Raw genomic sequence first — 576,716 nt, 5'->3', positions numbered from 1 at the left:
AATAGTCTCCAGTTTATAAGATTAGCCTGTAGACTGATTTAGGAAGGAATGCCCACATCTCATGAATTTTTATTTCAAATAATTTTTGTTTTCAACTAAGAAAAAATGGATTGCCTGGATTTGAACCTAGCCCCACCAAATACTAGCTACTCCACCTTGGGCAAGTTACTTAATTTCCCTGTGCCTCAGCTTCCTCAGCTATAAATAGAGTAACAAGGTTATTATGCGGACTAAATGAGTTAACAGATGGGGACAGGGTACTTAAAATAGTGTCAGGCACTCTCGAAGTGCTATGGAAGTGTTACTATCATTAATTTTTATTATATTTTCTGATGTTGATACGGAATTCATTTACAATTATAAAATGTAATCACCAAACTTGCAGACAGACTGAAAACCAGAGGAAGATGTGGGCTAAGATTATGTCAAGTGAGCAGGCCCATTAGGTTTTGGGTATTCTCCTGCAGACACACAAATGTCCCCTACCCCTACTCTACCGGCCCCACATCGCTCACATAAGTGACTTAAGCACCCGTCCACACTAGAATATAATATACCAATGACTTCAGATTCTTTGGCTCCCAAAATGATCTCAACCAAGATGTGAAATATTATTCTTGTTCCAAAAATTTGTTAAGAAGCCGTTTAAAAGCAACAACAACACTGAGAAGTTTTATTTGCTTTTTGTATTTCAAAAACATGATGGAAACCTTCCATGGCATATCTGAGCAGCAAAGTGGATGATATTCAAATAGGGACTCTTTCAACCTGCAACAGAGGAGGCCTACTAAAATTTTACATTTTCCTCCAATTGTGAGGACAGAAAGCTTTTCATTTTGTTCCAAAGGAAATGATCTTACCATAGCTCAGTGATATCATCATTGTCTGAATAAAGTGGACATCCGGTGGCCATTACAGATGAACTAAATGCTAAAACCCAAGGGTATAAAAGTTAAAAGCAACTCAGTGGAAATGTCACTTACAACATTGTTTCTTTGATTTATAGGAATCAAACTCAGAGAGAACCCTCAAGCCAGAGACCTATGAAGACAACACAATAGCAGCACCCTACTTCCCCTCACCAATAAAAAGACTTTTCAAGCAATGTCCTTGCTTTTCTATGTGGATGAGAATTAGGTTGGAAGATACTATCCATAAAATTATTTCATTTTACCATATTTCACACTTATTTTTTAAAGATTTATTTTATTTATTTAAGCATATAAGAGCTGGGCTACAGGCCAGAGGTGCAGGAGGTGAGAGGATTCACCAGGGACAGAGTGGAGAGCAGAGAGGCAGATCTACTGAAATACACTGCTGAAGGGAGTAGCAGGCGAGACAGGAGAGGTCTGCTGCACCATGTGGGTAGTTCCCTGGGCAGAGATCGAACTTGTGCTGCAGTGGCTGTAGCTATGTTGATAGTGCTGAGACTTAACCCTATGCACCACCAGGGACAACCCTGGTTGATTTTCTATCAACACTAGCCCATCGGATCAAAAGTCCCTATTTTGCCACTATTATCTGTGGTTTTTTTTCCTATTATCTGAGAGACCTAATTAAAATAGCAATTTTCTGACTTATTAGACCAGGATGTCAAAGAACCCTATTTTGCTTTTTAAGAAAAATAACTGCTCATCCTATACCTAAGAGACTTTAGCTTACCTGTCCCTTGAAGCCGTGTTTCATAAACACAGCTAACACACAATGCTGGTTCCTGCCTCTGCCCTGCCCTTCATGCAAAATCCTTATTCAGCTTTATTATCCAGAACTTGGCACCACAGGCTTCCATATGAGATGGATAATGAATAGAAAGCTGCATACTCAGATTGATTTTCAGCAAGGAATTATATTCTGGAAGCTCAACGAAGATGTAGAAAATGACAGCCATATTTTATTTGTAATCTAAATTTCCAGCAGAATCTACTTTCTTGCTGACTTGAGCTGTCTGGTTTCATAAAATTGCTCTGGGTCTTGATCTAAGCATTCATTCATTCTTCAAATGTGTATCTGACTCCACTATGTGTAAGACAATGTGCCCAGTACCAAGGGAGATAAAAAGTGATCTTATTTCAGTCTTGGACTTTTTTTCTTTCCATAACCTCCCTTCACACTGATCACCTGGCCAAATGGCATTCCCACCCCCTCACAACCACATTTCTGACGATGCCCCAGTAGGGCCCCAGTTCTTGCTCCTTAAGCCCCTGCACACCTAAGAAAATACCTATTATTTTCTTTTTTATTGTAAGAAAGTCAACAGTCAAGATAACTACCTGGTGGTGTCACTAATATGTGGAAAATGGAATAACTAAGGAAGTGTCAGGTAAAGACAAGCTTAAAACACCAACCCTTCAAAGCTGACTGTAAAACTGAAGCATCCAGAGCAGAGGTGGGCAAGGCAGCACCATGGACTATGCTGGTAGACTAGGAGTGTTCTGGTGGTGGGTATACTACTGTGGCAATACCTGATGGGGCAAATATTACCTTAATTAAAAAGTAATTTTTTAAATATAAAAAAATAAAGCAACCAAAAAAATAAATATAAGATAAAAGCCTACATTCAAGAAGGACATGAGGGTCTCCCTGGTGGCACAAACGGTTGAGACAGAGCACTATGAAACTATTAGCAGCCACTGCAGCATGAGTTCAATCCCTGGCCAGGGAGCTACCCACATGTTGCAGCAGACCTCTCCTGTCTTGTCCGCTGCTCCCCTCAACAGTGTATTTCGGTACATCGGCCTGTTCTGCTCCCCACAGTCTCTGGTGAATCATCGCATCCCCCATACCTCTGGCCTGCACCCAGCTCTTGTATGCATAAACCTTTTTAAAAAAAGGACCTGAAATAAAAATGACAATGTCCCCCCAACCATACCACCAATCTCATAGCCCAGAAATAACTATGTTTCTTGGAACTTCTTTCAGAAACTTATATTTGCCATTAAGAATAAGATTTTTTTAAAACAAAAACGGTATCTTGGAATATATGATGACTTGCACTTTGCTTTACAGAAAAAAAAATAAAACAATGGCACATTTTGATAATTTTCCTTTATCAGTACTTACATATTTGCCGGATTCCATCATGTGCCTATCTATACCTTAATTTATTTAACCACTTTGAAGTTAAAAGGATTTTTGAAACTGTTGCAAACGTGTTGAAAGGCATTTAGATTTCTTCTAGTATCTTACTATTATACATAGTCACAACTGCATTGTATTTGCAGGCACACTTGTGCAGGTATACTCATAAGATAATTTTCTAACTGTGGAAGGGCTGAGTTAGTATTCTTCAGAGAGTCTGACAGTTCTTCACTAAAATAAAGATTCACTGAAAAAAGGTAACACACACAGAGACTGCTTACTCTTAGCCAACATTTCTCTCTGTTCCTCCTGGGGCAGCACAAGGAGACACAAGGTTCACCTGGCACCTTCAGGAAAGCAGACACTGTCATCACAGGGCTGGGATATACACTAAGCCTGAAAGCCAGTCACAACTCTCCCCCTGGGCGAACACAGTCACCAGGGTGTGGAAGGACAAGCCCTAGACTGGGAACTGGATGACCTGGTTTGGAGCTGGTCCTTACAAGCCAAATGGCTGAAGAGAAATCACCTAGTCTCCTCAGGCCTGTTTCTTCAGATGTGACAGGAGGACTCTAATCTAAAGCCCAGAGACCTTATAAAGATGGGGACAGGAAACATGACAGTCCTGGTGACAAACTGCCAGACTATTAAAGGTGGAATTTAGACTTATTCCCAGGACCTATGCTCAGAGGGGCCCATTTGAAAGGCCAGGGAAAGCCCAGGGAGGCCAAGGTAGTTTGGCCCTATTCACTCTTTACCTGTCACTCTACACAGTCACCGGGCACCTGGCAAGTCATACTAGTGAGCACTGCTTTTGCCCCTCCCAGAGATGAGTGGAACCCCCAGGAGTCCCATCACACTGAAAAAAATATGAAGGACTCTCAGCCAGCCAATTCAGAGCATGCCAAAACAATTTATAGTAATTAACAAGGCCTACACTGGTACCTGAGCTGATGCCTTTGATTCTTCACCCATCTGGCCTTGGTTAGAAGCTCCCAAAGGGCTGATTTGACCCATATTCTCTCTTCCCTCTCATTGAGGCTTTGCCATTGAGGAGGATTGAATTACCACTCCCAGCACATCCCTCCCCTATAATGAGGCTCTGCACGCACCTAAAGTGCCATATGGCTTTGCAAGCCTTTCACTAGTATTGGCCTAAGCGTAGTTCCCCACCTCACCGAGAGTGGGCTTGGCCCTGTGATTTGCTTTGGCCAATGGAACATTGGCAGAAGTGACAGTGGGATAGTTATGAGCCAAAGTCTTAAGAGCAGTTCCACTTGCTTGCATACACCACTATGATCTGCCACAATATGAGCATGCCCCAGCAACCCCTTCAGCCTGGGCCCAGAATAAGCACATGGGAATGGACCTGAAGCCAAATGGAAACCCGGAGTGGAACGTAGTACAAGTCAAGGCCAGCCTAGGCCAGCTGGCCCATACCCAACCAATGGAAGAGCAAGTGGGAAAAGAAATGTGGTTATAGTTGTAAGGCTCTGAGATCTGGATGGTTTGCTACCTTGCAATATTATGTAGCAAAAATAAATACAACCCTCATAAGCACAAATACAAGAGTAAGTTTGCCTGGCACATAACAGACATTTGATAATAAAATATTTGCACTTATTTTAAGGAAATCTTCATCTGTTCATGATTAAAACATTATAGAGAACACACCTACACAAGGCCCTCACAGGAAGCCGAGGAAAACAGAAATACAAAGGCAAAAAACTTCAAACTTCCCAAATCATATTGGGGAGAAGGCTCTGTGTTGACAAAATTTCTATTCATTTCATTCTTTCATTCATGTGAGCCAGTCACAAAAGGAATGAAGTCCAAAATCTGTGCATTTAATCTTGATTCTAATAATTAGTGATGGTGAAGTCTACCTTCTACAAGTGTCCTTCTTTTATTAATTTTTAAAATACTAAGTACTTGAATTATTATTGAACTACTTGATTCTATTCATCTCCATTATTTTACTCAATACACATCCCTGACATCGCAGGCATCTATAGGATCTGTAGCTGTACTAAGAAGCGGTGCCACAACTCTCAGCCCCACGCCACTCCACCCCCAACCCCCGGTTCCCCGGGTGCAGTCACCACAAATGAATTATTTAAAATACAGTTGATATCCCCATGCAGTTGCCAAAATTGTGATTTAAAAAAAAATAAGCTTTCTATGGTTTAACTTGATCTTCCTGTCTTATTTGCATTTTACATTTAAAAGAATTTCATTGGTGGTGAACTTAAAGTAGTATATACAGATGTTGATTTATAATGATGTAAACCTGAAACCTAATGTTCTCAAGCAATGTTAGTTCAATAAAAAGAGATTTAATTATTTTACCGTATCTGAAAATGTGAAGAGCTGACCATTCCCTTTATCCTTTAATTGAGGACAATACAGAAAACAGGTTTCCATTATATTCCTTTGTTTATTCATCTCTGAGCAGAGACTTGAGGGAAATTCATCCATTTAATAACCTTTGCATTAAGTCTAACTAAATTATACCCACTGCTTTGCTCTTCTTCCCACATTTATTTTCTCCCTCTGAAATCTTTAAGAAATTCAGCAAGTATGGTTGCTCCCCCTACATGTCATGTTTTCCAAAGGGCCCAATATATCAAAATTATACAAATCTGCTGGGTATGAGGGTTAGTCCTGAAACAAGAAGCATTTCTACCATTCTAACTGGAATTCACAAAAGTAAAGTGTCAGAATACTAAGAACACACACATACACACTTCCCTATGCAGACACAACCCTAAGAACTTTACACTATGAACTCATATAACTGTAATCCTGTTATAGAGCAACCCCGATATTAAACGGGTTCCTGGCTGTGGGTCCTCACCCGCGCGCTTTAAAGGGACTTATGAATACTCTACTACAGACACACGCAAAAGGGTTAATAAAAGGTTTATTTACAAGAGAAAAAGAAATAAGGAAAATATACAACTCAGGGAGAAAATAGGGAAATAAAGTCTTTAATGCGTCCTACCCGATCCGACGACCTGGAAACCCAAAGTCACTCTCAGAGCTGGCCGGATGCTGCGAGCTGGCCGAGAGCCAAAAATGGAGAGCCCCCAAAGCCCACGTGTCTGCCTTTTGTATCCACCTGGCTGCTTAACCCCACCCTCAGGTCCCAGCCACCTTCCCTTTGGTGGTGATGGGATTTGGAGTTCCCAGTGTCTTTGGCTTTGACCTGGGGTGGGGGTGGAGTCCACAAAGCCTATATGGAATTTGCTTTGGGACATCCTTTTCCCCCTAACAATCCCAGGGCCTCCCCTGGTGGCACAGCGGTTGAGCACTAGGCTGCAAGGCTGCCCGCAGCCTGTTCAATTCCCCGGCCACTGGCAAGGGTCCCACATGGCGCACAGACCTCTGCTGCCGCCCGCTGCTCCCCTCAGCAGTGTACTTCGGTCCTTCTGCGTGTTCTGCTCCCCGCTCTGGCTCTGGTGAATTCTCTCACCCTCTCGCGCTTCTGACTGTACCCAGTGTTTGTATAAATAAATAAATAAATCTTTAAAAAACAAACAAAAAACGTGTAATCCCAAAGCCAGACTTTGGGCATAAGCTACTCAGGGCCAGCGTCCAGGCTCATAACTGCCAGGGCCAGCAGCCTCTCCAAAAACTCTCAACCTGTGCCAGTGACTCTGGATTTGTCCACTGCCCTGTCCTTGTCCCTCCAAATGAGGAGCCCAGGGAAGCAGTCCAAAGGGAAAGCAATCCTCGAGTGTCCTCTCTTTTAGGACACAGCTTTCCCCTGGATACTAGTCTTTGAGAATTCATAAAGATTCCTCAAAAGGACATTTATAAGCTCCCTAATGCAGCCAACTTTCTGCTTCCTGTGGATGTTCTCTACTCCTCCAGAATCAGAGGTGAAAGAGAAGCTTTTCCTCAGCCCTAAGGGACCATGTTCTCCCTAGGCCAGGAAAATTGCAATCCTGAAAGCAAACTCAGGCCCCACCCACAGGAACCAGAATCTCAGAAGCTCTAAACTCCACTCCTAAATGCCTAATCTCTTCTGGCTGAAGCCTCCACCCCTACCCTGTTACTAAGGTCTGAATTGGAGGAAGGGAGCAGAGAAGGAGGAACCATTATCTCCTTTCAATCCAGTTTCTCTCCAATGAGCTAGTTTCACATCTCTGTATCGCTTTAGGTCTCTCTCCATCTTCTACTAGTGATTTCCAAAGGGGGTTGCAAGGAGATTAGGGGGGGGTGAAGGGGGTGTTAGAGTCAAGACTGTCTGGGTCAATGACAAGCTATAAATCTGGCCTAGGCCTCTACCTGGAAATCTAAAGCAAAGGATATTATTAAAGTCACAGGTTAAGGATCACTCACTCCACAACTCCTCATTTAGAAGCCTGCAGTGGCGTTAAATGTAAACACTTCCCAAGAATGCTTTAAAACAGAGGGAGGTTTTTATTAAACGACTTAATTGAGGGCCACTTCTAGTTGTGGAAAGCTTTTAAAGGCCGGAATAAAAAGGGCCTGGTGGGTGTTTTCCAGACACTTGTTTTTAAAACCTGCCACGCTGTCCTGGAGAAAGGAAGCACCACTCAAAGCCCCTGCGTGTGCTCCTGCTGCTAATTCTTCAGCAGAAATAAAACACCTAATGAGACCTACTCTCCAGCAGCACCAGGAACCTGGCGTGGGCACTCCATTCCAATATTCATTTTAAAGGGTCATTAAATTGCTGGTTCGGAAAAGTGGAAAAAGCAAGGCTGGCCAAAAAAGAACAAAATAAATGAAGACAGACATTTTAAAGCTTGAAAATAGGACATAACTAGGAAGAACAGGCCTGATGAGCACCCCAAGCTGAGGCTCGGGTGTACTACAAAGGACAATAGGAGACTAAGTGCTGACATGGGCCTGTGATCCACGGAGGGCCCTGGAAAGCACTGTGCTAAGGTACAACAGTCAGACACAAAGGGCCTCATGTTGTAGGAGTCCATTCATATAAATATCCCCAACAGGTAACTCCACAGAGAGACAAGCCATTGCCCAAAGCGTGGAGGTGGGGTGGCGTGTAGATATGTGAAATGACAGGGTACAGCGCTTCCCTTTGGAATGAGTAGAATGTTGTGGAGTTAGTGAGTGAATGTGCTTAGTGTCACAGAACTGGATACTTGACATGGGTTTAAACAGTCAACTTTATATCATTTTACCACAATAAAATTATAAAAGAGAGCAGAAACTCCTGAAAAATCCTTCCCCAGAAGCAATCCCTCTGTCACCTGAGTAAAAATGGGCATGCTGCTGGCTAATGGCTCATTTATTGAGCTAAGTGTCCCATGTGTACTCCTCAAGGGCAAACCACCTCGGGACACCTGTCCTCAGGTGGATGGTGTTGCCGTTCGCCTCACTTTACCTGTGAGGAAATCAGGGTGCAAAGAGGACAAGAAGTTCGCACAGGGTTTTTCCAAAAGCCAAAGGGTGAAGCCAGACTTTGAGTGACCAGGGAGGCAGCTTACAACACACTATGCACCACTAGCTCCAAATCACACCCTCTGCCACACAACATTTCCTGGGCCTATCTGATCACCTTGTCTGCAATACAGACATTCTGCAGCTTTTAGCTGCTTTGTATGTGGCATTTTCTGAGGGACTACTTACAACAGGGTTTGTGGAAAATGTGTGCAAAAAAAATGTGCCTTAGGGATCCCAACACAACTTCTCTGTGTAGAGCTGTTTTCTGGGTTCAGTTATTTTATTGAGTGCCAGGAAGGACTTGATCCGATAGAAGGGATAGCGGTTGTTCGTCCTTTTACAAAAGAGAGAAGTCAGGCTCCTGGGTCTGTAGCAACCTCAGACGGCACAGCTGGTGCTGGAGCTCCTTTCTCTGGCCCCCACTGTGCTCACACCCCTAAGGATGGGGTTTAACCAAGTAGAGGTGATCACAGCTTTTGGTCGATAAGTAATTGATATGTAAATTTATATTGTGCATATGTAAATAGGTGTAAGGAATTACAAATGAAGTAGAGGAGTACTTAATGGAGAGGAAAGCAGCTCTCTCCACATTGCATGGGTACTTATGGGGTTACCAAGGAGCACCAATAAAAGGTTAAATTCCATTCCTCCCACCCCACTTAAGATGGGGGGCTCTCTGTCACTGGCCAATAAAATTCTTTGATAAGCAATGTTAAAAAAAGAAATCACTGTTAAAGGCTCCACCTTGGGGCCTCCCCGTTGGTGCAGCGGTTGAGCGCTGGGTTGTGAAGCTGCCCGCGGCCTCTGCAGCGCCGGTTCCATCCCCGCCCCCAGCGAAGGTCCCACATGGCGCGCAGACCTCTCCTGCCGCCCGCTGCTCCCCTCAGCAGTGTACTTCGGTCCTTCTCCCTGCTCTGCCCCCCACCCACCCCCCACCCCCCCCCCCCCCCCCCCCCGCTCTGGCGCTGGTGAATTCTCTCACCCTCCCGTGCTTCTGACTGTACCCATTGCTGGTATAAATAAATAAATCTTTTAAAAAATAAAAATAAAAAATAAAGGCTCCACCTTACCAGGGCCACAGCCTGGTCACTGACATTTGGAGCTGGATAACCCCTTGCTATTGGGTGCTGTCTGTGCGGTGCAGGGTATTTAGCAGCATCCCTGGCCTCCACCAAGTAGATGCCAGCAGCCGCCACCACCCCTAACTGTGATAAGCAAGAATGTCTCCAGATATTGCCTAATGTTCTCCAGTGGCACCTCCTCATTTGGAATCCACTATACAAAGAAATGTGGCCCTTACAACTCTGAGGTAGGCACTACATCCCCATTTTACAGATAAAGGCACAAACATGAAATGGAAGAGGACCCTGCCCAGAACACTATGCTCCCAATGAAAGCCAAATGCAGCTTCCAGTCCAAGCAGGTGAGACACCAAGGCCCTCACACCTAGATCTGCCAGAGATATGAGAATACTGGCTCATACATTTAAATGCTAAACTGTGCCCTCCTTAGGAAAAACGGATGGTGGCCTTGATCTCAGTGGTTAGTCCTCAACTCCAAAGAAAGGATGCTAGGCTGGTTCTGCTGGCAAAAATGGCCCCAGCAAAGCTGGCAGTCTGAAGGGCCTCCTTGACTCACAAAATAAATTGCGTGCTGGGGGGAGGCATGCCCTTTCAATAATAAATGCTTTAAGCACTAACAAAAGATAACTGAGCATTAGAATTAAAAAAAAATTTTTTTTTAATAATACTTTTATCAAAAATTCCCCTTGACTGTTTTTTTGGGAAGCATTCCCCCCCCACACACACACACACCCATCCCTCTTAACAACTGTTTTTCTGTTTAGAAATCACTGTGGCTGCAAAAGACAGGTGAAACACGGTGATGTCAGGTTTCAAAAGACTTCGGCCCTTCCTTCCACCAAACTTTACTGAACACCTATTTTCTGCTAAGACACCAGCAGATCCCAGGTTAGTTAAGAGATAGCGCCTCTTTATAGGTTTGTTTACATGTTTATGGACGTTTAGGTGGGTAAACAAAGTTCTAATTGCAGAGAGACGCATATTCAGGCAATGAGTAATTTGCTGAAGAAAGGAATGGGGGAGTTGAGGGAATGAAGAATGGCACAGCAACCAGAGCTCCAGGCCAGAAAGGGGTCTGAGCTGCTAAGAGCACAGCTCTGGGTCAGACAAGCTGCTACCCCTGGTAGCCACACAACTTTGGCAAGTTACCCAATTTCCCATCGCCTGCCCCTCACCAGCGAAAATGGGCTCATGATCACATCTTCTCAAGGAATTGCTACATTAAAGCTCTTAGTAAGGATTATGTACTTTACGGGCATTTGCTATTATTATTAGAATCACTAATTCCCAGGTCTCCTGGAATTTCCTGTCCCCTCTTTTGTATATCACCCAGCTGCCTCACACCCAGGCAGATGGACTTAGTGTGGGTACCCAGACCTGTAGTGAGAGGTGAGGTTACAGGTAGCCAAGTTGTGGCTGAGCTGGGTAGCTACATCTGGAACAAAGGTGCTACAAAGCCCCACAACTGAAAGCCCCAAGTAAAAGAAATCCTGAGCTTGGTAAACTCCACCCTGCAATCCTCTTGCAAACTATTCAGTCTCTTATCTCTTCCTCCATTCTGTCTCTATCAGTTCTCTATCTCCTAAAGTTTTTGCTGTAATTGAACTCGTTCAATATCGGGGCTGCTCTATAACAATCACCACTTTCAGTAATTTTTCAGGTGTTTCATATTTGATTAGGGCCAGGAGAGAAGCTAATCAATTTTTAACTGCTATGGTGTAATTCTAAATCACTACCTTTAATAAAGAATAAAAATCTCACAGGCAAAAATGGTAGAGAATCAAATCATTTTTTAAAAAAGCTGTCAATATAGCCACAAAGAAGCTCAAGTGTAATAGAACCTCTTTACAACTTTGAAAACTGAACATTTCTTTTCCTTTTGTAATGAAATCCGAGATCAGCTACTTAGTCTCAGCTGGAGTCCCCAAAAATCTCACATTGTACTAGTGAAACTCACCTGGCTCCTCACCTGAGAAATGGGACTAACACTGATGTCACAGGGTGCCCAGGGTCCCTTGGAAGAAGTCATGTCACAGCAAGTTGGGGTACAAACATGCAAGGGAAAAGAGGGTCTAATTCAAATACAATAAAATGCAAAGATAGAAAACCAGAGTGAATAAGAGGTAAAAACCAAGAAAATGATTAAAAGCAAAATTAGAAAATCTTGGACATCTTGCCTCAATCCTCTATCAAGAAATAAGCAATAGGGAATGGTTATTTAATAACTCAGGGACTTTATAGTCCAAAAAAGAAAAATACAAAGTAAAAACCTGAACCCTCATGTACTCTACCTAGGGCAAACTCAAGTCCCTGTGATTGGACAGTAGGGAATAAACTCCACAATAAAAAAAGAGGCTGCCGGCCAAAATGGCAGAAATAGTCCATGCTCATGACAAATCCCAAATGCTAACTCCATGATGACTCCGCTGAGTGCCCTGAAAATGTTCCCCAGAGCTAATCCGGCCCAAGGTGAAATTCTGAGCTGGAGCCCACTGAGCAGGGAATCCACATTCACTGGCCCTGCTTTAAACCCATCTTTACTAATTAGAGCTCCTTACTGCCTCTGCACCCTTACTACCTGTAATTTCAAGAGCTGGAGGTAATTACTATGCAGCAAAGTCTTGTTTTTGTCACAAGAACCACATAAACAGGAATTGAACGTGCACGGCTTCATTTTGCTCCAGACCGCTCAACACTGACTTTTGTTTTTAATCTCTAACTCAACAAGCAATTATACAGAAACTCAGAGCCTGAAGAAGTGTGGAGATGATAGTTCCCAAAGGCAGGAGTGGGGATCCATTCAGACTCTTTCTGAACAGCCTAAGCTAGCCTGTCCATTAAAATAACCAGAAAAGGAGCAATTTATAAATTTCCCTTAGGATGACAAGTCCACAGTGATCTTCAGTCTAAAATCACATTATCTACTAAAGGAAATCAGAAAATTAATACAGATCTAAGGAATGTAACAAAGACAAGTCGCTGAAAATACAGTATGTTAACCAGTTCTGCTTACTTCCAGGTGAAATTAAGAGCATGGAAGGAACTTAGCTTTAAACTCAGAGAGACTGGAGCACTGTCAAACTGTTGTAGAGCAACCCCGATACAAAACGGGGTGCCTGACTGTGGGTCCTCACCCGCGCGCTTAAAAGGACTTATCAATGCTCTACTGCAGGCACACGCGAAAGGTTCATAAAAGGTTTATTTACAAGGGAAGGGGAAATGAGGAAATGTACAGCTCTGGGAGAAAAGTGGGAGACAAAGTTTTAAATGAGTCCTACCCGATCCGCAGATCAGGAATCCCAAAATGGCGCTCTCAGAGTTGGCCGCCAGCCAGGAGCGGTGAAGCCAGGAGGCGAGCGATCGCGAGCCAGAGAGCGAGCAAGGCCCACGTGTTTGGTTTTTATATCCAACCTGGCTGCCCAACTCCACCCTCAGGTCCCAGCCACCCTCCCTTGGTGGTGATGGGATTTGTCTTTTCCAGAGTCTTGATGGCTTTAGTCTGGAGTGGGGGTGGAGTCCACAAAGCCTGTATGGGATTAACTCAGGACATCACTTCCCCCTAACAAAACCTCAACTTTGCTGTTGTTTCCATGCACTAGGGGCCTCATTAGGATCCAGCGCCTCTTCTGTGTTGTGGTATCATTGCTAAATTTAAAAACTCAAGCCCCGATTCTGAGCCCAGCAGGCAAGTTTGGGAGGCTGAATGGATAAAGGGAGTAGATGGAAATGCAATGGGAACCTGGACACTGAGCTGATCCCAAGAGCTGCTGATCCTCTATACTAATTCAGTTACCACACTAGTCACCCTAACCAGTCAATGATGTCTGCTTAGAGCCTCGGGACCTCACTCTCTGCACAGCAGACCCCCTCCAGTCTTGCCTGCCACTTCTCAGAGCAGTGTATTTCAATACATCTGCCTGTTCTGTTCTCTACTGTCTCTGGTGAATTCCTTCACACACACCCCCACCCCAGCCTCCATCTGATTCTCCCCGATGACATTTCGGTCTCAGTTTCTTCATCTATAAAATGAGTCCACTGCCACCTACCTCTTGGGAACGTCTAGGTTTCAGAGAAATGGACAAGGGCTAGCCTGCTACCTGGCGCTTGGTCAATAAACAAGTGGTAACCACTCTTACAACCCTGGGGTTATTAGCCCTGTGGGTCAGCTATTTGGAAACCACCTGTCCAAGGGGAAAACAGTGTGAAGTCCAGTTTTCAGTCTGTCCAAGGAACCCTGAGCTAAAGTACCAACAGTGCGATATAGACTGAACATCTACCCACCGGCTGGAGTCCCAGACAGGGACCGAAGCACTTGCTCTTAAAGTATGGCAGCTGCTGCTGCTTTCACACAATGATTTGTACTCTCCTCCCAGCTGCTGCAGCTGTAACCATTAGTAAGTGTAGTCACATTCTCCACCAGTTTGCTAACTTCAGGTAATCTCCCTGTGCTGCTGGGTTAAAGCATTTGCCAGAACTGGGTCTCCTTTCTTCACTCCTCCCTTCCCCTCTGCAGGGTCTCAGCACAAGCTCTTCCCTCTCCTCCATCAGAAAAGTATCTGAATTCAGGGCCTCCCCAGTGGCGCAGCGGTTCAGCGCTGGGTTGCGAGGCTGCCCGCAGTCTCTACAGCACTGGTTCGATCCCCGGCTGCTCCCCGGCCACCAGAGGAGGGTCCCACATGGTGCGCAGACCTCTCCTGCCGCCCACTGCTCCCCTCAGCAGTGTACTTCGGTCCTTCTGCCTGCTCTGCTCCCCGCTCTGGCTCTGGTGAATTCTCTCACCCTCCCGCGCTTCTGACTGTACCCAGTGCTTGTTTAAATAAATTTAAAAAAAAAATTTTTAAAAAAAGCAAAGCATCTGAAATCAGTCATTTAAAACCTGACATAGGCACCTAATAAAATGAAATCTTATTTAAACCACACTAAAACTTTCTTGTGCTCAGTATCAAGGGATTGAGGAGGTAACTATCCAGGTGAGGCTTGCCAGGTGATACCTGGCTCCTCCCAACCCCAGTTCTTCTGTCCATCGTGATTATGGTAGATTCTCTATCCACGGTTTTGCTTTCAGCTGTTTCAGTTACCCCCAGTCAACTGTAGTCCCAAAGCATTACCAACAGTTAATCTATTTTGAGAGATTATATTCACATAAATTTTATTACAGTACATGGTTATAGTTGTTCTATTTTATTATTTGTTATTTCTTTAATCTTTTTGTGCCTAATTTATAAATTAAACTTTATCATCGTATGTACATACGGAAAAAATATATCTATAGGGTTTGGTACTATCCACGTTTCCAGTATCAATGGGGGTCTTGGTACTTATTCTACGCAGATAAGAGAGGACATCTATATAAAAGTTCCCAAAAGTCATTGTAGGGCCTCCCTGGTGGCATAGGGGTTAAAGACACAGAGCTATCAAGCTATCGCGAGCCACTGCCGCATGAGTTCAATCCCCAGCCAAGGAGCTGACCACATGGCTCAGCAGACCTCTCCTGTCTCACCCTCTGCTCCTCTCAGCAGTGTATTTCAGTCAGTCTGCCTGTTCTGTTCCCACTGTCTCTGGTGAATCCTCTCACTCCCTGCACCTGTGGTCTATACCCCAATTCTTGTATGCATACACAAATGAATCATTAACAAGTCATTGTAAGCCAGTTTACATTCTCACTGAACATCAAGCTCCCTAAGTCAGGGGCTGTAACCTGTTTGCGAAGAACTCTCTGAGGAATACAGAGGCCTGCCAGTAGTGGGGGTTTTAAGTCTTTGTTAAATGAGTAAATTAAAAAATGAAAAACAAAACCCTGCTGTGAATTTAAGAGGAAGCATTCTCTTTCCCAGGGATACTGGTTTGGGAGCTGGGGAACCGCTTGTGAAGAGGTAGGCAGAGCAGGCTGGCACGGGGTGTTTAAATGAAAACTCCAGTAACAGTCCCCCTAGGTGAAGACCAGTCAACCCTAATACTACTCCCAGCAAATCTTTTTTCTTTTCCACTTCCAGGGTTTTTCTCGTCATAATTTGTTTCCTGATAACAACAATGTCACATGAAAGAATAAAATAATAAGCACTTGTTCAGGGGAAATTACCCAATCTTCATTTCCCCTTGAACTTTGTATTTGTCCTCTGATGCCAACCCCTCAGCCATTTCACTGCCCTTTAGTGTCAGGATCAGAGGAGGAAAAGAAAGGAAAATCACGGAATCAACTGTGTTTTTTAAAAAGGTCAATGGCATCTCTGAGATAAATGAGTTTCAGGGGGAAAGAGTTAAGGAGGCCATTAAATATCTTTTTTTTTTTTTTGCTCCACCATTAGATTTCTTTAACCACCCCTCACCCCAAGCTACCTACTTAAAGAAAGGGGGTGGGGTAAGGAAGCCAATACAACACACAACACAAATCAAAGCTCACTCCTCCAATATACTTCTCCCAAATGAAGATGTCACTCACTCCTTTTTTTCCCTGTTGACTTAGTTTCTTCTAATCACTTTCAAATATTATAGCTGCTTTCCCAAGTGACAAATGTTTCAATAGATCTGTGAAGGTCCACCCTTACTCACTGTTTCTTTTTCTCTTTGCCAGAATTTCCTATTACATTCACAGTGTAACTATTGCTGTTCAGGTACGACTTTTCAGATACCAACAGTACAGTAACATTCCCAATAAACATTCCCCAAAATGGAGACAAGATTCACAAGTTAGCAAACCATTCAATATAACAAGGCTTCATTTTGTTGGCCTGGTTTTAAAAAAAAAAAAAATCAGTAATAGGAAAACACTTTCCATATGGTCTTGTTCCCCAAAGTTGAGGATTCAGGTCAGGGGCCACCGGGTGAGACCATGGACTCCACGTAACCTCCTTTCTGGGCCAAGACTATTAAGATTCCCACAGCGGCCACGTCCAGCAATTGAATGCAGGGATGGGGCAGAGTCTGGTAGTGAAGGGTGGGAAGAGAAAAACCCATTGGGCAGAAATACAGTTTTTTATATTTCCAAGTGAATGTTCCTTTGAACCACCTTAGGAGCTAGATATGAACACAAACATTCCTCCACCTCTGGAGAGCATTCTCTTGAAAGTATGTCACCACACTGCTAGTAAAAATGCAATGTATGGGACCAATGGCCCCCCCAAAAAATAGAAATCCATTGGTTTGTGACCAGGTAGCAATATCCTGGTAGGATTCCAATAAAAACATCAATCTTGGGGAGAACAGTGAATTAACTAAGATCTCAGGAGACTGTGTCATGTTTAATAAGATACTAAAGACACACTTTAATAAAACACACAAGATCAAATTCAGTTAATATGTGCACAGGTTCAGTTATTCCTTAGTTCCATTTCCCTATCATTTTTAAAATCATTTGACAATTGGTTAAGGTTACTGTGAGGCACTAATTCCTTAAACTGATATTATTCTATCAAGAATCAACACTGTTACATCTGCAGGGCTTCAACACTGTAGGGTAAGGTAAAAGTGTCAGGCTTTTCTGCCCTCCCACCATTAGGATGGATGACGGAACCCTGCAGTCCCGAATGCATGCCTGATGGCGGGCACCTGGAATAGGGTGTGGGCATAGGTAGATGGGATTCACCTGGGCTGAGACTGGGCTTTTAAGGGTGGCGTCACCGGGACGCCAGTAGGAGCGGAGAATCAGAACCGAGAGAGAACAGAAGCAGAGAGAACACGAGAGAAGGCGGGAGAGCTCAGAAAGGGTGAAGACTTGCTGGTATGTACCTGGTTAATCCCAATAAAAGCCTGCAAAAGCCACTGAGGACTCCAGGACTCTGACTCCTGCCTTATCCCGTCTGCTGGGATCACAGAAAACCTGCACTGTGGCCCTTCCTGCCACTACAATCACACATCAGGAATGAGTTTAACCCACACATGCAGACACATTTACATAGTACCAATCACAAAAACTTAATGATCTTGTTAGCTTGCTTTCTTAAAGGGAAATACCCCACACATCAATGTAAAAATCATTATCTGTGGCAGGTGGTCTAAAGATTGATGGATGAAAAACGTGCTTTGCTTCCTTTTAAACTGAAATCCTTTTCAAATAGGACAAATCAAATTATCACTTGGTTTTCCCAGAATAGGTCAACCTTGGATTATAACCTTGACCCTTAGAAGGACTGGATGGCTTTAATTCCTACACTACCACCTCCTAGGCAGAAAGTGTCCTGGCAATGTTTATGGTAAACAGAAGTAGTAACAAAAGAAACTCCAGAAAAAGGCCCTTTCTGCAGTCTAAGCTGGAAAGCACCAACCCACAGGCTCTTCAGGTGCAGCTGAGGCTTTGAGAAGGCAGAGCCAAGGGTGCCTGACATGACTTTCCATGAGGCCTGAGCTTCTCCAGTTCAAAAAGCAGCTGTGGGTGCTTTTGCAAAGTTTTTTTTTGTTTTTTGTTTTTTTTGCAAAGGTTCTTCCACGTGGCTACACATTACAATCACCTGGGCTTTTACAAAACCGTTGTCCCGGCTGCCCCCAGACCAAACTAATTAGGGTCTCTGCAGGTGATCAGTGTTTTGCAGAACTCTCTAGTTGTGTGGCCAAGTCTGAGAACCAAAGTCTCCCCAATGTGTTTTGAGCAGCCTTGGAAGGGCGCCGCTTCCTTGAGATGAAGGGGTACTCACATAATAAATTATGCAGGTTTTTTTTTTTTTTCAAATCCTGTGTAACTAACTCCAACCTGACAGTCAAGTACCTGTCCAGAGGCCAAACAGTGATGCAACTTGGAAAAGTCCCTTGGAAAGCCAGGTCGTGTGCTAAACGTGGGGCGGGGGCTTCCAGCAGAGACCCAACTGGGTGCGGAGGGCCAGGAGAGAGGGGAGACCAAATCCCTTTCTTTGCAAGGGATGGTCTGAGCAAACACGTGAGAAATGCAGTAAAAGAAAGGACAGGACGCGGACTGAGATGCGCGCTTTGGGTCCGAGTGGCGCCGGCTCACTCCCAGCTGTCACTCGACTCTGCGGGTCGCGGTAGGAAGATGGTCAATTTCTTCACCAAAAGGGGATTCCGGAGACCCACCCCGACGCGGGTTCCCCAGGAATCCCCGCCAGATGCTCCTCACGCCTTCCCGGCGGGGCGCCCTGGGCAGACCCGCGCCCGCCGCGCCCCTTCCAGCCCAGGAGCCGCGCGCCCCGCGGCGGGCGCTGCAACCCGCGGAGCTCTGGGCGCGCGCGTCGGCACCTGCGAAGCCCAAGCCCCCGCGTCCCGCCGCCCTCGGCGCCGCCCCGGCTCCCCCGAGGCCGGGGTCCCGCGCACACGCGCCCCGCGCCCACCCCCGGGCCACTTACCGCCGCCTCCCGCTCCCGCTCCCGCCGCAGCCAGAGAGCCCGGCCCGAGTGCAGGGGCCGCGGCGCCGCCAAAAGGCCGGGCGAGCACCGGCCCCGCCCCGCCCGCCGCGCGCCCGCCCCGGAGGAGGGGCTGGGCCGGACCTGGGGCCGGGAGGGGGCGGTCAGCCGCCCCGACCCCCGCCTCCCCGGCGAGCCCGCCCCCGGCTCTTACAGCTCGTCTGGAGCCGCCCTTCGCTCCTTGATGCCCTCGCGCCGCCCACGGCCCCTCGGGACACGTTTTCCCTGGCACCCCGGCACCCTGGCACCCTCCACCCGCACTCCCGCCCGGGACGCGCCCTTCCTCCGCCCCACCCCACCTCAGGCCTCAGGCTCCGCTGCAACGAGGCTTGGTCCTCACGCTTCCCCGGATCGGAATGTCCTCCCACCCCCCCTTAGCCATCCCGGGGTGTTTTTCTCTTCCGAGCCCTGGATCTTTCAAATACCCGGTCCCCAGGAGCCCTTCCGGGCTCCCGCCCTGGCACACAGCACCTGAAGCCGGTTTTCTGCTTCACCTTCCTCGCAGTCTTTTTCTCCCCCAAATACTCAAGGCCTGACTTTCCCTCTACCACAATCTACCTGCAAATATTTATTGAGCACCTTCTGTGTCGAGACACTGGTGCAGAGGAGTAAGATTATGGCGCCATTTACAGCGAAGAATAATAAATGCCCTGGTTGGAGAGGCAGGACAATGATGTGCCCAAGGTCACGCAGCTGAAGGGAATAGGACTGGGATTAGGAGCCATTTTGCTGATACTTGGTTGAGGCCCATTCCAGGGGAACTGTTGGATGCTGCTGGGCAGCTGAGAGTTTAGGCAAAAACTTTTGTTTCCTAGTCGGTAAAATGGGGAGGAACAAAGCCACCCCACCGGTTGTGGAGCTTGCCGAGGGGATCAAGTAAGGAAATGTCACACAGCTGTACTTAATAAGTCAGTATTTGCTGCCACGTCAAATCAAATAGACACTTGGAAGTTCTGTAACTCAAATAACAATATATAAAAAGACTTTAAAAAGCAGTAGTGAGGGGGATGCTACTTGCAAATCCAAAGGAGACAGTAATGGCCAAAGGAGTCTTTGTAGGGAGTTTGGCTGAGGTTAAGCTATTCTAGAAATAATGGACTTAATTGCAGGAGCACATTCAAGGGGAATAGGGAGCGTGGAATGCTTAGAGAGGCGCTCCAGTGTTCCTGACAGGCAGCCTGTAGGAGGTCAACAGGATGCACACAAGGAAGTGGGGTGGGAACAGACGGTGGAAATGGCATCAAAGCCCAGAGTCAGGGCCTCAAGGTAATCAAGCAGTACTTGGACACCTCAAAATGGATGGAATGACACCTGCATCCAACAGCGAGCACTCCAGTGGCCCTGAAGAACTGAGACAGAAACCTGCAGCCTGGGAACCAGCCAAGAGTGGGGGTGGGGGTGGTTTTGCAGCAGAAGACAGGGAAGAAATTTCCAGAGAAAAACTCCTAGACTTGGGGATGAAGAGTGTTGATAGGTCAAAGATTTCAGGCCTATTCCTTGGAGCACCAATAAAGGCAATGGGGAAAGAGTTGTGGGGGTTGGTTGGTTGGTTTGTTTTGTGTGGAGAAGAACTGGGGTGTAGGCCAGAGGTGGGGGGTGGTGGGGTGAGAAGATTCACCAGAGACAGAGTGGGGAGCAGAACAGGCAGACTTTATGTGGATTAGCTCCCTGGCCAGGGATCAAACTCAGACTGTAGCGGTGATATAGTGATAGCACTGAGACTTAAGCCCTAGGCCTCCAGGGAGGCCCCTACGAGTCGTTTTTGATGAGAACTGCTGATGGTCCACTGGAAGATAAGGTAACGATGGCACTTTTCAGTGGAAATGCCCCAACAAGCAGTGGGAAGTAGGGGTTGGGAGCAGAGGCCTGGAAGTGGGCTGTATACAGGTAAAGGAGAGTAAGAGCTAGACCAGGTCAAAGAAAACAGAATGAAGTACTCTCACTTAGGGCTGGAGATGCGGAAGGCGTCAGTCAAGGGAGAAGGGCAGGAGAGAGTTGTCACAAAGACCCAGGAAGTATTTGAGGGTCACCAAAGGGTAAGCAGTTCAGGAAGGAAAGGGCGGTGCTGACCTTAACTAATCCACTTCTGTAGACCTTTACCCAAGGAGCTTTAGAAAGTATGTGCTCAGTAAATACTTCTTAACTATCTAAAAAGCATTAATCAACAATTTCTCCCCATTTTTCAGGCAGTGAGTACCTTCTCCTGGCACCATCCCTCATTCCATCTCAGGCCCCCAGCTGTTTCACAGAAGAATGACTTCAGCAAACCACCTCCCTTGATCAGCTTCCCCCAGAACCCCAAAAGTCAGATTTACTGCAAGTTCTGGTGACCTGGCACCAGTGAGATACAACTATGTCCTCTCCAACAAGGCGTGGCTCTGAGCCAGGGTAAAGGAGAAGCTATTCCTTGGGCGTTCAATATCATTTCTAGACCATCATGAAGTTTAGATTCTCTGTCTTAAGCTGTTCACCTGGCAATTAATTCACTCACACAGTCGACATATGCATCTTCATTGCATTAGATAGTTGATTTAGTATCCAGTTTTCTGGATCTGTCTAAGTGGGAAGAGACTTAACACATCAGCTAATTATGTTAAGTTTCTATTTGACGCTCTAGAGTCCTGTGGGTAGGCAAACCTACTAGGTCTTCCTTCTCCCTACAGAAAACAATCTAACACTTTGGCAAGGTATGGAAAGCCCCAGGTGCTCTGGCCCCACTCTCAAGGGACTTCACATAAAATAACCTTCCCCCTTGCTCTAAACATTAAAGGCTTAACTCTAGTCCAGCCTCATCTAAGAAATCCTCCTGTGTCTTCTCAAGCCCTGGGGAGTGTGTTATCCTGCATCTTTATAATTCAGCCCTCCCACTCCTGGTCAGCTACTTAACTTCAGGGAAAGGGCCAGATCCTTCCTTGAGCCTCCAGGCAGTAGCACATAGTAGGTATTCAGTAAATGTTTGGTGAATGAATAAATGAATGAATGACTGAATAAACCAACACGTGCTCATTAGCATGGCCACCAGGATATGCCACTGAGAACAACTCCTGACCACACGGTCTCATGGGCAGATTAGGAATGGCCCAACCCATTTGAATTCTTATAAAGCCTTGCCTGTGGCACTCCACTAGTAACCAAGTCTCTGAGCCTGGACCTCAGGATCTATAAAGGAGGTGAAATTCATGCACCCCGCAGGAAAGAGGTGGAGTCTAATTACTATTTGTAGGTTCAAAGTAGCTTTTTGAAAACAAATGTGTGTGGAGACAGGTAGTGAAGCCATCTTATTCTGTGAGAGACTAGAAGCGAAAGACACTATCAGCCTGTTTTTTATTCCCTCTAAAGGTAGGACATCTTTATCATATAGGTGGAAATGTTGAAAAGAGAAGTAAAGTTTCTCAGTGAGAAAAAGAGAAATCAAGCAAATCTTGTGTGACTCAATTCTGTTCTCCCAAGATTTGTTCTAAAAGTGTTTCAATGTCCATGGTAAATTTAAAAATCAATGGAGAATAAAAGGCATTACAGGGATCCAACAAAGGCAAAAGTGTTTTATGTACACCTTTGTGGATCAGTTGCACTCAAGCAGCATTAGACTTTCTAGAAGTTTGGTCTGCCTGCCTGGAGGCTTAAGAATAGTTGAAATATCAAAACACAACTGATCAGCCCAGGAATTCTCAAGAAACAAGGACAAATTGACAATCCCTTTCTCCTCAGCCATCTACAAAGCACCAGCTGATACCAATTCAATGAAGATGTATTTGTTAAATATTATCCCCAAAGTGTCCCGGGTTATGCTGAAGGAACTCCAGGACAAAAAAAAATCTTACCTTTTCCATGGTGCTTTGACCAAAGTCAGGATAAATCAAACTCCAGATTACAAACGAAGTTTTTAAAATTTTGATTCTGTGAGCCACATTTTCTCTGTAGTAGATTCATGAACCACTTTGAAGGGTTGAATTACTTAGTCATAAATGATCTAAGCCACCTTGAGGACCATGTTCTCAGACTATATTGACCAGTTGGGCAACAGATGAGACCTGAAACGCCAGATCCACTGTTTTTAAATGCTGAATTTTTGCTCATTTTGAAGTGTCTAAGTTCTCTAACAAGGGATTTCTTCTTCGAGAACACATTTCTGCCCTCCCCCACCCCCACCACCGGCTCTGTCTTAAGCAAAAGTAGCAAGTAGGAACCTCTGTCTACTGTCACCTCCCCAACTGACCTCCCCATTTCTCCTTCCTAAAGTCCTTCTGTCTTTTCTAAGCTATTGAAGATGGAAGACGGTGTCTGAAGCCACATGGGGAGTTATTCAGTCCTGCTGGGTCTCTGCCACGTATGTAGGATATACATATACAGGAGATATATGTTACCTCTATACTTCTTTTTGACTTTTGCAATCTGTCTGATGCTTGATTTTTTGCCAGCCTAGAAGAACCCAGAGGAGTGTGGGTGATTTCCTTTGTACCGGACAGAATACTTGGAGGTTTCTGCCCTATATTGAGTACCTGGGGAACTTAATCAAATAACTCCACTCCAGGTCAACAAATCAAGCTTTCTAGAGGTGGTCAAAGGCATCCTATTTTTGGCATTTTTAAAAAAGATTTATTTATTTATGCATACAAGAACTGGGATACTGCTGTGTTATGTGGGTTGCTCCAGGGATTGAACTTGAACTGCCGGGGATTGAACTTGAACTCATGCTGCAGAGGTTGCAGATAGCCTCATAGTGCTGTGCTTAACCCCTTGTGCCACCAGGGAGGCCCTATTTTTGGCATTTTTTAATAGACCTCTCATGTGATCCAAATATGCAACCAGGTTTGATCCTGATTCTAACAATATTTTCCTCATACGAACTTAATAGCCAATTCAATTACTGAGTTCTTTGTTTTATTTATTTATTTTTAGAGATTTATTTTATTTATGCATACAAAAGCTGGGATATAGGCTAGAGGTGTGGGGGGTGAGAGGATTCACCAGAGACAGGGTGGGGAACAGAACAGGCAGATCTCCTGAAATACACTGCTGAGGGCAGCAGTGGGCGAGACAGGAGAGGTCTGCGGCCCCATGTGGATCACCTCCCAGGCCAGGGATTGAACTTGGATTGCAGTGGCTGCCAGTAGCTTCACTGTGCTGAGACTTAACCCCTTGTGCCACAGGGAGGCCCCTGGGTTCTTTGTTGTAAAGGAGACAATCCTTTGAGGCTGGAGAGGAACAACTGTTCTACAAGTCAATTTTCTAAGTGGAGAAACTGACTATATTTTATTTCAGTCATGGAAAACCAACTTCTTTACATCACAGTGAGACAATGTTTTCGCAGTCTTAACCAAAAATACCCCCTTTTTGTTCTTGGTAGTTCTTTTCAAGCCCCTGTGGTTTGCTGTTGCCTTGAGTGTGAGATGTGACCAGGCCAGGTAGAAGGCAGAGGAGAGAGAAATCTCACAGTGGCAATTTTCAAAGACTTTCAGACTAGATATTGTTAAGCATAGACCAAAGGTTTGCAAAAGGCAGGACTTAAGTGTAGGATTCGCTCTGGAGGATTAGAAGTTATTGTTTTAGACTAGGCTGGAGAAGAGATGAAGAGGTGGAGTGATGAAGAAACCATTCAATCAGGAATGAGAAAAATGGATGTAAGGACTACTTTGTGGGAATTGAGGGGTGGCCCTCACCTGAGGAACCCAGAGCCTGCATGGCAACTGCCCTCTGACTGTGCCAGCCATCCCTCCCTGGACAGGGCAATCCCTTCCATTGCATTCAGCCCTTTGCCTGGTGACCAAAGAGGAGGAGGGAAGGGATGGTGTCCACCGTTGTACAGAGACTTTGGACACCCCCCTTTTCTTCATCCTGCGTGCTCCATTCCCACCTTACAATATCCAAGAACAGTGCTAAGTTCTGAGCCAGGTGGAGCTTTGGATACCAGGATCTACCAAGATCGTCAGGCATGTCTTCCCAGGATAACAAAATTCTTAGAAAATACATAAGTGAAAGGTAATTGCCACACAATTCAACTTCTATTTCAGTGTCTTAATGCTAACACTTAGTACCAGAAAAAAATGGTCAATTCAGTGAGCAGTAAAATTCAGACATCTCAGAGTTATAACTTCCTTAATGGATAATTGTAGATAACATTTTAGGAAGGAAAGTGACTTCCATTTGATATTATGTACACAGCTAAGAAGTATGATGCTAAGAGACATATAAAAGTACAGTATAATGGAATGAACTGAATTTGGACAGAACATTTCCCTATAAGGGACTCTTAGGATCACACACCATCTATCTTAATTACATACCTGTCCAAAAGATAGAGCAGCAGGAAGAATTTAGTTTTAATGAGCTTGGAGGGCTATAAAAAATTTCCCTTGCTATAAAATTGGGTTGTTAGATACCAGCGGGGACCAAAGGATTTGTTTTCTGTCTTATGCTTTCCTAAAGTAATATCACTACAGATTTGCAAGGAATGATAAAATAGGAAGAGATTTTTCAAAAAGGGACATTTTATTAGATTCTTGAATACAACAGCTGAGAAGTTAGATGTTACTCTGTCTACATTACTTCAGCTATTACTATCTTAATGAGGTACTTAATATAACAGCCTCTAATATATTGTGTTTTGATGGAAAATTTCTGAAGAAGGGTGGTGAACGGCTGCACAGCCATTTCAGTATTCCCAATGCTACTCAACTGTACACTCCAAAACAGATTTTAGCGGCCTCCCTGGTGGTGCAAGGGGTTAAGTGTCAGTACTATGAAGCAATCGCAGCCACTGTAGCATGAGCTCAATCCCTGGCCAGGGAGGTGACCCACATGGTGAAGCAAACCTCTCCTGTCTTGCCCATTGCTCTCCTCAGCAGTATATTTCAGTGGATCCACCTGTTCTGCTCCCCACTCTGTCTCTGGTAGCTCCTGTCACCCCCCATACCTCTGGTCTATACCCCAGTTCTTGTATGCATAAATAAATCTTTTTTTTAAAAATCAGATTTTAGCATAATTTAGAAAGAAAAGAATAAAGACCCCTGGCATCTAGGCCATAGGGTAAAAAACACCCAAAATCAAAAACATGGTGTTTGTGGTTTTGATTATGTGTGTTATATACATGATAAAGGAAGAGAGGGAATAATTTATATTTATGTAAAAATAGCTTTCTGTTCAATTGTTCTCAGGCTGATGGAAAGATAAACTCTAGCATGCTGAAGACCTTGTGGGGCAGTAAAGGTATTTGGTAAATAGAGAAAATTTGAGTCTAGGTCTTACTTTATATAAAATATAATAAGCTAGTTAGCATATGATAAGAAAGGAAATTCTCAAACTCATTTATACCATTTAACATCTTTTTTGAAAGATTTATTTTATTTATTTATGCATATAAGAACTGGAGCGTGGGCCAGAAGTGTGGGGGGGGGGGCGGGGGGTGGTGACAGTATTCACCAGAGACAGGGTGGGGAGCAGAACATGCAGATCTACTGAAATACACTGCTGAGGGGAGCAGCGGGCGAGACAGGAGAGGTCTGCTGCATCATGTGGGTTAGCTCCCTGGCTGGGATCCAACTCATGTCTCAGTGGCTAGCTAGCTTGATAGCACTGAGAACTAATCCGTAGGCCACCAGAGAGGCCCTTTTTTTCATTATAAAAGTGATTCAGACCTTTCAGGTCATGATGGCTGAATGAGCTTGTTTTTACTTCAAACACAAAAATAAATGTGAGGTACTTTGGAAACTTGAGGGAGAAAAAAGATTCTTTGGAAGATAGGTTGGCAATTTCTTACAAAAGTAAGCATAGTCTTACCATATGATCCAACATTTGTGCTGCTAGGTATTTAACCAATTGAACTGAAAACTTACATCTAAATAAAAATTCACATGCAAATTTTATAGTAACTTTATTCACATTTGCCAAAATCTGGAGGCAGCCAAGATGGCTTTTAATATGTGAATGGATAAACAAACTGTGGTCTATCCATACAATGAACTATTCAGCATTAAAAATAAATGAGCTAGCACACCATCAAAAGACATACAAGAAACTTAGGTGCATATTGCTTAAAGAAGCCAGACTTAAAATGGCTACATACTGTATGATTGCAGTATGTGACATTCTGGAAAAGACAAATTAGAGACAGTTAAAACATCAGTGAATTTCCAGGAGCTTTGGGATTGGAGGGATGAATCAGGGTAGCATGGGGGATATTTAGGATGTGCCACTGTTCTGCAGGGTACCTGTTTACTGTGATGGCTACATGACATTATACAACTTGTCAAGATCCAGAGCATTTATAGCACAAGGAATGGACCTTAACATATACAAATTTTGAAGAATTTGTGTGTGTGTTTGTGTGTGTGTGTATGTGTGTGTATGTGTGTGTGTGTGTGTGTGTGTGGTGGGAAGCTCGCCTTCTTCTAGAACTAAACTCCCTTTCACTTTCTGGCTCTAGTAGCATGTGTTTCTTTTCCTGAAGATTTTCTGAAATCTACTTTGCTTGTGGGTAGGTCACACAGATTCTGGTCCCATTAACTGATGATTTTGAATAAATTATTTGCACATATGTGCCTCCATTTTCTCATATGTATAAAGGAAATGATACAATAACAGTAGGTACTTTATACTGTAATGATGAGAAACCATGAGATAAAATATCTTAGCAGTATGAACTACAAGGTGATCTATTTCATTTTGTAATTTTTTGTTTGTTTTTTGATAGGGAATACAAACTGTATTTTATATGCTTCAAAAGGCAAAACTATTTAAAAATTATATACAGAGAAGTCTCCACGCCACTCTGCCCTTCCCACACATTCTCCACTCACTCTCCTCTAAGTAACCACTTTTATTCATTTCTCATTTATTCTTCTCAGTGCTTCTATATGTAAATACAATAAAATTTCTTCCACTTTCTTACATAAAAGCATATTGTGCACTCTCTCTGTCTTTATTTTTCCAACATTTAATTTTTAAATAATTTTAAATTTGAAAACAAATTTAAAAATAGTGCAAAGAATTCCCACAAAGGACTGATATCAGTAAGTTGGCCAAATAAGACATCCCTCACTGGTATCCCCCCTCAACAATTTGGCATCTATGCATGGATGAAAGTGCCTTTGTGGGACCTGTGAGATCAGTACCATACACCAAGGGGACCCAAAAGGAGTCTTACCTTTGTATGTCAGGTGACCCCGTCAGGTCAGCTGTGGACCTTGAACTGACCCATGAACTGGCTCCAGTTCCTCTGAACAGGGTCAGAGAATGCCTGGAGGACACTCCTAGACACTCACCCATGATGAGAGAGGCTCTGAGGAAGACCAGCATAAATTCCACCATGCTACTGGAGCAAAACTAAATCCAAGTTTGAACACGCTGGAGAGGGTGAAAGGAAGTTTGACTATAGCCACACAACTCTCTCCAAGGGGGCAGAGCTCAGGACCCTGGGCCCTGTCTTTACTTATGAGTTCTCCCCCGGGGGAAAATGAAAACATGTGAGTGAGCACCTGGCTACCCCAGCTGGGCAGGACATGGCCAAAGAGACCCATTTCTCTCTCACCCCTTACAGAGTATTGAGTCATGACAGGGGCGGGTGGGTGGCTGGGAGAACAGCAGCTAGAACTCTGAACATACCAAAGGGACATGGATCAGACTAAATGGGCCATGGAGTCCACTGAGAGCCTAGCCCATGAGGGTGAGGACACCTCACCCTTGGATCTTCCCAACTGGCCGAGTGTTCTATGTACCACACCCACACGCATCCCCACCCCATGGCCAGCTTCCTGTGTGCACTTCTAATGACAATAAGAGTGAGCGTTGACAGATGACTAGTGAGCATGGCACAAAGCCCAGAAGTGGGTCAGTGAGAGAGCAAGAACTTGAGGACTTAGTATCACCCTGGGGAAACAGAAGCAGCTTCAGCACCTATCTTGGCAAAGTGCAATGTCACGAGGAGATTTGAAAGCTTAAGAGAGGAGACATTGCAAGTGATACCACAGAAATACAGAGGATCATAAAAAAAACTACTAAAACAATTATACACCAAAGAATTGGGTAGTCTAGAAGACACAGATTCCTAGAAACATATAAATTACCAACATTGAAATAGACAATCTGAACGGATCAACAACAAGTAACGAGATTGAATCAGTAACCAAAAACCTCGAGCAAAGAAAATCCAAAGATCACATAGTTTTAGCAGTAAATTCTACAAAATGTTCAAAGAATTAACACCGATTCTTTTAAACTCTTCCAAAAAATTGAAGAGGAGCAAATACTCCCAAACTTATTTTATAAGACCAAAATTGTCCTGACACCAATGCCCTATTAGCAAACTGATTCATCACAGGACCATGCACCATAATCAGGTGGGATTTATCCCTGGGATGCAACGACATTTCAAAAATAAATCAATAAATTAATGTAATACACCATGTTAATAGAATGAAAGTAAAAATGATATGAGTATTTCAATAAATGGAGAAAAAGCGTTGATAAATGTAACATTCTTTTATAATAAACACAACAAAATTGATATAGAAAGAAATGTACCTCAACATAATAAAGGTCATGTCAGACAAGCCCACAGCTAGCAACACACTTGAGAACATATTAAAAGCTTTTCCTCTAAGATCAGGGATAGAAAGAAAAAAAGATCAGGGATAGATAACAATACCCACTCTCACCAATGCTATTCAACGTAGTACTGGAAGTCCTAGAGAGCAATTAGTCAAGAAAAAGGAATAAAAGGCATGCATATCAGAAAGTAAAACTGTCTATGTTTGCAAATGACATGGTCTTATATAGAGAAAAACCCAAGCACAAAATGTTAGAACTCATCACTGAATTCAGTAAACTTGTATACAAAATTGATACACAGAAATCAGTTGCATTTCTATACACTCACAATGAAAGATATAAAAAGTAATAAACAATCTTGGACCTCCCAGGTAATGGAGGGATTAAGTCTCAGCACTATCACCCTATTGTGCTGAGGTCTGAGTTTGATCTGGCGAGGGAGCTAACCCACATGGCAATTCAGACCTCTCCTGTCGCACCCACTGCTCCCCTCAGCAGTGTATTTCATTAGATCTGCCTGTTCGATTCCCCAGTCTCTCTGGTGAATCCTCTCACCCCCCACACCTCTGGCCTACACGCCAGTTCTTCTATGCATAAATAAACAAATAAATCTTTTTAAAAAGAAAGCAATCCCATTTACAGTATCATCAAAAACAATAAAATATTAGAAATGAATTTAACCAAGAAGGTGATAGACCTGTTCACTGAAGACTAAAAGACTTTGATTAAAGAAAACACAAATAAATGGAAAAATAACTTGTGTTTCTGAATCAGGATTAATATTGTTAAAAATCTCCATTCTACCAAAAGTCAACTAGAGAGTCAATGTAATCTCTATCAAAAGTCCAATGATATATTCCAAGAAAAAGAAAAAAAAAATCCTACACTTTAGATGGTACAAGGAAAGACCCTGAACAGTCAAAGCAACCCTGAGAAAGAACAAAAATAGAGGTATCATACTTCTCAATTTCAAATTATACTACAAAGCTCACCAAATCAAAACAATATGATACTGGCATAAAAATAGACATATACACCAATGGAACAGAATTGAGACCCTAGAAATAAACCCATGCGTATGCAGTCAACTAATGTTTGACAAGGAACCAAGAATATTCAGTGGGGAAAGGGTAATCTCCAGTAAGTGGGAAACAGGAGAACCAACCACAAGCAGAAAGCTGAACTTGGATTCATATTATATCACTCACAAAAATTAACTTGAATGAATTAAAGACTTAAATGTAACTAACTCTGAAACCATAAAACCCCTAGAACAAAAACATAGGGGAGGAAGCTCCCTGATGTTGCTCTTAGCAGTAATTTTTTGGGTATGACAACAAAATAAGAAATCAATCACGATGACTACATCAACCTAAAAACTTCTGCACAAGGCCGCCCTGGTGGCACAGGTAGTTGAGCACAGCGCTGTGAAACTGTCAGCAGCCTCTGCAGCGCCGGTTCAAGCCCCGCCTGACACAGAGCAGCCGACATGGTGCTGCAGACCTCTCCTGGCTCGCCTGCTGCTCCCCTCAGCAATGTATTTCAGTCAGTCTGCCTGTTCTGTTCCCTGCTCTATCTCTGGTGAATCCTCTCACCCTCCCGCACATCTGGCCTATACCCCAGCTCTTGTATAAATAAATCTTTAAAAAAAAACAAAAACTTCTGCACAGCAAAAGAAGTCATCAACAAAATGAAAAGACAACCAATGGAATAGGAGGAAATGTCTGCAAATCATCTGTCTGACAAGGGATTAATATTTTAAATGTAGGAAAGAACTCATACAACATAACACAAAAATCCAATTAAAAAATGGACAGCAACAATGAACAATGGTAGAGGACTAAGGGTGCCCTGGTGTTGGGTGCCACGTGGTAACATACATCTCAAGAGGTAGGGTCCTATACTTAATCATATGCAGTGTTGCGAACCAACGTTACCTCCTTGAAAAAATAACATAAAAAAGAGAAACTGAATAGGCAGCTTTCCAAGGAACACATGCAAATGGCCAACAGGTACATAAAAAGGTGCTCAGTAACACTACCCATCAGAGAAATGCAAATCAAAACTACAATAAGATATTACCTCACACCTGTGAGAGTGGCCAGATCAAGAAGGTAAGAGATAACCAGTGTTGGCACGGATGTGGAGAAAAGGGTACATTATGTATTGTTGGTGAGCATGTAAATTGGTGCAGCCACTATAGAAAACAGTATTGAGGGCCTCCCCTGGTGGCGCAGCGGTTCAGTGCTGGGTTGCGAGGCTGCCCGCAGCCTCTGCAGCGCCAGTTCGATCCCCGGCCACCGGCGAGAGTCCCACAAAAAAAAAAAAAAAAAACACAGTATTGAGCTTCCTCAAAATAAATGAATAAATAAATGATTCAGCAATGACATGTCAGGTAAATAAAGAAAATGAAATCAGGATCTTGAAAAGCGATATCTGTTCCCCCCATTCATTGCAGCAGTACTCATAGTAGACAAGACATGGAAATAACCTAAGTGTCTTTCAACAGATAAAAGGATAAAAAAAGAAGTGAGATGTCTGTGTGCATGTTACACATACATATATGTACATAAACATATACTTAGCGATATATACATATATGTAAGGTAAATAGGTCTGTAAGTCTATACTTAGCAATACATTTAAACAGTCACCACCCGCTGTTATCATTAGTTATTTTGGTGTTCTGATTACCCAGATTAACCTGTTGAAACCCTTTCAAGTGCCTCCTGTAATTTTTTTTTAAAGATGTATTTATTTATGCATGAGAGCTGGGGTACAGGCCAGAGGTGTGGGGGGTGAGAGGATTCACCAGAGACAGAGTGGGGAGCAGAACAGGCAGATCAACCGAAGTACACTGCTGAGGGGAGCAGCAGGCGAGTCAGGAGAGGTCTGCTGTGCCATGTGGGTAGCTCCCTGGCCGGGGAATGAACTCGTGCTGCAGAGGTGGACAAATTCATAGGCTGCCTCTTAACCCCTTGCACCACCAGGGAGGCCCTTCATGTGATTTTTTTTTTGACTTCTACTCCCCATCATTTTCTGAGCACTTCCTTACTTTCTTCCATACTTTCCACTTACAGTTGAGTATGATTATGGATATCACGCATACAGATGATATATAGGTATATACAAGTATGCTCATAAATACTTAGGAATATATTTAATAGGATGTAGATCTGTTCACTGAAGACTACAAGATTTGTGTACATACTAGTTATATGTAACTAACCCTTTTTGTGGCATTCATTTCACAACATATGTGTATCTAATCATCATGTTGTGCACATTAAGCAACTTTATACGTCAATTATATCTCAATAAAGCTTGGGGGAGGAGAAGAACTCCCATAATCATTCACCCAAATCTCCCAAATGTTAATAATATCTTATGCCACCCATGGTTCAATTAACATGAATACAATTCCACTTATTAATCTACAAACCTCATTACATTTTCACTAATTATCTATCAAATAATTTAATGCCATTTTTCTCCTCCAGGATCCTTCAGGATCCCTCATTGCATTTTGTTGTAGCATCTCCTTGGCCTTCTCCTACCTACGAGGTTTCTCAGTCTTGTTTTTTATGATCTTGACACTTTCGAAGAGTTCTGGTTAGTTACTGTGCAAATGACCCCCATTTGGAGGTTTTGCTAATATTTTCTCATTAGATTGAGGTTATGTACTTTTGTCAAAGAATAACCCAAAGGAAATGAGCCCTCAGTACATCATTTAAGGAGACTGTGACGTCTTCTTATTGGTGATGTTAATCCTGACCACATGGTTACAGAGGATCTGCTGGATTTCTTCACTGCAGAGTTATTATTTTTCCACTTGTTGTTAATAAATATCACGGGGGAGCAACTGTGAGCCTACAAAAATATTCACCTCAAATCTCGCCCACTTATTTTAACATCATTAATAGATTCTGCCTGCAATGACCTTTATGTGATGTTGTCTAATGTCTTTTATTCTTCTCATTATTATTCCCTCATTTATTAAATAATATAAATTAAATTTCTCTGTAAAGAAGTTATCCTTTCTCATCTACTTGTTTAAATATGAACTCATGAGTATTTTATGGGTTACAGTCCCATGATTTAATTTGTTGCTCAAATTGTTCCAGTTTTGGTTATTAGGAGCTCTTTCAGGGTAGCTCCCATGTCCTTTGACACATTCCTGTTCTCTCCCTCTTTTTAAAAAAAAAGATTTATTTATTTATGCATACAAGAACTGGGGTGTAAGCCAGAGATGCAGGGGGGAGGGGGTAGAGGATACACCAGAGAGTGGGGAGCAGAACAGGCAGATCTTCTGAAGTACACTGCTGAGGGGAGCAGCTGGCGAGTCAGGAGAGGTCTGCTGCACCATGTGGGTTGCTCTCTGGCCTGCCTGGATCAAACTCTGCTGTTTTTAACCCCTGTGCCACCAGGGAGGCCCCCCATTCTCTTTTGAGCACTTACTTTTTGGTACCACAAGATACTCTAGTCTCTTTTACAGTTTCCCTGCCCAAGACCAGGAATCAACCACTTCTCCAAGGAGCCCTGGCTCCTTTTATTTAGAAATGAAGATCTGGGCACCATGTGTGCTTATTGTCACTGTGCATCATTGCATCTAATCTCTATGAGAGAATGGAACATATATATGGAACATATATATGTTTATATATATAAACATGTATAATCTAGAACACACACGTGTAGCATATATATGTACACTAACATGAGTTAGTATAAACACATCTATATTTCCTTACCTACATGTCTTTATACCTTTATATATATATATATATATGCCTATAGATATAAATTCAGACTGATATATCAGATTCCAATCCAAAATGACAGGATTCATCCTAATCTCCCCCTTTCTTATTTGTATCTTCTTTATCTGATAGCGAGAACCTGGGATCTAAACACCTACAATATTTACTTATTTGTTTAGCCCTAGTTTACATAAAAAAGCAGTTTCAGAATTGCTCTAATACTTCCAAAGAGAAACAGATACTAGGAGCACAGTATTTGTGTACATTCTTTTTGTCTTTAGCCTGTGGTATCAGGTCAAAATCCTTTCCAAAGGTGCTTAGGTTAGTTCTTGCTTCCCCTTCAGTGTAGTTATATTATTTATCTGTATTGGAGTTGGATCCATTTAAAACAATTTGTATTCTATTTTGGGAGTATTTTTTTAATCTACATAAGGTAAATTTTTAAATCTACATAATGTAAAGTTGACATCTCAAGTTTTGCAGTTCTATGGATGTTAACAAAAATATAGTCATGTATCTGCTACCACAGTCATGAAACAAACAGCCGCCTCACCTCCCCAAATTCCCTTTCTGCCTCTTTATAATGAACTCCCTACACCCCTTAATTCTGGCAACCACACATCTGTTTTCTCTCCCTGTAGTTTTGCCTTTTCCAGAAGTCATGTAAGTGTATTCACGCAATCTGTAGCTCAAGGGGTCTGCCTCTTTCACTTAGCAAAATACACATTCGTTGTATTTTACAGGGCATAAGCCACTCTTCTTGCAGGTGATTTTGTTGCTCAAATTCCCCAGTCTTGGCAATTGAAGCCCTTTGACCTTGGCTCCTATGATCATTTGACATGTCCCCCTCATTTTCTGAGCATGTCCTTACTTTCTGGCACCATAAACTGGCCCTGGTTTATTTCCTTTTTCCTGTCCTGAAATGCCCGCTCATTTTTCAAGGAACTCCATGTATCTGGAGCATCCACTCCAGAGGCCAGATAGCCTGCCCTTGGAGAAGAGAGCTTCCTGAGACTCTTTTTTTTTTTTTTAATAGTTTTTTTTTTTTTTATAGAGGCATGTTTTTATTTATTTATTTATTATATTTGTTTGTTTGTTTTGTTTATACATGCACTGGGTATAGTCAGAAGCGCGGGAGGGTGAGAGAATTCACCAGAGCCAGAGCGGGGAGCAGAGCAGGCAGAAGGACCGAAGTACACTGCTGAGGGGAGCAGCGGGTGGCAGGAGAGGTCTGCGCACCATGTGGGATCCTCCTCCGCTGGCCGGGGAGCAGCCGGGGATCGAACCGGCGCCGCAGAGGCCGCAGGCAGCTTCGCAACCCAGCGCTCAACCGCTGCGCCACCGGGGAGGCCCTTCCTGAGACTCTTAATCTTGCCTGTGGTACCAAGAGAGTGAGGAGAGGCACTGAGGCAGCAGAAAGGAGGTCCAAAGCAGGCCTGTGTTGACTCTGTGACTCAGGCCCACAGAGGGCACATACCAATGCTGACGTCATCGTGCATCTATGGCTTCTGTGGCCCCTGGAAAAATTTCCAAACTGCATTGTGTTCAAGGGTAAGGCTAAGAGGCCCCCACCCCACCCCGACTGTGGGAAGTGATCTCCCTGCCATTGACAGTTACGTCAGAGCAGACTTTGGTATTCACTGACCTAAGGGAACAGGACTTCATCAAATTACCTGACTGAGGAACCCCTTGATATTACCAAAAAGCTATGTTTAAAACATGTGTTTCAAAATATTTAATTCTGGGCCTCCCTGGTGGCGCAGGGAGTTAAGCACTGCACTGTGAAGCAATCCGCAGCCCCTGCAGCACGAGTTCGATCCCCGGCCAGCCAGGGAGCAACCCACATGGCGCAGCAGACCTCTCCTGGCTCGCCCGCTGCTCCCCTCAGCCATGTGCTTCAGTCAACCTGCCTGTTCTGTTCCCCACTCTGTCTCTAGTAAATCCTCTCAACCCCGCATCTCTGGCCTGTACCCCAGCTCTTGTATACATAAATAAATAAATCGTGAAAAAATATTGAATTCTTTTGAACCCCTTTTGAAGCAGTTTGTATAAGGGGCAGGCTCTGATAGTTGGGAGGAGGAGAGGAGGGGGGTTGCTATGGGAACTGGTGTCTGTGAATTTCAAGTGACACCTAGTTAGCAACTGGCTGTTAGCAGCTCTTCTGAATGAGGGATGTTTCTGCTTTGATAGTGGAACACTTTTTTTCCTTCAGGTTGTGAACAATTAGCTATGGGGCATTTTACTCAGGGAAGAGATGCTGCTTGTGATCAGACAGTGTGATTGGACTCCCCGCACCTCTGGAAGGAGTGAGGGGGAGCCTCTGGGGACTGGCTCAGGAAGATCAACCAGCTGAGGCTATCTCTGGTTGAGGAAGGGAATTCATGTGAAGCCTGCAAGTAGATGACTGGGTGGGGCTGGGGGGTGGGGACGGGGGAACCACATTGGGTGCCACAGAGCTCTCCCTGTCCAGGCGCCAGTACCAAAGACCAGATTCCTGACCCTCTCCCACCCTTCAATCCTGGGCTGCAGTCCCAGGTGCCCTCACCATCGTTGAGTCACAAATGAGTCTTATTTTGGGGCTGAATTAACCCCAGCATGCTCCTATGACCCAGAAGTCCTTATTCCCAAGAGCCTGCCCCATGTGGTTGATGCAGGTCAAGCCCAGGTCCTGGTCAGCTGCTCCCAGCTGAATTAGTTGCATTGAAACTCACAGTCATTCCTGCAGTTACCAGGGGCACCTAGGGAGTTTAAGAGCAGCTGAGGGGCTGGGCAGAGAGTGTGCACCAGAGATTTGCTCCATAGAGCCAAGTGAGGGCACAGGGAGAAGGCAGGTAAGAATTATACCTTGCAGAGGTATACTCCTTGGTTGGAAAGCTGTGAGAGAGGCGTGAGGGAGCCAGGCATAGGTTGGAGAGGTGACTGCATGGAGAGCAGCTTTCCTGAACTTGGGCCAGAGAGGTAAGTGCAGGCTCTGGGCTTGTCCTTGACTCTTAGAAGAGAGACAGCTGAAGTAGTCCATGCGTCAGCCACAAACTTCTGGAGGAGTGTGAATGCTGAACTGGGCAGAGGCCCAGAACTGAGGCCCCAGCACTACCTGAAAGTGTCATTTGGCACTAAGAGGGGATTCAGGCTCGATAGGACAAAGCATCTTCTAAAGGAGCCATCTACAGCTGTTGCTCCTTTTGGAGTCACTATGAAGTAACATGTACTTTGTTTTGTACATGTGCATAAATGGCGCTTTGTATAAAGTGCAAAGGGAAGAACAGGAGCAACCATTGTCATCTAAGGCAGTGGTTCTCAACCCTGATGACATATTGGAATCACCTGGAAAAGTGGAGTTACCCTTTAAACCAAATGATTTTAAGCCAGTGATTTGATGATTGTGGGGTACACGCTGGCGATGCTAGCGGGTGGTCAGTGTAGAGAACTCTTGCTCCAAGAAACAACATCTCATCGCTAAACTAATGCAAATATTACCATCGCCCCGAGATAGCAAGCTGTAACTTGGCTCAGTTCTTTGTTAAAAAAAAAACATTTCCTCTAAGTTGAATTTGCATTTGCATATAGCGGGAGTCTCTGAAACAGAGGTAAGAGGGGCGGGACACGGGATGCCACCAGGAGCATTCCTAGAGGTGTGACTCGGGCCCACAGGAGATGTGAACGTGGCCTTCATGCTTTCTTCCCAAACGCTCAGTGCTTGTCCCCTGCGTTGAATAGCAAAGAAGGGCTTAGAGGCCACATGTGCTATGAGGAAATGCAGGATTCAAACACAAAGCTCTACTGTAACCAACATCATGGGCCAGAGGGACCTACTTACAGGCTCTGACCCTAACAAAACTGTGTAGTAGGAGCCCTTGCCACGCACCCCACGGACAGGGTGGTTTCCCAGGGTTTGGAGAATGACGGGCTCTGGGCAGCAATGCCTCCAGATCACCGTGACCATCACCAAGTTACCAAACGTCATGACCTCAAAATAAAAAACCTGTTGTCAGAGGCATCCCTGGTGGCGCAAGGAGTTAAGACGCAATGTATGAAGCTGTCTGCAGCCACTGCAGCACGAGTTTGAGCCCTGCCAGGGAGCTACCCACATGGCACAGCAGACCTCTCCTTACTCGCCTGCTGCTCCCCTCAGCAATGTATTTCAGTAGATCCACCTGTTCTGTTCCCCACTCCATCACTTGTGAATCCTCTCACCCCTGCACCTCTGGCCTGTACCCCAGTTCTCATATGCATAAATAAATAAATCTTTAAAAAAAAAAACCTGTGGGCAGGAGACCCAAGAGAGACAAGGTACAAGTACTGAGGACCCCAGAGAGCATGGTGAGAACAGAGATGAAGGCCTTGGGTGCTCACGTATCAATGATCTTGGCATTTGAGATGATGGAGTTAGAGTATATGGGTGAGACCAGCTGGAGGGGAAGAGTCACTCAGAGGTGGCTATTGGGAGAATAACGAACGTTAAGGAACTTACCTGAGTTAACTGAAAAGCCATTAAAACCTTGGAGGTCATCAGGTCTGATTCCCCTACTTAAGAGACATGGACACTGTGTCACTGGAAGGTGAGGGGACTCACCCACAGCCACATAGCCAGATGGGCCTGCGGAGATAGCTGTCCACTCTGCCTCAATCAGGCCTGTCTATTCTGAAAACACTTTCTGAGCATGGGGCGCGTGACCACATGTGCTGAGTAATGGAGACAGAGCAGAGACCCCGTCCTCAAGGAGGTCACTTCAACTCACTCATGCTGTATTGGCTTCCTAGGGCAGCTGTGACAAATCACCACTAACTTGGTGTCTTAAAACAACATAAATGGGGCTTCCCTGGTGGTGAAGGGGTTAAATCTCAGCTCTATGAAGCTATCAGCAGCCACAGCATGAGATCCAGCCAGCCAGGGAGCTACCCACAGCGCAGCAGACCTCTCCTGTCTCCCCTCTGCTCCCCTCAGCAGTGTATTTCAGTAGATCTGCTGTTCTGCTCCCCACTCTGTCTCTGGTGAATCCTTTCACACACACACCCCGCACCTCTGGCCTACACCCCATTTCTTGTATTCATAAATAAATTTTAAAAAATATAATCTGGGGCCTTCCTGGTGGCGCAAGAGGTTAAGATGCAACCTATGAAGCTCACTGCAGCCACTGCAGCACAAGTTCGATCCCCCGGCCAGGGAGGTGACCCACATGGCGCAGCAGACCTCTCCTGGCTCATCTGCTGCTCCCCTCAGCAGTGTATTTTGTCAGTCTGCCTGTTCTGTTCCCCACTCTGTCTCTGGTGAATCCTCTCACCCCCCAAAACTCTGGCCTGTACCCCAGTTTTTGTATGTATAAATAAATAAATCTTAAAAAACAAAATATTTAAAATATATATATGTATTATCGTACAGTTCTGTGTTTCAGAAGTCCAACATGGGTCTCACTGAGCTAATGCCAAAGTATTAGAGGACTGTGTTCCTTGCTGGAAGCTCCAAAGGAGAACACATTTCCTTGCCTTTTCCAACTTCTAGATACCACCCACGTTCCTCCATCTTGAAAGCCGGTAATGTCAGCCAGAGTTCTCCCCAAACTGCCTCACCCTGACCTCCTCTTCTACCTCTCTTCCACTTTTAAGAACCCTAATGATTAAGCTGAGTCCACCTGGATAATCCAGGCTGATGTCCCTGCCCGAAGATCTGCTGGTTAGCAACATTGATTCCCCTTTGCCATGTAACAACACATTTGCTGTCTCCAGGGATCAGGGCACAGACATCTTTTCAGGGCCATCATTAAGCCTGCCACACTTCCCATGCACTTTGTGACAGCCTGACAACCTGTCTGGGAGGGTCTGGGAATCTGAAAACTCAGGGGATCTGGACTAGGAGTCAAAGAAAACTGCACCTGATGATTATCCCAAGGTGGAACCTTGCTGCAATAAACACAGCAGCCAGAGAAGGGAGGTTTGAGACATGAAGATTTGTGTACACCTCCCTCACCTAATCACGCACAGGGTGTGTTTCCAGAAAGTAGAAATGTTATGCATAGTCAGGGAGGCCAAGTTCTCTCCCAGGGCCAGAGGCGTAGTGTCTGGAATGAGCCAGAAGTTTAAAAGCTAACCTGTTAAGAAATTGGCCAAGAGCGAAAAAGGGCACAGCTTCCCAGCCCTGTCCCTACAGCACACAGACTTGCATAATTGTGAGCACATGGCCCAGAGGTCTTAGGTGCCCAAGTCAATCTGTCCATTCAGCTAGGAGGTAGGTCATAGAAACTTCAACCTAGTTTAGAAATTTTACCCTGTCCTCAGCAGTCCTTTACCTCCTTACTGCCCCAGAGATCTTTACAAAAGCACATTAGTCCAGATAAAGCCCCGCAGTGGCTCTGCATATGCTTCACAAGAAAGTCCTGCTCCAGCAAAGGGATAATAGGGCCCGGTGCTACTTGGGACCTGCCATTCCCTACAAACAGCTCTTTCCTGAAAACAACCATCTTTACACCCTCAAGGTCACTTGACTAAATTCCCCTTCCTTCTCTTTCTGGAAAACTTTAACTCCCCTTTTTAAGACCAAATATCACTTGCCTAGAGATCCCACAGGAGCTGGGTGGCTGCCACCTCTTGCTTCCCCTCTATTCACAGCCCTATCCATCTGCCATGCTGTTCATCTGGAGGGCAGGAGGATGGTCTCTTTTCTTAGATTGCCGGGGACATACTGAATAAGTGGCCTGGCACAGTGGGCGCTCTAGAAATATTTGTTTCATGAAGAAGGATTAGAGAAGGTTGGCATGTTCTGCCTTCCCAGTTCCCTAAGAATTAGGAATTAACTTCATTAATGTATATAATTGGACTAAATCTACAGTTAAAAGAAAAATCATATTGCAGTTCTAATAGGTTGATGGCACTTGTGGCCACATTAGTAGCCTCCCTGTAGCCACACCCTTGGCTATGTGACTTTTCCCATTCGGAGGAAGAGTGTGTTTCTTGCCCCTTGAGTTGAACCTAACCTGTGACTTGCTTTGACCAATAGAATGTAGCAGAAGTGATGATGAGCCATCCCAAGTCCAGACCTCAGGAAGCCTTGAATGTCTGCTCTTCTCTTCGGCCCCCTGCCTTGGCTATCAGTACAAGCCTGGACCAGTTTGCTGGAGGAAAAGAGCATGAGCTGGTCTGTGGAGTAAAGTGAATTCCTCCTACCTCGGTGCATGTTAGGTCAGCCAAGTGACCATGAAGTAACCAGGCAAGGGTCAAGGTCACTCAAGCCTGACTCAAATCGACAGAAGCACCCATCCAATCTGCAGTCACCAGAGCAGTAATAAATGGTTGTTGTTTGAAACTGCAGGAATTGGGCCTCCCCTGGTGCGCAGCAGTTGAGCGGTGGGCTGCGAAGCTGCCTGCAGCCTCTGCAGCTCCAGTTCCATCCCCGGCCGCCGGCAAGTGTCCCACATGGCTGCAGACCTCTCCTGCTGCGCCCGCTGCTCCCCTCAGCAGTGTACTTCGTCAGTCTGCCTGTTCTGTTCCCCGCTCTGGCTCTGGTGAATTCTCTCACCCTCCCGTGCTTCTGACTGTACCCAGTGCTTGTATAAATTAATTAATAAAAAATTTTTAAAAATAAGCTGCAGAAATTGGGGGAGTTTTGTTACTCAGCATTACTGTGGCAGTGGAGAGCTGCTCCAGGCCACTTGCTGGCTGAGAGGCAAATGAGAAATGAGTGGCCAGCTGTTGTGAGAATGGGAATGTGGGGGTCAAGGGACTCATCTTCTTTATTATTTAAATTATCAAAGTTTTATTTTAGGGTCGGTGAGGTCCTTTCTTCTTTTCATCTATATGCACTAAGACTGCTTTTCGTTTACTTCTTCCTGGAGTTCACTTGGGGACTAGAAGCAGGAATGGATTCCAACATATTTTCCTGAGTGGAAATAATTAATTCAATACTTCCTGAAATAAGGAAGCCATCAGAGACCTTTTTTTTTTTATACTGCCTAATGGATCTGCTATTTGCATTCTGGATGATGGTTTCAGGAAGAAGTTACAGGTCTGGTACAAAAGATGGCTTGAGAAGGGCTGTCTTCGGAACACCAAAAATAAAAACACGGAAGCCAATTTGGCTCTGCAGTTTTGACAAAAGCGGAAGTGAGCAATAGGCCAGAGAGCAGAGGGGCTGGAATCTGAAGGGGTGGGGCAGCCATACTGGGGACTTCCTGTACACCTGGAGGCTTGCATCTATTTCACATATCCTGAGCACCTCTGTGTCTACCCCTGGTGGATTTGGCTTTGCGCCTAACATTCCGCATAAGTCAATGGGCTCATTCAAGGCTAATTTGGGAATGAGCCCCAAAGTGCATCTCAGAATTTTTCTTAATAAAGATAAGGAAGAACAGAGGGGCTGCTCCTACTAGTAAAATGTATCCACCACCAAGTCCAGCTCCAATCCCACTGCTTCCCTGGCCTTCCAACTGCAAGGGCTTCCCCCCTCCTCTGAGTCCTGCTGCAGTCCCTGAGGGTGGTCAGCCACACAGTTTGACTGGCCTACAGTGGGATTCAAGTGTTCTCTAACTTGTCAAACCTTCAAAAACATCTTAGCTGCTCAGGCACAGACATTTAAACTAGCTAAATAAACTTTTTTTTTTTAAGATTTATTTATTGGTTTGTTTGTTAATTTATTTATTTATACAAGCACTGGGTACAGTCAGAAGCACGGGAGGGTGAGAGAATTCACCAGAGTCAGAGCGGGGAGCAGAGCAGGCAGAAGGATCGAAGTACACTGCTGAGGGGAGCAGCGGGCGGCAGGAGAGGTCTGCGCGCCATGTGGGACCCTCCTCTGGTGGCCGGGGAGCAGCCGGGGATTGAACCGGTGCTGCAGAGGCTGCGGGCAGCTTCGCAACCCAGCACTCATCTGCTGCGCCACCGGGGAGGCCCATAAACTGGCTAAATAAACTTTTAAGGAAGAACTTTGGGAGCCCAACCTGGCATCCGGCCAGGCTACTAGCAGCCTTCCCTAGGGGCTACCAGCCATTTCCAAGGTGGATCATCTCTGAGCAAGAGAAAGGAACCTCTCCCTGCAAGGCCTTTTAAGTTTTATTAAGAAATGCAAAGATGTTTTGCAGGAATATCTGTCACTCTGGTTCACTTCACTCTTTGATCAGAATTTTCCCCAACCTGTGATCTCAAAATAACTTTCCCGTCCCCTGCAGCAAGCGCTCAGTCAAGGTTCCTTTACCTCCCTCCTTCTCACACCTCAGCTCTTTGCTTTCTAAAGTGCTCTGAGGGCCTCCCTGGTGGCGCAGGGGGTTAAGTCATAGCATTATGAAGCTTTTGGCAGCCACTGCAGCATGAGTTCCATCCCGGCCAGCCAGGGAGCTACCCACATGGCATAGCAGACCTCTCCTGTTTCACCTGCTGCTCCCCTCAGCAGTGTATTTCAGTCAATCTGCCTGTTCTGTTCCCTACTCTGTCTCTGGTGAAACCTCTCAAACCCCCCCACATCTCTGGCCTGTACCCCAGCTCTTGTATGCATAAATAATCTTTAAAAAAAAAATAGTCAACTAGTAAGTGAAAAGGTGTTGAAATTACTAATTATCAAAACCCAAACCTGGTAAAATGGCTATCATCAAAAAGTTAAGAGATAGCAAGTAATGGTGAGGATTTGTGTGCTCTTGCTGGTAGAATCACCATATACTGGTAGAATCACCATGGAAAAGCAGTTTCCGGGCCTCCCTGGTGGCACAGTGGTTGAGCGCTGGGTTGCAAAGCTGCCCACAGCCTCTGCTGCGCCGGTTCGATCCCCGGCTGCTCCCCGGCCACCGGAGGAGGGTCCCACATGGCGCGCAGACCTCTCCTGCCTCCCGCTGCTCCCCTCAGCAGTGTACTTCGGTCCTTCTGCCTGCTCTGCTCCCCGCTCTGGCTCTGCTGAATTCTCTCACCCTCCCACACTTCTGACTGTACCCAGTGCATGTATAAACAAACAAACAAAAACAAACAAATAAATAAATAAAACATGCCTCTAAAAAAAAAAAGAAAAGCAGTTTCCTCAAAAAATTAAAAAATGAACTACCATATGCTCCCGCAACCTCACTTCAGGATATGTATCCAAAGAACATGAAATCAAGATCTTCAAAAGAAATATCTGTACCCCCATGTTCATTGCAGCATTAGTCACAATAGCCAGGTTATGGAAACAACCTATGTGTCTGTCAGTGGATGAGTGGATGAAAATCTAAGATCTAAAATCTAAAATCTAAGATCTAAGATACACACCCCTTACACACTGGAATATTATTCAGCCTTGAGAAAAAAGGAAATCCTGCCTTTACGACAACCTGACTGGATCTTTAGGGCATTATGCTAAGTGAAATAAAGAAAGTCCGAGAAAAAGGCGAATGCTGTATGATCTTCCTTATAAGAGGAATCTCAAAAAGTAGAACTCAGAAACAGAGAAGATTGGTGGTTGCCAGGGGTTGGGGAAGTGGGTAAGGAAAATGGGGAGATAGCAACCAAAGGGTATAAACTTTGAATAATAAGATGAATAATAAGGTCTGGGGATCTAATGCAGGGCATTGTGGTTATAGAAATACATACTGTATTAAATATCTGAAATTGTAAGAGAGTTGATCTTCTACACACACAAAAATGCTATAATGTGATGGAAGCATTAGCTAATTGTGTTCTGCAGTGGTAATCATATTACACGATACAAGCTTCCCCACCATCTGAAAGTAGAGCAATTCTATGCAACATTTCATAAACTTAAATGTTATGACTCGAAGAAGCAATTACCAATAATTTATATGGAAAACATTTTTCAGCATTCCCAGACTCAAAAACTAACCTACCAAATCATAGTAAATAACACAGCAAAACTAAAATAACACAACATGTAGTAAGAGCAGAAAGGACACAGGCATACATCGCCTGCATAAAGTAGTTTCCAGGGGAGGGGCTTGGTGGTGCCTCTTTCACCAACTCACTGGGAATTCGTGTCACCTCCTGAACCCGACTGCCACCAAACACTGAACGTGATTTTCACTTTTTGCCTCTTACTGGAAAAATGAAAATCCTCTGGGTTTCTTTCAGTTACTGAAAACAGAAACCAATAAATGTCTACCGTAAAAGTGAAGTGGGGTAATGAGTTTACATAAAGTGGGAGATACCTTTAATATTTATCAAATCAACACACTTGTATGCACATTTAAACTTAACACAGTTTTGTCAATTGTTCTCAATAAAGTAGGAAAAAGTTGTACTTGATTAGTAATAAAGTATCAATATTATGAAATAGCCAGTGTTCAAATTTCCAAATGCATTAAATGTCATACTTATTTTTCGAAAAGCTGTGTGACTCTCGGATATAGTACACATACAGTGATTAGTTGATTTCTCTTTTAATCTAATCTATAGTTTCTCCCAGAGTCCTCTTCCTTTTCCTTTGGAATATGTCAAAGTGAGTTTATACAATTCAGGTTCCCACAGTCTGGATTCCATCACTGTGGTGTCATTTAACACATTTCTCTGCCTCTGTATTTCCTGTAAGTTTGTACAGGAGTTTGTGTTGATCAAAATCAGGTTCACGTTTTCATTTTTCCAGTAAAAGGCAAGGCTCCTTTCTTGGTAGTGGAGTGTTGGTCCAACAGGAGACTCCGAATGTCTTGCCTCTTTTTACCATTAAGTCGTTGCTGCTGTGTGGTGACTTGATATTTAATTCATTAGGGCTAGTAGCGATTTGGTTTTCTGGATTTTAAAATAGGGATATAATTCAAATACTATAAAATTCACCATTTTAACTTGAATTTTATTGATTTTCCAATCAGTTACATGACTATATAATTTTGGAAATACAACCTCACATCTCCATATGTTCCTGTACTCCATTCACCTACCACCATGGTGCATGGGTGCACGGGTGAAGGAAATTATATGGGGACTACAACTGAGGGGGGGAAGCAAATATTGTTTAAAAATGAATAATGTTGTAAAAAAATTAATTTTTTTTAAGTTACATATGATCAAAAAGAAAAAAAAAAGGATCCAGTGCCAATACCTTATTCCTTATTCCCCTCTCATTCCTTTCTACCTCTTTCCCTCACTCACCCCAGCCCCTCTGGCAACCACTGTTTCACAGACGAAGAATTATTTTGTTGTGTTTATCAATATCTGTTCATTTTGTCCCAAAAGGCACTATTTCATCCCTTTTGATAACTGAGTAGTATCCCATCAGTTATATATTCCACAATTTCTTTATCCAGTCATCTGTTGCTGGGCATTTATGTTGGCTCCATGATTGGCTACTGTGAGTAATGAACATGGGAGTACATAATCTTTTCATATGGTGTTTTCATATTCTTTTGGTAAATACCTAGCAGTGGTGTTGATGACTCACCTGGCATTTTTGCTTACAGTTTTTTAAGGACTCTCCATACTGTTTTCATAGAGACGGCACCACTTATATCCCCACCAACAGTGGATGAGGACTCCCTGTTCTCTCCTTCCCAACATTGGTTTTTTCCAGTCTCTTTAAGATAGGCCATTCTCAAGGGGTGAGGTGACATCCCGTTGTGGTTTTAATTAGCACCCCTATGTTTATAGCAGCACTATTTACAATAGCTAAGCTTTGGAAACAACCCAAATGCCCAAAAATAGATGACTGGATCTAGAAGATGTGGTGCATATACACAAAGGACTATTACTCAGCAATCAAAAAAGATAAACACACGCAGTTTGCAGCAACATGGATGGAGCTGGAAGGGATCCTGCTCAGCAAAATAAGCCAGAAAGAAAAAGAAAAATACTCACTCATAGCAGGAATTTAAAAAAAATAAATAAGGGGCCAGGAAAAAGACTAATTAATACAAAGTAAAAATCAAAATCAATAAGCAACTATAAACCAGAGACACACAACGGGGAGGGGGGGTAGGGAGAGGAAGGACTAGGGTCAAAATAAGGGGGAGGTGCAATTGTATGGGGACTATAACCAAAATGAAAATGCATACATTGTGCAAAGATGAAAAATGATGTAAGAATCATATAAAATAAAATACTAATTAAAAAATAATAAGAAGAATTTCCCTTGTAAGTGATATTGAGCATTTTTCCATGTGCCTGTGGGTCATTTGTGTATCTTCTTTGGAGAAATGACTTAGGTCTTTTTCCATTTTTTGATGAGGATGTTTTTTCTTTTTATTGTTGAGTTGTATGAATTCTTTATATATTTTGGAAATTAGCTTGTGGTCAAATGTGAGTTGTCCAAATATTATTCCCATTCCATAGGGAATGGGAATGTAGTCACATTTGTTTGATGTAGTCCCACTTGTTTATTTTTTATTTTGTTTTCCTTGTCATGGGAGTTGCTTCTCCAAGGACATCACTGAGGTCCAGGAGTGTCTTCTCTCAGTTTTATGTATTTTATGGTTTCAGGTCTATATCTAACTCTTTAATCCACTTTGAATTAATTTTTGTATATGAAATATGGGTCTAGCTTCACTTTTTTTGCATGTAGCTGTCCTTCCCAACACCACTGTTGAAGAGGCCTTCCTTTCTCCAAAATTCACCACCTCATAGTTGACAATTCAATGGAATTTTTTTTTATATAGTCACAAGATTGTGAATTGTATCTTCAATATTCACTATTGAATTCCAGAACATTTTCAGCACCCCAAAAGGAAACCCACTACTCATCAGCAGCCAGCCCCCATTTTTCCTTCCCCAGATCCTGACCACTACTAATCTACTTTCTGTTTCTGTGGATTCTCCTATTCTGGACATTTCATATAAATGGAATTACTTATGGTTTTTGTTACTGTCTTATTCACTTAACAGTGTTTTCAAAGTTCATCCACATTAGAGAGCAAGTATTAGCACCTTATTCCTTTTTATTCTCAAACAATCATTGTGTGGACAGATCACATTTTGTTTATCCATTCATCAGTTGATGGACATTGGATTGTTTTCCCTTTTTGGGAATTACAAATAACAGTGCTCAGCCCATATGTGAACAAGTTTTGTGGGCACATATGTTTCCTTGGGTATATTCCTAGAAGCAGAACTGCTGTTTAACCTACTAAGATAGAGCCGGACTGCTTTCCATAGTGGCTGCACCATTTTATTCCCACAAGCAGTACACGAAGTTCCAGTTTCTCCACATTCTTACCAACACTTGTTATTGTCCTCTTTGCATTATAGTCCTCCTGGTGAGTAGAAAGTACCTGTGGATTTTGAATAGCCCTCCCTCAGGCTGTGAGAATTCACAGCATGAGAGCTCAGCAGTACATATTTTCAAGGCAGGTGGATGGGTGGGTAGCTTGGCTCCCACCTCCTACTGGGGGGCAGGGTGGGGAGATCACACACGCCCACACACTCCCTCTCATGTGCCTGGGGTACTAGCTCTTCCCTCGGCAGGAACAGGGCTTCCTGTGCAGTGGGCTCCAGTAGGTGCTGCTTTAATTGCCGTAAGGCCTCCCTCACAGGTGAGCACTGGAACCAGGACATTCTCAGAAGCAGGTTCTCTCTCTTCCTCTCTTCCCCCAGCCCAGTCACCCTCCTCATTCTCCTGCTTCTGCTGACTAGCTTCTTTATTCCTTATTTTACCCACAGCCTCTGGATCCCCAAGCTCCCAATTTCAAGTGCCAAGTGGCTTCAGACTTCATGTGGCCTTTACACCCCGTGGCTCATGCTCCATTCTCAGCTGCACATTCTCCGGGGGACATGTGTTTCTGTCACAGGCCACAGAAGCCTGGGAGGGGTCCCTAGTTCAGCCAGCTGTGGCCAGGGAAGTAGAGTAAGTACTCTCCCAGCCCCAGAGTCAGGGTGGACACAGCTACATGGGAGGTGGGGATTGGGGGTGTCTGTGCCAGGTCTCCCACCATGGGGAATTAGAGAGCTGGAGAAGACAGACCTTCCATGCCAGATGCAAAGGTGAGAGTTGACAAGATGTTCTCAGGGCCCCATGGGTGAGCAGGTCTAGAGAGAAGTGGAGGAAAGGGGTGGCCTTCATGGCATTACTCAGCTGGAAAACGTGGATCCTATGGTACACGTAGTGGTGTTCTAATTTATTTTTAGCAACAGAAACCTTTTGTTTCTACATCAAATGTTACACAGAAGCTTCATGCATGAACCAGAGGAAAGCAACGCCACTCTGGTCAAGACAGGTGAGGAGAATATGGTGTTTGCCCGGGGCTCCTCTGTCCCCAGGCCTCTCTTCCTGCTCCAAGGTCCCTATGCCCATTCCCAGACCTCCAAGGAATCAGGACAGTCTCTGGCGGGCACTGGGAGCTACTGCAGAGTTTTCTCAGAAGGTGAGGGTCATTTGAAAAAGGAAATGGATTGAGTAGGATGGGGACAGGGCAGGGGACAACCTCAGAGGTGTAGAAGCTCTGTGAAGATAGATGGTACAGGGCCTCCCTGGTGGCGCAAGGGGTTAAGTCTCAGCACAACGAAGCTATCAGCAGCCACTGCAGCATGAGTTCAATCCCTGGCCAGGGAGCTACCCACATGGCGAGACCTCTCCAGTCTCGCCCGCTGCTCCCCTCAGCAGTATATTTCAGTCAGTCTGCCTGTTCTGTTCCCCGTTCTGTCTCTGGTGAATCATCTCACCCTGTCCCCACACCTCTGTTGAATCCTCTCACACCCCCACCCCCCACACCTCTGGCCTACACCCCAGTTCTTACATACATAAATAAATAAATCTTTTTTAAAGACAGGTTACCCCATAAGCTGGTGAGCCAAAGTGGGGTCTCCACTGCTGCCCTAAGAAGCAAAAGAAGGCAAGTTTTCTGAGAGGCCTCACTGTCTTGGGAGATGCCTAATTAAAGCAGCTTTCTGAGGGCTTTCTTGATTGGGGCAGGGAGGTTAAATACAGACACAAAGTTAGAGCTAATTAAATCATACCAAATTACAGTAAAACCTCATTATTCCAGTGTTGGTTAATTAAAAATAGCGACTATTTAAAAGCCATTGCTAGTCTCCAACCAACAAGATGCCTTTTATTACTGTTTAATAAAAGTGCTGAGATAAGCCAAACGTGGTAAATGCAAAGTCCAGCAGGGGCTAGAGATCTTTTCTTTTTGTTCTTTGGATTTCAAATTAATAAGGTTTTATTGTAGGAAAGGTCCAGTACCTGCACGCAGCAATGTCACGGAACACTCACTGCCAAGTAATATCACTTGAAAGTAATTAATTTTTCCCCTTGGCCTGGTGACCTAATACACCCTAGAGCGATCGATTCTAGAGTTATTTTTCCCCAGAAAATTTCCTTTGTGTGTTAGGAAAATCTAGCTCATCCACAAAAGCACTATTCACTGCTCTATTATTTGTTTCAAAAACAGCACCTAGCTGTCTTCAAAAGAGAGCTGAAGAGCAGGACCTGAGCTGGGTTCTGAGTGGGAGCCTGGCGGACTTCAGGCCTTCCCCCAGGGCCTGATGCCCCGGGTCCTCCTGCCCCGGCGTCTCTCTCCAGGCCCTATGCAGGGTCCTGGCCAAGCCTGCTATGGCCAGCCTCAGGGTCCCCTCACCACCCAGTTGGCCTTGCCCGACTCCCAGGGCGACCTGCACTCATTCCTGATGCCTGTGTCAGAACGCAGCCTTGGCTCAGGGGCCAGGTTCGTCTGCTCAATTATCTTGCAGAGCGGGTGCCGGGACACAGGTCTGTTAGCACAGACCATTCCTCTTTGGAAGACAGAGAGCCCTCTCAGAAGAGGACTGTCACTTTCAGGCCACCTACAGTTGCATAGAAACAGGAGCATGTTCAAAATTTGAAAATTCATTATTCTATCTTTTGGTAAAAATAGCTACTGTAAGAAGACAGGTATGCATTATTCTGGGAAGGCTTTCTTGCTGAAAGAAGAGATCCTGGCTGCTCCCTCTTGCCTCTTCCCTGGTAGTCTGTGTAGCTCAGTGTATTCGTTTGCTCGGGCTGTGGCAACGAAGGACTGGGTGATTTAAACAACAGCAATTTACTTCCTCACGTTCTGGAAGCTGGAAGTCTGGGATCAAGGGGTTGGCAGGGTTGGTTTCCTCCCAGGCCTCTCCTTGCCTTGCAGATGGCCGCCCTCTCCCTGTGCGTCTCTGCCCAAAGGACACCAGTCATAGAGAGTTAGGGTCTGTTCTCATGACCTCATTTTAACTTAATTACCTCTTTAAAGACTGTCTTCAAATACAGTCATATTCTGAGGTGGGGGGGGGAGTTGGGACTTCCACATATTATTGGGGGGAGGCACAATTCAGTCCATAGCACTTTGGAACTGGCATCACCTCTCCACAGACTAGAATTTAGATTTTTTTAAAAAATTTATTTATTCATGCATACAAGAACTGGGGTACAGGCCAGAGATGCAGGGGGTGAGAGGATTCACCAGAGACAAAGTGGGGAACAGAACAGGCAGACTGACTGAACTACACTGCTGAGGGGCACAGTGGGCGAGACAGGAGAGGTCTGCTGTGCCATGTGGGTAGCTCCCTGGCCAGGGATCAAACTCGTAATGCAGAGGTTGCAGATAGCTTCATAGTGCTGTGCTTAACTCCTTGTACCACCAGGGAGGCCCTAGAATTTAGATTTAATAGCCTAAAGGAACTTCCAGTTGTTGGTGACATGAAAAACATGCAAAAAATATTCAATACCCTTTAAATCCCAATTACTAAATAAAAAATAAAAGTATTTCTACAGTGTCTAGAGGCTAAACTGTATTTACTTGTCTTATTTCTTGCTTTTATGTTTCCTGGCAGAATGACTACTGATGACATTTTATGTTTCTACATAAGAGGTTGTGCAGAAGGGAAATTTTTCTGCATTACATAGCAATACCTGAATACAAATTCTATTAAAGAATTTCCTTTGTGGGGCCTCCCTGGTGGCACAAGGGGTTAAGCATCAGCACTCTGAAGAAATCCACAGCCACTGCAGTTCGGTCCCTTGCCAGGGAAGTGACCCACATGGTGCAGCAGGCCTCTTCTGACTCGCCTGCTGTATTTCAGTAGATCTGCCTGTTCTGCTCCCCACTCTGTCTCTGGGGAATCCTCTCATCCTTGCATCCTCCCTTGCACTTCTGGCCTGTACCCTAGTTCTTGTATGCATAAATAAATCTTTAAAAAAAAAAGAATTTCCTTTGTAACTATATTAATATGTCACAGCAATTATTTTGCATGACATTTTAAAATACTGATTGTTAATTCTGTACAGATTTTGTGTGGTAATTATAAAAATAATTGGATACCTGTTATATCAGTAAAAATAAAAGGCATCTCTTAACTGTAATTCATTAAGTTTATCATGCCACTTTATATTTTCTTCCAACACAGCCTGGAATATCTGTCCACCACCAAACTTTCCTTCCAGTAAATTCTCCATCATTGGTTGTTGTTTGTTATGAAGACTGGGCTGAGATTTCAAGAAAACAAAGCTTTAAAAAATACTCATGGAGAATTTTGGGCTTTCCAGCACTGAGGTGTTCCTTCCCCAAAAAGTCAGCACTTACAAACTGGTCCAACCACTATGGAGAGCTGTGTGGAGATTTCTGGACCTACTAAACATAGAGCTTCCATATGATCCAGCAATTCCACTCCTAGGTATTTACCCAAAGGACACAGAAACATCAATTCCAAAGAGCACCTGCACCCCTATATTTATAGCAGCACTGTTTACAATAGCTAAGCTTTGGAAACAGCCCAAATGCCCAAAAATAGATGACTGGATCAAGAAGATGTGGTACATATATACCATGGAATATTACTCAGCATTCAAAAAAGATAAACACATGCAATTTGCAGCAACATGGATGGCGCTGGAAGGGATCATGCTCAGCGAAATAAGCCAGAAAGAAAAAGAAAAATACCGGATGGTCTCACTCATAGCAGGAATCTAGAAAACTTAAATAAGGGACCAGGAAAATGAATAACTATAAGAAAGTGAAAATCAAAATCAACAAAAAACTATAAACCAGAGACACTTTTTGGGGAGTGGGGGGTGGGAGGGGAGGGATTGGGGTCAGAATGGGGGGGGTTGCTATGTATGGGGAATATAAAAATAAAATTTATTAAAAAAAATAAAATTCTGTCACTTGAAAAAAAAAAAGTCAGCACTCAGCACTCAGTACTGAACAATAAGCGCTCAGTCTTCACAAATCAGTGCTCAGCAATTGGTGTTCAGGACTAAGCATTCAGTGCTCAGTGCCCCCCAAGATGCGGCCTGAGATTGAGCCTGGTCCTGCTCTAGGAAACTATTCTCCACCTTGCCTCTAGATCTCTGTCCCTTGAATGGCAAGTTGCCTGCATAGTTTGTGCCCGGTTGCCCAAGAGTCCCTCCCCAAGCTCCTGTCCTGACACCTCGCCCTATTTCTGACTTTCTCAAGTTACAGGAATCAGGTGTTTGGGAGGCTATAAAGACCAGTAACTCCTGAGCTTCTATTCTACCTGCTCTTTGAAGGCACCCTGGGTGTGCCACACTCAAAGCTGTGTGTTCCCAGTTGTGTCATCCCACCGCCACTCAGGGCTCTGCCTGCCCCACTATTTCCATCAGGAAAGGCACATCTCTTCATGTTTCAATGCGTGAGGCCTTGGTTGGCCTTCTTGCTTCTCCCAAGTGTCAGATCCCTGACACTCCCCGTGTTTGCGAAATGTGTGATTGCCAGGGTGGAGCCAGTCTGGTAACTAACTTCCTTGGGCTCTGGGCTCCTGCCCCACCATTCCCTTCCTTGGAACTTCCACACAAGAACCGAGTTAGCAAAGGAGATGACTTTTGTCCATCCATGGTGTGGACAGCGCTGCTTACTACTCTCTTCTCTCCCCCCAACTCCACAGCTTCCCAAGATTCCCACCCCATACAGAGCTAAGGGTGGACCATGCAAGCTGCCTTCCAGGCCCTCAATGCCTCTGCCCCTACCTATGCATGAACTCTGACTCCTCCAATTTCAATCCAGACACATTTGTCCCTACCACCTCCTTCGGCCAAGGGGGACTTTCATTAAAGAATTTCCCCTGCTCCTTATACCTCCCAACAAGGAAGCAAAACTTCATCCTTATGAAAAAAACTGAACAAGAGCAAGATATTGATGTCTTAAAGTAGTTATTAAGTACCAAGGATATCCTTGCTAAATAGATGGATTCTTCAATAGGTGTGAAATGAGTGAATTTCTTATTCAGACAGTAGCTCTGCTTCAGGGAGGCGGGGAGGGAGCCTGAGCAGGGACCAGGAGTGGCCATATTCTCATTAGATCAGCCAGATCTTTAGAGACTGGGAAACAGGGTGCTCCCCTGGGCTGCTATTTCTCACACTGCCACGTTCGAGCCCGCCTGGTACGCAGCAGTTGTGCAATGGTGCCACCTGCTGGTACTTTGTGAAATAACCTCTGGAGCTGCCTCTAGTCCACCTCCTAATTCCAAAGACTGAAATTTCTAATTGTTTTCCGGGTTATCTATTGTCTACCGCTGTGTCACCTTAAAAGAAAGGAGAGAAGAGTGGCATTCTCCTCTTGCTTTTATCGCTCCAAAAAAATGAGGTCACCCTGCTATTTTTTCTGATACATTATGGAAAGAATGCAGGACCTAATAAAGTGAGACTATTTTAACAAGGTGAGCTATTTAGTAAAATAAACTGATCTTTGGGTTTTTTTTTTTTTTTTTTTCTTTTGGTTTGTCAGTGTGGTAGGGTAGGAGGTGAAAGTGTCATTTGACTGATACTTTTATTTTGGTTTCCCAAAGAAGAATAGCATCTGCTCCCCCCACCAGCCCCATCCTGGGAATAAGAGGCCATTTTATGTTTCTGAAAGGCTGAGCTTTTCTGAAAAGCTGCCCACCCCAACCTGGCAACCAAGGAGCAAGAATGATTTAGGCCCGTGGGGGGTGCATGGGAAGGTAGCAGTAATCTGGTGGTACCAGTGGGGAAGTGGGGTACAGTATCTTGAAGAGTGGGAGAGATGTTGACATAGATGGGTTGGCTGGGTGGTGGTCTCAGCAAATAGTGAGGAGTTGGGGTGGGGGTACCCAAGATTGTTCAGAGTCAGGCATGAATGCAGGGGCTGAGGCTGGACACAATGGTGCCAGACCCTCCCACAGTACCCCCAGGAGCAGAAAAGGCCCCCAATCACAAAAGATGGAATTTCCTTCAGAGCCTGGTGGGTGGGAGTTAGAAAACCAAAGGAAACTAATGACTTCTGGGCATGAATGTCACAGAGCAAATCCATACCCATTACCTGGATGTACTGACCTTGGTGCTACAGGAAGGACTCGATGGCCACAACACAGCCAGTGACCACTGCTTCTCTTTCCTGGCCACCACTGGCTCATTTTTACAAACTCTGAAGAGCGAGTTTCCCCACACAAGAAGCAAAGGACTGAAAAAAGAACTTTTATGATCCATTTCCTGAGGCACTGCCAACAGGAAGTGCTTTTTAGACACCAAGAAATTCTGGCTCCAGGGTCCTCAGTTTTAGTGGGAATGTGGCCAGTCAACACACATCCTCTGGGCCTGCCCTGAACCAGATGCTGAGGAGAGAAACATCCACTGAGTCACAGAGAGAAAACTGCCACATCGGCGACTCAGTCCTAGACAGCAGGGCCTGCTGCTCCTCCGAGAGCTGCTTCCATTAGTCATAAAAGTGCAGAGGCACGCACTGCCCCTACAAGGCTGGAGGGAGTTATGGAGCTGGGCCCTGCACCCCAAGCCCCTCCACTCCCAGCCTGGAGCCCTCTGAGCGCCCACACAGTAATGTGTGTGGCAAGGGGAGGAGGGATGATTTGCCACAGCTCCTAACATGCACATTAATTTCCCAGTGAGCACCACCAAAATGTCCCAGAAGAAAAATGAACTCTACCTCATGAACACTAAAAAATCACCAGAGAACATGAAATCACCTTCATAATTGGGGAAACATAAAGATAGTTCTGTCTGTTCTGCAACACATTTTTCACAATCGGCAATCCAAGAGTAAAGAAAATCGCAGAGTCGTATTATGGATAGGAACATCGCTCCCACCTTACCCCCACCCACAGTCATCTTGGTCGGCTGGGCCTTCCCCCCAATACTCACCACGGGTTGGTTAGGCCCCTGCTAGCCCGCAGGTGCTGGTGACACACAAGGAATATGTGGATCCGGGCATGGGCACCTGCCCCTGCCCGGAAATGCCCTCCCCTTGCCCTCCAGCTCAGAAGTGCACTGGAAGAGCACTCGCGGGACTGGGTGTGGGGCAGAGATTGGTGAGGTAGTTTCAAGTGCAGGGCCTTGTTCTCGCCTCCTCTGGGAGGTGTGGGCAGGGCCAGAATCCCACGTTCTTTCCACACGTGTCTCCTCAGGGCTCCCCAAGCATCTTCCTGTGACCCTGTGACTCACAGATCCCTTTTGGAAAATGAAGACAGTGAAGAACAGCGAGACTATGGGACTTGCCCAAATCACACAGCAAGCTTGTGGCAGAGCCAGGACGTTCCTCTGGCCAGTGTACTTGTACTCCAGTGTGCTCGTACTCAGCGCCTGAGACTGATTAGAGTCACCTGGGGAACATTAACGCCTCACCCACTCAGGCCCTGCCAATTAAATCAGACCCTCCAGGGGGGAGAAACTAGAAGACTGGTAGTTGCCCAAATCCCCCCTGTGAATTCCTCTGTAGCCAGTGTAGAGGCAGGAATGACACAGTGCAGGTTTTCTGATCCCATGCAGACTGGGTGAAGGAGGAGTCAGAGTCCTTAGTGGCTTTTTGCAGGTCTTTTTATTGGGATTTACCCGGTACACAGCAGGCAGGGATGCTGAGGGGCCAGGAGGCTGGCAGGCCTCCCAGCCCCCAGCAAGCCTTCATTCTATCTGGGCTCTCCGGCCTTCTCTCAGCTTCTGCTACTTCTTTATTCTCTCTCGGCTTCTCTTTTGGCTTCTCCTGCTTCTTTCTCAGCTTCTGCTGGTGTCCCCGTGACGCCGCCCTTAAAAGCACAGTCTTAGCCCAGTGAATCCCATCTACCTATGCCCACACCCTACTCCAGGTGCCCGCCATCAGACATGCATTCAGGACCACAAGGATCCATCATCTATCCTGATGGCGGGAGGGCAGAGTGAAGAGCCAGTCTAGATTCTGGATCCTGACTCCAGATCATGTGACTGTGTGGTCTTAAGAAAGTCACCTAGGGGCCTCCCCTGGTGGTGCAGCAGTTGTGCACTGGGCTGCGAAGCTGCCCGCAGCCTCTGCAGCGCTGGTTCTATCCCCGGCCGCAGGCGAGGGTCCCACATGGCATGACAGACCTCTCCTGCTGCGCCCGCTGCTCCCCTCAGCAGTGTACTTCATCAGTCTACCTGTTCTGCTCCCCGCTCTGGCTCTGGTGAATTCTTTCACCCTCCCGCGCTTCTGACTGTACCCAGTGCTTGTGTAAATAAATAAATAAATCTTTTTTAAAAAAAAAAGTCACTTAGCCTTTTTGAATCCTATTTGCACATTGATATATAATGATACCCATCTCCTAATAAAGAGAAAATAGAAGAATCTGGAAATCTAAGGAGAGATTTGTGAGATGTGACCTAATATGGAAAAATTTTAAACTTGGTGGACTATGGTCATAAGTGCCAAAGGAATGGCTTTCTGTTTCTACAAGTAACCATTTAAAAAGTTGTGATAGCCCTTCTATAACAAGTATATTTGAAATAAGGCCCCTCCCACAGATAGCACTTTCCAGCATTCAGGCCGCAGCACCATGACAGACACATAGTCAGCGCTTAGCAAATGTCAGCTTAGTGAGCGCAGGTGGGGTGGAAGGCCAGCGTGACTTGAATGAAATTCTGTTTTGCCAAACAGCCTCAAACACCTTGACATCATCTTCCTAATAGGCCATCGAGTCTAGGCCAGGTCGGTGAGCACAAGTGTCCCCAGTAACATCTGTTGGCTCCGAGACACAAGAGACTATGAGGCATGCTTGAGATGTCAGGGTAGCCCTTGCTTTGTGATTCAGAGATATGAAGAAGGATCATTTCCTTGGAGGAAAAAAAAAAATCATTAAAGTGGATCTTTCCCTCTCAGCAAAAAATAAGTAATTTCCTCCGGTAGCCTGAGCCAAGAATTTTTGGCATGTAAGCCCTGGACGGGAGACCCGAAGGCCATGAGGGATTGCTGTATCAAAGCATCAGATGAAGAACAAAGCAGCAGGCAAGAGGGAGCCCCTGAAGGTTCTTGAGGAGGGGAGGGCAGGGTACCCCCGGAGCTGGAGGGCACATGGGAGAGGATGGCAGACAAAACGCAAGCAAGGGGTGGGATCCTTGGCCCCTGATACTAGGAAACGCCTAAGTCCTGTGAGCGCGCGGGCCTCCCGCTTCTCGGGTAACCCCAAACTTCCATCTCCAGAGACTGCTCAGCCCAAATGCCACTCAGTCCGGTGTTTCTCGCCGCCTCGGGGAGTCCCGTTGCTCTCCTCCACAGCCTTAACACTAGGGAGCCTCCACCTGATGGCCGATCTAGTGAACAGCGGCAGTTGGCCCCTTTCTAGGAAATCTGTGGTCTCCTGTGACACTGGTGAATAACGACAGCCATCGCCGCGCTTCTACCCGCGTGACTGACTCCAGCGGGGTCCGCGTCCCCATCTGGCCCTTGGCCACTGTCCCTGCACACTCTGCTCACCACGCTAGCCCGATGCTGGCCCCAACTCGAGGCGCGCTCCTTCCTTTGCTCATGCTGGCCCCGCTGCCTGGCATGCTCTGCCCACCTGCGTTTCCAGGGCCTCCTCCACACCTTCATTCAGGTCCCGAGGACACCGTCTCACTGCCGCAGGGGCCGTCCGCCCGTACCTCCTCTTGATTTTTCTCTTCACCACCACACGGAACGTACCTATGTGTCTCTTTGTGCATCGTCTGTCTCCATCTCCCCCCCTCACTTATGAGCATCGGGCGGGAGAGCCTTTTGTCGTGGTCACTCTCTCCCCAGAGCTCAGAGCTGGCAGGAGGGCCCCTGCCACGGCCTTCTGCGGAGGGCGGCCCGGGAGAGGCGTCCTGTCTATATCAGGACCTGTCTGAAACCGGAGGTGGCAGTGGGGGCCTTCCTTCCCTCCTGCCATGTTCCTCTCCCTCCTTTCTTCTTTCTCTCCCTCCTCCTGCTCCTCCCTCCCTTCCCAGCTCCCAGGGCTGGAGTGAGAATCAGACAAGATAAGGCTGTGGCAGAGCACACAGCACCGCAGCCCTGTGTTGCCCTGACATGACTCCATCATCCCGTTGTCTCCTTGTGGACAAAGGGTCATTGTGTGGCAGGCGCTGTGGCACGTGTTCACTGCGGTCACTCCGATTCCTAGCACAGTGCCTGACATGCAACAGGTGCTTGGTATAAATAGTCATTGAGTGAACAGATGAGTCGGTCCTGGGGAGGTTGTAGCCTCTGCAGCTGTCAGAGCTTCCAGGAGCCACAGGAAGGCGCCCACCTGTGAGGGGAAGGGCCCATCCTGTGTAGCTGGCCTGCCCTTCGGCCCACGCCTTTTAGCTCCATCCCACCTGTGTCTGGGCAGCAATTGGTTGGTCCTGGAGAACGGTGTTAGGAGTTGCTTACCTTCCCTGCTCAAAAGGAGGCGGCTTCTTCTGAGGGGCAGATCCTGTCCCTGCATTCCCCAAACGGCAGAGAGGCCCCGGGTGTCAGTTGTTTGTCTTTGAAAATGCATCACCCAGATTTGTTTCTAAAATGAGCCTGGAAAATGTTCAGGGAAAGATTTATACTTACAAGCAGGCTTCTGCCAGACAGAGATTGTATCTTCTGGGAAAATGCTAGGTCCTGGCTAATGAGGAAAGGGAGCCAAAAAAACAAGATTGGGGATTGCATCCAAGGCCACAGCTAAGCAGGGTTGAATCTGTGAACACACCTTGATGGCTGGGAAGGGCAAAGGCTCAGCCCTGGGGGGTGATTCAGGCTGCGAAAGACATGGACTGAGTACTTTTTTCCCTCAGAGGAGCCTCCTCTGTCACTGCAGGCAACACAGCCACCCCACTGCACCCACAGCTGCAAAGAACTCTTCTGCAAAGTCAGGAGGAGACCGGCCAGAAGGACACCAAATCCCATTTCAAATACACCAGAAAAGTCTGTATTTACGGAGTCCGCGGTCAGCAGAGCTGCATGGTCATGGCCCTCATCGCTTTTCCATAGGAAAAGGAACGGGAGCTGCTCATCCAGGAGAAGCCCCTTGGGGAGAAGGGGGAGAGGGTCGTCATCAGAGTTAGGAGTGAGCCACCTGCAGAATAGAAGGCAGGGACTTTCTTCAAGCTCCACAGACACTCTGGACGGCAGTGAACTGAGGTCACTCACCTCCTACTAGTTCATAATGACAACCACATCAGGGAGGTTTGGCAGAGAAGCCCCGCACCCTGCAGAGCCTTGCTTCCTTTGGCCCCCGGCCCTCCTCCTGTGGGTACAGGGGGTGCCCAGTTTCTTGCCCTTATTTGGAGGGCCCCACAGTGTGCCTTTGGCCAGCAGTGGCTTCTCATGGGCTCACCCAGATATAGACGCCTTAATCCAGGGACCATAGCAGCTTGGACCTCACTGGCCACGCTGCCCACGTGCCGCCCCAGGGACAACTGTGTCCTTGGCCTCCTCCCAACCTGTGTCCTCTCTGGGTTCCTGCACCCGCCCTGGCTTCCACCCACCCTGCAGCCCGTGAAGGCACTGAGGGGGGCCTGCCAACTATTTTCAAGAATTAAAAAAAACCAAAGGAAATAATACATTTACCTCAATGAGTTTCCCAGACTAAATAAATCATTAAGTTTATTTGCTTTGAGCTGGAGTCATATCAACTCAGTGCGGTAACAGTGGTTATCTTGCCTGATCACAGGCACTAATTGGCAGTTATATGTCTTTGATGAATAAAACTCAAAGAAACAAATTATTATTCAATAAATGTAGTTTGTTGCGTAGATAAAAGCCTTCAAAACATAGCATCCCTTGAGGAAAGAACTAAAAAGGATCTTTTGTGGTGACGTGGGTAGGAACATCTGATCTACACAAATGTCATATTTTCGTTAAAGCAAAGCACACATTTCTCATAGGCCTTTGATGCCAGATTTCTCATTAGTGAATTGGACTTCCCAGCATTCCTACAAATACTGTGTATACCAGCTTTCCCCAAGGTGTGATCCCCAAACACTGTTAGTAGGGGGTTCATAGCAAAGGATCTACAATCCAAACAGTTTGGGATAAAACTAGCTAAACAAACCCACACCACTTATCATAGGCTGTTTCAACACTTGGACTAGATTAATAGGACTCACGAATCCCCAAAAGAATCCCCATAGAACATGTGTAGATTCCCCACAGGTAGCTGTGGGATTTTTTTCTTTTTGCGACATGTTCTCAAGTACGAGTGTTCCAAAGGGCATATATTGAAACACATGAGTTTATGATGACAAAAGTGACCAAGACCCCAGTGATGGCCATAGAGACAGACAAAAGCAAAGCAGAGAAAGCTGATGAAGTAGTAGGGGGCAAAGGCTGGGGCGCCCCCAGGTGGGATGGGGATGCAGAATGATGACACTAGCAAAACAGGGCTATCAGGAGGCGTCCAAAGGACAGTGCCCAACAGAGGACAGATCACTGTAGGTTCTTCACCCGTGGCAGAACTAGAATTCCAGTGTTCTGGAACCAGAAGGTGCCAGTCTCCCTCCCCTGCCATCCCGTCTCGAGAGTAACATAAGTCCCCTCCAGCAGCTTTCAAAGGCTTTCCACCCCAGATGGCATTCTGTCTCTGCGAACGCTTCCTGGTGCACTGAGAGACCGTCACCAAAAGTCGCCCTCACCAGGACCTGGTGACTGTGTGCACAAACTATCTGGCAATATCTGGAATTTACCCAGCGGTCTTCTGGAACCACAAGCAGATGACTTTCAGTAAATCGACCCTGGCATTAACGGTAAATTTAACGCCAGCCCTTCTTCCCAGTGATCTCATTTGTTGAGTCAGACTTAATCCTATCACAGTCCTGTGAGCTCGGGGATCCAAGTGCTGTGGCGCGCGTCTCCCAGGCGTTGTCAGATTGGAGACTGAAAATGTCTCAGACAGGGCATTCCTGCCTTGAGGGATGGGAAACTTTTCTGTTCATCCATAGTTGCTGGGTTTCAAGGCCACATCCGTTTGGGGGCCCCCCTCCTATTTAAAAATGCAGTGAATAAATTCAGTCAGGTACTTTGGAATGCAGACATGTATTCATCATTAATTTTCAGCTGAGGTTGCCAACAAGTGTTGGTAGGGGTGAGTGGAACTGAATTTTTGTTCTGAGGATCAAACCATTCTAAAAATCTCTGATAGGGACAAGTAACCAGAATAGGATGGCTGAATTTAGAGCCTCTGTGCTTTCTACTTGTTATTTCTATTTCGTGGGAATAGAAATGGGCTGATTAAAGTTCATTATTATGTTTCCTGGGTGACAGACAATGGGCATCTTAAGATACGAGCAGAGAGGGCTATAGAGTTACCAAGCCACTGGTTAAGGTAAGGAAAAAAGAAGTAAGTTAAATAAAGCAAATAAGCAATTTGGAGCCCACATCAGCTAAACAATCCTTTTTAATTAAGGAAGAAATTTAAAGCATGAAAGAAGAGAAAAGGGGCTTAAAGACAATTTCTGTCAGCGTGAGGCATGTTCAGAAAAGAATTAGGGCAACCGAGGATTATTATTTTCTTAAGCTTTTGATTGAAATCGCAGGCTTTCATCCATTCTGCAGTTAGAAAATCAAGAGATGAGCAGCACAGCCCCCAATGTTGGGAAACTAAAGGCCAACATAACCTGGGGCTGATGAAAATCCCGGGAGTCAGTGGGAAACAGGAGGGGCTTCAGCCAATCCCGTGAATAAAGCATTTTTCCTACTGATTCCATGTCTTGGTCGCGCAGCACATCGGATCAATTCCAAGTGCGGCACTTTCTCTCTAGAGCTTTCTCCATCAGGGTTACCTTCTCCCAGAAGTCAAAGCTTCACTTCTACAGGCAGTGATTCCATGCTCCTTCACACAGCTTTGGGGACTGCTGTCCAGTGGCACCCTTGTCTCATCACCCAAGCAGGACAGCATACTCCTTGGGGCAGAGACCATTTCTTTGCCTTTAGCAACAAGCCCACCTACAGGGCTGTCTGTCTTGGCTCCTGAACCATACAAGGTAGTTTCTTTATCTCCACATTGAATGAAAAGAATTTACTATATCCCAAGCATTTGAAAAAATCTATTTCTATTTTCCTGTTGGGAAATAAATCCACTGAATGTAGGAGTGCTCTGTTAAGTATATGCCATGGAATATTATACAACCATCAAAAAGGAGGAGCAGTAAAGTCTGTGTCTACTCATGCAGAGGGATTTTTCACAATGTATTTATTGGCAAGTTAACAAAAGATGTGGCATATAGCACAATCCATATTTTTTCATAAACAAAGAGTGACACCCTTTATGTGTGAATGTTTGAATACTCAAGGAGAAAAGGACAACTGCAATAGTTGTCGCCTCAGGATATTGGCATAGATCAAAGGACGGAAAGAAAGAAAATATGTTTTAAAGAAAATGCTTATAAACAAGCATTAAAATGCATATATTAATATAGTCACTACAGATTCCCATATAAGAGTAAAATTAAATTATAAAAAGCTTAACTTCAACTTCACAGTTTCAGTTTAAATAATTGTGGTGCAAATACACAGCGAAATCCCTCCTACTATAGATGGACACAGAGGGATGTGGGGGTAGAAGCTCTACTATGCTGGGGCTGGGGGGGAGCTGAAACCAGGGATAGGTTTTTCTCTTCATTCTGTTAGGGGGAAAAGGATGTCCCAAAGCAAATTCCATATAGGCTTTGTGGACTCCACCCCCACCCCAGGTCAAAGCCAAAGACACTGGGAACTCCAAATCCCATCACCACCCAAGGGAAGGTGGCTGGGACCTGAGGGTGGGGTTAAGCAGCCAGGTGGATACAAAAGGCAGACACGTGGGCTTTGGGGGGCTCTCCATTTTTGGCTCTCCGCCAGCTCGCAGCATCCGGCCAGCTCTGAGAGTGACTTTGGGTTTCCAGGTCGTCGGATTGGGTAGGACGCATTAAAGACTTTATTTCCCTATTTTCTCCCTGAGTTGTACATTTTCCTTATTTCTTTTTCTCTTGTAAATAAACCTTTTATTAACCCTTTTGCGTGTGTCTGTAGTAGAGTATTCATAAGTCCCTTTAAAGCGCGCGGGTGAGGACCCACAGCCAGGAACCCGTTTAATATCGGGGTTGCTCTATAACAATTCTTTCACCTGTTCCCACCATATTTTCCTCCTCCCCCCTTCCACGCCATATTCCTTTCCCACCACCCTTCTCCCCCTGCTTTTTCTCTCTTACCCATTCTCTTTCTCCCGTCCCCTACCTCTTCTCCACTTTTCCTCTGGACTGTGGTCTGATTTGCTCTTCACTCAGGGCCTGTCACAGTACCAGAGAGCAGTGAGCCAAGTCTGATGATTAGATGAATGACTTATCCAAGGTCACAAAATTTATTATCCCCCCAAAAACAAGTCCCTGATTTCCCAACTCCAAGTGGAGGCTTTCTCTGCTGCATCAAGTGGCTGGAAGAAATTAATGTGGACAGATTTTCTAATTGCTCTGAAATCTCTGCCGAGGGAATGCAAGTGAGTTGATTGCCATGTTTATCTGTCTCTTACAAGGAAGGAAAGGCACCACAAGCTCCTCTGTCCCATGGGGAGCTCCTGATGGCGCAGTTCACTGCCTGAATGAGTCTTCATTTTCTATCAGAGGTGCCCACTGATCCAGAGGCAAGTAAGGGCCCCCCTGACACTCACTCACCAATGGCCTGGGGAGCACTTAATGCTGTAACTCTGTCCTTCAGAAATGGTTGTTTCCAAATTAGCTGAATTATACCTTTACCATCTGGTGGGCTGCCTGGGGAGGAGGCTGGTCTCAGCTGGTCTATGTGTTCCTTGCCTCTGGGCCTCTCTTGCATGTTAATTGGAGGCAAAGGAGCAAGGCCATGGGGCCACCTGCCAGGCACTACTCCTTGACACCTTGGCCTGTTTGTGTGAGTGACAGTTCCAAGGTGCCATGAAAGCAGGGCTACCCTGGGTCCATGCAGTTGCCAAGAACTCAGAAATACAGATCAGAGCTCAGGGGTCCTGTTGCTGTGATCCCCTCCCTGCCTTCCAACACCTGCACAGCCCCTCTCCCCTCAAACACACACATATGCTCTCAATCTCTGTGAATGCCACCCCTCGATCTACTTGCAGAAGCCTGAAACTTGGGCCTCAGTGAGGACACTTCCTCCTCCCTTATTCCCATGAGAACTGACAAGTCAAACCCTAAGTGTTTCTCCGAAGCCCTCTGGATGACCCGGCATCAGTCCTGTCCAAGGTACTCTCATCTCCTGGTTGAACCACTGCAGGGTCTCCTACTGACCTACTAAGCTTTTTATTTTTGCCCCACTCCAGGCCAAATGAATGGGAATGTCTGAAGGTGAGACTCAGTTTGGGGACCTTCTTGAACTTTTTGAGGCTTCCATTACATCTGAGGTTGCAAACCATTGCTCCAGGCCAGTCTGCACAGCAGCCAAGATAATTGCTCTGAAACATAAATTTCATCTGTCACTCCATCCTTAAAACCCATCAAAGGCTCTCCAGATGGCTCCTCTAATCAAAATGCACACACCTCCCAGTGGGCCTCACCCACCCACCCAGCCTCATCTCCCCTCAGCCCCTCCTCTGGAAATCCTCTCCTTAGACTTGCCTTCTTCCATCCAGCCTTGTGCCCTTGGCCCTCCACTCCCTTCCACCAGAGTCAGCATTGCCCATGTTAGTCAATCAGGAATATTTGGGGGTTTTTTGTGTTTTTTTTAAAAAAAGGTTTTATTTATGCATACAAGAACTGGGGTATAAGTCAGAGGTGCAGGGGGTGAGAGGATTCACCAGAGACAGAGTGGGGAGCAGAACAGGCAGATGCATTGAAACACACTGCTGAGGGGAGCAGTGGGAGAGTCAGGAGAGGTCTGCTGCACCATGTGGGTCACCTCCCTGGCCGGGGATCAAACTCATGCTGCAGTGGCAGTGGACAGTTTTAACCCCTTGCACCACCAGGGAGGCCCCTTGGGAATATTTGTTGAACTGAATGACTAGATGGTTAGAGCACATGTTCAGGTAAATGGTGGTGGATACAGAATTGGGATGATCACAACCCAAACTCAGGATTCTAAGAAGGGTTCCAGAAGGAGGAGGCATCTTAACTGACAGCCAGTGGGTTTACTTTTGCAGGCCAGGGCATTGGGGTGGGAGGAGGTGCACTTGGCTGCTGGAGGGCATGAAGAAGGTTGTGGAGGCTGGGTGAGTGAACAATCAGAAATCCATAGAAGCAACAAGTAGGAGATAAAGACTAAAAAGACAAGCTATGACTGGGTCACAGCAGCTTGTGCTCCAGGCTAAGGAGTTTGGACTTAAAACTTTGAGCCTCAGGGAAGACTTGAACATTAATTTTAGCATAGAGGGAGCTTCACTTGTAGTCCCAGCACCGAGGCAGTATTACAAACATGTCCTCACTGGAAGGGATCTGAGCTCTTCAAGTTCAGCACCTTCATTTGGCAGGTCAGAAAAGGGAGACCCACAGAGGATGACTTCATCAAAGTCATGTAGCTGCCTCCTGGGGCAGTCCTCTTTCCAAGAGGAAAGGTGGGTCATTTAATTAGATGTCAATCTAATTTTAGCCCCTCATTATTCATTCTCTCTCATGCTCTCACCAATTAACCCCTTTTCTTTGCCCACAGTTGAGAAATCTTTGTTCATGAAAGGATTCTTCTGGCTCCTGCTCTACTAGCCACAACTGCTTAGAAAGCCTGGATTCTGGGCTTAACTCTGCCATTTGCCACAGGACTTTGGGGTATTCCCTGTGTACTACTACCTGCCCCCCTCCCCCATTCCCACCCATGGACCTCATTTTGCAGTCCAACCTGCTAACCCCAGGCTTTCTGGTGAGAATCTGTGTGGGGAAAGCACACTATCTGCTAATCATAATACAAGTGAATGTGCAAAGCCACCATGGTACCCTTGAGCTAATAAATTTGTCTGGTCAACTGGCCCCAGAGATGGCCTTGAAGACCTCTGTGAACAGAATTACCCTGGCAGTAATTCCCCAGGGAGCCGAGCTGGGCACTTACAACATATTTTTAACACCTTCCCTTATATGCCACAAAGAGCCAAACGGAAGTGTTGGCCCTCAGGTCACTCCATGAGCAGAATGAGGTTCTGAGGCAGCCGCCGGTGGGCCTGAAACATGCTTGAGGATTGGCGCTCCTGGCACTGGTGTGTACTTTTTTTTTTTTTTTTTTAAGGTTTAAATATTGAATTTTTACTCTGCACCAGAGAAGTTTTCTGCCTCAGAGATCTTTTTTTTTTCTTATAATAAATTTTATTTTTATATTCCCCATACAATTGCAACCCCCCCATTCTGACCCCAATCCCTCCCCTCCCGCCCCCCACCCCCAAAAAAGTGTCTCTGGTTCATAGTTTTTTGTTGATTTTGATTTTCACTTTCTTATAGTTATTCATTTTCCTGGTCCCTTTTAAGTTTTCTAGATTCCTGCTATGAGTGAGACCATCCGGTATTTTTCTTTTTCTTTTTGGCTTATTTCGCTGAGCATGATCCCTTCCAGCGCCATCCATGTTGCTGCAAATTGCATGTGTTTATCTTTTTTGAATGCTGAGTAATATTGGTGTGTACTTTTTAAACCCTATTACAGGGCCTCCCCGGTGGCGCAGCGGTTGAGCGCTGGGTTGCGAAGCTGCGCGCGGCCTCTGCGGCGCCGGTTCGATCCCCGGCTGCTCCCCGGCCACCGGAGGAGGGTCCCACATGGCGTGCAGACCTCTCCTGCCGCCCGCTGCTCCCCTCAGCAGTGTACTTCGGTCCTTCTGCCTGCTCTGCTCCCCGCTCTGGCTCTGGTGAATTCTCTCACCCTCCCGCGCTTCTGACTGTACCCAGTGCATGTATAAACAAAACAAACAAACAAACCAGCAAACAAATAAATAAAGCATGCCTCTATAAAAAAAAAAATAAATAAATAAACCCTATTACATCATATTGTCCTGAGTCTGTTCCTCCTTAAAGAATTTGTGAATCAGGGCCTCCCTGGTGGCGCAGGAGGTTAAGATGCAACCTATAAGGCTGTCCGCAGTCACTTCAGCACGAGTTCGATCCCTGCAGCATGAGTTTGATCCCCAACTAGGGAGATGCCCACATGGCACAGCAGACCTCTCCTGTCTCGCCCACTGCTGCCCTCAGCAGTGTATTTCAGTCAATCTGCCTGTTCTGCTCCCCACTCTGTCTCTGATGAGTGCTCTCATCTCCCACACCTCTGGCCTGTACCCCAGATCTTGTATGCATAAATCTTTTTTAAAAAAAGATGTTTGACATCTTCATTTAAAAAAAAAAAAGAATTTGTGAATCATTCTTTTTTTCTGAAAAGTGTTACTATACAAAAGAAGGGGCCCTACAGCACTGCTTTACGTCCTTGCAGTCTTCAGAAGGAAGCACAGTGAGAACGCTACATCTTCCTAGAATAGGAGGCGCCTCATTCATGTCAATCTGAGATAACAAAATTAGCCTAGTCATATTTAAGCTGAGCTAGAAGTTAAAGGAGCAGCAAAAAAGCAACAATATTCAGAGATCGCAGCATTAGAGCCAAATTCACGGAAAACCCAGGGGAAGCATAGAAGAGGTTTGGGCCGGTTTGCAGGCAGGAGAACCCGCACCATCTGGTCTCCTCAGGTGGTGGCTGGGCCTTGGCTGCAGCCCAGGCCTTTCCCCAGGCTGCTCGGGGGAAAGTTCCTTTCCTTTTCATTCCTCTTTTTTGCCTCCTTTCCCTGACTGAGTTAGAAAGCATCTTTTTTCCTCCTTGACAGACTGTAGAAAAAGTTAGAAAAACTACCTCAAGTCAGTCAGGGTTGCTACCACTCATTTCTCAGGGGAAAAAAAATAGGCTCAGGCCTCCCTGGTGGTGCAAGGGGTTAAGCACAGCACTGTGAAGCTATCTCCAGCCTCTGCAGCACAAGTTCAATCCCCAGCTAGGGAGCTACCCACATGGCACAGAAGACCTCTCTTGGTGAGCCCACACATCCCCTCAGCAGTGTATTTCAGTCAGTCTGCCTGTTCTGTTCCCCACTCTGTCTCGGATGAATTCTCTCACCCCCCACATCTCTGGTCTGTACCCCAGTTCTTGTATGCATAAATAAATCTTGAGAAAAAAACAAGGCTGGTTGTCCGCCTTCATGCAATCAGTAGTATATGGGGGTACTGGTCCCAGCAGTGGGGTGGCACATGTAAGCCTGTGCTCATACAGTGGTGGTGATGGCCTGGAAGCTTCCAGTTCTCAGGTCAGCAGTCCCTCTCTTACCCATACCCCCTGTTTTTCACCCTCCTGTTCATAGGGGTTTCTGCTGGGATCATCTTAGACAAACATCTGTTTACAGCTGCAGAAAATTCTATAGGACCCCTGCCCAGAAAGTTACAGAAAGTGTTACATATTATATGAGACCATTTCAATGAAATGTCTAGAAATGGGAGGCTGTAGAGGCAGAAAGCAGATTTAAAAAAAAGAAAAAGATTGGTGTTTGCAGGGTCTTGAGGGAGGGAGGACTCGGAGAGACTGCTTAAAGAGTAAGGGTTTCATTTTAGGTGATGAAAACATTTTTATGTAAGTGGTAGTTGCACAACATCGTGAATGTACAAATACCACTGAAATGTACACTTTAAAATATCTAATATGAGTTCATGTTATGTGAATTTCACCTCCATTAAAAGACGTTTGCTCATAGGCAAAACACTCCATGGTGTACAACTCAGGAACATCTTTAAAGACTCATCCCCTGAAGCAAAGAAAGGGAAGGAAAAGATGAACAGCTGGGATGACATCAAACTAAAAAGCTCTGTACAGGAAAAGAGACAATAACCAAAATAAAGAGACACCCAACTGATTGGGAGAAAATATTTTCACTCCGTACAACTGATAAGGGTCTGATTTCAAAGATCTACAAAGAGCTCACATGAATCAACAAAAACAAAGCAAATAATCCAGTCAAAAAATGGGCAGAAGAACTAAAAAGACACTTCTCCAAAGAGGAAATGCAGATGGCCAACAGGCATATGAAAAAATGTTCAACATCCCTTATATTCAGGGAAATGCAAATCTAAAGCACACTGAGATACCACCTTACACCAGTGAGAATAGCCCATTTAAAAAAACTGGCAACAACAAATGCTGGAGAGGCTGTGGAGAAAAAGGAACTCTCCTACCTTGCTGGTTGGAGTGCATAATTGTCCAACTGCTATGGAAAGGTGCATGGGGGATCCTCAAATTACTAAAAATGGAGCTACCATATGATCCAGCAATTCTACTCCTAGGAATATACCCAAAGGTCACAAAAACATTAATTCAAAAGGAAACCTACAGTCCTATGTTTATTGCAGCACTATAGCTAAGAATTGGAAACAACCTAAATGCCCTAAAACAAGATGACTGGAAAAGGAAAATGTGCTGTATACACACAATGGAATACTATTCATCAATCAAAAAATATAAACTTATGCCATTCGCAGCAACATGGATGGAGCTGGAAGGGATTATGCTCAATCAAATAAGTCAGCAGGAAAAAGAAAAACACTGGATGATCTCACTTATATATAGGAGGACTACAGGGGAACCAAACAAGGGATGAGGGGAAAAAAAGACAAAACTAGCAGGCAAACTATAAATCGGAGACATGCAGCTGGGGAGGAGGGAGAAGGATCAAAACAGAGGAGGGAAGAGCACAAGAGATGACGGTGACAGTTCACGGGTGACTTGGTGGTGAGAATTTTATGGGGATTACACCTGAGAGGAGAAATCAAAAATGAACATCAGTGTAAAAATATATAAATTAATTTCCTAAAATAAATAAATAAAAATAGGGCCTCCCTGGCGGTGCAAGGGGTTGAGTCTCAGCACAATCAATCAATCTATTGGCAGCACGATTTGATCCCTGGCCAGGAAGCTACCCACAAGGCGCAGCAGACCTCTCCTGTCTCGCCCACTGCTCCCCTCAGCAGTGTATTGCAGTCAATCTGCCTGTTCTGCTCCCCACTCTGTCTCTGGTGAATCTTCTCACCACCCCCTCTCTGCACCTCTGGCCTATACCCCAGCTCTTATATGCATAAACAAATAAAATAAATCTTAAAAATAAATAAAAGATGTTTGCTATGACATAGTCAAGTCCCATTTCACGAAGGAAGGACTTACTCTCCCAGCCTCTGCAATACTGTCCACAGTATCCCCAGTAGCCACCTGCAACATCTGAGTGTCACAGGGGCATGAAATACAGATTCTTTTTGTCACTCGGCAACTCTAAGGAGTCACCCAATATCAGAGAACCTGAGGGTCCCTTGGGGCTACACTTCAGCTGGACCACTCCCTCCACCCATGCCTACATCTTCCATCCTCTTCCCAAGTGTATGAATCCCAACCCCTAATGATTGCTAAGCTTCCTCTGGAGTCAGCTGCCTGGTACCCACTGAGATAGAATACCATGTATGAAAGCTTTGGGTTCTCATGCAAAACTGTGGGATAGATTTTGACTTCTGGGGGGGCAGAAGGCCAGAATGCACTCTCTGTCATCATGCAGGACAGACTGTGAGGGTCTGGGTGCCTCCCGTGTTTCTGTTTTTATCACCTGAGGAGCAGGTTTGCAGAGCAGGCCCTGTCATGGCATTTGGTTTCACTGTTGCTTTGGTTGCCCTGCCAAGACAGGGCCTCTGACTGGGGGAAATTTGGAAAGACATTCACCCAACCGTCCTGATACCCCAGGTTACTCCTTTCCAAGGCTTTTAAAAATAGAAATGTGAAAACCATTTGATGGCCAAGAAGCCATGGGGCTCTGTGCTTCTGAGTCCAGGGTCAAGTTGGAACACAGCCCCGAACTGCATGAGGAAAACAAGTCCCTGTTTTTTGCCCTCTCCTATGACTCCCCTGGGATATGCTCAGGGAATGTCCTGTGCCAGGCCAGAGTCACATGGGCCAGTGCCACCTGCCTGCGCTACCGTCACAAGGGTGGTGGATGTCTCCAGGGCAGCCCCTGCCTCTAGCAAGGCCTTTCTGTAAAGCCCTGGACTGTGCTCAGTGGGGCTATGGCCCATTCAACCATGGCAAGGACTGGAGTTGGGCCCCCGGGTCCTGGGAACTCAGGTAATGAAGTCACAACCCTAACATTTATGCAACTTATCTTCAAGAAGAGAATATTAGACCTGTTTCCACATGTCCAAGCAGCTTTCTTTTAAAAAGCATTTTAAAAGCCTGGGATAATGAGAATGGCTTATCAAAAATTTACTTAAATGCAGCAATTTGAAAAGTGTGATCTTTTGCAGAATCGGGATTGACATTTACTTTGGTGGAAATTATGTGTTGAGCAAATGGAGTAAACAACATGTCACCTCACAGGAGAATGAGCAGACATTTCCAGAACCATAAAAATCTTCCATTTCCTCACAGTAACTGATAAGCCCATGATAAACTGTTTTCTTGTCTTCATTAAAGATCCCAAAGGAGTTTTTCTGCCTGAAATTCATCTTGTCTAAACTTCTACATGCACTTGAAGCAATAGAACTGTTTAGTTTAAAAGACATTATTCAGGGCCTACCCGGTGGCGCAGCGGTTGAGCGCTGGGTTGCGAAGCTGCCCGCGGCCTCTGCGGCGCCGGTTCGATCCCCGACTGCTCCCCGGCCACCGGAGGAGGGTCCCACATGGTGCGCAGACCTCTCCTGCCGCCCGCTGCTCCCCTCAGCAGTGTACTTCGGTCCTTCTGCCTGCTCTGCTCCCTGCTCTGGCTCTGGTGAATTCTCTCACCCTCCCGCGCTTCTGACTGTACCCAGTGCATGTATAAACAAAAACAAACCAGCAAACAAATAAATAAAGCATGCCTCTATTAAAAAAAAAAAAAGATATTATTCAGATTTCATTTTACTTATTTGGTGAGGCTTCCCCCACTTAAGAGAGATGGTAATTGATAAAAACAATACCCCATTTTTTTTCCAAGTTTTATTTTTTTATTTAAGGTGTTATTTTTTTGTTTGTTTTTTGCATAGAAGAACTGGGATGTAGGCCAGAGGTGCAGGGGTGAGAGGATTCACTAGAGACAGAGTGGTGAGCAGAACAGGCAGATTGGCTGAAATACACTGCTGAGAGGGCAGCAGCGGACAAGACAGGAGAGGTTTGCTGTGCCATGTGGGTAGCTCCCTCGCCAGGGATAGAACTCAGGCCATAGCAGTGATAGTGCTGAGACTTAACCCCTAGGCCACCAGGGAAGCCCCCTACACCAATTATTAAAAATATTAATATAAAAAAATATTAATATAGGGGGCCCTCCCTGGTGGTGCAAGGGGTTAAGATGCAATCTATGAAGCTAGCCACAGCAACTGTAGCATGAGTTTGATCCCTGGCCAGAGAGGTTACCCCATGGTGCAGCAGACCTCTCCTCACTCACCCGCTGCTCCCCTCAGCAGTGTATTTCAGTCAATCTGCCTATACCCCAGTTCTTGTATGCATAAATAAATCCTTTAAAAAATATTAATATAGGGCCTCCCCGGTGGCGCAGCGGTTGAGCGCTGGTTTGCGAAGCTGCCCGCGGCCTCTGCGGCGCCAGTTCGATCCCCGGCTGCTCCCCGGCCACCGGAGGAGGGTCCCGCGTGGCAGACCTCTCCTGCCGCCCACTGCTCCCCTCAGCAGTGTACTTCGGTCCTTCTGCCTGCTCTGCTCCCCGCTCTGGCTCTGGTGAATTCTCTCACCCTCCCGTGCTTCTGACTGTACCCAGTGCATGTATAAACAAAACAAACAATTAATAATTAAAAAAAACATGCCTCTATAAAAAAATATATTAATATAGGGCCTCCCTGGTGGAGCAGGTGGTTGAGCGCAGCACTGTGAGGCTGTCTGCAGCCTCTGCAGGGCCAATTCCATCCCCGCTGGCCACGGAGCAGCCCACATGGCGCAGCAGACCTCTCCTGTCTCACCCGCTGCTCTCCTCAGTATTTCAGTCAGTCTGCCTGTTCTGTTCCCCACTCTGTTTCTGGTGAGTCCTCTCACCTCCAGCACGTCTGGCCTGTACCCCAGTTCTTGAATGGATAAATAAATCTTTTTAAAAATTTTTTAAAATTAAAAATATTAAAAATATTAATATATTGATGATTTTGAAAGTAGTCTAAATGATGTTGATGGAGGACAAGAATAGGAAAAAAACTGAAAAGGAGGCGCACCACAAACCAGAAACCTGGCTCACAAGGAGGTGGGGGTAGAAGAGATTAACATAGCCATTGACAGTGCTATGGAAACCAAGATCCTTAGGGCAGACCACAGAGTTGACACAGTTGCTGAAACTAGTATCCTTAGGCATAGACGCCTAGATTACAAGCATAACATCCATGCAGGTATCCCAGGCCACATCCAAAGGTAAAGATATGGAGATTGAGCCCATTGTAGAATCTCTGATTCCTTTCAAATTCAGTCCCTTTCAAATTTGACCTAATTAACCAAAATTAGCAACCAACTGAGGACTCACAAGGAGTGGCCCCTCCCAAACAGAAGAAGACTGTATCAGTGCAGTCTCTGCACAGGCTCGGGGCAGCACTCCTACTGCCCACCTGTGACTCTGCAGGTGCCTCTTTTCACCAACTCTGTCCTCTGCAGGGCAGCAGCCTCCTGCCTGCCCGTGACCTGTCAAGGCTGCCCGCCTGCAACCATGCAGGCCTCTCTCAGCAAACCTGTCCCTTCTGGGGCAGCTCTTTCTGCCCGTTTGTGTCTATGCAAGTGTCTTTAACTGTTTTATCCCTTCCCTAATAAACTTGCCCTTTAAATATAGCTACCGTCTCTGTCTCGTGGAGAAACTCGCTGGGAAACTCACCGCGTGTCGCTGAGACGGGAGCTCTGGTGACACCTTTCGGGGTCCCAAGGACCCCGCACTCCAAACCCACAAACTCCAAAACCGAAACGTTATTTTAGATAAGGGGTTGGGTCAATTCTGTGGGTGAAATAAAATTCCAACACTGGGCCATGTATTTGGAGGCCAAGGTCACCTGTGCTGGTATGTGCATGGTGGATATTGTGAACAGCTACTTGCCAGGGATAAATTACAGTCTACCCGGCATGGGGGTGGGGGGTAGGGAGTGGGGATATTAAACTAGTCATCAGCCCTCCTGTCACCATCCTTCTGGGAGTCTCTACCTGACTCTTGGGATGGGGACTGAAAAGTACTGGCTGTTTTTGAAGGCCACTAAGGATACATTCTCTGGACTTGTGGTTTTGTTACAGGGCAGGGAGAGGGGCACCCCAGACCCCACAATCCTGCCTGCTCTAAATAGGTTCTGCCATCCGCCGCATCAACACAAAACATATGAGACTTTAATGGGAAGAGACTTTAATACAATTAGGAAACAATACAGGAAAGGCAAAGAATCTAGTTTCTAAATCAAGCACCCAAAGTGTCCCCTCGTGGGTAAAACTCCATCCAAATGGGATTGGCCCAGAGCAAGGCCCCAAAGCCTGCCACAAGTCTAAAGCACCTTCCAGTGGGGACACACAGAAAAGGATCAGAAACAACCAGACAAGTCTGGAGGGAAAAGAGCAAAATCAACATCAAGACAAAAACAGTCACTGTCACCTCCCCACAGGTCTCTCACCCACATCTGCGTCACCCAGTCCACGACCAAAAGGCAAGCGCAGTTTCTTTATGTGTCTCTCAGCTCCATGTGCCTCCTCCAGGTCTCCTGGCTCCATCCTGCTTCCTTCCCCAGTCTCCTCTGCAGCTTTTCTCTCTCTGCTCAGCTCTACCCTCCCTTGGGTGGGGCAGGAAACCTGGAACCTCCTTATTTCCTGGGAACCACCCTGTTACAGTTTGGACAAAGCTTTCTCTCCGTATCTTTGGGTTTCTTATTGGACGCCTCTAGGATAGGCTGATGTTCTCACACCTTGAAAATACCTTCCTCGGTCCCGGCGTAAGGGATTAAGACGCAAACTATGAAGCTGTCCACAGCCTCTGCAGCACGAGTTCAATCACCCCCCCCACCCCCGCCCAGCCAGGGAGCAACCCACATGGCGCAGCAGACCTCTCCTGACGCCCGCTGCTCCCCTCAGCAGTGTATTTCAGTACATCTGCCTGTTCTGTTCCCCACTCTGTCTCTGGTGGGTCCTCTCATCCCCCGCACCTCTGGCCTGTACCCCTCAACTCTTGTATGCATAAATAAATAAATCTTTAAAAAAAGAAAAAGAAAATACCTTCCTCATTACTATATGGTTCTAACCGGGGAACTATACTTGGGTTTCTCATCCTGTAACAGGGTGGTCCCCAGGAAAGGGGGAGGTTCCCTGCCCCTCCCAAGGGAGGGTGGAGCTGAGCAAGAAGAGGAGAAGCTGCAGAAGAGACTGAGGAAGGAAGGAAGCAGGATGGAGCCAGGAGACCTGGAGGAGGCGCATGGAGCCTAGAGACACGTGAAGAAACTGTGCTTGTCTTTTGGTCGTGGACGGGGTGACACAGATGTGGGTGAGACCCGTGAGGAGGTGACAATGGCAGCTTTTATCTGGATGTTGATTTTACTCTTTTCCTTCCGGGCTTGTCCGGTTGTTTGTGACCTTTTTCTGTGGGTCCCCACTGGAAGATGCTTTAGTCTTGTGGCAGGCTTTGGGGCCTTGCTCTGGGCCGATCCCATTTGGATGGACTTTTACCCACGAGGGGACGGGTAACTTTGGGTGCTTCATTTAGAAACTGGACTCTTTGCCTTTCCTGTATTGTTTCCTAGTTTTATTAAAGTTCCTTCCCATTAAAGTCTCATATGTTTTGTGTTGATGCGGCGGATGGCAGAACCCATGTAGAATAGGCAGGTTTGCGGGGTTTGGGCTGCCCCTCTCCCTGTCCTATAACAATCCTTGGCTTTGATTAAAAAAAAAAAAATCAGAAGGCCACAGAAATGAGTAAACACTGAGCAGTTTTCTTGGTGACTTTTTGAAAACTAGCCTTTTCTGCTGCTAGAAAAAAGTGTCAGGGTGGAACTACATTGGAGGACTCTGTGGGCCAGCAGCCTCTGGGGTTTAATAACTTTTGCTGTTTTATGCGAGGAAAAGAAGCAATAAGAAGTGTGTTTTGGGGTGAAGGTGCCTAGAGGCAGCGATGAGAGAAGTGGAGAGTGAAGGGGGGGCCCTCGTGCCCCCAGGAACTAGGTTTGTCTCCTTGAGCTTTTCAGAAGTATTTCAGTGGAGCACAGGGCACACGCAGAAGCTGCAGGGTCCGGACAAAAATGTGGGGCAGAGACAGGGAGGGGGCTCTCCCCAACTGCAGATAAGACAAGTGAAACATTTTGAAGTCATTTCCCTCTGGGAAATTAAAACAGAACGGGGAGGCTGTTAAGGGTCAGCCCTGGGCATGCCCAGCCCTGCCCAGACTTGCCCAGGCAGGACCACTTCCCCAAGGAGCTAAAACAAGCCCCCTTCCACAGACCACTCAGGCCAATTTTTGCTTGACAAACTTGCCACCTAATCTGCACGTGATTGGACCAATCAGAACTCAACTAACCTCTAGTCTTATTTGCATCTGGGGCCACCAATCAGAACTTACTGGTCTTCTAACCTGATTTTTTTTTTAAAGATTATTTATGCAAACAAGACATGGGGTGTAGGCCAGAGGTGCAGGGGGTGAGAGGATTCACCAGAGACAGAGTGGGGAGCAGAACAGGCAGATCTGCTGAAATACACTGCTGAGGGGAGCAGCGGGCGAGTCAGGAGAGGTCTGCTGCTCCATGAGGGCTAATTCCCTGGTCGGGGATCGAACTCGTGCTGCAGTGGCTGCCAATAGCTTCATAGTGCTGAGACTTAACCCCTCGTGCTACCAGGGAGGCCCCTAACTTGATGTTCAAAGTTGATCGGGGTAAGGCATGTCTTGCCTGTGAATGTAAGCCCCATCAGGTAGCTCCAAACAGATTTAAAGGCTTCTTGAAACTTGTCTCCAGGGCTGCAGTCGTAACAAAACTCCAGATAAGCATTTTGCTTCAATCACTTCTTATTTTTTTTCTGTTATTTTTTTTTAATTAAATTTTATTTTTATATTCCCCATACAATTACAACCCCCTTATTTTGACCCCAATCCCGCCTTTCCCCGCCCCCCACCCCTCATAGAGTGTCTCTAGTTCATAGTTATTTGTTGATTTTGATATTTTCTTTCTTATAGTTATTCTTTTTCCTGGTCCCTTATTTAAGTTTTCTAGATTCCTGCTATGAGTGAGAACATCCGGTAGTTTTCTTAACCACTTCTTAATTATTCTGGGACAACATCTTGGAGCACAGTGAGGCCCTCGCTTAGGGACACTAATGAAAGTCCAACACTGTTAGGGGGAAAATGATGGCCTAAAGCTAATTCCACGTGCACGGGTGAGGACCCACAGACAGGCAACCATTCAATATCGGGGCTGTCCTATAACAACAGCATTTTGGCTTCTTAAAGGTTTGGCTCTGTGGAGGTCACAGGCTCAGGGAGACATCCTCAGTGCTTCGACATCAGCACACAGCACCGGGGATTCTAGTGATTAAGCAAGAAGTTGCTAAGTCCGCTGCTTGGGTTCTGCTGCTTGCTGAAGCGGAGAGCTGCTGCGGGCTGCTGCACGCCCACAGTAGTAGCCTCGGCTGCTCTGACCCCCTTCCCAAACAATAAGGAAAGTCCATGATGAATGGGGGAACAAGCTTCTGCCTATAAACTGTATAAAACCCTGCCATTTCTGCTTTTCAGGCCTCAGACTGGTACAGGGCAGCCCTAAGGTGAAATGGGTTGACCTGACTGTGGGAACTTAGGAGACTCAACTGTAGGTACACATAAAAAGGGTATTAAAGGGTTTATTTACAGAAAGAGGAAATGAATGAATAGGTCAGGGAGAAAGAGATAAATTGATGAATGTGTCCGATCAGTTCCACTGAACTGGAACCCCAACAACAGGCTCAGAGCCGGCGAAAAATAAACAAGGCCCCCCCAAGGCCCACATGTCTGGTTATGTAACAAACCTGGTGGCTTAACTCCACCCTGTTTCCAGCAAGGCTCCCTTCGGTGGTGATGACAGTAAGGGATTTGTAGTCCTTGGTGTGTTGGATCTCTTTGGTCTAGGGCGGGTATGGGGCCCATAAAACCTATTTGTGGAGTTTGTTCAGGACATCCTTTTCCTCCAAGAATTCTTTTGGGAGCTATCCCACTGAGCCCGCCGGTGTGACAAATAAATCTTTCTCTCTCTACCTCTCTGAGTGCCGCCTGGGTTCTCTGGGAAATTGCCAGAATAGTGAAAGAGCGTTTAGTGGCCCTGTGTCAGTGCAGCGGCAGCCAGGCCCAGGGCAGCTTCTCTGTGGATCTGGGAAGATGAGTGAAGGAGGAGTCCTGGAGCCCTCAGTGGCTTTTTCAGGTTTTTAATGATCTTTCTACACCACTTGCAGTGAGGCAACCAGGTGCAGGGCAGGCAGAGAGGCTGGGGGGCCAGGAGGATGGCAGGTCTCCTGGCCCCCAGCAAATCCTTACTCTTGGGCTTTCTCTGCTGTACTCTCATGGCCCCTCCACCGCACACCGTCCTCCGTGACGCCACCTGATAGGCTCGGCCTCCAGGCTCAGGTGAGCCCACTTACGCATGCCCACCCCACACACCAGGTGTCCACCATCAGGCACGTGTACTCTGAGCCCAGGGTCTCAAGCATGGCCGCGGGTGACAGCCAAGACGCCAACGGTGCAAAAGCCCAAACAATCTTCATTTACCCTACACTCAGATAACTTGAGGTTCCCAGAAAGACCTGGGAGAAACTTATGGGGAGCTTCTGTGGTCCTGAGTTATGTGAGTGGGAAGAGCCCATGAAATTTGAGCGTGGATGGGGGCCTCCCCGGTGGCACAGGGGTTAAAGACAGCGCTGTCAGGCTGTTGCCAGCCACTGCAGCACAAGATGGATCCCCAGCCAGCCAGCCGGGGAGCAACCCACACAGCGCAGCAGACCTCTCCTGTCTCGCCCACTGCTCCCCTCAGCAGCGTATTTCAGTCTATCTGCTGTTCTGCTCCCCACTCTCTGCTGAATCCTCTCACCCCACCCCCACCCCCGCACTTCTGGCTTTCACCCTGGTACTTGTATGCATGGATAAATAAACCTTTAAGAAAAAAACTTGAGCATGTATGCTACTCTAACTTGATGGGTACCAATCTGAATAGTATTGAATTTGGTGAGAAAAAGAGCCAAGTGTGGGCCTCCCCTGGTGGCGCAGCAGTTGAGCGCTGGGCTGCAAGGCTGCCTGCAGCCTCTGCTGCGCCAGTTCGATCCCCGGCTGCCGGCGAGGGTCCCACAAAAAAAAAAAAGGAGCCAAGTGTGCTTGGTGAGGGTGAGACCACAGGGAAGGAGACACAATGCAGACCTGAGAATCTCTTACACATGTCCTCAGAAAGGCTTCCCATTTGTTCCAGGTACTTCCAGGGAAGTGGGCAGGGCAGGAGAGGAGGCTGTGATTTCAGGAAAGGCTCGATAACAAAGAACATGACTTGCCTGGGATTTAACCTCTGCAACCAGTGTAGTTTGGGGGATTGTTATTCTGCACAAGTAACTCCAGGCTGAGTGGCAATCAGGATGGGATTTGGTGTTCCTCTGAAGCCTGCTCAGCCTCTAGAGTCTTAAGTAGAGAGGTTTGCTTTGAAGAAGATGACCTAGCTGCAGTAACGTCTCTCTCATCTTCCATCCCCGGGAAAATGTGGGCAAGGTTAAAGGGGGGGTCAGAAAAGATCACTGCCCAAGCAGATGCAATTAAGAAATGATCCCCAACTCTTCCTTATTGCACTAGCAGAACTGAATGGTTCATAACAGAGACCTGAGACTTCATTAATGCAGAAGAGCACCAACTTGGGAAACACAAAGCCGCATTTAAAAAAAGTTTTCTAAAATTTGCATTTGGGGAGCCTCCCTGGTGGCACAGGGGTTCAAGTCTCAGCGCTATCAAGCTATCACCAGTCACTGGGGCATGAGTTCGATCCCCAGTCAGGGAGATTGTCCCGACCCGCGGGATTCATAGGCACGAAAAGAGAAGGGCTGAGGATGAAATGAGGGGCTTGAGACAACTTGACGCTAGCGCATGCTTCTTTGTTTTTCCTTTTCCTTCTCTTACTTTTCCATGTCTTTCTTTTCCCTGTCTTTCTTACTTCCCTGGCCTTCTCTCTGCTCCTCTCGCAGCACTCTCCTCTCTCATGGTTCTCCTCTTAAATCTCTTTTCTTCTCCCCTCTCTTCCCCGGGTTCTCCTCCCGGGGTAGCTCAAGGTAGCTACCCCCTGTACTTCCCAGTCTCATGTGATTTACAGGAAAAACCTGTGGTTCTCTGAAAGCCAAACAGTAAAGCAAAACTTAACTCATGGCACGCACACGCAACACGGCGCACACTCTGGACGGCTCCGAACAGGAGCTAACTCACATGGCGCGGCAGACCTCTCCTGGCTCACCCGCTGCTCCCCTCAGCAGTGTATTTCAGTCAATCTGCCTGTTCTGCTCCCCACTCTGTCTCTGGTGAATCCTCACCACCCGCCCCCACCTCTGACCTATACCCGAGTTCTTGTGTGCATAAATATTTAAAAAATAAATTTTTGTTTGGCTTTGGAGTACAGGAAATTTTTAAAAGATTGATTTTTTTTTTTTTTTTTTTTTTGCAACCATTCCAGGCTAGGTTGGTTCGCAATCGGTTCTAACAGTTTAAAAGAGAACTTTGGGGTCCTTAGCATCATCTTCACAGGTTTTTATAGTAAGCAAGGGAATCAAGCCAGCAGGGAGAAAAGCAACTTGAGCCCCCTCCCCAGGGTGATGCTGCCTTTTAAGCCCCTCCCTCCTAGGCACAGGTGTGTATACTTGCACATGTACACACACCCACGCTCCAGGTGTCCAGAGTCAGACATGCGTGCCTCACAACCACGCACTTTCTGCATTAACATGATCAAGGACACAGGTGATAACCACAGAGGCTAATGGTATAAAAAGCCCGATTAACTTACCTTACATTGATCTTCTCCAGTTTGCTCTTCTTTAGCTTTTTGAATGAACCTCTCTCCTTTGAGTATGCGCCAGCCAGATGTTTGGGGCAAGAAAGTTGGAGGGCCGCTGTGGATGTGGCGGTATCTTTGGGGAAGACCCACTGGAAGGTACTATCTTTTTTACAATGTTCTTTTCAAGGACTGGATTAGTTTGTGCAAAATTCCCCTGTGGGAAAGAATCCTCCAGAAGTTTCTTCATAAACTCAATTCGTGAAGTTGGAGTTATAACCATTGTGTAACCATTGGAAACAAGAATCAGACTTTTGGTCAAAGAGGCAAATCACAGCACTGGGAACAAGGTAGGCCTAGGGGATACGGTGCTGATGGCTTCTCTGTAAGCCTTGTTCTGCAGCCATCCCAGGCCAGGTATGTTCTTCATCAGTTCAGGCAGCTTGAAAGAGCACCTTGGGGCCCTCGGCATCATCCCCACAGGTTAGGGGTAACAAGCCAGCTGGGAGACAGTAACTTGGGCCCCTTCGCGAATCTCTTAGAAGCCCTTTTCTCTCTTAACTGTTCTCTGACTCTCTCCACCGCACTCCGCCGCACGGTCCTCCGTGATGCCGCCCTTGTGTGCTCAGTCTCTCGGCCCAGGTGCGCCCTCCCAGCGGCCACCCCGTGCTCCAGGTGCTGCCAGCGGGCATGCGCAGACCACAGGTGTCGCTCATACCTGCTAGATCATACATGCTAATGGCGGGAGGGCGTAAAAACCTGACAACTTCCATTTACCCTATAGCCTGGAGTAAAAAGAGTATTTATAAATTTTTTATAAGGGGCTGTCGCGGCAGGATGAGCACAGTGCAGGATCTCTACGACCCGAGCAGACGGGTACAGGAGGAGAGTCCTGGAGCCCTCGGTGGCTTTTTCAGGGTTTTACTGTGTTTACCAGGTACACGGCAGGCAGAGGGGCCGGGGCCCGGGAGGCTGGCAGGCCTCCCAGCCCCCAGCAAGTCTTCACTCTGTCTGGGCTCTTCAGCGTTCTCTCGTGGCCTCTGCTGCTCTGCTGGTTCTCTCTCACTCTCTCGCAGGTTCTCCTTCTGGTGGTCTGTTTCGCTCTGCTGGCGTCCCCGTGTCGCCGTCCTTATAAGCCCCGTCTCAGCTCAGGTGATTCCCACCTACGTATGCCCACACCCTACTCCAGGTGCCCACCGTCAGGCATGCATTCTGGACGGCAGCTCTGCCATCAATCCTAATGGCGGGAGAGCAGAAAAGCCTAATTATTTTTTACCTTACCCTACAGGCATTGAATCCTTCTGATTGACAATCATCATTTCATAATCAAGTACAAGCCTTCTCAAGGACTGACCAAGTGTTCCCATCTATGGAGAGACCCCAGTCCCCTGTCACCCTCCAACATGAGCAGGCCTCAGTAGCGCTTTGTTAGACACCTCGCCCCATTGGCCTCAGAGCTCTGAGTCCTGCCTGTTCCTGAGCAAGCTGTGGCCCTTCACAAGCTCATATTCTGTAGATCTGCCACACATTTCTAAGTGTGGAAGTGGAGGAAGTAAAGGACATGGCCCTGGGGGGCAGGGGGCTGGGAGTTATCAGGCCACACATTCTGATGCCTGGGGGCAGATCTGGGACCTGGAGGAAGACCTGTAGGAAAGCCAAGCCGGGGTTCCAGAGAGATACGTGGAGAGGAGGGCCGTAAGAGGGACAGGTCCCGGCCTCTCCACCCCGCACATCCTGACACACTGTCCCTCCCTTCCAAAGGGGGTCAGATCTCTAACTACTGGGAACATGAAGGAACAGCCAAAAGTACACGAGACCCATTTCTTAAGACATAAAACACAGGCCAAGTTTCTGTTTGTTCTCTGACAATGTAAACATCACACATTTTTATTAAGAGAGAAAGTAAAAAGCAGAGAATCTGCATGAGCCTCTCCAGAGAGAATCCTATCACTGCCACATCCATGGAATCTGCTCTTGGCCGGCATTTTAGGTCCGCTGACCCACCGATGGGGGTCCAGGCAGCAGGCCATGTCCAGGGGTTCATTAGGACTTTGGTGGGCCCCAGACATTTTGCCTTTATGAGCCCTTTTCTCCATTACAACAATATTTATGTTTATATTTTACAACTATGCTGGTATAAAGTTTAATATGTTAATATTGTATTTTAAAATATTTTCTTCAGGGCCTCCCCGGTGGCGCAGCGGTTGAGCGCTGGATTGCGAAGCTGCCCGCGGCCTCTGCGGCGCCGGTTCGATTCCCGGCTGCTCCCCGGCCACCAGAGGAGGGTCCCACATGGCGCGCAGACCTCTCCTGCCGCCCGCTGCTCCCCTCAGCAGTGTACTTGGGTCCTTCTGCCTGCTCTGCTCCCCGCTCTGGCTCTGGTGAATTCTCTCACCCTCCCGTGCTTCTGACTGTACCCAGTGCTTGTATAAATAAATAAATAAAATAAATCTTTAAAAAAATATATTTTCTTCAATCTAAAGTTGATTTCTTCTTCGTCTGATTTTAAAAGAAGTGGCACCATCCCATGGGCTCCTGCAGTGTGATCGCCTGAGCACGGAGCCTATCAGGCTTCGTGGGTGAGTTGGCCCTGGCACTCAGAGGCCACACAGTCTGGGCAGGAAGGCTGGGGACAATGGGCTCTGGCCCTCGTAACATGGAAAACCAGGCTTCATTCTTCTTTGAAGTGGGGCAGAGAGTAAGGTACGACTGGGGAAGAGGCCAGGCCCCAGTCACTGGCCCTTGCTTGGTCCCCAGAGAAATGAGAACTGGAAAGAACTGGAAATACAGCAGAGAGGGACCTGCAGGGAAGTTACCCTGACACTGCTTCGCTTGTCCTTCCCACCCCAGGTCTTTGGATTTCCCTTCACAAGGGCCAGGCTGGGCCCAAAGCCTGAGGTCTGGCTGAAAGTGGGTGGGTTGCCTGGACATGGGTGTGAAACTTGCAGGGAGGGGTGCAGAGGATGGGAAGAGGTGCCACTTCGTCCCAGGTTGTAATGCTGCAGAGGCACCGTCCAAGTCCTGCCTTGTTTCCTGCGCAAAACCCAGCACAGTACTGGCCTGTGGAAAACTGAAAACCTCTTTTTAATAGACTATTTGCCACTAAATTTGTTGCCCAAGTGATTGGAAACCAACAGGGCCCCCAGCTTGAACCCTCAGTCCTAAGATTACAACAATTTTAGGCAGCAGGGGGCGCCCCAGTGCAGGAAGTTAAGGGTGGGCTGGACCAGGGGTGTGAACCCAGCCCTGGGTAACCAGCCCAGGGCAGGGGCTGCAGGAAGCCCAGTGGGGGAGGAAAAAGGCCAGAGATCTCAGGAGGTGTGCCCTCTTGCTCAGGCAGCACCCACAGAGCTAGCTTAGATCTAGAAAGAGTCCTTCTGGGAAGGAGAGGTTTGAGAAAAGAGCCAAATGTTAAAAAAATAATTCATCCTGGGGAAGAGGGAAATCATCCTCCCGTTCACACCCACCCCATCTCTGAAAAGTCCTTTCCTGTCTCCTGATCTCCCTGCCTGGAATGGCTTCCTCTTCCCTGGACAGCAAAGAGAACAACTCTACGTGGGCCTGCAATACCCTCCTTCAGGTCTGGAAGGACTTGGGTGAATGCCAACACTCACCCTCCCCTGGAAGGCTGTGACTCCGGAGAGCCCCAATGACCACTTGTCTTTGTCTAAAAATAAACACGGAAGAGAGAGAAGGATATATCCACCCTTCCAGAGGCCCCAGGCCACCTCTGGGGATTGCACAAAGCTGTCCCCCCCCCGCCCCCCTCCCAAGGAACCCACTCAGTGGTCTTATTTGTAATGAAAACAAACATGACCCTTTTAACAGCAGAGAACAAACAACAGATGAGAACCATCGGCCAGATGAAGGGAAACAAAGGGAGAGTGAAGGAAACACACAGCAAAGACAAGCAGAACAAGTTTTACAACAGCCTTTACTCTACTTGCTGACAAGCTTCTTACAATGCCCCCTTTCTTTGATAAGCCTGAAACTGGCTTTTGCTTTGTAGCTTGGTAAGCAGTCCTACAGTTGGTTGGGTCATGAAAAGTGGGGTGACAGGAGAAAAGGGGGTCCATACCTTGCCTCTAGGGTGTAGACCTAGTCCCCTGTATCTCCAACTTCCTCATAATTTAAACATATGGAAGATGAAGCCCAGACAAGTTAAGTAACTTGCTCAGGGTCACACAGCAAGTTGGTAAAAATATTTGGAATGCAAGACCTAGTTAACTGGACTTGCAGTCCAGTGCTCTTTGTTTAGTTTCATTAAACCATTCAATCAATAAAGCCTATAGGTTAGGCTTTACTCCTCTGCCATTGGTCTCCATAGTGGTTTCTCAGTCAGGCATTTGATTCTCATCACTTTTTTTTATTGTCCTCATTCAAAATCCACACACCACGTCTTAGCTGAACTCCTTTGCTTCTCTTCACCTGACATGCACTCCTTATACTTTCACTATACCTTCGGTGTGCATTTGGCATTCTATCTCCAGACCTCCCTCTCACCTGCAGGGCTCTCAGAATGGGCAGAGTGCAGGCCAACACCAGGCTGGTGCCTAAAGGCTCTCTCTCAGGGGCCTGAAGTTAAATGACTTCTGCAGATATTATGTTGTGTCACTGGATCGTTCCTTACACAACATTTGGGCTTTGCTAGTGCTATGAGATTTTCACACATTATACTATTGAAAACTTCCAACAACTCTCTTAGCTGGGTATAGCTGTAATCCCCATTTCACAGATGAGAAACTGAGGTGCCAAAGGATTAGGCAGAATGAGGAAGAAAAGACAAATCTTCCATACTGAAGAATTCCTGTAAATACGGGCCTTCCTGGTGGCGCAAGGGATTAAGCGTCAGCACTATGAAGCTATTCACAGTTACGAATCATGAGTTCGATCCCTGGCCAGGGAAGTGACCCACATGGTGCAGCAGACCTCTCCTGTCTCACCCGCTGCTCCCCTCAGCAGTGTATTTCAGTCAGTCTGCCTGTTCTGTTCCCCACTGTCTCTGGTGAATCCTCTCCCTGTTCCCCACCCACCACCTCTTGCCTGCACTCCAGCTATTGTATGCATAAATAAATAAATCTTCAAAAAAATGTAAATACTCCCTCCAAGAGATGTTGCCTAATTCACCTGTGAGCTGGACATAGTGACAGGTTTCTAAATAATGGGATGTAGAAATGGAAAGTAGCAGCTTTCCGGAGAGAAACGTGACAGACACCACTTCATCAGGGTTGACACGACCAATGATAAGTCATATTGGTGGCAGGTACCCCTCACATGAGGGGATAGGTGCACTTTCACCTCTGTGGCATTCTTGCCCCAAATCCACAATCTTGTCTCATCATGAGAAAATGTCACCAACATCTAACTTAAGCTACATTCTACAAAATACCTGCTTAATATTCTTCGAATCATGAGAAAACAAGGAAAAGCTGAGAAATGGTCACAGATCAGACACGTAGTAAAATGCAATGTGGTATCATGGATGAGATCCTAAAACAGGAAAAGAACATATGTGGGGAAACTGAAATCTGAATAAAGTCTGCTGTTTAGTTTCTGGTAATGTACACTGGTAATGTCTTACTTTCAGTAAATGTAGCATGGTTTGTAAGACAGTAACGTGAGAGGAAATGGAGTAAAGGATGTAAGGGAAATTTCTGTACTATATTTTTAACTCTTCTGAAGACCTAAAATCGAAAAGAAAAAGTTAAACAAAAAAAGATGCAGTGCAAAATCACAAACCAAGCCAAGCTTCAAATCCGGACCTCTGACTCTAAAGCCTTCCATCGTTTTTTTGTTTGTTTGTTTGTTTGTTTTTAAAGATTTATTTATTTATTTATACAAGCACTGGGTACAGTCAGAAGCGCGGGAGGGTGAGAGAATTCACCAGAGCCAGAGTGGGGAGCAGAACAGGCAGACTGACGAAGCACACTGCTGAGGGGAGCAGTGGGCAAGACTGGAGAGGTCTCCTGCACCATGTGGGTAGCTCCTTGGCCGGCTGGGGATCGAATTCCTGCTACAGAGGCTGTAGTGCTGTGCTTAACCCTTTGCGCCACCAGGGAGGCCCTAAAACCTTCCTTCTTACCCCTCTGAGGTTGTGTCTTCCAGTTACGGTAACTGTTGATTATAGAGGGTTGTGTTCTAGGCATTTTTACATAAGTTATTCCTGATATAAATCACTCTTTGTTTTACAGGCATTTTCTATGTTTCTTTTTTTCCAGTAAGAGTAGTGATCTCAAATCCAGTTTCAAACATTAGCACGTTCACAGACACACATGCATTCTCACACTCATTCACACACATTCACACACACAGCCAAGTGTTTAACCAGACGTGTGCTTAGGATGGTACATCTTTTCTCTCTTGTTTTCTAGTGAATGGGAGACAGTCCTGCTTACCAGTCAGTCCCAAGCCCCAGCAGCCCCTTCTCCTCATATACAAATAGCCATCCCTTTCCTGGATCCATGCACACCCCGAAGCTGGAGCAATAAAAGGAGTGTTAGTTAAGCAATGCAAAATCTTTGCGCATCGCACCACCCAGGAGATGTGCTTATGGAGGCTCATTCAGCTGTGGGCAGGTCTGGTTGTCTTCCACATGCTCCATCTGCAGGATCTGATGGTCCCTTTCCTTCTGTCCATCCTGCATGATGCTGGTCTGGCTGGAAGAAGAGGTCAAATCCAGGGGAGGAAGAGGAGTTAAAGAGTCATGAAGGACAAGGGGGCAGAGGACTGTAAGTAGGCAGTAGGTTATCTGGTAGATAAGTCATTTGAGTCAGCCCTGTGAGCAGTATTCATGGGGCCTCAGGTATTGCAGAGCTGGGTGTGGAGGGTTGAATGGAATAGGGTACAGGATTACTTGACCCTATAATACACATCTCACCCTGTCCTGTGCCACCTGCCAATGTTGGGAGACATGACTTAGGAGAACAGTACAAGACTCTGCACTGTCTAGACTGCACTTGGCTGGCTAACACAGAAACATTATTTATTTATTTGTTTGTTTAAAAAAATTTATTTATTTATACAAGAGCTGGGATACAGGCCAGAGGAGCAGGAGGGTGAGAGGACTCACCAGAGACAGAGCGGTGGGGCAGAACAGGCAGATGGACTAAAAACACTGCTGAGGGGAGCAGTGGGGGAGACAGGAGAGGTCTGCCGCACCATGTGGGTATCTCCCTGGCCGGCTGGGAATCAAACCTATGCTACAGAGGCTGCAGACAGCTTCACTCTTGTGATTTATGGGTTATGGTTTCCATTTGAGAAACAGGGCAGTTTTTTTTTTTTTTTTTAAAGATTTATTTACTTATGCATACAAGAGCTGGGGTACAGGTCAGAGATGCAAGGGAGTGAGAGTATTCGCCAGAGACAAAGTTGGGGAACAGAACAGGCAGACTGACTGAAATACACTGCTGAGGGGAGCAGAGGACAAGACAGGAGAGGTCTGCTTTGCCATGTGGATTCCTCTCTGGCCGACCAGGGATTGAACTCGTGCTGCAGAGGCCGTGGATTGCTTCACAGTGCGGTGCTTAATCCCTTGCGCCACCAGGGAGGCCCAACAACGCAGTTTTTATGCTCAGAGAGGTTTAGTGACTTTCCCAGGGTTACACAGTGGAGGCAGAGCCAGATTCCCACCCAGTCCTCTGGAACTCCAAAGACCCAGCTTACTGGACCTGCCAGTGTCCTCTTCTCTGCTGGTTCTCAAGAGGGGAGCAAGCCCTCAACTTACCCTTCTTAGAGGCAAACAGTGGCAGGCAGGCTCCAGTTTCTCCTAGTTGGTGGTAAATATTGTATTTGAAAAGGTGGCTTTTGAGAAGGTTAAGCCTTAATCTGAGAGCTAGGTTTTAAGAATTATGTGAAATGAGCAGGAGAGAGTATTACTGGGGGGACCTTCAAAGGGAGCCTCAAAAAGCACATTTATCAGGCACTCCCCTCCCCCCACAGAGAGTGCTAGCGGCTCTCCTGTCCCCTCCCCACACTGCCCATGGGCCTCCTTCCCCATTGTATCCCCTGGCCTTTGATGTCGGATAAACCCAATTCATCTCTTTCATATCACTACAAAGGAGCCTCCTAATTACTTTGTTTAGACAGCCTCTTTTCCAAATATTAAACATTTGGTCTTCCCAGGCCCCCAAACACTTAGCATCATCCAGGTTGTTGCAAAATCCACTTTTCCCCAAACTGGTTGGCAGATTCTTTTCTGCCCATTACCAGTCTCCCTGGGCAGATCTGGACATGTCACCCCCACATTCTCTACCTCACACCCCAGTGCAGATTCCCCTGGCAGAAGGCGGTACAGCAGGCTGGGTTCTAGCTCCTTCTGGGAATGTCTGGAGGCCTCAAGAAAATGGGACAGCACGTGCCCTGGTCAGCAAGGACTCCAGGGTGGCCTGTGATCCCTCAGGCAGGCCTGTGGGCGACGCTTTACCTTCGGTGGTGGCAGGCCCAGCACCTAGACCAGGCCCTCTGCTGGCCAGTGGGGGTCAGACACTTCGTTTCCAGAAGACACTGTCTTGATTGGTCTGTGTCTCTCCAGAGGTCAACTGCTTGATACCTAGGGGTTCTGTAGGCTCCCTTGGTGCATCCTTCCCCCACCAACCTCAAGAGCATTAGCTCCCTCCTCTTTTTTTTTTTAAGATTTATTTATTTGTGTATACAAGAACTGGGGTACAGGCCAGAGGTGTGGAGGATGAGAGGATTCACCAGAGACAGAGTGGGGAACAGAACAGGCAGACAAACTGAAACACACTGTTGAGGGGAGCAGTGGGTGAGTCAGGAGAGGTCTGCTGCGCCATGTGGGTAGCTCCCTGGCCGGGGATTAAACTTGTGCTGCAGTGGCTGCAGCGAGCTACATAGGCTGCGTCTTAACCCCTTGGGACACCAGGGAGGCCCACCTCACTCGTCTCAAACAGGGAAGTGGATTCACACAGCTGCCTCCTCTGCAACTAGGTATGTCCTCCCTCATAATGCCTCTCTCAGGTTCTGTGATCCTTCGCCATGGTTCCATGTACCACCTGTGCTATGCTCCTCCACTGTCACCCTGTAAGGGCAGGAACTGGGCAGAGGTGCAGGTTTCCTGATCCTATGCAGACCGGGTAAAGGAGGAGTCAGAGTCCTCAGTAGTTTTGCAGGTTTTTTATTTGGGGTTCACCAGGCATATGGCAGGCAGGGGTGCTGGCTGGGGGGCTGGGAGGCTGGCAGGCCTCCCAGCCCCCAGCAAGTCTTCACTCTATCTGGGCTCTCTGGTGTTCTCTGCTTCTGCTTTGGCTTCTCCTTCAGGTTCTGCTGCTGCTGGCTGGGGCTGCTGGCGTCCCCCCGTGATGCCGCCCTTAAAAAGCACAGTCTTAGCTCAGCTGAATCCCATCTACCTATGCCCACACCCTACTCCAGGTGCCCGCCATCAGGCATGCATTCAGGACAAGGATCCATCATCTATCCTGATGGCGGAAGGGCAGAAAAGCCTGATATTTTCTTTACCCTACACACCCTGTCCTGGCTCCACGGTGTAGGCTGATCTCCAGAGGGACTTTGCAGCTCTGGGGCCTCCTCCCTGGATGTCCCTCTGGTTTCCTCATGCGCCTCATTGCTCTGGCTGAGCAGAAAACACCCCTCTCTCCCTGCCAATGTGGCAGTCAGGGAAGGTTTCAGAAGAGACAATCTTTCTTCCATCACTCCTGCCTTTTTGCCTTTCTCCTTCCCTTTCAACTTTTATTACGAAAAATTTCAAACATCTGCAAAAGTTAAGAGCACATACCTATCACCAGCTTAACAATCATCAACTCTCCCCACCAATCTTGTTTCATCTCTCCCCACCCCACCTCCTGCCAAAGGATTATATTGAAGCTAATTCCAGGTAATTTATCGCTCTTTACTAACACTTCAGTACCTATCTCTAAAAAACAAGAACTTTTAGAAAGGCAAGCACACTATCACATCCCCAAATAGCAATAGTTGTTTTCTTAGTAGCATCTAGTCAGTGCTTTCATTTCTCCAAGCATCTCATAGCCATACTTCTGGTCAGTGGCTTGGAGGGGGTTAAATATTCCTAGCTGCCTACCTCACATCTTATATGGAAGTGAATTGTTCAAGAGTAATAAACTCAAGATGAATATGTAAAAGAAAAATGTGTTTTTTTTCCCCCCGAACCACAGAATAGAAAAACAGCCTTTATAAATGGCTATTCTAAGTCCACAAAAAAACATTTATCAGGCAAATTTTGATAGATTTGACTACTTAAATACTTAGTGTGAGTGTCAAAGTTACAGTAAGTTAAGAGATAAACTGAAGAAGTGGTGATTAGCTGACACACTGGAATATGCAGGACAAACAGTAATAAATATATTTTTTTTTCGCCAGGGGTTATGTATTGGCTGTTTCTATAAATTTGACTAATCTGACTGCAAATTCTAAAATATTTCCCCACATCTCTTCAGTTTTAACTCCCTCTGTCCACAACCTTATCATATAAGAAGAAAATCATGTTTCCTGAAGAGAATCCCAGCCCATACTAAAGACTCCTTTTACATGTTTTATGTAGAGTATCAATTTATTTTCTGCTAAAGAAAAAAACAAATGAGATGACAATTAGACCAGGTGTCCTACACGCCTGATCTTTTCATGAAGAGAATTATGTGCTGGCACTAATTTCTGCTTCTTCCATGTCTAAGTGTCCTCCGTCTGTTTTCACACGTCATTCCTTTCCTCAAATTAGACTGTTTTCCCCCATTTTCATCGCTAGATTTCTTCTAGCAATGAAATCCATTTTTAATCCTTTTTGCCTCAAGTCAAAAAAAAATGTTTAATGAAAGTTGGTTGGTTTGGATCAGTATCCAAACAAAGGTGGCATGTTGAGTGCAGACTTGAAGGGGTTGATAGAGGCCACATTTTAGTGTAGACGTGGGGTGGTTGGTGGGGATGTTTGGGTAGGGCAGACACTCCATTTTCTGACCCTCAGTTCCTGCTCTGCCTACTAGATCATAGGGATTCTCACCTGTCACAAACCTTCCTAAGCTTATCATCAGTTGCCCACTGAACTGTCTCCTTGTTTCCTGCTCAGACTCAGGGCGCATCACTCCTTCGCCACAGCCTTCATTGCATCCCCACTCCAGCTGTCAGCCCTGGCCAGGGTGCTTGTTTTTCTTTCCTGGTCACATTCTTGGCAACTCATTAATTCTTGTTTGTCTTCCTTCAGTGGGAAGTCATCTCTGTGAGGGCAGGATCAGCATGCACCAGACACGTTGTCAGGACTATTCAATATGTGCTAGTTGGGCCTTTCTGGTGGCCTAGAGGTTAAGTCTCAGCACTATCACTGCTATGGCATGAATGCAATCCCTGGCCAGGGAAGTGACCCACACATGGCACAGCAGATTTTTCCTGTCTCACCCGCTGCTCCCTGCAGCAGTGTATTTTAGCAGCTCCACCGGTTCTGTTCCCCTCTTTGTCTCTGGTGAGTCCTCTCAACCCCCACACATCTGGCCTACACCCCAGTTCTTCTACAAGCAAAATAATAATAATAAATCTTGTACATGCATTTTTTAAAAAAGATTTATTTATTTATGCATACAAGAGCTGGGGTACAGGTCAGAGATGTGGGAGGATGAGAGAATTCACCAGAGACAGAGTGGGAGCAGAACAGGCAGACGGACCAAAACACACTGCTGAGGGGAACAGCAGGCGAGACAGGAGAGTTCTGCTGTGCCATGTGGGTTGCTCCCTGGCCGGCCAGGGTTAAAACTCATGCTGCAGCTGAGTTCGATAGCTTGATAGCACTGTCTTTAACCCCTGCACCAGCGGGGAGGCCCCGCAGTTATCATTTTTGCTTTGCTGCCCCTTTGACTAGGTTTGGTTCCATGAATTAGGAAGTGCCTACTATGTCCCAATGCACGATTGAATTCCTCATTTAATTCTTATAACCATCACTGAGTGAGCTAGTATTGTAACAGGGTGGTCCCCAGGAAAGGGGGAGGTTCCCTGCCCCACCCAAGGGAGGGTGGAGCTGAGCAGGAAGAGGAGAAGCTGCAGAAGAGACTGAGGAAGGAAACAGGATGGAGCCAGGAGACCTGGAGGAGGCGCATGGAGCCTAGAGACACGTGAAGAAACTGTGCTTGTCTTTTGGTCGTGGACTGGGTGACACAGATGTGGGTGAGACCCATGGGGAGGTGACAATGGCAGTTTTTATCTTGATGTTGATTTTGCTCTTTTCCTTCCGGGCTTGTCCGGTTGTTTGTGACCCTTTTCTGTGGGTCCCCACTGGAAGATGCTTTAGACTTGTGGCAGGCTTTGGGGCCTTGTTCTTGGCCGATCCCATATGGATGGAGTTTTACCCACGAGGGGATGGGTAACTTTGGGTGCTTCATTTAGAAACTAGACTCTTTGCCTTACCTGTATTGTTTCCTAGTTTTATTAAAGTTCCTTCCCATTAAAGTGTCATGTGTTTTGTGTTGATGCGGTGGATGGCAGAACCCATTTAGAATAGGCAGGTTTGCGGGGTTTGGGCTGCCCCTCTCCCTGTCCTATAACAGTATGATTATTAATTATCCCCCATTTATCCTTAGTATTAATCATCTCCTTTCCCCCAGAAGAAACAGGTTCCAAGTGATTAAATTGTTGTGTTGAATCTCATGACTGCAAGTCATAGGTGCCCCCTGCCCACCACCAGTGAAGAACTATTTGGCCCTCGGTCCTGGCTGGAAAGTTCTAGAAAATTCTAGTAATGGAACAAGATGACTCCTGCTTCCCAGCTGCTGGAAATTGTTCCTTTCACTATTTGCAGTCAGGTCTCAGGGTGATTACCACATTTCCATCTAACACATTCCCCCCAGCTCAATGTTGCTGAATTCTTTTCTGTTGGCATAGTTAGTTCCCAAGGCTGAGAAAGACTAAAGCAGGTACTTTCAAGGTCTCCTGCTTAATTGTGACTTCCCTGTGCATCATTACACAGGGAGCAAAGCAAATGAAGTAAATGCACATTTCCATGTGAGACCCTTGCTAGGTGGTGGATCCTCCCTCCCTAGGGCACTGCTTGTGCCCACGGGCTGATGATGAGTTTGAGACTAGGCAGGATGCACTCGGGTGCTAGATGGGACATGTTTACCTCTTCCTTCCTCCAGTTTTCTGCTCCTCCCGCTGCACCCCTGGACAGAAGTCTGGTGGTTGTTGGGGAAGAATAGTTCCTTTGTGTTTTCTTTCCTTTCTTCCTGTGCCTAATTAGGAATTATGCTTGGGAATCAAGCTAATTAATCTCTCCCCATCCAAGGTGAGAGCAAGGTCCTCCTATTATCAGTGTTGATCAATAACTCACAGCTGAAAGCCTTTGAAAAACAACCCACTTCTTTCAGCACCGGCTTTAATGAGAATGGGGCAGGATAGCCTGGGGGCGGCTGGGAATGAGTGGGTGTGGTGGCCCAGTCTGACAGGATAGGGGGATCAGGAAGAGGGAAGAGGATCCTCCAGCGTAGCTTCTTCAGTGCGAGGTGCCCCCACCAGCAGGACTTCCCAATGCTTAAGGCCCTCTGAGACAGGGTTGGAGCTTCATTTCTGTGCTGCTTTGGAGCACCATCCAACCTCTCTGAGCTTCAAGGGTGGCCATTGGGAATACGCAAGAGAATGGAGAGACACCGTCATGCAAATGACAGACCAGTGCCCCTGCCATGGGCCTCCTTTCAGCATTGAGCTGCCACCTTATACCAATGAGGACCAATTGTGCAGGAGAAAAGACAGGCTTGCCGGAAAGGGGGCTGCAGAAGAGCAGGGGAATGGGAGAAAGCAACGACTTTCACAGGGGAGCAAGACACAGGGGAAGGGAACACCTCCCCCTGGGAGCAGAGGGGAAGGGGCGTCTTTTGAACTTCTAAAGGATTCATGCTCTTTGGGGGTGATTCTCACGGTTGAGGCAGAGTAGAGCTTCCGAGGAACTAAGATGATCCTGTCCTCCTCAAGAGGGGGAGGACATGGTTGCTTTTCTAAGGACACTTGAAACTTTCTTTCAAGAAACTAGAGGGGAAAATAAGCGATAACTGAGAATGTGGAATTGAAGGAGTCCAGGATAGCTTTAAGACTTTTGGAAGTCCTAGCATCCATCAAATCAAATATATTAAAGACAATCTCAAATTCCATGTTAAATAGTAATTTTACTTTGCTAAAAAAAATCTGAGATGATTTTTAATAGTTTTTGAAATTAGTTTCATCGTTGCATTTTTTTTTTTTTTTGGGAACTCCCTGTTTTTTTAAAGTTATTTATTTAAGCATACAAGAACTGGGGTACAGGCCAGAGGTGTGGGGGGTGAGAGGATTCATCAGAGACAGAGTGGGGAACAGAACAGGCAGACTGACTGAAATACACTGCTGAGGGGAGCAGCGGGTGAGACAGGGGAGGTCTGCTGCACCATGTGGGTAGCTTCCTGGTGGGCTGGGGATCGAACTCGTGCTGCAGAGGCTATAGATAGCTTCATAGTGCTGTGCTGAACCCCTTGCACCACCAGGGAGGCCCCATTGTTGCAGTTTCTAAATCTTTTGGCACCATTAATAATTTTTCATGTGCATTTTCATTAGCTTTGAAGGCTTGGAGGCCTTGGGCTTTGTGCTTTCAGTGCATAAGGATAAAATATCAGAGGCTTCCGGAGAGCCTGAGGGACTTTAGCCAGGGACTCTGTCCTGTGGATCATCGATCCTGAAGCATGAGAAAGGATAGCGTAGTAGCACACCGCACTACCTCCTATCACTTTTGGGAAGAGACTGGAGGTCTTAGCCAGAGAAAGAAAAACCCTCTCTGGTTGTCTTCCGGGATAATTGATTAAAGAGGGAAAGACAAAGATTATAGGGGAGAGAGTTCTACTCCCGTGTACCTGCTCTCATAAAAGAGTGAAATGCTCTTGGGGCTGTGGGTACTCATAGAAGCAAACCAAATTTCCAAATCCATGACTATGGTCTCCAGACCACCTACTGCCCCAGTAGTAGGCAGGGACTGCACAATGTCCTGTGAAGAATACCAGAACACCAAACACAGCAATCTTAGGGACTGGACCCCAGATCAAAGTCCATAAATAGTGGAAAAACGGGATTCACCCTTCCTGATTACTTTAGTTGACTGGAGTGTCAGGGGAGAACTGCAAGTTTTGGAATAATATTCCATCATTTCAGGTCCGGTATGGTACCAGCTACTGTACATAATCCTTGTTTTGTTTGGTCAGTTTTGTAGGAAATTACAATGAGTTGTGGAGGCCATGGAGGTGTTCCTCTGGGATGTCATTTCAAGAGGTAAGCTGAGGGGGGATGGGGGTGGGGTGGGGTGGGGAAGTTGGCTGTTGGTCTCCAGGTGTAGCACCTTTGTTGCAGTGCTCCAGCTGAGGCGTGTCTCCCCAGCTAACCCCTTGTCAATGACTGATCAACATATTAGTACCTTGCCATTCCTGTCCAGCACACATCCTGAATGGGTAATTCGTCTTGTACCCCACTGGACTGCCCAGGACTTTTTCAGAGGTGCAATACAGCAGTCTAAGACTCTCCCTAACGAATCCTTCTTCCTTCTCCCTTTTTTCAGATGTTAGACCTACATTGTGGCCTGTAGGTTATCCTGACCATTCCTGTTTCCCTCCGAGACTATCCTCCAATAAATCCTTTCTATTTCAAACTCCATTTTGGCATTTGTTTCCTGATGCACACTGACACAGCTGCCCAGTGATGTAACTGAGCAAAGCCTTATTTGAAGTGTGAAGGCTTAAAAAAAATTTCTCATAAAACATAGGGGGAATTGAAAATAAATGGGTCACTGGATTCCCTAAAGGCAGATTCCTGCAAAGATGCACTGACATCCTTTCGTTTTTTACCACTATTTACCTCTCATGGGATCACTCAAGGGCTGTCCTGGAAGCTAGTCATAAGTAAAGTTACTATACATTTAAAAAATATTTATTGAGTACTTATGTGACAGGAACCATGGTAAGAGATTTCTGTACACTGTTCCACTCAGTACACAATTCTAATACATATCTCTACTTTTCAGATAAAGAAATGGAGCTAATTAGATGTCCAGTTGGATTTGAACAGAGGACTGATGTCAAAAAGCCCATACCCTTCAACCTTTCACACAAATAATGTATATTTAAAGTGAATTTCCAGGGAAGAAAAAAATATCAACTATAGGAGAGAAAAATGGGAAAGAAACATAGTAGATAACAATGAAGCCACTAGATAGAACTGGCCTAAAAACCTGTAGATTTTGTAGGTAAAGTTTTAAAAAGTGTGTTTATCTGTCACAAGTTACGTATTCTGGAGACATACAACTTCTCTAGGTCTCAGTTTTATAAATTAATATATGACTAGATGGTCTCTAGATTTCACTTAGTTCTAATGTTCTGTATTTTCTACTTAATGAATTTTTAAATTGAGCTTATCATTTTGTATAGCGAAATGAAGCCTTTTTTAAAGCCAAATCCCTCATGAAGTAAAATGATCTGTTGGGCTCCCAGTGTGAACAATGGATTTCACAATTTACCAAGAGAAGCAATTTGTCAGGATCCCAAAAATAACCATGCATATCACAGACAGGCCTTGCAGATGAGTCTCAGGCTCTTGCTCAGCATGAATTCTCCAGGGATAATCACTGTGCATATTTTTGGTGTTGATGGGGAGATGGCTGTGTGTGTGTATGAAAACTGGGATGAAAGCAGAACTTTTTAATATGAAAACAGTAAAGACCATTCTCTAATTATGACTCGGGCTTTGTGTGCATGTGTGCGTGCGTGTGCGTGTGTGCGTGTGTGTGTGAGAGAGAGTGAGAGAGAGGAAAGAAGAGAGACATAAAACACATGGAAGCGGTTTGAAGAAATTAATTTTAAAAGCCCATTTGAGTCTTTTTCAAGATCCGCCAATGAGTATACTTGAACTACTAAATCGCTGTTTGGCCAAGCTTCCGGGAAAGGCTAAAAGGTCACTGTCAGTAGAGAGGAGAAAAACACAAGCCAGAAAAGGTATAGGCTGGATTATCCTTTTGGTTTTACAAGCCTGATTCTGTCCTGACCGGTTCTCAGCTAACATCATAGATAATGCAGATATGAAAAGCAGCGTGGGCCTTCAAACTTTTCAACTATGTGAAGATGATAAATGTGTTAACTAACCTTATTGTGGTAACTGTTTCACAATATACATACATAGATCAAATTGTTACCTGGTACACCTTAAACTTACCCAATGCTTTATGTAAATTATGTATCAATAAAGCTGGGGAGGGGTGGCAGGGAGAGAAGAAAAGCAAGGGGTGGGCATTTCTGAGATGGGGAAAAGGAAAAGTGCGTTACTCTTTGAGAGAGGAATGTAAAAAACTCACTAGTTTACTATGTTAAAAAAAAGATGGCACATTTATTGCTACATAAATGTTATATACATATTGTGTTTTCTGTTACAGTAACAGAAAAAACTTTTGAACTTCTTGCTGCTGGTTGAAAGGTTTATCAATAATACCTTGAATTTGACACAGGATACAAATCCGCAAGAAACCAACAATGGGAACTGGAGAACAAGATGAGAAGCAATTCATCTCGGACAATTAGCTCTTACAATACTCCATAGGTACTACACGGTATGCTAGAATCCTACTATGGTCTTAAAATGCTATTGTAAATTTCTGATATTAATGAACAGGTTATGGTAAATAACCCTACATTTTTACTACCTAATATAATAAAATAAAGTAAGAAACTTTTTACTGAAAACTTTTCGATTTCAAAAATCTAGAAAGAGTAATATTTAGAATTCAAGAAATTTTCTTACAAGATTATTGTATAAAAGACTAACTACAGTGAAAAATAAGCCAAATGTTTTTTCTTTCTATTTTATGAAGGAAAGCTTCTGGGCATACTGCAAAGTCTAATATAGCGAAAAAGACAACAAGCTCCGAAGAAAAAAGGCCAGGCCGTGGCGTATGCTCACTCACACATCATAAGCAACAATGTCTGCTTAGGTGATTAACACTGAAATGAAGAACAAGGCCACAGATAGGATCTGATGTAATTGGAGAATGTATGCAAATTAAACTAACCAAAAGTCCACCAAGTTTACAAAAGACTGATTTGTTAGGAAACATCCTAATTGGAGGATGTAAAGTTCTGTCTTATTTATTTTTGTTCTTTCAAATAAACAGAAATCTTTACGTTACATAGCTATTTGGGTCCTTTCTTCTGTGTGCTGATTGCCATTGTTGATAGTAGCTATAAGGAATTATTAAGCCAAGACCACCTTTGTTTAGTATGTTTTTCTCTCCCAGGGTTATTGTGCTGGAAGACAGATTTTATGGAAGTTCAAAGAGATTATTATGTCTTAGAAAATAACTCCTAAGGTTTACAGAGGGATGCCATAATGCACAGTATTCAGATGGACTGACCAACTACTGGTTTAATGCTAATCTGGCTCATCTTCTCCGGACATGGGCAGATGGTTTGCAGTTGACTAAATCACCCACTGAATTCCTCCCCACTGACCAATCATCCAAAGGGCAGAGAAATAAAGGCGAGGATAAGGAAACAAGGGTGACCATTGCTCTTGTATTCCATTAGGTAATTAGCCTCAGGGTGGTATGGTGATTTATCACTTTACCTACCTTGGTGACTACTTGGGTTTTGTTATGTTCATTATAATCATAACCTGAACTCCTCTTTGTATTTTAAATCCAGTTTGTGCTTACTTACAGCTAACACTTTACAAGTACTATATGTAGTACTTGTTGCATGGAAAACAAAGCAATTTCTAAAAAGTAGATTCCTTCTTTGCAATTTACACTTCTTGCTATTATAAGTTTTACTATAAGACCTAGAAGCTTGAAAGTCTTGGTTGTTATTAGAAATAAAGCAATGTTTATTTTGGGGAAAATCTAGGAACAAATTTCCCCTTAAAAAATCTCAGCTAGGCTATAGTCACAGATGGCCTCTGCCTATCTTTGTAAGGTAAACACACAAAGTACATTGGGCTGTGTGAAGGATTCTGGACTGTGACCATAAACTATTCGGATTCAGAGACCAAATATAACACCAACAAAGAGAAAATAAAAATGAATGAAAAAAAAAATGAGAGAAATGCTATACCAAGTAATATTTTCCTATTTTATGGAAAATACTATTCATATGGCAAAAGGACAGGAGAGGGCAACAAAAGACTTTTCCCTTCCTTTTTAAGACACTAATAGGTATGCCGGGAATGCTAAGGGCCTGCTTTGTCACTGATTTGTTCTCTGCATGTGAACATCTTTATGAATGCTGGCATCAGCAAGTGTAGATCAGCTTTCCACATTAACTTTTTCCTTTTATATGTAGACCTTACAGTTCCATAACAATAAATAAAATTTGTAGTTACAATGCATTTGTCAATTCTGTTTAGGCACAAGGCAACTTCCACTGTGAGTGGAGAGATCGAGACAGTCTCTGATTGTGCAGAAGCGACACACTGATTGCAACAAAATGTTATGCTGCAAACATCTTGTGGGCTGACGTTCTATCTGATGAGCGTCCTATCTTCACTTCTGATGGAAGTGTTGACCAGTTGCTTTGATCGTAGGATTTCATTTGCGTTTCTTACTTCAAGTTTTCCCCTTTTCTTCTCCCTCCTATCAGGTTTGTGTCTTCAGATAATCTGAGTTGTCCAAGTCCTTATGAGGAGAGGTCACCTTCTATCTAGCCTATTGATAACTCTGGAACTGTGACAGGAAGAACCAAGGGAGAGAACAGAACCAATTAGCACATCATTGTAAAAATACACTTTCCCCAAAAAGAAACAAAACAGAAGTTGATATTCCTCATTTATACCCAGGTACATATTAAATTAGTAGTCTGCTAAAAAACTTTTAACGTATACATTTACTGCTGCATCAAGTGAACCAAAGTTGAAGGAGAAAAAGCTAGATAGAAACTGGAAAAGGAATTAGCAGCACAACAAACTGGAGAGGGATACCTTTATGTATTACTGCTTTTAATTGGATGATGAAATTGGAAAAAGGACTACACAATGAAGGCCGATTGTAAAAATGAAGTTACGAGTTCCATTTTTTAATCCATGCTGTTAGCTAAATGCTAGTGCCCAAAATATTTAATAACAGTCTATATTAAATAACTTTCACCTACATATTCACTTCATGACTTACAGATAATATGAATGGATATAGTTAAGAAAAATGATTTAAATTATCTACTACTGCTTGGACAACAATCTCCCATTACTTGTATCACTTTGTTAAAAAAAAATCTTGAGGATATGAATTGTGTTTAGTCTATGATGAGGAAGGTAAAACTAACAGTCTGTTAGCATGAAAAATTCTTGAGAAAAGGGAATTCTGGTTATAACAGCTTTACATTCATTCACTGATTTAGAAGGTATAACTGATGTGCTTACAAAGGGAAGTTATCTGCACATTACAAACTGACATTATTGATCCGAATGGAAGGAAGCAAAACCTCTTTTGTGTATAAAGGTTTCATGACAAAGACGACCAACCAGTTTTCTGGTTGGTGATGTCAAATATTTCTGAGTACAGGAATGAGGAATAAGAGTGGTAAAGTATTTTTTGATGGCTGAGTTAATGGACTGTTTTCTTCTTGGATCAGTATGACACTCATGTGAGAGAGTATACATGATAATCCAAAGCAGGAGAGTCCAAAATTCTTTATAAATCACAAGATCCTATCGTCCTTGAAGAGAACAGCAATTTGGTGTAAAGTGACATTGTTTCTCAAAGCATGACAACATAATAGAAAGGAAAGCTGTTGGATTCCAAATTACAGGTTGGATTCCAAATTACAGTGTCACAGTAAATTCTGTTCTCAGAATTTACAGTGCCAGAGAATTCTGTTCTCAGGTTCAAACTCAATTTAAGAGTCATCAGGTGCTTTCCTTATACTTTCTTTTCACACTCATACTCACCTGGCTGATGTTTACATATGACCCATAGGGTTGGTAGTTTCACTAAGCCCAGGAAGGGTTCCTGGCAGCGTGGTTGGTGGCTCTGCCGATACGGCAGAAACTTTTTCTTCTTCCCTTCTCTTAAGACAGGCTGCTTTGGGGTTAAGGTTCCTCTCTGAAATAGGGGAAAATAATTTTTTCATTATGGTTATAGTGATGAATCAGGGACTTTTAAGTCTTAAAGAGAAAAATAACTGCTGCCTTTTTTTTAAATACTACTTTTAATTTTTCTTACTGTGGGAATTACTAACTAATCTCTGCGCAATTTCTTTCCCATACTGAATAACATCACATAATGGCAATAGTGATGTGATCACAGAAAACCTCAGCATTAAATGAGCCTCAGATTTATACTTGTGACCTCTTGTATTTTCTTCATTTTCTGCTTATGATTTAGTCTTCCAGGGCTTGATCTGATCTACATCCACATCTAAAAGCAGTTCTTTAGTTGTTTATTCAAAACATTTGGAAAGTGCTGTTACTAACCTACTATGCCTTCTCAGTGTCCTCCTACGTTATGGTACATTGAAATGATATGAATGTTGACATTCTTTATGTACTTAGAGAGAGACACCTGTGCTTTATTCAGGATTTTACCAGTTTGGAAAATGATAAAATAAGAGATATCATCAATCATCTTTCTATAGGGAATGTGCCATCTCCTCAAGAGAAACAGGTACCTGTTATATATATGACTTTTTCTACTTTGATGCATACATAGAATGAGATGATTGAGCTATTTTGTTGTTGGAGATATGATTAAGAGAGTGATAAGAGTGATAAGAATATTCTCTACTTCTTTGTATATAAGACACTGCAGAAAAGACTGAAAGGAATTTTCAATGTGGACATTTTCAAAAGAGGCTAAATTGTGGGGTATTACCATGTGAAAAAGGCTACAAAAAATCCATTGGATCGAAGACATAATGGAACATACTTAGGACCTACTACTGTTCCTGTTATATTTTTGTCAAATGAGTTTTAAGCAGAAGATATGAACTATCGATAGCTTCTGGTGTAACCTTTTGTTTTTGATTATAACACATCACATAAACTGAAAGTTGTTACATAGTTTTGAGAACTGAAGATTTTATTTTAGTAAACTTAGCTGACTACTGACTACTACTCAGGTGTAATGTTAAAGTTTCATTTTAAAGTTATTTTCAAAGCCTCTGCATTTAGAAAAAGAAATGAAGTATATACAGCTATGAGGAGGGTGAATGAAAGATTAAAGGTACACTCAATTTATAAAGATAACAAGTAGGAGAAAAGAGCATATTCTATACTATGTAAAAATTTTAGGGCTGTCTTTTAAACACTCAGTTATGCACCTTTCACTAATGAGTATGACATTAGATACCACATCATACTGTGGAGATAAAGGTCTCACTCAATGATTACAGAGACTGAAAAGAAGGCAGAAATTAACATGTAATATATATATAGAAGACAACATGAGACTTGAAAGTTTCCAACTGAAACAGGCTCACATTTCTCTTATAATCAAACACTATTCTTAGTTAATTATAACTCTGTGTCACATTAGGATCTAGGAAGCATGATCAGAACAGATGGAAGGGACCAGAACCAAAAGCTCAAGTTAGGCAAGATCTTACAGATTCCTAGAGTAAGTCAGAGAACATTCAGGGTTGGAAGAACCATAAGAATACTCAGTAAGCATTAGAAAATGTTAACTAGTGAGCTCTGAACCAAAGAAGGCAAAAGCTAGTGCTATCGTTTCATAATTCCTATGGTAAATGCATTAAGTAGCTGGAAAGGCCTTATGCAGATGGTAAGGAGAAGTCAGACATAACTTGCAGGGCTTGAGAAATGATTTGTCTTCCCATACTTCCACTAGGGAAATTCTATCTTTTGCATTTTGTATATAGTTGATAGTTCTCTTATAATACCACCTTAACATGTTTATAGCACAATTTTTGGCTAACTCAATTGTCACCTCTTACAATAGGTAAATATTTGTTATTGTAATGATGTGGACATACTTATGAGTCAAGAATTTGAGTGATTGTGTCCTTACTCATATCACTATTTGTTTTTCCTATACTTTGTTTTTTTTTCCATTGCAAATACTGCTAATCTCCACCCTCTGAGCTCCAGTAGATTTAATAAAAAGCCTATCAACATTTTTTCCTAAAATAAACATATCATCACATCTATTAATTCCATTTTCTTTCTCTGCAAACCTTTCTTCAAAGGCTAATAAAGAGCCATCTGTTTCAATGTGGACTAGTTGTTCTCTAGGCCTAGTAGTTCTTGTCAAAGGATTCCCTTTGCTGCTCTCTTGCATTAGATCCTTTGTTTCTTGGATGCTACAAATTTATCTTTGTTGATTATGCCATTATTTTGGGTATAGCATATATTTCAAATGCTTTCTGAGAAAGTATAGATGGGAGGTAAAATTTTAAAGTCTTTGTATATCTGAAATATCTTTATCCTATCTTCACCTTGTGACTAATGCTTTGGTTAGATATTCTAGGTTGCAAATCATTTGTCCTTAGAATTTTGGAGGCACTGTTCTACCATCTCCTAGACCCAGCACTACATATCCAGAACTCTGATGATATAGTGAGTCTTGTCCCTTTGTTTATGCTTAAATTTTTTCTCTAGAAGCTTTAGGAAATTCTTTTTTATTTAACCTGATGCTCTGAAATTTCATGATGATGTACTTTTAGCTTGGTATCATTGTTTTTAATCATTATTTTTAGCATAAAAGTGTATCCTACCAATTTGAGACATATATTCTTCAGTACTGGTAAATTATCCATATTATTGTTACGATAATCGCCTTCCCTCCCATCAGCTCTTAATCAGTAAATCCTATTGGTCAGATGTTAACTTCCTAAATTGATTCTAGTTTTACTTGTATGTCTCTATTTTTCATCTCTTTATGTTCTACTTTCTAGGAAATTTTTCTCAGCTTTATTTATTAGCTAACTTTTTTATTGAATTTCTGCTGTCACATTAGCTGACCGTTTCTTCTTTGGGACTTCATTTCTCTTTTATGCACATATTTTCTCTTATTAGACATTATTAATTTTATTTTTTAAATTTTTTTATAGATTTATTTATTTATACAAGAACTGGGGTACAGGCCAGAAGCTTGTGAGGGTGAGAAGATTCACCAGAGACAGAGCTGGGAGCAGAACAGGGAGACAGGAGAGGTCTGCTGCGCCATGTGCGTATCTCCCTGGCTGGCTGGGACTTGAACCCACGCTGCAGAGAGGCTGTGGACAGCTTCAAGGAGTTATTAATTTTAAAAAATGTCTCTTTTGCTTTTTGCAGGTCCTTTTTTATTTAGTTTGATCTTAGTTTCCCTCTTTCATGGAGGCTTTTCTCACATATTTGGTTGTGCCTGCATACTTAAAGACATTGGGTGGATGTTTCTCAAGGTAATTAAAAAATGAGACACTTAATAAAAAAATTCCTATTCTCTAGAGATGAACCTTCCAATTCCCTTGAGAATGAGGTTAATATATTTTGCTGCCAGTATTAGGGAATCAAAGCAAGTTCCCAGAGCTGAGGGCTCTACTATTCAGCTCTATCCCTCACCCACTCTCTTTTAGGTGTTCCAAATCTGTAGTCTTTCTAATTTCATTTTTCACCTAGAAAATGATCCTGTCTTCTGTGGTAGAAGAGAGGGCAGAGACATTACGAAGTAGAGCAGAGACACAGGAATCCAAGCTTCAATCAGTTTTCCTGTTTTTAGGTCACATACTTGACTTCCACTTTTGACAATAACCAGTAACTCCAAAGCGCAGAACTTTTTTAGGGTCTAGGGGTTCTGCGGGGCAAAATGCTTTGCTTCTTGTTTGCATTCCTCCCTACTATGCTTAATTTCTGTCTAAATAAGTCAATTATCACTACTCCATATACTTTCCATCTTTCACACATTATTTTGTTCTCTCATCTTTCTTAGGGACTGTACCCCTTTTATTCATTTTAGTGGAGATCTAGTAAGAAGTGGAATATTAGCAATGAATATGTTAAGATTATCATGTTTGACCATCAAGTTGTAACTAAATTAGTATCTTCTCAGGGCAGAGTCTGGAAACTTGTTTGGGAAAAGGAACAGCCAGCCAGATTTAGGAACACTGTTCTAGCTTGTTCATCTTCAAACTCACTATGAGACCAGGATACTAAAAACCTAAACATTCTAAAGTTCCCATATTATCACTGGAAATTAGCTGATTGAGTTGACCTCTGAGTTTTAGGAGGAACTGACTGTTAATTTAATCTCTAGTAAAACTGGGAGATTAAATTTGAAGGTAACGTGAAATTTGTGTAGGAAGAGTAAAACTGTAGTCATGAATTAATGAAAAGGCTTAAATTGGCAATGGCAGAGAAGAGATGGGATCTGAAATGAGAGGCAGAAAGACACAAAAAAATGCTCTGGCAAAGTCTAAAGCCTGGCAGGGAAGCCGCTCTTTTTGTTCTACAGGATGCACTGCTAAATCTGGGTCTGTTTGCCCTCTGGTACAACCACTTACACAGGACGACAGGTTGTGGATACCTATTTAGTCTCGGAGTACCATTCCAAATCAGAAACAGAGGAGCCCAGAGAGAGCTCAGAGGATGCTCAAAGTAGGTTAGGTAAACAAAATGTATGCCTTTCATAGAAAGCATTGGGAGAGGGACTGCTAAACAGGGACATTGAGGGTTGAATAAACTCTCAAAAGTATGCAGGTTATCAAAATAACTCAAAACTATTATAGAGATAGTCCAGAGAAGGACATCAGCTATACCAAATTCTGAAGATGCTGCCAAAGACCAGGCAAAGGAATTTGGGCTCCATAAAAGATTCCAAATCCTGTTTGGCAGAAAGTCATTCCAATGCTTTTAAGAGAGTTTTACACAGATCCCAAGGTGTTTACAAAAAGCTGTAAGATAAAGGGCTTCAAATTCCAGAGTCTGAAGTGAAAGGAGAGCAGGCTTTTATGAATATTAAAGCAGCTCCTATTCAAGTTACAGTTCATGTATTTTTACTTTTTTTTTTCAAACTCTATAATCAGTCAATGGTTCTTATATAGAGCTTTCTAAAAATTGCTTGAAAAATTCACTATCCATAACAGTGACTAGAAAGTTAACAAGCAGCTGCATGAGCCTAGATGTTAGATCCTCTCTTAGATCCAGCTTTTCCATTCTAGGTGTCTGCAAGAAACCCCAGTCACAAAGTCAAATGCTATAAATAAGACTTACAGAGGCATGGTGGAGCATATACTTTTTTTCAAACATAGAGGTATTTTTCATTTTTATGGCTTGGATCTGAGAGCAGGTAGCTCTGTCTAAAAAACAAGTTTTTGAAAACACAAATGGATCTATTCTATCTCTAATAAACTGTGGAGGAAAAAAAAAAAGGTCCTATACAGAAACAAGTTCTAGACTATTGTCTACAAAAAAAAAAAAAAAAAGACTTTTTCACAGTTAGATAGAGGCAATATTCCTGATAATAACTGGCTGAGTGGACTCAAGGTAGAAAATATCCTGGGCTACAGAGGAGGAACATGATTGCACTTGGGTCACCGAATACAGGTGCCTTCCCGGCTTCCAAGTGAGATAAAGGTTGTCAGACACAACTAAAGAAGAAAAAAAAATTCTTTGATTAGGTGACAGGAAATTTGGAAGGCTCAGGGAACCACTGCTCCTGCCACAGAGGAGTGGACATAATCAGATTGTCTTTATGAATATCTCAAGGGAGTCAATAATACCTTGAAGACCAGTTTTATAACTGTTTTTTTTAGAGATTTCTAGTTACAGTTGTGGATACAACTCTTATGACAATATCTCGGGCCTCCCCGGTGGTGCAGTGGTTGAGCGCTGGGCTGTGAAGCTGTCCGCAGCCTCTGCAGCGCCGGTTCGATCCCCGGCTGCTGGGCAAGGGTCCCACATGGCGCGCAGACCTCTCGTGCCGCCCGCTGCTCCCCTCAGCAGTGTATTTTGTCCGTCTGCCTGTTCTGATCCTCACTCTGGTTCTGGTGAATTCTCTCACCCTCCCCCACTTCTGACTGTACCCAGTGCTTGTCTAAATAAATAAATAAATAAAAATATATTGTACTATATATATTAAAAAAAATAGAAAATTATAAAAAAAAAAAGAGAAACAATATCTGGTTTTAGTGATAGGTTGTTGATGTATAATCTGTTCATCATTCTTGTTCATTAAATATATCAGAGAGAAAGGGATAGGTCATTTAGTAATTATTGTATGTTTTTCTGAAAGTATGTTCAAGTTCTCTAATTCTGGTTGTCTTAGAGAATGCTTTCTGTAACCAATGCTGAGGATCAATGGCTATAGTATTTAGGTATCTGAGCATTGCTTTTTCCTTTTTCAAACTTACTTTATTTTTTTTTAAAATTTATTTATTTATTTATACAAGCACTGGGTATAGTCAGAAGTGTGGGAGGGTGAGAGAATTCACCAGAGCCAGAGTGGAGAGCAGAACAGTCAGACTGATGAAACATACTGCTGAGGGGAGCAGCAGACGTGGTAGGAGAGGTCTGCATGCTATTTGGGACCCTCGCCGGCAGCCGGGGATTGAACTGGTCTTGCAGAGGCTGCGGGCAGCTTCGGAGCCCAGCGCTCTACAGCTGCGCCACTGGGGAGGCCATTGAAACTTTCTTTAAACAGAATTTTAGATATAAAATCTGATAAACAAGATAGTTAATCTTAATGAAGACAGGGTAGAGGTAATGTCTGGAACCCAGGCCATATCTATAAATTTCTTGCAAAAAAGGATGAAATATTCATAATTTAGGATAAGAAGATATATAATTACGTGCAAAAAGGTAAGCTAAATGGTAGAATCTCTGAGCAGGAGGAAACTTGTATTAATTGACAACTCAGATTCTAGCAAAAAACTGGTTGTGAAAGAGGAATTATGTAATAAACATTTGTTACAAAAATGAGGTGCAAAGCTTCTTCAAGATTCTGCCAAACTTCTTGAGAAATAAAATTGAGGGAGTTGTTTGAGTCAGTAGTGAATAAACCTTTTTATAAAACTATACTTTTGCCGGGCTTCCCCGGTGGCACAGCGGTTCAGTGCTGGGTTGCGAAGCTGCCCGCAGCCTCTGCAGCGATGGTTCAATCCCTGGCTGCTCCCCGGCCACCGGAGGAGGGTCCCATATGGAGTGCAGACCTCTCCTGCCTCCCACTGCTCCCCTCAGCAGTGTACTTTGGTCCTTCTGCCTGCTCTGCTCCCCGCTCTGGCTCTGGTGAATTCTCTCACCCTCCCGCACTTCTGACTGTACCCAGTGCTTGTATAAATAAACAAATCTTTAAAAAAAACAAACAAACAAAAAACAAACAAACAAAAAACTATACTTTTGCCCTTAGGTATACACAAGCTTGCCAGTGCATTTAACCCAAGAAGTTCATGTCATTCCTGACCAGGGATCAAGAAAGAAGACCTGAGACCTTACTGACATGGAAATACAGGGAGAAATGCCAGGAGAGGTCCTGACTATGCATCCTATGAGCCAGTGAGGCTTGACAGATGACCCAAGGTCATGTGGGCAGGCAAGAAATTGAGTCCTGAGAAGTAGGGAAGAGTGAAGGAGCAGGGAGGAAGGCAGATCTAAGCAGGTAAAGCAACAATGTGTGAGGTCAGAGATAACAAGAACAAAAAGCACAAAAACATGAAGGCTGAGTGGCAGGCAGAAGATGGCGGTTTTCTGCCTTGTTTCTTAGGGTTCTTTTTTACCGGTTTGTGAGACGCACTGGGTCTACAGATATTGACCAATATAGTGATACAGAAATGAGAGAACTACAGAGAAAACACAGTCCTCATGATGCAAGTTGTAAACAACTTGCCCAAGCAGAAGACTGAACAGAAACAAAAATGTCTGCCCACTTGAGGCAGAAAAATTGTGTATCTCTATTAAGCATACTTACCTCGGACTTGCTGTTCTAGACTAAGGATGACTGCCACGGCCTGATGAAGAATAAGGAGTTTTGTTTGGGGTTTTTCACTCTTTAAGTGAAGCTGACACATTCGACCAAGCTCTTTGAATGCCTCATTAATATCCCGCACACGCAAGCGCTCTCTGGCATTGTTAGCCATCCGCCTTTCTTTCTCCCTTTCTATCTTCTGTTCTGGGTTCAAATCCTCATCTTCATTAGTACTGCTAAAAACAAAGTAACAACAACTCTCTCAGTCTATTAGGTTCCCTATAAAGTAAGATATGCTTATTATGCAGAATTTTAAAATATATAGAAAAAAAACCTATAAATTTTACCAAGCAGTCATAATAGCTACACTTACATGATTGCATATTCCTTTCCAGTCTTTCTTCAATGCGTAAAAATAGTTAGAGTTGAAATATCACATACATTTTATTTATTTTAAGGATTTATTTATTTATTCATACAAGAGCTGGGGTGTAGGCCAGCAGTGTGGAGGGGTGAGAAGGTTCACCAGAGACAGAGTGGGGAGCAGAACAGGTGGACCTACTAAAATGCACTGCTGAGGAGAGCAGTGGGCGAGATAGGAGAGGTCTGCCGTGCCATGTGGGTTAGCTCCCTTGGCCAGGGATCTAACTCGGATAGCTTCACAGTGCTGAGACTTAACCCCTTGTGCCACCAGGGTAGCCTCTCCCCACCATTTTAAAATCTACTTTCATTGCACATTACTGCATAAACACCTTGTCAAACTTATGAAACACTTCAGAAACATAATTTGAATAACCATAATATTCTAACACCTTGCTAATCATAATGTAATCATCACCTTCAGTATTTTTTGGAGCTTGTGAAAAACATGAAATCTCAGGTTCTACTGCAAACCTACGTAAAAGCTGCATTTTAACTAGAGCCCCAGTTGATGCACATGTACATTTAGGTTTGAGAAGCGCTGTCCTATTATACTAATGTATTATAAATTGCTTAATCTGTGCTCTTAAATGTATTTTGGTATTTACCTAATGAGAAGGTGTAAGAAAAACTTAAGATACAGAATAAGAAAAATATCCCAGAAAATAAATACTTTCTGTTCTGGGGAGAAATATCATCAGTGGGATGATTTTAAAAAATGGTGAACTGGAACAATTTTTTTGAAGGATAAATTGGCAAAATGTACCCACGTCTTAAAATACTTATTACTTCTTGGTAAGTAATTCTAATTTCAGAAATTCACCCCAAGGATATAACTAAAGATGTACAGAGAAATTTATATAAAGGAAGTTGATCACAGAATTATTTATATTAGCAACAATAGGAGACAGCTGAAACAAATCACAATACATCCAAGCAGTGGTTGACTGTATAGCCTCTAAATATCAACCTGCAGATTATGCTCAGTAAAAGACACCAGATATGGAAGGCACATAATATATGATTCCATTTACATAAATTTCTGGAACATTTACATCAACTTCTAGAAAAAACAAAACTGTTCTAATAGAGTGCAGATCAATGGTGGCCAGAGTATGGGGGAAAGGTATTGATTACAAAGGGGCATGAGGAAATTTTGGAGGGTGGCAGGAATATTCCACATTATTAATGTGGTGGTAGGTATGTGACTATGCACATTTGTTAAAAGACAAAAACTGTACACTTAAAGTTGGTATATTTATTATATATGAATTAAATCTAAATAGAGCTGGCCAACAACAAAACAATAGAGGAAACAACCATACAGCAAAAGACACTCAGAAATAGACAGAAAGCCAAAATTTATGTCCAGTTTAAACTGTATTTATGGAAAAGGATTCCCTGATAAGTAAATAGTTAATTCTAAGCAATGGAGTTTCTTGGACTTTTGACTGTGCTTTTCTGTATTTCCAAATTTCTATAGTCAAAATGGACTAAATAATCAGAAAAAAAACAGTTGAGGGAAATGCTTTGAAATAACCTTTAGGAAATTATATTTCAAAAATACACTACTGAGTGGAGTAGCTCAGAACCTTGAACTACTGTGCATAAAAAGATGTTTTCACTTCTTCTCTGCTACCCTGAGAACTTTTTAAAAATTTGTTATTATTATTTTTAAAATTTTATATATTTTTACATCATTTTTCATTTTTGCACAATGTATGCATTGTCATCTTGGTTATAGTCCCCATACAATTCCCACCCCCCTTGCTTTGATCCCACTCCTTACTCCCCTCCCTGCAGTGTGTCTCTCGTTTATAGTTGCTTGTTGATTGGATGGAGCTGGAAGGGATCATGCTCAGTGAAATAAGCCAGAAAGAGAAAAATACCAGATGGTCTCACTCATAGCAGGAATTTAGAAAACCTAAATAAGGGACCAGGAAAAAGACTAATTATAATAAAGTAAAAATCAAAATCAACAAGCAATTACCCTGAGAACTTTAATTGGATCTCCCTGGTGGCCTACAGGTTAAGTCTCAGTGCTATCACCACTAATGCCTGAGTGTGATCCCTGGCCAGGGAGTTAACCCACATAGGCACAGCAGACCTCTCCTGTCTCACCTGCTATTCCCCTTAGCAGTGATTTTGGTAAATCTGCCTGTTCTGCTCCCTACTCTGTCTCTAGTGAATCCTCTCACTCCTCACACCTCTGGTGTACACCTCAATTCTATGCAAAAATAAATAAAATAAAATAAAATAAAATAAAATAACAAGTTCACAATAGAGTCTTACTAGAATTACATAAAAGTATTCTTTTGAGGGCCTCCCTAGTGGCACAAGGGGTTAAGCACAACACTATGAAGCAATCCGAAGCCTCTACTGCATGAGTTCGATCCCTGGCCGGCCAGGGAGTAGCCCACATGGAGCAGCAGACCTCTCCTGACTTGCCCGCTGCTCCCCTCAGCAGTGTATTTCAGTCAGTCTGCCTGTTCTGCTCCTCACTCTGTCTCTGGTGAATCCTCTCACTCCCCTGTACCTCTGGCCTGTACCCCCAGCTCTTGATTGCATAAATAAATCTTAAAAAAAATATTATTTTGATCATTGAGAATCAGTAGTTCTTTAACTTCAAAAGAACCTTTGTAGATTATCTAGGCCAAAGGATTCCGAATGTGGCTACTTATCAGAATCTTTGAGAACATTTGAGAAATATAGTCTTTAAAAGTTTAGTGACTTAGTAAGGATAGGCTAGGGCCTAGATACCTGTATTTGTAAAATGTCAGGTATCTGTGCAGCAAAGGTGAGAACCACTTCAAGGTTCAGAAAAATGAATGACTTCACCAAGGTTACATAACTGATTAGTGACAACGTAATAAGAACCAAAGTTAGTGTTCCACGGAGGGAAATCTATACCACGTACACAAAATTACCATCATAAAAGAAACCATAGTATCTTTATTGAAGGACCATAGTATCTGGTCCTTTTTCTGTAAAGGACCAGACAGTAAATATTTTCAGCTTTGTGGGTCATCTGGTCTCTGCTGAAACTACACAACTCACTGCATTGTGAAAGAAGGGATAGACAATATGTAAACAGATGGGGCATGGTAGTATTTCAGGTTTTAAAACTTTATTTGTAAAAAAAGTACAGTGGCCTGGATTTGGCTGATGGGCCCTAGTTTGGTGATCCCTGATTTAAATCATATGATAGAGACTTACCACATACTTAGCCTTAAGTTATTATGTTCAAGTATTTATTTATGGAATGTATCTAAATGTCTACATAGCACAATTTAACTTGTTTTAGCTATTTGGCCCTCAAAAGATTTTATAGATTATAAGCAGTGAAAGGGGAGATGCAATTCTTTTCTTATTAATCCCTAAAACAGTTTGGTATAATAGAAAACATAATTTTGGAGTCATCTTTATATGCTTCTCTTTTATGGAAGCTGTGATAGTTAATGTGAGGGTTAAACACATAACAGTTCCATGACAATATCTAGAACATAGTTACCAAAAAATGCTCTACAATTTTCCAAGTGTTTTCACCCTTGACAAATGAATGCAATATAATATACCTGGTTGCTAACAAATACCTTGTTCTGCCTCTAGATGAAACCTTGATATCCTTCTGGGAGGATTCATCATCTGACTTCATGTCATCTGATGAAGGGGGTTCATGAAGGTTTTCATCTTTTTCTTTGTTTTCAGTCTTGATTTCTGTTGGAACAACAGTTCCAGACTGACTTTGCAAACCACCTAACAGAGGGAAAGAAATGTAAAATATAGTGTCTAGAACTTAAGACTGCAGAAAGCTTTCTAGATGGTGAATTACCTTAGTTGTTACAAGCTATGATAAAATCTGAAGATGGAGGGAAGTATACTGTTTAGAACATGGACAGAACATGTCCACAAAACTTAAGTAACATTTAAAGCATCTGTATTTAAAAGAATAAGCTTGACCCTCATGATCAGTCTAATGTTCAGACAATGTTCAGATAAGTTATGAGAAACTTAATATATTTTAGAAACTGACTTCTAAGATCAGCCAAGTTAAAGGAAATAAGCTTTAACAGTTTTCTGAATACACAATAAAACAGGTTGCATGGTTAAATATATATGGGAGAACTTTTACTTTGGTGGTCTTAAGATCAGCTATATACGTGTATTTATTTAGAAATTCTATTATGTAACATTGATCACAGTATGCTTTTTATCAGAATTATCTATTCTAATTTAAATTATCTTGTAAGCAATAGCTACTATCATTAAAAATGACACTATACAGTTAAGTCTTCACTTTACATGGACGGTTTCTTGGAAATTGCAGCTTTACACAAAATGCCATATCAAAACTTATTTTACATAAGCTAATTGATATTAAAGAGTTAAGTGCCTAGTGCATATTTCTGGTCACAAAAATATTACTCAACTTCTAAATAAACTTCCTAAACTCTTCTAAACTTAAAAAAATATTTTGTATTCATTCATTCCTTCATTTTCTGATCCATTTATTCCATTTCTGGGTCTTAGGTGGCCAGAGCTCAAAGTTCAAGGTAGGACCCAACCCTGGACAGGATACCTTCCAATTATGGGGTGCACTTACACACACATACTCTCTCACTCAAACTGGGATGGTTAACCCAACATGCCAGTTAACCTAACATGCACATCTTTGGGATGTGGGAGGAAACTCTAGACCCCAGAGAAAGCCCATGCAGACATGGGGAGAACATGCAAATGCCATAACAAACAAGTGGCCCCAAGAAGGAATCAGCCCCCCCCCCCGATTAATGTTACAACAAATTGACATTACTGGAGGACCTGCATGCCCAGAAATATTTCTCACTGCCTCTAGGGACCACAAAGACAAAGCCATCAGGGAAACGTGTTAAGGAAGACATACATGACAGTAGGTAAGATGACTGGTAAATACTAAACAACAGCTTACATATGGTTCCATCTATCAATAAGTATCTAACTGACCCACCTAAAGGGCCATCGAAACTCTTAATTCTGGAATCCCCTCACTTAAAATGACTTTTGACTAACAGATGTCAGTCTGCCTAAGAGAAAGGTGACAGTCTGAAAACCAATGTTACCTCTGTAATTTTCTTGTGTTTTATGATTCAAGTCTGTGGTTGAAGCAGTGACTGTACTAGAGAGCACAGAATGATTGCCATTGAGACTGACAGAATCTTCTCGATGAGTTCCAACCTAAATTTAAAAAACAAAAGCAGTCAAGATAGTTCAGAGGCAATAATTGTCCAAATTCTTTTATTGGGCCTAACAGAGAAAACATCATCACTCAACTGAATTTAGCAACAAATTTTTGGATGCTACGTTTCTGGTTTATATAGAATTTCAAAAGACATGATGGCTTTGAATCAAAATGATAAAATTCCAACTTTCAAATTTCATATTCCTCAAAGGACTGTTATGACAAGCAAATGAGCTAAGATAAAACACTCAAAAAGCTATAAAGCAGTATACACTATAGACTCTCTTAACAATCCTTAGGTTCTCTATATACTATCTAAATATATTAAAGTATATTAACAAAATAATGCTATCTTGTTTATACTTTGGTATACCAAAATGCCTTTGATTTTTCTTTCTCTGTTTTCTCTAAAAAATTTTAAAAGGCTAGCAAAATCAACACGAAATTAAAATAACTTAATAACAAAAGTTCTGCATTGCCAGATGACAATAAATGCAATTTAGAATTTATCAGTATTTACAATGTGTATTTATTATTTTTTATTCTCAGTTTTAATCAAACTTATACCAGATACAATTAACCTGAAATCGGAAAATAAGGCATGACACACTATAAGTGTTTTAACTATTGTGTTATTTTTAGAAAAACTGGAAACAAATGAAGTTTTTAATTAGAGGAGCAGCAGACATGTCAAGTGGAAGAGTAAGCCTTTAAATAAATAGGTTTATTGACTGGTGTTAAATGTGAGAATCACTGTTTTTCAATAAAAAAAAATATTTTTTTAAAGATGAACTAGGGTATATGCCAGAGATGTGGCGAGGTGGGGGACAGGATTCACCATAGACAGAGTGGGGAAAAGAACAGGAAGACTGACTGAAATATACTGCTGAGCAGAGCAGCAGGCGAGATGAGACAGGAGAGGTCTGCAGCGTCATGTGGGTTAGCTCCCTGGCGGGGACTGAACTTGTGTTGCAGTGGCTGCCGATAGCTTCAATGGCTGGGACTTAACCCCTTGTGCCACCAGGGTGGCCTCCCATTTTTCAATAAATCTTTCGATCCCAATATACTATCATGCTTTGAATCCCTCTTGAGTCATTAATATGGCTTTTCTCTTTCATGATTTTGAATGGATTTTACTCCATAGGTATAAATAACCCTATGCAAGTTTATTCCTTTGGCTTATTGTGAACTAAACAAAAGGAACCAAGTAAAGTCTTAGGAGTGCACCTGATAAGACCGTATCAGGTCTTCAAACATGTATTTTAAGAATTATCTGTCTTCCACCCTTACTTTTTTTTCACTCTCCACCAAACTACCCATGCCCATAACCCATCTGCTTCTCTCCCTTATTCTTATTTTTAATGTAGTTAAAAAACAAAGACGATTAAAGGTATTCCATAGCTACTTTTAAAATTATTTGAAGATCAGTCATTGCTGAGGATTAGTTGTGTCACTATTCACTTTGCATTAACTATACCCCATTCTCAACTGCATAATTTCATCATGCTTCAGAATCATTATGTCTTTTATTTTTATTTTATTTTTATTTTTTTAAAGATTTATTTATTTATACAAGCACTGGGTACAGTCAGAATCGCGGGAGGGTGAGAGAATTCACCAGAGCCAGAGCGGGGAGCAGAGCAGGCAGAAGGACCGAAGCACACTGCTGAGGGGAGCAGCGGGCAGCAGGAAAGGTCTGCGCGCCATGTGGGACCCTCCTCTGGTGGCCGGGGATGGAACTGGTGTTGCAGAGGCTGCGGGCAGCTTCGCAACCCAGCGCTCAACCGCTGCGCCACCAGGGAGGCCCTGTCTTTTATTTTTAAAGATTTATTTATTTATGCATACAAGAGCTGGGGTACAGGCTAGAGGTGTGGGGGTGGGGGTGAGAGGATTCACCAGAGACAGAGCAGGGACCAGAACAGGCAGACTGACTGAAATACACTGCTGAGGGGAGCAGAGGGAGAGACAGGAGAGGTCTGCTGCACCATGTGGGTTGCTCCCTGGCTGGCCGGGGATCGAACTTGTGCTGTAGAGGCTGCGGACAGCTTCACAGGCTGTGTCTTAACCCCTTGGCGCCACGAGGGAGGCCCAGAATCATTATGTCTTAAAGTTGGGAATGGACCACAGCAGTTTTCTATCCTCTCATCACCTCTGAAATCATCCTTAAGTCTTTGTGTCCACCTCCTTCCAAAAGAAAAAAAAAAAAAAAAAAGAACCCACACAAGAACTTGAGAAAAATCTGAAGAACTAAAACCTAACAACCAGGAAGAAATGGATTGTGAAACTTTTATTCAAGAGAGAAAATTATTTTTACAGTTTCATGTTATCTGTTTCCAGCGCATCTTGATTATGTTTATTCTAACATAGAAGGTGCTTTCTTGCTCATTGTGAACTCAGTGATCTAAGGAGATTAGTTAAAAAAATTCCATTTTATAAAAATGGATATGATAAAAAACACAACAGAACTTCAAATTCTTTGGGATCTTAGGAGGCTGGGTTTATTCTAAAGAAAAACTATCACTAGAACAAATTTGACTGGCAGCCAAAGAAATTGCAGGATAAAGGAAAAGCTAAGATTTCTTGGTTTGTAGCTGTAATACTATGGACTTAAAACATTTTATAATCATTGGTAGTATGTGCTAATTTTGCATTTAGTATTTTGAGCTATCAGATCATGTAATTTAAAAGGAAGCAATAGTCTTAAGAAATTTTAAATGTGTATTATTTTATATTGTACATATGAAATTCATTTTACAGCTCCATAAGACAAAATACCATCGAAAAATAACTGCATTTTGGTTTCCTTTTATTTTATTACTATAAATAACTCTTTGAATTTCTGAATCTCAACTAATAAAAATGTTCTATAGCCTACTTTCTGATGAAAGATTTGGCAGACAAAGGATCTATTAAGCAGTATGTCTTACGAAGTTTGCCTTTCCCTGAAGGAAAATTAGAAAGACTGCTCAATTTGTTTTGGGATATAAATGCCTGTAAAAATTTTTGTCTTTATATAATACTACAAGCTAAGTATTTTCTCACACCAACCTACATGATTGCTTTTTTTTTTTTAATTAAACCTTTAAAACATGGTCTCAACCAAGCAAAAACCTTGGAGTTTTTCATGTTAATGAAGTTAGCAGAAATTTTTCTTTGTAACTTGACTACCTTTTGCAAACCATCCTCATATATTTTCTGGAGAATTTGACTTTCACAGTTCTCATAGTTCTCTCTTTAACCCCTGCTCACCCTAGCTCCCTCGTTCTCCTTTTAATCTGCAGTTGCCCATTCAAATGGCTCTGTTCACACACACACACAACAGGTGTATAAACAGTTCTTTGTCTGAGCTTAGAGCCTGTGGGGCCAACCAGATAGGACCCTGTTTAATTGTTCATATCATTAGCATACAGCTGATGGGCTGCTTCTATTGGGGGAGTGAAAAGGAAGGCAACCCCTGCCCCACCCCTCCAAGCCTGTTGTGCTCTAAATTCAATTATTACGAAGAGCTTCATTTCAGAATAAAAGACCCATCCCATTAAATGACATCATCCTGCATTTGGAATTTTCACAATCTGTGTATGGCCTTACAGTTGTGGCAGCACCCAATGAGGAAGCTGTTTTCCTTTAATTTGTTCAATGGCTTTAGCACCCACAATAGAAAAATGTTAAATCTAATTAGTTGATGAATAAGAGGTCTTGTGAATTAAGGAACAGACTGAAATGTACTTAGTATGAATTCCTCTCTGATTCTGAATTCTATGCCAACAATATGTTCAATTTGTACTATTCACTGAACACTAGTGATTTAAATCAATCATTATTAATCTATGGACTATCAAAGAATATTTATGTATGTGAGGGATTTTATCCCCCAAAACTTAGAGAATTTCATTTGTTATGGTTCCTTTTAAATTATATTTCCACAAATATACAATCTGTATGGTTTCTACTTTTTTAAAAAATGTCATTCTGAACAATTCTGAATTAAAAAAAAGGCACCAAAACCCTTCAAAAGTGCTTGTAAGGTATTATTTTTAATGAAAATAAAAATTGTTTAACTTGCCCATTCAGGAAAAAATTGGTTAGAAAAAGTAAAATGTGAACTAAAATTCAGTTCAGGGCCTCCCTGGTGGCACAAGGGGTTAAGACGCAACCTATGTAGCTGTCCGCAGCCTCTAGAGCACGGGTTCAATCCCCAGGCCGGCCAGGGAGGAATCCACATGGCACAGCAGACCTCTCCTGATTGCCCGCTGCTCCCCTCAGCAGTGTACTTCGGTCAATCTGCCTGTTCTGTTCCCCACGCTGTCTGTGATGAATCCTCTCACCTCCCGCACCTCTGGCCTGTAACCCAGGTCTTGTATGCATAAATAAATAAATCTTAAAAAAAATAAATAAAATACAATTTATTTGAAACAGGCATACAATTTCTACGTTATATACACCTATACTAATAAAATTAAGAACTGTCTAAATGTAAGGTTAAAACTGTCCCAAATTTACTTTGATAAGTGACAAAAGTAATAATTTTGAATAAAATATCACCAATTTGCCTGTTCTTCTATAACTTCATCTTAAGTCGATTAGAACTGAAAAAGTATTTCAAAAACTGATATATATATATTTTAAAATCATAATATAAGTAGCTTTAAATTCTATGATTTAACATTATTTACTTTGCTCTCATACAAGGATACCACATATCTTCAACCACAGCTTAAATAATAAGAAACCCATGAAATACCTTACCCCCAAAAAGATCGAGAAATGTCTGAATTAAATTTCCTCAGGACTTGTAAAAAAGAAATCAAAAGACCTCATGGATGGAATTTTATATTATATCATAAGTAAGGAACTTTTAAAGATTTGCATTGTTTCCATTAATATAAAAAGCTTCTAATCTAACTCTGAAGTAGAAATCTGAGGAATAACTCACTATTTTGTGTTAAAATGTGCTATTATGGAAATATATCATTGGGCCTTGGTATTTTAAGTATTGCACTCAAACTCATGTGATTTACTATTTTATTTTATATTGCTGAGACCTCTTTGTAAATGCCCAAATGAAATTAACGATTCCATGGAAGATTTCCACTGAGTAACAGCATTTTTTTTTTCCTGCGAACAGTTCAAGAGTTTATTCTTACTTACACAAAATAAATGGGAGCAAAATTAAAGGTCAATGATGACATTTCAATAGTTCTAAAAATTTTGCCTTTGTGTTCTGAAATTTAAAAGATACATAAATCATATCAATTAGAATGTTTGCATAGTCTAAGCCTCATATTTGCATTAAACACATATGGAGAAATAATAAAAAAATATTGAAAGGGAACAGGAAATTAGTAAATAAAAAATGTTCAACTCATTTAAAAATAAGAGCAATTATTAAAACTGTGCCAGGCTGGTGACACTAATTATATAAAATAGGGTAAAAATTATTCATTTCCTAGTTTTTTTCTCTGGTATAATAATCCCCTTGGAAATTAAACTCTTGTGTATATTTCTTAGCTAAAATGTTAAGAAAAACTTTCTGTGGTTGAACCTCCTTTGAATTCTGAACTTTGATGTCAATCAAGTCTTTGATGTTAGTGTAGTTTTAAAAAACAACAGTTAAAATTAAATCTTTTGATATTGACTCATTAACATATATTTTGGCAGGTCTTATCTCCTTGGTGTGAAATGTAAAAATCTTTTTCTGGAACAACTGAATAACACTTGGCAATTATTTCATCTATAAGACAAAGAGACATATCCTACAAATCAGTATGTCACTTGTGGATGACTTTACTGGCAGCAAAGCAGTTTCTCTGACCAAGGACAATGTTTTGGTTATCCTGTCCATATAGACTTGACACCACAAGTAATCTTTTTTTTTTCCTTAAAGATTTGTTTATTTATTTATACAAGCACTGGGTACAGTCAGAAGCATGGGAGGGTGAGAGAATTCACCAGAGCCAGAGTGGAGAGCAGAACAGGCAGACTGACGAAATACACTGCTGACTGGAGCAGCGGGTGAGACAGGAGAGGTCTGTTGGCCATGTGGGACCCTTGCCACGGCCGGGGATTGAACCGGCGCTGCAGAGGCTGCGGGCAGCTTCACAACCCAGTGCTCAAATGTTGTGCCACCAGGGAGGCCCCACAAGCAATCCTGATAGCTTTACAGGCTAGGGGTTGTGCTCTCTGTTACCACTTTTATCCTGCAATTAACTCTGTTCTGCTCGCAGTGCATTCTGGCTCATCTCAAATATTCCAACTACTTCAAAAAACTCCCAAACTGGGCCTCCCTGGTGGCACAGGGGTTGAAGACACAGTGCTATCAAGCTATAGCCAGTCTGTGCAGCGAGTTCAATCCCCAGCCTACATGGCGCAGCAGACCTCTCCAGTCTTGCCCACTGCTCCCCTCAGCAGTGTATTTCAGTCAGTCTGCCTGTTCTGCTCCCCACTGTCTCTGGTGACTCCTCTCACTGCCCCCTCCCCCCACCACTGACCTACACCCCAGTTCTTGTGTGCATAAATAAATGAATCTTAAAAAAAAAAACTCCCACACTATTCATTAAAATAAGCAAAAAGTTATAGGCCCCCCCGCCAAAAGAGAAATACTTGCTAACTCATTTCCTGCACCAGTAAACTAACTTGCTTTTTTTTTTTTTAAAAAAGATTTATTTATTTATACAAGCACTGGGTACAGTCAGAAGCGCGGGAGAGTGAGAGAATTCAGCAGAGCCAGAGTGGGGAACAGAACAGGCAGACCGACAAAATACACTGCTGAGGGGAGCAATTCACCAGAGCCAGAGTGGGGAACAGAACAGGCAGACAGACAAAATACACTGCTGAGGGGAGCAGTGGGCATGGCAGGAGAGTTCTGCGTGCCACGTGGGACCCTCTCTCTGGGGGCTGGGGATCAAACTGGCGCTGCAGAGGCTGCAGGGCAGGTTTGCAGCCAAGCACTAAACAGCTGCGCCACCAGGGGAGGCCCAAACAAAAGACAAAGTGAGGCCAAGTTCAGTCCTTTTGTTTTAAACAAATGAAGAAGCCCATTTTTGTAAATAAAGTTTTATTGGAACACAGCCACATCCATTTGTTTCCATAATATGTATGGCTGTTTCCCTGTTAGAATAGTAGAGTTGAGGAGTTTTGACAGAGACCATATAGGTTGCAAAGTTGAAAATATTATTGGCCTTTTTTATAGAAAAAGCTACTGATTCCTCATCTAAATTGCTGAGAGAAAACAGTATCATATTTAATACCTGAAATTAGAACAGTAACCTATAATAATGCCTATCAGAACAAAGCTCTATTAAAATATTATTTGAATGTTCTGTGGAGGCCCTGAAGTGGAATTTATGTTTTGTCAGAATAATCCTACTCTGTAGAAAATTAATGTTATGTTGACAATTAAATATTTTTGAAAGAAGCTGACCTCAACATTCTAAAAGGTAAATACAGAATTGATGACAAACTGATGTTTCTGTGGTTACTTTGCAAGTTTGACTACATCCATTTTTAGGAGACTAAAACAAATACTAACTTATATTAATGCAGAGTAAAAGTATAAAACTAACAGAAAGTTAAACATGACAGAAAAAAAGGTAAGTGATTTTACATATTCAGAATGTAAAACTGTTAATTCTTTGTCATGGCCATTTAGAACACAGACCCTTCATGCTATCTGAAAGCCAAATGTTCCTTTATTTGTCTATTATTCTTTGGAACTGGGTATGATCAAAAACTGTTCTATATAGGGCCTCCCTGGTGGCGCAGCGGTTGAGCGCTGGGTTGCGAAGCTGCCCGCAGCCTCTGCAGCACCAGTTCGATCCCCGGCTGCTCCCCGGCCACCGGAGGAGGGTCCCGCATGGTGCGCAGACCTCTCCTGCTGCCCGCTGCTCCCCTCAGCAGTGTACTTCGGTCCTTCTGCCTGCTCTGCTCCCTGCTCTGGCTCTGGTGAATTCTCTCACCCTCCCACGCTTTTGACTGTACCCAGTGCTTGTATAAATAAATAAATAATAAAATCTTTAAAAAAAGAAAAAAAAAAAACTGCTCTATATAAATGAATGGAAATAGTGTTCTTAGATCCACAAATAACCAACCAAAAAGGAAAGTTTGATTTTTGAAGGGAGTGGAGAGAAACCAGTAAATAAAGGAGACACGGAATAATAAAAGCAGAACAATATGTCCCCAAAATCGTAACCCTGCAAAAATCTGAAAATAAGAAAGGAGTTGATTCCATATATGGGGGTACTGAGCATGGGAGCACAGGGCTCCTGGATGTATAGCTGGGAGTCGCCAGACACAGATGAGGGCCACCAGGATGAAAGTTGTCTTCAGTAGTATGCCTAAGGTTTACTGAGAGCCACTGTGGCCCTCATTACACTCCATCCTTTGGTATTTCTACTGAAACAGAATTGAGGAATCAAAGCTAAAAGGTGAGATGGGAGATAACTAGTGACTCACCTAAGTGTCAGATTTTGTCAGTTAATAACTCTATAATTTGAGGGTAAGCTTGGTAGAAACATTTGCATCCCTCCCTCTACTAATGATTCTTTCTTGATGGGCTGAACAGAGCAGATGATGCACAAGGGATTTTTGTCATCTCTCTGTCCTCTAAGATTCTAAGGGATGACCTTTGTCAGATACATAAGCAACAGCTTGGGCTTAAGTGCTGTAACACTGATGTTACAGGTTGGACTAAGTCAAATTCACCTCCCATTTCAGGAGACTCTTATTCTAGAGGATAGAACAGGGGATACTTTCCTAATTAAAAGTGTCAGGGTACCTGAAGGAAACACTTTTTCCTTCTACAGGTTCTTTTAAAATGCACTAAGTTTTGGGCCTTCCTGGTGGCGCAAAGGGTTAAGTCTCAGCACTCTGAAGCAATCCGCAGCTACTGCAGCATGAGTTCAATCCCCAGCCAGTGAGCTAACCCACATGGGGCAGCAGACCTCTCCTGTCTCACCCACTTCTCCCCTCAGCAGTGTATTTCAGTAGATCCACCTGTTCTGCTCCCCACTCTGCCTCTGGTGAATTCTCTCAGTGGTACCTCTGGCCTACACCCCAGCTCTTGCATAAATAAATAAACAAATCCTTAAAAAAATGCACTAAGTTTCCTCATGGATTTGGAAGATTGGACTTACAGAAGTTCATTTATATATAGTCTACATTTTTAATTGGCACATAAACTGAAATAGCAGTAGTGACCTATTAACAGTGAAGAATTAAAAATTACTGAGAGGTGAGGAATAAGAACTGAAAATGTTACAACTGAGACAAATTTGGGATTTAAACATATTCATTTTCAAGATAGTTTTCTAAATAAGGGTAAACAGTATTTAAAAAAATAGTATTTAAAATAGTATTTTAAAAAGTAAACAGTATTTAAAAACTTAGGGGCCTCACTGGTGGCGCAAGGGGTTAAACACTGCACTAAGAAGCTATCCGCAGCCACTGCAGCAAGAGTTCGATCCCTGGCCTGCCAGGGAGCTACCCACATGGCGCAGCAGGCCTCTCCTGAGCCCACTGCTCCCCTCAGCAATGTATTTCAGTCAATCCACCTGTTCTGCTCCCCACTCTGTCTCTGGTAAATCCTCTCACACACCCCCATCCTGTACCTCTGGCCTGTACCCAAGGTCTTGCATAAAAATAAATCTTTAAAAAAAAAGAGTAAAATTAACTTGATAGTCTACATTATTTGTAACAAATGCTATTTAATTAAAATTATTTTATTACTACTAATAGTGAGAAAAATACTCCCTTATATTTATATGAATTTAACAATTTATAAATGTTTTCACATTTTTTTAGTTTATCACTAGCAAAAAAAACTAACTTAAAGGGAATCTGAATTTTAAGATTTTATGACATTAAAAAAACAAAAAACCCAAGAAACCTGACTGTTGAGATATGCAGGCATTTGATGTCACCCAGGTTGCTTAAAACACTGTTCTCAGGAAACCAGGCCAGGTTTGTTTGATGTTTACCTCAGCAGCTCCAAAATTAATATAAATGGCTGTCTGACATGTGAACGTGAAAATCTGGAATCAATCCTATTTTACTGAACACAGCCTTCAGCATTTGGGACACCTAATTATTTTGATGAAAGGTAAGTTTTACCCTTGATCACATGGCTTTTAACTAGAAATCTGTTTCATAGGAGAATATTTAACAGCATGCAATGAATCTTGAAAACCATACCATAAACATGCAAACACATGGTATCAGTTAAATAGCAGGTTCAAAAAGAGCTTCTTTTCTTTAAAAGACAATGTGGATTAAAAAAAATGCAAGACACATACATACAGAATTTTTGATGTACATGGCTGCAGAATTTCATTTTTTCCCTTCTAAAGAATTATGTTTTTTTAAAAGATGGCTTGAATTATTTCATTCTCTTTGGGGATTAATCTAAAATTGTTTCCTTTCATTGTCACCTAAATTACAGTCATTCTTAATACTACTCTAAATTCTTTTCACTTGGGAATAAAGCTTAAATTTGGACCTGTACAAATAGTTTCACATTACGCCTGCTATTGAAAGCTAGTTACAAATTACAATAAACAGTTCTGCAGACCAGAACTCTTGAGATTCAGTTATGCTTTACTGCTTTTGTTATTTATACTTTCTATACTCTATTTCAAGACAAAAACTGTTATACACGGAGAAAAAAAATCAAGTTTAAATTAAAATGATCTCCATAGTAAGGTTTTGCTTTTTTGCATATGATCATAGTAGGATTTAAAGACCAGAACTCAGCCAATGATGCCGCGCAAGACATTAAAGGCAGTTCTTAAGAGCCATTCTACCTTCCTTTCAAAAAGATGGACATCCTTCTCCACAGATTTCATGAAAAACATTCACGACAACAGGCTTAAGGGTTATTAAAAACAACAACAACAACACAATTTTACCATTGAAGCAGATCGACTGCTTGTCACAAGGCTTGATCCACCATAGTTTGAATTGAGGCTTGCAATTGGTGCATTATGCGATGGTCCCAATAAACTGTGTATATCACTGTGACCAGCAGGCAAACTGGTGGAAGGTCCCACAGCATGGTTTCTCAACACATGGATAGCATCATCTAGTCTGTCTAAACGATCCTCCATTCGAGATTGCTGTAGGGATTGGAAAATAAAAAAGACATGGAGGCTACTGCTATTGTCTCTCAAAGTCATTAAACTGCTATGTTTCCTACTGTGGGATATACAGAAAATAGCAAGTGAAATAAACTATCAAGTAGCTTCAAAGCAACTACCTGCACTACAAATCAACAAAGAAAAGGTATGTAAAGGTTGTGATAAATTAATGAAGCTTCAGAAACAAATCACTACTTCATAAAATCAATTTACCAATCTACCATGAGGTTATTTCTTTTAGTTTCTATGAAAGATGAAGGTTTCTCTACTGTGTCTGATACTCAATTTAAAAAGCTGATTAAAAAGATAACCTGTACTTTAACACTGATCTTTGAAAAGGCAATTTGGGGGGAAGCATTCTCAAATCCATCAAGTTTAAGTTATAGTTTTGTTTAAGTGAATAGCATACCTATCTGAAATGGTAAACACACTCAAATATGTTCTTTCACAAAACTGAGGAACTGATATTATCTGTTTGTGGATATACACATGCCTCATACACAAACATATTAGAATTTTTAAAACCAAAAGCACATGCCAGTAGAGCTCTCTTACAAAGAAATTATTCTCATAACATAAGAGAACAAAAGTCTATTCTTACATACTGTTACAGAAACCAAAACGGTCATTGTTTGATTTTAAAAGACTGTGGAGTCTGTATAGGCTTCAAGATTTTAAATGGATAATAGGAAGTAAATTGATTGAAACACAACAAAGGCACCATCTAAAAGAAATAGTACCTCACAGACATCCTTTAAGAAGGACATTGCATCTTGCAAATGCTCGTGAAGTTGCTGCTCAACTCGATTTTTCTGGCAAAGTCAAGACAGAACAGGAGGCAAAGCACAGGTTAAGATTAACTCCAAAAGAGATGAGGAAATAGCTGATGTGCATGTCAGCATAACATGTTAGTAAAGTTAACACGGAGACCTGTGAGATCTACTTTTATTAAGGTATGAGAAGGCTGGGATTTAACAGCAAAGTTATTAGGTTAGCATCTAAATAGCACATAATGTTTGTATTTTGCTTGTAAAATATGTGAGAAGAAAATTTTCTTTTAATTTAAAAAATTCTGTTAGTCACAGAAAAAGAACTTTTTACAACCTAGAATTACTGAATGATGGCATGACTTAGCATTCCATCAACTCCTCCTTTTGTTTTTTATGATACTTTGTAATTCTGTGGTAAGCATGGAAAAGCAACAGTAGTCAACATTCTACCACAAATTCTTCATGCTCAATACCTAGACAGGCTCTTTTACTCCCTTATTTGTTAAAAACCATTCATTTATACAATTTGCACATTTTTTTTTAATTTGAAAAACATGGGAAATAACACTCCATGATGAAAATATTTGATGTTACACTTTAAATTTTCAACGAAAATATAATAAACTACACACAGTATCAATCATATGAGAAAGAGTAAAATATAACCATTTTGCTTTGCTGGACTAAAATTTTCTTGCTTTTACTTTGTGTGTATTTACCGCTTTAAAGTTTTCTCTTATACTTAAAAGCATAGAAAAACTAAGCTCTCGATTTGTCAAAGAAACAAAAATCTCCCAACACAATTTTAATACCAGCTGTCCCAAGATCAGAAACCCGATGTCTCAAAGAACAGATGGCAAAAGGCACACCCAATGTGTCTTATATTGTTCATCTAAATCAGGCCATTTGTTAGCAAAGAATTTGGTGTAATACTACCCTACTAGTTTTTTTTTTTTTTCATTGTTACACAAGATTTACTGGGGAAAAGAGCCTCCATACAATCAGATAAAAGTGACCTGTATGTTCCTAAAAGGCTCTTACCAGGGAGTGGAGTGAGTTTTCATAGCTAGGAGATGAAGGAGCTTGCCCTCCAGGTCTGGGCCACTGACTGGTACCTGTTAAAACAAAACCCAAAAGCACCCACACACCTCGTTAACACAAAGACCGTGATAAGGTTCTGAAAGAAAGGATAAAGATGTTCAACAACTACATAAATTTATGTGAACATTTTGTTCAGCCTTCTGCATAGAATTGGCTATATCTAAAAAAACCTTTTTTATTATTAATACAACAGTGTAGGGAATTGAGAAAATAGAGAAAAACTGCACTTTAAAATGTGATTACCTTTATGTTTGCTTATTCTATAAACCATGTCCATATGTACACATATCTTGAGAAAATGTACTCAAAATACATAACTTAAAATTCTGTTCCTCTTCCATGTCTTACAGTCTTTATGATAATACTATTAATGACTAAATTAATATTCACTAGGTTCTCTACATCATAATTTGCTTGGCTACCATTACCTTACTGATGGCCATTCTGGTTGCTTTCATTGGCTATTATGAATAATTGAATATTACTATATTATAAACAGTAAATATCACCTTCTTTTTGTTTGGGGGCATGTCTTGAGGATAAGTAGTATTTCCAAATCAAAAGACATGAACACATTAGAGTCATATTAATGTGTATCTTTATTAATGGACAGATGCACTAATTTTAAATGATTGCATATGCATTTAGGACTGTCTGTTAAAAAATCACCAATATAATCTACACCAAACCACACGATTTGATTTGTAATATATCATTACAAAATTTTAATTAAATGTTCTTTTATTCCTCAACTTTAGAAGAGTAGCATAAAGTAGAGTCCCAAGAAAAAACATGTAAGTTCAGATTAGAAAGAATATAAAAGGAAACAAAAAACATAAATAGGAGAATGAATTCATCCATGTGTTGGGGAGAATATTTTAATGGTCTTGCCAAAATACCTTTAAAAGGAAAAAGACAAAACTATTATTCAAAAATCTTTACTATTTCATGGTTGTGCATTTAAAATAAGTTATACCAGAAAATAATAAAACCAGTCAATTAAATATATATATCTGTTTTTGATAAAAACTTCAGAGAACATTAATTATACTAGATCTAAAAAGCTGGAAAATTTGAAGGTTTACTTAATTTGTCTCATTTATTCCTAAGTGAGTTTTTCAGGCTCCTCTGGAGGCTACTGTTGCAGGATAATATGCTATATTTACAAAACTAAAAGCTTATAGTAAATTGGACTATTACAGTTCACTTTGGCTGAATAACCACATTAACTATTTCTATCAATAATATACTTATAAGTTGAAAAGCTGGATACATAGATTCTTAATCATCTGATTACATTTCATAATTATATGCCTACTGTTGAGATCATATAAAAATTTAAACTAAATTTTAAGAAAATTACACGCAAAATTATTTTGGGAACCATAAAAGGATTCCTAAAAGACATACAAATGTAATCACAATTCAGCTATACAAATTATGTATAATTTAAGAATTGTTCACTGAAATAGAAACTTGTGGATAGTATTATTAACAAATAGAATTTAAATTTTAAATAAAAATATTTTATTGGAATGCTAAGTCTAATAAAATTTGAGGCAAATGATTTTAAAGACCGACAAAATTCTGTTACCTTAACAGAATTATTTTCATTTATGTATTACTTTCCTCTAGCATGTATTGTAGAATTGCAATAATAGTGTACATCATTGCAACAAAAAGGGTATACCATTTTGTTCTCCACTATTTTCACTTAATGTGTCACTTATAAACATTTTCCTTATTTCTCAGTCTTCTTATTGACTGAAACAATAGCGTGGTATTTCATGGTGTGTTACACCTTAAGTAAAGGTCCTCTAATTTTTTCATGCAAAATCAGGCAGGAAATGAAGTGATCTGCTTTTTGTCACCTCTTCCTGTCTCAAAGCAACTTTTGGTAAATGACAACATCCCAAATAAAACAACAAAAGACAAGAAAGAAAAACAATAGTCTTGGACAATCAACCAACTGAATAATCAAGACACTGAAAGGCAGAAACACGTTTGTCTTCAGAAGTACATGTTGAATAAAAACTCAGTACTATTTTCCAAGCTCAGGAAGAATGGCAGGAAGATACTTTCTGTACTTATTTCATATACCAACACCAGTCAATTTCAAGAAAATTTACTATACTATAGACCCATGTCTCTTCTTTCCCCCACTGCCAAGAATTGAGATTAGATCCCTTTAAGTATGAACTATTACCAAATCAAAATTACTTAAGTCCAAAAGAATCCTTATTATGCTAATATTGCTTTAATGTTCATTACATTAGAAAGTAGATTCATTTAGGATCGTTCCTAGCAAGGGAAGAATAAAACTGGAGGTCTATAGATCATGTGTCTTAAGTATTTGAAAGTTTTAAAATATGTTCTATCTACCTTGATAAAGATACCTTCATAAAGATTTTGTCATCCACATTTGAATTTAAAATTCTTGGACTCCTGTACCAGAATTTGTTAGCATAAAAACAGCAGTCCAGAACCCTGGCCCACCCCAAAATTAGTGGTGTCAAGCATCTTCCAAGGGTGTTAAGTATACTTAGCATATCACCCCAATCCCGGGTTCAAGTTCTATTTACTTCTCTGCATCAGGGACTTATCAGGTTTCTAATTTTTACCCCAGCAGAATAGTTCTCTGTCAAGTGTGATGAAGTTTTCATAGGTTCTGATAGGATTCTGGAATTTTGGGTACCCAGAGGCAGTTCAGATGGAGGAGGAAGTGGCATAGGCTCTTGGTGAATCAGACCAGGACATTCTAAAGCACATGACCAGGATAAGGGTAGTATTGAATAGCAAGTACAATTTAGCAACCAAAAAAACCCAGCAACTGACTGCATGACAAATTCATATAAAAGCAACCAGCCAACACTTTACCACTGATTTCACTGCATTAATGTAAGCACTGATATACATTATGAATTTTCATGTGGATAAGAGGTTAATCATAATCTACTTTGAAAAAGATTATTGTCAAAATAGTTTCCTTTTATGTTTGCAATATTTTATTTTTAATCATTTTACTCTATCACTTCCAACCTCCTTTGAGGGATCAGCCTGTGATAGGAGCCTGATCACCAAATTATGTATTGGTGTGGAATATTAACACAAGTTTTATGTTTAAATAAATTAGAATTGTCAGAGCACTTCTGTTTTGCAAAGCAGACAATTTCTGTGGTTCTTCATTAGCTTAGTGTAGAGGAATACAATGGATGTACTGAGTTACTCAGGTAAGAAATCACCTATACTCTTCATTTTTTAATAGTGACATAGAGAAACTATCTTTAAAATTAGTTCATTAGACTGCAAAAATACACATATGCTTAATCCTAGTTTGCTTTTATTATAGATTGGGCATCCCATTGTGATGGTCATGGTTAAAATAGAATACTAACATGGTTAAGTCACTGGTACCTGCTTGAACATGGAAATGCTGTTTTATTTCATGAACAAATCTCCTTGAATCTGATGCAGTCATTTAAAAAAATTCATGCTATTGGTCATGAAGGGGATGGCTAGATAGTTAGAAGAACGACCAAGTAATTGGTAATAGTTGGTAATAATGGTAATAGTAATTGGTAATAGTTAGAGTCACCAAGTAATTTTGTGACCCCGACTATAATTTTTTAGTTTTGTTTCTAATTTGCCTTAAAAGATGATTTAATGAGGTAAAAGAGATATGAAAGCATTCAGTTCATGAGCCTAGAGGTCTCCTTGTCTAGGGACATTAATATCTCTTCCTGATGGTAGACATATTATGTAATTAATGAAGAAAAAGGATACAAGAAATTTTACAATTTCAGCTGATGGCTTACGGATTACAAATGAGAACTTTGGGTTTAGGAACAGAATTCAAATTTTATACAGACTACAATGCTAGCATACCTCTGATAACAGACAAACCTGCATCTTCATCTATTTGTAAAGCTAGAGCATGAATAAAATTTATAGATTAAATTTGCAATCATACTGGTATTTCAATATCTTGTAATCATTACACCATAGAATTATTACACAAACATGGAAAAACAAAAATGCAAAGGCTGCAAACCTCAGTGATTTTATAAAGAGTAGGATATTTTCCTCCTTTCTTCCCTACCACCTGATATCTGGTAGTAGACATATATAAAGGTTTTGGATTTAGGGGCTTCTTGGTGGCACAAGGGGTTAAGTCACAACACTATGAAGCTGTCCACAGCCACTGCAGCATGAGTTGACTCCCTGGCCAGGCTCGTGGCCCACATGGTGCGGCAGACCTCTCCTGACTTGCCCACTAGTCCCCTCAGCAATGTATTTCAGTCAATCCGCCTGTTCTGTTTCCTACTCTGTCTCTGGTGAATCCTCTCACCCCTCACACCTCTGGCCTGCACCCCAGTTCTTGTATGCATACATAAATCTTTACAAAAAAAGGTTTTGGATTTAAAGTTCCTTCTGTTAAATAAATATAAGCTTTCAGTTATTTGTGTAAGGAAACAATTTCTATAATTGCCCTGGTTTTTTTACCAACCACCCCAAAATGCTAGCTCTTTCTCAGGAAGGAGTATAAATTTTATTTAATATTGCCAGAAAGCAAGTTTGCTTGAATGATAGGGTAAAAACAAATATTTGGCTAGAAAATCTGGAAAAGGGCTTTCTTTAATCATTACACTTAACATTCATCTATACTTCTGATCTACTCTCACTTTGAGTGAACTTCATAATTATGTTACTTAACAAATATGGTTAATAGGGGCCTCCCCGGTGGCGCAGCGGTTGAGCGCTGGGTTGCGAAGCCGCCCGCAGCCTCTGCTGCGCCGGTTCGATCCCCGGCTGCTCCCCGGCCACCAGAGGAGGGTCCCACATGGCGCGCAGACCTCTCCTGCCGCCCGCTGCTCCCCTCAGCAGTGTACTTCGGTCCTTCTGCCTGCTCTGCTCCTCACTCTGGCTCTGGTGAATTCTCTCACCCTCCCGCGCTTCTGACTGTACCCAGTGCTTGTAGAAATAAATAAATAAATAAATAAATAAATAAATAAATAAATAAATAAATGGGCCTTCTTTAAAAAAAAAAAAAAACAAATATGGTTAATAAATGTATAAACTTAAGAGAATAGACACCGACATTTTGAGTGGCTGAGAGAAATTCTTAGAATCATTCACCATCCATTTTCTTATTTTGGTAGTTGCTCATTGTTTCCTTTTGTAGTCTCACACCAAACTCAAAATTTCATGAGATCCCCATGCTTGGGAAAGGCCAGATAATTCTTCTTTTTTAAATAAAGATTTATTTTTATTTACTTATGCACACAAGAACTGGGGTGTAGGCCAGAGGTGCCAGGGATGATAAGATTCACTAGAGACAGAGTGGGGAGCAGTGGGTGAGACAGGAGAGGTCTGCTGCGCCATGTAGGTTAACTCCTTGCTAGGGATTGAACTCAAGCTGCAATGGCTGGTGATAGCTTGATAGCAATGTGTCTTCAAACCCTGCACATCACCAGGGAGGCCCAAGGCTGGGTAATTCCCCCCCCTCCTTTTTTAAGATTTATTTATTTATACCAGGGTAGAGGCCAGATGCACAGGAGGGTGAGAGGATTCACCAGAGACAGAGTGGTGAACAGAACAGGCAGACTGCCCTAAATACACTGCTGAGGGGAGCAGCGGGCGAGACAGGAGAGGTCTGCTGCACCATATAGGACCCTCGCCAGCCGGCCGGGATCAAACAGGTGCTGCAGAGGCTGTGGACAGCTTCACAGCGCTGCGCTCAACCGCCTGAGCCACCAGGGGAGGCCCAAGGCTGGATAATTCTTAACGAAGCATTGCGTGCTCTGTTTTTCAGAATCTGGACCCAGTCGATCTCTCCTTAATGTTTCACACTTTCAGACAAAGAGTTCATAATCACGTATCTCAATGATTCTGGATAAGCAGCTCATGTACTTTCTTACATTAAGATCTTTTTTATATTCTTACCTTTATCCTCCTAAAGTGCTTTCTCTTCTTTTTAAAAATCTCTTCAGGAAGTCTACACTTTTCATGAAGACTATTCTCTAATTTAAAAGTGAATTCTGATGGTTCTATTTTTACCTGTTTATCTCTTACTTTCTCAACCAGACCAAAACCTTGCTAAAGTCATGTAATTGCTTTAATATCAGTTACAATGACAAATAAAAATAAATATTTCAGTGATTAAACTACTCAAAACTGAGAAATCTTTTCTTTCCTCATTTCCTCCCTCATCCCCTTCCTCCTCACTACCCTTACTTATTTTTACCATGGGTGTTCCAAAGGTTGCTAATGAGCAACCTTTATTTTATTCATTTATATTCTAGAAGAAACTCAAAAGATGGATTTCTTGTCTGTTTTCCAAGTTCCCTTAGTAATCATATTCTCTTAACTGAAATACTTGTGTCTTTTCCCAAACGCAATAGTTATGATCATACTTCTACCTTGTTGCCAGTCCTAATTTTTTTCAGAAGAGGGCCTATCCTTTCCTAATGTGAACCAGGAAAGAGTAATTCTATGGTCCTAATTCTGTTGTGAGAAACTGCATTATTTAGACAGTGTTGGCAAATGAGACATGAGGAGAAACTGGTTTGACAGACTTTTGGAAAAAGATTGTTAAAAGACAAGGAAAAGATAATTCTTTTTCTATTAGACATTGTTATGTCCATGTATGGCATTTTGAACTGCTGCCTGGACACCAGTCTGAGGAAGAACTGCAAAAAAGTAGAGAAGGAACCCTGACATACTGATCCAGGAACCTGCTCTGCTATGAGCTTCCTGTCATACCAAAATAACCAATCCCCTTATTATTTAAGCCAGTTGACAAAGGGTTTCTTCCTTTCACCTGAAGCATTCTAACTGGTACAATATCATTATCTCACAAGCTTTCTCATAAGCACTTTCTAAATAAAAAATGTATATTCTAGACCTGAAAGTTTCTCAAGAAAAATGAATTCGCTTTTAACAAGAATGATGATTACCTTGGACACTGCCTATGTGTCTTTAGAACCTGTGTATTTACCCTTACAAAGCCTGTGTTGAGTCTTACGCTCAGGCATAAAGAATACTGCAAGTGAGGGTAGGATTTTTTACTGTAGATAATAGGTCATTATCACAAAGGTATGAAATAATTTCATATCTTTGCTACATTTTTTCATTTTTTCCTGGAACTGCAGACACTTTATTATAGAGTGCTTTCTCCCCCTGACCCCACCCCCCTTTACATCTCTGCCCTGCCAAATTGGGGTGTGTGTGTGCGCGTGTGCAAAAAGGAAACACTACTATGGGATAATGGGAGCTACGTATGCATAAAATCAATCTTTGATTTGTCTTTTCAGCAGGAGTATGTGAAAGTATTTTTCTTAGATTATGATTGCTGAATGGAAAAAACCTATTAAAACCTTTATCAAACAATTCAATAGTCTATAGATTTTCACTAATCATCTGAATGAAAGGGAAAAGGAGGGCATTACTCATTCAACATCAAATACAGACAAGGAGGAAATGTGAGATTTTACTTTGGACTTTTGTTTTGGAGGGGGAAATGTCTAAATCTCTGATTTTGCATTTTATATACATCCCTTCATATATGCTGAGTTCCTCTTAAACTTGCTTTCCCACTCACAGTTAATGAAAACCATAGGATACTTTTGAAGTTATCTTACTGAACAGAGAAGAAGAGGCAGTGGGAACATACATTAAGGCCAATAGAGATAACTCATATGTGAAAGACACTGATAATTTCAGTAAAACTGTATAAAGCAGAGTTAAAGTTACATCATTCTTCCTGCAGTTTCAGCTCCCTGTTAAGCAGCAACTTTAAGTCAATGGGTCTTTCATAGTCCTCTCTATGTGGGGAACAGCTGTGTAACTTTTACTAGACAGCTGAAGTCATGGTGTCTGAGAAAGGGGCAGAACCCACTAATAGCTGAAAGCAGCTGCCAACAGTTCATCATCTCCACACTGGAATGCTTCTTAGTAGGAACATGAAGCTAATACAAAAAGCACAGGTGACAGCCAGGGTCCTGATGTACCAGAGCTCTGATTTTCGGAAACTCTAAACAAGGCAAAAGGGCTTAATGGCAATAATAACAATAAGGCCAACTGCACTTAACTAATTGATTTATCAGGAAAACAGAATAATTTCTAGGGTGAACTATCGGAGGAATAAGGCAACTTTTACCCAGTTGTTTAGTGTCTTTTCCTCAGAACTAATAAATTTCTTCTTCAGCATGGTTTTCTCCAAATACTACTTAGAAATATATATTTCAAGTTTTATAGCTTAACATATTAAACATTACAATTTTATTGTACTTTCACTTATTGTTAATAAATCTGAAAATTCTTATTTACTAAAACAACATATTTATCTCAATACACTGTATCTCAACATATTTATACTGTAGGATAGAATCTAGAACATGTTAAAGGTCATGTGACAAAGCAAGGAAAAAGTAAAGCAAATCCAAGCCACTTATTTAACTCTATTAACAATATTAACCCATATTTGCAGATTTTTTCTTGACAAAAAAATCATCTCCATGAATTTATATACATGTATATGAAATTATATCCTAATGGGCCCAAAAATGAGCTATCAGCAGAAACAATCATTCATCTCTGTCTTACATATAATACATGAAAAATGCAGAGAATAAAGAATGTTGCTATACATAATTCTAAGTAAGTTATTTTCTGTGCCAGCTAATAAAATTTTTGATTTACTTCTTTCTTCATATTATACCTTATTCCTAACCGTCTAGCCTTATTTTTACCCTGTTCTAACAATCGTTCTTTGAAATTATCACAAATTACTTTAAGAACTGGAGAAGAGGGCCTCCGTGGGTGGCTCAGGGGTTAAAGTCTCAGTGCCATGAAGCTATCGCCAGCCATTGCAGTATGAGACTGATCCCTGGCCAGGAAGCTAAGCCACATGGTGCAGCAGACCTCTCCTGTGTTGCCTGCTACTCCCTTCAGGCTGCCCTCAGCAGTGTGTTTCAGCAGATCCGCCTGTTCTGCTCCCTAATCTAGTGAATCCTCTCAGTCCCTGCACCTCTGGCCTATACTCCAGTTCTTGTATGCAAAAATAAATAAGAAAAAAATCAAAGAAGATATAAGATATAATTTAAAACTAGCAAGTATTTCAATATTCACATAAATGAACTCAACAAGAAAGCTCTGTTTACATGCTTCCTCAAAATATAAATGATTCTCTTCACTTTTACTAGATTTTTCTGAAAAAGAAATAAACTTTCATTATTTCCAAGTAGCTCCTTATATGTTCCTGAATAGCTTCATAAAACAAAAACCTACCTGTGAGAGGTGAGGGTGATCCAACTGGTGTTGATGGATTTGATGGAAAACTACTGCTGGTATGATCAGGAGAATAAATCTAATCAGAAAACAAAAGACATGTATGTATCAATACGTGACAACAGCAAAAATATAAATATATTCCCAAGTAATTATTTTTACAATATAAGTTCCCATTTCTAAAAATCAGTATGAAAAATTCCTGGAAAAAGTCCTAAAAATAGTCAATTTTAGAACTATTCTATTATACACAGGCAACTGAGCTTCAGCTTTAAAACTAGGATAAAAAGTATCATGTATATTCTAAAATGAGAAAAATAAAATATATCTACTATTTTATTATCATAGTTGAAAGTAATTTGTTTCTGTTAGAAAAGACTCTGAAATTAACAAGTTTGATAAATAATCTTTCTACTCCATCCAACTAAGTGAAATCCACTAAAAGTAATTATCTCGGGCCTCCCTGGTGGCACAAGGGGTTAAGTCTCAGCATTATGAAGCAATCTACAGCCACTGCAGCATGATTTCCATCCTTGGCCAGGGAGCTAACTCACATAGGGCAGCAGACCTCTCCCGTCTCACCCACTGCTCCCTTCAGCAGTGTGTATCAGTCAATCTTTCTTTTCTGTTCCCCACTCTGCCACTGGTGAAATCCTCTCACCGCTCCCCCACCCCCACCTCTGGCCTACACCCCAGCTCTTATATGTATAAATAAAAATAAATCTTTTTAAAAAGTAATTATCTCAGGGAACTAGCAACTTGTTTTTTGGAACAGTATTAAAAAAATTTTAAAGTCAGAAGAGAAGAAAAATATTTTTAGTAATAGTTACCCCTTCAGATTTGAAAAGTTGTTCAGTTTGATGAATTACATTTTTACTAAATTAAGCCCCAAATGATTTGTTATGAAAAAATTAAACTTGCTCTTTAGGTAAGAGACATAAAAGGGATCCAAACTGGGAAAGAAGTAAAACACTATCAAGATTTGTGGACAACATAATATATATAGAAGATTCTAAAACACCACCAAAGAAAAAATACAATTAGAAACAATTAGTAAAGTGGCAGGCACTTATATGCAAACAATGAACTAGAAGAGAAAGAAATCAAGAAAAGAATTTCACTTATTATCACATAAAAAACAATTAAATGCCTAGCAATAAACTTAACAGAGGTGGTGAAAGACTTATACAATGAAAACTACACATTATTGAATGAAACAGAAAACACAAAGCAATGGAAAAAGATTCCCTGATCATGGATTGGAAGAATCAAGATTGCAAACATGGCCATATTAACCAAAGTAAAAGGCATACAATCCCTATCAAAGTTTCAATGGCATTTTTCAAAGAAACAGAGATCATTATTGAAATATATATGTAACCACAACAGACCTAGACTAGCCAAAGCCATGCAGAAAAAATTGAACAGAGGTATCACACTCCCAGACTTCAAATATACTAGGAAGCTATAGTAATCAAAAAGTTAGGTACTGGAATAAAACCAGACGCACAAATCAATGGAGTAGAATTGAGAGCCAGAAATAAACTTGTAAGGATCGTAAATATATGATAAAGGGGACAAAGTACACAGAGAAAGTGTCTTCAACAAATTGTGTTGGGAAAACTGACAGTCATCTGCAATGAAAGTAGACCACTATCTCATACCATAAGTAAAAATTAACTTAAAATGGATGCAACTTGGATGGCAGACACGAAACCACAAAATACGTAGAAGAAAACATAGAGAAAATACTGCAAGACACTGGCTTCAGAGATATATTTGGGGATTAACTCCAACAATGAGGAAAAACAAAGAAAAAATAAAATGGGACTAAATCAAACTAAATGGCTTCTGCATTAGGATACCCTGTTGAATGGAGAAAATATTTGCATATTATATATCTAACAAGGGGCTAATATCTAAGATCTACAAAGGTCATACAACTCAACAAAAAGAAAACAAATAACCCAATCAAAAATGGGCAGAATATGGGCCTCCCTGGTGGTGCAGGGGGTTAAGACACAACCTATGGAGCTATCCGCAGCCACTGCAGCACAAGTTTGATTCCCAGCCAGCCAGGGAGCAACCCACATGGCGCAGCAGACCTCTCCTGACTCGCCCGCTGCTCCCCTCAGCAGTGTATTTCAGTCAATCTGCCTGTTCTGTTCCCCACTCTGTCTCTGGTGAATCCTCTCATCGCCCCCACGCCTCTGGCCTGTACCCTAGTTCTTGTATGCATAAATAAATCTTTCAAAAAAAACTAAAAAAAAAAAAAGGGGGGGCAGAATAGCGAAATAGACACTTCTGCATAGACAATGATAAACAAGCACATGAAAATAGCTTCATCACTACTCATCTTCAGGGAAATGAAAATTAAAACCACAATCAAATTAATACCTTATACTTGTGAAAAACCTGTGAGAATGGCCCACATCAAAAAGACCAGAAACAAGAGCTGGAGAGGATGTGGAGAGAAAAAACTTTCGTACTCTGTTGGTGTGAATGTAGACTAGTCCATGCCCCATGGAAAACAGTATGGAGGTATTTCAAAATATTAAAAATATATTTACCATATGATCCATTAATTCTAATTTAGGTATCTACCTGAAGACTACATAAACACTAAGATGTTCACTGCAGCAGTATTTACAATAGTTAAGCCACAGAAATAAGTTAAGTGCCCAATAACAGATGAATGGGTTAAGTAGATTTGGTATATATACACAATGGAATACTCCACTATAAAATAAAAGATGAAATCTTGCCGTTTGCAGCAACATAGATGGAACTGGAAGAGACTACGCGAAGCAACAAATTCAGAAAGAGAAAGACAAATACTGCATGATTTACTCATAAGTAGAATATACAGAAACAAAACAAAAGGAATAGCAAAAATGCAAGATTCATTCAAGTTCACTTAGCAATTCTTTTTTTAGGTTTTATTTATGTATGCATACAAGAGTTGGGGTACAGGCCAGAGATGTGGGGGGTGAGAGGATTCACCAGACAGAGTGGGAGCAGAACAGGCAGATTGACTGAAATACACTGCTGAGGGGAGCAGCGTATAAGACAGCAGAGGTTTGCTTTGCCATGTGGGTCAGCTCCCTGGCCAGGGATTGAATTCATGCTTCAGTGGCTGGTGGTAGCTTGACAGTGCTGAGATTTAACCCCTTGCGCCACCAGGGAGGTACAACTGAGCAATTTGAACATTTAAAATATTAGATATTTTAAAGATCCTTAATCTAGGTGCCAAGGACTCCTAGAAGGTGTGCTTTAGAACGATCATATCTATAAGAGGCATGATATATTTTCTTCACATTTCAGTATTTAATTTAGGGCAGACATTCCAATTATGTGGCTAAATTGTCGTCAAATAATTTGAAATGAAAATCTACTGATTGGGGCAAAAAAAGTCATCCAACAGAAATAACTCTGCTCTGAATAAGCTTAGAACTCCAATGAATTAAAAGAGGTATAAATTATTGTATATAAATCATCTCAGCATTGGTTTTAAAGAAAGCATAATACACTGAACAATACTGGGACAGGCTCACAAAATTTTCTAAGTCATAATCAACAAATTTAACAGCTTTCATTTTTTAAAAAAGGAGATAGTATTAACTAAATTGGAAATAACCAGTCTATTTCCTTTGACTATGAATTGATATATGTACCTCAACATAAAAGAGACCAATGTGTCACTAAATTGCAAATGCCTGTAAGTACTAACTCTCTACAAATATCCAGATCTAGAAGTGCTAGATTCAAATTAGAAAGCCATTTTAATCAAATACTGTACAAAAATTAACAACAATGAAAAAAATAAACTCATTAAAAAGATAAAAAAGGACCTCCCTGGTGGCTCAAGGGGTTGAGTCTCAGCACAATGAAGCTACTGGCAGCCATTGCAGCAGGAATTTGACCCCTGGCCATATGACACAGCAGACCTCTTCTGTCTCCCCTGCTGCTCCCCGTGTATTTCAGTCAATCTGCCTGTTCTGCTCCCCACTTGGTCTTTGGTGGATCCTCTCACCTCCTGCACCCCTGGCTTATACCCCAGTTCTTGGATGCATAAGATAAAATAAATCTTTAAAAAAGATGAAGTCATTTTGGTAAAGGAGAGGTATCAAGTATACTTCATGGGAGGAATCAGTAATAGAGAGAACATACATAATAAGATCAATATTGCTGGTCTTAAAATTGTTACGTAAAGTTGCTACCTTTTTAAAAATTCAAGGGATATGTGAAAATTAGCTACAGGTGACATTTTGGTTCCTAGAGGTCGGCACATACACATTGATTTATTGCAACCATATAAGTAAATTAAGTTACTGAAATTCAACAGAGTATGTCTCAATTTAATTTTGTAAATCACTGTTTTCCCTGTTCAAGATCCATCATTTTATCTCTTATCAATAACTGATGCTAACACATATGAAATATGATAAGTATAATACTAGTAAGACAAGAAAGGGTTGATATCATTGATGGTGGGCATGAAGAATGAGAAAAATTTCAGTTACATGGAAAAACTTTGATTATCACAAACTAGAACAATTCACTGATTTTCTATGCTCTTGTTTGTAAGGATTAATAGCATGAAAATATTGGAGAAACAGCATTCCTTTTCTTTCACACCCTCCTGCTTCTGTTTTCTTTATAGTGCTTATATTAATCCCTGTGTAAGTTTGTTTGCTTATTTCTGTCTTTTACCTTTTCTCCTAGTAAAATGCATTTGCAAAAGATTAATCACTGTCCAAAGTTGGCACGTTTCTTTTCAATCCTTGTATGTATATACCTAAGTTTCACCTTTCCTTTACTCTTCTAGCTCTCTTGATTAAGTTTCCCTAGAGATCTAGTCTGCTTTCTTTTCTATTTACCTATATTTTATGTCTTGATAATCCCATTCTTTATAAAAAGTCAACTATGACATCATTCTTATGAGTGACTTTGAAACTTACATCTCTATCGACATAATGATTGCTGGATTTCCTCATTTTGATATATTCTTCTTCTCAAGTTCACTATGTCCAAACCCAAAGCTTGCATTACAGCCCCAAGCTTTCTACTTTTGCAGTCTTTACTTTCCTGTCTTCTTTCCCTTGGTTAGCATCACCACACTCATCAACACCAAAACCTCTCTCTCTCTGTCTCTCTCTTTACCCCATCTCAACCTTTCCCACCATAGACATCAATATCCACAATTCTTTAATAATGTTTCTGGAACAGGTTCCTATCATTCTCATTGCCATGGTACTACTTTAAATGTTTACTAAAACCTCTGGGTGGACTATTTAAGTCTTTATATTTCCATTTACTCCCTGCTCCTTTCATCTCATACATAAATGCCTGCACTATCGTTCTTAATCAGTTTTTAACAGTCAAACCCAATGCAGTGCTTGCTGTTACATACTAAATAAAAGAGAATGACATTTGCTGTCCTTCATAATCTGGTTTTGAAAACATATTTCTACCTTATAAGCTACTTATGCACCTTATTATCCAAACAAACTATTATTGTTTTCTGAATATAGCTTATGCTTTCAAAATGCCTGTTTCTTAACTTCTTCCTAAGGGAATTCTACATCACTATCCAAGTCTAGTTCAAAAGTTTTCTTCCCATTTACGTGTCATTTTTACCTCCCTTATACTTTCAAAATAATCTGCACTTCTCTTTGATCTTTTTATTCTACACTAGCGAATACATCCTTTTTTATATAATTGCCTTATTTTCTCTCCATGATTATAAGCCCTCCGAAGGTAGGAGCCTAATATATGTTCAACATTGAATCCATCATTGTCACTGTCTGATAAAAGTAGGTGTCTATACATGTTTTTAAAAATGTAAGCAGTTATACTTCAAATATGCTATAATATTTTTTGATAAAAAGCAGGACTCAGCAAATGGTAGCAATTATCGTATCATTTTAGCAACGGGGTTCGGTAACAAATATCACACGGGGAAAAAAGATCTTGTTTTAAAAATTAATTTACTTACAAATAAGTTTATGGTATAAATTTTGAGAATTATTGTCCGTAGTACATTATTAGGTACATACAGGATCTTGAGGGTTTAAGTGGACTATCAACAATTATTTTCCCTGATATCTTTGCCCTTATAATTAAGCAATCTCTAAGCATGTCAGGAACAGGTGATGACCTTTTTGTCTTAAAGAAGGAAATGGAATTATTTTAGAGTCCTATATTAATCACCATGTAATGATTTAGCAAGATGTTTTGATACTATATATAAAATAGGTATGAGTTTTCAAAAATTGCCAAGAAAACAGTTGTACTAAAAGTATATTAAGGACCAAAAGATATATCAAGCATTACCAAAAATATATCAAATGTAAACATATAACTCCTGGTGTCTTTTCAAAAGTAGCTTCACTATTTACACAATAAAAGTTATTTTCTCCACTCACCCATCACATTCCTTGGTTCTATTCGGCTTTAAATTTAAGTGATGACAAACAGAATTGTTACTAACACTTTTCCTGAACTGGTAGACAGCCAGATAAATTAAAGAACTTTTTCTTGATCTTTTATTTTCATAAAAAGAATTGTATGAAGTGAAAGAAACAATACAACATTTAAAAAGGAGGATAATACACTTTTTCAGATGACAGATCATTTCATTAAATTCTATCTCTGCATGTTTATTCTATTACCAAATAATATGCAAATTACACTTATTTCATAGAAATTGTGTTACTTTAAGAAATTCTAAACTCGAGGCTTTATTCAACAATGGACATTCTAAATCAGCAATACATCACTTTTTGTACTTTCTAACCTTAAAGAACTTCTACATTGATGTTTGAAAGGGGGGGGAAGCCAGATACTTAAAAAAAGGGGGGGCATGGGAGTGATTTAGAATCTAGAGCATAAACACAAAGTAAGAATTCATTTTGCATGCAGTCCGTGGTCTCCATACTGTTAAATGACCAATGATGAATAACTCCCAATACCTTCTGCCAGGCTTAAAGGGTAATATGCCTCGTTTTACTGCAACAAATGAGGCTCCTCCTCCTATCAGTCATGGTCCATTCCAGTCAGCAGGGTGCCAATAAGCCAGAGGCTAAAGAAAAGGGCCTCAGACAAAAAAGAAACAATAGAGAGTCCCGAAGTCCAACCTTGGAACTGTGGGTCTAATTTTTTAAACACTACAGTGCACATTTCAGTTAATCTTTATCATGCTAATGTTATTGAGTCTAAGGAACAAAGAAACGTATTTCATGAATTATTTAAAAAAAAATGTCAACTTCCCTAAATTTTCTTTTCTGTTGTCAGAGACTACCGACCATTTAACTATCCAGAGTAAAACACACGCGCTCGCACGCACGCGTGTAGCTCTCTCTCTCACTCACTCTTTTTTACTCTCTTTCCTCTCCCCCTTTCCCTCCTCTCCTTCGCTCTGAGGTAGAAATCAAAACATAAATTATCACAAAGAAGTCTGATATAATCAACAAAGTTAAACAGTCCTCTTGTTTGATCTCTTCTAAATTAAAGACCAAGTGTTTTGATATGGTATTAGGCACTGAAATAAACCAGATGTTTCTTCCTCTATATAACTCTCCATGGGCACAATCTTAAAGGGTTATTGTCTGGCAAATGTTCAGGGAAACACATTAGAAATGGCACCAATACCCAGATTTTCCTTTCCTTCTATCTACACTAGTTTATTATCTAAACTAATGCATAATCCACAGGGCTTTGGGAACTTTGTGTAAATACTTTCATGTACAATTCTCTTTCTGGCTATCCTGAGATTAAGACCACAATTATCCTGGCTTAAACCTAAAATAAAGGAACCTTTGCAAATGTATTATCTGGCCTTACATGTTTAATCACACAGTATTCTTTGTGCTTTTTAATACCTAAACTGAAGAACAAAGGTTGTACTCTCTGATGTTTCCCACATGAAAGGCCTTCTAAGACATATCAGACAACTGGGAAGCTAGAAATAACTTCTAATGACAATAGCATGTTGTTTCTCCATACTTAACTAGATTCTGTGTGGAAAATGTCACATTGTAAAGAACTTAAGGTTTCAAAATAATTACAATCACTTACCATTTCCAAAGATCTGTAATAACTAACATAAAATTCTAATATGCACATCAGACTCTCAAATGTAATTTTTATAAAAATTCCTTCTTCCTCACCTCTTCTAATCCTTCCTATCCCCAATGTAATGCTTTTATTTTCCAGTACATTAAAAGAGAACTAAAATGAGTATAAGTCTGCAATGGAAGCTAGAGGAAGAATGTGTTTGGGGGAGGTGTCCGGTGGGGAGGGGATTGAAGGAAGGGATTTGAAGTGTGCAGACTATGGCATGCAGTGATGGAGCAGATGGAATGCATCACCATCAGCTATGACAGAAATGATTTATGGAATGACCTGGTTGCTCCTGCCTAGTAACAACATAGGAGGACAGAGCTAAGTTTCTATGACAACCAAAGCCCACCCACTAACTAGATTAAACATTCTTTCCTGGTTTCCACTCACACTGAATTTGGACTTTCTTTTCCAAATGCCCACTGGTTTGGCTATCATGATGGTCATAATATGTTAAAATATTCAAGTACTTGAAGGGTAACTGAATATGAGTTTGAAGAACCGCTAAGATTTTCACAAATTCTTGACTGCCTATATGCCAAGTTTCTTTAACAGAAGTTTTTCTTGGATAAAATAAACACAAAAACCTTTGAGAAAAAGCCCCTGAAATACATATGTAATATTTTAAAAACCTGCCTAATATTGAAAGTTCAAATGTTATTTGTCTTCCTATTTGTGAAATATCTGCTACGTGGTTCTTACAGAAGCAGCAGAAAGAATACCGCAAATCAATCAATACCTAGGAACTAGATTCAATATTATTGAATAGTTTTCTTCCTAAGTAGGTCATTTTCATGAGCTAGGGATGTTAAGTCCAGAAAAAGTGGAACAATCTCCTTTACTCCACACCTGTAAGACAACAGACACTGCAGCACTTCTCTTTCTGGAAGTACAGAGAAGTGAACCTGGTCAGATCAGGGCTCTAATATAAATGGGCTTTACCCTTCCTAACTTGGTGATCCCTAGGGCAAACTATTAATCTCTCCGAGCTGAAGTTACTTAACCTTTTAAACTTTAGTTCCTCATCTGTAATGTGGGGCTAATAATGCCAGGGTTTTCGTGAGGATTAAATTAAAGCATGTAAATGCTCAGGATGGTGACTAGCACCTAGTAAGCATTTAAATCACAGCCAATGTATGTGTGGGTTTTGTGTTACCATCACTATTTTTATCATATGATGTAAAATTGAATTCAACAAACATTTATGGAGCTTTATTTTGTGAGGCTCTGTTATGTGGTAGACAAATGTGACTTGTACTTAGCTGCAGAGAAAGATTTATTTACAGACACCATATACAAAGAGGTTTGTTTCCTTAAATGTTCAACAATTGCTTCCTACCACTCACACATTTAGTGGTCTGCCTTCCCCATGAACAGCAGCAAACAGAGTTAACTGCACTTCACAGAAAATGTATGACAACTCTGTGGGAATTCTGAGAGGCATGTCACTCAGGAGGAAAGAAGAAAAGGCTGAAGAAGAAATTTGAAAATACAAAGCAGTAGTGCCTCTTAAATAATTAGATTTGGAACTTTTCTGGATTATTGGTAAATGCTCTCCCAAAAGAATTCCAAAAGAAGTGATTTCAGTCTTAATGTTTTAAGAATCAGCTAGTAAAATACAATCATTGGCTTTCTCTTTCCGACATTTCCATTAGCATTATCCATGTTGTCCCAAATGGCAAGACATCATATTATTTTATGGCTGAGTAGTATTCATTGCATATAACTGCCACATGTGACTTTACCCGCTTGAAGAATACAAAGAAACAAAATGAATGAACAAACAAAACATAAACAAAAACCAGAGAACGGTAGTTACCAGAAGGAAGGAGTGAGTAGAACAGGTAGAGGAGGTTGACTGGTTGGTCATAAATGGTGACATGGTATTTGGTGGTGGGCAAGGTATATACAGTTGCAGAGGTGAGAAACTTTGTACCTGAAAACCTACACAGTGCTATAAACCAGTATTACCTCAATTCAAAAAAATTATTACTTTGTCATGAATGTCCTGATACACTGAAAAAGTAACTGCTTAAGAAAACACTATGGGGGAGGGGGACTTCTTAATGGCTTAGGGGTTTAAGTCTCAGAGCTATCACTACTACGGCCTGAATTCAATCTCCGGTAGGAGAGCTAACCCACATATGGCGCAGCAGACCTCTCTGTCTCACCTGCTGCTCCCTTAGCAGTATATTTCACTGCGTCTGCCTGTTCTGCTCCCCACTCTGTCTCTGATAGGTCTTCTCACCCTCGGCACCTCTGGCCTACATCCCAGTTCTTCTATGCAAAAATAAATAAATCTTCAAAAAAATAGAATAAAAATTAAAAAAAAATGCAAAATACTTTTTGTTTTGGAAAGCTTCCTTATAGAGATAATTCTTTCTTGGTTCCACTTGGTTTATTTTAATGGGCAACTAAAGTATGTATACAAATTTATTAAAATAGTTTTAACTATTAATCCAGTAGTTTGTGTTTCTGATTTTAAAATGCCCAAATATTTCTTTCTTCTATCTACATCTGTTTCATTAAGACAAAAACAGAAGTTACAAGCATAGTTCTTATAGGAACTGGGAGGGAAGGCATTTTCATGTGCTATTGTAAGGGCGGCACAAGTCAATATGAATTGATAACGGCTCTAAATGAGTAAAGAAGTTATAGCTATACTCTTTATTTTTTAACTTTTTTAAAATTTTTTTTAAATAGAGGCATGTTTTTATTTATTTATTTGTTTGTTTGTTTGTTTTGTTTATACATGCACTGGGTACAGTCAGAAGCGCGGGAGGGTGAGAGAATTCACCAGAGCCAGAGCGGGGAGCAGAGCAGGCAGAAGGACTGAAGTGCACTGCTGAGGGGAGCAGCGGGCGGCAGGAGAGGTCTGCGCGCCATGTGGGACCCTCCTCTGGTGGCCGGGGAGCAGCCGGGGATTGAACCGGCACGGCAGAGGCCGCAGGCAGCTTCGCAACCCAGCGCTCAACCGCTGCGCCACCGGGGAGGCCCTAGCTATACTCTTTAATTATGACACATACTACCCACAAAATCTAATCATTTTATTTAGTAGTGTAAAATTTGTTCAGCAGAATATGTGAAAGCAATACTCACAGATGCTAAAGCCTTTCCAAGTGCATCACCTGTCTGGGAGCTTCCAGCAGCATTCCCCCTGGTTCCTGGATATTTCAAGTAAGGAAAACATATGAAGAATTTTAGCAGGCAGGCATGCTTTTGAAGTACTATGCCATTATTTCAAAGATGTTCTCTATTGTTATCTCACATCTGTCAAAATAAACCAGCAAATACTCTGCATGGGTAGTACTTAGTGAGCAGAGGTACAGATGGATTCCTTACCAGTTTCTACATTAACAAAGGTTAAAGTTTCTTTTTTCCCCTTTCTTTCACCTTTCAAAGTCAGTATTAAAAGTATACCGAAAGCTATGGGATTTACTGAAAATTCCCAAATTAAGTTATAGGGAGTGTTGAGAACCTAAAAAAGCTTACCTAGTATGCTATCTGATCCATTGATGGGAGGAGTGTGTGAGGCAGCAACATAAGGTGAACTGCTTGTACTGCCACGATGGAAGCTGGACATTGGTGGAAGACTTGTGTTTATGTCTGTTGGTGAAACTGAGTGTGGGGGATAACTCTAGAGAAAGGTGGAAAGAGACATGATGTATTAAAAACATTTTATGAATAATATGCACATATAACTGGACAACTACTATAACAAGCCAAAAAGAACATTACAAGTTAGCAGCTGAAGAATGCTACTATTGTCATTTACTTTTTAAACAGACATCTTCATGCAGTAAACTTAAAAATATTTCAAACTTCAGAACTTTTGAGAGAATCAAATCTTCGGTCTTGTAATCAAAAAAGAAACACAAGTGAGGACAAACTGTTGCTGCACCCTAGTCATGTATAACAGCCTACCAAGCGGTCATGTGAGTGAAGGCTGCCATAACTACTGGATTGAGACATGTGGGAAGTGGAGGTCCCCAGAATTCCACCAAAACCAGGCTGGCTCATCCCATTTGATGAACTCCAAAGGTCAGAAGAATTGTGGGTCCCATCTAAAACAAAAAAAGAAATATAAAATTTTCCTTAGCTGATTTTTTTTCTTTTATTTTGATGATACTATACAAATTCAAACGGTACCCTTATATATTTCTCCACAAATTTTTAACCTAGCCTTCCACCCACTTTTTTTACCTCCATATTATATAACTGCTATTTTAAAAGAAGCAGTAAAGCTTTATAGTTAGAGGGGGAAAAAAATCCAAATCCTATCTATAGTAGGTTATTATATAAATCCTTAGACAATCTAAATCAGGTAAGTTAAAAAAGCACCAAAATTTGGGACTGGTGGGATATAGTTTTTGGCTAAATGGGCTACCCACAAAAAACACATAAGTTGGGATCTCCCTGGTAGTGTAAGGGTTAAAGTCACAGCATTATCAAGCTATTGCCAGCCACTGCAGCATGAGTTCGATCCCTGGCCAGCCAGGGAGCAACGCACATGGTGCAGCAGACCTCTCCAGTCTCTCCCGCTGATCCCCTCAGCAGTGTGTTTCAGTAGATCTGCCTGTTCGGCTCCCCATTCTCTCTGGTGAATCCTCTTACCCTCTGACCTCTGGCTTATACCTCAGTTCTTGTATGCACAAATAAATCTTTAAAAAAAAAAAAACAAACCCAAACTGCCCCCCGCCATAAGTTAACTTACAAAAAGCAATATACATTATATATCAAACATTCTGAATATGAGCAATACAAAGTTTCTCTAATAATAAACTGATGTAAATGATCGAGTGCTATAGTCAGTCTTCAAATGAAACGTGCTGGCAGTGATTTCATTCAGCAACATAAAATCAAGGAACAATTTAAGTAGTAAATATTTGCTAGATATGAAAGGAAATACAACACTTTTTCTCTCTTAATAGAGCTTATTCTGTGCTATGATATTGGCAATTCTAAGGGTGATATGATTCTGCAATTTAAACAAGAAACTAGAGTTGTTAATAGCCTTCATATATTTGAATTCTAAAATGAGAAAGAGGGCCTTCCCTGGTGGTGCAACGTAAGTCTCAGCACTATCAAGTTACCAGCAGCCACTGCAGCACAAGTTTGATGCCCAGCCAGGGAGCTGACCCACATGGTACAGCAGAACTCTCCTGTCTCACCCACTGCTCCCCTCAGCAGTGTATTTCAGTATATCTACCTGTTCTGCTCCCCACTCTCTCTGGTGAATCCTCTCACCACCCCACACCTCTGGCCTACACCCCAGCTCTTGTATGAAAAAATAAATCTTGAAAAAATAAAATGAGAAAGACCAACTCTATTCATTTTTCTCAACTGAAGTCTTTATAAGTTCAATCATTCCAGGTGAGCGCTCTAATGGTTCACTAGATAATCCAACTACATTGTAGCCAGCATTAAATAAATAGTATTAGAAATCTTTATAACTAATTTTTAACTTATTTCACTCAAAAATACTTCGGGAAAAGAAGTCTAAATTCCTATAAAGGTATTTTCTTTCTTTTTTTTTTCCAGTAGCAAGAAAGTAGTTTATTTTAATTTTTTTATGTTTCCAAATTTGATTTCTAAATTTAAATTTTATTTTTATATTCCCCATACAATTACAACCCCCTTATTTTGACCCCAATAACTCCTTTCCCCGCCCCCCACTCCCCATGCATGTCTCTGGTTCATAGTTGTTGTTGATTTTGATATTTTCTTTCTTATAGTTATTCTTTTTCCTGGTCCCTTATTTAAGTTTTCTAGATTCCTGCTATGAGTGAGACCATCCGGTATTTTTCTTTTTCTTTCTGGCTTATTTTGCTGAGCATGATCCCTTCCAGCTTCATCCATGTTGCTGCAAATTGCATGTGTTTATCTTTTTTGAATGCTGAGTAATATTCCATGGTGTATATGTACCACATCTTCTTGATCCAGTCATCTATTTTTGGGCATTTGGGTTGTTTCCAAAGCTTAGCTATTGTAAATAGTGCTGCTATAAACATAGGGATACAGGTGCTCTTTGGAATTGATGTTTCTGTGTCCTTTGGGTAAATACCTAGGAGTGGAATTGCTGCATCATATGGAAGCTCTATGTTTAGTAGGTCAAGAAATCTCCACACAGCTCTCCACAGTGGTTGGACCAGTTTGCACTCCCACCAGCAGTGCAGGAGAGTTCCTTTCTCTCCACAACCTCGCCAACATTGCTAGTTTTTTAATATATGCCATTCTCACTGGTATAAGATGGTATCTCATTGTAGTTTTGATTTGCATTTCCCCGATTACAAGTGATGTTGAACATTTTTTCATTACAGGTATTTTCTTTCCTCACACCTTTACATTAGTTAATATAAACTAACTAGACACATATGTGACAACTAATTGGTAGTACTTACCTTGCATAAAGAAAGTGCTAGCAAACATACTGGTTGGTGGCTTGGGAGATGGATAACTAGGAGATTCACGGTTGAAATCATCTGAATTTGGGGATGGAGCGTATACCTTAAAATTAAATAGGAAATTTAATTAAAATCTAAATGACTATTATATTGTGTAAAATGAGTACTACATTTCATAAATGTCCTAAAAAGACATTTATTTCTTTCTAATACTTATAAAGGCCTACTACAAAGCCAAAGAAACTGCCGAACTCCATATAAATAACATCTAACTTAGTTACTATCTAACACGCACATTTAGATTATCAGAGGAAAAATACTACTCCAAAAATCCTTATAACACATGTTTGTGTGATAGTTACCCCAAGTAACTAAATAAAGTCACAGCTGTTGATAACTTTGCTTATAAAACATAAATATATAGACTTCTGATTCAAATTGAGATGGCAGAAGTCAATATGCTTTGGCTATCTCATGAAATAAAATTTTGGTTCACAAAATTCATTCTTTTCACTGTTATAAGACTTACTAGAATCAAAATGAGTTAGATTAAATGTGCTATCCTTTGTTACTATTAAAAAATAACCATGAAAGGCACAACAAAATTGTTCAGAAAATTTCTTAACTTTGTAAGTTTATCAAAATAAAAAACAAATTCTGCTGAGGGATTTTAATTCATTAATTTCAAGTAAACTTTCAAATCTGGCAGAGCTTTAAGAAAAATCTTATTTAGGGGCCTCCCCTGGTGGCGCAGGCAGTTGAGCACAGCACTGTGAAGCTGTCTGCAACATCTGCAGCGCTGGTTCGATCCCAGCCAGCTGATGAGGGTCCCACATGGTGTGGCAGACCTCTCCTGTTGCACCCGCTGCTCCCCTCAGCAGTGTATTTCATCAGTCTGCCTGTTCTGTTCCCCACTCCGTGTCTGGTGAATTCTCTCACCCTCCCGAGTATCTGGCTTGTACCCCAGTTCTTGTAAAAAATAAACAAACAAACAAATAAATTAATAAATCTTTAAAAAAAATCTAGATTTAAAAGAAAAATCTTATTTAATTTGTCAGAGCAGCGTCAATTTCTTTGGTAAATCTTTGCTTCAGATAAGCAAAGTATGAGCATTTTGAATTGGCAAATGACCAACATTTTCATTCCTCTGGAAAACTAAATGGGCTGCCAAATAAACTTAATAATCAAAATGAGATCAAACTATTCTCATGATAACTACTGAAACCAAGAAGAAAACAAATGTTTTAGGTGAAACAAGGTCTATAAAAGTAAAAGTAAACCATGAGTCAGGAAGAATGGACAGGTATTCTATTGTAAGTATATATAAAATATATTTATTTTGCTTAGTTTGATAAGGGTAAACCATTAAGCTTATCTCCCAAATAAAAATTTCAAGTTTTCACTTAGTGGAAGAAAGTAACAATCATTAAAATTTTCAGAGTATGTGTAAAAAAAAAATCAGTTTTTTTCACAGACATAAAACGTTTCTAAAATTACACGCAAGAAACTTAATGGTTACATTTTTAGAATTAGGAAGGAAGGTATTTATGTTATGCTCTTCTACATATTTTGATGCTTTTACCCTGACTCTGTATTTTTGCACACTAACAAAAAAGTTGAGGAAGCACACACACATCAAAGCTACTTAATGTATTCTTCCTCTGAGGTATTAAGTAACTATAAAGACTTAAATTCCTAATCTTTTGAGACTCAGTTTCTCATTTATAAGATGATGCTAACAATACCTACAAGGGGAGATGGGTGATGGAAAAATCCGACAATATAAAAAAAAATTAGAATAGTAAGCACTCAATAAGTAGCAGTAAGTAATAACTCAATAAGCACTCAATAAGTAACAGTATTATCCTTTTATCACTCTTATATAAGTTATACTGCTAACTTATATAATCCCAGCTGTAAAAACACACATTTTGGTACCCGAGAAGTTTGGAACAAGATACATTACTAAGAATTATCAAGAACTCTAAATAGGGGAATGTGACAAATAAATTTTTTTTAATTATACATATTAAATATATTTTTCTAGCTTGATACCATTACATAAATCTTATTATGAAATAATTGGGTATATGCAAGTGTGTTTGGAATGCATTATTATAGGTTGGTAAGTAGAGAAAGTTTTCAGGAAAAGAATTCTACACTTTCTTTTAATTACAGTTTAGTGTTTATACACAGCCACAGCTAGACAGATGCTGTCTCCTTTACATAAAGTCAAACTAGGTTGAAACTACAAAAAATGAAAACAGAGTATAGAAATAGTAAGAAAGTACAAATGGGAATAAACCTTAGTAGACAGCATTAAAACACATGTTTTTTGGTCACAAATTCTTGCTTAATGCATGTATCATTACAGATCTGAAAGTATGAAATACAAGTTCTTTAATTCTATCTAGAGTAAAAACAAAAACAGTATGTAAACTTCCCCCTGATAATTATATAAAAACTCCAGCTACTATATCATTCACACTAAAAATCTACCTAATTTGCAGTTTAAATTTATACATGATTCGTCAATTCTCCATCCCATTCAATTCACTGTATCGTGTACATGATATACTAACACTTTTAAACTTTTTAAATGTTTGCAATTACTAAAGTAAATAACGGGTTTAAACCTGACTTAATGGATTCATAGGAATTGTTGCCTAATAAAGGAGAATATAACGATCAGATAATAGTTAATTAATGGCTGTCATGGAGAGCAAGAAAACCAAGATAAACCACACAAAGCAGAGGAAGAGAGTGGCCTACCCTTCTGTAAATATTTTGAAGCTGTATGGAGAAAACTAGCTTTGTTTTGGAGGTAAAGTTTGTTTTCAATACTAGTCTTTATAAATAAACTTTGTAAAAAATAAATGGACTTCTAAAGGATAGAGCTTATAAATGGAAATGGTAAAAACCTTGAACTATTCTACATTTATCATTTATTTACTAATATAAGTTCAAAGTTTTTATCATAATAAAAACATTTTTAAAAACAGTCTAAAAGAGGCTGATCTAACAGCATTTCCAACACAGGCCAGATTAACTTTACTTTTGGTATCTTAACCATAGCTTGAAAAAACATAGATGCAATGTTACGAAGCAGCAGTTGTGCCATTCTTGATTTTTCACATCAAAGAGTTCTTGCGGCAAAGCACAACTGATGTGGTCTCAAAGATTTTATTAACTCCAGATGTAGGGAAACAGTCAGCCAATTCCACAAAAAGAGCAAGTCTCTTTTAGTTACAATCAGTACTGGCCACAAATTAAAAGCAGACTGCTTATGTCATCTGATCACCTGCATATAGATGCCAGTTTTTTTCTAGTTAATGATCTAATCATACGGTGAAATCTTTAGTATGATTTTGTATTACACAAACTATCTTAAAATTAAGAGAAAAGAATATGTATACTTTAAGATGATTAAAACCTACCAGGAGTCAAATTATTTCAAAGAGAAATAGAAAAAAGTACAATGGAGTAAATTCAAATGTGCTATTAAAATAAGGTTAAGTACTAGAAATTTTCTTTAGAATTCTAGCCTCCATCAGAATGTCTGGCTTACAATCTTTCCTCTTTCCCAAGCACTTTTATTTTCCCCTTTCAGGAATGGCGATGAAAGAAATTCTGAGTGAACAGAACAGTAACATTTATTCCAACTTGAAAGAATATAACTGAAAATCTAACAGATATCTCCCTTTCACTGTGAATTATAGTTGAAAAGAATAAAACCATTAATATCTTTAATGTCCTCATTCCATCCACCCAAACTTACTTTTTAAGAATGATAGAGTACTTCACTGATGAATATTTACAGTTAGACTTTATAGTGATTACATAATTATCCTTGGAATGTTTTAGCTCATACAACTAATAGTAGTCAAGTTAGTAAAAACAGCTTTCTTTTTTCCTGCTTGGATCATTTAGTTGGTCTTAAGGGTAACTCCAAATTTAGGAAAGACCATTCTGTTCAGCTATAGAGGCTGGAGTGTGCACTATGCTCTTAATTCAATTTATCTTTTTCATAATTAGTATTGAAAACATCCTTGAAGGGGAGGGAGTTGCAATGATTTTCTGACAGTTACTGAGAAAAGAAATAGAGAAATAGCTTTTGCTAAAAAGATTTTCCTTTTATCTTGTCACACTCAGTGATGAGTTAAAAGACAATGTCATTCCCCATACTTTTAAAAATAGACCCAAGCTTGCGTGGTGGCCAATATTTTTAAATGTCCAAATGATGAAGAGATGAGCTGGGGATTTTCTTTCGTATGTGAGAATAGTTATATATCTTAATTAAGATATCCTTCCACAGAAAATGAGAGGAATTCTTCAGAGCATTGTCCAATAGGTTTCTATGATGATGTTAATGTTCTATATTCAGATAAATGTGACTATTAAACACTGATATGTGAATAGTATAATCGAGGAACTGAATTTTTAATTTAATTTTAATTAATTTAAGCAGTCATGATTTGTTTACTATACTGAACTTAGGTTTAGAGAACATTCCTTACCCAGCACATAAAATTATATAAATTATTTTGAAAGAAATCTCATAAACTCCAAGGTCTGGTGAAAACCAAAATCAGCCCACACTGGCAAATATTTTTAGAACAACTTCATCTAAGTTGGAAAGACGATGGAGAAATTTACCCATTTTATTAAACATGCTAGAACAAGAAATTATTTCCAAGACTTCATTATACTTATGAGTTTCTACTTGTACTTTTGTCAAGATGGTTTGAATAGCAATTCTCTTTAAGTTCCACTATGTTAAATAACAAACATGTTAATACACGCCAACATGGTCTCCTATAATATGTGAAAAGTTAATACTAATACTAGAAATCATCTTTAGCACAATTTTTTATCAACTTACCAAAATAACAAAACAATTTATTAATCTATTATAATTTTAAAATAAAAATGTGGTATATTCAGAAACTTTCACTATATTTTATATTAAACAATAAAAATTTTACAAAGTCTGAGTACTAAAAACCTGAATAAGAATGTTTAGGTCACTGGAAATTAAAAAAACCCTGTCCCAAGTCAAATCCTATGTTAAAAAACTACAATTGAACCCTCTGTGCCAAAAATTTTTAGAATATCCACATTTAAAGGTCAACACTCAAGAGCTAAGAAAGAAAAATGAAGTAATACTTTTAAGAAGTTATGTTTAAATTATTTTTGATTAACCTACACATTTCAAAAATAGTAATACATACAAGTTTGTGTTTATGTCTGAATTTTGTGGGATCTGAATTGAGTAAAAACAGGTTGTTTAAAAAAAAGAGTACATAAAATTTTGCTTTAATATATTCATTCAGTTAAGAGTCTTAGTTAAGCATTAGAGAAAGCACAGAAAATTTCCTAAACACTATTTCCTATAATTTTTTTTATTGTTTTGGATCCATTATTTTCTCTGAATACTGATTATATATATAAAATCAGATAAAAAGCCTACCTTTAGTCTACATGGCAAAAACTTAAATTTCTGGAATTTACATCTTCTGACTATTCTTGTTTCTTTTCTAATCAAAATTAAACATACCCCCAAAGAAGGCACTAACACATTTAAATAATATGAAATAGCAGTCTAAGTTAAGAATTACAATTTCTATCCCAATAGCTACTATTAATGCTTGAATAAATGACAGACTTGATAAATATGCCAAAGCTTTCAGTAAGTTAATAGTAAATAAAATTGGCAAATTTTGCCATAAAGTTCAGTCTACCTGGTAGAGTTTTTAATGGTAATTCCAAGCCTAAAGGGGAAATACTTAGAATGTTTTAGTACTAAATACCACAGAACTAAAACCATAACACATAATAAAGCAAAATGTCTGAAGCACAGGGCTAACTCAGGAACATACAAGCCATCTCTATGGAAAACTATTTTCACCTAATTAGTCTGCTAAAAAGACAACTGGAATTTCTATGAAAGGATTACATATTTATATTTTCAACAGTTTCATAAACAAAAGGACAGATATTTTTTCCTCAAAAACTTCCAGAGACATGTTCAGGGATGAAATAAAATTTCCTTTAAAAAAAAAATAAGAAAAAAAGAATCCCTGTTTCAAGTACAAAGTAGCTCAAAATGAGATATTACTTTTGCTAACAAGGAAAGCTGAATATTGGTTTTCCATTGTTAGACAAATTTCTTATATATAAATCAAGTACATTTTCAATAATCTTAAATTAACAACACTGGGCATATTTCACTATCTTTTTATTATAATTATTTTTATAATAATCACAAAATTTTTTTCCTCGAGGGATAAACTACAGAATTTTTAAGGGACTGTTTGAAACTTGTATGGTTGAGAAATATAGTGGACAAGTCAATGACTGTGACTTTTAGCTATTTATATTTGAAAGAAATTTAAATCTAACAATATAGCACCTGATCCCCTTTATTCAACACAATCATGAACAAATGGAAAGAGACATAAATATCTTTCTAAAACATTAATAAAATTGAACAGTGAAAACATACTCTCTTGCAGGGACTATAGTTTTAACGCACTGGTATTTGTATTCACTTGGATCAAGAAAAAAAAGACCTTAGTTTCATAGCCACAGAAAATTTTAGTAAAGGGAAAATAAAATCAAAATAGACTTAACTCCTTATCATTCACTATCTTTAGCATTCATTCTATCATCATCGAATTCTTAAATGACTTCATGTTTTTCTTATTGTACAAATGTTAGATTTAACTCTACTGGGCCCACAGACAGCCTGAAAATTTGAATTAACTTAATTGTACTTTCCTCTCTCATGTTAATTAGCAATAAATCCTCAATGGAACAGAAATGTAGTTCCATATACTCTCGTATTGGTTTCTGTGCTTTTGTTAACTAAAATATTTATCTGGTTTTTAAAAAAGGCTCAGAAGTAGTTATAGTGCAATTTTGGCTACTTGCTCCTCTAATTCTTATGAAAATACAAACTGTATGAGCAGGCAGGTGTCAGGCCATTACATACTACATGGCTAAACCAGTTTTTAGTACTGAGTTCTATTAGATGAAGAGACCTGCTAGCCAAATTTCCTAAGTTTTTTTAAACATATACTGGATAGTTGTAAGTTTCTTATTTAAAATATAAAATAACAAAAATTTGCTTGACTGACCACATCAGTTAGCATTCATAAAATTATTAGTCTAATCATATCTCTATATATGCAAAGAATAATTATAAGAAAGATCTAGTGTTTTTTTTTCCCAGTTACATTTTCTTTCCAACGTAGTATATTTTTATACAAATAGCAGTAAGGATGAATGAAGTTAGACCTTTTCCAAGGCTAGTTTACTTGCCTTTGGTTGATGTAAGAGGAAACCCTGCTGTTTGGATGAGACCTTGGTTCAATTCTGTCCTCAGCACTTACTAATTGGATAAGGCATGAACAAGATATTTAATGTCCCTGAACCTTTCTTTCCATACTTACAAATGAGGGTAGTAATAGCTAAATGACAGAGTAGTACTGAGAATTAAATGAGATAAACATAAAGTCCTCAGCATAGCTTCTGACACAAAAGAAGCCCTAATAATCATGTTAATTCCTGTCTTTTCTTTCCCATATTGGGTCCAAAGAAGCTCAATATTCAAAATGTGTTTCAAAGCTTGAGTTTTATACTTAGATTTCTGTGTTGTCTTGAGTGAGATTAAAAGTATTCTTTTGATACAATTAAAAGAGCATCATGTCTGTACTTGCTGCAATTTTTATACCTGGAACACTTTGTAGCATCTTCAGTTCAAGGCCTAGAAAATGGAGGTTGATCAGATCAGGGGAAGGTCCAAACTCCAGAATCCTCAAGGTGAAGAAAACGGAATGCTCTCCTCCCAAAACTTTCCTTTCTTTACCTCTAAGACTTTCTACCTTTCTGCATAAAGGACACAATTTAGTCATATCAATGAGAAAACTGGATGCAGGCCAAATTCTTTATATATAAGGTACCATAGAAACTTATTATCTTTGCTATTTTTTAAAATCTCAAAAAATTACAATATTCAAAAGTTTTAAATACCCTATTACAAACACATTAATTTCTTACAGTATGGTATAGAATACAGCTACACAAAAGCTATACATGGTATAGAACATGAAGACCTTCTCTTTTCAAATAGTGGGGGAAATAGGTTTAAAACAGACATGATTTTTCTTTTCTGCACACATACATCCTAGCTTGTTAATATTTCCAACAACCCAACATATCCACATAACCTTAATGAATAAAATAGGAAAAGACTCTTCTCTGATATATCTATGTATTTCTTAGAGTTCAGTCTTATTATTAAAACACTCTAAACATCCTTAAATAAATGTAATCAACTTGAAAATTTAAAAATAAAAACTGAAAGGGGAAAGCATTCTGTTTAAGACTAGCACTGCTTAGGATGTCTTACTCTTTTATAATATTAATAATGGGATCTTAAAAATGAAATCATCATGAATTTATTAGCATTTCAAAATACTAATCTTCGCTATCATAAATGAATAAAATAGGATTAAAAGTGAGCTTAAATTTAACCTGTTCACCAAGAGAATTAAATAAAATTTGCATTAACTCAAGCAAGGAAGTATAATTCACTCAGAGTTCAAAATACTAATTTAAATGCTAGTTTTTACTATAAACCATTAATGGATAGACATTTCCCAGTATATATTGATATGAGGCTTTACATAGTCTGGTAATGTACTTACATACCACATGACTTCCCTATTTAAGAATTATAAGAAAATAATAATAAAGAACTACCGGTGGTAAAAACGTAACAGAAAATACATGTAAGGCTAAGGTCTTATGCATTTTTCAAGAACATAAATGTCACCTTTGACCTATATCAGGCATAGGCTATCAATTTTCAGGCTACACTCCTCTAGCATGTCATTTATCGTAAGCCTGGAAATACTTAATACGATCAAAGCTGTTCCCTACCTCCCCCAACCAATGTAGAACAAAGAGAAATGTTGTAATAGAATGATCTGTGCTCTCGAAAAATAAAATCTAAACTCAATCTGAGTTATAGTTTCTTTGCTTCAGGGGTCTTGTATAATTAATTTTACTGAACTAGCTCATTTTCTCTTTCTCTGTCTATGTCACACACACACACACACACACACACACACACACACACACACACACACCTTCCAATATACGATTTCCCTCAGAATTGGACGTAGAAGGAAAATATTTTCAAATCTGACAGTGGGCAAGAAATTATAGCAATTAGGTAATTTCACTTATATATTAACCTCTCACATTCTGCAAAGCTCTGCTAGTATGGACAGCTTAAATACCTTTTAAATTAGTTTGAGGATATTTTGGCTTGATTATCACAAAGCTTACGCAAAAGTTTACAACCAAAATGCTAACAAATTGCAAAGAGGCCTTAGGAAAGCAGAGAATGAAAAAGTATTTTCATTAGTTCTCACACACCCTGGTGAGAGTCATATGCTGTCACCACATATTAAAGTGGTAAAAAGAAAAGGGACAAACATCTGATTTCATACCTATTTTGGGGAAATGTGATTAAATTTTCATTATAACTTCAAACATTAAAATGCCTCCACTTTCAATCCCCACTATCCCAAATCACTGGTTATATCTGTATTAATAAGCTATTTAAGGGGAGAAATGTTTTTTTGAAAAGACTGAGGAGGAAAATAATAAATTACTAACATAAACCCAAGATTGTTATTCATTAGTATAATATTTTTATAACATTTATCAAATACCTTACTACAATGATAACACCTATCGAATATTTCAGAAGTTCACTTTTCTTTTAAGAATGTATAAAATCTTCTGACTTAAAGACATTTTTGCAGAAACATACTAAATAACTAATTTAAAAAATAGAAAGATCTTACTTAGCATTACAGAAAGGTATTTTAAAACATCCACAGGCTATAAATTGACCACAAATACATTCTTTGGAAAATGCATAAATGCATTCTTTGAAAAATAGTGATTTATTTTATGAATCTGTACAGGGTCAAAATTCTAGTTTGATTGGAAACAGATGGTATCCCAGCAAAGTCAGGCTCTGGACCTGAAACTCCAAACAGGAAATACGGCCCTCACTAGCTGACTGCTTCCCTAATCATTCCCAGAGCTTCATACTTGTTATTTTTATGCATATCCAAGATGACTTTCATCTTTCCTTCTATCTACAAAGCATCGAGTAATCCTCAAAATATATATGTGTGTGTATATATATCTTAAATACACATTATATGCTTTCAATATAGGAAAACAATAAAAGTACTTTCAAGCTCATTGCTGGTAAAGACATCAGCCATTAAAACTAATAACTCACAAATTCAAGTTTACTTTTTACACTTTATTTAAAAAGTAAAAGCCAACAACTATTGAATAGCTGTGCCAAAGGTATAGCTTTATCGATGCTATACTTACAAAGAAATATACAATCTAAATGTATTGCATAAAACGATAGAAAAAAATCTAACAGGTTTTAGCAAAAAAGCAATTAATCTACACTGTTTTCCACTAAAGAAGTCAGTTAGAAGCTTTAAGAAAAAAGATAAAAACTTACCGTTTTCCCATTGTAGTAATACATCAAAGAATTGCTGCCCATTCCAGGGACAGGATAAGCACAATACATGTTGATTTTGAAAATGTTACTGTTTGCAGCTAACACACACAGCTTTTCTCCAAAACATACATCCACACAGCCAGAGAGTTAAGTCTTCAGCACTATGCATCCACACATGGATCTACTCAAAAGGAACTTATGCAAAATAGGACTGAACCAACTCACAGAGCAGAGAGGGAGGGTTTATGCTGTAAGTAACCTCTTTCAATTTCTATCAAGTCCTTGCATTGCTGGAAGATACCAACAAGATAATCTTGGGGTATTAAGAAAAATTAAAGTTACTTAGAAATGCTAAATAATGAAGAGAGATACGTGTCCTAGGGATAAGTATCCCAGGGAATTATTAATTTCCTTCTATATACTGTATTTGTTATATCTCAAAGAAAAAGGAACTGACAGATCTTCTGCTAATCTATTTTAGTTTAATTAAATTAGAGCACTTGTGGCAGAGAAACCTAGCTTGCTACACCTCTAGCAATATTACCATCTGGTGTGGTCTAAAGTTGCTTCCAACTTTGATAAACATATGATCAAGCAATCAGGAATTGGAAACACTGAATCATGCGTAACAAGAAGAATCTAGACAGTTAAGCCTTGTACAAAATCACTTCCTGGAGAAAGCAAACCCGTCATGTAAGTACCTCTTAACTAACTAGAACAATGCATTATGTTTTTTAAATTATAAAAATCATATTGAAATAATACTGAAAGGAACATATTTAGCTGAAAAATTTCAGTTCAACCTGCCAAAATTATCTTAAAAATAAATGATGTTCTTAAAACATAAATATTTAATACAGGATTTTCAGACATAAAGTTCCTTAAATCCTCACTTAAAACACCAGTTATAATGGATTGCAGTCTTCCAGAACATTTAATATGTATTAAGCAATACAGTAACTAAACAGAAGAAACAAAAAAGGTTTTGTTTTCTCTTACATTTAAGTATGAAAGGCTGATGTATATACAGACAAATAAATGTACATGCTGGCTGATAAACTAAAAATGTTTTCTTAGAAGTCTTTCCCCCCTTTAAGCTAATTATTGTTCTGAAGGAATGCTTTATAATTCATATTTCATGTTAATGCTTAAATTTCTAAAAAAGGAAAAATAATCAGTGTGGGATTAAATATATTATAGATTTTTAAAATTCATTATACTTCTAAGTCCAAAAGTTTTGAATACTACAAATACACATTCCTCACACACAAACCATTTTGTTATCTTTACATTTTCAAGTAGTTTTTGGTGTGGATTCTAATCCAGAAAAACAGAGTAGCAACTTCTTTTCTCCCCAACAAAACCTCTTTGTACTATTTCCCCCATACCTTATAGGTTCTACAGAATGTGTTAATCAGAGAAGAGCTTACAAGCTGTAAAAAGAGTCACATCACTTTTTTAAAGGCAGCTTTCATGAAGCAAAATTCCTCTAAGAAATACTCTAGGAATATTATATGAGGGACCCATCCTGCCCCATTCTTATGAAACATAGTGGTTTAATATAAATTATAGTGATAAATCCAAATTAAACAATAAAGCCAGCTAACTTCACAATGTTTTAAAAGCTGATGGTATCAGAAAAAAACAAAACAAAACAATAAAACCTCCCTACAACTCTCCAGATATAGAAAAGGCTAAGCAGCAGCTGCAAAAGAACATCACTGTACAGCAGACTATTAAAATGCCAGTCTGCAGAGTGGTTGGTAACTTCCTCCCTCCTGAGAAACCACAAAGACCCATTTCAATCCTTAGAGAACTGTGTAAAAAGCTTTGATTTACAATTAACAATGCCATGCCTTAAAACCATTCAAGTAAATTTTAGTCTTTCATAGACATAGTCTTTCTCTATGGCTACTCTTTAAAAAAAAAAAAAAAAAAAAAAGAAGAAAATCCCTGATATAAAAGAAATTTCCTTTTCCTGTTAATACTTAAAAATTAAATACTTACTTTTAATAGAAATTGAGGGGGAATGGGGAATAGAGGGAAGCCACAAAGTACTGTCAATATTTCAAGATCTTCTTCTTGACTCATTGCTCCAACTGAGAAAACTTTTATATATTGTCAAAAAAAAAAAAATCTGTCATGACTGCAGAAGTTAGGCTCATTTCTTTGGGACCTGCCTGAAGAAAGTGAGTACTATGATGACTGATAAAACAAACATCATAGGGTAAATCCATCTATATAATCTTGGCTGTTAAAGCACAGTGAAAATTTTAGCATATCATCATTTCTTTATTTTGGAGGCAACTTATGATACTCTACAATAATTATTCAAATTAGAAAGTTCCAAATAAAGCCAGACATTATAATCTTTTACTAAATCAGTTTATTAAGCAACTGGTTAAGAGTTGCTGTTAAAGCTGAAACATGCATATGAAATAACAGAAACTAAATTTCCTCTCAAAAACAGATATAAAATCCATACAGGTGTATTTAAGGCCCTCTTCCCCAATATGCAACATTCACTGAGTGCACACTACTGTGTGCATAAACTGAGAAAGGATGTAAAACTTCAGCGAGAGGGGTGTGTGGGAGGAGATGATGAGACCAATTTACATATGTAACATCAAATTCATTCCTCAGAAACAGTTAAGCGATCAAGAAAATGGCAGTAATCTAAATGAAATGTTCTCATGTTCTACTTGTGTGCTATTGCAAGGTTTAAGTTTGTTACTCCAAAATATCATTTTTTTAAAGAGTCTGCCTCACCCGAAAGAAACCAAAATTGGTTGATGTAGTCATTTGTTTCATCAAAATCATATATTATCTCTATAATAAAGTCCTTTTTCCTCTTCCTCAAAAATGCTATTTGAAAAAAAAAATCTAATTTAATCTATGTAACAGCTGCAGCAATTTTTTTCTTAAGGAGAATCATATTACAGGAAAAATGCACATAGCTGGATCAAGTGCTGCTTTAGTCAATGCAGTTGTTTAATCTTTGCTTTTTTTTTTTTTTAAGGACATGTCAAGGGTTAATCCTATGTCTCAGCCTCACAAAACAAGTCAGCTGGAGACAGAGCCACTTTTTCAACATGATTTCAGACAGACAAGCAGTCTGCCCAGAAGCTCTGAACCACCATGCACTTTTTATCCTGAATTGTTTCCACCCACAATTCTATGTAATCACTTATGTGTTATGCTACAATTATATGATCTGACTTAATACTCATGGCTAAGTAGCCCAACAATGTAAAAAAAAAAAAAAGGTTACTAAGTTTTGTAGCAAAATGGACATAACTACACACACTGGCAACATTATTAATTAAAATGTTGAGAATGCTGAGAAAAAAATATGACTTGAGGCCATACATCTTTTATTCACAAACTGATGATTCCTTGGCTAAAGAATTATTTTAAAAATTTTTTTATTTATTTATGCATACAAGAGCTGGATATAGGCCAGAAGTGTGGGGGGTAAGAGAATTCACCAGAGACAAGAGTGGGGAGCAGAACAGGCAGATCTACCGAAACACACTGCTGAGGGGAGCAGTGGACAAGACAGAGCGATCTGCTGCACCATGTGGGTCAGCTTCTTGGTGGGGGATAGAACTTAGGGCAGGGATAGACCTCATGTTGCCACAGTGGTTGATGATAGCTTGATAGCCTTGATAGCACTGAGACTTTAACCCCTGTGCCACCAGGGAGGCCCTTTAAGAATTCTTTCATTTCAGGGCCTCCCCTGGTGGCACAGCAGTTGAGCACTGGGCTGTGAAGCTGCCCGTTTGATCCCTGACTGCTGGTGAGGGCATGCAGACCTCTCCTGCCACTCCTGCTGCTCCCCTCAGCATTGTGTTTCGTCAGTCTGTCTGTTCTGTTCCCTGCTCTGGCTCTGGTGAATTCTCTCACCCTCTCGCGCTTCTGACTGTACTAGGTGCTTGTATCAATAAATAAATAAATCTTAAAAAAAAATTCTTTCATTTCCCTGATATTCAAATATGCTTGCCCCTTCAGGGATTCAGGATATGATGTTTATAGCCATTCCAGCATCATCAAGCACAGACTTAAACTAGATACAAAAGGCCTCAATGGGGCCTCCCTGGTGGCACAAGGGATTCAGTTTCAGCACTAGGAAGCTATCTGCATACACTGTAGCACAAGTTCGATTCCCAGCCAGGGAGCAAGCCTACATTGCACAGCGAATCGCTCCTGACTCGCCCGCTGCTCCCTTCGGCAGTGTATTTCAGTAGATCTGTCTGTTCTGCTCCCCACTCTGTCGCTGGTGAATCCTCTCAACCCCCACACTGCTGGTCTGCACCCCAGCTCTTGTATGCATAAATAATTAAAACCTTTTTTTTTTTTTTAAAAAAAAAAAGGTCTCAATGTGCTTTGCCTAAGTAATTTACTTTTTTTAAAAAAAAGATTTATTTATTTATTTATTTATACATACATACATACATACATACATACATACATACATACATACAAGCACTGGGTACAGTCAGGTGAGAGAATTCACCAGAGCCAGAGCGGGGAGCAGAGCAGGCAGAAGGACCAAGTACACTGCTGAGGGGAGCAGCGGGCGGCAGGAGAGGTCTACGCGCCATGTGGGACCCTCCTCTGGTGGCCGGGGAGCAGCTGGGGATCGAACCGGCGCTGCAGAGGCTGCGGGCAGCTTCGCAACCCAGCGCTCAACAGCTGCGCCACAGGGGAGGCCCGTAATTTACTTTTTTTATTGTAGATTTAGGTAAAGATGTTTTCAAAAGTCTATTATATCGGGACTTTCTGGCCACTTCAGTTTAAGTTCTAGGTCCCCATACAAAAACGTCCTTCTTATTTTTCTGTTGACTGAGAAACAGATGGATCTTCTTTGGAGAGCTATGCAAATTTCTTGGGATAACTCATGTAATATTTTAATCTATTTTACTGACTCTCTTGTACCCCCTGATACTTGGATCACTGTAAATCTCAGATCTATTTTTAAAACTATCCTTAAGCAAGAATGTTTCAAGAGTAACCTAAAATTCCAAGAAGTTTTCAGAGGAAAATTTTAATTGAATTATATATTTTGAATTAATTAAGGTCAGCAAATGGTTAATCTTATTGTACATTTTTCTGAAACAAGCAGGCAACATTCTGGTGTCCCTAAAGGCTAGAAGAGGTGGCTGAAGAAGTAAATAAAAAACCTGTACACAGTCCTCATTAAAAGTTTAAAACTAACTTCTAAGTGAACCAGTTCTTAGAAAACAAGACTTTCAGAACAATAAATGAAGCCAAAGCTCACATTTCCTCAAATGAAATCTGTGTTTTCCTAAGGAAGGTGGGGGTGATGATAGGTTGAAGAGAATAAATGAGAGATTCTACAAGTGGGCAGATTTAAAGCACAGGACTCATTCCTGTGCTGTCTCTTCCTTACTAGCTTAAAGAGCATGAGAACGCTATTTCCTAAATGTGCACCTTTTTAGTTAGCCTGTTAATTAAGTAAATCAAATACCAAAATTCCAGATTTTATATCTGAACATTATATAGTAGGTTTTTCTAGTGTGCACTGCATTAGTGTTAAGGAAATTGGTATTCCAGTCTTTTTCTAATAAACTCATAATAAAGAAAAATTCCTTTTACCAAAAGAAAAACCCCAACAATATAAAACTCTAGTTAAGTAATACACCTCTCTCAAGCCAATCAACTAACACTCAACACTTATATTATTTAAAGTTAATAATACCATTGATCTGCACTGATATATAGGGCATATTCAAGATTTAACAATATCACTCTCATCTTGCTGATGCTAATCAATTGGTAAAAATGTTTCCAAATACTGTCTTCCCACTATATGAAAATCTTTAAAAAAAAAAAACCAAGGCCTGATTTTGTGATCTTTACTCAGGTGATATTCTATTAAAGCACTGTCTAAATATGTCTTAATTATGAGTACCTTAAATTTAGTCAAACCAATAATCAGTTATAGTGGATGATTGATCTGAGTGCTCACACAATTTACTTGGATATTGGTTGGAAATGGAAGCATCAATACTTACAGAAGCATACACGTTTCAGAAGAGTAGAAACACATGCTAAAGTTCACAAATCACATTATCTGTCTCAGACACAGAACATCAGATGGTAAAACTGTGTAAAAACCAGCCATACCTCCTTGAGGAGAAAGCAAATAAATCTTTTTCTAAGGTAAATAAATAGTCCCCCCCCCATAGAAGGGACAGATCTGACAGATTATTCAAAGCTCCTAAAAGACAGTCATTAGAAACCCTTCAAATGAAAAAGAACTATAATTACTGAGAATATGTAAAACCTGAAGCAAATTGCAGGTTTCTTTTGATTATAAAGCATGACAAAGCAGTTTTCTTTGAAAAATTAAAGGGGGGGGGCAGCAGTCTCCCTCCCAAGTGATTCCTGTCTCTCTTGGCTGTCCATTTCTTTCCCAACATGAATTGCAGTTTGTCACTTTTTATTTGCCACTTGAAATAGCATGGTAAGAGAATCATTAACTATGCTGCAACTTGATAATTTTCCTGCAGATGGCTCTATAATCATAGGACTGCCTAATGGTGTGTGTACACGTTTAAAAAAAAAAAAAAAAAAGAGAACACCCAGTTTTTTAAATTCCTCAATAAACCAGCACTTCTGAAAAGCTTTCAAGAGTAGGACAAGGCTTTGCACTATTGACTTATTAGACAACCTAACAAAACAAAACTGTAAGCAAAGCTATTATTTAAATCATCTGTAAAAAGTAAGTAACTTGGTCTTGGGTCAAGTTAACTTTCTATTAAGGAAAGTGCCACCTGTTTTTGTTTCTTCTTTGACCTATGAAATTTTTTTCTTCTGTGTTGGAGAACACCAGATCCTTTCAATTTATGAGAAATGTATCAGCAACAGATACTCTATTTTAAATTTATTTTTAAAGAGCTCAGAAGTAACATCTGCATCTTAGCCCAGAGCCATTTCAAGAATGTGCAATCTGAAACTCTAAATAACATGTATTAAGTTACTTGTGGCCTGCAATCTGTTTGTTTCAGTAAAAATTCTTGTTAGTGGTAGTAATTTTTAATATTTTATACCTTTCTGTGATTAAATATTCAGAGTCTCCCAAATCATCCTGCCTCACATTTGTGATGATCGAGTAACAAAGCAAATTTTAGTTATATTCCTTGGAAGAAATCATGTAGATCCTGAGTTTATGAAAAGATTTATCTTAAAAAGGACAGCTTCTTACTACTAAATTCTGGTGACAACACTCAACAAAACCCAAATAATATTTCATGTTGAAAATATATCTGATGAGGTGTATAATGAATGGGGGAAGACAGGAGATGTTTTTGGTTCAACATGGAGCAAAGCTTTACTAATGCTTTGTATCCTTCATGGAAAAGGCAATATGCCAGCTCAACAACTGTCCCTTACAGACAGATGGAAGAAAAGATAAGAAAACTATGAAAAACAGTACGTGTATAAGTGTATCCACATCACAAGTACATAAAGTGGGGCAGAAGTATTGTCTTTCTCCTTATTACTCTCTCTGTAGTGGGCAATAGGTGGCTCAGGTTCCAGAATCTGTGGAGTAACATCACATAATGAAAAGAGCACTGAACTAGGAGTGAGACAGGGATCCAGGTTTATTTTAGCTCTACCTCTCAGAAGGCCTGGGAGCTGAGGGTAGGTCATTGAATTTCTCTGAGGCATTAAATTGGGCCAAAGATTCCTAGTTATTTCACACCAATAAAATCTTTTATTATCTACTCCACCCCAAAACAGTGAATTCAAATTTCAAAAAATTTCTGTCTCCCAAATTTTTGTTGAATTATGGTAATTTTCCTTGTTTAAGAAAAATAAAATCCATGTAATTTCCATTCAGAATCTGATTAAAAGGAAAATGAAACATTGCTATATTGAGCTGAAATAATTCTAGAGAAATAAATTTGATGTTTTAGACACAATGGGTAATTTTATATCAGTAAATCACATAATTTTTAGGTTTGCTAAAATATTTTATATCTTGTCATATTATTGCTTTAAAGATCAAGGGTTGTAACTCACAAGCCTAGAAGATAGCTAGTGTCCACAGCAATCTTAAATTGTATCCATATAATCAGGTCTTCAAGTGTATAATTAAAAGCCTGAAGCCTTACATGAAATAAAGGGTTGATCCAAAAGGGAATTGAAAACATAATTACAACTTCTCAGTTTTAGGCTAAAGAGTGGAAATGTTTTGTATTCTAGTAATACATTTCATTTAAAGCATTTTTTTTTAAAAAAAAAAAAAGTTAAAAATTTAAAGTGGGAAGGGTTGACATTTACCAATAGGTAACAACTCTCATGTAACTTTGTGAGTATTCAATTTGTTTGATGCCAGTTTTGGTTCCTCAATAATGTGAAATCTGATCTACAGGTCAGACATTTTATGTTTCAGTGATCTCAAACAAATAGCAGCCAATTATTTCACCAACAAAATTTGCTCAGAAACAACCACCAAAAGACAATTTTGGGCCTCCCTGGTGATGCAAGGGATCAAGACACAGCTCTGTGAAGCTATCCAAGCCACAGCAACACGAGCTCAATACTTGGCCAAGGAGGTGAACCACATGGTACAGCAGACCTCTCCTGACTTGCCCACTGCTCCCCTCGGCTATGTATTTTAGATGATCTGCCTGTGTGGTTCCCCACTCTGTCTCCGGTGAATCCTCTTGTTAGGGGGGAAAAGGATGTCCTAAAGCTAATTCCATACAGGCTTTGTGGACTCCACCCCCACCCCAGGCCAAAGCCAAAGATACTGGGAACTCCAAATCCCATCACCACCAAAGGGAAGGTGGCTGGGACCTGAGGGTGGGGTTAAGCAGCCAGGTTGGTATAAAGCCAGACACGTGGGCTTTGGAGAGGTTCCCCCATTTTGGCTCTCTGCCAGCTCACAGGTCCAGCCAGCTCTGAGAGTGCCTTTGGGTTTCCAGGTCGGCTGATGGGGTAGGACGCATTAAAGACTTCATTTCCCTATTTTCTCCCTGAGTTGTATATTTTCCTTATTTCCTTTCCCCTTGTAAATAAACCTTTTATTAACCTTTTGTGTATGCCTGTAGTGGAATATTAATAAGTCCCTTTTAAGCGCGCGGGTGAGGACCCACAGCCAGGCAACCCTTTCAATATCGGGGCTGCCCTATAACACTCTCACCCCCATACCTCTGGCTTGTACCCCAGTTCTTGTATGCATAAATAAATCTTTAAAAAAAAAAAGACCATGTGGACAGTGCAGTCTTTTGAGATACCAGCACACTTTCCCCAGGACAAAGCCAGACCCAACCCAAATAGATTTATAAAACAGATTTAGATTTAGATTTAGTTTCAACTCTGTTGAAACCAGGGTTCATTGGAGGGAACTGAGAGTTTGATGTGTGGTGCTTTTCATTTGTTGATTTATGCCTTTTCTCACTGGCTGGTCTGTTGCTGGTCAAAGAGGAAAGTATTCCTTCCTTCCACTGGGGGAGGGTAAGCAGTATCACTTCCCATCAGAGATGAAAGGCATGTAAGGTCCTGTAGTTTGCTGATACACATATGTGAGAACATTTGCTCATCTTCCAACTTCATTTAAAATAGGGTTTCTGTGTATTTTTCAGTTTCAAATCAACATGTAGCTTCTACAGAGACAGTTTTGTTATAATTTCAGCAAGCATCAAAGAGTTACAGAGTTAGTAGAGAGCCCATTTTAACTAAGTAGGCTATAACTCCTTCATTGACTATTCCTTCACTGATAAATAAGTAGGGCCTGTGACTTGCTTCCTTGTGCCTTTTGGTTAGAGAATTCAGATTAATATAAAAGATTGTTAATGTGATTATAAACAAAGGTGGGTAGGTAAATGTGTAGGCTGGAAAGTTGACAGGGTTCAATTTAAGACTGAAGGGTGAAAAGCAGCATGTGGTGTGACACAGTACCTTTACACTTGTGTGATCTTAAGGGCACTTGTTTGCCCCAACATGGTTACTTTAGACTGAAATTATCGACACATAAAATTGTTCAAACTGTGTTACTACTCTTAAAATTGGAATAAAGGCAGCAGCTCTTGTCTCAAGACTGCCAAACTGTGATTGTGCCAGCTTCTTTTTTAACAAACCTTTCCCTTGGAGAAGTAGCTCTTTCTCCCACTTTTGTCTGCGCAAGTATCTTCTCCGTTTTTTTCCCCCCTAGTGAGCCATACCCCTTTCAGATATTAAAAAAATTGGATAAAGATATTTAACTGTAAGAACACAATTATCAAATACTAAGACCTCATGGAAAAGAAAATGCACATCTTCCTATTTCTAATGTATCTAACCGAGGTAAAGACTATGTCCACACAAGTAGGAAGAATTTCAGTGTCTTTGCCACTGAAAATACTTTCATTTTTCTGATGAAAAACTGGAGTTTTTCCCTCCCTGGAAAGTTTTTTTTTTTTTTTAATACAAAGTTTGCTATACGTTTTATGACATAAATGGTTAAAATATACTGGCAGCGCCCCTTGAAGGATGTATTAGTTCAGAGTATCTTTTATGTTGTTTATACTTACTCTGAGTTAACTGAGCATGGAGAGAAAGTAAAACTATAGCTATATTGCCGATTATTTATTATTCAACAAATATTCACTAAGCATATATTACATAACTTAGTGCTACTGATACAGCAATTAACATAAAAAATATTCCTACCTACCTCTGTTTCACTCTCCTGGGTGAAACAGATAAAGAATAAAAAAATTTACTGCATATCATACAGCAGGGAAGCAGTGACAAGGTGCTGGGAGCATGTTGCCATTTTACATAGTAAGTTCACAAAAGATTCCCACTGATAAAGTGGTATGTGATTAAAAAGAAAAAGACTAAAGCCTAAAGTGAAAAAACTAGCTATATGGATAATGAGGGAAGTGTGCCCTGGCAGAGAGAAAATACACACATACCTTGTTTTATCGCATCGTGTAGACTATTGTGTTTTTTACAAATCAAAGGTTTGGCAACCTGGTGCTGAAGTAAGTCTACTGGCACCATTTTTTCAACAGAAAATGTGCTCATCTCATGGTTCTATGTCACATTTAATTTAAAGTATGTTCACTATTTTCATAGACATAATGCAGACTTACTAGACTACTATATAGTGTGCACATAACTTTTATATGCACTGGAAAACCATAAAGTACGTGTGACTCACTTTATTGTGATATTTGCTTTATTGTGATGGTCTGGAAGCAAACCTACAATATCTTTGAGATCAGGCTGCAAATGCAAAGACCTTGAGGCAGGAGTGCCTCATAGTTAGGAGCAATAAAGAAGGCAAAGTGGCTGGAGGGGAGGATGAAATCTGGGTGGTAGCTGGGACACAGCAGATTGATTCTGAAAGTTGACTTAAGGATTTTGGTCTTAGAAATAAAAGAAGTTACTAGAAGATTTTGAGCAGAAAAATGATATCATGTGACTACATTTTAAAGGATCTTCCTATGTTAAAAAAGAAAATGAAAACTGGGAGACCAGCTGGGAATTGTTGTCATAATTATGGAAGGAAATAAAGGTGGTTTAGACAATGATAGTACCAGAGGTAGTGACAAATGGTCAAATTTTTGAATTTCAGTATGAAAAATTTAGTATGGAAAGATTATCATTGTTTTACTTGAATGCTAGTGAAATCATAACTTTTTTTTTCCTTTAGGGAAATGTTTTCTGTATCCTAGTTTTTCATGTACTCTGTCATGTGAGGATCATGTTCCTATTTTGTTAATTAGGTCAATCCTAGTACACTGCAGTTATAGCTAATGGCTGACTTACCTCTGACTTCTCATTTTCTGCAAACCTAGCCCTATTTTTGTGTATAACTGTATATTTAAGGAGGGCAAAGGACAAATAATTAAATTTCTTATACAAAGAAAGCAAGTTAACATTTTTAATGGTTTGAACAGCCAAACTAAGTTGAAAAGTACTGTTTGGGACAGGTGATGTTCCCTCTTATAGAAGACATAAAATAATAGCTTCAGGGTATTTAGCTTTATCCTATTCACAAAGCATTTCCTGGATACTCAACTATATATCCAAAGGGGAATAGTTACTAAAAAAGAAAACAACAACAATAACAACAACTATGAGTTACTTTATTCCAAAGATCAAAGTTATCTTTTCACTATACACATCTTAAAGACAGGATATACTGTCAATGCTTGACTCATACTTAAATCTCTAAATTCTAAAAGAGTTATTCATTCACAGCAAACACTATATATATATATATACTTACTGATTTTAACAGAATGGATTAATATTTCTCTCACTGGAGATCTATTAAATGGAAACCACTCTGATAACAAAATTTTTTGACATTTTTTTAAAAAGATTTATTTATTTACACAAGCACTGGGTACATAATTTGAATAAGAATTAAAAATTTTGGGGGCCTCCCCGGTGGTACACCCAGTGCTTGTGTAAATACACAAGTAAATACACAAGTATACCCTCCCAGAAGCGTGGGAGGGTGAGAGAACTCACCAGAGCCAGAGCAGGGAGCAGAGCAGGCAGAAGGACCGAAGTACACTGCTGAGGGGAGCAGCGGGCGGCAGGAGAGGTCTGCGCGCCATGTGGGACCCTCCTCCAGTGGCCGGGGAGCAGCTGGGGATGGAACCAGCACTGCAGAGGCTGTGGGCAGCTTCGGAACCCAGCGCTCAACAGCTGTGCCACCGGGGAGGCCCCCCAAATTTTTAATTCTTATTCAAATTATGTTTTTTAAAAAAATTTGTAAGTTTTGGTGATGTTGGAAAAGATAGTGATAACCTGATTTTTTAAACAATGACAAGTTTGATCAATAAAAAATGATCAAGGATAGTCAAAAGACTGAAGAATTTTATTACTGATGTTTTAAGAATTATTTACTGTTAATACTAACCATTTTATTTAGTTCCCACAGAAAGAACCACAGATATTCACTTAAATTTATAGAGATTAATTTTGAAAACTGAATTTTCTACTCATGGCATGGAAGTCTCAAGTTTTGCATGAAATTTATGTTTACAAAGAGACATGTTACATGATTCAACAAAATCTATTTCACAATTGTACTATTAGGGGGAAAGGATGTCCTGAGCAAACTCCATACAGATTTTGTGGACTCCACCCCCACTCCAGACCAAAGCCTTCAAGACACGGGGAACAACAAATTCCATCATCACCAAAGGGAGGGTTGTTGGGATCTGAGGGTGGCATTAAGAAGCTAGGTTTGGTATAAAACCAGCCATGTGGGCCTTGGGGCTCACTTTTGGGCTCACAGCTCTTGGCTTTTTGCCAGTTCTCAGTGCGCCATTTGGATTCCAGGTCAGCGGAACTGGTAGGATGCATTCATGAATTTATCTCCCTTTTTATCTCCCTGAGTTATTCATTTCTTCATTTCCCCTTCTTTTTTTTAACCTTAAATTTTTTTTAATTTTTATTTATTTTTATTTTTTTTAAATTTTTTATTTTTATATTCCCCATACAATTGCAACCCCCTGATTTTGACCCCAATCCCTCCTCCCCCACCCCCCAAAGCGTGTCTCTGGTTCATAATTGTTTGTTGATTTTGATTTTTTTCTTTCTTATAGTTATTTCTTTTCCTGGTTCTTTATTTAAGTTTTCTAGATTCCTGCTATGAGTGAGACCATCCAGTATTTTTCTTTTTCTTTCTGGCTTATTTCGCTGAGCATGATCCCTTCCAGCTCCATCCATGTTGCTGCAAATTGCATGTGTTTATCTTTTTTGAATGCTGAGTAATATTCCATGGTGTATATGTACCACATCTTCTTGATCCAGTCATCTATTTTTGGGCATTTGGATTGTTTCCAAAGCTTAGCTATTATAAATTGTGCTGCTATAAACATAGGGGTGCAGGTCCCCTTCTTCTGTAAATAAACCTTTTATTAACCTTTTTTTGTGTGTGTGCCTGCAGTTGAGTATTAATAAGTGCCTTTTAGGATCATGCTCAGCGAAATTAGCCAGAAAGAAAAAGAAAAACACCGGATGGTCTCACTCATAGCAGGAATTTAGAAAACCTAAATAAGGGACCAGGAAAAAGACTAAATATAATAAAGAAAAATCAAAAAGCAACAAGCAAGTATAAACCAGAAACATGCTTGGGGGGGGGGGGAGAAGGGAGTAGTATCAAAACAAGGAGGGCAGGAAGTGTATGGGGATTATAACCAAGATGAAAATGCATACATTGTACAAAAATGATGTAAAAAATATAAAAAAAATAAGTCTCTTTTAAGCGTACAGGTGAGGATACACAGTTACGAAACCTGTTTCATATCAGGGTTGCCCTGTAACAACACTTGGGTTGGAATTAATTCTCAAGCTATTATGAATTACTTTTTAGCTTTGGGTTCTGTAAGAAAGTTGCACCAGGATAAAAGATGGTGATTTTGTGTATGAATGAGTGTATGAGTGTGTGTGAGAGAGAGATATTTAGTAAGAAAGTAGAGTGGGGTGGGCCTCCCGGGTGGCGCAAGGGGTTAAGCACAGCACTATGAAGCTATCTGCAGCCTCTGCAGCAAGAGGTTAATCCCCACCCAGCCAGGGAGCTACCCACATGATGTAACACATCTCTCCTGTCCATCTGCTGCTCCCCTCAGCAGTGTATTTCAATCAGTCTGTCTGTTCTGTTTCTTACTTTGTCTCTGGTGAATCCTCTCACCCCCTGCACCTCTGGCCTGTACCCCAGTTCTTGTATGCATACATAAATATTTAAAAAAAGAAAGTATAGTGGGGCAATTTATATCAAATTATTTAAATACTAAATCCAACTATTTCAAATAAATACCAAGGTAGATCTATTCAAGGTTAGTCTTGAGTCATAAACTATCTTGCATATTATTTCCTAATGTGACATTTCTCTTGCAATACAATAAACTCTGGCTCACTGTCTGGGGCCTTAAAGAAATGATGAAGGGACGACAGGATATTAGGTAATATATCTAAATCCCCCCCTGGTTAGTCTAAAAATATTTAATTTTCTCTTTGAGTCCATTTTTCATAGGAACTATATTTATGAAAAAGGCAATAACGTATCTACTGTAGTGTGTTTTTTTTTTCAAAGATTTATTTTTATTTATTTATACAAGCACTGGGTACAGTCAGAAGCATGGAAGGGTGAATTCTTTTATAAATAAAGCTTTATTGGAACACAGCAATACCCCTTCAGTCATGTGTTATCTATAGCTGCTTTTCTGTTCCAATGGCAGAGAAGAATAATTGTGAGAGACTGTCCCTCAAAGCTAAACATAATCTACTACATAGACCTTTACCAAAAAAGCTTGTTGATTCCTGGCCTAGCACATTGAACAAATACAGAAAAACAGGCTATAACAAAGATAAGCAGGTACTAGCAAACTTCCCAGAAACTTAATTTCTAGAATCAAATTATTCTTTAAAACAAATGAAATGCTATAATTACTAGTGAAAATATTACAGAATTATTGGATTAGATATTAAAATAATTACAGATAATAAAAGACAGAAACTTTGAAAGGTTGATACTTTAAAATATGTTAACAATCTATTAAAGGAATATAAACACTGGGAAAGGGGATTATCAACCATCCTGGAAAAAACATCCAATGTTTTTAAAATGCTTAAAAGCCCAACTGTTACCTTCTCTAATACATTATAATAATCCTTGAAATTAAATGTTACACAAGTACAATTTATCTTTTTTCAAAGTAAAATCATTACTGGTTAAACAAAGACAGTATCCATGATGGCAAATTTAATGTCGGGAAATTACTTAGGATGCAAATGCCTTCTCTAATTTAGAATGAAATCCAGTACTGTAAATATCACCAGTCAACATGGCATGGCCCTGTCTCGCCCTCTGCACCCCTCAGCAGTATATTTCAGTTCGTCTGCCTGTTCTGCTCCCTGCTGTCTGTGGTGAATCCTCTCACCCTCCCATGCCTCTGGTCTGAACCCCAGTTCTTGTATAAAAATAAATAAATCTTTAAAAAAAATTAAAAAAATAAGTATCACCAGTCAAAAAGTTTGGAATTTCTTAATTTATTCCTTCTTTCCATACTGGACAAAAATAATCCTCAAGTGTATTCATGAAATTCTAATATTTTTAAATTAATTAATTTATTTATACAAGCACTAGGTAGAGTGAGAAGCACAAGAGGGTGAGAGAATTCACCAGAGCCAGAGCATGGAGCAGAACAGGCAGACTGATGAAATACACTGCTGAGGGGAGGAGCAGGCGCGACAGGAGAGGTCTGCGCACCATGTAGGCCCCTCGTTGGCGGCCGGGGATTGAACTGTCGCTGCAGAGGCTGCAGGCAGCTTCGCAGCCCAGCGCTCAACTGCTGTACCACCAAGGAGGCCCCATGAAATTCTAATTTTAACTACTGATGTTAAACACCTTGACAGTGGGCTTACCCTCTGAAAGTATTTCAGGATTCAACCATGTAACACATAATCTTTAAAAACCATTCTAGTCTCTCTCTCAGTCCTATAGCTGCTCTGTGAAGTTTCACAGATGTGAATTACCATCAACTAAAGACTTCCAAAAGAAGTCTTTATGGAGTCTCATTAAGAGCCAACTTGAAATTCAACCATATTCTTTCTTCTTTAAAAAAAAAATATAATTAAATTCACCACGACCAAGTAGGATTCATTCCAGGGACACAAGGATGGTTTAACATCCGAAAATCAATCAACATTATCCAACACATCAACAAAAAGAAATATAAAAACCATATGATAATATCAATAGATGCTGAGAAAGCTTTCGACAAAGTGCAACACCCATTCATGATAAAAGCCCTTGAAATTCTTGGGATACAAGGAACATACCTCAACATCATAAAGGCCATCTATGACAAGCCAACAGCCAGTAACATTCTCAATGGTGAAAAGCTGAAAGCAATTCCATTAAGATCTGGAACAAGACAAGGATGTCCACTCTCACCACTGCTTTTCAATATAATACTGGAAGTCCTAGCCAGGGCAATAAGACAAGAGAAAGACATCCAAGGAATCCAAATAGGAAAAGAAGAAGTCAAACTATCACTATTTGCAGACGATATGATAATATACATAGAGAACCCCAAAAACTCCACAGAAAAGCTAATTCAACTCATCAATCAGTTCAGTAAAGTGGCAGGATACAAAATCAACACGCAAAAGTCAGTAGCCTTCCTATACACAAACAATAAATCTGAAGAAGAAGAAATAAAAAAACCCATCCCTTTTGTTATTGAAACAAAAAAAATCAAATATTTGGGAATAAATCTAACAAAAGAGGTAAAGGACCTATACAAAGAAAACTATAAAATACTGTTAAAAGAAATAGAAGAAGACACAAAGAAATGGAGAGACATCCCCTGCTCATGGATTGGAAGAATAAACATTATTAAAATGGCCATCCTTCCAAAAGCAATATACAGATTCAATGCTATTCCAATCAAAATTTCAATGTCATTCTTCAAAGAAATAGAACAATTATTGATGAAATTCATATGGAATCACAAAAAACCCCGAATAGCCAAAGCTCTCCTGAAAAAAAAAGAAGGGAACGGAGGCATCACACTCCCAGACTTCAAACTATACTACAAAGCCATAATCATCAAAACTGCATGGTATTGGAACAAGAACAGACATACAGACCAATGGAATCGAATAGAAAACCCAGAAATAAACCCACAGATTTATGGTCAACTAATCTTTGACAAAGGAGCAAAGACTATGCATTGGAGCAAAGAAAGTTTGTTCAATAAATGGTGCTGGGAAAACTGGGTCGCTACATGCAAAAGAATGAAGCTTGACCACTACCTCACACCATACACAAAAATCAACTCAAAATGGATTAAAGAACTAGACATAAGACCTGAAACCATAAAATATATAGAAAGAAATATAGGCGAAACACTACGTGATTTGCACATCAAAGACATCTTTACAGACACATCACCCAAAGCAGTGATAGTGAAGGCTGGATCAAGAAGATGTGGTACATATATACCATGGAATATTACTCAGCATTCAAAAAAGATAAACACATGCAATTTGCAGCAACATGGATGGCGCTGGAAGGAATCATGCTCAGCGAAATAAGCCAGAAAGAAAAAGAAAAATACCGGATGGTCTCACTCATAGCAGGAATCTAGAAAACTTAAATAAGGGACCAGGAAAATGAATAACTATAAGAAAGTGAAAATCAAAATCAACAAAAAACTATGAACCAGAGACACTTTTAGGGGGGCGGGGGCGGGAGGGGAGGGATTGGGGTCAGAATGGGGGGGCTGCAATTGTATGGGGAATATAACAATAAAATTTATAAAAAAAAAGCTTATTATCAACAATGATACAATTATGACACACTCTAAACAGTGGTGATAATTAGCATAAACACTGGTTTTTTTTTTACTAATATTTGAGGGAAATTTTACATTCAATGACCAAATTGAATGTATGTTTGAAATGCATTATAAAACTATTTCCCTTATATACCAAGATTTTGCTGTTAGTCTGACCTATTTGATCAGTAAAAGACTTGACTACTTAGGAAATTTTATATCACAGCTGCCCTCAAATAGAGACAGCTTATCTAACAGCTAACCATTGTTGTGTACACTTTTACGCTTGTTTGCCAAAGGAGTTAAATAAATACCTATTTCAACTCTTGTTCAAGAACTGGAGGGTTCAATCATGAAGTTCAGCTGAAGCTGTGTGTGGATAATGTTTACTCCATTATGACAAGGATTCTTAAAGGTCTTACATAATTGTCTATAATCCCCATATTATCTTAGCTTCCTAGTGACATCGCAGGACACTCCCTTTGAGAGTTTGCTACTTGCTGCCATCTTGCTGTTTTCTTGAAAAAACTGGAGGTAACAGTTTCCCTTTAAGTTTGAACCCCTGACCTTTTCAGGGTGCAGGTAGTCAGTAATGGTATTTTTCCAAGCTATTCATTTCTACCACCCCCCAAAAAATTGTTTGTCATCTTTTCCCATTTGATACTAAAAATGACTCTAAAGCCAGATTAATTTAAAAAACTATTCCCAGCAAAATAAAATCCCATAAAATTTTTGAGAGAAAGGGAAGCATTATTTATTAAGCTAAAGTTAATGATCAATTCAAAGGCTACACAACTCTGCAGCAAAGCAAGGTCGGCACTTCAAGCCGTTTTGATTCAGATCAGAAACAATAAGGTTACTAAGGGGGGGGGGAGTAACTTAGAAAACAATTTTTTTCTTGACAGGTGGAATGGTAAAACATACTTTGATAATTTAAAAGGCACATAAATAATCTTATAAACTATAATAGCATTTGTGGGAAAATAGATACCTACTTAAAAACAGGAAAAAGAAGGATAAGATATGTGGGTAACTAACAGACACTACACACACACACACACACACACACACACACACACAGGAAGGCAAATTACATACAAAATGATCAAGACATGCCACTTTACAGCACAGTAAACATCTGATGTTAAAAGATGCTTTTCAAGAAGACACAGAAAGAAATGGGAAGACATTTCATGTGCACTGATTTGAAGAATCAATATTGCCAAAATGGCCATTTAATCTAAAACAATATAGAGTCAATGGTATTTTTCATAGAAACAGAACTAAAAATATCCTAAAATTTCTGCAGAATCACAAAACACCTCGGTCAAAAAAAAAAAAAAAAAAAGAAACCAAACCCTAAAAGGAGTATCATGCTCCAATTTTATACTATACTACAAAGCTACAGTAATCAAAACAGTATGTTATCAGACTAAAAACAGGAACACAGATCAGTGGACTAGAATTGTGAGCACAGACACAAATATTGGCAACTAATTTATGACAAAAAAGCCAAGAACAAACAATGAAGAAAGAAAAGTCCTTTAATAAATGGTTCTGGGAAAACTAAACAGTCACATGTGAAAGAAACACTAGGATCAATTCAAAACGGAATAAAGACTTGACTATTAAGACCTGAAACCATAAAATATATAGAAGAAAACATAGGTAATAAACTGCCTTAGTGATGTCTTTATGGATACATATTCCATACAAAGAGAAACAAAAGGGAATATAAACAAATGAGACTACATCAAACTAAAATCTTTTGCACAGCAGGAAAAAAAAACACACATTAAAATAAAAGAAGCAATCTACTGAATGAGAAAAGGTATTTATTTACAAACTAGGTATCAGGCAAGGGGTTAATATCACATGCACACGCGCGCGTGCGCGCGCGCGCACACACACACACACACACACACTTATAAAGCTCAACAACAAAAAAACATACAACCCAGCCACAATGCAGAGTATCTAAACAGGTGTTTTACCAAGGAAGATACACAGAAGGTCAACAGACATATGAAAAGATATTTTACATCATTTACCATGAGAGAAACGTAAATGAAAACTACAATGACATTTTACTTCACCCTGTTAAAATGGTTGTTCTCAGAATAAAAGGAATAATGTGTTGGCTAGGATGTGAAGGAAAAGGAACTGTCGGTAGGAATATAAAGTGGTACAGTCACTATGGAAAATAGCTCCTCAAAATATTAAAAATGCAACCACCATATCATCCAGTAAGTCCACTTCTGGATATTTATTTACCCAAAGAATACGAGAACACTAATTTGAAAAGACATATACATACTTATGTTAACTGCCAAGGACTAGTTACAATATTCAAGATGTGGAAAAAACCCAAGTGCCTGAAGAGGGTTACATGAATAAAGAAGATATGATATATTATATATACACAATGGAATACTACTTAGTCAAATAAAGATGAAATCTTGTTTTTTTGTGACAACATGCATGTACCTTGAGGGGATTATGCTAAGTCAGGAAGAGAAAGACAAAGAATGATCTCACTCATTTATGAAATGTAAAGTGATCTCACTCATTTATGAAATATAAAGTAAGAAAAGTAAATGAACAAAGAAAACAAAAACAAACCCTTAGATTCTGAAAATAGAATGGTGGTTACCAGAGGGGGTGGGGAGAGAATGTTAGTTGGTGGTGGATGATGACTTAACATTTGGTGTTGGGAGTGGTGAGATATGAGAAAATGTACTGATAGAATCTATACAGCGTTGTAAACTAAAGTTATTCAATAATTTAAAAAAGATATTTTTCAAATGTTATTAAAAAAGAACACAACTTTAGAAATTTGGGTCTAAAGGCATTCCACAATTTGTCCAGGTTTTTAGTTTGGGGTGGTAAAAGTCTTAAAAGTGTCTTGCTTTTTACTTTAGAATTCTGTATCTTCTATAGCATTTGAAAAAAAGGATCAAAGTTTGGAAATATTAATATTACTATCAAGTTTAGAAGTAAAGAAACTTCTCTCATCTGAGAAACATTTCAGAGGGCTATAAAGATGTTCAACTAATGATAAAGATATTGTTTTATGATAGTCCAGAAAATAGTTTGAATTCTAGGGGGCAAATTTTGATTCAACAAATTTTCCCTGCTGTTCTACATTCCTTTTCTGAAAATGACTGCTTTCTAAAAGGTAAGAGCTGCTATAATTTACCATTTACTATGTGTCAGACACATGTTACAAACACAGGGCTAGGTAACTTAATACTTTTTTCTTTTGCTATAATATTTATTCTTATATAAATTCTTATATAATATTTATTCTCATTTTTCAAACTTTTCAACAAAATTTAGTAAAAACAAAATGCTAAATTCCTTTAAATTTCATGTTGTCATGGTAGGAAACAGAAAAAAAGAAAGAACATTCACTGAGTGTTTAACATATGCCAGGCATATAACAACCTTCCATTAACATCTGAGATAACCTTATCTTTATTTATTTATTTTTTACAAATAGAAACTTACTGTTTAGATAACTTAAAAGCAATTTCTTGGGCGTCCCCGGTGGCGCAGCGGTTGAGCACTGGGTTGCGAAGCTGCCCGTAGCCTTTGCAGTGCCGGTTCGATCCCCGGCTGCTCCCCGGCCACCGGAGGAGGGTCCCACATGGTGTGCAAACCTCTCCTGCCGCCGGCTGCTCCCCTCATCTGTCTGCCTGTTCTGCTTCCCTGCTCTGGCTCTGGTGAATTCTCTCACCCTCCCTGCGCTTCTGACTGTACCCAGTGCTTGTATAAATAAATAAATAAATACAAAAAAAAAGCAATTTCTTTGAGGTTTTAACTTAAAAATGCAGCTGAGGCCAGATAAAACCTATGTGCATGACTGCAAAGTCTTGCTTTTCTACATCATCTTTTCACATGGTTTTAGGTCCTTAATCAACAGTCAATTAAAAATACAAATGAGGGTCTCCCTCATGACACAAGGGGTTAAGTCTCAGCACTATGAAGCTGTTGGCAGCCATTGAAGCTTGGTTAGCTCCCAGGCCACGTGGCACAGCAGACCTCTTCTATCTCACCCTCTGCTCCCCTCAGCAGTGTATTTCAGTAGATCCACCTTTTCTGCTCCCCACTCTGTCTCTGGTGAATCCTCTCACACCCTCTGTACCTCTGGCCTATACCCCAGCTCTCGTATGCATAAATAAATAAATCTTAAAAAAAAAAATCCACATGAGCAACCAAAGTAAAATCGACAGCATAAACTATGTCTTAAATTTAATATGCTAAATAACATATTTTATGAGTAAACCAAGACACAATATGTTTTCATATCCAAACTAAAAAGAAAATAGTATTTGACATTCAACTAGGTTATAATCTTGGTTTCTATGTGTTATCTTGGGCAAGTGACTTAATATTTCTGAGTCTCAATTTCCTCATTTGTAAGAAGAAGGGTATTAGTTATCTAATATTATTGTGTGGTAAACACTAAATTAAGATGACAGAGATAATGGTTAACATAGTTTCTCACACATGTAAGTTCTGCACCTTTAAAGAGAGTGTAACGAAGGCCATAAAGGATGCTAACAAATATACTGCAAAAGTTTCACTCTCTCCTCCTCACCAAATTACGAGGGCAAAATCCCAAGTGCCCCAATCCCTACTAGTGCTTAAAAATTTCCTTAAAAGTTTAATTTCAGTGAAAATCTTGATGTAGATGAAAAATAGCTGGTGTAAATACAAAGAACAAAGACTAATGGGTGGTGGTTAGAAAAGGATAGGGCAGGTTTAGGAACCCTAAAAAGGAAGGAAAACATCTCACAAAGTCAAAGTACCAAAGACTCCCAGATAACCTTAATAATTATAAAGCCTCTTATACACAGGCCAGGGCACGTTAGGCTTTTTTCTACGAAAAACAGCTATAACAGTTTTTTCCTTTTCCTATCTGACCTGGTCATGTATATTCCCCAATGCTACCCTGGAGTGGGCGAGTGGGTCTGCTATAGGAAAATTATAAAGACTGTATCTGGTATAGAATTCAGTTATGCTGTACTTCCAGATGTGGCCTGAGCCTGTATTTATTATTTTCACATGTCTATGCCTTTTACCTGTGTGATCCATTTTCCTTCTTCTCTAACAGATGAAACGCCCGCCCTTCTACTTTTCAGACACAGCTCAAATATCAACTCTTCCTGAGGCCTTTAGCTCTACCTATCCTGTGTTACCACAGCACTTGGTATATACCTTTACTTACCTCATTGTCATATACTTAATTAAATGTTTGTTTCATTGAATACGGTAAGGACCTGAAGGCAATGATGGTGTGTATGTATGTGCAAATTCAATGTCCAAGCATCATACTGTTGTTGCTACAAGAGTTCACTTTTTCCAATATTTCAACCTGTCTAGAGAAGTGAGACGTGCTTAAAAACATCATTCCTTAACTTTTGAAGAAATTATGATATCTGATTTTTGATTATGTATTTTTACCATATCAGATTTTAAGCCATAAGTACTTAGCATTTTAGACCTGGACGGAAGTTCAGATTTCCCACTCCGAACTTTCTAAGGGCTAACTGACAAGTCCAGGGTCAAAAAACCAATCAATAACTGATCCAGTAGATTTTAGCAGATCATTCTTTAACCCAGCATACTGCTCTAATGATGTTCAACATACTTAATGAACCTTCACCCACTAAGAGAAGTTAGCATTCAGTTGTACTGCAGAGGGCTTAAGTTTGTATTTCTTTTACCTAAATATATACCATGGCTTACAAAAAGAAAAGGCTTTAATGATCTATGGCCAAATTATATAACTAATAACCCCATATACTATTTTTTGTAGCACTATTAAAAGTACAATACTAACCTAGCCTTATCATTGCTTCTCTAGTAAATGTAGTATGTATTTTACAGATGATTAATCAAAGATTAGATAGACAACAAACTGATATCTGAGATGTTATTGTCAAAAAGTTATATTCTGTTTTGGGAAGTATTATTTATACTCAAATGATCTTTAAATAAAATATCCATTTTCTTTTTTATTAAATTTTTCCCTTCTGTTATTTTTTTTATTGCTTATACCAAGCCACCTGTGCTCAGATCCCACCCACTCCATATTTTCCCATATTCCCTCTGGTAACCATTATCTTCTTTTTTACCAAGTTCAGATTTTTATTTCTTCTATCATTTGCATTTAATAATTGTTTTTTGGGTGTTTATATTCCCTAGATGAGTGAAACCACCCAAAATCTGTCTTTCACTTTTTGGCTGATGAGCTCCCTAGTTGGGGATCAGGGATCGAACTCATGCCACAGTGGCTGTAGATAGCTTGATAGTGCTGAGACTTAATCCCTTGCGCCAACAGGGAGGCCCTGACTTTCTTCTTTAGAGAGATGTCTATTGCAGTCCTTTGCACATTTTGCCTTTTTGTTTTTGTGATGATTCTTTTTAAGGTACAAAAACTTTCAAGGTTGACATAGCCCCACTTAGTCCCACTTGTTTATTTTTTACTTTTGTTTCCCTTGTTGCTTAGGTTGTATCCCCAAATGCGTTTTTGTGGTAGGTGTCTTGTAATGTGTAGTGTACATTTTCTTTCAAGCATTTCACAGTTTCAGATCTTATGTCCAAATCTTTAATCCATTTTGAGTGGACTTTCATGTATAATGTTAGATATGGGTACTGATTTATTTTTTTTACGTGTGGCTATTCATGTTTCCCAACACTATTTATTAAAAAGTCTATCTTTTCTCTACTGTGTGATCTTCCTTTGTGGAAAAGTAGCTCTTTATATTTCTATGGATTTATTTTGGGGATTTTAATTCTGTTCCATTGGTTTGAGTTTCTCTTTGTTTTAGTATCATATTGTTTTGATTACTGCCGCTGCATAATATTGTTTGAAATCAGGAAGTATACTTCCATTTTTCTTCTTTACTTTTTTTTTTCCAAAGATTTATTTATTTATGCATACAAGAACTGGGGTATAAGTCAGAGGTGCAGGGGGTGGGGGACACGAGGATTCACCAGAGAGAGTGGGGAGAACAGGCAGATCTACTGAAATACACTGCTGAGGGGAGCTGTGGGCGAGACAGGAGAGGTCTGCTGCGCCATGTGGGTTGCTCCCTGGCAGGCCAGGATGAAATTCCTGCTGCAGTGACTGGCGATAGCTTGATAGTGCTGTCTTTAACCCCTGTGCCACCAGGGAGGCCCCTCTTCTTCACTCTTAAGATTGTTTTAGTTAATTCTGGGCCTTTTGTGATTCCACATAAATTTGATAATTGTTTTATGTCCTTAAAAAAAGTCTTTGGTATTCAATAGGTATTGCACTAAATCTGTAAATTGCTGTTAGTAACTTGGCTGTTTTAATACTGTTAATTCTTCCTATCCAGGAGCATAGGATATTGTTCCATTTCTTTGCATCTTCTTTTATTTCCTTTAATGTAGACTTATAGTTTCCATTATACAAGTCCTTCACCTCCTTCACTAGATTTATTCCCATATACTTCATTCTTTTTGGCATGATTGTAAATGGAACTGTATTCCTTACTTCCCTTTCTTTTAATACATCATTCACATATATAAATGTCACTGATTTTTGTGTACTGATTTTGTATCCTGCCATCTTAATGTATTCATTCATTAATTCATTCATTATTTCTCAATTTTTTTTTGTAGAACCTTTTAGTTTCTCTAAATATTTTAGCATGTCATCTGTAAATAGTGAGTTTCACTTCTTTCCCACATTGGATTCCCTTTATGGTTTTTTCTTGCTTTATTGCTTTAGCTAGCACTTCCAGGACTATGTTGAGTAATAGGGGTGACAGTGGACATCTCTGTGTAATTTCTGATCTTAGTGGAAATGCTTTCAGCTTTTTACCATTAAGTATGATACTGGCTATAGGTTTGTCATATAAGGCTTTTACAATATTTAGATAGGTTCCACTTATTTCCATCATTGGATTGTGTAAAATGCTTTTTTTGGGCATCTATTAAGATGATCAATTGATGTTCTTTAAAAAAAGATTTATTTATTTATTTATTTATTTATTTATTTATTTATTTATGCATACATGAACTGAGATACAGGGCAGAGATGGGGGGTTAAAGAGGATTCACCAGAGACAAGTGGGAAGCAGAACAGGAAGATCTACTAAAATACACTGCAGGGCCTCCCCGGTGGCACAGTGGTTGAGCACTGGGTTGCGAAGCAGTCCACAGCCTCTGCAGCGCCAGTTTGATCCCCGCTGCTCCCCGGCCACTGGAGGAGGGTCCCGCATGGCGTGCAGATCTCTCCTGCCGCCCGCTGCTCCTCTCAGCAGTGTACTTCGGTCCTTCTGCCTGCTCTGCTCCCTGCTCTGGCCCTGGTGAATTCTCTCACCCTCCCGCGCTTCTGACTGTACCCAGTGCTTGTATAAATAAATAAATCTTTAAAAAAAAAAAATACACTGCTAAGGGACACAGGAGAGGGAGACAGGAGAGGTCTGCTGTGCCATGTGGGTTAGCTCCCAGACGGGGATCGAACTCATGCTGCAGTGGCTGTGGATAGCATCATTGTGATGACACTTACTCGCTTGCACCACCAGGGAGGCCTGATTAACTGATCTTTCACTTTCTTTTTGTTGATCTGATGGAAGGCATTGCTTGATTTATCTATGTTGAAGAAGCCTTGCATTCCTGAAATTAAGCCTACTTGGTCACAGTAGATGATTCTTTTGATATGTTGCTATATTTGGTTTGCTGGAATTTTGTTGAGAATTTTTCCATCCATGTTCATCAGAGATATTAGTCTATAATTTTCTTTTTTTGTACTGTTTTTGTTTGGTTAGGGATCAGGGTAATGCTGGCCTCACAATGTATTGGGGATATTTACTCCCACTTCAATTTTTTTTTGAAGAGTCTGTATAAGAATCCGTATAAGGTAGATCTTCTTTAAGGATTTGGTAGAATTCACTGGTGAAGCCATTTGGTTTTGGGCTTTTGTTTGTGGGGAGGCTTTTTATTACTCTTTCAATTTCAGCACCTGTGATTGGGCTATTTAAGCTATTTCATCCTGGTTCAAACTTGGGAGGTTATATGAGTCTAAAAATTTGTCCATTTCTTCTAATTGTCCAATTTGCATAGAGACTTTTGTAATAGGTTCTTATAATCCTGTGTTATTTCTACAGCATCATTTCTGATTCTATTAATTTGGGTTTTCTCTGTGAGCATAACTAATGGCTCATCAATTTTGTTTATTTTTTCAAAGAACCAACACTTGCTCTCCCTGATCTTTTGGAGTATTGTTTTTTGTTGTTGTTTTTTGTTTTCCATTTTCATTTTCACACCCCCATTTTTAAAAAAACAACTCACATTGTTAAAGGTCTACAATTACATATGTTTCAGTAAAAGCATTCAAATAGAAAAACATAACTTTAAAACCCCATTTGTTTTAGGCAATGAAAAGATAGTGTAAATGTAAGTGTTCTCAGAAATTCTTTTTTTTAAAGATTTATTTATTTATTTATTTATTTATTTATTTATTTATTTATTTATTTATTTATACATACATACATACATACATATAGGCACTGGGTACAGTCAGAAGCACAGGAGGGTGAGAGAATTCACCAGAGCCAGAGCAGGGAACAGAACAGGGAGACTGATGAAATACACTGCTGAGGGGAGCAGCGGGTGTGGCAAGAGAGGTCTGCATACCACGTGGGACCCTCGTCTGGTGGCAGGGGATTGAACCAGCGCTGCAGAGGCTGCAGGCAGCTTGGCAATCCAGCGCTCAACTACTGCGCCACCAGGGGAGGCCCCAGAAATTCATTATTTTGGTATTATTTATCAAACTGTTTTTAAAGCTTAAAAATTATCTTTAAACACTTGAGATTTCAACATAGTATCTAATTTAAAAAATATTTTCAACAAATGCATAAAAGTATGTATCCTCAACATTCAGTATGTTTAAATACTATTTTTGACATGGTTTTCAAGTAGTATGAGCATATTTGATGCTGATGTCACATACAGAATTAAAAATACTGAATTCTCTTCTGTGCAAATATCTGGTAAATCCCAAATAAGGTAGCAAGTATTAAAATATATAGTAAAAATGCTTGTTAATTTCCTAATGGTTCTCAAAGAAATAAAAGTTTTGTCAGAGTTCAGAGGCTTTTCACTTTTCTGTAATTCTATTTTGGACACATGAAAAAATAGAATAGTTTATTACAGTAGTGAATGCTATTATAATTAGGATTGTGAAGAACACTGGTGATGTCCAGTGTCTATTCTCTTTCAAGGTTGTTCTATCCATTTTGCCCATCTGTTTTAAAAACGGAAGACCTATGAAACACCAAAAATATACTGTTTCTTAAAATTAATGTCACGCTAAGAAGAAATTAGATGAATTTTTCATTTACCATTCTGGTATTTATTTTTGCCTGTGTAGTTCTACTAAATATTAATACATAATTTAACTTATATTACTCTGAGAATTACAGCAATAAATTACAAGAAAATTGCATGGTTACATGCTTTAACAGTTCCGTCATTTTTAAATATGATTTCTGTTAATCTAGCAGAAATCATCTGTTATACTGTTGAACCACCTACCCCTGCACAGCACACAACTGTTAAAATGTAAATTGCCCAACTATTTTTAGCTGCTGCTGAAAAAAAATTCCTGTCTTCAGGAATAATGATTTGAGGCATTGTGTTCATTTTGTTTATCAAGCAGCTATTCAGCCTCTAGTGGGCCCAAGTGCTTATGCAAGCAAAAGCTTTTAAGAATGCCTGCAGCTGCAATCCAACCTTCCAGGTAGGCTGCAGGTTCAGAGCACAGCTGCCCTAGGCAACATAAAACTCAGACCCATCTGGAACTGAGTTTCAAAGAGGATTTCAAATTCCAGTTTTCATGTATCACACGTAAAAGAGGCGGGGTAAAACATAGGGAAGAAGGAAGGCAAGCAACCAAAAAGATGATATATCTACTTGAGCCTTAATAAAAAACAAAAAGCTCAGCCATGCTGCTCCTTCTAGATTACTACTTGCCAAGCCGGATATTCCATTCAGTGTATATTTCAGATGAGCTATGACTCATCCAGCAGCACCTGCGCCCATGTGTTAAGTACTGCCAAATAAAAGCCCAACATCCATTTACACAACAAAGAGATGTACCCTATAAGGCTTGGAGACTCAATCCAAAAGTCCCACTCCCCATTTGTTTCAAGCAAAGAGGGGGGAAAAAAAATCTTCCTCAAACCTCAATCTTTACATTGTAGGTGGATTTATGATGTGGTTTATTTACAAATACTATTACTTCTTTTAAGAGTAAAGTATATTTAACAGCACAAACACCCTATAGCATTAGATTATCACAGCCATTAATGACAGTTCACTAAACCTTTCGAACCTCCTTCATGAAAGCTCTTATTCTCAAAGGATACATTTTTGAACATAGAGGGATCAACAAACTAGTTGCTTGAAAGCTTTCCTGATGCTAGGCTGAAGTTAGGAAAGGCTTAATGAAGGCTTTAAAATCCACAAGGGCTTCACAATGAACATCTGACTTGGTGATTTATGCATATTAATAACCTCAGTCCTACTGAGGCAAGCTGAGCCGAACATGTCCTCCGAATCTTAATGTCTTTAGCTCCACTGGGATTATTACAAATGTAAATTTCTAAGATTCTCAGCTATTAATCTCTGTCTGTCCTCCTGTTCAGCAACATAATGACTAATTAAACATCAAAAGACCTGTACAGGAGATCTTCTTTGACAGCTACTGGCCTAGTCCTCTCCCCAAGAGGGGAATTCAAATGACAGGGATGTAGAGTAAGAAGATAGGAGTAAGCTACAAATCATTGCAGGGAAATCTAAAAACCTAACATTAAATGTGGATCTATCTCAATCAATGATTCTGTTAAGCAGCAGAAGTCGCCTGCCAGCACCAATCAATTATATCCTTATAGCCATCAAATACGTGAAATCAGTTTGTTTACCATAAATTAAAAAAAAAAAATGTGTACTTACAGAGGAAGGCAAACCAGGAGGTACCTTTCTAACTTTCTTTGCTTGCAAAGGATCTGCAAGTGAAAAACAACAGATTTCATCAGTATTTCTAACAGAAACTATCAGACTTCAAAATGAACAGGAATGATTTTTTCCCCTCATCTCTTAATGTTTTTCAATATTTCAATTAAGCAAGGGGATATAAGGACAGGGGCCTCATTTCTTTTCTAACTATTCCGATGGAAGACAGGTTCTCCTGAAAAAAGAGGTGCATTTTGAAATACATATGTGTTAAGTTTGGGAAGATGGCAGCATATAAATAATATAAGAAAGAAAATAACAAGGCAATAAGCGTGTGTGAAGAATTTCTTCAGAACCTGTTATGTGCTAGGCTCTATATTAAGCTCTTACATAATTTATCTCAGTTTTAGTTGCAGAGGGGCATTTGGTGTAACAGGTTATTTTTATAATGACTCCTTTACAGAGACACAAATTCATTGTCCCCGTAACACTGATAAGTACAAAGCATGTTTGAGTAAAATCTAATGCTATGCTACAACTTATGCTAAAAATCTATTATAAATAAAATTTAAGGATATAATAATGCCAAAGACATACTACACAAACTATTACAGGCTGGCACTGTTCTATCCAGTATCACAGTATTTTGTATAACATTTATTTTAATAATGTGTGGGTGAAATTGCACATTCAGCAATAATTATTGTATAATTTATCCTTGGATGTTTATTATCTATTTCTAGAAATAACGAGACAGACTATTGCTTTTGACAAAAATAATGTATAAATATAAATGAGAACATCAGTATATTTATATGATTAGCCATTCTCACTTGGTGTTTTAATTTTACTCATTTTTAAAATTTAAAACTTGCCCATTTTATTTATTGTAAAAAAATTTGATAACCAAAGTTTTTCAATCTTGTACATATAATGGATTAATATTAGAATGTTTTGGAGGAGTTCACTGTTATGAAGAGAGAACACATGGTAAGACTAAGAAAAAGATACAATAGTCTTTAACTGTGAAAGAAAGAATTTAGCAAGCATGGTATTTTCCTCAGTCATAAATGATATGACACAACAAGAGATGCAACTGTTTAAGAAAGAATGAAAACATTTACATTAGGGCTGGGAATCTTTACACTGAACATCCCAGGAGGCTGCAAAGCTAAAAAAGTAACTTTATAAGTAGCATGTGGAAAAATTTTATAAATAAAATGGGGAGAATGCATTCCTTAGCATCTATATCCCTACCCCAAGAGTCAACATATATTTCCTTAAAACAAAAGTACCAAAGAAAAACAACATCTGGTACATTCTATATAAAACTTACATGCAAAATTTTTGTTCTCTGTGAATCTTTTGAGAACTCAATTCTTCACTATTAAAACAGCATCCCTTGACAAAAGCCATACTCTATATCAAGTCAACTGAATTGCTCGTATCACTTTGGAGCCTATAAATACTTGGGGTAATCAGTAGTAGATGATGTCATCTCTATTTAGTTTTGGACATTTTTTCCTGCCATATGAACAGAAATTTTATTTTTTTTTATGTTATCATTAGGTGACACTACACAAGTACATACTGTTTTAAAATCATGAATTGGCACTCAATTCACTTTTGAGAAGCTGCAAGTTTAACAGCTAAGTGAGTAATCTGGTTGGATTTGAATTTCAGTTCCATCAAACAGCAGCTCTGTGAGTTTGGGCAAGTTTTATAACTTTTTTTAGCTTCTGTTAGTTTGTAGGTAAAAAAGGACTTAACCAGCTTCTGAAGTTAATGTAATAAAGATAATATAGGAAAGATGTTTAGGGCAGTGTTTAACAGAGAGTGACCTTAGTTTTAGCATGATTATTAGATTATATTAAAATCTATAGCAAAATGATGGCAAGTTGGATACTGTGTTGCAGAATTGATTTCCTAAAGCATCTAAATAGCTTGAGAAGATGCTGAAGTTGGTCTAAATGATCTCTGACGTCTCAGATGTTGTGAGTAACTGCAATACTAAGAAGGAAAGACTAAGGCTGAGAAAGAACAATGGAGAATGGAATAATATTCCACTAAATAGTATTTACACAAGATATGAGGGGGTCTCTCTGGAGACCAAGCCTTGACTAAGTTACTTGGCTTCCTGAGTCTAGAATTTTCCTTTATAATGAGAGATTAATAGTACTTCACCGAAGTTTTGTAAAGATGTAGTATTATGCACAACAGAGTGCCTGGCTTGGAGAAGACTATAGTGTCTATCATCTTCATCATCAAGATGAAAATGAGGAAGATACAAGCTTTAACTTTTGGAAAATGAGTTAGAAAGTCGCTCCCACCCCACTTTCCTAGTTATTTCAGTAGTTCTTTTTCTCTCCGAATTTGTGGTAACAGTTCACTGGTTTATATTAGTGCTTTCTGTATGTGTTCTCACAGCAAGATTTTTATAGTGACAATGATGCATCTAGACTCGAATGTTTCTACTCTGACTAATACAGTTAGGATAAAAGGGCAGGAGATGGGAAAAAGACATTTTATAAATTATTTTTTTTTAAAGATTTATATATTTATTTATACAAGCACTAGGTACAGTCAGAAGCGCGGGAGGGTGAGGGAATTCACCAGAGCCAGAGCGGGGAGCAGAACAGGCAGACTGACGAAACACACTGCTGGGAGGAGCAGCGGGCGCAGCAGGAGAGGTCTGTGCGCCATGTAGGATCCTCACCAGAGGCCGGGAATCGAAATGGCGCTGCAGAGGCTGCACCACCAGGGGAGGCCTCATTTTATAAATTATTAACTCTTTAATAACAAAGAACCATTACAGTGCAAAACCAGTACACTGTTTTAATCATCTAGGCTCACACTAACAGTACATATACTAAATCACCCACGATACCGAGAAATGAGTATGTCTAATTAGAGTCCTCCATGCTGAACCAGATAATTGATCACTGTGCCCTTTCATATCCTTAGAGTCTAGGGACACTTACCAAAATACAGGCTTGACAGAAGAGATATACTTAAGTTGGAGAGTCAACAAAGGTTTATGAAAAAAATAACATTTTCTTTGGAGGACTGTATTTATTTTACAAGCTGGTTGATCCTTAATATAAACATGATTTTTTACAGGGCCTCCCTGGTGGCACAGGGGTTGGAGACACAGCACTATCAAGCCATTGCCAGCCACTGCAGTATGAGTTCAATCCCTGGCCAGCCAGGGAGCTACGCACGTGGCATAGCAAACCTCTCCAGTCTCGCCTGCTGCTCCCCTCAGCAGTGTATTTCAGTCAGTCTGCCTGTCCTGCTCTCCACTCTCTCTGGTGAATCCTCTCATCCCCTGCACCTCTGGCCTGTATCTCAGTTCTAGTAAGCTTAAATAAATAAATATTTAAGAAAAAAACATAAACATGCTTCACAACTTTAATTTTCTTGCATAAAGGATTCTTTGGTAGGAATCATCAAAAATTACCACATTTAAACACAGATTTGAGGATACATGAGGCTTGTTGTAAGCAGTCACAGAAAACAAACTAGGTTAGGTAGGCTATGTATAAGACATAAAAGAGGTAAGTTAAAAAAAATGAGGGTTGAATGCTTAGTAAGTACTGAGTTTCATTTTGAGGTGATGTTTTGGAACTACACAGAGATGACGATTGCACAGAATTGTGAATGTACTACATCTTACTGAATTATACAGTTCAACATGGTTAATTTTACCTTGATTTTTTTTTAAAGTGGTAAGTAGGAGCAAATAATATATAAAGAACATTGGACTTGGAGTCAGAAAAATCTTAGATATAAACTACCTACTAATAATATGAATGTGTTCTCTCTTCTACCTTAGTTTTATATTAAATCTAGGATTACAGCAACTAACTAGGAAGTCTATTCTAGTGATTAAATGAGAATATACATAAAACCACTTTGTAAATTGTTCAGCAGTATATTAATTTTAGTCAAAAATTAAGGTGTTAATATTAGCACCTAAGAGGAAAAACTAGTCCCATTTCAAAAGTCCTGTTTTTTATTAAGTTCATCTGAACGGATGACCAAACAAGAGAAAGAAATTATGTGAAACTTGTTATATGACTTTGGAGATTTAAGTCATCAATACAGCCAACCTAAATTATCTAACCTTTAACACTTATATTTGTAAAAGTAAGAAATTTAACAATTTTACTGAAGTATGTAAACTAAGAAAATAGATTTCTTCTAATTAAAATATTGTCAGAAATATAAATGGGGGGAAGGGAAAACTTTGTAGGGTGGGATTTGTTGTGCAACAGATACACTCACCAAGTGCTGCGGAGTCATGGAGGGGTCTTCTCCTGGAACTTGTGGCAGAGAATGAGTAGTATGGTGTTCCAGGTTTTCCTGAAGAAGACAACTGTGCTGGGCTTCCAAGGCCTAGATCTTGTCTCAGGAGACTAGACTATAAAATAAGACCAAGGTAACGAGTTATCTTCCCCTTGAAACTAACCTAAACACTTAATTATTAACAGTAACTTTTTTTTTTTAAGTTAACACCTTAAACTATGGTATGATCTGAGGAAGCATCCAATAAGTACTTATTTGAGTTCTATTAGGCCATTGTTTTAAACTTATATTTCACTTTCCCCATCTTTATGTTGCCTCCTTTCTAGTAGTTATGTAGATCTATACAGTCTTAGGATTGAAAGACACTTAAAGTTATTTGAGGCTTTACTCTTCAATCATCAATATTTTTAAAAAGTGACCACCCAGTTTTTGGTTAAGTATTTTTATAACCAGGGCTTCCCCAGGGGCACAGTGGTTGAACGCTGGCTTGCGAAGCTGCCCGCAGACTCTGCAGGGCCAGTTCGATCCCCGGCCGCCGGGCGAGGGTCCCACATGGCACGCAGACCTCTCCTGCCGCCCACTGCTCCCCTCAGCAGTGTACTTCGGTCCTTCTGCCTGTTCTGCTCCCTGCTCTGGCTCTGGTGAATTCTCTCATCCTCCCGTGCTTCTGACTGTACCCAGTGCTTGTATAAATAAATTAAAAAAAAATTATAAAAAAAGTATTTTTATAACCATACAAAGTAGTCAATTCTGTTCTTTTTTGATAGCTTTCATCATTTCAAGTATGTCAATATTATTAAGACTTGCCACTAGATTTCAATTTTCTTCAACTGTGTCTTACAGCATGGGTTTGAACGTCTTCCTTACCATCCTTGACACAGTTGTCTGGATTTATTTTCAGTTTGTCAAAGTCTCTTGCAAAACGGAATGGAAGATTATGCCTCAGATGTGGCCTGATTAGTGTGAAATAGTTTTCAACATTACATTTATTTAACCTATTAGTATTAGCTCATATTGAGAGGTTAACAGTGATCACACCCTATTACTCTTTACTGCCTATGTTGCTATTAAATCATGTGCTTTAGCTGTCCTTGTTCAGTTTTTTTATGTCCCAAGGACATGACTTAACATTTACTTTTAGTCAAATCATCTTGTTGTAGTTAAACCATAATAATCATTTATTCCTTTCATTTTTAGATTCTGTCAACCAATGCAATTACTAGCTATTTTTTAATCTGAACATCAAGTATATGATTTCAAAAAAACCCACAAAATATCATAATGACAATGCTGAAGAGGGAGCTACAATACTATGATGAGACTTTGTCAGGTGCTTCACTGAAATTCAGAGACTCCATGATCCTGTCATACTAACCCAGGAACACTTTTATAAAGCAAATGAGGTTAATTTGGCAGAATCTGACTTTAAGTTTTGTGGTAGTTAAGATGAAGTAGCTCATACAGACTTGAAAGATGAGGGAAAGAGAAGACCTCAAACAAGAAGGGAACTACTTACACATGAGAGGATGAGCTCAATGAACAAAGCTGAATTAACTCTGGGACACTGACTATCCTCTTACCCTGAATTTATAACCCTCTGTGCCACCATCATACTCTTAATAGCTGTCCTTTTAGTCACTAAGTATCATAAAAGTACTGAGAAATAAATCTCTGATACAGTCAGAAAGAGTCTGTAGAACTTTGTAACATAAATCTTATTAGCCCTGCCCTTGCCTTCAATCTAATAGTAAAGGAAAAACTCTGATTTCAGTTTATCACACTGTTCAATGATATAAGTTAATTTCTGCTAGAGGTAGAATTTGCATAAGATAAAAGGAACCCATGTTAAAGTTTCCAGTAACATTTAGTATATTCATAGTGTTATACAACCATCATTATCTAGTTACAGAACATTTTCATCACCCAAAAGGAAACTCCATACACATAAAACAAATACTCCCATCCCTCCTCTCCTCCAGTCCCTGGCAATCACTAATCAATCTCCTTCCGTATTTATGGATTTACCTATTCTGAATATTAAATGTAAATATAATCAAATAATATGTGACCTTCCTACAGCATGTTTTCAGATTGCATCCATGTTGCAGCACGTGTTAGTTCTTCATTCCTTTTCAGGGCTCAAAAATATTCCATTTTGTGAATATACTGCAATTTGTCTTATCAATTTGATAAGACATTCTGGTTGTTTCCAGGTTTGGACTACTGTGAATAGCATTACTATGAACATTAGTGCAGAAGTACTTGAGTATCAGTTTTCAATTCTTTGGGGTAGAATAGATCTGGAGTGGAATTACAGAATTACATGGTAATTTTATATTTAACTTTTGGAGGCACTACCAAAGTGTTTTCCACAGTGGCTGAACCATTTCATATTGCAGCAATATATGAGGGTCATCATTTCTCCACATCTTTGTTAAGACTTGTTAATTTTATTTTTTTGATTATAGCCATCCTCATGAGTAAGAAGAGGTATTTTTAGTGTAGTTTTAATTTGTATTTTCTTAATGGTTAATGATGTTCAGCATCTTTTCATGAACCTGATGGTCCACTGTATATCTTTTTTTTTTTAAATACTGGTTTGTTTGTTTTTTTTAAATACTATTTTTTTTTTCAATACTGTTTTGGCTATTTTGGTTTTCCTTGAAATTCCACAGGGACCACACTAAATCTGTACATTGTGTTGGGGAGTACAGCAGGTTTTTAAATAATGCCACTTTTGCTCAAGGTCATTTTGTTATAAAGCTGATGAGAAAAATATCAATTCTCAATTGGGACCACTGTGTATGGAGTTTACATGTTTTCCCCATGTCAGTGTGGGTTTTCTTTGTGTACTCTGGTTTCTTCAAATATGTGTACATTAGGTTCATTGTCATGTGTCTTGATGGTCCAAGTCTGAGTGAGTATTGATGTGTATTCGAGTGTACCCTACAATGGAAGGACTCTTATTCAGGGTTGGTTCTTGCTTTGAGTCCACTGAACTAAATAGCAGGTTGGAAAATGATGAATAATTACAGATTACTGTTTAAAACTAGAACTGTTACAAGCGTTTATTTAGAAAGTCTGGTTATGTTTTTGTGATTAGAAATGTGGGTCAGAAAGTTGCACTAGTTTATGACAATTAGCCTGTGGTACAATTGATTTCACTGTATGTCATATCACTTAAAGTTGCAGTTTCTTAGAATCTATCAATGACATTAAATGAGGACTTACTACTGTTCTACCTTTTTAACAATATTAAGTCTTTCATTCAGCAAACTTTGAATGTGTTTCCATTTTTTAAGTTTTCTTAATTTTTTTCTCAGTGAAGCTTAGTATTTCTCAGTGTACAAATCTTAAACCTTGTAATTAAATATATTACTATGCATTTTACTCTTTGGGATGCTCTTGTTTTTCTTGTTTTTCCTTTTTTTTTAAAGATTTATATATTTATTTATACAAGCACTGGGTACAGTCAGAAGTGTGGGAGGGTTAAAGAATTCACCAGAGACAGAGCAGGGAACAGAACAGGCAGACTGACGAAATACACTGCTGCGGGGAGCAGTGGGCACAGCAGGAGAGGTCTGTCACGCCATGCGGGACCCTCACCAGCGGCCGGGGATTGAACCAGCGCTGCAGAGGCTGCGGGCAGCTTCGCAGCCCAGTGCTCAACTGCTGCGCCACCAGGGGAGGCTCTTTGGGATGCTCTTGTAACAGCAGTTGTTTTCAAATTTTATTTTTGGCCCTTCATTATTAGTATATAATTAACTGCACTTGATTTTTATAATTAATTGCAATTTTTATGTGTCAACTTTGAATGTTGCAACTCACTAAATTCATTCATTAGCTCTCCTAATTTTATTGTGTATTCCCTATATAAGATACTATCATTTGCAAATAGAGATAGTTTTACTTTCTACTTTATAAATTGGATGCCTCTTATTCCTTTTCTTGACTTACTGCTCTGGTAACAACTTCCAGTAAGATGCTGAATTTAAATGGTATAAGTGGACATCCTTGTTTATTTCTGACTTTGGGGAAAAGGCTTTCATGCTTTAACCATTGAGCATGACCTTCACAATGGGTTTTTCCATAAATGACTATTATCAAGAAGATGAAGATCCAACCTACTCTTTATTTACTAAGCATTTTTATTATGAAAGCATCATTTCTCAGATGCATTTTTTGCATCATTGACATAATCATGTAATTTCCCCCTTTCATAAATTACAACAATTCTTATATAGAGAGCTGAGCTACCCTTGCATACCTGAGATAAAACACATTTTAATATGTTGCTGAATTTACCTTGCTAGTATTTTGTAGAGGATTTTCACACATTAACAGACAAAAAGGATACCGATGTGGTTTCCTTTTTCCTGTGGTATCTCTGTCTTGCTTTGTGTAAGGGTAATACTGGCATCATAAAATGATTTAAGAAATGTTTACAAAGAATCAGTGCTAATGCTCTTTAAATGACTGGTATAATTCAATAGTAAAGCCATTTTGGTCCTGGGCTTTTTATTTTGGTAAGACTTTTAATTACTGATTCAACCTCTTTACTTGTTTTAGCTCTGCCCACATTTTTCTATTTCTTCCTGAACCAATTTTGTTGGTGTGTGTGTGTTTCTAGAAATTTTTCCATTTCATCTAGATTATCTCATTTATTAGCATACAACTATTAATAGCATCCTTTTATAATCCATTTTAATTTTCTAAGGTCAGTAGTAATGCTTCCTATTTTCATTTCTAATTTTAGTAATTAAACTTTTAAAGTTAATCCAGCTACAAGTTTATCAATTTTGATCAGTCCAAAGAAATAACTTTTGCTTTTGTTCATCATATTGTTTTCTAGTCTTTATTTAAAAATTTTTTTCTGGGTCCTCCCTGGTGGCGCAAGGGGTTAAGCACAGCCTCTGCAGCATGAGTTTGATCCCAGCTGGCCAGGGAGCTACCCACATAGCGCAGCAGACCTCTCCTATCTTGCCCCCTGCTCCCCTCAGCAGTGTATTTCAGTCAGTCTAACTGTTCTGCTCCCCCACTGTGTCTCTAGTCAATCCTCTCATCCCCGCCCCCCCACACCTTTGACTTGTACCCCAGTTCTTGTATGCATAAATAAATAATTGTTCAATAATTTTTTCCTGTTCTCTATTTACTTCCTCACTTCATGTGCTTTATGTTTGGTTTGTTCTTTTTCTAGGTTTTTAAGCTGTAAAGTTAGGTTACTGGTGTGAGATCTTCTTTTTAAACACTGGTATTCATAACTATAAATTTCCTTCTGATCACTGCTTTCACTGCATTTCAAATGTTTTGCTATATTGTCTTTTCACTTTCATTGGCTAATTCATTTTTTAAGTCTACTGAACAATGCTGGGACACATATGAAATAATCAATGTACTAATAAACCAGTCAAAGGTTAATGTATCTTTCAGAAATGCTTATAATTAAATTAATTTTCTTCCAGACTTCTCAAAAGTTAAATTCTTTGAGCAGAGATAATGTATTTCCTTTATAAATAAGAACAGAATGAGTCACCACTGTGATGTGTACATGAAAAGACTCTAATTCCAATGTAATTATTCAGCATTAATTGCACAAATTGTAATAAGTATAGGGTTCAACAGGTTGGGAAAGATACATGGGGGAAAGGTGTGATAATCAGACATAAAAGGAGAAATATTTTCCCTTAAGTAACTAATTTCTGGAGAAATGACAAAATTGAGGAAACAATCACACCACACATAGTGTATTACACCATTAGCAATAGATCTCCTGAGTATATTTGTAAGAGTAGTGTGACCAAGGAATTATCAAGTCTCACAATGATATTATAGTGAAATTTCCATGGTAACAACTGCTTTGTGTTTCTCTCTTTCTCTCCTTCCTTCCTTATTCTGGGCACATTCAACATTCCTCAAATATGGCTTATAAAATGCTAGATGGAGCATATTATTACCACATGTTTTTGGACAGGGCATATGCAACCCAAAAAATTTCCTTTAAATATTACTAGAGTTTTAATAGGCTATTCCCTGCTCATTTCAAAACTGGTGTTTCATGATAATGTGTAATAAGATACCTGCTGCATTTATTATTTCATGTTTTCTCTCATGTAGAAGGTACATATGAAACTGCTTATTGTATACACATAAACACACGAGAGGAGATGGGCATTCATGTCTTTTAATAGTGCTCCTTACACCAATTTCCTGGCATCTGAACTTTAACTCTCATATAAGATGATGATTTGCATTAGGGAGTCAACAAACCAAGGTCTGCTGATCAAATTGGGTCTGTTTTTAAAAACACTTTTATTGGAACAGAGTCTCACTTACTCATTTATGCACTGGCTAAAACTGTTTTCATACTACAATGGAAAAGATGAATAACTGCAACTGAGGATGTATGGTCTTCAATGCCTAAAATATATACCACATGACTCTTCAGAAAAAGTTTATTGACTCTACATGCAATATTTTGTTGGAGGGACAAAAAACTGAGTTTGGAGGATCATGAAATCTCTCTGCTTCAGTTATAAGATACAGGAAAAAGTTCAGTTGAGTAAAATATAGCAAATGAGTTATTTTTTTTCAAACAAGCCAAATAATAGTCATAATAGGGCCTCCCTGGTAGCGATGTGACCACCACTGTGACCTGAGTTCAATCACGGCCTGGGAGCTAACCCACATATGGCACAGCAGATCTCCCCTGTCTCGGCTGCTGTCCCCCTCAGCAGTGTGTTTCTGTTTTCCTTTTTTCTTTTTTAAAAATACAAGAAATGGGGTACAGGACAGAGATGTCAGGGGAGGGCGAGAAGATTCACCAGACACAGAGTGGGAAGCAGAACAGGCCAACTAACTGAAATACACTGCTGAGGGGAGCAGCTGGCGAGTCAGGAGAGGTCTGTTGTGCCATGTGGGTTACCTTTCTGGACTGGGATCGAACTCATGCTGCAGTGGCTGTGGACTGCTTCATAGTGCTGTGTCTTAACCACTTGTGCCACCATGGAGGCGCCCTCAGCAGTGTATTTCAGTAGAGCCACCTGTTCTGCTCCCCACTCTATATCTGATGAATCCTCTCACTCCCCGCACCTCTGGCCTACACCCCATTTCTTCCATGCATAAATAAATAAATCTTTTTTAAAGTCTAACAAAGGTATAAAATAATCTAAGTGTGAATAGAAAAGTACATTTTTTTTTTTACATTCCTAAAAGTAGATGAAAACTTTGATATCCTGAAAACAAAACAGGTTTTGGAATTAGGTACCTTAAGTTCAAATTCTGACTGTATGAGGGCAGATTATTTAATATTAATGAATGTTTCTTTTTCTAAAAAAGGGTATAGGACTAAAAGCTCATATGGTTGCTGAGAGAAGTCAAAAGGCTTCAGTACAAGTGAGTAGAATAATTATAGGCCTTAGTGAAAACAAAAAATTGAATCTTATTTTTTTCCCTTGTTTATTATCACACTCCAAATATCATCAAAGAATGAAGACTTTCTTCATGTCAAAGACGAATGACATGTTTTATTCTGCTCCTTCTCTGTCTTAAATAAAGAGACCTTGTCTTCCCTGAATCCAAGCTGGTTGAGTTACAACTCCCAATGGTTATGGTAAGATAGACTATTGGAAATAGGAAAGAGAATAGACAGGTCCCTAGAGAGAGAATTCACAATTAGAGGGCAAATCTAAAGAGTAGAATGTGACAGATTCAAGCTGTATCAATCTAAATCATGAATAAAAATATAGCAACTTACTCTCAGATGATTCAGCAGAATTGTATGTATCTGTGTGTATAACTATCCAGTACACACATACATACAAACACTGAATGAAAGAAAAGGAATGGATGCACAAATGTGAAATGTTAATTGATGAAACTTAAGAGCATATGGATGCTAATTATAAGTTTTCTATATGTGTGAATTTTTCAAAATAAAAAGTTAAAGAAGATCAGAATAAATATCATGGGTATACTAGCACTCTTTCAGATGTACCATTTCAGTTAATACTACTGCAATCTTATTAAGTATTATATAGATTTTTATATGTTATAGTAAGTAGAAAAACACCAATTTTCATCTAGGTCTAAGAGGCTCTTTCCTCCATACAAGAAAACTTCCTGGAATCTACCATGTATAAGATTGTTAACTTGAAAAAACATAAGTAACCTCTAAATGAATTTGTGGGTTACAGTACTTACGCTGAGTTACCCTCTAAAGCACATACAGGTAGATTTTGTATATATGCATGGAATAAAGGAAGAAAAAGTTTTTGTTTTTGAAGAAAAAGTTACCTATTTAGTGTTGATAAATTATTCTCTTCATTGTACACAAATGTAGAGACGTGACCAGGGATTTATAGTCTTCATGTTCTACATGGAGTACTAGAGCCAAAAAAGCTTTCTTCATTCAGTGATCCTAATCACAGCAATAATCATTTTCCCACAAGAACACATTTTATCATGTCAACCAAAATGAATTGTTCAGTACTATTATACAAAATAAGTTTAAGACAGGGTTTCTTTCCATAAGAACTTGATAATTTAGATAATAACTGCCATGAAATTAATGGAAATTATGATTAAAAATATCAAGGACTAAACTGTATAGACCTAACATTTTGATATTTTACTACTACAAAATAGTGTTTTTTCCTTTACATGATTTTTCAAACATCTTGGTAACACAAAACATACCTAATAAACTGTTTATTCTTTTCTTAAAATAAAGTTACATATCAGTTCACATTATTGATTTTCCTGTCTGCCTAAAACAAATGAGAAGCACTATTGATTGCCACTGATCTTGTCCTGGAGGTACCTCAGGCAAAAAGAATACACAAGTATCCCAAAGGATATGGAGCTAGCAGTGCAGTTTTATTCTGCCAAATTGTCTTATTTAAAGAAGAATTAGTATTCTGAAGTGACAATGCATAAAGTTTCTTAAGACATGCTTTAAAAAGCATCTTTTTAAAAAGTGATATAGACCCTCATCTGTGAAAGACGCATCTAATCACGAATACTCAATAAAGGGTAATCCCTGAAATGCTAATATAGGCTAGCATATTATAATAATATCTACAGTAAGTTTCATTTTGAATTGTGTATGACAAACATCTACTATAAATAAAAATATTTATTTCCTTACATGATACTTTAGTGTAAGTATGGTAATTTTTGTAAAAGTTCTCTCTCCCTCTTCAGGTACCCAAGAAATCAGATATAAATGTGAACTTGAAAAGGCTGTTCAGTGTAAGCCTTTGTGATGATACTGACTAAAAAGTAAAGAAGAGGAATAAAGCAACAGTCTTGGCCAACATCATTTATTAATGCTCCTCTTCTTGATTATATTGAAAGGTACTAAATGTGATTTAATAAGAAGGCAGAAAAACATCTTTGTAAATGAAAACGGTGCTACTCAATAGCCAGAAGGATTCAGAATCACACAATAATTTAGATATTCTTTACCCTTAAAAGAGAGTGTTTGAAATCTTGATAAACATAACTTGCTTCCTCAGAAATGCTTTTTTTACCATTAAATGGCTTGGCCCAATACTGTACTAAGTATGCTTTGATATTCATTCATAACTTCAGATTAAATAAGGAACTAGTGGACTGTATGTCAAAAATAATTAGTCTCATTATGATTAACATTTTGAACCACTGACATCACTAATTTTTTTCCTTGAAAAATAAGATGGAGAGTTCATTATGTTATCACATATTTCAAAAAATTTAAAATATTTAACATGGACTCATGAAACCCTGCTCTGTGCACATTCTATAGAATTCCTTAATTTCATGCCTATCTTATATTCCTGAAATGTTATGCAGTTTGAATACATAAAGGCAGGCAGCTGTTTCTAGATTTGTATTTTTGAGGAGGGAGTATGATAATCAAAGGGTTAGAAAGGTATAAATCATGATAAAATACACAAACTGTTAAGATTTCTCAGCTGAATTTTTTCTACTATATATCATATATTTCTTTTGTCACTGAGGGACGAAGAAACAAAATGATCCTAAGAGCAAAATTAGTATAGTATATTTATATTTGCAACTGTTCTTTTAAATTAGAAATATCACAATTTAGTTTAGCTGTAAATCTACTTGAAGTGTCAGAGATTATGAGAAGGGAACTGAAAAGTGACAAAGAAGCCTTTCAGTTACAAATCAAAATCTCAGAGGGTGAGGGGAACTCAGAACAAAATATAAATGTTGGACTTTGGGCTTCAATAATATATCAGTCTTCTGTTAATTTTCCCCAAATGATTAAAAACAGATTGTAATAAATTTCAAATTTGGAAAGCACTGGCATTTGTGAAATAATTGTATTATGATGCAAATTAATTTACATTGAAATTCCAGGGATATGTTAGCAATTATCAGCATGTTGTTAAAGAATTCTATCCTGAGAATCTCATTAGATAGTGATGCAAACTATAGTTGTTATCATTCTGAGAACAAAGGGATCTTGAATGAGTAATCAATAGCAACTGGCAGAAAATGAGACATTAATTATGATCCTCTCTAGTGTTTTGTCTAAGACAAGATTTCATTAAATGCTTTGTGCAACCTGAATAGTTCCAAGTCATTACCAACAGTTTGGACAATATATTAATTGGGGTGGGGGGTTGGGGGGCTGTACAAAGAAACAAAGTAAAAGAAAACCTGAAACACTTCTATTCCTTCCCTGGGTCAATAAAAAACACCAGTCACTACTAGCCAACTGCTGTTTGTTCTTTTACAAGTCCCAAATCTTATAATCTCAACATGTTCTCTTGAAAATTTAATTATCATTTTCTATACTTAAGAGTGTCATGCAGGTTTGAGAAGATAATGACAGTCATCTATCAAATGTATCCTGGCAACAAAATCAGATCAATCTCTCTGACATGAAAAAGAAAAGGAACAGAACTACTTAGGTACTATTAAATTACTAAAACATAGTTATCTTAGCAGGTTAAGTTTCCCAAATTTTTAACATTACCAGTTACAGAGGGAAATTTTACCATCTTAATATTTTATTTTCAATATTTATTTTTATTGTTATTTTTTTATTTTTAAGATTTTATTTTATTTTTTATTTATTTATACCAGCACTGGGTATAGTCAGAAGAGCGGCAGGGTGAGAGAACTCACTAGAGCCAGAGCAGGGAGCAGAGCAGGCAGAAGGACCGAAGTACACTGCTGAGGGGAGCAGCGGGCATCAGGAAAGGTCTGCCCGCCATATGGGACCCTCCTCCTGTGGCCAGGGAGCAGCCGGGGATCAAACCGGCGCTGCAGAGGCTGCAGCCAGCTTCACAACCCAGCACTCAACCTCTACGCCACCGGGGAGGCCCTATTTTCAATATTTTTTTCTTGGAACTTTTCTCCAAATCCTGTTATTAGCCAATGAAAAGATACAAAGACAGGAGATGTGCATTGTAAATAAATATTCTAAAAAATAAAAAGAACTATGAAGAGAATCCCTTAAAAGCCATTTTAGTACAACCAGTATTTAAGTAACTACAAATATTCAATAAGAATTAATTTCTTTTAGAATGTTATAGGGTTCCAAAAGAGTGTCCACTTCCAAAAATGCTTTAAGGGATTTCTTGAAGACAGACTTTCATGAGGTCAGTATTGAGCATACTCGAAGCACATCTCCTACATGAACATTTTTTCTGAATGTCTGAAATTAGAAACTTCCTTGTAAAAAGGCCTTCTAAAAGTCTTCCTGCAAAACTACCAGTATATGCTTTTGAGCCTTTTCTTCTGTGACTACAAAGGAGTCAGTTATAGGAAGCACAAACAAATGTTAGAAGAATAGGAGATAAAGAAAAGCCATTTTTCTTTTACTTTCCTGGAAATTGTGTTATGTAGTCCTAAAATTTTCAGTAGAGTTCTAATATTTTGAAGTCACTCCCTTTCCCTTCAATGCTAGCTTTCACCTCCAGTAAAAAGGAACCCCTTTTCCCAATCCCTTGCATTTTCATGAGTACAATTAAGAGTAAAACAAAATTCAACATAGCACTAGGTATATAGTTATGTGTGCTTTACTTCTGAACTTAAACACTCAATACTAGACATCTGAAATTTTCAAATATAAACAAAAGCAGAAGACAAAAGTATAATGAACCTTCATGTACCTTTCTTAAAACTTTAACAACTGTCAGCATTCTGTTGCTCCTACTTTAATTCTTCCATCTCTCAGCTCTTCTTTTTTTTTTAAAAGATTTATTTATTTATACAAGCACTGGGTATAGTCAGAAGCGCGGGAGGGTGAGAGAATTCACCAGAGCCAGAGTGGGGAGCAGAGCAGGCAGACTGACAAAGCACACTGCTGAGGGGAGCAGCAGGCACGGCAGGAGAGGTCTGCACACCATGTGGGACCCTCTCCAGTGGCCAGGAATCAAACCAGCACTGCAGAGGCTGCCAGCCGCTTTGCAGCCCAAGCTCAACCACTGTGCCACCGGGAGGCCCTTTTAAAAAAAAAAAAAAAAAAAAAAAAAAAGATTTATTTCTCAGCTCTTCTTACACCTCCAAAATGTGACAGCAATCCCTTATTATTAAGTAATACCCAGTCTGTGGTCACCCCCTTTTTCATTTTTTTAAAGATGGCATCTAATCTCCAGTCATTATTTAATAATTATTTCCCTCCTCAAATAAGTTTGCAAAAGAATAATTTTGGAAACAGTGTTCCCAAATAGCAATACGTGCCACCAAAAGTAAAATTAGAAAGTTTTATGGAGCACTTTGCATCCAATAAAGCTAGATGGGCCACCAGCAGCTCCACCGGAGCTAATCTGGTCAAGGTTCTGCGCTGTTGCCAAATCTGCTCAAACTTATATATATATATATTTTTTTTTAAAGATTTATTTATTTATACAAGCACTGGATACAGCCAGAAGAGCAAGAAGGTGAGAGAATTCACTAGAGCCAGAGTGGGGAGCAGAATGGCCAGAAGGACCAAAGTACACCTCTGAGGGGAGCAGCGGATGCAGCAGCGGATGCAGCCTGCGCACCATGTGGGACCTCTCCAGCAGCCGGGGATCAAACCGGAGCTGGAGAGGCTGTTGGCAGCTTCGCAGCCCAGTGCTCAACCGCTGCGCCACCAGGGGAGGCCCTCAAACTTACATATTTTTGATGTGGAAATATGGCCTCAGTATTTGCTACCAATGGTTCTGTCAGTTTGCAGAACTGTCCTAAGTTGGACAACTAAGTAAATTACCTTGAATTGGTCATTTAAGACACCTACCTTATAGCTCTTTGAACATAAAATTTAAAAAACAAATACTTCAAAAAGGTTTATAGGGAAAACAGGAAAAAAAGTTTTCTTCCCTGCCAAATAACCCTTGCATAATATTACTCTTTGGCCTTATAACTCAAATAGAAAATTGTCTACTGATTTTAAGATGAAACTTTCCTTTCACAAAAGAATCTAGTTTACTTACATTTCAAATAAGTCACAAAGTGCAGAAGATCACTCTGCAGGAAGCTGACTGCTTATTACCCATGTTAATGTGCTCTTTCCCAAACCACAGTATTCATATTCAAACATTTTCTGAATGCCTACTAAGTGCCAGTTATTGTGCATGGCCTTTTCACATGCTACCTCGTGAATGAATCATCTCTTGGATAGCTTCACCAATGACCCAACAGCCTATATTAAGTCTTCTTAACTTTTGCCACCTCAAAAATCCACCAATCACCACTGAATAATTTTCTCCCAAAAAGAGTTGTTAGTACCGGGAACCACTTAATGTCAGAAATCTTCACATCAATAGTCAACTTTGACATACCTATTCTTACAAAACCATCAATTCCTTATTACTTCGTGCACTTGTTCTTTCCCTTCAAGACACCTAATATCTTGACACTATTTCCTAGTTCTAAAATAATCATGGCTTCCTTTGGAAAACAGTCCACATAAGTTTATTACTTTGAACATTAGTGCCATTACTACCTTAATTATCTATTCTTTCTGCCATGCGTCAGCTATGAAACTTTGTGATATATTATTTCCTGAGGCTTTAGGCTTCTCAGTTTCAAATAGGAGGAATAACAATAGCAAAAGCAGCAAGAACACTTTTTTCACTAAGTAGGACCAAATGAAGTGTTTGTAAGTTGTTTCGTATAATGCTTTGTATTGTTATATACTAGCCATTATCATCATTACCATTAATCTATCCAAATGCCTTGCATACCAGATCACTGTATCAATTCAAATATTTGCTGTCTATACTTTCAATATTTAGTCTAAGTACCATTGCAATAAAATGTTAAACCATATAGCAATATCAATAGTAAGTTCTGACTTCCAATGTTAGACGGATTATCAGTGTCACTTGCAAAGTTTTTTATTCACTAGAGTGCTCACAAAATTGAAAGGACATTTTAAAGTCTTTTTTTCCCAAACAACAGATGCTGTATCCTCCATTTAAAAAATCCCTTGAAAATTTTCAAGCCTTTCCTTGAATACATCCAGTGAGAAAGAACTCATTCTCTATCAACTCATTCTCTATACTATGAGAACTCATAGTATAGAGGAACTCATTCTCTATACTATGAGAATATTCCATTTTAAGTTAAAAAAATCAAGATTGGTTAACTTTTGCTTACTGTTCAAAGTTTGAACCTTAAAAGTTATAGAACATCACACTGATTACTTTTCCACAATTTAAAAATAATCATCTGGGAGTAAAAAGGACAAATAAGAAACCAAATTATAGTTCAAATATGTGAATGTACTTCTCATGTTACTGTAGTTCTCTTTTTTAAAACAAAGTAATTGTAGGTCCTTTGGCCATTCTCCACATTGCAAGTTACTTTACTATTTACAATTTCTTCTTTGAATGAGTTTTAATTTACTTATGACTGTTCTGAAATGCATTTGCTCAGAATGGTATACAATATGAACTTCCTTGTTTTAAATTTTATGTCTTTAATAATCAGCCTAAAAGTCCCTATTAGGTTTGCTGTTATCTAAAGAAATATTTAAACTTCTCTTTAAAAACTAGCTTTGTAGGGCCTCCCTGGTGGCGCAAGGGGTTAAGCACCACACTATGAAGCAATCTGCAGTCTCTGTAGCAGGAGTTTGATCCCCGGCCAGCCAGGGAGCAACCCACATGGCACAGCAGACCTCTCCTGCTGCTCCCCTCAGCAATGTAGTTCAGTCAGTCTGCCTGTTCTGTTCCCTACTCTGTCTCTGGTGAATCCTCTCACCCCCTGCACCTCTGGCCTGTACCCAAGCTCTTGTATGCAGAACACAAATAAATCTTAAAAAAAAAACAAAAACCCTAGCTTTGTAGGATTGACCAGATATAGATATGATATGAAAGCTATGTAATCCATTTAGAATGTAAACTTCTTGAGGATATTAATTCTTTTATTCTGATCTCTGACCAATTTTCTTCTACATGGTAAAATAAGCAAATACTTGATTAAATTATTATCTTTTAAACATGGCCTATGATGTGTGAAGTTAACAAGGGCTCAGTAAGTGGTGGTCATGTTGTTATTATTACCATTGAATTCCTTTCTGAAATATGCTGATAACATGCAGTTATCTAAGCTGTGGAGAACAAAGATTGGGATTTCACATAAATGGTGAAATTTCTAATCTTCTTTTGCAATCTGATTCCCTTCCCCCAATTTTTAATGGCATAAACTTTGTGTACAATAAAATTTACACATTAAAAAACTCTAATCAAAAATGTTTGCGTGGCTTTATTCATTAAAAAGTCTGAAGTGGAAAACAACCCGGGTGTTCATCAACAGGAAAATGGAAATGACCTCTGGTATGTTCATACCAAAGAGCATAGATTGAATGCTATTCATCAATAAAAATTAAGATCTAATGATCTCAATAGTGTCACACTAGGGCCTCCCTGGTGGCACAGGCAGTTGAGCGCCACACTGAGAAGCTGTCCGCAACCTCTGCAGGGTGGGTTTGATCCCGGCCGGCTGGCAAGAATCCCACGTGGTGAAGCAGACCTCTCCTGTCTCGCCCGCTGCTCCCCTCAGTGGTGTATTTCATCAGTCTGCCTGTTCTGTTCCCCACTCTGTCTCTGGTGAATCCTCTCACCCTCCCGCACATCTGGCCTGTACCCCGTTCTTGTATAAATAAATAAATCTTAAAAAAAAAAGTGTCACACTAAGTGAAAGAAGTTAAATTTCAAATGTAAATGCTGTATGACTCCATTTATATGAATGTTTCCAACAGACAAAATTATTTTTTGTTGATAAAAATCATACCAATTTCCTTTGGGAGTAGGGCTGTACTCTGAAGGAACACAATTTCTAGGGTGACATAATGTCTCGTATCTTAATATGCACTCATTAGAATTGATTAATACACTTAAGAGCTGAACAATACATATATATTACATGCAAAAAATTGCTTTGTTTTTAAAAAATGGAAATGAAAAGAAATGCTATTTACTCAAGCATGTAAAAACCTTAAAATACCTAGGAATACATTTTAACAAAAGATATGAAATGCCTCAGCACTAAAAACTACTATATTACTAAACAATGACTCAGAGAAGTTTAAAAAGATCTCAGCAAATTAAAAGACATACCATGTTCATGAATGGTAAGACAATATTAAATCAGTTTTTTCCAAATTGATCTGTAAATTACATATAATCACAATTATAGCAACATCAAGATTTATGTGCATAGGAATTAAACTGATTTTAATAATTTAACAATTGCTTTGGAATACAAAAGACCTAGTGTCCAAAGAAGCCTGAAATGTGAAGAGCGAAGTTGGAGAATTTATGTTACTTGACTATAAGACTAGTAATTAAGCAGCAGTACTGGCATAACTAAAATATTAGAAAAAACAGAGCCCAGAAGAACACCCACAATTATGTACTTCATTTGATTTCCAACAATATTTGTCATCATAGTCCAAAAATGAAAGAAAAAAAATTAGAACAAAAGATTCAGTAACAAATGGATAGTCATATAAACGGAAATGAATAGCAATCCTTTAATCACACTACAAACAAAAATTATTCAAAACGGACCCTAGATCTAAATATAAAAGTTGAAATAACAAAATTTTGAGAAGAAAACACAGGAGACTATCTGTCAATTTGAAACAAAGTTGTTTTTTTTTTTACACAGAATATAGAAAAAATTACATACAAAATATAACCGAAAAAAGTGGTAACTTTTCATCTAAAGACTTCAGTTCACCAAAAGACATAGTGTTTTTTTTTTTTTTAAAGATTTATTTATTTATACACGAGCTGGGGTACAGACCAGAGGAGCTAGAGGGTGAGAGAGTTCACCAGAGTCAGAGCAGGGAGCAGAACAGGCAGATGGAGCAGCGGGCGCAACAGGAGAGGTCTTCCATGCCATATGGGACTTTCCCTGGCTGGCCGGGAATCGAACCTGTGCTGCAGAGGCTGCAGACAGCTTCACAGCGCTGCGCTCAACCCGCTGCACCCCCGGGGAGGCCCAAAAGGCATAGATTTTTTTAAAAAAAATGAATAGACAAGTCATTGTCTAGGAATCAATATTTGCAAAACACAAATCTGACAAAGGACTGATAGCCAGGATATAAAAAGATGTTACTACTGAACCCAGTATTTCTATGATTTTTCTCTTCCTGACAGAAGATTTAATTGCAGTGAATGAACCAATTTCCTGACCCTTTTAGGCTTCCAATGCTCAGTAATTTCAGGAATAGTATCATTTTCAGTTGGTAATATGACTGCAAGCTGCTGCATAAAATACCTGTGGTATAGTTATCATTCCTTTCTCTTTCTCCCTCTCACTCTTCCCCCTAATAAGACTTCGTTTCTGAAAAGGGTTATTTTCTTTAGCCAGTGAGAACTGACAATTTTCAAGTTTGAACTGTGTTACTTGATGGGATAATTTCTGACAATATATTTAGAGAAAACCCTAAGGGATAAGGTCAATGTAATAATTATTTAGCCTAAGGTACCCATATAAGAAAAATCCTACTTCTGTAGAGGATGAGTTTTCTTAGACTCTTAGGAGCCTTTACAAGGAAATGAAGACTCAAACAGACTTATGCACTTTTATGCTACTAGATCTGATGACAAGTGATACTCATGTAAGAACGTGATAATTTAAGGAGTATAAAGGAATTATAGTAAATCGAGGTAAAACTAGCAAGGCCCATTTGTTAGAATTCTTCTGGGAATCACCTTGTCTTTATAGATGATGCTTTTTTCCTCTGAGAATGGGGAGGGTACCTCTTCACCAGAGGGTGCCATGGCCTATCTCAAGGCCATAACACTAGCAATGCATGACTGTTCAGGTTGTTTCACATCTTTGCCAAGATTTAATGTTCTCAGTTTTTTAAATTTTAGCTATTCTGGTAGGTGTGTATCACTGCAAATTTTCATGTGCCCAATAGCTAATAAAATGGAGCATTTTTTAAAGTACTGATTGCCCAATTTTATGTATTCCTTCTGTTAAGTGCTCAAGCATTTTTTCCATTAAAAAAAAGGGTTACTTTTTTTTTTTAAACTATTATCAGAGATTGTATGTCCTATATGCAAGTTTTCTATTAGATAATGTACTGTAAAAACTTTTTCCTGGTCTGTGACTTTTCTTACTTTTCTTTTTTTAAAAGTCACTTTCTGAGGTTCATTTCTTTTTCTTTTTCTTTTTTTTTGAGATTTATTTATTTATACAAGAACAGGGGTACAGGCCAGATGCACAGGAGGGTGAGAGGATTCACCAAAGACAGACTGGGGAACAGAACAGGCAGATTGATGGAAATACACTGCTGAGGGGAGCAGTGGGCGAGTCAGGAGAGGTCTGCTGCGTCATGTGGGATTCTCGCTGGCTGGCCGGGATCGAACCCGCCTTGCAGAGGCTGCGGACAGCTTCACAGTGTGGTGCTCAACTGCCTGTGCCACCAGGGAGGCCCTTCTCTTACTTTTCTTAATGATTTTTTTAAAATGAAAATGTATTTTAATTTTGCTTAAGTTCAGTTCATCAATTTTATTTCATTTTTATGTTCCATTTCTTTCCTAAGGAACATCTGTTTACTCCGAAATGGCAAAGATATTAATCAACTTGTTTTTCCTAATAGCTTTATTATTTTAGTTTTCATATTTAAGTGTATGACCTATCTCAAATTTTTGTTTGTGTATGCTGTAAGGACCTTAAGGGTTAAAGTGCAATTTTTTCTTTTATACTGATATCCAGCAGTTCCAGCACCATATGAATAGCTGTGGTACTCTTATTACTTGCCCTATCGTGTGGGTTCCTTTCTGGGAATGCTATTCAACTCATAAAATGTGTTACAAAGTATTCCCTTCTCCCTTATTTTTGAAAATACTCTGTATAAGATTTGTACTTTTTTTCCCTTAAGCTTTTGAAGAATTCACCAATGAAACCATATTACTTAAGTTTTCTTTGTGGGAAAGATTTTTATATGAATTTACTTTCACTAATAGATATAAAGCTATTCACACTTTGTTTCATTTTATCCCCATTTTAGTATCTTTCAAAAAATTAATTTCACCAAAGACGTCAAATTTACTGAATTAAGTTATTCACAAAATTTCTTCATTATTTGCTTTACAAACACAAAAAAAAAACCACATGTACACACAATGATATACGTAGGAGTTATTAATTTTTGGGGTCTTTTCAAAACGCAAAATTTTGGCTTTGTTAATTTTCTTATTTGTGTAAAATTACATTGATTTCTGCTCTTGTTTGCATTTCAACTACTACTACTGTGCTTCTTTTCTAGCTTCTTAGGGTAGAAACTAGGTCATTCACTGTAGATGTTATTTTTATTTTAATTTGTTTTGTTAAAGATTTATTTATTTATGCATACAAGAGCTGGGGTATAGGCCAGAGGTGCTAGAGGGTGAGAGGATTCGCACAGAGTGGGGAACAGAACAGGTAGACTGACTGAAATACACTGCTAAGGGGAGCAGCGGGTGAGTCAGGAGAGGTCTGCTGCGCCATGTGGGTCAGCTCCCTGGCCAAGGACAGAATTCATGCTGCAGTAGCTGCAGATGGCAACACAGTGCTGATGCTTAACTCCTTGCACCACCAGGGAGGCCCTTCAGATGTTATTTTTAAATATAAGCATTTAAAGCTACACATTTACTTCTAGGCATTGCTTTAGCTGCACCAACAAATTGTGATATTTCATTAAAATTCAATTAGAAATACTTTCTAAATCCCCTTCTGATTTCTTTTTAAAATCACAGATTAGATACCACTTTAATTGCAAACATTTGGTATTTTTCTAGATATTTTACTAATTTCTAATTTAATTCTTCTGTGGTCAGAGAATATCTCTGATTTCAAACATTTTCAATTTACTGACACTAATTTAAGGGATCAGCATATGGTTTAGTACTGAATATAACATGTGCTCTTGAAAGGAATTTATATTCTTTAGTTGTTGGGAATAGAGTTGTAAGCAAATTCATTAGGTGAAGGCAATTGGTAGTTTATTCAGTTCTGTATTAATTTTGTCTAGTTATTCTGTCAACTGCTGAGAGTGGTATTAAAATTTTCAACTATGATTGTGAATTTGCCTATTTTTCTCTAATTGTATCAAGTTTTGCTTTATTTACTTTGAAGCTCTGTTATTAGGTATGCACACATTTTTCTTTGTTGTATCTTCCTGATGTATTCACTCTTTTATCAATCATTATCAAATGTCTATATATAATGAGAGTGGTTATAATGGAAAGAGTATGCTAAAGAAAAAATGGTATGGGTAAGTTTCCAAACCACCATTAACTGAGTCTTTAAAGTTAATCATCATTTTTCTCAAGGGCATAATATCTGAATTGATGAAACTTAAAACCATTTTGGAAAAAAGCAGCATCCTGCCATCTTCTAGGTATCAACACTTTGAGAAAAAGTTAAACTACACAAATACTTTTCTAAGAGATCTCAAAGAGAAACGAAGTATTTTTCACTGCATAGTGGCAATTTTTAAAGTAATATACCTATAGATAACAAAGATCCTAGCTTCCATGCTTTGTGTTAAATCAATAAAAAAATTCAATTGCAAAATGATCTATCAATGTTTCCAGTAATACTGCTACAACAATTTCCTTTTAATGGCTCATCAGTTATTCGATTGCTGTGAAGGTAATATGAGGAGACTCATTTAGCAACATATTATTACATCATTTTAACATGAAGTAAGGCCCATCAGGCATTATTAAATTAGGCTGAATTTTGCAGTATGTCAGCAGCATTTTATGTACATTAATAGCAGAGTTAATGTTCCTTGGGGGATTCTGTTGACAAAAAATGGTTTCAAAGTGGCATTTGGATATAATTTTGTAGTCACTATTGATATTTCCCTCTATTATTGTGTGGTTAAGATTTTTATGTTGCTTGTGAATAGGTAAGACAAAATGGCAGCCAATTAGCTGTTTATTTTTGTCTTCTCTGAGTCATTATAATAAATGTTTACAATACAGATTTTTCTTTGAATTGGTATCACACTTTTTTTTTTTAACTCTTAAATTTCCTGAGTCTACTACTTTGGCCTAAAATCAGCAATGCTATCTCTATTACAATTTCTGCTGGTATCTGCAGCAAAGTCAGAGCTAAGTCACAATAATAAACAGTAATGTCATTGTTCTTTTCACAAAAAAGAATCCCTCCTCTTGTTTTAAGTGCCCTCCTTTCTTCATTGGTAGTATTTGTTTTTACAGCAGTATAATCTTCTCTCCTCTGTATTGAATTTGGAGGTTTCTGCTCTGTGGATTATGCATTCTTTATTAATTCTTCAGAAACAAATGTTCCCCTCACTTGAATATCTTTAAATCTTGCATATAGCAATACTGTTACTTTATATTTCATACATTCCATCAACCATGTTTTCTGGTTCATAGGCTTGCCAAACTGCTCCAACAAGTTATAAACTGTTAAATAGTGATCTAAAGGTAACTTCTTTTATATTTCATATAAAATACTTATATGTGACTTACACAGAGGGCCTGGGCTTCTCAAAGCATAATTCCAAATCCATCTGAATTAGAATCACTTGTGGCACTTGTCAAAAACTTAAATTCCCAGGCCTCTCCTGTGTAAGAGGTAAGAGCATAGACTAGATTTCAGGGGTATTGTTATGCTGCAGTATAGCTGCAACATATTTTTCAAAATCAACATAGCCCTAGGGCCTCCCTGGTGGCCTAAGGGTTAAGTCTAGGCCATGCATTTTGAGTTTGAGCCAGGGTGTTAACCCATAAGACAAAGCAGACCTCTTCTGTCTCACTTGCTGCTCCCTTCAGCAGTGTATATCAGTAGATTTGCCTGCTCTGCTCCTCACTCTGTCTCTGGTGAATCCTCTTATTCCCCCCAAACTCCTACATCTCTGGCCTATATCCCAGTTCTTCTACGCAAAAAACAAAACAAAACAAAAACAGTGGAAGTTCATTTAAAAAAAAGGCAAACAAAAAACACAGCCCAAATCCAAAGATCTAGGCTCTTTAAGCTGTGACTAGATTTCATATGGATTTATCAAAAAAGTTTAACTTAACTGTGACCCCACTGTCTTTTTAGATGTCCACTGAAAACAATTCCCAGTACCAAACTCCTTTCCCCTCTACCAGAATATCTATCCCAACAGTAGGACCATGAAAAGAACTTACAGGGGTTTGATGATAGCATACCCTGTAAGTGGAGGGGAGTAAGGACACTGATGACAGCTTGGAAAGAACTGAGGAAGAGGATGGTAAAAATTATACCAATTCCTCAACTGATTTTCTCTGAATTAAGAAGAAATATGGCTGAAGGAAATGGAAGAGTGGGGGGAAGCAAATATTGTTAAAAATGAACAATGATATAAATAATAAAAAAATAATTAATAAAAAAATTTTACTTGTAAAAAAATAATATTAAGAACTCAAAATAATTTTTGCTCTGTGGGTTATATGACTCAAAAGTTCAAAAAATATGAATTTATTTTTCCAAATGTTTTCACAAGTACATGAAGTTTAATCTTCAGAGTCCTAAAGCAGACAGAGGTAGAAATTGCTAATTCTACTTTTCAAATGAGGAAATCAATGTGGCGATGGGATTTAAAGTTTAAGTTGTCTTAGGACTACCTTGTTACTTGTAAAACTGGAATTTCAACCTAGGTGTTCTGATTGGCATAATTATGGGATATGTATTAAATGGAGTACTACTGTTAGCATGATAGTTAAAATTGACTCATATACCCATATCTGAAATTAAGGTGGGCCTCATGAAAGGCATGCAGACAGCAAAAAACAAGTTTAATATATTTTCTTGCTACACTATTAATTTTGGCTTGATTCTAATGGGAATCTTCAGATTAACTGAGTGTTCAGGATTCTCAGTCTACAACATAGGGGGGTGGGAGTGCAGAGCAGAGAAGATAGCTATTGAGTAGAAATGCATCATGCTAGGGAATATGGAAGAGTTGAAAAAAAGTCTAAAAATTGGTTAGATGCAGGATTGGAATGGAGAGGAGTAAAAAGTGTATACAAAATATGTATACAAAATAAAAGTATGTAATAATAGTATGTGTTAAAATATAATATTAAATATTATACTATCATATAATATTAATATCACAGGATATTAATGTATGGTCAGTAATGTATTAGCAACTTTGATGATTTTATGAAGAAATATGCAAAAATCATTTTCAGAAGTATTTTGTAAGGGGTGAGAAAGTTGCTTTGCTTCCCGTTAAAACGAAAGTGGGTTATGAAAATCTTGGATATTAGAAAAAGTCTGTGAACTGAACTGAAGAAGGGAAATGTTAAAACAGAAGGCAGAAGAAAATGCTTAACTGCTAAAAAAACACCATAGTTAGTCACAAATTAAGGTAAAATAAATTGGATATGTTTCTACCTCCCCTACTAAAGCCTTTCTTTATATGTTAAAAAAATCGCCTCACTACTTCTATATTTATTAAACTTACTTGACATCCTGGTAATCCGGTGTCTCTGCTGTACAGGGAAAATGAGCCCCTTTCTGATGTTTTTCCTATAAAACAAAGAAAATAATATTGGCAATCAATTCAGCTTCATGGTAATGATACTGGGGTTTGGAAGTAGAGAGGACAAATTAGGATCAAGAAGATAACATTTAACAAATACAATTTTAAAACAATCACCATAGTCAGCTTAATAGTCAAATTCTGACTTGCTAAATAAAATAGCACATATTTTACTAAAAAAAAAAAAATCTTCATTGTGTAATATTTAAAAAAAAAATCAAAAGAATGGATAGTTATTTAGCCAAGTATATGACTCCATGAATCTACTGGTAAGAACACTGGCTTCAAATTGAATATTTCTATCTCTCTCTCTCTTAGATATAATTTAAATCTCACTCTAGATCCCAAGAAAACCATCATCATAACACGGTATATATAATTGCCATATATATTTTTTACCTTTTAATATACATTTATGTACACAGTAATAAGCATTACTGTTTGTGTTTAATACATTCAAACAGTATCACATGATATCTTCCTTCTGAAATTTTTGTTTTCATGCAATAGTATATGTTCTTGAGATATGTGTTGATAATAGACACCTAATTCAATTTTGACTGCTATGAAATGTCCCATTATCCAATAAAACCAAGTTCAAATAATATCCCATTATCTAAACAGGGGAATACCTATTTCCCTATTTAAAAATAAACATAGTGGAGAAGGGAGTAGGATCAAAACAAGGGTGGGGGGGGAATTTTACCGGGATGATAACCAAGATGAAAATGCATACATTGTACAAAAATGAAAAATGATGTAAAAAATATATAAAATAAACTTTAAAAAAAAGCAGCTGGTTTCTGTTATCATGAACAGTACTAAAACAAATATCCCCGCAGCAATTGTTCTGTACACACACATAAGAGTTTCTCCAGGATAGACACAAATAAGTAGAACTGCTGGATTAAAGGATATACAATTTCAACTTCACAAAGTATTGCCTTATTATTCTCTGAAGTCATCATGGCAAATTTATACCCTTCCTGGAAACGTGTAAGAATTTCTGCTGAGACTGAATTTACAATTCAAAAGTCAGATGGTGAAGTGTCAAAAATGGTACTGGCCAGTTCAAGAGGGAGAGCAGATGTCCCATAGTGCTGGCAATTGACATCATTTATTTGCTTTTTGACACACTAGAGTTGAAGTATGTTCAGTAAATTTACAAATGTTTTCAACTAAACAGTCACAGATAGATACGTTGCTAAAAAGGTATCTGCAGGGATCACAGTCTGATGTTATATATTTTTTAAAGATTTTTTTAATTTATTTATACATACAAGAACTGGGGTGTAGGCCAGAGGTACGGGGAGTGAGAGGATTCACCACAGAGAGTGGGGAACATAACAGGCGGATCTACTAAAATACACTGCTGAAGGGAGCAGTGGGTGTGACAGGAGAGGTCTGCTACACCATGTGGGTCAGCTCCCTGGCTGGGAATCCAACTCATGTCGCAGTGGCTGGTGATAGAGTGTTAGCACTGAGACTTTTAACTCCTGTGCCACTAGGGAGGCCCCACAGTCTGATGTTATTATCAAATGTGAAGGCACAAATGAAAAATGACAATTCCAGAATTAACTTTTTTTAATTCCAAGGTATCAGCAATGACAATACCATTAAATCTCACAAGAAGTTACAAAGTATCTAAAATTACTAAGGTTCTAAGAACTTCACCATAATTTTATAATACGCACTGAATTATCAGCTTATAGTTGTATAACAAAATATGGTTACTAGTCTACACTTGGGTGATCTAATCTCACAAAACAAGAAACTGTACATTTATAATTATGACTCATCGAAAGTTGAGGTCCCTTTTGGACCAGGACAATGGTAGAGGTTGAAGGGAAGTGCCCACTAAGAATGACTGGCAGAAAAGGTACTGGGAGGAAAAGAACAGTACACACCTACAGTTTGAAGTTATTACTTTATTAATCAAATAAAGTTTATGAAATATTCTTCTCTGGAAGAATATATTTACACATATGTCCAACAAGTATAAATACCTGTTATATATTAAAACTTCATAAAATGACAAACAGCCCAACCGAAAAATGGGCAGAGGGTCAAAACAGACATTTTTTCAAAGAAGACAACAGGCATTTTAAAAGATGTTTATCACCTCTTATTATTAGGGAAATACAAATTAAAACAACAGTGTGGTATCATCACACACCTGCGAGAATGGCTATTATTCAAAGACAAAAGCAAGTGTTGGAGAGGATACGAAGAAGGAACCCTTGTATATTGTTGCTAAGAAAGTAAACTGGTACAGCTATTATGGAAAGCAGTATAGAGAATCCTCAAAAAATTAAAAATAGAAATTTTCATGTGATCCAGTAATCCTACTCTGGGGTATTTATCAGAAAAATACAAAGACAGTAATTTGAAGAGATAGATGTACCTCTTTTATGCAGCATATTTACAATAGCCAGGAGTCAGACACAACCTATATGCCCATTATTAGATGATTGGATGGAAAAAGACACACTTCTTTGTCCAATCATCATCTATTAGAGGGCATGGAGCCATTTTCAATGTTGAATCTTAACAATGAACACCTGAATCGTATGCTACTTATATTACCAAAAATAAACAAAAAATTAAAAGCATTTCAATATATGTCCTTCTCAAAATATTTAAGAAAATACTGCCTTTAAAATCAAATCATATTTCTATACTTGGCAGAAGAACTGGGAGACTACATTAACACATTAAACAAATAACAAAGTTAAATTAAAAAAGACTATCAATAGCGTGTCATTCACCACAGTAGAGACAATCAACTTACAGGCTGAAATATGCACTAATCATTTTTTTTTAAAAAAAGATTTATTGATGCATACAAGAGCTGGGGTACAGGCCAAAGGTGTGGGGCGGGGGCGACAGGATTCACCACAGACAGAGTAGGGAACAGAACAGGCAGATTGACCAAAGTACACTGCTGAGGGGAGCAGAGGGTGAGTCAGGAAAGGTATGCTGTGCCATGTGGGTAGCACCCTGGCTGGCCGGGGAATCAAACTCATACTGCAGAGGCTGCGGACAGCTTCATAGGTTGCATCTTAACCCCTTGCATCAACAGGGAGGCTCTAAAGTCCTTTTTACCCTACAAACTCCTGTTCTTGACAAATTGCTTTAATAAAGACTTAAAACTAAGCAAAAACTTAAGGTCTTTTATGTTTTCACTTAAATATCCTAGTAAAGAACTCTTTTTGGTGAAGGTAGAAAAGGGAAGAAAGTAAAAGATCAATACTGTATTAGCTCTCCTTTAAATAAAGCACAGCTTTCAAATACAATTTTAATTTAATTGTATTTAACTATGTGGAGACTATCCATAAGATACTGTTTTAAATATACAGTTTTAAAACTTACTTTCCTGTGTCTATTAAAATTCCTAAACTTTCCCTTTCACAAAGGATATTCAAATCAGAGAATGAAAATTAATTTAATAAAAGCTAAATACACTACAAAGTAAGTTTCCTCTGAAATAGAAAGTTGAGAACTTGTTTTTAAAATGATACTTAGGGCCTACCTGGTGGCACAGGAGTTAAAAGTCTCAGGGCTATCAAGCTGTCACCAGCCACTGCAGCATGAGATCTTGGCCAGGGGGCTGACCCACATGGCAAAGCAGCCCTCTCCTGTCTCACCCACTGCTCCCCTCAGCAGTATATTTCAGTAGATCTGCCTGTTCTGCTCCCCACTCTGTCTCTGGTGAATCCTCTCACCCCCTGCACCTCTGGCCTACACCCCAGTTCTTGTACAAATAAAATAAATCTTTAAAAGAATAAAAATGATAATCTATTCAATGAGATTTTTTGAAATGTAAGTAACATTTTTGCTTCACCTTTAATTTATCAGAAACTAGTGATTTCTTAGGAGCTTAGAAGTTTGGGTACATGCATAATAATGTACATTACTCCTGAGATTTAAAGAATATTCATCTTTAATTCTTTCAAAATTACTTTTCACAAAAACTATTTTCAGGAATTAAAAAGAATCATATAATCTATTCTATTTCAGGTGGCTGGCAAATAACAAAAACTTCTGGCTACTGTATTATGGATTTCTGCTAACTTTTACATAAATACATATAAACACAGTATGTGGACAGTGTTAACAGTAAATGTCAGCGAAACACAGTTTACTTAACATATATCTAATTTCCCTTGAAACAGCAATGGAAAAACACAAAGAATTTACTGGGATTATTTGTGTGGGGGGTATTAGCACACCATGAGTTCCTTTGGCAGGCTTCTCAGAATGTTTTTAAATGTACAAAACCAATTATATAGTATTATAAAGAAAGTTGACATGTTATCATCAGAATGTTAAAAAAACAAATTTGTTGCATGGTAATGTATGTATTTTTTTTTAATCAACACATTAAATAGTAAGCTCTAGAAGCAGAGCTATTAACAATGGTAATTGCAAAGCATAAATGATATTTAAGCTATCTACAAAAACTATATTATGCAATGAGAATATCTGTTCTAATGGTGATAAAATCATAGGTATTGCTAGGACTCTTGCTATCCTCCTTCAGAATTGAAGGGCTTACTAAATTTCACTTAGAATTTGGTAAAAATCAAAAATGCCATTTTCCCCTGCTCTAAATCATTGATTTTCTTTGGGCTAAGACCCCAATTCTAGTAGAAAAGCAACATATTTCTAGTAGATATTTATGTACATGGTAAATCAAGTCACCAGACATATTTTGTATCTTGTGTGCAAAAGCATTTTAAGTAGCTTGATTACACGGTTTATACTAGTGAGACTCTGTATTTTGATCTCAAATTGACAATTAAGAAATGATAGGTGATTTTGACTGACCTGAAGTGTTCAAACAACTGCTCAAGAAACAGCTAATTACTAAAGTTAACCTAGTTGTTTAAGACACATGAACTAGCACAGGCAATAATTACTCTAACAAATTTTCTCAGTACTGAAAAAAAAAATCTAAGTCATCTTGTTCCTTTACCAGTAACATACTTCAAGATACAACTCTTCACTGCTTGTTCCAGAAAGAAATTAATGCTAACATTAGTCTGTAAAGACTTCTTCAAAAGATAATGGCAAAGGACATAGTCAGTAGCCAAATTGAGGTTGGGGATAGACAGGCACAGTTCTATATTCTCATTCCTCTCCAACCCAATTACAAACACTCAGAAAAGGAAGAAACAAGCTCAGAATTATTAGGTAACTGAAAGAACCAGAAGGCACAGCTGTTTGACACTACATTCTTTTTCTTTTTTAATTTTTTTAAATGATTTATTTATACAGGAACTGAGGTACAGGTCAGAGGCACGAGAGGGTGAGAGAGGGGAGTAGAACAGGCAGACAGACCAAAGACACAGCTGAGGGGAACAGCGGGCAGGACAGGAGAGGTCTGCCGCACCACGTGGGTTTCTCCCTGGCTGGCTGGGAATTGAACCCGTGCTGCAGAGGCTGCGGACAGCTTCACAGCGCAGCACTCAACCTCTGTGCCACTGTGAAGCCCAAAACACTGAATTCTTAACAGCATGTTATACCACCCTTTTTCTGGCAGAGGTTTAGAATTCTCATATTCTGATCACACTCTTAGGTATTAGATAGAACCCAAATAAAGCATATGATACAGCAATTCCACTCCTAGATATTTACCCAAAGGACAAAGAAACATCAATTCCAAAGAGCACCTGCACCCCTATGTTTATAGCAGCACTGTTTACAATAGCTAAGCTTTGGAAACAACCCAAATGCCCAAAAATAGATGACTGGATCAAGAAGATGTGGTACATATACACCATGGAATATTACTTAGCATTCAAAAAAGATAAACACATGCCATTTGCAGCAACATGGATGGCGCTGGAAGGGATCATGCTCAGTGAAATAAGCCAGAAAGAAAAAGAAAAACACCGGATGGTCTCCCCCATAGCAGGAATCTAGAAAATTTAAATAATGGACCAGGAAAAAGAATAACTATAAGAAAGAAAATATCAAAATCAACAAACAACTACGAACCAGAGACACTCTGTGGGGGATGGGGGGCGGGGAAAGGAGGGATTGGGGTCAAAATAAGGGGGTTGTAATTGTAAGGGGGATATAAAAATAAAATTTAAATAATAATAATAATAATAATAATAATAATAATAATAATAAACAATTTTTCTGTTTAGACCTACAGGTAGCTTCTACGAATCAACCAACCCAGTAATAGATGTGATACTTACTTATTCCTGTTGGAAAAAAAGCCTTAGTGACAATCATTCCAAAAATGATTGGCAGCAAAACCCTACTACTCAAAAAAACGACTCTGGATATACCTAGAACATGATCCATTGTGGTGATTTCTCTCACAAGTAATTGCTATTCTTTCAGTTCTTACAAAGGGCACATGATGTTACTCTCTTGCTTCAAGTGACTGTCAGAAAAATACCTATTGAGATATTGTCTTTTTGGGACTCAGTTTGACTATAAAATCGAACAAGTTGGACACGATCAGAGGTTGCATAATGGCATCTTTAGAAACTGCAGATGACCAGTGCAGGAATTTGTTTGGGTGGATATATTTAAAACAATTTAACACTATTAATTGATATGGTGGCCATGCAAATGCACAGTGCAAAACACCTACTTCAGAGACCTAAGAGTTATAGCTATGCTGTGAAATCCATGACTGTGTTTGCACCAAAGGACCACTGGCTTCCAACATATTTCAACAGAATATGGTGGAGAAATTGATGCACACCTGTTCTGAGACACATGGCATTTCTTTGTTGACTCACTTTGGTTTAAGTAGTCCCTGGGTTTTCTGCTTAACTTTCCATAAACTTACATAGCACTCAGGGACTCTTTCGTTTTCTTTCCTTTATTCTCAAGGTCTTGAGATTGCTGTGGACATGGTGATAGGAAGAAGCACTTGTCTACTAGCTGTTTATTCTATATAAGATACTGTGAAAGGTGCTTTACTTACACTGATAGTACAGTTTCTAGTTTCATTTTTCTTCTTACTAGAAATCCAGTTAATACTAAGGAGTGACTGAAGAAAGCTACTAACAATTGTGGGATATGACAATAATACTTGAGAACTCTTCTAGATCTCAATCTACTGGCTTGGAAACATGCTTTTTAAAACTCTCCAGTCTAGGGGCCTCCCTGGTGGCGCAGTGGGTTGAGAGCAGCGCTGTGAAGCTGTCCGCAGCCTCCACAGCGTGGGTTAAATTCCTGGCCGGCCAGGGAGATACCTACATGGTGTGGCAGACCTCTGCTATCTCAACCGCTACTCCCCTCAGCAGTGTATTTCAGTCAATCTGCCTGTTCTGTTCCCCACTCTGTCTCTGGTGAATTCCCTCACCCTCCTGTGCCTCTGGCCTATACCCCAGTTCTTGTATAAAGAAATAAATCTGAAAAAAAAAAAAAAAAAAAAAACCAAAAAACCTGTCCAGTCTATAAATATTCTTTTCCTAAAAATTCAAAACCAAAAATGCTTCATGAGGAAATGACCAGAGATAAAAATATATTATGGAAGCTACTGTAGAATTTATTTCTGCAGCATTCCAGTACTATCTGAAAATTTCCAGCAAACTAAAGCTTACTAACTTCAATGAATATATATGCCACTCAGGACATAATTGTTGACTGCATGATCAGAGTTGTATAATGGCATCTAGATATACCTAGAACATGATCAGTTGTGGTTTTTTCACTCACAAGTAACTCAAATCAGAACAAATAATGTACCTAAATGTTTGAAAGTCAGTATTATTTCAATGTTTATTTTTCTTTTAAGATTTATTTTTATTTATTTATGGATATAAGAACTAGGGTGTAGGCTAGATATGCTGGGGGGTGGATGAGAGGATTCACCAGAGACAGAGTAGGGAGCAGAACAGGCAGACTGACTGAAATACACTGCTGAGGGGAGCAGCGGGTTTTGACAAGAGAGGTCTGCTGTGCCATGTTGGGTCAACTCCCTGGCCAGGTATTGAATTCATGCTGCAGTGGCTGATGAGAGTGATAGTGCTGAGACTGTCACCCCTGTGCCACCAGGGAAGCCCTCAATGTTCACTTTTCTAATGCATATGGATTTGCACCTAAAAATTCAAACTTATCACTTACTAAATAAAAAATTCCACAACCTATCATTTAAATATATGTAGCATTAGACTGTTTTGTTTTGGGGGGGAAGAACAGAATTCCTGGATATTTTTAAAATGTTACCTAAATCAACATAACTATGTTTCAAAGTGAATTATTTCAATATATTAATGAAGATCTTTGTCCATATTTAGTTTTTAGAGAAACAACAAAATCCTTCTGTAGGTAAATCAAAGTATTTGGGCACAAATCTAAATTTGATCACCATTTTGAATACTTTTCTTCATGGATGTCACTGAAGAGTCATTATTTACCTCACTTCTTTGCACATGGAGGTTTTCCTCTTATTTTGTGGGTGAAGAATACCTAAGTTTCATGCAGTTGAAATCACACTAACCACTTGGAAAAACATAAAATATCCTACAAAGTATGTAAACCTGTAATGCTGTTGGTATAACAGCAGAGATCTAGGAACTGTAATTACTGGATTGAGTTTTTGGCTCTTGTTGCTTTCTACTGAGCACACTGGACAAGTTACAAGTCACTTAACATCAATGGACCCACTCACTCTTTTAGGAAAATCAGCTCAGTAACATGTACCTCACACAGAGCTGCAGAGTTTAATTAATGCTTATAAAGTCCTTGGAAGTTCTTGTCTCAAAGAACCTAGGTCAATGCTACTAGAATGACAAGACTTCATTTTAGTAGCAATTTGCTCAAACTTGCAGGAAAAAAATCTAAAAAGGATCTCAAAGTAACTTTTTTTTTTTTTAAAGAAAAGAAAAGAGAAAGAGGGCTTAAACAAAATGCCTGCCTATTTTCTTCACAACAATTTGTTTAAGTATTACTGGCCAACATTTGTGCCAAGCACACTGCTGGCTACATTGAAGATATTTAAATATCTAGTGCCAACAAGCACAGCTGCTGGACTCTCTATGCCCTCCTCTTGTTCACTCCATGCCAAATTACTCACACAGCTATGAATGATGAGGCAGCAGCATAGGAAAATGCCAAGTGTGAGTGAGATTAGTGATAAACTCCACGATCCCTATAGAGGTCAGTCATTAGCAAATTCCCAGTTGTAATCACTTTTCTAAGCTAGCCTTTATCTCATCACTTATTCCATCTTAACTCTGCACTAACTTCCTGTGACAGGCATCAGAAATGTAAGCAGCTTCCCACTCAATAATTCTTAAAGAATTGTAAGGCATCAATCAAGTATCTCAAGGATAATCCCTGAGAAGAGCACACAGTCAGACACTGGCAATTTGAAAAGGGAAATTATTTGAGACTAAAGCCCGAGAAGAAACAGTCGAGGATGCAAACATTCACCAATCTAGCTATCCTCCCTCATGTTCTCCATCTAAACTCAGATTCACACATCAAATATAAACAAATAGAGAAGGATGAGAAGATTCACACAAAATCATTTGCCTTTTAGCCATTATAACCCCTGGATGAGGACATTAAAATGCAAGACTCACATGGAGGTAGGGCAGCTAGGTAGTTAAAAATTAGTAACGAACAGAGTAGAAAAAGATATACATTTTCATCAATTTTAATCATTTATCAAATGTTTCTGGACCATTTTATGGTCTAACTGTAACTATATGTAACACATATAGTATTCATTGTAGAAATGATAGCCCAAAATGTAAATTCTACTCCTTTGAGACATTTTACTTAATTACATTTTCTAAATTGTCCCTGAAAACATGTACATCTTGCATTGTTACTTTTAGGTTCATTATTTAAGAGTGTTCTCTCATTTAATGTCCCCACACTTCCCCAATCACATGTTCTTTAGAATTTAAAATGAAGATGCTACATTTTTATTACAATCCAAGAGATTACAGAACTAGGAATTATTTTTGTCTGCATTTTAGGTGAAAGTATCATTAATGCAATTCTCAAAAAATACTCAAGCAACTTTGTATCTTAATGTTTATCCCATTCTTAAAAAAGGATTGGAAGGGCCTCCCCTGGTGGTGCAGCAGTTGAGCACTGGGCTGCTAAGCTGCCACAGACTCTGCAGCGCCAGTTTGATCCCCGGTCACCAGCGAGGGTCCCACATGGCACACAGACCTCTCCTGCCACATCCCCTGCTCCCCCTCAGCAGTGTATTTCGTCAGTCTGCCTGTTCTGTTCTCTGCTCTGGCTCTGGTGAATTCTCTCACCCTCCCGCGTTTCTGACTGTACCCAGTGCTCGTATAAATAAATAAATTAATTTAAAAAAAAGATTGGAAATAATTCAATTGATGCTTTACAACTTTCTAGGGAAAGTTGTATAAATTGAGTCAATCCTTCAAGATCTTAACCTTGTCTATCTCTATCAACCTAAAATAAAGAAGAAAAGAAAAGAAAGTTAGGCAAGAGACATAGCACCAAATAATCTAGGTGAGGGGAAGCTGGGGAGCAAATTATCAAAATCTTGGTACTCGCACACAAATAATTGACTGCTTCTGACACACTTACCCCATTCCACCAAAACCTGTATCAATGCTTCTCAGAAATTTCTTGCATCATACAAAGATAAACAGAACATTAATCTCATTATTTTTAACTCCTGTGATTTTCTCACGTCTTTCTGTATTTTGGTTGTTAAAGCATGACCTTACCAGGCAAGGTCAGTGTTAAGTCTGTTTTATATCACACCCAGAGATCAAAAGGCAGATGCCACTTGTTCAGAAAACATTGGTATGGGAATTCCAGACTTGTTTTATTTGTGTGCCAGGGACAGATTCTACTCCAAGGCTCCATCTATGGCATAGAGCCACATGGAAGCAGAGAGACAGTTTAAGAGAACTATGCTCTAAAATAGTGGATAATAAATGATTGTTAATTAGCTAGTTTCCCTTGACAGCAAGAACTGGAACAGAAAGAAAGAAACCAATCACCAATCACTGAAACCGCTACCTTTCACCAACTGTCTGGTCAGAAATTGTGTAATGGATTAAAATAAACATGGACATGAAAGGCAGGAGGTATATTCATTTCTCTGCTGTGAACTGTGTGACATGGACAAATCATTAAAGCCTCAATTCTTTACCTGGAGAATGGGGTTTGTTAACACAAATTTGGACTTGTGATCTCTGTTTTAACATCCCATGAAATTGACATTCTCACCTGTTTTGCTTTTAATCAGTCATCCTCATCTGACAGAATGTAAATTTGGGCACAATCAGTAGTAAAAGGAAGACAATAAGCTAATAAAAACAAGTAGATATGTAGAGACTTTTGGAATAATGGTGCTATGTTGTAAAAATGAAGTGTATAAGATTATTATACATTTATACATGTTTCAGGTATTTAACTGTATTGTATACTGAATATAGCAAACCGAAGTCAATATACTCAGAATTACAAAGAATTCAACCTACTTAGTAAGAAAAATTCTAAATGTCAGTAAACATTATTAACATAATAAACATCCCTGGAACTCTATACCCTCCAATTTATAGAAAATATACACAGATAGAGCAAATGATCAGACCATTCTATTTTGTTGAAACAGATGGAGAAAGCCCAAGAGTTTTAAATCCTCTTTGTGGTCTGTAAGATTTAAATATGTTTCTTGCTACATGACAAGGACTCTGAGGTATGAGACATTCAAATGTCATTGAGAGGTCTCTGGTATTGAAATTTACTGGCATCCTACCTATATAGTTTGAAAAGTGGTAAAGACTGGTCTTAAGTTCTCAGTGAGTTAGAATCTAAAGTTCATTTGTGAGTCAGGTATAACTTTTTTTAACAGACTACTTCATTATAATGTTTATATTAATCTATTTAAGTCATAGTAGGTCTGTACAAAATACTGGCTGAAAGGAGAAATGAAGGAAGAAATGAAAGAATAAGGGAACAAAGAAAAGGAAAATAACACTATAACAATAAAATCAGGGAGGAGGCATGGGGAATTGGTTACAAAGACTCTGAACACAGACTAATTGGGTTTAAATTCCCAATTAACTTTTATTTTCAAAGATTTACTTTTATTTATTTATGTATACAAGAACTGGGGGGTAGGCCAGAGGTGTGGGGAATGAGAGGGTTCACCAGCGACAGAGTAGGGAGCAGAACAGGCAAATCTACTGAAATACACCGCTGAGGGGAGCAGCAAGTAAGACAGGAGAGGTTTGATGCACCATGTGGGTCAGCTCAATGGCCAGGGATGGAACTCATACTGTAATGGCTGGTGACAGCCTGACAGCATTTGAGACTTTAACCCCTGTGCCACCAGGAGGGCCCCCCATTCACTTCTTAATAACATCATTCCCTAACCTCTCTGTTCCTTAGTTGTCTCAACCGTGAAACAAGACAATTTCACCTCACTGAATCTTTTTAAGGATAAATTATCATGCATACATACTTTAACAGTGCAAAAAAGATAAAGACTAAATTTTTTTAAATGAAATATATTCAGTAGAAATTTGTATAAGTGTATCTTGATTATCAGCACTTGAGGGAAAATCTTAAAAAGGAGAAAGCAGATCACAGGGAAATAATTTAAAGGGAACTTTTGGATATTTTAAAGGTTCTAACATTCTTTATGCCTTTCAATTTCATTTAAAACTGACAGCTTCACTCCAATTAACACTGATGAATGGGTATATCTCTAGCATTACTGGTATACTTACTACAAATAATATTCTGTTCTCACAACTGCAATAAAGAGAAACAGATTCACCAAAGAAAGCATGCAAGATTTGGAAAAGGTGGCAAGGATTTTAAAAGAAATGAAGAAGGCATAAAAAGAGGAGAATCTAAAGTGAATGTTAAAAGCTGTAGATTCTGTAACATAGAGGAAACAGTAGATAAGCTTGGATGTAATCTTCAACCTTTTATCCCTCATGCTGGGTAAATGGATATAGGAGATAACATTGGATCTGACGGTTGTAAGTCACTGGTTCAAAATAAGTTGGTTGTTGTCTGAAGCTCACAGAGGAAGGAGGGCAGACTGCACTTATTAAGTAAAACAAAGAAACAATGATAGCAGTGTGTAAACATGTCGCAGTGTTCACTATAGTAATATAAGGTAGGGGTATGATGTTTCAAAGATCTTATTTCATTATTATCATTGATGAGGGGGGAAAAATGATTCCTGACTGTTTTCCTCATGTCTGTGTGGGTTTCCTCTGGGTAGTCTGGTTTCCTCCCACAACTCAATAGTGTGCATGTTAGGTTCACTGATATATTTGTCCCAATCTGAGAGTGTGTGAGTGTTTGTGTGCCTGTGTGTGCGAGCACCCTACAATCAAAGTGTCTCCTCTCTAGGACTGGATTCTGCCTTGAACCCTGAGCTGCTTGTATAAGCAATTTGGCCACACAAGACCCTGAACTGGAATGTGTTGGAAAATTAATAAACACAAGTGAGTATTTGATATTAGAAGTGTTTGGAATATTGATTTAATAGCTTGGTGATGTTTTCATGACCAGAAATATGCTATAGGAATTTAACTCTGTACATATCATCTAGCTTAATATAAAATTGTTTTGCAATTTAGTCATTTTGCTTAAACTCACAGTTTCCAAAAATATTAGACATTAAGTGAAGAAGAACCTGTTCTTTAAAATATGTGCAAAAGCCACTGGAAAATACAACAGAGAAAAAGTGAAAAAACTTTTTTCAGTCTCTTGTTTCTCTATGTGCTTCATTTTGACTATTTTACATTTAATGTGATTATGGATACAGTTGGAGTTAAATCTACCATTTGTTCCATGTCTTCTATTGGTCTCATTTGTTCTTTCTTTTTTCAACCTATTTTGGGACTGAATATTCCATTTAGTCTTACTTTATATATATTGTAGCACAAATCCAGTGGAATGGAGGTGCTCACCTTTTCATGTGCCTGAAAGTCTTGTTCTCACTTTTCCCCCCCTTGTTCTCACTTTTAAAAAGTATTTTCAATAGTACATACCTTTGGGTGATAGTTGTTTTTAATACAGTAAAGGTAACATTCCATCATATTCTTGCTTGCAGTTTGTACTGAAAAGCGTTTTTCTGCCTTTGAGATTTTTTCTTTGTTGGTTTTCAGCAGTTTGAACACATGCCGCGCGCGCGTGTGTGTGTGTGTTTAAATCCTGAATCTATGATTTTTTTTCTCTCTCCTCCATCTGAAACGTCCATCACACATTATTAGATATTTGACATTGTTCCATGGTTCTGTCTCTTACCACTTTGTTTTGTTTCAGTTTTGATTTTTTACGGACCTATATTCAAGTTTACTGATTTCACCTGCAACTGTATCATCTACTGAAATTCTTCAAGGAATTCTTCGTCTCTGGTATCATATCTTCTGTTTGTTGCACTTCAATTTGACTCTTTCATCTATCTGTTAAATCCCCCCAATTTATTTTTGCAAGTTGTCCTTTTCCACTAGATCCTTTAATATGTAAACCAGAGTTACTTTAAAATCCTTGTCTTATAATCCTAACAATGTAATTTCTTGATCTACTATTTCTAATTAATTAGCTTTTTCCTGGTTTACTGTGGGTAATTTCCTCCATTTTATGCTGAGTAATTTTTAATTATGAAGTTTACATTTTGGGGTGCCACATTTTATTGTATTCCTTCAAGGAATGCTGGATTTTGTTCTGTTAAGAAGTCATATTATTTGGAATCAGTATGATCCTTTTGCAGGGTTGCCTTTAAGTTCTGTTAGGCAGGTCCAGTATATCTATTAGCTCACGGCTAATTTAGCCTCACCAACACAATACCTTTCTGAAAACTCAACACAATGCCTTATATAATGAGATCTTTCTACTTTGGTTGGCTAGAAGAAAAACTATTCCCAGTTATTTTTTTTAAAAAAGATTTATTTATGTATACAAGAACCGGGGTGTAAGCCAGAGGTGCAGGGATTGAAAGGATTCACCAGAGACAGAGCAGGAAGCAGACAGGTGGATCTACTGAAATACACTGCTGAGGGGAACATTGGGTGAGATGGGAGAGGTGTGCAGTGCCATGAGGTTAGCTCCTTGGCCAGGGATCGAATTCATGCAGCAGTGGCTGGCAATAGCATGATAGCTCTGAGACTTTAACCCCTGTGCCACGAGGGAAGCCGACTATTCCTAGTTTTATATATTTTGGTTGACTGGAAGAACATTCTCAGCTTTGTGTGAGCTTTAGGAATTGTTCAGTCTATTTCTTTCAAGAAATATGATTCGTTCCTTGTCTCAGGTTTTCTCTCATGCATACACAGATCAGTATTCAGTCAAATATTTGAGGGAATCCCTCTGTAGCTAGCAAGCATTTTCGCTGTATTCTTTCCTTTAAGCCCTGCAAACTCTATCCATTTTGGTTTCTCTGAATTCTGCTTTTTTTGCAGTTGTCTGAAATCTTTTTTTCTAGGCAGTCAGTAGGAAATTGTGGGACTCACCTTGCTTATTTCCCTTCTTTCACATACTGTCTATTAACCAATGTTCGAAAACTAGTGGTTTAATCTGGACGACTATGAAACTTTTGGCACTCATGTGGCAGTGGCTGGTGATAGCTTGAGAGCTCTGAGACTTTAACCCCTGTGCCACCAGGGAGGTGCACTGTTCCAGTTTTATTATTTTGGTTGACTAGAAGAACTATTCTCAGCTTTACACCTTTTAGATATCCTTACACCAGACCCTCCCTATCAGTAAATGGGGCGGGGGGGGGGGGGAGAGAAGTATTCTCTTTGTCTTTCTCTAGTAAACTCATTTTTATACATCAGGGAGACAGGACCTACCAGGATGTGACTCCTCTAAAAAATCACATTTTCTAACCAAAAAACTGCTCAGAGAAGTTTGTATAGTAGCAGATAGTATAACACAACGGATTCCAAATTTGCTACTATCTTTACTTTTTTTGGAATATTCAAACTAAATACATCTTGCTCAGACTTATTAATATAAAAATTGGGTTCAATAAACAGCAAATCTAAACTCTAAAAACTTTGTTAAACAATTTTTGTTTTTATGACAATATAAAGAGTTTCTCTTATTTCTAATGTCAGATGTTTTATTTCTAAATTACTTTGAACTCCACTAAATCTGCTGACATATTTGAATCTAGAACAAACTGCTCTAAGTATATGATCTTCTCTACTTAACTATACACACTGTTATTTCTAAAAGGTTAAAAAGTTGGCAATTTTCCAGTTCTTTCTCATCATTTCAGTTATGGGATAAATGTCCAGTTCAGAGTTTATCCTCTAATTTCTTTCTTTCTTTTTTTTTTTTTTTTAAGATTTATTTATTCATGCATACAAGAACTGGGGTACAGGCCAGATGCATGGGAGGGTGAGAGAATTCACCAGAGAGAGTGGGGAACAGAGCAGACAGACTGACTGAAATACACTGCTGAGCGGAGCAGCGGGCGAGACAGGAAAGGTCTGCCACGCCATGTGGGATTCTCACTGGCCGGCCTGGATTGAACCCGCACTGCAGAGGCTGCGGACAGCTTCACAGCGCTGTGCTCAACTGCCTATGCCACCAGGGAGGCCCTCCTCTATTTTCTTTTGGCATGTTGACTAATTCTCTACATGTAATCTCATGTATCCTTAGAGTTTACTGCTTCTTCAGAGTATGTTTCCAACAATGTAAGCTAAAGTATATTTACACTTGTTTTTGACATTTTTCTGAATTGTTTGTTCATCGAATTGTATTCAGTAATAAAAACTACTTATTATTTTGGAAAAAAATTCAATAACAGTAAAACTCACATTTAAAATTTTGAAACAATTTTATTCTTTGAGAGATTCCTACATCCTGACAACTTAAACTTCAGATTTATAATTCTAATGCTAAACCTGTCTCATGTGAGAAAATTGGTCATGTTCTAGTTAACTGTATTGCTTAAAAATCCACCTGAACATTGAACACTTGTTTTTTCCAATTGTCTTCATAAACTTGTATTTTACTATTTTTTTTAAAGATTTATTTATGCATACAAAAATTGGGGTCAAGGCCAGAGGTGTGAGGAAGTGAGATGATTCACCAGAGACAGAATGGGGAGTAGAAAAGGTGGATTCGCTGAAATACACTGCTGAGGGGAGCAGCGGGCAAGACAGGAAAGGTCTGTTGTGCCACATGGGACAGCTTCCTGGCCAGGGATCGAACTCATGCCACAGTGGCTGGTGATAGCTTCATAGCGCTGAGACTTTAACTACTGTGCTACTACCAGGGAGGCCCCAGAACTTTCAGATTTCAGCTCAAATATTAACTTATCAGAGAAGCAAGACTTCCTTGAATTTCCTGCCTAAAATGATCTACTCTAATTTTTTCTTCCTTGTGATTTTTCATGAAGCCATAAAATTTGCTTGTTTCCTTTGCAGAGATAATATAAATTTGGTGGTAACTGTTGGTAAATCCATCATAACTCATAACCCTCCCCCCCTTAAGTATAAAGTTTAGAAACTCTTAATTTGTATTGCTACTTTATATTTTACTATCATTTCAAATATTTGTGTTTTTTAAATTAAAGTTGCTGTAATTGAAACAAAAATTCCTTGCATTTTGTCCTGTGATTTTTTTTATTCAAAACTTCATAAAGGGCCTCCCCGGTGGCACAGTGGTTGAGCGCTGTGCTGCGAAGCTGCCCACAGCCTCTGCAGTGCCAGTTCCATCCCCGGCCAACGGCAAGGGTCCCACATGGCGCGCAGACCTCTCCTGCCAACCGCTGCTCCCCTCAGCAGTGTATTTCGTCGATCTGCCTATTCTGTTCACCGCTCTGGCTCTGGTGAATTCTCTCACCCTCCTGTGCTTCTGACTGTACCCAGTGCTTGTATATATAAATATAAATCTTAAAAAAAAAAAAACTTCATAAAATATGCATAAGTATTTACTTTCATTTTTAAGGTTTTTGAAATGAAACATATATATATTTCCCAACTATAGAATGATCTTCGTGTTTCATTACATTCTTATTTTGAGTAAAGCTTTTCTTCTCTAACTCTATCAAATGCTTAAAAATATCTAATGGAACTTTATAGCACATGAATGAAACCAAAAAGATTATTCAGAGATCATAAGTAACTGTTTAATGGGATGTAAATTTAGAGTTCCTAACAGATACCTTAAGATTAATGAAGAAGTATAAAAGGGTTGGTAACTATCATATACTGATTAAACAAACACCATCCTCCCGAGAATTCAACTTTCTAGCAGCAAATAATAAGTTTAAAAGCTGAATGAAGTTATATTCATAGAATTGCGAAAACAAGAAGTGATCCAGAAATGATTGTATTTCTTCCGCATTTACTTTCCCAACTTTCTGGATTATTTTCAGTCTATATCTATTTTAAGAACTGCTTTGGAAGGTCCTTATGTTTTATGCAAGGAATTGCTATTTTCCCAGATGAATAGAATATCCATTCTCTAGCTCCAAGTTTCCATGACAATAAAAACAAAACATTCATCAGCACCAACTTGGTATTTGATGGCAAATGCAGCTGCAGCTCATAACAGTTCCATCTTTATCCCAACTCTTTTCTGCAGAACACAGGCACTATATTTCTCCAAAGCAACTGAATTGTTTTTACAGTGATTTACCCTACCACAGACCTAAATACTAATGACTAAATGTGTTACACTACTGCCAATCCTCAAATAATCCACTCTTCCCAGAGTCATGCCAAGTACAATGAAAAGTTCCTGAATTTTGCTAAGAGCACATTTGACTTGAACTCTGAAAGCTTAGTTGGCTTAAGGATTATAGCTTTAGAAGAACATATAATGTTTAAGCTTTTATGACAACAACAAAGACAACAGAATTTTTGGAGAGACATTCACAGTAAACAAAAACCTGTTAAATTCAACCAGATAACGGTAAGACAGTGCCCCCTTGTGTCTTGGTATGTCTGCCTTGACTAATCATATTTCCTCAGAGTTCTAAGGTATGGATTTGAATCCTTTTTTATATCATAGAAGTAGGAATTGATAACAAGCAGTGTTCTACACAAATGTCCTAATTTATTACAATATATAATGGTATTCATTATCAGTGATTTTAACATGAATAATCTGCAACATGAAAGAGTAATGAGTTAGGACAGATTCAGTAGTTTTTTTCACTTTCCAGTTCATTTGTAATTCACTACTAATGAGAGATGGACAAATTTTTAAGAATAAAAAGAAAAATCTCACCAAAATCAGTTATATTTTCCTCTGGTAGTGGTTCTCCTCTGTAACCACTTTACACTAGTATTACCTTCATTGTCACCACCTTAGGAAAACTAAAGAGTTTGGAAAAATTAATTTGAAAATTTTAAAGGTATTTGTAATGACAATATGAGCAATTCCCCAAGTTACATATACTTACAGAAATGAAACACAAAAACATCATGTTTTAACCCCACTCAAAGTGTTTAATACTCATGCTAGAGGCATGGGCATGAAGGTTTATAAAAATCAGAATGTCAGATCACCTGAATTAGAATTTGCATTTTAGCAAGCTCCTAATATGATTCTTATGAGAATTAAAGCTTGAGAAATGTTGATCTAAACTACCTGCCTTCCTATCCCCAACTAAAGTGCATCAGGAGCAGAGAAGAGAGAGGAGGGCAGGGAAGACAGGATGAGAGGGAGAAAGGTGGGAGTAGAGATAAGAGAAGTTAAGGAAAAGATTGGAGAGATAGTGAGTTAGACTATTTGGGCATGGGAAATAGCTTTTAATTTTATTTATTTTTTCAAAGATTTATTTATTTATTTATACAAGCACTAGGTACAGTCAGAAGTGCAGGAGGGTGAGAGGATTCACCAAAGCCAGAGCGGGGAACAGAACAGGCAGAGTGACGAAATACACTGCTGAGGGAAGCAGTGGGCGTGGCAGGAGAGGTCTGAGCCCCATGTGGTACCCTCGCAGGTGGCCGGGGATGGAATTGGCACTGCAGAGGCTGCAGGCAGCTTCGCAGCCCAACACTCAACCGCTGCACCACCAGGGGAGGCCTGGGAAATAGCTTTTAGAGACAAGATAAAGAGAATCAGGAATCAAAACCAGCTTTGGAAAGGCAACCCCCAGTATATAACCTAAGCTAGGTCAGCCTGTTTATTTAAGTGACTCCTACTGTAACTGTTTCCCCACTCTCTGAAATCACTTTTTTAAATAAAAATAGTAATTAACTAAAACTCTGCCAATGAAGTGTTTATTTTGGGCGATTAAGAAACTTTCCAAATGCAAATAATAATGTAAGCATTTTAAATTCCACACTCATTATAAATGATACCTAGTACAAATATTTTTTTTACATATTACAACTTACAATTACTAGATGGTATTTGAAACTCATCACAGACCAGTTAGCAGCTGATATTATTACTATTGCTCAGATTGTTATTATCTTGTTATTATCTTCCAAATTCTAGGTTCTCTGCTCTATACCCTTCTACCTCTACACATTAATGTGACTAAATTTAGTTAGAATGCTTTTCTACTAATAGTAGCTGAAGTTAGTATGTTGAGGATCTGGTAAACAACTGAAGAAAAAGGAGATAACTCTGGACAGAACACTCTATGAAAGAGCCTTAGTTGTAGACTAACGCAGCATAATTAGCACTGTGCATATGGAAACTTGGAGAAAAGGAGTCTGGACGGACAGGGGGTTGCAAGCATGAAGGTATAAAGATTCCAAAGACAAAATATAGAGGTAGTGGGCCTCCCTGGTGGTGCAGGTGGTTGAGTGCCACACTGTGAAGCTGTCTCCAGCCTCTGCAGCGCGGGTTTGATCCTGGCCAGTCAGCGAGAATCCCACATGGCGAAGTGTATTTCTTCAGTCTGCCTGTTCTGTTCCCCGCTCTGTCTCCGGTGAATCCTCTCACCCTCCCGCACATCTGGCTTGAATCCCGGTTCTTGTATAAAAATAAATAAATCTTAAAAAAATATATATAGAGAGGCAGTAAGTATATATTTATGTCTGACTCTGTGAAACATGAAAAAGGAACAATTCTTCTAGGTATTGCTCTTTGTCCCATACCACAGCAATCCTCTTTCTTGATGGAAGTTCAGTTATGTTATATATCGCTTCCTTTAGACTACCTTGAATAACTACTATTACTTCCAACATTGTTTCTAAGGGAAAAGATATACATGTTCCAAACAACTGACAAGCTTTCCCAGTAAACAACAAGTTTACATGTTGATAAAGAATCTCATCCTCCTAATCAATCTGGAGGTAGGAGCAGATACCTAATTATACAACTAAGACAACAGATGATCAAAATGGAAAAAGTGGTGGCATCAAACATTTGGGTTCCAATTTTTGCTTCACTATTTGGTGTTGGGATGTTGTATCAAATTAATCAATCTCTGATTTTTAGTTTCCATATTTTTAAATGTTAACAAGGAATAATTTTTATTTGACAGTATTATATAAAAATGGTTTCTTTTCTTTTAGATATATTACACCAGATATAAAATCATGGATGTAAAATATTTAATATAATAGGTTAGTTAGTTAGGTCATTTATCCAATTATAAAAGTCTCCATGAAAGCAAATATGGGAAAGTAAAATATATAAAGTATAAGAGCTCTCACAGATATATGTAATTAGTAGTGCTACTTATTTACAGAATAAGCACTTATAATAAAGATGTAAAATAGTTCATCAAATTGTTTCCAAATTAATTCAGGAATATCAACTCTTCTGGTAAAGAATTTCAGACTATTTGTACTAAATAGCATCTATTTTTCTTTTTGTCCCTTCCATTTTAAGAGTGAACAGATTAAAAAAGATAACCCTTAGAATTTGCTTTACATCCATCACTTTCCCCCATCAACCACCACCATCTCAGTTCAGGTTTCTATAGATGAGTATCTACGCAATTACTCACAACTGCCATCCATGCCTGTCTCTTTACTCCCATTTACCATTTATTGATGAGAAACTCATTCCAATCCAAGAGTACTTTCATCATTATATTGCACTACTCAAAACTGATGAAAATTTCCCAAATACAGGAAATCAAAAAATTATTGTATATTTTAATCCTGAAATTCCATATTCAAGTTCCAATCAATTAGTGGTTTTCTTTAACTCTGAAAAAAGTTAGGGCCTCGCCTGGTGGTGCAGCGGTTGAGCACCGGGCTGCGAAGCTGCCCGCAGCCTCCGCAGTGCTGATTTGATCCCTGGCTACTGGAGAGGGTCCCACATGGCACAACAGACCTCTCCTGCCGCCTGCTGCTCCCCTCAGCAGTGTATTTTGTCAGTCTGCCTGTTCTGTTCCCTGCTCTGGCTCTGGTGAATTCTCTCACCCTCCCACGCTCTGACTGTACCCAGTGCTTGCATAAATACATACATACATACATACATACATAAATAAATAAAATCTTTAAAAGAAAAAAGGTGATAGCTTGCTTTAATATCTGAAGGGCTACCACGTGATCCCAAGAATAAGCAAGAATAAATATTTTTAGGGGCCTCCCTGGTGGCACAGCAGGTTGAACGCAGCACTGTGAAGCTGTCCGCAGCCTCTGCAGCACCAGTTCGAATCCCAGCTGGCCAGGGAGATTCCCACATGGCAAGGCAGACCTCTCCTGTCTTGCCTGCTGCTCCCCTCAGCAGTGTACTTCCGTCCTTCTGCCTGTTCTGTTCCCTGCTCCGTCTCTGGTGAATTCTCTCTCATACTCTTGCGCCTCTGGCCTGTACCCCAGTGCTTGTATAAATAAATAAATCTTTACAAAAAAAGAATAAATATATTTAGGGTCAGAATAGGAAAATTCTAGCAAGGCAGATTTTGTTTTTTTTTTGTTTAAAGATTTATTTATTCATTCATTCATTCATTCCTTCATTCATTCATACAAGCACTGGGTACAGGCAGAAGCGCGAGAGGGTGAGAGAATTCACCAGAGTCAGAGCAGGATGCAGAACAGGCAGAAGGACCGAAGTACACTGCCGAGGGGAGCAGCGGGTGGCAGGAGAGGTCTGCGCGCCATGTGGGACCCTCCTCTGGTGGCCGGGGAGCAGCCGGGGATCAAACTGGCACTGCAGAGGCTGCGGGCAGCCTCGCAACCCCGCGCTCAACCGCTGTGCCACCGGGGAAGCCCCAGATTTTGTTTTATAAGCATATCACAAAGCAGACCTTTCTAACAGATATCTGATGACTAGCTTGCTACCTTGGAGTAGAGTTAAGAATTTCACTACTGAAGATGTTCAAAGTACAGGTAAGACTGCAATCTGATGGAGATGTAAAGGCAGGCAAATGAGTAAAAAGGAGACTTGGAGTCAGAGGTCAGGTTTAAAGCACAGGTTGTGGGTTTGCCATTGCAAAGTTGTTCAATCTTGCGCAAGTTAATACTGTAATTACTGAAGCCTGTTTCCTCATATACAAAATGAAAATAATCTTGTCTATCACACAGTTGTTGTATGAACTTGTATGTTGTGCAAAAACATACACAAATGGCTTGGTTTAGTGTCTGTCACAAATAATATTTAATAAAGTTTTCTACAATAATTATATGGTATTTTGTAATTAACAAATCCTAACAGAAGGTTTTACTGATTCTATTAGGCATTAGCTCTAGGAACACACGGACTTGATCAGTTTTGTTTCCTGTGTTTCCCCAGTCTTTAACACAGTACCTGGCACTTAGCACATGATCTGTCAATATTTGTTGAATAAAAAGAGATTAAAATGCTGATGGGTTGTTGGATTATGAACCTTTAAAATCCCTCCCAATGCTGATAATCTATGACCCAGCCATGTGGTATTAGTAAAAGAATATTCTTATACTAATATCCATAATCTTTGGCAATCTTCTCTTTGGTCCATTTAAAATAATCAAACAATTCAGAGAATACCTTTTATGAGCTTACCACATTTACACACAACCTAGTTGATGTAGCAAGACAAACAGAAAGCACAACACATTTAACATGAGAGTGTAAAAGCTCCATGAAGGTGCAGTCCAACAAGTTTTGCTCACTGGTGTTTTCTCAGCACCCATCAGTGTTGACTTAATTTCAGAAAAGAAATTAGACAGTTGGGTAGATAGTAAGTGTGATACAATGGTTCATAGGACAGGCAAGTAAAAGTTGGGAAGAGCATGAAAGGATAGGGATTGAGAGGAACAAATAGCACAGCATGAAGAAGAGGTCACATAAAGCAATTATAAAAGAGGAAATGGAGCAATGTGTATGAAGACACCTGCTGATTGAAAACAAAGATGAAAAGCTAGGAGAAAAGATCATTGTATAAACACTCCATGACATAAAGTTCAGAAATAAGTTTGTGGATTCATCTCCAACAGCAAGGAAAACAAAGGAGAATATAAATAACTAGGAATAAATCAAGCCAAAAAGCTGAACAGTGAAAGAGACAGTAACCAAAAGAAAGAGATACCCTACTGAATGGGAGAAAACATTTGCAAACCATACATCTGACAAGAGACTGATATCAAAGATCTACAAAGAGCTTATACAGCTCAACAAAAAGAAAACCCAATCAAAAAATGGGCAGAAGAGTTGAACAGGCACTTCTAAGAACACATGCAGATGTCAAATAGGCATATAAAAAATGTTTATCACTTATCACAGAAATACAAATCAAAACCACTAACTCCTACCTGTGAGAATGGACCATATTTAAAGAAAAAAAAGAAGAAACTGAAACAAGCGCTGGTGAGGGCGTGGAAAAAAAAGAACCCTCTTGCACCACTGGTGGAAATGTAGATTGGTCCAGCCCCTGTGGAAAACAGTGTGGAGGTTCTGCAAAGAACTAAAAATAGATCTGTCATTTAAGACCCAGCAAGTCCACTCTTAGATATCTACCCAAAGAACATAAAACACTAATTTGAAAGGAAACCTGCGCTCCAATGTTTAATGCAGCACTATTTACAATAGCCAAGCTATGGACACAACCTAAAAACAGAAAAATGGTTCAGGACACAACCAAAAACAGAAAAATGGATCAGGAAGATGTAGTATATATAGATCAGATAAATTAGCCCCCCAGGTTAATCAATGTCCTTTCATTCTTTCTAGAAAACATATTGATTGGTTCCTACAACATAATGACTACTCATAACTGACAGGTTATTCTCTTAATAGTCTCACATTTCTATTTCCACCAGTTGTGTTACATACTTACCAAGTATTATTCAGCCTCAAATCTGTTTTGTCAATTATACTTTTTGTTATGATTATGTAATTAAGTGAAATCTATAAACTGAGGATATATAATACAAAAAGAAAGGCAGTCATTTCTATGAAAACTAAGATGAATGTCAGGAAGTTGTTCTTTAATTCATCATTCGATTATATGGTAGTTAGAAAAATGGAAAAGATGAGAGAAGAATCATAAAAATCTAATGGAATGCACAGACTGTTCAAAAATATCTTTTACTAGACCTTTATGTTATTTTTCTTGTTAAACTACATTCATACTTTACCATTTGTGATCTTCAGGTGGTGAACTACAGTTTTGGTTTAAGCAAGAAAGGTAATCTAAAACTCAATCAAACTGCTCTATTCAATAGGCAGGTCTTGTTTCTATTTCAAAAGAGTTGTGACTGGATATGTACATTTCGGGTGTATGTGGGCTTGTGTGTGTGTGTGTGTGTGTGTGTGTGTGTGTGTGTGTGTGTAAAATCTCTGCTGCAATAAATTTTGTATTTTTAACTATGGTAAATACACACATATTTATTTTTAATCTTAACGATTTAAGTGTACAATTCAGTAATGTTACGTACATTTACACTGTTTTGCAAACAATTTCCAGGACTCTGTTTTGTAAAACTAAAACTCACTTCTCCATTTCATCCCACCCCCCCCAGCTCTTAGTAATCACCATCCTATTTCTACCTTTATGAATTTTATTCAATGTTTTCACATTTCTCAATATAAAATTCAAACTGAATTTCATAAATGGAATCATACAGTATTTGCATTGTTATTTATTTCATTTAGCATAATGTCTTCAAGATTCACCTATGTTATACCATGTGTCAGAATTTCCTTTCTTCCAAGGTTTAACAATATTCCATTGTATGTTTATGCCACATTTTGTTTCTCCATTCATCCCTCAATGGATACTTGGATTATTTTCACATTTTGGCTATTGTAAATAATGCTCTATCCACATGGATGTAAAAATCCTTCTTCAAAAATCTGTTTTCAATTTAGGGGGGTATGAAAAGAAAAGTAGAATTGCTGGGTCTTATGGTAATTCAGAATTTTGGGGGGAATAAATTGTTTTTAATGAAATGACAAGCTACCTGTCATATTTTTGTGGGAAAGAAGGCTCTGATACAAGTATTAAAACTGATTATGAAATTTTGGGAATGAATGAAGTTTACTGTCTCCCTTTGTTATTATAAATTCCAAATTTTCTACAGTGAGCTTTATTATGGCACCTGATGCAAACATACATAAAGCTCTTTGTTGTTACTATTTTTTCTTGAAAGTTTATCACAAATATTTAAATATTTCTGGCCCCTAAAATTAGGGTAGGTGCTATGGTGCAAATATTTATGTCTCCCAACATTCATATGTTGAAATTTGACCCATAAAGTGAGGGAATTAGGAAGCAGGACCTTTGGGAGGTGATTAGGTCATGAAGGCAAAACCTTCATAAATGATAAAGAGGTCCTGGTCTCTTCTACCATATGAAGATACAATGAGCACCTTGCAACCCACAAGAGGACCCTTACTCAACCAAAGTTGTCTTCCTCGATCTCAGATTTCTAAATTCCCAAACTGTGAGAAATAAAAGTTTGCTATTTATAAGCTATCCAGTATTTGGCTAAGAAGGCAAGCAAACTTCTCTCTGTGATAGCAGGCAAAGCTGTGCTCCACTAACTTTTTTTTTTTTTTAATTTAAAGGAAAAAAGATTTTTTAGTGATTGGAAATAAAAATGACAAGTAGGTTATGGAAGATTGTGCAGTGGTTTGGCTATGATATAAAGTTCTGTGTGATGATTGGTATTACTAATTTTTTTTTAGGGAAAAGTCCTAAGATTCATCAAAGTATGCATAGTCCAGACAAGCTATCTTCTGCTCCTGGTGAGCAAAATCACTGCAAATAACTGTAAACAATGAGAGGGAAAGCTAAGCTAGGTAGCTGAAATCTAGTAATACTTACTAATTTTTTAAAAATATCTATATGACAGGACATTAGGCTTTTGCTTTTAAATTTAAGTGTATATAATTAATTAATAATCATAAAATTTGCTATCTTTGATAGCAAATTTTTGTGGGCCACATGAGTAAGAAATCCGAGAGCAGAATAGAAATAAATAACAAAGCAAAAGAATGAGAGTGCTAATTAGGGAGATAGGGAGGAAAAAGAGGGGACACACACACACACATATATTATGTATATGTTCGCGTACACACACATAATGTACAGATGGAGATAAACAGAGAAACTACTTTTCATATGTTTGGGACAGGTTAAACATGATCTTAGAAGACCTATCAAGCTCCTTTTGGGAACTGGAATTCTGTAAAAAGCTTAAATTGAGCTCAAGTTCTCAACTGAAATAGGGTAAATGATCTCTGCAATTGGATAGTAAAATCATTCATTCACTTACTTAATATTTTCCAATTTCAGAAATATTACGTACTCAAAATCTAAAATTTTAATCATTTAATAATGGTAGAAGTCTTAGTAATCTATTATATCAACTTGAAGTATGGACCTTCATACTATTTTAATGGTTTATAATTTATCATATTAACACATAATCATAATACTTGGTCACTTGTGTCTTATCTATTAACTCCAGTAAATATGGTTAGGCCTCTTCTATTCCCATTATTTAGAATCCATTTGGGTATCCCCACTGATGACTAATGAATTCATTTGAGTATAAGTTATTTATAAAACAAACAGTTGCCTTTTTCCTAGACTGCTAGAAAAGTTGATAAGGTGACACATATGAATAACTCCACAAAACTACCATTTTGGTATGGCTTAGATATGAAATAGATATGATTATTTATTTGTGCTGTACTTTTGGGCTAGAATAATAGCTACAATGACCTGAACTTCCTCTAGAGGCAGCAGACTCTCCAAATAATCCCTACTCAGTCTTTCCAAAGATTTAGGTAAGGCAGAAATGGTTAACAAACAGATAGTTATAGGCCTTAGGGTAAGGCCTTATGGGAAGATTTTCCCAAAATCTGATTTAAATAATGCAAGCCCATTATAACTGCGGGGGAGAAATGTTAAAGGCAAAAGCATAAAAACCAGAAATCCTCAGATAGTACTTAAGTATCATTTTAGATATGAGCACCAAAGCCCAATCTTAACACAAGTGAGTCATCTAGTGATGCTAATAAAAAGACAATGGAAAAATTGGAAATCCTTTTCCTTTTTCTGTCACTTTGATGGGGTACTACGAAGGAAAGAACTGGCTTATGGCTTATGGATATGGACAGCCTAGCTTCTGTCTCAACTCCAGTGCTTTCTGAGAGCAAATATGGTTGAAAAGCTGAGTCTTTGACTACTCTGCATGTCTCGGATACTCAAAGTAAATTTTTAATATGTCAGATGAATTGGTGGTAATATTCTTTTAAATCCAGTCTTTTTTTTAATCATGAACACTTTACTGTCATTAGAGAAAGGCACAGAACCTCAGAACTGTAACTTCCATCATTATAAAAAAAAAAAATTGCAAGAATATTGTAATCTACAACTGAAACAAATCTAGATAGGGTTGCAGTGTCACTTTATTACAAAAGCAAGACAATCAACACTTATTATTAGTAGTTACAATGTATAAACTCTACAACTGTTCCTGTTATTAATTAAAAGTACTTTTTAAAACAGTATTTAAGACATAGTTTGCAAAGCAACTTTTAAAAATCCTTGTGACTACTGTAATAATTTTTCAAATAAAAGTCCTATATATCTAAGTGTCAATCTTTTATTAAAATGGAAAAAAACATTGTTTCATTAATCATTTAATATCCTTTGCAAATTACATTTTTAAATTTTTTTATTCATAAGCCTATGCTATGTCATACACTATTTAAGCAAATGCTTATTTTAAAATGGAAAAGGGGAGCCCTCTAATCTAAAATAAATTTTTTGATGTCTCTGAACTTTTTACTGTCTTTTTAAGGGAAAGTTTATATATTTCTTCTCTATGTATGTATTACTGTGCGAAAATATATTTAGAAACTGATAATCATTTTCTTAAATTTGTAATGAAGAGATAAATACCTATTGATCTGTTTAAAGATGTGACTTAATTATGCCATGAGGATATTATGATGTTTAAATCTTCAATCCAAGGCTCTGAAAGACCACTGTGACTTCAACAAGAGGCACAGAGTAAGTTTCCCAAGAGCAAACAAAAGAAAAACCAAAAAACAATCCAGTGCGGTGTCCCACATAGCCTCAAGTCTATCTTCCTTATCAATTCCAGTGTTTTCTGAGATCAAAGATGGCTAAAGCTCGGTCTTTGACTACTCTACATGTCTCAGATACTCAAAGTAAACTTTTAAAATCTCAGTGATTTGAGGGTGAGAGTTTAGAAGGTGCAACAAAAACATACATTTAATACCTTAAGAAATGTTAGCTCAATGTAGTAACGTCAATAATTTTATTTAAACAGAAAAATGTAGGACTCTGCATAATTTAATTTGATTACACCAGCTTTGCAATTCACCTAAACAGTGGAAATTTTTTAAAAGTCTGAGTGTTTTAAAAATAAATTATTAAGCAAGCCAGCTTCTTAGCACAAGATTGTTTCCTAACATAAATGTCATGATTTTTTTTCTCTTCTTCTGAGTTAAAACAGATATAAGTTCTTAACAACAATGGATTTACACATTCCATAAGTAATTAACCTTTGGTAACACCAATCATTTTGCCACAGAAGCTTTTAGCTTTCTTATTCTTACCAGATAAGTTAAATATCATAGGAACATAAAAACCAAGGAGCATGCATTTAGTAATTGTTTTATTACTTTTTAACAAAACATCAAATCTGATGTACTACTATATGGAATATATTTTGGCAAAAATCTTGATATATCTTTAAAAGGGGTTTTCTATCTTAAATCTTACAAACCCACATTATTCCAGGGAGTGCAGTTGTTTAAGCATTAATGAAATTATTTCTGAAATGACACTGCTTGCTCTTTCAGGTCTATAAACCTCAAACACTGAAAAGTAAAAAGGTTGATAAAATTTTCTAATCTTAAAAAAAAATTTTAGACATTTCTCTGAAAACAACAAACAATATATAACTTATGCATGGTTATGCAAATATGTATAGAAACAGTATCTTTCATAGCAAAAAAACTGCAGAATCCATTTTTTCTCCTTTTGAACAATCTTTCCTTCTTTGTTTACTTCTTTTATTTTGCTTCTTTAAAAAATGTTCTTTTTCCAATTACAGGGAGGAAATAAAAAGAAATGCAACTCTTTTATGTAAAGTAAATCCATCTGGATGTTTGCTGCATCCCATACTATAAACCTGTGATCCCCAACCAGAATGAGTTATAGTAAAGCTGCAGGCAAAATTGTCTTCATATACCACAATCCATTATCCCTGTCAAGTTAATGTTCCATGTTGAGCCATATGGCACGGGTACACATTCAACAAAGGAAATTCCTTAAACTTGTTATAATCAGCACTTGCAGTCATCCAAAAAACTGACATAAACAGCTTTATTGTGTTTAGTGCATTTCAGTTAATATCCATGACAAAAACAGGAAACTGTACAGGAAAAGGAGGAGGAATGTGGGGGAGCAGAGTTATTTAAAAAAAAAAAAACTATACATTTTATAATTAGATATTTTTCCCTAAGCAAGTGATTTTCAATTACAGTAAGCTCCAACCTCTTGACAGTGATACACTGGGCCAAATTTAAGGGGAAAAAATTTAATGACATCAATTTTCCATGGTCTGAACAAACCTAAATTTAAAGTCTTATAGTATCTTATTCATATGAAGCAGTTTTGGCAAAATAGTGATTTGAATTTTCATGTTTGTTTTCTTTCTACAGTTGTCTCATAATTACTAAAAATCTAATTGTGCTTCATTAAAAAATAAGGCAATTTAAATAAAGTAACTTTATATGCATTAAGTGTAGGTCACAGTTGAATCAAGGGCTCCCAGAAGTCTCTGGTACCTGGCACAGCCCAGCACATCAAACTCCAGTCAAGGTACAAGTAGAGCAGAACTTCATTTCAGCCCCCGCAGTGACAACAATAAAACGCTGAGAAAACACACTATCAAATACTGAACTCAGCATCAATTTCTGTTAATTACAGCCTTGTCAGCAACGTGATTATTCAAACAACTCATGCAAATGTTAATGAGGCCTTATTTGCATATTTATTTTTTCCTTTGTTGAAATGTCATTGATTATTACATTCTACTATGATGAATGTGGCTGATGATGTGCTCTGATATGTAATTAGTCATTAGGTGGAATGAATAGATCAATTATGAAAAAGGACTAAGATTAAGAAATATCAAACAAGACCGCCCAATATAACTATAGAATCTCTTTAAAAAAAGAACCTAATAAATAATTTCTTGACATTTAAACTGCAACATCAGTAGTTTTCAATAAATAAACCACTACTTTTGTGAGGTTAAATGGAGGCTTAAAAATACATCAGTAGTTTGATAATCCAATTATGATCACAGAACCCATCTTTTAAAAAAATTGCAAACCACCTCAAGTGGCATTTTAGAACAACAAACAGGAAAAAAGAACAGATTTTGTTTTAAATTCACACAAATTAGAAATATATAGAGTATATTTCAATCTATTCTGAGGAGGAGGAAGTAGGAAAGGTCAAAGAGAAAGAAATATAACATCCTAGAGAGAAGGGGTAGGAAACTGATGGAGAATGACTACCTTCATAAAAACAAGGCAAGCAAAAAGCAAACTCCTTCAAAATGCCAATTTGTTCTTAGAGGAAAAGGGTTATTTAGCCTCTGAAACTGTTTGCTGTAACTATCCAGCCAGCACTTGCTATTCACAGATGAAAAAAGGAAAAAAAAAAAAAAAAAAAAAACCACATTACTGCAGACCAGATGGGAACATTCCACATGACCAAACCAATCAATCACCTCGGTGGGGCGCAGGTGCAACACAGCCGTGTAGCAACACACCATTTCACAGTCTATCGGGCACAAACACATGGCCACCAATCAATGGCACCCCGAGGACCTCAAAGGGGGCAGGCTCTCTGGAGTCTTACTGGTCCATGCCTGATGACTTCATAATCACACATCATTTCATTCACTAGAGGATACAAACTAGCATTCTAATAACCTTCTACTGAAAATGGTCATGTTGTGCATATTAATACAGTGCTGTTTGGAGTGAAGCAACTGACTTTACACAGCAGGCAAGGCAAGGCATGTGAAGCTGAAACAACCTGAAGCAAGGAACTTCTTTCTATTTGAAGATGGCTGTTCTGTTCAGGCTGAGATCACTGGCAACATGATGCGTTCTGCCACTTCAAAGTTGTCATGCACGGCTCATATCTTATATAAAACAACTGTTAAATAACAATATGTTTGAAGAGATAAAGGACAAAGGAGGATGAAAATTAAAAGAGTAGCTGGTAATCTTACACAAAGGGTAAAATGCCTTGACATCTTTCTAAAATATCTAAAACTGAACTGCAAATAAACATGACGTAGCCGTGGACACTACACTTAAATGTAAATGCACTAGCTTTGTTTCCCTCACATTTCCCCAGTGCTTGAAGAATGACTCTATATAGTACCCAATTATAGGAGATAGAACAATTTTTGGCAAACATTGCTATAATTCCACCAAAGCAGAAATCCATGCTATGTGCATCTTTCACAGAGCTCCTGATGGTTCCTTTTCAGAGAGGTTGTAGAATCTCCTAGATAACAGTATTTTTGACTAACTGATTCACCACACCCTTATAGAGATGACCCAATTTTTTTAAAAAGAAAAATCAGGAAAATGATTCATCCTAAAAAAGCAAACCAGTCAATTAAAATCTTTGGTGAAAAAAGGTTGGGCATACATCTACTTTAAAACAGATTTCTTTGATAATTCAGAGGGCAGTTTGGGACCTTACGAGTCCTTAGATCCCATTAGGAGCATCAATCATCAGAACGACGGTTAATGTGGAAACCAGTGCAAGACATGTAGCAGGATCTGAATTGACCCTCTGACAACCCTAGAAGTTAAATTGGGTGATTATTTTTGATGTTAATATACTTGTCATTGTGTCTCTCATAAATACATAAAGTCTCCACTTACATCGTAGATAGGTTCTTAGAAACTACAACTTTAAGCATAATGATGTATGTTAAAATCAGGTGCCTGTATCATATATATACTATCATTCAAAGTGAGGATGTTATTCAAGGAGCTGTTGTATAGAAAATCTAATTACATTTCAGATTTAGATTTTGGAAGCATAGGTGTTTACTTATTTACAACTCTGAAAATGTTTTGCCCACATGAAACTAATAGTAATTATATCTTCTATATTCCATTAAAAAAAAGAACGCGAACATTCTATGAAAACACACCAACTGCAATTGGGGCTCTTTGAGAAAGAAATCTTGCAATAAGTCTAAGTATTATTATTATTATTATTCCACAGAGTGGCAACTGGCAAGATAATATCACCAATGGTTTATTATACATGGCTCACTTTAAAAATCACGTCTAACTTCTTTTCAAACAGAAATATCTTTAAGGCTAGATGAGAATTCAAGATTCAAGTCAGAAGACCAGTATTCTAGCTCAGTTCTTAATATATAAAAATATATTACTATATCATCTGATATATATTTATTCTAATGTATCTATTTTATAATTTTCAGACTATCACATAAGGATGAACAGAGATCAGGTTTGTAAGCACATTATTTTGTAAGCACATTATTTTAAAAGGACAATATGCAGTCATGAAAATACAGGAGAATTATTTCTTTGCTTTATTAGAAGTATTTGTGAAAATAATATGAGTTGGATTTTGTTTCACAAACAGAATAAAACACCAGAATTGTACCATATCATCATCCCTCCCTTGAACAACACAATTAAAAAGGAGAAAACCTTGCCAAACAATGTTTGAACCAAAATTTTCTGAAAGACTCACAGAGAGGCCGAGCTGTGCTTGCCATAGCTTTGTTCAATCTAAAGAAAATATGGATTAACCCATTTTACAGGAAAAAAAGAAAACATGAAGATAAGAGCGGTGATGGGGCAAAGCAGAATAGCATTCAAAGTTGATATAACCAGACATCATGGGTAACGACCAAAACAAATTTTTTCTCTTACTTGATTTCAAGTTCAATCCTAAATTAAAGCATCTATATTTAAACCCTTTCCCCCAAAGGCTCAGGAAATAAATTGCTAAAAACACACCTGACAATAATAATTTGAAAATCAAAACAGAAAAACTTTCACTTTGGAACCACCACAATTACAAAATATGAGAGCAGCTCTGGAGTCAAATAGAATTTGGTTTAAATGTCAGCCCCATGACTTACTAATTTCATGATTTTTTTTTAGAAACCTAGACACTCTAAATCCCAATTTTGCTATTTAGAAAGATTTAGGCATTAGATCCTAGGGATTACTGTGAAGATTATATACACTAATGCGTGTAGTGCTTAGCAACATGCCTAGCACACAGAAAACATTTTTATAATTTATTAATAACAAAAACACTAATTCAAACTATTAAAATCAGGAGAAAGTTAATATTTTAATGCTCTACTCGCAGTTCAAGAGTACTAGATCCTAACTTTGCTGTTTAAAAACATAATTCACAAGAAAACTGAAAGTTCCATTCTAATAACCAACAATTATTGCAGGTCAATGTTCTCAATTGTCTCCCCTGATAATACTTTTTAGAGAGCATGAATTAAGAAGATTTATCAAAAGATTACAGGCTTTTGATTTTCTAAAAAAAATTCTATCTTTTCTTTCTTGGCTACATTTGCAAAGTTAGAAAGTTGGTTAATATGCACGCTCAGTTTACAAATGATATTTTTCTAGAATCCACATGCAAAAACCAAAATGATGAATAAACACCAGTTGTTTCACTCACAAACACTTAAAAACAGGCTAGTTTTAAGATAAAGCCATCATCTGGACACCAGAGTTCTTTAACTACTCTACTTGAAATATCATTTGGTGGTTATACACCAACATTCATCCAAAATTGAATGATTCATCATTAGAAGAAAGTCTATCCTAAAGAGATGACTATAAGGCAGTCTTGTATTTATTTAAATATAGCAAACTGATCCAAAGAGTCTATTAAATTAAATGGCTTGAAAAGGCAATGTTGAATCCAGTTGGAATCAGAAGATACGAATTTAAACCTAGCATTCAACAACTAAATGTCAAATGAACTCCAGTGACTCTCTTTCTCTCTCATCCTCAGTTTCTTCATATGTGAAATTAGAGATGAAATGGGAAAGAATGAACATTTAAAAATGTCTTCTAAGTATTAGGCCCTCGGGGCCTCCCTGGTGGCACAGTGGTTAAAGACAGCACTATCAAGCTACTGGCAGTCACTGCTGCACGAGTTCTATCCCTGGCCTGCCAAGGAGCAACCCGCATGACACAGAAGACCTCTCCTGTTTTGCCCACTGCTCCCTGGAGCAGTGTATTTCAGTAGATCTGCCTATTCTGCTCCTCACTCTCTCTGGTGAATCTTCTCACCCATGACACCTTTGGCCTATACCCCAGTGCTTGTATGCATAAATAAAATAAATCTTTAAAAAAAATAATAAGTATTAGGCCCTCAAGGGCACAGGAAGGCCATCACTGCTATCTCCATTTCAGAGATTAAAGAACTGAGTCTTAAATACGCATTTCTCCAAAGATATACAAGTTAATAAGCACATGTAATTATGCTCAACATCATTAATCATTAGGGAAATGAAAAATCAAAACCTTGATGAGGTTTTCATACCCACTAGTATCACTCAACAGAGAAATGTTGGCAAAGATCTAAAGAAATCAAAAGCCTCATAAATTGCTGGTAGTGTTATAAAATTGTGCACACTTTGGAAAACAGTCTGACAGTTATGCAAATGGTTAAACATAGTTATATTACCCAGAAATCTCACACGTAGATATACCAAGAAAAATGAAAACTTGTACACCAATAGCAGCATTATTTATAATAGCCAAAAATGAGACACATTCCAAATTCCAATCAATTTATGAATGGATAAATAAAATGAGGCATAACCATACTGGGATATTATTCAACATAAACAGAAATTAAGTGTTGATACATACAACAATATGGATGAACCCTGAAAATATTATGCCAAGTGAAAAAAAAAAGTCAATCTCAAAAGAACACATAGTATATGATTCTGCTTCTATGTAAATCCATAGTGACAAAAATTAGATTAGTGGTTGTCAGAGGCAAGGGAGTGGGGAAAGATAACTGACTCCTAATAGGTACAGTGTTTCTTCTTGGGATGACGAAAAGTTCTAAAAATTAGATAGTGTTGATGGTCATGCAATTGTGGAAATATACTAAAAACCATGAAGCTAGGGTGAATTTTACCGCATCTGAACTATATTAACAAAGCTGTTATTAAAAAATAGTGCGTCAAAGATTAAAAATAACAACAAAATCACTCCTATCAGGTTATGAATACTAAATGAACTAAGCTAAAAAACTGCATGATGCTTGTGACACACTGAAGGTTTCTTAATGAAATGTGACCTCCTTTGCTCTTGTCAAATGTACAAACAATAGGCATTAAATATGATTTTGATTTTTAACGTGATAGCTTAATTAAAGCAATTTGATTCTTGTCATCTGGCTAGCAAAAACGGAATACAACTACATATTTACAGGTACATAGTAAAGAAAAATAAGTACATGTCTATGATTAGTATGAACAAAAAAATGTATTTATAAACCAACTGAGGCTGACTTAGGTAAAATGAAAATATACGGAAGACAACCAAATTTGGCACTTATTAAAACAACACAATGGGCAGGACCTTATATGCCAATTAATTTATCACCCCAGGTGATAGAGAAGAATAGACAAGGAGACTGCTCCCATCACATCTAGGAAGAGTTCTCTATATTTATTCTGACACCGTCACTAGGGGTGACTAGTGACTTGTTTGTCAAATAATATAACTACTGATTACTACAGTCTTAGACTCATTCATTCAGAATGTTGTAAGTACTCCTCCTCAAAATTCAGTAAGAGTTTCTGCATTGTTTAAATAAGTGTGGGAAGCACTGGGAAGATACCCTTAAGGAAACTGAAATCTAAGGGGACAAAAAATTCTCTTTATAAATGATGATGGCACTTATATAAGAAGTGCTACTGTCCCCATTACAGGCTGTTTTTATTTCTCTGATCTATGAATGACCAAAAACAATCAAATCCAATTTATTTACATCTTTGACTACTATTTGGCAAAAAAAACCCCTGCAAACAGGCATTTTATAAATGTTTACTGAATGTATGAATGGGGAAAGAGGAAGAATATTAGAGAGAAAGAAAAAAAGAATAATTTTTTGGTTTCCATTTGCTGTCATGAAAAAGGACCCTGCTATCCTCAGCCTAAACTCAACATACAAAACATACTAGGCTGATAAAATCATGGCCAATTACAAAGAATCTTGATGCTCTATAGTCATCCCATGCTGCCTAATCACAAGGAATTTCCATTAAATAATAACAAATGTATAGCAAACAGATCCCCAAAGTGACCTTTTTGGACCCACTGGGTTGACCCAAATGATCATATAACAGAGCAAAATTGGTATATACTGTCTGGTTCAGAACATATTCACGAAAAAGAAAGATGGGATCTGACCAAACAATCAAGGACTATCATTATTAAACGTATTTAATGTCAAATAACTGTTTTTCCAATATGTACATTAAGGAGAGGGAGTTTACTTATTATTTGTTTATTTATTACTTCTTATAGCAATACAGATGATCAATGATTCTCAAACAGGCATGATATAGAGCATATTATATTGAGGGAAGCGAAGTAGAGATTGTGAAATATGTAAAAACGTTTCTGCGCACCTTTCAGGCATGACAAACATAATGGAAAGCCCAACCAAAATTTTGCTAATAAAGTTATAAAGAAGATAGCACAAGCAAGCATTTTAAAAAATGCACTAAAGACAAATTATAATAGGTCGTCACAGCCTCAATTAAAGAAAAAAGATTAGTCTTATTACAAATTTGCATATCAAGCCCTACCCCTAATCTGGTGGTATAAGGAAATGGGGGCTTTGTGAAGTGGTTAAATTATGAGAATGGAGGCCTCATAAAAGAGTTTAGTGCCCCTATAAAGGGAGGATCTCTCTTGCCTTCCAGCATCAGAAGACATACCAAGAGGATGGCCATCTATGATTGAGGAAGTCAGTCTTCACCATTTAATTTTGAAATTTCCAAACTCTGAAACTATGGGAAATAAATTTCTATTGTTTATAAACTACCCAGATTTTGGCAATTTGTTAAAGAAGCCCAAATGGACTAAGACAGAAATAATTTTTAGTTTAAAAAAAAAAAACCACCAACAGAAATCAGAGATTTTATAATCAAGTAAAACCATAACTACTAGTAGAAATACAGCTATTCAGAAATTCAGTGTCTGGTGTCGCAGAGTTTAAGTGCTAATGTATTATGATTTTCTATTTTTTTTTCATGAGTACTACTGCTCATTCTATCTATAGGTCTGCCAGAGGTTAACAGTAAAATATTAATTACATCATTTGTGGCTTGTATTACAGTAACTAGGTGCATCATCTTAACAATTATAGCAATAGTTGTATGATTTTATTCAGGCTTATTAGCTAGATCTGCCACAATAAAATATAAAGAATATTATTTAAAAGCCTGTAGCTTCTGTTTCACTTTAGGTTCCTCCACCAGGGAAAGAGAAGCATGGCCATTTACACTCAGAACCAGTCACATTTAGAACACACATAGTATTCTCAGGTTTCTACGTACACAAAAGTCCCAAATAATTTTCCATAGAGACCTGAGACCGGGCCAGGAATGAATTACGGTCAGATCTCTGAGTGGCAGCTGAACCTGGGCATACAAGGTTCAGTTATCTGCCCACAGTGGTAGGTGTATCATTTGCTACCCATTCAATTTTCCCAATTCAGTGGATGATTACTTACTGTGGGGCCAATGTTTAACCATAAGGAAAAAGAGAGGGGGTGGGGAGAGGGAGAAAGAGAAAGAGAAAGAGAAAGAGAAAGAGAAAGAGAAAGAGAAAGAGAAAGAGAAAGAGAAAGAGAAAGAGAAAGAGAAAAAGAAAAAGGAAAAGGAAAAGGAAAAGGAAAAGGAAAAGGAAAAGAAAAAGAAAAAGAAAAAGAAAAAGAAAAAGAAAAAGAAAAAGAAAAAGAAAAAGAAAAAGAAAAAGAAAGAGAGAAATTTAACCAGGATAGTGTAGCCACTAAGAAAAATGAATACTGTCTCCAGTAAAAATGTCAGTGTACTACACAACATTAGAAATGAGAGCTCAGCACAATGGACTTCCCGGGACACAAACACCTGCACTTTCTTCATTTTTGTGGAGGAAATGTAGCTGTTACCTGAAATATCTAGAAAGTTTGGCAATACCCAAGGAATCAGTGTGATCTGATACATGAGGATGGCTCCAATCATGCTGGCCAAAGGAAAGTCCAACAGATGACAATGATTTCTAGGGAGTACAATGACAAAATCAAAGATAGCTGAGTACACTGATTCTCAAACTCCTCAGCCAGTCTCAGGTCACCTTCAATTATTTGCAATTAATATAGGTGCACCAATTAATATTTTCTTTGCATTTTTTTCTTAAATTAAGTGACTGAACAACAATAAATCCTCGAACAAATATATTCCAAAGTCCCTAATTAAAAACAAGGGGGGGGGGTCGGAGAAAATGATAGGGTGAATTGGTTCTTTGGAAGGGTCTGTCTGAAGTTGAGAAATTATAGCAGCAATATAGCAACGTGCTTTAAGAGCATAGACTGTGGAGTCAGAAAGGTTTGAGTTCTACTTCCCAATTAACAACCTAAAAACTGTTGCAACAAGCTTGAAGTTGGGAAAAAAAAAAACAAAAACACAAATAACCCAATCATAAAATGGGCAAAACAGTAATGTAGGCACTTCTCCAAAGTAGACACGCAGATGCCAAAGGCACATGAAAAAAATGCTCATCATCACTTATCATCAGGGAAATGCAAATCAAAACCACAATGAGATACTATCTCACTTTTGATATGAATGGCCCATATCAAAAAGTTCAAAAACAAGTGTTGGTGAAGATGTGAGAAAAAAGCACTGTTGCACACTGCTGGTGGGAATACAGACTGGCAACTCCCTATGGAAAACAACACGAAGGTTTCTCAAAATATTAAAAATAGATCTGCTGTATAATTCAGCAATTCCACTCCTACGTATCTACCTGAAGAATGCAAAATCACTAATTCCAAGGGATATATGCACATCTATGTTACCTGCAGCAGCAATACTCAGCTATTAAGAAAAAAAAGATGAACCTCTGCCATTTGCAGCAACATGGATGGGAGTGGAGGGGATTATGCTAAGAGAAGTAAGTCAGAAGAAAGACAAAAAATGGGATGGTTTCATTTATATGTGGATTACAGAGAAATGAAACAAATTTTTAGAAGAAACCAAACTAATAACAAATCCTAGAAATCTCAATGTAGAACTGAGGCTATCAGAGAGGAAGGGGGAGAGGCCATAATGAACTATGGTGGAGGACTAAGGGTGCATTGATGGTACCTGAAAGATATGATCTTACATCTCTACATCATATACAGTGTTGTGAACCAATGTTACTAAATAATTTTTTTATTAAACTTGTGAAAATAAAGGTTGCTAGCTGACATCTCAAGCAATCATAAGAATGAACGAAATGTCTATGTCCTTAAGTGTTAAACAAATTATAGTTGTTGCTACATAATCATTATGAGAAGTCTTCCCTCCACCACTCCCTACCCACTTTCTTTTTATGTTGCCACAAATAAAAGTATTGTGATGGTGCTTGAGGAAACCAAATGTGTCCCACTCAGATTGTTTAAGGTGAGATGAAAAGACAAATCTCACATTTTCCTAAAGGTGCTATGAAGTAATAGAAAATATATATTGGTAATAGAAAAATATACTGGTTCCTGGCACAGAGCTTGTGAAATCCTTGTAAATTCCTAAGTTACAAGAATACAAGGAACATCTTTTGTTCTACTGAACAACTCTGGGAAGGCTCCTGGGTAGCTCCCTGGTAGACTGGTCACCACAAAGAACAAGTTATGACTAGAAGTATGGAAGCCCACTAATCCCATTCTCTAGAGAGGGCAGAACTGCTGAGGAACAGAGTTAATAACTGATTATGCCTCCATCATGATGTCTCTATAATATTGCAAAAGTTGGGAGTTCAGAGTTTTCAGGTAGATGAACACCTTCATACTAGCAGAGTGAAGCACCCCAACTCCACAAGGACCCTCCCAGACCTCACCCTATGTATCTCTTCATCCTGCTATTATCTGTATCCTATATCATATCCTTACTAAACTTGTAAGCACTAGTGTTTCCTTGAGTTCTGTTAGTTACTCTAGGAAATTAATTAAACCCAAGAAGGGGCTGTTGTTCAGAAGCATAGGTAGTAACTGAGATTTGTGACCAATGTCTGCTGTGTGTGTGGCGATGGGGAGGGGATGCCAGTTTTATGGGATTGAGTCCTTAATTTGTGGGAGCTGATGCTTTATTTGGGTAGACAGTATCAGAATTGGGTTAAAATGGAAGACATAAGCTGTTTTGGCAGAGAATAGCTTGCTTATTGTAGTGGAAAAGTCTCCACAGGTGTCAGACACAAACTATTCTACATAAGTAAAGGAGACAAACAGGAGAAATAAAACTAATGGTTAGATAAAATCAAACTATACGGGTGCCACGAGAAAGACAAAAATGAGGGGAGGCAATGAGGCAAAAATTTTTTTTTAAAGAAAGTGATAATTTAGCAGGACTATGAATCACGGGTAGGATTTTAACAGAAGAAGAAAATCAGGTTGGTGAGAAGCAAGAAATGTGGATACATTTTAGACTGAGTAGTTTATTGTAGACAATAAACGTTGGCTAATGTAAGAATAAAAATCTCTATTTTATTCTGGTCTCACCCATGGTTATACAGTGTTCATTCATCTTAATGAGAATATACACAAGACAACCCAATTGGCTGTATATAACTTTACAAAACTCATATACTCCCTCCCTAATCACTCCAGGAATGTTGGGGCTTTATCCATGAATATTACTCTTTTTTAAAGAACACCACTACTGTTCAAGTGAATTTGGTAATCTCATGGAATTGCTTTAATTTTAAAATGAAGTGAATTCACATTTAGTGACAATTACTAGATATGTACTCTGCAAATGGTGACAAAGTCTGGCTCAACCTGTAAGTGAAACCAAGGTTCACCAGTGTCCTAAACTAGCAGAGTGACCTTAATTTCTGTGTCAATCATGTAGCCTCACTTGGTAGAGGCCATCTTTTACACAGTTTCTGGACCACATATCCACGCTAAACCACATCTGACAGAATGTCACTTCTCCTGTTTCAAAAATTGTTATCCATAAAAACTTTTCAAGATTACCTTTCAGTGTTAGCTCATATGCTGAGCAGAGACAACATTTTCTGAGCCTACATAATGACCAAGCTTTTCTAATCTCTTGCTAAAAAAGTTACTTGATTTCACCAGATACTATCTAATGGCTGACTCAAGTAGATTTCGCAGGAATCAGTATTTAGCCAAACATTCTTAAGAAAAGGATTACTCTCACAGGTCCTATGTGCAGGCATTAGGTATGATAAGGCAACCAATATGAATGTAATATCACAGTATTTTTCAAGATGGCAATTCAGTGGGAGAAATAGATATACATACTAGCAATCATAACAACAGCCAAAACACATAGAGACCAATGAATCCTGAGAATCAAATCTATGCCAGGTAATCAAATTATTTATACACAGTTTAAAAAATTGCTGAGTATCTGCTATATATTAAGTTCTGGATAGGATTGAAGAGTGTGTGTGTGTGTGTGTGTGTGTGTGTGTGTGTGTGTGTGTTGAGAGAGAGAGAGAAAGAGAGAAAGGTGTGTGTGGAAGGATGATCAAGATACACATCCTCAGAAAACTTCAAATACAAAGCAAGTGCACACAGAAAACTTCAATATAACATGTACAAGGTGCCATGGAGACAGAATAAAGGAAGAATGAGTTCAAGATAAGTTTTAGCAAGGCTTCCTAGAAAAGCTAAAGTATGAGTTAAAAACTCCAAGAGGTCAAGGTCACAACTGCTTTCCAAAAGATAGCCTAGCAAATAGCAGAAATGCAGTGAGGTTTTGAAATAAAAGTGGTTGAATTCAACAGTCAGAGAAGCGGGAACAGCATTTCTGTTGGGACAATATCATGAGAAAAAGCAAGCAATCATTGAAACAGTTTGAACTAAGTGGGTAATTATATTTGGGTAGGTAGTATTGGGACCTAGCACGCAAAACCAAGAAGTAATGGGAAATAAGAATGAGATATTTGAAAGACCAGGATTTAGCTAAGGTTCTGAAATAGAAACAAAGTTGAAGGTCAAAAAGTGCTTAATTTAGTAATGCAAACAATTGCTTGGCTTAATTTTTCAAGAGATACAGAGCACTATGGGAAAGAAGAGATTATTTCTATTTAGGATTGTGAGGATAGTACATGTTGAGTATTTACTAAATGTATTCTAAATCAATGACATGGTGATCATACTTTCCATTCCTTTATGAGTTAAAATTTCCAAAATCCAAACTCTGAAGACGGAATGGGGATGGTAAAGACAATCTATTACTTGATTGCATGTCCAAATAATACCAATAAGGTCTTAAATTGTACTAGCTAGTTTACAATTATACTTCACTATTGAGTCTCAAATAATATTACAGCCCAACATCTAATGTACAGAAGATACTAAAAAAAAAAAATCTGTGAAGGCATGCATGAAATAGACCCTCACTTACTGCACACATGATAAATCACATTCATGATTTATCAATCACAGTAGATTATAGAACAAAGAAATTATTCTAAGAAAGTGGTAAAAAAAAAAAAAACACAGTTATTTCCCCTGAAAAGAGAGAAAAAAAACTTAGAAAATCTGAAGAATTTCATTTTAGGGTACCTTAAGAAAGAATAAAATATTTTCACCTAAGTATTACATACAAAACAGAAATGCAAATTCATATTTTGGCCTATTAAAGAAGCATTTACATTCAATTTTTAGACAGCTAAATACTTAAAAGACATACAGACTATTTCTGCACTGGTTAAATGAGGGAAGAAAAACTGGAAAGGGAATGGAAAACACATTAAACGCAAAAATCTGAAAATACATTGGCCACTTGGCTGTCTGCCTTCCAAAGCTGTTGAGGTGGAATGACTAATGAATGACTTGACTCAGAAAGGTGAGTGTGAGGAAGTAACACATATATGCACTATGCAACAGCTAACTGAAAAATCTATAATGAAAACTTTCTACACAGATATGAAATTCAGGAGGTTTTTGACAACTGCTCTGCAAATTAAGGTTAACATTACTGATGTTGATCACACTGGCCAGATGTCAAAGTATAATTAAAAAAGAAAAAATATATATTTCTAATGAACAGCAAGTATCCCAGGTCCAAGGTTCCCATTAAAGGAAAGAGAGGTTCTTCATCATCTGTGTGGTTACTAGGATAAAAGCATCCAAAGGCTCAAGAGACAGACAGTGATTTGATTTTTTAACAGAAGTAAGGGTTAATTTGTTCATACAAATTTCTTTCTTAATGAATCACTGTCCTTAAATTTGTTCTTTTAATTTACAAAGGTTGTTATTGACATTTGCTCTATATCACTGCCAGGGGACCAAGTTGAGTCTGTACTTTAGAAAGAACACAATTGAGACAAGGCAGAGTTATACTCAACATTGAAGCTTGCCTTCCTCATACTACCAGAGACGTCCTGGACTAACTACCTCATCCTAAATTCTGCAAAGCTAGCTAAACTGATCATTGTACTTATTACATGATAAGGCCTCTATTACAAGAACTGATAGAAGAAAGATATCAGACAAAAACTATTCAACAAAATTATCAACAAAACTTTACCTACTATGTCTCCCTGTTATCTTCCAGGGGACAGATTACTTATTTGAATAGTCTGTTGACAAAACAAAGACAATTTTTTAAATATCTATAAACTATTCTAAGCCTTCTGTGATATAGAAAACTACTTTTGAAATTATAAAACAATTTTTAAAAAGTTCTAATATTGAGGATTAGAATTTTAATTAAAAGAATTAATTAGACCCAAAATTGAGGGAAATGTTATTAACAAATTTAACAATAACAGAGAATGCTTAGTGAGTACTATCACATGTATCATCTGTTAAGCTCTTTGGAGGGAGTATTTCCCTTAATTCTCAAACAAACCCTATGATTTAACAACAATTACTATCCTCACTCATAAAAAAACTAAAGAAAACAGAACCAGAATTTAAACTTAGGTAGTCTGTCTGACATTATGTTAAGCTGCAGAAAGTAGCTCTTACCTACAGTAATTATGAAGTTTGAGTCAATCAAAACAGATCATAAAATCATAGTAATGTTAGAGGTCATTTTTCTATCAAAGTTAAAATCTAATTACAGTGATTTTTACTAGAAATGAATGTACTTTTTTTTAACTTTTACTGGATTTTAAAGATGCTGCCAGAATTTCCACATAAAACTTTTTCCTACTTTAGTTCTATTTTTCCTCAAAAATAACTGAACTTAAAAGAATAAATTTAAATGGTTAGCAGTTTGACACGGAGGCTAAAATATGATGAAACTGGAAACGTAATACTCAAATCAACTTATACTTTAGAGATGGAGTCAATACAAATTGTTAATAAATTATTTCATCACTCTGCTCCCGGGTTTTTTCTCACCCTATCACAACTAAACAAAGTATCTACTTCCCAACCATAAAATTATATAGAGAAAAATAAAATAATGCAGCAGTCCAAATGAAATAAAAATGGCAATTATTGTATAAACTAAACAAACAGCCTCTCAGAGGACAAGATCTTATAGTTTTCATATGTCATCTAAATAAAGAGCAAAAGAATTCATACTTAGAAAAATACTACACTATCTCTACCAGAGTAAAAACGAATTTATAGTTTACAAACTACTAAGACCCATAATATCATTTATATGTTAGTTATATTAGGAACCTGAAGGTTCCTAATCTGCACATGCGAAAGTGTTCTTAGGTGAAATCCAGGGTCGGTATGGCATGGTGGTTAAAAACATAAGTTTTGGAGTCAAGAAGAACAAAGCTACTATTCCTAGAACAAAGCTACTATTACTAGAACAAAAACTATTACTACTATCAGTATTAAGAAAATATTAATCTTGCCATGCCTCAGTTTCCTCATCTGTAAAACTGTGATAGACCAATATCTATTTCTCATGTTTTCCTTAAGGACTGAATGAAACAATGGTATAGAAACAAAAAGATCAGGGCCTCCCCTGTGGCGCAGTGGTTGAGCGCTGGGTTGCGAAGCTGCCCGGCCTCTGCAGCGCCAGTTCGATCCCCGGCTGCTCCCCGGCCACCGGAGGAGGGTCCCACATGGTGCGCAGACCTCTCCTGCCGCCCGCTGCTCCCCTCAGCAGTGTACTTCGTTCCTTCTGCCTGCTCTGCTCCCAGCTCTGGTGAGTTCTCTCACCCTCCCGCGCTTCTGACTGTACCCAGTGCATGTATAAACAAAACAAACAAACAAACAAATAAATAAATAAATAACATGCCTCTATAAAAAAAAATTAAAAAAAAAAAAATCCTTTAAAAAAAAAAAAAAAAAGAAACAAAAAGATCAAAATGCAACAGGGAAGGTATTGTGCAAATGATAGTCTAGAAACTGGACAACAGAGAAGAATAACAAGATTTTCTCTTTTTCTGAGTACAACTGGGAGTAATGTCCTTCTTACTGCTCATTGTACAATCCTCTCTTATTGTCTAGCTTCCCTCTTGCTGACTTTGTGCCTAAGGTGTTTGACTCTTTACTGTAGATCCTTGCAGCGATTTGTCATCCACAGCAATCTTCTTCAATCAAAATTCTGCTAGGAATTAGGCAATCTAACTTGACCAAGTTTTACTAACACAATAACATCCTGACACATAAATATAGTATATGGAAACAAAATTAAAATTTAGGCAAAAATAGATCTGCCTTTCCTAAGAATCTGCTTACACACCTGCTTCTTTAAGTCATTTCTACTAGTGATAGCATCTTCCAATATAATTTACACTTCAGATTCTGAGTATTTTCAAAATAGATTCCATGATAATGGGCAGGTAAGTATAGCCAACTTCTTATAATTTGCCAGTGTCACTGCCAATGCCTCAACAACTACAAACATATATTTTGATTTGAAACCTAGGAATTTGTAGAATTTTTAAATTTTGACGAGATGCTAAATCTAGAATAAAATATACTTTGGGCCTCCCTGGTGGTGCAAGAGGTTAGGATGTAGCACTATGAAGCAATCTGTAGCCATTGCAGCACAGCTTGATCCGCTGCCAGAGAGGTGGCCCACCTGGTGCAGGAGACCTCTCCTGACTTGTCTGCTGCTCCCCTCAGCAGTGTATTTAAGTACATCTTTCTGTTCTGTTCCCCAATCTGTCTCTAGTGAATCTTCTCATCCCTGTGCCTCTGGCCTGTACCCCAGTTCTTGTATGCATAAATAAATCTTTTTAAAAAAGAATGAAACATACTTTTTTTTATTTGTCTATGTATCTCATTCCATAAATAACTGAATAATTAAAGTTGGCCAATATCAATAGGTACCAAACTGTAATTTTTAACAGAACTTTGAACCTATGACATTTTAAAATTTTTCTAATTTAAGAGTAGAAAACTATCACCTATCCTATTAAGTGAATCTCCAAAGAATCTGTTTTCTGAAACACAAAAATAGAACAAATCTGAAAGCTCAAGTATTCTTAGACTAAACCAAAGCTCAATGGGATATTTAAGTCTTTGAGAATTTTCTTTTTACTGTGATGAAACTTATATAAAGAGGAAAGTAAAGATGCTTCATATTGTTATTTTCTATTTTGCATTTTTAAAAATCTTCATTTTAGTTTTAACTTTGATAGGGGACAGATTTTATTTATTCATTTATTTACTCAATGTAGTACTTTCTTTATGCAAAGCATAAGGGTACCAAAAGATATATATATATATAACAATTTTAAAGTCAACAATGTAGTGAGACCAAGAACACTGTCAATTTAAAAAGAATGGAAGGATCAACAACAGATTTTTGTCAAAGTAGAACCAATTTTGAGAGAAATTACGCATCCTGAAAATGCTACAAAGTTAACTCTGCAACAGCTGTCCTGTCATCCTGTGACTATGCAGGTTCACCAACCTTCTCTTTTTGAAAAGCAGCAGAAGCAGCTCTCCTTCAAGACTACCCACCTGTGACTATGCAGGCTTCTCTTCTAATAAACCTGTCCCTTTTGGTGGAAGCTCTTTCTGCCTGCTATGTCTGTGTAAGCATCCTTGACTTCCCTTTCCTTTGTATAATAAACCTGACCTTTTGAATATAAAGAAGTTAATTAACTCTTTCCATGCTACCCATCCCACCATTTGAAAATCATAATTATTTATGTAAACACTATTTTGTTAAATGACCTGTAATTTTATTCACCAGCTGAAAAGCACCCTGGCACACCTGCCAACCATAACCACTTCCCCATGTACCAAGCTCTTGATGGAGTAATAAATAAAATACCATGTAATATGATCATACGTCTAAGAGTAATAATACCTATTACTATGATAAATATGCTTTCAAAAAAGGATCACAAAACTAAATTTAGTTGTTAGGCTTAAATATTCTCAAAATTTAAGCTGTTGACTTAAGTCCCCTATCCCTATTGAGATCATCACTACCCAAAGCCAAGATTCTATATTTCATGTTTGGGACTACAGTCAGGTTTTATCCTTAAATTTACTTTTCAAAGTTTGTTCTGTATCTTCTAGCAGACAAAGGTTTTCTTCTTTGAAAAGTAATGGAAGTTACTCAAGAAATGTCACCTTAATTACTTACTATTATTGTTTTAGACATATACAAAAAAGATATGAATACAAAAATAACAGGACCTGTATTCAAAGAATTTATAGTTCAGCAGAAAAACAGGGGGGAACACAAACATATGACAAAAGGTGATAAAAAGTTACACTAGTGAGTGGAAGCATTAAAAATGTAAGGAAGTATAAAAAAGGACATGACTGCCTTTATCTGAAGCTACAAAATTGTCAAAATGAGTAAGTTGATGCTTGAAGAATAAGAACGCCTACATTATCAAGAAAGGCAAAAATTATAAAAGTGAAAGGAAGCTCTAGGGAAAAAGGAGCTGTTGAGATACAGTTGTAAAGTAGTTGATAGAGAAGATGGAAAAAAATGAAGATTGAGTCAGAAAATAAAGGTCTTTACGTGCAATGATAAAAAGCATAAATTTTATAAGATACAAAGGACAATGATGTAAAGATATCTATGTAAGCTTCCTGTCAAGAAAAACTGAAATTCATAACTGAAAACTTTAAATATATTCAGATTAAACAAAAATTCATGTTCAAAAATAAATGGGTTTGAATTTTATTTTTCTTTTTTTCACTTAACTACACTATGTTCCCACAGCTTAATCTGGAATAATGTTTAGACAATCTACTTATATACATTACATGTGTATTAACTGCAAAAGCAAAGTACTTAATAGTTCTTCTGAAGATAATGTCTTTCATTTTGGTGTTTCTCAGATTCTCAAGTATGGTGTTTAACACAGAGAAGTCACTCAAAATGTGAGTGACAGGTAGCTTAGCAAAAGTTACAGAAAAAAAAAATCAAAAACCAAAAATATGATATGCTATGCCATATCAATGTTCTAAAAGTGAACTGATTATCCACTGTTTTTTACAGAAAATCAAGGCCACCTCCACTGGGCTATAAGGATGGAGCCTCACTGCTACACTCCTAGAATACAGCAACCTAAGCTACCCTACTATAACTGAACAGTTGCTCAGATCAAGTTGCAGCTTGGCTATGGCATAATCACTCACAGTTAGCAGATAGCTGAGGGCATTCCAAGGGGGTAGTGTTCCTTCCTCCAAGTTATCTGCCAAAGTAGTCATTCACCTTTGGGCACAATGTTAACTATGGTCTGTCCCTGAAAAAGCTACCTCAGGCTTGGCTGCTTTGCACTATGCTGTCAAAGCAGTGGGAAGTCAGAACACCTGCAAATTCAAGTGAGGCTATTCTGTATAGAAGATATTCCTAGCCCCATAGTTTCCTATCCAAATACAGGGATCTAGAGCCTTCAGCTGTCAGGAGGCTCATGTTTCTCGGTTGAAAAATTTCCAGTACAGTTCTTTTTCACCATCCCAAGATTTGAGAGAGGGCAGAGGATTCTCCTTCCTTCTGAGTCACATCATAGAAAATATAAAATACACACTCCAGAAATATTCCTGTGATCATCCTGAAAGCTTTAAGTTAATTCTTCCAGGTATATAAAAAAAAAGTAGAAGAGAGAGAATTTGGTTGCTTTTTGATATGCAAAAAGTTACTTTGATAATTTTTCTGATCCTCTCCCCACTTACAAAGTGTTTACTCCTTTTAAGACACATAAGCCAAACTTAACAATTTCTCTATGCTACACAGGCAAAGTAGGAAATTTTATCAAGGTCTGCTGGTTAGTGGTTTGTGTCCTTTCCTTTTTCCATTTTTTAAAATATATTTAATACCTTGATTATGTGGCAACCGTATCACTCTTCTAGATGAAACACTGCTTAAAAAATGAAAATGACATGCAAAATGTTTACAAAATATGCAAAGCATACAATAAAGACAGTGCACTATATGCATGCATCATCTTTTTTTAAAGATTTATTTTTTTATTTATCTATCTATTTATTTACTTATGCAACCACTGGGTACAGTCAGAAGCGCGGGAGGGTGAGAGGATTCACCAGAGCCAGAGCGAGAAACAGAACAGGCAGACTGACGAAATACACTGCTGAGGGGAGCAGCGGGCATGGCAGGAGAGGTCTGCGCGCCATGTGGGACCCTCGCCAGTGGCTGGGGATCGAACCGGCGCTGCAGAGGTTGCAGGCAGCTTCACAGCCCAGCACTCAACCACTGTGCCACTAGGGGAGGCCCTACATGCATCATCTTATAAATGAAGTTAATATTTTTCTGTGTGTTCTAATGTATGTGAATCAGATCACAATAAATTCCTCTGATATACAGTACTGCGGCCCACGTCTGGGATAGAAAAGATATTAAATGAATCACAATATAATCGACAGCTGGACAGATGCTGGTGTTGACTACCCAGACTGACAAACCCACATACTATATACTGAAGGTCTACCAACAAGAGACAAGACAATAAAGTTGTATAGTGATACAAATGAAGGACAGTTGAAAGTCTCTAAGATATTTTTTTTAAAACACTGTAACTGTCTAAGCAGGCCAGTTAGCTCAATAGTGAGAGCATATTGCTAATAATAACAGGTAACTATCCCCCAGAACTTTAAAAGTAAACATAAATGCATATTCTTGAATATTAAGAACTTTAAAATCAGTTTTTATCTGATTACAATCCAGAGGCAAGAACTATTAAAGATGCTCCAAGGAGAAGTCTGTGTCCCTTGTTCAATAATCATATACCAAGGACCTCAGTCTAAATTACCCCTCTTCTCTTAGGTCTTAAGGGAAGATAAACAATTGCAACTACCCCGAATGAATTTAAAATGTATTTTGAATAGTTGTAACTAATCTCTAAGAAAAACTGTAGACACTGTATTTTCATGAAGTGTGGCCTGAAACTCACTGGGATTCAATTGCTCTATGCCACTGACCAGAAGAGTCAAATAATAGAGAAGCAAGTCAACAGAAATAAAATTAAAAAGTCAGAATGGGAATACAGCCAACCAGAAAAGGGAAGACAATCAAATACGCCCTCACCACACATGAAACTAACACTAAGCACAATGCATCTGGGACAGGATATAAATGTGTTCTTCATTCATTAAAACTCTGTATTTGTTGACATTTTTGGCATAATAACCCACACATTATAATCTGAATCTCCCATCTTTTTTCCCCATTTTCCTTAACATCTCAATATATTTTGGGAATATTCTTAAGGAAAGGCTTCCAACTACTATCTAACATCTGAGTTTCTTCAATTGTACAAGATGAGCCAAGGGCCTCCCCGGTGGCGCAGCGGTTGAGCACTGGGTTGCGAAGCTGCCCGCGGCCTCTGTGGCGCAGGTTCGATCCCCGGCTGCTCCCGGGCCACCGGAGGAGGGTCCCACATGGCGCGCAGACCTCTCCTGCCACCCGCTGCTCCCCTCAGCAGTGTACTTCGGTCCTTCTGCCTGCTCTGCTCTCCGCTCTGGCTCTGGTGAATTCTCTCACCCTCCCGCGCTTCTGACTGTACCCAGTGCATGTATAAACAAAAAAAAAACAAACAAATAAAGAAAGAAAGAAAGAAAACATGCCTCTATATATATATAAAAAAAAAAAGATGAGCCAAGATCCGTTTTAAGCTTCAAAAGCCAATACATCCATCCTATCTAGGCCCAGCCCAAATAACATACAGAGAGACAGACCAAGGCTTATAAAAGGTTTTGCGGAACTAGACAGAGACAGTAGCCTCACTAGCTACTCCTGAATTCTTTTTGTTTTTCTTCTATGTTCCATGTTTCTATGTTTCTCATGTTCCATGATTAAAAACAAACTTTCAACCAAATTCTTGAAAGCCTATAATGGAGGAGGGACACTATGGAAAGCTAACTTCAGTTTTTCAAGTGTGTAGCATTTGTTTCTATTATATATTAAAATAAAGATGTCATACACACTAGACCAGGGACTATTAAAACAAGCCAAAGAGAGTCAGAGTCTTACAGTTTCATGCTATTTGTGACACATTCTATTCTGCCAATGCTTTTTCTTTTCTTTTTTTAAAAATATTTATTTATTTATGCATACAAGAGCTGGGGTACAGAACACCCAGCTCTACTGAAATACACTGCTGAGGGGAGTAGCAGTCAAAACAGTAGAGGTCTGCTGTGCCATGTGGGTTGGCTCCCTGGCTGGGGATCAAACTCATGCTGCCAAGGCTATTGATAGCTTCATAGTGTTGAAACTTAACCCCTGCACCACCAGAGAGGCCCCTCCACCAGTGCTTTCAAAGGAAAAAGCATGGTCCTCATCCCTGCCATGGTGCACTAAAAATAATTTAAGACAGAATTCTTAAAATCTCAAAACAAAATCAAATGACCAAAAAAAAAAAAAATCTCTTTTTCTAAACCTAAACTGACTGTGTTAAATAAATCTTTTCTACTGTGTCCTTTATTGACCTTTGGAACCATTATCTTCAAGGCAATCCATTATGATACAAATCATATATATTATACATTGCTATGCTATCATGAGTACGCATGCTGAGAAAGTTATAACTTTGTAATTTGCTAGGCAATTTAAGAGTCATTTTCACTTTTTCCAAATTTTCAGTCTATTATGACATTAATAATCTAAACATTTTTCATTAGAAATATCAGAATAATTTGGATCTTTAATTTCTAAAAATAATTCATTCATTATACGAATGGGGCCTCCCAGGTGGCCTAGGGGTTAAGTCTCAGTGTTATCACCACTACCTGCCATAGTTTAATCCCCAGTCAGGGAGCTAACACACATATGGCACAGCAGACCTTTCCTCCTCACCCATTGCTTCCCCTAGCATTGTATTTCGGCAGATCCACCTGTTCTGCTCACCCGTCTCTGTTGAATCCTCTCACTCCCCACACCTTAGGTCTACACCATAGTTCTTCCATACATATACATACATACATACATACATATATACATATATATACACACACCAAAAAAATCATATGAATGAATGGTATGATGACCATTTTAACCTCTTTAATTTTGATCCTTCACAAATTAATGCTTTATAAGCATTCCATGCTCATGACTTGGAAAAATTAACACATTAAAATGGCTATGTTACCTAATACAACATACTGATTCAATGAAATCTCTATCAAGAGCACTTTGGTCTTCTTTTTTAGAAATATAACAAAATAAAAAGTAAAAAAAAAATTATTTGACACAAGAAAACATCCCAAATAGCAAAATAACAGTCCTGAGAAAAAAAATGAAAAAATGGGGGTATCATATTCCCTGACTTCAAACTATACTATATAGCTATAGTAATTAAAAAACAGTTTGGTGTTAGAATTAAAAGAGACACACCAAAAAACAGAACAGAATTGAGAGTACAGAAATAAAACCATATGCAGGGCCTCCCCAGTGGCGCAGTGGTTGAGCGCTGGGTTGCGAAGCTGCCCGCAGCCTTTGCAGTGCCGGTTCGATCCCCGGCTGCTCCCCGGCCACCAGAGGAGGGTCCCACATGGTGCGCAGACCTCTCCTGCCGCCTGCTGCTCCCCTCAGCAGTGTACTTTGGTCCCTCTGACTGCTCTGCTCTGGCTCTGGTGAATTCTCTCACCCTCCCATGCTTCTGACCGTACCCAGTGCTTGTATAAATAAATAAATAAATCTCGAAAATAAATAAATAAATAAATGAAATACATAACACCTGGGACCACCAGAATAACCTCACTTAGATTATCACTCTCCCTGTGGCACCAACTTCCTGTGACTGGTGAAAGACCAAAAATTGTGAAAAGATTTCCTAAAAAGAATTAGTATTTTAGGGAAGAGAAGGTAATTTTTCAAATCTAATTGAGATTACAAATGGCAGTAAATCTAATCTTCAAAACTCATTTTTCACTGAAGTGAAAGCAAGGACAGGCCCAGAAAAAATTTGTTGCTGCATCTTTCCATTCTGGCTCTGGAAGAAAGGTGAAAGAGTCAACCCTTGATAAAGTTTATCACTAATGAATTAACTTTGGTACCTTCTAATATTTTTCTCTGACATGCTTACTAACTTTCCCTCACCTTGGGGCACCAAGTACGTATAACCTGCCCTCATTAATATTTGTATTAAAGTAAAATTACTCAGTCCTTAAATACTCCATGTAATACTCCTGTAAATACTCAATTTTAAAATACAAGATGCAAGCTAAGATTATCTTGCTCTCCAGATGTTCTCAAGTTATTGGTATCCTCAAAAACACACATCAGGCTTTTGGCCTTTGATGCTTCCCATTCCCTATTACCCAAAGTTACAACAGTGCTGTGCATTCAAAGCAAAGAACAAATGTTGACACCAAAAAAAATGTTCTTCCCACTTGCTAATAATAGTGATAAACTGTAGTTTCCTAAAACTAAAAGATCAAAAGTCATTCTTGCCTTAGAAATACATGGATTTCCAATGATTAAAAGGGTCCTAAGTTGACTATTATAGCCTAGATTTCTATTAGAAATATTTTTAGAAAAATAATCTCTGGATATCCTTGACACTTCTCTTTCCTCTTGAATTCTGTAATCTACTCTCCTACAATTTTTCATGCTCTTTGAGTAATTTATTTATATATAAACTTAACTATTTTGTATAGTTACTTTTAAACTGCACTTTCCTTTTGAGATAACGATAGATTACATGTAGCTATAAGGAATAACAGAAAGAATCTTGTGTACCTTTATATCATTTTCCCCAACTTGCAATATCACAACCAGGATATTCACACTAATAGAGTTCACTGATCTTATATGAGTCCCCCAGGGTTTTTTTCCCCCCATTTTATGGTACACATATATGCACGTTCAGTTCTATTCAATTTAACAAGTTATGTTCATGTATCTACCACCACGATCATATTACAGAACAGTTTCAAAAGCACAAGGATTTTATAACCAGATTTTATCTGTCTCCTTAGCCCCCAAATAATAACCAACAATCTGTTCTTGATTCAATCATTCTACATTTCAAGAATAGCACATAGATGGAATTATAAAGCATGCAATCTTTTGAAAGGGATTTTTTTCCCCCACATAGCCTAATTCACACTCAAACTCAATCCAAATTCTTTGGTTAATATTTCATTCATTTTTCATTGCTGCATACTATTTCACTGTATGAGCACACCAGATGTTTAACAATTTATGTAATGAAGGATGACAAATTCATGCTCAAGTTTTTGTGGGAGCACAAGTTTTCATTTCTATGTGATAAACATTGAAGAGTGAAACTGCTAAGTTCTATGTAACTGCATGTTTACTTTTATAAAAATTGCAAAAATGTTTCTGGAATGGTTGCACCATTTTACATTCCCAGTGTAAACTGTCAATTCTTCAATTAAATTTCTTACTGGTGGAGTTAAACAGACATAATGTATTTTTTAAATGGGCATAAAAATTTATCTTTATAGATGTGTTTGAGTCTCTGATTTCCCCTAAGTGTATCATGGTAAATTTAGAAAGCTGAAGAGCATACTGTATAAATACAACAGTTGGAAAGCTCACATGAGCTGCAAGGTACTAAAACTATTGAGTGCAACAAGTTGATTAAAAGAATCATGGACAGATTAAAAGAAATGTAGAAACAGATATAGAGAGTATATATAACAACATACAATTTATGAATCTCTCTCTATATATACTCCTCCAATATTGCTAGAGAAAAGTAAATTACAAATAAATAGTTGTTACTACTCCAGTACCTGAAGATGTATTTTCCAATTACTTCGTAAACACTGAAAGAAAATGTGGATCCTTTTAAAAAAACTTTTGACTAATTTTTTGTAAAATGAAATAAAACTAAAGTCTATACTTAACATGTATTCCTACCTTGTCTAAACATACAGGTATGATTGTACATGCACACACGAGTAAAAATGCTCTGGATTTAGTGTTATGACTAAATGATTGCATAATTTAATTTCCTTGATACTGATTAGCCTATATGAAAGGGAGTTGTTTACTTTTTGTAGAGCAGAAGATAGTTCTTTGATGTGAACATATTTAATTTTATGTATGAGCAAAAAATTACGAATACTCTCTAGTAACAAATGTGACATTTTCTCTTAAATCTTTCAGACAGGATAAAGCCTTAAATAGAAGATGAATAGCATAGCAAATAGGATTTTCTCAAACGCTAACCACTGAGCTCCCTACATGAAATTTTTTTCTTTATAATATCAACCATCTGCTATATTTTTAAATTGAGGTAATGTCGATTTACATACTGCATATGATTTAGAGGTATAACTTACACCCTTCAGGTGTAAATTACCACACACACCCACCACTAAGTCATACAGCATTCTCACACTATCACTGATTCTCTCTATTGGATTCTTCTCCACAGCTATTCTCTGAAGATTTCTCTCCAAAGATTTCTCTGCCCCACTGCCACATCACCTCTGAATTGCCTAATTTCCACCTTTTCTTCTCCTAATATGATAGTTTAACACAATGCAGTTACAATTTTATACTGCTTTATGAGTTAAAAAAAACTTTCAGATTATAGAAAATAAAGGGAATAACAGGACTTCACAAGAAAAAAATCTAACATCTGCCTACAAAGTCAATTATTGGGCCTCCCCTGGTGGCACAGCAGTTGAGTGCTGGGCTGCGAAGCTGCCAGCAGCCTCTGCAAGGCCTGTTTGATCCCCGGCTGCCTGCGAGGGTCCCACATGGAGCTACAGACCTCTCCTGCGGCGCCCGCTGCTCCCCTCAGCAGTGTATTTTGTCGGTCTGCCTGTTCTGTTCCCTGCTCTGGCTCTGGTGAATCCTCTCACCCTCCCGCACTTTTGACTATACCCAGTGCTTACACAAATAAATAAATAAATAAATAAATAAATAAATAAATAAATAAATAAATCTTTTTAAAAATTACAAAAAAAAATTAAATAAAAAGCCAATAACCAATATCACATTTGAAGACAAAAACAACTCAGTAACTTGCCATTCCGTATAGAGGCAATGAAAGAAGGAAATTTTAAAAATAATACATTACACACCACAGACATCAATTACTATTACTAAAGATATTAAAATATATATGTAGATACAAAATCATGTGTTATGTTCCTCAAAATTTCATATATATAATTTATTAACTCTTCAACACATTGATAATTTTGCTACTATTAAAATATTTTTGTTAAATTATCAGAGCAAGATTGGCAAACTACACTACAGGGTGTGGAGCAAATCCAGGCCACCAACTGTTATTTTTTACAGCCCAGGAGCTAAGGATTTTTTTTTTTTTTTAAGCTGTTGTATAAGTAACTACAAGTAATGACTTTGCGTCATGGGCTATAAGACTAAACTATTAAATCTGACTACTTGGAAAAAATGTTTGCTGGTCCCTCATATCAGGAACCAGTATAGATAAGGACACAAGGAAAATTAACAAAATGTTAACTATAAATACACTAATTGGTTTAATTTGCTGTGAAAATGGCTTTGTGTTCTACTCCCATTTAATTGTAGCTCCCTAGAAATTTCAAACAACCTGAGGAGTCTAAGAATCCTCCAGAGGTATTCTCAAAGTAAAAAACAAGTATGTATATAAGAATGACTGTCATATATTTCATAATACCACACCATACATATGGCAATAGCCATAAAACATTTTTTCAAGAGGAAAGAATTATGTGAAGTTAGCTTCATGTAGGTATGTATATATATTGTATATAAGTATGCAGAGTATATCTGTATAATCAAAAAGTTCTAAAATATACACAGAATGGCAAGTTCTACTGTTCATAAGACCCAAAATGCCAAGTAATAACAAAACAAGCACAATCTGGAGGTTTGTGAAAAACACGCCATACCTCAAAGGTGAGCTATGACAAGCAAAGGCTGAATTTTCTAGGAAGAAATAAGCTTACTTGTGAAGTAAATTACAAAAATTGTGGATTAACACTCAAAATAAGCAACAATCTTTTGAGGCACTTCACTTAAAATGTGAGGCTTACTAAATAACAGAAATGCAGTACAAAATCTATGCAACTGAAGGATGAAAATACCATTAATATCTTCAAATAATAACATTCTACAGTTTAAACCAAACCAATTCAGGATATAGTTTCAAATTTAAAAAGTCACTTTCATTGAAGACTAATGAAAACTGGCATAAACATTGTGACCACTAGCCAAGCAAATACTAACTCTTCACTGTGAGAAAGTTAAGGGTCTGGGACCTATCAGTGGCAATGTCCCCTACTCCCAGTCTATTTGACAACCATGTATTTCTCAACACTCCCAACTGAGAACCACTGAGCTAAATGATTTCTGAGTTCCATTTCAATTAGAACATTTTATGTATTTTAGTATCTAAGCATTAATTTTTTCGATGCTCATTTTCCTTGTAAATGATGTTGGTATTTTTGCTAAATAATCACATAGAAAAAGTGCCCATTTGGAGGGTATATGATTTTACTAATTTTAAGTCATGAATAATTTGAATAATTTAACCACAACCACAATCACGACACAAAACAAACCTATCATCGAAAAACTCATTCATGTTACTTTATAGTTACACCTCCACTCACCGCTTTCCACTGATCATTTCTCCAAATTATAGTTTTGCCTTTTCAAGAATTTCATATAAATGGAATCACACAGTAGGTATGTAATCTTTTGATTCTGGCTTCTTTTACTCAGCGTAATGCCTTTGAACTACATCCAAGTTTTTGCGTCTATCAATAGTTTATTTCTTTTTATTGCTTAACAATATCCAGGAATTAATGTACCACAAGTTTATTTGCTTACCAGTTGTTGGGCATTTGGTTTGATACCAGTTTTTGGTATAAAGAATTGCTGCAAAGATTTGTATACATGTTTTTCAATGAACACATGTTTTTCTTTTTTCTAGGGTAAAAACTGGAAAACTATGGTCTATGGTTTGGCTTAGGTATGAATTTATAGCGAACACTAAAAGAGATAAAACAGTGTGATCTGCTGAAAATATTTACTAAATGACCTGATAACTTTTTTAAAAACCCTAGTGTAATAATACCCCTGCAAGCAGTGTCATTATCTCAGGCATTTACTGTCAATGACACTGCTAGTCAATCTTACTAAATACTGTAAAATACAAAGCAAAACTAAAAGAAATCCACTGAAAGTTGAGTATCATGCAAAAGATTCAAAATTCCCTGAAGTGAATAAAAATGATGTTAAAGAAACATTTATTTATTTATTTTTTTAATAGAGGCATGGTTTTATTTACTTATTTATTATATTTGTTTGTTTTGTTTATACATGCACTGGGTACAGTCAGAAGCGCGAGAGGGTGAGAGAATTCACCAGAGCCAGAGTGGAGAGCAGAGCAGGAAGAAGGACTGAAGTACACTGCTGAGGGGAGCAGCGGGTGGCAGGAGAGGTCTGTGCACCATGTGGGATCCTCCTCTGGTGGCCGGGGAGCAGCCGGGGATCGAACCGGCGCCGCAGAGGCCGCGGGCAGCTTCGCAACCCAGCACTCAACCGCTGCGCCACCGGGGAGGCCCTAAAGAAACATTTAATCAAACACAAAAACTTGACAGATTTGGGCCTAAGTTAGAGTCAGTAACTAAAGAGAAAATCAACAAGGCTTAATTAAATGTGACATAAAAGACATTTCTGTATTACCACACAATTTTCTGAAGGAAAAATGCCCCAAAAAACCCTCAACAATTAACTCAGTCTTTGTCCACCTAAGACCTAGAAGATAATATAAATTGCTTTGTTAATATTATTTTCCGGGCCTCCCTGGTGGTGCAAGGAGTTAAGACACAACCAATGAAGCTATCAGCAGCCACTGCAGCACAAGTTCGATCCCCAGCCAGCCAGGGAGCAACTCATATGGCGCAGCAGACCTCTCCTGACTCACCCATTGCTCCCCTCAGCAGTGTATTTCAGTCGATCTGCCTGTTCTGTTCCCCACTCTGTCTCTGGTGACTCCTCTCACCCCCCACCACCTCTGGCCTGTACCCCAGCTCTTATATGCATAAATAAAGAAATCTTTAAATAAAATATTATTTTCTAATTTTAGCTTTAAATTTCAAAATAAGCCTCCAATCAGACCTCTTTTCTCTATCTTCAGAAATTTTGGTATGCCTTTTAAGAAGTTCTGAGAGACTTAATAAATGATTCACTTTTGAAGTCTTGAGGAATCTTGAGTCCATACAGAGTACAGGCTGGACAGAAAAGAAGCTGTTAACTCATCTCTGGCTCAAAGGAATGACTTCAAAAAGAATGTCTATCAAAAGTCATTTAACCATGGAAAGAAGCTGCTTTTTTAAGGATGTGGAAGCAGCATCATACAAAGAGATGATGCTGCCAGAGATAGATTATTATGAATAAATGCATATTTATGGTAAAACACCCCAAGCCACTGGGGAATTAAATATCCTTACTACAGTAGAAGGAAATGACAATTTAAAACAATTTGGAAAGAGTTAAGTGAAGGTTTCTGGAAGTAGAGAGGAAGAGACAAGAACACTGCACCACTATTTTTTCTTACTCCTCCAATACTTTCTTGGTACAATTAGCCTCTCCAGTTCTATCTCATTCTCTCAACAAACACTTGTTTGGGGTGGGGGGCAGGTGAAACTATTTGAACCCTAAACCCACTACACCAAAATTCATTCTACTTCTAGCCACCTGGTAATGTGAGTCAATAAATACCACTTTTTATTGAACATAGTTTATTTCTGTCATTTGTTAGAAAAAGAATTCTAAATTAATACTGAATTGACAAAACACTACTTCGCAACAAAACTTTTTCTGATCACTTCTGGTGATGCCTTATTGTAATGTAATCTCTTCTGAATTTTTGGAAGATTTTCTTTGCATCATTCACATTATACCATGTATAATAACTATGAGAATTATTTCCCACATCATACTAAAATAGTAAAGTTTACAAAGGTAGACTGAATCTTACTCACTTTTATATTCTGCCATACTGTATTTTTATTAAGGGCAGAAAAAGGATGAATGGGTACATGAAGGTGAAGGAAGATGGAATGCAACCATTCAGCCTAGTTAATAAGGATCTAAGCTGTAGCAAAAGATATAAGAGCTGTAATGGAGAAAAAATGAACAAATGGTTGAACAAGAGAAGTAAATAAAAAAAGGGGGAAAAAAGCAATCCAGTAGAAAGGGGCTATGTGCTAAATCTGAATCAAGAGGGTTGGACTGATTTTTTCTCATTAACTACTCATTTAATTTATCTTAGCTTTTGTTTCTTCAATACTAACTCGATTTCTTTCACTCAATTTTCTCCTGGGGTCAATATTTTGTTTGTAAGCAGCCAAAGATCAGAGAAATATAGATCAATGAATATATAACTCATGTTCTTTTATGAGACTTGGGGTTAACAAAACACTGGAGAAAGCATGAAGACTTCATCCTTATGAAATGCTTTCAAATCAGACAGTAAGCCAAACTGTTTCCCCAAAGCAAAATTACAATAATTTTCACTATCTCATCTAGCAAAGCAATGTAATATACACCAAAGTTACATAGTTGTTTGAGTGCTGAGTTCTATTATGCTTTGGCATTCTAAATATGGCAATTCTATATACATTTTTTTTAATTCTAGGAGTTTCTGGATTAATCAGAAACTATAGTGAAAAAGCATCAAGAATACAAGAGTTTCATTGAAATTTGGTTGTCTGAAATACTGAATATATAGGAAAAATGTATTTCAATTAAATTCCCAGAGAAACCTATTTAATCCACTGTGAAATGAAAACAAAACATAGTAGCTGTTACCAGAGGGGCCCTTTAAGCTTTGAGAGAAATGAAGGTAGGGTTGAGCAAACAGATCCAACAGCAGTGGAAGAACAAGTGATTTGTTTTTAAGTCAAATACTAGCAGAGGTTTAATAATAATATACTTGAACTACAAAAACCTCCAACCTGCTAAATTAGCTAAGATGACTAAAATTAGTTATAAAAATATGTAGCAATTTTATTGACACTGTACTGTTTTACAGTGCAGAGAACTTAAGTGTTATCTTTTATTTTCCCATTAAAACAAACTACAAACATTTCCCAGTATATGCTCCATGGTGAACTAGTCCTCCAAAGGCTAATGATTACAAAAAGACTTCTGTGTATATCTAAATCTGGGATGTGATGGGCAAAGCAAAGTTAAGTAAGCTTTTCCCCCCTTTGCCAGAATCTTTAATACCCTGATCTAAATCTCTAAGAAAGGGCAGCATATGATATACAATGTTTTCCAAAGTTAGGCCAATTATTTTCATAGGTGTATCTCCAGACCAGTGCTTCAGGATAAAGCTGAGCTAGTAAAAACCTGGGAGCATTATGTAGAAAGAACCTTATTATGTAGAAAGAACCTTACATGCCTAATGTGACTAATGGGAAGAATATTTGACTAGGAACCAGGAGATATGGATTCTACATTGTTTTGCTATCTATTAACTCTGTGGTCTCAGGAAAAAGGTTTTACTGAGACTTAGTTTTCTCATTTGTAAAAATAGGTATTAAAATCTAGTCATAATCCCTTTCAGGGTTAAATAAAATATATTAAATGCATGAGATTATAGAATCAAAATGTATAAAATATGAAAACTTCAGAAGATCTTTGACACTACTCAGCAATACCCTGTCATAAAGGTTATTATGAAGATCTGGACTGATGTCCTAATTCTCAGTTCAACATTTTTTCCTTATATTACCACATGTTACTTTCATTATTATTAACAAAATATTTCTAAGGCAAAATAAGTTATCAGAAAGGAACATAACTGAAGGTCTCAGAAAAAAGAAAAATTGAAGGTAAAATCTCATCTTAAATTTCCCTTGACTCACGGGCACACATACTCTAAAATAAGTAAACTTTTAGAAAAACATGGAGGGACAGAAAGCTAAGAGTAGGTCAACCCACAATCACTTGAGAATCGAGGGGGCGGTCTATGAAATAATTTGTTCCTATCTTCAATTTACACATGGGTCCTGCCATCACCAAAAATATATCTCACCAACAAAAATAAAGCAAAGCAAATATTACTAAATCAATGAAAGGACCAATGGTAGAGAAATAAATCAATGCTGGAAAAGGTTAGGGATGGAGAAGACTATCTGGTGATATGACTGCAATGCATTGCTATTGTCAAAGCTTTGCAGTTTTACTATAATAGTGTACAGAACTGCTGGATGCTAATTACTTAGTGATGTGTCAAAAGGATACACTTATTTCACTTGAAAAATAAGCAAAAATGCTCTGTTCCTTTATTGACAAATCAATGGAATAATTGTGGTATTCATTAAAAAGAAAAACTGACTTACCCAACATAATAGTTTTACTTTCTGTTTAAAATACTTCAAAATATCTAAATGAATATAGAAATGCATGTTTCTGCAGCAAATTGTTCATTATTGAATCATTATCAACTCTTGTTAGACAAATTTCTCATTTTTCCAATGTGTAAAATCATTAAAGTGTTTGAGAGCTCCATCATGAAAGATAGTGGCACTTTATAACTCACTATTTCTTCAGGCAAATGTGCTTATGGCTGAACATAATATGCAAAATAACATTCCCAAGATATACAATTCCCTCCCCCCCCCCTTAATGGTGTTTTTTATATGTTGACAGCAATGATGAAATACATTACTGCTTTCCTATCAGCTTTAACTGTTTCTGAGCATTTATCATTCACAGCACCATTCTGAAGTGTTACCTGTTATGATGATTAGGTATCAACAGTTTCAAATGCTTGTGATACTACCATGTACATCTAAGTCATGCTTTAACAATTTAGGTTTTTAGCTTGAAAATCCCTTATACTATCAAACGGTTAGACAAATAACTACTGAGCAATATAAACCCACATATTTGGGTATCAGCTCAATTAGCTCATATCAAGTGGGACTGCCTGTTGCTATCACAGAACTGCTCTACAATTTTAGAGACATTCATTTCTGAAAGCAAGCTATTGTTTAGTAGATTGCTTAGACTAAATTGCTAGATTATCTAATTTAACCATTTTTACAGAAAGTAAGATAAGGGAAGTGTAGTAAATCAGACATTGCCAATGATGACTGAAATCCTTTTGAACATATCTGCCTAATCTTTTTTAGAGTTATTTCCCACCATTATAGGTAATTACGCATTTTTTTTAGATTACATAGTGAAAATTTGCAAAGAAAATGTATAGCGAGCTATACCTGACTGACTATACAATGTAGTTCACAAGAAAATGGATCTTTTTCATTTGTAAAGAAATTGATCTGTTTATAAATGTGAGTTATTTTTATTTCAAGGCTAATTTTATATGCTGATTTTATACATAGCATATGGAATATCCCATCAATACTAATTATTTATAAGCTGAAGAAACCAACAAGCTCATAATTTGTCCAACTAGGAAAATGTTACCTCCAACTGAATTATAGGAATATTTTTAGTGAAAAGCTTTTCAGAGTAAATGACTAATATACACACTTCTTAGAAATCATTTAATTCCCACCCCCCCCCCACAATTTTAACAGTCACCTTGGCTCAAAGCCATGCTAATGATGCAATTCTATAGAGCTTTACAATCATCTCCATGAGCTAAGAATAAAGGTAAGAACCTAAGTATAAAAAAGGGCAATTTCTGCTTTTTCACATTTCAGAGTTATAGCCTCAATTAAGGAAGCTTAGCTCAATCTAAAATTACAGAACAATGACTATAGCTTGTTCTAGCACATTTGCTATAAATTAAATGCTACCTGAAAAGTTATACTATAAAAGGAAGTTATCTGGAGTGTCATAAGTATTTTACTTAGATAGTAAGCTAAAGAGAAAATTCAAAATATAAATTAGAACGTTTCCTCTGGCCAAATGCTAGGATCATTTATTTTCTTCTAAATTTAATTCTTATTTTAACCTGGAATGAGAATTATGTATTTAATGCCAGGGTTTTCATTTGCATTTATGTTGAAACAACTTGTGATTTCAAACATAAATGTCATTGCTGATTAGATTTTTTTTACTCTTGTTTCATATTCAATGACTATGGCTTTAAACTGGTAACTGCCAGTAGTTTTGGTAGGCAAAATCCACACCAGAACATCAGATGGTATCTCCTCAAACACTTTATAGAGGATAAGGGAAATAAACAAAGACCATACAAAGCAAAACCATTTATAAAGAAATTACAGACCACCAGGATTTTGGATTTGGGTAATCCACTTAGATTAGCATGGCTGTGTCTTAAAAGGATAATTCTAAGATCATGATATAGGTCACATCCTTAAGAAACAGAATAAGTAATGAAATCAATGTCAATTATAAAAACCTATATTTACATGATGCCCTTGACAACCAGTAAGACAGATTAAATAAATCTTTTGTAATGTGCTCAGCCCCAGCACAGGACAGAAAAATAATGCCATAAAGCAGTCTTGAATCAAGTGTTGCAAAATGGTAAAATTAGTGCTTAAAAAAAAAAAAAGGAGTGGCATCCAAGCTGGAAAAATAATAGCTTGGGTTTATCATTTCAGATTGAAGAGCTGTAAATTTTTATGGGGTTGGGGCACAGGGTGGAATGTTTTGCAGAGTATAGGAGAAAATACAGAGAATAGCTAACCTTAAAGGTTCTGTGAAAATATGACGACCATGTTTAGGTGATAGGTAATGTTCTTCAAAGCACAACTTTTCTTTTGCAAAATAAAACTTTAAAAATCTCCAGTAAGAACCTAAGCACTTGAAACAAAAGACATGATATCTAAACATACTATTAAGTTTTAATCAAGTAGTGCCAAAAGATCATCCAATATGAGTAAAAATCTGCTTAAAACCTAAAATCTCTGCTTGCTATATTTTAAATTATCACATACATACAATCAATAAGATAAATAAGTCATAAATGTCTTGGAAACACTTCTCTGCTCAGAAAGCAGAAAGTGTAAATGATTGAGGTCACAAAGACACTACCAATCAACAGTTAAAATATTGCTGCTTCCTTTTTTGATAACAATGATAATAATGCTCTAAGAGAGCATCCACCAATTCTGGGTACTTGCATTTCAAACTGAGTTAAGCGAGGAAAGCCTGGATTTACACAGAAACACAGAATCACTCTTTTACTTATGTGTCTCTGCTGGACAAGGTGATAAAAAATGTCTCTGGTCAAAGAGGCTTTGAAAATACTACTTGCAGAAAATTACCAACTTACCCATCAGATTTGAGTTCATGAAAGGTGTTGGGGACAAGCCTTCGTGGGCCCCTAATCGACTGTCATTCAAGTGATCACTGAAATGAGGGCTGTCTGTAAAACCCTAGGGGGAAAAAAAAGACCAGAGTATTAAAGAGATTATTTGGCAGTTCTGCTAATTGAACATAATGACACTCACCTAATTAATATTCAGCCTTACAACTGGTTATTCCTAACCAAGTTCCTTGCTCATTTCTTGAAAAACTAAATAACAGAAGCGCTCCGTTTATTCTTTTTTAAGGTTTTATAGAAAAAGTTCCTTTACTGATCTTAACTTAGCCCTACAATCTATTTACATCCAAAAGAAAAGTTCTATAGATTTAAAAAAAAAAAACTAGGAAAATATATTTCTAAGTTGTAATAAACTAGGAAAAGGTTTGTTTATACCCTCTTTCTTTCTGTTCTCATAACATACAAATACAGGGTTAGACAGTTACAAATTTTACTTAAAATACTATAAAGAATCCACAAACAATATACTAAAAATAAATCCTTTCCTAAATGTCAAACAAAAATTTAACAAAAAAGTGTTTATACGTCTTTTAATACTAGTACAAGAAATACTTCTATAGAAACTGACATTTAAAATGGAAAACAAAAGAACCAGTTGATTTAAATTAAGAGTCAGAAAAAAAACTGCTACATCATATAAACAGTAAAGCTAATGTTATTAGTTCATAATAGCTGTTATTAAATTTCTCCTTATAGCTTAAAACATCCTACTTAAAAGCAAAAGGGGGGGGGAGATAGAAAAATTTACAAATATAGCAATTATGACAGAACCACTGTGATTAAAAACTGTTCTGATTCTCAGACTCTTACATGCACTAAGCACAGCTTCACCTCCAAAATCATAATACTACTTTTAAACCTACCCTAATGACAACTACCACCATTTTAACAGATTAGAAAAACTCAGAAGAGGCCTAAACAAGAAAGAAAACTGCCCTAGCTCACAGAAACCAGGAAAAAAAAAAAAAAAAAAGGAATCTCCTGGGACTATAAAATCATCAATCACTGAACATTTATCATTACCCAGACTTCTGGCTAACATTCAAAAAGACATTAATGGGGATGAAACAGGCCTCACTATCTTTGCAAGCATGCCTGTCAGTTCAACCAAAGGCTAGGAACTGAGGGCTAAAAAACTGTCAAGCCATTACAATTGCTTGTGGATGCATGTCACAACTCCTTCTGCTGTTCTGTTTTAAAACTAACCTTCTGGGAGTGCTAACTCCCAACTGAATCTTTGCTTAATTTTTATCTCCCTTAGAATCACTGATACACATGTGATAGACATTCAAGAAGAATTTAGATGACATTTACAACTTGGTTATGACCACAAGGTGTCATGTCCTCTGGTAACCACATCCGTAGTTCCGTTTGCCATAGCAACATGCAGCAGAAGCTATGTACAAAACAGAATAGCTCCTAGTTAAGGCCACTCCTTGAAATTTAGTTTTGTTGCTTAAAGTTTCACACTCTTGAAATGCCATATCACATTTATATGCTATATCACATACATCTGGGTTTCCCTCTGCCTTTCCCTCCCATCTTTAGGCATACACAGTAAAAATAAAGCACTGAAAACTATTCAACAATCACTGAAATATTATTTGTCATCATTAAACAATATTACACTAGGCAAAAAGCCAATAGAAATGCATTTGCAGGTTAGTCACATTGTTCACACATCATCTGAACAGTAAGGGATAATGAAAGGTTAATTTATTATATGTGCTTAATTCTCTTCATTCTTTTAAGTAAAATAAAAAAAAATATTTTCCTTCATGACTATGAATATAAAAACACTAAGGTTTAAAAACAGTATTTCCTAACCCAAAACACAAATATATCTAGTTGTAGGATACCCTTAAATGACGGCATACAGTATTAACATCATAGATTACATGTGGTACCAGTTTAGCAATAGAGGGTATCTATCTCTAAGCATCCATAAATATCTGCTCAGAGAACACAATAATTATTTTACTATCAAACATACAAAAAAAAGTGTTACTATCTACTGTCTACATGCATTCATATATTACAGGGCATAGTAAAAGGTTTATAACAGGATTATCTCCCAGTGCACTCATAAAATTTGGAACCATCATTCTACAACACAGAATAAGAATCTATACAAACATAAAAACTCATACAGCAAGATCTGAATAAGGACCCTCAATATATTTATTAATAATTATTTGTGTGTATATACATATACACGGTTAATCATTATCAAATTAAATCAAAATTTGAATCTTTTTTCCTAACACCTCAAAGTTCACCTTAGTACATAAACTTTTCTTGAAAAGTCAAAGCCCAAGATGCAAACTAATGCTGCAGGAAGGAACAATGAAACTGTAATTTTAAATTTCATAGTTTTAAGGTCTAATATATACCCAAATCTCACTTAAAAGCCTAGAACTGGCTAGTGTTTGAGATTGTTCTTGTCATTGCTTCCAGATAGTGACAGCTACCCAAAAAATAATTTTGGTAAGTTGTAATTTACCAAAAATTTTTTAAATTACAAAATAATTTACATTTAAATAAGATCAGTAACTGTTTGAAATCAATTCCAGAAATGTACACAAAATCCCTCAATCAGCATTTATGTATCAACTAGCTGGATGATACCAAGAACGGTGCTGTGCAAACTGCAATGTTCATATCAGCTGGCGAGAGATCTTGTTAAAAAGCAGATTAAGAAGCCTACGATATATTCGGTATTTTAAACATGATGCTGATGCTCCTGCTTCACATACTTCTCATAACAAGAACCTAAACAGTATGGAAAAACTCAAGCCTAGAAAGGTGATAGCCAGGTATTCCTCTGCCAGAACCTCATTAAAACGAGATGTTTCTGGATATAAAGTATAAATTAGGGGAAAGCCCCACAATTAGCAATTAGAAAAACAAGTCTTTTTATGTATGTAGATTATATTCATCCATATAAATTTAAGTAGAAGACAGATGTCAAATAGAGGTTTAAAAGAGATGGGTTAATCAACTAGAAGTTTAAATAGCAGACTCCTGAAGTACTACATGGTGTTATGCAATGAGCATGGATACCCACAAGCAGACAAGGTAAAAAGGAAGAATGCCGTAATAATGTAATCATGGGGAATTGCATGTAAAAAAAAAAGGTAGGGAAGGGTGCAGTAAAATATAATGACCAGCCAGAAGCAGAGAAAAAGCAGCAGAAGTTGACAGGACTAAGTGAAGGGTTGATGTGACAAGACAGGAACAAAAATTAAACAACAGTTAAGGAGTCTAAGCAGGTAAACCAATGGGACTAATATTATTTCAATTTTGGAATATAAAGGAAGTAAACCACTGAGATCATTAAATACAGAACTATCATGGTACATATTTTTAGTTGATAGAGGAGTTATTATGATAATAAAAGGGGTCAAACCTAACCCCCAGAGGCTCCTAATTAACATCCTGAATTCTGTAAAATGGTTTTACCATGAAAATAACTACTAATAAAAATGAGATTTGATACATCATAGAAGATAAACAGAACAATAAGGAGGAGAGAGCAATACTACCAGAATCATCTATCACAGTAACTTTTAAGTCCACATTATGCTGCCACTAACCAAAGAAATTTTTCTAAATATACCCTGAAGAATTATTATTTCTTTTTTTTTTTTAATAGAGGCATGTTTTTATTTATTTATTTATTATATTTGTTTGTTTGTTTTGTTTATACATGCACTGGGTACAGTCAGAAGCGCGGGAGGGTGAGAGAATTCACCAGAGCCAGAATGGGGAGCAGAGCAGGCAGAAGGACTGAAGTACACTGCTGAGGGGAGCAGCGGGTGGCAGGAGAGGTCTGTGCACCATGTGGGATCCTCCTCCGGTGGCCGGGGAGCAGCCGGGGATCGAACCGGCGCCGCAGAGGCCGCGGGCAGCTTCGCAACCCAGCGCTCAACCGCTGCGCCACCGGGGAGGCCCAAGAATTATTATTTCTGTCTTACGATAAAAATGGAAAACACTCAAAGGATTAATGAATAAATCAGTTAATACATTGATTATAAAAACTGTTCAATTCTCTAGTTTAAATTGTATAAATTATAATTTGCCAATCTTAAGCAGTCCCATCTATGCCAGTGTAATACAGTAAAAGCTTTGAAATGCATGCTGTATAATGTACTTTATACTCTTCTTCATGCTCAATTCATGGTACAGAATTTAGCAATGTTAATCCCTGCTAGGACATGAAGTGATTAATCAAAGTTACAGGTTAAAACTAATTTAAAGAGCATATAATCAATCAAATCTTTTGTCATATCAGAAACAAATATTACTTACATAATAGTGTTCATTCTCTTTGACTTGTCTCCTCAAACATCTTTCCTTTGACTATTTTTTAAATAGCTCATTAAAAACTTTTTTCCACCTAATCAATAAGGTGTAACCACCAAAGAACCTCCCCAAGTTGAAAATAAACTCAAGATTTTCCTAACCTATGTTACCTTTTCTTTGTATGAAAATCACTGTCTACACCCATAAAATATTTACAATTCTTATCACTAGTTAAAAAAGGAGAGAGAGAGGGAGGTTCTTTCAGTGAAGGTTTACTTTCTCAGAAACGCTTTCCATGACCCAAATCAGACCAAATTAGTTGAATACATTCTGACCTCTCACAGCAATAAGGATTCCCATCACATCACTGTTCATACATTACTTATTTAACTAAGCATTTAAATTATATCATAACTATCTGTTATAATTGCACAGCACAGCGTCATATATAAATGTGGAATGTTCTGAGACAGACTGGTAAATCTGAATTCCATCTTCCTTACATACTAATTGTGACTTGGAGCAAAGTAATCTTGATTACCTCAGTTCCTTATCTGTAAAATAAGGATGACAGTAATAATACTATCTTCATTTCACAGCATGCTGTAACCATTAAGTAAGTTAATATATGTAGCAGTTGGGAAAGTGCCTGGTACATAGTAAGTACACAATACAAGCTAGACATTATTATTATTAACAGAGATTTTATGTCCTACAAATTCTGAGAAGGCAGGCTATTTTCACAATTATATCCTCAGAACAATGGCTGTCACACACATAGCAGGTGCTCAATAAATGACAGATGGATAGGAGGCTTCAGCTGCTAAATCTTTAAAATGCTGCAGGGCTTTAGATATTACAAATTTTAAGTCAGCTTTTTATAGAATACCCAGTAACTAGCAGGAAGAAAGTTAATAAGGTACTGGCTTATCTAATTGGACTGAACAAGTAACCACAATTGATATTTAAAGAAACACAAAATTTCACACCAAATATTAAAATTCTATAGCATCTAAAGAGGTCAAAGTCAGTAGACTATTAAAAGCCACGAATCACCAGAAAGCTCCGGAGGTTCTGAAAATATGAATATAAATGAGTGATCACAACTCGCAATGTAAAATGAAAATAAGTAGAAATGACAAATGAAATTTGAAGGAGAAAAAGGTGTCCTTACTGTATTTCATTATTTACCCCTAGATAAATGGCCAAAATGAATGTCTAGATAAATAAGGTTATACTTTTAAAACAAACCTTTGAATGTGACTCTTTCTCAGTTAAATATACCTATGGAAAAAGACAAGCAGGTTGACTTAATCACAATAGTCTGTCATCTGACAGCAAGGACAGTCTACATAAGTTCACTATTCTATCACTAGTGATTAGTACATTAATATCACATAGTATGTGACTAATAAAATGGGTTAATTTAATGAATGAATGAACAATGAACAATGCACAGTGCTCTAATCAGGTCTCATGTAAAAAGGCGATTTAATATTCAATTTGTTAAGATTCTTTTATCCCTTAACAGGTCAGGTGCTAATATACAATGAATTTTCTTGAGAGTGAAATTGATTTTATCATCCTGATCCACAAATTCCTAAAGGGCAAGAATGTTTTATTTTTCTTTATGATCCAAAAAGAGACCAACACAAAAGTTTGCATGTAATTGAGTGCTTATGTTTTTTCTTGAAAGGATGAATAATCTGTCCAGGTAACTTTTCATTTATGAATACTAAGAAGTATTTTAGTCAAATTATTATGACCACAAAATGAAGAGCAAGTCTTGAGTAATCATGGGCAGAGCGAGAAGAAAAATTAGCATCTTTTAAAAGTGAATGGGTACTCAAAAAATATAGGGGACACATGAAATGCTGAATAAGGGCATGAAGTACTTTTGAAAATGATATTCTAGAGGATTACCTAAAAAAGTTCACACAGGTTCAGTTCTAAACTGAATTCATCCATATATAGCAACTTATCCAAATAACTGTTAATGCTGTCTATTTGATGCAATAACTGATGCCCGTGTGCTCTGGCCTACAGTTCACTGCGTATTGTGTTTACAAGCAGAAAGATTTCTGAATTGTATCTGTTTCAAGTTCATTCTCTATATGGATAAATGAAAACATCTCTAGGCTACACTGGAAAAATATATTAAAATAGATAATGTCAAAAATACATTACTGAATCCAAGTGTTACATAGGACAGGACTTGAGAGTACCAGACACCACTTAGTTCGCACTCATTTTGTCTGCAGTACAGATGAGTCGCTCACTAGTGTCTTGCTAAAGATGTGGAAGAGATTGGTGGAGGGAATAATACGAATGCCATATAATACCTCATGTCAATTCACTGGGGATCCATAACTAACACTATGGTACTAGTGAGGCAAAGCCTGGTTTCATTTTACAGATTAAAAAACTATTTTAATCCCATTAATTTGTGTTTTCTCCCTCTTTTCCTCATTTCCTATTAAAGCAACCTTAAGCCAGTTCCTTAGGAAAATGATTAGAAAGAGACATTCTCTTTGCTTGTGGGGACTGGTGAATGGATGAGGAGCAAACGCTGTGGTCAGCTTATCTAGCATCCAATACTTTGGAGCTGCAACTTGCTTCAGATGCTTCTTGTGACCACAAGTGATGGCTGCATTAGGCAATGGAAAGAGCTATGGCTATCATTTCACAATATACATTAATCAAAACTACTACGCTGGCAGCAACCCTTCTGCCCACCTGTGCCTATGCAGGTGTGTCTCTTCACCAACCTTCTCCTTTTGCAAAGCAGGGGCCTCTTTTCAACCCAAGCCGAAAACAATTTGAGACAGAGGTCTCACTTCTGAGATGAAGGAAAAAATTCAGGGAAGTCAAGGGACATGACTACGATCACTGTTAATAGCAAACAGTCAATCTTACTATATTAAAGAATAGATTTTGGGGGTTTAATTATAAAATATCAGTAGTCAATATTTGGGTACTTTTAGTAATAAGGAAAGTAACTGCATAATAGCAAATACGTTATCAAAATTCTGAGAATATTTTGAACAAACCAGTACTTTTAGTCTTATGCAAGCTAAGTTCACAATGTAGGCTCATTTCTCCTTTCATCAGATGCAGCAGCTCTGAAGGTTTCCAATAATGAAGCAAACCACTATCCTTAACAGATCCGTCTAGTTGAAAACTACATTTCCACTTACTATTTCAAACTGGATGAATTAAGATGGAGTAACAGAGATCAGATTAACTGTCACACTTGAAACGCAAGGTGTAAACATAATACATTAAACAACAGACTGAGACACTGAACATGGAAAATGTACGACAGTGACCCCTGAGAGAGAGGAAACAAAGTAAACCCTGTGATGGGAGTGGGGAAAGAAGGAAAGCCAGAGACCTAAATGTAGTAGTAAAAAAAGAAATAGAACAATTATTGATGAAATTCATATGGAATCACCATAAACCCCGAATAGCCAAAGCTCTCCAGGAAAAAAATAAAAAAAAAAGAAGGGAATGGAGGCATCACACTCCCAGACTTCAAACTATACCACAAAGCCATAATCATCAAAACTGCATGGTATTGGAGTAAGAACAGACACACAGACCAATGGAATCAAATAGAAAATCCAGAAATAAACCCACAGATTGATGGTCAATGAATCTTTGACAAAGGAGCAAAGACTATGCATTGGAGCAAAGAAAGTTTGTTCAATAAATGGTGCTGCAAAAACTGGGTCGCTACATGCAAAAGAATGAAGCTTGACCACTACCTCACACCATACACAAAAATCAACTCAAAATGGATTAAAGAACTAGACATAAGACCTGAAACCATAAAATATATAGAAGGAAATATAGGCGAAACACTACGTGATATGCACATCAAAGCCATCTTTACAGACACATCACCCAAAGCAGTGATAGTGAAGGCAAAGATAAACAGCTGGGACTACATCAAATTAAAGAGCTTCTGCACAGCAAAAGAGACAATAACAAAAACAAAGAGAAACCCCACCAACTGGGAGAACATTTTTGCACATAACACTAACGATAAAGGACTGATCACAAAAATCTGCAAAGAGCTGATGAGACTCAACAACAACAAAGAAAATAATCCAGTCAAAAAATGGGCAGAAGAGCTAAAAAGAAACTTCTCTGAAAAGGAAATGCAAATGGCCAACAGGCATATGAAAAAATGTTCAACATCACTTGTCATCAGGGAAATGCAAATCAAAACTACCATGAGATACCATCTTACACCAGTGAGAATGGCACATATTAAAAAAACTAGCAACAACAAATGTTGGCGAGGGTGTGGAGAAAAAGGAACTCTCCTGCACTGTTGGTGGGAGTGCAAACTGGTCCAACCACTGTGGAAAGCTGTGTGGAGATTTCTGGACCTACTAAACATAGAGCTTCCAATGATCCAGCAATTCCACTCCTAGGTATTTACCCAAAGGACACAGAAACATCAATTCCAAAGAGCACCTGCACCCCTATGCTTATAGCAGCACTATTTACAATAGCTAAGCTTTGGAAACAACCCAAATGCCCAAAATAGATGACTGGATCAAGAAGATGTGGTACATATACACCATGGAATATTACTCAGCGTTCAAAAAAGATAAACACATGCAATTTGCAGCAACATGGATGGCACTGGAAGGGATCATGCTCAGCGAAATAAGCCAGAAAGAAAAAGAAAAATACCGGATGGTCTCACTCATAGCAGGACTCTAGAAAACTTAAATAAGGGACCAGGAAAATGAATGTAAGAAAATGAAAATCAAAATCAACAAAAATCTATGAACCAGAGACACTCTATGGGGGATGGGGAGCGGGGAGGGGAGGGATTGGGGTAAAAATAAGGGGGTTGCAATTGTATGGGGAGTATAAAAATAAAATTTATTTTAAAAAATAATAAATATTAAGAAATAAAAAATAGAAAAATAAAAGTACATTGTCAATTAAAAATAAATAAATAAAATGAGGGGGAAAAAAGAACCTTATGTATTTATTACGGAGGTAATGTTGGTTTACATTGTTGTTTACATTTTAGAAGTGTAGGACTCCCCCCTCCACACACACACACACCTTTCAGGTGCTGTTATCATAGTGTACCCATCACCAAAGCATCCATAGTCCACCACCACAGTCCACTGTGTTCCTTCCCCTTATGATTGCCTCAGTTCTATAGTCAGTTTTCAAGACTCAGTTTTTTTAGTTTGACTTTATCAGACTCTTTGGTTTCGCTATATTCTACACATAAGTAACACACCTGGTACTTGTCATTCCTCTTCTGACTTATTTCACTTAGCATAATAGTCCCTTCTAGCTCCATCCATGTTGCAAAGGTTGAGAGTTCTAATTTTTACCACATCTTCCTGATCCATTCATCCATTGTTGGGCATTTAGAGTATATCTATAGCTTAGGTATTGCAAATAGTGTTGTACTATATGGGAGTACAGATTTCCCTATGATTTAGTGTTTTTGTATTCTAGGAGCAAAACTGATAGATCATTTGGAAGATTCATTTTTAATCTTTTGAGAAACATCTATACTTGTCTTCCATAGGGGCTGGACCACTTTACATGTCCACCAATGGTGTAACAGGGTTGCTTTTTCTCTACATCCTCACTAGCACTTGCTATTTCTGATCATTTTAATATGGGTCATTCTCAGAGGTGAGAGGTGGTATCTCATTGTGATTTTGATTTGTATTTCCCGGTAAGTGATGATGAATATTTTTTCATGTGCCTGTTGGCAATCTGTATATCTTCTTTGGAGAAATACCTACTTAGTTCTCCTATCTATTTATTGATTGGGTTATTTTCTTTCTGCAGAGGTATACGAATTCTCTGAGGATCTTTGATGTCAGTCCTATGTGAGATATATGGTGCACAAATATTCCATTCAGTGGGGTATGTTTTTGTTTGAGTTACAGTTTCTTTCACTGTGCAGAAGTAAAAGAACTTATATTTATTATAAATATTATATTACTTACATTCTAAATAAAGACTATTTCAGACACATGGAAGATGAAAGACTTCAACTGAGCAAGACCGACACAACAAATAATGTCAGAGTCCTTCAATCAAGAGGAAAATTATAGAAGATAGAAATATGGATCTATACAAAGCATGCCCTTTGACCAAAATGGAATTAAATATCAATACTAAAAATGTTTCCAGAGAGTCCCCAAATATTTCAAAAATCAAAACTTATACTTCTATAAACCCATGAGTCAAGGCAGAAATCAACAGGAAAATCATGAAGTATTTTCAACTGAATGAAATGAAAACACAGCAAAAATTATGGGATGCAGGTAATACTATGATCAGAGAAAAATTTATGGTGGTATATGCTTATTAGAAAAGGATGAAAGAGGAGACTCCCTGGTAGTGCAAAGGGTTAAGTCTTAGCACTATGAAGCTATTGGCAGACACTGCAGCATGAATTTGATTCCTGGCCAGGGAGTTAACCCACGTGGCGCAGCAGACCTCTCCTGTCCAGCCTGCTGCTCCCCTCAGCAGTGTCTATCAGTCAATCTACCTGTTGTGTTCCCCACTCCATCTCTGGTGAATCCCCTCACACGCACACCTCTGGCCTACACCTCAGCTCTTGTATGCATAAATAAATCTTTAAAGAAAAAAAACTTCCATGAAATAAATCTTTAAAAAAATGAAAGATTGGGCCTCCCCGGTGGCGCAGCGGTTGAGCACTGGGTTGTGAAGCTGCCCGCAGCCTCTGCAGCGCTGGTTCGATCCCCAGCTGCTCCCCGGCCACCAGAGGAGGGTCCCACATGGCGCGCAGACCTCGCCTGCCGCCCGCTGCTCCCCTCAGCAGTGTGCTTCGGTCCTTCTGCCTGCTCTGCTCCCAGCTCTGGCTCTGGTGAATTCTCTCACCCTCCCGTGCTTCTGACTGTACCCAGTGCTTATATAAATAAATAAACAAACAAACAAATAAATAAATAAATCTTTAAAAAAAAAAATGAAAGATTTATTAATAATCTCAACTTCCATCGTCAAATATTAGAAAAGAACAAATTAGGGCCTCCCCGGTGGCGCAGCGGTTGAGCGCTGGGTTGCGAAGCTGCCCGCAGCCTCTGCAGCGCCGGTTCGATCCCCGGCTGCTCCCCGGCCACCGGAGGAGGGTCCCACATGGCACGCAGACCTCTCCTGCCGCCCACTGCTCCCCTCAGCAGTGTACTTCGGTCCTTCTGCCTGCTCTGCTCCCCGCTCTGGCTCTGGTGAATTCTCTCACCCTCCCGCGCTTCTGACTGTACCCAGTGCTTGTATAAACAAACAAACAAACAAAAAAAAACAAACAAATAAATAAAATTAAAAAAAAAAAAGAAAAGAACAAATTAAACTCAAAGTAAAGGTAAGAGTAGAAATCAGATATATGGAAAACATTAAAAACAATTAGAAAAACCAGTGAAAACATAAATTACTTCTCTGAGAATGCCATTAAAATAGATAAGCCTCTTGGGCCTCCCCGTTGGCGCAGTGGTTGAGCGCTGGGCTGCGAAGCTGCCGCAGCCTCTGCAGCACTGGTTCAATCCCTGGCCACCAGTGAGGGTCCCACATGGCGGGCAGACCTCTCCTGCCAGGTCCACTGCTCCCCTCAGCAGTATATTTCATCAGTCTGCCTGTTCTGCTCCCTGCTCTGGCTCTGGTGAATTCTCTCACCCTCCCGCACTTCTGACTGTACCCAGTGCTTATATAAATAAATAAATCTTAAGAAAAATAAAATAAAATAGATAAACCTCTAACTAATCTGATCAGGAATAAAAGAAACAATTCACTGAATTAGAGATAGGGATTATAACTACAGACCCTATGTATACTGTATTAAGTACATTTTAAGATGGAATTCAATGATCTCTGTGTTCTGGTATTCATACTATTATACAATTCATTCTCTCTTGAGTGAGAGCTGACTTCAGTGAGTAAAATTTACGTGTGGCTTGTTCTAATCAACAGAATATGGTAGAAGTAATAGGAAGTCATTTCCATGATTAGTCTCCATACTACCTGTCTTCTATCTTGCTAGCACATTCCCTCATTGCTGACTTAAATGAAGTAAGCTGCCATGATGGAAAGGCCTAGCTGCTAAGATAACGAGTGCAGCTTCTGGCCAAAAGTCAATAGGAAACATCAGTTCTCAGCTCAACAACCCAAAAGGAACTGAATTCGTAACAAAAAGCATATGAGTTTGGAAGTAGATCCTTCCCCAATCAGTCTTTCAGAAAAGACCCCAGTTCTGGCCATAACCTTGCATACAGAAACCTGGAAACAAAAGATTAAGCTAAGCTGTAGCAAATATTCTAATTGCAGCAACTGGGAGAAAATAAATACATAGTTAACATAAGCCAAAAATCACCGAAAACTTTGTAGAAACTAATGAAGCTTGTTTTAAATGTTTAAATTTATATTTAAAACATTTAGAAAAGCAAAAAATAACTGAGACAGAATAACAATGTTAGAAAACTTACACTACCTCTTATCAATAGTTACTTTAAAGGACACTAATTAACATGGCATGGTATTGATATAAAGATAAAAATATAACAAAGGAACAGAATACTGACACACATACATGGCCCAATGATTTTCAATGAGATAATGAAGTTTATTTTTCTTTGAGGTTTTTTTTTTTTTTAAGATTTATTTATTTATACAAGAACCAGGGTACAGGCCAGATGAGCGAGGGTGAGAGGATTCACCAGAGACAGAGTGGGGAACAGAACAGGCAGAATGACGAAATACACTGCTGAGGGGAGCAGCGGGCAAGACAGGAGAGGTCTGCCGCACCATGTGGGATTCTCGCCAGCCAGCTGGGATAGAACCCACTCTGAAGAGGCTGCGGACAGCTTCACAGTGAAGCGTTCAACCGCCTGCACCACCAGGGAGGCCCCGATAATGAAGTTAAATGGAGAAAATGTATTATTCTCAACAAAAGTAGATAGCCTTTTACAAAATGAAAAAAAAATAACTTCAACACTTCACACTTGAAAAAATAACTTACAACGCATCATAGACCTAAATTAAGTTAAATGTATAAATTATTACTTTCTTTTTCTTGACACTTACTAACAAAGATAATTCCTAAGTAACCCAGAAGAATTCCATGGTCAGGAAAGTATGTTCTGTCCTTAAATATACATAATTTACAACAACCTACTACAAACTGAGAATTTTCACATAAACTGAGAAGTCTATTGATACATACATAAATTGTCCATGGAGTCATGTATCTGTATGCTGTTAATTAATATCCTATCAAACAGTTTGAGGAACTATGATCTACTCAAACTTTTTATTTTACATTCTAGGAATTAATGCCCAGAATATTTTAACTCAATTGAACAAGCTCATGTATCTCATAGGAGAAGTCTTCCGGCTTAAATCCTCTGTAATTCAAAACAGATTATCATTTTCACTGGTATACCCTGGAGTTTTCAAACCAAGTATTGTTTCTATTTCTGTGCTTCTGGTTTCCTGGGTTATTAGTATAACTTAGATGATTCTATAGTGTAATAATCTTTATGCCATGAAAACGAGCATTTAATGAACAGAATGTTTGAACATTTTTTGATTTTCTGCAATTAATTCCACCAGAAAACAGTAAAATCTTAATTCTTTATGGATTAAAGAAGTAGAAGCAAAGATGGGAAAAGTGGCATTTATGAGAACAGTCCACAAACACTAGTACAGAAATTGCAAGAGAAGACTCCAAGAAGGAAAGAAAGATACAGAAGAAAAGTGATCTAAGAGACTACAGGTAGGTTTTGTAGGAAATCAAAAATAGTATTCACAAGAGCAAAAACTCAGAAAAGTATAAACGAAGTGGTATCACCAATGTAGAGAAGATATCTGGTTCAAAACAGCTGATATTTTATTGCTGAATCACTAAAAAAATGTCCTATACTACATGCCAAAATTATGGTTTGTTCCATTAAAAAAAATTAATCTACTCATTTGCTAGCATAAAGATTTGCTCATCAGTTCAGTATGTTGAAGGAAAACATTGAAAGTTTGTTATTCTCAGATTAAAATGTTAGAATATGTGACAATAATGTATCACAAAAGTAAATAACAAATTAATCATGCTAAGTTTTTGGCATTCATAAATTCACTTGTGTCTCATAACTGTGTTGTGAGATAGACATCCTTTCAAACAGATCTAAGGAACTGAAGTCTTGCTTTTTTTTTTTAATTGATGTAACAATGGTTTGTAACACTGTATATGATTAGTAGGTTTGCCTTTTAAAATCTACATTCTCTATGAAGAATGCAGATTAACAAGAATCTATATGTTTATAAAAAACTAGGTTGCCCATTTAACCCCCCAATAATCTTCAAATCCAAAGAGCTCTAATGCAATAAACATTTCCTATAATTTTAATTTTATTTACATAATTTACTTTTCCTGATTTACAGAAACTCTTGCTGGGCATCAAAATTTTAACAGGTCCTGCTCATGGATCAGACAACTTAACATTATCAAAATGGTCATCCTACTAAAAGCAATTTACAGATTCAATGCAATTCCAATAAAAATCTCAATGGAATTCTTCAAAGAAACAGAATAAATACTGCTGAAATTCATATGGAATAACTAAAAACTCAAGGGCCTCCACGGTGGCGCAGCGGTTGAGCGCTGGGTTGCGAAGCTGCCTGCAGCCTCTGCAGCGCAGGTTCGATCCCCGGCTGCTCCCCGGCCACCGGAGGAGGGTCCCACATGACGTGCAGACCTCTCCTGCCACCCGCTGCTCCCCTCAGCAGTGTACTTCGGTCCTTCTGCCTGTTCTGCTTCCCACTCTGGCTCTGGTGAATTCTCTCACCCTCCCACGCTTCCGACTGTACCCAGTGCTTGTATAAATAAATAAATCTTTAAAAAAAAAAATAACGAAAAACTCAAATACCCAAAGCTCTCCTGACTAAAAAGGTAGAAGAATGGAGGTATTATACCTCCAGGCTTCAAACAATACAAGCCATAATAATAAAAACAGTATGGCACTGGAACAACAACAGACACACAGACCAATGGCACTGAATTGAAAGTAACGAAATAAAGTCACACATATATGCTTAACTAATCTACAACAAAGGAGCAAAGAATATATACACTGGAATAAGGAAAGTCTCTTCAATAAATGGTGCTGGGAAAACTAGATTGCTACATGTAGAAGATTAAATCTAGACTACTATCATACCATACATAACAACCAACTCAAAATGAATAAAAGACTTAAATGTAAGACGTGAAACCATAAAATAAACAGAAGCAAGCATAGGCACAAAACACTCCATCACATACACCTCAGAAACATCTTTGAGGATTCAGCTCCAGAAGCAAGGAAAACAAAGAAGATAAATAGCTGGGACTACATTAAACTAAAAAGTTTCTGTATAGCAAAAATGGACAGTAAAGAAACATGCCAGGGAATGGGAAAAATTATTTGCATACCACACAACTGATAAGAAACTGATATCAAAGACCTACAAAGAGATTAGATTACACAACTCAACAAAAACAAAGCAAATGATATGGCCAAAAAATGGGCAGAAGAGCTAAAAAGACACTCCTCCAAAGAAGAAATACAAATGGCCAACAGGCATAGGAAAATATGTTCAACATCACTTATTACCAAGGAAATGTAAATCAAAATCTTACACCAGTGAGAATGGCACATATTAAAAAAACTAGCAACAACAAATGTTGGCGAGGGTGTGGAGAAAAAGGAACTCTTCTGCACTGTTGGTGGGAGTGCAAACTGGTCCAACCACTGTGGAAAGCTGTGTGGAGATTTCTGGACCTACTAAACATAGAGCTTCCATATGACCCAGCAATTCCACTCCTAGGTATTTACCCAAAGGACACAGAAACATCAATTCCAAAGAACACCTGCACCCCTATGTTTATAGCAGCACTGTTTACAATAGCTAAGCTTTGGAAACAACCCAAATGCCCAAAAATAGATGACTGGATCAAGAAGATGTGGTACATATATACCATGGAATATTACTCAGCATTCAAAAAAGATAAACACATGCAATTTGCTGCAACATGGATGGCGCTGGAAGGGATCATGCTCAGCGAAATAAGCCAAAAAGAAAAAGAAAAATACCGGATGGTCTCACTCATAGCAGGAATCTAGAAAACTTAAATAAGGGACCAGGAAAATGAATAACTATAAGAAAGTGAAAATCAAAATCAACAAAAACTATGAACCAGAGACACTTTTAGGGGGGCGGGGGCGGAAGGGGAGGGATTGGGGTCAGAATGGGGGGCTGCAATTGTATGGGGAATATAACAATAAAATTTATTAAAAAAAAAAAAAAAAAAAAAACCACAACAAGATACCACCTCACACCAATGAGAAAGGCTCATATTTAAAAAAAAAAAAAAAAAAAAAACTGGAAACAAAGGCTGGTGAGGATGTGTGGAAAAACGAACCCTCTTACACTGGGGGGAATTCAAACTAGGCTGGCCACTATGGAAAATTGTGTGGAGAACCCTCAAAACTCTAAAAATGGATTAACCATATGACCCAGAGATTCCACAGCTAGGAATCTACCCAAAAGACACAAAAAAACACTAATTCAAGAGGAAACCTACACTCCTATGTTTATTGGAGAGCTATTTATAATAGCCAAGATATGGAAACAGCCTAAATGCCTCAAAACAGATGAATGGTCAAGATGTCATATACATACACAATGGAATACCACTCAGCGATTAAAAAAGATGAACTCATGCCATTTATAGCAGCATGTATAGAAGTGGAAGGGATTATGCTAAGTGAAGTAAGTCAAGAAGGAAAAGGAAATATATAGATTTTTTTCATTTATAGGTGGGAATAGAGAAAAACCGAACACAGGGTCAGGAAAAAAGACAAAATTTGCAAGCTGACCATATACTTGAGGCAAACAGCAAGGAAGGGGGAAGGAGAGGGGTGAAAATAGGGGAGGGACGAGCACATGGGACTGTGGTGATGGAAGATCTATGGAGACTATATCTGAAGGGATTACAATGATATAAGAAAATAGAAATAAAATAAAATAAAACCACTTACAATAAAACAACAACAACCAAAAAAAAACTGTAACAGGTTCCTCATCTTGTTCAGGGTATCTGCCTATAAAAGGAGCTTCCAAGACTTATAAAGTTATATCTGGATCTATAACTTTTCATGAGACTGAACATAAAAAGAGAACACTTAGAGATTAGCTTTAAAATTCCATTTATAATGCTAAATGCTTTATAAAACTTTTTCTAATTCTCACAAACTTCTTACGAGGTAAGTCCCTTTGCAGATGATAAATCTGAGACTCAAAAATTAAGTATCTTATCTTTTCCAAGTTCAAATATAGTAATGAAACCAGGAAGCAAACTTACCTGATTCATTATAATATATATTTTCATGCATAAAACATAAACAGTATTTTTATAAGAGTAATAGTACCATCATATTGTAACTTGCAGAGTATTTGTCGTGAAAGTCCTAGACAAGTAGGTAGAACTGTTTTAAAGTTGTTTTTTTTATATTTTGGCAAGTGTGTTATGGGTAGAAAAGGACAGTAATTTTGAATCACACTGCCTAGTTACTAATCATGCATATAATCTAGTAAATTATCTACCTTCCCTGAACCTCAATTTCCTCGCTTCTGAAATGGACAGGATTTTTTTTTTAATGATTTTTCATGAGCAGGTATGAAGGTATAAGCAGGTTTGCAAACTGTTGTGACAAATGCTAGTTATGATTAATATTAATAAAAACAGGCTTTGGGCCTAAAAATATATTCAGTCAGAATCTACCCTCCATTTTATTCTCATGAATAAGCAATATGTAAGTTATAGAAAATAATAAAGAAGCTGTCGGAAAGGACAACCTCAGTAAGTAGAAAAAGGGACATAAAATTCAAAGATTAATATGTTTTGACTTTTGCTTGTTAACTTTCAAGACTGAAAAATGAGATTTTTAAGGAGAGAATTGTAAAAGTCAATCCTGATAAAGATGCTATTTTCATGGACAAACTTTAGAGAAACTCTGTGAGGCGAGAACCTGACATAAAGACTCTCCAACCACAGAGCATCTCAACAGGCTTTATTGCAAGAATAATGGTCAGACTGAAAAAACAGAAGGTTTGAATAGATAAAAATAGAAAAATGGACAATCAAAAAATTATGTAATTTCTTTCATTTTAAATATCTGCTGGAAGAGATTTTAAAAAGCTTGTATTTCATAAACCCATCTTTTTCTTATCCAAAAATATTAGGATTAAAATTTTAAGTAATTGATCTTTTGAATACAACCAAGAGTTACGTTCTTTCTTATGAAAGAAAGAATAAAGCCCTTATGAGTTTATTTTAACCTAACTTCAAAATGAACCCTTTTCTCATCCATAGTTTTCTTCACATTCAAAACATTCAGAAGGAGCAGTTACATAACAAAACAGAGATTAATGGGAACATAGACGCAATATATAGAAAACACTTACTTTAATTCTCTGTCCCTCCTGTCTTGCTTTGCTATTTAACTGCTTCATCTCGTGTTTTGTACCTGAGATCAAGAGGCATAAAATACTATTTCAAAATTTGTGGGTCCTTTCTAATTATTGCAATTTGAACCCCTAGTAGCAATAAAACCTACATGGTTTCCCCCTTCAAAAATAAAACCAATAGCAAATAATAATCTAGAGAAAACATCTATTGTAAAGAAGAGAAACTAACACTAAACTGTATACCCATCAATACTGACAAACGGGGACAATAAGTAAAATCTTTTTTATTCACACACTAGATTTTCCCATTTATAAGGGAATCTATCAAAGTCAGACAATCTGGTAGGTGCATAACACAATCACAGCTAACTTGTCAAAACTGAAATAAAACACATGGAATTTGATTCAGGAGTCATGGGGGGGGGGTGTTGAGGAGTGAATTTGTATGGTTTCAGTCACCAAACGGTACCAGTTTATTTTTTTGTGTATGAAATCTCTCCCCATTCCATTATTTTGCAATTTTGACCAGCATCATAATTCAAGTCGTATTTCATCACAAGAGGGTCTATGTAATAATATCTTATCAGATCATCTTATTTCCAGTCATTCACTTTGGATCCATCCTTCAAACCATAATAAAGTAATCCTTATAAAATTGTGTCATCCCCTACCTAAAAATCTATTAATTGGCTCTCCACTCTCCAAAAGGTACCTGCCTAATCACACTATCAATAAGGCTAATTACCATTTGCTGAATTTTGTGAGTTTGAGCCCCTGTACTTGTGATCCCATCTTTCGGCCCTCCGGAAGATTGTGTTTTTTAAACTTTATTCACAGAAATACTGTCAATTTTATAATATTCTACTCACATACTTCCTCTTCTATTAATTCTCTGGTAACCACCCAAAGTAACTGTTCCCTCTCCTGGAATCTTATGGTGGCCAATGAGATTAACTTGTTAATTACTTATTGCCCAATTCCACCTTCACTTTTACTATCTTAAAAGAGTTATAATAGAGTTTTATTTAACTCTTGGTAAATGACTTATATTTCTAACCATATTTCCTGAACTTGAAGGCAAACATTCATTCACTAATGATATTTCAGAAAGAGAGAATTTACAATTCTCAGCACCATAATATTTTAAGACTACAGTAAGAACATATTCCTTAAAAGCAAGCAGGCAATGTTATCTTTATTTACAAGGGTGACTCATGCTACTGTGCTCTGCTGGGAGAAGCAAAAAAACAAGTTCTCTCTACCGATCCATATTTCCAAGGCCTCTAGTATTAAATGGAAATGAACTATATACCAGGTTCTCCCAAAACACTGGTCAGTATAACCTTTCCTGGGGTCAGAATGACCTCTGTGCAGCTAGCATATGGAGAGAAATAAGGCTCCTGGGTATCTGATTTGCTATCCATCAACTACAGAGTGGCTCTTAACCAAGCTTTTCCACATCAATGAAAAGATACCTACTAAGGATGGAACACTGAAATTAAAGATCCCTTTAGCCACATCTGGCAGAAATGGTCTATAAATTGCTAATCTCATTCAGATAATTTGATGTATTACTTAAAATTTCCATAGAATCTGAAAGTTATATGCTTACTCTAACTGATTTATTATTTTTGTTTCTCTTATCCCAAGTACCTACTTTATAGCATTTTTAAAAATAACTCTCAGGTTAGATCAAGTCCTCAATCCTTGTAGCTTCATATTTTCATTTTCTATCTAGCCTGGAATATCAGGCTGCTGATAGACGGTGCTGATTGATATCCATGCACATTTCTAAAGACTGGTTTAAAAAATAATACTGCTTAAGGCTTTTAAAAAAAAACTGAACTTCCACATCCCTTCATTGAGATAGGTAGTAGAAGTCATAGCATCTATTAATATGAAAGATCTCAAAAAACATACCTATTTAACTTTTAATGAAGTTGCTTAAAATTATTTTATGCTGAGTCATATATAGCAGGTAAGGCCAATGTATTTTGTATCAATAGCAACACATCTCCACTGAACATGAATAACTATCATACTCTCTCATTTCAAAAATTATGATATTTCAAAAACATGAGGAATGAAAGAGAAACACCAACATGATTGTTTCACTATGCAAACCATACTATAAGGAAAAGGAAAAACCATTGTGGAAATTTATCAATTAGAAAAAATAAGCACTCAAACTCTACTCAATACTGCTGCTTTTCCAAAAATAACGAATACAAATGCTAGTGATTAAAATGTCAACTCCTAGTCACTGCTGGTGCCTACAAATATAATTACTTTAGTGGTTATCTACCAGTGAAGTCATTTACATTTTAAATGAAGGAAGGAAACACACTGTAACTTAGAAAAGAATATCAACAAGAGAGGTCTATTCTCTTCTATGAGCCCCATCACAAGCCCTAGTGCAGGTGCAAACTCCACTGGTAGTTCAGCACTTTTGAGTTTGGCCTAGAAAGGAAAACCAAGATGATGTTTCCTTGGAATGAACTAAAACAATCAGGCAATATTTCAAAAAAAAAGAATTTATAGATCAGGAAATACAACCATAAAAATGCACAGAGTATTACTAAATATTTGGGGAAAAATAATCATAGTGGTAACAACAGTAACAATGACTTTTACTTATCAATTAATAAAATTAAATACTCCATATCATTACATTTTAATCATTTCCAAAACCCTATAATTATGTATAAAATCATAATTTTAGAGATGAAAAATCTCAAACACATATAGGTAGATAAATTGTTCAAGGTCAAAGAGTACAACTCTCCAAGCATTGTGATCATAAATAAAACACTTTGCTAAACAGTGCCATCAATCAAAACAATAAATAACTTGTCAGCACAGAAGACAGGAAGGTCTATTACCATTAATACCATTACTGTCTGCTTCAAGCTTTGCCATCTTAAATGAACTAACTTCCTTCCCTCGATCTCCAAACCCAATTAATCTAATAAGTCTAAAGATCCTTCCCCAATTTGATTATATTCAGCAAACATGTAAACAGCATCCATTATGCATAAAGAACTGTACTACACAAATTAAAACTTATTTTTTAAAGATTTATTTATTTATTTATTTATACAAGCACTGGGTACAGTCAGAAGCGCGGGAGGGTGAGAGAATTCACCAGAGCCAGAGCGGGGAGCAGAACAGGCAGACTGATGAAGTACACTGCTGAGGGGAGCAGAGGGCATGGCAGGAGAGGTCTGAGTGCCAGGTGGGACCCTCGCCGGTGGCCAGGGATCGAACCAGCGCTGCAGTGGCTACAGGCAGCTTCGCAGCCCAGCGCACAACCACTGTGCCACCGGGGAGGCCCCACAGATGAAAACTTTTATACTGAAATTTGTCAGATGAAGACTTCTGCTTTCTCAAAAAGAAACAGACAATAGAAGGGGAAAGGAAATCAATTTTACTCATGTCCTTCACAAACCTATAAGAAATAAAAGCATACTAAGCATGACTGGACCAAAAAATAACTCTTATTCATAACATTTAAAATGCAGCACATTTACAAAAATATTCATTCACTAGCATTTGTTCACTGTTACATATAGAACTAGTTAATGAATTCTGACATACATGCAATTAAAGTCAACACTTACATAGTACACACTACATACCAGGCACTGATGTAAGCACTATATGCATATGACTTCATTTAATTCTCACAACAAAATCATGAAGCACTACTTTTATGACCATTTCATAGATAAGTAAACATCGACTTTAAGTGACTTTTCCAGAATCACAATGGTAGTAAGTAGCAGAGATAGGATTCATACCCAGTCAATCTAACTCTAGAGTTTATGCTCTTAACCACTGCCTTTTAAAAAGAAAATAAGGAAGGCCTCCCCAGTGGTGCTGCAGTTGAGGGCTGGGTTGTGAAGCTGCCCGCAGTCTTTACAGCACTGGTTCAATCCCCGGCTGCTCTCCACCCACCAGAGGAGGGTCCCACATGGCACGCAGACCTCTCCTGCCGCCCGCTGCTCCCCTCAGCAGTGAACTTCGGTCCTCCTGCCTGCTCTGCTCCCCGCTCTGGCTCTGGTGAATTCTCTCACCCTCCCACGCTTCTGACTGTCTGTACCCAGTGCATCTATAAATAAATAAATAAATCTTTAAAAAAAAGAAAGAAAAGAAAAAGAAAATAAGGGGCCTCCGCTAGTGACGTGGGCAGTTGAGTGCAGCACTGTGAAGCTGTCTGTAGCCTCTGCAGCACACAGATTCAATCCTGGCCGGCCCAGCAAGAATCCCACATGGTGCAGCAGACCTCTCCTGTCTGGCCCACTGCTCCCCTCGGCAGTGTACTTCAGTCAGTCTGCCTGTTCTGTTCCCCACTTTGTCTCTGGTGAACCCTCTCATCCTCCCGTGCATCTGGCCTGTACCTTGGTTCTTGTATGCATGAATAAATAAATCTTTTTAAAAAAAAAAAAGAAAAAGAAAAAGAAAAAATTTTGAAACTACAGTAAGTCACTAATACTGTCGTAAGTAAGAAAAATTATTTATTATGCCAAGTATAATGTCAAATACAGAAAACATTTGTTTAAAGAATTTAAAATAAGCAAAAAAGGGAACAAACTCATTAGATTTTAATTACTCTTTTTAGTATCTAGAGCTTTAACCTTGACCATCACTTTCACTTATTTCTGAAAATATAAGTACTATCAACATCACAATGATCCTATTCTCTTCAAGTCTGCTTGTATTTTGCACAGGAGGGCAATAGGTGAAGAGTGCAAAAATCAGGACTTAACAAAGACAATGAGGTCCAAGAGTACAAAATATAATGCTGGGTTACTCCTTTCTGAGCATTCCAAACATGTTCTGTCTTACCACCACATTTCCTAATGGTAGGAATGGAAGACTATAATTTCTTCTATAACCACTATTAGGTATGGTGTTTATTTCTATGCCTGCCTAACAAAAATCATACACCAAATGATTTGGTGTGGGCAGTTCTGACAACTAGAAACTCAACCAATCACCTTTACACAAGGAAGCTACTTTTTTCTGGTTGATATGGAAAAACAGAGCAGACACACTATAGGAGCTTTTCTGGAGATATTATTCCTACTTCTGAGTGAATAGGTAAAAATACTAACACAAGTGGCCTCTTAGCTACACAAGTTATTAGAGCAGAATTACTAGAAGTAGACTTCAAGTCATTGACCTATTAGATAAACAGTGTATCTGGAAAAACACCTCTTCAAAAGTTAAATATTAAGTTCAGGCTACAGAAGTTTGTGTAGCTAATTCTGTACAGTTAATTGTACACTAAAAAAAAAGAGTATTCATAGACTTCAAGGGCCAAATACAGTTTTACAATATTACAGAAAATTTCCTCTTAGAGTTTTGTGAAGAAATGAGGAAAAATGAGAACAGTTCAGTTGAATCCATGTAAATTAAAAATGTGTTTTATAACTTCACCAAACTACTAATTTTTCAGTTTTAAAAATATTTTATTGTGGCCGACCATTTATAAACATTATGAAAATATTTTCATCAGTGATGGAAAGTCATTTTTAGATGATTTACTTTTTGAAATGTACTGAATATTATTAAATATGATGTCTAAACAAATTTCATTCATAAAACTGCTACAAGAATATCTAATTTTATTAAAGTTCAAACTGACGTTAATTTTACTAACAATGTGCCAAAGCTGGTTTTTACACAACATCAATATTCATTTCTGAATTTATAAAACACATACTAAAATAGGAGAATGAAGTACTTTGGTCCACTGAGATTCTTATTAACAAAATTACATCTACCTATATTTAGCAACAAGAAAAAGAGAGCTAAGATGATCTACAGTGTTTAATGATAAAAGTCAAATTTTTTATTATCTTCCTATAAGAGTGCTGAGGGCAGCTTTAAATATTAAAATATGACCATAAATGTCTTTCCTGGGTGAGAAGAGTACAGGGAAGAAATAAATGGTTGGAAATTGCAAATGAAAAATAATTGCAAATAATCAATTTAACTTTTTACTGTACACAACATACCTTAAAAAAATAAAGGGTAAAAACTGGCATTTTACACTTGACCTATGGATTAAATAGCAAAAAAAAATCAAGAAGTCCAAGAAAAGCTTTGAAGTCCATTCTTGGAGGTAAACCTAATTTCAGGACCATGAAATATGTAAATATTTGGATACATTATTATGTTCTTTTTGCCTAAACTCCTATTTAATACTCAAGTAGAAAAAAACTGAAAGTGTGAAAGGGAAGTAAACATAAAATACAAAGGCACCATTTAATGCAAAATGAGAAATAACATGTTATCACAGAATAACTCAAGTTTCTAAAAGAAAATAACCAAGTATTAATAAGCAGTATTTTGTTCTCCACTATGTAAAACTTCAGCCTCCAAAATCTAAACAGGAAATCTTCTTTCCTATTCTCATTATTGTTAAATGAATCCAAAATTTTGAAAGGTAGAAGGAAATTTGGACATCAATCAGTTTATCTATCTCCAAGAAAAAAATGAACATTCAAGATTAAATGGAAAATTCATAATAGAGTGGATGATAAATCCAATTCTTGTGATACCCAAGACAGTGCCATTTTAACTATAATGCAGTTCTCTCAGCACTTATCCCCAAAAGGAAACTCTGAAATTCATGTTAACTGTCTCTATCTAAATATTTTTGGATTTCATGTGACAGCTCCAGTTCTTCCCAAAGCATTTAAAATAACTTAACCATGGGCCACAGTCAAGTGTAACAGCAAAATCACATACTTAGGTAAATTTAATATAGTATTTTTCAATGTACAGCAGTGTAACCTGAAGCCATATATTGTTTTCCTCCCACGTAAGACAACTTGCTTCTAGTGTTAAGTACCCCTACATTTTAGACCACTTTATCTTCTCTTCGTTAATTCTGTGAGAAATAAATAGTTCATCATTAATTCAAAGTATGTTCTTTTGGAAATGGTTATCTCGTAACCATATACCAATTTATTAAGTAATCTGGGAACACAGCCTTTAATTTTATTGTCAATTCTTTGGTCCAATTTTCACTCGGTCTCATTTTATAATGTTTTTGGTTTTGTTTTTCATTTGTTTGTTTATTGCTCAAAAAGACTCCTAACATTTTGACATTTCTGTGTGTAGAAAATTAGCTTGGTCCTATCTTCTCCTAACTGCCAAGCAGAAAATAGCATCTGTTATCTGTCTATTTTGGCATGTTTCTAAAAGACAGTGATACAGATTCCCTCATATAAATGCCCAATGACTGGGGCAGGGAGACTGAAAGCTGGTTCTTTGAATGCCAGAGCCAGCTCTCAAAGCAAATAAACAATATACAAGTAAAAATGGCTACAGAGGAATGAAGCATACTTAGTGAGGCATTTCAAATTCTTCTGACTTTGGTAAAGGATACTCCAGGTTGTCCAGGTGTACAAACAGCACCAAGAATATTTCCTTCATTGTAGAGAATAAACTTCCAAAATATGGCAGTTAGGGGGGAAGTGAACTATACTATGAAGGATATGTTAATCTTCGTATTCTTAAGAAATGAGTGCATATATGAAAAAACTTACTTGTTCTACCAAATTATACTTTTAATAAGGATACATAAGAAACTTACTCGAGATGAGTCATAAGATGGGCTTGGTTGACCACTTGTTCCCCAAGATGTTGTGCCTCCTCGTTCATCAATACCTAAGGAGAAAAGAAAGCAAAGGCTCTAAATCCAAAAGGATACTCTGATGAACTTTTTTTTAAATATATACAACAGTATATATTATATTTTTTAAATATAATTCACAAAGTGATATTCATTTGCATGGAACTGGCTATACATGTATCCTTGTATCAGAAACCTATAGAAAATAAGTTACATCAGAGTATCTATGCCACTCCACACAAGGCCCTATACACACTATAGTTTTTCAGATGAAAAATATGTCTGTGGAGACTTTAGACTAATACATAAGTTAATACTCTCCATCTCTGAACACATGAGTGCTCACAGAACTTTCTACAGTTTAGTAATAACTATGTGAGAATATCAAGAATTTGGTTAAGATAAACCTCAGAAATGGAAGAAAGTAACGCCCCAATCAGGAAACAAGAAAAATCACAAATTAAAAAATGGAAGATAAAATCAAGGAACTAGAAAAATAAGAAAAAGCAAAATCCAAAGTCAATGAAAATTAAGCATAAATCAATGAACTAGAGATCAGAAAGATAATCCAAAAGATCAATGAAGTAAGAGAACTGGTTCTTTGAAAACATTAATTAAATAAACATACCATTAGTCAAACTCACAAAGAGAAACATAACATAATAAAATCAAAAACAAAAGAGGAATTAAAAAAGAAATAGAAAGGATCTTAAGAATATTATTGAACAATTACATGGCAACAAGTTGGACAAATTTCCAACAGGAAATGCACAAATTCTTATAAATAGATATTCTAAGACCTAATTAGGAGGAAGTAGAAAAATCTGAATCGTTACAAGTAAAAAAATTAAAACAATAATCAAAAGACTCTCAAAAAGCAAAAGTCCAGGACCAGATGGATTCATTAGTAAATTCTACCAAATTTTGAAAAGGAGAAAATACCTATCCTTCCCAAACTCTGTAAAGTCAAAAAGGAGGGAAAGCTTCCAAACATTCTCCATGAAGTCAACATTACCCTTATTTCAAACACTGCAAGGATGTCACACAACAAAAGAGAACTACAAAGCAATTATTGCTGATGAACATTGATGCAAAAATCCTCAATAAAATACTAGCAATCCAAATTCAATAATACACTAAAAAAATCATACACCATGATCAAATGAGGTTTATTTCAGTGGAAAAAAAAATGGTTCAACATACACATATCAATAAACAATACACATCAATCAAAGGACAAAAAAATTCCAATCACCTCAACAGATGCAGGAAAAGATGCATCTTGACATAAATGTACTTTTTTTAATATAAAAAAAATTCACAAAATGGGTATAGGAGGAAATGTACCTCAACAGAATGAATACCATGTGACAAACCCACAGTTAGCATCATACTTAATGGAGAAAAACTAAGTTTCCCTTCTAAGCTCAGGAAAAAAGTCAAGGATGTACATTCTCACCACTACTATTCATCAAAGTTTTGAAAGTCAGAACAATTAGACAAGAAAAGGCTATAAAAGGTATCCAAATTGGAAAGGAAGAAGTAAAACTATCACTATTTGCAGATGACATGACATACATAGAAAATCCCGAGTCAAAGGAAAGCTTTTAGAAGTAATAAATGAATACAGTAAAGTGCCAGACTACAAAATGTACAAAAATCTATTTCATATCTGTATGTTCATTATATGCAAATAATGAGCAGAAAGGAAAATCACGCAAACAATTCCATTTACAAGGTCATCTAAAAGAACTGAATACCTTAGAATAAAGTTTAAATAAAGATGTGAAAGAGTTGTGCATCAAAAAAACTGTAAAACATTGGTGAAAGAAGCAGAAGACACAAAGAGAAGGAAAGGTATTCTATGCTCATGGACTGGAAGAACTAACATTGTTAAAATGGTTAAATTATCTAAAGTAATGCAATCCCTATTAAAATCCCAATGGCATTCATCACAGAAAGAAAACAAAAAATGAAAATTTTTAGAACTAAAAAGACATCAAATAGCAAAAACACTCCTGAGAAAAAAGAACAAAAATGGAACTATCACAACACCCAACTCCAAACTATACTACAAAGCCATAGTAATTACAACAGTTTGGTATTAGAATAAAAATAGACACACAGATCAACAGCACTGAGGGCCCAAAATAAAATCTCACATATATGGATAACTTAAGACAGAAAAGCTAATGGAGAAGGAAAAGTTTATTCAATAAATATTAGTGGCTAAACTGGATAGCCACATGTAAAAGAATGAAGTTAGACCATCATCTAACACCATACACAAAAATTAACTCATTATGAATTAAAGACCTAGATGTAAGACCTAAAACCATAAAATAAAGAAAACAAACATAGGTGATATACTCCTTGACATCAGACTTAGCAGTGTATTTGGGAATTTGACTCCAACAGCAAGGGAAACAAAAGAAAAAGTAAACTACATCAAACTGAAAAGCTTTTGCACAATGAAAGAAACTTGCAGCAAAATGAAAACATCCTACTAATGAGTAACTATATCTGCCAATCATACCTCAGACAAGAGGTTAATATCTAAAATATACAAAGAATTCAAAGCTCGACAATAAAAAATATACAACCTGATTTAAAAATGGGCAGAAAATCTGAAACACCTTTTTTAAAAGATTTATTTATGCATATAAGCTGGGGTACAGGCCAGAGGTGCGGGGGGGTGAGAGGACTCACCAGAGACAGAGTGGGGAATAGAACAGGCAGACTGACCGAAGTACACTGCTGAGGGGAGCAGTGTGCGTGACAGGAGAGGTCTACCTCGCCATGTGGGTTTCTCCCTGGCCACCTGGGGATCAAACTTGTGCCACAGAGGCTGCGGATTGATTGCTTCATAGTGCAATGCTTAACCCCTTGCGCCACCAGGGAGTCTCCATATCTGAAAACACTTTTCTAAAGGAAACTTGGCCAAAGGCGCATGAAAAGTTGTTCATCATCTCTTATTACTAGACAAATGCAAATCAAACAGTGAGATACCACTTCACACCTGTGAGAATGCTATTATTTTATCCAATAGATAAGAAACAATGACAGAGGATGTAGAGAGGAAGAAAGTTTACACACTATCAGTGGAAACATACGTTGGTGCAGCCATTATAAAAAGTGGTGTAGAAATTCCTCAAAAAATTAAAAATAGAAATGCTGTATGATCCAGCTATTCTATTTCTGGGTATTGAGCAAAAAAAAAGCACTTCAAAGAGATATATGCACCCTGATATTTACTGCAGCATTATTTACAATAGCAAAGAGCTGAAAACAACCTACATGCTCATCAACAGAAAACCTAATAAAGAAGATGTGGTATATATACAAAATGGAATACTACTCAGCTATTTAAAAAAGACAGAGCAATGCAGTCTTGTCATTTGCAAAAACACAGATGGAACTAGAGAAAATCATGCTTAGCAAATAGGCCAGATGGAGAGAGACAAACGCCATATGATTTCACTCATACATGTTATATAGAGAAAACAAACAGATAGATGAACTAAAAAAAGTGAAATTACTTCTGGACTTAAAGACCAATTAGTGGTTACCAGAAGGAAAGGAGGCAAAGGAGTAGGTAAATAGGAATAAAGGGGAGAATGGTATGGTGAAAGCTAGAACTGGATTTTTAGTGGTGAACCCAGTGGAGTATATACACACTCAATGTTAATGACACTGTTAACTGAAATTTATATAAAGCTATAACGCAATGCTACTTCAATAAAAAAAAAATTTAAAATATTCATTTAAGAACTAGTAATATTATCTGGTAAGTTTTAGCTTTGTGTTGTTTTGCTTTAGTAGGACTAAACTCTTCCTGCTCCATTAACTCTTCTGTCTTCTTAAATACACACAAAATCAGAACCTTTTAAGTAAAGCACTACACAGATTAAAAAAATGAAGCAAGTAAAACACCAGTTCAATTTAATAAAACTGATTTCTATCAAGGCAATGATTATATATTTTTAACTAAAGGCATTAAACTATATCAAACTATAGGAAACCTTATCAAATTAAAATTAATTATATCAAAAATACTCAAAATGACATGACAACTCATCCTGGTAAAATCTCCTCTAAAATTACACACAATCTGACCCAAATGAGTAAATCTAGTCTTATAAAAATTACAAAGGAGAGGGCCTCCCCAGTGGCGCAGCGGTTGAGCGCTGGGTTGCGAGGCTGCCCGCGGCCTCTGCAGCGCCGGTTTGATCCCCGGCTGCTCCCCGGCCATCGGAGGAGGGTCCCACATGGCGCGCGGACCTCTCCTGCTGCCCGCTGCTCCCCTCAGCGGTGTGCTTCGGTCCTTCTGCCTGCTCTGCTCCCCGCTCTGGCTCTGGTGAGTTCTCTCGCCCTCCCGCGCTTCTGACTGTACCCAGTGCATGTGTGAACAAAACAAACAAACAAACAAACAAAATAAATAAAACATGCCTCTATAAAAAAAAAAAAGATAAAAAAAAATTACAAAGGAGAAACAAAGCAAGAAGTGGTGGTTGTGTGTCTTAATGTATCTTCTGAAGTTTTGACTCCTTTATTTTCACCTTCCAATCAGTCCCCAGAAAAGTAGAAAGAATTGGAGATCTTTTAATTCAGCCATTTCTCCCTTTTCTATTTTGAGAACCAGTCTTTTTCATCCTGGACAACGAATAAGGAACTCTTTTCTGGCTCCTTCTGAGCTTATTTCTATAAGGAAATACAAATAGTTGACTTCTTTGTTTCATTATTGCTTGAGAAAACTCTAGATGTTAATAAAGACAACACTTCACTCAGTTTAGTGCTTCTGCTTCTCTCTTCAGAAACATTCCTTGAAGTTCTGAGATGAGAATGTGATCTGTAGTAATTTAAATGGCACAATCTCTCCATGACTCCCAAGGTTCTTCGATAAAGACAGAATTGCCAATTGAAAGGGATCATGAAAAACTTGTGAAAAGGGAGTAAGTTTCAAAGTAGAATCTACTAATTGATAATTCAGTTATTCCTTTCAACAATCTGAGTTCCTAATGAAATTTTAAGTATTTTTTTAAAGTCTTTAAAAACCATCTGTATAGAGAAAGCAAGTACCTAATCTACAGACAATATTCTTGACACATTTCAAGTGAACCAAATCTTTGAAAACCAAGGCTGAATGTAGAAACACAGTGCTTTGTTCATTCTTGGAAAATTCTTATTAAAATTCCTAATTTTGAACAGATTTTACAAATTCGGGGATTACCATATAAACACACACTTTGTTACCTTTTCTCTAGTATCACCAGTTACCTGCAGGCTATTTTCTAAGTATTTTCTTTGCAATTAACACTATACAACAGGATAGGATTCCTGAGACTCAATCCAAGATGAAGGCTATTTGTTTACCTACATAATTCATTAATATAAAACTATTTTTAAATGGCATACTTTCATTTTGTAACTATTTTTCTATAGGCATTATGACTTTTTGTACTATGCAGTCAAAGTAAAATATAATAAAAGCAGGGTCTCAAAAATTGTACAACCATAGCAGCTTTATTTACAACAGCCAAAAGGTGGAAGCAATGCAGGTGTCCATGGATGGATGAATGGAAAAATAAAATGTGGTGGGGAGTCACAGGAGATTTGAGGGGGATAAATTCTGAAAAATGGGTCATTAGGCAATTTCATTTTGCATGAAGGTCACAGAATATAATTACACAAACCTAGATGTTATAAGCTACTCTCCGTACCTGGATAAATGGTACATCCTACTGGGGCTAATGTTGTATATCTGATCTGTAATTAGCTGAAACATCATTTAGCAATGCATGACCGTATGTACACATACAATGGAGTATTATTCAGTCCTAAAAAAGACAACCATTCTGAGACATGCTACAATAGGGATAAACCTTTGGAAAATATCTGTATGTATTTGACTCCTACAGTAGTCAAATTCAGAGTAGAATGGTGGGCTGGGATGAAGGAGTAAAAATCACAGTTTCACTGAACTCTGAATACATAACGGAAACTTATTTTGATGATTCTATAGTAATGAACTATCATATTTGGGTTTTTTTTTAAAGATTTATTTATTTTTATACAAGAACCAGGGTACAGGCCAGATGCACAGGAGGGTGACAGGATTCACCAGAGACAGAGCGGGGAACAGAACAGTGTGATGAAATACACTGCTGAGGGGATCAGCGGGCGAGACAGGAGAGGTCTGTTTCACCATGTGGGATTCTCGCCCGCTGGCCGGCAGGTATCAAACCTGCACCACAGAGGCTGCGGACAGCTCCACAGTGCGGTGCTCAACTGCCTGCACCACCAGGGAGGCCCTATCATATTTGTTTTATGATTGAATATTCTTATAGCAAATGCTCAATATAAGGCCTATATGTTATTTCACATACATTTGTAAAAGATAACATAGAGAAGATAGGTGCATGTTACAGGAAACATTTCAGACACAATTTAAAAAGATTAAGTGAAATTCTCTGAAAACACATACTCAATTTTCATCAAGTAATGCTAATCACTTCCACAGCATGAAGGAAGATTAACTAAATGAAGTGGTAATTAAGGTAAATGAGCAACCCAAGAAAAAGTACTACATACCAAAGATACTGGACATGGCAGAGAACTCAAAGGATGCTACAGAATAAATAACAAAGATCTGGTCAGGTTTAAAACCCCAAGCTCTATAGTTTTATTGTTAATATATCTAGACTCATTAGTAGAAGGTCGTGGCTGGCACTGACAAAGGCAAGAGTCATCTTTTAGTATCAATAACTCCTTTCTGCTGAGGACAATGGCTGCGCAAACATAGAAATATTACAGGAATAATAAACCTTCCAAAGCTTCAGCCATAAGACATAAGGTATGTAGAAAAAAAGAAATTACACACAAAAAAAGAGACTTAACACAGAATTTATACAATCTGAAAAAAAGCTGTAAGAAGTATCTATCAACCAGAAAATATACCATAAGTTCAATACAGTGATGGGGGTCAGGGGAGAGGGGCGTGATTTCTATTAAGATATGTCTGAAACATAATTTCTAATTATCTTCTTTCCTTCCCATTTTTCATGTTTACATGAGAATTCAACAGTTCCATAGAGAAGCTAGTTCCCCCAACTGACAGATTAATATGACCGATGTAAAGTTTAACGATAATTAAATGGTATAAACACCGAGTGGCTTAACTTTGTAATAAATGTATCTATTCCTATTTAACAAGATTAAAGGAATTAATCAATAATTTAACTAATATACACACTTTAATTACTCCATTTTTTGTTAATCTATTATATACAGAATTTCTTTTACATAGAAGATACCTACACTTCTGAATGGAAACAATTAAACAAAATTCAACTTTTATTTTAATCTCATGTCCCCAATTTTTAAAATTATACTATTTTTATATAATATTTTTAATAATGAACAATTTGACTTTAAATCTAAAAACAATGGTTTGTGAATTCAATGAAAGCAATCTGCTTATTCTATAAAATACTTAACAGGAAAAAAATTAAAGCAAATTATAAACTACTATAAACAGAATTTATGAGATTGGAACCTGAGAAACAATAAAAGGTGAAAGCCAAGTTTTTGAGGGGTCAGAGAGCAAGACACTTGGAGGAGCAAGTAATCTCAGCAATTAACATCTGTCATTACTCTCTTTTCTAGAAAGAACTCAGATATTGCTACCTGCTTATGCTCCACTGCCACCCTATCATCTTTAGTTTACCAAAAGTATTCTTTCTTGAATATTTTGTATACATAAAATATCACTCAAGGTTTAGTGAGACTCAGACAAGATCTGCTTGGAGGTAAGATGTGTGAAAGTAATTCAGATGGTAATGGGAGTCCAGCGAGCTGAGAAAGGAAGTAGGAGGGCAATGCAAAGAATGGAGAGAAAAGTACTAGGAATATCTCCTCTCACCTCTCCTCTCCTCTCTCCCTCCCCCCATATCTATTCCAGTAAGTAAAATGTACTATATCAAATATCAACACCATTATAAATAAAGGAAAGATAATATACTTGCAGGATGCCACCTGCTGATAGGATGATTCAATAAATGATTTGATGAAAGAAATCTGGAGATAGCTATGATATATTCTTCATGTTTCATAAAACAAATCTAACAATTTTTTCTAGAAATTCACTGTGAAATAGGATCAACTGGATTATAATAAATCCTTTGTTGTTTGATACACATGAAAAAGAAAAGCTAAGGAAATATTAAAATTATAAGGGAATTTAAGTACAGTTAAGACCTAGGAACTCACATAAAGTATATCACCTTGGTTATAAACTTTTTTACTCTGAGATTCTGTATAATCAACTTCAAATAAAGCACTTTTTAAGCATGCAAAAAGACCAGCAAAAAAGTATATTACAAATTCCTTTTTCAAGTAAATCCTTTAAAATTCAGTAAAAGTTTCTGTTTGGTATTGTTGAGAAAAAAGATTTTTGGTGACAAAGTACACCAGACTAATTCTCAAATTGACTAACCTTGAAAATAACTTTCAAACAGTGATTTTGCTGTGTTTTTTTTTAAATCACATCACTCTATATAAATGCACTGTGAAGACGCAACTAAACAGGACGTTCTTGTTATCTAATTAAACAAGTAAGAATTAGAAAGTTAAAAGGAACTGTCAGGTCTATCTCTTTAAGAAAGACAGAAACTGTCTGATGGCAAAGGATTGAAACTAAATTCTCATAGGGTAAGCAGGTATTACTCTATACCACCTTGGGAACTGTTTAGTAACCTGGTAGATCTTGCAGATGTGCTCTGACTTTCCCTAAAAAAGCTCTTAAACTATGTCCAAATGTCCCCTAAACTAGTGCCATGTTTCTGGAAACTGGGAAACAAGACCCTCCCACTATCCTCTCTAATCCAAATACCCAAGGCCATACCTCAACAACATCACTAGTTGTTTTCTTCCATAGAGGCCCTGAAAATAGTCAACTCTTTTTTAAAAAACACTTGATGCTGTTCTCCAACTCTGGCTGAGTCTCCAGACTCATTTTCCTACTCTATTTCTCAGTGGTGTAATCCCATCACAACCCAAACAGTTCCGAAAATTGACTATTTTCAACACGCTCATTTTAATCCAAACCATCATCATCTCTTACCTGTGTTTTTGCAACAGCTTCCTAAAGGATCTCTCCCTTCTTCTTGCCCTTCCTACAGTCTGTACTCTCTACATAGGAACTAGAATGACATTTTTTAAAAATGTCAAAACAGTGACATGTCACTGCTATGCTCAAAATCTATAAATGGTGTCCCATCTTAATCATAATTAAATCCACCAGTCTACAATGTTGTATAGGTTCTACTTCTCCCTCTTCGTATCTCCTACTACTATTTCTCTTAGATCACTCTGTTTCAACAACATGGCCCCTTGCTTTTGCTCTAATACACCAAGCATGCTCCTTTGTAGGGGGTTTCCACTTTCCTCTTTCCTCTTCCCCCCAGACATTTGACACTTCTTTGCGCTCACTTTCCTCAGGTCAGTGTTCAAATGTCATCTTCAGAGGGAACATTTACTGTCTGTCTTTTCCCAACAGATTGAAAACTGCATAAAAATAAGAATGGGTCTCTTTGGATCACTGGTATGTTTGGTAACTAAAATAGTGCACAACACAGCACTAATAAATTTGGTGGAAGAAATGAATGTATAAAGTGGAAATAATACAATTAGCTTAACAAAAGTAGGGCTGAAACTGTTTGCTTTTTGTTGGCTTTATCATTCCCTGTTAGACAATAACCAAAGAAAATATTCTAAATACCTGAATAGTTTTTAAAAAGCAAAATGACTTTATGCAGTCATTTTGCATATGCAACTAACTCCAAAGAGCAAAAATTATTTTTAAATTTTAGCAAACCTTAATTATTACCTTACTAGCAATGGAAACTAAAATACACACAGACTTTCAATCACACAGAGAACTTTGAAATGATTTCATCACATAACCTTAAAAAAAAAAAAAACCACTTTGTTTACACTATTACACAGTCTTATTGTACGCTGCTACAAAAAGGGAACTTTAAATTTAAAAAAAAGTTCCCCAAAGTTTCATGTACTCAGCATGATGCTGGAATATGTACAGATGTGGTCAAAAATGCAAAGATTTGCTTTAACTTGATGATACACTTCTTTTGAATTCCCTTAACAAGTCAACTTTACTCAAATCAACTTTATATAATTTCGACCTCAGCAGCAGCTCAAGTGACTATCCCTTCTGTTGCCTTTATTTATAGTTTTAGGACCTGGTTTAGGACCTAACTACTGTTTATTTCCTATTATGCTCCCATTTCAATTCAGTTTACAATGCCAGTGCACTTATCTTACCACAAACCCAATTAGAATCATACCCATTCACTCCTCAAATGTGATCCTCTAGTGCTTTTAGGAGTAAACACACTCCTTAGCATGGCATCTTCAAGGTGGCTTCAAACTACTCTTTGTTTCCACACTTACCACGTCCCTTCAAAAAGTCAATGCTCCATTCTCATCAAGATATTAATCACTGCCCAAATATTGTAAGACATGTCACATATTCATACTCTACTCCTATTATTATATATCCCTGGAATATCCACCCTCACTTTTTCCTCTACGCACTGAATTTCTCATTTTGAATTCACCTGAGATTAAGTGGTCTGAGAAAGTGTCCAATCAACTAAGACTAAATTAATCATACTTCTTCAGAAATTAATTTGCACTTAATTTGTCTTGAACACTGATGATTGTTTTTAATGTATGCCCTATACTCAAACTTTATAGTAGGGAGCAATTCCTTATTTAGCTATATGTTCTTCTTGTACCTACAAACACTGCTAGTATTCTACATTTAAATGGTTAAGAACATAAAAAATTAGAGCTATTCACATGACAGTCTATCATAAATAATAATTTAGTAACCATGATAGGTTAAAAAAAAATCCAAAGAAGAATGAGTATCCGTTTCTAAAGCTTTGTCCTGTAGCAAGCAGCAGGGACCGCATGTTGGAACTAAAATCCTGATAGAATATCCACCATCTTTCTGGCGACAAGAAAAAGACGACAGAGCCAGGACAACTAGTTACAAGGAAGTATGGATAGAATCTCAAAAAAGACAAGAGGCCGAAAAGATGAGTCCTAAATATTTGGTGTATCTCTACCCAAGTTCCTGGCTGAGCCCTGAAGCACATTCACAGGGCAGAATGAAGGCAGTTTCAGCTGAGACTGAAAAAATCAAATTGAGATCTGAACAGTGGCCAATGTCAGAGAGAATTTTCTCTTTGATTCTAATCCAATCAATGGCTCATTAGAACAAAGAAATTAAAACTATTTGGAGGAACATGAAAAAAACAAAATCTCCACAAATAACATTTATAATAACCATAATACAATCCAAAATTCCTTGACAATGAAATGAGACACAATTTTAAGGGAAAAAATAATCACTAGAAGTCAATTTCAAGATGATCTATATATTGAGACTTTCAGACAAGGAAAATAAAGCAGATATTAGAACTATGTTCACTCAGTGAAATAAAGGATACATGCTTATAATAAATGAAAAGACTAGAAATCTCACAGAGAAAATGAAAACAAAACAGTAATAAATGGAAGTTTTAATAGTAAAAATTATTATATCTTCAATATAAAAAATCCCCCAAAACTTCCTGCATGGGTTTAAAAGAAAAATGGAGATAACGGAAGAGTTAGTGAATCTGATGACAGATCAAGAGAAAATAATTTAATTGATAAAAAGATAAAAGAAAATGAACAGGGCCTAGAGACCAAAGGGGAGACATTAAAAAGTCTAACATAGGCATAATGAGAGAAGAAAGAGAATAAGGTAGAAAAAGAACTTTACCCAAAAATTTCACAAAAATGGCGAGAGATATAATATACCAATTAAAGGTATTCACTATACATCAAAGTGGACAAATATAAAAACCTTAGCTGTGCACATAACAGTCAAACTTCTGACAACCAAAAATACACAGAAAAGGGCCTCCCTGGTGGCACAAGGTGTTAAGATATAACCTATGAAGCAATCCGCAGCCATGGCAGCACTGGTTTGATCCCTGAACAGGGAGCTTCCCACATGGCGCAGCAGGCCTCTCCCGATTCACCTACTGTTCCCCTCAGCAGTGTATTTCAGTCAGTCTGCCTGTTCTGTTCCCCACTCTGTCTCTGGTGAATCCTCTCACCCCCCACACACCTCTGGCCTCCACCCTGTATGTACCCTCTCACCCCCACACCTCTGGCCTGTATACATAAATAAATAAATCTTTAAAAAAAATAAAGATGTATATTAACATCCTTAGAGAAGCAACCAAAAAAAAAATTCTTAAAGGGCAGTGGCAATGCTAAAAAGTCATTTAATAAATTAAAATGGGAGTCCTAAGAAAGAGCCTAATCCAAGAGAAAGAAGTACAGTCAACACAAAGTATATACAGCAAAAAACAGAAAAGAAATTAATAGACCCAAATCTAACCACACAAAAAAACATTCCATTTTTGTCTAGGGAAGAAGACAAACAGAGAAGCAATCAAACAGAAACTATTCCTTTCAATGAAAACACACCTCATTGCCCTGTGAGCTCATAATGTTCATGCAGCTGCTCTTCCTGAACGAGACAATTATATTTGGTTTTGGTAGTAAGAAAAGAGATGAAAACATTACAATTGAACTTCTACATTAAACATAAAACATACAGTACCATACCAATGTGGAAAGTGCATACAAAGGTTTTTGGTTTGTTTGTTTTTATAGTACCCATTAGGATCATAAGTCAGTACCAATAATGCAGTCTTCACATAACTATCAAGTACATTCTAGTGGATTTTGCTGATTACTTAACACAATTTGCTATTTAAAAACAGCTGTGTGAGCAATTACTATTCTTAACTTAATTCTACAAACAATTCTATTCATTTCCTGTAATGAGCCAGTATACTCCCTGCATTCAAGTCTTAGACCATTAATTCCTGTAATGCCAACACACTTTGCCTCTCAGAGAAACTCTAAAAATTTTCCTTCATATTTTCCATGTATTTAAAATTTTCTTCTTCATATACTCTTCACACTACTAATTTCTTTGTAGACTCACAAAACGTAAATTTACATAAACCAACTTCTCTCCTTAAAAGTTACTCATTCATTAATCTCTTGCTAGCTAGCCTCTTCCTAGATGACATCAGCAAAATCTATTGTCAGGTATGCAGCAGGCCTCAGTAAAACATTTGTTTATAGGATTAAGCTGAACTCTTTCGGGTCATAATATAGTAAAAAGTCTCCTCTTGATCACTATTTCTTAGATCTCTATAACAGAGGTCAGGAAATTTATCCTGTAAAGGACCAGATAGTAAACATTTTAGGTTTTGTGGACAATACACTCTATTGACCAGGTACTCAATTCTACTGCTATAGCACAAAAGCAGCCGTAAGTGGTGTGAAAACAAATAGGATGACTGTGTTCCAAAAATATTTTATTTCCAAAAACAGATGACAGGGGGCCTCCCTGGTGGCCCAAGGGGATAAGCACCGCACTATGAAGCAATGCGCAGCCTGTACAGCACAAGTTCAATATTCAGCCAGCCAGGGAGCAACCCACATGGCGCAGCAGACCTCTCCTGTCTCACCCGCTGCTTCCCTCAGCAGTGTGTTTCAATCAGTCTGCCTGTTCTGTTCCCCACTCTGTCTCTGGTGAATCCTCTCTCTCTCTCTCACACACACACACACACACACACACCCCTAGCCTGTACCCCAGCTCTTGTATGCATAAATAAATAAATCTTTTTTAAAAAAATAGATGACAGACCATACACCACAGGCCACCTCTGCTCTATGGTATCCAATCTTCTTAACCAGCTCTGGGATTTGTTCACATTAACTTTGGAGCCTCTATTACTGTATATTACCACTTCACCATCTGTTTAAAAATTTTAACAAACCCGCTCTTCATCTCATATTCTTCTCATTTTATTCTTCACCCATTGGTCTGCTTGTGTAGTTTTTACGATTTTGACTTTTTTCTGAATGACCAGTTTCTAATGCACCTTTCTTTCCCATCATATAGCCTCGATTTTGTATTTTAGGTCCTTAAATCACGAAATTCCTGCTGGTGCTTTCATTTGGTTCACCTGCCACCACCTAAAATTCATATTTAAAACCAAACTTTTCATCTCTTCCTCAAAAGCCTTTGGACCCTAATTATGGAGTATTCCTAACAGTAAAAGGGCACTACAGTCATTTCGATCAACCTGTGTAAGCGGGCATCATCTTTGATTCCCCCTTCCCTTCTCTCTCTACTATCCCTAAACTGAGAGTTCCTTACAAATATCCCCTGAGGCAACTATTTCATCCCACTGACACGTTTTTATTCTGGGCTTTCATGACATGACATTTACTGGACTCTATCCATCTGAAGCAAGTTTTATAATACTTTACTTGTTTGTAATATCCTGCCAGTATAACCTTCCTAAAACAATATTTCAAAACATATAACCCTCAAATTTTGCCACACTGACAACAGAAACCCCAAATTCTTCAACCTGAATGGAATATTTACTCATCTGTTATACAAATGTTTACTGTTAAATGGGCTAAACATTTAAATGAGTTAAGTTTTGTTCCTTCTATGTTTAAAGCCTCTGAAAATCCAGTTACAATTGTCCACCCCTTCCCATCCTAACAGTGACATTCATTAATTTCCTGCTATGGCATACATACTTTCATCATCTAAGGAGGATACTGGGCATTAGGGACACAAAGATGCACAGGAGACAGGGATTATGCCTCCAAGGAGCTAACATTCAGTATTCAGTGTCTTACCACTCAAACTCTCAATTGTAACTGGGAGGCATATTCATTGTATAGTACAATCCACAAATATGTCACTATTAATATTCCACCTAGCACTTTGACTTCTCTACACTTAACGAAGACCTACTAGCCTAATGCTGACCTTAAGTTCCACCTCTGCTCTACAACTTTCCCAAGCTCCCTTACTAGGTTCGCTAGTACTTGCATCATACTTATAAATATGCCACATAGCATAGAGATAATAAATGTTTCTTAAGGAAGGAAAACCACACAATATATGGTCTCAAAATAACTTAAGATCAAAAACCATATCCAGCTCTTATTTTGTATTACCTACAGTGCTGAATCCATAGAAGCTCAATAAGAGGTTTTATATATAAAGCGACACTGTTATTCAATAAAGACAAGTTTTCTACTAGCAGTTGCAGATTTTTACTTACCTGCTTACATTCAATTTCCCTAGCTGCACTGATGAACAGCATGAATTTGCACAGATACACAAAGTGAGCAATTAATGATCAAAGCTCAGAACAAAACTCTCCACACCAAGACTACATTCAACTAAAACCCCGGACATTATTAGCTCCAGTGCTCTAACGAAATGAACTGATATGTGTTTACCACAGTAACATGTAAGCAAAAATTACTACCATGTGCAGACTTTATATCAACTTTTGGAGCTGTTAAAACCAGTTGGAATATTTGATCATTTGCCCCTGTAAAAACAAAAGCAAATAATTTTCAAAATCTCTAAGTCAGAGCATTTTTTGTTTAAAGAGAATTACCTGTGGGGCCTCCCTCATGGCACAAGGGATTAAGACACAGCACTATGAAGCTATCTGCAGCCACAGCAGCACAAGTTCGATCCCAGGGCAGGGAGGTGACCCACATGGCACAGCAGACATCTCCTGACTTGCTCACTGCTCCCCTCCCCAGTGTATTTCAGTGGATTTGCCTGTTTTGCTCCCCACTCTGTCTCTGGTGAATCTCTCACCCCCCCCAACCTCTGGCCTATACCCCAGTTCTTGTATGCATAAATAAATAAATCTTAAAAAAAAAATAAAGAGGACTACTTGTCAAAATTACTTATCAGGAATTAAATGCACATATTAAAAATTATTTCCATTATGTAACAGTGTATTATCTTACATAAAAAAAAAACAATTAAATCTGCTTCCCAAATCCTAAATATTACCTATAGGTATGTAAAATGATACACTTTGGAAAACTGGCAGCTTCTTAAAATATGAAAATACATTATATCCTATGACACATAAAATACAATCCCTAGGTATTTACCAAGAAAAAAGAGTGAACAAAATCAAGCAGAAACTGGAAAGGATTTCATCAATGAAAAAAACAAAACCAGATCCACAGGTAAAATACAAATCTATATACTCCCCATTAAGTGTGACACATGATAGATGGAGAAGCAGATAATCACTATAGTCTTCATTTAAGGAGCCAGAAAATAGAATTTTTGGTATGCCAATGTGGTTAGAGAATAAAGAGGGTAAACAGAAAGGAGAAAGCTACAGTTGGAGAAGGTCAAAAAATTTACATTTAAACTCTCTTAAATATAAATGTGGAGAATACAAGGAATCCAACAGTAGAAAGCAACAATTGGGAGGCTAAAATAACAGAGCACAGATTTTACCAGCTCGGTACCACCGAGGAAACTAATTCAAGGAACTTGATAAATAATTTGGGCTTTCCACAGACCTGCCTTAACAAAGCATAAAACCAAGCCTCAAGATAATCAACCAATAATGTCACTGCTTATCAGAACAAAAACAAACTTTGCAAATGAGAACCCAAAACCTCTACAATGTACCATCTACAATTTACAATATGAAAAAATTAAAACATGTTTGCAGAAATTACAATGTGACTCACAGGTTAAAAAACACTCCATACCAATATACTTCAAGATGACACAGATGTTGGAATAATTAGGAAAGAATTTTAAAGCAGCTATTATAAATATTCAAAAACTTTAAGAAAAAAATGATCAAAATGAATGAACAGATGGAAACTCTCAACAGAAAGTTATTTAAAATGGAAATCCTAGTACTTAAAATTATAATATATGAAATAAAAAAATTACTAAATAAGCTTAATAATAACTGCCATCAGATGATGAACTGGTAAGTGAAACTGAACAGAAATCAACAAAATTTATGAAATATTAACTAGAAAAATTATTGAGAAAAAAGAGCCTTGGCTACCTACTACACAATATTAAGTGGTGTAAAATACATGTAACTGGGGTCAATATATACAATGGTCAAAATGTTAAAATGTAAACACAAAGAAATCTTGAATTCTACCCAGAAGGAAAAGAAAATTAAACAAAGGGGAAATGATATAAAGTCTGACTTCTTAGAATCAATGAAAGTCAGAGAGAATGGACTATCCTTAAAGTTCTTAGTGAAGAAAAAAATGTAATCTCAAAATAATTATCTAGAGATCTCAACTATAAGAAATACTATCTAAAGTTTTCAGGCTTAAATAAAAAAGATACCAGATGAAACTTGGATCCATAAGAAGAACAGAAATGGCAAGCAAAATACCATTTTTGTTCTGCTTTCTTTATAAAGTACATGTTTATTTAAAGCAGAAATTATAAAGCTGTTTTTGGAAGACTTAAAACATTTTTATGACAAGGAGTAAGAATGGGTAAATAGAATAATATTAAGATTTTAAATTTTATATTGATATGTTGAAATTTAAACTCCACGTAGATTATAGTAAGAGTATATACTGTCCCTACAGCAACCCTGAAAAATAATTAAAGTATAGCTAACAAGTCATTAGAGAAAAAAAAATTGAATACAAAAGTATATTTGAAGAAATTTAGTATCTGTTATTTCACTGACATTTCATTGACTTAAATAGCCTTAAGTGAATTAAGAAGACCTTATTTCTCAACAAAGAATCAGATATATGAAAAGATTCTGAATCTATTAACCATCAAGAATATGCAAATCAAAAACACAATTAGAAAACAAAATGAGTATTAGCGAGGCTGTGAAGAAATTGGAATGCTATACACTGCTGGTAGGACTGTAAAACGATACATTATGGGGAAGAGTACAGAAGTTCATCAAAACTACCATAATCCAGGGCCTCCCCGGTGGCACAGCAGTTGAGCGTTGGGTTGCGAAGCTGCCCGCGGCCTCTGCAGTGCCGGTTCGATCCCCGGCTGCTCCCCGGCCACCGGAGGAGGGTCCCACATGGTGCGCAGACCTCTCCTGCCACCCACTGCTCCCCTCAGCAGTGTACTTCGGTCCTTCTGCCTCACCCTCCCCCGCTTCTGACTGTACCCAGTGCTTGTATAAATAAATAAAGAAATAAATCTTTAAAAAAAAAAAAAAACTACCAAAATCCATAATCCTACTTCTGGATATTTATCAAAAAAAAAAAAAAAAAAAAAAAGACACCATCTTAAAGCAGTATTTGTACTCTAATGTTCATTGCAGCATTACTCACAACAGCCAAGAGGCAGAGACAATGGATGCATGAATGAAGAAAACGGTGTATGTTCAGACAACAGAATATCATTTCAGCCTTAAAAAAAAAAAGAAACCCTGTCACATGCTACAACATAGATTAACCTTGAGAACATTATTCTAAATGAAATAAGGAGAAATATATCATGATTCCACTTATATGAGGTAGCTAAAGTAGTCAAATTCATAGAAACAAAAAAGACCAGTGGTACACACAGAGCTCAGAGGATAAAGAGTTTCAGCCATGCAAGGTGAAAAAATTTTAGCAATCTGTTGTGCAACAAGCTTCACTGAGCTAACAATACTGTATTACAAACTTAAAGTTTTGATAAAAAGGCATATCTTATGTTAATGTTTTTTAACAAAATTAGAAGGAAAAAAATACCTAAAAACTCACCAGGAAGAATATTCACATGGCCTTAATATCAAATGGGGGGGGGGGCCAGATCACTGTTTTTTAACATACAGAGAAATTATGTCCATTTCTTATACTTTTTATTTCTATAAAAATTATGTTTTTATTTTTTTATCTTCAAAGAGACCGTCTTACTTTTGTTTCCCTTCATCCAGGGCCATCCGATGAGCCACAACTGCCTCAAACCTTCAACCAGCTAGGGTTTCATTTTACTTTATTCTCTGCCATAAAATAAGGTAAAAGACATTTCTGTGATTATATCAAGTAAATGCCACACAGGCAAGGGCTGGAAAATGGCAATTATACTCACAATATAAAATATGCTGCAAACATACGAAGAATGGATACTACCTATAGGTCCCAACCAACGACTTTGGGAAAAAATGTGTTGAGTAAACTTTTTTTTTTTTTAAAGATTGGTTTGTTTGTTTGTTTGTTTATTTATTTGTTTGTTTATTTATTTATTTATTTATTTATTTATTTATTTATTTATTTATTTATTTATTATTTGTTTGTTTATACAAGCACTGGGTACAGTCAGAAGCACAGGGAGGGTGAGAGAATTCACCAGAGCCAGAGCCAGAGCCAGAGCCAGAGCGGGGAGCAGAGCAGGCAGAAGGACCGAAGTACACTGCTGAGGGGGACAGCAGGCGGCAGGAGAGGTCTGCGCGCCATGTGGGACCCTCCTCTGGTGGCCGGGGAGCAGCCGGGGATCGAACCAGCACTGCAGAGGCAGCGGGCAGCTTCGCAACCCAGCGCTCAACCGCTGTGCCACCAGGGAGGCCCTGAATAAACTTTTGATGTAATGTTCATGTCTTCTTATATTACCCAAATTAACTTTCATGAGTAAGAAGAAAAACAGTACTTAGTAATGGGATTAAGTAAATAATATATGGATTGAAGCAAAAGGCAATATTCTTCCTACAAACTAAATGGCTACTAGAAATTTTGAAAGACCATTTTCTTTAAAAAAAAAAATCAATTACTTTTGCTTTTCTATAAGGATGTCTTTTGTATGTTTAACTCCAACAGTTGCCAAAATAAGCCTATTTACATGTGATGCCTGTCAACTAACAAATTTACATTTGGATTTTGTTGGCTTTAACCCCAGCATTCTGTTCTTTTCTTTGTGCCATTGTTGTTTTTTACATTTGGCAATAGCTATAGATCTTTGTTTAACTTAGTTCCTTTGTCTAACTTTCACAATATACACACATTATAAAATTAGCATGAAAAAACATTTTAGTTTCCAAAACCTCAATTAATTCCCATCTTGGCAAAGGCTTGCAAATTATGCTTATGTGGACCCCAATGGAAAAAACATAGAGACACAGTACCCAATTTATACACCTGAAGAAGATGAAAAAAGCAAGCAAGAGAAAGAACTATTTGGTTCAATAGCATACATAGAAGATTCATCATGAAGAGCACATCCATTTTTAATTAAATGCTGAGTAATCAGAGAAGACTCCAGCAGTCAGAGCTAAATGTGCTTAGTTCCAAAAGTGCTCATCTTTTCTTCTATTTTGTTCCAATGTATTTTTAGTTTTATCTAATATAGAAGTACTTGATATCAGGCAGTCTCCTGCCTCAAATTCTTCAATTGTGAGAATGATAGTTTAATTTGTTAGTTAATAACTTAGAGTCTCATAAATTCATGTAAGTGGATCAAGCAATAAATATTTTTAAAAGGTATTTGAGTATGATATTCAAAACCATGATGAAACTTAGAAATGTTTAAGGATATCTTACATGCACATAAGCAGAGAACAAGACTACAATAACTTTCACAACACCCAACTGCATATAAACATAAATAAACACAGTTGCCTTCAAATTCAGTGTAAGTTAATTACCCTAAATGCAATTTTTCATCTTAATAATAAAAATAATATCATCAGGAAAATTCAAAATAATTTTATTAGCTATCAAATGTGCTTTTTGTATTTGTATCTTTTTATGAGATATTCTCGATGTTCTAAGAATTCATGTCCCCTACAAAAATAAACCTATCATTGGGATAAGACCTTATTTTTAAGGGCTTTTATCTCCTACTGAATACCAACCTAAAAATAGCTGTTCCTTCATTTGAAAATTGAATTCTTCATATCATTTCATCATTTCTGGAGGAAAGGAAAGTCAGTAAAGCTATTTTTTGTTAACACCAAACTCCCACTATTGAGCCAATTCTTATGGAACTCCTTTCCATCTGCTCCCTGACATTTCAGTTAGGTTATGCACTTGCCAAAGATCTTTCTTTGGATACTGAACTCACTGGTGAAAATAAACTGGGAAAAAAATCAATTTGGTTGTTACTAAGTATCACTAATTTAAAAAAATTAAAGGTGTTTATTATACCAAGATAGGCTCTACAATAAATTAAACAGTTCATGTTATTTTAAAAAAATCAGAAATCAAGACAAGAAGTTAACGTTACAGATTTTTCTGCTATTTGCATTAAAAATCTATGATGGAGAGATATATAATAAGAAGCCAAATAATAAAGCTTTTTAAAAGAAAACTACCCCTAAAAAGGAGTTGGGGATCATTTTACAAATAACTTAAAAAGTATTCTAATAATAAAAGTTCTCACTCATTCATTTGAATGAAGAGAAATAGAAGAAAAACTCAGGGATCCCATGCTTCAATATTTATTAAAGAAGCTAATCAAGAAAAATGTAATTCATTTTCTTCATGGGGAAAGGAGCACTTATTGACATTATAAAAACTGTCAGCATGCACTGAACTCTCAAATGTGTCATATAATGTGTCAATATTTTTATTATTAACCTATTTTTATTGAAGTAACACTACATTATAAAAACTTCAGGAATGCATCACTGAAAGTCAAGATGTATATATACTACTTGAAGTTCACCACTAAAAGTCAAACTCTGTACTTCACCATATAATTGATCCCTTTTACCCTATTTGCCCACCACCTTTCCCCTTTCCTTCTGATAACCACTAATTGGTCTTATAATCTAAAAGTTTATTTTTACTTTATTTAGCTTATCCATTTGTTTTCTCTATAAACCACGTTAGTGAAATTATATTGTTCATTTTTCACCATCTGACTTCTTTCACTAAGTGAAATAAACTCTAGGCTCATTAGTGTTGCTGATTTCAACTTTTTTTTATTTGTTTAGCAGTAGTAGTAGTCCAATGTGTGTATGTACTACATGAGAAAGCTATAATTTTTCAGGCAGAAATTTTAACATTAGATAAGTGAGTAATAAAGATACAAAGAAATTACTGTATCTAGTTGACAATCTACCATGACTTTTTCACAATCTCAAAAACTAACTACTAAGTGATTAGTAGCTAAAAGTGTCCGAAGAAGACAGATTAGTAAATCTACTTGTTCTTAAGAAGACCCAGAAGAAAGCTTGAACTATACCGATAAATTGCCCTCATGAGTCTTGAAAACTCGTCTGGAAGAAGGCAAGGGTCCATTGACTCAATAAACAAGCAAAACTTACAGAAAGCTAGGGAACAAAGTCTACTGAATACAGATGCAGAAGTATCACAAGAATGATATCCTTTCCACTTCCTCCTGAGAGAATGTATACTATAAGGTCAATAGCAACCATAGGTATAAGTTTATTCTTTTTTAGACCTTTCAAAATTGTGAACAATTTCAATACACATCACTTAGATAATCTAAGCATCCCCAGGAAAAGAGCACTGTTTGCTTAAAGAACTGTTAAACTGCATCCGAACCCAAACAGGTACTACCAAACCAACACGAGGATCAATGATGTAAAACACCTCAACTAATAAACTTAAATTGGAATATATATTCACTTATTTTATCACCACTATATCGCTTTAAAAAACCCTGCAGTATGAATAGCTTAGTTAAGTTTTGTTTTAGAGAACAAACAACATTCACATGAATTCTTATGTGTCAATTCATGGCATCTATTTCTCAACCATTTCCATTTCCTGTCCCTTCTAATATACACTCTGGTGTTTACTTTCCTTCTGAACCTGTACAATCACTGCCAAATGTCTAGAGAGCTGTGAAATTAGAGGTATTTAGCTAATGGAGCATCTTTAGAATTAAATAAGCAGTGCTGCCAATTTTTACTAATGTTCCATAAAATTCTATATGTAGAAAAGTAAGAACCTGCTTTCTATCTTTGTCTGGGTTGTTCACATCCTTGCAGATTTTTAAAATAAGAAATGTCTACAGCAGAGAAAAAAAGATATAAAAAGCCAAACTATCATATATACCAAGAATTGCTCTAGGAAGTAGAAAAAGGAACTAAACATTTTGCTACCTCTATTCACATCAAATTATTGATTCAGTTCTGGTAACAAGGTAGGAGCAAAGGGAGAAAGACTAAAATAGTCACCGCCACCAACTGTGAAACCAACAAGCAATTCCCAAGGCCAAAAGAGTGTAAAATTCACCACTGCTACATAATAATTTCATTTTACCACCAGTAATACAACTTCTTTCAAAATTTATTTTTTAATTCTCATACAGTAAAATTGACTTTTTTCTCCTTCAAATTTCTATAAATCTAAATACAATTTGTTTCTAGTCAATTTCTTAATTTTTTCCCCTGCATCTTACTATTTCTCCTCTCCTTCTGAACCCCAATGACTCAAATGTTAGACCCAAAGCTTTTTTCTATTATTTTCCTTTTTTCTTTTTCTCTTGTAAATAAACCTTTTATTAACCCTTTTGCGTGTGTCTGTAGTAGAGTATTCATAAGTCCCTTTAAAGCGCGCGGGTGAGGACCCACAGCCAGGAACCCGTTTAATATCGGGGTTGCTCCATAACATATCTAGGATCAAACATTGGAAGGACAAACTAAAACTTCAGTAAAGTTTACCTCTGCCCTCTTGCGATGATAGCTGCATTAGAGATTTAGCTGATAAAGCTACCATTTTAGCTGATGCACAGCTCTCTCAGTTTTAGCATCTGCAGATATCCTTTTGCCAACTGATGTTTACCATGTGATTATTCCTTGGAAATGGATTGTGAAAATGAAATAAACAAACAAACAAGAAAATTAAAATCAGGGGAAGACCCTAACTCTAAGTTTTTCATGCTTTGCTCAAATCAGAATGTGAAGGTTTCTGGATCTTATTCTGTCTAAATCACAGAGAGCAATTCAGTTTTCTGACTGAACTAAGTTTAGGCCAGGGAATTATGGAGGTTTGGTGGCATTTCAAAACCTGATGTTCTTCTCTAATCTGCTATTTACCAAGTATTCTGTCCAGATTTTACAGTCACATTCACTTGTAAAAAAAGGGTGGTATGTGTTTACTCCATATTCCACAGAGCCAGGGGCTATTACCCCCTTTTTAAATAAGTAAAAGAACCCTACATTTCCTGATTTCTAAATTCTTAGCTAAAGGGTCTGACTATTCACTTAATGATATTCTCTAATATCCAACTATGGTGAGAAGCCAAGTCAGAAAGACTCAGATACTGGTTTAATCCCCCAAACCTCAAGCCAAATAATTCTTTTAGCCAAGCTCTTGGCTGCAAAGGTGACAGAAACAACAGTGCCTAGCATTCCAGCCAAATACAAAGAAGGAAGTATTTATCCGAGTTCCACAAGGCCACATCAAGGCATTAGCAATCACCTGACAAGAGTCAACATTCTGAAAATAGGAGTAGCCCACAGCACTTAAAAGTAAAGGTAAGACGCAGGAAAAACAAGGACCTAGGGGCATCTGATTTCTCAGACCTTATTTCTACTATATTTGCTTTATGGTCACAAATTACTCCTTTTGGATTTATAATAGATAAAAATTCTTCTCTCCAGAAGTAATCACATGCACAATAAATAAGGGCAAATATTTAGCTGCCTAAAGACTGCAGATTGGATGAGTAAAGAAAGGTGGTCATTCCAAAATATCTAATGCTAGTCAGTCACACTGCCTAGTATCTCTCACATTAACTCACTTCTACAAATATATATTTTAGTTACATACACATTAGCTACCATATCATATGCTAATTAAAAAACTATTGTTTAATGAGTCTTAAATGTAAATAATGCAGTTTACACATAATAGGAAGAAAACAGATATTAAATCATATTTTTAATATTATTACTGTTAGGTAAGAGGTAAAGGAAGAAGAAATGGAGGGGGGAGAGAAGGGAGAAGGCTGGGAGGTAGGTAGGAAAGAAAAAAAAAGAATTTTGTAGTGTTTAGGTTTCAGCAGAAATAATGAGCAATATTTTTCCTATTTTTTTCCCACCTACACTTTGTACATTTACTTAATGCAATTACTTCCCAAATAAGAAACAAACATTTATTAAAAATAAAGTGTACATATTTATCATATGACCTTGAAGTCTTACTTGTGGGTATCTACACGACAAAAACGAAAAATTTATGTTCATACAAAAATTGGTACAAAAATGCTCATACCCATAAAAACTATTAACAAAACAACTGGCCTTTTATCATGATAAAGTAACTGGTATATCCACATAATGTAATATTACTCAGCTTTAAAAGAGAACAAATCATTGACACATTCAACAACATAGTTGAATCTCAGAGGTAACATGTTTAAAGAAGTCAGACTCAAAATGCCACAAACTTTATCTATAGGAAACTTTCAAAAAGATAAAGCTAGAGTAATGGAACTCCCAGGGATGAAAAGGTGAGGAAAGGGGAAAGGAGCTAGTTTTTTTTGCATAATAAAATTATTTTGCATCTTGATTGTTAATACTCACATGAATCTACATGTGCTAAAATCCACAGAACTATATACCAAAAGAACTACATTTTACCACGTTTTAATTTTAAGAACAAAACTGTGAAATAGCCATATTTAATAACAAATACAAATGTTACAATTTTTTCTTCATACAACAGACTGTACAGTAAGATACAAGCAAACATAATCAATGCAATTCCGATCAAAATTCTATATGAATGAAATAAATGTACATGAAAATATAAAGACAAAGAATACACCAAATAATTTTTTAAAAGAAATACAAAGTTGGATTCACATACATTATCTCAAGATTCATCATTAACCTGGAGTAATGGAGACATTTTGAGGTAGGTATAAATTGTAGTAGGCATACTGATCAAAGGAAGAGAATCCAGAAATAGAATCAAACAAATGAGGTCAAAAGATTTTCAACTAAGAAACTAACAAAATCTTCAATGAAGAAAGGACAGTCTCAAAAAAATGGTGCTAAAACAACGACAATCTTATCGAGGAAAAAAATGTTCAACCCTTACTGTGCACAAAATTTAATTTGAAATGGTTCAAAGACCTAAATGTAAAATTTGAAAGTGTATTTCTGAAATAAACACATGGAAAAGATCTTCAGAATTTTGGAATAGACAGTTTTCATTTTAGACAGGATAAGAAAAGCTTTAATCAGAGCCTCCCTGGTGGCACAGTGGTTAAATCTCAGTGCTATCAAGCTATCGCGTGAGTTTGACACAAGCCAGGGAGCTAACCCACATGGTGCAGCAGACCTCTCCTGTCTCACCCGCTGCTCCCCTCAGCAATGTATTTCAATAGATCTGCCTGTTCTGCTCCCCACTCTGTCTATGGTGAATCCTCTTACTCCCCCCACACACTTCTGGTCTACACCCCAGTTCTGATGAGCATAAATTAATAAAAATTAATCTTTTTTTTTAAAGGACAGCTTTAATTAGTGAAATGAAAATTTTATAAATATGATTCCAACAAAATTAAAACTCCATACCTATTTAAAGGCTGTTAAAAAATGAAAAGACAGAAAATATTCAAAATGCCTATTCTCAACAAAGATATTACCCAAAATTATGGAGTCCTTAAAACTCAATAAAAAACTCACAGATCAATTTAAAAATGGGCAAAGATACGTGAATGGATAATAAGTACATGAAAAAATGGTAACGTCATCAATCATCAGGGTAACAGAAACTGAAGCCATCATGAGAGACTACCAAATACCCATGTAAATGGCTGAAACTTAAAAAGACAGACAGTAGCAAGTGTTATAGAAGATGTCAAGCAAATGGAACAATCAGGCAGAGCTGGGGTACAGGCCAGAGATGCTGGGGGTGGGGGGGGGAGTGAGAGGATTCACCAAAGATAGAGTGGGGAACAGTGGGGAACAGAACAGGCAGACCCAATGAAACACACTGCTGAGGGGAGCAGTGGGCGAGACAGGATAAGTCTGCTTCGCCATATGGGTTTCTCTCGTGCTGCAGAGGTTGCAGATTGCTTCACAGTGTGGTATGTAAGCCCTTGCGCCACAAGGGAGGCCCAATTTCATAGGATATTAACCATACATTTATAATATGACCCAGAAACTATACTCAGGTATTTACTCTAGAATAATGAAAATAAACATACATTAATATTTGTCCAGTAATTTCATAATAGCTTCATTTCTAACAGTCAAAAAACTGTAAACAATCCAACTATCCATCAACAAATGAATGGATAAACACCGGTATATGGGAAACTATTGTTTAGCAACAACAACAAAAAAAACCCCTAATTTCTGATGCATGCAGCACCTGGATCTCAAAAAAACATCGTTTTAGTCAAACATGTAAGCTATAAGAGCTTATTCTGTGTAATTTCACTATTATGGATGATTTCTAGAATAGGCTAAAACTAATTTGTATTGTTAGAAATCAGATGAGTGGTTCCAAGGGACAGGGATTGAAGAAAATTGAAAAGGAATATAAAGCAAATGCCTAAACTGTGTCCTATATGTGTCGTATAATTCAAAAGTTTTAAGGTTTATTTGACACATATACATTTTTTAATTGTATTAATTTTATTGAGGTAACAATGGTTTGCAACATTAATGATTTAGGGGCTATAGAGCATATGTATATATGATAATATACATATGTATATGTGGTAATATACATATGATCTATACCCCAATATGCCCATCACCAAAAAAATCCATAATTTTCCATCACAATCCACTTGGCCCTTCTCGTCCTTCTCGTCTTGCTCCCTGCTCCCTTTCTATAAACTCAAATCTACAGTCAGATTTTTAGGGTTTCTTTCAGAAGAGTCAATGAAACTAAAAGCTGGTTCTTTGAAAATATAAGTAAGCAAAACAGACAAGCCTACAGCTCTAGACCGACTGAGAAAAAAAGGAAGAAAATGTGAATAAATCAAACAGAAGGGGAGAAATTATGACATCTAAGAAATATAGATCATAACAGACTACTTATGACAATATATTGGACATCCTAGAAGAAATTAAAATTTTTTAGAGCATGCAACTTTCCAAGATTGAGTCAGGGAAAGTTAAAAATCTGAATAGACCAATTACAAACAAGAAAACTGAAATACCAATAGAAAGTCTCTCCCAAAAGAACAATATCCTAGGATACCAGATGGTTTAACTAGTGAGTTCCCAAACCTTAAATAAATGAATGCCCATCTTTCTGAAATTCTTCCAAAATATTGAGGGAGGGGGAATGCTTCCAAACATATTTTACGAGACCAACATTACTCTGATACCAAAAGCAGACAAGGGCATCATACACTAAAAAACAAAACAAAACAAAACAAAACTATACACCAATATCCCTCATGAATATAAATGCAAATATCCTCAATACAGGGCCTCCACTGGTGGCGCAGCGGTTGAGCGCTGCGTTGCGAGGCTGCCTGCAGCCTCTGCAGCACCAGTTCGATCCCCGGCCACCGGCGAGGGTCCCACCAAAAAAAAAAAAAAAATACTCAATACAATCTTTAGCAAACCGAATTAAACAATACATTAAAAGGATAATACATCATGACCAAGTGAAATTTATTCCATTGATACAAGGATGGCTCATTATGCACAAATCAATCAATAAATGATACTCTTTAATATGTGTATTCAAATATATAATTCAATGAAGTACATACTAATATAAAGATATAGAAAATACATACAATAAAATACATATTGAAATAAAATACTGAATTCAATTCAGTAAGAGAAAATCAGGCAAAGTTTAATACAGACATTTTCTGGCTAAATCTTTTCCCATTAAATTGGAAACAGTCATACAATTAAATCAGATAACTTTTATCAGTTAGAAAAGCACAGAAAATTGATAAAGTAGAGAGAAATCTTAGGAGTCATATAGTCTTCCCCCTTCTTGTTTGTGCTAGAGTCTTACCATGACCATGCTACATTGATGGTTATAATAATTCAGCACAGACCTCTCAACAGTCTTTTCCACAGCTGAAACCACAAGTTCTTATAAAATTATCTCTGAAATTGAGAGTAAAACTGCTCTTTTAGAGCAGCAGCTGAAAATATAGACCATTGTCTTGTTTTTATAAATAAAGATTTACTGGAATACATCCATGCCCATCTGTTTACCACATATCCATAGCTTTCTTATTACAGAATTACATAGCAGAGTTAAAAGGTTGCAACACAAAGTTTGCAACCTTTTAACTACTTAAAAGTTGCAACTATTTAACTAATTAAATATTTAATCAAAAAAATGTTTATATGACCTTTTATTAAAATAATTTTCCCACCACGGTTCTAAAAGAACACCAGGTAAGTCTATTCCCTATTTTACACAACAGCTTTCAAAAATCTGGGGATTATTATTACCATTTACTTTTAATCTTTCCATCCCCTTCACTATTTTCAGTTGCTCAAATCATAAACATAACCATTTGGCACTACAGCTGATGACTGACCCTTTACAGTATGAAATCAATTTATCACATATAAGATGACAGTGCTACTATTAGCTTCAACTGTTCTGACAACACATTTCTATTCATGCAGTTTAGGATTTCATTTACTTCTTTCATGCTCCATCACACTGTTAACTCACATATTTTTCATAGTAATAATTTCTGAAAAAAAATGTGCATGAATTACCTTTGTAAATAAAAACACCGTATAAGGAGGAATCCACATAATTTGTGTGGATCTAGAAACCAAATGTATTTCAGGTTGTATTACCAGACCCCAACTGGTAATTTTCTCTTCATTTACTGTAGGTTACAATTCTATTCCATTATGCTGTTTGATATAAGCTTTTCAGTTTCAGGAACATTCCTATCCTGAATGAAACAAGATATGCTCTGTAATCAAAGTCCCAAAGGGAAAATTCAGGGAACTAACACACAAATGAAGAGAGACATGAAAAATGAAACAGGAGGGGGCACATAAGCAAACTCAACAAGTATGACTTAGTAAAAAGTACATAAGCTTATAAACCAGACAGGACTAAATTTGAATTAGGCTTTGTTCTCTTTACCTGTATTATAGAATACACGATCATAAATTCGAAAGTAAATTAAAGTGAACATATAATGTATATACCAGGAATTACCTTAAATGTTTTTAAAGCTGTAAAACGTAACCCAGTATTTTGATATAAGAATCATCCTTACCTACACTCAGGATTCTATTTTGAAGAACTTCCTCCCCTTCTTTATATACCCAATAGCCCAAGGAAAAATTAATTTCATGCCTAGTGTGCATGTTTCTTGAACACCTGGAGCTACTATAATAAAAAACGACCAATGTTAGTCATTGGTATTATTCTTTCAGTTAGGTCTTGGAACAGTAGCAACTAGTTTGGAAGCAGCAATAGCTCTAAAGCCGTTAATTCCAATCTCTCTAACATTAATCTTAACACTTTAATCTTCATACTTCACTCTCTTGTGTCATATTTTTCATTTGGTTCTAAACTTGGGATCTAGACCCTTTTTATATGTATGGTCTTCTCATTAGTAGCGTTCTACATTACCTTTCTTGCATAAGTAACCACACTGTTAATGCAGTCTTCACAGCGTTGAACTTATTTTCTTCCAAATACAGGATTGAAGTGTTTGGGGACAAATACAACTTATCATATGAGGATACAATTCATATGGTTGCAGCAGAAATATGGAAGCAAATTCAAAAGAAGCAAATTAGAGAGAAGTGAATAAAAAGTCAGCCAGTATATCTTCTTAGGGGGTAGGGGAAGGAGATCAGAAAACATTGATAAATCTAGTTTATGAAGTGTTTCAATATTGTCATCTTTAAAAATGGGGATACCATGATCCTTCTTTTAAGATTCCCATGAGGATTAAATAATAAGTATAACAGAGTGCCTAAAGAAGTATCTGGCACATATCATGTCCTCAATAAATATAGAAAACTAGCAGAGAAAGGAATCAAATCCCATATCTAAACAGATTCTCTATAACACAAGTCAATCTTGTTCAAATATTCTACCTGAAGTAAAAACCAGAAATGCTGTCAAGCCATTTCTTCAAGCACAGTTAATTTCTCAGTATGGCAATAAAAAACATTTTTTCAATTCCCCAATTGTATAAATATGACATTTAATGCTTCTATATATCAACAGAGAGGAAAAGGTTCAGTATCCTAAAAGAGTAGGAAAACCACCTGGCACTGTGCAGATTATTCCACTCCCACCTGTGTGAGCCAAAAATAGTAACCCGTTCTCTCCTTTCATTGCAGAAATCCCATAAAATCAGGATATTATTTTCTTCTACCACTCCCGTGGCCTAATAAGAGACAATCTGTCTAAGCAACATGATAACAGACTTTAAAAAGAAATTTAAACCTATTCAGAACATACTTCTTTCAATATAGGTCAAACCCCAAAAATAAATACACTAAAATAAATATAAGATCTTGTATCTTCTAGGTTTCAGTCACTAGTGTAATGCCAAAGAAGTTAGTTCTTTGCAAATAACAAGAATTTTATCCTCATTCTTATCCTATACGAATGTGTTTTCCTGTTACAGATTCTGAAGCATGGGTCTTATTCAACAGCATTCCCACACTATTTACCCATGACTAGCTAGAATCCTGATCTACATCTGTGTATTAAGCCAATATTGATGCCAATGTTTCCTGTCCAACCACCACTAGTCTAACCCACTGCTCTCAAGAACTTACCCATCTTCCAAATTCACTATAACATTCTCAACTTGGCCCCTCAAAGCTAGAAATACTTTAGGGTTCTACTCCAACTCTTGGTACCAAAGTCCTCTCTTTATTCACATTTGGGCCAATAGCTAAAAAAATGCCAAAGTGTTCCATAATTGAAATAAAATTTTTTAACTAAAATTTTAGTCAGTATCAATCTATAAATTTGTTCTATGTGGGACACAAAAGAAACAGAAAAGAGAATTCCCACCCTCATAATGCTCTTAATCTTACTAAAGAGAAATACATGGTAAAAGAAATAAACACAAAATACATAATACATCAAATCTAAAATGAATACAAGTTGAGGGCTTCCCTGGTGGTGCAAGAGGTTAAGTCTCAGCACTATCAAGTTATCGCCAACCACTGCAGCAATCCCCGGCCAGGGAGCTAACCCACAAGGCACAGCAGACCTCTCCCCTCTCTCGCCCGGCTGCTCCCCTCAGTAGTGTATTTCAGAAGATCTGCCTGTTCTACTCCCCACTCTGTCCCTGCACTTCTGCCCTACACCCCAGCTCTTGTATGCATAAATTAATAAAATAAATCTTTAAAATAAATAAATAAAAGCTGATCCATTTTACCTCTTCCATTCACCTCATGGAACGTGAGGTGAACTTAGAGTTCATTATCCTTAATTTTTAAAATGATAGTCTGCTCCTCTTGATTTTGAGCTCTTACAAAGATAGCTGCTTATCCACACTTACTCATCCTCTTCCATGAAGTCTTCCCTGATTAAGTAGAAGAAAGCTTAGCATTGTTCTACCTACACAGTCCCAAAATTCTTCCCTACCTACCACCTGAAACAACATGCTTACCTAACTGCCAATATAGAAAAACAAACTACTTAAAGCATTTATTTATTTGTCAAGTGATCTTATTCAGCTTGTCGGCTGGCACAGTTTTGGGTAGGACATATGTTTCTCTACCATAGTTTAACAGACATGGTTGCTTGTCTCCCTTAGCTTACCTGAACATTTTGGAAGTTTAATATTTTAGACAAAATGTATTATATGGAAATTAGGCAAAAAGTTAAATAAGATTCTTCCTCATTATTTTCTGTATCTTTTCAGAAAGGCCCAAATACATTTTAAAAAAAAAATCCCGACAGATATAAAATATAAGATACTGTCTAATTCTGCACTTGAAGAAATATAAACACAATGTTTACAACACCTGCAAGAAGACCTCAAAAGATGCACAAAATCGGGCCTCCCCGATGGCGCAGCAGTTGAGCGCTGGGTTGCGAAGCTGCCCGCAGCCTCTGCAGCGCCGGTTCAATCCCCGGCCACCGGGCGAGGGTCCCACATGGCGCGCAGACCACTCCTGCCGCCTGCTGCTCCCCTCAGCAGTGTACTTCGGTCCTTCTGCCTGTTCTGCTCCCCGCTCTGGCTCTGGTGAATCCTCTCACCCTCCCGCGCTTCTGACTGTACCCAGTGCTTGTACAAATAAATAAATAAATCTTAAAAAAAAAAAAAAAGATGCACAAAATCCATTTGCCTATATTTCTAGACCAATTATCAACAAGTCAATCACTCATCTCCTCACTACAGTTTGTTAACCCTGAGCTGCATAAATTTGACACATCTGTCCCAGACCTTCTGGGACAATCCCTATCTCACAACCCTATTTTTTTTTTAACATAAGTAAATCAAATGTACAATTAAACATGGTTGGATTTTTACAAATTTATAAGACTTTGAAAGGAATGAAATCTAAACAAAGGAATTACATTTAAATTATATACTTTTTTATTATTTAATAATATCAACATGTTCAAAACATATCTCTGTAACTAAAAGGCAGTGTACAAAATACTTCTGAAACATTTTTAATATTTCCCACTAAAAAAATTGCATTTTTGTCAATTCTGATCACCACAATTTTGATCTTTGTCTTCTTTCTCTTTAGATGGAGTCTTAAAATTCAAGTTCCCACATGAAATTATCAATTCTTCCCTTTCTTACCAGGCTACCAAACTCTAAAACAGTCTGGTTTCGCTTTCCTTACCAAAGTCTCATTAAAACAAGATCAATTTGGGCCTCTCTGGTGGTGAAGCGGGTTGAGCACAGCCCTGTGAAGCTGTCCACAGCCTCTGCAGCACGGGTTCAATTCCTGGCCGGCCAGGGAGATTCCCACGTGGTGAGGCAGACCTCTCCTGTCACTCCCACTGCTCCCCTCAGCAGTGCTTTCGGTCCATCTGCCTGTTCTGCTTCCCACTCTGTCTCTGGTGCATCCTCTCACCCAATAAATCAATCAATTAATCTTTTTTAAAAAAAGATCAATTTACTTCTCTCCTAAATCTCAATCAATATAGGCCTTATGCATCATTTAAGGGTTCTACCTTCACACCTGAGAATGCAATGAAAGGGTACCTCCTTTCCAAAAACAACCAGTAATTGGCATGGTTTACCAACATCAAAATACCTTTGTTGTTGTTGTTGTTGTTGTTCCAATCTGTTTTGTTTATTTTACTGTTTTTCCAGTGGCTACTTTTTAATTGACTTTCAAAGATCTTTGGATAAAAAGGCAAAATTTTAACAGCAATATTTCTGCCTTTTATTAAGTGATCCTTCCACTCCTCCCTGGAATCTGCAAATAGCAGAGCCTTACCTAAACAATCTGGGGTCCCTTGCCTTCTCAGATTGTATTATCTCAGAAAGCCTTGTTCTTGAAGGAGAAAAATGGTGTTTCATGTATATTTAATTCAAATTATATAATGTGGGTTGTATATTTTCTCATATTTTTAATTTCATTGTTTTGTTGATTATTTAATATTATCAAGAACCTTGCAGTAAACATCTATGCACATCTATCTTGACATACATTGCAAGTATATTTAAAGTAAATGGGCTAGAGTATCAAAGCAGACCTCGGCAAACTTTTTATTACTTGGTGAGCTGTATGATCTCTGTTGCTAATACACAATTCTGCCTTGTGCAAAAGAGCCAAAGACAATACAAATACAGATGGGTGTGGTTGTATTACGATAAATCTATTTACAAAAACAGGCAGTGAGTCCAATTTGGCCCCAACGGCTAGGGCAGTAGTTTGTGACTGTGTATTAGATTAATACATTTAAATGCCATTTCCAGGGTGAAAACCATAAGCATTTGACATTTTATTGACAATCAAAATGGCTGATTTTTTTTTTAAAACAGATACGGGGTCCCCAGCCAGAGCACCCATAGTCTCAATATCAAGGATGTGAAGGGTCCAAAATTTTGCCCCCCTTGTAAATTAACACGTTAAATTGTCACAGTTTTATGGATGAAATAAGAAGACAGGCGATTCCTGAGTCAGAGATACCACTACTTTATTTTCGCATCCCAGCAAACAGGATAAACAAACAGGATAAGCATTATAAGATATTTGTATCCCTGGTGACAAGGAGTTAAGTCTCAGCATTATCAAGCTATTGCCAGCCGCGGCAGCATGAGTTCAATTCCTGGCCAGGGAGCTGACCCACATGGTGCAGCATACCTCCCTGTCTCACCCACTGCTCCCCTCAGCAGTGTATTTCAGTCATTCTGCCTCTTTTCCTCCCCACTCTGTCTCTGGTGAACCCTCTAACCCCCCACACCTCTGGCCTACACCCCAGCTCTTGTATATATAAATAAATCTTTTTTTTTTTTTTTTTTTTTTTTAATATCTGTATCGGGCCTCCCCTAGTGGTGCAGGCAGTTGAGTGTCACGCTGTGAAGCTGTCCGCAGCCTCTACAGTGCCGGTTCAATCCTGGCCAGCTGGCGAGGGTCCCACATGGTGCGGCAGACCTCTCCTGTCCCTCCCGCTGCTCCCCTCAGCAGTGTGTTTCATCAGTCTGTCTGTTCTGTTCCCCGCTCTGTCTCTGGTGAATCTTTTCATCCTCCCGCTCATCTGGCCTGTACCTGGGTTCTTGTGTAAATGAATATTTAAAATAAATGAATGAATGAATGAATAAATAAATATTTGTATCTGTTCCCTTTAACACCACATCCCACTATAGGGATGTGGATGAGCCTAAATTTGGATGACTGTACACACAGTGAGTAAACCAAAGAGGAAGTCTGAGTTTAGGGAGCCCAAATCTTTTACAGTATGCAATGAGCATGCCTGCCCTTTGTTCTGGAGAGAGATATTATCTCTACATTACTGAAGAGTAAACAAGCCTGCTCTTTGCTCCAAAAAGAGACACTATGTCTCTTTTCTAAGCCTGTTTATTATACAAGCATCCTTGAAAGGATAGTCCAACAAAACAAAGAAATACAGTGCCTCTGCTGGTAAAATATGCGGAAATGTAACAGGCCAGTGGAAAATTACCTAAGGACACTATATATTTAGTGCTTCTAATTGTCTTAACCTCCTGGCATTTTTTCCCAAAGCATTCCACTCTATCTACCAACCTGATTAATCTGACAAAGGGACAACCAAATCCATTTATTTGTCTTATGCATCATGTAACTAAGGCTACTATATATAAATAGGACGTCAAGCAAAATGATAAGGGCAAACTGCAGGTCCCCCAGGGTCCTGAGTCAAATCAGGTGAACAAATCCCATAAACCTTCTGGATCTACTTGTGAAATCCAAGTGGCTTTCTAATGGATCTGAACTGACCTTTCCACTTAGACCAAAGCATTAATCCAAGTACAGGAATATGTAATAACAATTACACAGAATCCGTATTGTAATCCACCTGGCCCACAAAGAAATCTAAGCCAATTTTGTCATCCATAACAACCCTGATTTGAAGTTGACCTGAATACTTCCTAGAGATGTGGTGATATCATTGAGCACTACCACTAAAATCAAGGACCGATTTCACAACACCCATCCTTACTAACTGACCCCATCTTAGGCTAAAGTACATGCAGAGTACATGTAAATAATAAATCAGTCATTCCTTCCAAAAAGTTATCACAAATAATCAAGATTAGCCTAATTTTGGAAAAATCTCTGTAATTACATAAAAACTGCATGATGTTTTATTAAATACCTGAAGGTCTCTTATAGTACCTCTTTGGTGCAAGTCACTAAGTTTTGGGTGAGAATACAAGTTATTACATGGTTTCCATTCAAGATTTAGAATGTCAGCACATTAAGATCTCCCTGGAAAGAATAGAGTTTACATTTTCAGACATGCAGCGGTAAATCAGACAGGGGCATAGGCTGACTTTGCATCCAGTGTGGCTTTTTTCTTTTTGTTTTTGTTTTTAAGATCTATTTATTTATTTATACAAGCACTGGGTACAGTCAGAAGTGCAGGAGGGTGAGAGACTTCACCAGAGCCAGAGCAGGGAGCATAACAGGCCGGAAGGACCGAAGCAGACTGCTGAGGGGAGCAGCGGGCGGCAGGAGAGGTCTGCGCGCCATGTGGGACCCTCCTCCGGTGGCCGGGAAGCAGCCGGGGATCAAACCGGCGCCACAGAGGCCGCGGGCAGCTTCGCAACCCAGCGCTCAACCACTGCGCCACCAGGGAGGCCCCAGTGTGGCTTTTTAACAGGCAAGTATGCCTGAGAGTTTCCAGTTTAGTTTGAATAATTGGGTCTTATCCTTATTTTTTTCAAGAGACGGCCTAGAAAAAAGTCAGTCCTGACTGTCCAAACATCAGTCAGGTGGCATTCAGTTACTTCACGGAATGGCTGAGCAATGGCTACTGGAATGGAAATAGGGTAGACATCTGGAGGTGTTGACAGGTGTTTTGTGAGGGAGGTACAGGAAGTGGAGTCACCCTTGCTGTTTCCAATAGAGTTTTCAGTAAGATTAAGAGGAATGTGAATCAAATTACACTCAAAGTAATCTGGGGTTGGACAGCAGCTCCAACATTCAGTTAAATTTAAGGCACTGACAACAACTTGTGAGGAAGTGGGGTTTTTTTTTCCCCTGAAGAAGGCTAAGGAGAGTGAAAGACAAAGATCAATAAAGTCCATCCCAACCTCCTCCAAACCAACACCTCCATCTTACTTCTCAAAGTCTACTGTATTCCCTCCCTGTAAGTCAGGGGAAAATTGGTGTATACCATTCCAGTAGCTTTAACATCAATTTTGATCTAATAATTTTCTCTTAAGACCAGATTCTTTACCTGGAAAAATTAAGTACAAAAGAATCAACGGCAGTTTTTATAAAATAACTCTTCTAGATAACCAGTATGCCCTCCAATGTTGAGTCATATAAGCCATTGTAAAGGGATTCAGTAATCAGTATATTTTAACAAATGCTCATTATCCTTATAATCTAGGACGGACGCTAGAATCCAACAAAATAATCTAATTGGCTCACTGAGAATTAAGTTTGACTTTCAAAAACTCTTTTAGGTTGCCACTTGAACAACTAACAAAACCACCTAGGCTGAGGTTACCAGAGGGAGAGAGAGAAACCAACTCATTATGACCTGGAATTTTCAAAACAGGAAGATAGGTCTCTACCCTTTTCATCCTGGTCATTATCCAGAAAGCAGTCAAAGGAGATAATGGCTTTCTGGGGATAACCCCTTCAGTAACCAAACCAATTACTAAAACTATATAGACGAGGAGCAAGTGAGAGAAGGCCAGAAATTCTTTGAATTAATTTTTTTACCATTCCAACACTCAACACTTTTGAATGTGCATGCATGACTGGAATGTAGATGGTCTACTGAATACTTTGACTATCAACTGTTAAATGGCTTTGAGGATTAAAAATATGCCATCATGAAGACAATCATGGTCCAATAAATGGAATACATGACACATACTAATTTCAAAGGCGACAATGACGTGAAGTCAGAGTTGGCTGCTCAGACTGGTGGCACAACGACACTAACCTGAAAGCATGTTAACATGAGTAAGGCATTACCAATAGCTCCAAGGATAAGTCAAAGGTCAAATGCAAATAATCTCTCAGCAAGGACAATCACCTATATTAAATGGCCTCCATCACTAAATAACTACTGGGTCAGTTTCTAGAAGGAGCCATAGTCTAGAATATAGAGTGGCCTCTGCATTAGAAACACAGAATGTTTTACTTTGTACCTAACATCAGCATCTGGCAGATAACCCTTTTTAAAAATAGATTACTTTATCAGATGCTACATTTAGAGTCCCTGTATACATTTAAAAGAGCAATGTAGCGCGGGAGCGGGAAGGTGAGAGAATTCACCAGAGGCAGAGCGGGGAGCAGAGCAGGCAGAAGGACCGAAGTACACTGCTGAGGGGAGCAGCGGGCGGCAGGAGAGGTCTGCGCGCCATGTGGGACCCTCCTCTGGTGGCCGGGGAGCAGCCGGGGATCGAACATGCGTCGCAGAGGCCGCGGGCAGCTTCACAACCCGCGCTTCTGACTGTACCCAGTGCATGTATAAACAAACAAACAAATAAATAAATAAAAAACAAGCCTCTATTTAAAAAAAAAAATAAAAGAGCAATGTAAACACTTTCATTTTTAAATATCAATACCCAACACCTAAATATATCTTTTGCAATTACTAAACTTAAAAAATTTCAATTGTGGACACTGTGCAACAGTTGAATCAAACCTTTTGTCTTTTAAAAAATGTACCTGTGTGTCTTCTTTGAAGAAGTGTCTATTTAAGTCTTTTGACCTTCTGATTAGGGTTTTTCTCTAAATTATTATTATTGTGTTCCTCTGAGTTCTTCATATATTCTGTCTGAGGTGTGATATGGAAATATCTTCTCCCAGTTCAAATGTTGCCTTTTTGCTTCTGTGGTAGTTCCTTTCAGGTACAAAAGGTTTATAGTAACCTCATTTGTTTATTTTAGCTTTTGTTGCCTTTCTGTTGTAGTTTAACCCCTGAATTCCTCTCTGTGTCTGTGGTGTCTATATTCACCAGTACATCTCCTGTTTTCTTTATATTTTTATGGTTTCAGGTCTTACAACCAAGTATCCATTTTGAATTAATTTTTGATATGGAGTTAAGTAATGATGTACTTTCTTTCTTTCTTTCTTGGCATGTGGTTGTCCATTTTCCCAGCACCATTTGTTAAAGAGGATTTCATTTCTCCATTGTATGGACAAGGTTTCTTTGTCAAAGATTAATTGTCCATATTTGTGTGGATTTATTTAAAGGAAATGCAAATCAAAACCACGAGACAGTGTCTCACCCCGCAGAATGGCCTATATCAGAAAGACTACAAACAATGTTTGTGAAAAAAAGGAACACTGTGGTAAGAATGGAATTTGATGCAGCCTCTATGGAAAATGGTTTGGAGATACCATAACAAAATAAAAATGGAAATAACATGATCCAGCAATATCATTTCTAGGTATTTACCCAAAGAATATGAAGATACCATATGAAAAGATTAATGCACCCCTACATTCATCATAGCAGCATTATTCACAATAGCCAAGTCATGAAAGCAAACTCAATGCCCATTCAAAGATAGCTAAAGAAATTGTGAACTATACACTCAATGTACTACTACTCAGCTATTTAAAAAAAAACAACAACAACAGTTCCTTCTGGGACAAAACTGACGCATCTTGAGGTAATTATGCTATGTGAGGTAAGTCTAAAAGTGAACGATGGTTTATCAGATGGTTTCACTCATATGCAGAATATAAGTAACCAAAGAAAACAAACAAACTGGCCAAACAAGAAGACTGTGAAAAATATAGTGGCTACCAAAGGGAAGGGGGGAGAGGAAGGTGGGTACAGGGGAGAAAAGGTGATAAAGGATTGCACCACCAGAGCTTTGGTGGAAGGCGAGTGAGGCATGTGCACATATGGAGGTGTGAAGTTATTCTCCCCAAATTATATGGTTATGTAATAACTATATAATTATTATGTAATATGTAATTACTATATAATTACAAAAGTATAGTTATATAAATAAAATTTATGAGGAAATAAAAAATAAGCAAAAAATAAAAACTACACCAAACCCAACATATTATTCACAGAATATACTGTGATGTGTCATCCAATCCTTCTTCATAAAAGACTTACTGCATCAGTTCCTGGGAGTGTATGAACTCTAGAGACCAGTTTTGCCCAAGATTATGCCCGACCCTGGGGAGCCCACATAGAAAGACAAGTCCACAAACAACTAAACTCAGGACAACTAAAAAGGGACTTCTAGCTACTGAATTTACATTGGATTTGGTCATGGTTATCACCAGGCCTGGATCAAAATTCAACTTTTCCTCTGTCCAATTCTACTTCCTTTTCACAAATGTCCATCCCAAGGGCACTCAATAAAACTACACTGTACCTCAGGCTTCCCATGAAACCCAATTTACAACAACTCCTAAGAGCCACTCTTGTATAAATTTACAGCACACAAGAGATAAAACACCTATAATAGTTTCTATCCATAGTTCAACAGCTGCTGAAACGTTATAAAATGAAAAGATCATTAGTATTTCGCTAGTGCTCTTAATTGAACCAAAATATTTCCCTTAAAAAAATCAATATATTGCAAGTTATGAACATGTTAAAGATTCATTGTAACCATTAATCTTAGTGTATTAGGCACTGTTTTCTAGGCAGGGATAATACTTCTTTCCTTCAAAACTCAAATTGAACATACTGATTTGGCATATTAAAGGTCATCTTATTCATAGTAATATGCTTTATCTGTTTTCATATTTTCATTTTTAATCATAACATAAAATGCCCATGTATCTCTAAGCAAATTAAAATTCAGAAAGATTATTCTTATAGTAAAGAACCCTGATTAGGGAAGGAAATACTTTTCTGAAATATAACAGCAGAATATAAAAATTTAGAAATGATTTAGAGTTTATATTAAAAGCATCATTTCATATAGGTCTCATTCTAAGCAGCAAAGTTGGATGTGAATAATTACATGAAAAGACAAAAGAAAACACTTCCTAAGTCCATTTTCATAGTTGACTCTAAAAATACAATCACTTCTCTTAGAAGTCTCTGAAGTCATAATATTTAAAAATTCAAAGTGTTCAATGCTTTATAAATATCTGGAATGAAAATCAGTTTTATCAACACAAGAAATTATGGAAATGTGGTTGATGGGAGAAACAGGGTACATTCTTTGGTAAAATATTGTTGGTTTTTTTTTTTTTAACATTTATTTCAGAAAGTTAAAAATGACTACCATAGCAAACAAAATCTTGATTGAGCATTTTGTACAGTAGCTACATTGATGGTGTCAAATTGGGTCCAGTAGAATGTCAGAATATACTGAAAGGCCATATCCTATTACTTTAAGAAGGACTATAGACATTTCCAAAAGCACCATCTCATACTTCTACCTTTCTTAACAGCAAAATGACAAAACACAATGGCATGAAATGATTAAAATGTTCATTTTCATTTACTAAATATGAACTAAATACACAAACATGTATGGCATTATGCTGGACACTAACAGCAATAAAAAATAAGGCATTCTGTCATAACCTTACAGTCTAAAAAGATACCAGTATGTTCAATAAAATATCACAGGTTTCATATTAAGTCTAGAAATAGAGTATACTAAGAATTTATTTAAGAGCGAAAAACCTGGAAAATAGAAATGTAAGGTGATACTGCCTCTTTAAGATACTCTAAAGCTGCTATATAGAAAAGGAAATAGATTCATTTTGTTTTGCTCCAAGAGCAGAAATGACTTTAGGAGTGGTTAGGAAACCTCAAGTTTATTTCTCCAAGTTCATTTCATAGCACAGACCCCTTAAGAACTTATCAAAAAGAATTCCATGTTCATATGCAGTTTCATTTCATAGCATAGACCCCTTAAGAACTTATCAAAAAGAATTCCATGTTCATATGCAGTGTTTTTATGTAGTATGTGCAATAATAAAATTCCTCTAAAAGATAAATACGTGAGTATGAAAAAGTCTGTACTAAAGGAGCTTACTTAACTTTCTTTAATCAAACGTACTCCAAATATTTCACTCTGAGTTTTATTGTTATTCCTGTACCTATTTTTGTTTAATAAACACCCATAATAGATGTAATAATGCTTTTCTCTAAGAATGACAAAGATGGATTATCTAAAATGACATCAGATATTTACATTATTTGTCTAGGATCTATCTCCTAGGTACAAAGCATAAAGTGTAAAACATTTTCAATGAACAAAAGAAAAACTCCTCTAAAATAACACCTAATATAGCTAATACTATAAGGATCAGAACAAATTTCTAAATTTTCCTGAAAATTTAGATAACTGAGTATAAATTCGCAATGTGAAGTTTAAAAAATAAATAAATGAGCTGGGGGGGAAATGAATATTAAATTCTTTAGGTTTTAGTTGGATTTTTAAATATCGATACTCTGGGATGATAAAAAACTACATAATTGCTCAGGGCCTCCCCGGTGGCGCAGCGGTTGAGCGCTGGGTTGCAAAGTTGCCTGCAGACTCTGCAGCGCCAGTTCGATCCCCGGCTGCTCCCTGGCCACCAGAGGAGGGTCCCACATGGTGCGTAGAACTCTCCTGCCGCCCACTGCTCCCCTCAGCAGTGTACTTCAGTCCTTCTGCATGCTCTGCTCCCGCTCTGGCTCTGGTGAATTCGCTCACCCTCCCGCGCTTCTGACTGTACCCAGTGCGTGTATAAATAAATAAATAAATAAATAAATAAATAAATAAATAAATAAATAAATAAATCTTTTAAAAAAAAAAACCCTATATAATTGCTCATATAAAATAATTTATTAAAATGTGAAGTGAGAGATAATCCTTACAGAAATTTCATCACTAACAAGAAAAACTATTTTCCTGAAGACAAGTCAATAGCCTATCTATCCCTCAAAGTGAAGGGAGACTAATGTATTGCCACATGAGCAAATTAAGTCAATGAGTCTAACCAAATGGAACGAACGGGTAAAGTCTCACTTGTTTGCTTGTGAGACCAATAAATTAGGGAGGAGAGAAAAGAGCAGAAAAGAAATAAACATTAGTTAGTTTCCTTTCCAAAGTCTGCATAGGTAACTAAGGGCCATCAGATTCAGTTGATACTCATTATACACAAATTCTGTATTTGCACATTTGCCTATTTACTAAAATTTACTTGTATATTGGCTGGGTTTCTGTCATTCATGGACATGTGCAAAGCAGCAGGAAATTGCAAACACTCAACATACATGTTCCCAGCTAAGGTCAAACAAGGCATTCTTGTTTCAGTTTTCAGTGACTATTAACAAGTGTCCATCCTACAGACAGTTTAGTGTCATGTTTACTGGTTTTCTGTGATTTTTAATTGGCAATTCAACTACTGAAAAATTACTCCTTAGCCATTTTAGGTGCTGTCTAGTGTACTTAAGCAGAAGAAAGTTCAGGAATGCCTTATGGAGAAAATTATATGTATATTAGATTTACTTAGTTTAAAGCATGAATTACAGTGTTGTTGACCATGAGTTAAATGTTAATCACAAAATACATTAAATAAAGAGCCTTTAAACAGAAATATACACAAAACAAGGTGATGTATTACTCAGCTAATAAACATTTTGTTACCTGGGGTTTGTAGGACTCTAATACTGTGTTTCTATTTAAGAACAATTTTTCAGTATTAATTAATTCAGTGTCTCTGGTGACATATAGAATATATACTGCCTCATGAGAATCAACTATAGCAATCCAATATCCTGTATCACACTGCCTTCAGGTCACCTTAACAAATACAGAGTGAGAAGTTACTGGAAAAGTTTTCAGAAATTAATATATTTTGGTTAAATTTCTCATATAATCTCCTCTAAAGAGCAATCATGTTTCTTTTGTAAATAATTTTTCCAAGTTTGCTGTTAATTAAGTAGTGTTATACACTAGAGGCAGGGGAGTAGAGGGGAACTGCTTTTAAACAATAAACTGTCAGCTTACCAATAAATTCAATTCCCTGCTTTTAGAATTGATCATCTGTTCTTAGATGCAGAAGTGCATTTATTTGTTGAATAATAAAGCATTAATTTAGAATCAGTTATTACCGACAAATTGCTATGTATTACATATAAGAAATGTAGCATGAAAGTCTGTAAGACCATGCCTGCTTTGTTTATCAGTTTAAACTTGAAGATTTATAGACACATACTGAATGGAAACTGTTTCCCTTAAAATTAATAGCTTGTCAGTCAAAAAAGGGGACAGGGGAGAGTTTTAGAAGCTTCACTCAAATCAGTATTCTTTCCAGATTGAGCTGTATCTCTATAGTAGGCTCCAGAAATTATATGGCTGATTGGTAACTCTTTTACTAGTCAAGTACTCTGTGCTGTGTCAAAATATACAAGGAGTCAATTAATTGTAGGCAATCAACTTGAGTAGATATGTACACAGAAAGAAATCTCAGGTTTATGAATATAAAATATTGTTAGGTGGATAATATTTGCTTTAATAGGCTTGACATGTTAAGTAATATAAACGATTACTATCACAGATGATTTTTAAGGATGCTCACAGAAGAGAAGAAAATGAGCGCAATTTCTTTGAAGGATATATTTGGTTAGTTGTCTTTGTGCTTAGTTCTGGAGACTGAAGAGTGGAAGTATTTGTTTTCTCATAAGACATCTGGAATTTCCCTCTTTCATTCCCAGAACTCCCACGCTATACTATATTCACGTATTTTCCTGTATATACAGCTTACAGTTTTTCTCTTTGGAAGCAACATTACAGGCCACTTTGTACTCCAAGACTGACTTCTGAAAGTGGATGAAGAAAACTCTGTATGTAAAATTGGGGAAAGAGACATGCTCCTCAACTTCAAAATATTCATATCCCAAATTTAAGGCTCACTGGTCACTCTCTTTCTACAAAAGATTTAAATTCTCCTTTAGTCCAAACGGTTATATTAGGAGTTATAATACCTTCCATACCTGGACCCAGTCTTTACTCCTATGACTTTCTGAGACAGTGGCAATCCTTATCTTCTATATTTCTCCTTTAAACTTTTTTAAAAGAAAGACAACACAGAACAAACAATAGCAGCAGGTTAAATTAAGAACCAATCATTCAACATTATATGTCTCGATATCATAATGCACACAGCATCAATTACAAAGTTTTGTTAACAAAAAATGTTTAATGTTTCAGGGGAAATGGGAGAAAATGGTACACATTTAAATGATACCTCAAGGAAAATCAATCAAATTCAGAATGTGAGACATTCACTAGACTCGTGTTCTCCTTTCCTTATAAGGTCAGTTGTAAGGGAAATTTTAAAATTAAAAGCATTTAAAACTATACAACAATCAAATACAAAGGATAGTTTTAAAATCCATGGGAGACATCAGGGCAATTCAGGAAATGTTTATAGGAATAGTGTTAGGGGAATTGTTAACTTTTTTTGTGATGATAATGGCGATGTAGTTTTGTAGAGATTGACCGTTTTTTTTGAAAGCTCACTGAAGTATTGCAGGCTGATATTCAAAATTGTGAAACTTATAAAAACACAATTTGTGGGATTCTTGAACACTGAAATATGAAAGATTTAGAAGAATTAAAGAAAGGTAAAAATGAAGGAGAAACTATGCCTACAGAAGTACGTTACATACGCAACTGCAAAATAAAACACTAAGGAAAATTTAAGCAGTGAAAGACTAAAGTGAAGAAAAAGCAAAAAAAAAAAGGCGCCAAGCCCTGATCATGGTGAATGTTACACAGATAACTCAATGGAGAGAATGAGAAGGGCTTAATGTGCAAAACTTGAAATCATTAAGTAGACAGCATAAAAACAAACTAAAAAGTGGCACTGAAAAAGCAACAGGTTCATCATCCCTCATTATTTTCTAGCTGAAGAATGAGCTTTTGATTTTGTTGATTTTTCTCTATTTCATTGCTTGTTCAAAATTTCATAGATTTCTTCTCTACTTTGTATTCTGTTCTTCTGGATTTAATCTTCTTTCTTTTTCTAGTTTCCCAAGGTAGAACTTTATTGGTTTTAGATCTTTCTTCTTCCGTAGGTATAAAATAGAAATGTATTTCCCTCTAAGCACTGTTCTTGCTGACATCTCACAAATTTTAATAATTTTGCTTTTCTTTTCATTTTGCACAAAAATAATTTTTACTAAAGATTTGTCTTTGATTTATTTTAGATGTGTATTATTCCTTTACATATTTTTTTATTTTTAAAAATGATTGATTTATTTATGCATATATGAGTGGGGGTATAGGCCAGAGGAGTGGGGGGTGAGAGAATTCACCAGAGACAGAATGGGGAAAAGAACAGGCAGACTGACCGAAGTACACTGCTGAGGGGAGCAGCGGGCAAGTCAGGAGAAGTCTGCCACGCCATGTGGGTTGCTCCCTGGCCGTCTAGGGGATCAAACTCGTGCTGCAGAGGCTGCAGACAGCTTCATAGGTTGCATCTTACCCCTTGCACCACCAGGGAGGCCCTTTTACATATTTTTCAAAATAAGAAAAATAAACGTTGGCAAAAGATTAAGAATAAAAAGAAACACCTAAAAATATTTTAAAACTAGTAACTTTTATCTGACTTTTACCTATTATATAGAAAACACTCTATCAACTGAAACCAGTGCTTTATTTTCAGTCAGAAACAAATTCCTGAATTTTGAGGCACTTTTGTTTTGTTCCTTTCCTGCTCATTTCCCTAATTTCTATTTTTAATTCTTTTTAAAATTGTGTTTGTTAAATTATCATACAGTAAAACTGACTTTCTAAAAATTGTAGTGCTCAAGTCTATGATTTGCAACTCACGTATTGAGTCCAAAGTCAGTAGCAAATCATGATGCACAACAGTTACCCTATACAAAAACACTCCCCTGTGCCTTTTACAGTCACAAACTCACTTTGTCAACCTCAATACTGACAAGTACTGATACGTTCTTTATCATCATAGTTTTTCAGGATGCTCTATAAATGGAACCACATGGTATTGAATCTTTGAAAGTGGCTTACTCTATTCTGTAAAATGCATTTTAAGATTTATTCAATTTGTTGCATGTATAAGTACTTTTTTCTTTTAATTGAATACTATTCATTGTATGGATGACCCATATTTTACGTAATCATTCACCTGAGGAAGGAGAGCTAGCTTGTTGCAATCCTTTCCAACTATGAATATAGCTTCTATAATAAGCATTTGTATACAGGTTCATATGTAAATAAAAGTTTTCATTTCCTGGGGTATATATATCAAGTAGTAGGATTAAGTCTTTAAAACATATGGTTAAGTCTATAAGAAATTGTCAAACTGTATACCAAAGTGGTTATACCATTTTGCATTCTCACCAATAATGTATGATCATTCCATTGATTCGCATCCTCAAGTGTGCCTAGTGCTGTCAAAATTAATTTTTTAGTTTTCATTGTTTTAGTAGCTATGCAGGAATAGTTCATCAAGTATTTGACTTTTATTTCCCTTACAGCTAATGATGTTGAACATCATTCCAGATGTGTTTTTGGCATCCTTTAGCCTTTGGTAAAATGCTCAACCTTATGCACATTTTTAATTGGGTTGTTAGTTGCATTTTGAGAGTTCTTTGTATAGCTGGACATAAGCCCTTGGTGAGATACTCATTTGGAAATATCATTGCCTAATCTCGAGCATAACTTTTTCTTTGTTTCTATTGAAATAACATTGGTTATTTCTCCTTCTTTCTTTCTTTTCTCCTTTTTTCCTTTTTTTCCTTTATTTACTATCTTTGCCTAGTATTTTTTTTTTTTAATGTTGAAAGTGATTGTTCTTTTTTTTTTAAGATTTATTTATTTATACAAGCACTGGGTACAGTCAGAGGCGCGGGAGGGTGAGAGAATTCACCAGAGCCAGAGCAGGGAACAGAACAGGCAGAGTGATGAAATACACTGCTGAGGGGAGCAGCAGGCGGCAGGAGAGGTCTGCGCGCCATGTGGGACCCTCGCACAGCAGCCGGGGATTAAACCGGCGCTGCAGAGGCTGCGGGCAGCTTCGCAACCCAGCGCTCAACCGCTGCGCCACCAGGGAGGCCCTCTTTGCCTAGTTTTGACATCAGGTTAATTTTTACTTGAGATGAGAGTTGGGAAGAGTTCCCCTTCTCTTTTTTGGAAGAAAGAATAGAGAGATAATATTTGTCTTAGTAACAGACTTCTTTGTTTACTCATTTTAATCAACTTACTTTTGCTATACTCCGAATGTTGCTAGACAGTGAACGCTTGATTTAGTTAATGATTTTTTTTCAAGGGTACAATTATTTATTTATATGAGATTCAACTTTGTAGTTTTGATAAAAGCATTTCAAAGGAATTAAGGTACGCAAAAAAAAAATCACAGAGTTTCATTTTCTTAAAAATGTTAAATACTGGGCCTCCCTGGTGGTGCAAAGGGTTAAGACGCAACCCATGAAGCTCAAGGCAGCCACTGCAGCATGAGTTCAATCCCCGCCAGGGAGCTACCCACACGGCTCAGCAGACCTCTCCTGACTCACCCGCTGCTCCCCTCAGCAGTGTGTTTCAGTGAAACCTGCCTGTTCTGTTCTCCACTCTGTCTCTGGTGAATCCTCTCATCACCCTACAACTCTGGGCTGTACCCCAGTTTCTGTATGTATAAATAAATCTTCATAAAAATGTTAAATACTTTGACATAAGAAACTACTGTCCCTAGATGTCTTTTTAAATATTTAGCAGTAGCAAGACTAGCAAATAGAGACTAGCAGTAGCAAGTCTCTATATACTCACATTTTTCATATTGCATACTAATAATTTTATTTCCTCCAGATTTTATTTAGATAGGCCCAAACTTTACTTGATTGCTAACCAACTAAAAGTTTGAATTCAGTAAGTTAAGACTTTATAATGCAGCAATTAGAACTACATGGAACATAACAATGTCAAAAATATAATACTTGTTTATGCAAATTCATTCAGTTTTTTCTATGACCTTACTAGTCAACCATTTTATCTTGTTCAATGTGGGACACAGGTCACTACATGGGAAATGTGGGTTGACGACGGAAAAGAAGGGGGAGAAAATGTAAAGGAATCAAAAGAATGGATGAATATATCATTACAAATCCTTTACCATTAGTGGAAAAACAAATTAGTGAGTTGTTTGGTCAGGACTATATCTCTTATTCTTTTTTTTTTTTTTTAAGATTTATTTATTTTTATTTTATACAGTCAGAAGCGCAGGAGGGTGAGAGAATTCACCAGAGTCAGAGTGGAGAGTAGAGCAGGCAGAAGGACCGAAGTACACTGCTGAGGGGAGCAGCGGGCGACAGGAGAGGTCTGCACACCATGTGGGACCTTCCTCCAGTGGCCGGGGAGCAGCCGGAGATGGAACCAGTGCTGCAGAGGCTGTGGGCAGCTTCGCAACCCAGCGCTCAACCACTGCGCCACCAGGGAGGCCCCTATATCTCTTATTCTATGACCTAGTCCTGGGAAATTAAAGCAAACACTTATGGAATTAGTTAAGAAATCTGAAGAGTGAGAAGAAAATTTTAATTTAGGCTTTCTGCTCAAAGTTACTAATAAATGTTTAAAAAGTTCAGCAATATTCCAAAACACATTACAAGAACACCACAATGGCCCACCAAAACACATATTAACCTCTGCTCCATGTTTTGCAGGAAGGATACTACAGGCCAGCAGACATATACAGCAGTATGAATAACAGCAAATTTGCTGATATTAGACACTACTGCCCATTTCTTACTAAAATAACTACTTCCTTCCAGTATTACATGCAACATAAGCAATGAAAAATGTAATCTAGGATTTACCACTCAAATGTCTTACTGCCAGTATTTTCAAACTGCTGATTAGAACAGCAATAAAAGGCCCATGTCCTTCTAACTGTCCTGTGAAATACAAGCATCATAAAGGAAAATTATTTTGAAATAGAGCTTTGTTTGAATAAAGCTTTGGTACATAACTGCCCAATAACTACAAGTCTATAAGTAAATGTGTAAATCTGCCCCCAAGAAGGATGCAGAACATTCTGGGTTCTGTCTCACATTATTATGGATATAGTGCAAATTAATAGCATGAAATCTTATTTTAAATCTACTATTCTGCTTCAAACACTTTTTCTCTAACTGAAGACAACATAAAGAACAACAAACAGACAAGAACTAACTGTAAATGCATTACACATAAACTGTAATATTTATACACATACACTTGAACCATTCTTAACCATAAACAGTATTATTGCAATACAAAATGTACAGTAGTATTTCCCTGCTGGATTCATTTAAGACACAATATTTATCCTAAAACAAGAAAAAGTATTTTTGACATTTATCTTTAGTTTTTCTTTTTCATCTTTACTCTTTTACATCCATATATAATAAACTTTATTGTTTAATACCATCTCTGAAGTTAAAAAATGGATACTAAAAAATGAATACAGTCAGGTCAAGAAAAACTAGATTTGGGAGGAAAGCCTTGACATTTCAAGGCTAAATAACACTTTTAGGCAGGTCTAACACCTCCTACACAGTATCCTCAACTCCTAGCATGAGACCCAAGTACACTGCTTTCCTGTTTCCTGCAAAGGCTGAAGAAACAGCAAGTACCATATTTTAGTAAGTCAAGGTCAGCTCTCCCCCTAGGAGCCAACAAACTGATTCCTGCAGCAGTAAGACTGGAATTGCATTCTGGGTCCTTAATACACAGGCTGACTCAGTGCCTTTGAGGTAGCAATGTGAAGGGCTGTTAAAGATACTCTCACACTCACACACACACACAGAGAAATATAAATAAAATATAAGCAAATAATCTTCTGAAGCACAGTCTGGCAGACTACTAATGGACCATATCCAGAAAGCTGTCTGTTATTTTAAGTGCCACAAATTAAAAATGGCTTTTACATTTTTAAATTATAGTTTAAGTAGTTATAAGGACCTATATTATATCCTGAATTTTGCCTCTTGGCCAGCAAAACCTAAAATGTTTTACTATCGGGCCCTTTCAGAAAAAGTCTGCTGAGCTTTCTCGAAAGCAAAAACCATGTCCATCTTTAAATTCTGGCTTATAGCATGTAAAGAGGATTATAAAGAATGATTAGTACTTTGTTAAAATCTAATGCCATTAAAGAAGCAGTATAATCCCAACTTAAATGCTAGTATAAACATGCATAATATATAGTATATACACATGAAAATGGACAGGAATAAAATTAACATCAAAATGTCAATAAACAGATAAATAATTAACATTTTACCCTTTTCCTCTATCTCGAAATTCATGTCTTACTTACAGATGATATTAAAATCCAAATTTAAATTAGAATCCAAACCACAAATTTAAATTAGAATACCATACCACATATCAGATTAAAAAGGAGAGCTTTTCTTTCCAAGTGTCACATTTCTGCTCTTTGTATAATACAATACTGAATAAAAAAATTCAAATCTCACTAAAATGTAACAATATGAACATTTGTATAAGTAAAAATTATTTAATTGTGCCATATACCAAAATAACTACAAAGTAATAAAGATTTCATCACTACTTAATACCAACTAATATTAAATTAGGGTAAAATGTCAGCTGTAAGAGTTTTTCTCTGAGACTTCTCTTGCTAATAGACGAGATCGGGCGCGTTCAGGGTGGTATGGCCGTAGACTCTCTTGCTAATAGAAAGAAGCAGGCACTGAAAAAGAAACTTGAAACATTTGTTCAGAAGACAAAAGCCACACCCCACAGCCCTACTAGTAACAGCTTAAAGGCAAGAATTTTATTCTCACTTTAATATTGCATTACTGTGCTTTGCAGGTAGACATCAAGATTCAAGTATTAGCCATATATCCAAAAACTTACTTTACTTCAGTATACCAATATAAGAAATACAGATTCTTTTTTTGTTATCAAGGATTGTCAATTAGTTTCCAAAAAAAGCCAAGAATGCTATTATTTAACAGAAAACAGATTTTAAAGACTTTTTATTTCATCAAAAATAAGCCTACCCTGCTAATTATTACAAACAAGTGTTGTCAGAATAATATTTAATTAGCATATTTCATAGATTAACAATATCTCTCACGTATCTACTAAACAGAAACAATTTTGTCACTCTAGGCAAAGGCATCCCTTAAAACCAAACTGCAGACATGTATTTAGTAAATGAAGTAAAAAAGATCCTTTATGTACAAGGATTTACAAAGCAACTTACTTACTAGTTCTATAGTCAACAGTCTCCTTCTAAAATATTTAAAACCAATTTACTCCAAAAAATATGTAGGAATTCAACAGATTATAAAATTGCTGGTAGATTTCTATTTTTGGTTTCTGCCATAATAAATACTACAGGTTTAAGAGGAGCTGCTTTTTTTTTTTTTAACTTAAAAGATTTTTCCACAGTCAGCAACTTACAACAGGACATACTGCAATACCAAAATGGAAACCACTTAATCAACATTTCCTCATGGAAACAGATTATACATAATAGTCTATAAGGTTAAAGTTTTATTTTAAAAATTAGTATTTAAATTTTTTAGAAACATAAGTTCAATTTTTTTCATCTGGCTTGTCAATATATTCAGTTAAATTTGGCCAATATGGATAATACACAAAAAAACCTAAAATGTAAGCAGTAACATAAGGCAATTTATTTATAATGCTGAATAAAACCACACTTTCATCTTTTTAGAATATAGGTCACTGATTTCAAGTTCTGTACAATAAATATGATCCAGTTCTCATGCTACTTGTTTATAAAATTGTTTTTATAAAGAATTTAAGGCATATGGAAAACCCACCAGTATGTGAAATCACTCAATACACAAACCCTTCAGATTTTAAGTTTCAAATTGTAGTCATCTCTAAGATCATAAAAGGACGGACATAAAGTGAAATCTGCTAGGCACAATTTCAAAATGTTCCTCTTCCTTTTCTGCCCACTCTACAAAAAGCACGCAGTTTAAATTATTAAAAAATGAAAGCCTCATACTCGAAATTCCCTTAGCCTCATGTTTGGTCCTACTGGTTTTGCCATATAAAAGTTCAAAATTCTATCATTTAAGAAAAACTGCAGGAAATAACTTTTTGTCATTGAGCTCCTCATTTAAATAGGAAAAATAATTATTCAGAATTAAACAGGTTATATAGAATTCATAAACCTTGGCACCCTAGAACATGATAAAATATGTACTTAATTATGTAGATATCATAGAGTAAAGCAAGATATAAGAACTTGCCTTCACTAAATGTAATCTATTTTATAACCTTAAATTACATGAATCAAGGTTATTAGTACCTTTTTCATGAAGACAAGAACTACTACAGTCACAGCATACTTAGTTTTATAGTATGAAAAAGAAGAGAAATTGATAATGTCAATTTGCTACCAACTACTGATCTGGATAAACTAATCAGGTAAACCAAAATAAATCATGATAGAATATGAAGACTGGTAGACCCAAGGGAAATAATATTAATTTGGCTTCTGACTTACACTTTTAAATAATCCTTTGCAATACTCCTCACTCAGTTGCCTCATTCTTTATGTTTCCTCTTCACAAAGTCTAAGTTTACTTCCTAAGAGCTTTCTTCTTGCAAGAATCAGCACTTACTGACCTCACAAACTACATACATTTGCTATTGTCAGCAAAGACAGAATCTGGAGAAAAAGCATCACAGAGGCATTGGTAGGATATGAAAGCATATCTTCTCATACAGTAACATTTGTAAAGATCTGGGACCTTATATCAAATTTAAGAATTACTGAAGATTTTGATATTTAAAAAAGAAATACAGGATTCCAACCCAAGAGTTCATTTCACTTGATTGATTCAGGGTCTGAATCACAACTAAGTGGGAAAAAAGCTAATTCCTACCACATTTACTGGTACTTACATGGTTAAGCAATATTAAAGCTTGTGTGTTTTTCATAATGTCTTAGAACAGTCCTATAAAGGGTCTTAAAAACAAAAGTGCAAGCCTCTTGAGGTCATCTCACATCTCATGGGACTTTTCATAATGGGAGAGTGCTAATCCCCAAAGCCCTGGCCTATTTCCAATTTAGATCATTAGTTTCTGCTTACCTAAATTCCTATTACCATTCCAATTGGCTCAGGTATTCCTGATTTCCTGTCTTGAGCCACAGTCCACATTAATTATTAAACAGACAAAGTGAAATGACTTTTTGGGATGCCTATATGCCACCAAAAGCATTTCTCTCCTTTGGGATTAGTAAAACAGCAGTTTAAGTCATATTCTATTGTGACTGTTAAAATTTTTACTGTTATTTTATGACACACAAAATGTTCTGACTGTAATTTTAAATAGAATTTCTAGGTTTTATCTCTGTCAAGACAATTTGTTAGTGATGAGCTTAAGTGCTAACAAAGCTGTGAAAGTGCAATTAAGGTTTTATTTTACATCTAGTTACCAAATCTGAGCTAGTACAAGCATGAAACAATACTAAATGGACCCAGTTCATCTTTCCTCATCACTATCATGAATATCCACATCTACACAAACCACTCCTTGTGTCTATCTGTCTCTCTCACAATCCAACATGGACATGCTTTCCTAAATTTGCATATATATATGTATATGCACATGTATGTATATTGTATAAATTGTTTCTATCTATACATATCACCTGAAACTGACAAAATGATTCATAAAGATCAAAACAGAAGAATAGCTTATCTTCCTCTCTTAGTAGAAATGCGGCTGCAGCTCCTCCCACACTAAAACAAAATGGCAACAGTCCATAATCCCTTATTCAAAAATTCAAAAATCCAAGGAGGCATGAAAACCAAAGGTTTACATAACTAATTCAGTACATAACCCGAATTGAAACGGAGATAATTACAGTCATAGTTTATCCCACTCGATGTGTATGTTAATATGTTTCAATTCAGAAATACTGATGTATTTGATTATAGGGTTCTGTTATGGATACCTCTGGGGAATATTACATAATATACAGTATATACCACAAATTCAGTCTTTAAAGTTCAAGAAATGCTGGATTCTAAAACAAATTCAATCTCAAGGTTTGGGGCTAAAAAAATCATGAATACTTTTACAGTTAAAAACATAAAGAGTTTCTATAAAGCTTATATAATTGTCTGCTTTCTTTCTGCTGTTTTCTCTAATTGCAATCTTTTAGAAATTCGGAAGGAAGAAAGGGAGGGACAGAGAGAGGAAGAAAAAGCTCGAGAAAAGAAGGGAAAGGTAAAAGAAAGAAAGGAGGGAGGAAGGTTCAATGTGGTTGATATCTCTGATGCTTATTAATCTCCCTTTTGCAAAGACAGTCTTACCCTGAACTACAGGCAGCAGCCAATAGTGACAGAAGGCGACCAAAGTAACAAGACTAAGTCTAGAATACATATTAAGGCTCACAGAAAATATTCAAGTCAGGAATTCTCAAAGCTACTACTATTTCTAATAACAACCCAGAATTAACTGTACAGTCACTCTACACAGTCATTTTATATAATAGCTGCAGAATTGTTATGTATTTTATCCCTGTCTAACACCTATGTCATTATCTACTATCTACCCCAAAACAATTAAGAATGCAAACTAGGGCCTCCCGGGTGGCGCAGTGGTTGAGCGCTGGGTTGCGAAGCTGCCCACAGCCTCTGCAGCGCTGGTTCGATCCCCGGCTGCTCCCTGGTCACTGGAGGAGGGTCCCGCATGGCGTGCAGACCTCTCCTGCCGCCCGCTGCTCCCCTCAGCAGTGTACTTCAGTCCTTCTGCCTGCTCTGCTCCCCGCTCTGGATCTGGTGAATTCTCTCACCCTCCCGCGCTTCTGACTATACCCAGTGCTTGTATAAATAAAATAAAAACAAATCTTTAAAAAAAAAAAAAAAAGAATGCAAACTACTGCAAGAAAATCAGAAAGGCCCTCCCTGGTGGTGAAAGGGGTTAAGTCTCAGCACTATGAAGCTATCCACAGTCACTGCAGCACAAGTTCCATCCCTGGCCAAGGAGCTAACCCACATGAGCAGCAGGCCTCTCCAGTCTCTCTCACTGCTCCCCTCAGGAGTGTATTTCAGTCAATTAGCCTGTTCTGTTCCCCAATCTGTCTCTAGTGAATCCTCTCATCCCTTTCCCCTACACCTCTGGCCTGTAGCTCAGTTCTTGTATGCATAAATAAATCTTAAAAAAAAAAGAAAATCAGATAATGTATTAGAAGGCTGACTATGAATGATTTTTCAATTAGCAGTTACTTTTTGGATTAAATGAACAACTCTATGACTCAAATACAGAATTTCTTGTAAATTAAATCAACAAATCACTAGTCAAGAAGTTGCCATTTAATGTACTTTCTACAGAGAATGCTTTATTCTTTATGAAATATTTAGGTATTTTCTACATAATCGAGATGTAGGTATAGCATTTTTTCTTTAAATATCTAATAATATGCCACTTTAAACACTAATGTATTCTAATATTTACTGAGGTTAACTGCAAACTTGTATCAAACTGAACAATTTGGCTATTTCATTCAGGAAGGTAAATGAAGCAGAAAGTTACTAAGTCACTGCAGGGTTAACCAGCAGCTCCATTCGATAGGCTAATTACAGATTTTGTGGAAATCTACAATTACATCTGGTTAAATGTAATCATGTCAAAATCAGTAGAAATTTCAAATGTACCTATATTTTTTTAATGCACAGGATTCTAAATCTTGTTTTTATGATTTCAAATTAGACATATAAAATGAATATCTAAATTAATTCAGCTTTATCAATCAAAGAAGCTCAAAAATTTGAATTATTCAGCATATTCATACTTTCCCTTCCTTATTCTCTTCAATTTTTAATAATATTCATGAACATATCTGTTTAGCTCACCACAGTACCTCCAAAGCCTACATGAGTGCCTGGAGCTTAGTAGACATTCAATAGAAATGTGTTAAATAGATGAATAAATTACATCTATATTATAATCAGTAATAACTATATATGAAGTAAACTTTCAGTAAAAAAGAAAAAGTACTGACCAAAGATTATTTCAATAAACTTAAGAGTCTTATCATGACTTATCAATTCATATTGCTAGGTGAATTACCATTAACCCTGAATTTCTTTACTAATGAAAATACACAAAGATGAGGACGTATAACTCTAAATTTAGATAAATCTATGAAAATGATGGGCATAATCTTCTACAAATGTCAAAAACCAAACCCTGGTTCTGAGTATTGAGAATTTAGGTAATTCAGTAACTTATCCAACAATTGTATTATGCCAGTAATATACCAGGCATCCCAAATACATAAATACTATCTATTCTCAAGAAAAGTACAAATGTGAGAGGGGACAGTCAAATGAGTACAATAAACAGGATCAACAAAAACTTTACAGGAAAAGAGAAGGAAACTGAAAATGAAAGTCATGTTCACAGATGAGATAACTGATCTGGATGCCACAGGAATGTGGAGTAGGATGTGGGGTTGAAAAGTGCTAAGCCCATTGGAAGAAGGCATTATCAATAAGAGGGTAAAGTATGAGCAAAGACACAGAACCCCACACACACACAGAGAGAAAAAATAAGACTTGTTTTTAAAAATGAAAGAACATTAAACTATTTTGAAATGGACATCACTTTAATAAATTTTATATCCTTACAAGTGCATAACAATAATTTTGACCAAATACTATTCTCTTAGGGATCTCAAATTTTAGGACTAGCATAAAATTTACAAAGAAGCTCCAGAAAAATAACTCAAACTATTGTTAGCTAAAATAAACAGAACAAATCTTGTATCATTTCCTTTGATGTTTAAGCTCAAGTGAAAAACCACATGAGCAACAGCTTCAAATCCTTACCTTTCATTTTTACCACTTTCATGAACCTCACACCTCAGTTATTCTAAGACTCCTAAAATTAAATTCTTTCATAATTACTAATTTTGTCTCTTCAAACAGGACCATAATTTCCTAAGGGCAAAAAGCCTTAGAATAGTCTTTGAAAGTCCCCAGAAACCTAGAAATATGACACTCAATTGAATATTTATTGACTCATTTATTGAGTGAGAGTTTCTACCTTTTAAAGCACAGGCGATTTTTAAAATGGAATTGATATTATTTCGTTTAGCAGCTTTTCATACTAGTTAATTACACTTGACAAGGAAACCAAAAATGGATGAGAATTTTTAATCTGCACCTTTCCATCATAACCTGGCATCAAGTTTGATTATATCTGTCTTTCAGAAATAATTCAACCAGTCAACCTGTTCACAGCAAACTCAGAGAGACCCTGGGAATAAGGGTTGCAACCCTGTAATACAAGTTCAGTCAACATCCTAAATAAAACAATGCAACCCTGAAGTTTATATGTTTTTATACTTTATAACTCTCATACTACCATGAAAAACTAAGACAAAAATAAAATATAAAATGACTGTATATAACTAGAATTTTAAATGCGCAGGCAATTTTAATGATAAATGATTACTTTAAAACATTTGGTGGGGGAGGGAAGAATATTTGAAGAGTTTTAGCAGTAAGTGGAACTGTTCTTTTAATGACTGAAGGATAAATGTGTAATTGTAAAGGTGATTATGTTTAGAACATTGGGTACTTGTTCACACAATACATTTGAGGGTAAAAAAAATAATAGTTTGAGGTAAACACCTGTTAAAAATAAATTTTAAAAATAAGAAACTAAAGATATTTCCCACCTGAGAAAGGAAAAATATTTATTTATTTAAAAAAAATTTGATTATGACACATTTATACCTTGCTTTCAGAAATAAAATCTATTGATATTACCGAAATTTTCATTAGTTTTTAATTTTTTTTGATGTTATATAAGACATAATTTAGGGCCTCCCCTGGTGGTGCAGCGGTTGAGCGCTGGGCTGCGAAGCTGCCTGAAGCCTCTGCAGCACCAGTTCGATCCCCAGCCACCAGCGAGGGTCCCACATGGCGCACAGACCTCTCCTGCCACCCACTGGTCCCCTCAGCAGTGTACTTCGGTCCTTCTGCCTGTTCTGCTCCCTGCTCTGGCTCTGGTGAATTCTCTCACCCTCCCGCACTTCTGACTGTACCCAGTGCTTGTATAAATAAATAAATAAATAAATCTTAAAAAAAAAAAAATAAGTAGACTTCTTTAAAAAAAAAAAAAGACAATTTAAAAGGAATGCAAAGGATAAAAGATGAAAAAAACCAAAACAATAAAACCCCTAGTGAAAATATTAAAGAAATATGACAGTCTGTGAAAACTAAAGTTTTCTAATGATTATTTACATTTTTAATCTTGGCATGTATTATGAATTTCATGCTAATCCTTTCATTTTACTGAAGGTCTCCAATCCAAATCTTTCTCAAAATAAAGCTCAACAAGACTTCAACAAATGCCAAAGTGCTCACTTAAGCAATGACTGAAATCAAATGTACAGAAAATTCAACTTGATCTTGAAAACGACCAAGATTTCTGAACTTCATGGAATCATTAATTGCACCCAACAGCTGTTCCACTCACTGGTTATTTTAAACCATTTAATATGATATGTAGCAAGACTAATTCTTTTCAAAATAAGCATGACAAACACTTAAACCAAAACTATGCTGTTCCTCAAAACTGTCTCCTTGAAATGCTTATTATGTATTTAACTTTTACTATCACGTCTCAAATAATTTTAGATTTTTATTTTTAGAAATCTCCATCATAAAATCACTCTCATTACTATTTAACCATTGGAGTAATAGTCTTGGCTTGACTTTTCTAACTTTCCTTCCCACCAGTGCCCTCTATTCCCATATTCCCTTAAATATGGCCCCTCCCTTTTTCTTTTTTTTTTTAAATTAACATTATGAGAATTAATAGGGTGAAACTGAATCTTGAAGAGACCTAGGACAATGAAAAGTGAAACAAACAAACAAAAAAAGATACGGCGGTATACCATGATTTTCATGCTTCTTGCTTGCTATAATCACTAATAAAAATATGCTAAAGGCCATGAGATTTAAAAAAAAAAAATGCTGTAAAAGATCCACACTTTCTCTTGGGGAAAAAAAAAAAAAATCTCCCAAACAGCAATTTCTAAGTCATGATTCAGGGCTGTGTCTCTAAATTGTTCTGTGAAATCAGTGTATTTTGATTCTACCAATTTGGAGGTGGCTCCTTCCTCCTGACCCTTCATATTTCTTCTTATCACTCTGGTCCTCACACCCAGCACTAGAACTAACTTCCTTCACAATAGTTGTTGTTCTAACTTGAGGCCCACCCAAACCACTAAGAGTGCTCAATGATTGATGCTCAGTAAATACTTCCTGAATTAAACTTGGGTGCAGAGTTACGAAACACAAAGAAATTTTGATACACTAAGCAACCTTCCATCGCAGCTGCTATTACCACAGATGCCCTTTTTATTTCACACTTTCTAAAAGTATAGCATATTCTGAGGATGTTGGGAGTCAATAATCAAAGTAGATTAGGGCAATTTGGTATATTACAGAACAAGATAATTAGACAATTCATTTAAATCATACACATGAAGAAAAATCAATATTTCCTAAGAAAACAACAAAAAGATCATTTTCAATAAAAATTAAACTACTTAATTTGGTAAGATTAATTTGAATAGGAGAAATTTTCCTCTTCTATTTTTTGTTCCTGTAATGCAGTTTATAACTTGAAAGATCAAGATCACCTTTTATATCTCAATATATTAATATGGCACATGTAAACGCATATATCTTCTTTCCAAACCATAAACTGCTCAATTGCTAGTGGGCCATTAAATGTACACATACAGAATCATTATGATTACATTTACCTCAACCAAGAGATTCAAATTCAGCTGTTCAAGTGAGGCATATTTATAAAATAATTGTCAAAATAAATAAGACTTTTCAAATATGAGCATATATGTATAGACACACATATACAAAAGATAAAGTGGATGATGAAGCAGACATGGAGGTTTTTGTAATTCAGGTTTAGGAAAGGAAATCAAAAACTGGGATCTTATGTCTGGTATGGGAGGGATTTGAGTTTGGAAAAGAATACTCTGATACAAAAAATGAAAAGAAACCCTAACAAATGGAAGAAAATATTTGTACGTCATACATCCAACAAGGGGATAATACCCAAGATGCACAAAGAACTCATGTAACTCAAAAACAAGCCAAAAAAAAAAAAAAAAGAAAGAAAGAAAGAAATGGCAGAAGAGTTAGACACTACTGCACGGAAGACATACAGATAGTCAACATACCCACGAAAAAAGTTCATCATTACTTCTCATCGGGGAAATATAAATCAAAACCACAATGAGATACCACCTCACACCCATGAGAATGACCCATACAGATTTAAATAAAAAAAAAAAAAAAACAGAGTTGCAGGTGCTAAGAAAAAGGAACCCTCATACAACAAAGCAGGAATGTGGACTGGTCCAGTCCCTATGGAAAACAGGATGGATGTTTCTCAAAATTTTAAAAATAGATCATCCATTTGCTCTACCAATTCCACTCCTAGGTATCTAGCAAAATAATGCAAAAATACTCATTTGAATGGATATACACACTCCTGTGTTCATGACAGCATTATCTACATACAGTAAGTCAAATTATGGAAACAAACTAAGTGCCCAAAAACACATGAGTGGATTAAGGAAATATGTGTGTGTATATATATATATATATATATATATATATACGCACAATAGAATACAACTCAACTATAAAAAACATGATGACATCTTGCTATCTTTAACAACACAGAAGTAGAAGAGATTATGCTAAGCAGTGTAAATCAGAAGTAAGACAAATACCAGGTGATCTCATTCATGTGGAATGTAAAGAAATAAAACAATGTAACAGATAAAACTAAACCAAAGTACAGAAGTTAGGGATCCAGAGGGAAAGAAAGCAGGTGGGAAACAAAGTGAGGAGGGAGCCTAATGGACTAAGGTGGAAGATGCTTGGTGCTTTAGTGGTGAGCATGCGTGGTAAGATACATCTGAAAAGGTGTGAATCCATAACCCTAAGAAATATACAGTGTTATAAACCAATATTACCCCAATAAAAATACAGTTTTTATAAAAATAGATCTATCTACTCCAATTTCCATGTTTGTGGACGGATATCAGTATTTCAAGGTCTAATGTGACAGAACCTATCAGTTGCTTCCCAAATACAAGAAAAAGGAAGAATTCAAACTAGTAAAACACCAAAATGTCTACTCTCACAAGAATCCATGTTCTTAAACAATCATTAAAACATTTTGCATTAAGCAATATTCACTTCCCAAAACTAAACAAATACTGATATAAATTTTAAGACTTGATCTTTTAACTAAAAGTTTGACTTAATCAATGCTTATATTAACACAAAATAAAAATGCAAATGAACATTTTTCTGGGTACAGTCAGAAGCGTGGGAGGGTGAGAGAATTCACCAGAGCCAGAGCAGGGAACAGAACAGGCAGAACGACAAAATACAGTGCTGAGGGGAATAGCGGGCATGGCAGGAAAGGTCTGCCTCGCCATGTGGGACCCTCGCCAGCAGCCGGGGATCCAACTGGAGCTGCAGAGGCTGCGGGCAGCTTCGCAGCCTAGCGCTCAACTGCTGCACCACCAGGGGAGGCCCTCGTTAAATATTTTTAAGGTAAACTGTAGAGGTAACATGAATTTAATGTGAATTTACACTCAAACAGAATATCACAAACTAGAGACAATAATATTTGTGGACATAAATAAATCTAGATATTTTATTTATACTAAATTTTAAGATTTATACATAATTAGCATAAACTCATCTTTCTTTTGTATTCTTTGAACAAAAAGAAAGATGAGGACTAAAATCATTTCACATATACTGATGTGGTGGTAAGATTAAGGGTGATTTTTAAGTTATCTAGATTTTCAATTATACACTTACCCAAAATATAAAATACAGAGAGGTAGGGGGGAGGGGGCAAGATATATGGAAGAAGCTAAATGGCATCAGGAAGCAACCAGACATACCCTCTCAAAAACCAGACAAGTATAACAAAAGGAAAGGTCTAAACAAAAAGGGCAGAGAGTCTGTGCTAGATTTTATTTTTTTTAAAGATTTATTTATTTATTTATACAAGCATTGGGTACAGTCAGAAGTGCAGGAGGGTGAGAGACTTCACCAGAGCCAGAGTGGGGAGCAGAACAGGCAAACTGACGAAGCACACTGCTGAAGGCACAGCAGGAGAGGTCTGCACACCATGTGGGACCCTCGCTGGTGGCCTGGGATCGAACTGGCGCTGCAGAGGCTGCAGGCAAGCTTCGCAGCCCAGCACTCAACCACTGCACCACCAGGGAGGACCTAGATTTTATTTATTCATTTTTTTAAAGATTTATCCATTTTTATACAAGAACAAGGGTACAGGCCAGATGTGCGGGAGGGTAAGAGGATTCGCCAGAGTCAGAGTGGGTAACAGAACAGGCAGACTGATGAAATACACTGCTGAGGGGAGTAGAAGGCTCGACAGGAGAAATCTGCTTCGCCATGTGGGATTCTCGCCAGCCGGCTGGGATCGAATCCACGCTGTGGAGGTTGTGGACAGCTCCACAGCGCGGCGCTCAACCACAAGCACCACCACAGAGGCCCTGTGCTAGATTTTAAAAGACTTAAAAGGGGTGATGATTGAAAATGCAATAAGTCATCTAGATTATACCTCTGGTTTGGGGAGATCAATCACAAATTTTTCAGAAAATTGAAAAAAAAAATGAGAGTATAAATTCTGTACTAGAGAGAAGGGTATTTTTTTATACATTAATACTTTTATATTTTTAAACTTTGCAGGTATGTGTGTACGTACATGTGTGTATATTGAAAATATAATTTGAGAAGAAAAATTGGTAAGTATGCTTCCTTCAAAATCATTATTTGAATGCTATTATTTAAATTCCAGAATTCATTACCATACTGTTTCATTCATTATACAAGATACATTTAATAAACACATGTCAGCCACCTTTTTGAAGAACTAGTTTTGGTTATGACTAGCTTAATGTAAATTGCCAATAGAAAAAGTGGAGTACTCATTCATCCAATAAAATAGGCAGCCAAATGTTAGTGAACATTTTATTTAACAGTCCATGTCTAACAGTCCAGTGGCACATATCTGCCTCAAATAAGAAACAAATTATATAAAGATTGCTTGAAATTATAGCTTCACATATTTACAATAAAGCTCAAATGTGGGCCTCCCCTGGTGGCGCAGGCGGCTGAGTACTGCGCTGTGAAGCTGTCCGCAGCCTCTGAAGCGCCGGTTCAATCCTGGCCAGCCGGCGAGGATCCCACATGGCAAGGCAGAACCCTCCTTGTCTCTCCGGCTGCTCCCCTCAGCAGTGGATTTCATCAGTCTGCCTGTTCTGTTCCCCACTCTATCTCTGGTGAATCCTCTCACCTTCCTGTGCATCTGGCCTGTACCCCGGTTCTTGTACATATAAATAAAAAATAAATCTTTTTTAAAAAAATTTTTTAATAATAAAAAAATAATAAAATAAAGCTCAAATGTTAAATTCAAAGAGAAGAGTAAAAATAAATACAGGAAGGTAAAAGAATACATAAGGAAAGAGTCTGATAAAATGTCAGAGTCTATTAAGAGAGTAGTAACATATAAAAGGACACAACACAATTAAAAAAATCACAATGAAAATGAATGTCTACATGAAAAGAAAGTAGAAGTTCCTAGGGTGTAATAGTAGGAAAACACAGTCCTTCAAAAATAAAGATTACACTAGAACTAAAGGCAAAAAGAAATTATAAAATTTTTGTTACACTTTACAGTTTTACATGACTCTTTCATGTACACTACCCTTGGGTGACAAAATGAAGTGAAGCATACCTCTCATTTTAAACATCGCTAAGAAAGGGTCTCCTGGTGGCTCAAGGAGTTAAGACGCAACCTATGAAGCTGACCGCAGCTACTGCAGCATGAGTTCGATCCCTGGCCAGAGAGCAACCCACATGGCGCAGCAGACCTCTCCTGGCTTGCCCACTGCTGCCCTCAGCAGTGTATTTCAGTCTACCTGCCTGTTCTGTTCCCCGCTCTGTCTCTGGTGAATCCTCTCGCCCCCCCACACCTCTGGCCTGCACCCCCATTCTTGTATGCATAAATAAATAAATCTTTTTTTAAAAGATGGCTAAGAAAGACTAAGAAAGTTACATAAGGTCACCCTGTCTGAGAGTCAAAAATTCAATTCTGAGCCCTTATTGGTATGATTAATAAGTAATTTATGTGCATTAGAATTACATGCTTACTATCACTATACAGTATTATTGTTTATATGTCTCTTCTACGAAGACTGAATTCTTTGGAGTAGAGATTATATTTGCCTTTAGCCATCTTTGTAGTACAATCACCTAACACTATATTTTTATAGCAGGTGCTCCAAGAAAGTCAGCTAATGACAATGCATACAAGTAATTAAAGTAATCTATTAAACAGAGAATTCATTTAATTAATTTTATAATACACTTACATACAACAGCCATTCACAGTCCCAGTTAAATGGGTAAACCTAGACAGCCATGTTTCTATCAGTTAACAAGACTAACCTCCCTAATCCCCTCCAACTGGATGAGACATGGCAGCCAATCCAAAACTAATCAATGCACTGGCTTATTATTTACCAAATGTTTTCTCTTGTGAACTGAACCCAAGAAGCAGATACAAAGATAAGTTTAAGCTGGAGAGCTTATGAATTTGGGCAAAGTGATAAATGAGTAAAGGAGGCTCACCTGTAAAAGAATGAAAAGCAGATATCCATTTGGGAACTTGAACCAAAATACTATGGCCCCTAACAGAGAGAACAGATTCTGTTCTTATTTTTAATTCCCGGGAGACCTAACTTTGTTTTCATGTTGGACTCCCTCCTGAAATCTAAATTTCTTTATCTGAGCCAGCCATACACGGGTCCTTTTATTGAAGGTAAGACTTTACTATAATAATTTTGTAATTCACCAGTTACTTCTATTATCCACAAACAACTACTCTTAAAACTTTTAACTACCATTTATTTGCATATAATTTTAAAAGTGCTCTTCTAGGCACTACATTACGGGATTCATTTGGAAAACATCTAATACTATAATAAGCTGTCAACCTAAGATGAAGAACAAAGTTACAGCATCACAAATTAGTGTAACAAAATTAAATAGGTAAAGTCAACAACTATCATCTAGATAACAGAAAGGACATGAAAATCATTAGGATAGAGAAGTTTCTTGTAGATAGACTCATAAGAGTATGCAGGTCTCTTCACTCCCTTGATACTTTCTAGATTCAGCCACAGATGTACGCATGTATCAATATTTTGTTCCTTTCGGTCACTGAGTAGTTTTCCTTCATATGGATGTACCACTGTATTTTAAAATCTATTTGTCCACTGATAAATAATCTGGTTGTTTCACATTTGGGATCACTATGAATAAATTTCAAAAGGTAAAAATTTTATGTGATAAAATGCAAACAATTTTCCACAATCACTACATAGTTTTACTTCCACCTGACAGTTTTAGTTGTTCCACATGTACATGTTATCAACTTTTTTTAGATTCTAATGGATATGCAGTGTATGCCATTGTGATTTTATTATTACCATTTTTCTGATAACAATGTTAACGACATTGAACATGTTTACAGGTGTTATTAGTCATTCACATTATCTTCTTTAATAGAGTGTGCATTTAGATTCTTTGTACTTTTTTAAAACTGGATTGTCTATCCTGTTTGTAAATGTTCTTTATATATTACAGGTAGGAGCTCTTTTACAAATACATATGTTGCAAATTAAAGTTAAACGTTCACAACTTTCAGACAGTAATAAAAACATTACAAAGCACTTTGATGCACAAACTCCATTACAATCAAGTGACAAAATAACAAAGTAGTGTATATAAACATTTTTGATTGTTCTCTTTGCATGACTATTCAATATGTTTTTCTCAGGCACATTCTGCTTCCTAAAATAGCTCCGAATATGTTCACATCTTAACTCAGAGCCTATTTCCTCTATCACTCTGCATTTCTCGGGAATGTGTGGTTCACAACAAGTAATACTTAATGACTCAGGTATAATCAAAATTAATAATAATTTTGTTTGGGGGCTCAGAAAAGCTAATAAAATATATTTAAAACAAAGTTAATAGAAAATGAAAGTGAATAAACGTTGAAATTTAAAAAGCATGATTCTACGAACATTTTAAATGACATTACACATAATATACTACTGTTTCCAATAAACATTAATTCAGTAGTTTTTGATCCTGAAGACCCAGTTTTAGGGATATAAGGCACTAGAGAGTAAATCAAACTGCCACAGTGAACACAAGAAGCAGAAGTTGAAATTAAAGAATGCAATATAACAGTCAAAAACCAGCAACCTAACAAAACTGTCAGCAAACCAACACTATATTCTGAAGGAGAATTATTAATAGATTAGTAATTCAAAGATAATTCATGTTCTAAATTGCCTAGAGCTGTGCTATTTAAGCAGCAGATACCAGCCACATGTGCCTGTTTAAATATGAACTTTAAATAATTAAAATTAAAAATTCAGTTTCTCAGATGTAGCAGTCACATTTCAAGTTCTTATTAGCCATATTTGACAGCGCAGATTAAAATTTTTCAACAAAGCAGAAATTCATTCAGATACTGATGGCCTAGAGTATTTAGCAAGCTCAATTAAGAGCATAAAGCTTCAATTTTCATGAAAAAAAAATGATTTTTCTATGAATCAAACAGTATTTTGTTTTGATATTTAATTATTTTTATTAAATACTAAAAAGGGGGGCCTCCCCGGTGGCGCAGCGGTTGAGCACTGGGTTGCGAAGCTGCCCGAGGCCTCTGCGGCGCCGGTTCGATCCCCAGCTGCTCCCCGGCCACGGGAGGAGGGTCCCACATGGTGCGCAGACCTCTCCTGCCACCCGCTGCTCCCCTCAGCAGTGTACTTCGGTCCTTCTGCCTGCTCTGCTCCCGGCTCTGGCTCTGGTGAATTCTCTCACCCTCCCGCGCTTCTGACTGTACCCAGTGCATGTATAAACCAAACAAACAAACAAATAATAAATAAATAAGACATGCCTCTAGAAAAAAATTAAAAAAAAAACTAAAAAGAATAATATTTGTATCATATATGTAAGGTATGGACAAAAATACTCTCCTCTGGGAGGTAATCACAGGGCTGAATTTAGCTTTATCATTCCCATGCTTTTTAAAATAATTTTACCAAATATATCTCCTAAAAATGTACTTTATTGCTTTTCTTGCTTAATTATGTATTAGAAGGCTCACAATTTTTCTTTACATCACTTTACTTTTCAATTTTTCTGCTTACTAAGGAGTTTATTCTCATCCATCTAAATAACATTTAACATATACTCAATATACTACAAACAGCCCAGTTTTGTTCAGCAAAAACGCTAAGCCAATGAAGTCCTCACCTACATATTAAAGTTATAAACACATGTCTTAAGATATAAATAATTCTCTACAAAGTGAACGAATGTTTTTTATATACAATTAACAGGTTCATAGACCAAAATGAAAATAATTACCTGTGTATCAAAGACAGATCTTAGTTGCTATTCATATACATATTTTTCCTTTATAATTATATACCAGCAGGTTTCAAAGTGTGGTCCTCCAATCAATAGTATCAGATCACAGGGGAACTTATTAGAGATGCAAATCCTCTAACCCATCCCAAACCCACTGAATGAAAAACTCTGGGGATGTGGTCTAGCAGTCTGTTTTAACAAACTCTCTAGATGATACTGATTTGTGCTAAAGTTTAAGAGCTCCAGAGAAGCATCTCAACAATCAGTGTACAGAAGATGTTAAACACATATATGAACCGAAACCTCTAAAAGTTAACTGTATTATCAAACACAGGTTACCCTTTTTAATTAATGAATTTATTAAACTTCAACTTTTAAAAACATATATATTCAAAACAACTTTACTGGCCAAAATACATACAGACACACACACACACACACACTTAACACTCTATACACACACACGCTTAACACTATACAAACACACACAAGTTTATCACATTCTACACACACACACACACACACACAAGCTTAACACTCTCTCTCTCTCTCTATACATATATATACACACACACACGGAGTTTATAATATATATAGTTTTGCTCCTAAGAGAGTCCAATATTTTAAATTAATCATTTTCTGATTAAGGTCTCTTTTATTTTTATTTTTTACTTCTGCACAGAAGAACCAGGGGATGAGATGATTCACCTGAGACATAATAGGGAACAGTACAGGCAGATCCACTGAAATACAGGTGAGATAGGAGAGGTCTGCTGTGCCATATGCAGGTTAGCTCCCTGGCTGGGATCAAATTCAGCTATAGTGGCAACAGCGCTGAGACTTAACCCCTAGGCCACAACAAGGGAAGCCCTATGGTCTCTTTTTTAAAAACCATTTTCCCGGGCCTCCCCTGGTGGCACAGCAGTTGAGCGCTGGGCTGTGAAGCTGCCCACGGCCTCTGCAGCACCGGTTGGATCCCTGATCCCTGGCCGCAGGCGAGGGTCCCATATGGTGCAACAGAGCTCTCCTGTCTTGCCCACTGCTCCCCTCAGCAGTGTAATTCATCGGTCTGCCTGTTCTGTTCCCTGCTCTGGCTCTGGTGAATTCTCTCACCCTCCTGTGCTTCTGACTGTACCCAGTGCTTGCATAAATAAATAAATAAATCTTTAAAAAAAAAAAAAGACAATTTCCTTAATTAAAAAAAAATAAAAAATAAATAAAACCATTTTCCCATAGCATCTTGCCAGTAGCTTTCCTCTGGCAAATACCAAATGTGTCTTTTTACAATATTTCTAAGAAGGAGCTTTCTCTTGATGATTTACAGAAGCTGTGTATTTATCAAGTCTCTAAAGTTTCCCTAAAATGTAGTCTGCCCTTACACATTTCAACTTAGATTTATAACATAATAGAATTCAGTTTCTTTTTAAAGATTTATTTACTTATGCATACAAGAGCTGGGGTACAGGCCAGAGATGCAGTGGGTGAGAGGATTCACCAGAGACAGAGTGGGGAACAGAACAAGCAGCCTGACTGAAATATACTGCTGAGGGGAGCAGCAGGCGAGTCAAAAGAGGTCTGCTGCACCATGTGGGATCAAACTCTTGCTGCAGAGGCTACAGATTGCTTCATAGTGCGGTGCTTAACCCCTTGCACCACCAGGAAGGCCCGGAATTCAGGTTTTGTTTTGTTTTTAAAGATTTATTCATTTATTTATTTATTTATACAAGCACTGGGTACAGTCAGAAGCACGGGAGAGTGAGAGAATTCACCAGAGCCAGAGCAGGGAACAGAACAGGCAGAACGACAAAATACACTGCTCAGGGGCGCAGCGGACATGGCAGGAGAGGTCTGTTGCACCATGTGGGACCCGTCCGGGGATCAAATTGGCACTGCAGGAGCTGCAGGCAGCTTTGCAGCCCAGCGCTCAACCACTGCACCACCAGGGGAGGTCCCACCAGAATTCAGTTTTTTAAGACTAAAAATATTTTAGCACATACATACAAAATCTAAGACTCATGTCTCCATGACACAGATTTAACAAATGTTACTATCCTAATGTCAGACCTTTCAAAAGTAAAGTACTACAGATAGTAAAATTTTTTAAAGAATAGCATCTTTTCACATTTTCCTTTTGAGATTTTTCTTTTAGGCTTACTTCTTGTTTTCTTCTATGTATTTTATGGTTTCAAGTCTTACATCCAAATCTTTTGTGCATTTTGAATTGATTTTTGTGTACAGTGTGAGACAGTAGTCTAGTTTCATTTTTTTGCATGTGACTATCCAGTTTCCCTAACACCATTTATTTTAGGTTTCCTTTCTTGAATGCATATTCTTGACTTCTTTGTTATATATAACCTGTCCATACATTGAGTTTTTTGGCAACATCTTACCTAGAAAGCTTAATCAATGATAAACTTTTTGACTGAGGGGCCTCCCTGGTGGCTCAAGGGGTTAAGAGCAGCCTATGAAGCTATCCGCAGCCATTGAAACATGAGTTCGATCCCCAGCAGGCCAAGAAGCAGACCCACATGGCACAGCAGACCTCCCCTGACTTGCCTGCTACTGTCCTCAGCAGTGCATTTCAGTCAAGCTGCCTGTTCTGTTTCCCACTGTCTCTGGTGAATCCTCTCACCCCTCACCCCTCTGGCCTGTGCCCCAGTTCTTGTATGCATGAATGAATACATCTTAAAAAAAAAAATCAACTTTTTGACTGAAATTCCTGCAAGCATATCCATGCAAGAGGGTAAAGAAGAACATTAAATTAATGCATACATATATCCACATATTCAGGCACAATCACACAAACACGTCTCATCTATAAATTACTTCAATAGCTGGATAAAAAGATGGACGGATTGACAGGAGAATAAAAAGATGAGTTTATACTGATACTTCAAATTCCAAATGAACACTAGAGTATTTCTTCCTTCTAAACATTTCTTTTTCATATTTAAAACCCCATCTTCTGGGCATCCGTGGTGGTGGAGAGGGTTAAAGTCACAGGGCTACCAAGCTATCTCTGCAGCATGAGTTAGATCCCCAGCAAGGGAGGAAACTCACTGGCACAGCAGACCTCTTCTGTCTACCCTGCTGCTTCCCTCAGCACTGTATTACAGTAGATCCACCTGTTCTGCTCCCCACAGAAATCCTTCCACCCCACATCTCTGGCCTACACCCCAGTTCTTATATGCATAAATAAAATTAAATATTTAATAATAATAATTAATAAAACCCCATCTTCCAACAATTAAAAAAACTGACTTCTACTACCCATAAATATTTTCTCAGTCCTGATATATATACAGAGGAGTTTGGGATTTGTTAACCTGTAGGTCTGCACAAAAAAGGCAAGTCAACAAACCAGAGTTTTAATATATTTTAAGAGCTCTTTTTTGGTCTTTAACCTGGAGGCCAGCTAAGTCCAAATACTGAGTTCAAAGTCATTTATTTTAAATCTCCCATGTTATTATGTTATTCATCTGAAATCGGTGCAATTCAAAAACAAGTATTTCTGTTTTAGTGCACTTTCATTTTTGTTTTCTCTAATTTATCATTTTTATCAACATATGAAACATTAACAGAGTTTCAAAAGTCAGAGCCATATGAAAAGATATATTAAGTAATGTCATGACCCCCTCTATTCTATTAATCCCATTCCTATTCCTCATCTTTTCCATCCTGTTCCTACACTGTGTCCATGGTTTCTAGTTTATTATCCCCTGTATTTCATTTACAACCATATGTGTCTTTTCCTATATTGCCTTCTTTCTTACATATGACAGTATAAAATAGATGCTCTCTTGCACTTCACTTGTAGCAACTTACCCATAAAATCCTAGAAAGCATTCCATATTAATTCATGGTGGTTTCCTTACTCATTTATCTATTTGCAATGTGACTTTACCATAATTTAATCACGCTCATCTGTTTTATCATTTAGATTTCAAATATTTTGCTATTATAAATAATGCCACAATTATCACCATGTCCGTATGTGTTCTTGTATTGCTGGAGGAAAATCTTTTTTCTTTATTTTTATTTATTTATGCATATACAAGAACTGGGATGCAGGCCAGAGGTGCGGGGGGGGGGGTGTGAGAGGATTCACCAGAGACAGAGTGGGGAACAGAACAGGCAGACTGACTGAAATACACTGACGAGGGGAACAGAGGGCGTGACAGAAGAAATCTGCAGCACCCGTAGGCCAGTTCCCTGGCAAGGATCGAACTCACAGGCAGACATGATAGATTGACAGCTCTGAGACTTTAACCCCTGTGCCACCAAGGGAGGCCGGAACTGGAGGAAAATCTCTGGAATGTTACATTGCAGGTCAAAACATTAATAACAGGGTCAAAAACAAGTGCTCGTAGACACTGAGTATAATGTTTACTAGAGGGAAAGAGGGTAGAGGGCAGCAGGAATGGGAAGAGGAGGTCAATTTTATAATGTGAATGCCACTAGAACTTTGGTGGTGGGTGCAGTAAGGTATGAGGGCTATATTCTTGAAACCTATTTAACACTGTAAAACAATGGTAACTCAGTAAAATTTTATTTAAAAAATAATAAAGAATCCTTGCCAAGATCACATTCAACATAAATTTGAATAGGTTAACAAAAACTGTAGATGATGTTATGGCTAAACATAACCCTCTCATATACCCCAATGCTAAATAAAAGCAATAAAAATGTTGAGTATTTAGATACCGCCAAAGTCCCTTCCAAAAGAGGTGTACAAATATGCATTCTCACCAACAACGTATAGGAATTGATCAGAGACATTTTAGTGGTGGGAACAAAGCTTATTATTAGTCACTAAGCATATACAACTCACTTCTTTTACACAATTATATAACTGAGATGGTTCACATACCATAAAAGAGTATATGGTTTTCAGTGTAATCACAGTTATACAACCACAAATAACCATTATCAATTTTGGAACATCTTTATCACACACACTCCCTCCCAAGAAACCCATTATCTATTAGCAGTCAATTCCTCTTTCCCCCTTCTCCCATAGTACTCTCTGAACCTGCTCCAGGCCTAGGTGATCATTAATTTACTTTATCTTTACAGATTTGCCAGTGTGGGGACATTTCATAGAAATGAAGGCATATAATATGAGGTGTTTTGTAACTGACTTCTTTCACTTAGCATGTTTTCCAGATCCATCCATGTTGTAGCACGTATGAGTAATATAGTTCATATTTTTCTGAGTAACATTCCATTGTATGGATTTATAACATATTAAATGGTGAGAGTTACTTGGTGTGTTTTTACTTTTTGACTGTTTGGATAATGCTGCTATAAACACTCATGCAAATTTTTGAGTGAGTGGACATGTTTTCAACTCTCTTTGGTATACACTTAGAGTGGACTTGTGGGTCATGCGGTACTCTGATTAACTTTCTGAGGAATGACCACACTGTTTTCCAAAGTAGCCTGCACCATTTTGCATTTCTACCAGTAGAGTAACTCACTTTCTTTTTTAAATTGAGGTAACATTAGTTTATAACGTTACACAACTTTTAGGTATACAGTCTTATAAATTAGCACCAGGATATACTACATTGTGTTCAGTACCAGAACTGCTGTTTCCATCCATCATAATAAACTTGACTCTTTTTTTTTTTTAAGTTTATTTTCTACCTGACTCTTTTTATCTGATTAACCCACCTGTCCTTTTCCCTCTCATCTGGTAACTACTATTTTGTTCTTACAGGATAACTCACTTTTTAACTTGACATGTAATTATAAATTGCCACACCACTTTCTATTCCAGTTCTAATATCTACAAAAACTCTTGAGTGTGATGACATATAATTGGGGCTTTGTTCAGTTCAGATTAATTAGCTTTCCTTGTGGTATCCTTGATCTAAATATTAATCAGCAATGCATATAGATGACACCAAATATAGTTATGTAAGTTAAAATGGAAGTTTTCTATCCACAGAGCACATACTCTGTATTTAATCTAAGTATATATTCTTTTCTATATATTCCACAAATTAAATGTCCCCTAAAGCATACCTTTCTCTCACACACACACACACACACACACACCCCTTCCTGTGCAAACCAATTAATGAGGATAATTTTATTTAATTATTGAAGCAATTCTGGCCTTTCCAATCACCTGACTATGCTTTCAAACGCCTCCAAATGTGCATTTAATCCATCCTTCTCTTGCCCACTCAAGCAATTCTACCCCTCCCTTATGTATCATTAGTTTTTTCATCTCTATTGACTCTATTTACTCTAATCTTAATTTATTTCTGACTCATTTACTTCTTCCCACAACCACAGTAACAATCTCCCCTTCTACCTTTCCCATAGATGGCATTTTATTAGATCGAAAAGCTAAATTTGCTGTTTCGAATTTTTTTACTTCCACTCTAGGTCCCTAGACTTCTGTCCCCTCCACTCTAATATAATTGTTCCTTTCAAAGTCACCAATGATGTCTATGTTGTTAAATTAACTGGTCAATTATTAATCAATCTTAATTGACCTATCAACTGCAGCTACTGTTAAGAGTCCATCTTCCTTGAATTCATTTCTTGTCATGATTCCATACTTGCCTTGTTTTCTTCCTATGTTTCTGGACATGCCCTCTCAAATCTCTCTTGCTCATCAACCCAACATCTAATTGTTGAAGAGCATACATAGTCTTTTGAGTTCATCTTGTCTTCATCTACATTCACTGATTCCATGGCTTTAAATTCCATACATACTCAGATGACTCCCAAGCTGTTACCTCTAGCTCACATCTCTACCCAGAGTCCCAGACCAGACTATCCAATTACCTAATAATATCTCTAACTAGATGCATAACAGGTATTTAACATGTTGATAAGGGGATTCCCAACCTTATTTCTTTAAAAACAAAACAAAGCCTTCTTCTGTCTTCCTTTTTCTCAATTAGTAGTAACTTAATCTTTGTTACTCAGGCATAATAGCCATCAGATCTACCTCATGTTTATATATACATCATCTATTTATACATAATTATAAACTTTAACCCCATGTTGAATAGCCTCCTAACTGGTCACTTGTTTCTATCCAAGTCTTTACACAGCAACCAGGGTGATTCTGTTGAAACACTAAGTCAGGTGTCCTCTTGAAGGCTTCCCATTTCACTCAGAGTAAAAGCCAAAGTCAAATTATTGCACTTCCAGATAGTTGCTATTTGTTTCAAATTACATGAACAATAATATTATAATTCTTAGGTTAGTGCTGTAAAAGTAATTTATAAATGTGTCTGAAAGAAAATAATGGGAGTCGGGCCTCCCCCGTGGCGCAGCGGTTGAGCGCTGGGTTGCGAAGCTGCCCGCAGCCTCTGAAGCACCGGTTCGAGCCCCAGCTGCTCCCCGGCCACCGGAGGAGGGTCCCACATGGCGCGCGGACCTCTCCTGCTGCCTGCTGCTCCCCTCAGCAGTGTACTTTGGTCCTTCTGCCTGCTCTGTTCCCCGCTCTGGCTCTGGTGAATTCTCTCACCCTCCCGCGCTTTTGACTGTACCCAGTGCTTGTATAAATAAATAAATAAATAAAAAAGAAAAGAAAATAATAGGAGTCAGCTTTTTCAACTACTATAATTCAACCCAAGTCAAAGGAATTAGAGATCAAACTGATACAAGATTGATAAGAATTTTTTTAATCTAGCTAAAAGATAAGTTCTTCACCTTAACTATTTTAACAAGACACAACACTCACTTTTTGTTTTGCAGTTCTGCTATGATTAAGGTATTCATGTTTTCTTAGAGCAGAAGAGCTCCAATGGATAGAACAGCTGACTTAATATTTGATCTCCAGTTTTCACCAGTGAGGCTGAGCTTAAAAACATGGGGTAGTGCCCCTAACCTCATGCTCTGTAATGAACATCAATGCTCCCTTTATGAATTTTTCTTGAACCCAAAACAAGTCCTAATTAGTTGGTTTCCCACTTCTTCTCTGAGCTGGCCCAACCCCTTTTCTGTAAGTCAGTAAAAAGTTAAGAGTATCACAGTAAGCAAAGAGGAACATCTGGTCCTTGGCAGACATAGCTCTGCCTATCATCCTTAGTCAATTAACTAAACAGATTTACAAACATAGAAGAACAAGAGAAAGGCAGAGTGAAAGAAAAACTCAAACAAGAGCCACAAGTTTCAGGAATTAATTAGTAAACTAACTGTGTTTCATTCAGTACCAAAGAATGTCCCTGACAAGTATTTAACTTGATCAATATAGTCTTTACTCTCAATAACCCAAAGGGATCATCTAATGTATTTTTTTGACTCAATTTACTTCCTCAATACCTTCCTCAGGAAGGTATTCAAAAGAAAGTCCTTTATCAGGACATATTATAGTTTAACACAGCAACCACAATCAATAATTATAAATCCAAATGAACTTAATCCACATTATGCCAAAAACATTTCTATTACTCAGTAAGTAGTTGATACACCTTTAATTCACAAGTGGTTGACATTAAAGTTCATGTTCAGACACCTGATGCTTTCTAAGTAAATCTTGATATTACATGAGAAAAAATTAAGTTTTTAATTTTAGTATCAAATTCACTTGAGGGAGATATGGCAATAGTCCTTATATCTAGTAGTAGTCACACATTAAGTGACTGCAATCAATTATACCCAGATACAATCAGAGAAATAAGCTAAAAAAAAAAAAAAAAGACTTTTATCAAAGCCCATGCACTCTTCTCCACAGAGAGGTAAAAATTACTCTCAGGTTTATTTTCAGATATCAACATAGTTTCTGACTTCAGCAATGCTTATTACCTAGCTAATTAATCCTAGGAGGTCAGATTTTAGCAGGTTAGATTTCAGAGAAGAATAAAAATCATACGGCATAATAAAAGTAAAAAAATTAGTCAGTCCTACTGAAAACTGACAAAGAAATAACACTAGGTACAAGGAAATAAAATATAAAACTGCTACTTATATAAATGTAGAATAATCAAGAGAGATTCACATAGACTCAATCATTATCAGCCTTTACCATAACATAATACTCTGTCACTGTATTAGAGCAGAGTGCAATAAATACTCATGACTAATTTTGATAAAACTATATATTTGGTAAACTTTAAGAAAACAGTAAGTTTACACTGTATTTCATAAAGATTTTAATTTAAAAAATGACTTTAAAAAGTATTCTTTGGGCCTCCCCTGGTGGCGCAGGCGGTTGAGTGTAGCGCTGCGAGGCTGTCCGCAGCCTCTGCAGCGCCGGTTTGGTCCCAGCCAGCCGGTGAGTGTCCCACATGGCAAGGGAGATCTCTCCTGTCATGCCCGCTGCTCCCCTCAGCAGTGTATTTCGTCAGTTGGCCTGTTCTGTTCCCTGCTCTGTCTCTGGTGAATCCTCTCACGCGAATCTGGCCTGTACCCCCATTCTTGTATAAATAAATAAATATATATATACATTTTTTAATGTCAAATCTCTTTTAAAAAAGTATTCTTCAAGAAATTCACCTAAATATAATTTTTTCAATCAGAAACAGCAAGGAACCAATGTAAATCATTAACTGTCAAATCCATTTTCCATAAGAGTTAATTGCAAGAGTTTCTTTACTGCTTTTACAAAAGGGAATAATTACTATCCTGTAATGGGGAATATCCCTAAAGATTATCAAACCCAAAAGACCCTGACACTCACCTAAGGCCTTAAGCATTCATTCCCTTTAGACAAGCTCACTAAACTAAACTGAAGTGTTAAATGTGAATATTCAACTTAATCATGTATTTTAGATTATTTCTTCAACAAATAATTACTTTTAAAAATAAAGGACTAAGTTTAACATTTCTAGGTAAAAAGTGCATGTAACTAAATTAATGGATTTTTATTGGACAAAATAATAATCTTAAAATACTTGACTCAGCAGCTAGAGTCTTCCTTCCTCTTCATTAATAGAATGAAGGGAGAAAATCTATTAAAAGTTTTTGTCAAACCAAAAGTGCTCCTATTTTTATACTGAACTGGACTAAAAAATGGAAACTGTATTTTACATCTTCAAATAGTGGGACTATGGTGATGGTTCATGGGTGCTATGGTGGTGGGAAAACTATGGGACTGCATCTGGGGGGAAAAATCAAATATTATACAAAAATGAACAATGATGTAAGAAAAGAAACTTAAATAAGAAAAACTGGGTTATCATTTTAAAAGCTTCTATTAAGTCAAAACAGCAAAATTTTCACTGCGTCCCTGAAATACCTTTCCCTGAAAGTTTTAACAGCATTTACTTCTTGGAAAGAGAAATAATAGAAGAGAATAAAAAGAGAATAAAAAAAAACTAATATATGGAAAGATTCAAACAAGTCATTCACACATAAGGAGAATGAGTGTAATATAGAAATGATGTGTCTCGGGCCTCCCCGGTGGCGCAGCGGTTGAGCGCTGGGTTGCGAAGCTGCCCGCGGCCTCTGCGGCGCCAGTTCGATCCCCGGCTGCAACCCGGCCACCGGAGGAGGGTCCCACATGGCGCGCAGACCTCTCCTGCCGCCCGCTGCTCCCCTCAGCAGTGTACTTCGGTCCTTCTGCCTGTTCTGCTCCCCGCTCTGGCTCTGGTGAATTCTCTCACCCTCCCGCGCTTCTGACTGTACCCAGTGCATGTATAAGCAAAACAAACAAACAAACAAATAAATAAAACATGCCTCTATAAATAAAAAATAAAAAAATAAAAAAAAAAAAAAAAGAAATGATGTGTCTCATTCTCAACTGTGGTTCCAAAGAAAAACTAAGCCCCAGTATCCTAAGTCATTCACTATATGTACTGAATTAACTTCTCATCTAGGCATCTATTTATGTATCATTCTTGGGTAAACAGAAAATAGTAATCCAAACCATTTTCTGGATTCTTCAGAATAAAGAACTGTGGCTGAGAAAGGATCTATGCAAATTATTATTGGTCCTGGTATTAAAAATAACTATCTTTGAGATAGTACAGTGTTTATGATTACAAATTTGACTTTTTACAAGCTAAAGAGCCTATTACTTGAATATGATTTTCGATCATTCACATATCTCAAATTAAATAAAACCATTAACGAACTAAATACTATTCACACATCTGGCAAAAAAGGGGCACAATTCCTGACCACAAAAAGCTTATTTAATGGCAAAAAGTCCAACATATAATATAAAACACAAACAAAAAAAAAATGTGTAAAGTATATTAAGTTCAAGATTCAATATGTAAATGCTAGTCAACAGGTTGGGAAGGAAGACATTTGGGAAGTTACAGCAGTCAGTGGAAGCTTATTAACAAAGGTAAAAGCTGAAAAGGGAATTCTAAGACAGGTCATGTTTGGAGAGACAGAAAAAAAAGAAGGCATGTTGGGTTGGAGACACAACTTAAGTTGCCCAGAAGCAGACTTGAGTGGATACAAGAGCAAAATCATGAGGAAGACTGAGATACTGAGAGAAGACTAGATAGAGAAAGCTGGTCTTACAAGAAAAAGAGCTTGACAACAGTAAGCAGGTCAAAGCTGAGTTTTAAAATTATTTTGTGTTTTTAAGATCAAAACTCATTAATATTAAAACATATTACATTATATTGATTTTAACAAGTGAGACCATTTTTAGGCCTGTCAAAACAACATACAGCACACCCTTGGAAACTTATGTTCTTAAAACTGTGTATACATGAAAAGAAAACCTCACATAAATATTTGTTTTGAAGGCAAATTACTACCGAAGGGGAAACTCAAAAATATATTTGCCCACAAGTTAAAGCTGAAAATTAAATGCTTATTTTCCTTGACTGCTGGCCTATAGTTGTGTGCTTACTGCTGACTGGATCCTTTCCTATCAACATACCCAGCACTTCAAAAGACCCATCCACTCTGCCAAGATTTCTGCCCTCAAAGAGCTTTTGTTGCCATGGCAATCTCATGTGCTCCAGGAACCAAGTTAGTAGCACCCTATGATACATACATAAAGGATGTTAAAACAGCCTTATGCCTCCTGAAGCACAGGGCATATCCTGTCACAACGTTACCAATTTTATGTGGTAGAATACAAGATATCAAGCAGAATTAGACAGTTCATGGAGAACCAGGATTACTTCAAAATAACTGCATCCAGAAAGGGGCAGAGCGGGGAGGGGTAAGGACTGTGTGGAAAAACCCTTTCATATTATAAAACAGATCTTCTAAAGTATAAAAGCCAGTGAAGTAAGAGTCCACCTCAATTTTGATTTAATTTGATCAAATGTATCTCTCTTTTCAAGTATCTCAAAACATTTTCCTAAAAATATAAAGCAAGTATTAAAATACCATATAGGTGTGGCACTTGCTTAAGAACATTCCCTACCCTGACTGAAGGTTTAACTCCTTAATAAAACCATCAAGGCTAAATTCTGCCTAAAATTAAAGCTTCCCATAGGAAGAGAGCACCGTCTCTGAAACCATTTCTGTAGTACTCTGTCAAAATGTCATAAAGAATACATTAATTCAAGGTTATGTTTCCAGTTGTAAAATAGTTCTGACCTACAGAAATTGTTTTTTCATCTCTACTCAATTTACACTGCCCCACTTTCCCAAATATAGAAAAGCTATGTTTTCTATGCTCCAACAGTTCTCAACTTAACAAAAATACCATAATAATCAAGCAATGTAAAAGAACAATAAAGGTAATGACCTGCTAAGATTCTAAAAACCATCTCATTTTACAAACTACATGTGTTTCTAGAAAACAAAAGTTAGTATAAAGAGTAAATGCTGGGTTATTTTTTGCAATTAATATTTCTTACATTTTCAGAAAAATATTCCTACATAGGGTAAAAAAAAAGGGGGGAGAGGTAGGGAAGCTTGACACTTCATTACAAGTTAAGTTTACTTCAAAGAAATATTTCAAGTAAAGTTCTAAGATATTTTTTCCAATATGAAGGCTATGAGCATTCAATTCTCCTACATAAACTTTGTAAAACAGACACAAGCTCCTACAGTCGTTTAAATGCACACAGCTCATTTCCACCTCCATAGGGTTTCTGAAGTTCTGAAGTTAAGCCATTAATATTATCATTTCGAATATTTGGTAAAATTTCAGGCCTGTATAGAGTTAAAGATATATCTAAAGTTGCAAATTTGTTTTAGAAAGTAAACTGAGAGATCAAGTTAGAACCTCCTCTTTCTTTACAAACTACTTTGAAGGTAGGTTACATCACAACTGAAAGAATTCTCAGGGCCTCCCTGGTGGCCTAGGAGTTAAGTCTCACCACTACCACCAAGAAGACCTAAGTTCCTGAGTTCCATCCGCAGCTGGGGTGCTAACCCACATGGTGCAGCAGACCTCTCCTGTTTCACCCACTGCTCCCCTTAGCAGTGTATTTTAGTAGCTCGACCTGTTCTGCTCCCCACTCTGTCTCTGGTGAATCCTCTCACCCCCCACACCTCTGGCTTGCACCCTGGTTGTTCTTATTTATTTATAAATAAAACCTTAAAAAAAAAAAAAGAATTCCCTACTATTTCATCTGTTTAATACTGTGTTGTTGATTTTGCTTTTACACAATGATATTCTAATACTGTGTTGTTGATTTTGCTTTTACACAATGATATTCTTTTTTTTTTTTTTTTAAAGATTTATTTATTTATTTATACAAGCACTGGGTACAGTCAGAAGCGCGGGAGGGTGAGAGAATTCACCAGAGCCAAAGCGGGGAGCAGAGCAGGCAGAAGGACCGAAGTACACTGCTGAGGGGAGCAGCGGGCGGCAGGAGAGGTCTGCGCGCCATGTGGGACCCTCCTCCGGTGGCCGGGGAGCAGCCGGGGATCGAACCGGCGCTGCAGAGGCTGCGGGCAGCATCGCAACCCAGCGCTCAACTGCTGCGCCACCGGGGAGGCCCTACACAATGATATTCTAATCTCTTCATGTTTCTGGGATTTTTTCCCTAAACATGACATAAATGTCAAATGCCAATAAAGCTTCTTTCTTTCATGAAAGGACACTGTCAACCATGAGTTAAAGATCAGTGACCCTAAACTCTAAGAGCTACTAGAAACAAAAAAGTTGGAACAGACCTTTTATATAAGATATGAAAACCTCGGGCCTCCCTGGTGGTGCAGGAGTTAAAGACACAGAGCTATCAAGCTATCGCCAACCACTGTGCACTAGTTCAATTCCCAGCCGGCCATGGAGCTAACCCACAAGGCGCAGTATACCGCTCCTCTCTCGCCCTGCTGCTCCCCTCAGCAGTGTATTGCAGTACATCTGCCTGTTCTGTTCCCCACTCTCTCTGGTGAATCCTCTCACCACCCCCACACCTCTGGCCTATACCCCCAGTTCTTGTATACATAAATAAATAAAGCTGCAAAACAAAAAAAGACATGAAAACCTGCAGTGGAGTTCAAACCACAAAGTCTACCATTTTGCAAAGCAGTATTAACAAGAACCAAACACATCACACACATCAGCTATGCAAATTAAATCATTTTCACACCTTACAAAATAGTAAAGAGAAAATGGCACTTTAGAAGCAGATAAAATAAAATTATTAAGTTGTGGATTTCAAAGTTTTTTTAAAATCATGATCCACCTTAAATACACTTTACATTACTAACTAGTATACACAAATGTGTATTTACATAACTAAAACTTTATAAAAACAATGCAGTCTCATAGCTTCTGTTCAATTCCCTTTCTTTAATCATGCTGTATGAGATCTGCTAAAGCACTTCTCAACTGACTAGTGAGTAATAATCTGAAGTTTGAAAGTACTGGAAAGTATAAGCTATTTTTACAATATCAGTTATTGATATTACTAATACAAAGCCACAAAAAGAACTGTTTTCATGGGCATTTATACCCCAAATATTTATTAACACTTGCTATGTGCATTGAAGACATGGTGCTAGATATAGTATTATAAGATTTTGAGATTGCCTATACAAATATAACTGGAGTCATCCATTCATTGGTGGTTTTCATTTTAACAATAAGATTACATACACAAGGAGGAAAAGACAGACATTTTAACCCATTTAGTCACTAAAAGGTTTTTTATAGGTTTTCTATAAGATATCTACAAGAATCCAAAAAAAAGTTTATATTTGTATCAAAATTACTAGTAGCATACATATTCTCTTAGTAGATATATGGAGCTACACTGACCACATCCAATATATCTTTATTATACTCAAAGCACTTAGCATAGTGCCTAGCATACAGTAGGTACTTATTTACTGAACTAATGGTTTAATCTAATCTCAAAGATTAGTTTGCATTAACAAAGAATTAGGATAAGGCACAATAAAATAGCTTTGGGTTAACAAAAGTATTTTTGGATACTTCAAATGTCAAAGCAATGATTACATAAGCAAATGGAAAATTAATAAACTTGAAAAAGTCAAATCAAATCTCTAGAAGTCTAATTTTGCTCTACACATTCATAACTCTTAAAATTACTTACAAGAACTGAATTGCAAAAATGATTCAAGCCATATTCCATAATCCAGTTATAAACAAAATCACTATTGAAATGTATATTAATAACTAGACATTTTTATTCAGAAAATAACTGGACATTTTTATTTAGTCATTTCTTTTTCTATAGCAAGTGAGTATGTCCAACTAAAATTATTTTGGGTGTAAGTCAGAACACAAGTAAGTTATATATCTGACAAATACAAATGACAAATTCAAGCTTTACAACCCAGACAGTATATCATTTTTTAAAAATATATACACTATTTGATTTTTTAGATTAACTGTCATGTAAAAATATTAAAGGATAATCTTATTTTCTTCCCCAAACAAAAATTAATTGAAACAGATGCCTGTGAACTTCTAATTTAATATTTGATTGCACCATCATCAAAACATGATGTATCAATATTTTTAAACAATTTTATTAAATGGTAAATGACAAATAGCCATTTTAATAATGTATTTGATAGGTGAATGTGAAATTTCTTCTTAAAAATTAAGTTGATTAAATAGTCAAGTCAAAACAAGAAACTTAAATATTTATTAAACTGTCCCCAATTTATGAATATACAGTGGATTACATTCTTGGGGGAAAATTGCACCCAATGTGACATTTATAAAAAAAAATTGTTAAAAAAGAAAATTGTTTCCTATTTGTAGAAGGTGTATTTCCTATAAAAACTGAATTCTTGCTTCCATTTTTCATCCAATATTGATAGTTCTTCAATAGCTGTCATCGTACTGTTTGTTAGAGACTTTGCTCTCCACGGGAATGAGCGCTGACAGTCACTGTGGAAAGGCGAGCCCTCTTTCTCTCCAGATTGTCAGGCAGCTCAGCTGGGCCGTTCCACATCTACATGGTAGAGTGATGAAAATCTACTAAGCTTTCAGGATATAGGTTCATTCCACTTTTAGGGAATTACATCCTCTCTGAGGACACAATGGATATTCATATTCTAACAGGTTCACAGGAGAAATTACTGCTTTATCCAGTAGCTTTTTAATAAACAAGCATTTAAGCATCTACTACATGACAGACAATGTCTTAGACCTGGGCATATAAAGTGTCCAGAGATTTTGCAACCAGAACAAAACAAAGGCGGAGAGCAATCTGAGGATCTCAATGAATCCAGAAAAAGCATTTGACAAAATATCTAAATATCCATGATTTAAAAAAAAACAAAAACAAAAACCTATTCCACAAACTGGGATCAGAAGAGTATTTCCTCTACCTGATAAAGGGCATCTACAAAAAACCCTATACTTTAAATCATACTTAAAATGGTGAAAAACAAATGCTTTTCCCCTAAAATTGAGAACCAGCAAAGAGGTACACTCTCACTACTTTGATTTAACATTATATATTTACCAAGACAGCCAGTATCCTAAGTTAGTAAAAAAATAAAATATATCAGATTGGAATGGAAAAAGTTAACCTGCCAAAAACATAATTATATACATAGCAAATCCTAAGGAATTCATTAAAAAAGTTATTATATACAGTAAGTGAATTTAATCTAGCCAGGCCAGAGAACATACAGTACAAAAAAAAATCAGTTGTATTTCTATACACCAACAACTAACAATTGGAAACCAATTATAATACCATGCATAATACAATTAAAGAATACAAAACTCTTACAGAAAAACTTTAGAAAAGTACGTGCAAGACTTCAACTCTGAAACTGCAAAATAATGCCAAGGAAAATTTATAGAAGATCTAAATTAAAAGAAAGAAATACCATGTTAATATATTGGAAGACTCAGTACTGGTTAAGATGTCAGGAGCCAACTACATTCCAGACAAAATCTCAGTGAGCTTGGTTTAAAAAATGTGTCAAGCCTATTAGAATTTACATGGAAATGCAAAGAATCTACAACAGTCACATAGACACACTTATACCAGATTATATCATTAACTATTCTTAGAACACGACATCCCTTTTCTACTTAAGACATTGGTAATGTCACGTCCTCTTTCTATAAAATCATGTCACAAATTCTGTGCCCTAACACAATCTTTCCAATCATTTCACCTAATTCCATCTCTACAATCTAGCTACACAAAAACAGATAATAGATAATAAAGATTTAAAAAAAAAAAAACTTAAGCATTTTATTTGTTTGCAACTATACTTGTTAATACCATATAATAAAAATGTACAAAGAACAGCACTGCAGTTTTGGTTAGATTTAAGTCAAAGACATTCATTAATAAGGAATCTTTGAATGAGAATATTCCAGAAATTTCTCTAAGCCATATGATTAAAACAACTGTATATGAATATTACCTTACTTTGGAAGGATCTAGCATACATTTGAATTAACTCCCCTCTGAACACTTCTACCTACCATTTCTTACATAGACTTTTATCATATTCATCTAGGTCCTACATTGTTTCAATGTTACTCAGTAAATAGTGTTTACTGAATTGAATAAAATTTCTAACTTCACTATCCAAGTAGTAGGCAAGATCACAAAACAAGATACTATAGTAATACCTTGTGCAATAAAATCAGCAGTGTCAGAAATACTGCTAATCTTTCTTCTCTGGCTCCCAGCAGGCAGAATTTCTAAAGTAGGCAAGAGAATTTTTCACTCCTTATGTTTAGGCTTTTCAAAATACAGAAAACAATATAAATGCAAAAGCCACCACATCATTTTTTTTTAACTATCTTGCCTTAGAAACAAGGTAACGTAGAGCCAACAAAGCAATCACGAAATAAGTCTCCTAACCCAAAATGATTTATTTGGCTAAGCATTACCCCACTCTTAACTAAAAATGAAAATGACAACTTTTTCAAAAGCCTTTTGAAAGTCTTAATCACTGAACTTTGTTTTCCGATCTATATATGCATTTTAGATGTAATTACAATATGTTTCCAGTATTTCCCTCTGCAAGAGACAAGATAAAGTCTTCAATTTAACTCACCATTTGTTAAAATGCTGCCTTATAAAAAAATCATATAGCACAATAATTCAATGAGATGAGTTTTCGTTTAGTTTTGAACACATTGAATGAACTTTCATGTCTTATATATTTGTTTCTACAAAGTAAAAATTGTTTGAGAGAAAAAAAGTGAAAAATAAAACTTCACATTCTAAATTTGAAATAAAAATACATTTCAATGGTTCTAAGCTGAAGTCAAGTTATGTGCTTATGGATTAAATAACACCTTGTTAAAAATTCACATTTCTAGGCTCTACCCCAAATGCATGCAATCAGAATATCTAGGACTGGGAATCCAGGGACCAACCTACACTCACCACCAAAGCACCCATAAACTTCCACAACATTGTCTCTTCCTCGCCCCCCACCCTTTCCCCCTCTTGTTCCACATCCCTTATATTCTCCCTCTAGTAGCCTTGATTCAGCAGTCAAATTTCTATGGGATTGCTTTGGTTTACTTTGTCTCTTCCTTTGTTTTCTTTCTTTATTTTCCACATGAACGGTATCATCCAGTTCATGTCTCCTTCTGATTTATTTTGCTTAGCATAATCTCTTCCAGTTCTACCCATGTTGTTAAAAATGGCAAGATTTCATCTTTTTTTTTAATAGTTGAGTAGTATTCCATTGTGTAATACATACATCTTCTTAATTCACTCATATGTTGTCAGGCACCTAGCTTGCATCTATAACTTGGTGACTAAAAATAGTGGTGCCATGAATATAAGAGTGCATATAAGCCTCTGAATGACTGTTTTTGTAATTTTGAGGTAGATAGTAGGAATTACTGGATCATATGGTATACTTATACTAAATAATTTGAAAAATATTTTTCATAGGGGGTGGACCCCAGTCTACATTCCCACACAGTCCACATCAAGAAACTAGAGTGAGGGCCTCTAAGACACATGCTCAGCGAAATAAGCCAGAAAGAAAAAGCAAAATACCGGATGGTCTCACTTATAGCAGGAATCTAGAAAACCTAAATAAGGGACCAGGAAAAAGAACAGCTGTAAGAAAGAAAAAATCAAAATCAACAAACAACTATGAACCAGAGACACACTATAGGCAGGGAAAGGAGGGACTGGTGTCAAAATAAGGGGACTGCAATTGTATGGGGAATATAAAAATAAAATTAAAAAAAAAAAAAAAAGACACAACCTATGAAGCTGTCCGCAGCCTCTGCAGCACAAGTTTTTGATCCCCGGCCAGCAAGCAACCCACAAAGCACAGCAGACCTCTCTGTTGTCTCGCCCGCTGTTCCCCTGAGCAGTGTATTTCAGTCAATCTGCCTATTCTGTTGCCCACTCTGTCTCTGGTGAATCCTCTCACCACCCTCCCCCCACACACACCTCTGGCCTCTACCCCAGCTCTTATATGCACAAATAAATCAATCTTTAAAAAAAAAAAAAGAAAGAAAATGAGAAAGATCTCAAATAAGTGATCTAGCCTTACACCTTAAGATGCTAGAAAAAGGAAAACAAGTAAAACCAAAGTCACTAAAAGGAAGGAAACCATAAAAATTACAGCAAAAATAAAAAGAAAATTTAAAAAGACATTAAAAAGATCAGTGAAACAAAAAGCTGGTTCTTTGAATGGATGTCTAACTAGGCTCATTAAAAAACAAAGGGAGAGGGCTTCCCCTGGTGGTGCAGCGGTTGAGCACTGGGCTGCGAAGCTGCCCCGCAGCCTCAGCAGCACTGGGTCCCACATGGTGAGACAGACCTCTCCTGCAGCGCCCACTGCTCCCCTCAGCAGTGTGTTTCATCAGTCTGCCTATTCTGTTCCCTGCTCTGGTGAATTCTCTCACCCTCCCCCCCATGTTTCTGACTGTACCCAGTGCTTGTATATCTTAAAAAAAAGAGGGGGGAGAAAAAATTAATAAACAGAATCATAAAAAAGAAGTCATGACCCATCTCAGAAATGTCAAGGGTCATAAGAAACTATTATGAATATCTTTATGCCCATAAATTGGATAACCTAAAAAAAATACGGACAAATTTTTAGAAGCAGACAAACTTTTTTTTTTTATAAATTTTATTGTTATATTCCCCATACAATTGCAGCCCCCCCATTCTGACCCCAATCCCTCCCCTCCCGCCCCCGCCCCCCTAAAAGTGTCTCTGGTTCATAGTTTTTTGTTGATTTTGATTTTCACTTTCTTATATTCATTTTCCTGGTCCCTTATTTAAGTTTTCTAGATTCCTGCTATGAGTGAGACCATCCGGTATTTTTCTTTTTCTTTTTGGCTTATTTCGCTGAGCATGATCCCTTCCAGCGCCATCCATGTTGCTGCAAATTGCATGTGTTTATCTTTTTTGAATGCTGAGTAATATTCCATGGTATATATGTACCACATCTTCTTGATCCAGTCATCTATTTTTGGGCATTTGGGTTGTTTCCAAAGCTTAGCTATTGTAAACAGTGCTGTAGAAGCAGACAAACTTTTAAGAATGAATCAGGAGGGGCCTCCCCGGTGGTGCAGCGGTTGAGCGCTGGGTTGCGAAGCTGCCCGCAGCCTCTGTATCACCGGTTCGATCCCTGGCTGCTCCCCGGCCACCGAAGGAGGGTCCCACATGGCGCGCAGGCCTCTCCTGCCACCCGCTGCTCCCCTCCCTCAGCAGTGTACTTTGGTCCTTCTGCCTGCTCTGCTCCCGGCTCTGGCTCTGGTGAATTCTCTCACCCTCCTGCGCTTCTGACTGTACCCAGTGCTTGTATAAATAAATAAATAAATAAATCTTTAAAAAAAAAAAGAATGAATCAGGAAGAGGGCCTCCAATGGTGGTGCAGGCGTTTGAGCACAGCGCTGTGAAGCTGTCTACAGCCTCTGCAGCACCGGTTCGATCCTGCAAGGGTCCCACATGGCATGGCAGACCTCTCCTGTCTCGCCCGCTGCTCCCCTCAGCAGTGTATTTCGTCAGTCTGCCTGTTCTGTTCCCCGCTCTGTCTCTGGTGGATCCTTTCACCCTCTCACACATCTGGTCTGTACCCTGGTTCTTGTATAAATAAATAAATAAATCTTTTTTTTTTAAAAAGAATGAATCCAGAAGAAATGGAAAGCTTAAAAAGGCCAATTAGAAGCAAGCAAACTGAAGCACTAATCAAGTCTTCCAAAAAATTAAAAACCCAGAATCAGTTTCATTAGCAGTTCTACCAAACTTTCAAAGACCTACCCTCAAATTCTTCCAAAAAGTTGGAGGGAATGCTTCCAAAATTTTAGAGGCCAACATCACTCTGATATGAAAAGCAGACAAGGCCATCATTTTAAAATAAATAAATAAATAAATAAATAAAACTACAGACCAAATATACCTGAACAAACACAGAGAAAAATCTTCAACAAAACATTAGCAAGAAAAATTCACCAAGGGGGTCTCCCTGGTGATGCAGGGGTTAAAGACAGTGCTATCAAGCTATCGGCAGACACTGCAGCACTAGTTCAATCTAAGGGTGATATGATTCTGCAATTTAAACATGAAACTAGAGTTGTTAATAGCTTTCATATACTTGAATTCTAAAATGAGAAAGAGGGCCTTCCCTGGTGGTGCAAGGAGTTAAGTCTCAGCACTATCAAGCTACCAGCAGCCACTGCAGCACAAGTTTGATGCCCTGCCAGGGAGCTAACCCACATGGTGTAGCAGACCTCTTCTGTCTTGTCTGCTGCTACCCTCACTAGTAAATTTCAGTAGATCTGACTGTTCTGCTCCCCAACTCTGTGTCTGGTGAATCCTCTCACCTCCCCTGCACCACTGGCCTACACCCCAGTTCTTGTATGCATATATACATCTTTAATTAAAAAAAATTCACCAAGTATACAAAAAAGGATAATATATCATGATCAAGTGGGATTTATTCCTGGGAGGCAAAAATGTTTCAATGTATGCAAAACAATCACTGTAATTCATCACATCAAAGAAAGGAAACAGATCATATGATCATATCAATAGACACAGAAAGTGCATCTGACAAGATTTCGCATCCACTGACTATTTAAAAAGAAATAAATGTCAGGCCTCCCTGGTGGCACAATGGGTTAAAATGCAACCTATGAAGCTATCCATAGCCACTGCAGCATGAGTTCGATCCCCGGCCAGGGAGTTACCCACATGGCGCAGCAGACCTCTCCTGTCTTGGCCGCTGCTCCCCTCAGCAGTGTATTTCACTCAGTCTGCCTGTTCTGCTCCCCACTCTATGGTGAATCCTCTCACCCCCTCCCACACCTCCCGCCTGTACCCCAGTTCTTGTATGCATAAATAAATAAATCTGTAAAAAAAAAAAAGTCTTAAAAAAGTAAATCTCAGTAAGATGGGGATGGAAACAATATCCATATGTCAACATAATAAAAGCTATGTATGTCAAGACCACAGTTAACATCATACTCAATAGTGAAAATTGAAAGCTTTTCCTCTAAGAACAAGTACAAGGAAAGGATGTCCATTTTCACCATTACTACTCACCACAATATAGGAAATCCTTGCGAGAGCAATTAGGCAAGAGAAAGATATAAAAGGAATCCAAATGGGAAAAGAAAGAAAACCGCCACTATTTTCAGACAGAATAATATAAATGGAAAATCTAGAGTCCACTAAAAAGCAATTAATAACAGCAAAGCAGTACACTGTAGGAGTACATCAACATATAAAAACTGTTGCATTCCTATATGCAAATAACGACCAGAAGAGAAAAAAAAAAAGCAATCCTATTTACCAATGCATTAAAAATAATGAAATACTGGGCCTCCCTAGTGGCCAGGGGTTAAGCACCACACTATGAAGCAATCCAAAACTGCAGCACAAGTTCAATCCCCTGTCAGTCAAGGAGCAACCCACATGGCAAGGCAGACCTCTCCTGTCTCGCCCACTGCTCCCCTCAACAGTGTACTTCAGTCAATCTGCCTGTTCTGTTCCCCACTGTCTCTGGTGAATCCTCTCACCCCCTGCTTCTCTGGCCTGTACCCCAGCTCTTGTATGCATAAATAAATGTTATCTTTAATTAAAAAAAAAAAAACTTTAGGGCCTCCCTGGTGGCTCAAGGGGTTAGGCACCACACTATGAAGCAATCCGCATCCTCTGCAGCACGAGTTCGAGCCCTAGCTGTCCAGGGAGCAACCCACATAGCAAAGCAGACCTCTCCTGACTCGCCTGCTGCTCCCCTCAGCAGTGTACTTTGGTCAGTCTGCCTGTTCTCCTCCCTGTTCTGTCTCTGGTGAATGCTCTCACCCTCCCGCACCTCTGGCCTGTACCCCTGTTCTTGTATAAATCATTAAAAAAAAAAAGTAAAAAAAAAAAAAAGAGCTAGGCATCATATGCATGTGCAATAGAAACTTTTAGAAGAAACTGAACAATGTAAATCTCTGTCAAGGGAGTGAGAATGGAGAATAGAAAAGAATGGGAGAACATTTGCATTGAGCTAAATGACTTTCTATGCTGTTAGATTTTGTTTTTAGCTTTCATTTGTTTGTTTAGTTTTCAAACATGACTAATAAAAAAAAAACTGGTTGCTTACATACAGAATTTCAAAATTTAAAACTTTCCTCTCATGTTGCCTAGAAAGTTAGTGGGGAAAAAAAAAATGCAAACAGACACAATGCAATTCCTCTGGAAATAATATACTTCCATGATGCATAATTTCATTAAAAAGCAAAGAAAAGTCTTTACATGGAGGATTTTAACCACTATATTTTACAAAATCTGAAAATTCACTCTGGATTTTGACTGGACACTTTTACACTGTTATCTACTCCTAAACCAGATGAGCCACACCAGAATTATTTCTAAGTTATTGGTCCAGTGCCACACCAACTTGTTCATCTTACATCAGAATGCTGAACAAATGCTTTCTAGCGTTTTCCAAAACTATTTTTATATTGAAATATATTGCTTATGATACATTCGTCTAAACCAAGACAATATTTGAAAACTCCAAACTAGTATAGCAATTTTGGGTACCAATTAAATAGCTATCTACCACAGCCCAGTCTGAGTATTATTTTCAATACAAAAAGTTCAAAAAATCAGGTACTCTTTAAACAGCAATGAGATAAGTCAATGAAAACAGTTACATTATTATTAAATGCTAACAAAAGCTCCTTTTTCCTGAACTTTCTTGCTATTCAGTGAACATCTTCACCAAAAAGTGTCATTTATATTTTTGAAATGTGTTTACAAACATGGCTTTGTTTTACAAAATTCAAAAATACAAAGCCTCCATTCAAATAATAAAAATACCAATTATCTCATCTTAGACTCACTGAATAAATGTAAATCTGCTCCTTTCTCAGGGAGCAAATGGGCACTTGCAAGAAAACTAAAAAGCAACCGTAACACTGTAAAAGTTGCATCTCAGAAGTCTGCAGGTTTTACAAGCAATGAAAAATTAGTGTTAGAAATAAAAAAGTATCTCAAGAAAATCTACGCATTTCACAACTAATCTATTTGAGAACAGACTTATAAAAGAGTGTTCTAACAGACGTATCTCAGATAACGTGATCTTAAGTCACTGAGAAGCTTCCAGAGGAATGAGTATCTTTATTCTAAGGAAGATTACTGAGATGAAAATTTTTATTGCCTTTATTCATGGAGATCACATCATAGCCTAGATTTCTCCTGAATAAGTTCCTTAACTTTTTGATATTTCTCTCAAAATGGGATTTTTCAAATTCAAATACAAGGATACCATTTTGCTACAAATTACACCAAAGTGGTCAATTCAATTCTGAGTTTAAAAAAAAGGACAAGGGCCTCCCTGGTGGCGCAGCGGTTGAGCGCTGGGTTGCGAAGCTGCCTGCAGCCTCTGCGGCGCGGGTTCGATCCCCAGCTGCTCCCCAGCCACCGGAGGAGGGTCCCACATGGCGCGCAGACCTCTCCTGCCGCCCGCTGCTTCCCTCAGCAGTGTACTTCGGTCCTTCTACCTGCTCTGCTCCCTGCTCTGGATCTGGTGAATTCTCTCACCCTCCTGTGCTTCTGACTGTACCCAGTGCATGTATAAACAAAACAAACAAACAAACAAATAAATAAATAAAAACATGCCTCTAGAAAAATTAAAAATAAAATTAAAAAAAAATAAAAAAAAGGACAAGACCCTCTTTCCAAAGCAGCCTTCATGATCTCTGAAAATGGTTCACTAATTGCTTGACCCAGAAAAACCCTACAAAGTCATGCAGAATCAAGAAGTTCAAATCTTTATGTTCATTTTAGAACACTCATGATACCGACCAACCCAAGCATCAAGGGTAAGCATAGCTGAAAAGCTACCAAATATTTAAAGGCTAGCACTCTACAGAAGCAGTGTGCGCCATTCCATTGTTACAATCGCAGGTCTGCCCAGGCCAAACAGTGGGCTTGGACTCAAGTCGGTGGCCCAAAAAGAGTGCTAAATTTTACTGCACATGCTTAAAAATGTGGAGAGGAATGCCGAATTTAAGGGCTTAGATGTAGATTCTCTGTTTACTTGAGCATGTTCAAGTAAACAAAGACCCTAAGGCATATGGCAGAATATATAAAGCTCGTGGTCAGATTAAACCATTGATGAGCCCCCCTTGCCATACTGAGATGATCTTTACTGAAAAAGAGCAGACTGTTCCTAAACCAGAAGAGGAGGTTGCACAAAAGAAAAAGATATCACAGAGGAAACTAAAGAAACAAAAACTTATGACCAGGTAATAAGTTCAGCTTAAAATAAAAGGAAATAAAAGTGAATGCAGAATTTAAAAAATAAATAAATGGATGAGATAAAACTGCCAAAGATACCATGTCTTGATATGTAATCTAACTTCAAAATATGAAAAGAATACATTTTCTACAGTTGACAAAACACCTTTGGCACAAAAATCACAAAACTGAAGGATGACTTAGAAGCATTAAGTAAAAGGTGGTACTTCACCTTCCTGTCACAAATTAAGCAGCTCCACTAAATAAGAGCACCCTTTCTGGTCTATGGACACTTCCCCATATCTACTAAAATCATACAAACTCTATTCCCTGGTTAAACCCAACAGGTAAATGTCAGAGCTGTTTTCAGGAAAGTATCACCTCCAATATTTTGGTAATCTACCGGTTTCCCAAATGTGGTAAAATGGGTCCTACAGCCCTCTTAACACAGACCAAATCAACTCCAGAATCAGACAAGCCATTCTCCCCATGATTTGACATTATAAAAGAAAAAAAAGTGCCATACATCCTGTGAAAACACTAGGAAAGTATCACTTCTTTTTGCCTTTAAGTACCAGGGCTGGCTGTGGTTCAGTAGAGGCAGCTGTATTCACATACAACCTCAATGGCTTTACCACTTCCTGTTCATCCTTGATGTTGAAATGTGGGGTCCTGGATGGGTTTAAGACCTTTTCAGAAGAAATAAAACAAGTGGAGCATTCTAACAAAAGAACAATTCAGGTATCCAGCCAGCTAAAAAGTGTTTCTAAAGAAACACTTTAGAAACAGTGTTTCTAAAGTTTCACCATAAAGTGAGAAAAGAAAAAAGGAATTTAGGAAATGTAGCCTAGGAAATTTTATTTATGGAATGTATCTTTTTTCTCCAATCTATCATGTACCCCCAAACCTAAAAATAAGTCAATTACCAAGTGTTTATTAAGCTCAAAGCAAGTCTTTGCAGAAATACACGTGTAATAACACATTGCTTTCAGGGAGTTTATGATCTGGGGTAAGAATGATAGATACAGGAATGATAGATAGGGAAAAAGTCTATAATAAGGGAGTTAAAATTCCACATGTAATTTTTTAAAGGATGAGAGTATTCTAAAGAATTTTAAGGTTAAAAACTCAGAGGACATTGAGTCCAACTCCTAGAAACAGAAATCCTCTAATATTCATTAGAAGCAGATTTCAGTTTTCTTTTAAATTTCGAGATTAGAACTAACAGGCTTCCAGCTACAAGTACTGGATTGACTCAAAATCTACTGGCCGTTATTGCCATATTGGCCTTAGCTTTGCCTTCAGGAGCAAAAAAGAAATAATACTTTCCTTTACCCAAAATCCTTAAAATATCTCGAAGCCACTTTTTTTTTTTTTTTACAAAATTATGCTCTGGATGGGAAATATTTCATGAAAGAAACAAGCTTAAAATGGCAAGTAATGGCAAAAAAAGTACTTCATATTGGAAGAAAAGAATAACTAGAGACAGAAAGTCAGGTAAGGAGAACGACAACGTATCTAAAGCATATAACAGACTAGGAAGTAGTAAGTATAAAGGTAGGTTCCTGGCTAAGGTATGTTCCTATCAGATTACAAAAGAAGTTAAAAAAGGCCAAGGCTTTTAATTGCTTTGAAAGCTAGCAGAAAATAAATGCAGACTATAAGACAAACCTCAGGAGGAAAATGTTTTGAAAATACTAGACGGATTGTGTTATGAACCAAATGTTAATGTTACCCCAAAATTCATCTATGGAAGCTAGTATGTGGAGATCAGGCCTTGAAGAGGTAATTAGATTCAGATGAGCTCATGAGAATGGAATCACTGTGACAGGACTAGTGTCCTAAAGAATAGACCTGAATTTTTTCTCCCTTCGCCTTCTCTTCAGCATACAGACTGAGGAAAGTTTCCTTAAGAATGTAGATAAAGGTATCTGTCTGCAAGTCAAGAAGAGTTGACACAAGAATTCCACCACCATTCTGGAACCCTGATCTCTGACTCCGAGCTTCCAGAACTATTAGAAAATAAATTGCTATTGTTTAAGCCACCCAGTCAATGGTATTTTATTAAGACAGCCTGAGTAGATTAAGACAGACTAGGAAAAACAGCAACTGGCAGCAAGGAGTCCAAGTAAGGAGACTATTAAAATGTCTAACAGTGAAGCAATAGATTACCAAAGTGGCAGCATGAAAGCAAAAGCTATCAACTACCTATGAAAGAAAAATAAGCAACTGGCCACAGAGTTCTTAGAAGTTATATTCAGGAACCCTCACTACTCACCCATTCCCAAGGTCCTTAATTTTGCTATTTTACCTAACATCTACTCTCACATGACTGCAATTTAATATAGATCCTTCAAGAAAGCATTAGGAATTATTACAATGAGAAACTTAAAGAATAAAATCCCCTGAACTTTTTGGACTCTAGTCAAGTGGCTGTCACGTGATCCTAAACCCTTCCAACACAATGCAGTCATGGTCTTATACTAAGAAACAATCAGCAAATAGCTACTTTGGAGCCCACAAGTCTACAGGTCTCCCCACCAAAGCCATCCCCATAGCTCTACTGGAGCTCGACTCTATTTGGGTTTCATAAAGTTAGGACTTGCTGATTTCCTTATTTAAAATTAAGTGAAAAATTCTATACAATACAATTCCATTAGGGCCTCCCCTGGTGGCGCAGCAGTTGAGCGCTGAGCTGCGAGGCTGCCCGCAGTCTCTGCAGCGCCGGTTCATTCCCCGGCCACCGGCGAGGCTCCCACAAAAAAAAAAAAAAAAAAAAATTACAATCCCGTGAGCACATATATGTAATGAGTCAAGAAAAATACCAGTATCTCCCAACAAAAGGTGTTTCATTTACGCAGGTGTTTTACATACACAGACAAGCACACCAAATGAAAATGGGCAGCAGCGAAGGTACCTGGAGAAGCCTTCATTTTCCCAAATTACAAAGAACCCAGAAACAGCAGCATCGGCAGACAAACCTAAGCCCTTTATTTATAGATAAGACTAAGTCATCCCTTCCTGTTTCAAGCACAGGCATACAGTAGACAGGAGTTTCACTTGTATTTCCCAGCCTCATCCTTGCATCCTTTTGTCCCCACTCAGGAGTTTATCAAGGCTACCACAACCAGTATTTTTAAATCTTTAAAAGGTCAACTCATAGTGACACTAAAATTTTTTTCAGATTACTACTCATCCAACAAAGCAAAAGTGAACTATTTCAAAGAGCTATTCAGCTTTCACATCTACATAAGCCTAAATGTCATTACAACAGACCCTCAACAAGCATTTAACACAACTAAACTGAAAATAAAAGACTCAAAGATACTAATTTGGGGGCTCTATGATCTGGGACATAATTAACAAGAGTCCTAACAAAAAAATGTATTCAAGAATTTCTTTTACTTTCTTGCTTCAAATTATCTCATTTAATCAAAGAAAAGTTACCTGGAAAATTCTAAATATTTTAAGTTACCTATTAAGGTTACCATACTTAACAATCACCTGATTTAATCTTCAATAACTGTTGGAAACATGTAAGTAATGCATGAAGATTTACTTCAAATATACTTGCATGCTTGGAATCACTTCATAAGATGCTATGCTACCTACAGAATAAGACTCCTAACATTCATACAGAATCACAAATCTCCACAATTTAGAGTGTTCTTAAAAATTACTTAACTTAACCACTATCAAAACCCCTTAAGGCAGTATTTTTTTATCTCATTTTAGGCATAAGGTAAACAGACTCAGAGAAGTTAACATACTGCTTAGTATCACAAATCTAATAAATGAAAAAAGCAACAGTGAACTAAAAACTTTCTGACTTAACACCTTCTTTTTGAACATACCACAGCATATTTCTCCATTCTCCACCACCTCAAAGTAACAAACCATTCTACACAGACCAATAAAAAACAATGGCACTCTTTCAAAAGCCTATGGATGCACTTAAACAAAATGAATAGCCTACTCTACTTACAAATAAACAAAAATACAAAATGGGTTCATCAGCACCCTCTCAAAACTTTTTTTCAGTTTTAATGCACTGAAAGTTCTGTTGCCAAAATTATTTTTTAACAACTTCCATTAAAATCTCTTCTGCATTTAATAATATTTTAACTACCCTTGAAATAACTATTTTCCATCTGTTTTTACTTATCTTTATACCTAAATAAACACTAAATTTTTGAAAAGGGAGAAATGAAAATAAACAATTTTCCACACTATGAAGCAATTACTTTTTTCTATGGCCTCAAGTAAATAATAGCTGTTAATATTTCAATATCTTTTAACTATCAAATTTCATCTTCATCCCAAGGCACAAGCTCTGATGAGAGTTGAATAAGAGACCGCACACAAAAAGAATTACACTCTCCTAAAGACGTTTCAAACAAATATATTTCCATAGTTGTTTATATTTAACAACTTTTAATACTTTTTTAAAAGTTTCATTTTATGAAGACTTTTCATTAAATTGTTTTCTTTTTTAATTAAAGTAAATCTTGAAGCACTTTTTTTTGGAGAATATCAACATTATACCATGTAAGCTTCCCTGTTACAACAATAAATTTTAAAGATTTTAGAGATATTAAATTCCTCCTCAAGACAAACCATGCCCTGGTGTAGATTGGTATCAGTGCAGGTGCAACTATAACTGATCAGTTTGCTACTTCTGAGGGGCAATAAGAAACCACAGGCAAGTGTCTATCACTGTTGAATTCTCTATTTCCTCTGTAAAATGAACAGTTGCCAGCTTCCTACAAGAATTATAAATAGTGTACAAGTAAATATTTATGGAGTGCTTTTATCATTATTGATTTTTTTTAAAAACCATTTGACTCCTCCTCTTCCCCCAATCATTTACCGAGCAAAGTCCTACTGCTTTATAACTTGTTCAGCAGGCTTCCAGAGTTTAACTTATGTGAATGGAAGTCTGTTTATTATGGTACTACTCTTAAGCCTGATAAGTTACATAAATATGAAGGTAAGAGAGACCCTTGTAAGGCCTATTCTATGTTCCTGCAGAAGAATATCTCAAACCCCAGCCCACTTTAAGCAGATTTATTCAACACTGCATCATGGTTCTTGAGATAATAACAATGGGAATACTACAGGGAAAAGGTTTACAAGGCAACCAGAAAAGTCAAAATGGTGGACTGCATGTCTTCAAAACAGATACATAACAGACTAGCTCATTACATACTCACTTCACTGCTACATTCATAGTTTATGTTAGTAGGCCAAAGCCAATGGCAGGTTCATAAGCAAAATTTCCAACACTCATTAAAATCATGATTTGTTTTTAATGAAGATTCCTTTAATGAGACTATTGCAGGAATAAATATCATAACCCATATAAAAGAAAAGAATAAAATTACCAAAGACTGGTTTATATCTACTCCCTACAAAACTTTATTTTACCTCCTCCCTTTCTTGATGAAGATGACTTTTGGGTTTTCTTCTTTGCTTGCTCTCAGGCACCAGTTAAATTGAGAATGGTCAGGCTTGAGGCTTCCTTTTTGGGGGTAATCAGATAATGATATTTATATATATATAAATGAAAATGTGGTTTGTAGGTTTTTTTAAAATGTGGTTTTGCATATATGTAAATACACCCCCTTTTTAGCATCCTGAAATTTTCCATGCAGACTAACTAGGGAAATAGTTACACTCTTTGGTCCAAATGAGGGAGCTTACTTCTCTCAAAATAGGAACTGAATTCCTAAAATCAATTAATTGGGCAAACTACTCCAAGTACAAAGCTCGGTCTATAAAGGTTCTATCTCAGGAAGAATGTCCTTTATAGTAACAAGTTCATCACAATCTTCTTGTGTATTTAAAATAATAAAATCTCTAGTCTTTTAAGTACCAAAATATTGCTAATTTGAGCTAAAAACAGTATGAGACAAACAGACACACAACACACACACAGGAGGTCTATAATAGTTTTTTGGAAAAAATATGAAGCCAGGTGGGTTTTAAAATTCAGTTGTTCAGATTTTAGAAAAGAAATATGTTACAAATATGTTCAGATTTTAGAAAAGAAATATGTCACCCCTAGCACCTGGTATACCATACAGTAACTAGGAAAACAGAGAATGCCAATGGCCTCCCTTCAGGTAACATGAGATTTTGCCAATAAAACAATTTACACTGAATTTAAGGAGAAATATTTGGATTCAGACCTTTTGGAATTCAAAATTGCAGCTCAGAGATTGTGGACCTTTAGCAGATAAAAGGGTGTCTTGACATATAATAAATATATATGCCATCACTTAGAATAAAAGAAACTAGCCATTTAGAGAAAAGGCTCTTCAGAATATATTTAGTACACTCTTGATATGACTCTAATTACTCTTCTAGTTGGAAAAGTATAATCAATTCAAGTTGTCTGTAAATTCCCACCAAGAAATTCAACAAGAAACAACTTCCCCCTTTAACTTAATTTCAAATTTGGGTCAACACTAGAAAACATTTTCCAAACCTTAGCACACCAACACTTAGCAGATAGGCAATGGGCCTCTGACCAGATGACAAAGTCAGTCAGCCACAGTAGGGTTTCCAAAAAGCAAACACCAAAGAAGTCTACTAACTAAGAACTCGAAGGATTTACACACCTAGTCTATCAGTGGTCAAAAAAAACTCAGATTCTCTAAATCTACTTGTGGCCAGATCATGCTTCTGCCATAAGTTTAAAGTGAGCCTAGCATTTTTTCCCACTCTAGTATTATAGCAAACCCCTTATTTATCCCCAGCAACTTCATAACAGCAAATGCCTCAAAGACTGAGAAACTTGATGACTGTAATTCCCTCCTAGCAAGGATTCCTGCGGTGCTCCACCACTATTCACAACTCTCTGAGAGCAGCAGCACATTTGCTCACTGATTGCAGTTGTGTGATCACATTAAGTTCAACCTGTGTTCTCTACATTAACCACCAATAAAGTGGTAGAAGGGTAATCATGAATTGATCCTGCTCTTTTTAAAACCTCACAATGGCTCACTGGCAAAACTACAGGACAAAAATAATCCAGTAACTTTTGAAGGACGCTGACTTGAGATTTTGCTTAGATAACTGGGATGATCTCTCAAATTCAGAGTTCTGTTTCAAATTCACCTAAAACCATCCTAACACCTAAAACATCTGACATCTAGAACCAAAATTTTCCCATTTTTAATAACCAAAAATATGGTAAAGTACTTGTAGTGGCTGTTTTAAAAGGGAAAAAAAGAGTAATATTTTCTTTTCAGTGCCTTATCTTAAATTGTTTTATTATTTTATTTTGAAGATTTCCTCCCTGAGTCACTATCCAATGCAATAAAAATTAATCAATCCTTAATCTGTTTTCATTTCTGCATGATCCTTAAATGTGATCTTTAAGGCCCCAATCAATTTATAATAGTCTGGATGACTCATTCCAATCTTTATGAGAACGTATTTTTAACCTGGGCTACATGAGAACACAATTTAAACAAGGAACAAAAATCCCAAGTTCCTTCTATAAAAATATACATTTTCTTTATAAGTCCACAGGTATGTGGTAAATTATAGGATGATCTTGTCAGAAACAAAACAGAGGTTCAAACAGTAACAGTTACATTCCCAACAAATTTCAAATTTCTCTGTGCTTCAGTTTATGGAATAACAATTTCCTCCTACCAAAACCATTTTTCCCCCTGTGATGATCCATTTTCTGTGAAGCAAGAAATGATCTAGTAATAGATAAAGGCAGCTTATAGAATATGCTCTAAAACGGGACTTCTCACTATGAACAATATTAATACCCTGTATCCCACACTGAACCTTACCCCCCAAAATACAAAGCATAATGGGAGGAATGTAATATCATTACCATAAGCTAACACATTGCATCCTTTTAGGATTTCAGTTTTACTCAATGATTAATTAAAACATATTTATAATATAATAAATATGGTTGTGCTACAAAGCATAAAGTAAAACGTATATGAATTTTAAGGATAAGATTTTTTCTGCTCAGAGACACACTCCAGGGAGGCGGGGGGGTTGGGAGGAGAGGAGGGATTAGGGTCAAAATAAGGGGGGTAGGAATTGTATGGGGAATATAACCAAAATGAAAATGCATACATTGTGCAAAAATGAAAAATGATATAATAATTATATAAAATAAAATATAAAAATATAAAAAAAGAACAAATCAGGAAACTATGTTAGTTTCATTATCTATGACACATACTGAATAAAAAGATTTTAATAGTTAAAAAAAAAAATTTTTCCTACTCACTTGCAATGTGTTGTTTCAGGTTCCCAGGGGAGTTTATATCCCTTCTCCGCCATTAAAGAGGAAAGCTCTACCCTAGAGACTCTTACACATTCTCTCTAACCTGTCTTCCAGTTATTCTATCTTCTCAGGTCATATAACTTTTATTTTATTTATTTATATTATAACTCATTTAAGAAATAATTTCAAGTAGTTGGAAAGAAAATACAGCATAAACACAAACTATATTTAATGCCTAAGTACAGAGTAGGGTTTTCAAAAAATGTACACACTTCTGTTCACCATCACGCACTATACATTACGTAGTGTACAAAATAATACTTTCAAAAAGAAGTCAATTACCAAAAAAAAAAAGGTTCTTAGGAACTTGATGCCCTTTCAAAACTACTCTTCTGCCATATTCCTTCTTAGACTTTAAACAATATATACAATTTTATGGCACTAAAAAGCAATTTTGATATGTTGCCCTTGTGGGAGTATTTCCTGACCCCCACCAACCACTAACACACAAAACATCTCAATGTATTCAGAGTAAAAGGAGATAATGCCCATGAATTGCTTAGAATAGCACCTAGCATATACTAGCTCAATAAACACTAGTTATAATAATTACTACTATTATCGTTATTATTACTTAAGGAAAGGCACAATAATAAGGGCAGCTACCACTTTTGAAGCTGCTATGTGGCAGGTAATATACAAAGATATCTTGAGTTTCGCAAAGATTCTGAAGGTAGGTATTATCAACCACTTTTCACAAAAAAATAAAGGTATAGCTCGGCATTTAAATGACTTACCTAAGGCTACCCAACTAATAAATCACATAGTACTGATTCCAACTCAGCTGTCTGGTTCCCAGGCCCAATCTTCCCAACATAGTACATGCCGCTCTTACAAAAAATCAAAAATTCAAGGGCTCTCTCACTGATAGACTCTATAATCAGATTCCATTTCAATAAGCACAGGTCAAAGAATGACAGAAATTCTCCCCAGTCACCACACAACTCATTTATCTACAAATACAAGTATGTATCAAATGTCATCATACACTCTTACTCATATTCCAATAAATTTTTGTATTTTTATATTAAATAATCAACCAGTCATTAATGTTTTACCTCTAGCTCCACCATTAACATCAATCTTTAGCCTGGTAATTTAGCTCCCTCTGAGTTTATTTCCCTACGGACATTCATTCACTCAGTTAGCTTTAATTATAACTTGTAGGCATAAAAAACAAAATCTACATCTCCCATCCAAAGGAAATTGAAGTGTGGATAAAAATGTATGCATGCACAAAAAGGTGTTTTCACTAACACAGTAATAATAAAAAGCAAATTAACCAAAATCTTTAAATGTCAAGCAGTAAGAAGCTGATCTGATATATACTGTAGCCATTCCATGCAATATCATACAACAATCTTAAACTAGTATATAAAGACACTTTAATAACAGGAGAATATTCACAGAGTATAGCTTTCAACATTCTGAAGAGGAGTAACCAGAAAAAAGACTAGAAAGGAATAAATCAAAAAAAAACTTTCTCTGGATGGCGAAATAATGGGTGATTTTTTTTCCTTTGTTGTATTTTCTTCAATTTTCTTTTCAAGGATTACTTTATTAATTTCATAGGACGAAGATAGCCGTTTTCTTGTAAGCAACATCTTTAATTCATCTTCCACTGCCATTTTCTCAGAAATCCCCAAATTAGCCAGAAGAGTCCCATGTCATGTAAAATTTTAAAGGCTCAAAACAATTCAGCATCTGTATTTCCACCAGGACTACAAACCTCCAATTATGCTAGAAATGCCACTTTAGGTCATTTCTCTTACCTACAGGAATTCCACTCTTCAAATTCTGTCAACTCTCTGCTTCTAGTATTTTCTCCTTCCTTCATCCAACTCCAAGCCTTTACTCTAGATTCTGAATAAATGTTTTCCTTATTCTACTGCCTCACCACTAACAATCACTCCCCCCAAACTTGTTTCAGGCAATGTTCTTGGAACATTAGGAATCCTAGGAAAATGGCTATTTTGAGTCCTATTTTACAGACTAAGAAACAGAAGTAAAGAGAGGTTAAGTAATTTACCCAAGATCACCAGCTAACAAGAGGGCAATTATTGCATTTGAACTTTCACAGTCTAGTAAATATGAACACAAAAGAGGTGATCATTAAAACCATCTTCACTTTTCCTGAATTCTACAGGCCAGTGAACTCATTTCTGGGTTTCCTTTCATGTTTCTCCACATCTGGGAGGCCATTCTTCTCTTCCCTAATTCATTTTCTGAACCTCCTTCAATATTCAGTTCTAAATTCAACATCTAATTTCCTAAAGTCGGTTCCTTAACTCCTCAGCACATCCTTACTCTTAGGGGTTCAATTTTAACACATTAATATGTAGTTGCTGACATTTCTTGCTAATCTACCTTACAGTTTTATCTTCCTATTTAGACAAATCAAATGTTTCCACTTTTTTCATTCTGTGTCCCTTCTCTATTCCTACCTCCCCAAAAACTACTAGAATAGCAGCTTGCACAAACTACTATCTAAATATGCAGGTAAAGGATAATCTGAGATAAATATGGTTCAACTATTTAACAAAGCAGAAAGACTAGTCTTTTAAATTGATATATTTAAATGTCTACTATCTTCTCAATTTATTTCCTAAATACAACAGCATTATGTTTTTAATTTCAACAATTCCATCGGAAAAAAATCTTGCTGTGACATCCATTATCATTGTTATGTATTAAATAACTATTAAGTTGTTTTTAAAAGGGCATCCCACACACTATCCAGAGCTAGCTTTTTTTTCCCCAGAACCTTTCTAACGGTATTACTTTATTATCATGGCAAGAGTTACCCACGTCTCTGACAACATTAAATAGTTCCAGGCATCATTACCAAATTGTTTAAGAACAGAAACAATCATCTAGCTTTAATAAGAGTATTCTAGATAGTCCCATTAAATCTAACATATAAATACAGAACTGTGTTTATATTCAAGGTGTAGTATCTACATCTTTATCTTCCTATGGAAGAGAATTATTTAAAAATTCCAAGAAAGGAGATGTACCAGAAGGATAACTACAAGACAGAAACTTGTACCTAAATTATTAATGAAAATAATTAAAATCATTCATTATAGGTATGCTTCACTATAAAAAATACAGCAATCTAATCAAATTACTTTATGAAATCTTAAGTCATGACTTAAAAAATGCTGAATGTTCTAAAAAGCTCACAATACTCACAATCTTGTCCCTAATTTTCCCAGTTTGTATTTTTATACATAGATTTTTGTGATGGGCTCCTCTGATACCTTACTTCTACTTTAAATGCGCCACTCACTTCACAGAGAACCATATAAAATATTTTTCTTCACATACTTAATGACTGTAATTAATCTCACTCATCACTACAGTTTACCAGCAGTAACTTTTTTTCTTTTTTTTTTTTAATTTTCTTTTTTCTTCTTTTTTAAAGATTTATTTTATTTATACAAGAGCCAGGGTACAGGCCAACCAGTAGTAACTTTCTAACATTGGTTTAGTTACCCAAATAACAGTACTAAATCTAAACAAGTGAGCATTACTATACATAATTATGTTTCAACACTGATACTCATAACCTTACTTGAAAAGAACAAACCTAGTTTCCTTTCTATTTAAAATTACCATCCCTACTCATATTATAGTTCAGTTAAAAACCACACTGGTAAAATGTTGGTTCTTTTTCTTGATTTGTTTTCAATAAGTTGAAACAAGGCTAAAACGAATTGAAAGGCATACTCCAAATTTATTAGTGTGAGCAGGTATTTAATAATCTTAGGACAGATTTATTTTAATTACTTGAGAAACAGATGCATTTAAGAAAGGAAACACCAAGAATCCTTGTGGTGATGGAACAATTTTTGTATTCTGATGGCAACACTGTCAATTACCTAGTTATGATACTGTAGTACAGGTTTACAAGATGTTACTATTTGTCAGAAACTTTTTAAAGTATACATGGGATCTCTATATTGTTTCTTACAACTGCATATGACTCTACAATTATCTCAAAACAAAAGATTTAATATAAAAATTTTAGAGCAATTTAATGAGAATTTCACTGGTCCTATAGAAGTATTTTCAAAAAAGTATGTATATAACATACATATATACGAGATTTTTCCCAAAAAATCGATCAGTAACTTTAGAATGAAAATTTGCATTCCCTAAAAATTAAGAGCTAGAAAACATTTTACAATTATTTCCAAAAATCTTGGGCAAGAAATCTAGTGTTACAAAAGTCTGATTTGAGTAGTAAAAGGAAAAGCTTTACTTACTATGAGAAATATCAGAGACAGACAAACCCATATACACAAATAGCTTACAAAATCAATATTTCCCACTCCCTTCTAACATCCCTTACTGCTTGACTTCAAAACTAACAAATTTTCAGGTACTATATGTAAACATTTAAACTATTAAATATTAAAACCATTATCAATTTGGGTTCCATATAGTTCAACCCTGAAAGCTGGAGGGAGAGGGGACAGTTAATTTAATTTAAACAACTGAACTAATTCCATCTTGTCAATCCTTTCAACGACCTATCTTCTTCTATACTACAAGAGCAGAGTGCCTCACCTTTAACTCCTACAAAGAGAAATACCTCTCTTCAAGGTCACTGTAAAAATACCTCACAAACTATATCATGCCAGGCAAATTCAGTCTTATAAACGCAAGGAAAATTTGAACTGACAAATGGCGTGAAGAAAAAGACAATTCAAAACAAGTAATGGTAAATACACATTCATCTTTTCCAATGTGAATTTTGATGACATATCAGTTGCTTTAGGAATAAGATTGAAAATAACATTATATACTATAACACATACTGCATGCTTTTAGTTTTTAAAAACTCTTAAGGTATTATACAGTAATTGTAAAAAAAAGCGAGTGTGAAATAAGTAATCCTCAAAATCGACAAATAATCATGAAAGTAAGTGATATTGCACAATTCTAGTTTTCAGGAAGCAAAAGGCTTGGGGCTTTATGAAAGTTATTCCAAACACAAAAAAAAACTAATCTTTAAGTCAGCTCTTCAATGGGAAAGTTAGATCTTTAGTTACTTAAATGCTACAAGCAAACACACATTGAGATGTATTACCAAGGACCTTTGAAATCAGGACAGAAATCATTCAAATGTCAAAACGCACATAAAGTATATAAATAGAATAATATTGCCATATCAATTTCTCTTATACATTCCTTTTCAGATAAGAAATGGCTATGGCGTAACCATATATATCAGTATACTCTGATATGAAGAAATCACTCATGCAATTTTCTCTTCCCAAAAATTTAAATCCATTCACTAATCATTAAAGATCACAGCTTGTGTTACCTGTATTTAAAACAAACCAGAGAAAAATTCTATGTCCCCTGCATACCAGTATTTAAGGTCAAAATTCCAATGGATAAATAACAAAGCTAACAGCTTTAAAACAAAAGATTTTCTATTCCAAAGAAGCAAATACTATCAGCATTTCCACAATGTAGAAAATGTAATTTTTCTTTTGTAGAATGAAGGCTACAGAGAAAAGGAACCACAATTGTTCCAATACCATGCTTGTAATACAAAAGTTCACATACCTTTAATTTCAGACTACTAAATTATATCTTGATTTTAAAAAGTGAAAAAAGTATATAACTGCCCTTACTCTAATAACAGAAAGCAATTCTAATACCAAGTTTCTGAAGTTCATGTTTTTGATATCAATGAAAGTCATTTAAATGTATTTTCTACAATTCAAGTTGGGAAAAAAAGTCTAAAATAACAAATTACTCATTTAATGAAATATACTATGTATCTACTATTTGACAAATTAAATTTGAAAGTTCCTGAGAATGAATTATTTATTGCAAGAATTGAGAAGTACCAAAATAGTAGTAGAGACAAGGAATATAGGCTTCTTCGATATTAACTAACAATTTTCTGCACCTCTCCCCTAAAAGTGACAATTTTCAAATGATTACCAAAAAGGAAGGAGATAGGAGATGAGTTTGGGTTTGGCTGATATTTTAAGATATCCCTTTGATTAAGAATAATATTAGCCTTTAGGATATTTAAAATCCAAAATGTTTTTACTTTACTTATTTGGAGGTAAATGATTTGAAATATTTTCCTCATAAATTGCAATGTCATCATTAAAAATGAATTTTAGTAAATTTAGTTATGATTTTTAAATAGAGACACTTTTTAAATGTAAAGTAGTAGAAAGTGTTAAACTAGTTATGAAATTAGCCTCTTGGAACATTTGTTCTCAATGACAATTGACAGAAAACATCTATTATTTTACTAAGAGTTCAAATAAAAAGCACCAATCTAAGAGGAATTACTGACTTTCAGCCCAGAGATCTGACAGCTGGTTTTCTTAAGATGATGCTGTCATGGCTTCAGTTATTTTTTTTCCCCATCTCTGAGCACTTAGAAATAAATTTAAATTAAACAGAAGACTGCATCTTTTGTACACTTAGACTAGACCTCGCTTCTGAAATGTTTATTTTTTTAAATTATGAGTTTAAAGAACATAGAAAAACAAAAAATACATACAAAAATGGGATGTTAATGGAGTCACAAATATAAATTAAATATAAAGATAACAGCACTAGTATAAAAAAGGAATCTAATTAAACTTACTCTAACCATTATCCTAATCACCTAATAAGTGTCACTTGAAAATAAATCTTACTTTCTATTCTCTTGTAACATTTATTCTATTAACGTTTTAAATAACTGTTGAAGAAATTGTTAATTTGTTGCAGACTTTCAAGAGGATGGGCATCTTTTAAAACAAATAAGCCTTACTAATTATTGTTTGATTCAATTTCACTTGTCATATGAATATATTAAATATTTTTACCAACTTTTTACAACAGTGTTTAATAACACAAATGTGCTGAACATCTAGCAAAATTTAAATACACACACATTTAAATAGACATTAATGACCACGCAAGGACCACAGAGCATTTTCTTCTGGTGTTTTTCTAAGTATAGAGGCATGTTATACTCAAAAAAGATAATTTTCAATTTTAAAATTCACAGAAAAGAGAACAATTTTAAATCCACATTAATTCTTACAGAAATGTTAATAGATTCACAAAGCATCAGCCCTATTTAGGTCTCGTTTATTTTGGTTTACAGTATTAACTAGACAGTGAAGAAAGGCATGAAAAGACATTAAATTACGTTTTTTTACTACAATATATCAACTACACCAAAACACGAGTATTTCACTTCAGATATCATCTTACCTGATCCACTGAACTGACTGCTCCCCAGTGTGGTTGGTCTGGTTTTCCCACTATTAACAGGTGGGGAAAACATCTGCAAAATAGCCCAAATGCATATGTTAGTTATGAAATTCTTGTAGACTCCTTGCAAACAAAACTACAAGAGTCCTCAGTTACCTAGTTACTGTTTTTCAGAGGGAAGTTAACTGAAAATACATTCAGATCCAGAAAGGTAAATACACTGGGTGATACTATTTCCTAACATTACTTGGAAATACTGGTGACATTCTGTTCTGAAAACTCAGTCACTTACAGAAGAGACTCTAAGGTTACTAAGTTAAAAGGAAAACTTGCCCATGATCTTCATTTTGGAAGTGAAACTCATTACATTACAATTTAACACACAGAATCTTATCCAATCAAACTACTACATATATTAAGAATTCATTGTAATACCATTCTATAAAGCAAGTATTGATCCTGCCTCCTCATGGCAGTTAATAAATGCATTTAACCTATCAGAAATAAGGGCAGTGGGTCCTTTGATTTCAGCTGATATTTTTTAAATGACACAACTATTTCCCATATTAAAAATAATATATACATATAAAAACAGACGTATCTTAAAAGCGCTGAGCTCAAATGACTGGAATTCTAGCCCTTGTTTGGTTTTCTTGTAGCTGACATCCTTCTGCTACCACAAACTATATCACATCTGGGGGAGGGAACTGGCAAGAACTGTTGAAAAAAAACCCAATTTTCTGTTCTCATATGACGTTCAAATCCCCAATAATCATCCGGGTCACAGGGTGATTCAACATTGATTACATTTGTCTTTTAACTGGTTAAATCAAATGACCCCTCTGGCATTAAAGTTTTAAATCTGCAAGTCTAGACATTACATCAAAGTTCAGGTGTCCAACTTGGGGGAGCTGGACTCCAGCCCTGCGAACTACTGCTGAAAGCAGATGGAATTCACGCTGCCTAGTCTCCACGTTGCTTCCCCCCCACCTCCTTTCTTTCTTTCTCTTTCTTTTTTTGTAAACCTCAGCAGAACCCCAAGAAGCCTCAGAAAGCTCTCATACCGCACTGAAGTCCAGCAGGTCGCTCAGCTCCTTGTCGGTCCCTATAGCGGCCATGCGCTGCTGCTGGGGATTCATCTTCGTCCACTTCTAGCAGGTCCTAAGGCAGAGAAAACAGACTCAGAAAAAGCCCCCCGAGGCCCAAAGTGTGTGACGGGATGAAGAGGGGCGTCGGGGCACAGCCAGCAAGCGCGCCCCGCTGACTCCCAACACCCCAACTCGTCCGCACCAGCACGGGGGCAGGCAGGGGGGCCGGGAGCCGGCGCCCGCTCGGGGCCGGGAATTGCACGCGTTTCTCGGCGCGGCCCGGAGCGCGGCGGCGGCTCCCGCAACTCACCGCGTCTCCCCCAAGTTTCCCAGCCCGTCCCGGCGCCCCCAGCCCCGCGCCGCCGCCGCAGGGGCTCGGCGTCCGCGGCCCGGCCGGGGCGGGGGTCCCGAGGGGCGGGGTGCGGGGAGCCGGGCGTCCGGCGAGCGGAGCGGCGGCGAGGGAAGATGCGAAGTGACTCCCGGGCTCGGCAACAATAGAACTGACAAGTTGCAGGGAACGCGCCGCTCGCAGGCCCGCGGCTGCGGCCGCCGCCGCCCGGACGTCCCCGGCGGGCCCGGGGGGTCCGCCAGCCCCCCCCCGCGCGTCCGCGGGGCGTTTTTAGAAAGAAAACAGAAACACGGGCAACTCGTCTCGCTCCCGCCCGGCGTCCGCCTCCCCCGGCCCGGCCTCCTCCCACTTTTGCTGCTCTGCCCGCGGCCGGCCGGCCCCGGCCCCGCCGAACAATGAGCCCGGCGGGGCGGCCGCGGCCGCCGCGCTCCCGCGCGCCCCGGAGCCCGAGCCCGGCGCCGAGCGGGGCCCCCGCGCAGGCCGAGCGCGCCGCCCGCGGGCCTCGCCGCTGCCCTCCGCCCCCACTGCGCGCCCCAACTTGGAGGGGACCCTGCGTTCGCCGCTGTACAAAGGGGCGCCGCGCGCGGGCAGGAACGCGGCGGCCCCCCGCGGCCCCCCGCGACCCCCCGCGACCCCCGGCCCGGCCTCGACGTGCCCCCCGCGCGCCCGCCCGCAATTACCTGCCGCCCCGTCTCCGCATCCACCGCCCCGATTAAAGTTCACTTCGGCCGGGAGCGCGGGCTCGGGCTGCCCCCTGCACCGCCCCGCGGCTCGGCTCACTTTGCCCCGCGCGAGCAGCAGGATCCAGGCGGGGGAGGCGGCTCTCGGGCCTGGCCGCCCCTTCCTCCCGGGGCGGGCTGGCGGTCCCCCCGAATAGAACTTGTGGGTCTCCTCAGGCGGACATTTTTTTCGCTGAGGCGGCCTCAGCACCGCGCTCGGCGCAGCTCCGGATCCCTCCGCGCCGGGAAGAGCCCCGGATTAACCCCTGCGGCCCCGGCCCGCTCCCGCCGTCTGCGCCGAGGAAGTGGGGCCGGCGGAGGGGGCGGGGAGGAGCCGGCGGGAACGGGGAGGGGCCGCCTCGCGGCGGCTGGTGGACAAAGCCCGCGGTAGGCTGAGGCGGGCCGGAGTTGGGGCCGGCGGGGAGGAGCGGGGGACGCGCGCAGGCAGCCTGCGCGGCCGGGCGGGGCGGCCAGCGGAGGACGCCTTGTCCCGGCCGCGCGGGGCTGGGCGGCGGGCGCGGGCGCGCCTCCCGCGGCGGCTCGTCTGGCTCCGGCCCGCGGAGCCGCGGAGCCGCCGCCGCCGCGGGCGCATCTGGAGCCGCTGCAGGGGTCACCCGGCCCGCGGCCCCCGAGCGCTGAGGCTGCAGTTCCCGAGCAGCGACGCCGGACGCCGCGCCGGCTGGGCCCGGGAAGGCTGCCCTGCGCGGGCGGTGAAGATGCGCGCCTGGAGAAGGGACATCTGGCCACCCCGGGCCCCTCTTGGAGTAGGTGCGGTAGGTCAGATTGGTTCTGAGCGGAATGGAGAAGTGGCAACGTGTCCCACAAACCACACAAAGCAGCATGAGCTTCAGGCGCCCCATCCCTGCACTTACTGAAGCCCTCACGTCTCCCATCACCTCCCCTCATCGGAATCCCTTTGGGGGGCACCGAATTGCCCAGGAATACTAGTTCTTGGGAATGGAACAGCCAGCCCCTTCGTTTTGTACAGTTGGCCCACGATGCAAAGTAAGAAGCCACTATATGGGCAGAAGTTCTGGCCGTGGCCCAAGAAACCCCAGATGGAATAGAAAGAAGATAAAATAACTAACTTCTATTCCTTTCCTCATGGAAGTAAGGTTTTTGTCCACTGGCAGCCATTTTTCTGATTCTTTTGGGTCAGTGCGTTCAGGCAAGGCCAGTAAGGTGCAGGCAGAAGAAATACTGTGAAGAAAGAAGGTGCATCCAAAGTAACCAATTCAAAGAAGTGACCAAAGTCTTGGGGGTGAGAGGATGTTGTGAAGGAGCCATTAGAGCCCAAACTTGCTTGGGGACAAGGAGATAGGTTCAGATGCAAATATGTAATTGCTATACTTTATTACAATCAGAGCTGTCCAGCAGAACACAATTATAGCTTGGGGGTAGGGGTTTCCATGACATTGTCATTGGCCACACCCTGGACCTTGTGCCAGATCCTGCTGTAGCCTCCCCAATATCTAGGTAGGTAAACACCTCCTCTTAGCATCACACCCCTTCCTAGCTGCCTACTGGAGCATGTGGTTCCAATATAAACAAATTAGCATAATTATAGCCTAAATTAATCAGCATAATCCTATTCCCTGCAACAGTTCTTGCTTGGAATGGGCATGACATAGTTTAAGGCAGTGAAAGGGGCAATTTGGGCTGGGGACTTTTAGTAAAGTTAGGGTGGTTGTTTTGCTAGTTTAGCTTTGCTTTCATGTGCCAAGAGAATGTAAGAGGTAAACTGTACCCCAAATAATCAAAAAATCAAAAAACACCCAGACTGTCGGCAGCCATCTTCCAACCACAAGACTCAAGCCAGGTTAAAATAAGAGAGACACCAAGAAGCATAAGCAGAAAGAGATGTGGTCTTTGAGCCTATGAATCAAACAGCTTCTGACCCCAGTCTACTTTTATTAATTAAAGCCATAGAACTACACTTTTCTACTGCTTGTAATCTAGTGTATTAACAGCAATACAGGCCCAGTAGACAATTTTTATAGCAAAGACCTAAACATCAGATGGGAAGTCTTTAATGCCTTTTTCCAGTGGTAAGATGCTATGACTCAGTGATAAAACTGAAGAAATCTTAGGGGAATGATGGGTATATAATCCCATCTGAGAGATTTATACTGTTTTCAAGAGAAAAGGAGAACCAGTTCCTACTCACCCTTATACCATTAAATGCAGAGGAATAACTATCTGTCCAAGCCCTCAGTCTTGGGGTTTCCCTCACTTTAATGGACTGCTGGTGAAGCCTTTTTTTTTTTTTTTTTTTTTTTGTGGGACCCTCCCTGGTGGCTGGGGATCAAACTGGCGCTGCAGAGGCTGTGGGCAGCCTCACAACCCAGCACTCAACCGCTGCGCTAGGAGGGGAGGCCCTGGTGAAGCTTTTTATAACTACTATGGTTCATATTATTTTATATATATTTTCTTCATTAGATTGTACACTTCTTGAGGGCCAGGGCTGTGGAGATTCTGCACCTACTATAGTACCAAGTGCAGAGTATACACTCAAAGGAGGAGAACTGGAGTTAAATCTATCAGTCATTGGACATTACTGCAGACTATATTTTTCTTTTTTTAAGATTTATTTATTTATGCATACAAGAACTGGGGTACAGGTCAGAGGGGAGCAGCAGGGGAGACAGATGAGGTCCTTTGCACCATGTGGGTCATCTCCCTAGAATTCATGCTGCAATGGTTGGCAATAGCTTGACAGCGCTGTCTTTAACCCCTGCACCACCAGGGAGGCCCCCAGACTGTAGTTTTCATGCTGTAATGTTGTAATGTAGTCTTTACACATATCACTCTTAATAGGGGGATTCTGTTCTCACCAATGAATTTACAGCACTTCTAACATAAGTAGAAGACAAAATGGGTATAAAAACTAAACGTTTATGTCATTTGCAACTCATATCTGAGCTACTGACCTTGCTGACCTTGCTACATAGAACAAGGAGGCTTCATTGAAAAGCTCAGGATAAAATAACCAAGTCACAATAATTTAGGGGAACAATTTTATTTAACAATTAGTTTAATAAGTATTACCTTCATTTCATGACCACACATCACTCACTGATGAATTAGAAAGCCAAAATTTTACCTTCTATCATAAGCCACATTCTACTAGTCACCAACAATTCACTCTTCTATCAGTCATCAAGAATCCTCGCCTTTGTGTGATTTCCTGGTAAAGATTTTGCCTTTTATCTCTGTTGGTAGATGAAAGGCGTTCTCTACCCTTTGCTAGTGTCATTTATTATTTAAACCATTAAATGACTTGTTTGAATGCTATTTTCAGATTTGAAGAGGATACCCCCTAATGGTCCATCTTACATTCATTGTCATTTCCTCTCTAGGATTTCTTCTTTCATATTTCATAAAAACACATTTACACAAAATCAACACAAATTCAGGGGTCAGAAAAGGAAAAAAAAAAAAAAAAACCTGTCATATGCTCTAAAATATCCAACCTGGAGAACCATAGAATTTAAATTTTACAAACTTGGTATAATAGGTAAAATAAAATGAATAATACTCTCTTTTCCCCATCCTCTTTTCTTGTATGTGTATTGACACAGTGCCTGGTACATAGTAAGTGCTCAATAAATATTTTTAAATTATTTAAAAAATATTTTCTAGAAAACAGAAATTTTCAAACCTTCAAAAAAAGAATAGTATTAAGAAATGCCATTTCTTAATACTAATATCTATCTTAATACTATATCTATCATCTATATCTCTCTTTCCCACCCCTGTGTTAAGTTACAATAAGCCCAATACAACATGTTATGTATAAAATGACTTTAAAGATTGAAAGCATGGGGAGACAAGAGGAGACAATGGCAATGAATTTTTTTAAGGTTTTTTTGTTGTTGTTTAGAATAACTGGGGAGTAGGCCAGAGGTGCAAGGGGTGAGAGGGCTAACCAGAGACAGGGGAATCAGAGAGACAGGAGAGGTTTGCTTCACCATTTGGGTTAACTCCCTGGCCCAGGATCTAAATCAGACTGTAGGGGTGTTAGCTCTGAGACTTAACCCCTAGGCCACCAGGGAGGCAATGAAATTTGAGGGGCTGTTTAGCTGGAAAAGTGGATAGCTGATCTAAAACAAACAAACCAAAAAGACAAAAAACAGTACACTAACAAAACAATCCTATTGCAACAATGAGGAAAATCAAGAGACAAACCCATATACATTGCAATGTCACCAAAATACTCATTAACCAGCTAACTCCTGGTGTCTCTTAAAGTAAAGGTAAGGAAAGGGTGAAATACTAGGAAGAGGATTGGTTGGAAGTCTGTTTAAGAAGCAATCAGACCCCCAGATTCCCTTCCCAACTCTATGTTGTCAGCTAAATGCCTCTTCATATCCAGGCAAAAGACTGAAAACTTACTACTCTCTGCAGAAGGTGAAGCAGTTCCAATGGGAGTAACATTTGTGTATTGGACCCTGAAGGTCTCAGCTGTCTTTATCACATTGACTCCCAGATTCCTGCAGCCAGACTTTCAGCATCCAGAGAGAAGAGGCAAAGATCCTTCTATGTGGAATCTGGCAATCAAGACGGAAGATGGAAAGATGTTTGCTTGGATGGTTCTTCAACCATAAGCCCAAACTGATTGCTCTACAGGGAGGTTTAGAGCTAACAAACTCCTTCCCATTTGCTCCACGTACTTCCATCAGCACTTTGTTGCACTAGTGTTAAAAATGAGCAGAGGGGGGCCTCCCCGGTGGCGCAGCGGTTGAGCGCTGGGTTGCGAAGCTGCCCGCGGCTTCTGCGGTGCCGGTTCGATCCCCGGCTGCTCCCCAGCCACGGGAGGAGGGTCCCACATGGTGCACAGACCTCTCCGGCCGCCCGCTGCTCCCCTCAGCAGTGTACTTCGGTCCTTCTGCCTGCTCTGCTCCCCGCTCTGGCTCTGGTGAATTCTCTCACCCTCCCGCGCTTCTGACTGTACCCAGTGCATGTATAAACAAACAAACAAATAAATAAATAAATGAATAAATAAATAACATGCCTCTATAAAAAAAAATTTAAAAAATACAAAAAAAAAAAAATTGAGCAGAGGGGGCCTCCCTGGTGGCGCAAGGGGTTAAGATGCAACCTATGAAGCTATCGGCAGCCACTGTGGCATGAGTTCGATCCCCAGGCAGAAAGCTGCCCACATGGCACAGCAGACTTCTCCTGACTTACCCACTGCTCCCCTCAGCAGTGTATTTCAGTCATTCTCTCTGTTCTCTTCCCCACACTGTCTCTGGTGAATCCTCTCACCACCACCCCCCACACTCACACCTCTGACCTGTACCCCAGTTCTTGTATGCATAAATAAATAGATCTTTTTTAAAAATGAGCAGAGAGCCAGGGATTATCAAATATTTGCAGAAACCACTGTCAGGAGAAATACACTTAAGGCATTTAGAATTGACAAACAGGAGAGTATAAATGGAGAAAAAACTTGAAAAAGGACTGAAAGAGAGAGTTAAGAAATATTAGAAAGCGGAGCGAAAAGACAAAGAGGACCACTTTAGGATGTTCAAAATTCAAATAAAAAGGTCTTCAAAAAGAGAGACAAAAAGGATACAAAAAAAATCATCAATGAAATAATCTAAGAAAAATTTCCAGAATGAAGCACGTAAGTTACCAAATTAAGTGGGTTCATCAAGTTCCCACCACGATGATAAAAATAGATCTATATCAAAGCATGTGACCAGGAAATTTGAGCACACAGCAGACAAAGAGAAAACCTTCAGGCCTCCAGAGAGAACATGAAATGGGACAAATATAAAGGACTGAAAATCAAAATGACATCCATTGTTCAACAACACTGGAAGCTAGAGGACAATGAAAAAGGCATTGAAACATTCTGAAGTAAAAGCATTTGCTAAGTGACTTAATGATTTGGAAGTTATTTCCAAATTTACTCTATATGTCATTTTTAAACTAAATATTGCTTTTTTTTCTTATTTCAGTCAGCACAGACTAGGGATACAGCAGAATTCCAGAGAGAACACACTACAGTATGACCTGCAAGTACAGATATAATTTCTGCTATTTTCTAAACATCCCTAAAGTATTTCAAAAATATTAGGGTCCTCTGAACTTTAGGCAGCAAAGAATCATCTTCTGCAATTATCATATTCTTTTTAAAATACAGCACTTACGGTCAGATCTCAATTATTCACCTCAGTGAAGGAAACATCTCACCCAGCAAATACCTTTTTGGAATATATCTTTGCCATGTATTTGAGGAGGCAGGTGCCCAAGAATTAAAGCAACTATAATTATCTTCGAAAAGCTAACTAATATCATTCTACTTATTCTGCTCTCTCCATTTAGTTTGTCATTGTTCGGAATAAAAGTTTAAAAACTGATGGAATCCCAACAAGGTCTGAAGACATCTAATTAGAATGCAAGCTCTGTTAGGACAGGATGTATGTTTTTTGTTCATTAGTGTATTCCTAACACCTAGAAGACAGTGCCAGGTATTACGTATATGTGTTTAATAAATATTGGGCTTGAGTCTATGAATAAAAAGAAAAAGTGATTGAATTGCAGAAAGCACTTTAGTCTTGAAATTAGCAGCTGAATTTCCAAGTATGTAGCCAGGCTTTTGAAAAATGACAAATGTTTGCAACCGTAACTTCCTACTGACCACAATGTAATGAAGCATGCAGAAGAATGGCAATGGATATTTGGACTTTGACAGACAAATGTCATATTGAATGTCCACCATCTTCTAAGTGGGTTTTCTGTATTAAAGGACATTCCGAGGAGATGACTCTTGCCTTCCTAACATATAAGTCAGAGTCAAAGACACTTTGCAGGCTGTACACTGACTTATGACCTAGGCACCTGCTCATGATAGGTTCAGAAGCAAGCAACAAGACAAAAAACAGACTGTAGCTGCCATTTTGTCATTTGGTTGTTGATCTTTTCCTTATTGATTTGTAAAGCTATTAATATATCAGACCTACCTCTCTTTCTGGATAGTACTTGTAAATATTTTCAGTTTTAATTTATCTTTATTTTTTTTTTTAAAGATTTTTTTTTTAATAGAGGCATGTTTTTCTTTATTTGTTTGCTTGTTTGTTTTTGTTTTGTTTATACATGCACTGGGTACAGTCAGAGGCGTGGGAGGGTGAGAGAATTCACCAGAGCCAGAGCGGGAAGCAGAGCAGGCAGAAGGACCGAAGTACACTGCTGAGGGGAGCAGCGGGCGGCAGGAGAGGTCTGCGCACCATGTGGGACCCTCCTCCGGTGGCCGAGGAGCAGCCGGGGATTGAACCGGCGCCGCAGAGGCTGCGGGCAGCTTCGCAACCCAGCGCTCTACCGCTGCGCCACCGGGGAGGCCCTATCTTTATTTTTTGCATGTAATTATTAAAAATGTATTTGGGGCCTCCCTGGTGGCACAGGTGGTTGAGCGCCGCACTGTGAAGCTCTCCACAGCCTCTGTAGCGTGGGTTCGATTCCAGCAGGCCGGCGAGAATCCCACATGGCAAAGCAGATCTCTCCTGTCTTGCCTGCTGCTCCCCTCAACAGTGTATTTCTTCAGTCTGCCTGTTCTGTTCCCGGCTCCGTCTCTGGTGAATCCTCTCACCCTCCCACGCATCTAACCTGCACCCCAGTTCTTGTATAAAAATAAAATAATTCTTAATAAAAAAATAAAAATGTATTATGAAGTTCAATGTATTCATTCTATATGGCTATCTGAGTTGTATGTCATACTTAGGAGTCATCTCTATTTGAGATAATAAAAGAGAAAATTCACTTACAATTTTTTCTAGTAATTTGTAGTTTGAGGTGTGTGTGTTTAAGTCTTCAACCTGTTTGGAATTTATTTTGTTGTAAGAAATGAGGTAGGGGGTCAGCTTATTTCTTCCAGTTGATTATACAATTGTCCCCAAATCATTAATTGTCATGAGTGTTCTGAATTAGATATCTATACTGTCATCCCTTGGTATTCTCGTGGATTAGTTCTAGGACAAACCCTGCCCACCACACACCAATATGGATCTCAAAAATATACAATGTTCAAGTGCCTTACATAAAAAGGCATTATTTGCATAAAACCAACACACATTTACCCATTTGCTTTTTTCAGCATCAATTTCACTTTATTTCTTCATAGATGAATCTTCCCATATGTTTTAAATCATCTCTAGTTTACTTAAAATACCTTATACAATGTGTTGTGTAAATAGTTATGTTGTACTCTCTAGGGAATAGTGACAAGGAAAGAAGTCTGTATGTGTTCAGTACAGATGGAACCATCGTTGGCCTAACTACGAAAAATATTTTCTGTCTGCAGTTGGTAGAATCCACAGATACAGAATATACAAAAGCAGAGGGTCAACAGTATATACTAAATCATTGTGCTCAATTATTAAAAAAGAAAGGAGGAAGATGAAAGAAAATGAGAATCAGGAGAATATTAAGTTGAGAGGTTAAGATTCTATAAGATTCTTTTTATTCTCAGTTTCATTCTTATTCTTCATCACTTAAAAAGTCTGAAATTGATAAAAAAAAAAAACCCAAAATTATTTTGAGAACAGCCATACTTTCTATTCTGATCATATACCAGCCCTGTAGTATATAGGTTTTTAATCTGTAGTTGCTAAAATTAAAAGTTATTGCTGGTAAAAAGTCCAAGAAAAAAGACATTAGGTGATGTTCAACTCTTACCACATGTCAAATCTTATAAATCTTTTCTTACAAGTCATTAGTATCCTAGGCAAATTCAGTGTACCATAGTCAATCTACTGTTTAACATTTATCAAAAAAATCAAGAGAATATATGGTCAATATTTTTAAATTCTTGGGTGCATATGCCCAGTTTCTCTCAACTAAGAGCTCTGCAGGACAAAAGCTGTACAGTATTTTCTTTATTTTACTTTCTTATTGATATCTGTATCTTCTCTCAAACCCCAATAACCATAGTAATTGTTTATTAATTAAATGAGAAATTTAATTTCAGTGACTGTTTCCTTTTTTTGAGTTCATTCCCCTGAGTTATTTGATGAAATTAATTGATTGACTTTGTATGGATGATTTATATTGCACCTAATTACCCATACTTTGATTTGAGAGGAGTTAGGGAACAATTGTTCTCATATGCTGCAGAAATATTTCATTTTAGGACCATCTGTTGAATTTCTAATTTCACTACACCAGCATTTTTACACAATTACACATGGCAATTTGGTGATTGGTGCATTCTTCTCTAAATCCAAAATATCTCACTATAATTTTTCCTGTTTCATTTGCATTATAGGCCCACGAGGTTTTTTTGTTTCTAATCTTTAAACATTACCACCTTAAGCTTTCAAACTATTCCATAGCATGAGAAAAGAATGCCATTGATTCTTTTAAAAATCTTTTATTTTCTCTGGAATTGGGAATGAAACCTGAGGAAAATACTAAATGAGACTCATTATTGCCCATGTCTCTGGTTACCTTCTTCCATACTATTTAGAATAGTCTGATTAGTGTTCCATGATTTTACTCTATTTTTTTAAAAGTATACTTGATGGGATAAAACTGGCAAAGATATAAATATTTGCTTTCTAAATCCCTGATGTTGCATTTAGTCTGTAGATATGACTTGAGCTAGAATGAAAGAAAGTGAAAATGAAAGCATTAGTAATCGTCTAGCTAACACTTCCATTTCCTCCAGTAACATTTTTATTTGAACAAGCAATTTAGTATTTCATTTTTCTTTTAGCCGAATAATGCCATCTTCTTAGAAACACAGCCTCATTACATTCATTTGTTGACTCAAAAGTGCTCTGATTTTTCTTATGAGCTCTGTAAGGACAGAAGTACCAATCTATAAGAAAAAAATTCTCTAACTTGGCTCTCCCAAAGTGCTCCTGTATTGACTTGTATGACTGTCAGTCACACTTGAATGGAGCTCACAATGCTAATGAGATCAAAATCATAGGCTTATCCCCACAGGGTCCGTTAACATCTCTCAGAGAAGCAGGGATCTCTTCACTATAGATCAGCCTTCTATTCCCGACCATCTCAAAAGTATCCATGCCAGAAGTACAGAGCATAGGAATGCAAGTGGCCCATCAATAGCATGATCTGCAAGTTTCTTTTTTTTTTTTTGTCCCACCTCTAGAATTGAACTGACAGAGATAGATACACATGGAAAACTTAAGAATTATTTGAAACATTAGGATGATTAGCATAAGCTAATGGGTGAGAAAGTGGCATGAGGACATTTGCTCAAGTTAGAACTAATTCTCTCCATTTACATTACAATCTTAAAAATTGAGACCATGCACGAAACACAGTTTAAACCCTTTTTATGGGAAATTTCAAACACACAAAAACAAAGAATAGTATGATGAATCTCCTTGAACCTACCACCCAATCAAAGATTATTCAAGTATACCCACCTCCAGATTAATTGGAAGCAAACATCAAATCATTTCACCCACATTAGTTCACTTCTGTCTAAAGATAGGGATGCTCCTAAAAAATAAAATGACATTATCATTATCACATTCAGTGTTTGTTAAACTACTTTAATATCGTCAAATATTCACTTGGTGTTCAAATTTATCACAATTACCTCACAAACTTTTTGAACAGGTTAGTTTGTTCAAATTTGGATTCAAATAAGTTCCACACAGTGAAATTTTTGATATGTGTTAAGTCTGTTAATCTATGGCTTCCCTGCCCCTCTCTCTCAATTGAATTATTAAAACAAATGATATTCTTTGTCCTATAGGATTGTTCATAGTCTGGATTTTCTAATTGTAACTCCTTTGATATCACTTAATATGTTTATCTCCTGTATTTTCTGAAATTATTATTTAGATATATAGGCTTGATCAAATTCTAGTTTATCTTTTTGATAGAATATTTCATTTGTGATGTCTATAAAAAGGCAAGTTATTTCTATCTGTCTCTGTTTTTGTGATGTTAGCCATCACTGATTATTTCCTTGCTTTATTATTTCATTAAGGATTACAATATGATAACATCATTTCTGCAACATTATTAACTGGAATATTGTGCAAAGAGCAATTTCTTTCGTCAACTATTAGGTTACCCTGAAGGAGATTTTGTTTATGAAAAGTGAGTTAGGGCCTCCCCAGTGACCTAGGGGTTAAGTCTCAGCGCTATCACCCCTACGGCCTGAGTTCTATCACCCAGCCAGGGAAGCTAACACACATAGGGCACAGCAGACGCCTCCTATCTCACCCCCTGCTCCCCTTAGCAGTGTAATTCAGTAAATCCACCTGTTCTGCTACCCACTTTGTCTCTGGTGAATCCTCTCATTCCCCATAGCTCTGCCCTACACCCCAGTTCTTCTGCAAAATAAATATTTTTTAAAAAGTGAGATAGTTTCTTGATTCATTTTTTATTTACAAGTGTTCAAAATAATGACTCAGGCTCTTTGCATTTTCCAAGAGCACCAACAGTTTTTGCTTTAAAGTATAAATCTGGGCTAATAGATTGAATTATATCTACTATGCTGTACTCTTTTAGTTATCACAATTCATGTTTTCATTATCTTCTCTTCAACTAAGTTGGCTTCTGCATCCCTTTTAACATGACCCAGAAGTCTAATATGGTATGCCAAGATTTCCGATCATTTTGTAATTTCTTTCTCCTGTCAGCCCTTGGAATTCCAGAAAACATGACTTATAATGGCTCCATCTTAAGCATATATTTTTATTTAATCAGCTCACTCTTTGGGAGGGAGAACATTTAGACAGTTTTTAACTACTGACCATTATAAATTAAGGCATTCACTATTTTATAGAAATAGCACCTATAGTAACTGGTGTACTTATGTTTTTTTTTTTTTTCATTATTTATTGTTTAAAGAAAAACTAGTCAGTGAGTTCATTTATGGCCTGGTTCATAAACCCAGGTGCATCATTCAAGTATTATAGACATCTGCCTCTAGGGTGGAGCCTGCAAACAACTAATTAAAAAGTGGCGGCAAACAGAATATAAACGTCTGGTGGTGGGGAGATATGTGTGTTTATTCCCTAACATTCATCAGCCCCTGAAGATATTTTGCTTCTTGGAACTGTGATTCCTCTCACAGTCCCTGGAAATTTCTTCCCCAGACAAAAGGATATGTTAACAGGAGTATGAAAAATGGAAGATTTTTTGTGGATCAATTATACTGAAGGTAGCTTACTGAGAACTATGCAAAAGGTTGCAAAAGGAAAGTTGTTCTCTCCCAACCACCCAAAAAAGTGCCCTCTTTGACTAATTAGAAACATTTGGACTGTCTGAATTGTTGAAGTGAGTTAAGCCATCTTACAAATAAATGCAATTGGTATACATTTGAACAACTGAAACTTTTCTTTAATTTTTGATTGTGATGTTTCTAATTCTAATTGATATGTCCTAAAACCTACCTCTTTCCCAATCATAGTTCTAAAGTAATTTTTCTAAGACTCCTGGGCATAAACAGCAACTCAATTCTTTAGGAAGAAAATAAAGTTATAATGGTAGTCTCCAGAGGGAAACCAGTAGTGATTGTCATTACATATTTCCTGTATTTACTCAGTTCATGTGGTCAGGTCCTATGGGAGAAAGGTGATATCAAGTCAAAACTCATTAAATGAAATTAGTTGCAGTTTATAAGTCTATAAAAAATAATTCTTATCCTGCAGAGCAGTTAGCATTCCGGGTTGACAGAACATTCACCCTTCATGTTATAGGGGACCTCAAGCATTAAATGCATTAACAGGACTCTGAGTAGGCTTGAAACAGCGTAGAGTTTTCATGTTCTTCTATCATCATACTTACGGTCTATCATGCCCAAATACAAAAGTGGTATACATGCATTCCTGTTGGCAATTACATTTTCTTTTTGTTCATTTCTTTTTATTGTAGGGAGAGAGTTTTATGGAGGAAAATGACTGCCAGATAAAATACTGAATGCCAGGCCTCCCTGGTGACGCAAAGGATTAAGCACAGCACTGTGAAGCTATCCACAGCTTCTGCAGCACTAGTTCATCCCTGATCTCCTCCTTGGCCAGCCAGAGAGCTAACCCACATGGTGCAGCATGTGGGTTCCTGTCATGGCACTGTTCCCCTCAGCAGTGTATTTCAGTCAGTCTGCCTATTCTGTTTCCCACTCTGTCTCTGGTGAATCCTCCCACCCTAGCACCTCTGGCCCTTAACCCCAGTTCTTGTATGCATAAATAAATAAATCTTTAAAAAACAAAACACTGAATGCCCAGTTGAACTTGAATTTTAGATTCACAAGGAAAAACATTTAGCATAGGTATGTCCCAAATATTGCATGGAACATATTTATTCTTAAAATGATTTTTTTAATCTAAAATTAAAATTGGGGGGCCTCCCCGGTGGCATGGTGGGTTGAGCACCATGCTGTGAAGCTGCCCGCAGCCTCTGAAGTGAGGGTTCGATTCCCGTCCAGCCAGGGAGAAACCCACATGGCACGGCAGACCTCTCCTGCCTCGCCTGCTGCTCCCCTTGGCAGTCTTTGGTCCGTCTGCCTGTTCTGCTCCCCACTCTGTCTCTGGTGAATTTTCTCACCCTCCCGCGCCTCTGACCTGTACCCCAGTTCTTGTATAAATAAATAAATCTTTAAAAAAATTAAAATTGGGGCCTCCCCGGTGGCTCAAGGGTTAAAGACACAGTACTATCAAGCTATCACAGCTGGCCAGGGAGCTAACCCACATGGTGGAGTATGTGGGTTCCTGTCATGCCCACTGTGCCGTTTAGCAGTATATTTCAGCAGGTCTGCCTGTTCTGTTCCCCACCTTGTCGCTGGTGAATTCTCTCACCCCCCCACCTCCCGCACCTCTGGCCTACACCCCAATTCTTCCACACATAAATAAATCTTTGAAAAAAATTAAATTAAAATTGAATTGTGCATCCTTCACTAAATTTGGCAATACTGTGGATGAATAAAGCCTAATGGTGACTGATCTTAGGAAATTAAAAAGAATTACAAATTGTATAATGTAGAACAACATTTCTTGTATTTTAATGTGCATACAAATTATCTCAGCTACTTCTTAGAAAGCAAATCCTGATTCTGCAGATATAGGGCTTTAGATCATGCATTTCTAACAAGCTTCTTCTTGTAATGTCATTGCTGCTATTTCACGAACAACTAATTGCGGGGCCTCCCTGGTGGCACAAGGGGTTAAGTCTCAGCACTGTGAAACTATCAGCAGCCACTGCAGCACGAGTTTGATCCCTGGCCAGGGAGCTAACCCACATGGCACAGCAGACCTCTCCTGTCTCACCCTGCTGCTCTCTTCAGCAGTGTGTTTTAGTGGATCTGCCTGTTCTGCTCCCCACTCTGTGGTGAATCTTCTCACCCTCCCACACCTCTGGCCTACACCCCTGCTCTCGTATGCATTAATAAATAAATCTTAAAAAAAAAAAACAACTATTTGCACAAGGCAACTTTCGTTGTTGTGGCTTGGAGGACTGAGAATCTGAACTTTCAGAGCTTGAAAAACTCACTGATGTTTGAGTCTTGGAAAGGAAGTTAAACTCAGTTCCCACTATCTAGAAACTGATAGAAATTGTCGAATACTCACTTTTCCATCCTTCTTGCAGCAAGGATTCAAGTGCCTGACCGCTCCTCAGCCAATAGAATCATCTGCATGACCTTGAATCAGGAATTAGTAAGACAAAGAAGCAAGGATAGAAGTCAGTTCTCTCTCCTGCAACAAAGTAGTTATGGCCAAATTGAGTTTCCAGGGCATTGGTTGTGGCAAAGGAAGGGGACAGTCTAGTAAGTTAAACAGTGTCAGTAATAATAGTGTTCTCTAGAGGCTGCCAGGAACAGGTGTAGCATAATTTTGATAATAGTTTTGAACTTGATCTCAACTCTCATAATATTCTGCTAGTAGCCTACTAAATCAGTCAGAATTTATTTTTGTTGTTTGAAACGAAGAACCCCAGTGTAGTCAATGGGTCTGCCAGAAGCTAACTGACTTGCATAACCCATGAGCTGAAAGTATATGTACAGGATGCCACTAAAGTCATCACTCAGGACAATCTTGATTCACAGTGTGAAGGTTATACTGAGAAAGGTGCAACCTTTACTGGGTGGAAGAATATCTATTTCCTGACACAGCTCTCTAGGCTTTCTCTGGTGATGAGATTTCTAGCAATGATTAATTAGGCTTGGCTCAATAGGACTAGAGTTATATGCTAACTATATGCCATATGACCTTAACTAGTTGTGTAACCTTGGCCTCTGTGATTTCCACTTCCTTGAATATTGAAGGGGGGCTAAGACAACATGTTTTATGGCTATTACATTTGTTCACCTATTATAGCTATGTTTACAACTTTATTGGAGTACAATTTGCCTATCATATGATTCATCCATTCAAGTCAATAATGTAATGATTTTCTTAGCAAATTTATTAAGTTGGGCAGCCATTATTATAATCCAGTTTTAAAACAATTTAATCACCTGAATAACATCTTTCAGACCATTCACAGTTAATCCCTAATCTTACCGCTGACCCAGGCAACCACCAATTTTTCTATATCTATAGATTTACCTTTTCTGGATATTTTATGTAATTAGAATCATGCATCATAATTATTTATTATATTAGGTTTTTTTTTGCTGTACAATGAGTTTCCAAAAGACCTATGTCTAATTGGTCTTTACAATGCTTAGCACTAAGTGCTTTGTGCTTTGTATATAGTAGGTAATCGAGATAATAAAATAAAAACTACTGATACATATTGAAATTATTGTGGGGGTTAAATGAGTTTATCAGATTCTTGCTATTCAGTTGTTGGTCCTTGGACCACATTGGTCTGTGCATCAATATTAACCAGGAGTTTGTTAGAAATGCAGTCTTGAGTCTCAGCTCAAACAGAACCTGCATTTTCACAAGACCATTCAGTGACTCATATCCTCATTGAAGTTTGAAAAACACAGTTCTCACTGTAAGTTCCAAGAGGGCAGATATATTGCAGGTACTCAAAACTATTTGTTGTTTGAATAGATGAATATGATGCATATGTATGTATTCGCTTAACTGTTTAAGCCCTGTCTATTTAGGATTGCCAAATAACAGAAGCATGGATTTTTGGCTTAACTGAAATCTGTTAGAAAAACAGTTTGGACTGACATTTGATAATGCCAGCTTACATATTGAAGCAACTATATTTATATTTCTTATATTTGAATGACAATTCTATGAGGAAACCCAGTTTTAGATTAAAAAATAATAGTATATTTACTAAAAGGGATTTTATAGTAAGTTTATTAGTATATAGTTAATTGTAGATCTCCTTCCTTCTGAAGATTTACAAAGAAAATTTACTATAATTCCATTTTGTATGAGATAAATCCTCAATCACAGCTAGGAAGCCAACGTCAAACGTTCAAACACAAGATTAGTAGATGTTATATAGTTAGCATCAACTTCTAACAAGGAGAACCCATTTAATTTCCTATGTAGAGTCTGGCTCAAAATGCTTTAATTTATTCATTTAATCATTCTTCAAATCATCAAACATTTATCAAATTTGTCACTATTTGACAAGTGCTGTGCCAGGGCTTTCTGATGGATTGCCAGGTACGATATTCTTGAGGAGTTCCATATCAATACAATGATGATAACTTTTTCACTATATAGGTTAACACAAGACTTCTTATGCTTTACGAATGTTATACTTAAATGCTATAAAAATTAAACCACATTAGTTATATACTTAACAACAGGTGTATTTTGCTGGTAAATCTAGGCTATATGGTTAACATCAAATAGAAATTGTTTTTATTTAGGGCTACTCTAAGGAATAGTAAGTAGCAGAGTTGTCTTAGTTATTTTCCATATGTTCCTCCAGATCTATTTTTCATCCTATTTGTCTTGCTCTCTATTGGAGGCCGACCTCTACAGATAGTACCAGGGAAACCCTCTAGCTTCTAATTGCAATTGGCCATTGGGAGGTACCAATGTTTATTTCCCAGTCTTTTGCTGGGTCACATTTTTCACCTGGGCTGCATTTCTCTATTTTTAGTTACAACTTTTGCCAGGTATCCCCTTCCAAACTACAGCTATTATTGTGTTCTGCTAAAAGTTTCCTTCCTCTTTTTCTGCAGGATGGGGATTCTCATTGTTACCAGTCCTTAAGTATTTTCCCATTGCAGTTGGTTCCCTTAACTTTTCCCACACCTTTGTAAATTGTCCCTTTATGAAGCTCTTTTACTTCTTTGACTGTGCCATTTTCAGTGTTAGAAAAAGAGGCATCAGTCAATGATTACCTAAAGACTGTCTGCTGGATTGGCTCTGTTAAGACATGTAGTACCGCTTGTGAGACATTTAGTCCAGTGAAGGAGATAGGAAAGACCCATGTGAAGTAATTAGAAAAGACTGACTATACATTGGTATCTAACAGGAGACATTTGGGTTTTTACCACAGCATCCATTCACTTTTCTGATAACCATAATCTGATTTCCCTCCTGTTACCCCCATTCAATGTCCTTTAGGTAGAGTGGACTCCACTCTCAACAAAATGAGTAATTATGTGAATCAGGCCTGCCCTACTGGATTCCTCTGTCCACACGTCCTAATCAGAAGCAATGAAATATGAGGAGACTATGGCTGGCACTTGTGGGAAAGAAGCATGTACTCTTCCACTGAGAGTGCTAACACTAAGGATTATGTGAACTGGAGCTGCCAGGAGCCACCATATGGACCCTGAGATTGAAGCCAATACAGAAGCGAGGGCCAAAAAGTGGAATAAAATTCTTAATGACATTGCTTAAGTCCTATGCCTTGAGAATAAGTGAGCCAATAGCCAATAAATTCTTCTTTTTTCATAAGTTAGTTTCACTTTAAGTCAGTGCTTTTTGCTTTATCACCTGCAACTAAAATAGCTCTAACAATTTATGAATTGGTACCAGGAGTGGGGATTTATAAGACAATGCTCTCAAAATGTTGACTCACTTGATGTTATACTAGGTTGAGAATTCAATAGCAAAATAGGTTAAGCTGGCACCTGTTCTAGGATCCAGAATATGTATCTACCAAGTAAGAAATGTAAAAGAGCCCGTTATTAATGGTCAGATGTTAGAATACACCAACTATTACATGTTGGTTTTTATTAAGGTCCTATAAGAAAGCCTCAAGTTTAAGATTAACTTGACTTATCTAAAAAAGAGAGGGGAAACTACTGCTTTGTTATGAGTGGCTATTTTTGTTTATAGGTTACAATCAAATATAATAGAAACTTGATGAGTTATTAAGTGTCAAAAAGGCCCAGGAGAATGTTACTACCAATGAAGCAAGAAGTGGGTAAGACTGGCACTTGGGAGAAATCTAAACACACTCAGGCCTCTCGCAAACATTAAAAAGGTAAAAATTGTCCCATTCTGCTCTCTCCAGCACACTGAACCTCCCCACCCCACCTCTACCCTTCACAGAACCAGTGGCTATTGTTTCAATTTGTTCTCAGGCAGAAACTAAAATGGAGGCTATTAAGCTATAAGAATACCCCAGGTCTTACTAAAAGACAAAAATATCCATATTGGAATGTAGATACAAAGACTGAAGCTTAAGATAACCTCTGGCTGTGGAGTTTCTCCCTCCCATGCACCCACCCCCACCAAAGAACTGACCAGATATAAAAAGACTGGAAGCTTAATAGGAAATTTAAAAAAAATGCATTGTGGGAAAACTTTAAGTCTAAAGAACAAAGACATAACTAGCGTTCGCGCTAACTGTTGTAACAGGTAATGAGTAAGTTTTAGTGACTTAACACAATGGATTTTTATTTTTCATGTTTGCAAAGTCCAATATCAGTATCCTTGGTAGGTGATATCCTACAAGGGCAGTCAGTTACCCAGACTCGTTCCATTTCATGGCTTTCTTATGGCATCCTCTGAGTCTAGAAACCTTTCAGGATAGACAGGAAGAAGAAGAAACCAAAGAAGGCATACCTAGTTCCTAACAATGCTGGTAAGAAGTGATCACTCCCACGCATATTTCAGTGGAGATAATTAGTTACATGACTTTACCAAGATTAATGGGGAGACTGGTTACACAGCTATTTCCTAGCAACACCTCTACATAACAGAAGACAATCACAGTTATTTGAAAATAAAAGCTAGTTGTCTATGTCATAACAAGTGATTTTTCAATATCCACTGTATCAGGAAGCAGAATACTGAAGATGGATGGTCCCTAGAAGATTATCTTCCCCATTATCCATTACAGATACAGCACAGAGAAACAGTGGATGAGACATTCTCTAATAGTAGAGCATCTGGCAACCAGATGAGCTGATCAAAGAAATTTCTCCTCTCTCATGGTAGGAAACCATTGCTATTTCTGTCCAGCAAGATATAATATATGCTATGAATTGTAGACCACTGAGTGTTTGCTATTAGTCATTTTTCCAAATATGAGTTTTCATTGCACTCTTTTTCTTATTCTGTCATTACGTAAGTAATAAGTATTTTGTAACTAATTTTTATCATATAGTCCTTATCTACAGAACCATGAAGAATGTTATCACTGTATTGGAAAACATGCTTATGGCCCTTTTATGCTGAATTTGGAGTTATCTGCAATAACTAGATGAAAGTTTGAATTTTCTCTTTTGGAAGGAAGTAAGTACATTTTTGGAAGTAAAAAAATACTGCTGCATTGAATAGGCAGAAATTTTTTTTTTTTTAAGATTTATTTATTTATTCATACAAGCACTGGGTACAGTCAGAAGCACGGGAGGGTGAGAGAATTCACCAGAGCCAGAGCGGGGAGCAGAGCAGGCAGAAGGACCAAAGTACACTGCTGAGGGGAGCAGCGGGCGGCAGGAGAGGTCTGCGCGCCATGTGGGACCCTCCTCCGGTGGCCGGGGAGCAGCCGAGGATCGAACCGGCGCTACTAAGGCTTTGCGCAGCTTCGCAGCCTAGTGCTCAACCGCTGCGCCACCAGGGGAGGCCCTGAATAGGCAGAAATTTTGAAAGCATACATACAGGAAGGATTTGGAGGACAGCAAGAAAAGAATAGGGATGTGTGGTATGTCTGCTGTTTCCACTTCCCAGGACATATGCAACTTTCCTTTGATACTCCTACTGTCCTAAAAGGAATCATGTTTTTATACCACTTAAGTGTTATTGATAGACTCAGCTCCTGGGATGGACTTATGAATCAATACAGGCTAATCTGAGCATCTCATTCTCTTGGCAATAGTGATTGGCTTAGGAATGGACACTTCACTTTTGCTGGCAATGAAGACAGTGTGAAACTAGATCTTCTGATTGCTCATTTATGGAGTTTAAGAAAAGAATAAAGTGCTTCATAGCAGAGGAAAATGCTAACATTGCAGGGAGAATCTGAATTTTGATGACGTAATTTGAATTCTTCAGCCAAGTCATGTATAAAAAAATGATGTAGACTTTTTCAGTTACATGAGCCAATAAATTCCCTTCTCTGTGTAAGCCAATTTGAGTTGGATTTTATGTTACTTACAACGATGGAGCCTTACTGAAGCAATACAAAAGTGTGAGTGTAGATTTATAAACAAATGTACATAGGAATAAATGAACATGAATGGATATGAGAAACAAACTTAACTAAAATTGAAGAGGTAGACTGAGGAGTGTTTCATAGGCTAAGAGGGAACTAGGTTGGGGCAAGAGCTTGAAAATAAAACCACGAAACCACTCAGGCACAAAGAAATGTGATAAAAGTGAAGTTTTAGAATGATTATTCTGGCAGGTTACATTGGAGCTGAGAGAGAAGAGAGTCAGAAGATTGTTGAACTAATCCTAGTTGGTAGTGTTGAAGAGCTTAAATAGGACCATGAAGTAAAAAGAGAAAGACATTTGACAAGAGGTATTTTAAAGGACCAACCGAGAGCCCTGACAAGTGTTGGATAAAAGGAAGAGAAGAAAATAGTCAACAATGACATCTAAGTATGTTTCCAAGTTTGGATGGCAGAGAAAGCAGTGGTATCAGCCAGAAAGAAGGAAGAGTTTTGAAAGATAATTCAATTGTTGAAGAACTGACAGGACATCCCACTACAAATGTTGATGAGGTAGGAGAAGATGTGAGTAAGGAACTTGGACAAAGGTGACATTCAAGATAAAGATCTGCACAGAAGAAATATGAAGCAGTAGCTGTAGATGAATATCAGAAGGTGAGAGAAAAGCTGAAACTAACAATGTCAGAGACCAGGAAGAAAAAGTGGCATCCATGAAAGAAATGGATCTATTGCCTGATGGAGCCACCAGAAGAGAGCCAGGATAATTTCATGGATAAAATGCTTAGAGAAAAGGTAAAGCAAATGCTAAGGCAATGATTTAGAAGGCTCTGAACTGACTGATTTAGCTCCAGCCTCATTTCCAGCTGTTCTTTCTACTGATTATATAGCGTTCACATCTACCTGCTTGCTTTCTAATGATTCAAATTCACCAAGTGCTCTCTGGCCTCAGAGCCTTTGCACTTCTCTCTGCCTGGAAAATTCTTCTTCCCTAGGCATTTGCTTGGCTTTCTTTCTTATTCCCCTAGTACCATTGTTTAAATATAATTTCCTCAAAGAGGATTTTCTAGATCGACTCACTTAAAATATAAAATAACACACTTCTCCCACCTGCATCCTGTTTGTCCTACTCTGCTTTGTCTTCATGGCACTTATCACTACATGACACGATTATATTATGTATCTATTTGTAAATGTTGTCTCTCTCCCCCACTGGAGATTTCATGGGGTAGGGACTAGTTTTACTGATGCATCCCTCCCAAATACAATAGAATCTAGCACATTGAAAGTCCCCTAATAAAATCATGTTTGATAACTAACAGGTAAAAACGTGCATGAGACGGTGGGGAGGGGCGGGCGGGGGGAATCACAAGAGGGCTGAGTTAAAGTCTCTTAAATTCCTAGAACATTCCTATCATTTCGGCCAAAAACTTTGCTTAAGGCTCCCACTCCTGCATCATCTCCCCCAAGGGAAAGGGAATTTAAGGGAAATTTGCTACGGCTAAAGCAAAGACTTGAGCAACCTTCCTGGATGATTTTGGTAAAAACGCTATTTTCTCCCGAGTTACACACATTTATTAGAGAGACCTCCAATTCCAGATTTGACAAGACCCTTTCTCCAATTTAGCTCCCCCGCGGGCTCTGAAAGAAAAAAAATGAAGTGTTAGTGAAGACAAAGGTTCCAAGTATTTCTCTTCCCGGGGATCAGGAATCAGGTGAATTGCAGACAAGTTGGAGAAGCAGGAGTCCACACGTCGGTCGGAAAAGGGCCCCAGGGACACGCTCTGTTGATCCCTCGTCCCCACCCCGCTTTCTACAGCAACTAACACCCCGACACTTCGGGGCACGGAGGCGTTTTCACCAAGTTTCCCTCCCCAGCGGCTGCTGGCCGCCCGCTCCTCCCCGCCTGCTCCTCCCTAGACGCAGGATCAGCCGCCGATTTCCGCTCCACCTGACTGAAGGGAGCCGGGAATCCAGTTACTCTCCCCCAGGGAGCACGACCCCTACCCCGCCCTCCCCGACACCCCAGCCCCAAGTAGCCGCCCGGAGCGAAGAGGCGGTCGAGGGGCCTCAGCGGCCGCCCCGCCCCCGCCGTCCGAGCCTCTGGGCCGCAGCAGCCCCAGGCGGCGAGCAAAGTCGCGGAGGGGCGCGCGGCCCCGCCGCCGGGACTATTTGTCCTTCCGCGCGCCGCGCTGCGGCCCCGGCCCCGACGTCGGCCGAGCTGAGTGGCAGGAGATTAGCCAAGGGCTTCCCCGCCGGGCGCCTCCGGCCAATGGGCGCCGCGCGGGCGGGGCTCGCGGGCCGCGCACACGCACATTCCAGAACCCGCGCCTCACACCGACGGCCTCTGCCCCGCGCGCGCGCGCCCCGCCGCCGGCCCGCGCGTCTCTCCGGGGCCTGCTGCAGGCCCAGGCCCGAGCCCTGCGTTCGGGGCCCGTGGGTGCTGCTGTCTAAAGTGAAAGTGAAATGAGGAAAGAACGCCCGGGGGTCTGTGGGAGAGGGTGATTAGCGTCTGTGTCAAGGTTTAAGCTAAAGTTCTACCAGCGCCCAGACTTGCCTCACCGACTGTGGAGAGAAGCTACAGAGACTCTGAGGAGGAAGCAAGAGGACTGTCCTGTTTCTTTAGAGATTGGGTGGAGACTCTGTCAATATCCTTGAGTGTTCTCTAGTGACAGGATCTTAAACTGGTGCATTTCACACTTGGTTTTCAGCTGTGATCAGAGCACTTGATATATTCTTTCTCCATCTGGAAAAAAAAAATCTGCACACATTGTTGGACTCAGGAGGCCACAACTGACACACAGGCTTGCTTGAAGGAGAAAGTACTCTATTGTGCCTTGTTTTCTCATTTGAATTACATCCTCCAGAGACTATGGCTGACCCTTAGGCCCATGGAGGTTCTGAATGTGATTGACATGCGTGATTAGCGGGCTAGTGAAAGAGAACCAGGGAAATTGCTATCAAAACAATTACATACAGGGACATCAGAACAATGGCTTGAGAGCTCCAGGGACTTAGAGACAATCCGAGCTCTGCCCAGATGCCCTCTGGGACTGTGGCCAAGTCAGATCATCTCTCTGTGCCTTCATTTCTTTCTGGTAAGTTAAGTGAAACTATTTTTACAACTCTTAACCCCAGAGTCTAATACAAAAACAAACTTCCATAACCAAGGTGAAAATATTGAAGGCTTCGTTTTGGTGCATGTGGTGGGGAGGCGATGGTGATTGAAAGCATTTTGAATAGAAGATTCTGTAACAGGGAACCATTGGACTTTCGGCCCACAATCTGATCATTTCAATTCAATTTCAGACACTTGCGTTGAGGCTAATTTTAGATGCAGAGTTCAGTGCTGGGTGCTGCATGGTCTTCATAAATTACATCTGGTAGAGCTACACTAACTCCTGTATACAGATCTTCTCCCTTGCCTGTATCACTTCCCATACCTAAGTCTTCACCTGTACCACTTCCCATACTTAAGTCTTCACCATTTTCATTCTGTATTTCTCTTCAAGGGCCACAAAACATAGCTAAATGTAGGTATAGAATGGTGCTGTGTTGGGTACAGCTTCCTTAAGTCTAAATGGCTTGGGTTTCAAACATGGTGGGATATGTCTATGGAACTGATAGGATCAGGCCCTGGAAGAGTGCTGACTGGAGTGACTGAGGAGTTTCCTGGAACAGAACATGGCCTCAGGGAAGAAGGAGGCAAACACAGTAAGCTGGAGCTAAGGGACAAACACTTAAGTCTCCAAAAGTGAGAGGTCTTTTGTGTTGCTGGCTCTGTGTCTGAGTCCAGTAGGAGCAGGAAAGGACTGGTTGAAGGGAAAGAAGATGGAAGGAGGCTCTAAGTTAAAGCCAAAGTGTATGTTTCAGAATTTTCTGATCCCACACTTTACACTCAGAACAGATGCTCTCACTAGAGATCCAGATATCAACAAAGTGTAAGCAACAGAACATTTGGTGAGAGGTGCCTTTTGAAACATAGAGAATTTATTATCTCATATAACCAGAAGATTGGTGGAAGGTGGTTCCTGTGTTGGTAAAGTGAATAATTCAAGGATGTCATTGAGGACCCAATGGATTTCTTCTTTATGGCTGCCATCCCCAGATGATAGTAATCTCTCTTGCCATCTCCCTTCTTTTTTTTTTTTTTCAAGATTTATTTATTTATGCATATAAGAGCTGGGGTATCGGCCAGCCTTCTAAGTGGCACCATAGCTTCAGTATTTCTTGGTATCAAATACAGTCAAGAGCATCCAGCAAAGAAGAGGGATATTGTCCCCTCACTGCCCCATAATAAAGGAAGTGTAACCCTTTCTAGAGGTCTCTAGCAGAACTGAGAGCCATTAGGCAGAATTATGTTTCTCTCTCTCACATACGCACAAACACACACAGATACACACAGACACACACACACACACACACACACACACACACGTCCTGAACTAATTATTTGTAAGACACATAATCTACCCTTCATGCTGGGGAAAGAAATCACATTCCTTGAGTATGTGGGAGGGTATAATCCAAAAATCAACTTTTGCAAGAAAAAATATAAAGAAAAATTATGTGGCTTAGGTGTCAATGTGTTCGTTTATCTTTCCTTTTCTCTACGTCAAAATGTTTCTGTATTTACTGTCCTTCATTGCTCCTACATTCTTATATTTTCTTCCACCTTCTTTCTTTACTATTTCAATGGAGATGTAATGCAGTTTGACTTCGGACCTGGCCTTCCATCTGTTCACCTGTCGAAGACGTTGTTCTTTTCCTAACATCTCACTTTGTCCCTAAATTACACATAGTTACCTGTATGCTGTTCTACCCAAAACTGTTAGTAAAAAGCAGAGGAGATTTGAAGCCCCATTTGTCCCAGGAAAATCCAGATTGAAAGATTTGAAGAAATCCTCCAGTTCCCATTGGATGGGGCTGTGGTAAGAGTGGGGAGGTAAGGACCAAGGGCAAGATCTATTCTTTCCTAATAGGATTCTACACCCAGGTCTGGCTCAGCAACGTGGGGCTGACATGTGCATCTTTAGCTGCATGACTTTGGCCTGCTTCCATTTCAACCTCACCCTTGCCCATGAGTCCCTACCTTTTAGAGATAGGGTTGAACTATTTTTGAGTCACAATCTGGAAGAACTCTGCTAATGGCTTGATTTGAACCTGGAAGTTTGTTCCATTTCTTTCCTATATTCATATTTATACTTTTTTCTCATTTTGCAAGTATTGAATATTGACTGTCTTCCAACTACTGTGGAATGTGCTAGGGAGACATTGGTAAATAAACCAGAGTTCTTTGCCTTCAGAGAGTTTACATTCTTTGTCTCTCCAGAAGGGAGAGAAGGGAACTTTACATTCTTTGTCTCTCCAGAAGGGAACTTTGTCTCTCCAGAAGGCTTAGCATGAAGTTCAAGGTTATCTCACAGGGACCAGAATGGAAATCAAACTGAACAACAAGACCAAGTCATTAACTTATGGAGCATAACCCATGTTTTAATCCTGCACAAACAACTATCATTATTAGTCTAAATTATTTTGATCTTTACACAGCTCATAATATATCACATCTTTTCACACAGGCCATTTTTCAGACAATTAGAGTTTCCAACAATATAAACACCATGTAGGGCAATGCACTTGTGCTACAGTATGTTTTATTAATAACATGCCTTGTTAGATGAGCAGGCTATGGATGGATGATTGCAGCAAAAATGGAGCCTGTCTCTGAAACAAGTTTATGTATCATCAGAGTTGTTACCCTATCTGTTTTCAGAGTCAGGGACTTCCCAGGTCTTATTTAGCAGAATGGTTTGTAGATGCATTGTCAGGAGATTAAAATATTTACTATTACCCACCTTTTTTAGGCCACACTTGCCTAAAGATATAAAATCACATTTTTTTTAATTTCAAAATTCACCCTGGTTTATTACTCCAACTTTAATTTTAAATGAAAATAGGTTCTTCAAAAGGTGCTACACTATGTTGAAAGATAAAATTGCTTATATATTTTCTACTAATAGCACTTCTGCTTCAAATGGTGTCATGGACCCTTAGTGTCTAATTTATCTTGACAGTGTCTGAAGTGGAAGTAAACCAATTCAGACTGTAGGTCCTGAAATATCCGTCAGAGAAGGTAGATATAGCAGAAGTGAAATGAGAGCATTTAAATGAAATATGAACTCCAGTCAATCTGAATGAATTCTCTTACACTTCAGTCCAGAAAAGAACTCACAAGGGCTTTAATCCTTGCTCAACTCATGAAGTGCATGACCTAAGTGAGTCAGTTAATTAATCTCTGTGTCTTGTGTCCCCATTTTTACAGTAGGATTAATAATAAGACTGGTAGTGCAGCTCCCCTTGGAGTTCAGGAGAAAAGAGAATTATACTTTTTCTGAAATGTAGCTGATAATAATCAAAAGGAGCTTATTGAGCCTCACACCTACTCAGGGTCTATCAAGTACCTTATACAGAAATGCTAAAGTTACCTTTGTTTCATGAATCAATGAGAAAATGAATCAATGAGTCACTTTACTGTCAGGCCTTCTAATGTGCAAGACCAAAGATGCACCCTTGCCTTTAAGGAACTAACCTTTGAGCAAAGTAAGACATAGATAAAAAAAAATACTTAGCAGTTAAGGCATGAAATACCAAAGGAATGTTATGGTCCCTCATCTTCAAACTAGAATTTCTGGAATCTCAGCTTCATTATGAAATCTTCCCTAAAATGGATGTTCTTGAGAATATGCTTATGTTTTGCTCATATAAATGTTAGAGGATGTTTAATAAAAGACTTTTTTTTAAAAAAAGATTTATTTATTTATTTATTTATACAAGAAGTGGAGTACAGGCCAGATGCGTGGGAGGGTGAGAGGATTTACCAGAGACAGAGCGGGGAACAGAACAGGCAGACTGACGAAATACACTGCTGAGGGGAGCAGTGGGCGTGACAGGAGAGGTCTGCTGCGCCTAATAAAAGACTTTTAGGGGGACTTCCTGGTGGCACAAGGGGTTAAGTCTCAGGGCTATGAAGTGATCCGCAGCCATTGCATTATGAGTTCTATCCCTGGCCAGGGAGCTACCCACATGGCTCAGCAGACCTCTCCTGTCTCTCCCACTGCTTCTCTAAACAGTGTATTTCAGTCAGTCCTCCTGTTATGCTCCCCACTCTGTCTCTGGTGAATCCTCTTAACCCCTCTGGCCTATAATTTTTGTATGCATGCATAAGTAAATAAAATAAATCCTAAAAAGAGACTTTTAGTACACAAATATGTTTCATTAGAATTATGTTCTGTGGAGAAATGGAATTGAAACGTAAGATCAAGAGGGAAAAACAAAGACATAAAACTCTTAAAAAGAGGAACTTATTTTTATTACTTCCTTTTATGTTGTTAATATGATATCCATATAATAAAATGCACAAATGATACCTGTATAATGAAATGCACAAATCACCACCTATTAAGGTATAGGTGATGTCCCCTCCCCAGCATGACTTTTCTTTTTTTTTTTTTTTTTTTTTTTTTCAGCATGACTTTTCTTAATCACCCTCTTCCCTCACTCCAGAGATAACCATTATTTGGACTTCTTATACTTTCACTTATACTTTTACTTTTACTCTTATCCAATAGAGTTCTTTTGCTTGTTCTTGGAAGTTAAATAAATGAAATTTATGGTATGTTCTTCTTTGCACCTGACTGCTTCTGTTAAATCTTATGTCTGTATGATGTATCCATTGTTGTATATGCTGGAGTTCATTATTTTTAACTGTTGAAAACAGCCAATCTGTAAGTATGGTCTGAGGATCCCTGGAAGGCCCCTGAGAATGTTCATTAGGGGTCCATCTGATAAACTTGTTTTTATGATAATTTAGTATTTTATTTATCCTATTGCATTGGTGGTTTTGTTGACGGTGCAAAGGCAATGATGGTTAAAACTACTACCACCTTAGCATGGATGTTTTGTTCTTAAGGTCATTTTTTTAAAAGATTTATTTATTTATGCATACAAGAGCTGGGGTACAGGCCAAAGGTGTGGGGGGTGAGAGGATTTACCAGAGACAGAGTGGCAAACAGAACAGGCAGAATGACTGAAATACACTGCTAAAGGGAGCAGCGGGTGAGACAGGAGAGGTCTGCTGTGCCATGTGGGTTTCTTCCTGGCCGGCCGGGGATTGAACTCGTGTTGCAGAGGGATCAGGGATCGAACTCCTGCTGCAGAGGTTGCGGATTGCCTCACAGTGCGTTGCTTAACCCCTTGCGCCACCAGGGAGTCCCTTAAGGTCATATTTTTGTATGCTCTCTTTACAGTATCCTTGCCTAAATCTTTGAATTTGAATCTTTGACAAAAATTCTTTCTCTGATGTTCTATAATTTTCATAGACTTAGTTTTTACATTTAGGTCTATGATCTATTTTGAGTAATTTTATATATGATGAGACTTTAGAATCAGTAGTCCTTTTTAAAAATAAATATGGATATAAGTATCACACTGTTACAGTACTGCTTATTGATAAAATTACTCTATCTTTCTCCATTGTGTTTCCTTGGCACCTTTGTCAAAACTCAATTTATTGTATTTGTGTGAGTCAGTTTCTAGGCTTCATATTCAGTTTCACTGATCAATTTATCTATCCTTTCACCATTATTACAATTTGGGAAAAATTGTTATGTTAACAATATTGAATCCTCTGAACTATGAACATGATATATCTCTTTATTTAGGTATTTCATTTCTTTCAACTATGTTTTGCATAGTTTTGCATAGTTTTCCAATATAAAGATCTTTTGTTAGATTTATAGTGTATACACACACTCATATATACAGGTGCTATTGTACATGGCATGGCTTTTAAATTCCACTTTCAAATAATTTGCTGTTAGTATATATAGCTATATATTTAATATTACTTTAAGCAGATTCTTATAAATGAACCTTGCATCCTATGATGTCACTAAATTTGCTGATGGGTTCTAATAATTGTTTTCTGCATTCCCTGGCATTTTTTGCATTAATCATCATATAATTTGCAATTTACTGCTTTTTAATCTTAATGCCACTTATTTTTTTCCCGTTTTTTACAATGACTAAGACCTCTATTGACTAGAAGTAGTGATAATGGCATGTTTGCCTTGTTCCCATTGTAAGGTAAGACAATTCAGTCTTTCACCATTAATTATGATGTAAGTGTTTTGTAGATTCCCTTTATTCTCTTGAGGAAGTCCTCTACTTTTTCTGGGTTGTCACGTTTTTATCAGGGATGAACTTTGGATTATGTCAAATAATGCTTTTTCCTATATCTATTGAAATGATCACATAGATTTTTCCCTTTAGTCTGTTATTATAATGACTTACATTGATTGATATTAAAATGGCACATTAATCTTGCATTCATGGGATAAATTCTACATAGTCTTAAAGTGTTATTCTTTTTATACTGTTGGTATGACTTGCAAGTGTTTTGTTAAGAACTTTGCCTTTATAGTAGCTAGGAGTACTGAGCCATAATTTTTTCTAGTACCATCTTTGTCAGATTTTGATATTTAACTTACATTGTATTAATTTGTTAAGACTGCTATGACAAAATATCATAGGCTGGGTGACACAACAGTTTTTTTCTTACAACTAGAAATTCAAGTTGTTGGCAAGTTTCTCCTGGCCCTCTCTTCCTTAAGTTGCAGCTAGCTATCTTCTCACTGTATACACAAATGGTCTTTTTTTTTATGCTAACGTATGTCCCTAGTATCTTTCCCTCTTCCTATGGGGATGCCAGTCATAGTAGATTAGGATCTAATGGTATCTAATCCTACCCTAATGATATCATTTTATTTTATTTTTGTGTAAATAACTGGGTTGTAGGCCAGAGGTGTGGGGTGTTGGGGTGAGGGAATTCACCAGAGAGACAGAATAGGGAGCAGAGCAGGCAGATCTACTGAAATACACTGCTGAGGGGAGCAGCAGGCGAGACAGGAGGGGCCTACTGTGCCATGTGTGGGTAGCTCCCTGGCTGCGAATTGAACTCAGGCCATGGTGGTGATAGTGCTGAAACTTAAGCCCTAGGCCACCAGGGAGGCTCAAGGTATCATTTTAACTTAATCACCTTTTCGAGGACCATTTTTCCAAATGTGGTTATATTCTGTGGTACAGTCAGTTGGAACTTCAACATAAGACTTTTCTGGGTGACACCATTAGGTCCATAGTAGTTTTCTTAATAAAGTGAATTACAATAGATAATGTTCTTGTTTGACCCTTGAGTTTTCTTTTGGAGGTTTTTCATAACAATTTCAGTTTTTTAGAATTAGGTCAATGCAGATTTTCTGTTTTTCTTTATGTTTATTTTGGTACACTGTGTATTTCAAGAAGTTTATCTTTTTCATCTTTGTTGTTGACATTGTTGGCCTTATGTTCTTAGTGTCCTCTTACTATTCTATTATTTGTAGGATCTATTTTGGAAGCCTCTTTGGTTTAAACCCTTGTTTTAAATAGTCATACCTATTTTAAAGAACTTAAAAAGGAAAAAACTCAAAATTCATTTGGTTATTCCAGACGCTTAGTTTTTCTATATGTAATTTAAAGTCAACTTATCAATGTCTATAAATACTGGAATTTTTTTTAAAAAAAAGGTCTATGCTCATTGTATTCATTTCCTCACCACCCATTCACTCCTTATCCTGTTCCAATCTGTATTCTGAGCCTGCAGCAAATTCATTGAATTCATGAAAGAAAGACAGGCTGCTCACCCCGTGTTACTTCTCAGGCCTATTCTTACCGGACTTCCCAGCATCATTCAATATTGTACTCCCTCCTTGTTGAATCATTTTTACAGCTTCTTACCCTTTCCCAGGAGTTTTCCTGCTGCCCTTGTTTTCTAAATCTCCTTTGATGCATTATCCTCCTAAAAAAGCTGGAATTTTTGATTGAGAATGCATTGAATCTATAGATATATTTGAAGAAAATTGCAGTGTTAACAATATTAAATCCTTAGATCCGTGAACATGTATCACGCTTTGTTTATTTACATCTTCTTAAATTATTCTCCTGAATATATTGCAATTTTCAGAATACAAATCTTGCACAAACTTTGTTGACTGTATTTCTAAATATTTTACAGTTTGTGAAAATAGTATTGTTTACATTTCAATTTCCAGTTGTTAGTTGCATATTTTTTAATATATTGACATTATATCCTGGGAACTGGCTAAATCTATTTGTTTTAGCAAAATTTTTCATAGATATTTTGGAAATTTTTCTGTATATGATTATAATCATCTATGAATAAAGACAGCTTATTTCTTCCTGTTCATGATACATGCTTCTAATTCCCTTGTTTTCTGTCTTGTTGCACTGGCTAGATTCTTGAGTACAATGTTGAATATAAACAATGTTTTCAATCTTAGAAGGGAAAAAATTTATCTTTTACTATTAAATAGGATATTAGGACTAGATATTTCTTAGTCTTTTTATCAGGTTGGAGAAGTTCCCATCCATTCCTGCGTTGCTGAGATTAGTGCATGTCATCTAAATATATAATGGGGGCCTCCCTGGTGGCACAGGGGTTAAAGATAGCGCTATCAAGGTATCGCCAGCCACTGCAGCACGAGTTTGATCCCTGGCCTACTAAGGAGCAACCCACATGGCACAGGAGACCTCTCCTGACTTGCCCGCTGCCCCCCTCAGCAGTGTATTTCAGTCACTCTGCCTGTTCTGTTCCCTACTCTTTCTCTGGTGAATGCTTTCACCGCCCGCCCCTCTGGCCGGTATCCCAGTTCTTGCATGCATAAATAAATAAATCTTTAAAAATAAATAAATATATAATGGAACGGGAAGAGCACATGAAGTACTTCTGCTGGATACAGGAATATAATAGTCTCAAAAAAAAAAGCGCTTGTGCAATTCTGTTATGAATTGAATTAGTTGCATTTTCATGGAACAGTGATTTTACTTAAAATAACCAAGAAAAACTATGATTACTCAAACAGGTATTTGGCAGATAGTTTGTTTTTTAAAAAAATGGTATAAACCTATCACTTCACGACAAACAGCAGACTATATTTGTTGACAGTGATCAAATTTTCATTTTGAGCAAAATTAGAAAATTTATATTCACTGTCATATACTTAACATGTTCCCAGTACTTCAAAATTTTACTGTTGAGATTGATGATATTAACAAATGTGACTTTTTTTTGAAATAATATGGTTTGTCAACATTAGAGAGATCTGCAACATTTGAAAGAAACTACTACTTATCAAGTTTTGATGTAATATTAAAGATTATTCACAGTTTTTAACCTTACCCACAACATATTTTTGAGTCCAGATTTTCTTCATATATTTCAACCAAAACAACATATTGTGACAGATTGAAAACAGAAGCAGATATTAGAATCTAATTGTCTACTATTAAGCCAGACTTTAAAGAGATTCACAAATTCGTACAATAAGGCTAATATTTTTGTTTGGAAGATATAATCATATGTAAAAAATATATTTAACATAATGGATTTATTGTTATTTTTTGATTGTAGTAAATATACATATTATAAAATTGACTGTTTTTAGGTGCATAGTTAAGTGGCCATGAGGATAGTCTAGTCACATTATTGTGCAATTGTCATCACAATTCTTTTCCAGAACTTCTGCATCTCCACAAACTGAAACTCTGCTCATTTAATAATAATTCTCCATTTGCCTCTTCCCCTAGCCCCTGGCAACCACCATTCTATTTTCTGTCTTTATGAATTTGAGTAGTCTAGATACTTATATTAAGTGGAATCTAATCACATTTTTCCTGTTGTGTCTGACAGTATGATATTTTAGCATAATATCTTCATGGTTTATCCATGTTTATTATTTTAAAAATAATAAAAATTTTAAAAATCTCTCATTCTTAATTTTTCTAAAGATTTATTTATTTATTTATACAAGAACTGGGGTACAGGCCAGAAGTGCATGAGGGCGAGAGACAGAGCGGGGAACAAAGCAGGTAGAACAACCCAAAACACTGTTGAAGGGATCAGTGGGCGAGGCAAGAGAGGTCTGCTGTGCCATGTGGGTTGCTTCTTGACTGGCAGGGGATCGAACCCGCACTGCAGAGGCTGTGGACAGCTTCACAGCACTGTGCTCAACCTATTGCACCACCAGGGAGGCCCCTATCAGTCTTAATTTTTAAGGTGACAAATATTAATGGAAATGTCAAAATTGATCAAAAACTTTTCAGTGTCTTCAGTAAGTTTTGAAAGCATAAAAGGGCCATGAGAGTACTGCTATATGTTATCCTGGTATATATATGTACTATAATTTATTTAGCCATTCTGCGGTTAAGGGAAAATTAGATTTTCTTCAGTTTGGTTACTATTGGTAAAGTTACTCTAAATATTCTTGTTAATATCTTTGGGGTATTTCCACACTGCTTTCTATCTGATATGTAGGAGTGGTATGGTTCTGTCTTTATGCCTTTTTAAAATGAATGTTGTGAATATACAAATCTCTATTATATTTAGATTTCACTGGATGCATTGCACTTGCACTGCTATCTTCCTGGCAGTAGAGTCAGTCCATTGAGGGAGAGAACATATCTTGTTAATTTCTGTTTGTCCATTGCCTAGCATTGTGCTTGGTCTAAAGAAGACACTTAATCCATGTATTTCTTTTTTTTTTTTTTTAAGATTTGTTTATTTATGCATATAAGAGCTAGAGTACAGTCCAGAGGTGCGGGGGATGAGATGATTCACCAGAGACAGAGCTGGGAACAGAAAAGGCAGACTGACTGAAATACACTCCTGAGGGGAGCAATGGGTGAGACAGAAGAGGTCTACTGCGCCATGTGGGTAGCTCCCTGGCCGGCCAGGGATCGAACTCATGCTGCAGAGGCTGCAGATTGCTTCATAGTGCTGTGCTTAACCCCTTGCACCAGAAGGGAGGCCCCCATGTATTTCTTTCTTTCTTTTTTTTTTTTTTAAATTCTGCTTATTTTTTTTTTTTTCAAGATTTATTTATTTATTTATACAAGCACCGGGTACAGTCAGAAGCGCGGGAGGGCGAGAGAATTCACCAGAGCCAGAGCAGGGAGCAGAGCAGGCAGAAGGACAGAAGTACACTGCTGAGGGGAACAGCGGGTGGCAGGAGAGGTCTGCGCGCCATGTGGGACCCTCCTCCAGTGGCCGGGGAGCAGCCGGGGATCGAACCGGCGCTGTAGAGGCTGCGGGCAGCCTCGCAACCCAGTGCTCAACCGCTGTGCCACCGGGGAGGCCCCCCCATGTATTTCTTAAAGGTGGGAGAAATAGGAACTAATAGTGCCAGCCTCTATGCTGGGACCAATTAAACAAAATTAAAAGATAAATTGAATGGGGGATGGAATGCAACATGCACAAAAGATGTTATGTCAGATGAATCCTACTTGCACCTTGACCTTAGACTTACAGTCTGCCTGCTCTGTTCTCCACTCTGTCTCTGGTGGATCCTCTCACCCCCTGCATCTCTGGTCTGTGCCCCAGCTCCTATATGCATAAATAAATAAATCTTTTAAAAAAAAAGAACAATAATGTAAAATATATATAAATAAATGAAATTTATTAAATATGTATATAAAAAACCTTATCGTTTTTTATGATGGATCTGTGATATCTGTGAATCTCACTCCTATTTTGGTGCCCTTAAAGTTGATCCTCAGATGTTCCATCACCATGTCTGTTCTTTTTTTCTGGTCTATTCTGCAGGGGCAAATATAAATAAAAGAGACATATCCCTTCCATGCTGTTCAGCTTTAGAGAGAATGACAAAGGCCTGAGTAACCTTGTTAAAGGTTACTGGGTACTCTGCACTTTGAGTGCACAGTTGGAGTAATCAGAAATCCCTCCCTACACATTTGCACTACTGATAGATGGTACAGCCAGAGCTAGAAAAAACAAAAAGCAGCAATCAGGAACAAGAAAGAGAAGACAACTTCCTTCTGCAGTGTTTTCCCTTACCGTACACTGACAAAGCTGAACATTATGCTCGCTGTAAGGAAGAAATGTTGCAGAACAGGTACTGAAGGGTGAATTTAGAGCTGAGAAGCAATAAATTAGTTGAGTGGCATATTATATTTAAAAGTAGTTGATCTTAACTATTCACAAAAAACCATGGTAGCAGGCCTATTCTCTTAATTTCTGGTTATTTGTAAGTTATTTATGGAAGTGGAATTTAAATTTAGGATTTATAATTTCCATGTCTTTGTTTCCATTTTTATTTGAAGTTTCTTCTATGAACACCATTGCTACAATTAATAATAAGAAGTCGAAAGCAACATATGCCAGAAATGGAAGAAAGATGCTTAGGTACCAAATACATGGGTCCCTGAGGCCACATCTAACAAAAGTTTAGGCAGAAGGCTAAGCATGGACAGCAGTGCTTGATACTTAGATAGACTGACAAAATGTTTCTTTCAAACATACTCTTCAAGAGATAAGTCATTCCCTTGTGAATCACTTTTTAAGAACAGAACTAATCTGTTGGTCCATATTAGTTCATCACAATAGCCACCTAGCAAAAAGCAAGCAAGTGTTATGCTAGGGAAAGGCAAGGTTTGACAGAAGATTTAGCATAGGAGGTGTTATAAACTTAATGTTTTTGTTCCTCCCACTCACCCCCAATTCAAATGCCCATATCCTACCCTATTGTGGCTATATTTGGAGCTTTGAAGATCTGGCCACTAAAGAAGTAATAATGATTGAATGAGATCATATGGGTGGAGCCCTGATCCCATAGGATTATTGTGAGTGTCCTTATAAGAAGAAATGCCAGTGAGTGTTCCCCACCCCCAACCCTATGCATTCACAGAGGAAAGCCCACAGGCATAGACAACTCTCCAACACTATAGCAGAGGTCATTATTATCACCTCATGCTCCCACCCCTTACAACTGCCAATTAATATATAAATGTTACAGAGCCACAGATTAATGCCTGTTTCATTCACTGATGCAAAATACTTTCTACTGATAGAAAGTATTCATTCACTGGGCCTCCCCTGGTGGTGCAGCAGTTGAGTGCTGGGCTGCAAAGCTGCCTGCAGCCTCTGCAGCGCCGGTTCAATCCCCAGCCCCTGGCAAGGGTCCCACATGGTGCGCAGACCTCTCCTGCCGTGCCTGCTGCTCCCTTCAGCAGTGTATTTCGTCAGTCTGCCTGTTCTGTTCCCCGCTCTGGCTCTGGTGAATTCTCTCACCCTCCCGCGCTTCTGACTGTACCCAGTGCTTATATAAATAAATAAATAAATCTTTAAAAAAAAAGTTTTCATTCACTGATACAAAATATTCCAAGCACATGGTACAATGCCCAGCACATATTTACTGAGTGAATAAAACAGATAATTCTGATTAGTAGAATGTTGAATAAGACAGAGTTTATTCTAATAAAAGTTAAAGAAAACTTGTAAATACTCCATGTCACTCTCTGTAGGTAATATTAATGGAAATGAGGTGGCTAAGAAGAAGGGCAAATGAGGAGGTATATGAAAGGGAGAGAATGAATGTTGCATGGATATGCTTGGATCTGACCAGCTCTGTATTAGATCATATATAGTCAGGTTCTACTTTGCATGGTTCTAATATGCATGATTTCCAGTTACTATGGTTTAGTTAAATAACCTGGTTCCCCAACATCACAGTTCACATTTTTTTTTATTTTAAAAATGTCTATTTTTAGAAACAGCTTTAGGAAATTTACTGAAGTTTTAAAAATTGATCTTTTTTTTTTCTCTTTTTTTCTTTTTTTAAATTTTATTTTATATTTTTTACATCATTTTTCATTTTTGCACAATGTATGCATTTTCATCTTGGTTATAGTCCACATACACTTCCACCCCCTTATCCTGACCCTAATCCCTCCTCCCCTCCCACCCCCCAGTGTGTCTCTGGTTTATGGTTGCTTATTGATTTTGATTTTCAAGAAAATGTGGTACATATACACAATGGAATATTACTCAGCAATCAAAAAAGATAAACTCATGCAATTTGCAGCAACATGGATGGAGCTGGAAGGGATTATGCTCAGCGAAATAAGCCAGAAAGAAAAAGAAAAATACCGGATGGTCTCACTCATAGCAGGAATTTAGAAAACCTAAATAAGGGACCAGGAAAAAGACTAATTATAATAAATATCAAAACCACAGTTCACAATTTAGTTGTCACGGTTTAGTTCAGTTCATTAATTGTAGAAAGTATAAACTCTGTTGCCAGCTTTTCAGTCCACAAATCACTACATAAGTAATTAACAGATGCATATCTTGATCAGTGAACAAGCATATCACTTCTTTCAAAGTCTGTCAAGTGATTAGTCACTATACGCCTGTAATTTGGTCACACACAGTAACAGTATGAATCTGTGTTGCCATCTTGTTTCACAATGATAAATTCCTGTGAAACTTCATAAAAATGGGTAATCAGAAGAACACATTGATCAGCAAAGAGCACAGCAAAAAAAAAGAAGAAACAAGAAGAAACAAGACAAAAAACAACAAAAAAAACCCAAAAGTGACACCACTGAGGTGAAATTTGAATTGAACATAAATGGAATTATGGAAGAAATAGCTGGGAATGTTGACATTGCCACCATTTGAAAGACTCTGGGTGTTCAACTGGGAAATTAGTGAAGGAAAGTGGTTGTGACATAAAGGGTAAAGTTTTTCTGAAAGAAAAACCACAGACAAAACATACCACATTAATTTCTGGAGCTATTTGTGAGATATTTTGAAAATATTTCACAACATGAATGTGCAAATGATCAAATGTTGGAAATTGATCCAAATGTAAGGAGTATAATAATAATTCACCAGGGCGTACAAAAGATCCTCATTCTCTCTGGTAACTTTTACAATGAGAAGAAGGAAACTAGTGTACAAACTACTCTTCATACATTTTTAACAGAAAGTGTTTAGTTCCCAGTGTTTCTAATGCCTTCAATTCTAATATAGTAAATAAAGAAGAGCTGTACTGTTTTTTCATTATTCTATACACATAGAGATAGTATGAGAGTTTTGATACAAATTTTAGCGGTCATGGAACAATCATAATTTTTCTACAGATTATTATTGAGACCACTTTGCAGTTTTAGCTCTCACACTTTACAGTTCCTCACTGTCATGCAAAATACAGATTGCCGTTATTTAATTCAATGTAAAGTGCAAGGTAATTGCTCAGAACTGAAAAATAGAAAGCCCTTACCATAATTACAATCTGAAGAAAATTAAGAACTTCTGATTGGAAATGACAGCTATATAACATTACCTTCCCACTTGGATTAATCCAAATCTGTATCTCTAGCTTGTGTTGCCAAGTGACTTCTGGGTATTCCACCAGAACCTCACATAGAACACATCCAAAGCTGAACTTCCTTCTTACCCTCCCACATACCAAAAGGCACCAAACAACTTGATTCTTTATAAGGGGGTTCAATTAAAATTAGTTTTAATGGCTAGTAACAGAGACCTGAAATAATTGTACCTTAAACAAGATACTTATTTTTCTATCAAAATAAAACTCCAGAATTAGGCAGTCCAAGACTACTATTGTGACTCACCAATGATCAGGAATCCTTAGCATGAAGTTTTATCTTTAAGTTACCTCATAGTCACATACTGACTGCTGGTACTCCAGCCATTACATTCCAGGCGAAAGAAGAAAGGTAAAGAAAAAGTACTGCCATTCTGCTGAATTAATGCACTTTTTTTCTGTTTATATATATTTTTTAATTTTTAAAAGATTTATTTATTTATGCATACAAGAACTGAACTGGGGTACAGGCCAGAGGTGTGGGGGTGAGAGGATTCACCAGAGTTAGAGTGAGGAACAGAACAGGTAGACTGACTGAAATACACTGCTGAGGGGAGCAGCGGGTGAGACAGGAAAGGTCTGCTGTGCCATGTGGGTAGCTCCCTAGCTGGCCGGGCATCGAACTCATGCTGCAGAGTCTGCAGAGGCTGCAGATAGCTTCATAGTGCTGTGCTTAACCCCTTGCGCCACCAGGGAGACCCTGTTTATGTTTTATGTAATGTCATTAGTCATAATGAAGACTGAAAAATAAAGGTTTGAAATAATTTTTAGGTGGGCATGTTGCCATCTTTGGTATATATAAATCAGTTACATAAGAAAATGGGTAGAATGGATGTTAAGAAATTAGTGATCATTTGTCATTTCTCATTAATGATTCCGCCATTCATCTAGTCATCAAGCTGGACACCTATGAATTATCTGAGACTCTGTCTCCCTCACTAAACCTTATCCAAGGTTAGTTGTTTATAGTTCCTAAAAATCTTTAAAATATGATAATCCACTTTTTTCTTTAAAACTCCATTGCCTAAAATACCGCACGATGCAGACTGCTTATGATTATAAATGTGGTATGCTAATTTAGTAGCTGCTTTTCATACAATTGGGGAACATTAGCTCAGTGAATTTTTAAATTGTGATCTTCAAATAATATTAGGTTTTCTTATTGTAAAATGTAATTCCTGGAATTCTTTAGTTACAAATAATTCCCTATTCTCTAACATTAGTGGGATTTAAAATAGTTATTCAACTTCAATAGTAGGGATCACACACATACTCCCCACCCTAGTATTTAATTTTTCTTAAATGTAAACTTTGTTAGTAGCTTCTGTCTCAAACTCTTTCCTCTGAGACCGCTATGAGATGTTTGTCAGTATGCCCATGAATGTGCACACATGTGCACACACATGCATGTGCACACACATACACACAAATCAATGGCCTCAACAATCTTGTTTCTTAGCAAGTCAAAATGTCAAATGTCTCAGTGACAGGTATGAAAAAAAGTAAGCCTGTCCCTGCTGAGCCACCTGCTGAATATTCCATATGCCAAGTGCTAATTTTAGGAGGGAAAAAAAAAAGGAAAGTTTAAAAATGTATTCTCTTCTCACCACTCCACAAGAGCCTCCTTTCCCTTTCTTCTCAAGCAGCTGCAGCAGAAGCTTACATGAATGCAAAAAGCAAGCGGTACTAGAAACAAGGCATAATTTAAAAGAATTCACCAGATGACTTAAACAAATAAACCTATTGGGTTAAACTTATTGTTTTGGAGTAATAAACAATGTGGCTGGCCTTGGATTGATGGAATTTACTGGAGTAGAGCAGGGCTGATAAATTGGGATAAAATACTTGGCAGTTGTTCTTTATCATGGGACAAATGACCAACTTACTTTAAATTCATTTCCCGCAGCTGTTGAGTGGGTGGAGGGGTCTGCATCCTACCCATTGTAGCAAAATAACATTTCTTGACTTGATAGGTTGTTCTCTTTTGAATAGATATTTGACAAAACAATGTACATCAGAGATCATTTTCAAATTATTTTTGTTTCTCCAATTCCTGACATTCGGGAATAAATGAAAATCTCTGCAAGCTCTGAAAATGCTCTGAAAATGGGTTGTTTTGACAAGTTTGCAAATAGACTATTTGCCAACAGGTCATAATATGGCCATTTAGTAATGGCCATATTGCAAATGTTATCTTATCTTTACCTTTAAAATGCTTTCTTTGCAGCCCCCAAAATTTATTTTAACATAGCAGCACTAGGGTGGGGAAGGGGAGCAAATACACAGAGGTTACTGTTACAATATAATGCATTTGAAATAATCATTTTATTAAGTTAGTTTTTCATATTAAAATTTCATACAAAGTTGAAGTCATTTCAACGCGAATATGATTCTGTATAGTAAATTGGATTTTCAGATATTCAAATATTTAGAAATTATAGAATAAGGAATAAGGAAAGATATACAAAGACTAATGACTCACTTCAGAAATATTTTAGACCTTCTGCATTGTGTACTGGTTAACTGTGCCCCCACCCCAACATGCATTTCCTTGAGTCGTAGGGGCTCTTTTTTTTTTTTTTTTAAAGATTTATTTATTTATTTATACAAGCACTGGGTACAGTCAGAAGCGCGGGAGGGTGAGAGAATTCACCAGAGCCAGAGAAGGGAGCAGAACAGGCAGACCGATGAAAATACACTGCTGAGGGGAGCAGCGGGTGGCAGGAGAGGTCTGCGCGCCATGTGGGGCCCTCGCCAGCAGCCTGGAATCGAACCCTGCACTGTAGAGGCTGCAGGCAGCTTCGCAACCAGTGCTCAACCGCTGCGCCACCGGGGAGGCCCGGTAGAGGCGCTTGTGACTACTCCCTATGTTTATTCACTGCTTCATTTAAAAAAAAAATTAGTGCCCCCATGACATTTCCTCATCTCCTCTAACATTACTGTTTTATTTACAAACCAGAATTTCTACAAAGTGCTAACTGATCACTTAAGAATTATTCTTTATCCTTTCAGCATTTGTGCTGAATGAAATGTAATGCTAGGCATTTCGTATTTCAATTTTTGGGGCTTATTTTGGAGAATTATTTTATTAGAGTTATATTTAAAACTTCTTTATTCTGATTTTATGATTTAATACATAGGGTCTTCTGAAGGGACTGCTTTTCCCTATAAAATTTCTTCAGTAAAAAGTAAATAAAGATTTAAATGAGAGGAACTTCTGATTGGCCTTCAACTACTGGTCACAATTTTGCAGAGGAGAGGATTAAACATCTCTCACTCTCACACTTCCCATTTTCCCCACTTACTGCTGTATGGTCTTGGCTTAGTTATTAAACATTTTTGGTCTCAATTCCCTTGTCTTTGAAATAAATATGGTAATGGTCCCTATTCCTTGATTGGTTATGGAAATTGAAAGAATTAATGTATGCCTGCTCTCCCCTTTTCCTCCACTGCTGATCAATTCCAGCATTAACAGTTAGGTTTAGAGACCTGAAATTCTCTGCACACCTCCAGATACTCAGTGATTACCTGGAAGAGAAGAGCTACATTGAGGAGTATGTGCCTCCACAAGGATATGTGGCAGTATTAGGAGCAGTTTCTGATACACCTGAGACTTACTGTACCCAACATTGGTATAATTACATCAAGTCTTTTGAAAAGGAAGAAGGCAAATCTTCCAGGAGTGAAGAAGGCTTTGGGTGAGTATGCTAATATAGAAGATAGTATGCTAATGTAGAAGATACCACAGGAAGGCAATGGAACTCCAGATAGTAAAGATAATGAAGACATTGACCTCTTTGGATCTAATGATAATGGGGAAAGCCACGAAGCAGAGAGGCTAAAAGAACACCTTGCACAATATGAGTCAAAGAATGCCCCAAACCTGTCCTTGTTGACAAATCTTCCATCTTATTTGATGTGAAACCTCAGTATGATGGGACATATATGACAAAACTAGGGAAGTTGTGAGAAGTATTAAAACAGACAGCTTGTGTGGGGCTCTTCTCAACTAGTTCCAGTGGAGTATGGACTTAAGAAACCTCCAGTACAATGCATGATTGAAGACAATAAAGTTGGAACAGATATATGAGAGGAGCCGATCACTGCTTTTGAGGACTATATACGGTCCATGGACGTGGCTGCTTTCAACAAGATCTGAAAGACATCATGGGTCATGACCCTTAAATAAAATCTTGAAAGACAAAAATAAACAAGAGTTAATGTGTACAAAGTACTATGAAAAACACCTGGCACAATGTAAATGTTAAAAAAAAAAACTCATTATTTTATCATTATTATCTCTATACCTCCTTCCTATCTTTCTTCTTCCCCTGTACCCTTATAAGGGAACAAGTTATTTCCTAGTAAGCTGGAAACTAAGAAGTGTAATCTGGAGTGCACTTATAGTCTAGTCTGTCAATTAAAATGTTTAAAACCTAAAGAAAAGAAAATCCATATTGCATATTACACACCTGCCATATAGCACAACTCTAAATGATGCCATCAAGTAGACAGAGTAATTGCTGTCCCTGAAACTGTTCAGTAGACAGTCCATGCCACCATACATGGTAGGTCTGAAACCCACCATTCAGTCACTTTGACTTTTTTTCTTTTCCTCACTTCTTTCATTGTTTTTAATATGTATGGAATTATGTACATGTATTACATGACATACACATTAAAGCTTTACACACTGGCCCATCTGTAAAATATTTCCCCCCTTTTCCAAATATGTTGACATTAAATTGGAAGTTGTGTGTTTGTGTACCCAAAAAATTATTTCACACCTACATAAAGTATTAACAGTGACTGAAGAATATAAGAAAGAATATCAAGAATAAATTTTATTTACCAGGATTTAAAATATGTATAATTTATAAGCAGGATAGCTTTTACTCACTTTCATGAAATGATTAGTGTTAGATCAAAGCAAAGTTCATATAGAACCAAAACATTCAATTAAGTGATAGGGGCCAATAGTAGATTTCTTGCCACAAAATGGAAACCACAGACAAGCTGGGATAAACCTGACTGACCAAATATCTAGCTGATGTCAACATCTGTTCTCTGTTGTGTGTCTTTATGCACTGCCAGTGACTTCACTCAATGTAACATTTTTTATTATTGTAAATAAAATGCATCATCTAGTTAGTTCCTTGGTTGATGTGAGGACAAATTGCTCTTTAATGAACTAATTCAAGAAATATTCTTTGAATTTTGAATACCATGACAGTTTTATTTCAGTACAATTTTTGACCAGTAATAGAACTACATACAGGTGGTATTGGATTTCTATGCTTTCCTTACTGCCATTTAAGCATCACAGATGTTTCCTTTATTCATAATGAGTTAATCCCACTGCCATTCATGCACAAGGAAAGAAGGAAACAGCGTCCAAAGGTCTGTGTAACTAGAGGAAACAGAAAAAGCAAAAAAGGCTAACTAATCTACAAATTTGATAATTCACCCTTGAATAATTGAAAGTTTCATGTATTTGCATTAGAAACGTGTGAATCATAATACCAAAGTTTAACACTGTGCTAAAATGGAAACAGCTCTCAAAATGACTGCACTATATTTTATGTGCTTTTTTTCAGTCTTTGGTATAGAATCTCTCTACATGTGGAGGAATTACAATTGAAAATAAATTAAAACTAACTTTGCCTCTTGAAATGAATATTCTGCATGCAGTGATCTCATCCTTCTCAAAATTACCATTCAGTCCACTTCAACATCATCCACTACACGTTATACTATACTATTCCGAGAATTCAGTGATGAATAAAACATGTTCTCTATATGGTTGTAATTTTCTTTCAGTTGAACCTTTTGAAAGAAATACAAGAAATCATGGTATAAGTAGAAGAGACATGGAGTATTGTGTGGAAGATGTAGGGTTGATATTTGGGTCTAATGTTTATAGCATTCTTCAATAATCACTTGTTTTCCTAACTTGCTTCTTTAGATATTGCCAACTGTTAGTATTCCCAACCTTTTGTTTTTAAAATAATATATTAATTTGATAAATATCTATGGTAAAACTCTTATGTACAATAAAATTTGGGGATGATGGTAGTGACACAATATGATTGTCTTCCTGCAGTTCACAATACATTTAAATGGTTGAGAAGTCTTTCACATGAAAAACTAACTCCCAAACAGGTCAAGTGATGGTTAACATAATGATAGAATTATAGATGGTATGCAGTGGGAACATTCTGAAGTAATGGTTTAAAGAATCAGTTTCTTGATCAAACTTATACCACTGGTAAGTTGCAGAATTGAGTTGTAAGGTCAAGTCTTTCTCCAAGACCAGTTTTCTTTTTACTTTAAAATTGCAAATCTCGTTGTCATAAACATAGGATCCTACCACAGGAATATGCAACATTAAAATTGCTTTTGGTATTTCATGTGGATCTTCTAATAATTACTATAATTTTAACTCTTAGGGTGTTGTTCAGAGTCTTTTTTTTTTTCATACCGCTGATCTTCAGACCACCAGAAAAAAATTCTTTGATTCTTTTATAGTGAGAAAAATTCTTACAGTGTAAAGAACATGAATAGTGAAGTATATTATTACAATTTTTTAATGTCAATTTTCTCATCTATAAAAATCTTGTGGTGTTGAGGTAGGTTAAAGCAAATCCATGGCATAGCATATGTCTCTGAGTGATCACTCTAGGTAGGTGTATCATCTTCCCTTGAATTAAGAGAAAAAATACCTTAAAAGCCAATGTGAGGTGATTTATTAGTTGGCAAGGATTGAGGGAGTATCTTGTTTCCCTCCCTTATTACCCAGAGTTGACATGAGAATCTATTACATTGATAGGCTTCCTCAAGGTCATATAGGCAGATGTAAGTAAAATAAATTTTATCATGTTTCAGAGCAGGCAGAGTGACGAAATACACTGCTGAGGGGAGCAGCGGGCGGCAGGAGAGGTCTGCGCGCCACGTGGGACCTTCCTCTGGTGGCCGGGGAGCAGCCGGGGATCGAACCGGCGCCGCAGAGGTTGCGGGCAGCTTTGCAACCCAGCGCTCAACCACTGCGCCACCGGGGAGGCCCTCATTTAGTCTATTTTTGAAGTTCAGTTGTGTAATTTGTTTCAGCATTTCATTCCATTTTATGCTGAGTAATATTGAATTGTTTGTATATGCACATATATGTGGTATATAGTTCATATATACACACATGTATACATATACATGTGTACAAATATATATGCACACATACACACATACACATATATAGATTATCCATTCATCTATGGAGGGACATTTGGGCTGTTTCCACTTTTCGACTATTACCAATGACACTGTAATTATCATCAGCGTCAACATTCAAAATATGTTTGAGTCCCTGTTGTCACTTCTTATGGGTATTGTGTAGGATCTTGGACCTGATTCCAATGTGAATATGTGGAGGCTTCCCAATACCAACAAGTAACTCAATTTAATTCAGCTCAATACTAGTACTTTTTACTCAGAGATTGATCAGGTTCCACAGGTAAAGGGCACACTCTGCTAATACCACCCCCCATTTTAGATGTCAGCTGCAAGCCCAGGCTATTACATGTGTTTCTGACTGGTTATAAATCAGAGCTTTGCACAATTCCCTCCTCAGGTTTAATTAATTCATTAGAATGGCACATAACTCAGGAAATCCATTTACTCACTTGATTACCAACTTATTACAAAGAATACTAAGGGATACAAATCAATAGCCAGATGAAGAGAGACAGAGCAAGAAGCTTCTAGCCTTGTGGAGTTTGGGATCCAGGAAGGTGGCACATGAACACACTCTGGTTCCCCCAACCTGTCAGATCTCTGAAGTCCTTCCTTTTGGGGTCTTTCATGAACATTTCATCATATAGTATGATTGATTAAATCGTTGACCATTGGCAATTGAACTCAAACTTTAATCTGATGCCCTCTCAGGAAACCACCCTGTATTGGGGAATAAAGCCATTCTTAATTGTTTTCCAAAAGTTACTTTTATTAATGACTTTTTTTTTAAGTAATGTTGATTTACATCATTGTTTGTATTTTGGAAGTGAAGAATCACCCATTTAAACTCTTATGGCTCTTAAGATTCTCAAGAATTGAGGACAAATCACCAAACCTTGTGACAAAAGATTCTCCCATAGTTCTTACCACTCTGGAAATTGTAAGGTTTGGGGAGAGTTGTGAGAGAAAAGATGCTCCCATTACTCTAATGGCTCAGGAAATTTTTTTTTTTTATTTTTAAATTTATTTTTTATTTTATTTTTACATCCTTGTTCATTTATTTATTTATTTATTTATTATTTTAATATTTATCATTTTTACATTTTTTAGACAATATTTGCTTCCCTCCACCCCCTCAGATTGAGTCCCCATAAAATTTCCTTCCCCAAGGTACCCATGCAACATCACCACAGTCCCCTGTGCTCCTCCCTCCCTCCCTCTCAAGCTCTTCCTCCCCCTCCCCTGCAGTATGACTCTGGTTTATAATTGTCTACTTTTGCTTTGTTGTGTTTTGTACTGTTATTATTTTTTTTACACTGATGTCTCATTTGGTTCCCCTATATTCCTGTGATAAGTGAAACCATCCTATATTTTTATTTTTCCTTCTGGCTTATTTCACTGAGCATAATTCCTTCTAGCTCTATCCACGTTGCTGGGAATGGCATGAGTTTGCATTTTCTCTTTAGAGAAATGTCTTTTGAGTTCTTCTGCCCATTTCTTGACTGGATTGTTTATTTTGTTTTTGTTGAGCTTTGTGAGTTCTTTGTTTATCATTGTGATCAGTCCCTTATCAGTTGGATGGAGTACAAAGATGTTTTTCCCAATTAGTGGGATGTCTCTCTGTTTTGGTTAATGTCTCTTTTGCTGTGCAGAAGCTTTTCAGTTTGATATAATCCCAGGTGTTTATTTTTGCCTTCACTATCACTGCTTTGGGTGATGAGTCTTTAAAGATGTTATTGCGATGTATGTCTTGTAGTATTTTACCTATATTTTCTTCTATATATTTTATGGCTTCACGTCTTATGTCCAGTTTTTTATCCATTTTTTTAGTTGATTTTTGTGTAAGGTGAAAGGTAGTGGTCTAGTCTCATTTTTTGTGTGTAGTGGTCCAGTTTTTCCATTATTCCCACCATTTATTGAACCAGTTGTCCATGTTCTATTGCATGTTCTTTGCTCCTTTGTCAAAGATCAGTTGTCCATATAAGTGTGGTTTTATTTCTGGACTCTCTATTCTGTTCCATTTGTCTGTGTGTCTGTTTTTGTTTTAATTATTATGGCTTTGTAGTATAGCTTGAAGTTCAGAAGTGTGATACCTCTTTTCTCCTTTGTTTTCATCAGTAGGGCTTTGGCTATTTGTGTGGTTTTTTTTTTTTTTTGTGGTTCTATATGAATTTCAGTATTTGTTATGTTTTTTTGAAGAATGTCATTGAAATTTTTATTGGAATAGCATTGAATCTGTATATTGCTTCTGGTAGGATGGACATTTTGATAATGTTAATTCTTCCAATCCATGAGCAGGGGATGTCTTTCCATTTCTTTGTGTCTTTTTCTATTTCTTTTAACAGTGTTTTATAATTTTCTTTGTATAGGTCTTTCTCCTCTTTTGTTAGGTTTATTCCCAAGTGTTTGATATTTTTTGTTTCAATTATGAAAAGGATGGTTTTCTTGATTTCTTCTTCTTCAGATTGATTGTGTATAGGAAGGCTACTGATTTTTGTGTGTTGATTTTGTATCCTGCTACTTTACTGAACTGGTTGATTATTTTGAGTAGTTTTTCTGTGGAGTTTTTGGGGTTCTCTATGTATATTATCATATCATCTGCAAATAGTGATAGTTTTACTTCTTCTTTCCCTATCTGGATTCCTTGTATGTCTTTCTCTTGTCTTATTGCCCTGGCTAGGACCTCCGGTATTATAGTGAAGAGCAGTGGTGAGAGAGGACATCCTGGTCTTGTTCCTGATCTTAAAGGAAAGACCTTCAACTTTTCACCATTGAGAATAATATTGGTGGTGGGTTTGTTGTATATGGCTTTTTTTTTTAAGATTTATTTATTTATTTTATTTATTTATACAAGCACTGGGTACAGTCAGAAGCACGGGAGGGTGAGAATTCACCAGAGCCAGAGTGGGGAGCAGAGCAGGCAGAAGGACCGAAGTACACCGCTGAGGGGAGCAGCAGGCGGCAGGAGAGGTCTGTGCGCCATGTGGGACCCTCCTCCGGTGGCTGGGGAGCAGCCGGGGATCGAACCGGCGCTGCAGAGGCTGCGGGCAGCTTCGCAACCCAGTGCTCAACCGCTGCGCCACCGGGGAGGCCCTGTATATGGCTTTTATTATGTTATGGTATGTTCCTTCTATTCCGTGGCTCAGGAAATTTCAAGGCCTTATAACCACTTTGGGGAACTGTGAACCAGGAATGGAAGAGGACCAAATACATATGAGAAATATACTTATTTGGTCATCTGAATGAACAAATATGTATATTTCTTTTTTTTTTTAATTTATACAAGAACCAGGGTACAGTCCAGATGTGCGGGAGGGTGAGAGGATTCACCAGAGAAAGAGTGGGGAACAGAACAGGCAGACTGACGAAATACACTGCTGAGGGGAGCAGCGGGTGCGACAGGAGAGGTCTGCTGCGCCATGTGGGACCCTCGCGGGCTGGCCGGGATAGAACAAGCGCTGCAGAGGCTGTGTACAGCTTCACAGCGTGGTGCTCAATCACCTGCGCCACCAGGGGAGGCCCCAAATATGTATATTTCTTATCAATCATAATATTATAGGTTTATACCTAGAGTGCAATTATTGCTTAAATTTTTACGAACTGTCAAGTGGCTAGAGTGGCAGCACCACTTTTTACATTCCCATCACCACTATGAGAGTTCTAATTTTCTGATTCCTTGCTAACTTTTTATTTTCTGTTTTTTGTTTTATTATTATAACTATTCTAGTGGGTGTGAAGTGGTATATCATTGTAGTTTTGATTTGCATATCCCTTGTGACTAATGATGCAAAGCAATTTTTCATGTGCTAGTTTACCATTTATGTATCTTTTAGAGAAATGACTATTCAAACCTTCTGACCACTTTCAAGTTTTGTTGCTTGTCTTTTTGTTGTTGAGTTATAGTTCTTGTATGTTTGGGACAAGAGTTCTTAGAATCAGAGTATGATATGAAAATATTGTTTTTCATTCTGAGGTTATCCTTTTAATGTAGTTTTTGATAATAAAAGACTTATTTTGATGAAGTCAACTTAGTCCTTTTTTTTTTCAGTTTCTTATGGTTTTGGTAGCATATCTAAGAATCCTTTGTCCAGTTACATGAAAATTTACCCGTGTTTTCTTCTAAGAGTTTTAGTTCTGACAATTAGATCTTCGGTCCATTCTTAATTTTCCTTTGTGCAGTGTGGTAGGGGTCCAACTTCATTGTGTTGTCTGTAGTTATCCATCTGTTTCTGTACCATTTGCTGAAAAGATTGTTCTTCCCCCATTGAATAGTTTTAGCACCTTTGTTGAAAATCATTTAGCCATACATTTATGAGTTTATTTCTGAACTCTAAGTTTCATTACATGAGTGTACACATCTGTCTTCATGCCAGTGCCCCTCTGTTTTGCCTGCAGTAGCCTAGTAGAAAGTTTTTAACTAGAACAAATCAACTTTGTTCTTCTTTTTCAAGTTTGTTTTGGCTACTCAAGCATCCTTGGCAGTTGCATATGAAGTTGAGGATTGGTATATCTATATCTCTATCTTTATATCTATATCTGTATATATATAGAGATCGATCTATCTATCTATCTACCTACCTACTATCTATCTATTTGCAAAAAAGTCCACTGGAATTTCAGTAGGAATTTCTGTCAATCTGTACCCTAAGTGGTAACTTAGGGTACTCTTCTCATCTCAAAAACATTGTCTTCCAATCCATGAACACAGAATGTATTTCATTTACTTGGCTCTTTACTTTCTTTCAGTAATTTTTTATACAAGCCTTTTACCTCATGATGGGGGGGGGAGGGTTCTAAATAGGCAATCATATTATCTGCAAATAGGAATAGTTTTTTTTTTTCTAATTTGCATGACTTTTTTTTCTTTTTTGCCTAATTTCTCTGGCTAGAACTTCCAGTGCAATGTTGACTAGCTCTTGTGAAAGCATCCTTGTATTGTTGCCAATCTTATCAGGAAAACTCTCAGTCTTTCACCATTGAGAACATTGTAACTATTCTTCATTGCTGTTTCAGGAATAGATTTACATTTTGATTGATGTGTTTGCAAAATAATGGACTTCTATCTAAAAATTTCTTTGATAACTTTGGAAATATCTCTCCCTCACTTTTACTTCTCCTTTCAGTTTTGCAAATATGTATTAGACTTTCTTAATCTCTTCTGTTTGTTAATATTTAATTACATATATTCTATCTCTTGAACTTTTAATGTTATATTCTGGGTAATTCAGATCTATCTTCAATTTACTAATTTATTTCTTTTGCTCTATCTAAGCAGCTATTTAATCCTAACAGTGGTTTTATTTAAATTTCAATAATTATAGTTTGCATTTCTAAAAGTTCTTACAATAAATTTAAGCAAATGAAAGGGTTAATTTTTTTTTGTCTTTCAATAATTGTATTTTATTTTGAAAGAGTTAATTTTTAAAAAAGATTTATTTATTTATGCATTAAAAACTGAGGTATAGGCCAGAGGTGCTGGGGGTGAGAGAATTCACCAGAGACAGAGTGGGGAACAGAACAGACGGATTGACTAAATAAACTGCTGAGGAGAGCGGTGGGTGAGTCAGGAGAGATCTGCTGCACCATGTCGGTAACCTCTCTGGCCAGGGATCAAACTCATGCTGCGGTAGCTGCAGATAGCTTCATAGTGCTGCATCTTAACCCCTTGTGCCACCAGGGAGGCCCCATAAAATTAATTTTTAAGAAACTCACTCATTGGCTATAGTTTCTTTTATTAAATATATTAACATGTTTATTTTATATTCTGTATCAATAATTTTTATAATTGAAGGTCTTGTGTTATTCTGAATTTTTAATGTTAATTTTAAACTTATTTATAGTAACTTATTTCATGTTTTATTATGTTGTAGTGTGGGTTTACGTTCCTTGAAGTTTTATTAATGGGATTTTTTGAGACCTAAATTGAAGTTGAATTTCTTACAAGAGATTTGTTTTAGTTTCTGCAAAATGTCTGTGGAATCACCAATCAGGACTAATTTGAATGAAAACTTCTGCTTGTGCTTTTAGGACCATTTAAAGTTTGTAAATTTTGTCACCAAAACTAGCTGAAGGTGGGCAGGTAGTCTTGAATGATCAAGAATGACTCTTTTTTTGCCTCCATTTATGGCCAATTTATTGTGACAGACAATTTTCCTTACTATCTTCCTCTCTGGGATGGATTGTTTTCTAATTCATTCACTGAGGGTGTTGTTTTTCTTTTTCTCTCTCTCTCTTTTTTTTTTTTTGGCATTCCTTGCTTTATAAAAAAATCCAATATAGGGCCTCCCCAGTGGCGCAGCGGTTGAGTGCTGGGTTGCGAAGCTGCCCGCGGCCTCTGCAGTGCCAGTTCGATCCCCGGCTGCTCCCCGGCTACCGGAGGAGGGTCCCATATGGCGCGCAGACCTCTCCTGCCACCCGCTGCTCCCCTCAGCAGTGTACTTCCGTCCTTCTGCCTGCTCTGCCTCCCGCTCTGGCTCTGGTGAATTCTCTCACCCTCCCGCGCTTCTGACTGTACCCAGTGCATGTATAAACAAACAAACCAAACAAACAAATAAATAAAGAAATAAAAAAAGCATGCCTCTAAAAAAAAAAAAATCCAATATAATATCTTAGATTTCATGGTTTTAGGTGTTGTCTCCTCTGCCCTATTTAATGCCTTTTAAAACTGAAAGCTTTGCGCCATCAAAGATTGACCGATACCCAGGTAAGAGCTGATTTCAAATCTTGTATCTCTCTGGATTCATGTTCCTCTCTTGCTTGAGCTTTTATTTTGACATTTGAGCCTCCTTTGCATTCTTGGTAAATCAGCTACATATCTATCTAATTTTAAAAAATTAACCAGCGTTTTAAAGGTGTCTTTCATTGAGCAATACATTTTTTTATTGTTAGTCTACCAAGAACTATAATCTTATATTGTTCCTGAACAAGGATAACCTACACTGTATCTAGCTTAATCTTTCCTCTGCTATTAAATGGTCATGTTATTTTAGTTTTTCTTTATTAAATATAATAATGAGGTGAACAGCTTTCCCTTTTTTGTGATTCGTTATTTTATTAACATGTAGATTATTTCCTTAGAATAGTTTTTGAGTAAGCCTTCTGGTCAGAGGAAAAATGACCATTGATTTGAAAGTTTAGGAAGTAGAAACAAGACCTAGATGTAGGAGGTCAGGCAGAGGAAGGAATCTAATATGAGTCTTGAATTTTTGGCCTTGTAACTAGGTAGGTGATGTCATTCACTAAGATTGGGAATACAGGTTAAGGTGGGTGTGTGCGTGGGGAATGATAACAAGCTCAGTTTGGACATGTTGCATATGAGGTGGTTATGGGACATGTAGGTAGAGAAATTTTTAGTAGGCAGTTGGAAATACAGGGCAGAGGCTTAGGAGAGGGTTTGGTGCTATTGATCAGATCTGTGATTCACAAAATCAGGGTCCCCAGACCTCTGGGATTATCAAGTATATTTTGAGGGGGTATGTGTATCCACTAATTTTTATATTTATGCTTTCATTTTAACAATATTTTCAGTCATCTGAATGACCACCTTATGAGTAGTACTGCCAATTTGCTTCAGTGTTTCTATTTGTGTTTATGTTTATAATCTTGCTGGTGCCAAGTATCACAGAGTCAGGCTTACTGTGTTAATGATGCAATCAGGTCAAGTGAAGACAAAATAGTGTCATCATATGCTTGCCCATATGAGTGAAGGTTTCACAGTAGTTTGAATAAAGAAAGGTGGTAGAAGAATTGAATTATCACATGGCATATTTCTACTTAAATTCAAAAGACCTGTGTTATCAGCAGCCAACTTATTTTCCCATTGTGAGTTGGCAAATTAGTGTCAAAAAAATAGCATAACCATTCACGCAGATTAATGATTGTTTCATTTTATGAGGTTTTTGATTTTTAGTTTTATTTGCATCATTTTATATAGTTTTTGGTTGTATAATTATGTATAAGATATTAGTGCAAGGAATTTACAATTTATTTTATGTTTAAGTAAGCAAATAGTACAATAATAATAATTTTGGTAAAGACTGAAAACTTAAAAGGACTGTTTCCTTTCAAAGATATCTATACATTATACAAATTTGTGCGTGAAAGCTGAGCCATAGATATAAATGAAAGGGTACAGAGAATAGAAACTTGGGAAGCATAAGTAGTTAAGGAATAAATGGAGAGGAAAAAACTTAGAAACCCAATGTTAAGAGGAGAATTAGGAAACCAAAAGAGAAATATGTAAAAGGAGGAAATTGAAATATCCTTAAAAGGCACAGATGATTTTAACACATTTAAAACATGGTCATGGGCCTCCCCGGTGGCGCAGAGGTTGAGCGCTGGGTTGCTCCCCGGCCACCGGAGGAGGGTCCCACATGGCGCGCAGACCTCTCCTGCTGCCCACTGCTCCCCTCAGCAGTGTACTTCGGTCCTTCTGCCTGCTCTGCTCCCTGCTCTGGCTCTGGTGAATTCTCTCACCCTCCCGCGCTTCTGACTGTACCCAGTGCTTGTATAAATAAATAAATAAATAAATCTTTAAAACAAAAACAAAAACAAAAACCAAAAAAACATGGTCACAGCGTAAGTATTTTTGAAGTTAAAGGAGTGAATGTTTGAAGTATTTTGAAGTTGAAGGAGGTGACAATTTAGAAATAGTGACGGGAGAGCTTTCTTAACTGGAATGTTTCTGGAATGAGGCATAAAGTCACTATAAATGCAAGTCCTTGGTCATGTTTATGTGCTAAAAAAGTGGGAGGTGTAATGAATAAAGTGTTCCAATATACCTGAAAAGAAACAATTCACAGAATAAGGTCTTAGAGCAAATCTGACTCCAGTGACGACTTTTGATGGTTTCTATCAATAAATGCACATACAAATCGCAAGATTACCCTTGAATAGTAATAATTTTCCTTTGAGATGAGATATGAAGAAGTTTAAAAGTGAAAACAAGTCATGCTTGGTGACTTTTTTAAAAAAAATTATTTATTTATGCATACAACAACTGGGGTACAGGCCAGAGGTCGGGGGTGGGGTGGGGAGAGGATTCACCAGAGACAGAGTGGGGGACAGAACAGGCAGATTGACTGAAATACACTGCTGAGGGAAGCAGCAGGCGAGTCAGGAAAGGTCTGCTGCGCCATGAGGGTAACCTCCCTGGCCGGGGATCGAACTCATGCTGCAGTGGCTGCGGGTAGTTTCATATTGCTGCGTCTTAATCCCTTACGCCACCAGGGAGGCCCCATGCTTGGTGACTTAATTTTCTATAATAGGGGTCAGAATGATGGGGAGGTAGAAGTTTAAAGCTCATAAAAATAGTGGTGAAGATTTGTAATAGATGTAAAAAGAAATGGGAAGGGAATTTAGCAGTGCTAAGAACATTACTGAGATTTGAGTTCTAGTTTGGGCATTGTCACTTACTAGTTCTGTGAATCAGGCAAGTAATTTGACCTGATTCAATTATTTGTACAATGAGGAATTGGATGATGTGATTTTATATATATATATATATATATATATAATATATACACACGTATATGCTTTCTTTCTTTATTGAAGTACCATTGTTTTACATCCTTGTTACTTCTTGACAATATAGGATTTCTCCCCTCACGTGTGGTCACTGTAGCTCTCCCACCACCTGAGAATAAACTAAGTAATTTTTTTTTAAGATTTGTTTATTTATACAAGCACTGGGGCACAGGTCAGAGGCACGGAGGGTCAGGGAATCCACCAAGAGACAGAGCAGGGAGCAGGACAGGCAGACGACGAACACTGCTCAGGGGAGCAGAGGGCGAGACAGCAGAGGTCTGCTGTGCCATGTGGGAATCTCCCCTGCCGGGAGGGAATCCAACATGCATCGCGGAGGCTGCGGGACAGCTTCACAGTGCAGCGCCCAACTCGCTGCACCACTGGGTGCAGTATCCTCCTGAGGATACTCAGGAGGCTGCTTTTATGGCCCAAACTAGGTAATTTCTAAAGTTTTCTGCTCCAACAAATCACTTAATTTAAAAGGCCAGCTCTAAATCCTGTATAATAAATACACTAACACAATAAATGTTTTATTTCACCTTTATTTTTAAAAGCTCCCTGGGTATTTTAATGATTTTTTAAAAAGATTTATTTATTTATACAAACACTGGGTACAGTCAGAAGCGCGAGAGGGTGAGAGAATTCATCAGAGCCAGAGCGGGGAGTAGAACAGGCAGAGTGACGGAATACACTGCTGAGGGGAGCAGCAGGCGGCAGGAGAGGTCTCTGCGCTATGTGGAACCCTCCCTTGGAGGCCAAGGATCCAACCAGCGCTGCAGAGGCTGTGGGCAGCTTCACAGCCCTGCACTCAACCGCGGCGCCACCAGGGGAGGCCCTTTATTTCACCTTTAAAAGAAAGAACTTTGGGACCCACATTGAAAAATAAGAAGCCAATTTGACTAGAAAGGGAAAAGGAATATTTTTTCCCGTTCAAATACTGTCATCCACTGAAACCAAACAATACCACAGAAAGATGAAGAAACTAGGATAAGAAAAAAAGGTGAAAGAAATTGGTCGTATCTTTTATAGCTTCTAGTTCCTAGGAATTTGTAAGTGAATTCCAGCTATGGGTTAAGATATTGTGAAATTCCAATGAAGAATTGAGGAAAATGAGTCAGCCTGGAGGAATTTTCTTCTGACAGAAACTACTCAAAAGACCTACTGGCTGTGTATTTTCAAGTAAAGAGTGAATCTGAATAAGCAGCATCTTGACAATAAATGAAAAATTTATGAAAATTTAATGGATCCTTTCTCTGTGCTATCAAGAATTCTGTTCATAACTAAACTTTTTTAAGTTTAATTTTAATTTTTAATTTGAAGTATGAATCAACCAAGCTACCTTCCTGAAGATATCTGGCATTGCAGAAAGAGTTACGACTACATTCATCAACCATTCATCTAATTCTTTATTTTCCTTAAGGAAGTTATTTACATTAAGAAAAGACCAAAGCAGGGCCTCCCTGGTGGTGCAGGCGATTGAGCGTGTACTGTGAGGCTGTCGGCAGCCTCATGGCTGCTATAATCCACATGGCTAAGCGGACCTCTCCGGTCTCCCCTGCTGCTCCCCTCAGCAGTGTATTTCTTCAGTCTGCCTGTTCTGTTCCCCACTCTGTCTCCGGTGAATCCTCTCACCCTCTCGTGCATCTGGCCTGTACCCTGGTTCTTGTACAGAAATAAATAAATCTAAAAAAAAAAAAAAAAAAAGACCAAAGCAATAGTAAAACGTTTGAGTTGTGTACAAAATGCCACCGAATCCAGGACTACATGATTCACCAAGCATCTTAGGCTAGGATACTCAGGAGGCTGCTTTTATGGAGCTATGTGTTCCTATTCCTCTTCTTCTAGCTCTTGACTAATAGTGCTTCTACACCTTGAGTAGAAGGAAAGGTTCCAGTTCTGCTAACTCTTACACTATTTCTCTATTTACATTTCTGTTTCTGTCCTGGAGGCAGAGAAATTGTCTAACTTATATTCCTAGAGACTATAATAATAGTAACTTAAACACAGCAACCTGTGTATGCTTATAGGATAGATGAGTCATGTAAGTTATGTAAATCATGTAAATCTGTGATTTATTATTCCAGATAATTAAAGACAGAATGTAAAATAATTTCCAAACATTTTTAAGGTATGGGCAATAATTGTTTTTTTTAGTTAGCAAACACAAAAAGGAAATGGAATCTGACATCTTTGAATTAAAAAATATTGAATATATATACATATATTTCTGAAATGTATGTCTAGACTTCTGAAATACATATTACATATTAAAATATATATTTCTGAATACATGTATGAGCATATGTTGTTTTGATTATGTCCACACTTCTCCTGCCACACAAACTTTTATAAAACATCATCTTTTTTTTTGTTATTCTAACTATTAAGGACTTAAAATGGCTTCTAGCTGCATAATGTATTGGTTTGTATTAGGAAAATCTAATAAAAAGCAGAGTTTTCAATTATGTTCAAGAGTTCATCATCATTGTGTAATGGAAATTATATGGAATTATTTATATGGGCATAATTATTAATCAGCCTGTATTTGAATTCAAGTTACAGAAATTCAACTCAATTTAATGTAAAAACAAAATGAAATGAAGGAAGGAGGGATTAAAAAGGATGTAAGAAAGGAGGACTAAAGGAAAGAAAGGATAGAAAAGAGAGAAAGTACATTTCTTTGAGTAACTGGGAAGTCCAGGAAATTGTGTGTTGCAATAAACCTGGCTGGTTTCAGAGCCCTGAACAATGTTGTCAAGACTCTGTCCTTTTCTTTTCTCTCTCAAGTTCATGAATTTCTCATTACCTTCATTCTTCAATGGGATTTCTCCTTTATGAAGACAACATGGACTCCATCTGATTCAGTGTTATATCCTTCTAGTTTAGCAATCTCTAAAGTAGGAGAAATTTTCCAATTAACTTGAGAGGAAATGTTTTGGGAAGGACTCTGCTTGGCCTAAATTGGGTCATAAATCCATTTCTCAATCAATTAATGTGGTGAAAGAATGGAATATTTTGACTGTCTAAATCCAGATCACATGCCCCAGTCTTGTGGCCAAGGTGGAATTTCATGATGGTCATTTCCTTCAGGATCCCTTGGAATTGTGTAGGACAATTCTCCAAAGGAAAATATGTGATTGTTACCAGAAGGAAAATGTATGGCCAAAAATAGCTTAACAGTCCTCTGCACCAAGGGCTGAGATGTAGCTTATATGTGCAAGTCTAGTGAACCACCTGGCACCCATCCTGAATGGCTGGTTTACATGCTGTACCATTGTTAACTATTTCAAATATCATCCCTGCATGACAGCATCTCACCACTTATGAGTTAAAAATAACATATGCAATGTAATATGAGCACTGCTGAATACATAAAAAGGATGTTTATCTTTATGGAACAAAAATTACACTTTGCACTTAAAATTTTTTTGATAGGATATTTTTTATAGCCTGATCAGATTTGGAGCAGAAAAGAGAACTGGTCTAATAGTGTCCTTTGTGTCTCTTTAAAGAAAAAAGTACATAATATGTACATATAGCCCTTTATATAGTGTTTGCATCATGTTAACACTCCCCTGACTACCTAATTGGTTTGACTTTCTGACAATAAGACTGAATACTTCTGACAGTAGTGAGCTTAGGGATACATGCACCAAAGCAAAGCTAACTCCCAAGTCCCTAAGATGCCCTTCAAAAGCAGTCATCCATTTAATTTGATCTATTAAACAAACTTAGCAGTTGGGATGCCCACACAGTGAGAAGGCTGCTTAGAGATGAATTTTGGCTTTAATTGGAATCTTCTGTCCTTTATTAGACAACCATAAGCTTCCAATTATACACACCATCTTCATTTCAAATATGGATTTATAAAACCTTATGAATTTTCATTCTTAGCAACAGATTTAGCAATAAAAACAAGCTCCTGTCATGAAAAAATATGAGGGGCTTTCTTCCTTTCCCTTTTTTGCCATATACCAAAAGGCCATTGATAATTGACCAAATACCCACTGTATATCCAGAGCTGTGTTAGCTACTTGGATCTATTAAAAGGAAATTTGAAAAATAATCCCAGTCCTTGAAGAATTTATGTAATATACCTCAGGAGAAAAAATTAACATACCTGGGACAGTCAGGTTACAATTAAAAGGCCACTTGTGGCTTCCACTAATGATGTAATGATTTCCCCTCCATTTCAATCTGTTAAAATTTTACCCATTATTCAGTCTGTCTTCAGAACTTTCCTTTATATAGCTTTACTTAATAACTTGAATTTAAGTGGGTTTGACATTTCTCTGAACCACCCACCCTAACACATTTAACATGTCTTCAGTGGGGTTTGGTCATCTATAGGATGTAGTCCAGTATCTGTAGCCTGATGGGAAACTCCTGACCATTGTTTTTGACATTCACCTTGCTTTTTTGTTTGCTCACTATTATGAAAGCAAACCAAATCCTAGTACCAACCTAAACCTGATTTAGCAAGGAGAACAAAACAAAAGCTACCAAATGCTATGAACCTACACAACCACTCCTCTATACATAGGATAACCTTTTCTTTTCCCCAGTTTTCCCCACCAAATTCCCAACCATTTAGTAACCCAGCTCAGACATCATTCTCTCAGTGAGATCTCCTTCCTTACCATCCTGCAGATTGTACTATCTCTATCTTTTTTACTTATCTTTTGTGATCCTGGGATGTGGTGATTTGTTTTTATATCTGAACCCCCCCTGGACTCTTAGCACCTTGTTAATTTTGGAATCCTGAGTACCTAGCACATAGTAGGTTCTCCATAACATTTTATTGAGATGAATTGGGTGGAATTGAACTAAGTAGGAATGTAGAGAAGACTTGCGGTAGCTGAAGATCCTAACTGACTCCAGGGTTTTATTGATGTTGAAAAGGGGGTAAATCTTAGCAAAGGAAGATATGATAGGAGCAATTCCCCACAGGTGAGAATGCACCTGACAAAATCTAGAAATTGTGGACTGTCGTATGTGCCTGGATTTGAAGCTGAGAGTATTGGGAAATAAGGTCAGAAAGGGCAGGGAAGGCCATGTTATGGAAGACTTTGAATGTTAAGCAGTGGAGGTGAAACATAATGCAATAAGTACTGCAATTACAGAAAAGAAAACTTTAGAAATATAACAAGAATTATGTATGAAATGAGCTTTACCCCCACAGAAGAAATATAACAAGAGGATCATAGGATCTTCTATATTGCAACTTATATTGTTACTCTTAGTATGTCACTGGTCTCAATTGGCCTTGAGTCACCTGCACGTAATAATAGCGTGGTGGTTAAGAGCAGAATATGATGCACGAGGAGGCAGAAGCCCTGAGGTTGGATTTCCACTCTGGCACTAATTTGTTACCTGATATGGTGAAATCACTTTACTGTTCTAATCCCCAGTGTTCTCATCTGTAAAATGAAGGCAGAAGGTGGATGACATGATTCATGAGGTCCCTTTGATCTCTAAGAGTCTTTATGTAGCAAGTAATTTATAGCTAACTTATTAATCTATCTTTACTCCCTTGGTTTTATTTATTTACCTGTATTCTGGTTATCGGAATTGCTAGTCTCTGATAATTCCACAATCTGCGCTGCTGAGATCAGCCTCTAAGGTGTTGACAATCTTATCACACCTAGAAAGGCCTCTCAACTTTCCACTCTTCCTTAAAAACCCCACTACAGCCCAACATCTTTCTTAAAGCTTTTCTAACCTCTTTAGCTCTCTGATATTTACCTCTTTCTTTTGGTGTTTAAAGATATTTTTGCCATGAGTTTGTGGCTTTGTTTCATACTGACTTTTTTCTCTACAATTTGTTTGTAAACTTCTTAAAATAAGAAACTGTTATGTACAATATTTGTTCATCTCCCCTCTCTGGCACGAAACTAGAAGCAAAATAGACATTTAATAAGGTTCTTATATATTGAATGATATACAAGGAATATTACTAAAAATTAAAAAAAAACAAGCAATGAAAAGGACATCTATAAGGGGTGGAGTAGAAATAATGTAGTATATCAAAGACTTTTTAAATGGTATTTTGTTCCTAGCAAAAGACTCTTTTGAGACAGGGTGATCTGTGAAGTTTCTTGTCTGTGGGCTTATCTTGAATTAAAGAGTGGGTGGTACTAGGGCCTAGAGATGTTCCAGCCAACTCAAGGAAAAGAGAAAACAGAACTGTTTACTGAGTGACTTTGCTGTTGGACATGTCCCAACTGCAGCTTGAGAACATCGGGCAGAGTTACCACCCTCCTGCCACAACCTCTGCCAACTTGGATAAGAAGCAGTGAAGTTGACCTGTCTTTTGGCTCTGGAACAAGGCGAGGGAGTGTACCAGCAGGCGTGGAAGGAAGAAGTTGTGAAATGAAAGACATGAAAAAAGAGAAGACTGATCTTCTTTCCTCTTTCTTCCCATTACTCTGAGTGTCTTCTGCCTCCTTGTCATGTGGAAAGTGGAATATACCAAAATCTTGCACTTTATACCAATTTGGGCATGAGGCCCCAGGCGTCTAGCTTGGGGTAACAGATGGCAGTAGTTTTAGATTTTGTTTTTGTTTGTTTCCTGAAGTGGTCCTATGCTAAAAGGTTTGAGAGTCACTACTCTGCTCCAGTAATTAACCCAACACTTTAAAAACTCAATGTAAAATATAAAAGGAAAGATTACTGCTTGAAGTAGTTGAGTTCTAGATCTGGCAGGAACAGAGCACTTGGATTGTAAATTAGTTCATGGAAATAAAATGTCTTAAGTTAGGAGCTTCAAATCCTGTTTTTGCTCTCAAGTTGCCTCAGGCAGTCTCTGGTAGGAAAGTGTAGAAACTGGGTCCATAGTTTCCCCTTTTCCCTCCCCTCCAAACCTCCTCCCCCCTTATCTGACAAGTCCCAAAGCTGTTAGTGTTTATAACAGAACTCTGCATTGCATTGATTTGTCTTACTGTGTGGGGGAAATGTAGGAATAACTCCCATGTGTCAGCAACCATTTAGTCAGCACTCAATTCCCTAGGAGGGGGAATGGAAGATTTATTAGGGAAAGTAGCCGTCATCCCATATAAATAGATGCACAGTTAAAGCAGATGCAGCAGGCAGGGTGTATATTTCTGTATGACTGATCATCAGGAACTTATTATCATGGACTCTGAATCAGTCATTTGAGAAGATGGCAAACATAAAGCTACATTTATATTTTCATGCAAAATATTCCACAAAACAGTAATTTTGACTCTAAGTGCTTTGTTGTGAGAATCACTTTAATTTAAAAAAGTTTGCTTTAATTTTTTTTTTTACTTTTACAGAAAATGTTTGCAAGTGGTAAAAACTGTTGAGAAGGGAACCTAGTTTCCTTTCTGAGGCTGACCCCTCAGAGACAATCACTCTTGTCAATTTATACAAGTGCACTGAGCCTCTTCTTCAGTTTATAAACATGACCGTCCACTCCATGTTCTTCCACAGCTTACTTTTTTCCTAACAATACGCCCTAGAAATCGTTCCTTATCAGCCTGTACATATGGGCCAGGCTTATTGTTTTTAACAGATTTAACTGATGTTGACATCTTGCCATAATGGCTTTAGGGTTATTTCTTTTGTTTTGTTTCAACATTACAGATCCATTTTTAACCACAACCCCGACTGCCCAATTCCGTTCCTCTTTGCCTAAAGGTAATCACTATCCTGAGATTAGCATGTATCCTTCCTGCTTGGTTTTTATGTATTTAATACATATGTATTTAGTATTTTATTATGTGAACCGGGGACCATTTATTTATCTACAGTTCTATTTTTGACTGTTTAGCTTGGTTCCTTTTTTTTTTTTTTTTTTTTTGGCTGTTAAAATCTGTGCACCGTAAGCATTCTGTTTCATGTCTCCTTGGGTGCACGTATAGCTTACCTTCTTGATAAGTGTATATACCATAGCACACCCACCACCAAAATCTAGTGTCATTCACCAATATCAAATCAGTCGCATCTACCCTTCTTGCCACCCCAGCCCTCTTCTCCTCTGGCAGTCACCATTTTGTCATTATCTAAAAGTTATTTTTGTCTCATGTGCTTTATATTTTCCCCCAATTTTATAAAGTATTTTATTTTATGACTTTTTTTTCTTAAAATTGAGTTTCCAGTGGTTTACAACAATGGTTTTTAACAATACTCATCTACACTACCCATATTTGAAGCTTCCCTTTTTTAAAATTTTTGGCTACATTCTACCAATCCTTGGGCTTCTTAAACTTCTAAAATGTTGCTTATGTGTGAAATAGTACCTGGTTATCATTTCTATTTGCATTTGTCATTAAAGGTATCTTTTAAAAATATTTTTACTATTTAGTTTCCCTCTAATAATTAACTCTCAATACCTTTGATAGTTTTCTTATACATTACTTGTTTTTTCCTCAGTGATTTATTGGAATCTTTTAATATTCTGGACATTAATACTCAGTAATATGTATTATAATTACCTTCTCCCAGTCTGTGACTTGCATAGCTTATATTTTACTGTATATGGTGTCTTTTGTCTAATAGAATTTTTTATTTTAATATATTCAAATTCTCTGTTATCATTTATTCTGCTATCTTGTTTAAGAAATCCTAAAGAGGGCGCAGTGGTTGAGCGCTGGGTTGCGAAGCTGCCCGCAGCCTCTGCAGCGCCGGTTCGATCCCCGGCTGCTCCCTGGCCTCTGGAGGAGGGTCCCACATGGCGTGCAGACCTCTCCTGCCGCCCGCTGCTCCCCTCAGCAGTGTACTTCAGTCCTTCTGCCTGCTCTGCTCCCCGCTCTGGCTCTGGTGAATTCTCTCACCCTCCCGTGCTTCTGACTGTACCCAGTGCTTGTGTAAATAAATAAATAAATCTTGTATAAATAAATAAATAAATAAATAAATAAATAAGTAAAAGAAATCCTAAAGAACTATATTGAAGACATTTCCTATACTTTCTTTTAACTTTTTCAGATTCCCCTTGTATATTTAAAATATTTTAACTTTATCCCTGGTTGGGATATCTTTTTGCTATGGCTTGAAGTTGAGATCTTATTCCCCCCCTACAGGGCAGGATGAGGGGCACTCCAGAGCCCCCAAATCTGCCCACTCTAAATAGGTTCTGCCATCTTCTGCATCAAGACAAAACATACTCTGGTGTATACAACCTTTAACGGGAAGGAACTTTAATACAATTAGTGTGCAATAAAGAGATAAGGGGGCCTCCCTGGTAGTGCAAGGGTTAAGTCTCCAGCCAGGGGGGTGATCCACGTGGTGCAGCAGACCTCTCCTATCTCACTTATTGCTCTCCTCAGCAGTGTATTTCAATCACTCCTCCTGTTCTGTTCCCCACTCTGTCTCTGGTGAGTCCTCTCACCCCCCACACCTCTGGCCTGTTCTTGTATGCATAAATAAATAAATCTTTAAAAAAAAATAAAGAGATGAGAAGGAAAGAATAGATGGAATATCAGTAGTTTCCAAATCAAGCACCCAAAATTACCCATCCCTCGTGGGTAAATGTCCAGCCAAGCAGGGTTGGCCCAAAGCAGGGCCACTGAGGCCTGAAAACCTGCCACAAGTCTAAGGTACCTTCTGGTGGGGACCTATTGGAAAGGGGCGGAAAGGGCCCTGCACATCTGGGACAGAAGGAGCAAAATAAAAATCAAGATAAAAGCTGCCATTATTAACCTCCCTATGGGTCTCTATCCCACATCTGTTTCAACCAGTGTGAGGCCAAGGAGCAAGTGCAGCTTCTTCACATGTCTCTGCTCCATGTTCCTCCTCCAGGTCTCCTTTTTGCTTTTTCATCCTTCTTCTTCCCTTCTCTAGTCTATTCCTCCCTGCTTAGCAACACCCTTCTTGGGTGGAGCAAGGAACCTGGAACCTCCCCTTTTCCCCTGGACCTTCCTGTTACAAATACATGTATAGTTCAATATCAATTCATTTTGTTCATTCTGTTCATTTGTCCTATTTTATATTCTTTCCCCCAATACCACACTGATTAAATAACCAGTTTTATATTTAACCCAATAGGGCAAATCGCAGCTATTTAGTTTTCTTTTTCAAAAATTTATTTGCTAGTTTTGTCTCTTCAATCTTCCACATGAATTTTAGGGCAGGGATGTTAGATTCTGTGAAAAGCTTTATTGAGATTCTGATTGGAATTACAGTGATTCACAAACCCATTATAAATCCAGGGGGAGAATGACTGCACTTACATAATTATCTTTCTTTCCCTCAGTGCCTCATTCTTTATCTAGTATATCTTTTATGTAATGTTTTATAATTTTCCCCAACTAGTCATACATATATTTCATTAGACTTTTGCCAAGTTATCTACTATAAATGAGAGATTATATAGGTATATATGTTTTTTTTCTCTTATACTCTGAACATGTATCCAGAATGCTAGTATATCTTATTTGTTTCAATTATTTGAATTACAAATTTGCTTGCACTTTCTACGTAAATAATTATATAGTCTGCAAGAAAGGAAAATTTCTTTCCTTCTTTAAAAATCCTCATTTATATTTAAAGTATCGCATTGGCAAGGACCCTTTACAATGTTTAAAAGAAGCTGTGGGCCTCCCAGGTGGCGCAGCAGTTGAGCGCTGGGTTACGAAGCTGCCTGTAGCCTCTGCAGTGCCCGTTCAATCCCGGCCACTGGCGAGGGTCCCACCTGGTGCACAGACCTCTCCTGCCGCCCGCTGCTCCCCTCAGCAGTGTATTTTGTCACTCTGCCTGCTCCGCTCTCCCCTCTGGCTCTGGTGAATTCTCTCACCCTCCTGCGCTTCTGACTGTACCCAGTGCTTGTATAAATAAATATACAAATCTTTAAAAAAAAACAACTTTAAAAAAATAAAAGAAGCTGTGATAAGTTATCCTTTTTCTTTTTTTTAATACATTTTTAAAAAAAGATTTATTTATTTATACAAGAACTGGGGTATAGGCCAGAGATGTGAGAGGGTGAGAGGATTCACCAGAGACAAAATGGGGAACAGAACAGGCAGACGGACCGAAAATTCTGCTGAGGGGAGCAGTGGGTGAGACAGGAGAGGTCTGCCGTGCCACGTGGGTATCTCCTTGGCTGGCCGTGAGTCGAACCCCTGCTGCAGAGGCTGTGGACAACTTCACAGTGCTGTGCTCAACCCTCTGCACTGCCGGGGAGACCCAGTTATCCTGTTTCTTAGGATCATACTTGTAATGTTTTATCACAAACTATCATAATTGCTGGGTTTTTGTTTTTTTTTTTTCTTTTTGGAGGTTTCTGATGGACGCATGTGGAATTTACTGCGCCTCCCCCCCCAACACCAAATTGATTCTCCTTTCTTTCCTCAGTAAAATATTTAAATTTTATCTGGAGACATGGCTGTCAAGAAAAATGCCTGCATTCCCCAGATACCTTTAACTAGGTGAGGGCACATACTTAGTTTCTGCTGGTAGGATGTAAGTACAAGTCATATATGCAAATTCTAGTAGGAGCCCTAAGAGGGAAACACAACCACTATCCCTTTGTCTCCTTCTTGTCACCTGGAATGCAGATGTAATGTCTGGAATTGGAACAATCATATTGGACTTACTTATTGATGAGATGAATTAAATTGATCGATTTTTAATGTTCCGCCTTCCTTGGGATTCTGTCATGATGTGTTTTTACAGGTTGCAGATGTACAAAGATTTTATTTCTAACTTTTCTCAAAGCTTTAATATGAAACATTTCAAACATACAGAAAATTTGGTCTGTACATTGCCCGTTCAAAAAACTCACCAACCAGGGCCTTCCTGGTGGCCCAGGCACTTGAGCGCTGTGTAATAGAGCTGTCCACAGTCTTTGCAGCGCGGGTTCGATCCCAGCCGGCTGGCGAGAATCCCACATGGTAAAGCAGACCTCTCCAGTCTTTCCCGCTGCTCCCTTCAGCAGTGTATTTCATCAGTCTGCCTGTTCTGTTCCCTGCTCTGTCTCTAGTGAATCTTCTCACCCTCTTGTGCATCTGGCCTGTACCCTGGTTTTTGTATAAATAAAGTAAATCTTTAAAAAAAAAAAACCTCACCACCCAGATTCCAAATTTACCATTTTATTACACTTGTTTTATGCCTTATCTATTATGATATGTTTTTTTAAAAGATTTATTTATGCATACAAGAAGTGGGGTACAGGCCAGAGGTGCGGAGGTGGGGGGTGGGTGAGAAGAGTCATTAGGGGCAGAGAACAGGCAGAGTGACTGAAATATACTGCTGAGGGTAGCAGTGGGTGAGTCAGGAGAGGTCTGCCGTGCCATGTGGGTATCTCCATGGCTGGCCAGGAATCGAACCCACACTGCAGAGGCTTGGACAGCTTCACAGTGCTGCGCTCAACCCACTGCACCACCGGGGAGGCCCTTGGCTAATGTTTTTTAATGTTTGTGTACATGTGTTCACCCATTTTATATTCTCATATTGTCTTTGTCTATATACTAATCTCATAAAATGAAGCAAGGGACTCTGCTATTTTTGTCTTCCTGCCCTTTACTGGAAATAAATGCTGAAGATTTGGTAAAACTCATCTCTTTGGGTAAATACTTGTTTGTTGTTTCTTTTAAATAGAAATGATTTAATAGGTGTAAATAAATGCACAAATTGCCATTTCTTTTTCAAGTCAGTTTTAATGATTTACATATTTCCAGAAAACTTCTCATTTCATTAAATTGTGAAATTTATTAGTGTAATGATAATTATTGTGTTCTCTAATGCTTAAAAATTGATTTTATTTATAGTCTTGTACTTTTCCCCCACTTTATCTCTCCGTTTTGCTAGATGTGTCTATTTTATTAGTCTTTTGAAAGAACTTATTTTAAAATCTATTGATTCTGTCTCTCTTTCTATGTTTCTACTTCTTGTTACTGTGTCTTTCCTACTGCTTTCTTTATTCTGATTTACTTGTGAGTTGCAGGAGGACCTCAAATTGTTTGGTTCCACATTGCTTCATCACAACCTTGAGAAAAGAAGGAAAGGAACTGATTTCTTTATACATTGTTTCACTTAAACTCTCAGCTTCCCAGAACTTATGGGAGGACTTTTAAGTGAGGACTTACTGTATATGCTTCCTTTTATTATATGCAGCTACAGTTCCTGCTAGACACTGCTTAAACTAGGTGCCACACATTTTGGTGGTGGTGTTTTCATTGTTTGAATAGTGCTAACCGTTTAGTAATTTCTATTCATTTTTCTCCCTTAATAATTATTAGAAGTTTCTAAAATGAGTAGGGCGGTGCAAATACTATTTTGTTTTCTGATTTTATTGCATTGTTGTGAGAGAAAACATTTTCTGTGATTTGAGGCCATTAGTGTTAGTTTAAATTTTCATGTTTTGACATACAGTTTTTATAAATGTTTCATATGTGCTAGAAAGAATGTATTTCTTGTAATTTGGAGTATGAGATTCTTATGTTGTTTACATCTTCTATAATTATGATTATAAATTTATACACACACAAACAGTGATTTGAAGTTCCAAATTACTTATTTCTTCAGTGTGAATTATCCTATTTATCCTTACATCCTCATTATCATCCTCATGTAATGATTTTAAAGTTTTAAACATTGATATGATATATTAGTTTCACTTTTATTAATATCGCTCTAGTAAATTTTATCAATCTATATACAAAATTACCTCTTAGTATCATCATGTTTTAGGTGTCTCTTACTAAGCAGTATATAGTTAAATTTTTGAAAAATCCTTCCAAGAATCCCCATCAGTAGGAATGTTCCTTACCTACATATAAAATTTATAAGTATTTGATTATTGATATATCTGGACTTATTTCTACCATTTATATTGTGTTTTATAGTCACCATTACTTAAGTTTGATTCTTTTTTCTTCTTTTCTACTTTCTGTCAGGTTCATTTATTCTGCCCTTTCCTCACTATGTTTTCTAGCTGCCTATGAGTTAGGATTAAAATTAAAAAGTCCTCTTTGAGAAATTAACCAGTTCACCACACTATGTCCCCCAGTGGGAGAGTTGAACCTTTTTATTTTTCATAGCATTGGTAGCTGTTGAGGTGTCTTCCTCTAAGAGTATCTCTTGGGACCACAGAATCAGTGTCTCAGGGAGATCCCTTATGCAGCTCCTGAACTTGAACAGAGAAGGTGGCCAAAGCCTGGAGTGGGACCAGGTTTTCTGTCCTGAGCTGTTTAGACCTTCAAATGAATCAGAGGATCAATCAGACTGTATCCACTGTGGTTTTGTTTCCTCTCTTCATTTAAAATCTTTTTCTTTCTTTCAAGTTCAGCTGTTTATGAAAAAAATTTTTTTATTATATTTTAGCTAGCATTTCTATGTGAGATAGCAATCTTCTATCCTCTAAATATCTGTGAGAGTTGATCTGCTGTTCTTACAGAATGTTTACAGGTACCAGGTCTCATCTTCTACCTAGATCTCTATTTGGTTTGGTATCCTTGGTTTCTGTTTAGCCAACTTACAAGTACATTCTTTTTCTCTGTCTCGCTCCTCAACATTGATGATTCATTTTGAAGTTCTGAATGGTTATTGTTCTGGCCTTTCCTCAGATTGCCTTGTCTCTCAGATTGAGGCAAGGAAGACCTCCTCTACGTTCTTGGACAGCATGCTTGCTCACACCCACAGACCAAGTAAGAAAACTGAAAATACTTCTCTGTACTGAAGATTCTGGGTGCATTGCATTTCCCTAGTCTTCTTGCGGTTTCTAAACGGATGGCCTGACAGATCTTAGCCTTTCCTGGCTAGATATGTCCCTGGCTCTTGTGGAAACATACCTAACTGGAAGCAGCTGTCATACCTAGACCTTCCAGCATTGGGCTTTCCAATGCAACATGTTAGGGCCCTTATTTTCTGTCACTTTTTTTTTTTGGCTAGGTGACTCCCTTCAGCCACAGGCATTCCTGGAACAGCTGTCTGGGTTAACATCCGAGGTTGGCCAGAACTAGTGCAGCTGTGGGCCCTGGCATTGCCGCTTGTGAGTAACTTCCCCATTGAACCCATTCTCTTTCAGATACTATTATCTTAGAACAAGGCGGGCTTTATAGATGTGAGACTTATGCAGCTATTGCTGTCTTGAAATTTTTAATAACTTTTGAATACAATTTCAGAATTTTGATTTTTCACTAAGCCCACAAACTATGTAACCTCTCCTTAGGAGAGACAGAGCACTACTGATACTTGAAATGGGTAGAGTTTACTGACTAACGTAACTTCTTAGCAGTGCAGTGCAGTGCTATTTTTTTTTTCTTAAATTATTCATTTTTATATTTTATTTTTTTTAAGATTTGTTTATTTATTTATACAAACACTGGGTACAGTCAGAAGCGCGGGAGGGTGAGAGAATTCACCAGAGCCAGAGCGGGGAGCAGAGCAGGCAGAAGGACCGAAGTACACTGCTGAGGGGAGCAGCGGGCGGCAGGAGAGGTCAGCGCGCCATGTGGGACCCTCCTCTGGTGGCCAGGGAGCAGCCGGGGAGCAGCCGGGGAGCAGCCGGGGATCGAACCGGCGCTGCAGAGGCTGCGGGCAGCTTTGCAACCCAGCACTCAACCACTGCGCCACCAGGGAGGCCCAGCAGTGCAGTGCTATTGACCATTAGGAATAATTGTTAAAAAATAAGTATTTTCAGATATAGTGCCATATCCTGAAATTATTATGGGAAGTTTCACATCATCCTAAGTAAAGCATTTTAGTGCTTCAGGAATGAGAGAAGGGTACAAGTCTACAGTAGCTGTCCAATAGAACTTTCTACAATGATGTTAATGATCTGTATCTTTTCTGCCCAGTAACCTTGAGTCACATGTTACTACTCAGAAACATGGCTAGTATGACTGAGGCCTAAATATTTCAATTTTATTTAATTATTTTCATTTATTAGTTTAATTATTTAATTGTAATTAATTATTTAAAATTTAAAGTAAAATAGCTATATGGGACTATTGGCTACTACATTGCGTAGGACAAAAAAATAATTTCTGACCTCTGGTGCTTGTATTATAATCGGAATTGATTCTATAGAAGAACCTAAAGTTAGGCTTTCTCCAGAAAGATTTTCTAAATTTAGATTTAAGGCATATTATGATTAAGATTGGGAGACTGCAATCACAGTGTTTCTTCTGAGTTGTAAAGAAGATATCCTTTCTACCTGTGAAATTTAGGCCATTGGACTCATTGTTTTAGCCTATGAGGGTGATATTACATGGAAGAATGAATTGCCTAAAGACTGCCCCTTCCAGTTCTAAGGTATTATGGAAGAAATAAGTAAGACAAGAAGAGACAAGGTCAGAGGCCAGAGTCTTGGCAAGGAGTGCTGGTGAGGAGGTGTGGGAGGTAAGTTGATAGATGAGTTTGAGCCATCACTCCGGGGCCTACGTGGCCTGAGTGTACAAGTGACCCAGCAAGTCCCATGTGTCCTGGTGAGACACAGAGGTCTTGAGACACAAAGGTGCCTCAGAGGGCATTGGTCAAAACAAATAGGTAGCTGACATGGAACTTTGTGAAGTTCAGAACTACAAGTTTCAGAGAGAAACAGCCATATGAGAAAAATTCAGTGGCTACCAGTTTAGCAAACAGAAAAACCAGCCACTCTGCTCTCCAGCAGTGAAGAAAACCAGAAAATGATACCATGGCTGCCATCGGTCATCTGTGCTCCTACAGACACCAATTCACACAGACACTGTCTTGAAGGAAAACGAGGTAGTGAGAAAATTTGAAAGACAACATTTTACCCAAATAAACTAAAGAGAATTCACATAAAGGAGTTGTCTGAATTATTCAACTGAAATAACCTTGACTGAGTGGGATAAATTTAGGTTTTTTTTTTCCCTCTGAGTTCCGTATGGATGAAAAGATGAAATATGGAGAGTTAAAGGAACCTGCATTTTCTTTGCACATCTAAGTGCAGAGTGAATGAATTTTTGACTCCATTACAAATATGTTTGTCTTCTTGTCAAGCAAATCATGGCCAATAATTCTATTCACAAATCTTAGCAGAGGTAGAATATGTGGCAGTGTGACTGGGGGCTGAGGTGGGGAGGGGCTGCTTATCTACTATATTATTAAATCTAGGAATCTAGTACACAAGCATCATGACAGAACTGGCATTCAACTCATAAATAGATGCCCTTTCTTCAAAAACACTGGGAACCTCACATGGGAAGGTCATTTGGGGCTTATCTGGAAGGCAGTTTTATCACCGATTTGGACATGGAGAAGGTTGTAGATATTCCATGCTATTGGTCCAAGAACTTTGAGATCAAGGCAAAAGGGATAATCTGACAGATTATGGTGTCCTTTTGCCTGTGCAGTGTCCCAGTCATCTTCTCGTGCTTAGTGAATCATATCCGGGATCAAGGAGGCAAGATCTATTTGGACAAAATCCTAACATACTTATCTGGAGCTAAGATCCCATTCATCCTTGTTCATACAGTCCTCTGTGGGCTGCAACACCACCTTCAGGCCACCCCGGAAAAGTACATGCCCAAGGAAGCGGAGTAATTCTGGACTGTACTTTGTACAGCCAAGATACCTGCATATCTTTCAAGTGTTCATGACCTTAGAGGAAGAATATACAGCATTCATGTTCATTAAATATATTTATCAATTTTTGGAATTCATTATAAAATTTATTATATCTTTCTTCCCCCTTGACTGTTATAATAACCAATATACTCAAAAGAGAAGGAGACTTTTTTTTTTTCATACTGAGAGGCCAATCAACCTTCCAACAAGCCTTGCTTATTCTTCCAACCTTCCCCTAATCTACTTGTTCCAGGCCAACCCACATAAATTTCTCCAGCCGCTGAGATGGGAACCATCAGACCCCAGGAAAACCCAGCACTAATCCTTCCAACCCTTGGTTTTCCTCTTCCAGAAAGCAGACTTTTGGAAAAATTCAACTACTCATCCTCCTTGGGAGTAATAATCACTCATCTTAGAAGCTATAATGGCTAACATAGATGCAGAAACTCAGTTTGCACCAGAACCAGCTCTTTGAAGCACATTAGGTTTACTATTCCATACCCAGTTCTGAAAGTAATAGAATCATGAGGGAACACTATAGCACCAATCCTGGAAATTATCTGGAGACATTCACTCCTAGCCATTACTAATAATCAGGCACAACTGGATTTTTTTTTAATTTCATTTTTTTATGCCTGAGGAATATTCCAGTGTGTGTATGTGTGGGGTATGTATGTGTGTACACCTGGTTGTTTTCATATCTTGGCTTTTGTAAATAATGCTACAGTGAACATAGGGGTACATATGGCTTTTTATTTTTTATTTTTTTTAAGATTTATTTATTTATTTATACAAGCACTGGGTACAGTCAGAAGCGCAGGAGGGTGAGAGAATTCACCAGAGCCAGAGGGGAGAGCAGAGCAGGCAGACTGACGAAGTACACTGCTGAGGGGAGCAGTGGGCGGCAGGAGAGGTTTGCGCGCCATGTGGGACCTTCTCCAGGTGGCCGGGGATCGAACCGGTGCTGCAGAGGCTGCGGGCAGCTTCGCGCTCAACCGTTGTGCCACTGGGGAGGCCCCACAACTGGATTTTTATGCTAGCTAGATGTAAGAGGAATAAAGTGGTTATGAATGAAACTTAAGTTTATATCCCAACCTACTGGATGGCCTTAGTCCATTCAGGGTGCTATAACAAAATGCTACACACTGGATATCTTATACACAACAGGGATTTATTGCTCACAGTCGTGAAGTCTGAAAGTCTGTGATCATGGCACTAGAATGATCACATTCTGGTGAAGGCCCACTTTCTGGTTCATAGCTGGCACTCTCTTACTGTGTCCTCAACTGGTAGAAAGAGTTAGGGATCTCTGTAGCTTTTTTCCCTTCTTCCCCCTTCACTCTCCCCCTTTTTTAAAGCAACTGCAAACATTTATTATTTTAGTTTCTCTGTGTTAGGAATCTGGGTGTAGCTCAATTAGGTGCTTCTGCCTCCAGGTTTCTCACAAGACTGCAATCCAGGAGTCAGCTGGGGCTGCATTCATTCTTCCACTGGGGGAGGATGTGCTTCCAAGTACTTTCATGTGGTTGTTGGACAAGCCTCTTTTTTAAGACACTAATTCCATTCATAAAAGCTTGCTCATATGCCCTAAGTACTTCCCAAAGGCACCACCTGCTTGTGCCATCACCTTCAGGAAATAATAGCCAACATGAGAATTTTGGGAAGACACAGTCAAACAGTAGCAAGGGTGAAGGGTAAAGCCAGTAACTGTGGTGGAGAAAGCTATGAGAGAAACAGGTTTGGGGGATAAGATCAAGTTCTATTTTAAAAATGTTCAACTTGAAATGCTTACTTTATATTTAATGGAAATGTTGAGTAAGTAGCTGGATATGTTTGTTAAGTCTGGAACTCAGAGCAAATGTCAGGGTTGGAGAATATATCGATCTGCAAAGTCTTGAAGTTTGGGCTGGATAAAATCTATAAAGAGAGTGAGTGTATTTAAAGTATAGAAGAAGTTTAAACAAATGTGAAAATTCAGACTAAGAGGAAGGGATAAACAAACTGAGAAGCAGCCAATCAAGGATGTCAGAGGAAGTCAGAGCTGGTGCCTTGATCTAGAAGCCAAGTGGTCTATGAGTCAACTACTGCTGAGAGGTCAAGTGTAAGAAGGACTGAGTATTCAGAAGATTTAGAATGAAGTTAGGAAGTGGAAGCATTGAATATTGACAACTTATTTTAGAAATAAGTTGGACCTGAGAAGAAGGAGGGGTTAGTTGGTCTACCTTCGGCAAAACTTGTTAAGTAGGTTTGGTAAGGCCCCCCTACCCTTGATGTAATTTTCTGTGCTGACTGCCCCCCCCAGCTCTGCTCATCAGCTATAAATCCCCAGCTGTTTTGCTGTAATCTCTTTTTTATTGAAATGCTCTTATTGCATAGTCCTATATAAACGTTTCCTTATTATTTTAATATGTCTGAATAATTTTTCTTTAACAGTCACACTGCTGTGACTTGGACAGGATCAGATTCATCACTGGACCCCCCAGACCTCTCATCCAGAACTGCAAGTGTGTACCTTTAAAGTCTTTGTTTTCCTCCTGATTGCTTAGCCATCCATTGGTGTGTCCAATTCCTGAGTCAGTGCTCTTGATGATAGACTGTTAAGGCTTGCTAGGGACAGATTTTGATTCTTAAGATTTGCAGTATATTCTTTGAGGTTGGGTTCAAGTCCCACGATTCTTTGGTTGAAAGGGTCCTGTTTGAACAAGTATCTTTCTGAGTGGAAATCTTCTTGGGTCTTTTGCAGTAGAACTTTATTCCCTGATTCTTGAATGGGAAGTTCTTAACTCTTTTGGAAGGTACTACTCTAGAAGCTAGGTTAGAGTCTCAGCTTTCTTTGTTTGCAAAGTACCATTAATTAAGAACATGAAAACTTCTCAGAAGACTGAAACCTCCTTCTCATGTCCCTGCTTATTATATGTTCCACAACACAAACACTTATTTTGTCCACTTTCTTTCTTGTTGGAATGATTTTAGTATGGATAATTTAGAACTTCAATGACTTCCCCAAACTGGTTCCTTTTAGACCTTTTTCTTACACTGTTTCTGTTCCTTCTTCCCTTTTTTACTACCTTCCCTTGTTTACCTTACTGCTAGAGATGAATCTGCAAAGATGAGAGGATTCACCAGAGACAGAGTGGGGAGCAGAACAGGCAGACTGATGAAATACATTGCTGAGGGGAGCAGCGGGTGAGACAGGAAAGGTCTGATCCCCATGTGGGTTGATCTGAGGCCGGTGGGGTTCGAACCAGCACTGCAGAGGCTGCAGACAGCTTCACAGAGCTGTGCTCAACCCACTGCGCCATCAGGGAGGCCCTGCAAAGATATTCTTGAAGTATATGTTGTGAAGTGTTTTGCCATATTTTATTCTATGTATCTTATGGTTTCAGATCTGATGTCCAAATCTTTTATCCATTTTGAATTTATTTTTGTGTAAGGTGTGAGATAGTGATTTAATTTCATTCTTTTGGTTGTCCAGTTTTCCCAGCACCAGTGTATATTCCCAGCTCCAGTGTATATTCTTGGCTCCTTTGTCATAGATTAACTGTCCATATAGGTGTGGGTTTATCTTGGGGCTCTCTATTCTATTCCATTGGTCTGTGTGTCTGTTTTTGCTCCAGTACTATACTGTTTTAGTTGTCATTGCTTTGTAGTATAGTTTTAGACCTGGATGTGTGATACTACCATCTTCCTCTTTTTTGTAAGGATTGCTTTGGCTCTTCAGGCTCTTTGTGGTTCCAGATGAATTTCAGTAATATTTGTTCTATATCTTTGAAGAATGTCATTGAAATTTTGATAGGAATTGCACTGACTCTGTATATTGCTTTGGGTGAAATGGCCATTTGACAATGTTGATTCTTTCAGTCCATGAGCAGGGAATATCTTTGTGTCTCCTTCTATTTCTTTTAACAGTGTCCTATAGTTTTCTTTATATTGATACTTCACCTCCTTTGTTAGATAACTCCTAGGTATTTAAATTTTTTAGGTGCAATTGTGGGTGGGATCATTTTTGAAATTTCTTCCTCTCCTATTTCTTGCTTGGATAATGAGAATAATTGATTTTTGTGTATTGATTTTATAACTGGCCAATTTGCTGAATTGACTATTTCAGTTAGTTTTTCAGTGGGGTCTTTTGGTTCTCTGTGTATATTTACACATCATGTATCTGAAAGGGTCGATACCACAGATTTACAAAGAATGTATATACCTCTACAAAAAGAAAACAACACAATTAAAAAATGAACAGAAAGAACTAAATAGGCACTTCCCAAAGAAGACATACAAATTACCAGTAGGTACATGAAAACGTTCTCATCATCACTTATTGTTAGAGAAATGCAAGTCAATACCACAATGAGATACCACTTCACCCTGTGAGAATGTCCCATATTAAAAAAAATCCAAAAACTGGAAACAAAAATTGCTGGCGAGGATGTGGAGAAAAAGGAACCCTACTACACTGTTGTTGGGAATGTAGACTGGTCCAATACCACCTATGGAAAAGAGTATGGAGGTTTCTGAAAAGACTGCAGATGGATCTGCATATGACCCAGCAATGACATTCCTCGGTATCTACTGGAAGAGCATAAAAACACTAATTCAAAAGGAAACTTTCACTCCCTCATTCATTGCAGCCCTGTTTACAGTAGTCAAGATATGAAAATAGCCTAAATGGCCCCAAACAAATGAGATGATTAAGAAATTAAGATGTCGTGTGTGTGTAAATATGTATATATATTTTACATAATATATATTATATATAATGGAATACTACTCTGCTATCAAAAAAAATAATCTTTTGCCATTCTTGGCAGCATGGATGGAGCTGCAAGGGATAATACTAAGTGAAATCAGCCAGAAGGAGAAACACAGATACCAGATGGTGTCACTTATATGTGGAATATAAAAACAAAACAAAGGTTCAGATAAAGTCAAACTAAAAAAAGTAACCCTGGAAACCTGACTGTGGAATGCAGGCAACCAGAGGGCTATGGGGAAACAGGACGGGAGGGAGAAGGATGAAGAGGAGAGGGGTTGCAAGGGCCTATTGTAATGCACTATGGGTTCTTTGGTAGTGGGTGCACTTTGGCAACAATGCCTGAAAATGGTGGAGGTGGAATCCAACACTTTTATAATAGAAACAACAGTGTGAACCAAAATTAACTCAATTAAAAAAAATTATAGGAAAGACATTTAAACTGAAAACCAGAAAACCAGACTGTAAATGGTGTCCTTACTCTACCATCAGAAGATACTTCAAGTACATGTGGAAATCTTCACTGGTATTCTCTAGATATAAAAGCTGGATTTATAGTCTGTTTCAATGATTAATCTTCCTTTTTCTTTTTCTTTTCATAAAAATTCCTCTCATTAAATGCCTGATGACTTGTACAATTCAGCAAATATCCTTTACCAACAAGTTCCAACAAATGTTTCAGCTGATATTTAATAAATAAAGATGACTGAATGAGAAGTGGACTTACATTGTTCAGAGGAAAGAAGAGTGTTTCTTCTTTCCTTGATCAAGAGGTAGGACTGACAAAGACTCTCAGACCTCAATTTAGATCCATCCTGTCTTTGTCTTGCATATCCCAGTTATAACAATAATTATGCTAAGTACATTTAATGTGTCCTTTCATTTTTTAAAATATTTATTTATGCATACAAGAACTGGGATGTAGGCCAGAGGTGACGGGGGTGAGAGGATTCACCAGAGACAGCGTGGGGAGCAGAACAGGAGGATTGACTGGAATATACTGCTGAGGGGAGCAGTGGGGAAGATAGCAGAGGTCTGCTGCAACATGTGGGTTAACTCCCTGGCTAGGGATCAAACTCATGTTGCAGTGGCTGGCGACAGCTTGATAGTGCTGTGTCTTTAACTCCTGAGCCACCAGGGAGGCCCCCGACCCTTCATTATTGATAATTGATTATCCTTGATATCCCATCAAGTTTCTTATCCTTCACTTTTGCTGTGTAAGTTCTTGACCTGCCTTCAGCAAGAATCCTCTCATAGTCAGTTTAGAAGACTCCCCATACCCTTGATGTCTTTTCTTCCTACTTTTCAACCACTGACCCCCCTCACTCTGCTTATTGGCTATAAATCCTCACTTGTTCCTGTCATACTGGGTATTGAGCCAGATCTCTCTCCTGTTGCAATAGTGTCAGCTTTTATTGTAATACTCTTTATTTATGTTTTCTTTACCATTTTAAAAAGTGGGAGAATAATTTTACTTTAACAGACACAACAGAAAAAAGCCACAGGGACATTAGACTATGTCCTTTTAAAAAGTCATTTTGTCCCATCTTCCATCCAGTTTCGTAATCCTTCAAATCTCAACTTGTAGCTCAGTACATTATCCCTTTCCCTTATTTTTGGCTGCTTAACACACTTCATGGTAATCACTAATTCATCACATGGAACCGAATAAGAACCATTTAATATGATTATCTTCTCCATTAAAGCTGTCATCATAATTAGAGCTGCAGTGAACTGTTTGCCAGGAATTTCAACTTCTGCCAAGAAAAACTTGGGTGTCATTTTAGAAAAATTCTTAGGTGGGGGAGGAGGATATCAGGACCATCTGTGTTGAGATCTAAAACTGAATAATAAGTGAAGTCTCTTTTCCTTTCCCCTGCTATCTGCCAAATTCTGTCCAGTCATCCAACTGGACCTTGCCAAGGACTCTAGAATGAACCAGCTTTCAGGTATTCCAAGGAGCACACCCTTTCAGGAAAAGATAGCCTTGGAAAAATCACCTTTTAAGAAGAGAAGAAGGCAGCAACAAATAAAAATTAGGCTTTCATGCATAAGGCTTCCTAAAAGTTGTTCCAAATGATTTTGTTTGCCACCTCACTGTTTCCAGAGCAACCACCTAAGCCAGGACAGAAGTAGAAGGAGACATGAGGCTAGAATGGGACCACCCACTGCAATTCTCATTTTATCCTGATGGCAAGAACCTTTATATCGACTCAAAGTGATTGTCAGGCCTCTTGCTGTGAATCGCTGGAATAACATTTTGCCCTGATGGAAGTGTGTCACAGGCTGCTGCTCTCATATCCCCCCATACTGAGGTGTTTTTAAATGGAACCAAATATCCCAGGGGAATTTTCTCTGTAATACAAGTGTTGCTTTGCTGAACGCTTTTAGATTATATGCTGTAAATTATAGATAAAATACATTATGCTAATTTCCTTCTGCATATCTTTCAGTTATTTTTAGAAAAAGCATCTTTGAAATTTAGCTTTCTCAGGTAAATGTTTAAAATGAAAAGAAAAATAAATGCAAAGGGATACTCAAGACTGAGCTGTGGAAAATCATAATCTGGCATTCCATAATGAGTATATCTTGTGTCCAGCACAGATTTTAGCTTCAAACAGTGTGAGAAACCCTGTGCTGGGCAAATTTAGACCTGGGTGTACATTCTGGTCCTGCAACATTTTGCACATGTGACTTTAGAGGAATTAATTTCCCTAGGTCTTAGGTTCTTCAGCTACAAAATAAGAAATATTCAACAAGATCTGCCATGCAATATATATAAAACACGTCATTATGTTGTACACCCCAATTTATACAGTACTATATGTCTATTAGATCTCAATAAACTGAAAGAAAAAAAATCTCTAAGCTTCCTTCCTCTTCTCACACTCTGTGACACTGTGCTACACAGAATAGCATGTCCTCAGATCACACAGAGCAGGATATACACTGTCTTTAAAAAGAACAAATAGGGCCTCCCCTGGTGGCACAGCAGTTGAGCTCTGGGCTGCAAAGCTGCCTGCAGCCTCTGCAGTGCTGGTTCGATCCCAGGCCACTGGCGAGGGTCCCACATGGCGCGACAGACCTTTCCTGTTTCGCCCTCTGTTCCCCTCAGCAGTGTATTTCGTCAGTCTGCTGGTTCTGTTCCCCACTCTGGCTCTGAATTCTCTCAACCTCCTGAGCTTCTGACTGCACCCAGTGCTTGTATAAATAAATAAATAAATCTTTTTTAAAAAAAGAACAAATAAACCCGTGAGTATTAAAACATTAAAACATTCAGCAGCACTGCAAATTTCAGACTGCATTCTTTATAATCTCTTACTACACTGGAGTTGTTGAATTTTTCCCTTGGGGTGCTGACATTTCCCATTTTGAATTTTTCCCTTGGGGTGCTGACATTTCCCATTTTTTCCCTTGGGGTGCTGACATTTCCCATTTTGCTTCCCATCTACTCTGGGAGGTTGTCCTGAAAGGACTACAACACAGGCTTTTTGTCCTTGACTCTCAGTTGGGTTAAGAGAATGGCCAGGAGATTGACAGGAGAGCACAGTGCTTCCTGCTGATCCATTTGGCCTGAGTCAACCAAAGGTCACAGCTTCTGGAGAGCACTGTTTCTACATAGCTTTCCCTAGGTTTCCTTAATAGCCCTGTCTTAGTTTGGGCTATTATAACAAATTATCATAGACTGATTTATAAATAATAGTTTATGGACAGTATGTGGCTTATAAACAACAGACATTTATTTCTCACAGAACAATAGAATTTTTTTTTCTCACAGTTCTGGAAGCTCACATGTCTGGGATCAAGGCACCAGCACATTTTGTGTCCGATGAAGGCTTGTTTCCTGCTTCTAGCCTGGTTTCTTACTGTGTCCTCTTGTAGCGGAAAAGGGCAACAGAACAGTCTGTGGTCTCTTTTATAAGGGTACTAACTCCATATATGAGGGCTCCACCTTTATGACCTAACTATCCCTTGAAGTTCCCACCATTATATTGTGGGTAAAAATGTCAACATAGGACTTTGTGGGGGGACACAAACATTTACTAAGTCCACAACAGGCTCCATCTTGTTGCAGCTTTGAGTTTAGGGGCACTGCATAACTCTGTACCCTCTGCATATCTTTGAAAATTAGTCTATCCAAGTCTCCCCAAATTATCAAGTTTGGATGAGCCATCTATTTTTTTCCCTGTACCCTGAATGATGCAGTCAGTTACTTGAGCTACAAGTGTGGCAAGATTAAAAAGGTCATGGTGCTTCTTACTGAAATATATCAATTTACCTTGAATACATACTTTTCCCCTTAATTGAGAAATTCCTCAGTCTGAGAAAAGATGAGAATCTCTATGTAGTGCTGCTTGGCTATATAGTACTTGACCTTTATACATGATTGTATTTGATAGAATTCAGGAGTAGATCATAACAACCAGTCTCGTAGTTCAAGCGGAAAATGACTGGATATAGGGAATCAGATGCTCACAGTTAAAAGGCTGGAGTGAGCTCCAGGCTGGTTCTCCAGATATAACTTCCAGAAGACCCCCACAGACCTACCTCTGCAACAATAAGGAGGCTGGGGGATAAAGAGACCATTGTTCTACCTGCCATCTCCAAGATCCCACTATCTTTTCGTCAGTCAGGAATCACTAAGTAGTAGCCTCAATAGTGTGCCATGTGATTTGCATCAATAAAACAAAGCCCTTGGTACTGCCTTTGTCCATATTTGACTTAATTCTAAATTCTGTTTTCAGAAGTGTGTCTAAATGGTGGAGTCTAAATCACATTCCATATTTGCAAATGAGCCTGGGAAATGGTACTTTCCAGCTTCTGTAATATGGGGAAGGCACAATAGAAGGAGATTGGGGTGAATTCTAAGCAAGCCAATCTACTCTGTCAGAAGATTATTTCTGAAAACGTTTCAAAAGGCATACTTAAAAAAATTTGGAGATTAACACCCACCTCCAAAACAAATTCAAATCTCTGCTCTAGGATTTACTAGCTGTGTGATCCTGGGTAGGATATACTTACTATTAATAAGTCTATTTTTTCACCCCTCCCATGGGGATTATAATGCTTGCTTCAGAGAATTGTCATCATTTACCTGTCTTTATAACTGATTTTTATGTTAGTACCAGAAGTTTCAGTTAGAAGTGGCAGAAGTCTAACTGACTGGTTAAGCCACCGGGAAATTTTATTAAAGGATATTTGGTAGGTCACAAAATTGCTAGGAAGACTAGAGAGCCACGCTCAAGGCTGACCTTCCAGGACACCGCCTAATACAGCTATGAGACACAGCTACTGTTTCCATCACCTTCTCCTACCACTCAATGCTACCTTTTCCATTGTCAGCAGGAACTTAGTTTTACTGATGCATGTTGCAACTGCCAGCTCTGTAACCAGACTCATCAGTGCCACCTCTGAAGGACAAGTGTTATCACTCTCATTGGCAAAAATGGATACCACATGGCATTTCCTTCCTACATTGATCCTTCCTCAAAGGAAATTTCCCAAGGATGACCAGCAGGACATGGATCACATGCTTGTGCCCAGCTAGGAGGAGGGCTTGGGAAGCAGGAAGCATGCTTTCTGACTTGTAACATGTGGAGGAAGGAAACTCCCTAATCAAAGGGAGAGTGTTCATAATGTGCTGGGCTCCGAATGCCACTACATCTACTCCAAATAGCTAAGCAAAAAGGACATTTATTAACTCTTGTTTTCATTTTGCTTTCCTCTGCCCAGACCCCATTCTCCCTGAAATTGTGGCATGTTCATCCCAAGAGTTACAAATTTATATTCTATCAGCCATACCATCCCTGTGTAAAGAGTGTGGCTGACTTTCCTGATGTGACTTGGATCACATAAGCTTTCCTAAATCATTCTTTGTGCCAAGGGGATGGAATAAATTAACACACCAAGTCTGAGTTACATGCCAACCAAGATGGAGAAGTATAGCTCCCACACTTCTAGAACTGTTTGATTCAAGCATGGGGAAGAAAGATTTTATAAAGGGAAATTGTGATGCTGGGCAAGCAAAAACAATAGCTTCACGCTCAGTCTTCCTATTGGTTCAATATCCACCCTACACACTCTTACTCATGCATACTATGTCATAAGTACTCTTAACCGCAACAGCACAACTCTTCCATGTATACACAAAACTGCCTTCCTGGGCTTATGTCAGTTATTGCATACAGCTCTATGGTTTCAGAGCAATGTCTAGTTGCCTGCTAATTGTGTGTTAACTTCACTGGGCTAAGGTATGCCCAGATAGCTGGTAAAACAATATTTCTGGGTATGTTTGTGAGGGTATTTCTAGCAGAGATTAGTATTTGAATCAGTAGACTAAGTAAAGGGGATCTCCCTCCCAATGTGGGTGGGCTTTATCAAATCTATTGAGAGCCCTAAGTAGAAGATAAAAGGCAAAGGAAGGCAGAATTTTTTGTCTGCATGAAGTGAGACATTTATCTTCTCCTATCTGTAGATATCAATGCTTCTGGCTTGTGGGCCTTGGCCCCCTGTAATCCCTGAATAATATAGGACATAACTCTCAGTTTGGCCCAACATATCTAGCTGTGTATTGGCAGATTATAACTAAATGATAAATTTAACCTAATTTACAATGATGCATGGAGATAAATATATCTCAATTAAAAAAAGTACCATGTGGAAAGGAAAGGGGAAGAAACAGTTTAGAGTGATCACTGTCCAACAATGTTTATCATATCCTGCTTCCTAGGAATAAAAAGTGGTGGAATAAATTCCTTGGGTCATCCAGTGAGAAGGACACTGGAGAGGACTCACTTTTGGGACATAAACTAATTTTGGAACCTATTTTCTATTGAGAAGAGATCAGGAGCCTGGAGATTGCTTTAGTTGGTCAGTGTTTTTCCTGGGGATATGATTTACTTAGACACCTAGTAGGCTTTCCATACATATTCAGAACTAGGATATCCTCTTGCATTGCAACAGGCTGGAGAGACCTACCTTTCTGTATATTCTTCAGCCATAAGGCCTCTGTTTTGTACATTTCCATGGGCAATGACAAACAATAGCTTGAATTAGAAGATTCAAAACTAATCTGGACCCCTCTGTTCCATATATTTCAGTGACTAGACTCTAAGTGGAGTTAAATGAAGACTTGATTGAGCTACAGAGGGAGATACTTAGTGGGACTTTCTCTAGGTCCATTCTTACCTCTTCTAAAGTTTCTAGCATCCTGTACTTTGCTTCCACTAACTTTATCTTGGGAGAAAGAATTCTTTGTTGCCAAAGGAGCAGAGTTCAAGATTATCTGACTATCTTTGACCACAGCTCATAGGCAGGAAGGACTTCCCTGAGCAGTTTCTATTATCCTACTTCCTGATGAGCCAGTTGTCTCTTACTGAGAAAAATATCCAATGAGACCTAACCAGATGACTTTTTTCTGTTGACTATCCCAAATCTCCAGACCAGATAGATACATTGCCTGAGTCTCTAGATACAACAAGTTGATGAAGGGAACTATCTTCCCAGCCAGAGAAGGCATAATCTAGCGTTTCCTGCCTCTCCATGAGCCTTCCAACTCCACATTTGTCCTTCCAAGTGTTAGTTGTAACAGGTACTTCCAGCATTCAGTTTCTATTTCAGTCTGTTTCTTCATATATAAAAGAAACTCTGGTGCTCAAGAAACAAGGAACAAGGAATGTGCTCAAGGATGTGGATTAGCATAGAGAATTAAAGGAAAAGTGAAGTACCACGCTATGAAGAGAAGGAATTTAAAGAGTTCTAAGTATCCAGATAGCAGAAACCAGTGGCCAGTCTTTTCTGTGGCACTTTTCTCAGCGTAAATGATTACAAGTCTATAGTTTCTCTGCTTGAGACATACTCTTTGGGTACAGCATCTGAACTGCATTCTTGGGTCATCCATTTACACACCTCTTGTTGAAAGGAGGGCTGAATGTTCGAATGATTGCTTTTTGAAGGCTGGCAAAGGAATTGTTTCAAGGTATTCTTATCAGAAAATGATGAGGTGAGTTTCAGGCAGATAAGACCTGAAGATGTTCACTATAAGCTCACTATGTGCTAAGCACTGTGTTAGTCTCTCTGTATCCAATGATGAATAATGATGTTGGCTAACATTTATTAATCACTTGCAGGTGTCTGGAACTTCCTATGTATTATTTTGGTTAATTTTTACAATAAATACTATTTATTTACAATAAAATAGGTACCTTTATGTCTTAGATCATATCAGTAATACAGGTTTAATTGTGTCTCTCCAATTTATATTTTGAATCTTAACCTGAGTAACTTAGAATGTGACCTTACTTGAAAAGAGGTTCATTGCAGATATAATTAGTTAAGATGATGTCATTAGAGTGGACCCTAATCCAATACAATCAGTGTCCTTATAAAAAGGGTGATATGGACATGGAGATGTGCACTCAGAGAAAATTCCATGTGATGATGAAGGAAGAGGTTGAAGATATTTTCTATAAACCAAGGAAAACTAAAGATTTCCAGCAAATCACCAGAAACTAGGGCAAAGACATGGAACAGATTCTTTCTCATAGTCTGTTAGAGCAGCCTTTAACTGATACAGCTGAGTTTTCTGGAGGCAATGCCTGAGATGAAATTTTGATGCAGCTCTATTGAAAGAGTTTTGTCCTAGGTCTCTTATGTTTTCCGAAGTGGCCAGCATTATGTCTAGTCTCATATTTTCACCTAGAAGATATGCCACTTGTCCATCAAAGAAGTAGAGTGTTGGAACTTTGGTGGACTTTGGAAAATCAATCTCAGACATAGAACTGATCCTTAAATCAAGGAACGGGAAACATGTTCACTTGGATTTGAGTTCTGTTATGAATTAGTTTACCCTCTATTGAATGGCAGTGTTTATAGCAGTTATTTTGTGCCTGTCCCATCAATGTATGTTGGTAATGTGCAAGAGATATATTTTTTTTATCTTTAGTTTATAGATATACAGATCAAAAGAAACTTTCCCCAGGGAACTGTATTTGAGAAAATATATACAAGGAGATTTATCTGTACCTAGAGCTAATTTAAATGACAATATCCTGCCACCCCCTGCCCAAGCCCCTGTATAGTGCCTGATGCATAGAAAGTACTTAGCAAATATTTCATAAATGATTACAATGAATAAAAGCCTCTATTATCCAACAAACTGGAAATATAAGCATTCTGGATAATAAAAACAAGTGTTGACTGGCGTAAGGATAGATTTACAGAATTGGCAATCCAGAAATATGCCTATGTATTTATGGGTAATTGATTTTCAATAAAGTTGGCAAGAAAATTGAATGTGGACTAAGAATACTTCTTTAAGAAAAGGTGTTGGGGGGTTAAGACGCAACATATGAAGCTATCCGCTGCTACTGCAGCATGAGTTTGATCCTCAGCCAGCCAGGGAGCTACCCACATGGCGCGGCAGACCTCTCCTGTCTCATCCACTTCTCCCCACAGCAATGTATTTCAGTCAATCTGCCTGTTCTGTTCTCCACTCAGTCTCTGGTGAATCTTCTCACCCACCCACACATCTGGCCTGTACCCCAGTTCTCATATGCATGAGTAAATAAATAAATAAATCTTTTAAAAAAGAGAGAAGTTGTTGGGAGAATGATATCTGTACATAAAAGAATAAAGTTCCTCATACAAAAATTAATTCCAAATAGATCAAAGACCTAGATATCTTTAAAACTATAAAACTTGTAGAAGAAAATATAGGTACAAATCATTGTGATCTTATATCACACATGATTCACTAGCTATGACATCAAAACCACAAGCAACCAAGACAAATAGAAAAATTGTACTTCATTACAATTTAAAATATTTGTGCTTCATAGGACACTATCAAGAAAATAAACAAACAACTCAAAGAATGGAAGAAAATATTTGCCACAACTAGCAAACCTCTACAATATCCCCTAATGCTTCATTGTTACCTCTGTTTGCTTCAGTTGTTAACATAATGGTATGAATGAAACTCACATTTTCCTAAGGGACCTCAGTCATATCTTTGGCTTTGATTACTAGCCCATGAAGGTTATTTAAAAAATGTAAAATATATAAATAATATACAAAGGCCTTTTAAGCTTTTTTATATTGTCTTGATAATGCAGGAGTTGGCTATGTACTGTCTATGAGTCAAACTCAGCATCCTACATCTTTTTTAGGCACAGTTTTATTGGAAACAACCACATTCATTTATTTACTTATTTTATATGACTCTTTTCATGTAATCATAGTAGAGTAGAGTGGTTGACAGAACCTATTGATTGTAAAACCTAAAGTATTTACTGTCTAGCCCTTACGGAAAAAGTTTCCTGGCCTATGCTGGAAGGCAATCCTTGTCAGATAGGAAGTGGCATGTTAAAGGGGTGAAACTCTCAGAGAGCTATTGCCCAAAATATTCTCTTTATCGCACTCATTGGTCTCTTCATATTTATTTTATGCTTTATATATCTAAGCCTTCACAGGAGTCAAGATCTGCTGGGAAAATAATTGTTCCAGAGTCTCATAAGTTCTCCAGTATCCTTCTCTTTTTCAGTAAGAGAACTCTTGAATTTTAGCTAGATTAATGACTGACAATGAACTGTCAACCCCAAAGTAGGGGTTATCCCCTTTTGGTTGTGTTTTCTCCTTTCTGGTGGAAATATAAATGCAGTGACTAGCTATATAGCAGTTATCTTGCACCCTACTTATATAGTCACACCATATTGTTGATAAAGAAGAAAACTAGAAGCTACCTGGTAGTTGCCAAATAGACATTTTATATGAAAGGATACCATCATGAGCCATTCTTTAAAGCCATTGTGAAATTGAGATATTTTGTCATATTACATCTAATTCTTAGAAATACAGCATCAAAGACAATAGAAATATGATGCTCTGAGGGCCTCCCCAGTGGCGCAGCAGTTGAGAGCTGGGCTGCAAAGCGAGGGTCTGCCGGTGAGGGTCCCACCTGGCTCACAGACCTCTCCTGCCACGCCTGCTGCTCCCCTCAGCAGTGTGCTTCGTCAGTCTGCCTATTCTGCTCCCCGCTCTGGCTCTGGCTCATTCTCCCCCTGAGCTTCTGACTGTACCCAGTGCTTGTATAAATCAATCAATCAATCAATCAATCAATCAATCAATCTTGAAAAAAAAATATGACACTCTGAGAGCAAGGACCTTTTTGTTTGAGTCATGGCTAAGTCTTCAGAATCTAGAAGGATGCCTGGTATATGACAGATATTTGGCAAATATTTATAAAGAATGTATTAATAAAAATTATGACAATAAAGAATGAAGAACATACACAAATGACTGAGAGCAGCATTGTTGCATTGGGCAACACCACACTGACAAATACACAGGAGTTGTGGAACAGGCTGCACAAGGCAGGATGCTTCTCCAGAGCAAGATCCTGGCTGTTTTTATTTATTTTTTTAAAGATTTATTTATTTATTCATACAAGAACTGGGGTACAGGCCAGATGTGCGGGAGGGTGAGAGGTCTCCCCAGAGACAGAGCAGGGAACAGAACAGGCAGACTGACGAAATACACTGCTGAGGGGAGCAGCAGGCGAGTCGGGAGAGGTCTGCTGCGCCATGTGGGACCCTCCCGGCAGGCGGGGATCGAACTGGCGCTGCAGAGGCTGCGGACAGCTTCACAGCGCTGTGCTCAACCGCCTGAGCCACCAGGGGAGGCCCGGGCTGTTTTTATTGATAGAATAATCATACAGCATCAGCTACGTGCATTATGAGGACAAGGAGAAAAGGATGGGTGAAACTCAGGAATGTCATCTAGGGCTTCGGGGGGACATGAATCTGCTGACCATGTTATCAACTTGATGACCAAGTGTTGTCATCGAAACTGGACCCGAGACCCCCGACCATGGTCCTAATCTTATCAACAAGGCATTCCACTGATCAGCTTATGGGGTTCCTTGTCATACATCAGTCCTTCTGGAGTTCCTTGTCGTACATCGTTCCTTGGCCCCCCCAGGCGTTCACAGTCATACCTCATGATGTATGAGTCGGGAGTAAGTTTATGCATCCATCATTAGCCGCCCGGGTGTTCCCAGTCATACCTCGTGATGCACACCCTTCCCAGAGTGATCAAGCTTTCTGCTCTTGATTGATTTGAAAGGCACCTTGTAAGGTTTGGCTCATATGACTGTTTGGGCAGTTCTGACCTTTGTACAGGAATGCAGAACTGCAGGTCTACCATAATGGTGCCTGAACAGGCCGCTTAAGTCTAGCAGACCCACACAGCATTTTCCACATCTAGACCATTTTTCAAAATTGTGGTTATTTAATCACATAAAATAATATGTATTTCGAATATACGTGATATAAAGTTTACAGTCTTAAACACTTTAAATGCATGGTTCACTGTTTTTAAATCAATTCATATTGTTGTGCAACCATTGCCACTATCCATCTCTAAAACTTTTCTCAGCTTTCAAAAATAAAATTCTGGAGCCATTAAACAAGAACTTCTCATCCTCTTCTCCCATCAACCCTTAGAACTATCATTCTACTGTCTTTCAGTGGATTTGACTATTCTTCATACCTCAGATGAGTGGAAGTTTTTATACAATATTTATCCTTTTGTGACTGACATTTCTCTTAGCATAATGCCCTCAAGGTTCATGTATGTACAGCTTATGTTGGAATTGCTTCCCTTTATAAAGCTGAATAATATACCACTGTATGTAAATATCACATTTTGTTTATTCATCATCAATTATTCTTGAATTGCTTCCACCTTCTCATTATTATGAGTAATGCTGTTATGAGTATGGATATAGAGACAATATTTTTAAAACTTCAGATTCCTTAGATTTTCTTATTTATTAAGTCAAAGTCTTAGTAGTGGGAGATCATGAATGGGGAGCAATTTGGGAGTATTTTAAAATGATTTCCAGGTGAATTTTGGATCCTGACAATGTAGTCCTTGGATAGATAATTAGCAGCTACTGATTCCACAATAACTATACTGGCTTAGAGAAACCAACTAACCAAACAAACAAAAATGAAAGAAAAGCACAATATTATGGTTGTGAGATGTGAAGTCAATGTATTGTTAAAAACCAAGGAGAACTTAAATTTGCAGAAATAAAAACAGAAGATATTTAATTTGAAGAAAATTTAGAGATAATAAGTATGATTTTACTTTTCTAGGAGTGCTTAATTATGTAATCATAGTTTATTCCAAACCGACTCATGACATTTTTTAAATTAATCATTATTGAAAGCAACAAAAAAGCATTATTCCACCAAGTATATAATAATTTTATTATATTTATAAAACTCTCATTGGACCCACAATACTGTCAGCTTAACCTTCCATACACATTCATTGTTCCTTTAGTGTGGAGATGGAACATCAGAAAAGAATATTCATGCAAAAATATGATCTCTTAAAACTAAAATTCATATAAAATTATCTTTTGACCATGATGCAATTTATAGTTTAACAAAATCATTCCTAATTTTCCAGTAACTGAAAATCTGTGTTGAGACTTGCTCCAGCATTAAAATGGAACTAAAACATTTGTCAATTTCTTTGTTGCAGCTTTAAATAGAGGAGGAATTTTGTCAGAAATCCTGCTTTTCCCCCCAAATCACTCCAACTATTTCTAACTCAATATCTTGGTCGTATTCTGCCCCCTTTGGTTGAATTATATTAAAAACAAATCTATCCTCCAACCTTTTACCCTACAAGGATGTTAACATAGCTATTTAATTTATTTTCTAGATAAAATAGTACATGTTTCTGATATATCTGTTTTAAAATTTTCTTATTTTTATAAATTGCTTCAATATGACCAAGAAAATTCCTCCCACTATGACTTTGGAATAAATTTTACTCACCTCTTTTTATCTTATAAAAGAGCTAGTGATATTCACTGTGACGTTCTGGTTTTCAAATGCAAATCCAAATTGTTATTTGATAAAGTGTGATTTAAATGAACCTTATGCTATGAGAATGTCATCCTCTCCTTGACTTCTTTAATTCACTCAACAACAACAAAAAAACATTTATTATGTATCAGGAATTGTAATTATGAAAAAGAATTTCTCATATGTTGCTATAGTTAAGTGAGAAAGACTTTTGTAAAAGAATTTCACAAATAGGCATAACATTTATGTACCTATAAGTGTCAAAATTGAATCCTTATTGTGCTTTGAGAGTAAAGAACAAGGATCTAGTCTATTTGAGGACCAAGTGAAGGCATTTGACATGAGAGCTAAAGAATAAATAGAATAAGAATCATAATATTCATGTATGTGGGAGACCTAGGAAAAGGGAAAGGCATGAACAGAGGTTAAAAGTAGGACTTTGTAATTTGAGCCCAGGGAACAAATGTGTGTCAAGTTTTATTAAGGATTTTTGCCTTTTTCCGATGTGTAGTGGTACATTAACCTGAATGTGTATTAACTATTAATCTTTCAGGTGCAAGTGATAGAAAATCCAATCCAACCTTCTTTAAGAAAAAAAAAAGTCATAATCTTAGGTAACTGTGAAGTTCAGAATGTAGACCCCATCCAACCAGTTTATCCATAGGAGGACGATGTCTTTATGCTCTATTTCTGATTCTGTGGGGTCTTTTACCTCTGTTTTCAATTTTTTTTCTTCAGACTGGTTACCATCATGATCACAAGAACCAATCAATGTCCCTGATTATATCTGTTTAAATAACATGCCCACCTTGAACCATGGGCTTAGTGCTCTTTAAAACAATCTCTGTGGCTAGAGGAGAATATGCCCGTTAAGGAATCCATAACTCTGTACCTGGAGGTGGGGAGTAATCTTAAACTACTTGGTGAAGTGGTACTTTCCTGAAAGGAATTTAGGATGCTCTTAAGGAAGGCAGATGGGTTTTGGATAGCAATCATTAGGTGTCAACATAATTTTGAAGAGTTTTAAATAAGAAGGGACTTGAGGAAATAACTAACAGACCTGCATACACACACACACACACACACACACACACACACACACACGGTAGCATTCAGAATAGAAAATGGATTGAAGTGGATTGGGGGGTAGTAAGGGGAGAGTAGCAGTAGTCTAGGATGACGAGTTAGATAAAAGAAATGGCAGCAGAACTGGGAATAAGCAGAGAGATTCAATAAACAGTAAGAAGATAAAATGAATACATGTTGGTAATTATTGGCTATGGAGGAAGTAAAAGTAAAGAAGCTAGTAAAGATAACACCCAGGTTTCTTGCTCACACATAAATTGGATAAACGGTGGTGATATTATACTGATAAGTATAAAAAGAAGATCAGCTTTGGAAGATATAATCTAAGTTTAAGATTAATGAGACATCCAAGCGGAACAGGACAGAAGACATTTAGATTGTTTTGATTTACTCATTATTAAAGGCTTTGGGACAAGTCGGCCATCACACTTGGCTAAGTTTACCTAAACCCTTTCATACCAGGAAAGAAAAAGTGTTCTATTCCATCTGACTCCTACAGAGAAGTATTAACATTCCTCCCCTAATCTCCTTATGCATTATATAAGAATCTTCTCTGATCTCTCTGAAATCCCCTTCTGCTGGATATTTCCTAATATCTATTATAAATAACCCCCTGGTGCACAATGGTGCCTACTTCAGGCTCCCAGACATCTAACACACAATGCAGTGGGAGACAATCACAGCCTGCTACTGAAGTTCGATCAGGCTCTAAGGACTTGGGTGTGAGTGGAGTGTTTGTGGGGGAAGAGCTTTAACTTTAAAGTATTCCTGACAGTTTTGAGTTAGTTTTCCGTCCTTTGTATATACAGTATACATAGATTTTGGTTTTGGTTTTTTTTTTGGTGGCAAGTGATAGAAAAATCTCAAAATGACTAACAACATAAATGGAAATTGCATTAATTTGTCAGTTGTTTATATATCTATACAACTCCTGGGCTGTATCTTTAATCCTCTATATGTGCACATGCTTCACTTACTCTCCAGCAAACCTTCTGTGCCAATATCTGATCACCTCTTCATTGTCTATTACCTCCTCTCCTCCTACCTGCCATTCCCTCTGGTAATCAGTATATTTTTCACAGAGTCTAATAATTATTTTTGCTGTGCTTTGTTAGTGTATGTTTTTTGGTTATTTATATTACAGAGATAAGTTAAACCTCTGATATTTATCTTTTACTTTCTCACTTATTTCACTTAGCATGAGCACCTCAAGGTCCATCAATTTTGCTCCAAAAGGTTGTATTTCATCTTTTAAAATAGCTGATTGGTATTCCATTAAGCATAGTATTCCACTTTTTTTTTAATCCAGTTGTCTGTTTTGGGGCACTGGGGTTGGTTCATGATTTGGCAATTGTGGATAATGCTGCAATAAACATAGGAGGACATAAATCTTCTCATATTAGTGTTTTCATATTTTTTGGGAAATACATAGCAGAGGTATTGCTGGAACACATGGAATTTCCATTTTTATTTATTTATTTAAGATTTATTTATTTATGCATATAAGAGCTGGGGTACAGGCCAGATGCGTGGGAGGTTGAGAGGATTCTCCAGCGACAGAATGGGGAGCAGAGCAGCAGACTGACTGAAATACACTGCTGAGGGGAGCAGCAGGTGAGACAGGAGAGGTCTGCTTCGCCATGTGGATTGCTCCCTGGCCAGCCGGGCATTGAATTCTTGCTGCAGAGGCTGCAGATTGCTTCATAATGCGGTGTTTAACCCCTTGAGCCACCAGGGAGGCCCTCCATTTTTATTTTTTAAAGGTATCACCTTATTATTTTCTATAGAGGCGGCACCAAATTGCATTCCTAGCAATGGTAGGTGAATGTTCCTTTTTTTCCACATCCTCACTAACATTTTCTGTTTCCATTCTTTTTGAAATGGGTCTTTCTCACAGGGGTGAGATGCTATATCACTGTGGTTTTGATTTGCATTTCCCTTATAATAAGTGATCTTGAACACCTTCTCATGTACCTGTTGGTCATTTTGAATGGCTTCTTTGGTAAAGTGTCTGTTTAAGTCTTTTGCCTGATTGCCTGTTTTTGTTGTTGCTGTTGGATTATTTAAATACCTTATATATCTTGGAATTTAACACCTTGTCAGACATGTGATGTTCACATATTTCTCCCAATTTGTTGGTTGCCTTTTTGTTTTCGTGGTTGTTTCGTTAAAGGTACAAAATCTACTTTGTTTGATGTCCCACTTGTTTATTTTTGGTTTTGTTTCCCTTGCCATTGAGGTTGTGTCTCCAAATACATCTTTGCAGTTGACGTCCACTACATATACCCTATGTGAAGAGTTAAATTTATCGGCTCTAGTTGCTGAAGGTGGGCTTTCCTTCTTGTGGTTTGTGGCAATGGTGTATGAGCAATAGGTATAAACAAATTCAAGTTTGCTGCAGCTTGGCAAACTCAGGAGATGAAAAGAACATCTCTTTTCATAGTTCATTGATAAAATTCAGGGGCAGGATTTTAATCTTAGGTCATATGAAACCCTCCTTGAATATAGGAAATAAAAACTGACCAGCTTGGGCCTCCCCTGGTGGTGCAGGTGGTTGAGCGCCGCGCTGTGAAGCTGTCCGCAGCCTCTGCAGCATGGGTTGGATCCCGGCCGGCCAGCAAGGGCCCCACATGGCTCAGCAGACCTCTCCTGTCGCGCCTGCTGCTCCCCTCAGCAGTGTATTTCGTCAGTCTGCCTGCTCTGTTCTCCACTCTGTCGCTGGTGAATCATCTCACCCTCCCGCGCATCTGGCCTATAACCTGGTTCTTGTATAAATAAATAAATAAATCTTAAAAAAAAAAAAAAAAAAACCTGACCAGCTTGATGGGCATATGCCTTCTTGGAGGCAGGGATAGAACCTGATGGATCGAGGGACAAGTAGTTGACTAAAGGGAGATGTATGTATGTAGGAAAGGGAGTGTGGGAAGAGGGCACAGTCACCAGAAGAGCACGGAAAGGGATAATGAACATACAACATAAATGGTCCTTCTGGTTATAAGGTGTACAGATTTGTTCAAGTGCTTTTTTCCTGAGGGACAAAAAAAGAAAGATTTTTGTGTTTTTCCATACCTATGATGAAGAGAGATGCTCTGATCCCAAGCCCATTCATATATACCTTTTAAAAACTCCTTTCTTTTGATCATTGTGCAAATATTAATTATACAAATATTAACCACTGTTATACTAGTATTCTTCACTTGAAGCTTAATTTTAGCTATTATACAGGAAGAAAAATAGATTAAAGTTGATGTCTCCTCTGTTGCAGCTTAGTGTCAAGGAGCAGAGAGTCTTACTATAAACTCAGGTGGGAATGGGGCGGGAATGCTGGCTTTCATTATTCTTAGGGCACTTGTAATATTTTAGAGTGAAAAAATCTTTTGGAAATCCAAGAGGAGCTGTAAAGGGCCACAGGCTAATCCAGATTAGAATGGAGTGTGGTTCTTCAGGGGACTGAGGTGATGGTGCACGGGTGCATTGGTGAAGGAAACTCTACGGGGACTATACCTGAGGGGGTGGGGGAAAGCAAATATTGTTTAAAAATGAACAATGATGTAAAAAAATTTTAAAAAATTAATAAAAAATTTAACCAAAAACACAGGATTGTCAGAGTGAGTAAAAAAAAAAAAAACACACAAAACACAAAACACTATCATTTGAACACTGTGCTCAGACACAGAACATTCCCTGGTGGGCTTCACCCCAAGGACAAAAAGAATTACAAAGAAATCTTAAGCTGTTTTTGACAATTGTAGTGTTATTAATAACATTGGTGTTGTTATTCTAAAACTAATATATGTATTTTTTAAAATAAAGCAAATTAGTAATTTTGTTACTTTAAAAAAAAAAGAATGGAGTGTGGTTCTAGATCCAAAGGGTAATGTCACTAGGCATGGATTTTTACATCTTCTTTCTGGTATTCTGCCATTTGTATGGTTCAAATAGTGTTTCCACATATTTTTTCCTTTGTATAACTTCAAATAGTTTAAAAAAATATATATATATTTCCAATTTTAATACATGGTTAAATGCATCTGTTGACTTTATTAATACCTATTGTGACATTTAAGTAGTTGGGTTTCTGCCGAAGCTGACTTGGATGGAAGAATTTAAGAAATGGTAGTTAACTGAGAAGGTAGCTGCTGAGAGCACTTTTAGGGGGCTATGGAATTGAGAAAAGGAAGGGAAGCCAAAGCCAAGAAAGGATTCATTTCAAGCAGGTTATTTCTATAGGCAACAGGTTTTCAGACCCATGAGAGAACTGTTGGGCGACAATATGGAATATTTTTCTTAGTTATCCCAGTTTAGAGGCAAAGAAGCTGGTTATTTGTCCTCCAACTCCCACCTGTCATTCACTGAGGGCTGATTTCAGGGATGTTAACTTCCATGCATATCCAGTCTGCCTCCTGTTTCTTGGTTGAACGTAACAGGTGCTGTCAGCATAAAGTAGATCAGGGAGTGTGGGAAGGCTATAGACAGGAAACCAATAGAATCTATTATAGGCATGTCACTAGTCAAAACATAGGTTGATGGCCTTTGGTTCAGCATCGAATCAGCTTTGACTCCAATAAAGATTGTCGTTAGGTAATATTAAACAGATTTAGTAGGTTGCTTTTTTAGGAGGGCTGTGGGCATGGTAAAACTGTTAATATGTCTAGTACAAGGAGATAAGAAATACGTTGATGCTTGCAGTGGCCAGTCATTTATCTGGATTATAAAGAATCTAAACTGTTACAAAAGAATGATGTTGATTAAGTAATAATAGCAATAATGTAATAATGATTTCACTGGTAATGTATGTATTATGATTTTTAGTTATTTGTAGGTTCAGGCACACAAAAACTGTTTTTGAAGCTTTGAAATACAGTTATGTAAATATGTAATTATAGGCCCTAATTCATATAGCAGGGAGGAAATATATCATGAAAATATACTCATTAAGTTTTTAAAGATTTATTTATTTATGCCTACAAGAACTGGGGTACAGACCAGAGGTGCAGGGGGTGAGAAGATTTACCAGAGACAGAGTGGGGAGCAGAACAGGCAGGTTGACTGACGTACACTGCTGAGGGGAGCAGTGGGTGAGGCAGGAGAGGTAGTATGTTGTGCCATGTGGGTTAACTCCCTGGTTGGGGATCGAACTTGTGCTCTAGTAGCTGCAGATTGCTTCATAGTGCTGATGCTTAACCCCTTGTGCCACCAGGGAGGCCCACAAAATGTACTCATTTTTTCTGCTCTTCAAGATTTACTCCAAAGGTCCATGAGGACACTGGGGGCAGTCATTATGGTGTCCTGGCATATAGTGTTGACACCTGAGGAGGACATCAATGTGGGGAGGTGGCATCCTGGAACAAAGAGTGTGAATGGAATGAGGAGCATGTTCACATGGAGGGGTAGCGAAAACAAAAGGAAATTAGTTAGATAGAGGGCTATTTAACACATGTGTACAAATATTGAAGAAAATGGTTGCCAGGATCTCATTGTTGAAGAAGGTAGGTACAAGTGGGAAAACTAGAATGAATCCTGTGTTTTTGGATTGGCAATGCTGGTGAACACATGGATTTCTATAGGTGGGTGGGTAGATAGCCAGATAAAGCTATAAATGTATATATACATATATGTGTATATGCATGCATTCTCTAGTTCTGTCCACTGTGAGAGACTGGAAATTACAATATCCCAATAGCAAAATACATTTAGCATCCAGGTCTTGGCTTCTAAATTCCATTCTTCATTGAACGGAACAAAGCAGAGTTGAGGCAGGGAAAGTAAAAATGAGTCTGGAACATCTACTTGTGTCATAAAATAAGGAACTATCCAAAGAATGATGAAGATATTAAAAGAATAGAAAGGGCCTACCTGGTGGCCTAGGGGTCAAGTCTTAGTGCTACCATCGCTACGGCCTGAGTTTGATCCCTGGCCAAGGAGCTAACCCACATATGATGCAGCAGACCTCTCCTGTCTTGCCTGCTGCTCCCCTTAGTGGAGTATTTCAGTAGGTTGCCTGTTCTGCTCCCCAACTCTACCTCTGGTGAATCCTTTCAAACCCTCCAAGCCTCTGGTCTACACCCCAGTTCTTCTATGCATAAATAAATAAATCTTAAAAAAAAGAATAGAAAAGTCAGCTTTCAGAAGCTCCCACTAGCCAAATATGAGAGACGTTGGTTGTCAAAATAAGTTACTATTATATGGATTATGAGATTAAATAAGAGTAATGCATAAATCCATGTGTCTGTATATATATATAGATATATACATATATAGGGAGAGAGTGAGAGAGAGATTTTTTCTTATAACTAGTCAAAATAGAAAAAATGATAAAGTTTTAGAAAAGCATTACTTGACAATCTTCATAATAATTAATTCTCAAAAATATCAGTGACTGTTAATATTAGTAAATTTGGATGAGGAATGGGATATATCTGTCAACAAAATACTGATTAACAAGTAAAAAAGTATAATTTTACAGAGGAAAAACTTGGCTAACAGCACCTTAATGACACATTGAGGGGAGTTTCCCAAAAGGAGCCACCCCAAAAGCAGTAATCTCTTCACCCTCAAGGAATAAAGTTCGAAGCATCATGCTTCACAACTGTCCACATTCTCCCTCCCTATCTCCTCAAATGACCCTCTTAACCAACCATCCTACTGAAAATAAAAATGAAAACATTTGTTCTGAGACTTTAAAATGAACTCTTACTTCCATAACTGCCTCATTTCACAAAATATTTAAAAATACTTTGAATGGAAATTTTGATGATTTCTTATTTTTTGTTTAAGTTTTGGCTAAGTGATTTACACTGTGACCACATACTTGAGGTTTTGACAAGCTTTCCGAAGCAAGAAAGTTACCGGTAAAAGCCTTACAGGAACTGACATCACTTTGTTGTGACAGAGTTTACTCCCCCTGGTGAATTTAAAATGGTTACTGATTCTTTGGCACTCTTTCCATTTAGACATAGAATCTATTTCCCAACACCTTGAATCTGACCCAGCCTTATGACTTGGACCAAGAGAATGTGATAAAAAACAAACAAACAAACAAACAAAAAACATCGTGTGACTTCCTAGGCGAGGCCTCATAGAAATTTTTAAGGTTCTGCTTTTGTCCTGCTGGAATCCATGTGAGAAACCCCAAGTTTGAGCGTAAGAGGCCAAGCTGAGACAAACTGAGGTGCCTAGCCAACAGCCTCAGTCAATACCTGGTATGTAAGTGAGACCATTCAAGACCATTCTATCTCCAGCCAACTTGACAATTGACTCCAAATAAATGTGTCAACATGTCCAACCATGCAGAGCAGAGACAAGTAATTCCCACTGAGAGCCCCACTGACATCAATCATCCCCACAAAATACCAACCCACAGAATTATAAGCCTTGATAACGTAGGAATCCACAACCTATAGCCTGTGGGCCAAATTCAGTTCGCTGCCTCTTTTTGCAAATAAAATTTTGTGGGATCATAGCCACACCTTTGTTACATACTGTCTATGAGTAGAGTTGAATGGTTGTGACAGAAATTGTATAACCTACAAAGTCTAAAAACATTTACTGTTTGGCCCTTTGCAGAAAGTTTGCTAAGCTTTATTTTAAGAAACTGAGTTTTGGGGTAGTTTGTTATGCAGCAGTAGATAACTCAGAAATTGGCTTTATAGCAAAAAAGTCAAATCCTTGCTTGAACTATAATTAATTTCTATAATTTCATGTATACATGTTTGAGACCTGTGAAGGCTTTTAACTTTATCTAGACCAACATCTGTTTTCGTATGAATAACAACATCATTTTTCTAAATAGAATATGTTAATAATGCTGGACACAATATCCACTCTCTTGATACAATGTACTTCTTGAATTTAATAACAAGATAAAATCCAATATGACTCTTTTCCACCCTCAGAAATGTTTCATTTAAAAATTATTCATGCTAAAGTGATTTTAACTTGATGTCAGAAATGAGCCTTGGTAGTATATGGAAGTCTTTGAAAGTGTAATAATTCATGGCAGAAAGCAGCCTCTAAGTGTTACTGTTACATTTTCACAACTTTTTCTGATAGTTTGCCCTTATCATTTTTTAAAAGGAAAGTAAAATATTAGCCTGTCTTCAACCTTCAAAGAGATGAGCCATATTTTCTGACTTGTACAAGGTATTTTCAAAAACTAATTTTAGGGATTGGCAGATCTACAGTGTAATCCTGGCTTCTTGAAAAAGTATGTGAATAGATTTCCACATGAGCTTGGGAAATATGAATAAATATAATGTGTAAAATTCTGTCAAACTCAGATATTTGCTTGTGTCATGCAGAAGTTTACTATCTACTATTCTCTCCCTTACTATACAGGCAATTAATGCTGATTAAATGTTACTATTTCTGCAACAAACTGTAAAATTAAATATAATGTAAAGGAAATAGAAATATAATGTGTTTTTCCAGGTAGCTATGAAGAGATGTTAAATATATAACACGGTATAAGTATATATGGCCAATTCCTGTGGGTCAGTTTTGAAGCATATACATTTATCAAATAAAATGCTGGTTATAGAACCAGCATGAAACCGGGAGCCTGATTTGCCATGAATATGAATTGTTATGATTTTCAGGAGTTAACTCTGGGTTAACAATCAGACTTAATGACTTTTTTCTAAGATATTTTAGATTTTCTATTCAAATTTTAAGAAAAGTTTCTGCAAATCCTAATTTGATCTCTTTATTTCCTGCATGTCCAATATTTTAAAATGATATTTAATAAAATATACTTTCTTTGTCCTTGGACCAGAACTGTAGGATTTTAGGGCCGGAAGAGATCTTACAGATTATCTGCTCTTACTGCTTCATTTTACAGAAAAGGAAATTGTTTCTTTTCATGTGTATATCCATGTATCTCACGTCCAAAGGACCAACTTACATAATACTATGTCACAGATATCTAATAAACTACCAGATTCTAAATACTTTTGACTGAAATATAGTGTTCATCAATATCAGCCAAGTTAACTTTCTGCTTTTAATAATAATTTAATGAAGAAGTTGAGACTATTCTGGTTGTTCATAGCTTGTAAGAATTAGGGTTAGTGTGTAAACACCAGCAATAAAATCCAAAGGGATCTAAAAATAAGACTGAATTTGTCAGTAGCCTTATGTTATTGTCTGAACTGTGTTAAAATCAATGTGTTAAAATTCATGTGCTAAAATCCTAACCCCCAATAGTTGAAATATGACTATATTTGGAGACAAGGTGTTTAAAGAGATGATTGAATTAGGTGGATCTTACTCCAATATGACCAGTGTCTTTATAAAAAGAGGAGACTAGGACACAGACTTACACAAAAGAAGGACCATGTGAAGATGATGAGACGATGGCAGTCTACAAACCTGGAAGAGATGCTTGAGAGGAAGACAAACATGTCAACACCTTGAACTCAGACTATTAGCTTTCAAAATTGTGAGAAAATACATTTATAGTGTTTAAGATATTCCGTCTGTAGCACAAACGAATACATCTTGTAAAAATGGGGTATTCGGGACTGAAGATAATAATCCAAATGTAGTCTGACCAAATGATATGACTGTCATCTTTACTGTGGTGCACACCATAGTTCTGTGGATGTGACATAGATTGCATAAGCTAAATGCAGTTAAATACTATATGGCAGCTTCTCAGCTCAAGATTCTATCAAGAAATAAATATCTTTTTGGATATTTTGGAAATCCAACAATAATTGGAAAAAATTGATTTTACTTAAGTTTCTTAGAACACAACGTGAAATGATATTCATAACATGTGACAACACTTCTTTTACAACCTCTTACCTGTCTAAAAGGTCTCCTTTGCAACAACAAAGCAGCTAATACAATTTCTTTCTTTTTTCTCTTTTTTTAAACTTCCCAAACTCCTTCTCTTAGCTAGCACTTCTTGGATTTTGCCTTTTTTCATGCCTCCTCTTGTCTTCAGCATATGTCTTTTTCCCTCCAACTTCTCAGTAGATGAACAAAAACTTCTTCTTCTTACCCAATTCACTAGTTTCCTAAACAGGTTAAAGAACTGACCTGATAAGAAAGAACTTTATTTGTCTGAAAGAGGGAGAGAAGAGGTTATGAATAGTCTGATATCATTTTTTTTCCTTGTCAAAATACATTAAATTTGTTGGCAGCTGTTTCACATTGTATTTGATTGATATTAAGTCTACAGCAAACCAAAATGTTTCATTGTTAAGTGAATTCATCCCTATGTTTTTATACATTAAATATAAAACTTTTTAATGTCTCCCGGAGTTTCATTTTTTGCCTAGTGTTCCAAACTTCCAGGATCTTTTTGAATTTTTTCTTTTATTTGATAAATTAAACATTATTTCTAGTTTTGTGAATTTAATAGCTTGATAGCCTTAGACCACCAGCTGAGAATGAGTCAGCAGTATAGTGACTGTTTTATAAAACTAACTGTGATAGTGAAATATATTAATAGGTCTATGACATCCAAGAGTTAGGAAAGTATCCCTCTGCTAAACTTAGAGTTGGTCATACCCTTAAAGTATCTTGCCAAGTTTGGGCTCTGGCATTTTAATGCACATGTGAAATTCTAGGAAGGAATTGAGAGTAGAATAACAAGAAGGAATCCAAATAATGAAGTGAAATTTGGCAAAAGTAGTTGGAATGATTGAAAACAGAAAAAAATAATTTATATGTATTTCTGAAGAGGTTCCATAGAGAAGGCATTCACCTATTTTCCAGTGTATTAAGGTGTCCAGGACAAAATAAAGAGGATGTGGCCTTTGGAAAATGGAAAATTACATAAAGATCTAGTAATAGAGGAATGTTTAAATAAATTAGTTTGCCTTCATATAATAACAAGCATCATTAAATGCTTGATAAAATATAATGAATATATATTTTTATCATATATATTTTATCAATATATCATTTTATCATATATATTTTTATTTTATATCATTTTATCATCTTTAGGTTTTTGTAAGGATCACATAAAACTCAAGTTATAAAATAAAAAATACAAATATAGATTAAACATTTCCATTAGGAAAAAACAAAACAAAAAAGAAAGTAAAAAAGTCAAAACAGTAAAAATAGGAAAAGGCCTAATTTCTTTAATGTAAAAGAAAAATCAAGCAATTTAATAAGAAAAGAATTAATAATTCAATAGAAAAATATGCAAAGAATTTAAAGAAACAGTTCATGTTAAAATAAATACCAATGACTAGTAAAAACAGTACACATTTTTAATTACTAATAATTAAATGAATATATTTTATAACTAGAATTAGATATATATTTAAAATCCTATCAAAATGGCAAAGTAGACAATGGAAAATTCAAGAAGCATTGGAAGATGAAGTTGAGAAAATCTCCCAGAGAAAAAACCAAAAAGACAGATATGGAAAAGAGCAAAGACAGGAATATAAGACTATTAATCCAAGAGAACCAACAAATAAATAACAGAAGTTCTAACAAGAAAAAAAACAAAAGCAAGATGGAAAGAAATAATCATAGAAAAATCACACAAATAAACAAGACAACATACGAAGTTTTAAGAATTGGAATCAGGCAGATTGTCAACAGCAATCCTAGAAGTCAAAATACAGTGGAGCAAGGCCTTCAAAATTCTAAGGAAAAGTTATTTACAAAGTAAAATTCTATACCTGGCCAAGCTGCCAAGTGAAGATACTGTATAACGAAGACATTTTCAGTCATTCGTGAGCACAAAAAATCTGTGCAGAGTTTTTCAGGAAATTTCTCAAGTATGTGCTTCATCAATGAGGCAGAAAAGCAAGAAAAAAGTTTTTGGATTTGGGTAACAAGGGATCCAAAGCAGGAAAGAGGTGAAAGGTCTTTTCAGGATGGAAACAAAGCTGGGTTCAGGGTGACGCTTCCAGTTCAGATAGGACCAGCATTCAGAAGAGATGTTGTCATCCTCTACCGCCTCCCCTGCCACCTCCACCAACAGTGTACTTCGGTCCTTCTGCCTGTTCTGCTCTCTGCTCTGGCTCTGGTGAATTCTCTCATCCTCCCGCGCTTCTGACTGTACCCAGTGTATGTATAAATAAATAAATAAATCTTTAAAAAAAACAACAACAGCATTTGGCTGACATGATTTAAAGTTTTGTAGTTCTATTGGAAGATTCAGGATCCATCCCATAAAAAGTAAACAAATAGGGGGAAAATAACATGAGGCAATTACTGACTATGGAAAATAAAAGTTGTACTAGATATAAAATGTGGTAGTGTATGAAATGACTAACTGCAAACAGCATGTCTATCATTTAATTTTTGTAGCGTATGTTTTTCTTAAAACTGTGGTAAAATATATATATAACATGAAATTTACCATTTTAACCATTTTAAGTGTACAATTCAGTGGCACTAAATATGTTCACAATGTTGATATCATTTTAATGTAAGTACTAAATGATGATTTGATAAAAATTGTTATATAAGCTAAGAGGAGGGGAAATGTATGGGTACTGAAGAAAGAGTTCATGAGTATTAAGTCCTTGTCTTACATGAGATCAGATATGTTCAATGTTTAAATTTAACACCTAGAAATAATCATAAAGGCACACTCTTTAGAAATACTTAGATATATTCCAGGAGAAACAAGACAATTGCAAGTGTCTGACCCTGGAGGATGCAATTGATTTTAGGGAGGGTTGGGGTAGAGGGCTGCTGCTATTTTTCATTATATGTCCTATAATGCTTTTTTACTGTGAATATTTATCTGTAATTTGAATATGATGATTAAATTTAGAAATGACTGGGAAAAAAGCTATTTAGTGTTTTTTAAACTACAAATAGGTTACAGAGCAATATGTACAAAATTATACCCTTAAAAATGTACAAAATCTATATAACAAAGGGAAGAATTTATATGAAAATGCTAATAGTAGATTTTTCCTCTCAAATTGTATTGATTTGCCAATTATTTATATAACTATATAATTAAAAAAAGATTTATTTATTTATGCATGCAAGAGCTGGGTTATAGGCCAGAGGTGCGGAGGGGTGAGAGAATTCACCAGAGACAGAGTGGGGAGCAGAACAGGCAGATCTACTGAAGTACACTGTCCGGAGCCGCCTGGAGCATGCGCCATGTTGCGCAACACACATGCCATTAATTAGTTCTCGCTTTACCGTTTTGCCTGCTGAGAAACCACAGGTGTTTCCTATTAATCAAATGAGACTGGGAGGTACGATGGGAGGAGCTACCAGGATATAAGAAGAGAACCACGAGAAGGTCAGGAGGTTATTGCGAGAGAGGTTATTGCGAGAGGAGCAGAGAGAAGGTCAGGGAAGGTAGAAAGACAGGGAAAAGTAAAAGAAAGGAAAAGGAAAAATAAAGAAGTAAACGCTAGCGTCAAGTTGTCTCAAGCCCCTCATTTCAATCCTAAGTGCTTCTCTTTTCGTGCCTACGAATCGCGCGGGTCGGGACAGTACACTGCTGAGGGGAGCAGCAGGCAAGACAGGAGAGGTCTGCTGAGCCATGTGGTTAGTTCCCTGGTGGGCATTGAACTCATGCTGCAGATAGTTTCATAGTGCTGAGACTTAACCCCTTGCACCATTAGGGAGGCCCAAACTATATAATTTTGGAAGTACAACTTCACCTCCATATATGTACATGCTTCACTCACCCTAATACTGGGTAATTTTGATTGGTTGGATTAGGGATGAGTCCATTTGTTATTTGGTTTCTCAGTATTTTTCAAGGTGCTTTTTGTTTGTTGTTTGTTTGTCTGTTTTTTACAATAAACAGGTATTACTTTTGGGCCTCCCCTGGTGGCGCAGTGGTTGAGCGCTGGGCTGCGAAGCTGTGGGCGAGGGTCCCACATGGCGCGCAGACCTCTCCTGCTGCCTGCTGCTCCCCTCAGCAGTGTACTTTGGTCCTTCTGCCTTTTCTGCTCTCTGCTCTGGCTCTGGTGAATTCTCTCATCCTCCCGCGCTTCTGACTATACCCAGTGTATGTATAAATAAATAAATAAATCTTTAAAAAAAAACAACAGGTATTACTTTTGAGATGAGAGAAAAATCGGAAGAATATATGAACAATGAAGAATATAGGCTTAATCTAGTAGAAGAGGAGTGCACTTAGAAATCACATAATCTAAAGACAGCTCAATAGTTCTCTGACTATCCCTTTTGAAAGGCAGAATCAGAGTACCCTGAAAAGAAGAGTCGAGAGTGGGGAGTGAGGGTTTGCTAAACAGTTTGTTACAGGAAACTGTTGAAAATTCCCTGGATGAGATGTGAGAGGAGTCACAATGACATGACAGAATGATGGAAACTTGAAAAATATAAGAACAATATTTGGTCTCCAAAAATTTGGACCTTGGGGCCTCCCCGGTGGCGCAAGGGGTTAAGATGTAACCAACGAAGCAATCTGCAGCCACTGGAGCACGAGTTTGATCCCCGGCCAGGGAGCTACCCACATGGCGCACAGACCCCTCCTGACTCACCTGCTGCTCCCCTCAGCAGTGTACTTCAGTCAATCCGCCTGTTCTGTTCCCCACTCTGTCTCTGGTGAATTCTCTCACTCCCCACGCCTCTGGCCTGTACCCCAGTTCTTGTAAAAATAAATAAATCTTTAAAAAAAAATTTGGACCTTAGAAATGACTGTGCCTGGCTTTCAGTCAGGGGTGTGGAATCTTCTGAAACTCATTAAGAGGGAGAAGAAATACGGTCATTGGACCACACACTGGTAAATTCAAGGCAACAAGAAGAAAGGAATAGGGGGATAGAAGAAAAAAAGAAACATTATTGGCAGTAACTTTTATCAGGAAGGCGTGGGATAGAAATGGGTCATGCAAAACAATCTTTCTTGCTGGAACCCAGCCTTTGGCTACATTTCTAGGATTTGGGAGATTTCTGATCAAACAACTGGCCAAAATGTGATGGGAATAAGGAGTTTTCCCTTCCTGCTGCTTTCATAACCAGGCAAATGTTCCTAATATCCCATCATGGAACTCCATGTATTTTCCCATGAAGAAATTGCAGAAATAAACTTTTAAATCTCCCGTGGTTCCTTTGGGCTTGCATCACTAGCTTTATTTATCAATCTTCTCTGAAATTCCATCATCCAGCTGCACCCACTTTTAGCAATCCCCTAAAAATGCTACAGCAGAAACTGTTTATTGCCTTCCCTGAGTGTATTTTCCCCTTTCTTCCTTCTTAACAGAATTTTTATTTTTTGGAGTCATTTTGTGCCCAGCTTGAAAAAAGATAAAGATAACTTTTAGTGACATACATCTGAGGATATGTGAATTTATTTTCTTAAATCATGTACAGTGTTGTAATCAATATTACCTCAATAAAATTAAATAAATATTGCAAGATGCAATGCTGTCAAGTTAAAAAACAAAACAAAACATTCATTTTCCAATTTCCTTTGGAATGTAGGACAAAAGAATTTCAAAGACCTAGGACCTGAATCTTTGAGCCCCTCAGTCAATGCCAACAACTGCCTACCTTTTAGATTTCTTAGTATGTGGAAAATATAATTCTCAATTTTGTTGAAACTGTTATTCTTACTTGCAGTTAAATGCAGCCAAGTGCCTCCCTTCTTCATATTTTCCACACTATTTCCCCTGCCTGGGATATTCTTCTTCCACCTGCAAAACAGATGAACTATCAATACAACAACCCAAGACTCATCTAAAAAGATTGCTTCAGGGTCTCCCTGGTGGCACAAGGAGTCAAGACTCAGCACTATGAAGCAATCTGCAGCCACTGCAGCATGAGTTCCATCCCCAGCCAGGGAACAACACACATGGCTCAGCAGACCGCTCCTGTCTAGGCCACTGCTCCCCTCAGCAGTATATTTCAGTGGATCTACTTGTTCTGTTCCCCACTCTGTCTCTGGTGAATCTTCTCACCCCCCCACCCAATCTCTGGCCTGCACCTCAGCTCTTGTATGCATAAATAAATAAATCTTTAAAATAAAATAAAAAGATTGTTTCTTTGTGAAGCTCTCCATTACTGCTATAAACTCAGTTACTCATTCTCTCTTTTTTTTTAAAGATTTATTTATTTATGCATACAAGAACTGGGGTACAGGCCAGAGGCGTGGGGGGTGGGGTGGGAGGATCTACCAGAGACAGAGTGGGAAACAGAACAGGCAGATTGACTGAAATACACTGCTGAGGGGAGAAGCAGTGGGCAAGTCAGGAGAGGTCTGCTGCCCATGTGGGTTGTTCCCTGGCCAGGGATCGAACTTGTGCTGCAGTGGCTGTGGATGGCTTCATAGGTTACATCTTAATACCCTTGCGCCATTAGGGAGGCCCAAATTACTCATTCTCTTATGGTGCCATAACACTTTGTATAAACTTCTAGCATTTTTTGTATCTGCATATTGATACCCCAGGACAGGACAAATTGTATCTACTTTTGCATCTCCATGCACAGTAACACACATGTGCAGGGGCTGGATAAATACTGGTTAAATAAATTTTGAATAAACTCAGACTCTTGAGAACCCAATGTACCTTCTAATTTCTGGATTGTGAATTTATTCTCCACAATGCAACAGTGATGTCATTTTGCCTTTTGTCACAGATTATAGCATCTAAAATACTGAATGAATTATGTGGGTGCTTACAAAGTCAAAGAAGTACCTTTAAGATCTGAATTAGGCAGAAAAACCAAAACATTGATTTAGCACTTACTATGCGCAAAGCATTGTATTCTGAGTCTTAGTTACCAAAGCAAGTATACAAGATAGATGTTAATTCCACTTGAAACTGAGCATATGGATATTAAGAAATATGTCCAAGGTCAAGATAAGTAAGAGGCACACCCAACAAATGCCTTCAGACTTCAAATCCAGCAATTTTTCCTTTTTTTTTTACACTTTATCAGGCTGCCGCTCATGTAAGAGGAGGTATATAAACTTTAATAAGCTCTCTAGTATTGCATTATCCCTGCCTCTATTCTTCCTCATTCTGATTCAGCCGACATTGGGTTAAATTCATCTTCCTGATACAAAGTTGTAGTTACCACACTCATTTGGATAAAAACACTAATGTTTTTTTCCCACCAATGTTGTTTAGTGTTTTGAGTAAAGCCTCCAATCTGCACTTCTCTTTAGTTATTTCATCCTATCTAGGCTCTGTCCTTTTGGTAACTATCCCGTCACCCTGGACAGACTTTCCTATAACATTGGCATATTTATATCTTCCTTGCTATTAGAGATGTTTAAAATTTTTTTTAAGAGGCATGTATTATTTATTTGTTTGTTTGTTTGTTTATACAAGCACTGGGTACAGTCAGAAGCGCGGGAGGGTGAGAGAATTCACCAGAGCCAGAGCGGGGAGCAGAGCAGGCAGAAGGACCGAAGTACACTGCTGAGGGGAGCAGTGGGCGGCAGGAGAGGTCTGCGCGCCATGTGGGACCCTCCTCCTGTGGCCGGGGAGCAGCCAGGGATCAAACCGGTGCCGCAGAGTCCGTGGGCAGCTTCGCAACCCAGTGCTCAACCGCTGCGCCACCAGGGAGGCCCTAGAGATGTTTAAATGTTATATCTACTACCAGGTCTTTTCTGATTTTCACAACTGGAGTGGATATTCCTTTTTCTCTCTGCTCTGATACCTTACATATATTACACTTTTGTGCATTTAATTTACTCTGTTAGCTTAGTTATTGTTGTTGTTTTGCCTCTTCCATATTAGATAGTAAGCTCCTAGAAAGCAGAACCTTACACTTCCATTTTTGAACACCTTCAGTGTCTAGTATGGATGTGGTCAAATGATATTGTCACAGGTGAGGAATATCAGCAGTCACCAGAAGCTGAAAGATGCTTGGACAGATTTTCTCCTAAAGCTCCTGGAGGGAGTATGGCCCTACTGATACCTTTGTTTTAACTGACAAATTTTGGACATCTGACTACCAGAATTGTGGGTGAATAAATTTCTGTTGGTTTTAACCTCTGAGTTTGTGGTAATTTATTAGTGGCTATAGGAAATGAGTATTGTATGTATTCAGTAAAAACCAATGAAATGAATAGGGGAGCTAGATGGTTATAATAAATCCACTTAATTGATAGATTAAACCAAGGACTTGATGTATCTGGCCCAAGTGGAGGCCCAGGTCTGTTGCTGTTTGAACCGGTGGACTAGATCATGGGCTGGGCAGCCCTGTCCAAACCTTTGGCCCACCACACTGTCTATAAGGTACCAGGCTAGATAAAATTATCTAATCCTGACTAATGATTATCTCACAATTTCCTGGAGGGAGAAAGCTGAGAGCCCCCATGTACTGTTGGAATGTAACCTGTCTGCACATGCCCAGGCATAGCCCAACCGTGAATAAGCTATGATGCTACTCCCTTCTGCCTTCCCCTGAAGGAACGAGGCTAAATTCTTCTTCCCAACAGTGGTTCCCTCATGTGTGAGTCTCTAATGAAGCCTTGTTTGGTTTAACTATGCCGAGCACTCTCTGGTGAATTATTTCCTTAGAGGCCGCAGGACTCACTCTTTTGAGTGGGGGCCTATAACAGAATGTCCCTCAATTAGATTTTAGTTGATGTTCTCCTCATGATTGGATTGACATTGTGTATTTTGGGGAGGAAGATCACAGAGGTAAAGTGACATTTTTATGACATCATGTTTGGGGTACACACCATCAATATGATTTAGCATAGTTGATGTTAACCTTGGACATCTGGCTGAAATAGTTTTTGTCAGATTTGTGCACTATAGAGTAACCCTACCTCCCCACCTTTATTTATACTGTATTCTTTGAAAGAAAGTCACTATACCCTTTGAAATGAAGCTTACACATATATACTTCCTATGAATTAAATATATATATATATATTCTTGAGCTTCTTGGGAAGTAGTTAAGCTAGTTCAAATGTTTTCTCTTTGAGGTTTCATTTTTTCTATTTTAAATATTTTTTTTTCAATTTTGGGAATATAGATAGCATGAAATATACCATCTTATCCATTTTTAAGTATGCAGTTTAATAGTATTAATTACATTTACATTGCTGTGCAATCAACCTCTTGAACTTTTTCTTATTGGAAGCTGAAATTCTATGTCTGTTATACAACTCTTCATTCCCTCTCCACTATTCTCTTGCAACTAGCCTTATACTTTCTGTCTCTATCAATTAGACTACTCTCTTTTACATTTTTAACCATATTTTTATTGTATTTACACTACTGTATATTTTATAGACGTAGATTCATACCTCTCAGGTGTGGTCACCACCTTATGCCTACCATCAAAGCATCAGTAATCCTCCACTTTAGTCCATTGGGGCCCTTCCCCTTTTTGCTCCCCACCCCTGGTAACCTTAATTTCTAGGATTTGTTTTGGATTAGTTTTGACAGTGCCTTTGCTTTCTTTCTCATATTCCAAATACAAGTGAAATCTCTGGTATTCTTTCTATTTCCTTCTGATTTATTTCACCTAGCATGGTTTCCCCCACCCCAATTCCATGCATGTGGTTGAAAATCACAAAAGTTCATATTTTTGTGCTGAGTAATATTCCATTGTGTATATATGCACATCTTCTTAATCTACTCATCTGGCTGTTGGAGTATAAGCCAAAATATGGAAATGGGCTAAGTCTGTTAGGCTATTTCCATAACTTGGATATTGTAAATAGTGCTGCAATGAACGCAGGAGTGTTCATTGAAAATTAGTGTTTTTACATTCTTCAGATGTACTTAGCAGTGGAATTGCTAGGTAGTATGGTAGATATATTTTTTAATGTTTTGAGAAAGCTCCACACTATTTTCCACACCCTTGCCAACACTTGTTTCTAATCTATTGGACTGTCAGAAAAGTCATGATGCATGTTTGCAACAAAATTAAAGAAAAAATTACATTAGACTTTTCCAACAACCCAATATTAGACATGGACCAATCTCACAAGTGTAAGATGATATCTCATTGTGGCTTTGATTTACATTTCCTTGATGATAAGTGATGATGAGCATTTTTTCATGTGTCTTTTGACTATCTGTGTGTTTTCTTCAGTGTCAATTTCATTCTTCTACCCATTTTTTGATTGGGCTATTAGTTTTGTTTTTGTCAAGTTGTATGAGTTCTTTGTAGATCTTGGGTATTAGTCCCTTCTCATATGTATGATGTGCAAATACTTTTTTCCTGTCCTTTTTATTTTAATGGTAGTTTCTTTCATTGTGCAGAAGCATTTTGGTTTGTTGTAGTCTCATTTGTTTATTTTTGCTTTTGTTTCCTTTGCTAGTGTAGTTGAGTCCTCAAAGACATAACTGGAGCCAATATTGAAGATTTTTTCCCATGTTTTCTTCTATGTATTATACAGTTTCACGTCTTATATTTAAGTGTTTAATCCATTTCTAGTTAACTTTTGTTATGATGTAAGATGATTTTCTATTTTCATTCTTTTGCATGTTTTCTGTCCAATTATCTCCATTGGTTGGAAAACACCATTTGTTGAAGAAAGTTTTCTTTCTCCATTGTGTACTCCTGCCTCCTTTGTTGTGGATTAACTGTACAGAGCAGTAGGGTTTATTTGCAGGTTCTCAATTCTATTCCATTTATTTACATATCTATTTTTCTTCTAATGCCATACACTTTTGATTATGATAACTTTGTAGTATAGTTTGAGGTCTAGGAGCATGATATCTCCATTCTTTTTTTTTAAGATTTATTTATTTATACAAGAACTGGGGTGCAGGCCAGATGCATGGGAGGGTGAGAGGATTCACCAGAGACAGAGCGGGGGACAGAACAGGCAGATGGATGGAGGACACTGCTGAGGGGAGCAGCGGGTGAGACAGGAGAGGTCTGCCGCGCCATGTGGGATTCTCGCCAGCCGGCCAGGATCGAACCCGCGCTGCAGAGGCTGCAGACAGTTTCACAGTGCAGCACTCAACTGCCTGCGCCACCAGGGAGGCCCTCTCCATTCTTTTTTGTCAGGGTTACTTTAGCTAAATGGGGATCTTTTCATCCCCATTTAAATGGGGATCTCCCTCTATGACAGATCACAGAGATAAATAACTGAGACTTTGTATAGATCACAATTTAGGAAGATGCTTAGTCCATAGCACGATCAGGTTTAATGGAAAATGATTTATTACTGACAAATTAAGGAAAAGGATGTAAACTGCATAAAATTGAAAGTAGAAGAAGCTTGAATACTGCAGCAAAATAGAGTGTCAAAGGTTGAATATTTCTTCCTTTACAGAGGATAGTGGGGCTTCAATTACATTTGGTCAGAAGACGAGATCTGTAAGAGAGAAAATATTTAAATGGTCAGTGAACAATTTGAACTAAAAGAGACTATTAAAAAAAAAAAAGGAAAAGAAACAACCTGCCCAAAATGGAGTTGTTTATGCCAAGTCCCACCAATACTGTATACCTAACCTAGTTGCAGTTTCAGCATCCCCCAAAAGTCAAATTTTAAACCAGTCAATCCAGAATTTCTTGGTTAGCACTAGTGAGGTAATCTGCATGATGAGACCCCCCACTCCCTTCCCCTAAGAGTAGGTGGCTTTGCCTTAAATAAACTTTCTTTTCTTGTACTACCCTCTTTCTGCCTATAAAAGCCTTCCATTTTGTACATCCTTTTAGCACATTTCTACTTACTAGATAGATGTAGCCTGTACATAAATTACATGTACATGCTTAATAAAATCAATTTGATCATCATTAGTCAGGTGAATTTTGTTCTTTAATAATACTTATTTGGGGCCACCCAGGTGGTGCAGGGGGTTAAGATGCAACCTATGAAGTTATCCGCACCCACTGTAGCATGAGTTTGATCTGCAGTCAGGGAGCTACCCACATGCCACAGCAGACCTCTTCTGTCTCGCCTGCTGCTCCCCTGAGCAGGGTATTTCACTCAGTCTGCCTGTTCTGTTCCCCACTCTGTCTCTGGTGAATCCTTTCACCCCCACACCTCTGGCCTGTACCCCAGTTCTTATATGCATAAATAAATAAATTTTAAAAAATACTTTTTTGTACATATGTTCCATTTACTTTGGCTCTTCCCTGTTGGTCATCCTTCACTTATCTTTCCCAGGCTTCTGAAAGATGGAGCACCAGTGGAACTTCACCAAAGCTCTAGACTTCTAGGTCCAGCTTTCTCTCAGTTGTTTCCAGTCTATAACAATCAGTGTGGTTTTATTCTTTTTTGGTGGATCTTGTATATCTTCTCTCCATTCATACATGCTTAATCAATGATTCTCCTTTTATGAAGAAAATAGTTTATGGAGAAAACTTATGAGGCCAACACTCCTATCTAAAACATGCTTTTAAAAGTGAGAGAAAAAAAGCAAAGGTGCAGACAAAGGAAGAAATGAGGAGGGGGAAAAATGGTAGAAAGGGAAAGATGTGTTGGTAGTATTGACTAGCTTTTATGTACAGAAAGAATGTGCAAATTTGAGGTAAGAATCATTGCTATCTCTGTCCCTCTAGTGGGAAAAGCAGAAAGTATTTTTATTAAAAATAGGACATTTGGGATAAAACATGAAAATTAATCATTCTAAAGTTTAAGCAAGTCAGGAAAGATATATTATTCACCACTGTGTTCAAGGAATTAAGGAAAAAATAAAAGATCCATTCCTGTGTGATCTCCAGGATTACTTATGCCCCCTCTTTCACATTCTTTCGACTCAGGACCTTATAGAAACGAACCAGTTCTGCCTCATCATTAAAATTACCAAACACGTCTTCTTAGATCCAGAAGGGAAACTTCCTTCATCGCAAACATTGTATGTCAAGAGGAATTAGTCATCTGCCTCTGTCACAACCTCACTACTCTTCCCTGATCCTCTTTTCATATTCTTGAGAATACCCAAGGGCCTCCCATGATAGAAACCTTAAATGTTTGAATTTTCCATGCCTACATCAATATTACATTGTAGGGTAAGGAAAAATGTCAGGCTTTTCTGCCCTCCCACATCAGGATAGATGATGGATCCTTGCGGTCCTGAATGCATGCCTGATGGCAGGCACCTGGAATAGGGTGTGGACATAGGTAGATGGGACTCACCTGGGCTAAGACTGTGCTTTTTAAGGCGGCGTCACGGGGATGCCAGTAGAAGCCAAGAAAGAAGCAGAGGAGTAGAGAAGCCAAGAGAGTAGCAGAGCCATGAGAAGAGCAGAGAGAATGTGAGAGAAGGCCGGAAAGCCCAGAGTAAAGATTTGCTGGGGGCTGGGAGGCCTGCTAGCCTCCCAGCCCCCCAGCACCCCTGCCTGCCGTGTACCTGGCAATCCCAATAAAAGCCTGAAAACCCGCCAAGGACTCTCTAGGACTCCTTCTTTACCTAGTCTGCTGGATCAGAAAACCTGCACCGTGTCCATTCCTGACCTTACATACATCATGCCTATATCCATGCTAATTTATAATCCTGAACAATTCCCTTCCAAGTTTCAGACTAAGTGTGGCACTGTAGAGGCAGGAATGGGCCACAGTGCAGGTTTTCTATGATCCAGCAGACCGGGTAAAGGAGGAGTCCTGGAGCCCTCAGTGACTTTTGCAGGTCTTTTATTTGGATTTATCAGGCATATGGCAGGCAGGGGTGCTGGGGGGCTGGGAGGCTGGCAGGCCCCCAGCAAATCCTCACTCTATCTGGGCTCTCTCTGGCATTCTCTCTGCTTCTCCTCTTCTCTCGGCTTCTGCTTGTGCTTGGCTTCTGCTGGCGTCCCCATGACGCCGCCCTTAAAAGCCTAGTCTCAGCCCAGGTGAATCCCATCCACGCATGCCCACACCCTATTCCAGGTGCCCGCCATCAGGCATGCATTCAGGACTGCAGGGTTCCGTCATCTATCCTACTGGCGGAGGGCAGAAAAGCCTGATACTTTTTACCTTACCCTACAGGCACCCTATAAAAATTCCTGCAGCACTGCTGGTTTAGGAATTCTTCCTGACCATTCCCTCCTACTCTCAGCTTTGAGCCTTCTTGTTCTGATCTGAAATATCCCAGCAGCTGTCTTGTTGCCATACACTTGGATTTGTATTGGCTTACTGTCACAATGATAAATCAGTCAGATGAACTGCCTAGCATTCTATTCCATTTTTCTCTATGGTAGTGCCTATTGAATGGTCCTGGGATCATGAATATGAACTCTAGTTCTCCCCTAGACTGGCACTCAATTCTGTGTGATCACCTCTGCCTACCCTATCCACTCAACTTCATGTTTTTGAGAGGCAGTGGGATGTAGTAACAGAATAAATACTGAAATTGGAATCAGCAACGTAAAATCTTGGAAACTGGAAATGCACTTAAATTTTTTGAGCTTTAGTTTTGCTATCTATTATGGATATAATGCTATCACCTCATATAATGCTATCAACTCATGAAGAATTAGAAGGATCAAAAGTGTTAATGTGTGTTAAGGAATATTATAAACTAGTCTTGCTCTAGATGTCTAACTTTGAATAGCTAGAGGGACTGTGGGGGTAGAGTGCCAAGGGGATGTTGGAGCTTGCTGCTTTCTCTCTTTGTGTACTGTATTTCACAACACTTTGTTTTCTCAAGTATGTTGTACTTAGGATTATCCTCTGTGTTCCCCACATCATTAGTTTCTACTTCCCCATTGAATAACTCTGAGCAACATAAAATATCTTCATGACATCAAAACAACAACAACAAATCAAGATCACCTGTTGCCCTACCAGGTGCAATTTTTCTACCTCTTATGGTTGTCTCCTCCTACTCTTTAACCTACTCTGTTAGTTTGAGTGCTGCAAGAAGCAGATAGGATTCGATGCATTAGAGATTTAGAAATACTAGTGAAGTATAAACAGAGGGAGCAGAAATTTGGGGGGAGATTTGTTAGACCATTACATAGGTCTGATGCCTGTGAAAGGAGAGAGGGAAGGAAGCAGGATGGGGAAGAAGAATAATGGATTCAGTAGAAGTCTAAGAAAGTTTTGATGAGGTAGATGGGGAATCCATAAACCATAGTTGTCTGTTAGAGGAGTCCAGTCTCTCACAGAGTGGATCTTACCAGTTTTAATCACTGACTGGGAGCAGCTTGGAAAAAACTTGGCATCAGCGTGAATATAGTGGTGGATCTATAGTGGTTGCAGCTGGGGTTGTCAGTCAACTTTATTCCCAACTGCAGGAGATTTGAGTGATACATTTCCACAGCTGCCACACACTTTAATCAGGGTTTTGTACCTACTTCTCTGGGACGTTCTGTTGAGATCACTACTTCCATCTTGCCAAATCCATTGGCAGCCCTCACATTCAGTCTTCATAGTGTTCAACACTTCAGAAGTATTTGGCACAGCTGTTACTTTATTCTTCTAAAACTATTTCTTCATTTAACTTTCAGAAAACCACAAGCTCCTAATTTTCCTCCTATCTTCACTGAGAAGTTAGTAGTCTTTCCTCCTATCTTCACTGAGAAGTTAGTAGTTCCTTATTGAAAGGCCTTAGAACTCAGCTGTCCGCCTTTTCTCTACCTACACTTGGTTCTTTGATTATTCTTTCTAGCCCTGTACCTTTAAATGCATCTATATGGTGTTGTCTCCTAAATTTATTTCTCCCTAAGCACTAGAATTGAAGGTTCATTTATATACTAGCCAACTGAAATCCTCTTGATTGTTTAACAGGTATACCAGACTTAAACGTGCAAAACAACTTTTGATTTTGCTGTGAGGATAATTATAGTGGGTGAGAGCCGAGTGGTGGATACCAGGTCAAAGGCTATTGCAATAAGCCAAGTGAAGGATAATGTTGATTTGAATGAATGATGTGGGACTTTGCAGATGTGATTAAGCTAGAAACCATGAGCTAGGGAATTATCCTGGATTATCATGATGGGCCCAATCTAATCATGAATCCTTAAAATCAGAGAGCCTTTCCCATCTGTGGTCAGAGAGAAAGAAGTGATAATGGAAGAATGATTAAATAGATGTGATATTACTGGCTTCAAAAATGAAGGAATGGGGCTATGAACCAAGGAATGAATGCACCCTCTGGAAGCCAGAAAAGGCAGGAAAGCCCTCAGAAAGGAACATATCCCTGTCAATATCTTGCTTTTAGTCCACTAGGAGCCATGTTGGACCTCTAAGCTAGGAACTGTTCATTAATAAATTTGTGTTGTTTTAAGTCATTAATGAGGTAATTTGTTATAGCAGCAACAGGAATTACATGTGTTTACTGGTTCCTATATTAAAAGCAGTTCCATACCTGCTCAAACAAAGTTAAGAATTGTAATTATTTCTGGAAATGGAGATTCTAAGGTTACATTTATGATATAATTATACAGTTGGTCAGAAAGGTGATGAGACTGCTCCCAAGTATTCATCTAGGGAGAGGAATACCACTCACTCTGTCTCACCCCCATGGAGTAGATATTGTTCTTTTTTTTTTTTTAAGATTTATTTATTTTTACAAGAACCGGCGTACAGGTCAGATGCGTGGGAGGGGGAGAGGATTCACCAGAGACAGAGAGGGGAACACAACAGGCAGATTGACGAAATACACTGCTGAAGGGAGCAGCAGACGTGACAGGAGAGATCTGCTGCACCATGTGGGACCCTCGCCGGCTGGCTGGCGGGGATAGAACCAGTGTTGCAGAGGCTGCAGACAGCTTCACAGCACTGCGCTCAACTGCCTGCGCTACCAGGGGAGCCCAGTAGATATTATTCTTAAGTTTATTTTTAGATGAAGTACTTTTAATTTTTTCCCTTACATCATTGCTAATTTTTGGACATTTGATTTCTCTTCTAAGATGTAATCCCCTTAGTTCTCTCACCATCATAACCCCTGTGATCTATTACCATAGTCCCTTGTGCTCTTCCCTCCCTTGTTTTGATCCTGCCCCCACTCTCTCCCCTTCTGATGTCTCAGATCTGTGGTCAACTTGCAAGTTTTGTCCTTTTTTCTGACACTTTGTTTGTAAGACCAGTAGACAACAATAAATAATTTTTTTTTCCATAAACAAATGGAGGGATGAACATGGACGGAAAAAGGCACTAACTCAAGGTGCATAAACACATGATCCAAAGAACAGATGACCATATTATAGAACACGAGCATACTTAAAACAGTTTAAACACAAAACCCTAGATGGCTGTAGCCAAGTGGAATAAAGGGTGCTTAGTAGTATTACACAGGGTACAACATAGATTCCAGTATTCCTTTACTGTGTCTAATTCTTCATTCAATTAAATTTGACCTGGAGGTTACTCTTTTGCCACAAGCTAAGACAGGAGGGAAAAATGCCAAACAAAGAAGCAGACATGGAATGTGCAGAGCAGAAACTTGCCACACGGAGGCAAAGAAACCATTTCACTTTACAAAATTCCAAGTGGCATTTTAGAGAAGGATATTGGAGTGTTGAGAGACAGTTATTGTGAAAATCCCCAGCAGAGCTTGAAATTGCTCTGGCAGCAGCCACAGAAAGGGGGATACTAATATTGTAACAGTTGTTTTTAAGCATGTTAGGCCAAAGTTCACTGAGCAATATCTGCATGTTTGCATGGAGGGAGAATGAATAATATATGCAAATTCCATGCTTAAAGTTTCCCTTGTTTAGAAATCTGGCTTGCTTGATCTTGTCTCCCTAATCTACTTAGGCAGAGACCTTTCCTTTTGTTTTAATATCAAATAGGCTTTAGAATGGACAGGTCTAATGGGACTTTGCCATTGGTAGAAGCTTAAGAGGGCATCAGGAGATTGTAAGTAAATTTCATTAGAAGGCTACAATCTCTACCTCATGAAAGATTATATATATTTTTTTAATATAGGGGGTCAGGATTGCCCTCCAAAGTGCTAGGCCAATGACCTAGAAATATCCTGCAGGGATTACCTGTGGGTTTCTAATAACCCCTATAGAGATTACTTCCAGTCGTAAGCACGCCTCATATACTCAGCACCTAAGAATGCTTAGACAATTGAAGTTTTCTACCTTCAAGCAAAAGTTGAAAAGAGAATGACTAAAAATAATTTTTTGCATACTGGACTTGATAGAAAATAAAAGAGTGTATGGATCACTTTTGTCCAGTTTCTGTTTTTCAGAGCCCCAAGTTTCTGCCTCATTCTTATATAAAGGAATTAAAATATGGCTTATTCAAGAGAAAGGAAGTATTTCTAATTTGACAGATTATAAAACAAATTGAAAGAAACCTCCTTAATTAACTTCAATGCAATAAAAAAAATTTAGATTTTATAAAGATTTCTGTTTAAATGGATTTTGGAGTGTTTTTATTTGAATAGCACGAGAATTTCTTAAAATCTTAAAAGCCTTGCTGCAAAGAAGCATTATTCTGACTCATGCTATCATGGAAATATGAATAGGTAAGACTCAGAAGACATAGAAGAAGGTGACAAATAACCCGAAATTGGGTTGGTAGGAGACTAGGCAGCCCAGGACACTTACCTCAGCCACTTCTGATTAACCTCTTAGTCTCCAGAAAAGATATTAGACATAAACAACAAATTTACAAGTTACTTTTTTTAAAAAAAGATTTATTTATTTTTATATAAGAGCTGGGGTACAGACTGGAGGCACAGGAGGGTGAGAGGACTCACCAGAGACAGAGCAGAGAGCAGAAGAGGCAGATGACCAAAATACACTGCTGAGGGGAGCAGTGGGTGAGAAAGAAGTCTGCTGTGCCATGTGGGTAGCTCCCTGGCTGGCCGGGGATTGAACTTGTGCTGCAGAGGCTGCGGACAGCTTCACAGCGCTGCGTTCAACCCACTGTGCCACCAGGGAGGCCCAAGATGCTTTTTTTCTTACTTACTTACAAATAGGTATGAATTCCCATTTCAGAATTCCCAAAGTACAAGACTATACAATAATAAATTTTCTTTTCCTCCCACCCAGCCACCTATTTATCCTCAGAGGCAACTAATATTACCAATATCTTACACATCCTTCAATACACTTATGAACAAATGCGTACTTACAGTTTTTACATGAAAATAGCTCTCTGTATACTCTGAAACTTGTTTATCTCAGAACTTGTACATATATATATATATATATATATATATATAAACAATACATTTACCCATCTTTCTTCACGGCATAGTTTTCTACCAAATGGCTATATCATAATTTATTTGACTAGACCACACTGATGGGCATTAGGGTTGTTTCCAGTCTTTTGTTATTACAAATAATACATAAAGACTTGTATTACACATATATTATTTGTACATATGTAAGTAATCTATAGAATGAATTCTAGAGGTCGAATTATTAATTTTAAGACTTTATGTGTTTGTAATTTTGAACAAATGTTGCCTAATCACTTACCTAGATGTTGCACTAACTTATATTCCTGTCAGCAATATATGAAAATGCCTCTCTAACATACTTTTGCTAAGGCAATGTTACCAATTTTGGTGATCTTTTCCAGTATGATTGGTTAACCATGATATTGTACTTTAATTTTAATTTGCCTTTCTCACTATGAATACAATGAAATATATTTTCTTTTTTTTAAAAAAAGATTTGTTTATGCATACAAGAACTGGGGTGTAGACCAGAAGTGCGGGGGGTGAAAGGATTCACCGGAGAGAGTGGGGAGCATAACAGGCAGATCTACTGAAATACACTGCTGAGGGGAGCAGCAGGCGAGATAGGAGAGGTCTGCTGTGCCATATGTGTTGCTCCCTGGCCAGCACCAGATCAAACTCGTACTGCAGTGGCTGGTGATAGCTTGATAGCTCTGTCTTTAACCCCTGCCCATCATGGATGTCCCTGTGATGGAGTATATTTTCATGTAAATTTTAGAGCCATTTATATTTCCTTTTATTAATTATATATAAAATTATATAAATAATAAAAGGTAAATATAAGGAAATGAAAGGTAAGCAGACTGAAAAAAAGAAATAAAACTGTCTCTGCTTGTGGGCAACATGATTGTCTGGTAGATTGTCTAGTGGAATTGACAAAAAAAAATCCTGGCACTAATAATTGTTTATAGCAAGATTGTAGGATACAAAATTATATATGTATACAAAAACCAGTTGCTTTCTATGTACCATCAATGAGTAAATGTAATTTAAAAGTAATTATATATACTTTTAAATATAAATTTAAAGTAATTATATAATTATGTATATAATTCTTTAACAGATTTAGGGCTATTCATATCTATTTCTTGCTTGAATTTTTGCAGACGTGTCTTTCAAGGAATTGGTCCATTTCATTTAGGTTATCAAATTTATGAGCATAAAGTTGTTCATAGTATCCCTTTATTGTCCTTTTAATGTCAATGTTATCTGTAGTGCTATCCACTCTTTCATTTATATATCAGTGATTTGTGTTCTCTCTTTTTTTTTAGTTAGCCTAGTTGGGGGGGGGGTATCAATTTAATTGATCTTTTCAAAGACCAATTTTTGGTTTCATTGATTTCTCTCCCTTCTTTTTTAAGACTTTAAATACATGAAATCTTATTATAGAGATGAATTTCTTAGTTAACAGTTTACATCTGTGGTCAACCTTTTCTTCTGCTACATGGAAATACTCATGTATTTGTTCATCTACATTTGTTTTCTTGTTCCCTATTTTCTTGTAATATTTTATATAGATGTGGGTGGTTTGATTTTGATTTCTCATGTCGGATGTGTGGGCTTTTCCATGATCAGCTATTTGAAAATGGTTCGTATGTTAGAGATGCTAATTCTGTGTCCAAGGCTAGTAGCATTCTCACTAGAGCCCTTAGTTAGGTATAAGAGTCCATTTAACTGTTATTTCTCCCTGGCTAACAGGGAGATGCAGCTATAAGATTCCCACTATTCAGGCTCTTTTCAGTCATCTGCTTCACTTACAGAACATTTCTTAAAATTGACTTGTCATGAGTCCTTTTTCAGTCCTATCACCTTGCTCCTCAGAATCACACTGGTGCATGGATTCCTTTGTTAATGTCCCCAAACACCCTCACCCTGTTAGGACACATGTGTCTAGGGCATTCTCCTTGTCTTGGGGGTAGTGGCAGCTCTCTCTAGGATTTGAAATCTCAGTCATCCCCTTCTGCTTCCACCCACATTTTGTTTGATCTTCACTGTTTTTGGCAGCTCTTGTATTTGTGGTGTAGGCAACCCTTCTATCTATTGAATGCATCATAACTTTTATTTGTGTTTCTCATTCTTCTTTTGGGTGATTTTCTTGGAAAATTGGAATTTTATCCAATTTTATCCAACTAATTATTCTTTTGTAGTTTAGGATAAGTCATTTTCAAGTAAGTACTTTGTTTTTAGAAACCTCCAAGTTAGAGAAATCTTTTAGGTAATATTAAGGATATTTACACCAAGGAGACCCAGCTGACAATGTAATCAAGAGCATTATGATGAGAAAGCAGAGCAAAAAGTAGCACCATTCATAGAAAGACACCTGCATTGGTTCATTCCCAGTTGTGTGGGTTTCATGCAACATCTTCATGTCCTTTGAATTCTTTGATCATAGCCATCAATATCTTTCCCCATAGGTTTCCCATAGGTTTTAGATTTGAAGGAAAATAGTTGTTCTTATTTTGATTTTGGGATTATGACCTAAGAACTCTTATTCCTTCAGCTAAATGTATTCATTAAGCTGTTCTGCAAGTTAATTTTTTATGTTTATGTATCTATAGCCTATTCTACTGTGGAAAAAAGTGTGAATTCAGGTAAGCCTTGAAAAATGACTCTAATCTGAATGCAATGTGTGCATTTTAATCAGTAACAATTTATTCCTTTGTGTTACCATGGTCTTTAAAAAATGCTACTGTTTCTTTGAAAATAAGTAAGTTGTCATTAACATCTTTGTATAAATCATTTAAAAATATTGTTTTTAGAGCAAGGAACACTAAGAAAGGAAAGAGAGGAAATGGAAATTAAGGAACACCCAAGATAAACATTGAACACCAAGATAAACATTGTTCACTTAACAATTTGATCTGGCTGGACTTGTGTAAAAAGAATGCAAGTCAAGTTAATATATTCTATTAATAGTTAAAATTATATAAACATACCTATAGGCAAACCAAACAAAGTTGCACTTCCTGGTGAGAAGGCAAAAACTTTTTAAATGCACAGTAAGTTACTGCTTATCTTCCTTAGATTATGAAAATTTTAAATCTACATTCCATACTAGGCTCAGTTGACTTTATGTTCTTTCTAGAATATACCTCTGCTCTATGTAAAATTAGGTACTTTTTTAAAATAACCTTTGAGGCAATACTGACTATACCAGCTAGTTTAAGGGTGATTGAAAAGTATTTTACACCTTGGGATTTTACAATATTGACAGAAATTATATTACATGAAGTAATGTTTGGGTTAAATCTAAGCTTTCCTCTACAGACTGGCATGGATAGTTGTTACACAAAGTCTGAAATTTTTATTCATTTCATTTTTAGAAATGAATTTTTGAAATTAAGTTGACAGGGAAATATGTACATTCAATATGACATAAGCCCAGCATGATTCTAATGTAAAAAATACATTTTGTGAACTGGAAATGATCTCGTAACAGAAATGCTGTTTTGATAGAAACCCTCATGTGGTTATAATATAATCATCCATACGTTATATATAAATTTAACATCATTTTCCAGGCCAAGCAGAATACATTGTTACTCTTTCTCAAAGTACTCTTAATCCTTTGGTTTATATACAACTGGGGCTATGCTGCCAAGACAGTCATTTCATTCTCTGGTCCCATAAACGGAAGCACTTAAACATCAATACTTGTAATAAGAAGCTATTTTGAAAGGCATTTCATTAATAATTATGGATTTAGAAATGATTAGTTAATAGGAAGCAGACCTATACTGATTATTGTTTTCTGAGAACTCAGTCATCACTTATATAATTGAGAACTTTTCAGTATTCAAAACTTTTTTTCTCCTTGCCTACCGTTTAGTCATATCACATTTTAGTACTAAGAGCAAGAAAAATGAAAATAATCAAAATGTAGAAACAACCCAAATGTCCATTAACTGATGGGATGGATGAATAAAATGTGGTATAGCCATACAATTGAATGTCATTTGGCAATAAAAAGAAATGAAGTATTGATGTTACAAATTGGATGAACCTTGAAAGTTTTATTCTGAGTGAGAGAAGCCAGTCAGAAAGCATTCACATGTTTTATGCTTCTATTATTATTATTATATGGAATTTCAGAATAGGCAAATCCATAGATTTTAGTGGTTACTTAAGGTTTAATAGTGGAGGCCAGATGGGAGTGGTTGCAAAAGGATACAAGATTTCTTTTTGGGAAAATGAAAACGTTCTAAAATTGACTGATGTGATGACTACACAATTCTGAGTACACTAAATATCACTGAATTATATACTTTAAATGGGCGACTTTGATGGCATGTGAATTATATATCAATTGAGACATTAAAAATTAAAAGAATAAATGAAAAAATTTTCATGTTAAATTTTTGAGACAATAGTCCTTGTAGGAAAAAAACGTGACAGCATTTTGATATAGAAAATCAATGGAAAATGAATGATAAAATAGCAACTGTTACAAGTTCTAAAAACATTGAGAATTTTTTTTTTGCTATACTGATGCTTGGTTTAATATTTCCCACTTAATATTTCAAGGTTTTCCAGAAAAACAGAACAAATAAGGTATATATACATATATATACTTTATATATGTATTACTATATATGTGTGTCATAATATTTATATATAATATGTATGTTATACATGCATACAGTATTCCCTCCTTATCCATTCTAGTTACCGAGTATGAAAATATTATGTAAAAAAGACATTTTGAGAGAGAATGAGAGGGAGAGACAATATTCATAAAACTTGTATTTAGCATATTGGTGGTGGTGTTCTATTATTAGTTGTTATTAGTGTTACTTGTCAAATTTATAAATTAAACTTTGTCATAGGTATGTATATAGAAGACAAAGCATAGAAATATAGCATTAGTATACATGGCTTCAGGAATCCATTGGGGGTCTTGGACATATGCCCCCAGATAATGGGACTAATACAAACACACACATGCATATATATTATATACATATTTTATGGCATTGAATAATACATGCACACATACACAGAGTTATTTTAAGGAAAAAAAATTCATGATGTGACTATAGGACTGGTATCTCTAAAATCTGCAAGATAAGACCTCAGGAAGAGTTGATGTGGTAGCTGGAATCTGAAAACAATCTGAGAAAGCAGCTTGGAAGCATAATTCTTCCTTGGGGAATGTCAGTTCTCTGTTTTTAAGGCCTTCAATTGACTGGATATGGCCGACTCACATTATGGAAAGTAATCTGTTTTACTCAAAGTCTACTGATTTAAATGTCAATTCAATCTAAAAAAAATCTTCGAAGTGACAAGTAGACTGGTTTTTGACCAAATGTAAGGTATTATGGCCTAGCCAAGTTGACGCACTGAATTAACCATTATACCTGTTTATGAGGAAAAGTGGCTAATTTTAATATTTTCATTTTATTTTAGGTATAAACAGAAAGAACAAGCCAACTCTTGAGCAGAGAGTCCAGCAATCATACAAAAACTGTATTTGGTATTTTGAAACTTAATTTATTTGCGGAAGAAAAATTAATGCATGCTTATTTTTTTAAAGGTATAATCTTTCATTTATTTATTTTTTTGCAAAGATTCATTTATTTATTTATACAAGCACTGGGTACAGTCAGAAGCGCAAGAGGGTGAGAGAATTCACCAGAGCCAGAGCAGGGAGCAGAGCAGGCAGAAGGACCAAAGTACACTGCTGAGGGGAGCAGCGGGCGGCAGGAGAGGTCAGCGCGCCATGTGGGACCCTCCTCTGGTGGCCGGGGAGCAGCCGGGGATCGAACCGGCGCTGCAGAGGCTGCGGGCAGCTTCGCAACCCAGCGCTCAACCGCTGCGCCACCAGGGAGGCCCCATGCATGCTTATTATTATTAAATTGAAAGGATGTCAGAAAATATATTAAATAAAATAAAACCACCATGTCCTCATCATTTTTACTTATCCTTTTCAATTACACTTTGTCTAGAATGGCTTTATATATTGGAGAACCAAGGTTTTATATAAGGAATATTTAAAAATCAAATTTATGAGACGTTTTAATTAATCTTGTTTAAATAGGAAGCAAGTAAATATGAGTTCTCTATAGTACACTTTAGATATAATGCAGTAGATTCAGAAAAATGAAATATGATATTCATGAGGGAAGAGCTGCTTATAAGGCCATACTTCTTATATTTGTAACTGCTAGTGTTACACTTAACAAATATAATCATATTTTGCCTTTCTTCCCTAAATTTTTGTACCCTACTCCATTAGCCACAAATATTTTCTCCACAAGTTTAAACAAATTGGTAATGAATTTCTGCAGTGAAAACATTTTATCTTAGCTATGAATCAAACCATAGTTGACAGGGCCTCCCCGGTGGTGCAGCGGTTGAGCACTGGGTTGCGAAGCTGCCCGCAGCCTCTGTAGCGCTAGTTCGATCCCTGGCCACCGGGGGAGGGTCCCACATGGCGTGCAGACCTCTCCTGCTGCCCGCTGCCTCCCTCAGCAGTGTATTTTGTCACTCTGCCTGCTCTGCTCTCCCCTCTGGCTCTGGTGAATTCTCTCACCCTCCCGCGCTTCTGACTGTACCCAGTACTTGTATAAATAAATAAATAAATCTTTGGGAAAAAAAAACAAAAAACAAAAACCCACAGCTGACATTTGATCTGGGAACACATGTGTAGAAGATCAACAGTTATTAACAGAGGGTGTACTAAGTAACAGTAGTTCATTTACCCTACAATGTGATCCACATGGGAGTAGAGGAAAGGGAAGAAAAATGAACGTAAAGGCATGTTGTGTGCCATATTCTAAGGCCTTTCTCATGATTTAAGTCCACAACAATCCTACAAGGTAAGAACTGCTTTCTGTGTTCCTCATAGATTGGCAAACCTCAGCACAGAGTGGTTAAATTGTCCAGAGTCACAGAGTTAATGAATAAGGAAGTCTTTTTTCCTTCCCATATATTGTCTTTATCCTCAGTACTACTACATCAAAGGAAAATAGTTTTCTGAGCATCAATCCTTGTAACCAGTGATCACTTTCCACTTTCTTAGGCTCTCCCAAGCATGCTTTGGCTTCTATGTCTCAGCCTATCTAAAAATGCTCTGGTTTCCCAACAGATATAGCAAAATCTAGGTCATTATACTTTCCTACTCTCCCTGAAACTATTTTGGTAATGGTACAGTACAGAAGTCAGGCTATCTAATCTAGATACAGAATCCAATTTCTTTCTTAAAGCACAATCTTTGTGAAGTTCACTAGATTTTTGAAATCAGCAGTAATGTCTGTATTTGGCTTTCTTTCCAGTCTAAAGTTTTGATCAGGTGTGAGGAGGTGTATGTGGATTCTTATAAATCCAGACAAATCCCCACGTCACAAAAGCTGGGATAAAATGGTGTGATGGACAGGGTGAGTAATCTAGTGGATTAAGGATGAAGCCTGGATTTTTGTTTCAAGACTGGGCAAATGATGGTGCAATTTTTTGGAGACTGGGAAGACTGAGAAGTAGTTTAGTGGGGAGGTTTCAGGGAAATGTTCATTTTTGAAATTTAATTCCCTCATATCCCATATCAAATCCCTCGTGAATGCCATCATTTCTACCTCCAACTATGCCCTGATCCCCAACATTTCTCACTAATCTACCACCCCCTCCTTATTAGTCCAGGCTTAACCTAGAAAATAGAAGTTTAAAACAAAGAAGATTTGATGCAGGGAATTGGTTACAAAAGTGATGTGAGAAGTGAGAAACTAAATGGGATGATGAGGTAACTCGGAAATTAACAGCATTAGGAAGGTGCCACCATGTCTAAACTGGGAAGATAAAAGGACGAGAGGTCACGCTAAAGCAGATGAAGCTGGACTCATTATGATGTCATATGGCACACACTGGAGTCATTCCATTCCTGCCAAAAATGTTTCCTGAAGCAGAAATAGAGACAAAAGGAAAAAGAAAGAAAATAATCTTTCTCTAGTCCCTCCCATATCCAAATAGTGCCTAACTTCAGCCACAAGCCAACTGACAAGTCATCTGGAAAATGCAGAATGCAGGGACCAGTCAGCAAAGGAAGGGAAGGAAAATGAATGGGTCTGAGGGCAAGTAGGCCCAGTTGGCATATACTCCAATTCAAACCACCATCATCTCTTGACTGAGCTATTGATATTATTAACTCCTAATCCTTACCCCCTGCTTCCGCTCTTAATTTCTGCTATTAGGGTAAGAACTACTGTAAGGAAGAGACCCAGTAATATTGTTGCTTGTTGCTAAAAGAAAAACATTTCTTTCTCTTTCACAAATTGGTTGGAAACTCTGCTTTTGCAGTGATTTAGAGACCAGGGTTGCTTCTAAGTCATTGCTTCTCTTTATGTCCTTGAGCATTGTCATCATTTGCATGGACAACACTGGGTCACTAATATCTCTGGGTTGTGGCTTTCCAGAAGGGAAAAGAGTCAATAATTAAGGCAAGGATTTCTTCTTTATCCAGTGATTCAGAAATCACACGACATTTTATTTACATTCTATTGGTGTATCCTTAAGCATATACCCACATGTAGCTGCAAGGAAGGCTGAGAAAGTAGCCTTTAGCTGAACAGTTAATTGCACCCAAGAAGAGACTGAATTTAGAGGGTACAACCATACCCATGATAATCTGTACTTCACCCACTAGTCAGGATGTTACACTTAATCAGATCTCATATCTCCTTTGTTCACAACTCTACAAAGGCGTCCCACTGCCTTTATACTTAAGTCCAAATTCCTTGTCATGGAATAAAAGACTCTCCAAGTCCTCCACTGCCTACCTTTTTGATCCTTACCTCTGATATGGCATCCTTGATTTGCTGCATTTGCCAGTTTCCAAGGTATAAATACTCCCACCATGGTCAATCTAAAAATGGGACATCAGTGAATATGATGTTGAGAAGAGACGTACTTTTTGGCTCTTTGAGCTGGTATAAGCTGGCTTGGGCACACTACTGTAAACCGTTCTCCCGGTTACTCAAATTTCTCCAGCCACGTTAGTTTCTTTCCTGTTCCTCTAACACAGTAATTCTCAGCAACCTCAGAATATCTTGGGAACTTGGTAAGAATGCAAATTTTTGGGTCCATACTAGTTTACTTAATAAGACATTCTGTGTGGAGCCAGCAATCTGCATTAACAAGTTCTCCAGTTGTTTTCAGTGCATACTCGAATTGGAGAACCACCATTCAATATTGTACCAAACTTCCTCTCAACTCAGGACCTTTATGCTCTGCATTTCCCTACTTGATAGTCACTTCCTTCACATTTTTGTTATCCAGGTATCTGTTCAAATGTCATTTCCTTAAAGGGAGCTTTCTTCTTGCCAACCCATTCATTTCCCCTTACTTGAATATATGCTGATAGCAGGAAATTTGTCTTATTCAACACTGCACCTCTAGTACCAAAAACCTGGCATATGCTAGGAAAAAGGAAATATATGTCAGATGACTTAACATATAATTAATGGTTAAATTAGGTTTATATTCTAACCAGTGTGCTGATAAATATCTGGAAAATAGAAAAAGGAGAAAAGACTGTGAAAGTCAGACCTTTACAGATTGTCTATCTTCTTTCTCTCAAACCCCTTTAACGTGAAATTTAGTGTGCAAATAAAGTACTTCAGGTATAAATTACCTAAAGATATTTTACAAGTAAAAAATTACCCAACATTCCTATTTATCAGTTGTTTCTGGTCCTTTTAGGGAGCAAAAGAGTCTTATTGATATATAATTCATATACCACACAATTTACCCATTAAAGTTACAATTCAGTAGTCTTTAGTATATACAAAATATACAAAACCTTATATCCATCAACACAATCCATTTCTGAATATTTTTTATCACCTCCCAAAGAAACCCTGTCTTGTTTAGCACTTTCCACTCTCCCACTTTTCCTCAACTCTCCCAGCTCTAGGTAGGTACTATATTTTCTATTTCTATTTCTTTTAAAAAATATTTATTTTTGCATACAAGAACTAGGGTGTAAGCCAGAGGTGCGGGGGGTGACAGGATTCACCAGAGAGAGTGGGGTGAGGCAGAAGAGATCTGGCCAGCAGGGGATCGAACTTGTGCTGATGTGGCTGGCGATAGCTTGATAGCTTGATAGCTTGTCTTTAACCCCTGTGCCACCAGGGAGGCCCTATTTTCTATTTCTATGAGTTTGCCTATTATAGACAGTTCATATAAATAAAATCACAAAATGTGACATTTTGTGACTGGCTTCTTTCACATAGCATGATATTTTCAGGGTTCATCTATGTTGTAAGCATGTATCAGTACTTCATTTATTCTTATTAAATAATGTTCCTCTGTGTGTGTGTGTAACACATTTTTTTATCCATTCTACTAGTTGACACTTAGGTTGTTTCTGTATTTTGCTTATAATGACTAATACTGCTGTCAACTTTCATGTACAAAGTGTTTATGTGGACATGTTTTCATTTCTCTTGGGTATATATTCAGTGGTGGACTCATGTGGTAACTCTATGTTTAAACTTCTAAAATAATAATCAGATTATTTCCCAAAGAAGATACACAACATTTTGCATTTCTATTTCTGTTAGATATATTAGAAGGTTCTAATATATCTATATCCTTGCCAACATTTGTTATTATCTGTATTTTTGGTTAAAGTCATATCACATTGTGGTTTTGATTTGACTTTCCCTGGTGACAAAGATATTCTTTTAATGTGCTTATTGGTCTTTTCTATACCATTTTTGAGAAAAGTTTATTATGTTCTTTGCCAATTTTTAAGTTGGGTATTTTGTCTTCTTATTATTGAGTCTATTGTTTTTTTATGTATTTTATTAGATGATTTGCAAAATTTCCTCCCATTCTGTAGGTTTTTCACTTATTGATGGTGTCCTTTGAAGCACCTAAGTTTTTTTTTCTTTTTTTCTTGATTTATTTTTTGTTTATCTTTTTTTTATATTTTTATGTTCCCCATACAATTGCACCCTCCTTATTTTGACCCCAATCCCTCCTCCCCCCGCCCCATAGTGTGTCTCTGGTTTATAGTTGTTTGTTGATTGTGATTTTTTCTTTCTTATAGTTATTCTTTTTCCTTGTCCCTTATTTAGGTTTTCTAGATTCCTGCTATGAGTGAGACCATCTGTTATTTTTCTTTTTCTTTGTGGCTTATTTCGCTGAGCATGATCTCTTCCAGCTCCATCCATGTTGCTGCAAATTGAAGCACCTAAGTTTTTAATATTGATGAAGTCCAATTTATTTTTTCTCTTCTATGGCTTATGCCCGTGGTATCATATCTAGAAATCACTGTCATATCTAAGGTTATACAGATTTATGCCTAGTTTCCACTAATAGTTTTCTGGCTTAGCTTTCATTTGAATTGGTCTTTGATTCATTTAGGTCTTTGACCTATTTTGAGTTAAATTTCATATACAGTATAAGGTAGGGGTCCAAATTTATTCTTTTGGGTGTAGATATTCAGTTTTCTCAGCATGATTTTTTGAAAAGATTATTCTTTCCCCATTGAATATTCTTTCCCCAGTGAATACACTTTTGAATACCAATTGACTGTAAATGTTGAGGGTTTATTTCTGGACTCTCAGTTCTATTCCACTGGGTTATATGTCTATCCTTATGCCAGTGCATCTGGTCCTTTTAATCAATGTCTATTTGGTCATATATTAGAGTCCATTTCACTGTACAAATATATGCTTTATTATAAAAGAATTTTATCTACATATTTTTATTTTACAACTAACAGTGCAGTTAATTTCACCATCTTAGGAGAGAGGAGAACTGCAAATTATAATATCCACTATTTCAAATGATTGGAAATTCTTTTTAATACCAAAAGAAGAAACGGGATGGTACTATTTATTTTTTAAAGATTTATTTATTTATTTATACAAGAACTGGGGTACAGGCCAGATATGTGGGAGGGTGAGAGGATTCACCAGAGACAGAGCGGGGAGCAGAACAGGCAGACTAACAAAATACACTGCTGAGGGGAGCAGCGGGCGTGACAGGAGAGGTCTGCCACGCCATGTGGGACCCTCTCTGGCCGGGATCGAACCAGCACTGCAGAGGCAGTGGACAGCTTCACAGCGCTGTGCTCAACCACCTGCGCCACCAGGGGTGGCCCGAAACTGGATGATTTTAAAGCAGAATAGTGATATGTGTCACCTGAATTTCAAAGATGGTAGCTATTTCCTTACAGAGGGGGTCGGGCCTCCCTGGTGGCAGAGCAGTTGAGCGCTGGGCTGCGAGGCTGCCCGCAGCCTCTGGAGCCCTTGTTTGATCCCCAGCCACCAGCGAGGGTCCCACATGGCGCGCAGACCTCTCCTGCTGCACCCCCTGCTCCCCTCAGCAGTGTATTTCATCAGTCTGCCTGTTCTGTTCCCTGCTCTGGCTCTGGTGAATTCTCTTACCCTCCCGTGCTTCTGACTGTACCCAGTGCTTGTATAAATAAATAAGTCTCTAAAAAAAAAAAAAAAGAAAGAAAGAGGGCCTCCCCGGTGGCGCAGCGGTTGAGCGCTGGGTTGCGAAGCTGCCCGCGGCCTCTGCGGCAGCGGTCGATCCCCTGCTGCTCCCCGGCCACCAGAGGAGGGTCCCACATGGCGCGCAGACCTCTCCTGCCGCCCGCTGCTCCCCTCAGCAGTGTACCTCGGTCCTTCTGCCTGCTCTGCTCCCGGCTCTGGCTCTGGTGAATTCTCTCACCCTCTTGCGCTTCTGACTGTACCCAGTGCATGTATAAACAAAAAAAAAAAAAAAAAAAAAGAAAGAAAGAAAGAAAGAGGGGGTCAGTCATACGCATGGTGTAACTAAAGAATTTGGAGACACTGCTATTAGTTGACAACATTAGTGTAAGGTTTTAATATCTTGATGAAAATTCAGCTGATAAATTTTGCTTTTCTGACAAAATAAATGACTCTTCTTAGGAAATTGTTGTGCCATATTTCTCCAAAACCTGTCCACTCATACCTGTCCAGTCATTCCCACCCTACTGTTCTGAGGCCGTAAAGTTGTTCCCACGTGAACAATTTAGGTTGATGAAACAATTGCTATTTCTTTGTCCAGAAAGAGAATGGTTAATTCTACCCATTGTGAAAATGAAAATACCCAAGAAGTCTCATCAGATGTAACCTTGGACACCATCCTAAAGTAATTTTGTCTCAACAAAATAAGAAATATTGGGCCTCCCTGGTGGTGCAAGGGATTAAGTGTCAGTGTTACGAAGCTATCCACAGCCACTGCAGCACAAGTTCGATCCCCAGCCAGGGAGCTACCCACATGGTGCAACAGATCTTTTGTCTTGCCTGCTGCTCCCCTCAGCAGTGTATTTCAACAGAGCTGCCTGTTCTGCTCCCCAACTCTGTCTCTGGTGAATCCTCTCACCCCCTGCACCTCTGGCCTATACCCAGCTCTTGTATGCATAAATAAAATAAATCTTTAAAAAATATATATCATGTGATCAATATTTTTTTTTCTGTATAGAGAGAAGTTCAACTGTAATATTCTAGCATCTAAATGGAACTTACCTCATTTTGGAGAAATTTATTTTTAAAGAGTTTTAATTCAATAATACACAGGAAACATTTTTATCCAAGTACATTTTCAGTTTTCAAAACCATGTGTTATTTACAGAAAATAGAATTTGTGTGTTTTTGATTCATTTACACTTAACTCATTAAAAAAATTCCTGTTAAGCCACTTAGTATTCAAGGACTTTTCAGCTTTCTAAATAAGTTTCCAAAAATCTTCTTAAAGATATGAAATGGTGTTAAGTAAATATGTACATGAGTTTCCAAACCATTTTTATAATTTTTCTTTAGAATTCTGTGCCTTTAATTAGAAAAATTTCCTTTCCTACCATCTAGAAAGAGAGTAATGTGATAAAACATCATCAATGCAAGAAAACTTACAAGTGAGAAATTTTAAATAGAAGACAATCAAAAACTACTGATTCTCATATATGCTACAAGTAAATGTCAAATAAACATCAGAAATTAAGGAAGTAGAAAGTGAATGAAAAGTATGAGCACTTCTTGGTGTTATGTACTTACGGCTTATCACTTTATGTATGTAGAATTTAATCCTTAGGAGGTAGATATTTTTATCACACTTTCAAAGATAAGAAAATTGATGCCTGGGAAAGGTAATAATCTTCATAAAATCAGATAGCTAATAAAATTGAGCCAGGATTAAAATAAAGGTCTATCTGATTCCTAAGTCCATGTTATTTCTGATATCCATAAATCACACTGGATTTGAAGTTAAGAGATCTGGTTTCAAATTACCATACTTTTACTAAATACTAGTACTATGAATGTGAATAAGCTTTAGCATCCGTGATTACAGAATGGGGAAAATACTATCCATCTTACAAAGCTGCTCTCAGAGGAAATGAGATAGGTTCTTATAAACACACTGAAACTAAATTGAGTTAGTTCTCTTGCCTCTAGCTTTGCCAACCCAGTAAATTTTCATATAGCACAAATTAACACTTTGAATTTGTAGATTTCGTCTCTTTTCTATCTTCTAAAATTTTTGATGATTCCCCAAGACTATAATTAGAATTTCATACTGATTTTATTCTCAATTAACATATCCAACTGCATTGCCTTTTATTTCCCCAATAAAAGTTTATCTTCAGATTAATTTACTCCTATATCCATGAACCAACATGTACTCTATACTTTTTGAAAATTGTGGTAAAAGACGCATAACACAATATTTACTATTTTTAAGGTTATAATTCTGTGGCATTAGCAACTCACACTGTTGTACAATCATCACCATCTCACACTTTTCCAAGCAACATTTCAACATACCTCAGATTGAAAGTTTCCCACTTCTGTTTATCCAACTCTTAGTCCTCTTCCAAAATCAGCCTTAAAACTCATCATTTATCTTCTCTTACTGTGTTTACCTGACTTGTAGCACAAGGTGACATGTAGCATAGTGGTTAAGAGTATAGACTCTGGGTCAGATTATTTGAGTTCAACTTCTAGCTGTGTTACTCCCCAACTATATAACCTTGGGCAAGAGAATCAAACTGAGTATTCTAAGAATTTATACAAATGATTTTATTTTTCATTTTTAAAAATTTATTTATTTATGCATATAAGAGCTGGTGTACAGGCCAGAGATGCAGGAGGTGAGAGGATTCACCAGAGACAGAGTGGGGAACAGAACAGGCAGACTGACTGAAATACACTGCTGAGGGGAGCAGCGGGTGAGACAGGAGAGGTTTGCTTCCCCATGTGGGTTGCTCGCTGGCCAGCTGGGGATCAAGCTTGTGCTGCAGAGGCTGCAGATTGCTTCATAGTGAGGTACTTAACCCCTTGAGCCACCAGGGAGGCCCCTATACAAATGATTTTAAAACCTTACATCCACACAAAGGATGAATATGAATGCTTATAGTATGTTCAGTTATAGTTGCCCGAGACTAGAAGTTGCCAAGTTGTCCTTCTATAAGTGAATGAACAAACTGTGGTAACTTCAGGCAATGAAATATTATTCATTGATTTAAAAAATGAGTTATCAAGGCATGAAAAGTAACAGAGGAGCCTCACATGCACATTGCCAAACAAAACAAGGCAATCTGAAAAGGCTGCATACTCTTATTATTCTAAGTAAATGACATTCCAGAAAATGGAGAATAATAGGGGTGTTTTAGGACAGTGAAACTATTTCATATGATAGTACAATGGTGAATATATAATACACATTTGTCAAAATGCAGAACTGTACAACAAAGAGTGAACCCCAATGTATATTGCAAATAGTTGTAACAAATGTATCACAATAATTCAACATGTTAATAATAGTGGATACTGTGGACAATGGGGAAGGAGCATGTGGGAACACTGTACTTCCTGCCCAATTTTTCTGAAAACCTAAAACTTCTAAGAAAGTCTATTAACTTTAAAGAAACTCTAAAATTAGGAACCCCTCAAATGTTTGGGGACTAATATCATACTTCCAAATAACCTATACATCATAGAAAAAACCAAAAGGGATATGAGTCGTCATAAAGGACAATCATCCTAGACCTCAAAGAATTTCTTTCTTTTTTTTTTTTTAAAGATTTATATATTCATGCATACAAGAACCAGGGTACAGGCCAGATGTGCGGGAGGGTGAGAGGATTCACCAGAGACAGAGCGGGGAGCAGAACAGGCAGACGGACTGAAATACACTGCTGAGGGGAGCAGTGGGTGAGACAGGAGAGGTCTGCTGTGCCATATGGTTATCTCCCCGGCCAGCCAGGATCGAACCTGAGCTGCAGAGGCTGCAGAGAGCTTCACAGCACTGCGCTCAACCGCTTGCGCCACCGGGGAGGCCCTCAAAGAATTTCTTTACATATTATTCAAAGAATAATTGGTAGTGCACAGTAACACACACATAGCATTTGTGTTACTTGTGCACACACACTCAGACAAGGAAAAGAACCCATGAGAAAAACTACAGGAAAAAATGTAGTAGATATTGGAATTGACAGAGATTATTTTAAGAAACCTGACTTATGTATAAAGGAATAGAAATTTTAAAATAAGAATCTTGTGAAAAGTTACTGATAAGATTTGAAAAAGAATCAATGCTTTATAAAGACAGAAATACAATGTATAAAATTTTAAAATTAGTGGATGTATATAAAAAATTAGAAGATGTTTTAGAAGAAATTATGCAGGAGACAGCACAGATAGAAAAACAAGGAGACTGGAGGGGAGTAGGAGACTCTATTATTTATTTAATCAGAGTTCCAAAAGGAGAGGAAGAAGAAACTGTGGCACTACTTGGAAGAAATAATGATGAAGGATGTTCCAGAACTGAAGAAACTCACTTCTAATGAATCAGCCATTTCACTATACCTTTCCAATATTTGCAGCACAGGCAATTCTATCTTTAAAATATGGCTCCCTTTGTGTTACAAAATTAGAGCTTCACTTATGTATCATTTACCAGATAGATCACTTAAAATGTCAATTTCATACTTGATAAATTTTAATTCTGGAAATTTTGGATTAATATTATATTAAAAAAGCAAGCAATATTCATGTGAAATACTATATAATAAATTCACAATACTTACATCTTGATGCTCTATGGATATTTTAGTATAAAAACATTTTAGTATAAAAGCATTCGCATTTAAATGACAAAGAGTGGTGGTAGTATTTAACATTTTCCAGACCAAAATTATTGCTGCCGTGTTTTATGTTGTGGAACTCTAGAACATCAATTATCCATTGATCCTTAGGTTAGAGGGAAAGCAAATTACTTTTCTGAAGACCATTTCATTCTTATTCCTAGTACTTTATTTCTTTGGCACAACTCCAAGTACCAGGTGGAGTGACTTTCTAAATAGGCAGCTTTTTGCATATTTTAATATTCACCAGAAAATGTCAATGCTACCCCCAGCTCTTTACTTAATTAGTGACAATGTTAAAACATTGTTAAAACATAAGGCTCCCTACTTAATTACTAACAATGAATAGCTGTATTCTAGTTATTTTGCAAGGGGGTTAATCTCAAATTCAGAGATGTTCACTATTGAAGCTCAGATGAAGTAAAAACTAAGAAAGACTGTTGAAAGGGTTTGTAATTCATCCATTTTTCTGGATAGATTGAAATCTACTCTTGAATTAAGGCATACCATTCGTAGAATTTTTCTTATGATGACCCAATGAAGAAATAATTTTTTGGTTTGAATTCAAGCACAGTTTTGCTCTCCTAATAAACTAGTTTGCTTTTTTTTTTTTGCATTATGGGAAATACAAAACTATTCTAAGCTTCCTTCTCTTTGCCTCATTTCTTATTTTAAATTTATTTGATGTTGCTATATAGTGTATTTTTATATACTTTTGTTTTTGAAACAAAGCATTCCTTAGACACATTTAAAAAGTAATTACCTAAATGCATATTCACCCAACATCAGGGCACTCAGATATAAAAAACAAACACTAACAGAAAAGGAGAAAAAAAAAAAGGGCCTCCCCTGGTGGTGTAGTGGTTGAGCTCTGGGCTGCGAAGCTGCCCACAGCCTCTACAGCGCCGGTTCAATCCCCAGCCACCAGTGAGGGTCCCACATTGCGGTGACAGACCTCTTCTGCCGCGCCCACTGCACCCCTCAACAATGTGTTTCATCGGTCTGCCTGTTCTGTTCCTCGTTCTGGCTCTGGTGAATCCTCTCACCCTCCCATGCCTCTGACTGTACCCAGTGCTTGTATAAATAAATAAATAAATAAATAAATAAATCTTTAAAAAAAAAGGAGAAAAAAAGAGCAATATAATATTAATTGACATTAATATCCCACTCTCAACAATGGACAGGGAAACAAGGAAACTGGATTTGAACACTATAGAACAAATGAGACTAACAGACATATAGAGAATATTACATCCAACAGCAGCAAAATATACATTATTCTAATATTTCTAAATATTCTAAATATTTCTCAGGGTATGTTGTGCCACAAGACAAGACTTAGCAAAATTAAGAAAACTAAAATCAAACCAAGTGTCTTTTCTAAACACAATGCTACAAATCAGTAACGGAAGAAAGTTGGAAAATTCACAAATAGGTGGAGATTACACAACACTGGATCAAAGAACAGAAATGAAAAAAATATCTTGAGACAAATGAAAATGGAAGCACAACAAATCAGAACTCATAGGGTAAAACTAACAAGAGTTCTCATAGGCTGCCACATAAACTTGAGATGGGAAATCATCAAAGAAGGAAATTGATTATCTCTGCCTTGATTTACCCTTCTGATCTCAAATGTCCATTTTTCATGTCCTTCCTTACACTAGGCTTAGCATACAAGGGATATGACTCAAACTCCCATCAAGGCATTGCATCCAGCTTAACATCCCAGAGGGGTACAGATCTCTCTATTAGATATTGGTATCACTTCTCTTGGTCTGATGACCTAAGAACTAAAGGAATAATCTACAACTCCCACGAGACTTACACCTAGTTTAAAATGGGGGAACTGAAGGAAAGTAACTATTAAAGATAATCTTGTTGAGAAAAGAGAATGGAAGACAAAGCAACTACTGCTCCATAGCAATTCTGAAATCCTGGTTCAAGACATGTTGAAGACCTGCTATGCTGGGGGTGAAGAAATTTTCTTTATTAGATGATTAAGCTCTAATTCTTCTTTTGGGGAGATATCCTCTATATTTGTCAGGGTTCTCCAGAAAAAAATATGGATATATATGAATATATGTCAATATATATGGATATATATTCATATAATAGCATATCTGTGAATATATGTATCTATTGACCTTTCTATCTCTGGAGAATCAGGAAAGTTGGTGGTATAATTCAGTCGATTCTGAAAGCTGAGAATGAGGGTAGTTTTTGTTATAAGTCCTGGTCTAAGCCCAAAGCCCAAGAACAAAGAGCACTGACATGTGAGGACAGAAGATAGACATTCCAAATTAGATGATACCCACCCACACTGGTGAAGGCTATCTTATTTACTAAGTCTAATCTCTTCTAGAAAACCCTAATAGACACACCCAGAAATGTTTTGTCTGCTAACTGGGAGTCCCTTAGCCCAGTCAAGTTGACACATAGAATTAACCATTATACTTTATTTCCTTTGGCTCTTCCCTTTGGGAAATTTTGATGGTCATATTTGAATAACTTAGCACCCCTTTGAGACTATAGCTTTCATACTTGAAGAGGGTAGTGGTCAACCATGGATGGTTTTATAGCCTGAACAATTAAAATCGACTTTCAAGAAACTACCTGTCTTTTAAAAATATATTTTTAAAAAGATTTATTTATTTATACAAGAACTGGGGTATATTCAGTGGCATGGGAGGTGAGAGAATTCACCAGAGACAGAGCAGGGAGCAGAACAGGCAGACAGACCCAAAACACTGCTGAAGGGAGCAGCGGGCGAGGCAGGAGAGGTCTGCCGCGTCATGTGGGAATCTCCCTGGCCGGCCAGGAATTGAACCTGTGCCTGCAGAAGCTGCAGACAGCTTCACAACGTGGCGCTCAACCTGCTATGCCACTGGGGAAGCCCTAAAATTATTCTTTTTGAGATAAAATAGTCTCTTAAATTATTCTCCCAAATTTTACACTTTAACTTCAATATTGGAAAGCAATTTATTTTCTGTGCATTTTTCTTAAATATAACCTACTTATTATACTCATGTTATTTCTAACAAATTCTCTGAGAATTAGAGTCTTTTCCAGGCTGATAATTACCTTACCTATGAATGTTAGTCATGTTTTTCCCTTTTATTGGACAATTTTCAAACAACTTTCTTCAAATTAGGAAACAGAATAGTTAATGACCACTTATCCATTCAATAATATTCAATTATAATTAGCACATATCTGGTCTTGCTTGAAAATCACATCAATGTACCATTTACACCTATTTTTTTTTAAATTATTCCTTAATTTCATTTTCAACCAGTGTTCAAATGTCTTCAACTTTCATGTGTCCATTTCTTTTCAATGACAGCTTTACTGAAATATAATTTATGTACAATAAGATCTATATTTTAAAGTGTAAAACTCAGTTATTTTTGTATGTTCATGAAGTTGTGCCACATAGCAACTACGTAATTTTAGAATATTTTCATTAACACCAAGACAAACCTCATATCCATTTGCTTCAACCTCAAGAAACTACTAATCTTTCTTTTGTCTATGAATCTGCCTATTTTGGACATTTCCTGTAAATGGAATAATAAAATATGTAGTTGTTTGTGTCTTTTTGACAGCACATGTTTCTAAAAGGGATTTATCAATATTTAATGTGCATCAATGCTGCATTTCTTTTTATGTATAAATAATATTCCATTTTATAAATAAAAAAATGACTTTTGATTAGGTGCATGATTACTTTGGCAATATAATTTCTTCAGAAATACAACAGGCTTCTGATCCATTTGTTGTCAATTGAACATGATATTTACAACACCTTAAGTTTCTTCTGCAACTACTTTAGATTGAATTACCCAGAAGCAGATCCTGAGAAAATGATTTTGATGTAGTATATGGGAATGGGAGAAACAAGGGCAACGAAGTGGTGGAACCCAAATGTATCAATAAGGATCTAGTTAGAAAACAGAAGCATACTTTTTTTTTTTTTTTTTTTTTTTTTTTTTTTTATAGAGGCATGGTTTTTTTTTTTTTTTAATTTTATTTGTTTGTTTTTTGTTTATACAAGCACTGGGTACAGTCAGAAGCACGGGAGGGTGAGAGAACTCACCAGAGCCAGAGCGGGGAGCAGAGCAGGCAGAAGGACCGAAGGACACTGCTGAGGGGAGCAGCGGGCGGCAGGAGAGGTCTGCGCGCCATGCGGGACCCTCCTCCGGTGGCCGGGGAGCAGCCGGGGATCGAACCGGCGCCCAGAGGCCACGGGCAGCCTCGCAACCCAGCGCTCAACCGCTGCGCCACCGGGAAGGCCCTACCTTTTTTTTTTTTAATAATTTACTGGTTGTTGATCGATATTTCTTTTTTATTTGTTTATTTATACAAGCACTGGGTACAGTCAAAAGCGTGGAAGGGTGAGAGAATTCACCAGAGCCAGAGCTGGGAACAGAACAGACTGACAAAACACACTGCTGAGGGGAGCAGCGGGCGTGGCAGGAGAGGTCTGCGTGCCATGTGGGATCCTCGCCGCCCGAGCCCGGGAATTGAACCGGCACTGCAGAGGCTGCGGGCAGCTTCGCAGCCCAGCGCCACCAGGGGAGGACCAGCATAACTATTTTTTTTAACAGACAGAATTTACTTTCTTATTTTATTTTTGACTGGGTATAGTGTACTTTATTGATGGTACATAATAAGACAGGGCTTCTTAAGCTTCTCCTCTTCCCTAGGGATTCTGGGATGAAACTGTGAGGTCAGGATATTCCCAGTGTGTTGGATGAATGGGAAAAGAACACCCTAACAGCAGAGAACCCCTCTTCTCCTCTTCTACTTTCACTGGAGCTTGTGATCCAAAGGACTTTTCCTTTTTGGAGGCCATGAGAACCATAAGGTCCACCACACTGTTATAGCCAAATTCATTGTTATATCAGGAAATAACTTAGTCACTGGGGGCAAAGCCAGGCCCTGCATCAGATGTGGAGGAGTGGGTGCCCTGTTAAAATCCAGGCAACCTGGTCCTCAGGGTAGCCCAGGATGACTTTGAACAGACCCTGCTTTGCTGCTTCACCACCTACTTGAAATCATCATCTTTAGAAGCTTTCTCCAGGGGGCAGGTCAGAACTGCAACTGACATGCTAAAGTTGAGGTCACAGAAGGCCATGTCAGTGAGCTTCTCGTTCAGCTCAGGGATGACCCTGCCTACAATCTTGGCAGTGCTGGTGGAAACACAGATGATGCTCTGGGCAGCCCCTCAGCCATTATATCATAGCTTCCCAGAGGGGCTGTCCATGGTCTTCTAGGTGGCAGCAATAGCATGGACTGTGGTTATGTGTTTCTCCACATGCCAGATTGTTATAGATGACCCTGCCCAGGAGGTGGGGGGCACACAGTTGGTGGTACAGGAGGCATCACTGAAAATCTTTGAGAGTTGTCATACTTCCCATTGTTGATGCCTATCACAAACATGGAGGCATCAGCAGATGGGGCAGATATGATGACTGTTTTGGCCTCACCCTTCTCAAAGGCAGTTTAGACACTAGTGAAATACATAACATATTCAGCACTGGCATCACTCCAATTGATGTTGGTGGGATCTTGCTCCTGGAAAATGGAGATGGGCTTTCCATTGATGGCAAGCTTGCTGTTGTCAGCCCTAACTCTACCACTGCACTTGCCATGGTGGGAATCATACTGGAACATGTAGACCATGTTGAGGTCAATGAAAGGGTCATGATGACAATATACACTTTGCCAAAGTTAAAAGCAGCCCTGTGACCAGGCACCCAATTCTGCCAAATCCATTCGCTACAATAGTGCCTCAAGGCCACAGCTAGGGGAAAGGAAGGTGAACATAAGTTATGGGTTATGACATGACTCCAGAGAGAATTTAAAATAAAGAACTGTTAAAGTAAAAAAATATAACATTAAATATTACAGAGGTAGCAACATAAAAAGCAGCTAAAATCTCTAGAACTGAGGGAGAACAAAGAGAAGAGGTCTGAATCATCAACACTGTCATAGTTTGGCCTGACAACAAAAATTCCATAAACTGGGTTTCTTAAAACATTTTTCTTTTTTTTTTTTTTTTATAGAGGCATGTTTTTATTTATTTATTTATTTGGTTGGTTGGTTTATACAAGCACTGGGTATAGTCAGAAGCGCGGGAGGGTGAGAGAATTCACCAGAGCCAGAGCGGGGAGCAGAGCAGGCAGAAGGACCGAAGTACACTGCTGAGGGGAGCAGTGGGCGGCAGGAGAGGTCTGCACGCCATGTGGGACCCTCCTCCGGTGGCTGGGGAGCAGCTGGGGATGGAACCGGCACTGCAAAGGCTGCTGGCAGCTTTGAAACGCAGCGCTCAACTGCTGCGCCACCAGGGAGGCCCTCTTAAACATAAACAGTTTTCTTTCTCACAGTTATGGAGTGGGGGCCTCTCCAGTGGCACAGCGGTTGAGCGCTGGGTTGTGAAGCTGCCCGCAGCCTCTGCAGCACCAGTTCCATTCTGGGCCGCCCGGGTGAGGGTCCCACATGGCGCGCAGACCTCTCCTGCCGCCCGCTGCTCCCCTCAGCAGTGTATTTCATCACTCTGCCTGCTCTGCTCTCCCCTCTGGCTCTGGTGAACTCTCTCACCCTCCCGTGCTTCTGACTGTACCCAGTGCTTATATAAATAAATAAATAAATCTAAAATAAACAAACAGTTATGGAGTGGAGGAAGTTCAAGATCAAGGCACCAGCAGATCTTGTGTCCAGTGAGGATCTTTTTCCTGGCTTGTAAACAGCTGCCTTCTTGCCATACTCTGAGAGGGAGATGAGGAGGGAGAAAAAGGGGAAGAGGGAGAGGGAGATCTTGACTACCTCACAAAGGTTTTATCTCCAGATATCATCATATTGGGGAGTAGGGTTTCAACATACAAATCTGGGGGGCGGGACACATACGCAAGCCATAATAATAAACACCTAGAAATGTAACAATACTCCAAAATTTGTCCATGCTCTTGTGGGCCAGGTCAAATAGGCTTGCGCCAAAAATGCGGCAGCTGAGGACTGAAAGTTTGCCACAAGTCTAGTCATCTTCCAGTGGGAACTACAAGAAAGGGTTAAGCAGATCCCAGAGAGCAGGGGCAGGAGAGACTCAAAATTCAAAATGTACCATATAATCTACATAATCAAGGTAACATTGTATGCCAAGGATGAGGAGTAGCTTCCCCCAATTATCTCTTCTCCCAGTGTCTCTCTAATGTGTCTCCCCCTTCCTTCTTCTGTCCTCAATTTATAGATCCACCATCTCCTTCCCAGCTGCCCCCATTCAGCATGGCAAGCGGGGAACTATGGTTTAAGGTGGCTGCTTGTAAGTGAGGATAGAGAAAATGGCTCAGGTGCTTCAGACGCTGTGCTGCAATGACCCCTCCCACTTTGGCAGAGATGCATTCTCTAACAAGTTAACTTCTAATTTGCATAATGAGCTACCCAACCCCATCCAGGCAACTCAGAACAATTTGAAGGCATCTCCAAGATAGTCTCCTGAGCTGCAGTCCTAATAATTTTCCAAATATTTATATTTTGCTTCAGTCAGGTCTCAATGACAGCAGCATGTAACAAGGAATAGCTGGCAAATCACAAAGTTGGTTTGCAGAGTCCCTGCTCCCAGCATCACAAAGCTGAATTGTGGCTTTGGAGTAGAAGTTATAGTTTAATATGCTCACAGCAAAGGGTAAGACTTTACACAAAACCTTACAGAGGCTTGTTTCAATCCAGTCCTACAAGGGAACAGTGGAGTGTAAATTATACTGTAAAGTTATTTCCACCCAACACAGGGAATCCATGGTTTCACATGCCTGCATTATCAGTCCTTTTTAGCAAGATGGCCCTCACGGATATAAATTCCCAGGTACTTCCAACCTCTGTGAAGGCAGGCAAAGTAACTCAGTAGCCTGAGTGTAGTCCTTTTGTTATAGGACAGGGAGAGGGGCAGCCCAAACCCCGCAAACCTGCCTATTCTAAATGGGTTCTGCCATCCGCCGCATCAACACAAAACATAGGAGACTTTAATGGGAAGGAACTTTAATAAAACTAGGAAACAATACAGGTAAGGCAAAGAGTCTAGTTTCTAAATGAAGCACCCAAAGTTACCCATCCCCTCGTGGGTAAAACTCCATCCAAATGGGATCGGCCCAGAACAAGGCCCCAAAGCCTGCTACAAGTCTAAAGCATCTTCCAGTGGGGACCCACAGAAAAGGGTCACAAACAACCGGACAAGCCCGGAAGGAAAAGAGTAAAATCAACATCAAGATAAAAGCTGCCATTGTCACCTCCCCATGGGTCTCACCCACATCTGTGTCACCCAGTCCACGACCAAAAGACAAACGCAGTTTCTTCACGTGTCTCTAGGCTCCATCCTGCTTCCTTCCTCAGTCTCTTCTGCAGCTTCTCCTCTTCCTGCTCAGCTCCACCCTCCATTGGGTGGGGCAGGGAACCTCCCCCTTTCCTGGGGACCACCCTGTTACAGTTTGAGAGAGTTGTAGATCTTGCTTGTTGGAAGTAAAAATACAGTGAAACTTGAGGTAAAGAGAGTGCCCAAAAAAGGTGACCAGGCACCAATGGTTGAAGCACCAACACTATTCTCTCTGGAGACAAAGTTCTATAGACTGCTCTCTACATATGCTTTCTTGACCATATCTCTTGCTCAATTTAATAGCTCCTATTGTGGGGTTATGATGGCCAAAGGGTACAAGCTTTCAGTTATAAGATGAATAAATTCTGGGGAGCTAATCTACAACTTAATACTTGTATTTGTATACTT

At 38.1% G+C, this 576,716-nt stretch overlaps 1 protein-coding gene across 9 annotated transcripts; it reads right to left on the bottom strand.

Annotated features, from left to right (window-relative positions):
* Positions 1-103,062: 103,062 nt before the first annotated feature.
* TCF12 (transcription factor 12) lies at positions 103,063-428,098 on the bottom strand (the record flags this gene model as incomplete). 9 transcript variants are annotated; one of them, XM_084240804.1, is made up of 19 exons in its annotated part: positions 103,063-103,205; positions 111,000-111,232; positions 115,010-115,172; positions 116,516-116,630; positions 127,536-127,742; positions 128,504-128,575; positions 129,575-129,648; positions 138,923-139,001; positions 150,146-150,210; positions 150,539-150,683; positions 150,971-151,110; positions 153,448-153,553; positions 194,341-194,393; positions 198,628-198,763; positions 222,563-222,627; positions 289,856-289,958; positions 316,332-316,405; positions 426,960-427,032; positions 428,024-428,098. In XM_084240804.1, 19 exons carry the CDS (start codon positions 428,096-428,098, stop codon positions 103,063-103,065), a joined length of 2,121 nt encoding a protein of 706 aa, XP_084096930.1. The 9 variants fall into 9 exon arrangements, with proteins under 9 accessions (XP_084096930.1, XP_084096932.1, XP_084096931.1 ...); XM_084240806.1 differs by having other exon boundaries at positions 111,000-111,229; XM_084240805.1 differs by having other exon boundaries at positions 127,536-127,739.
* Between the last annotated feature and the right edge of the window lie 148,618 nt (positions 428,099-576,716).

The sequence above is a fragment of the Talpa europaea genome (genome assembly GCF_964194135.1).
Source record: "Talpa europaea genome assembly, chromosome: 8".
In the NCBI taxonomy this organism is placed as follows: Eukaryota; Metazoa; Chordata; class Mammalia; order Eulipotyphla; family Talpidae; genus Talpa; species Talpa europaea.
This window is presented reverse-complemented; position numbering and strand designations above follow the sequence as displayed.